The sequence below is a fragment of the Phyllostomus discolor genome, chromosome 1, assembly GCF_004126475.2.
Source record: "Phyllostomus discolor isolate MPI-MPIP mPhyDis1 chromosome 1, mPhyDis1.pri.v3, whole genome shotgun sequence".
NCBI classification, from domain to species: domain Eukaryota; kingdom Metazoa; phylum Chordata; class Mammalia; order Chiroptera; family Phyllostomidae; genus Phyllostomus; species Phyllostomus discolor.
In genome coordinates this window covers 61,236,259-61,812,974 of record NC_040903.2, presented here as the reverse complement: position 1 = coordinate 61,812,974, position 576,716 = coordinate 61,236,259, and the positions used below count along the sequence as shown (strand labels likewise).

The 576,716-nt window shown below is 39.1% G+C and overlaps 1 protein-coding gene, 1 long non-coding RNA gene and 2 pseudogenes across 4 annotated transcripts; 1 reads left to right on the top strand and 3 right to left on the bottom strand.

The window, feature by feature from the left end:
- Positions 1-144,958: 144,958 nt before the first annotated feature.
- Positions 144,959-486,823, bottom strand: NEBL (nebulette). 3 transcript variants are annotated; one of them, XM_028506854.2, is made up of 30 exons: positions 252,357-252,491; positions 250,104-250,176; positions 247,928-249,986; positions 247,766-247,837; positions 241,651-241,755; positions 239,945-240,055; positions 234,333-234,443; positions 226,687-226,788; positions 225,588-225,689; positions 218,270-218,383; positions 216,507-216,608; positions 212,499-212,603; positions 210,404-210,511; positions 206,723-206,833; positions 204,075-204,185; positions 201,876-201,986; positions 197,388-197,498; positions 197,096-197,206; positions 194,811-194,915; positions 193,215-193,307; positions 190,459-190,551; positions 188,414-188,506; positions 182,508-182,600; positions 181,168-181,260; positions 179,842-179,946; positions 178,517-178,688; positions 176,675-176,767; positions 175,366-175,515; positions 152,724-152,830; positions 145,348-149,822 (listed from the first exon to the last, which is right to left on the bottom strand). In XM_028506854.2, exons 3-30 carry the CDS (start codon positions 248,006-248,008, stop codon positions 149,646-149,648), a joined length of 3,042 nt encoding a protein of 1,013 aa, XP_028362655.1. In that variant the 5' UTR covers positions 248,009-249,986; positions 250,104-250,176; positions 252,357-252,491; the 3' UTR covers positions 145,348-149,645. The 3 variants fall into 3 exon arrangements, with proteins under 3 accessions (XP_035879422.1, XP_028362656.1, XP_028362655.1); XM_036023529.1 differs by lacking the exons at positions 179,842-179,946; positions 181,168-181,260; positions 182,508-182,600; ... (20 more) ...; positions 250,104-250,176; positions 252,357-252,491 and adding exons at positions 306,215-306,322; positions 356,509-356,593; positions 484,812-484,906; positions 486,197-486,823 and having other exon boundaries at positions 144,959-149,822; XM_028506855.2 differs by lacking the exons at positions 175,366-175,515; positions 176,675-176,767; positions 179,842-179,946; ... (22 more) ...; positions 250,104-250,176; positions 252,357-252,491 and adding exons at positions 306,215-306,322; positions 356,509-356,593; positions 484,812-484,906; positions 486,197-486,802 and having other exon boundaries at positions 144,959-149,822.
- Positions 183,449-188,406, bottom strand: LOC118500122 (annotated as a pseudogene).
- Positions 449,930-468,152, bottom strand: LOC118500125. Its single transcript, XR_004902655.1, has 3 exons — positions 461,970-468,152; positions 460,697-460,914; positions 449,930-449,943 (listed from the first exon to the last, which is right to left on the bottom strand). It is a non-coding gene; the product is annotated as an uncharacterized LOC118500125 (long non-coding RNA).
- A 31,198-nt stretch (positions 486,824-518,021) lies between the features above and the next one.
- Positions 518,022-520,147, top strand: LOC114491918 (annotated as a pseudogene).
- The last annotated feature ends 56,569 nt before the right edge of the window (positions 520,148-576,716 follow it).

Below are 576,716 nucleotides of genomic sequence, written 5' to 3'. Positions count from 1 at the left end.
CCCTTCATCCTCACATTTCTCACATTACCTTTAATTTCTCACATTAACAATGAAGTTTAGAAAAAGATTAGGAAACCCAAGAGAATTTTCAGGAAAAAACACAACTTTTTCCTCTTGTAGCAGCAAATGCTTTATATAAAACAATCAAAGACATTTAAGGAGAACATTTAGATGTATTAAATGTGAGATCAAAACAGAAACATTAATTTTCAATATTTTCTCTGACTCTAATCAAATGTGGTTTAACATTATTTCAAATTCTGTTGTTATCATTAATTTGCTACTTATGAACCCCAAATCAAATGTTTTTCTGTATGGAGACAAAAGACTAAATGCAAATTATCCCCTCACCAGAGTCTACCTGCAGAGATGGCCAATATTTATTTAGGATTTTTCTCATGGTCTTCCTTGTTTTTTATACCTTTAATACATATTCACCAAAAACAATGAAGAGAAATATGATAACTGAAGATATAGTACAACTAAATAATGAGACATCACAGCCAAGTATCTGGACCAAATGCTACCGTTCTTTAATTCAATTGTGGTGACTGAGAGATGAAGAAAGGTTGGAACTAGGTAAGAGGAAGAAAGAGGATGGACATGAGCAAGGACCTTATTCAAGGCCACAGAAGATACCATTTTTGTTTCCTAACTATTGCTAGAAATTCAACCCTTGCTTCAGTTTTGGCACTTGAAAATAGACATTGCATCATTCACAATAAATAAATCATAATCTAGCACCTATTATATGCCAACACCATTGAGGGTACCGAGGATACAGCAGTGACCAAGACAGAAAAGGAGTCATCTGCTCTAATGGAACCTGGAGAACAATATCACCACATAAACCTAAGGCCTATTTCAGGGAATGGAAAGTTCTCAGAAGAAAGATAAAAAAGTGAAGGGCATAAAGCGGTAGAATATGCTAGTTTAGGTAAGGTGATCAGGAGTGCTGTTTGAGGAGGAGACCTTCGCAAGTCGCCTGAATGAAGTGGAGAAATGGGCCAGATGCATATTTGAGGGAAGACTACACAGAATAGAGGGAACAGCAAGGATCAAGTTGTTGAGGTAGGAACCTGCTTGGGCTATCCTTCAACCATCTGAAAGGCCAACGCAGATTAGCCAGAGTGAATAAGGGGAAGAGTGACAATAGGTATTATGACACATAGTTTGATTTTACTCTAAGATGGGCAGCCTTGGAACTCAAGCAGACAGGGACCTGCACTAGTTCTGAGTTACAAAGAATGGTCTTGCTGTCGTGTGGAGCATGGACTGTGGGAAGTCAGAGGAAAGCTGGGAAAGGAGGCAGAGACTTCTGCAATAGTCCAGAAAACACACGCTGATGGCTGGGACAAGGTGGTCACAGTCAAGGTGGTTAGAAAGGTCCGACTGAGGCAGTGGATCATGATAAGGGTCAAGGAAAACTCCAATTTTTAGACCAGAAGAATTAAAAAAAATGGATTTGACACTTACTGAAATGAAATTGAGGGGCAGGAAGACATTTGGATGTTAGAGAATAGAGACTTTAGTTCGGGACTTGTCACACTGGATTTTCCTTCTAGACAGCCAAATGGAGTATCAAGCGGTAACTTAGATATACTAGTTAGGTGTTTAAGAAAGTGGTCAGATTTCAATATTTACATTTTGGGGACATTAGCATATTGGCAGAATTTGAAGCCATGTGACTATCTGTGGTCTCCCAGGAAGCGAACAGAAATAAGAATAGCCATCATCATGAAGAATTAGCCTTACAAAAAAGACTTTTTTTTTTTCCGGTGTCTCCAATGCAAAGACCTTTAAAGAAAGATCCCTAGAGAAATGACTCCAGTGTTTGAAATCCAGTACTCAATAGCATGCCTTCATAAATGGCAGTCATTCTTTAGAGGAGAAATGGTACTGTGATCATTTAATAACCAAAGTCCATCTGGTCTTCAAAGCATATACTGCAGCAGAAACTGCTCTGGGTGGGGTGGTCAGAATCCAGTCACTCCCATTCCCAGAGTCTCAGTTTCCTTATTTGTAAATCTAGTGGTTGGATACACTGAGTTTTCTTCACATATCAAAAGTTGACTCTCACATTTTATTATTTACTTACTATATTTTATGATCAGAGAGAGAGAGACAGAAATACAGTTTTTGGAACCAAAGTTTGGTCCAACTAATGCTGTTCAAAATTCATGAATATAAGGCCAGTTGTTAGCCTTATAAGCACACTGAAAACCATTTTTCTTCTTTCATTGGCTGATTTTGGGGGCATTAATGATATCAGGGTTAATCCAGTTGATTGATAAACTTGAATTCATTGAACTAGAGCTGCACGTGCAGAATTTCAGAAATTCTACTGTCAATTACAATGTGCTGCTTTCCTCTATGATTTAACAAGTGCCTGTTTTCTATAGGTTCTGACTTGTACAATATGTACTGTACCATCTCTCATTTCATCAAACACTGTAAACACAGAATTAAGTATGCTGCCCAAAGGCAATCCTAAACACTGCAGGATCCATACTGAGCCAACAAGGCAAGTTAGAGCATCGTATAATAATTCTGTACCCTAGCCCTTCCCCAAGTGTTAATACCAAGGTTTCCTGAGGCCATAGGGAGTAAATGTCAGGAACTTAGTCGAGTAAATGAAATTATAATGACAAATTTTAAGCTCCTAAACCACAATGTATTGACTTTTTTAAAAACTCTTACATTTTACAAAGCATATTTAAGGATAAATGCATTAAAGACAGTTTGTTTGAAGAATTCCCAAACCAGCTAGAATATTTATGTAGAAATTAAGGTTTTCTTATCTTTCTTTCTTTCTTTTTTACTTAGCCCTATCCAAGGCTATTTGATGTCCACCCCACACACATATCTTCACAGTTATGCAGTGCAATAACTAAGATCATGAACAAAATATACAATAAGAAATAAATGGGAAAAAAGATGGTACTTTTATACAATGGAATAATAGACAGTCATCAAATATCAAACTTTGGAGAGTATTTTATGGTATAGGGAAACACTTCTGAAAATATTAAGGAAAAGGGAATGAACAAAAACAATGTGATTTCATCCTTTTTACTAAGAAACATATTTCAAATTAGTAATAGTCTTAAAAGGCCAAAAGGAAATGTTGATTCTCTACATGATGGAATTACAAATTATTTTACCTTATTTTTATTTGTTTTAATAAGCACATGTTCCTTTTATTAATAACATTATTTTGAATGGATTAGAAATGTGAAAACAAATATTAAAATTATGTTGTCAATAATACTATGGTGGTAACAGAATCTCATTTGCCTTTTCAATATTGGCATCATTCTATGATCATCTTTGTACCTGATATTCAGCAGCTCTTTAGTTATAGGGGTATCTTATGTTTATTTCTAAAGAATTCTGACTTGGATAGGATCAACTGTCCTTTTGCATAGGTCTAAATAAAATGTAACAGTGTTAAAGAAAAACTATTCAATGATGATTGTGGCAGAAAATAAGGCAGACTTTATTCAAGGGGGCACATTGCAATTGGTATAGGGACCATAGTAATGAGGTCTTACAGTGGGTCGAAAGATTGAACTCAACCCAAATACAGCCTGGCCAAGTGGGAATTTACAGCTAAGGAACAGGGTGGGGGTCAGTAGATGAAAAATTACTCAGAAGAAACATCAGGGTAGGAGAGATTCTGGCTAACCTGATCTGACAGTATTCTCACTAAAGGCAGGCCAGAGTGATCAGACATCACATGGGAGATGATGGAGAAATGAAGAACCTTATTAGATATAAAAGGTGACCAGAGATAGAGGATGCCAATTTCAAGCTAAACCAACTAAGCAAGGTTCTTACTAAAACTTGACAATGCAGAGATGAACAGAGAAGTCTAAAAGTTAAGGCCTAGTTGAAAAGTTTAGGGTCACCTGATTTTGGTCAAGAGAGAATCTTTGTAAACCCAAATTAGAAAAGCCCATAGAATTTAAATGGCATGAATTCCAGAACCCAATTTATATCTCGAAGTTTTGTTTTATATCCATTCATGGACTAATTTGAACCAAGTGATTTTTATAGTTAGGTTATATGGATTACACACCTGATTTGATATAACCCATGTGTGAAGCCTTATCTTCAGGAGTCTCAGAATAAGGAGTAGATGTATAGATAAATATTCAGGAATCTCAGAACAAGGTGTGGATGTGTAGATAAAAATTTGCCATAATGCATATTTCACATTAATTCATAAAATGCAATATGCAGCATGTGTCAATGTAATATATTTATATATAAGCATAAATATTGTTATGTGATTGTTAATTGAGGCAGAGATTAACCTTAGGCTGCATTACCTCTGATTTTACCTTTAAGAGACAGAATAATTTCTATACCTGGTTATGCCCAGGAGAAATCAAATCTATGCATTGAGATGTAAATAATCCAAATATAGTAAAAGGAAGTAGGGAAGGGATGACACAGAGTGTTTTAAATGCTGAAAAGTGAAACAGAGTTTTAGAAGCCAAAATTTATAAACCTCCAATTTTCTTTTTCTGGTTTAATTTTGAAAGATTTTGACACTAAATGAACATAAATTTAATTTTTTCATGTATTTACTTAATTACAGTCTTAAAGTATCTGTTTTATGATGGTAGTCTTCTTTTTACATTCTAGGTCCCCAGAGGGCAAGAGCTGTGTCTGCTTAATTTGAGTCTATAGCATCTGAAATAATGTCACTTGATTGCAATTATAAAGATGACAAGAATCATGATAAGCCTGCTGCTGCTTTTCAGAAAAGGCTCAAGAGAATCTGTCCCAAAAGCTTCCAACAGTTTTGCTGAGGCAACATATTATTAGCTCAAGGTAACTGCAGCCACTTTTTAGAAAGGCTCCCCCAAAATAATAAAAGTACAGACAAAAGCAGGAGGTAACATATTCACTCCAGGTGGCTTTTCAGCGACACATTAATTCTTGATCACGAATATATAATAAATAAATAAAGTTGAATTCACCCCAATCTATCATAGAACTTCTTTGACAACATAGAAGTCAGCCAAATAAATCAGAATAATAAGATTTTGACAAAACAAGACATTTATCTGTTCCCAGAGAAACATATTGGTCACACAACTTATAAATTGACAATAGAGGTTCTCCATCCATCACCAAGATTCCTATCTAATGACAGGGAAATAATTACCATACCTCTACCATGTCATGCAATCTTTTGATGTGTTGGGAAGTGAAGCAATGTGTAAATTCAGCCCTGGGTGTGTGGACAACACCTGTGGGGAGAGTAGATTTTCTTTTTCAACTAACAGCATAAGAAGTCTCTCTTGAATAGGCATGGAATGTTTGCCTGCAGTTGTTGTATGGCTTCAGGAAAAGCCCTATGGAAGGGGAGAGTTTCAATCTTGGACCATCCTACCATGTATCACAACTCTTTCCCCACTGACACATATGAGAAAAAAAAGTGCTTTCTAATATTTTTCTTTAAAAAAAACTGAATTAGGTGGTCGAGATTCAGTTCCAACTCACTGGGTCTCTTCAGCTTAAAAATGGAATTTTTTCTAACCTGAAACCTATAGGCATCTATGAACTTTGAATTTGGATATTTGAATAAATGAGTTGGGAAGCTGTTCCCAAAATTAACGTATATATTTTGACTCAGATAGATAGATCAGTATGAACTGGAAAAGTAAAAATCAGCTCATTGAAAGAGAAACAAGGAACCCTGCCGTTAATCAGGCAGGAAGCACTGACACATAGAGCAATCTGTGTAATAACAGGAACACTATTTCTCCCCGGGCCATGAAGCAGCTGGAAATTGCCATAACCACCATTTTCTGGAGTAACTATTGCTTTGCACCAATGACACTTTGCTGTAACATATCTAATACCAGGCATATTCAAAGGCTAAACCTCCCTAGCCTCATAAGGATTCATTTAACCTAACCCACCTCAGAAACAGCAAGGAATCCAGGACTGATCCCCCTGGCTTCCATCAGACCCTCCTCAGGACCCTTCGGTGAGAACCCAAACCTTGTCAAAGATACCTCCTCCTGCCAAGCAGCATTTCCAGGCCCCTTTGCAAGACCCCTTTGCACGACCCACCCAATCACAAAATCAACACATGTGATTTTGTCAGACTATGGGTTTGTCCCTAATGATCTGTAACTCATTAGGCTTTCACAAGTTAGAGGTTTTACTAAGAGTGTCTGAGCCCTTCAATGCCATGGACCAAGACCGTAACTCAACAATAATGTACATGTTTGGGATGCCTTCAATCTCATCTACTCCAGGTTTTCCTGCCCCAAATTCAATGAGTTTTGCACTAAACCAGGGGGCCCATGGATCCAATGCTCATTTTGGCCCTTCTGTGTCAAGTGTATTGTTTTTCTCCTAGTATTTGGAGGTTATAAATCTGACTTTGTTAGACTACAAATTTGTTCTTGGTGGTCTAGAAATATTTTTTTCTTTCAAAAATAATGAATTAAGAGGTCTAGATTCAGTTCCAACTCACTGGGTCTCTTCAGCTTAAAAATGGAGTTTATATCTATATAAATATTTATATTTTATATGTATATATGCAAACTCTTGAAATTAAGTTATATTGAAAGTGTAGATTTATACATTTAACTTTCTATTTTAGTTTTAGTTATTCACTAGTTTGTATTAACTTTTAATATAATGGATATACTTATTATGATTTTTTACTACTACAGTGAACTCTCAATAATCACAAATAAGCTAGATAAGAGAATATACATGTATATAGGAATAAATATAAATAGAAAAGAAGAAGTAGAGAATTTATGTGGTAGGTATATGGACCCTTCTTGGAAAATTCCTTTTTGGAGAATATATCTCTTTCTGAGAATTCTTGAATGCCTTAATAAAAATAATTTTATTGCTCTTTTATGATTATATGAGTGGATTCATCATTTCCATTTATTCACTGGATAACTTCCTTTTCTTTAAAACAATCAGACAAGAACAGAGAAGATGGGCTGATGAGCAGAATTTTTTTCCTTTCAAATCAATTACCTAAGATCAGAACCCTCTGATAATTTGGGCTGCTATTTTAGGATCCATTTTCACTCTACAACTAGCTGAAGCACGAAATGAACTAAAAAAACTGAATTGAATGGAACTGAACTGAACTGATGAAAAATTGTGACTTCCAGTACACGCTATGCCTTAAGGACACAACGGAAGCCTCACTCATCTTCCTCCCCCAGGTGCCCATGAAACGACCAAGTCACACATACCCTCGGTGCCTGACTGTTGCATTTCACTAATAGCCATCTATTTCTCTCCACATAATCCCTCTGTTTTTACCAAGGCTGAAAATATCCTGAATTACATTTATAGAGCCAAACAACATAACTTCACTCAAACATGTTCTTTGTGCAGTCAGATGTGAGAAAACCAAATTTAGAAAACAATCCAGAAAGGAGATGAACTTGAATTTCCAACACCAATTTTTCCCTGACTTACATGGTTTTTCTGTGCTCACCCCATTGCCCATTTGTTTTATTCCCATCCCCATCATTTTTCTAGTATTTATTGAATGTTTATTACATGCCAGTCAACACACCGAGCACCTTTCACGTGTAACACATTCAGTCTTCAAGCAGCCCTTCCTCATTCGCACCAGCTTACAGAAGTGGAAACAGACTTGCCTAAGACCACATACTAGTCAGGTTTGAAGCATGTCCTACTCAAACCTAATCTTTAATTCTCTAAATCAACATCATTTTACCCTGTGATGGTGAAATCTGGGGTAGAGGTAAAGCTATTAGTAAACAAACTAGCTACAGATTCATGAGACTAAATAGTAATTCTCAAGGAATACAACCAGCACTCAATTAGCACTATTTCTGTCACCTCCTCTGTTTTTCCTCTACCTGACTTGAGGGAGCACCTGATGTCAACTTCCTCACCCTCCTTCCATCTACCCTTCTCCCTTATCTTGCTCCACCCAGCACAAGACTGACATAAAACTATATGGGTAAAACAACTTCATAATTTAAGACAAGAGAAGAGTTAGTACATTAGATATTCTATAACAAGATTTAAAATTCAGTAATATCTCAAATCAAAACGGGATAAGGGAGAGAGCCTCAGTGTTGCTTGTACAAGGAACACTTCAAATATCTGAGAAGACAGATGCTTATCAGTAACTTCCCTCCAGGTGCCTTGATAAACTTAGGCCTGATACATACAAATAAGCTTGTAAATATATTGAAGTTTTTTTAAAACTGTATAAACAACTTACATATAAAGTTACATCTGAGTTTTATGATATTTAAGGGGTTTTTTTTTCTTTCTCGGTTGCTATTAACTGAGCAGGTTTCGATTTGTAAATCGTCAGATAATGAATTTATATTTAGGAACAGAAAATCATTTTACTTGGTAAGTAGGCAGGTGTTGGTGTTCCAAAATACCAAATGCCAGACACAGATGCGGAACACTCAATTTCAGGACAGGATCCACCATGTGAAGATGCTCTGAGAACACAAGGCTTTCTGAAGGTTCAGTTTTCAAAATAAGCGTTACCATTTCCCTATAGCAGATCAGCAAATCCTTCTTTCATTATAAATCTCTTTTGTTGGGAAACAATTTACTTCCATGTATTCTAGGTAGCATGTTCACTTTTAATGTTCTTTTCTACAGAAATCCATTCAAAATAACTCCATAATCTTGGCAGATTAGCTAACAGATGAATGTCAGACTTCCTAAAAAAGAAAATTCCTTGGGCAGATTTCTGACTGAACAGCATGTGCTTTGCTTTGTTTTGATTCTCTAATTCTGCTTGGTGGGGGCAGGGGGTGTTTTGTTTTCATCAGTGATAAATGCACACAGTTGAAAGAGTGAAACAGTTCTTTTAAACACATGGGGAAGAATAGGGCCCTGACACCACTGTCCAACTCCCACATGGGTTTCCCACTCTCTGGTGGCAACCAGTGCCAGTTTGTAGCTTTTTTGTGACTTTCATTCACAGGCATCTCCATAATTCTAAATAACTTACGCTGCTCCTTTTGATGTTTCTGTTTTTCGTTTCCCTCCATGGAAGATGAAGGTTCAAGTCCCTTTCACTTTCTCTAAATCCAACCAGCCTCTGCTACCATCTCATACTAAGATTTGTTAGATTATTATTCAATATTGAACTTATGTTAATGCTGGACCATATGTTAATCTATAATAACTTTCTGGTTGTATAATAATTTTGTTTTTTTAACCTGGAGTTAATAATTGCCACATTTTTGTTTGCTTAATTCTGTGCATACTTATCCTTAATTCATCAAGTGTCTAAATTCCTCTCAGAAGTTTCAAGCACTCAAGTACGTTTAATACATGGGAGACATTTCCTTCGGATCAATCCCAGGCTGTGTAGGTTTCCTCCAAGGCCATCTCCCCAGCTGGCTCTTCCTTAACCACTAACTGAAGGTTGGATTCCTGTGCCTGAATCCTGTGCCTTCCTCGTTGTTAGTTTAGTTCATTTTTTGATGAAGCATATTATTAATATCATCCTAAAACAATATGAGGGAAGCAAATTTTACAAAGACTTTGTCTGAAAATATTTTTGTTCTCTGTTGTAAATCATTGCCTCTCAGGATACGTAAGGTAATACTGGTAACTTCTTACTTTCATTATTGTTTTTGAGAAGTCTAAAGCCATTCTGATTCCTGTTCCCTTGTCTGAACCCCCCATCTGAAAGCCTTTGGGTAATTCTCTTTGCCCCAGTATTTGAAGTTCACAAGCATTTGGTGCATTTCTATGTTTATAGATTAATGCTGCATACTTCGTGGACCCTTTGTATCAGGAAACTCACATTCCACAATTCTGGTTGACTTCTTGAGTTTTTTGCTTTGATAATTTCTTCTTTTTCCTTGTCTTTTTATCTCTGTTATTCAGATGTGAAAATGTCTAGATCATTCTTTAACTTTTATTTTTATGTTTTCTCTTGTATCTCCTGTTGAATACTTCTTTTTATCATGTTCTTATATCTTGGAGTTTTTGTTGTTGTTGGCTGATTGCTCTGTTTATACAGAATTTTCTTTTATTTCGTAGATATGTGCTCTTGTCTTTCTGTTAATATCAGAGTGTTTTTTCTCCCTGCAGAAGTTACTTTTCTATTTGCTTTGTTTACTTTCTTTCTTACTAGACACTTTTCTCAGATGAATCATGATCTTTGTGGATCCTAATCCATGCAGTTCAAAAGAGGCCTGCATGGCGGCCTCAGAGACAAACTCAGAGACCCAAGTAACCACATAGGGTGGTATGAAATTAAAACTTGCTAACTAAAAGCAGTTCATGGTGGGTAGTCGTGTCCTAGCGTGGTAGTTTTCCCTTAAAAAAGGTCAGCCTTTACTTAACGGAGCCTGTCTATAGTTCTTCTGCATCTAAGATAACACACTTTTGGAATATTTGAGTAATTTGTTTTTCCATATCCCTCAGGGCACAACCTCCCACAGGACCCCTCATTGTTATTCTGTTCCCACACACACACACCATCTCTATGTGCTATAAATGTTCACTGTAAATTACCCTGTACCCACTGATATAAAAGAAGTATTTGTCTCTTCAGTTTACTTTATATCCAGTCCCAGAGATTTCCCCCACTTTGCCACCTCCCTAGTCTAACACCAGTGAATTTCATATAACCTTCCTTATACCTTCCCCTTTGATTGTAATGTATAAAATAAGGTGCAAAACTGCCGTTTTTCCAAAGCATTCCCTCAATCTGTTGAGATTTTGCTTCCCTGCACCTGTTGGTAGTTTGGCTCAAATAACCTCGTAAAAAGTCTTACATATTTAAATGTTTTTACAATAACATCTTATAGAGTTCACATTTAAAAAACAAAAGCTGATTGGAAAGTCCATGCATGCTGATGAGGCTTATGAACTGTGAACTATGACCTTATTGCATCTGCTGGACCTTTTTGTTTAGAAACCTTGACAGCAGGGTGTTTTCCCATTGGCCTAGTCAGACTGCCCAGAGAAGACTTTTCCAGTCTTCTACCTTGATGCTAAAAGCCTGACCCTCTGTTTGGGGAGCTGAAGAGAATAAGAATTCAGATGTCTCAAAATCAGTACATAAATGTTCACTTAATCTTTTTGTTTATAGAATGGTATCTTCACCCTCAGTTCTTCTTAAAGGCTCCTAGACCCAAATCATCTGTTTGACCCAGGGCCCTAGCATAAAACTGATGGTAATTCAGATTAGGATAAATTTTAAATGATTTAATAATGATACAGGAAGTGTATAAAGTGTGTAGAGAAACTGCCAGGGAGAGTGCTGAACCTCTTGTTATCAGCTGTCGGCCCAAGGGATTAGGGAAGGGAAAAGTTGCTAGAACTTAGAAGGGGAAAGTCCTGTAAAGAAGCCAACTTCTGAGGAACTGTGACCTCTGTTGGAGAAAGGAAGTCATCCCAAGGTGACCTCACAGGGAGGGAACTTGGAAGATAAATGCCCTTACTTTCTTAACAACCTCATCTCCTGCCAGGGCTCTCCGTGGCCAAACCCAATAAGAAGTCAAAAAACATGAGGTCCATTAATTTAACCCATACAGGTCAGCCTCCTTGGGCAAAATAAGGGAAGGAAGGCTGGGAAATGTATTTGGAGCTACACATGAGAGATATCCAGCACATCTCTAAAGAAAAACCTCAATATTACGGTGGAGTGAGGCACACTAGCCATCTGGTCCCATGGAGGAGGGTGGAAATTCAAAGGGTCTAATTGCTTCTTAAATTGACCTTTCACCAACCCTCCCATTTTTGGTCATATTTTTTTCTAGCTTTATTAAAGTACAAATGACAAATAAAAATTGTATAGTATATTTAAACTATACATGATAATTTGATATTATAGACATTGTGAAATGATTACCAAAATCAATTTAATTAACACATTCATCTCCTCACAATTTTTTTGTATGTGGTGAGAACACTCAAGATCTACTCTCTTTGCAAATTTCAGGTATACAATATAGTATGATTAGCTATATTCACTGTACTGAACATTGCATTCTGAGATTTTATTCATCTTATAACTAAAAATTTGTACCCTTTGACCAATATACACCCACATCCCCTTACACCCGAGTCCCAGGCAAATACCATTCTACTCTCTGTTTCTATGAGTTTGGTGTTTTTATTTATTTTTTTTAGATTTTATTTTATTTATTTTTAGAGAGAGGGGAAGGGAGGGAGAAAGAAATGGAAATATCAATGTGTCATTTCCTCTCATGTGCCTTCTACTGTGGACCTAACAAAAACCCAAGTATATGCCCTGACTGGGGATTGAACCAGCAACCCTTAGGTTCTCAGGCCAGCACTCAATCCACTGAGCCACACCAGCCAGGGTTGAGTTTGATGTTTTCTATTCCAAGTGTAAATGAAGTCATACTTATCTCACTTGGCATAATGTCTTCCAGATTCATTCACGTTGCTACAGATGGCAGGATTTTCTTCTTTTATGGCTGAATAATATTCCATTCGATGTGTATACCACACTATCAGTTCTTCCATTGATGGACACTTAGTTCATTTCAGTAACCTGGCTATTGTGAATAGTACTGCAAAAAAACATGGGAGGTGGGGAATAGAAATCTCCTTGAGCTCCTGATTTCATTTACTTTAGATATTTTTTCAGAAGTAAAATTGCTAGATCATATCATAGTTCTTGTTTTATTTTTTTTGAGAAAATTTCATACTGCCTTCCATAATGGCTATACAATTCACATTCCAATCAACAATGCACAAGAGCATCCTTCTGTACACACCATCACCAACACTTGCTATCTCTTGTTTTTTTCATCTCCATCCTCACAGATTCGAGGTGATATCTCATGGTGGCTGTGGTTTGCATTTCCCTAATGATTAGTGTGATATTGAGCACCTTTACATATACCTGTTTATCTTTTGAATGCCATCTTTGAAAAAAATGTTTATTTACTTCCTCTGTTGATTTTTTAATCACATTGTTAGTTTGCTATTGAATTGTATGGCTTCCATATATATTTTGGATTTTAATTCCTTATCAATATATGATTTGCAAATATTTTCTTCTATTCTGTATGTTGTCTTTTTTTTTTATTCCTTTGCTGTGCAGGAGCCTCATGGTTTAATGTAGTTCTACATGTTTATTATTCCTTTTGTTGCCTGTGCTATTGGTATCACATAAAGAAAAATCATTGCCAAGATCAGTGTCAAGGAGCTTTCTCCTTGTTTTATTCTAAGAGTTTTATAGTTTCAGGTCCTACTTGTAATCTTTTAATTCATTTCAAGTTAATATTTGTGTATGGTGTAAGATAAAGGTCCCAAGTAATTCTTTTATACCTGAATATGCAGTTTTTTTACCACTAAAACCATTTATTGAAGATTATCCTTTACCCATTCTGTTTTCTTGGTACTCTTACCAAATATTAGTTGAATACATATGTGTGTATTTATTTCTTGGATCTTTAATCTGTTCCATTGGTTTGTGTGTCTGTTTCTGCTTTTGTTCTCCAATTTCACTGATGTGTGTCTGTTTTTATACCAGTACCAAACTGTTTTGATTACTACAGCTTTGTAATATAAAGGGTCCAGCAGAAATAATGCCTGCTTGAGTGTGGTTGGTAGGGTGATAATACAGGTGTAATAATTTATAGTTTTAATTTGAATAATTCACCTAAAATGTTGTATGATATACTTGAGTGTGATATTATTATGTTACAGAATTACATTCTTATTATTTTATAATAAAAAGGGGCATTATTTATGCCAGTCCCTGTACTTTCAAGTCAGGAAATGTAATGCTTTCAGTTTTGTTTGTCTTTCTCAAGATTGCTTTAACTATTCAGGGTCTTTTATGATTCCATATAAACTTCAGGATTTTTTTTTCTATTTCTGTGAAAAATACCACTGGAATTTTGACAGGGATTGCATTGAATTTGTAGATCATGTTGGAGCATATGGATATTTTAACAATATTAATTCTTCTAAGCCATGAACAAGAAATATTTCCATTTGTCTGTCTTCTTTAACTTCTTTCATTAATGTGTTTTAACTTTCGGTATGCAAGACTTTTATTTTTTTTAAGATTTTATTTATTTTTAGAGAGAGGGGAAGAGAAGGACAAAGAGAAGGAGAGAAACTTTAATGCGTGATGTGAAACATCTATCAGTTGCCTCTCACATACACCCCAACCCAGAAATGGGCCCACAGTCCAGGAGTGACCTGATTGGGAATCTAACTGGCAAATTTTCGCTTTGTTAACTCAATGCTCAATCAACTGAGCTACACCTGTTAGGGCATTTTTTTTAAGATCCTCACCTGAAGACATGCTTAGACAGTGGAAGAGAGGGAAAGAGAGAAAAGTTATGACTGGGAAAGATATATTTGTATTCATTTACCCTTTTATTACTAACCAATTAACACTTTGAAAAAGTCAAGTTTTAGCAAATGTTTATTCCAGCATTTGAAAATACCTACAAATGCAGCAACATTATCTAGCAAATATCTAGAGATAGCAAATAACAATAGAGATAGTAGTTCAATTAATATTTGCTTTAAAATCCATTAGGGACTATAAATTTCATCCTACACTTACTAAATATTTCTCTTTTTATTAATTAGAAAGTTAGAGAATTATAAAGTTAAATCAGGCTCATTGTTCCTGTCTTCAAAAGTTATTCACAGCTACCACATATTCATTTTATACTCAACTTCATTAGACTTTTTAGTACATGGTCTTGTTTGCAAGCCTACAGTATGAACACTTTGATCAGATTAGAGAATTTCACATTGATCTCAGCATGAGTGAATTGTTATTCTGTTTGCTCATATGGAGGCTGTAGAGCTGATTCTGTTATCAAGTTACCTGTGTGGTTTCAGATGAGATCCCAGGGAACTGTAGAGGCACCTGAGAAAGCTTGACCTTCAGCTACTGATGCCTAAAATGAAAAGAAATAACTCAACTGAGCTACCTAGATCATATTAGAAATAACCCAATCCCAGGCCCGGAACAATAACAAGATACCACTCAATATTTCATGTTCAATAGTCATACTTTGACTTTGATTTGAGTCTCTCATGTTTTGATTTTTCCCCAGAGCAGTGATTTTGATATCATTCAAGGTCTTGTGTTTTTAAGACTAAAATTTTTCTTTGCTTTCCCAACCTTTTAAACTTAAAATTATGCTCTTTCCTACAAAATATGGAATATGAGATATACAAGGTGGAGAAAAAGTAGTTTTACAGTTGTGAGTACATTAAACACAGTATATTCTTATAGTATTATTTAGTAATTATAGTATCATGTTCCATAAGAACAACTGTAAACTTACTTTTGACCCACCCTGTATAGTAATACAAATGCAGTCAGTTTTGCTATAATGTGACATGTTTGTTAAAATCACAGATGCTATCCAAAATTGTGGAATTAGCACCACAGGGCTTATGGGAAAAAGGGGTTTGGGAACAATACTCAAGAGCACTGCCAGTGAAACCTCCAGTCAAGGTGGAGGCATATGTAGACACACTCTGCCTCCTCGCACAACCAAAAGAAGCACAACAACAAAGTTAAAAACATACAAATAACCAGAACTGCCAGAATATTGAAATGTATGGAAGTCCAACAGCCAAGGAGTTAAAGAAGGAACATTCATCCAGACCAGTAGGAGGGGCAGAGATGAGCAGCAGTGGCAGAGAAGATTCACAGCAAGCCAACAGCTGGCAGAATGGGTGGTCCCATATCTGCATGTGGAAAAACCAGGAGGAACTACTAGGGAGCTAGATAGACCGCACAAAGCAGGGTTCTAGCACAGGGAAATAAAGGCTCAAACCTCTGACTGAAAAAAACCTGTGGGGTTGCAGTGCCAAGAGAAACTCCCAGCCTCACAGGAGAGTTTGTTGCAGAGACCCACAGGGTCCTAGAATGTACACAAAACCACCCACCTGGCAATCAGTACCAGAAGGGACCCAATTTGCTTGTGGGTGGTAGAGGAAGTGACTGAAAGCTGGCCAAAAGCAGAGCAAATGGCACTGTTCCCTCTCAGATCCCCTCCCCCACATACAGCGCTACAACACAGCAACATCAGTTGAGCAACTGGCGAATACCTAAGACTCTAACCCTTACTACGTAACAGATGTGCCAAGACAAAAAATATGGCCCAAATGAAAGAACAGATCAAAGCTCCAGAAAAAATACAACTAAGCGATGAAGAGACAACCAACCTATGCAGAGTTCAAAACACTGGTAATCAGGATGCTCACAGAAATGGTTGAGTATTGTTGCAAAATTGAGGAAAAAGTGAAGGCTATGCAAAGTGAAATAAAGGAAAATGTACAAGGAACCAAGAGTGAAGGGAAGGAAACCAGGACTCAAATCAATGGCTTGGAGCAGAAGAAAGAAGCAAACATTCAACCAGAATAGAAAGAAGAAATAAGAAATAAAAAAAAATGAGAAGAGGCTTAGGAACCTCTGAAACAACTTTAAATATTCCAAACTCCAAATCATAGGGGTACCAGAAGGAGAAGAGGAAGAGCAAGAAATTGAAAACTTATTTAAAAACATAATGAAGGAGAATGTCCCCAATCTGGCAAAGGAAATAGACTTCCAGGAAGTCCAGGAAACTCGGAGAGTCCCAAAGAATTTGGACCCAAGGAGGAACACACCAAGGCACATCATAATGACCTTAGCCAAGATTGAAGATAAGGAGAGAATCTTAGAAGCAGCAAGAGAAAAGGGGACAGTTACCTACAAAGGAGTTCCCATGACTGTCAGCTGATTTCTCAAAAGAGACCTTGTAGGCAAGAAGGGGCTGGAAAGAAGCATTCCAAGTTATGAAGGGCAAGGACCTACATCCAAGATTACTCTATCCAGCAAAGCTATCATTTAGAATGGAAAGGCAGATAAAGTACTTCCCAGATATGGTCAAGTAAAAGGAGTTCATCATAACTAAGCCCTTATTATATGAAATGTTAAAGAGACTTATCTAAGAAAAAGAAGATAAAAAATATGAGTAGTGAAATGACAACAAACTCACAACTGTCAACAACTGAACCCTAAAAATCAAAACAAAACCAAAAACAAACTAAGCAAACAACTAGACCAGGAACAGATTCATAGAAATAGAGATCACATGGAAGGTTATCAGTGGGGTGGGGGAGGGGAGAGAATGGGCTTAAAGGTACAGGGAATAAGAAGCTACAAAATAGCCAGGGGGAGGTTAAGAATAGTATGGGAAATGGAGAAGTCAAAGAACTTATATGTATGACCCATGGACATGAACTAAAGTGAGGGAATGATGGTGGGAGGAGGGAATAAAGGGGAGAAAAAACTGGGATAACTGTAATAGCATGATCAATAAAATATATTAAAATAAATAAATACATCTGTCTCAAAAAAACACTGTCAGCAACACATTTAAAGAGATAAAAATATAATGAAAACAGTGGCACAATTTAATACATAAGTGCCTCAGAAATACAGAAGCACTACAATAAATAGTGTGCTTTACCTTTAAGAGACAGTTACTTGAGAAAGTGAACATCACAAGTATGGCAGCTGAAATTGGAGACTTTCTGTTACTAAATTGTAACACTAGGTGTGGATGAGTGGGACTTATAACACAGCATGAACTGAGGTCACCAGTAGATATTTGAGGTATGTATGTTTTCTGCATCTGTCCATGGCTTTGTTCAGCCAGTGCAATTATCTATTTTCATCTAGAGCTTTTTGTGGATGAAACTGTGTACAAGAAAACACAAATTTCTCTTGTTTCCATTGTTCCCTAATATTGTGTTCTATCCATTATCTTGGAACAAAGTCATGTTTTCAGAACAAGCATTAAAACAGAATGACCATAGTCTCCTCCAGCCTAAGCACTACGGCCTCCTCGCTGTCCCCCATTTCCCTTTACCTCTGATTCTGCACACAAGCTGAAGACTCATTTGTCTGTCAGTGAACCCTCCTCTTTAGATTTGGTGACAGAGAGAGAGAAGTCAGTACTCCACAGTAAGCAAGAGGAGAGAAAATGCTAAGTATTATCATCTAATAATAATTTTGATCTGGTCACATTTTAAAAATAAAATGATCTCATAGCTTCTAATTCTATTAAGGAAATAAATGTGTCTTTTTTCTTTTTACCTCTAGTAAATTGCATAGAGCGGGTGCCCAGTGATGTCTGATGATTACGTGAATGTACATTCCACAAGAAAAACATTCATATCTAATACCTTCTAATATCTTTAATATCTTGTTTCAGACTCTATAAATAGAAAAGTAAGTTTAAAAAGAGGCAAACTGATGTAGAGTTGGCAGCAATGTCTTAGTACCAAAACACTAATTATATATACATACATATATAATGGGGGGACCCATAAAAAATTTATTTGAAAAAAATTGTGTATTTATTCTTACATGTTTAAACTTCAGTCACCTTCGAAGTACCTAGATATATTGCATCCACTTGATGCAATATATCTAGTAAGATATTTTTTTCCACCACTCAAAACAGTCTTTAAACCCATCAAATTTAATAAATTTTAGTGCTTCTGCTGTTTTTGGTTTTACCTCTTTCACACTGCAAAACATTTCCCTTTGAGGAATTTTTTCATTAGGGAAACAACCAAAAAAATCCCTCAGGGAGAGATCAAGTGAATAGTGAGAGTGGAGCATGGGGGTCATGCCATTTTTGGTCAAAAAACTGCTGAACACTCAGCAAGGTGTGGGCAGGTATGCTTGTAAATCACCCATCATGAAATGAATGAGTCTTCAAAAAAATTCACTGAGGCTGAATGCAGCCTCTCATGACATCAGCTGGGGCACATGGATTCCCGGAACACTCAGCTAGCAGGGGAAGCCTGCACTACAAGGGGCCTGCTCTCCAGAGGATGAATAATCTTCTGGTTTTGGGGGGTCCCTTATATATATATCTACACATTTATAGATGATAGATAGATAGATAGATAGATAGACAGACAGATAGAGATAGAGATCTACATTAAAAATCTGGAGCACAAGGATCTATTCTGTGATTTCCCAAGATGAAGGAGGGATAATCATATAATCTAAAGACATATGGCAGTACTTAAGAAAATGTGCTATGTAAATGACAGACTCTAAAATGTCAGGCTTATAGTGTCTGTTATTACTTTATTTCTGTGGTAGAATTTATTGCCTAAAGTCACCACCAAAATTTGCAAAAATTAAGTTCTTGCTTGTACTGATTTGTGTCCCAAATATTCACCAGATCCTTAAAAATCAAAGAAATACTTAGCTGCTTTGCAAGGATTTGAGAAGTACATGGCAACTTCTAAGCTGGAAATGAAAGCAACCTAGCTAAGCCAAGGAGATTTTCTGGAAAGAACTTTCTGTGGCATTCTTCTGAAGCACTAAATAGAAATCACAAATTCAGATGTTTCCATCAAGAAGCACCTATTTAGAGTTTTGTAACAAAGCTGCTGAATCGCCTGGAATACATAATTTTTACTCAGTCTTCTCTATTTGATTTTAAAGATACTTCTAATGAGAAGATTATTGGATAGTCAGTATATTTCTTACATGAAAACAAGCTATATTTAAAAATAGTAAATGGCCCATTTTTCTTAGCAGGCCTATGTGAAAGATCACTCAGTGTAACTGAATACATTTGAAGAAATTTGTGGGTAAATATTTTGGAAAAATCAAAAATTTATTGAAAATTATTATTTCAAGGAAATATGTAATAAAATCAATAAAGTGGGAATCAAAATATATATCAGTCATTATTCAGCAATTATGATACTTACATTGGTATTAAAGGCCATTGTTTATCAAAGAAATGATTACCCTTGGCTGAAATAGCTCAGTGGATTGAGATTGGGCTGTGAACCAAAGGGTCGCCAGTTTGATTCCCAGTCAGGGCACATGCCTGGGTTGCAGGCCAAGTCCCCAGTAGGGGGCACATGAAAGGCAACCACACATTGATGTTTCTCTCCCTCTCTTTCTCCTTCCTTTCCTCTCTGTCTAAAAATAAAATAAATAAAATCTTAAAAAAAAAAGAAATGATTAAATACAACCATTGACACTAAACTGTAGATTCTAATTAAGATAAAAACAATATATATATACTGTACCATTTCCCCAAATGGTCAATTTGATTTCAGAGATCAAAGTGCTCAGTGGAGAACAGGAAGTATAAGGAGGATGATTAAAACAGTTTATCTTGCCTCAGTAAATATTGGCAATATGGAAAAAGAAAATTAAGCCACCAACTGGAAGACATTCTAGTTATGTTGTTCCACAAATAACAAGTATTTTGCTTTTGTTATTACCCAGCTTTTAAGCAAGACAGCACTTAATCACTTAACAGAAGAAACATAACATTCTTTTGATATGAGGAGTATGAGGAGTATACATGGCATATATAGTCTCTGACTTCCAAGAGTTTATAATCAAAATGTGAAGAAGTAAGTTCAACAATACAAGAGTTCAATATAAAACAACTGCTCAAGACACATCACAAAACAATGCAGTTATTTACAGAGTGTATAATCACCATCTCTGCCTTCTTTTTTTGAAAGATATATGTAATATCTTATTATTTTTACAGTTAATACCAAGCACTACATTATTGTACTTGCATTACAATAAATATTAACTTATTACAATATGAGGTTCAACACATACTGTTAAGTCAATAAAAGAAAGAAATCTTTTGTCTATGAATCATTAAGAATCCTACAAGGGATTCATATTTCTTTTGGCAAGATGAATTTTCAGAAGGCTTAATAGGAAAATACAAAATTGATTTTGAATAAAAGCAACTAATAATTTAATGAAGTAATTAAGTGTTAATCACTGAGAAAAGAAATGATTCAGCATTCCTTCAAACTTGCCTAAGAATTTGGCTGGATATAGTCAACAAGGAAAATTAGTTACAACAGATACAGTCATTTGGGTTGATCCTCAGCTCCTACCTGCTTTTCTCCCAGCATCCCTCACTTTAAAAAATAGCCTTTCCTCCTCACAATATCCCCAATCTCTTCAAAACTTTCTTCCCTACTATTCCTCCAAAACTGCTGTCAAAAGTCATAAATGCCTCCATGTTGCTACATCCAAAGATCAATTCTCAGTCATGGTACTTGACCTCCCAGCAGCCATTATCACAGTTGATCACTCCCTTCTGTTAAAACACTTAGTTCTTCCCTACCTCAGTAGTCCCTTTGCTGGTTCTTCGTCTTTCCCCTATTTCTGAATGTTGGATTGTCCAAGAATTTCATCTTCATCCACCTGTCTCTCTCCTTTCTCTCACAAGATAACCTCATCCATTGCCTATGGTTCTAAACACCATGCTTATACGCCCCACTAGGAATTAGATCTCCAGTTCAAAACTTTCTTTTGAATTCTAGAATTCAATACCCAACTACCAGTCTGGTCCCTTGATGTTTACTAGGCATCTCAAATCTACAATGTTCAAAACTGAACTCCTGGCCTTCCCCACCTCACACTCAAATCAGAGCTTTTATCATCTCAGTCAATGGCAAGTCCATCCTTCTTGAATTTTAGGCCAGAAAATCACTGTTTCTTACTCTGTCAGGAGATCAAGAAAGCTCTACTTCTAAGTATCTAGAATCTGGCCACTTGTTGCCACTTTCACTGCTATTTCTTTTATCCAAGTCACCATTGGCTCTCATCTGGATTATTATAATACCCCCAGCCAGGCCCCCCTGCTTTATCTTTGCTGCTCCAATCCATTCTTAGAGGAGTAGCCAGAATGACACTTCAACATGAGTCAGAACACGTCACTTCTCTGTTCAAATGACTCTGAAGTGACTCCACGTTTCATTCCAAATGAAAACCAAATCCCAAGGGCCTAAGGCACTATGCAGTCAGGCCTTCTTGTGTTGTGTCTCATTTCACCCCCCACAATTCTCCACATGGCAGCCATACTGTCCTCCTTGCCCTCATTCCGATTTCACCTTCTCGGTGAGGCCTGTCCTGATGACCTCATTCAATAAAGGAGCATGCTTAACCTTCTCTGTTGTTTTCTTCTTTCCACAATACTTATCACCTGCTAACACACTTTAAAATGTATTTATTTATGTTCACTTTTATCGTCCTTTTCTTTCAAGGAATCTCTAGCTTGCTCATTTGTATACCTAAGCACCTAATACTGAATTCTGTGCCTAGCACAAGTCTGTATTTAATTAATACTTGAGAAAAGAATCAATAATGGACTCAACCATTTCCCAGTGGCTCAAACCAAGTACTTTGGAATCCTCCTCAGTTCCTCACCTTGCATAGCACCTACCCAATTCATCAGAACAATCTCATCGTTCCTGGCTTAGAAATATATCTAGAATTAAGCCAGTGTTCACTCAACTGCCAGTCCTCTGATATGAGCCACCAACATCTAGGGTCTAAACTTCTACTTGGCTGCCTCGCTCCACCCTTGTTCTCCAGTACAATTCATCTTCCACAGCAAAGCCAGAAAGACTTGTAAAAACCTTAGTCATTCCGGGTATCTCTTCTCAAATTCTTTCACTGATTTCCATCACACTTAGAATAAAATCCAAATAGTAACCCAATGTTATAGTGATCTTCTTAATTTGGGAACTATCTAGCCTCTAAATTTATTTATTTTCTCTCTGCATTTGCTCACTCTACTCCAACATTGGCTTTCCAGAGGCTCCTCAAATAAGGCAGATTAAGTCCCACATTAGAACTTTGTACTTGTCCTTCCTTTTGACTCTTCTTCTAGACTTCAGACTTCCTCCTTACTCACACCCACCTTTCACTCAGTTTCCCTTAAATGTTAGCAATTCAGAGTCCTCCCTGAACACAACATAAAAGTCTCTTCATCCACTTTCACTATTTCCCTTCCATCCTGCTTTATTTTTCTTCATAATCTGCATTATACATGGTAATATTCTTCTATATATTTGTTTATTGACTCCTCAAAAATATAACCCCCATAAATCAGGGTATCTGTTTTACCCAATACTCAGTCTCTGGTGCCTAGAACACATAGTAGGCACTCAACAAACTGAATGAATGACTGGATGAATTATCAAGACATTTACTTCAATCCTCAAACTAGATAAAATAAAAAATGGAAATATACTCCAATATACTAGCTTTTAATGTTAACACGTACAAAATTCCATTCAGTAGATTGAGCTTTAGGCACCAGAGTAAAACATGAGGTCGCTCAGAACAATCCATATCATTACTTGGTTCCAAACTGTAGACAGACATAATCTGTTTTAGACATAAAAATGGCTATGTCTTTTTATAAAGATCCGTGACTTCTTTCTAAAGGTAAAATTGGAATGGATTTATATTCTCTTCTATTCGGCCATTATCTCATGTAAAAATTCAACTCCACAAATGAATTGCTGAAGCAAGAATGAATAATCCCAGAACAAGGCTTTGCTTGAGATTAGAGCCACAAATCAAAATCGTTTGGATACACTCCCATCAACCAGATGCTCAACCAAAAGAATTCTCTTTCAGGTTTCTCCCACTACAGATTTTTGCACCACAGGCAATGCTTTGCTTAGTATTTATGGCTAAAGAAGACATACCCAACATTAAACACTTAGTAAGATTTTATCTATAAAACTTCAATGTATTATTTCTGGTAATTTTATCATTCATCTACACAGGTCCTAGCCAGAAAAAAAATAGTGATAAGGAGAGAAAAGCATGAGAAAAAGTATGTACTGACACATCAGATGATTGCTGCTGTTGGTTTTATCTTGTTTTGGATTTGGGCTTTTACTGTGCTGTCATAAATGTTGATTTCTGATAAAGTTTCAGCAAATGTTGACTTACTTCCCTCAGGTTTTGTCTGAGTGCTAACCATGTGGAAATAATTACAATGTGCCATTATACATACATGAATTGTTTTATTAGTAGAGCACAGAAACATCTTTGAGAATTGGCTAAAATCTCAACAATGGTGTGTGCAGTAATCCCTGAGCTATTTGCTAAATATTTGAGCAAACAGAGCATTGTTTATTTAGTTCTTGTTAGCTCCCCTTGTGCATTCTTGGAATGAGGTTGCAGGTTTTCTGTTTGATTTTAAGGGAGGCCATAACCAGAAAATCATAAGCGTGAACCTGAGAAGCTATACTATCATTCTGTGCAAAAAAAAACAAAAGCAAAAAACAAACAAAAGAAAACACCCCACCGTTTCTCTGATTCTTAACCTGTATCCAGTGACTTCCCTAGCTCCGCTAGTATATCATGATGATCTTTGCTTTTACCAGTTTACCCTTTAAATGTGGGAATTGAACAATTCTAACATCATTTGTTAACTGCCAAGGCAGTTGCCTGAGCTAGCCTGGGGATTTAAAAGACTTCAAGGTCATGTGTTCCAGAGTAAAATGATCTTCCCACAGCTGGGCCTAAAAGGTCCCAGGCTTGTTTTTGATTGCTCCCTTCTACATTTTCATCTGTAAACACCCACGTCCCAGTTCAAAATGTCAGAGAAAAACGTTTTCTCCTGCAGTTCCTGTTTTGGTTCTCCTTAACACTACTCCAAAGGCAATCAGAGCTTTCAGTAACAGGAAAATTAAGAGTGGATGAACCTAGGAGTTCTTCTAATCCATCTCCCTTCCTAAAGCAGGGGAACGCCTTAGTGATCCTGAAACAATGACAGCTTGATACCCAAAGAGCTGATAGCAATTTAAGGTAGTCTCATCCTGTACTATATGTCCTAATTGATTGTTTTACAGTCTGGGCTTCTCTCAAGACGTGTTCACCAGGAAAAATGCCACAAAACATTCCATAGGAAAAAATCCTTGTACCATAGATTTAACAGCAGTATTCTGGTATAGTGTCTTAACTTGTTAGTATCATTTAAATTTAAGACTATTCAAAATGACAATTGTATTTGCAAAACAGGCCACTGTTGTCAGTAGTTGGGGCAAGGATATTTATGTAGTGACAAGTCATATCTTTTGCAATTGTATCCTTGAGTAGTATTTGGTGTACAATAAACACAGTCTTTGGAGCTGGAGCATCAGGGAAGGTACAGGATAGTTTATGGATTAGGGCCTTTGCTACTAAGTTTTCCAACTTATTTCTCAAAAAACAGAGAGAGAAAGTGAAAGTGTATACCCATATTTGTAACACTAGTGGTTTATTTGCAGCTACTTTATTTTTAATAATTTAATGTTTCATAATTATATACAGAGATGCATGCATAAATGGGAAAAATTAAGTTAAATACCAAGTTACTTTTTTTTTAAGATTTTATTTATTTATTTATTTTTAGAGAGGGAAGGGGGGGAGAAAGAGAGAGAGAGAGAGAAACATCAATGTGCAGTTGCTGGGGACTGTGGCCTGCAACCCAGGCATGTGCCCTGACTGGGAATCGAACCTGTGACACTTTGGTTCGCAGCCCGAGCTCAATCCACTGAGCTATGCCAGCCAGGGCCCAAGTTACTTTTTAATTTTAGAACTTCATTTGAATGGGGACCAGTTAGTAGTGTTTTGAGAGTAAAATGTGTGAAGAGAAAGCTAAATAACTTGTTTAGTCACAACCTGAGGATACTTCAAATAATATATAACAAATGCCTCCCGGGATTTTAGGAATCACAATACGTCTGATTCTAATTTATTTAAACTTCAATTTTCCTACTTTCTCTAGATCTAACACTCAGAACTATATTAACTTGCCAAGATCTATTCTTTTCCTCCCACATGTCACCTCACTATAAACATTAGGAACTTAGGTTTCTATATTCCGGAATGATTAAAACAAAGAGCTTTGTAAACTTCGTTTTCACTGGGAGCCCCACACCATATAAAGCCTAAATAAAATCTGAAAGGGGCTTTCTTCTACTTCTGAAAGATGAGGACCTTTTGCCTGGCTGCCCTAGAAACCCATCAGGTTTAAAGTCTGGTAACTTTCTGAGATAGACCATAGTATGGGCTCTACTGGATCAGTTTTTTTCCTGAAAAATGATGTTGCCTTTTAAAACTTGCAGATTCAAGTCTTCTTTAATGTAAGGAAAGTTCTCCTAAATCATAGTTTAAAATATTTGATTCAAAAACCCTCTTTTCACTCTGCTCTGCTATACTGTATGTTACACTTACATTAAAGCTCACTGGCAGGCTATACCATTTGGGAATGCCTATTTGGTGTAAGGCTTTGTCCTAGCTACTTGACATATGTTACTATACAAACATTTTTACAAACCCATGTGACAGGTATTAATATTTCCATTTACAGCTGATAAGCAAGGGTCAGAGCTAGTAAATGTCAGAGATGGGATTAGAACCGTGTATTTTTCAGAACATCATCACTATGAACAAAGGTGAACATAAACAAACTCCACAATAACAGAGAAGGAATATACATATGTCCACTTTTAGATGCTCAACATTCTGAACACAAAGCAATGTGAAAAAGTTTAAAAGTGATCAATCTAGGCAGGGTTTTTCCTTTTTAATGCTGCGATTTGGTTATTTCCTTACTTATGGACACAACTATTACAGCGTCTGTTTAAGGTAAAAATTTTATTTCAGAGAGGAAGAATGGTGTAAAAAACAGTAATTTCTTAACTATAGATTTAGATGTCTCTGGTAGGTCACAGGTACAAGTAACAGAGTGTCATATAACAACATGATAATAATTATGTTATATGTAGCTTTGATAGTATATCCTGCTGTGAAAATGTTTGTTTTTCTGAGGTTTTTTCCCTCTTGGATAGGTAAGCCCAAAGAGGCATTTAGACTTATAAACTGTTTTACATTCAACCTGTGTCTCAACAAAAAGTTATGTTTCTGTTGTCAAGCTGCTTTTAAGTATATTTATGAGTCTATGAGCTAGGGAGACATTCCATGTGACAGTATTAGTGAGGTTTCTTTCTCTTCCACCACAAGATAAATACCCAGCACACCAGATCCATGGCTGCCTATTAGAGAACTCAGATACAATAGAAAGAGGTATTGTCCTTGCAAAATGGGGGTATGCAACCTTTTCCAAAGGGAGATACTTTGTCGGTAGCACTGCAGAGAAACTTCTGGGAGCCCATGGAGGTGGTGTTGTCACCTCTGTAAAGATAGATAATATTTCCCCAATATCACCACTGACCACTTACCTAAATGTCTTCTTGTACTAAATAAGAACTGAATTAAACTTAGACTTTGATTATGGAACTAACTGAAGAATCTTCGTACTCTTTCACATCTTAAAACATATGGACTTTTCAATAATTAAATGATTTTAATGTGATTTTCATGAATCACCTCTAATTTTATATTCTACTTCAAGAAATTCCATTGAATAATCTATATAGGTTGTTGGCAAATTCAGAAAAGATCTTAAAAAATGAATCCCAGTAGTTTGAGAAAACTTCTCCCAAACTCTTAAGATCTCTCTGGATTCATTTCTGTCCCTTTGATTTCTCTGTTGTGACTGTGGAATCCACGTGCCCCCCTCACATTCCTGGTGACGGATGTCTAACAAACTCCTATGACTGAATGTCAGCAGTTGCTTCTTGATAATATTTTCATTTGCATCATTCCAGAGAAGCTAGTGAAACTCCTCATTCCTCTTGTTCATAGTAAACTCGAGGCCGAAAGAAATCCTGACTTGAGGGCAGACAGCAGCGCTTCTGTGAGTGCTCTCCCATGGAGATCAGGAAGCAGCCTCCCTCAGCCTGGGTCAGCTCCTTTACCCTTCGGCCAGAGGATGTCCCTGCTTTCCCCAGAGAGCAAACGTCACTTCAGTCAGGAAAGGTGAATATAGAAGTTAGTACTGGAATTTCCCTTCAGCCAATCGATGCCAATGTCCAAGAGTTAGTAAAACTTGCTATTTAAATGGATAAATGTGGGTTTTCAAGCAAAACCAAAAATATCTTTCTACCTTGGTAGAGGTAGTTCTTTTTCCCTAGACCCTCCAAACCCTCTCCAATGTGAGGATCCTGCTACACAAGGATGAATGTTAGAGTGATACATTTGGCTGCAAATTCCTCCAGAAAATAACAAATGTGTCATCAGGACAAAGTAGGAAAGGGAAAAGGATTCAAAGTCACCCTAAACACCAGTGAACATATCTTAGTTACATTCCCCCCACACCCAGCTACCACTTTACCCCTTGCTTTCCCAGGGGCTTTGAGGGACTGGGCAGGGGAGTTATTACTTATCTGGAATTGGGAATGAATGAAGTAAAGTGAAAGGGGGTTGTATGCTGACATTTTAAAAGCTCCTGAAAAAAACATGATTTTAAATATGATTTAACAATGTGATTTAAAATATTAGGAGATATAAAAGTATAAAGGCAAATACTTCATTATCTGTCTTGAACATTAAATTGTCACAATATAATAGTGTTTAATGGGTATGTTATTCCAGCAACAGACATCTGTTAAAAGTGAACTTTTAAAATGTTATCTAGATTTGCAAAATTGATGAAGAGTAGCTTCTGAAATCCCAATCTGCTCCCCACTTAATATTTGACCTTTGGCCCATTCAATAACATCTGAGCCTCAGTTTTCTCATTTGTAAAATGGAAATAATAATAGTGTCTATATCAGAGCACTGTTTTGTGCATTTTATGAAATAATCTGAAAAATAAACTGTAACAGAGTGACTGCCACAAAATAAATTCTCAGAAATATCAGCTCTAAGTGAGAAAGGCAAGAGTGGGCAAATAAAAGAGCCTGGGGGTGGGAAGAATGAGAAGAGTCCAGTTTTATAAAGGTGAACATCAAATATTTAAAATATGAATCAAAATCAACTCAGGAGGGATGGAATACAATTCTTAAAAGGACACCCCAAAGAAGTATAGACCAAAAATATGTTGAGGAAATGTGTCAAGATGACAAATTTATGCACTAGAATTATATAATAGGCTATCAGAGAAAAACTGGGATGCTTTGAGGCCTATTCATGTTTATTTCAAGAGAATGGAAAGGGAGAAAAATATGACCTTCTTGAAAACTCTTTTCCAGCACTACTGTTGGAGACGAGGGCTCACTCTATGCACAACAGGAACTTCTTTTGTCCACTGATGAGAATTAGCAAGAGGCAGAGAGTTTCGGTGGAAAAAAGTTGCTATTTCAAGACAATGCTGAGCCCAGTCACCTATTCATTAAATTAACAACAACTTATAAGGGCTGTGTGTGCGCAGGCACCATGAGAGGCACAGGGATAAAAAAGGGAAACACTGGGAAGGAAAGCAAATGTGGTGCAGTCATTCCCACGTGTTGGCCGTAGTGAACAAGAATGCAATGAACATGGAAGTGCGGACATCACTTAGAGATCCTGATTTCAATTCCTTGGCATATCAAACCAGAAGTGGGATTACTGGATCACAGGGTAGTTCTATTTTTAATTTTTTGAGGATCTTTCATACTGCTTTCCATAGTGGCTCCACCAATTTACATTTCCACCAATGGTGTTAAAACTTTTAATTTCTCCACATCCACATCAACACAAGTTTTCTTTTCCTAAATAATAGCCTTCCTAACAGGGGTGAGGTGATAGTTCATTGCATTTTTGGTTTGCATTTCCCAGATGTCTAGTGATGTTGAGTATCTTTTCATATAGAGTATCGTATATGTTGAGTAACTTTTCATACTAGTTGTTGGCCATTTGCCTTTCTTCTATGGAGAAATATCTATTCAACATCTAGAAATAGAGAATAAAATGGGGGCTATCAGGGGGTGGGAGGTAGGGGACATGAGGAGATGCTGTTCAAGGGGAATACAGTTCCAGATAAGAAAGGTAACAAGTTCTCAAGATCTGCCACATGATACTATACCTATGGTTAATAACACTGTGTTGTATACTGAAAAATTTGTTAAGAGTGTACATGTCATGTGAAGTGAGAAAAAATGAAAATAATAAATAAAATTGTGGTGAAAATTAACAAAAAGAAAAAGCAAACAGTGCCTTCACATGCGAGTGGAAGGAGTCCATATGTTAATCAAATAGTAATCCACATGGTTGTTTATTACAAACTGGGGCACAGTACTATGAAAGAAAGAAAAGAAATATGGCCCTAAGGGATTACAGAAAAAACAAAAATTCTTGAGGGCAGTATGTATGTGATATATGGAGAAAAAATTTTGTACTGAAATCTGAAGAATGAATAGTAATCAACTATTCATAGTTATAGAATAATAACTAGGTAAGGAGGTTGACTGGGGGGGAAGAGGTGTCTCCAGCCTTAGAAAACAGCATGTGCAAGAGCCCTGTGGCAGGAGGGAGCATGGTTTAGCTGAAAGGCCAATGTGGCTAGACAGCAGGAAGGGGTGGGATGGGAAGAAAACCCATAAAGAGTGACACCCTCTGCTTTCTGCTTTAAATCAATGTGAAGTAAATAGCACTCTCAGCTGAGGACTCAAGCATGACTCTTTGTCTTAGTGTCTGATAAAGTTGTGGACACTTCATTTTGGGAGGCAAGCCAGTAGTTGGTTTCTTTTGATAATCATGAAACAGCAATGCCTATAAAGTAAGAGGCATAAAATTATCAAAATGTTTTATTCTATCATCCCTTTATTCCTTACCAATGTCAGTTCTGAGAAATATCCTGGGAATACCCATGTGGCTTCTACACTCTGTCATCAGCTTTATAGCCCAGGGCTCCAGAGCAGGTGCAGTTTACTCTGAGGCCAAGGTAACCTGTAAATGGCATGGTTTCTACAGGAGGGACATTTAAAAGAAATTTTATTTTATTCATTCATTCATTCATTCATCCATTTATTTATAGATCTTATGGTTCTCCTCATTCATTATGAATGGCAAGCTACCTCCAGGAAGTGACTTAAGAACAATACGGACCAGACTCACAGCTGTTAATCTTACCTACTTCCCGCAAGAAGCCACATGGTAGCACTGAGATGACCCCTGGTCCATAAGGGGGACTTCCCTAAGTGAATCCATTAGCCAGTCTGTTAAAGCACTCCAGGTGAGAGATGATAAGGGCCTGAAAAGGTAATAATAAGAGACATAAAGGAGAACAAACAGCTACCAAAAGTGTAAATGGTCACATGGTCAGGATTTGTGTATGAGAAAGGGGAGAGAAAGTTGATGGCTCTGAGATGCTTCCATGAAAAGACAGAATAAGGGTCAGATGGTTGTTAGAGGGGTTACAGGTCAAGGAGTTTGTAGTTGTTACTGATTTCAGGTATCTTAAATAAGAGGCTAAAATGGAAAAACTGAATAGGAATTGGGGTTCAAAATTTCAATTCAGTGACTCTGTAAACTAAGTAAAATCACTTTATTCCTTAAGAACTGGTCCATTTTTAAATTTCTGGAATGGAAGAGCTGTCTGCATGGTCTTCTCCTACAAAGGCTCGATGGTCATTTCAGGAGAGCCTCAGGAAGCCATCGAGTGTCTTGACAAGAAAGACCCTTTTTTCCATCCTTTAAAAATAAACATTTCCACCCAGGAGTAGCCATGAGAGTGGACACAGCTCAGGATTCACTCTATGAGGCCAACCTAAGTAAAGCCTTTGCCCAAGGCTCCAGAAAACCCAATTCTGAAAGATAATAATGTGCAAATAACTGTTCTAAGATGCGGGGGGCAGGAGGGTGCAATTTTTTCCTCTTAGGAGCAGGCATATTTTGCCTATTCATTCTTTTTTTCTAATCATGGGTTTCATTACATTTCATCAATTTGCGAACTAACTGCAGGTAAGATGTGTCTGCCAGTGCTCTAGCTTACTACGTCTGTGATTCTTCTTGTGTTTGCTGACCCCTGGCCAAGCTCCGCAGGGACTTGGTTTTCTCTTTGACCCGTTGCCTTAACAGAGGGCTCCCCTAAGCACAGAGGACGTCCCTGCTCTGGGAGTTTTCTATTTACTTTTGGCCTTAACAGCATTTGTTTAAGGCCAGGCTCCATTCTTTCAGGATTCCTTGGCCCCTTCTCATTATGCTCTCAAGGCTATGCGTTGGTCACGAGCAGACCCTTTGTCCCAACCGTTATTTATTTAGAGACCTTAAAGATTTAACAAATGATCTAGATAAAGGGTCTCGAAGAATGTCATCTGTTTGTTGCCCAAAGATAAGTACAACTTATGTCAGACCTTACATGATGGCAGATCAAAATTACAAATGCAACATCTTGGAAGAATTTAAAGATAATATTTTGAAAAAGAAAGAAATGGACAGAGCCCTGGCAAACGGACTCCAAGCTGGAGAGTTGCGTGCCCATGGCTAACCGGGGAGGCGCTCTCAGGGGCAACTCCACTAAGGGAGTGAAGACAGCAGCAGCGGGCAGAGGAAGAGACTGAGTTGTGAGGCGGTGGTGATACAGCAGGCAGTCAGACCCTCAGAGAGCCAGCGGAAGGATCTCTTGAATTGAGGTTGGGGTCTGGGTCTTTGTCACTAGATATGAGCCACTCCTATGAATGGGGACCTGGTGAGGGGCTCAGCTCTGAGCTGTCGTCAGCCAGTGCTCAGGGCAGCTGGGGCAGTGAGTTCCTCCATCCCAAAGGATCGGGCAACGCATCCGTTCTGCTTCTCAGCCCTCTGGTCTATGAAACCACACAGAAGAGTTCCATGCAAAGCAGAGTCAGGTGCAGTTGCTCTGGTCATACGGGTAAATGGGACACAGAATCCTGCCTTACCTCGCCTTTCCTTCCTTCCCTTTCTTTCCCCAGGGCAGCTCTAGGAGTGCATGTTCATTTTAGAGTCTCAAAATTTCTTGCTTAATCCTCGAGTATCCTCATCTCAGACTCGAGGTGAGACTGAGATGAGAAGCCCCATTAGGGAGACCACTCCCCACCTTCGATCCTGCTCCCTTCCTACTTCAGCTTTCCAAACCCCACTGCCACCACTCGCGTCTTGAGGGGTGGTGCGAGAAAGGAGAGGAGCTGAAGAACCTCAGGGGAACCAGTGACTAGTTCGCATCACCTCTAAAGAGAATATTCTACGGTGGGAATGAAATGATCTGAAAATCATGATCAAGGAGTCTTTCACTGAAAGGGATTCATCCCTGTGGAGCCTGATCCAGTTTTCTTTCTCAAAGAAATATCCCCTGCATACTTGGCTTCCTCTTTGAAGAACAATGTAATTATAGGAAAGAACAGAGAACACCATGCAAATTAAAATGTCAAGTTCTTCATCCTTATAGAAAACTTGATTCTGAATTGAACAGCATCCAGATGCCCTTTAGTTCACCTTTCAATGTAAGATATTTTAGAACTGGAAACTTTCAAATGAGGCATGCTAGCTGACTGAGCCTCTTCTTTCACTTAACCACTTACCTCCCTTGCCTCATGCTAAGGAGCATATTAAATTGTCTTCATACCTGTTTATTTTTGTCCAAAGCTGCCTTTCTTTTAGCACCTCCACTGAGTTTCTTTGATATTTTTGTTCAAATGGAGAATAATATATCTGAGTCACTGCTATGACATTAAAAAAAAAGCTACCATCTGCTCAGAATGATCCGTATATTGCATCCATCATTTAGAAGCTCTTTCCCCCAAACAGAGTTGAATTTGTATTCATGATGCTTTTCTTTTTCCCTGACTATCCTCTCACCGATCCCCACACTTCTCCCTCACCTCCTCAACCACACATATTCAAATCACTAAGGGCAATTCTGGGAGCAGGATGCATGCTTCCTTCTACAGCAATGGAACATGTTTTCGCTCATTATCCATAACAGTACACATTTGGCAGGATGCCTATTTATTCACTCTGCTTACTCAGCTAAAGCACGTTGTCTGGAAAGATTTCAACTGTCAAATTCAAGAAAGTGATTTTAGGAGGGTGTTTGAAAATGGAGACACCTTTATTGACACATGCTATGAATCCCTGTTAATGTTGTTTCCAAGAAACTTGTGCCAGGTTATCTCTTTCATCAGGTGCCAAAAAAAAAAAAAGAGAAAGGATGACACACAGCACAAAAGCATCCCATCAGCACAAGAAGCTGACATGCCCAGTAGGAACAATAGAAAAGTTGCCATCTTGTCTATAAGATATAATAACCTTTACTTTCTGTAAAATACACTCTTTTCAGTTGTGTATTTATGAAGAGTAGAGAAAGATCACTTGTGTTTCTTAGGTTTGTATATTAAAATGTCTGGAAAATAGAGCACAGGGCACTTTATTGTTTAATAAGGAATATTTTTTTTTATTTCTATAGCACAGGCCCCCTTTCCCTTTATAATATAGGTGCCTGCTATGGCCATTTTTCTCTATAGAAGCCCAAGCCCCACCACTGCTCCTGCTGTTCACCTGGGGGAATCCTCTATGCCTATTCTTTAGGAGAGATGCAGCAGACACCATAGTCAACAGCTCTGCCTTCTACCTACCTCAGCTGAAACTTGTGAAACTATTATGATCACAACTATCCAATGAAAAACCACAGTGGCAGCTATATGCCACACCAGAATTAAACATTTTTCCATGTGCACATGATGGATCCCTTTCCCACAAAAGCTAACACTTTGATTTCATCAGCAAATCACTTGTAATCAAGACATTCAAGCTCAGGTTCATAGAGACTGGAAGTTCAGCTCCTGGAATTGACAGGGATAAATTTGTCAGCTATAGAGTCACATGAATAAACAGGATCCATTACTTCAGGAAATATTTTTATTTTCTTTTTAAAATGTTTTCTTTATTTTTAATTTTAATTTAATTTCACTTTATTTTTGCTTTTAGGGAAAAAATTAACTGGAAATTTGACCCAGACATAAAATTAAAGTTGAAAGTTTATTAAGGATTTGCTCTTCCCTTTCTCATACATGCAACTGCTGTTTCTACCATGATCTGAAATACGGATTCTTTAAAGTCATAGCTGTCTGTCTAGTCTAATTTGTAGAGCTTAACTAGGAGAAGAGAAACTTCTCTTTATATCCCATCAGCCATATAATTAAATTAACTTTAGGAATTTCATGTAGAAGTTCGCAGACCACTGACACCTAGGAACACTTGCAGAGACACATCCACTCTAACAGTCACCAGGTCCAGCTAAAGGAAACAGAGAGGGCTTCTTTTTGTGCTTTCAAAGAGACAATAGTTGATGCTTTTTATCTACACTAAAAGTTAGGAGATAAGGCAGTCTCTATAAAATGCATTATCATAAGCACAGATTGAGTGGTGTTTGTAAACACCCATTTTGAAAATGATCAAAAATGAAAAAGTTTTAAAACTAAAAGGGAACATCTAGCTCCTTCTCCCCATCCCCATTATTTTTTATGACTGAAGCTGCTGAGGGCTACAGGTGTTAGAGAGAGAACATCTACTTCTTCTTCCTAGGATAATCTCAACAGACCCCACAGTCAAAGGCACTCCCTCTATTTACTTCAGCTGAAACATGCAACACCACTAAGACCAGAATCATCTAGTGAAGAACCAAAGCAGCAGCTATTCACGACAAAATAAAAGTTTTCCACCAGTCTCCTCCCTCAACACCCAATTAGTTTCTATATTGTTTAGCTCCCTTAAGAAAGAATAGCATTCATTTCTCATCAAATAATATCATAAAATATCCTGCTTTATAAATGAACAATAATGTAGCAGAGAGAGTTTATTTAAATTACCAACAAGAGGTTACTTATCTGGAGATCTGAGCTGGTGAGAAAATTCTCCTGTCCTGTGGTATGATGGTAATCATTTCTCTCACAACAGGGACTGAATATCAGTTTAGAAGAAAGAATCAGAAAGCCAGATCTGTGCTGTTTTTTCTTAAATGGAGACAATAGTAAAGTGCATGCTCATTTTTAAGACACATTAATTGAATTCACTAGGTTTGTCCCCAAAAGTCAAGCCATTGTTAATATACCGAGAATGGTTTGCCTGACATCCATGTAATCTGAGAGCCAGGGAGAGAGGACTGGAATGTGCATGCGTGAACAATGACCACTTCACTGTACTAGTCAGTGGGGGCAGTAGATGCTGTTGAGTGACCATGTGTACTGCGTGGCCATCACATTCAAAATAACTGAGTGAGTAGAGCAATGAATCTGCATCAGATTTTACATTAAGCTTGAAAATTCCTCCACAGAAACTAGTCTTATGATTCAGAAGTCTGCAGCTATAGGCAACGGGTGATTGGCAGCTTCATCATGACATTGCACCCACTCATGCACCCCATCTCATGAGGAATTTTTTGGCAAAATATCAAAGCACCCAGATGACTCAGACCCCCTACAGCCCAGATTTGGTGCCCTGTGCCTTCTGGCTTTTCCCAAAACTAAAATCACCTTCAAAATGGAAGAGATTTCACACTATCAGTGAGATTCAGGAAAACACGATGGGACAGCTGATGGTGATTGGGAGAACTGTGTGAGGTCCCAAGGTGCTGCTTTGAAGGGAACTGAGGCGTCATTGTCCTTTGTACAGTGTTTCCTGTATCTTGTATCTTCTTCAATAAATGTTTCTATTTTTCATATTACAAGGCTGAATACCTTCTGGACAGACCACATATATCTTATGTTTATTATAAAGTTAAATAGCCATGGTAATTTTCACGTCCTTTGACAATTTTCTTTTGCCTTATAGGTTAGGTTGTTCAACTATTTGCCATATCTAGGTTATCTAGAAATATGAGTTTTTCTAACAAGGAGAAAGATTGAAGTCAGCTCTTCTATTTAGTAAGCTCATTTTAATATGAATGGAATCTTGAAATCAGTAGTTTAGGTGGGGAAATACTGTCTTGTTTGAGTGACCTTTTAGACACAATTATTGAAGGATGAATACTTCTTATTTAGTAAAAATAGTAACAGATAAGCTTTCACTTGTCTCATGCAAAAAATAAATACAAAAATACAATATATTAAGGGATCCAGGGACCACTGGTATCTGAAATTGCCAAGACCCAGGCAAAAATGTAATAATGTAAATTCCAAAATTGGGCTCGAAGGTGCAGTGTTGGGAGCTGATAGCTGGTCCTGGCCAATATCTCTTTTGGTTTTTACCTCACTTTTTTGAAGTTACAAAAAGACAAGTTTGCCCTGGTTGGTGTGGTTCAGTGGATTGGGTGCTGGCCTATGAACCAAAAGGTTGCTGGTTCAATTCCCAGTCAGGGTGCGTGCCTGGGTTACAGGCCAGATCCTGTTGAGGGTGTGAGAGAGGCAGCCAATCCCTGTATCTCTGACACATGGATGCTTCTCTCCCTCTCTCCCTTTCTTACCCTCTCTCTAAAAATAAATAAATAAAATATTTTTTAAAAAATAAAGACCAGGCTATTTGTACATGTGTAAAGAAAAACTATAAGGAGAAACCATAAAAAACTGAAATTTACAGCCTATAAAAGATAGTTCTGAGAAAATGTGACTTTTATATATAAAGAGTTAACCAGCCTACTCAATGCCAAAAACAGTTAAAATTTCCTCAAAAGACAGATAAGAAATCTCCAAAACATAATGTAAAATAAAGAAAAATAAATTTGAAACAGATGTCATAAAATCACCCCCCTTACTTTAAAAAAAATCATAGAAAAATCATGAACTTGTGTACACAATAGTTTATCAGGAAAAGAGAACAAAACATAAACACTGGAGATCTTTCAATAAACAATCGCTGTAACAAGTCCTGAGGGGATCAGAATATTAAAAAAGATAAACCTTAATGGACTGAATGGGTTTCAATTATTCCCTAAGATTTTTTATTTTCCCAAAGCTTAGAAGTACAGTAGAAAATAATAAATTAGAAGGGCCCAGGCATGCCAAGTTTTTTCCCTATAAACTTGATTTCAACTGCAGAACCAAAGTTCAGATCCATACATTTTTAAATGTTTGAAAGACTGAGACCATTTTTTTCTCTTCATGAAAATCCAATGGCCTTGTCTCTTGTCTACCTTTTACTCAGCTACTCCTAACCTTTTAATATTGGTTTCATAACGTAAGATATCTGGGAAGTTTCCAGGAAAAAAATCAGTAAATGTGCAGATCTTCACTCTGAGCCAAGAAAATGTATCATCCTTGCACCAAATTTCCAAGCAGTGTGTTTTGACAGCAGTATTTTGCCTCTGAACATTTAAGTGATTGAAGCAAAAACTTACCAGGTTACATTTTATTTATCACATGAAAACACTCTTAGCTAAAAAGATCTTTGTCTTCATTTTGATACAGTTTGGTAACTTTAAAATTACATCTAATGACTGAATAGAAGGATAGATAGATAGATAGATAGATAGATAGATAGATAGATAGATAGATAAATTAACAATAAATCATATAGGATAATGGCAAAATCTAGGCTATAGAAACATGAGTGTTAACTATAACACTCAATTTTACTGTGTATTTGAAAATTTTATAATTGAATGCTGAGGGGAAAAGATCAGTGAAAAAGGAATGACCTTTCTGAACACTACCACCAACAACAAAAGGTTTATTCCACCACCTGCAAGTGAAAGCAAACAGCAAAGGACTTTCGAATGGGTCCTTGATGGGCTACTAGCTCACATCATATAGACCCAGAAGATTGGGTGCAAATTGAAGAGGCATTTGGCAGCTATTTCAGGGCAGCAAAAGGACTAAATGTTTATAAGAATTGAATATTATTCATTCAAAAGTACATAGCTTAACCTACCTGCAAAGCCTGTACCTGAGAGACTGATTAGGCACTCCAAAGGCCTCGTGACATCGCAGGCAGAAACAAAGCAGAGAGATCTCCTCCATAAATTCGGACCACAAGAGACTGGGACTTTCCTCATCTCCCCAGGTGCCTCTGTCCCCAGCCCTGGTTCTCCTGTCTTTACCCAGAATTGGTAAAGTCTCTAACAGTCGAAAGCAAGCAGCAAGGGTCACAGGTTTTGGCAAACAACAGGAAAAGGCCCAAGGCTTGTGGGAGCCCAGGACGGATGCATCTGCAGGTAGGGAGCATGGGACCCTGGGTATGCTTAGGTACACCAACTGCCTGAAGCCCAGGTGAGCCAGGAGGAGCAGTGCCTTGCATCTTTTGGGCTTAGCACTGGCTTTCAGCCTTATATCGTGCCATTTAGCCATCTGGGGGACATAAGACATTTTAGATATGATTTTTCATATGAAGGCTGAGTCACATAGTCATGGATGGTTCCAGATGAACATAGAACAGCAGTTATCATTTTAGTTTGTTGTTAAATCTCAGAAACACTTTATACTTTAAAAAATTATTTCACTTTAGCATAATACCTCAAGATTGATCCATGTTGCCACAAAGGCAAGATTTCATCTTTTTTTTAGTGACTGAGTAATATTTTATTTTATATGCATATATACATATATAAAATAGAATATATATATCATATCTTTATTAATTCATCTGTTGATGGATACTAGGGTTGTTTCTGCATCTTGTCTGTTGTAAATAATGCTGCTATTAATGTTACCTCAAAAAAATGAAAAATAATTTAAAAAGCAGAAAGTACTTGTAATAAATAAATTAAAATTATTGAAAAATTCCAAGGTGCTGTTGTTTATGAGGGTCACTTATTAATATTTATATATTATAAATTAAAATGGAGATTTTGAATATTTATTCACTTTTTTAAAAATTATAATGAATCATTATACATTACTGTAAATAAGTTTTAATGCACAGCTCAATGGCTAATTACTCCTGGAAGTGCAAAAATGTCAATTCCTTAGTCTAATCATGAAAACAGTTTTGCACCCATGAGAGGGTCTGGCCCTCCCCATCCCCTGGAAGGCCCTAGAGCACACTTCAGAGCTGCTGCTCCAGAGGCAGTGGCTGGCACTTTGAAGGTTCTTAACAATCACTGCCATCGTAGACATTGCTTCCAGACTGGGAATGGTAATGCATACACACAGAGACACACGCAAACAAAGTTTGAAATAGTGATGAGTTTCAAGGAGAAGTGAGTGACCTACTTACTTTATATATGCAACCAAAATGTCTAATACAAGTTTTAAATTGTGGGAAAATTATTCTCAAAGTTTGAATTCTTTAAGGGATTTTGCTTCTTCCCTTCTGAGCCTTTAAAATAGATTTTTTTAAACAATTTAGCAGCCTAGAAACACAGTTGCAAATGAATTCCTTAGGCTCCAATCCCCATAGTGTAGACAAGTAAAATGACTGAACCTAGCACAAGTCATTGGGGGCTGGAAGATGAGTCTTTCCTATTCAGTGGACATCTAAGCATGTCCTGCCTCTCTGCTCAAGCCTCACTGGGCCTGCACTAGCTCCCCAGACATTCCAGGAACCTGACTACTGAACCTTTGCTCATGCCCTGTCTCTACAAAGCAAACTCCAACTCACTCTAAAGGCAAACCAAAATTGTATTTGACAATCTTTTAGTACTTGTCATCTCGTAACTCAGGAATTCTAAGCCCTGTACTTAAGAAAGAACAAACTGAACATGGGGAGGATGTAAATCTCCCAGGATTTCATACAATGAATTGGCCTAGACACGAATAATGCTAAGGTCATCTTTGAACATCATCCACACACCAATTAACTGTCTCCTGTGCTTCTGTATGCAAAGTAGACTATAGCCCTGACTCAATAAGTCAAATACATTGGTCTGTCATATTAAAACTAAAGGGCACTTATGTAATGCTTCTTGGTTTTTACTTCCCTAAAATAATGCAGAGTTCTATAACAATGGACAGGATTTGTGTTAAAATACGAACTACAGGTTGTTCGAGGGCAAAGGCTGTGTCTATATTTCTTTGGCCATTTCTCTTTGGATTTACACAGTGCTCTCTCACATGAGTGACTCCTTAAGAGTTAAAGAATCACTCTGTTTTTCTTCTACTTAATTTCAGCACTAATTGTTTCCTCTATTCACTCAGCCAACAAATATTTATTACACATTTATCACACACACTAGATATTGAGGAGGCAGGGTCTCCATATCTTTCTTATAAGGCATTTACACCTGGGGAAAGTTCCAAAAATCTGTGTGATTCAACACTCTTGTATTGCCTAAACCCAAATTCTCAAAGCCTTGCCACCACCACCTTCTAAAAGACCCTCAGGAAGAGACCCATCTGGTGCCCTATCTGGCACCCACTCTTTCCACACTATTCTGTCACCCACAGCTGCCACCCCTCTCCATCTCCTGAAGCCTTGCCCTGAAGGTCCCCTGAAGCCCTCTCTAGTGGAAACTCTCACTTCTTCCACCCCTATAGGATCTCTCAGCCTGGAGGTGTGGTGTGTGTCCTTCTTGCTCATCATTGCTTCTTCCAGACTTTTGTCCCTTTCTCATCTCTAAAGCACCATCACTTTGAAGTTCATGTCATCAGAGCCTCGACGAGTATTTCTTGAGCATGTACCATGTATCAGACACTGTCCTGGGTATTAGGGATTTGGCAGTGAAACTAGAGTAAGATGGTTCTTGTGTTTGGAGTCTAGTAAAGAAAAGACATACAAAATAAAGTGAAATATTTAATATGTTAGATGGTGATAGTTCCTATTGAGAAAAATAAAGCAGAAAATAGGGAAAATAACATGTTAGGATGAATGGGGAAATTAATTTTCACAGGATGGTTAAGAATGATCTTACTGAGAAGACGAAATATGAGCAAAGACCCCAATGAGGTAAAGAAGGAAACAACCCTACTATAGAAAAGACTAGCATTCCACACAGAGGGAATGGAAAGAACAAAGGCTCAAGAAGCAGCAAAGACACCAGAAAGTAAGTCTATCTGCTCACCTTCTTGTTATAGTTGTCTGATGCCTCTAGGCCACATACTTGTTCTTTAAAGGTCTCACTCCTTCATTGTTCAGGTTCATTGTTACTCCTTCAGGTTCATTGTTACTGTCTTCAATGTTGTCATAACTGTTGTTGATTTTAATATCCTTGTCAGTGCTCCTTCAGTGCCCTTGCCACTCCAATAATGCCTCATGACATCTTCAACCTTATTCATATATTTATTCCCATGGTCACACCCTAGATTTGTCATTCCCAATAACCCGAGTCTTCCAATACTTCAACTCGAAGATTCTCACTTTCTAATGCCACATTTTTTTTTTAGTTTATTCCCTCTAAATCTCCAGCTTCAACAATTCTTCAGTCCAACAGGTTATACAACCCACGAACACTTCTGCCATTTCACTGCATCCCAATCTCCTCTTGTCCTCATTATCCCCTTTATCCAGCCTAACACCTATGGTCTCTAATGGTCTCTACAGTATAATCTTTGTATATATCCTCAGTGGCTTTGCTCCTCTTTACCTCCATTTTACTTGCTCAATAAGACCCTAATCTCATCTAAATCTAATTCTCCGACTACTCCATGCATTTCAGCTTTCAACATTTAGGTTGCTCCTGGTTTGGTATGTGGCTATTAAGAGTGAAGCATATTCACCCCAGAGTTCACCTTTTCTCATATCATTTCTCCTACCATAGGATGTGCCTAACCTTTTTTCTCTCTTATGCAGGAATCTAATTACATAAGTATTGGCTAAGGCTCAGAAATCTGAGAGCTCTTATTCTTCTGTTTGTAAAGCTATTTCCAACTAGCCACATATTTTAATAAAAATTTTATACCCACTACTAGGATTAAAACATAGCTGTAAATTCTCTTAGAAGTCTGGGCTCACTACCAGGATTAGAACATAGCTGCAAATTCTCTTAGAAGTCTGGGCTACCACCACACTTTCTGACAATAAATGATATAATAAATATATGGGCAAGAACAAAGGAACACACAGTAAGATAAGGAAGAGCTCACTAAGTAATATAAATCACCACCTGGTGTGCCATGACCAGAACAGCCCCAGCTATATCATAAGAGTGTGGGGCAAATCTCCATATGCACTTTGGGGTAACATAATACTAAGAATATTAGACCATGCCTGGCACACAAACTCTGAAGCTCTTCTCTCTCTCACTTCCCCACTTGATCCTCATTTGAGGGTCTAGCCTTCTACATCCTGGTGTTCACATGAGCCTGACATAAAACAGAAATGATAGATTTAAACACACTTAACACAACATATATCTAGTTGGCATCAATCCCCTTGACTTAAAAAAGAAAAAAAAATAAATAAAGCAGAAATGAATGTGTTCTTATAGAAGTCTTTTTCTGCACATATATTTTCACTTCTCTTGGGAAATTACCTAGGAGGAGTGTCAATTGGTAATCGGGTAGATGCTTACTTAACTTTGTGAGGAACTGTCAAACTATTTCTGAAGCTGTACCATTTTAGAATCTCCCAACAATGTATGAGTATTCCATTTGATTAACATGAACTCCTACATTTTAACTGGAAGTGTGAACCAATACTTCTTAATGACTGATTAAAATTCAATGTAGGGAAAATGATGCACAATTTAGTCCTTGTAGGCTCATAAAATTACCAAGCATTCTCCAGTGACAATAGCTATTTCCCCAAAGGGAGGAAGAATGACATATGTACTCTTTTATGAAAAACAAAAAGAAATAAATACTGCCTTACATTCTAGGAATTGAAAAATAGCTCCATTGCTGCTGCTGACACTGGAAATTCCATACCATCTATCTAACATAGAGACCTCTATTTTATATATTAAAATAGCATTTACTATAAATGGAGTTGGTTATAGGCAGTAAATGTTTGTAATCAAACTTTCACAAAGAATTTTTGGTCAGTGAACTGAAAATAAAAACAGACATATAATGAATGGGATAGGCTCTAAAGTTTTATGACCCATCTTGGTCAAAGTTCTTCTTTCTTAGTTTGCATTAGCATCATGGATTTTAATATAAATGCAGTACTGTTATCAATATATCAATGTGTTTTACAATAGTTCTGAGTACTTTATGGTTTAGAAATAATCTACCAAGGGAGTGTCATCTGTAGTAACTGCTACAACAAAATATCCCCCCACCTAATCCAGTTCTTACAAAGAACTGGATTTCTCTGCATATTAGACACTAGGTTGGGACACATAAGCAGTTTAAAGCACCATGAGCCAGAGCATCTGCCTCCTTGTTCTAAAGTGTCCCAGGCCAATCAAGCAGGTAGTCTCACTCAGCAAGGAACAAAGAATTTGTTTTATTATTGTCACAGTTGAAGACTTTTTCCCATTACACCAATGTGTATTTTATGAATTATTCTGACAATTTTTGTGAATTCGTTCAAGGAAATTTACAGTTTTATCAGGAAGAAATTTTTTTTTGAATTCTAAGAATAATGATGTAGCAATTAATGACAGACACATTTATCATTCCTAAAATTTTAAATGGCAGTTCTTAGTCTGTGGTCCAAAAGAGACTGCAAATGTACTTTTTAAAATCTATCTCTTAGTTTTTATTGCTTATTGAACTGCAGTTCTTTACCCTAATTGCCCATCATCCACATTGCACCCCTATATAAGCATGCACCCCTCTTTTCTCAGCACCCTGACATGGCAGGTATAGCTTGGTTAATACTGACACCAATACACTAGATAAGAAATCCCTGAATCTGAAAAGTCGGGTCATTTCCCTTAGTTTCCTTGACCATACACTTTGCTCCTTCTTAAGAATACAGAGTAACAGAGAAGTAGCATGAATATTAATTAATTAGTCTGGATTTTTCCTTAACAAAGCTCAACATACATCTCAGTAAAAGTTGTCACCCAGAAAGGTGTCATAAGGAGACTTTGCTTCTACCATTAAAAATTTTTTGAAATTTCCTATTGGGAACAGCTTTGAAAGCCTCCAATGCCACATTCTTTTCAATAGCAGCAATGGTGGAGCACAATTTCCCATGAGTAGTCAACTGGATTTTTGAAAACTTATATGGCAGAAAAATGTCATTTGTCAAGGAAAATACCTTGATAGAACATCTGGGTGGAAAGCAGGTTGGTGCTGCAGGGCCTGCGGCAGCGAAGTTAAATGTGTTTCTCAATATGATGGAATTGACAGCAAAATTCCACTTCATTTTTTTATTTAATCTTTCTTGTAAAAATAGAACAATACAATCTACAACATTTTCTTAAAATGCTTGCTTCAACTTATGAAGTGGAGTACTCAACCCACTAAGTGTCACAACCTGCAACTTGAAAAGTACTAGTCTGGGAAGAATCAGTAAAACACAGAAAAACTCATGTACTCTGAATAAAAACTTAACATAAATTTGGAGGTGAAAGAGAGGAGTGAGGAAAATCAGGGAAAAGATAAAGGAATGTGGTGAGAGGTTGGAAGCCTGGAGAAACTGGCCAGGGAGGAATTCTCAGTAACAAAATGCATGAGACTTCCAAGATGAGAATTAATATTCTATCTGAAAATGTTTAGCACAGTAACATAAAGTAATTAGTCACTCTCATTGCTATGAAACATCGTAAAAATTGCTCTGCCTTTTACAGTTTTTATTTGTTGTATTTCAGAGAGACAAACAAGAGCAGTGTATGCATAAGGCAGAAAAAAAAGAATGCAAAACATGGCAAAATCATCCAGAGACTAAATTACTTCAGTGAAATACAGCTCAGAGCCTATAGAACCAATATAAAATAACTTCTTTCCTCTCCTGCCAAAAAGAAAGAAGAAGGAAAAGAGAAAGAAAGAAAGAAAGAAAGAAAGAAAGAAAGAAAGAAAGAAAGAAAGAAAGAAAGAAAGAAAGAAAGAAAGAAAGAATAGAAAAGAAAAGAAAAAGAAAAATAGAAACTCAGATTTTTCAAGGACACTAGATGTTTTAGGACTTGTGGATTGGAAACAAGTCTTTTTTATTTGAGTTTCACAGGCTAGGATGATTGCAGACAGTATCTAGGTTGCACACTTACAATTTTACTTAGAGCTAAGGCAATTGATTGAAGTAAGTTATCAAACTGGGTTTTTCTGTTTGGAGGAAAATGTTTTACAGAAAGTACACTGTTGAGCTTTGTTACTGGGAAAGCATCAAATACAGGGACTTAGGTCATTCTCTTTGCTTTGCATTAATACTTCAGAACCTGATGTCCACTCTGCCCTGTGAAGACAAATTCTGCAGAGACAAGATTAGAGCTCAAAGAAACACATCAACTTTGTATTCACTTGTTTTAACATATGTACTTTCTTGGGAGTCAGATGTTTTGACTTTGGTATTTGGTTTCTTACTCAGAACAAAAAGAATCTGTTATATCAATATTTATTCTTGCCTTCTCTGGGCCTTGTGCTAGTTTAACCCATTTAGGCATCTATTTCCTAAATTGATCTTGATCAAAGTGAGTCAGAGATCAGTAGGCTTTGATCTACCAGCTGGTACATCTGAAACTTCTCTCATTGCTAATAAATCCAGCATCCAGAAGGCTCGGGTGAGCCCAGGTCATCTGCCTGCCCATGGCCATCAGGTAACTTTTGCAATTTGTTCAAGTCTATCTGACAAGAGTTCTGCCTAGATTCTTAGAGGACCATATTCCAGACTCCAGTCAATTTGACTTTGGCCCTAGCTCCCTGCCTAGCCACTGAATTCTCTTATTTATACCCCCAGTACTACAGGCAGAAATCCTAATAAATTGTTTGGCTCTTGCCCCCACACGTACACTGACTGATACTCTTCCTAAGACCGTGGAACACCAGCTGCCATATCCCATGCCAAAATCATATCTTCTTAGACACCAGCACTGTTCCAGATCCAGTCTGTACACAGTTATTTTAACTATTAGAGAATTCCAACTCTCTGACCTCTGGCAAGCTGCTTCTTGCCTCGCCATACATGTCTGCCCTTCTTCACCTGTGAAACCCCACGCTCATCAGGAGTTCATGCTCTTGCCTTGACTTTGCCAATGCTCACTCTACCGTGTTACAGGTGTTACTCAAAGATATTTTAAGTATACTTGAATGTATATTCTTTGCTCTAAAAAATGATTATTTTTATGCTGACATGAAATAATACATGTACACAAACATAGCATAAGATAGCTAACACTGCAAATCAAAGCATGTGCTGCCTATCTCTTGATGTGTATGCCTCTGGTGGCAGGAGTCACTTACATCTTTCTCTATTTGTACCCTATATGAGGTTTGTCCAGAAAGTATCCATCCATGTGCTATGAAAAATAGAAACATTTATTGAAGAAGATACAAGATACAAGAAACATTGTACATAGGACAATGACACCACAAAAGCAGCACCTTGGGACCTCACACAGTTCTCAAAGCTGCCCAGTTATATTTTCATGAATCTCATCCATGGTCTGAAATCTCTTCCTTTTCAAAGGTGATTTTAGTTTTGGGAAAAGTCAGAAGTCATAGGGTGCCAAATCTGGGCTGCAGGGGGGCTGAATCACCTATATAATGTGATGTTTTGCCAAAAAACTGCAGGAGATGTGATGCATGAGTGGGTATGTTGTTGTGATGAAGCCGCCAATCACCAGTTGCTTGTAGTTGTGGCCTTCTGAATCGTCTGAATAGTTTCTGAGGAAGAATGCCCAAGCTTAATACAAAATTTGATGCAGACTTATTGCTCTACTTGCTCAGTCATTTTGAATGCTATGCCCACACAGTACACATGCTCACTCAACGGCATCTACTGCCCCCACTAACTACTACAGTGAAGTCATCATTGTTCACACATGCGCATTCCAGTCCACTCTCCTTGGCTGCCAGGTTACATCAATGTCGAGCAAACCATTCTTTTGGCTTGAGTTTTTCCATACAGACCTTGTACATTTTTTAAAAAATTCAAGTATATTTAAATTAACTTTGATATGAGAAATTTAGCTGCTTCTACTACTCCTAGAGGTTATTGGTAATGAGTGGTAATATAATACAATAGGACATGACCATTGTCTTCAACCATGTTATCAGTTCACAGAGACCCAGAACCATGTGTTGACAGAGTAAATGCTTCGGAATCACAGATGTTTCTGTATTTCAGACCCCACAAATCAGCTGGTATCAAGGTATCCTTTTCCTTCACAGAAGTTCCTCACCACGTAAGGCAATAATTCTTTTTAGCTTGAATGAAGTCTAATTTTTTTAATTCAATAAGGCAAAATAATATCATTAACATTTTAAAATTTCTTCTTTACATGGTTAAGAAACTTAAACAGCATATGTGGTGGTAAAATGTACGCTTCTTCCAAAAATTAAACAGATGCATTACTGTTAATCTCACTTTAACTTTCCTCCAGAATAGCCTAACAGTTCTCAGATGTACTTTTGGGGGAGTGACTGCTATGCTCCCACAAATGCTGAGCCTACACTCACTGCACCAGATTTTTTTAAAAAATGTTATTAACTACTAGTCCACAATGTCTTTCTTTTTTTCATTTTAACCATTCTTTTTTTTAAGACTTTTATTTATTTATTTTTAGAGAGGGAATGGAGGGAGAAAGAGAGATAGAGAGAAACATCAATGTTCAGTTGCTGGGGGCCGTGGCCTGCAACCCAGGCATGTGCCCTGACTGGGAATCAAACCTGCAACACTTTGGTTTGCAGCCTGTGCTGAATCCACTGAACTATGCCAGCCAGGGCCAGATTTTTTTTTTCTGGTGGCAGCAATAGAGGCAGCAAAGAATTACTCTAAAAATGACAAGTAGCAGAATCATTTTTGAGAATGTTGACTACAATTCACCCATCAAGGCCACTCTACTTTCCTGATATGTGTGCATGCTATCCACTATGTCATGGGAAAATTAGTCTAAGTAATAGTTAAAAGTACTTCTGAATTTTAAGAACTGGTGACAGAAGCTTATGTGACTATACATTGACTTTTGGGAATTCTAGAGAATTATAAATGCATCATGGGTTGAAAGTTAGTTTGTCCCCTCCATAACTTTCATCTTAAAGGAAATTTGGCAGCTCAGGAAACCCTGACCTGAAAGAAGAAAGGGCAGGAGTGACATGCACAAGGAAGAAAGTTTGTCCCCTTCCCTCTCCCTCCTGTAAAAGAGTCTACATTAGGACTCCTTTGTTGTACCAGCACAGAGAAAGGAAGATGGTACAAAGTAGTGAGTGCTCTTTCCTCTGGTCAAATAAAAAAATAGCAAGATGCAAGTTAAATTACTGTACAGGGGGCTGTTTCAAATGTCATGGCTGGCTGCTCTGAAAACTCCCTTGAGGCTACATTTGCCCTGATGAATTCACTAAGCTCCAAAGTCTGGTCTCAGGCTTACAAGTTAAGAAACCTGATTTTACTGAGTCCATTGAAAGTATCTCCATCACCCCTCAGAGGCAAACCTGCCTTAATCAAGTAAATGGAGACCGAGTGCCTGTTTATTATTATATGATGAGAAGCAGGCATATGGGGAGCCAAGTTATTAAAGGGTTTTGTGTGTAACATGGAAGCAGAACACAAGAGTGGAGTAATCTTAAAATGAATTTTCCAGTGATAGGTGCTTCCAGCCCCCTCACCAGCCATGGGCATAGCTCTGCCAATGAAACCATAATGTCAATTTATTGTACTGAAGTCTCCTCCTCCCTGTATTATATTTGGTTGCCACAGCAATGATTTGAGGGGAACTTCCTTTTGTGTCTGTTTTCATTACTGACCAACCCCTTTGGTTCAGTAATTTAGGGATAATATCTCATCTTCGGTTTGTTCACAACCACAGTAATAAGCCCACCCACTGTGTTCAACTCCCAAGTCCTTGAGATGGTTGCATATATACCCTATGTGTGCAGAGGGCTTACTTGCTGTGGTTTCCATGTAGTCACAGCAGCAGTTATTTCGATTAATAAGTCTATTGATAATTACTGAGCACCTACCACATGCCTGAAACTCTGCTTGATAGGATGACATATACAGGAGTGATAGGAGGTGCAACCCAGCCCCAGGTGTTTTTGTCTGCTTTGGGAGGACACACCACCACATGCAAAATATTTCTAAAGTATAAATGTCAGTATGAAACCATAAATGCAGGAGAAGTTTTCAATATGAAAGAATCACTGTCAAGCTAAAATAGGAGCAGCTTTCTGGAGAAAGCAGAACAGAGCTAGATTTTGAAAAGTGAGTGGAAAAAGTAATTAGTTATATTCCAGTCTACAAAAGTAACATAAACAAAGAAAATAATATGGAAATTAGTACAAAAGTCTGGAAAGTGCTGGAACATAGTAGGTACTCAAAAATATGTCATTGAATAACTTAGTGTAGTTTTAAGTGCACAGTTGGGCCACCACAAGAAATTACTGAGGTTCATTTAGTAATATGGAAAAGAGCAGACTCAGACTGGAAAGCCAGGAAGAGTAATATACACTTGATATCTCATTACACATGCAAAAAACACTGTATATTCACCTAAAAAGTAACTTCCCAAGTTCCTTTTCTTTTTCTCAGTAAAAGAGCAAGTATTTTCATTGTGGCATAATTCCATCTGCAAGAAGTTCTCTTCAAAACACACCGTGCTTAGTATGAAATTTACAGACAAATTGAAGGCAATGATCCAAACACAGAGTCTTCTGTAATAACCATTCACCTTTAGCATTATGTACAATTCTTTTTTTAATCCTCATCTGAGGACATGTTTATTAATTTTAGAGAGAGAAGAAGAGAGAGGGAGGGAAGAAGGGAGGGGGAGAGAGAAACATCAGTCGGTTGTCTCCCACATGCACCCTGACTGGAGATCAAACAAGCAATCCAGGTGTGTGCCCTGACCAGGGATTGAACCTACAGCATTTTGGTGTATGGGACAACACTCCAACCAATGGAGTCACACTGGCCAGGGCAGCATTCTATACAATTCTTTCAAAATTGAAAAGCTTTTCCCAACTTTAAAACTATGAGGCAGAGGGAAGACCCATTTATTCTCATTTTTTTCCTACCTTTCTTTTTCTTTCTGTATTTCACATTTATTTATACATTCAACAAATATTTAGTACTCGTTATTTGTCAGGCATGTGTAAGAACAGAGTATGTGCTGATAAAGAAAACTGACACGATGCCTCCCTAATGGAGGAAAGAGATAGGAAGAGGTAAGTAACAAGAACTACATGGGCTGTGTGGGCATACATGGGAGTCTAGAGTTCCAGGCAGAGGAGGAGTGTGTAGGAAAGCCCCCCTCAAAGGAGAACAGTTTGCTTAGCAGTGGAGCAGTGTGTTGAGTTGGACGATAGGAGGACATGGGAAAAGATAAGCTCATGAAGCAGAACCTTGACAGATTTATGCTTTTAAAGATTGCCCTGGTTTCCAGGCGGAGACTAGGTTAGAAGGATGTAGAGAAAAACCATAGGAGTACAAGGCAGAGCCTGGTGAGAGCTGATGGCGTCTTAGCTGGGGGCCAGTAGTTAGACAGAAATCAGTGAATTTCAGACACATTTTGGAGGTTGAAAACATAAGACTTACTTATGAATTGGAGGTCAGGAAGGAGGAAAAGGAGAAAACAAGATTATCTGCAGCTCTCTCTCCTCACCTCCTTCCCATGTATATATTTCATATCTCTTAATAAAAAATTTTCATAGTGCATAATTCATGGTACCATTTTACTGCCTTAGGTTAAAGGGAACTTTAACAATAAATGGTAAATCCCACATAAGTAAGCATTTTGATTTTCAACAGTGCTATTAAATAAGTAGTAGAAATATCTGATACACAATTCTCAAATGACACTTTTAATTGGTTAAGAAAGAAAAGTACAAGATAACAACATCCATAATGTGTCATCAAACAAGAAGCCATTATCTTTCATACGAAATCTGCTACAGAGACTGCAATTAAAGTTACAACCTCAATCCACTGGTGATTTAATTAACATGAAAGAGACTTAATTATATGAACAAAGGTAATGTCAAGGAAAGTTCCATACCCACACCCCATATAAAGTGAAAGTTTAGTCACTATAACCCACAATGGCAATTGTTTAACACATGAAGCCAAAAAAACAGGGAAGGGGGAGCATGAGTCATTGTGTGTCATGGTGAGGGAAGTGCTGGTGCAGTCTCTGTCCCCAAGCTACAGAGCATCGCACGAAGTTTTTGGTTCCAACTTTGAATACACAGACTTATTTATTAGTAGACACATAGCAGAATTCTTAAAAGGTATTCTCATCCTGTCTGGGTAGCTCAGTTGCTTGGAGCATTGTCCCATACAACAAAAGGTTGCAGGTTCCATCCCTGCTCAGAACACGTATCTAAGTTGTGGGTTTGATTCCTGTTGGGGTGTGTATGGAAGGCAACCAATTGATATCTATCTCTATCTCCCCCCACATCTAAAATCAATATACATATCCTCAAGTGAGTATTTAAAAAAAAGAAAAAAATGTTCTCAAAACCACCTTTAAAAATAGGCTTCTCCCCCTTGTTGGCTGAAGTGAGCTGAAAAACTAAGTCTGCAGTTGCCTTTGTCTCCAGGCCCCATCCTCCTGCAGTCAGTGCCACAAGGGCTTGCTCAGTTTCAAGTCTGATCCTTAGAAGTGACTTAAAAGAAGTGATTGTGTATGGAAGAGTTGTCCATTTCAAGAAGAAGAATACACAGCTCTATAACATCCTGTATTCCAAATCACAGTGATGGCCGAAATCGGTGCCAATCCAAGCACAAAAATCCTCCTCATGTTTGCAGCTCTGAAGTAACTTGGTTCACAAATGTTTAGTGATGAGTCAAACTCTTTTCTTTTTATGGTTTTTATGCAGCTCTTCTCTTACTTGTAGCTTCCGTTGCAGAGTGACTACCTTTAAACAGTCACTTAGTCACAAAACAAATGTATCTGAAAAATCTATCTTCTGTTCAGGAACCATATTTGCCTGGGAGAAAAATGTCTGAAAGTCAGAATGTCTGAAAAGCACCTCTCAGGCCACGTCTTTGTAAAGCAAACAGAGAAACTGGTACTTTCATCCAATTCAATATCCAACCAATGGTGGGAGCTGTGTCTTGGTCTTCTGGTTTAAACTGGCTCCATATCCGGACATGCAGCAGGCAGAGGACTGTTAGGGCTTGAACCATGTCCCCACAAGTCCTATCCTTCAGTACCTCAGACGTCACCTTATTTGGAGATAGAGTCATTGCAGATGTAATTAGTTAAGATAAGGTCATAATGGAGTAAGATGGCTCCCTAATCCAACACAATAGGTGTACTTATAAAAGACACTCACACAGGGTAGATGCCATGTGAAGACAAGAGGTAAGCCAAGAAACTACTGGAAGTGAGAAGGGAGGCCTGGAACAGATCCTTCCCTAGCTAGTCTTCAGAGGGAGTGTGCGGTGCCTTGTTACAGCAGTTCTAGGACCTTGCAAGTATCCTACCACTTACCTTGTTTATGAACCGCTCGCTATGTTCATTATTGAAAGATCCCTGCCCTTCAATGCTATTCTTTTTTCTTACTCACCAAAATATTACCCAGCTCAGAAGTACCTCCTTGCCTAGTCCAGGGTTTCTCCATCCTGATGGCATGGTAGAAATTTCCAGGGAATCCCCAAGTTCAGCTCCAGTAAAAATCACCATTGACCTTCCCATAGGCCTGAACACACAGCTGCATGACCATGCAGGCAGAGTTCAGGTGGGAGATCACCTGGACAAAGCCACTGACACAGAGACAGACCCCAGACTTCGATATTATAAAGGAGTGGAACTAATGCAGTAACTTGCATGAAGCTTCTGCAGTAAGATTTGCAGATTAACCTAAGTTACGTTCACCTTAGGATTCAGGAATAACTAGAAAATTAGTGGGACAGGATATTCAAAAGATCGTTTACAAGATGAATGAAGGAATTTCCTGGAGTTAATGGGGAGAAGAGAGAATCACAATGGGAGAGAGTTAAGGCGTATATGTGTTTGGTAACTGAAGAGTGGCCTGGCATTGAGAAAAAGAACCATCACAAGCACAGTGGAAGTCGGTCATGACTACATGGATTCATGGGCAACAGTATGAAACCCAGGAATAAACATTACAGGGTCTGTGGTGCTGAGAGCTCAAGGCCTAACAGCATCGGCACCAACTTTCCCTGGCAATGGATGTGGAGAGCCTTGATGAAGGAGAAGCTACCTATGAAAGACACCACAGTCAGCAACACCACCATGCATAACAAGAAAATCCCACAAAACCATAAGGGCCAAGCCATTACGACATAGGGCAAGAAGAATTGCGTTCAGAACACATATGAGGGGATCTAAGATGGCGTCGGAGTAGGAAGGAGCAGATTTGGCTTTCCTCTGCTCAGGGGAGAAAATCCTGACCAATCTATGGAGTAGAAAGGCAAGCAACCAACATATTTCAGCATTTTTGAAAACAGAGGACCAAGGATTGTGGCAGAACCGAAAGAACAAAGAACAGATCCTAAGGGGAGTGCTACAACAAGGTAAGGTCCCAGGACAAGCGTGTGGTCCTGGGGCTGCAGCCCCAGGCCCCGGGGCCGCGGCTGTGTTTACCATAGGGTTAGTGGGAGAGAGCCAGGTCACCTGCTCCCTCCCCAGCCGAGCAAGGTCTGAGCAGCTCTGGGAGGAATCCAGGTGCTGGCAAACACACCGGGGTGGTGAGCAGCAGAGACAGCGCCCTAGAGGCGGTGGACACCAGAGCTGAGTCGCGCAGTGGACCCGGACTCCCGCGGTCACCGGTCTGGCTGGAGTTTTGGCGGTGAGAGAAGCCAGGCCACTGTGGGGAGCGGCGGGCTCGATAGGGAGGAATTTCTCAAGAGGAAGGAGTGAATAGACACAGACACTGTTTGGGGAATTCTCCTAAAGTGATCAGTGGCTCTAGCATGTCTGCTTCCCAGCTGTGAGAGCGCGGGCGCCCGCTCGCGGAGCACCGGTCTCACCGGCCGGCGCGGACGGCCACGCCACCACCGGTACCGGCGGCGGACGGGCCGGGCCCACGGACGGCCGCGCCCATGGCGGACAGGCCGAGGCCCGCTCCGGGAGCACCGGCGAAGGGGAGGTGCCTGCAAGGAGAGCATCCCCGCACAGCAACCCACAGCAGTAACCCTGGGGAAAGACCTGATTCCCACACCCAGGGCCCAAAGCTGAGGAGCCAGTGCGAACTTAACGGGCCAAGGAAGAAAAGCCAAACAAATCATCCTTCAGTCTGCCTCATCCAGCAAGAGCAGAAAAACCGGTTTGGCCACTTTGAAACCAAGAGACTTTTTAATTTGATTCTATTTTTTTAACAATTTTTAATTTTTTAAGTTTTATTGTTTTTATTCTCTTTTGATTTCTTTTTCCTCTCTTACCTGATTTCTTGCTTTATTCTTTCCTCCTTCCTGTCCCCCAATTTTATGTCTTCTTCCTGCCTTCGTCTGCCTTTTCTATTTTTTACTTTCTTAAATTTTTTCCTAAACACCTACAAGTGTGACAAAATCCTGGATCGGTGAAAAGACCAAAGTCGAACCCAAAGAAGGGGCATCACAACAGCTGGGACAGTGAGATAAATGTCACTCTGCTATTACAGAGAACCTGCAAGTTATTGCATATTTGTATTATTATTATTATTTTTCCAGTGTTCCTACATCTTTTTTTTTCTTTTTCTTTTTCTTTTTTTTTTTAACAGTATTTGTATATCCCTCTTATTTTTGTATAGCCTGCTTTGCTAGGCTGGTTTTATTGTATGACCTGACAGCTTTCCCCTGATATCTCTTTCTATACTGTATTACTAATCTACTGTCCATTAACTCACCTGTGGCCCATCAGCACACTACTAGATGTACTGTACTCCCTATCCATGTTATCTAGATCTCATAGACTCTGCCATACGAATGTTGCCATAATATTATTGTAAATAACTGCTGTTCCATACAATTGTAATTACTTCACAACACCCTCCCCCCAGATCTTAGACCATTTCAAAGTTTCCTGAACGCTGTTACTGTAGTGGTTAACTCTATTCTCTCACACACTACACCTATTTACTATCCTTTACTCTCACCTTACCCCAGAATCTGACCGCCCACAACCTCTCTGCTTTATAGATCCAACTCACAATCCTTCCTCCCCCAACAAGAGTCTTATCTTCTTTCCATCCTTTCTAAAAATCAGCTAGCTGGGTGGAAGACCACGGTTAACACTATACATAGTGAAAGGATCTCCTATATTTTCCCTGCTTGCTACTATTGTAAATAGCATAGAATTCTCTGTTGCTGTCTTAAACCATTTTGCCTTCCCCCTCCAACTGATGACAAAAAAGAATAGGTGGAGGAGGTGAACACCAGGATACCCACTGGAAGAGGAAACCCAACAACAAAGGAACCACTAACAGATAGCAGCAGAAGAAGGTGAAGGAGGGAGTAGTAACCACACAAACCTCAATCCAGGACTTATCTGGAAATACAACTAAACAGTAGAGACAGTACCCAATACAAACAACTGAACAAGATTTCTTTAAACCTTGTACACACAAAAGATCCAGCTTCAACACAACCTGCCCTCACCAGCACAGCAAAATACAGAAGGTGGTAGACAGAGTGACCCACATTTAACCAGCTGGCGGGAAGGAACCACCAAAGAAAGACTCAACAACAATCAAAACCCAAAGGCAAACACAAAGCCACCTTAAACGACAGCCCAAGACCAGCGAGCGTGGGGGGTCAAGGAAACAGAACCACTGAAACTCACTGCTACTCTACTAAAGAAGTTCAAATCATAAACCCAGGGAGCCCGAACAGATCAATATAAGAAGCTGAGGTGAACAAGAAGAGTCCCACAAACAATGGGAAGACAAAGAAATAATCCCCAAATGAAAGGAAAGGAGGAAGCCTCAAAAAGAATGCTGAATGAAACAGAGGCAATTCAACTATCAGATATTGAATTCAAAGCAGTGATTGTCAGGAAGCTCAATGAGCTCACAATGAGCTACGAGAGTCTACAGGGAAGCTACAATGAACTCAATGAAAACTACACCAGCATAAAAAAGGAAATAGAAACTCTCAACAAGGGCCAAGAGGAAATGAAGAATACAATTTCTGAACTGAAGAACATAGTAGAAGGAATGAAAAGCAGGATCGATGAAGCAGAAGATCGGATCAGCGAGCTAGAGGACAAAATAGAAGAAAACACCCAGAAAGAGCAAGAAAGGGAAAAGAGGCTCAGAAAGAATGAAGAGGGATTAAGAGAAATGCAAGACAATATGAAACGTAATAATATCTGTATAATAGGGATACCAGAAGGAGAAGAAGAAGAACAAGGGATAGAAAACCTAGTTGAACAAGTGATGATGGAAAACTTCCCTAATTTGATGAGACAAAAAGTCACACAAATACAGGAAACACAGAGGGTCCCAATCAAGAGGAACCCAAAGAGGCCCACCTCAAGACACATCATAATTAAAATGGCAAAATTTCAAGACCAAGAGAGAATCTTAAAGGCAGCAAGGGAGAAAAAGGAAGTAACATACAAGGGGGCCCCAATAAGGCTAACAGCTGACTTCTCAATGGAAACACTCCAAGCCAGAAGAGAATGGCAAGAAATAATCCAAGTAATGAGAACCAGAGGCCTGCAACCACGACTACTTTACCCAGCAAGGCTCTCAATTAAGATAGAAGGCCAAATAAGAAGCTTCTCAGACAAAAGAAGTCTAAAAGAATACACCTCCACTAAACCAGCTCTGCAAGAGATGCTGAAGGGACTGCTTTAAGGAAAGAAAGGAAAAGAGAGAGTCAGAGAGGATCACACATACATAAAAGGCAATGAATAAGTACCTATCAATAATAACCTTAAACGTAAATGGATTAAATGCTCCAATCAAAAGACATAGAATAGCTGATTGGATAAGAAAACATGACCCACACATATGCTGTCTACAAGAGACCCACCTCAGGATAAAAGATCTGCACAGGTTGAAAGTGAAGGGCTGGAAACAAATTTTCCAAGCAAATGGACAGGAAAAAAAAGCCGGGGTAGCAATACTCATATCTGACAAAATAGACTTCCAAAGAAGGTCCATAAAGAGAGACCCAGAAGGTCATTTCATAATACTCAAGGGAAGAATTCACCAAGAAGACATAAATATTGTAAATATATATGCACTCAACATAGGAGCACCCAAATACATAAAGAAAATCTTAGAGGACTTCAAGAAAGATATGGACAGCAACACAATTATTGTGGGGGATTTTAACACCCCTCTATCAAAAATGGACAGATCTTCCAAACAAAATATCAACAAAGATATTGAGGCATTGAACAATACACTAGACGAACTGGGCTTTACCGATATATACAGAACCCTCCATCCCAAAGAAGCTAAATACACATTTTTTTCAAATGTACATGGAACATTTTCAAAGATTGACCACATGATAGGACACAAAACAAGCCTCAACAATTTCAAAAAAATTGAAATCATACCAAGCAATTTCTTGGATCACAAGGGACTGAAACTAGAAACCAACCCCAAGGAAAAAAACCCAAAACACTCAAATTCATGGAGATTAAACAGCATGCTATTAAACAATGAATGGGTCAAGAATGATATTAGGGAAGAAATCAAACGGTTTTTGGAAACAAATGAAAACGAACTCACAACAACCCAAAACTTATGGGACACAGCCAAGGCAGTCCTGAGAGGGAAGATCATAGCGATACAGGCCCACCTAAAAAAGTTAGAAACATTTCAAACAAACAACCTAACCCTACGTCTACAAGAACTCGAGGAACAACAACAAAGACAGCCCAGAGCAAGCAGAAGGAAGGAAATAACCAAGATCAGAGCAGAATTAAATGACATAGAGACTAAAAGCACAATTCTAAAGATCAATGAATCCAAGATTTGGCTCTTTGAAAAGATAAACAAAATCGACAAGCCTTTAAGCAGACTCATCAAGAAAAAAAGAGAGAAAACCCAAATAAACACAATCAGAAATGAAAGAGGAGAGATTACAACAGATACCACAGAAATACAAAGGATTGTAACAAATTACTACAAAGAGCTGTATGCCAAGAAATTTGAAAACCTAGATGAAATGGACAAATTTCTAGAAAAATATAACCTCCCAAAACTCAACAAAATGGAAGCAGAAAGCCTGAACAATCCAATAACAGCAAAAGAAATTGAAGCAGTAATCAAAAAACTCCCAACACACAAAAGCCCTGGACCAGATGGTTTCACAGGAGAATTCTACAAAGCATTTAAGGAAGAACTAACACCTATCCTTCACAGACTATTTCAAGAAATCCAAAAAGATGGAAGACTCCCAAACTCTTTTTATGAGGCCAACATCATCTTAATTCCAAAACCAGATAAAGACACAACAAAGAAAGAAAACTACTGGCCAATATCGCTGATGAACATTGACGCTAAAATCCTCAATAAGATACTGGCAAACCGCATCGAACAGTACATTAAGAAGATCATACACCATGACCAAGTGGGATTCATTCCAGGTATGCAAGGATGGTACAATATTCGCAAATCAGTAAATGTAATACATCACATAAACAAAAGCAAAGACAAAAACCACATGATCATATCAATAGATGCAGAAAAAGCATTTGATAAGGTACAGCACCCATTTATGATAAAAACACTCAGTAAAGTGGGAATAGAGGGAGCATTCCTCAACATAATAAAGGCCATATATGAGAAACCTATAGCCAACATTATACTCAATTGGCAAAAATTAAAATCTTTTCCACTAAGAACAGGAACAAGGCAAGGTTGTCCACTTTCACCACTTCTATTCAATATAGTACTGGAAGTTCTAGCCACAGCAATCAGACAAGAAAAAGAAATAAAAGGAATCCAAATCAGAAAGGAGGAAACAAAACTGTCACTGTTCGCAGATGACATGATAGTGTACATAGAAAATCCTATAGACTCCACCAAAAAAACTGCTTGACCTAATAAATGAATTTGGTAAAACAGCGGGATACAAAGTCAATATCCAGAAATCAAAGGCATTTCTGTACACCAACAATGAAACAGCAGAAGCAGAAATCAAGAAAAAAATTCCATTTGAAATAGCAAAAAGAAAAATAAAATACCTAGGAATAAACCTAACCAAAGAGGTAAAAGACCTGTATTCAGAAAACTACATAACACTGAGGAGAGAAATCAAGGAAGACACAAACAAATGGAAACATATACCGTGTTCATGGATTGGAAGAATTAATATCATTAAAATGTCCATACTACCAAAAGCAATTTACACATTCAATGCAATACCTATTAAAGTACCAATGGCATATTTCACAGACATAGAACAAACACTTCAACAATTTATATGGAACCATAAACGACCCCAAATAGCTGCTGCAATTTTGAGAAAGAAGAGTAAAGTAGGAGGAATCACAATACCTGACACTAAACTATACTACAAGGCCACTGTAATCAAAACAGCCTGGTACTGGCATAAAAACAGGCACATAGACCAATGGAACAGAACAGAGAGCCCAGAAATAAACCCAAGCCTCTACGGTCAATTAATATTTGATAAAGGAAGCAGCAACATAAAATGGAATAAAAATAGCCTCTTCAACAAATGGTGTTGGGAGAACTGGACAGCTACGTGCAAAAAAATGAAACTCGAGCACCAACTTACACCTTATACAAAAATAGATTCAAGGTGGATAAAAGGCTTAAATATAAAACGTGACACCATTAAAGTCCTAGAAGAGAACGTAGGTAGGAAAATCTCAGATATTTTACGCAGAAACTTTTTCACTGACTTGTCTCCTAGAGCAAGGGACATAAAGGAAAGAATAAACAAATGGGACCTCATCAAAATTAAAAGCTTTTGCACAGCTAAGGAAAACAGTATCAAAATAAAAAGAGAACCAACTGTATGGGAAAACATATTTGCCAATGATACCTCAGACAAGGGTTTAATCTCCAAAATATATAAAGAACTTACACGACTCTACTCTAAGAAGACAAGTAACCCAATTAAAAAATGGGCAAAGGACTTGAACAGACACTTCTCCAAGGAGGACATACAGAAAATCCAAAGACTCATGAAGCGATGCTCAATATCGCTAGCCATCAGAGAGATGCAGATTAAAACCACAATGAGATACCACTTCACACCAGTCAGAATGGCCATCATAAACAAAGCAACAAACAACAAGTGTTGGAGAGGATGTGGAGAAAGGGGGTCCCTAGTGCACTGTTGGTGGGACTGCAGACTGGTACAACCACTGTGGAAAGCAGTTTGGAACTTCCTCAGAAAACTAAAAATGGATCTGCCTTTTGACCCAGCAATTCCATTGCTGGGACTCTATCCTAAGAACACTAAAACACCAATACAAAAGAACCTTTGCACCCCGATGTTCATAGCAGCACAATTTACAATAGCTAGGTGCTGGAAGCAACCTAGATGCCTATCAGTAAATGAATGGATCAAAAAACTATGGTACATTTACACAATGGAATTCTATGCAGCAGAAAGAAAGAAGGAGCTCATACCCTTTGCAACAGCATGGATGGAGCTGGAAAGCATTATGCTAAGTGAAACAAGCCAGGCAGTGAAAGACAAATACCACATGATATCACCTTTAACAGGAATCTAAACAACAAAACAAAACAAAAAAGACTAGCAAAATATAACCAAAGACACTGAAATAGGGGATAGCCTGACAGTGGCCAGAGGGGAGAGAAGAGGGAATTCCAGGGGGGAATGGGTAGGGATTACAGGAACAAATTTGGAGGACACATGGACAAAAACTAGGGGTGGGGAGTAATGGGGGGAAGGGGGGAGGGTTGGGTGGGTGGGCTGGAATGGGAGTAGAGGGGAGAAAAATGTACTTGAACAATGATTAAAATAAAAAAAAAGAACACATATGAAACATCTTCTAGAAACTAAAAACTTCTCTGGAGGAATTCAAGGAGGGGCTATGGGCAGGGCACAGATATGGGGGAGGAACCAGAGAAATGCACCTACTTATGATTCTTTTTGTCTTCCTGATTTCATTCCCAAAAAAGAATGACCTGAGAAAAAGGGATACAGTTTTCTCTTTCACTGTAGCTGACATCAATGGTTATATAAATGAGCACAGCATCAGCTACAATAACTTAGATCGAAGTAGGAGTACTGGTTATAGCTCTGGTTATTGGGGACACTTTAACTAGTGAGTTCATACCCTTATTATTTAAAAATCAATTTCATGAATGACTGCCTATTTGCTAACACTCTCACTTCATCAAGTGAGGGAAAGATATGAATATATGATTGATATGCTTCAACAGTCCTGAAAACTCGGTTCAAACTACTGTAGAAAAGACTGGCATAGAAGAGGGAGGTTAAGTAGGGCAGCTCAGCGAGGAGAGAGAGTGTGATGCCATGAAGAACATAGACAAATGTGGAGAAAATCCACATTTGGAAAAAAAGAAACCTTCAGCCATTTAAAAACGCCTAAAAACCATATGATACAGTACTTCCAGCTTTGCTAATAGGGGAAGAAGCTTGTCTTTCTAATAAGAAGTACCCTAGTTATGCTTCTAGGAATGCTGAATCTCACAGAAAGTTGTCCAAAATAAGATAATTATTTTAAAAAATACTGAAAGACACTAAAACTCTTGAATTCCATGTAGCCCCTTCCTCTCGTCAAAACACTAAGCTTATAATTCCCTTGCAAACCCCCCAAGCCCCCAAAGATCAAAAAGTCTGACAATAGTAGTGGCTAGCCTTCTCTCTTAGCTAAAGGAATGCTTTTCTCCCAGTACCAAGAATTCTGACTTTTCTTCATATTTCCCATCATAAATTCTGTCACCAACTTTTACAGATGCACACCTTACAAGGCTAAATATTGAACTGTCGGCTTAAGGTCTTCTGATTGAAAAATGGGTGTGTATTTCTTGTTCCTGACCCACTGGATTTGGGCACAGCTCCCCTGTGAGCAAATGCTGAACTCCTTGTCCAACTGGGGTTTTACAGCTGCCTAAGGGTGTGGGACCCGGTCAGAGCCCCAGGAATGAGAGTAGAGGAGAAGGAAATACCATGAAAAGTGTGTTGGGATTTTCCCAGCTGCATGTGTGGTGTGGGTGGAAAGGGAGCATGCTGAACGCTTGAAACATCGCTGTAGAGGATGAGAATGCTAGGGACCAGATTAGGGTAGGAACTTGCCACCAACCAATCGGAGTATCAGTCTGAGGGAAGGAATACGGAGAAGGAATGTGTTGACAAATACACCATTATATTCAGTCTCCCTTAAACAGAAAGAAAGGGAGGAAGGAAGGAAGGGAGGGAGGGAAGAAGAGAAAAAGAAAGAGAAATATAAAAACAAACAAAAATGCTTACTGTATCTTTCTCTACCAGTTTATAAGCTTTGTGCTACATTTTACTTTCTGTAGTTGATATTATTAATACATAGGCATGTGGGGGGAGTATCAACAACAAATACCACCTCCTCCATGCCACCCTATTTTCTCTGTTGGGATTCTCATACATTTAGAGAAGAAAACAGCCATTCTCTGGGGATGTGAGGCTGCTCACTTAGAGTAGGTGTAGCATGAGAAAAAGCAGCCAGTGTCCTCACCCAGAGAGGACAGTGTAGTGTTACATGGGGACTGTCATACAGTGACTTCCTTTACTACAGAAAACATTTTCAGCTTGATGACAAAGTTCAAGTTACTCTTCCCACAAAAAAAAAAAAAAAGAAGAACTCAGTTCCCATCATGGCAAAGTGGGTGGGTCACAAATGCCTTTGAGCAAGAGACACTGATAAACAGAAAGGCTGCAATATCAGCCCCTCAGGAGCTACACCATTTCTTGGATGATAAATAACAGCGGTGTCTCTTTTTGCAGAATGCTGGATGGAGAATAAACTATTTGGAAAGTAATTACTAAAACTCTGCATTAGTGGTGAACTTGGACTTTTTTCTTTGCTTAAGTTCAGACTAATGCTTCTAAATTTCTTTAAAGCTTAACAATAGTTATTTTTCTATCTCTGCATATGTACATCAGTCAGTTTAGATAAACAATGACATAAAGTGTCTGGAGTAGGACTCCTCCAACAGAATCAACAGCACATGAATCATCTAAGATGAAACAAGAGAATCCCCCAGCCCTGCTTGGCTAAGGATGCCAGCAACTTCTACTGAAGAAGAATTAAAAGGTGAGAAGTTCATATCAGAACATTATTATGTATTATGTCTGGTTCACAGCATAATTGTACTTCAGTTCACTGTATTGTGAATGATTATTCTCATTCCATAAGTTAATTCTGTTTCAAATAAATTTACTGGAAACTTTCCATCGACCAGAAAGTGTGCTAGATAGGCCCTGGAGATACAAAAAATATGAGTTCAATCATTCTCAAAATCCTTTTATCTTTTTGTAATTGCTAGTTAAATCCCCCTCCAAATATTGCCATAACAAGCCCAGGGGGAGCCCAAAGGACCAGACATGATTGCAGTGGCCAGAGAGTGTGCAAAATTGGTAAGCATGCCAGCTGAAGAATTCCACCTTAAGTCTTTTATCCAACTGGGGGTGACATGCTTAAAATGCATTTGCTTTTTTCCTGATAGGATGTTTTCATAAACTACTTTTCTGGTTGTTTTTAGGAACTATTTGGTACCATACAATCCATTTAAGTAGCATTTTAAAAGTTCAAAGGAACTTTTGAAACCAGATACCTAAAGTACATTTTGGACCCCCTAAACTTTTAAGATGAATGTTTTTCAATTGTGCTCATTAATGCCTACTTCTCTACTAAAAATGGAGCAGCTATGGTTAAACTAATGTGTAAGTGATCTGACGACCTGGAAATCTGGGGATTTCTAATACCTTGCTTTCATCTCTGAGCAAAACTATGAGTTTCCATTAAAATAAAAATCAAACTTAAATAGCTTGGACACATTCAAGCTGTGAACATCAACCATATGTGCAAAATTGGGCAAGTTCAGTCTCTGTGGGATTTTGTGAGTGGGAGGAGGAAATGGATGATCAGATGACTAGACAGATGTTCAAAGAGATCCTGGCATGGCAAGAGGACCTGCATCCATTTCAGCTTCCTCAGAGACAAGCAGAAAGAACTAACAGAGGCCTGAAGGTAAGGCAAAGAAAGCTAATTGCAGACCAGTTGATAAAACAACTTAAAGATGTAAGGTACAATTAATAGCAAACACATTTTCTTAGGAACAAAACATTCACTGAAAAGGAAAGTGAAATCATGGTGTTGATGCTTAGTAAATGCATTAACTCTCATAAAGGGTTGTACCCAAGACAGTTTTTCAAATCTATGAATTGTACCTGATGTAGGGAAGGAAAGAAAAGGATATGGAAGGGGGGGAGAGATGAGGGGAGGGGAGGGGAGGGGAAGGGAGGGAGGAAGGAAAGGAAAGGAAAGGGAAGGGAAGGGAAGGGAAGGGAAGGGAAGGGAAGGGAAGGGAAGGGAAGGGAAGGGAAGGGAAGGGAAGGGGAAAGGGAAAGGGAAAGGGAAAGGGAAGAGGAAAGGGAAGGGGAAGGGAAGGGAAGGAAAGGAAAGGAAAGGAAAGGAAAGGAAAGGAAAGGAAAGGAAAGGAAAGGAAAGGAAAGGAAGGAAAGGAAAGGAAAGGAAAGGAAAGGAAAGGAAAGGAAAGGAAAGGAAAACATTAAGTCTCAACCTACATCAATCTAAAGCAGCCTTTGCTCTGTCTTTGGTCTTAAGGGAAATTCTGTGGATGAGTTTTCTTCTATTCTCAGTAACTCATGAGGGCTTACATATGAATCGATCTATGAAAAGAAGCTGAGAAAGGCCACATGGAAACCTGAGCAAAAATTGGAAGAAAATCCTAAAGAATGTTTGTTATATGGTGTTACTCTGTAAGGGACTTTCTTCAGTGAGTGTTCCTACTCTGAGCATCTGAATCATGACAAGATCATTAGATTGCACAGTGGGTCCAACTGGACAGAAATGTGGCCACCATAATGCCTATTATAGCACCATTTACAAACCTGCCCCAGTACCATCTGGTTAGAACAATGCCACACCTGTGTTCTTGGGGTCCACACTTACAGCTCTTCAAAACCAATCAGCTTCTAACTTTTCTGAGTTATGTGGTAAGAGATACAGATGGACAGGGAAGTATCACATAAGCTGACCTCATACTCTCATCAGGCAGTGATGAGGACAAGCAGAAGAAGGTGCATTTTACCAAAGCCTGTAGTTGATTCTTTACACAAGATGTCTTGCTCAGACATCCATTCACTTGACCAGAACACCTCCTTTTGCTTTGACTTAGGAGTCTACTTCCAAAAATGTTTTGCCAAAGTAAATGCTTGCAGGCTGAACCGTCAACTAAAAAATAAAGGCAGAATTACTTAAGTTATTCCGTCTCCCTGCTCCCCAAAGTGAGTGTGGATCTGTTTCTCATTTGCCTAACTAAGCTGTTAAGATTCTTCAAAAAGTTTTAGAGTTTCCTTGCTGCTATTAATGCATCTAACTGTATTTCACATTTAAAAATAAATACAACAAATTCTGATGTTCACATAAAAACCTGCACACGAATATTTATAGAAGCTTTATTCATAACTGCCAAAACAAGGACTCTCTCAAATGCCCTTCACTTGCTGGTATGTAAACAAACTGTGGGACAATGGAATGCACACAATGGGATACATCTCAGCAGTAACCTTTTTATCACTGCTGAACCTGTGAAAACATGGATAAGCCGAAAATGCTAAGTGAAAGAAGCCAGACTCAAAGGCTATGCACCATATGATTTGATATACATGACATTTGGGAAAAATGCAAAATAGGGACAGAAAATACATCAGTGACTTCCAGAGACTGGGGGAGCATTGACTACAAAAGAACAATGGAATTTGAGGGAAAGTGGAACTCTTCTTTGTATTGATTACACACTGTACGAGTTTATCAAAGGGCAAGATTTTACACAACTCCATTTGATGGAGATTTAACCACAGAAATGTGTTTTCTCACAATTTTGGAACCTAGAAGTCCAAGATCAAGGTGTTGGCAGGTTTGATTTCTTCCGAGTTCTCTTTCCTTGGCTTGCAGATGGCCACCTTCTCTCCACGCTCCCACACGAACACCCCTCTGTGTTGTCTGCATCCCAATTTCTCCTTATAAAGACACCAGTCATGCTGGATTAAAGCCCAAATAACCATGTCTTACCTGAAATATCACTTGAAAAGCCCTATCTCCAAATAGGTCACATTCAGGGTCACATTCTGTGACACTGAAGGAGAAGAGCCTCCAAATTAGACCCACATTCTAGTTTCAATTCCATGTAGTGGAAGATGCCAGGGATCCTGCTAAATATCCATAATTCTCAGGACAGCCCCACAACAACAACAAAAAGTTATACAGCCCAGTATCTCCACATGGCCAAGATTGAGAAACTCTGTCTTAAGTAATGCTGATATATCATGGCCATAATATTAACAGAAGACCATCCATACTTCAGGGTCATATAATAAAATAATTTGTTATAATGAAATCAATTATCAACTTGGGACAGGACCTATGCAATCTCTTACCAATTTTTTCCCTAAACTTCTGCATTAAAAAAAGCCATAACCCTCATTTTAAAGAGCCCAAATGGCATTACATAACACATGTATTCCATTTGGTATTATCTCTCTTTCTCTTGCTCTCACATTATGTCCACATCACAGACTGCAAAGCAATGGGGAAGCTGGAACAAACAAGAGACTATCACCTTCATCACAGACGTACCGAGAATTTTTTTACCTGGGCAGATTCACTTCCACTGAGCAAATGGAAAGAATGTTGATTTTTTTTCTCTTCATTTAAATTAGCCAATGAAGAAGCTCATTAAACAAGTTTGTGGCCTGGTTAATGTTTGGTACCTCCTTAAAAGTTTCACCTCATAATGTGGGTTTAATGTAAACATGAAACCAGCTTAATTAATCTTGACCATCAGAGCTGTAAAAATTCTTCCCAGCAGGATTTCCCATAAACTCTGGGGCATATGCAAAGCCTATTTAACCACTTAACCACCTTCCTCCTGAACCAGAACCCTGTGACTTTCTAGTCATTTCCTCCTTCATATTAAAGAAGAGGAAAACAAGCATAGCAGATCATAAGTGAGGATAAATAGACAGATGACAGGATTGTGCTCTGTTGTGTATTCTACAAAGATAATTCATCACTCAAAGTTTCAGCTCTTTTGGAGTGGAGCAGTCCATCTGCTTTCTGGCCTTAAGGCCCTGAAACATTTGAAAATATTTCTCCTCCAATTTTCTGTCAACTGAGATAAGCTTGGGTTGTGAATGTTGACAGTTTGCAGAGGGAAGACCAAGGCTTTTTCTGGGAAGGAGCCATATTTCTCAGCCTCCCTTCCTTTCTGGAAGTCATTTGGCTGGAGTCTGCTGGCCTTCAGGGCAGAGGAACAGGACTACCTGGAGTTCTAGTTTCTTTTTCAAAGAAGAAAGAAGAGGGAGTTATATGGGTTCTAGTCCCTAATTTTTAATCACTTTGTTTTTATTTTTTATTTGTCTCCGTTTGGGTAAAAACTGGTTACTCCACACAGCATGCTGTGAGCATGAAAATGAATAATAGAACAAAACACAGATGATTCTATCGCAACAGACTACCAGTGCCCAAAGAAACTGAAATCCAACTGTTCATACAAAAAAAGAAAGTTACTTGCTAAATATGCTTAAATATAAATCCAAAATTCCAAGATCAATCTACTAAAGTGAAACAAATGAATAAGCATTTTTAGATGAGAAAACAAGTGTAAAATGTTCATTAGTTCATTCATTCATTAATCTAAAACAATCCTAGAAAATCTGTTATCTGCAGAATGTTTTGATAAACACTTTCCTTAACACAAAGATGAGGCTCCGTCCATGAGGAAGATACAGTGTGTTTGGAAAAGATACGTATACACATGTAATTGTAAGGCAGAAAGAAATGACAAGTGAAATAAAATCTTCAGCTATTCTCATAACTTGCAGAATGAAGTTCAAAGTCCATAGCTCATCACACAAAACCCTTTCTGATATGGCTCCTGGCTATATTTCCTAACTCGTTTCCTGACCCTTCTCTTTATGTCCTATTTAATTCCACCAAAATGAACTACCAGCACCATGCGTTTGCCCATAACTTTTCTATTAGGCTGGAATATGCTTCCCACCTCCCTTTATATCTAATCAACCCTTGACCTTCAAAATTCACCCTAAAGCAGCACTCTTGTTGAGAACATTGTAGGACAACTCCCTTCTGTATGACCCTGAGGCCTGGCCTCTCTCCACCCTTGCACTCAGCACCGAACACAGTAAACACTATCTTACTTGTCTCTGAATCTAAGTTCTTGAGGGCCAGTGCAGTGAAATAACTTAGAAAGTACGGAAATTAGAGAGACTTCATATATTATTTAAGTTGTACACAAAAGAAAGTAGGATTTGAACATTCAGAGGTCAGAAAAGCATATTCTGCCCATATGGATGAAACAAAGATTAGAGCAAAGTTACACACGAGACAGGTGCAAGTGCAGAGGAGCTCCTGTGCTTACAAAGCCTCTATGAGGTGCAAGGGATGTAAAAGCTCCTTATCAATTTATCTTATTTAATCCTCATAGCAGCAAACAGAAAATACCATGTCTGCAGCTGAATACCAGTACTCACTCAGTGGAATAATGGGAGTATAGGTGGGAAAGGTAAACGAGCCTGAAGGGGTTGTTCTGACTAGCAAAATTATCAACCCTGGGAAGCACTTAGAAATATCCAGGTGTCAGGGTGACAGGGAGCTATTCACGCTAAACATCCTGAGATGTGCAGGGCAACCCCTCACAGTGAAGGACTGTCTTGTTGAGATGCCATTACAGACTAACTGAACATCCTCAAAAGTCTTAAAAGTCAGGCTAGAAAGAGGGAATATTATTTGGCACCTGATGGGGAATGACTGAGGACTTCACAGTTTCACAAGGTGTATGTAGAAAACAAGACTGACTTCTAATGCACATCTCCATGAAGCGTTGCTCACATCCCTGGGGTAACCCCCAAAGGAAAAGGAATGGCCATGGAAACAAAATTACTCACTTGTCCTTCTCTAGTGCAGGTGGAGATCAAAGCATCCTGGCCAAGACCTCCTTTGGAAATCTGCACCACAACATCCACCCTGGCCCAGATGTGCTGTGTGAGCAAACTGCAGCTCCACTGGAATCATTCTTGAATCTCCTCAAGCTTTCCAGAGAGAGTAAGCTTGGTTTTGAAAGGAAAAAACAAAAATTGTTTTACTCTGAGTTGCGATTGAAATTAAAAGACATTTTTATTGCTTTTGGGAAAGACTTCAAATGAACAAGTTTTCAAAAAGAATGCGTCACTGAACAGATGTTAGAAGTTGAACCCAGTTCCAGAGGTGTTACGACAGTGATGGTTTGATTTTACCACCGGTCCTGAGTGGCCCTGCCAGGGGATGCGGTCATTAGCTTCCAAGCACAAAAACACAACAACATTGCAGGCCTCTGATATAAGAAGAACTGGACCTAAGTGACGTTTCTGAAGTAATTCTGAAGCATTTGGGTAGGAGGTAGAGTCCTGAGTGCTTTGGGTCTAGACACTTAACAGTGGGAACTTCAAAAGTAATGGCTGCGTTCTCATAACTTAGGACTCCAAAAATGGGGCTGAACACGGGAATCAGGAAGATAATTTAGTAATCTGACCATTTTGGTGGACAAATTTATACCTCTGAGTGGCCCTGATGGCCCATTTACAAAGATGCTGTGAGGTAATATAAACCTCACACATCTGAACACTAAAGATAAAACACCCTACCTGGGGAAGAGCAAATGGCAGGCACTACATTCCAGAATTTTACACCACAGACTACATTTTGCATTTTACATTTGCCTAAGTGATGAGAGTCTGTCTGTTTTCAGCTCTTTTCCTTGGTCCTTTGCATCACCTGCCACTATTTATTTATTTATCTGGGTTTACAAAAGTACTCTGAAATAAAAATTATAAATGTCCCTCAATCCCCACCTGAATCCTGTTCATGACAGCTGGCCAACCAGCTGCAAAATATCATAAGCTAATGATTTGAATTAGGGTGAACAGGGAGAGGATTATAGATGTGAAGTGCTATAGGTAAGAAGTCAGATTTCTTATGCATCTTTTTTTAAAGGCCTCTACATCTATTAGCAGAGGCTAATAGCACTGAATTTGTGGGATTCTCAGCAGGATGCTCAGAGGAGGGGGAATGGAGAGTGACTTAATCAGATTACCTCATTACATTAAGATTAAGGTCTCCAGAAAAATACATTTACACTTGAATTTCAGATTGAGAGACAATAATGTTTGAGTAAGAAGGATGTCTCATGCAGTATTTTTCCAAGTATTACATGGAACATGCTTACACAGTAGTTCCCTTTCATCTGTGGTTTTGCTTTCCAGGGTCAACAGTGGTCCAAAAATATGAAATGGACAATTTCAGAACTAAACAATTCATAAGTTTTAAAATGTGTGCTGTGGATGTGTTGAAATCTCTGGCTCTCCTGTTCCCTCTTGCCTAGGAGGGGAATCATCCCTTTGTCCCAAGTCTCCACGCTTCACACACTCACCACCCCATAGTCACTTAGTAGACCTCAGTTACCAGGGAGAGATGGAGAGAGACAGAGACCATGGTCACATAACTTTTATTACGGTATATTGTTATAACTGTTCTATGTTATCATTAGTTATTGTGGTTAGTGTCCTACTGTGCCTAATTTATAAATTAAACTCCATCGTAGGCATGTAGGTATAGGAAGAAAACAGTATATTTAGGGTTCAGTACTATCCACTGTTTCAAGCATCCATTCAGGATCTTGAAACATATCCTCTGCAGATAAGGGGAGACTAGTATACTCAAAAACCATTCATCATGTGTCTGAAATTTAAATTTAACTGACTGCCCTGTATCTTTGTTTGCTAAATCTGGCAACCCTAATTAAGATATAAAATGGATGAGCAGAGATTCTTTCAATTCCCAAATTTCAATGTGTTGAGAGGAAGCAGTGACACCATTATTAATGACAACAGAGGCATAACATTTTAAAATTTACATTTAGCTTTGAGGTCAATTTGGGTATTTATATTTGAACATGAGTGTGCTCTGATGTCCTCAGAGTTCAAATCACTAGAAACTGTCACAAGGCCACTGAAGGAACCAAACGTTCCAATGTTTCCTCCACGCTCTACTCCCTTCCCAGCTCAGTTATCTCGGCTACAAGTACAGGCTCCTTCTCAAACTGATGGAAAGCAGAAACCAAAGCAGGAAGGGGCATGTTCACCAGTCTTTCCAGAATTTACAACTGAATTAAGTTGTTACATTTTATGTAGCACTTTTTCCTTCTTACAGTCTCCACTCAAAGTCTTGTAAAAATAAATAAGTATACAGTATATAGTCTGCCTCCGACCAGGACACGATGCAACAATTGTAGTATAAATTTGGAAGAAAAAAATAATAAATGCTATGCTATGGGTACGTTGAAATGTCAATATCTTGTGAAAGGAAGTGTTAGTGTGCATCTCCAGTGGTGTACCAAGTAGCAGTGTGCCGCTGAAAAGAGTCCAGGTCAAAATCCCGTCACCTCCCAGAAATCCAAAGTGTGTCCTGTCTTGTTCTATGCTGGCTGGATAACAAAGAAAAGCACAGGACAGCATGTGTGAAAATCTGCAAGCCTTATTTTTTAACCGCCCTTGAAAATCCTGAAGATGAACATAAACATTGAGGCAACACTACCTCATGAAACAAAGATCAGTGACGCAGAGGAAAACGGGACTGCGATAAATCTGCCTCTCAAGGTCAGAAAGCCTGACGCATGTGAAATGCAAAATGACATACATTGTTTAGATTTCTGCAGTGCTGCCTGACTTACACCCCAGACAAATAAACACAATGACGTCGACTAGGCAATGTGTTTACCAACTGTGTCTCATCAAGATGTTGTGGAAACAAGCTACAGCTGTGGCCTGTGAGGAACCGGTACTGCAGTCCGGAGATTTCAGTGCAAAGTTATTTGGTGTACAGATCTTGAATCAAAGAGCGTTTGTGAGGTGGGAGAACGTGCTAGAGAAGCCACACTTCTGGAAACAACGGAAGACCAAAATAAGTCTCCCAGGGATATTATCTGATGGGACTAACACACTAAAAGATTCAGGAATCTTTGATTGTCACATTATTTGGCAGAGATGTGGCTGGGAAAACACTATGACTTCAAAAGTCCAAGAACAGAGTAGATGTGAAAGTGAAATTATAATTACCAAGAGTTATATATAAGACCTAGATGAATGAGTGTAGCAATTACCACATATTCTGAACTATCTGTAACACAAAACATAAGATACTCCGCCCTTTCTTTTTACCTCTTTCCTTTTGCAGAACCAAAATATTGCTATCCATAGGCTTTAAACATAGATTTGAAATGAATTGAAAATGAATACAGTCAGAAAGCGTCAACCTGTGAACTGGATTTAGAAGACTGCTAATCTTAGCTTTGATCTGAAGAAATAAGGATAAATCAGTTCTCAAGATTAAACCTCAGGCTTTATCAGCAGGAGAATTTTGTTGATTTCCAATGTCCTCCAGGCAAATGGGGCAAAATGAGAAGTCTAAGATAAAGAAATTTAAAAGTGACTCTCTTGTCATTAAAAAAATAAGTAGAATCCACAAATATATAGGAAATTATTGCAACTTACAAATGTTGGTATAATGGGACTATGAGAATGGTCCTGCTACTGAGAACAGCTCCCAAGGGGCCCAACACGACATACAAAGTATATAGTTTCCTTTGTATCAAAACAATAAGAAGTCTTGATTAAAGGCAATGTTTTAAATTAATTAACTTAATTAATTTAATTAATTAAAGTAATTGATTTAATCTAGCATTTTAATATTAATTATCTTTTACAATTATATATTATAAAATATAGTATAAATATAGGTTATGTTAGTATATAATATATTGTTTTATAGTAAATATTATTAAATTATTTTACCAAAACTATTTTACCATTAATTAATTAGATCCACTAATCTTTAGTGCCCCATTGACAAGTGACAAAATATGGATTTCAGGGGGAGTGAGAAGGGTGTGTGGACTAAATGGGGCGTCAAAGCCACGGGGAAAGGAAAGGGAGGGAGCTGTAAGGGCTGGAGGAGGACCAGAGATAAGAAGAAACACATTCAAGTGCAGATGGAGAAGCTTCAACTAACTAATTTCCTGCCAAATGGATCCTAGACACACTAGAGACCTGAGGCACGCCTGCCCAAGCTCAGTTCCTGTGCGAAAATGTTCCTCTTCCTGTGACACTTGGGAAAGAAAACTGGGTCATTTCATAGGCCTTGACAGTTAAGTGGCAGCAACCCAATGAGAATGGAGTGGCTAGTAAAATATAATTGTGATTTCAGGTAGAATAACTAAAATTCAGCATGTTTGTGCCATTCATGAGGAGTATGAGTCTCTGACGTATGTGGCAATAAGAACTTTATAGTTTCCCACATCACTTTCCTTCTCCCGGCTATTGCTGCCTTGAGATATAGAGACCCATCTAGCCATTCTTATTTACCACTTTCATAAATATTCACGAAGCAGTTTACTGCAATTGTTTCAGGCTCCTGCACTGTGGGGAAGGTACAATTAAATTATCCTGGCAATCCCCTTCCATAGGGAATGCTGCAGTGTACATCTGTATATACCCTGGATGTTTTGTAGAGTTTCCATACCTGGAATGTTTATATCTTGGCTCTAAAAGGAAGTGCCACCTTCCCCTTGAGATGAGGATTCAGTACTGAGATAAAAGAAACTTTGCTTCATGCAGCAAGCTTGTCAATAAGCCACTGCTTCAGACAACAAACCGCATTTCATTTTCCCCTTTCTATCTTATTGTCTAGAACCGAGAAATGTCTAGCTGACTTTTCTTTTGCCAGCTGCAAAATGAACTTTTACTCAAATACAGTTCTATATTGTCATTTGACTTAAATTTCCCAAGCTAAGGAATGATACTAGACTTGTATTCATAAGGGCTAACATATCAGCAAGAACTTGACATCATAAGGAATTTTGTTTCCATCAACAAGATTTTCATCAGCAAGGAGTATACAACTGCCAAGTGCTCTAAATCTACAATTCAGCTGCTTCCTTGTCTTTTCTTCTGTCTGAAATGTTCTTGTTGTCATTCAGTGCTTTTTCTGATGTCTTGTAGTTGATTTGCAGTTGATTTGTTTGGGGGTACGAAATTCTCTCTCTCTCTGTCTCTCTCTGTCTTTCCCTTTCTCCTTCTCTTTCTTTTAAGAATTGCATTCTGGCACTACATTGGCTCTTCTCTGAGTTTATTGATTTTGCAGTGTGTATTACGGTTGCCCATTGTGTCTGGAACCTATTTTTCTTAGTACATAAATAGGATTTTCTCCCCATTGTACTCTATATTTTGCCTGTCCTTGCTTCAGCTAATGCCATGTCAGCGTTGGTACTGCAGACAATGGAATACAAGTAAGTGACTTTCACTCTGAACTGGGTGACTTAAAATTGGGGCCCTTTGCATTCCTCTTTGTTCCATTTCTATGCTTCAGTAATCAAAGCTTTCCAGGTAGTTCAGCAAAGAAATATCACTTGCCACTATTATTTGCCTTAGTTCTTACCTTGTAAAGAGTCCCCCCAAAAGCAAAATAATAAGTAAATGAAACTAAAATACTTACTTCTCAGGAAAGAGATGAGTGAAATAAAAAAAAAATTAGTGGTTTCCTTTCCTGTTTCTGCCCTTTAATGCTTTTCTAGCACCTTTTCACTTCTCATCAGGTTGTGGCTCCTTGTCCTTGCTGTGCCATCCATCCCCACTTCCATCCACCCCAGCCCTGACTGCTCACTTGAGAAGGTTCAGGTATATGAATTAATACTTCTGTGGCTTGAAATTATGGTGTCTTCTTTCTCTGAGGATTTCATTTTAATAGAGAATACTTCTTAATTCAAAGAAATGTACTTCTATTGGAAGAATTTCAAGTATTCCTGAGAAATAGAAAGGAAAGATATGTCAGGACAGAAGGAAGTTTTCTGGTGTCTTTCAAATTACACCACATTTAAAATTTCTTTAATCTATATTCTACCTCTTTCAAAAAATGTATTTGTGGTACCTTTTAAAAATAAGACAAAAAATTAACAGATAATCAAATTAGGGCTGAGGGTACAAACAACAATAGAGGGTAAGATAGTCAGGGATACAGTTAGCACCCAAAATATACATAAAATAACAACATAAATGATCGCTAGATCTGACCCTCAAATGTACTCCCAAGCATTTTAGAGACAAAAACAAAGGGAAAATATAACTAGTTACAAAGTCACAGCATTTATAATGTTGACAACACTATTCAGAAGAAATGACACTCAGTAGTAACCAACTAGCTTTTGTGTGGGGTTAGTCTTATACAGAAGTTTTCGCAAGGAGTTGTAAGCGACTATCTTTAGCAGCTTACTTACAATAGCCCCGAGCTGGAAACAATCCAAGTGTCCATTAAATAAATAAACAATTGCAGCATTGCATTCAGTGGAATAGCACTCAAGCAATGAAATGAAATTAAATACTGATAAACACAATAGTGTGGGTGAATTTTAAAATTATTATACTGAGTAAAAGAAGATAAGCACAAAAGCATACACATTATAATTCCATTTATATAAAATTCTTGAAAATCCAAATTGATTTCCAGCAACAGAAAGCAGAGCAGTGGCCGCCTGCGGATGGGGGTGCAGGAGAAGCAGGCTGCAGGGTCAGGAGGAAACTTCTGAGGGTGATGAAAATGTTCTGTTTCTTGATTGTGGCAGTGGTTTCCTAGCTGTGTATTTCTGTCAAGACTCATTAAATTGTACACTGTAAATGTTTTAGTTTTAAAAAATATCTTCAGAAACTTTCATTATAATAGCCCCAAACTGGAAATAACTCAAATTTCCATCAGTGGGTAAATGAATAAACAAGTTGTGATATATCCATGTGCAGAATTCTGCTCTACAATAATAAGGAATGACCTGATGATATACACAACATGGATATACTTCAAATATTTACGCTTGATACCTACAGACACCTGTCCAGACTGCGGGGAGTGGTCTGAGGGCCGCCAAAGGAGGGGCCACCAGCCGAGACAGAGCAAAGCCATGGAAATAGAATGAGCAGCCCCTCCCACACCGAGCCATGCTCCTCCAGTCTCTGAGGGTGTGGTGTGCAGCCAGATGCTACCTTCACGAACCACCCCGGGACATGGTGAGGCAGCACCAGATCCCACGGGTGGACACACATTGCCTAGGAACTGAGTTCATGCCTCACCAATGCTCAACCCCCAGTGGGAGTGTCTTACTCCCGGCTGCAGATCCCCCACCCCTACCTTTTGGGCCATCCTGGGTGCCACTTGAGAGGCCAGTTGGGGTTTCCAGGGTCCCTTTACTCTGTTGGTAGGCCCTGAGTATGGGCAACTCCCCGCATGTGGGAATTAGGGCATGGAGGGTACAGAATTAGCAGAGTACCACAGGAGTCTCCGCCATCCCGGGGCATGACAGCAGCAGGAGGAAGCATTACACTGAGCATATACAAAGCTAGGAGATCATTGGATGAGGGGAAAGTCTTCTTATCCCCGTCCAGTGCCTGATTGGGGGTGGGACCAGAGAAAGGCAGGCACATGCACCACGAAGTCAGAATGGTGGCAGGAGGAGGTGCAAGCTAGACTAACTAGACTAAAGAGTCCTGTCAGTCTATTCAGGGGAAAAGAAGGGAAGTTAACTGAGCATTCTGGGAAAGCACCTGGTCTGTCCCACACCCAAAACTAATATAAACCCCAAAGAAGCAAGGGATGCTCTTTGACCCACCTGGCAGATGCATTAGCCAGTGCATTTGTGGGACCTTGTGGCCCTAAAAGCCACATGGCCAATAGCAGTGCAGCCCTACACACAGGTTCCAGAAAAGAGCCTGAAGCAGAACAGCAGCTGGGAGTGAGCTAATCTACCTGGATGACCACTCAGAAGCCACCTGCAGCTCCCAAAGGGAGATACTTTTCATGGGAACAGGAACTCTGAACATTGCTTTTTATGGATGAGGATGGCTGGGCTTTCCCACGTTCCCACAGTTTTTTAGAGGGGATGGGCTTTGAGACAAGATCCTACCATTCTCTCAGATTGTGCAGCATCCGAATAAAAAATCTCTTTCCTTTTTCACCAGCTCCTACCTGTAGAGTTTGCATTTTGGCAGCTGAACCCCCACTTTGGTTCTGACTAAATGAAAACTAATACATAGTAATAGGAAACATATAATGATTATTTGTGAGTAGGGATGGGATGGAGGATAAAAAGTGCTGGGGATTTGGGATATGTTCATTATCTTGATTGTGATGATAGTTTCATATGTATAGACATAATCCAAAATGTACAAAATTCTGCACTTTTTAAATAAATGCAGTGTATTATATGTCAAGTATATCTCAATTAAGGTGTTTAAAAATAGAGAAAAAAACTTTGCAGTTGTCTCTCTTGTAGCATAATTCTATCTCTGCTTGTGCATCATTATATGATAGTTGTCTTTTCTGTGCCTGTGTCTTCCATTGGCTGTGAGCTCCAGCAGGGGAGGTGCTATGGCAGAACAAGTGTGCTCCCCCCACGGCATGGCCTGGCTCTGGGTGGTACTCAGTAAGTGTCTGTTGAGCTGTATTGTGATGTCAGAGAGTAAAGACTACCATTTCTGGTATCCATTATCTGCCAGGCACTATATTGAGTACTTTTCATTGATTGACTTTTTAATCATCCATGTAAATTCAACCCTGTTTTTATTCCACTTTGCAGTTGAAGAAACACAGGCAACCAGTTCCAGAGTCCTAGCACTCTTTAATACAAACTTGACTTGGCTTTATGTATTATACTCATAATCAATGAAAATCCTCAAGGGCATAAAGCCAAGACCATAGGGCTTGTGCTGTGGAGGTGTCAGAGATTTTAGGCACTAAGACAATGAGCCCAAAGACCAAAGGAATAGGACTGAACTTGGGGTTAGAAAATGTGTTAAGTCCTGATACACTTATTAAGGCATTTTAGAGTTACTTCAAGGATCAAATGAGAAAATTCTCATTTCTGAAACATTTATTAAGGCTCTGTGTGTGATACAAAATATTTTTTTTACTCTGAATCTGAATCAAAACAAGTTTGAAAGCCGCTGCCTTGAGTAACTCAGGGTGTTTATTGAGGAGAAAGTAAACTCATTGGAAGGCGTGGGTGGTAAAAAGAAAGAAGACATGCTACAGGGAGTTACAGAACTAAGGGCAGAAAATGTAGACTGCAAAGGACAACTTTCAGCTTAGCCAACAAGAAAAACAATTTCTTTTCAGTAATGAAACCATCTAGCCTCATGAGGAAATGGGTTTCTATTTAAGAATCAGCTGGATGGCCACTTGCATGCGCTGCAGAAGCAGTAATTTCCCCATTTAGAGACTAGTAGCTCTGGATGATTTTCATTCAATTCTTCAGATGTCTATTTTTCTACTGTGATCATAAACCCCCAACTTGCCGATTTCTGCTATTATGTATGCTTTTTTAAGAAAAAATACATAACTTGTACATTATTTACAACTGCCGAGATACGGAAGTAGCCCAAGTGTCCATCAGTAGATGAGTGGGTAAAACAACTATAGGACATTTACAGAATGGATACTACTCAGCCATAAAAAAGAAAAAATTTTACCCTTTGCAACAGTATGGATGGACTTAGAGAACATTATGTTAAGTGAAATAAGCCAGTCAGAGAAAGATAAATATCATAGTATTTCACTCATATCTGGAATCTAATGAACAAACTGAACTAAGAAGGAAAATGGGAACAGACTCATAGATGGAGAACAGGATGACAGCTGGGTGTAAGGGAAGGTTAGGGGCAGAAGGGCTGAGCCCAAAGAAAAGGGGACTCATGGACATGAACAACAGTGTGGTGATTGCTGGGGGAGGGAGTAAAAGGAACAAAATGGCAATGGAAAAAAATACAATAAGGATTAAATTTTTTTTTAAAAAAAAGAAAAGAAAGCCAACAATTTCAGGGGAAAACCAAGAAATCCAAAATTTATTTATAAAAAATTGTGTGTTTATGTTTACATGTTTAAACTCCAGCCACCTTCAAAGTACTCTCCATTTGACGCAGTATACCTATCGAGACATTTTTTGCACTGCTCAAAATAGTTTTTAAACTCATTGATTTTGATGTCTTTTAGTGCTTCTGTCATTTTTTGTTTCACCTTTTCTACATTGGCAAACCGTTTCCCTTTGAGGACTTTTTCATCTAGCAAAATGAAAAGAAGACACTCAGGGCGAGATCAGGTGAATGGGGAGGGTGGGGCATAGGGGTCATGCTGCTTTGGGTCAAAAACTACTGAGCACTCAGTGCAGTGTGGGCAGGTGCACTTGTAAACCACCCATCAAAAAGTGGGCAAATGTGTTGAGCCTTCAAAAAAAATTCACTGAAGCCTAATGCAGCCTCTCACAATGCCAACTGGTATACTTACACAAATGGGTTTCTAGAATACTCACCTAGTGGAGGAAGCCTGTACTACAAGAGGCCCACGTTCCAGAAAATTCCAGTTTTGGGGGGTCCCATTTCATATCATTGCACTTGCAAATTTTTCTTTTGTTAGCAGGAGAGCAGTGATAAGTCTAAAATATGTTAGGTAGTGATAAATGCTTAGAATAAAAATTAAATAAATAAATAATAAAACTTGGCCCCTTTTTTGCACTTTATACCTTTACTTTAAAATAGCATTTTTAGGGTTTAAGACTGAGAAATTTCAAAATGGTAAAAAGAAATTGCTTTAGTGAAAACCAGTCCAGGTTATGTTCCATTTCATTTATTTTCCTTTATTTTATGCTCCAAAAAAAATGAATCATGTATTACAAAATAGGCAAGAATAAAATAATACCAGTTGTAGGGGGTACACTTTGAAATTAGTAGTTATAAAAATAGACTTATTTTCCACTGAAAGCTACAGTGTGTTTCAAAATGAGAGACTACAAAAGTGGTCAGTATTAGTGTGCTTTCTCAGACAGGAAGGCATATAAATTGAGAACATGGTGTTATGTTGGGCAAAGATATCATAAAATAAAATAGTATGATGTTTACATGGGTTTGGATTTCTAATCTCAAAATTCAACATGCTGAATTTATTTTCAGATACAGGCCTGAGCCCTAGTATCTGGTTACAGTACTTTAAGCATTTTAGAAAGAAAAACTCCAATAAATAGGATGAAATGCCACCTCATGTTTTACCAAGATAGGTTTTTAAAGAAAATTTACAAGCAGAGCTCACCTGAATGTGGTTCCACAGTTGAGGGTGATTGTAGGAGGTACTTGGCTTGCCAGAGAGAACATAGACTTTGGACACCAATGTCCTATTCTATTTTCTACTCTTCTCTCATTTTTCCATTCTATTGTATTTAAGCTAATAGTGTCTAATTGTGAAAAGGAATCAAACAATTTATAATCCACAGAGAACCATATGCTACATTACCCTGAAGGTCCCCCACAGGTAAATGCAAAACAGATGGAAACAAGAAATGAGTTAATGAGATAAACTGGCAATTCACCCCAACATGACTAGCCATGAAATATATTCATATGATCAGAAGTTTTAACAAGTCAAAATTCATTTTACATTAAATCAATTCAAAAATTTAAGTGTAGTAAGTAAGCAATGCCAATTAATTTGGTCTGATTAAGTTTGCAAAGCAGACAATTTTCTATATGTTTAATTATGGTTGGACTATTCACTAATTACTTTACAAACAGATAACCATACATAATCCTGTTTGGAAGCCCAAATTGCTCACCCACTCCAGTTTTCCATTATCAATAAAAGTCCCTTTATACTTAAAAGAAATTAGATGACATAATGAGTAGTAGATATGAGACCTAGAACATTCTGAGTTCTTAAAAAGGTTTTATTTATTTATTTTGAGAGAAAAGGGAAGGGAAGGAAAAGAGTGAGAGAGAAATATCAGTGTGTGGTTACCTCTCAGATGCCCCAAATGGGGACCTGGACCACAACCCAGGCATGTGCCCTGACTGGGAATCGAACCAGTGACTGGGTCTCATGGCCCAAGTTCAATCCACTTAGCTACTCCAGTCAGGGCTCAATTGTTTTTTTAAGTAATACAGATGCCTATGCTCCTATTACACCAAAGAAAGAGACGGAGTTGGTACATTGTCAAATGTTCCAGGATGACTAGAGTTTAAAAGTTCTAGTAAATAACTTAGCCTATTTATACCCTGAGAATATGGTGTCAGCAACTCGTCATTGACAAACAGATTCAAGAGCTTTCACTGCCTCGCAGACAACTGCTTCTTCCTGTCTCAGCATCTCATCACACCGATAATTTTATCAACCATAACTCCCAATTACTACAATGTGGCTCTGGTCTGTGCAACGGGTAGGGTGCTGTTGGGTCAGTTTAGCAGGATTTTCTTCTCATGTGTTCCACATTGTTCTCCTCCATTAAAACCTCTGCTAATGCAGATTATTTTTTCTGACATCTGTCTCTCTGCAGTCATCATTCCTCTGATTATACTTCTCATTTACAGTTTCTTTTTCATATTCCCTAAACTTTATAGTATCTTTTCATTAAAATTCCTTTTTAGTTCCTTCAAATCTTACAGTCTGCTTTCCAATTCATGGGTACTTTGTACCCCAGTTGCGCTCTAATGAATGAATCCTTTCGGTCTGACCACTTCTTAATCTCTTAGGCCTTGACAGGATTTTCAAAAGTTAAAAAAAAAAATCAAAAGTTCAGACTGAAGCAACATAGGCCATTCCACTTTTCTGTTTAGAGGAAAGGAGTCTGCTGTGTTTAATTATGCTGTTTCTTAGGCTGCTCCCAAGTTTCTGTGGAACTCATGAATTTTAACTCTTCTTTCTAGTGCATCGAGCCGACTCAGTCTCTGAATTTACTTCTAGAAGAAATTTTACTAACTGTAACATTTTCATTCTGCTGCTATTTATGAAAACATATATATGAAGCAACTTATGGGATCTTGGAGGTTTTTTTCTATTTCTCAAAGTCTTAATTAGGCTTTTTGGTTTTATATCTCAACTCTATTGCTTTCTTTTCAATCCTCACCAAAGACATGTTTTCATCGCTTTTAGAGATTGAGACAGAGAGAAAGAGGCAGCAAGAGAGACAAACGTCAATGTAAGAGAGAAACATTGACCTGTTGCCTCCCATACACACCTGGATGGGGCGCTGAATATGGAACCTAGGTATGTGCCCTGATCAGGAATTGAACCTGCAACCCTTCAGTTACAGGACAATATTCTAGCCAATAGAGCCACACCTGCCAGGGTTTGGATCTACTCTTCTTAACCTGAAATGACAAGTTGCCGTTCTATACTTGACCTAACTAACCTAGTAGTTCCTTTTTATCTAGGACAGCTGTGTTCTGTGACAGCAGGAGGGGCACACCTGAAGGCCAAATCTCATTTCAGTTGTGCCTCTGACCTGCTGTTGGAAAGACCAGCCCAACAAAGGCCCTCACCCTGATGAGGTTTCTGAGGACTGACTCTGATTCCCGGGTTTTCCAGGCAGTACATGTGGTAGTTGGATTGCAGGTTTTGGAGCTGGGTGTTTATAGATTTGCACCCCAGTTTTACTTCTTACTAACTGGGAATGTAGGCAAATTGCTTAACCTTTCAGTTGAGACTGCTTCCTAGGACTTTGGCGAGGAAGAAAAGACATTGTGGGTATAAAACGGGAAGTATTTACTTTTAGCTATATCAAAAGGACTTCAGCAAAGTTTTAACTGCTTCACATTCATTCATTTAAAGATCTTGGTGTTTTACAGCATGTTGGGGTTAAAATAACTTCTTCTGTGGTTAGAGAAACTTCCTTGAGTTTTTCCATATATCAATATCTGTATGGGAGTTTTGTGTTCCACACACTCACAGTGAAATGGACCACATGGGAGAAAGGAAAACACTCCAACACTAACAGGTAAACAATTAATCCTTGTTACCCAGATGGTACGTTTCCCCAGAATGGAGATATCCTTTCATTTTTCTTTTCTATCAGTTTATCCAATAGTTATTGTGGGCAGTGCCAGGCTACACTCTCTGGAAAATAGATAACTTGGTCTCTGACTCACAGAAATTACAAAGCAATTCAGGAAACCAGATTCATGCAATGAATGGTATCAGTACAGGATGGAATATAATTTGGTCCATCAGATGTGATCTGGAAATTAGGAGGGCCTAGTGTTTGGGGCTCTGACCATGGCTGACACTCAGCCAATGCTCATAACTAATGCCAGTAACCAATGACTTTGAAAAGTATATGCTTGGGCATCCCAAGATAATAATTTTCAGAATATAAAAACTGATTATCCTTGCCACCAATACAAATAAGTCTATAAAAGTTTACTCCTTTTTTTTTATTTTAATGAACAAGTAAAGAAAATGGTAATTTTAATAACACACTAAATCACAGAAGAATGAGAGCTGGAGCAAAATAAATGGAGTGGGAGTCATTCCCCTCCTGGACCCGTGCAACTGCAGTGATTTAAACGAATTTGAGATCTTCTGATACTCTGACTTTATATTCCTATGAAACAATCTTATCAGCAAGCTTCCCTCTGAGCCTTTCTCCAGTGTTCACCTCTGCAAAGGCACTTTCTTTCCCTAGATTCTTGTCATTGTTCCTGTCAAGTGCTCAGGAGAGATGGGCAGCCCAGCCATGACCTACCAGCCTATCTACCTGGAACACAGGGCCTACCGGGAGGCATAGAGACCACAGTTTTTTCTTCTCAAATAGGAGCCTCTCCTTTTTTACTTTATCTTCATGTCAGTGAACTCCAACAGTTTGAAAAAGAAACCTTCTTAAGAATCTTTACATGAAATGAGGCCAAGAAAGTTTGACCATTTACCAACCTGGAGCAATATTCGGTTATTACAGTACAAAGACAGAGAAAATATGTATGGAGTAGAAATTTCATTATCTTGCCGGATATTAAAATCCTGATATCAAAGTTTCCAACATTGTGATAACAAATGCGGCCCTAAAAGTGATTGCTTCTTGGAATGTATCTTTAAAGATCATTTATAATTCAGTAATATTTCTACCACCATGGCTGCTAATATTGATTAGCAGTCAACTACATTAATCAACTGATACAATGAAAGCCTCAGGGGAAAAGGAATAAAAATGAAAAGAAACCAAAAGGAACTCTTGCTAGACAGTTTCCACCAAAGAAAAAGTCACAGCTTTTCTTCAACTTCTGATTTCTCTGTAATAATAATAACCAAAAGGAAAGTGCAATTCAATAGAGATCTAGAGAATAAGCTGAAAATTTACTCTAACACTGAACTCGACTTATACACTTCTAAGTTTAAAAATAAAATGAAATCAAAGTTTATGAGAGCTTCCTGGACCTTGAGTAAAAAACCCCTTGTAATAAAATTCAAAGCTGGTAGGCAGAACTTTCTTAGAAGAGTTCTATATGCATTTCCCTTGCTACAAGAGCTGAAAGCCAGCATTATTATTGAAACCTGTAGGCCAGGATTCACAATGAGATGTAATGCTCCCAGACCCCCCTGGTTTAAAAGACAGACCTGTGTACATAACACTCAAGCAAACGAATGAAGAGAAAGACCTAAAAATGCTTTGCTCTATTTATGCATAAGGGCCGCACATGTCCTCTGGAATGTTTATTTCTAAATGGCTTCTACCCCTCCTTGCTTAGGACATCCTGGATGCCAGAGAGTACTCTAGTAAACCCCAGGATATGAATGTGTGAAAATGTGGAAAGTTATAGTAGTTGGAGAATCCAATTAGCAATAGCCCTAGCTCTCACCCCACATTGCAACACCAGATCAAAAAGAACCATTTTAGGTCACCAAATCAATGACAATTGACTCACCTGAACTCAAGGATAGTTAGTATTTGAGCATCATTTGTGTAGGAATTCTTACCATCAGACTACTTTTTATGCCCCTGTCTAGAAACAATACTTGGGATTTCCATATAACCGTTGTGTCCACTTGGGTGGTAGAAATGCTGCCTCAAAAAAAGCAACTACAGGATATTTTCCACTCTAAAAAATTAACAATAGAATAAGAGGGCCTAGTTGAGAAGAACTGATACAACACTATATAAAAGCATATAATTAACACTTAGCTTGAGAATATACACATAACCAATCCAGCCATGAGTATGGAAGTTGGAGAGTAGAATATTTGTCATTTCTCCTCTTACTTGTTCTTAATCTTAACTCTCAGATGTTCTTCTGATCTCTTCTGCCCTCCAGAGTCCATTGACTATTTTGGGATTTTCTGATCCTTTCATCCAATTATCTCTCAAGACTCTATACTCAGCAATTTGAACAGACTGTTTCTCTTTTCTTTGTATTTTGAAAGTGAAGTTAATGGCTTCTCTGGAAAAAGGTTAAAAGCAAAGACTCTACTCTTAGAAACAACAGTTTAGTTCTTTATAGTTTTCCCTTTTTAAAAATAGCATTCTTTGCCTGCTCCCTAACCCCACATACACACAACTGTGATGCAAGGGAAAGTTGAACATTCATAAAATAAAAAGATGAAGATAGTAGCCAGGTATGAAGTGAGAAACCTGTATCTTGTTATCACAGAATTCTAGCTAAAGCCTCAGAGCTAAGAAAGCAAAGTTAGGTGTTCACATATTCTAAAGAGAGGGCATGATCAATACACAAAATGTGAAAAAGTTATTTTTTAAAAAAACTGACAGGTGGCCTTAGTTCTCCTACTCGTACTTTAAGCCAAGTGAAAAAGAACCACTCAGACTGTGGGGATGCTTTCACAGACAGAAACAACTTCTGGTTGGATGCTTGCATGCTGCACAACATGGGCCCCTGTCTATTAATGGGCCCAGAAGAGTATGGAGATAGAGATCTTGGAAGAATCTTCTATGTTTTCCCTCAGGTTTATGTAACACAGAGACTGGCACCTGACACTTAACTTGGAGAAAGTTGAAAGGTAAGGAACTTATTGGAATTGTCTTGCTAACTCAGTAAGTAGAGCGGTTATAGTGAAAGTAAAATGCCTTTTTAGTGACGAATTTACCTGTGAAAAAGAGTAGGCCCCACTGAAGTCAGCTGAGCTTGATTTATCCTGACAGAGACACTGTCCAAGATGTTTGCCAAAGAGTTAAGTAATACCATTAGAAAGAGGCTGTGAGTGGTGCACCATAAGACATTAGTCAGAGTATGGCAGGAAATTTCAGGTCAGAGCCCTGTGGAAGAATCTCTGAAAAATTCTGTATTTGTTATTAGTTATCTATTCTGTGCAATAATAGAATCACAAAAATGTTTTAAAGATTTTATTTCTTTATTTTTAGAGAGAGAGGAAGGGAGGGAGAGAGAGAGAGAGAGAAACATCGATGTGCAGTTGCCTCACATGTACCCCCTGCCAGAGATCTGGCCCACAACCTAGGCATGTGCCCTGACTGGTAATTGAACCCTTTGGTTTATATGCCAGCACTCAGTTCACTGAGCCACACCAGCCAGGGCAGAATCATAAACTTTTAAAGCAATACAAATCATTATCTTATAGTGTCTATGGATTAGAAGTCAAGCATGGCATAGCTGGGTCCTCTGCAAGGCTGCAATTGAGGTGTTGGTTGGGATTTTGGTCTCATCTGAGGCTTGACTGGAGAAGGATCCCATTTATACCCTTAGGTGGTTATGGGAAGCATCCAGTCCTTTGTCATATCAATGGCCTCAGTTTCTTGCTGGGTGTGAGCTGGAGGCTGCCCTCAATTCTTTGTCACATGAATTTCTCCACAGGCAGCTTACAACATAGCAACTCTTTTCAAATCCAACAGAGGAGAGAGTCATCTCACAAAACAAATAAAAGCTTGCCATAAAGGAAGAGCTAGCCCATGGATATTTTTCATGACCGTGGGCATTGGAGAACCAAGGGAAAAATGTACACAACACCAGCCATCTGAGACTTTGAGCACTCTTTCTTCTGCCTATAATTCTTCCTTTTCCCCCACTCCTGGAGGAGGCAGGACCCCAGAGTGAAGGACAGGAGAAGAAAAGACCCATGAGTGATGACTGAGATGTCTAATTTCAGGCTTCTAATCTATATCAAACTGGGAGCTCAGAGGGAAGGGAAAAGCATTACCATCAATGAGAGATCAAATTTCTTTTCTATTGCAGTGAACTAAACTTTTAAAAATCTAAACATAAGACTGTACCTGAATACACCAAAGTGATTGAAAAAGCTATGAAATCATCAAAGATATCATCCTGGGAATATCATTAAGAAAAACAAATTAATTTATTCTAAGGCTTTACTTCTATTAAGTCCGGTTTTTAATTAAACCATTTTCATAACCTTATTCGGGAAGCTTCAAGAGTCAATAAGAAGTACAGATGTGCACCATACTCACTTAACAAAGAAAAAGGAAAAAAGAGAAGAGATGGAAGAATGAGGAAGAGGGAGAAGTTGAGGAGAAGAAGGAAAAGGAAAGAAGGAAGGAAGGAGAGAGAGGCAGGAAGGACTAGGAAGAAAGGGAAGGAAAGGAAAGGAAAGGAAAGGAAAGGGAAGGAAAGAAAAGGGAAGGGAAGGGAAGGGAAGGGAAGGAAAGGAAAGGAAAGGAAAGGAAAGGAAAGGAAAGGAAAGGAAAGGAAAGGAAAGGAAAGGAAAGGAAAGGAAGGGAAAGGAAAGGGACTCAGAAAAGACTGTTTTTTATGAGACATCTTCCTCAAATATCATAGAGACAGATAAAAAAAAAAAAAAAAAAACAGAAAAAAGTAGGTTGTTTCCTCATTTGTACCCAGGCAAATCTAGTTTGTTCATAAAACGGATTACAACTGCCTTCAAAGAGCTGATTTTTAAGTACAAAGTGAAATTAATTACTACTAAGTCATTGGATTACTTCCTGCTCTTTCTTTTGGATTACATTTGCTCCCAATTTAAAATGCCATTCAAAATCCAATCAGGTAATGTTTCTTAGTAGCATTGCTTGTCTGAAAGAAAGACTATTATTCTTTTTCAATTGGCATAAACAAATTTATTGTAAATTTTATTTATATAATTTAGTCTCATTAACAAAAGGGGAAAATAATCAAAAGGTACCAGAAGTCTTAAAATTAGTCCTGTGTATCCTTAGGCCTAGTTTCCAGTTGTGATTTTTTTATAATTTTTTACTCCCTAGGTTATTTCTCCTGTTGGTAATCTCTATTTTTCTAAATATTATGCTTTATTTTTACATCTTAATTTTTTAAATGCTAGACATTATTAATTTGCCAATGTGATAGATTAACATTTCTCTTTATTAACACCTCTAATACACCATCCCTCACCCATCTTTCTATTATAATTATATCACTATCTTCAGTTAAATGAATTATTTGCTATTGATTTATATAAATAAATATGCATGTAATATTTTTCCTGTGACACTAAGTTTAAATCCATAATTACATTTTTTAAATTTTTCCCAGAGTTTATTGTTGCCTTTTTTTAGGAAAAAAAAAAATCTCTTAGTCCAATTACTGTTCATCCGTTTTACGATCTGTTGGGTACTCTCATGAACAACTCACTCCTTTCCCAACATCTGTCTTCTTTCTGGAGAACCTCTCTGGAGTTGTCCATTATCTTGCTCCAAACTGGACTAGTTCTTTCTTAGGCTTGATGCAACCTCTCATTTTAGGACTTCTCCTTGCTGACCCCCTCTGTTGGTCCTACTGTTTCCATTAGCCCATGTCTTCCTCTATTTTAGTTTATTCTGTTGTCCTCTTAAACCACATCTTCAGCTTCCTTTAAAAAGATGCATGGCAGGAAGAAATGTCTCAGTTTCTACTCCACAATTTGCAGATGGAAATTGATTGTGTGGAACAGGGTAAGAAAGACTTTTACATATGTTTAAAGTCCTTAAAGAGATGTAAAATTTCTTGATGATGACTGAACTATAAAGAAAACCTTCAGAACACCGTGTCTATGGATTTTTTTTAATGTGATAACAAATGCCCTCATTGATTGAACCAATTTCTTAAAACAAAACAAAACAAAACAAAAAGCTTCCAAACTTCTAAATATCTTAGGACATGTCAGGATGATCCAGGTAAACAGCCTAGAGAGAAAACAGTGGGCAGCCCAGTGGTTCTAAGTTTTGCTCTAAGTAATAACAACAAGACCCACAATTGTTCAATGTGTACTTAAATCATGGTCAGTCTTAAATCATGCACTGAAGGAGAAAAGATAAGCTTAAAGTTTGACAGCAAAATTTATGGTTAGATATGCATGCGAAAAATTAAGGATAACCACTAAAATAACAGAATATACCAGATTCTAAATCAGTCAAGGGAAATAAAAAAGAAGTGTAGGGAAAAAAAATAGAAATCCAACAACAATCAGAAAAGGGCAAGAAATAAAGTAAGTAAAAAGGATGGTAAACACATACACAGACAATAATGTAGTACTTTTTTAAAAGTCCAGCCCTGGAGGAGTGGCTCGGTTAGTTGGAGTGTTGGCCTGTACACCAAAAAGGTTGTGGTTTGATCTCCAGTACCAGGGAGCGATTGATCTCTCTCTCTCTCTCATCAATAAATATATCCTCTGGTGAGGATTAAAAAAATGAAAAAGAGAAAGGAAAAACTGCTTAAATAAAAGTGCTATTATTTCAGACTAAAACTGTTAAAAGGAAAAAATATCCAGTTGGTTAAAAGGCAGGGGGGCAGGGAACATCTATATGTTAGTTATAAAAATATACAACTAAAACAAAATTCATAAAATGGTTGATACAAATGGGTTGAAAATGTCACACAAATACAAAAAGAAAGTTACTGTAGCCATATTAATATTTGACAAGTTAGAATTTAAAGCAAAAATACATTAGGGAATAAAAAGACATCATATAATAGTAAAAGAAAAAATCCACCAAAAGGATACACAAATCATAAGGTTCTATACACCTAGCAACATAGTGGCCAAATATTATACATAAAGCAAAAGTAAAAATAAGAAAGTAACAATCAAGAGGTTTTGACATTACCTTTCTGAAAGTGATAAATCAGGAAGACAAAACGAGGATATAAAAGATTTCAACAACACACACAAAAGCTTGTTCTAATATATGTAAAAAACTGCACCGTCCAAGTAGGGAATATACATTATCTCCAATAAAATACTGGTGACAAAATATAGTTTTAGATTTCTAACATGTTGTTCCTTATACATGTGTTATAAATATTTTAATTCAATATTTATTAAAATAATTTTTAAAAGATTTTATTTATTTATTTTTAGAGAGGGAAGGGAGGGAGAAAGAGAGAGAGAGAAAAATCAATGTGCAGTTGCTGGGGGCTATGACCTGCAACCCAGGCATGTGCCCTGGCTGGGAATCGAACCTGTGACACTTTGGTTTGCAGCCCGCGCTCAACCCACTGAGCTACACCAGCCAGGTTATTAAAATAATTTTTAAAACTCCTAAAAGCTATAACAAAAACAAATAGATAAATTTGCAAAAGACATGAACAGGCATCTTACAGAAGAAATGTGAACATCAAAAAAATTGATGATGCTACGTCTCACTAATAATAAGGGAAATGCAAACTGAAACAACAATGAAATCCTTATGATTGTGCAATATAAAAACTCAATCTGATTAGCTGGGCCACATTTAGTAGAACTGAAGGCATGCATACTTTAAAATCAGAATTTTTTCCTTCTAGCTGCTACTCTAACTTCATGAATTGACATATGCACAAAGAAATCTATACAAGAATATTCACTGTAGCACTGGTGGCAATATTCAAAACTTGGGAAAACTAGGAGAAAATAAATAATTCATGGCATATCCAAAATGAACCAGTCCCATCTACTTAGTCTAAATGCTTAAAAATATATATGCTGAGTAAAAGGAAGTAGAATTGTGATGGTGGTGTAACACTTTATATAAAATGTGGAAACATGCAAAACAATATTTTTATTGTTTATTGATAAATGCACATTTATTAATGGTATAGAAACTTGTGCAGTCATGATGAACACAAAATTCGGAAGAGTAGCTACCTCCAGAGGGAAAAAGGAAGAAAAATGGGATTGGAATGGGCTTCTACTGTATTCATAATATACTTCCTAAAAATATCTTAAGCAAATATGACCAAAGGTTATACCTGATGAAGCTCTATTGTAGTTATGCCAGTGGTCTTTTAATAATCTGTTATCCTTTCCATTGGTTGTTTTAATTTTTTTATTTTTCAATTACAGTTGACATTAAATATTATATTAGTTTCACATATACAACATAGTAGTTAGACATTTATATAACTTATTGATTCCCCACATAAGTCTAGTACCCACCTGACACCATATATACTTATTACTACATTACTGACTATATTCACTGTGCTGTACTTTACATTCCCATGAATATTTGTAACTGCCAATTTGTACTCCTTAACTCGTTTACCTTTCACACCCATTCCCTCAAACCCCTCCCATCTGGCAACCATCAGTTTGTTCTCTGAATCTATGAGGTTTTTTTCTGTTTTATTAATTTTGTTATTACTTTTTTTATTTTGCATATAAATTAAATAATATGGTATTTGCCTTTCTCTATCTGAATTATTTCATTTAGCATAGTATCCTCTATGGTTCATCTTTGTTGTCACAAATGGCAATATTTTATTCTTTTTATGGCCCAGTAATATTCCATTGCATTCATGTATCACTCTTCTTCATCTATTTGTCTATCGATGGACATCTAGGTTGCTTCCATATCTTGGCTATTGTAAGTAACACTGCAATGAACATGGAGATGCATATATCTCTTTTAATTAGTATTTGGGGTTTCCAGTAAATACCAAGAACAAGAGAAGAAATAAACAGGACTACATCAAACCAAAAAGCTTTTGTACAGCAAAGGAAACCATCAAGAAAATGAAAGACAACATACTGAATGGCAGAATATAGTCACCAGTGTTATATTTGGTAAGGTGTTAATATCCAAAATACATGAGGAATTCATAACCCCCAAAAGACAATCTGATTTTTAAAATGGGCAAAGGACCTGCAGAGACATTTCTCCAAAGAGGATATACAGATGGCTAGTAGACATCTGAAAAGATGCTCAGTGTTACTAATCATAAGAGAAATGCTAATCCAAACCACAGTGAGATATCACCTCACACCTTTATCAAAAAGACAGGAAATAACAAGTGTTGGCAAGGGTCTTGGAGAAAAGGAAACCCTTGTGCACTGTTGTTGATGGGAATGCAGATTAGTGCAATCACAATGGAAAATAGTATAAATGTTCCTCAAAAAATTAAAAATAGAACTACCATATGACCCAACAATCTCACTTCATTGGCTTTAATGAAATAGTGGAGGATTGGTTGGAGACTCTATACCTGAATTCAGGGTTGGCTGATCTCTAGGATTCATTGATGGGCAAGGGGACCAGGATTCCCTAGTGCTCTGGAACTTCTCGTACACAATGTGGAGGGCTTGTCTCTGGCAACTTTCAGCCTCTCCAGACTAGGAGTAGAGGCCTCGTTGCTGAGAAGCTGAAGATGGATGGGGAGGGAGAATTGGGGATCTGTACTCCCTAGCACCATATCTGGCATCACTGAACATGACGTCTCTGGGGTGCTGTGGGGCAAATTGAATTTTTTCTAGTCCATCTCCACACCCTGCTGTAGTGACTTTGACTTTGCTCTACCAGTTACCCTCCACCATCTGCTTTCCATCTGAATTGCTCCTACTCCGACTCTCCAGTTCACTTTCTCTCTGTAGGTTCATTCCCCTTTACTATCATTTTAATAGAGTCTTTGGAGAAAGAAAAGAGAATGTGAATGATTAATTCAACACCGTTAATTTGAATGGATAATGAGTCTGTGTGAAGAGAAAAGCTAAAAAGAAAGGGGATTGCTAATCCCCAATGCAGATGGGATATGGAGACGAGGCCCTTGGGAGGTAACTGAGTCACGAGTGCACCTTTATTAGAAGACACAGTGAGAGCTTGCTTCCTCTCCCTGCTCCTTGCCAAATGAGGACATGAGGAGGAGGTGGCCCCAGGCAAACCGGGAAGCTGTTCCTCATCAGACATCAGGTCTGCCAGCACCTTGATCTTGGGCGTCTCAGCCTCCAGAACTGTGAGAAGTCAGTATTTGTTGTTTCAGCCAGCCAGGCTATCATATTTGTTAGAGCAGCAGACTAAGACAGGGGTAGTGTCTGTTTATATCTGCTGGGTGACTTGGCCACATTTTCATGCTTTAGCACACAAAAACCAGCAGATCTGATCCAATATACAAAGCCAATGTGGAAAAGAATGAAAATTTCCTTTGGAAATGTCTGTAAGTAATCCTGGGCAATTCCCACCCTTAGTCCATTAAGCACCAGAGTTGTTATGTCATGTTCCATGCACATATCCTGCTTTGGAGCAAAGTGTCCACCTACCACTGTCCCAGCCAGGTAGCCTTCCATTCAACAGAGGAGCCCTTTGTGAATCAGTGTGCACCGCAGATGGAGACCTAATGATTGGTGTACATTTTATAACTGAATTTTTTAAATGCCAAAGGAATATTCTGGCAACAACAAAAATACCAAACTGAGAGTTTCGAATTATGAAAATCACTATAGAAATTATTCAAATAAATTCAAAAATAATCCAATAGGACTTCCCAAAATAATTTACCTTTGAGTTTCTAATCTGACATGTATTTGTACCTGTAGAAGAGAAACATTTAAGAAGAAAAATATAAAAAGATATAAGTATCATAGATAATAGCTTAGGTATGATACATAACCTAAGAATGTTTTTTGAATTTTGAGAAATATCGATATCTGGGGAAAGAATTTTTCATGCTCTAGGTGCAGAAAGCCAAATTCTCTCGGCTGCATGCGAACTTGAGAGAGCTCTTCAGAATACTGTGGCTGGCTGACCACTGGGCTGGAAAACTGAGTTCATCTAGTATCAGCTGTCACATTGCTCACTGAGAAAACATTTTAGTTTTTAGCAGGTTTGGCATTCAAAATATGAAATAGCTGGTTTTCAGCGATGTCCTTCTCCCTGCCTACTTCTCCATACAGACAAATAAGTAGTTGATTATCATGGAAAGAGTGTGTGTATGTGTGTGTAGCAAGCCAAGCCTTTCAAATGGTGCAATTGTTCAATCATCTGGAAAAAAAATTAAGCAATTTACATTCTCCATTTCAACAGTGCAAACCCTCTCATCAGAAGATGATAAATGGTTTATGAATATTGTCTCTGACAAACACTACAGAATCACTCCCTGTCTGAGAATAAAAATATATGCTGCACACAGGTCAACAACATTTCCAGTATTATCAAAGAGTGAGCAGAACTAATTTCCACACCATGGTTTGTCCCTCCCAATAGAAACGGGGTAACAGCCACATGCTGATTCTGTGCATTTTGCTGCTGCAACCCCCCCAACAAATTGCAAAGCATCACACTGCCAGAGATAGATTTGAATTCACATTACTTATGCTCAACCTGTTTTCCCCTTCATTCTTATTTAGATACCTTCATTTTTAACCTTGAGGAGTCTTTATGATCTTTAGCATATGTTTCTCTATCATTAGAGCCTTTCAAATATCACAGGACCTCTGCTGAAGAGTATATTTCAAAAAAATTAACTTGCCACATTTTCCAAGCCAGTTATTGTGAATCTTAATGCCAATGAACACACGCCACATCCGGATTGATGTCAGGTATGCTTTCATTATCAGGCATATTCATGTCTCCCAGCACCTCCTACACCAGGACTTCTCCTGGCACGCCTCATAACAACAACATAGGTTGCAGTGACAATCTCTCATCTGTATCCCCAAACTTAGTATCCCACATTCCTGTATACTATTTTCCACATTCAGGATCAAGGCAGAAAACTGAGAGGAGTAGGAGAATAACTCCTCATTGCTTTGGAAGGCCTAAAATTTATCCCAAATGGTACCTTGGTGTTGGAGACTGGCAAAACACTAGACCCTAAATCCTTGTGTATTTGTTGGAATTCTCCATAGAAACAGAACCAACAGGGTGTGTGTGTGTGTGTGTGTGTGTGTGTGTGTGTGTGTATGGGGAGAGAGGGAGAGAGAGAGAGAGAGATTATAAAGAATTGGCTTGTGTGATTATGAAGGGTAAGAAGTTTCAAGATCTGGAGTTAGTAAGCTAAATATCTAAGAAGGCCAATGATATAAATTTCAAAAGCAAGCAGGTTCAAGACCCAAGAAGAGATAATGTTTTAGTTCAAGTTTGAAGGCCCAGCTAACGCACCCAAAAAGGAGATGCAGCTTCTTGCTAAAGGTAGGGTCAGGCTTTCTGTCCTACAGCTATATGCCACATAACCCCATTTGGGTCAACGACAGACATCACACACAACAGTGGTCGCATAAGACCACTTATATTGGAGCTGAAAATTCCTGTGCCTAGTGACATCTTAGCAACTGTGAGGCCTCCAGAGCCATTCTGAGTGTCGAAGGACCAGGCATGACTGTTTTGTGCCTGTTTCAGCCTACGTTTTCTGCAAAAATGCCTGGGAGAGCTCACGCAGGCCCCTGAGCACTTCCCACAGACTTTTCCCTATCTAAACCAATCTTACCACTGGACCAGTCCTTGCGGATTTTACTACAATTTAAGATGCCCTTCAGAAGTATACAAAAGGAAACTTTGAAGGAAAAAAGTGCATTACTTACAGGCCCTGGAGCATACAAGGCACATTCGGAGACAGCAAGGTCAAGGGTAGAGAAATCTCACAGACTCAGGCCCAGGCCTGGGGTTTTGCTCTTATTGGGGTCAAGGGTGGGGCCTACAGTTTCCCAGGCTCACTCTTTATGGGTAAATTTAAAACATAAGATTGAAAATTTAAAACAGGGGAAGAGAAAAAAAGATAAGTAGCCCAAATGATGTGTCATCAAAATCAAGATCTCTAGGACAAAGAAGCCTCTGTAGGGAGTGTTGCCCTGGCTTTATCTAGTCCTGTGCCTGGCCAGGTGTTTGTTCTAGAGAGCTGTCATTGAAGTGAATGACGTGGCAGTCAAAGCTTAAGTCAGGCACCTGTATTACAGAGCTTACACTACAACTACAGGTGTATTTGTGGCGATGCTGGTATAAACCAACCTGCTCTGCTGCCAGTTGTATAAAAGTATAACACATACAATTATGGTAGTAGGCTATCCCATCTAGGTTTCTGTAAGTGCAGTCTACGGTATTCACACAACTACAAAATTACCTAAAGAGGCATTTCTTAGAACAAAACCCTGGTTAAGTGAGGCATGACAACATTCAAGTCTTCAATTGCTTGGGTGAGGCCCATCCACATTGAGAAGGGCCATCTGCTTTATTCAATCTACCAATTCAAATATTAATCTCATCTAAAAACCACTCACAGATACATCCATAATAATGTTTAACCAAATATCTGGGCACCCAGTGGCCCAGTCAAGTTGACAGATAAAATTAACTGTCAAACTTGGATTGACAATCTTAGCTTTAAATTAGAATCAATTAAGGACTTTTTAAAACCTTAAAGTGGAATGTGCACCACAGATGAATTAAATGAGAATCTCTGGAAGGTGAAAAAAACATAGCATTTTCAATGAATGATCAGGCAATTGCAAAGTAAGCCCAAGGTTGACCGTTAGTGATCACCTTCAGTGGAATTACCCTTTCGTCTGTGTAATACACATATCATTTGCATTGAGCAGGAATGCAATTCAGATGTGAACCATGTGAGGAAACAAACTTTGTGGAGCTTGTTCATCCTAGAAATTGCAGGTGGCAGCAGGGATGTCCAGCTTGTAGAAGTCAGTTGAAAGGTAACTTTCAAAGAGAAGCATACATCCTTGGCAACTGCAATGGTGGCAGTTGATTTGACTTAATGGCATTTATGAGTATGTCTTGGTGGTCACGCTATATGGTTGATGGTCACCTCAGTAGGTCAATATTTTTTAACACGGTTCTGGGAAGCTTAGCCTTAATCAGCTTCTCTAGCTCTCCTGATGATCAGGGAAGCTAATTAATATCCCTAGACAAAGCCCCTTCTCTTTTTGCAGCCTAGCACCTTCCCCAATACACCTCTATGAATCCCGCAATGGGATAAATGTCCTTCCTCTTTGCTCTTAATATGGCTTCTTTTCCACTAACAATACCTATCTGTAAATCTGGTTCTCCCACTAACTGTAAGCTAACCCCTCCATAACAGGGGTCATGTCATATTTGTTTTGGGGCATCCACTGCCTAGCCCAGCGCCTGGTTTGCATAATTACTACTGATTGTTTTGTTTTATTTCTTCTGAATAGAACAGAATATTCTCTCTTATAGCACTTACCGCAGTCATACCATACATGTGTCTTTACTGGCACTTTGTAAACTTACTGAGGATTAAAGCAATATCTGATTTATCATTTTCTTCCCACCACAAGTCTTATAATTATATAGAATTACAGACAATAATTATGTAAGTGATAACACAATTGAAGTACAATTTTAAAATTTCATCACAAAAAGATAATAATAAATTAATAAGGTAAAATTTTTGTATGGTCAAGTTTTCCAGAGCAAATGAATACAATTTTGTGCAAGTGTTTTAATTTTATACAGACAAAATCCTTTAAAAAGTTTTTCTGAATAACTAAATAGATCAATAAATCAACAAAGAGCTGTAATAAGCATAAAGCTCACTAACTTGAAGTTAGAGAAACTGAGTCTGAACCCTACTTACAGACACAATTCAGTCCACAGCACTTGCTCGTGGATGGTTAAGCACATGCTATGGGTTGTTAAGTTTAATACCTCCTTTAACACCTTAAATAACTTTTTTTGAAGTCAGACAGACTGACCCTAAAATTTTTATTACATTTTATTGATTGTGCTATTACACTTGTCCCAATTTTTCCCCTTTTCCACCCTCCACCCAGCAACATTCTCCCTCAGCAATCCCCACACCCTTGGGTCATGTCCATGGGTCATGTGTAAGATCCTAAATTTCATATGTAAATTCAAGAAAATCAGAACAGCAAAAGCAATTCTTTAAAAAGAAGAACAATCTAGAAGGAGTCACACTTGCTTGTTTCAAAAACTGACCACTAAAGTTCAGTAATCTAGACTTTATGATACTGACATAAGATATACATAATGACCAATGGAATGGAACTGAGAATCCAAAATAAATCCTTACATTTATGGTCACTTTTTACAAAGGTGCCAAGACATACAATGAGAGAAAGAAGAGTGTTTTCAACAAATGTCTGAGACAACTGACTATCCATATGCAAAAGAATGAGCATCAGACTCTTACCTTTATATATATATGGATAGAAAATCTAAATGTTAAACCTAAAATTATAATATGATAAAGAAACAAGTTCAAACTTTTGAGACCTACACAGTCTTATGATGTGTAAGGGTATGATATAACTCCTTGGATATAACACCAAAAGCACAAATAACAAAAAGAAAAATATACATGAATTGGGTATCGTCAAAATGAAAACATTTTGTGCTTAAAGCACACAATCAAGAAAGTAAAAAGTCAATGCATAGTATGGTCAAAAATATTTTAAAATTATGCATTTGATAAAGGACTTGTATCCAGAATGCATAAAGAATTCTTACAACCCAAAATCTTTTAAAAATTTTAATTGGCAAGAGATTTGAATACGTCTTTTTCCAAAGAAGATATACAAAATGACCAGTAAGCACATAATCCCTACAATATGTAGCACAATTCAGCCAAAAATTGGAATGAAATGTTGATACACGCTATATCATGGATGAATCTTAAAAACATTATGCAAAGTGAAAGAAGCCAGGAAAAAAGGCCACATGCTATATGATTCTATGTACATGGAATGATCATAATAGACAAGTATACAGAGGCCAAAATGTAGATTCGAGTTTGCCAAGGGCAGGGCGGAGGGTAGTCAAGAGCAGAGAGGAATGGAGAAGGACTGCTAATAGGCAGAATGTTTCTTTTTGGAATAGTGAAAATTTATAGAGTTGGGTAGTGCCAATGGTCACACGGCTTTGTGAATACACTAACGACTGCTGATTATATACTTTACGTGGCTGCTTGTCGTGGTATGCTTTTTCAAACTTTAAAACCTTTTAAAAATGTAAAGAATGAAAAAGGTAGCATTTGTCAAAAAATGCTACATTACTATCGAACAGAGTAGCTACACTAATATCAAATAGTAGATTTTATAGCAAAGAATACCAACAATTCTCAAAATGTTACTATGCAGCCACGTGGGTTCTGCTGCCACTGCCAATGAACTCCAGAGGCAGAGATTTGGTGAAAAAGGAAAGACTTTTTTTTTTTAATTTAAAGGCTATACACTTTCGGAAGAATAATGGGTTTCTACCTCAAAGCCCATTCCTTTAAAACACCCAATGGCAAATAACCCCTCCACCCCTTGCCATCTCAGTTCAAGAATACACTTGGAATCCCTTCTCCCATTTAAAAATACTGCACACAGGTGGCTGCAGCTTGACTATCCAGGCGATTTGGTGGGTCCCAGCCACAGTCCAGCTTCAGGCATCTCTCTTGAGTCTGTGTGCCCCTGGCCAGGCAGGGACATGCAACACCACCAGCGCTGCTTCCCCTTTTCACACAGGGAGGGGCGTGAGGCTTGTTAAAAGAGTACAAATTGCATACTTTTTAAATACACGCAGTTTATTGTATTTCATTTACACTTTAATAAAACTGCAACAATATTTAGTCATTGACATGTTTTTGTTTACTAATCTTGAATCTGTTGGATCTTTTTCCTGTGCATGAATTCTCAGAACCCATCTGTCCCTGTTGTTTCTCCTTCTAAGAGACTGTCTTCCTATTTTCTTTTGTCCCAGAAATGCCTCTCTAATAACTTCCTTTTTCCCTTATTTTCTTTTCAGAGTGAAGGAGATCCCACAAAGCATATAAAATTTCTCATACAATCCTCAGGAAACAGATTAGGAAAAAGAAAAATCAGAGTTTTCTTTCACTATATGATGTGTGAGGCACTTAGCTAATCACACATTCTATAACATATGGAGAGGCAGTCAGACCATGGCACAGGCAAGGCAAAAGCTTGGAGTGCAGAGTCACGGCCTGATACACCTCCTTCCCAACAGAGAAGAGATGTAGCAGGTTAGATTTTCCAAAGATGTTCTCTGTCATTGTGATTTGACAGTCTTCCCTTTGGGAGGTGAAGTCTATCTGCCACCTCTTGATTTGGGCAGGCTAGTGATGAGAGCTGAGGCAACACAATGTGACCTGTGAGGCCAGATCCTAAAATTGATAAGCTTCTGCCTGGTTCTCCTGGGGCACTCGCTGTTGGGACTGAGGTGCTAGGCTGTGAGGAAGCTCAAACGGCCACAGGGGGAATCACCATCTAGGTGTTCAGGCTAACAAGCTGGTTGGGATTCCATCTGACAGCAATGTCAACTGCCTGGCGTGTGAAGAAATGAGCCTTCAGATAATTTCAGTTCTGCCATCAAATCTTCCCAAATAAGTCCCAGATATTATGGAACAGAGACAAGCTGTTCCAATAGGCCCTTTCAAACTACCAAAACAATAGACTATATTAGCATAATAAAATGGTTGTGTTGTGTCTCAAAGTTTTCAAGTTATTGACAATGCAACACTAGTAAATGGAATGGGAGAGAGACAATTATTTTCTTCATTAATTTCCACCCATAGGAGTCTGACACTATTGCCAATATTCTCAAAATTACTGTTAAGATCATCCATTAGGAGGAAAACTAAAAATGACAAGCTCTATAGCATGTTTCTGAAAAGGCCATGACCATGAAATCCATTGACAAGAAGAGTGTGACTTCATTAGACAAGACAAGTGATGCCATGACAATGAATCAGCATAGAAAACAAACTGGATATTTTCAATTTAAAATCAAAATCCACACACTCTTTTTGTGAGGAATCCCTAAAATGAATTAATTAGTAAAGCTAGTGTTTGTTGACCTGTAAGAATATTTTTTAATTATTGCCATTACTTTATTATCATAGAATTGGAAATGGAGAAAGCAGGCAAACAAATCATTCTTAGTTTTGGTGAAGTGTAACATTTTATAATAAATTCAATTTTATTTGCTCTGAAATGTTTACCAGCACAGGCATAGCTTGGTTGAAAGTTCAGGGTCTGTGCTGGTTTTTCCAGCTCAGTGCAAAATCACATAGTATTCAGAAAGTGAAGCTACAAGTTTCCAGCTTACTTCAATATAAATTCATTGAGCACATACTAAGGAGACAGCAGATAAAAGATTCCATGTCCTCTGTCTATGTTCCTTTCTCCATAGATATATTAATACAGCCAATTTTTTGATGGGAATGGGTGGGAAGATGGAGAAAGGAAAGCCCACTAAAATAAATGGAATGGTCTGCAGTCACTGGCAGACCCTAAGGCACAGTATCCTAGCTGGATGCAAATAATGCAGCTTTTTAGAATCAAATGGCTCACTCAGTTAAGTAAATATGTGGGCTAATGGATTCTCTAAGACTCCTAATAGTCCCCCCCTCCCCCCCGAACTGATGGAACTGACTGGCTATTTTGGTATTACACAAACCCATTATTCTCCATGCCTATAAGGTTTCATTTTATTTATACAGTTCTCAAAACTGTCTATGCCAAGAATCATAAATAAATTTTCCAGTATCATTTTTGGCACAGAAATAACAATGTGCTAGAAAGAGCACTAGATGAGAGAATTGAGATATAGTTCAAGTTATGTCATTGTCACCAATTAGCCCTGTGACCTAAAAGAAGTCCTCCTCTTCCTCATTTGTGTTGTAAATCTGTGATTATAAGATACCTGGCTGTGCAACTTTGGATAAATAAATGTGCTAATTGCCTAAGCTTTAGCAAAACTAGAAATATCGAGTTTCATTTGAATTTTTTGTTGTGAGGATTGAGTTACAGGAATTTAATTCCTGACTCAAGTAATAGAACTTCTGAGCTAAACAAATGTGCTTTTAGACTTTTCAGCTCCCAGTGAAGCTGCTGACATTTGGTAAATCACTGGAGAGCTGAGAACCCAGAAAAAGTTTTATGGCTATGACCACTGAGCCCTGTGCTTTTTAGCTGCAACGGTTCTTCATTTTTCTGGGTTACATTTCTTGGCCTTGATGATTTGGTTTGAAAGAATGGAAGAGAAAATAAACTAATATTTACAAAATGAAAAACATTTATTGAGCACCTAGTTTCTTTCTGGAGAGAAAAAAAGAGTTATTGCAAGTTTTCAAAAGAAATCTTTGGGACAGAGATCATTTTTCCAAGGTCTTCCAGGTCCTTAGTAGTAAAACTGGGAGGTGAACCTCGGTCTTCCTGGCCACAGAGTTCCTTTGTCACTCTTCAATGCAAAATGACACTGGCAAGATACTGAAATAAACATTGACCTCAATATGGCTTCATTGCCTCAGAATAGCTCACCAAAAGACTTATCTCCAGAGCCTAAATTCCACATGATTAACATAATTTATTTATCATATCAACTCATTGGTATGATGTACTGATCCCCATTAAAATAATAATTGCTATAGAAGAACATAGTAAGCAACTAATTATTCCCATTTTACTTTCATTTTTGTGTTCATTTTATCAAGCCTTTGGCAATGTATATTTCTTTTTTTTTAAGATTTTATTTATTTATTTTTTTTAGGGAGGGAAGGGAGGGAGATAGAGAGAGAGAGAGAGAGAGAGAGAGAGAAACATCAATGTGCGGTTGCTGGGGGTTATGGCCTGCAACCCAGGAATGTACCCTGGCTGGGAATCGAACCTGGGACACTTTGGTTCCCAGCCCATGCTCAATCCACTGAGCTATGCCAGCCAGGGCGGCAATGTATATTTCAATAAAGTATGTTGCAAAATAAATGCATTTTGGATAAAGATTCTTTACCAAGTGATGAAGGGATACTCAGGCATTTCTGCACTAGAAGAACCCATGATCTAGAGAATGCTAATGGAAATATGAATCATTGCTCTGCAACTGTTCACAGTCAAAAATCTATAATGGAAGAATAGAGAAAGTGATGTGAAGATACAGAGAAAAGTCAAAGAAAGTTTCAACTAAATGATGAGAGAGGTCATTGGAGAATTGGAATGAATGTTGTCAGTTTCCTCCTGAAGAGAAGAAATGTTAAAAAGAGAATGAATTAGTCAGGTTCCAACTATGTAAAGAAATGGCCATCTCAAATTGGATATTGTGATAATAATATAACCAATGGACTATTTACAAGGTATGGGCAGGTGAAAACACCCACAAGGAGCAACACAGGGCCCCAGGGCTAATTACCACCCCAAGAGTCAAAAGAATAAAAGGGACGAATGGCATTGCAAAAACAGACAGAGAGGACCAAATGGCAGGAGCCATGACCTTGGTTAGGGACACAGCCCACTGTTGGTGACTGCACTTGAACTGAGACACAGGACTCAGCCTCAGTCCCCTCCTTTCCATCTCCTGCTAGTGCTCTCCATTGGCCAGACCCAATGAGAAGCCACAGGTCAAAGGAACCAGTTGATGTAGTTTAAATAATCCAGATTCCTAAGACAGAAAGAAGAGTGAAAATGGAATCTGGATGAGCACATAGAAAGCATTCAGACAGGAAAGCAGGAACATAATTTGTAAGCATTCTGCATAGTGAGGAAGTAGGACATAGCCTTCTGTAACAGAGCTTGGCCTGGAATCCTAGCTTTACAACTGTTGTGAACCACATGTTGATTTAAAAAAACAATGAGCGCCCTGGCTTGCATAGCTCAGTGGATTGAGCGCAGGCTGCCAACCAAAGCATCACAGGTTCGATTCCCGGTCAGGGCACATGCCTGGGTTGCAGGCCATGGCCCCCAGTAACCACACATTGATGTTTCTCCCTCTCTCTCTTTCTCCCTCCCTTCCCCCTCTAAAAATAAATAAATAAAATCTTAAAAAAATATTAAAAAAAAACAATGAGCAAGGATATGGCACTTTTGATTGTATGCATGAAGTTGATATTCTCACCTGCACACCTCACAGAAAAGTCTTCATCTTTCGGAGGAAACAATATTAAGGAAATAGTGACCCACTTCTATTGCATAAAGAACAATAATATTTTTATGGCCCTTTATTGAATGGAAAAGAGAATAACTCATCAGCTATGTCCCCACCATCTCTGCACACACAGGCTGAAAGGCTGCCAACCAAACGACCAGGGCTGAAAAGAAGTTGTACAATCATTGCATGTTTAGAAAGCTAAAAATACACTTTTCTAAGAAACTTAAAGTAATAGTTGAGTGAGTAAAAACTTAGAGAATCAGACGTTAGAGACTATACCAGTTTCAGATGATGTCAGATTTAAAGTCTTGTTGTTTCACTCATTTAATGAGAGCCAACCAGTTTTATACCCAGTCTAAAGTTCTTACACAAATTTTACTTCTTAAAGAGTCTTCCTGATTATTATTTTTTCTTTTCCTTATTAGTGTACTAGCATAAATTTTGATGATTTGATAAACTACTAGAATTTTATGTTTACAAAATTTGAAAAATATAATTACAAGACAACAGATAGGCAAGGCTCCTTCCCATTTAGGGTGAACTATATTGAAAAAAAAATGCCTCTTTTTTAAAACTCCTCACCTGAGGATATGCGTATTGATTTGAGTGAGGGGAGGGAGAGAGAGAGAAATGTTAATGTGAGAGAGAACCATCAATCAGTTGGTTGCCTAACTGTATAGACCCTGGCCATGGATTGAACTTATAACCTAGGTATGTGCCCTGACCAGGGATCAAACCTGCAACCTTTGGTGTATAGGACAATGCTCCAACCAACTGAGCCACCCAGCAAGGGTCATTACTCTTAATGAATGACCAATACTATTCTGGGACCTTAATTGCTTAGTGAACTGGACTCAAAATATTTCAAAGGATAGAGTCAGGGATTCATTTTCTTTTATAGTGTCCTAATTAACCACACTGTGACAAATTTAGCCCAAAGTTATCTCCAAGAAGATAGATTAAAGCACTCCTTCTACCCCTAAAGTCACCAAGTAAGGACCCCACCCTTCTTCCATCAACTGTAAGCCAGATGGACACTGTATAAATGCTTCAGGAGTGTGCAAACATCCAAAAGAATTCAAGCAATGTCATCCACTAGCTGGATTCAGTTATACATAAGCAGGAAGCAGCTTTATTTCTTTCTTTTGCTCTCTTCAAGCTGCCCTAGGGGATCTTCCTTCCCCATCCTGATAATGGAAGAAACCATAAGTTTTTCTAGGAACTCTGGTTACTAATAAATAAATATTAATAACTCAAAATCAGATATTAAAATTTCCATTCATCATCCTGTCTATGGCTTCTCCCCTTCTTCACAGCTCGTCTACATTAAAAAACCTGGAGTAGGATTTCTTTTTCTCCTCCATCTATGTCCTCTCCTACTCAGGAGTGCCTGTGTTGGGTTTGGACCACAGGAGTCAAAATAGGTAAGGGGACAAAGGTCTTACGGAGTGATGCTATCGTGGTCAAGAGTTAGAGTCTTCTGTGTGGAAGATGTGCAAATGGCAGCTCTGCTCCCACACAGCTGGAGGTAGCTGTGGGGCTACGATTACCTTTTGTTCACCTATTAGTGAGTCCTGCCAATGGAGATGCCAACACCAGATTTTACAATATATTATCATCAGCTAAAAATCCATGACCAGAAAAGTCCCATTTAATGTTCTTTTTGTATTATTGAAACTACCTGTGGGCTGGGGAGTGGGGCAGGGAAATGGGGGTGGTAGAATTGAAGTGACAGGATATAATGACAACAGCCTTGCCCTTGGCATTAGAACACTTGAACTTCTTTTCCAGAAGAGGTGCTGGCTACATTCGTCCAACCTAGACAATTAATTTTTCTAGGCCTTAGTTGCTCCATCTCTATTCTGTACTTGTTTGGATAAAAAGATTTCAGAGTTCTTTCCCATATCTAGTACACTATTTTTCCTATGAAATTTTTAGCCCAAAGTATTAGAAATGTTTCAACCCACACAATAGGAGAGTTCCACAAAGTATGTCTTGGCCGTGTCAGAATCCATGTCCAGGCAGATGTAGAATGTGAACCCATCAAGCCCAGGAATTTGGAATCCTTGCTGTTTCAAAAGTCTGTCTGCCTACCCCATCCTGCCCTGCATTCACAAACACATCTGATCATCAGCATTTTCTTTCCCATGTCCTGCCATGTTTACATGGGATTTTTTAAGCTGGTGCTTTTTAAATGTATTTTTTAAATGTATCCAGACAAGATTCAGAAAATAAAAATCTCCCATGGATTCAGGCTGTCAGAAAATATAAAACTTTTCAATGCTCAGACAGCAGGGTTTTTTGACCTGAAACTGTCAAACCTTGTCTCTCTGCTTCAATACCCAATCCTGCCATTATCCAATTGTAATTTAGAAATCATCACAATAGGAGAAACTGACAGTTTGTTGGAGGATATCTTTTTAATTGCTAATTTAATGAGCTTTATGATAGAAGCAAAGACCTCAAAAAAGAAAATGAGACAAGGTACTTACTAATGGCATTAAAACACTGCCTGGTAAAGACGACCCTTGAGAGACAAGATTCCCACTGTGAGGGCTTTTGATTAGATCTCATGTGCCCAAGGAGGTGTGTGCCATCCTGGGAGAACACCTACTGTGAACTATCAATACTCTGTTGTAATAAAATAGATACCAGAAACATATTGAGAAAATTTTCTTAGCCATATAACTTCAGGCTGTATTATATACAAAATATGCAAACCATAGACAAATGCACCAAACTTCTGTCAAGCAAAGCATTGAGGGCCACAAAACCACTTGTGATCACCCAGTTAGGAGTTACAGTTTATCTGTGTGACCTTTAAGTGACTTATTTGACTTCTCTGGACCGCAAGTGCTACCTTCTTCTATTTTCTCATCAATTTACTTAGTTTACTCCATTGCTCCAGCACCTTCACCATTGAAGAGCAATGGCACCTTGGTCATAAATGCTGGCATGAATATGGAGAAAAGTGAAGCCCTGTGCACTGTTGGTAGGATTGTAAATTGGTGCAGCCACTGTGGGAAACAGCATGGAGAATCCTCAAAATTAAAAATAGAACTGTCATATGACCCAGCAATTCCATATCTTGGAATAGATCCAGAGAGAACAAAAACACTAAATCAAGAAGACAGCTGCGCTCCCACGTTCATAAGAGCATTACTTATAGTGGTCAACACACAGAAACAACCTAAGTGTCCATGTATGGACGAGTGAATGAAGAAGTTGTGATATTCCGTATACACACGCACACAATGAAATATTATTCAGTCATAAAAATGAGAAAATCCTACTGTTTGCAGCAATGTAGATGGGCTTTCAAGGCATTACACTAAGTGAAGTAAGTCAGACACAATACTGGGTGATCTCCCTCACATACGGAATCTAAAAAGAAAACAAATCAAACTCAGAACATAAGAGTTTAGACTTGTGGTTACCAGAGGTGGAAGGTGAGGGAAATTGGGGGATGGTGATCAAAGGTACCCCAAATTCCTAGTTAAAAGACAGGAAGGTAAGTACTGGGGATATAACATACAATATGACAGTGATAATTAACACTACCATGTAAGAAAGCAGTTATGAGACAAAATTCTTGGAATTCTCATCACAAAGAGAACATTTTTTCTTTCTCTTTTTCTTTCTTTTCTTTATATCATATCTATATGAGATGATAGATGTTAGCTCAAACTATTGCAATTGTCATTTCACAATATATGTAAATCAAACCAAATGCCTTAAATTTATACAATGATGTATATCATATATTTTCAATTTAACTGGGGAAAAATCAATTGGCTGTATAAGTGTAGGACTATTTTTTAGGTTCTATCCTATTCCATTAGCTATACAATACCATTGTCATGATGTCTTTGACATTAATTTTAAAGTCTTGAAATCAAGTGGTACGATCCTCTAATTTGATTGTTTTGAATGGTTCTAAGTCCTTTGCCTTTCCATAAAAATTTTCAAGTTAGCTTGTTGATTCCCCTCCCCGAAATGCTCTATTTTGATTGTGCTGCACCTATAGATGAAATTAGAAAGAAATGATTCCTTCACAACAGTGACTTTCCCAATCCATGAACATCAATATTTCATAGTTTTAGTAAAGTAATCTTGTTAAATTGTTCTCTAAGAATTTTAATATTTATGCTATTACAAATGATTTTTAAAATTTTGTTTTCAGTTATTTGCTACCATTTATAAAAATACATTTGATTTTGATATAAGGAACTTGTATCCTGAGAATTGATTTTGATATAAGGAACTTGTATCCTGAGAATAGAACCAAGTCTAGCTGTTACTTTGCCTCTTCTAGAAGGTTTTTGACATGCATAAACATGGTAACTGCAGATAAAGGCAGTTTCATTTCTTCTTCTCCAATAGGTGTGCTTTTTAGTTTTTCTTGCTTTACTGAACTATGATCTTGAATCTAATGTAGAATGAAGTGTCCTATCCTTGTTGTATTTCAGATCTTAGAAGAAAGCATTCATTTCCCTTTTAAGTTCTTTGTCAGTAGCTGTTTCCAGAGTGAGAACAATACCTTCTATTTCCAGTTGCCAAAAGTTTTAAATTATAAATAATTTTCAATTTTTCAAATGCTCTAAGTCTATTTGAAATAATCATAATTTTTCTTTATTCTTTTAACTCCTGATTATGAGAAGTATTGATTTTCTAAGGCTGCCATAACAAATTACCACAGACTAGGTGGATAAAACAACAGAAATTTATTTCCTCACAGTTTTGAACACTAAACGGCCGAGATCAAAGTGTCATGTCAGCAGGTATGATTTCTCTCGAGGGTGATGAAAGAAGGATATGTTGCAGGCCTCTCTCCTGGGCTTAGAGTTAGCAGATTTTCCTTGTGTAATTGCATCTCTGTGAGTGTGTGTCCAAATTTCATCCTTTCAGTCATAGTGGATTTGGATACACCATAGTGACCTCATTGTAACTTAATTACTTCTTTAAAGACCCTATCTATAAACACAGTCACATTCTCAGGTCCTGGGGGTTAAAACTTCACCATAATGGGGGGAGATACAACTTAGCCCATAAACATAATGCATTATCCTTTTATATATTACTGCATTCTATTTACTATCTAACATTTTGTTCAGTTTTGCATTCATATGCATGAGGAATATTGGCCTACAATTTCAATTTCTTCATCTCCTCCTTAGGTGATCAATCCCCTTTCAACTCTAACACTCAATGGTAATTCAATGCTGAGAAAAATAGCACTGTGAAATGTTTACCTTGCCTATGCTAACTACCAGGAAAGAAGTTCAATACACAAAATGGGGTGACCAAGTCAGCTGCACTATTATTTATGGAACTATCATGTTTTGCTCAGCAAACAGTCATTAATAACTACTATGTGCCATGATGGGAGCAGATAAAATAAATCTTTTGTTCTCAAAGTGCTCACAACCTAACACAGAGAAAGTTACAGACTCAAAATATCATCCTATCAAAATCGTAAAGTAGAAGACACAATTGAGAATGAATTCAGACTCCAGAAATATGAAGATAAAAATATTAAAATGTTTATAGATAAGAAAACAGAGGACTTCCAATCAAGACAGAAGAATAGGCAGACATGGCTCACCTCTTTGTACAACCACATCAAAATTACAACTAAAATATAGAATAACCATCTCTCAGGACATCAGAAATCAAGGTGAATGGAAGTCTGACAACTATGGAATTAAAGAAACCAAATCCATCCAGACTGGTAGGAGGGGCACAGATGCAGAACTAGCTGGTCTTACACCCATGTGGATAGAAATTCAGCAGGGATATCTTGGGAGTTAAGGGTACCAGCTCCATACCAAGCCCACTAACTGTGGGTTTCAGTGCCAGGAAGATAAGTCCCCACAACTTCTGGCTGCAAAAGACAGCAAGGATTGATTTGGTGGAAGAAACTGCTGGATCTCCCTCCAAGCAGTTCCTCTTAAAGAACCTACACACAGACTCACCTACGCAGACTCACTCGCTCTGAGCTCCAGCATCTGGGTAGCAGCTTAAAAGGCACCAGAAGCATACAGAGAGAACCTGAAGTATCTGGCATCAAGGCAAGCAGAGGCCATTGTCCCTCTGCTAAACTCTCTGCCCACAGAGCTGGTAAGCTGGTGCCATATCTGAGACTCCATCAACCTGGTTAACACTGTTTGACCCACCTTGGAGATCCCCAGAGGCTCTGCTCCACCCAACTGACAAGCCCACACAAGCTGCTTTTCCATAAGAATATCTTGTCTTGGCTCCTAAATCCTACCAAACAAGCAACAGCTGGCTTCAGTAAACCCTAGTGGCAGTCAGATTAGAGTCACAGCTTGTCTTCACCTGGAAATCTCCAAGTCCAGCACAAGTAGCAGCCTTCTCAGATTGCTTTACAGCTCAGGCAGGGTGCCCCAGGCAAAACACATGTGGGGGCTGACCTTGGCCTGCACTGCCTGGGATGCCCCAGGGCCAGCACACCCAGTGGACAGCTACAGACCATGTGGGAGCACAACCACCCTGCCCCTGAACAGCAGATCCTCCACAGAGAGTGAATGTTGGTGGTACGTGGTCATAGCCAGCCCTTGCAGCTGACTGGCCTGGGTAAATCCTTCCTATTTATTTGCCAATAGCAACCAAAGTTCAACTACAAGAGGAGGGTGTACTCACCCCACACAAAGGGCACACTTCAAGTACCCAGTTTGGGTGATGGGGAAGCTAAGCCACTAGGCCCTATGGAACACTTGTTATATTAGGCCATGCTACCAAGACACAGAGTCAAAGCAGCTCTACCTAATACATAGAAACAAACACAGGAAGCCTGCCAAAATGAGAAGACAAAGAAACATGGCCCAGATGAAAGAACAGATCAAAACTCCAGAAAAAGAGCTAAACAAAATCAAGATAAGGAATCTATCAGATGCAGAATTCAAAACACTGGTTATAAGAATGCTCAAGGAACTTAGAGGGGACCTCAGCAGCATAAAAAAGACCTAGTCAGAAACAAATAATACACTAATTGACATAAAGAACAATTTACAAAGAAATAACAGTACAGTAGACGAAGCTGAGAATCAAATCAATGATTTGGAACATAAGAAGCAAAAAAACCCCACATAGAACAAGAAAAAAAAAAGAATCCCAAACCATGAGGATAATGTAAACAGCCTCTGGGACAATTTTAAGAGGTCCAGCATTCACATTATAGGGGTGCCAGAAGGAGAAAAGAAAGAGCAAGAAATTGGAAACCTATTTGAAAAAACAGTGAAAGAAAAGTTCCTTAATTTGGCAAAGGAAGTAGACATGCACATCCAAGAAACACAGAGAGTCCCATATATGATGGATGCAAAGAGATCCACTCCAAGACACATCATAAACAAAAGGCCAAAGGTTAAAGACAAAGAGAGATTCTTAAAAGGTGCAAGAGAAAAGAAGTTAGTTCCTGGAGGGTTGCCAGAAGGGAAGGGGGTGTGGAAGAATGGATGAAGATGGGAGGGAGTTAAGAAGTACAAATAGGTAGTTACAGAATAGTTATGGGGATATAAAGGACAGTGTAGGATGTGGAGTAGCCAAAGACCTGATACGCATGACCCATGGACATGAAAAATAGTGTGGGGATTGCTTGAGGGAGTGGAGGGGGAAAATAGGGGAAAATTGGGACAACTATAATAGCATAATCAATAAAATATAATTTTTTAAAAAAAGAAAGAAAACAGAAATGAAGGAGAAATCCTGAAGCCGGAAAGGGGAAATCCAGATCAATGAAGCAGAGAGATGAAAAAACAAATGCAGGAACTTGGCAGCCTTGCTCGCCCTATGACCCACCTCCCTGTGGCTGTGTTTTCCCCATCTCCCCACCCCCACATATATACCCACTCTCTAGACCATGCCTCCTTCTCTTTGAGGGGTCCCTCTATATTCCCCAAGAGGAAGCAATTGCACCCACTACCTGTCTTTTATTTTGTTCATATGGTCTTACTGCTATGAGAAATAAACTCTTTGAGGAAAAAAATCTCTGTCGAATTTGTCTGCATGTGTTTCTCACAATCTAGGACATAGTGGAAGCAAAATAAATGTTTAACAAAAGCAAATTCTTCACTTCCTTACCTGCAGTTTGGTACATATCAGGCCTGCATTTGGGCTTGATTCACCCACTCCTGTGTTTAGCAAGTCAGCAGCTCTCAGCCCACTACAAGCGCCAGAGTCTCACTGGGGGGGCCAACCTAACCTTGACAGAAAAAAAAATAGAACCACTCTCACTTAGTGATACGAATCTCTTCTCTTCATACTTTTAAATCTCCTTTTGTCTAGATTATAGAGCCTACATTAAAGACATTTAACTAAATTGCTAGTTGTGGCAACAACACATTTACCAAGTTACATTTTTCATGTTCTTAATATATCCTGGTTTTTCTCATGATATCTATGTATAGGTAAGTCCACAGTTTATCATGATCATAAGCACCTACCCTTTGATTTATCACCTTAGTGTACTAGATCATCAAAGTGCCCAGAGCTGACAGTGTTTCAGGGTACTTGGCAGCCCTGGCACTCAGCAAGGGAGAAAGATGACTGGTCATCCCGACTGACCTCCGGGAAACGGCTGTTCCGTGCACAGCCTCTGTCTGCCAGGTGTGCGATGGTAGTACTGGGTCATTCAGAATGGAAATAGATTTTCAAATCTCAGCATACCATCCTATGAGATGGATCTCTGGCTTATTGTGTCTTCTTTCAAATGTGAATACTTGTGAAGACACAGCTGGAGAAAACTCGAAGTAATTCTGTTTTGAAATGAAGCCTTAGCCAGGGAACTTGATTTGATATCAAGCCATTACCTAGAAACTGGCTCCCAGTTGATCTTTCTCCATTCACCAGACTGTTAGGTTTTAAGTGACTGGCTTCACATGCCACGGTGTCTGTCTTGCTTGCCCTTAGACTCCTGTGGTCTGAGGGGGTGACCGCCTCTCCCAAGTGTCTACAATCTCTAACCAGAAAGACTTGAGATCGGGGCGGCCTAATCTGTGTAAACAGCTGCAGTGGTAGTCACGGAACATCTGTTTCTTTTATAGGCTTTATCGCTGATCAGTTGTCTCATTTTGAGACCAGCACTTAAAAACTGTATTAAACCTGTTTCCACTCTAGAAGAGTTCCCCTACTATAAACACCTCCTAGGAGGTAGAGAGGTGTTTACAGTACACCATTCTAGCCAGATATATTTGGCCAGAAATGCTTCTCCATGAAATACTGCTTCAGATTATAACAATTCTTAGAATACTGGTTTGGGAAACACTAGCCCAGCCAGAGGCCAAGAACAATGGGCCTGACTCACCAGTTGCATATATAAGTCATAATATTAGTGTCTTGTAAAGCGGGGTTGAGATAGGAAGAGCTCGGGTATTACAACTTCAAGAGTTTGGCTACTGAGTTTTTGGTTTGCAGAGCAAATGGGAAATTCTGTGAATGCTAACCTTTCAGATATGTGAGAAACTGTGGTTATCACAAGTAAGAACAGCAGAAGAAAGAATAGAAGGATTTTGTTAAATCTCATTTGAATGAGAGATAGCATGGCCATTGGCGTAGAAGACAACAAAAGCCAAATAAGTCCCTGCCAGCGTTTAGACAAGAGAAATTTTTCTATATTCCTTAGCCAAGCTCCATAGAGGACAAAGCCCAAGGCTGTACTTCTTCAGGGAGGCAGAACGGATGAAACAAGGACTTCAGATTCAAGCAGACTTGCGGGAAGGCTGAGCTCCACCACTTGGCCCAGCTGTGTGACAGAGGTGTGTTTGTGGGTAAGGCAGACCTTGAGGAGAAAGTGTCAACTAAAACAAGACCTAACAGATTTGTATAAATTTGCCTAGGGAAGAAAGAGGAGAATTTTTTAAGCAAAAGGAACAACACACTTAAGGCCTGAAAGCTAGAGACAGAATGGCTGTTTGAGACACAGAGTAGCTTCATGAGGGAGGAGAGTAGGAACACTGGGGCTGGGCATGTAAACAGACCGGGACAGTTCCCAGGCATATGGGGCGCCATCCAAAGGGCAATAGGTTTCAGCAAAGGGAAATGATATAACTAAGACACGCTAGGTGACAAAAATGACCAGGTTCTCTATGTGGATTATTAGATGCAAGGAAAAGGACAGACAGGTCAAGAATGGTGCCCAGTTTTCTGGATTAGGCAATTATGTGAATGGAAATAAAAGCTGTAACATAGATGATGAGTCCAAGAGATAAATTTGCAATCAAAGTTCAATGTTGCTGTCAGATTCCAAAGTGACAACAGTTCCTGGCATGGTAGCAGAAAGAATTCCAAATAAGCAAACCGGTCTGATCAACCACATGAAAACACCAGCTACTCATCAATAACTTAAAATAAGAAGAAAAATGCCCACCACAGTACTGTATTGAGTATCATTCCAATTAAATAATTTAAATAATGGGCTCAGGTTAGAATCCTTCTGAAAGACTCCAGACCAGGGCAGTCATCTGGAAAATATTTGCAACATTATGGAATATTTCAGAAGTGAAGTGTCTGCTTTGCCTTCTTAACACAAGAAATTCGACGAGCCTGGCAAAGCGCAGTTTCCTCAGCCAGAAAGTCTCACTACTCACAGGGCGGAAGTCACTGAAGATAAAAGAAGGCTTTCAGGCGCTGATTGTCAGGCTTAGAGATAAACAGTCCGGTGAAGGATGTGGAGACCTTCAAAATAGAGCATTGTAGTGGGACTGGGGATGACTGCAATTTCTACAGGGTTTTGGATGTAATGAGAAACAGTTTCTTAAAGCCTTCGTTTATTTTTATAAATGTCTATTTAAACAGTTGTGAGGTTAAGAATTTAGCAAAGGCCTTCTCCTTTCTATGCAGAACTCCTGGCTGTGCGTTTCGGGGAGGGAGTACTACGGAAAAGTGAGGAAGAACATAACCCTGGCTCACTTCCCACCACTTTACTTTGCATGACTATTTTGGGATGAGACAGAATCAGGCTAGATGTGTGTGTTGCAGCCTTATTCTAAGTCCCTAAACAATTTCTAAAATGTATGGTTTCTCTCTTTTCCTTTGTCCCTAATCCTACTGCATGTGTGGGCGTTTGATGTCCTTGAGGTTCAGTTATATTTTCTATTTCTCAGACTGAGGCACTGAAGATGCCACCAGGAGTTTTGTAATGCAGGCTCCTTTTATCATCAACCCACATTATCATCAAGCCACATTCAGGCATCTCTGGTACTGGTTCTGCATGCTTTTCTTCCCTCCATAGCTGTCAACTACATTGCCTCTAGCTACAGTCACATCAAATCGCACCAGCTAAACGGAATGAAGCCCACTCGGTCCCTGGTGAGAACATCTTCAGCAAAGATGGGTGGCTGTACTAAGTGGGCGTTTATTGAACAGGCATCAAGTCACACTGAAGGAAAACATTCCTTACATATCATGTGCAACACGTTATTGGAAAACACACTTATATATTGCATTGCTTTTTTGGAAAAATTAAATGTGACAGCCTAACTGAAATGTGATATTTAATAACAATAATATTTAGAGCTTTACACAATAACTTTTATCAGTGACAGTGGAGATTTTCTTTCCCTCACCACCCACTGCCATGTGAGAGCTGTCTCCACTGCAGCTAATAGCAGATTCACAAAAAGGTTCTAATTGTAAGATATGAGGACACATAGCTATTTCTAATGCCTCAGCAGTAAACCTCAGTGAAACTATCCACCCTTTAGTAATTCCTGTTGCCTGAAAAACATGAAGCTGTCAATAAGTCTATAAGCAAACTACAGATCTACATTAGCAAAATGAAGCAGAGAATTAAAGCAATTATCTAAATAATTTATCATGAGCCTGGAGTAGGCAGCTAAATTACTTAAATGAATATTTTAGGGGGGAAATGCATTTTTGGTAAAAAGGCTTTTGAAGACTCTCTTGGCTCATTGCACATAGAGCAGAAAATCATTATAATGATGAACTCTGTATGTATATGAAAGGTACCCCCTGCTAGAGCTTTGCTTTGAAAGGGAAAACTGTTGAAAAATGTTGCTGTTTTCTGCATTTGCCATCACTTCATCATCCAACATGAGAATGAACAATTAAAAAAATTAAAAAGGAATATAAAACCTAAAAAAATTTGTTACCATATTTAGAATTTTTGGTATTTGGCTCAAAAAATCAAAACCAAACCAAACCAAAACAAAACAAAACTGAGGAGGACCGAACAATGGTTCAGACACTGGTGTTCAGTCCCATTCACTATTCTTTCCTAGGTCTACAATGTAGAGGCTTCTAGCTGTAATTTCCTTCCCAGCGCTCATCTCTAGTTGAACCTAAGGTCAATATTTACACAGCCTGTAGGAGACAGAATTTTGAAAGTTTCTCAAGATGGGATGTTCCTCCACTTTCTTCAGTGCTCAGTAAATCGCAGAAGGAAGGTTTACATTGCTCTAACTTCGCTTCACTCTGTTCCTAAATTCTTGTCACACAGTGCCTTGGTGTGATGCCCTTGAACTGGCTGGGAAGATACAGAGCAGAGAAGCAGGTTCTCTCTCCAAGCAGAGGAACTTCAAATCCTTCAACTAAAAATGTGGCTTTTCCATCAGGGAAACCAGCATCACCTAGTCCCAAAGGCTTGTTAGAAATACTGAGTCTCAGGCCTCTCCCATTCCTGTGCATTCAGAATCTGAACGAGTTCCCCAGGAAGTTAATGTCTGTGAAGCACTGGTGTTGATGACACTGTGGGGCCAAAACAGCGAGGGGGAAATTTTGAGCAAACTAGCAAAAGAAAGAAGAAGAAAAGGGAGAGAAATTAGGGTCACAGAAGCTGCAGAATCCAGACCTTAGAAGTCTGAGAAAAATCAGAAGTAATGCAAAGAAAACAAGTTATTAAATTGTGATCTCAGGGCCCTGGGCTAGCTGTCTGATACTTCCAGCTAAGTGTCAACACCTGGGGATCACAGGTGTTAATTATGGCCATGGAGGGCTGGGAGGCCTGGCTGCAAATCATCAGCTGAAGAGAAGTACCTGCAGCCCTGTTGATGGCTTTCTTCCCCAAAGGCAGCAGATGCACCCAGAGGATGGCCAGCTCCTGGTTACTCGTTAGGGGAAAGAGGGTAGGACCAGCTGAGGCTAGATGAGAATGCCTACTTTTAAAAATTTCCACACCTGAAATATGTGCTGTTTCCTCAGCACATAGTGTGTTAGCTTTTATTTGAACATGTTATTGCTGCCATTAATTAACTGTATTGACTGACGTCACAGAGCTTTTGTCATGAGGCTTATTTTATTTTATTTTATTTCAAGGAGAAAACTCACTTCAGAATGAATTACAGATCCCACATGTGGCTGAAACCTATTTCCTCTTGTTTTGGCCTCAGAAAAGATGGCAAACAGCTGGCCGGCTTCCTCCACATACGCTTAAAGGACATTAACCGAGTCACAGGAATGCCCTCATTTTCTGGCAGGCCCACCACCCTTTCTCGGCAATATCAGCCAGGGTCATTTATTGAGGGCCAGCTACGTGTGAGGCATTTTGCTAATGTCTCTTTATTTTATTTTTATGATTGATTTGAAACTGAGTAAGAGAGAGAGATATTGATTTGTTGTTCCACTTATTTATACATTAATTGGTTACTGCTTCTATGTGCCCTGACTGGGGATCGAACCCACAACCTTGGTATATTGGGGACCCTCTAACTAACTAACTAAGCTACCAGCCAGGGCCTACACTATTGTCTCTTAATTCCATAACAGATCCAAGTCCTGACTGGGTTCTAGCCTTAGCTTCAAATAGCTGCCATTTAACTTCTCTTTTCCTCAGTTCACCCACCCTTTAAAAGATGACAATACTACTGGCCCTGGCTGCACACAAGAATAAATTTAAGGATCAGATGAGGCGACCCACGTGGAAGCAGTACAGGGAGATAAGGACTTAAGGCTCCTGTGGAGCTTGTGTTTTCATCTGAAACTTCTTCACAGTCCCCACAGAAATTCCCACGCAGGAACCAGAAGCAGGGCTGTCACCAAGCAGGATGGAAGGGATCTGACTCGGAGCACTTCCTGCGGCTTCTTTTAGCCCAGGTGCAGTCTCCCCGCAGTGCCCACTGTCAAACCTTCTCCACCACTTGTTTACACAGCCTGCCCGCCCACACCTGGGGCAACAGGCCTCTGGTTTCTCATCTGTAAATGAATTGTGTTCTGGTGCTCATTATAAAACTTGTCAAACCTTGTATTGAATTCCAATTCTATCCGTTAGTTTATACCATTAGCCATGCACGCCCAACTGGAGCTGTTAGCAAGTCATCCCCAGAGCCCTACTGAGTCATCATCAGTTAAATCCTTTACCCACCAGTAGCAAGGGAGTTTAATTTATTTAAACATCAAATGCCTTGGTGAAGTCTGACTGCCCTTTAACATACCTAATCAATACTTTAAATGCTCTAGGATGAAATTCAAGATTCCAGTTAACTAATGTGATGACATAAGACTCAGATTCAATAGAGTGTTTACTAAAGAGCACCTCCTTCTCTGATGGGCTCTATGCCAGGTATTTCGCCTGTAGTATATTATTTAGTCCCTACAGTAACCTTGTGATATAAATATTAGCATCCCAGTTCTATGTTTAAGGAAACAGAGGCTTGGAAACTAAATGACTTGTCCAGAGTCATGGAGCTACTTGGAAAACCCGAAGTTCAAATCCAGGACTCCCAATCCAAAGTCCACACTGCTGTCCACAGTGCCACCATTGCCATTGAGAACAATGTGGAAGAAATTTTGCAGCACCCTTCACTGAAGGCCTTGCCTTTATTACATCCAGGAGTTTCGCAAAGGCATCTTGAGATGCTTAAAGAGGAGTGTCGCTTGCTTGATATAAGCGAATATCTATTTTCCTGTCACTACTTACTTCATAAGGGTGCAAAACACATGAGGTACTGGCTGTAACTCTTTATAGTGCTCATTTAAAATGACTAAGTGTTATTTCATGTTTGGCAGGGACTAGTAACATTTTGTCATCCTCAAAGAATTTTTGGCAAACAGGTTTTTTTCAGATCCACAGTTGTTAACTATTAGCAATGTCTGAAAAAGCATTCAGATCGGGCTGGTTGAAGTATTTAACTGACGGCTGGGGTCAACCAAAACTGAGACTCCAGTGCTATAATGCCACTAGTATCTTAAAGTGAAGGAGAATTTAATTTTCTCTCCTTCAGGGTGTAGATTTCTGGATACAAATTAAACCTTTCTGTTCTAAAGATGAGCTATGTGGACTAAACTATTTGGCAGGTTTGGACTCTCCATCCTGTTGAAGAAATTATCTTTCTCGAGAGGAAGACAAATGAGTTGTATTATTTAGAAATTTCAGCCACTAGCAACAAAGACCAGACTTCCTTTATTGCTTTTTCACGTAAAGGAAATCTGGAGTCAGGCAGTTTGGGGTTTGTGTGGCCCCTCAGACCTGCCATTGAGAGCCCAGGTCTTCTCCATCTTTCTGCCACCCTTTGCCCATGGCTTTCACTCCTCATACAACTTCTTGGTCCTTGGTGGCTGCTGGGGCTCCAGGCAGTATTCCCACATTCCAAGGAAGCAGAGGGAAGGAAGAAGGGCAAAAGAAGATCTAATGGCTGTCTGCTATCTCCTTAAAAACCTCCTTAGATGTTCTATACAAAGCTTCCTAGCTTCAAGGGAAGCCAAGATTATATTTTTTAGTTCCCAGCCAATAAACACCGGGATCCTTCCTAAGGGGGAAAAAAATGAATGGATATTGAATAATCAACTAAGAGTCTCTGCCAGTTACCAAGAGATAAAAGACTCCCTGTCTACTTCAAGCCCTCTTTAAGTGAATTATAATCATCATGGATTCATAAGATTTGAGAAAGATCAACTAGTTTAAAACACTTGCAGGTGAGAAGAAACTGAGGTCCTGAAAAGCAGCCGAAGCTTGCCATTCGAGCCGGCCGAGACAGCAAAGACAGTGAGTGTTAGAACCCGGACTAGAAACAGGCTCAGTGACTCCGACCAAAGCAGTCTGACCACACCACACTTCCTTACAAAACTGCTTTACCAGTCCTTCTGTGGTTAGGGTGTCTGTGCATGATACTTTTTCTTTCCTCCTTATTGGGAAGTAAGGCAGAAAAGCCAAGTACTGGCTTTATTATTATAAAGGTGATTGGGCAGCGTGGCCATAGAGCAGTAACAAAAATGGCTTCTTGCTGCCCTTCCATCAAGCACTCTTACGCACTGTCTTCATCAGCTTGGCTATAACATAACACCCCACGGTGCAGGGCTTGAACAGCAAGCATTTATTTCTCTTCATTCTGGAGGCTGGAAGTCTGAGATCAGGGTACCAGCGTGCGTGGATCCTTGGTGAGGGCTTTCTTCCAGATGCCATTCTTTGCAGCCTTCGCTTTGGTGCAAACACACACACACACACACACACACACACACACACAGATCTCGTTTCCTCCTCTCTCACAAGGGCATTAATTCCACAATAGGGACTCTACCCTCATGACCTAATTAATCCTAATTACCTCACAAACACCTCACATCCAAGCTCCACCACATTGGGGGTGAAGAATTCAACATATGAATTTTGTGGGGTCACAAACATTTGACCCATAGCACCCACTCAGTCACAGGCAGCACTTACCACCCTCTGCCTCTGCCACAAGGTGGCCTCTTCAGGGTAGGGACAGAAAGTAGGTACAGACAAGCACACCTGAATGGTGCCTCCTGCCCAACTCAGAAAAGGAGGGGTGGGCTGAGCATGCTCTGTCCCTTGTCCCAGAGAGAGATCTCTCCTCTACCCATACAGGAGGAAGCAAGGAAAGACCAGAGAGGGTCCTTTAATGGATTCCTCCAAATGGAACTTCTTCCACATGAGGCGGGAGGAAAAGGGCAACACTCTCAACACCTATAATTTGTTTCTTTTTATCCCTCATGTTTCCTCTTATAACATTGTACCCAGCTCCCAGAGTGTATCCTTGCTGACTTCCTGTGAGACTTACCATGAGGTTGGGTGCAAAGGAACATGAAAAGTAAGGCACAAAAAGGTCAGGGGACTTGCTCAAAGTCATGCAGCAAGTTGGGGTCCAAGCTGAAACCAGGGCTCAAGTACCTAGTCCCATTTTCTGGGAATGTTCTCTACACTTGGCTGCCTGTCTGCAGAACTTCCTGGTCTGACCAAGCAATTGTATACTAGCTAGAGACCACCTGGAGCACTGAGACTAGCTCCTGAGACTTTTGTTGCATTGATTGATTGATTGATTGATTGATTAAAAATGTTTTTTATTTTATTTTATTTTTTCGCTATTTTTTATTGTTGCTCAAGTATAGTTGTCTTTACTTTCCTCCCTCCACTCCTCCTGTTCCACCCATCCCCACCACCCACCCTGAATACTTACCTTTGGCTTTGTCCATGGGTACATTAACACATTCTTTGATGGCCCTTCCCCTATTTCCCCCATTATCCCCTCCCTCCTCCCTTCTGGTTACTGTCAGTTTGTTCTTTATTTCAAAGTCTCTGGTTATATTTTGCTTGCTTGTTTGTTTTGTTGATTAGGTTCCACTTATAGGTGAGATCATATGGTATTTATCTTTCACCGCCTGGCTTATTTCACTTAGCATAATGCTCTCCAATTCCATCCGTGCTATCTAGAAGGATAGGAGTTCCTTCTTTCTTTCTGCTGTGTAATGTTCCATTGTGTAAATGCACCATAGTTTTTGATCCACTCATTTACTGATGGGCACTTAGGTTGCTTCTAACACTTGGCTATTGTAAATTGTGCTGCTGTGAACATTGGGGTGCATAGATTCTTTTGAATTGGTGTTTCAGGGTTCTTAGGATATAATCCCAGCAGTGGAATTGCTAGGTCAAAAGGTAGTTCCATTTTTAGTTTTCTGGGGCAATTCCATACTGTTTCCACAGTGGTTGCATCAGTCTGCATTCCCACCAACAGTGCACTAGGGTTCACTTTACTCCACAGCCTTACCAGCACTCACTGTCTGTTGAGCTGGTTCTGATGGCCATTTAGGTTAGTGCTCCAGCAGACAGCAACAGTCTGATGGTAAGGGATAGTCAAGTTTGCGAAACTGGGTCGAGGGCTGGAGAATTAACTCAGCCGGTCAAGAAACACTTTAAATTATCTTTTGGGTGCCAGGCTAGTGCTGAGATAAAGTGGTGGGAAAAAATATATACTGTCTAAAAGCCATCATAGCCTAGTCAGGAAGACAGACAAGAAGAGAGGAAAAAAGGCTCTAATGTGACAAGTGCAATGACAGATGTTTGCAAGGGTGCTAAGTAGGGAGGGGACAGGCTGTAGGAACAGAAAGCATACAGGGGTGGAGGATCATGTTTCCTGATAATTATAAGTTACTTAGAATGGCTGGATCACAAGCCTCAGTGAGTGTGGTGGGAGCAATGGAAGGGAAAGAAATTTCCTAGGAACTCGGTGCAGGTTGGTGATGCATCTACCTACTTAATAGGCAAACCACGAGGGGCCCCACAAAGTGATGAGATCATCACAGGTGTCCCCAGCAACATCTGTCACTGTCACTTGAATAAGAATAAACCTAGAAGCCATCTACTTGAAAATTATTCCTTTGAATCTTGTTTCAACTGTTCCAATTCCTGTGGTAAAGTGTTACTGCCAACAACAACACAGTCTCATCGACATGATTGATTCCCTACCAAATAGTTTCCTTTCATGTGGACATAGATATGCACTCAGGAATGTACTTGTGCTTTCTTCAGATGGGCTCTTCTATTTGCACTTTCAACATCTGCACTTAGGCTTGGTTTGCAGCTCTGACTCCTTTCTGAAGTAGGCCGGGTAGAAGTTGGAAGTAAATTCAAATAGACTTGGCACATTTGAGAATGGGCAACTGAGCAGGGTGAATTAGAATCAGTATTGCTTCATTCTTGGTCTTCACTTCAGGTTTAAAGTCCTTAAAGCAACTTTCTACATTTCAAAAACTTTTAAGCCGTTAATCCTTTTTCTCAAAGTTCTGCCTGCCAGATACTGCTGTACATAGCCCTCTTTCTCCACCAACCTCCTCAACAGCCAGGAGATACCATCACAGAACACCCACCCCCACCCCTGGACTCCCTGGAAGACACAGTAAAAACCAAGGATCTCTGAGCTGGTTTGAGAGACCCTTTAGTTCTGATAAGAAGGCAGAGCCTCTACATAATGGTCCTTTGGCACCTCACACCTTGCCAAATCTGTGAGTGTGCAGATCAATGCCCAGTTGCCACAAGTCCCTCCCAAACCTTCCCAGTCTCTTTGGTAAAAGCACCAGCTCTGGCCCCTAGCAGTGCTGAGTACAATCCAGTTCCAATCCTATCAGAATAGATGGAACTACAGGATCCTGCTCACCTAAGATGCCCAAGCTCTAGTCAAGGACACACTTATTGAAAATAGCAAATGCAACGCAACTCCCAGAACTATCTGTTCCCTGTAGAATGTGGTTTCCAGGCCTGCTTTACTGTGTTGAGCATTTCCTTTAGGATATATTCCAGTTTTCCAAAGTCTAAGAAAAACAAAATTTAAGAATGCAATTAAACTGTCCATTTCTGGAGAGCAAATTTATAAGGTCTTTATCTCTATCTATCAATTTATTTATTGGTAGAAGAGGTACAGAAGACAAAATTTTAGTGATGGTTCACACTGTTTTGGGCATTACATGTATATTACTCTTCTGTTATGTAGCAGATAGGTCAAGGCTAGACCACCAGAAGAGAGTCTTTCCGCATTAATTTCACTGTCCTGCAGCAAAACAAACAACAAAACAGAAACACAATATTCAGGCCTGGATGTCTTCTTGAACTCTTTAGGTATCAAGTACCTTTCAGCTTATGATTCATCTACCTAGGGTGTAGCCCTCATGCTTGTAGTCTAAGAAAGTCCAATGTCAAAGCTGAAGAAGAGAAAGAAATAGAGTAAAGCAAAAACAAGGCACCAGCTCTCTCTTAAAGTTATTGTCATACAACTTTCCTCTAATATCTCATTGTTAGAACTTTGTCACATGACCTTACCTAACTGCAAAGAGCCTGCAAAATTTATTCTTTGTCTAATGGTCATTGGCTGAGCCAAACTTTATTTTACTCTGAAGAAGGGGAGAATAGATATTTAGGGACTGTCAGCAGTGTCTACTATACCTTACAACAACTCCATGAAGCGTGTATTATTAAACTCACCAATCAAATGGGGAAACTGAGGCTCAAAACATTTAAGTAACTTTCCTGAGGCCCTATATTTCCAATGTGTAAATTGTATATTTTTGACCTAATATTTTTATTTCCTCTAAATGCCCCCATAATTAGAGTAAAATGACATTTATGTAAAAAGTTGTCAGTTTTTCCCATAGTTGTATCATATCCTTGATTTTCAGTATGCTTATGGTGAACTAAAGTATGTCCCCTGTCTCTCATACATCTCCTGCACTGCCACAAGCCTAGCACAAATCACATCACCTGATTATTGCCATTGACTACTAATTACTGTTTTCTACTCTTTTCTTGTCCCCCTCCAACTCATTCCCCACACAGCAGGAAGAGTGGGGTTTTTCAAAACTTCAAAGCTAATAATGTTATTTCACCACTTGAAAACTCAGAGTTCTTTGGACAGAGACCAACTCTGTTCGTGAGGTTCCCAGGCACGGTCTGGCCCCACCAACCTCCCCAGGTTTCTCCCTCCTGATTCTCCTCCTCCCTCTCCGCACTGCTTTGAACTCCTGTGCCCACTCCATGGTTCCCCTATTTTGAGGCCTTAACCACACTGTTCCCTCTGTCCTGAGTGTCTTCTGCTATATCTTTGGTTCCTTAATATTTTAGGTATAAACTCAGAAAAGCCCTTCTTGACACCCTATGCTAGATCAAGTCTTTTAGTATATTCTCTCAAAACACCCTGTGTTTGCTGAACTCTGTATGTATCTGTTTTCATATAATTTATTCCTACTTCTTCTATTAGTTTATAAGATCTCTGAGGAAAGCATAATTTTCCTCACAATGGCATCTCTGGCATCTAGCAAATAAATGTTCATTGAAGGAAAAAAAACAGTTTAATTTATAACTTTCAATTTTAGTTAAGTAATTTTAATTATCTGTTCATTCAAGTTAAAATATTTACTAAGTATTTGCTATGCTCTAACCATTGTTCTAAGCTTTAGAGATAATGCAGTGAGTAAGACTATGATTCTTTGTCTTTACAGAGATTACATTCTTATGGAAAATTAAAGAAGGGTAGGTAGATGGACACATGGATGGATGAAGAGATGAACAATAGATGGACATATTGATAGATTGAAGAAAGGGATAAAGGGAAGCAAAGGAATGAGAAAGAAAGGGAAAAAAGAAAAAGATGAGACTGTTAAGAACTATGAAGAGCAGTAAAGCTGAGTAAGACAGGAAAGTGATAATATAGGGGTGGGATGTATATAGGCAGGATAGCCAGAGGAGGCTTCCCTAAGGAAGTGATATTTAAATGAAGCTGAATTATGTTAAAAGGAAATTGTGTAAAGATCTGGGATAAGAACATTCCAGGGATACAGCCCAGTGAGGAGAAAGGCACTGAGTTGGGAACAACTTGATCATGTGGCCAGAAGAGAAAATTCAATACCAGTGTGGAACATTTTAATCCACTGAAATAAATGTAAAATCTCATTCTCCCAACAGTATACTAACTTTCAGTTTTAAGTGTTTTATAAATTTAGTAACAATGGCAGTTAACAATGACAGAGTGCAGTGACCCATCATTTTAGTCTACCTCCAAGATCATCATGATTAAAACTATAATTTTCATCCAAATCAATACACATTTCCCACTAACTGTTTAACAAAGAATAACACCAATTCTATGCTTTTTTCAGAAACAAAAAAGATGAAATATTTCCCAATTCATGCTAGTATTACCCTGATACCAAGACCAAAAAAAGACAACAAATTAAAGGAATACTGCACCCTGTCCAGGTGATTTAATTCATTGGAGAATCATCCCGAGGACCAAAAGGGTGCAGGTTCGATCCCTGGTCACGTCACATTCCTAGGTTGTGGGTTTGATCCCCAGTCAGGTGCATACAGGAGGCAACTGATCAGTGTTTCTCTTTCTCTCTTTCCTTCTCTCTCTATCTCTCTCTCTCTCAAATCAATAGACATACCCTTGGGTGAAGATAAAAAAAAAATCTATGGACAACTCATAAATATGAATGCAAAAATTGTTTTAAAATATTAGGAAATAGATTTAGCAATTTTAAGGAGATTGATTTGCTACAATTAGGTGGGACTTACGCAAATCTGGCTCAATATGCAAGAATCAATGTAATCTATGATATTAACAGGCTAAAAATAAAAATCAGCCCTGGCCAATTGGCTTAGTTGGTTAGAGCATCCATTTTTACTCCAAAAAATGGCTATAGGTTTGATCCTGGTCCGCTCACATACCTAGGTTGCAGGTTCAGTCTCTGTTGGAGAATGTATGGGAGGTAACTGATAGATGTTTCTACTCACATCACTCTCTCTCTCTCTCTCTCTCTCCCCCTTCCTCTCTAAAATCAATAAATATATTTAAATATATTCTTGGATGAGGATTTAAAAAATCGCATCATACCAATAGTTCAAAAAAAGTATTTGACAAAACTCAACACCAATTCACTATTTAAAACACTCAGTAAAATATACTGAAGGGGAATGTGCTCATCTTGAGCAACTACAAAAAACCTAAAGCTAACAGTGTACTTAATGGGAAATGACCAAATGCTTTCTGGGAATATAAGATCAGAAAGGCAAGTGTGTTCATTCTTATCAACTGTACTTCTATAGACTAGCAATGAACATGTGTACACTAAAATTAAAAATAAAATACCAGTTACAATTGCTAAAATACTGAAATATTTAGGTATAAATAAAAGAAAACCTATACAGGACTTGTATGCTAAAAACTACAGAATGTTAGTGGAAGAAATTTTAAAAAATGATACCTAAAGAAACAGAGAGAAATGCCATGTCCATGAATTGGAATACTCAATGAAGATGTTAATTTTCTTCAAAGCCCATATATAAGTTTTATGCAATGCATAGCAACATCCCAGCAAGATTATTTTGTACATATAAACAAGATATTCCTGAAAAAATATGTAGAAAGGCAAAGGAACTGGAATAGCTGAGACAATTTTGAAATATAAGAATGAAGTAGAGAAACCAGTCTACTCTATTTCAAGATTTATTATATAACTAGAGTAATCAAGACTGTAGTAGAAGGGTAGACACACAGGTGAATGGAGCAAAATAAAGAACCCACAAATAGACCCACATGAATATGTCCCAGTGATTTTTGACAAAGGATAGCATTTTCAACCAATGGAGCAAATAAGCAAAAAAAAAATTAAAAAATAAAAAAAAGGAACCAAAACCTAAACCTCACACCTTCCATAAAACTCAAATCAACATAGACTACTGACTCAAATGCAAAGCATAAAATATAAAACTAAAAAACATTTAGGAAAGAAGACATATGACAAAATCATAGGTTAGGTAGATTTCTTAGACTTGGCACCCAAAGCATGATCCATGAAATTTTTAAAAAATGATAAATTGGACTTCATCAAAACCAAATTTTTTTTCTCTTCAAGACCTTCTAAGAAGGTGAAAAGACAAGCTATTTACTTGGAAAAATGTTTGCAAACCACATACCTGACAAAGGGCAAATTTCTAGAATACATATACGCATTTAAATGCTTAAAACACAACAGTAAAAAATAACAATCTAGTCAGAAAATGAGCAAAAGCATGCACAGACACTTCACAAAAGAAAATAAAGGCATGTAAGCACATAAAATCATGTTTAAAAATGTCCTTAGGAAAGTGAAAATTTACATACAATGGAATATCACCGGACAACTATCAGAATGTCTAAAATTAAAAAAAATAATAATGATAACATGAAATGCTGGTGAGGAAGCAAAGAAACGAGATCATTTATACTTCAATGGTATGACTGTAAATGGTTCAGTCATCCTGGAAAACAGTTTGGTCATGTCTTAATAACTAACTATCCGGCTATCATATCATTGATGCAGCGATTGCATTCTTGGGCAATTTATTCCAGAGAAATTAAAACTTATGTTTGTACAAAAACCTATACAAAAATTTTCATAGCATTTCATTTTCATTTTTATTTATAATAGCCCCAGCCTGGAAACAACCCAAACGTTCTTCAGTGGGTGAGTGATTAAACGAACTGTTGTTCCTCTGGTGCTCTAGAATACTACTGCTCAGCGATAAAGACGAGTGGACTACTGGTACGTGCAACAATTTCTGCGAATCTCTAGAGAATCATGCTGAGCTCAGGGGAAACAACCAATCCCTAACGTTTATACTGTATGGTTTCATATATATCATATACTGAAATTAAAAACTTATAGAAATGAAAAATAGATGAGTGGTTGTCAGGGGGTAAAAGCAGAGAAGAGAGGGCAGAGAAAAGTGGGTGTGGCCACAAAAGGGCAACAGAGGAATCCTTATGAGAACGGAAATGTTCTGTATCTTGACTTTATCAATGTCAAATCCTTGCTCAGATATTTCCCTATAGTTTTGTAAGATATTCTCTTACAGAAAAACTGAGTAAAGTGTATATAGAATATCTCTGTATAATTTTTTACAAAAGAATGTAAATCTCTAATTATCTCAAAATTAAAAAATAAAAAATAATTTTAAAATAAAGTTTATGCTCAAATCAATAGCTTCTTTGTGTGTAAGTTTATCCATGGTAATGTGCTTACTGACTTCCTTATTCCAACATCATCAAATATTCATCTATACTATCTTCCCTTTAATAGTTTAAATTTTCACATTTTATTTTGCTATCTGATACAAAAAAGGCTCTAACATGAGTTTTTCAATACTAACTTTTTAATATTAATGAATCCATTCATTCTTTATTGGTTTGTGATGTTTTCTTTATCATATATTAACTTCCAAAATACAGTAGGGATAGTTTTCTTAGTCATTCTTACTGTTTGGGTTTGTTTGTTTGGGGGTTTTGGGGTTTTGTTTTGTTTTGTTTTGTTTTTTGCATTTTTAAATTGTTCTTCAAGTACAGTTGTCTCCATTTTCCTGTTACCACGTTTGCCTGTCCCACCCTCAATCCTTCCCCCCTTTGGCTTTGTCCATGGGTCCTTTATACATGTTTCTTGACGACCCTTCCCCTTCTATCCCCCATTATCACCCTCCCCACTCCATTCTGGTTACTGTTTGTTCTTTATTTCAACATCTCTGGTTATATTTTGCTTGCTTGTTTGTTTTGTTGATTAGGTTCCACTTATAGGTGAGATCATATGATATTTGTCTTTCACTCCCTGGCTTATGTCACTTAGCATAATGCTCTCCAGTTCCATCCATGCTGTCTAGAAGGGTAGGAGTTCCTTCTTTCTTTCTGCTGTGTAGTGTTCCATTGTGTAAATGTACCACAGTTTTTGATCCACTCATTTACTGATGGGTGCTTAGGCTGTTTCCAGCACTTGGCTATTGTAAATTGTGCTGCTGTGAACATTGGGGTGCATAGGTTCTTTTGAATTGGTGTTTCAAGATTCTTAAGGAATAATCTCAGCACAGAATGTTTTTGTCAAGTCCAAAAAATTAATTCTTCACGATTTGTTAGGATCCATTAAACTTATCATTAATTATGGAAGAATTAACACATTTACAGTGTTTAGTCTTCCCATGCAGAAATTTCATTTTCTATTTATTCATATTCTTTTCTATCACTCAGTAAATTTCTATAATTTTCTTCTTATAAATTCATTTGTTCCTTGCTAGAATTATTTCTAGAATTTGTTGCTCTTGTGACTGCAATCTTTGTTCCCATGCAGAGGGAGTAGGTGTCCAGATTTTTTGGTTGTATAGAATCCATGTTTCTAAAGCAGAAACTAAACAGGGTGGGGGTAACAAAAGAACAGGTCTTTCTACCTACATTTAGGCAATCATTTATACATTACTGAATGTCATTTTCATTGGGCTTAAATTTAGTGAAAATTCCCCCTCCCCATACCAGCACTAAGGTGATAAGCAGCTCTGACTTCAGTTTTCTTCTTGCCTGTGTCCTCATGGGTACTCCAGGCAGAAGTTACAAGAGGCAACTCAAATGCTCACCAAATGTCACTGAGCACTGAATTTTCTGTTCTTCCATTCTGAGTACAGCTTCCAAACAGGTCCCAGCCATGAAAGAATACTTTTCATACTATGTGCATTTTACCACATTATCCATAGTGATATCTTGATAGACTTTGCCAAGTGTTTCCCTAAAACCAAGCCACACTAGATCTGTTATTCCCCTAACCCTGCAGCTCAGTAAAATACTTTTACAAAGGGCAATGAGGTTAGTTTGGCAGGATTTGTCCCTGGTGACTCTATGTCTTCCAGCAGTCAACACATTCCTTTCAAAGTACTCATATGACATGTGCTTAAAATTCATTCTATAATTTGAGCAAATGTTGACCAAAGTTATTGTCTGTAGTTTCTGGAGTTCACCCCTTTTTAAAACTTGTGACATTAACGTGTCAGGAATTTCCTGGTTCCTCTTTTGTGTGCAGTTTGTTAAAAATTCCCAGTAGTGACTCCTTGGTTACACACTTAAATTCCTCCAGCACCCTAGGAGGAGATTTGGCTGTACCTGAAGACATGAACTCATGACACAAATTAAGGCTTGCTCTCCATTTCCAATCCTTTTGGTTTGCAATTCCTTTATTGTATAGATTGTTCTACTCTGTTAGAATTCAAAGACTCTCCAGAGAACCAGCAGCTGGGGGAATGTTCTTGTCCTTACCAGGAAAATTGTTTTAAAGCAGCACTGAAAGCAAAGAGTGTCTGTAACCAAATGAAAAAGAAAACAAAAATGGAGGTTTGGCTGCCTGTCGCCACAAAAGCCAGATTTGTGAGGCGCATGGTGGTGCAAAAGGAAAGAGGTTTTATTCAGGTGCTGCATGATCTGGAAGAATGGAGGACTTCTGTCTGAAAGCCCATCTCCTCAGCAAGAGCAAGGCAAGAGCCAGTGTCCAGAGTTCCCCGCTCAGTTTTAAATTACTGTCTTTTGGAGCCTGCAGACAGTTGCTAAACAGTCATAATCCCCATCCAGGTAGCTTAGCTTGTTCCCAGCTGCTGTTCATTTTGGGCTCCCTCATGGAGCCCTGTGTGGAGCCATGCTGTGGGCCATGCGGATTCTAGGGCCAAAGGTCACATCTTCCTGGGCTAGACAAAGAACAAACACATGGGTGAATACATCACTGTGAGCAAGAGAGAGAAAGAGGCTCCCTCCTGGAGGCCGTAGGTCAGGTGCTGCTAAGGCCACGCAGCCCATGGGGAAAACAGGCGAGTCTAGCATGCCACTGCAGGTCACTAGCAAGCACGCTGCCAACCAGTGAGCCTTTTTTGTTCCCCTGGGATTATATTAGTTCGGGTGTGGGGCAAGCCAGGTGCTTTCTCAAAATGACCAATCAACTTCCCAAACTTTCCCTGGCTCCCACCACAATCTTGTACAAGACGGAGGGGTTTTTTTTTCTCTATCCAATTACCTTGCTATCTTTGCACTCTTGGGCCCTTATGCATTGGCATTTCTAGCTTTCCACCCACTCAGTGTAAGAACCTCCCGCTGCTGCCATCTTGGCCAATGAAGGAGACTCCCCAGCTTTCCAGATAGACTGTCTGCTGGAAATACGTCCATTGTAATAACTGCATATGGTATGGTGTCAGGTGGGTACTACACTTATTGGGGTGATCACTTCATAAGTTATATAAATGTCCAATCGCTATGTTATATACCTAAAAATAACATAACGTTACATATCAACATAACTAAAAAAACAAAATTTAATGTGAAGTGCTTCCTGACGTGTGATCAGCAATGACTTCCAGATTCATGCTGGCACAGTTCACTCCATAATCTGGATTTTTTTTCTGGTTTCTCAGTTTCAGAGTTAGTCACCTGCCTGCTTCCTGTCTTTGGAAACTCCCTGCACTACTCCCATTTTGAAGAGCCTGCTCTTTGTGAATATCTAGCTCATCGTTCTGGACTCGTATCTTGCCCCAATGTCTAAACTGACACTGGCATTGAAAACTTAGGCCATGTGCCCTGTCCTGTTGTTTCTGGACAAGCATCACACAGCCAGTTATTGAATCTCTGTGCCACTCCACCTTCCGGCGCCCTGCCCTTATTGCCAGAGCTGGCTCCACCGACTCTCTCACCATGAAGTCACGCACGCTGTGTGCTGGTGTTGGAGCTGTCTTCTCCCAGGCTTCACTGGCACTGTTATGAATTTATCAAACCAGCATGCACTGTAGGACAGTCTGCTGATCCCGTGGCCCTCTGGGGATAGACTGTGTTCCATTACTGAGGTGCTCAAAGTGTACCCCACCCCACCCCCTCTCCTCTGTGATCAACTCAGTTCTTGTCAGAAGATCCTGCATGGCTTCTGTGCACCCATCATGAACTTGACCTTGCTACATACATGTAGATAATTAATAGAAGTTTATTGAAATGATTTAAGTAACAATGATCTATCTATACTCATTTTGGGGAAAGCTCTGTATATTTTTAGCTGCCCATTCACAAAGCAAATGTGCATGTGTCCTTCCGAAACCAATGTCACCTTTGTCAAAACACAGGAGAATTATTATAGCTCATCCCTGATCTGTACTGAGACGTGCTGTCTTTCTATTGTCCCTGTGTGCCTGTATAAGCCTCTTAAACTGAATGTGGTTCAGACATGCAAAATTCTAGCTACCATCAGGATCCCTGGCCCAGGGTAATTATCCTAGTGCCAAGGACTGGTGTGATCCCCTCCAAGATGGGGTATACGCAGAGGTTACACCACTGCTCTAGCAGGAAACTCCAGGTATCACGCAGAATATTGACCTGCAGTGGGTTCAAAGGATGATGATCAGAAGCAAGCCATTCTTCAGATTCTATGTGAAAACATGGGACTTGGAACATTTCTGTCTGATCCCACAAGATTGCTAAACTCTGATGCACAGGACATATGCTTCAATCCAATGTATGTGCTTCCCATGGGGACCAGAATATCCCTTGGTTTATGAGCATCTCCATCCATTCTCCCACCTTACCCCAGGTCAGTCAAATGCTCCGTGTAAATGTGAGAACTATGGCTAATCAGTGGGATGAATGATATTGTGTCATTACTTGTCAACCTTTATTTGCCAATGAGGATTTGTGTATTCTAACACACTAACTTGTTTCTTACTAAAATAATTTTATTTTTTCTGTATAGAAAGTTTATGAAAGACAATTTCCTATCATACTGATTATTCATATATTGAATTTTAGCCTAATATATTATTGCAAAAGATGTCCAGGAACAGTACACAGCTGCCCTCTTGTGTCACTTTTGTATAATCAAATCTATTAGTGTTTAACCAGTGATTCCATTAGCTATGCACTTTTAAAGGTCACCATTACTCTTCTACTTCCGATATTAATATCCTAAATTGTAATTTACAAAGCATAAGATGTAAAACTATACCAGCTCTCTATATCAATTTAATCAGATCTTATTGACAGAAACATCTACATATTTAAGATATAATAATTTACTCTGTCCATGTCCTCTCCTTTCCCGAATACCCAAAAGTCTTAACAAGCTTCAGTATTATCTCATCATATTCAATTAGTGCTCAATTAATATTTAATCTCTTCTTATTGAGGGCATGGATTTTCACTAATACTTTGTTACTGACCACTCAGTGGCCCCATAGAAGATGAAATGGAAGCAAGTTATCATTTGTAACAACTGACAAGGCCATCCCCCACAGAGGGCGACAGTCTGGTCTGATCTTGCATGGAGGCACCCAGACCCACAAGGCAGGATGCCAGAGCAGGCAGCCCAGGGTGGGGCAATGACAACCCTGTGGATGGCTGGGAGTCAGGTTCTAGGGGCTGGATGGTGGTTTAGAGACATGGGAGGGACGGGACTGCACTTCCCCATAATTCGGTTTTTTCTTTAAAAACCCTGCACGGAACCAGCGGGACAGGAACTGGTCTGAGCTGGGAACTGGGCTGGAACCGGGAACTCAGCTAGGCTGCTTCCCCTCCCTCGACCCCGAGGGACCCCACTTTCAATAAACTCCTTGCTTTGCTATTAGCTCACTGTCTTCTCGTGGTTTCTCTGCGGCTCCAGTCTCACAGAGGGCAACTGTGGTTTCTGCTGCCATTCATTAAGCACTTACTGTGAGTGAAGTACTGTGTTAAGATTATTACAAACAGAATATAGACAGCATGCATAAAAGGGAAGCCTTATCTCCAATGGACACATAAAGAAACCCAGACACAGGACTTATGTAGTGCCTTCCAAAAATCCTTGGGTAATGATGGTCCCATTCTTCAGACTGTGACTCCGTCAACCAAGACAAATGCTCCTTTCTCCAGCATCTCCCACCGTAATAAACCAGCTCCACGAGTTCATGCCAGCCAACCCTTCAGTATCCTGGAAACAATCTGATTAAAGTGAGAGGATGGTTAGACAATGAACATAAGTTTATCATCAGTGTCGACACTAATGGATGTTCTGTTTCTGCATTAAGTTGCTGGGTTTTCTGGTGAAGTACTAGGTGGTTTTGTCTGTATTAGAGAAGGATGGGTGTTATTTTGGGAAAATTAGGAATTGTACTTTTGCACTGATCAACTCTTGTTGGTGGCTGCACACAGTACCAGGTGGACAGAGGGTCCAATAGTGACACAAGGGGACCAACCAGTTGTTCAGTCTCAGTCTTTCACCTCCTGGGAGGTGTATCTTATAAAACTTAAAGAGATAGAAATGGGATGTAATGCAGAAAAATATAAGCTGATGTGTGACATCTTGTGACCATAAACAGTTATGCATGGAGGTGGAAGGGGGATTCTAGAGAAGCTGTGGGAGTGAAGAATGCAAGCCAAGAACGATACTGTGCCTCCTCATTGTATGGCTATATAAGCCCAAGTCTTCCAGTGCAGCAGGTGGTGTCTTCATAGTGGGCATAAAATGAAATCAGTCCTGCTATGTTGGCTCCAACCTGACACAAAAGAGATGTCCGGGAAACCATCCCTCTGTAGAGTGTAATTTAGCAACAGTGATTTGAGATATGTAGCAGTGAATTGCTTGGCTCAAGATCACTGCCACAGTTTGGAGTCAGAGGAGGACAGGGCCAGGGGCACAGCCTCACTGCAGAGCCAAGCTTCCGAAGCAGCGAAGTGCAACAAGAAAACCATGAGAGTTAAAATCTTAAGTCCTGGGCTCCTGTTCTAGCTCTGTAACTAACTTGCTGAGTGACTTTGGGCCAATAGCACCATCTTTAGGGTTCCTAGTTTCTTCATTTTTTTAAATGCTTTCCTTGGGCACTCATATAGTCCCTCCATTCTTAAAGCTCTCTAAACTCAGTCCCATGCATGATAAATAGACCTCACTGTGTCTGTATGCCCACAAGTACTGATTTTTCATTTGTATTGGGCTGAACTATGCCCCCCCACCCCACAAAATTCACATGTTGAAGCCCAAATACCCAGTACCTCAGAATGTGACTGTATTTGAAGATAGTTTCTTAAAAGAGGTAATTGAATTGAAATGAAGTCATGAGGATGGCTACTAATCCAGTATGACTGCTGTCGTTATAAGAAAAGGAAATTTGGACACAGTCAGGTACAGAAGAGAGACAATGTGGACACACAGGAGGAAGATGGTAATCTACTAAGCCAAGGAGAGAAGCCTCAGGAGAAACCAATCTTGCTCACACCTGAATCTCAGACTTCTGGCCTCCAGAACTGTGAGGAAATAAATTTCTGTGATTTAAGCCACCCAGTCTGTGGTACTTTGTTATGGCAACCTGAGCAAATGAATGTAATTTCTAACTCTTTTCCTACTCACCCATCCTCTTTTATACCCCATTCTCTCTCTCTCTCTTCATTTTCCTCTCTGTTAGTACTTCCTCTCACTCAGCAATCTTAAACATTTATGGGCAGTCTCCCTTCCACTTCTCTCTCTCTCTCTCTCTCTCTCTCTCTCTCTCTCTCTCTCTCTCTCTCATTCTAACACACGCAATTGTATATGTAAATATCATGGCATTAACATGCACCAGACAGAAAGCAGTTTCTGTAACTATAAGAAGTCCTCATGAAAACTAAAACAAACAATGGCATTCAATGTCAGGAAGGGCTTGATGAAAGAGATAAATAAACTGTTGCTGGAAATTTAAATCAGTAGAAACTTTCTGGAGGGTTATTTGTGTAAATAAAGTGTAGAAAGTGTAAAAAGTTCATACCCAAATGCTGGCTAACCCAGTGGGCCGGGGCAGGGTGTGGGGCAGAAGGCCAGGAAGGCAGGTGGGGGGATAAACTGCAAATGGCCAATAAGCATGTGAAGAAAATGTTCAACCTCATAAGCAATCAGAAGTGAAAAGATACAACAATCTACTAATGGTAGGTATCTAAGCTGATAAATCTTGCTGAGTGACAAATTAACAATATTTATTAACAGCCTACAATTACATGTTCCTTTTGTTTCAGCAACTCCATTTGAGGAAAGTAATGTAAGAAAGTAACAACATGAAAATATTCACTGCATCATTTTAAAAAGAAAATAATCTAAATATCCAAAAAGATGGTTAAATAATTTATTAATATGATGAATATTTATTAACTTATTAATGATTAAAGAATTTTCATTATGTAATATTAAATGGGGAAAAGGTACATTAAATTGTCTATAAGACACTTATTAAGAATAAATTTATATGTATAACTACCCCGCATGGATACACATCAACACCAATCAGGTCTAAGAGTCAGTTTATAAGTTATCTTTCTTCTCTATACTCTTCTGAATGTTTCATAGAACAGATTACTTTTTATACTACAGAACCAGCGCATTCTTAAAAAACTAAAAAGAAGAAAGCAGGCAACAGAAGGGATGGGGTGGAAAGAAGAAGGAAACAGGACTGCACAGGTTGGAAAGGGCAGTGCCACGACCTGTCACAAACTTACCCTCGAGTCCGAGCCTGAGCCCTGCCAGCATCACTGTGGCGCCCACGTGAGGTGTTCAAAAGGCTTGGTGAAAGTGACACCGAAAAACAAACTGGATAAAGTCCTGACCAGTCCAACTACCCCAGTGACAACAGGTTTGAGTTTGGAGCAGATGCAGCTTCATTCACTCTGTAAGCCTCCTCGAGAGAAGAATGGGCTGATGTGAAACAGAACATAGTCTGGCTTCCCATCAGTACTCTGATGACCCTGTTCTTCTTTTATCTCAATTTGCAGCTGCAGAATCATAAAGGAGAGAGACACTGATTTCCCAACCTGTGACACGAGAGTTTGGACACCATCAACACTTCTGCTACTCCATGTGCCCTTGCTACAGTTAGGGCGATCAAAGTGGGGCTGCTGCCCCGCACTTCCCCGCTGCTTGCCGCTGGGCAGCCAAGCCGGGACTGGGACGAGAAAGGGCCAAGAAGAGTAGCTAGATCTGCGCTCATTTTCCTCCTCCCCATTGTACATGGATTGAGCTTCCATCAGGGAAACCAGCATGGCCCTGACTGGTGTGGCTCAGTGGGTGGAGTGTCACCTGGCAAACTGAAAGGTCACTGGTTGGGCTCCCGGTCAGGGTACATGTCTGGTTTGGGGTGTGCAGAGGTAACCAATTAATGTTTCTCTCTCACATTGATGCTTCACCTCTGTCTCTTGTCTGTCTCTCTAAAAATAAATAAATAAATTCTTTTAAAAAATAGGAAACCTGCATGTTATGGGAGAGACAGGGACAAGAGACAGAAAATCTGGGTGTTTATCCACCTTCAAATCATCTGCCATTTGATTAAGACAAATTTGTCAATTTTCTCAGGCCCTGGTCTTCTAATCTATAAAACAGGACAATTGTGTCATGTCTTCCTGCAGGTGCAGGGCTGGACTGAGGGTCTCTGCTCCCCTGAAAATCTGTGAGTTAAGAGGAACGTGCAGGGAAGATCATACATGCTGCACATCAAACTTGTCCACTACAGAAATGTGAAATGACCCAAATTCAACAGAACAGAGCAGAATCTCTACTCATCTTAGCTCCCCTCAGACTAACATAAATTTCTCAGACTTACAAAAAAAAATCCATATAAAGGCTGGCACATCACACAACTCGAAATTCAAAGAATGTATCCCAGCTTGCACTCACATGAAGTCAGTGTTCAGCATTTCCCACATGCGTTCTGAACCCAGCTCTCCAGTGAAAGGCTCAGCTGCATGACTGAGTGCAGCATTGTCTTGTGGGCATCACTGTGTTATAAAGGCATAAAAAGATAAACAAGGCCAACACAGAGAGATTCTGCTTCCTGATACTGAAATTATTTTAAAAGATCCATTCGACTTGAAGCTAAAACTTTGAGTTTTTCGTACAATTGAGACATCGGAACTCCGTGTCCACCCTTGACTCAACTACTTCTTCCTTCCATTTCCGGCCAGTGACACTACTGCTCCCTAGGTCACCTGATATGACACAGTCCTCTTTGAGACTGGGACTTCTTTCTGCTGATAACTCCCATCCACCCCAATCAGTCACAGTATGAATCTTTGATCTGTGCATAAATACTATAATTAAATCAAACCTGTCAAACTCTTAAGTGTTAAAAATTACAAAACTACCATTGTAGGGTGTCAGTCAGGATCAACTAACATATTAAGGCCAGCAGCCCCATTTGAAGTTCCAGAAATGTTTCAGGCTCCTTCAAAGACAAAACTTTTTAATGATCCTAAGAGGCTGGCATGGTATTATTGCTATCATACCATAAATATTTTTATATGCCTGCTTGGAAAATAAATCATCATAAGAACCATTCTCTCCTATGTCTCTCTAGAACATAAATCATGAAAATGGACATCTCATTGTGCCCATTCCTCGGGTTTCCAGCTGGAAGATGGCTGTAAGCAGCAAGGGACCACATCACCTGGCCCACGGGAGCCGGTGCCCAGACACCCCTAGAAGGAGCTTCTGCAGGTGGGTCACACAAAACAAGTTAGTCCCTCAGGGTTTTCAGGCACTTCTCCTCCTGACCCCACTCAAATTAATGTAAACCAGTGGGGATGTGCTTTGTGAACAAAAAATACTATGTGTAGTTACAGTACAGGTTTCCTTTGAACAACATGTTCTAACTGCACGAGTCCACTTATAGTGGACTTTTTTTTCAATAAATACATTGAACAATATTTTGAAAATTTGCAACAATTTGAAAAATTCAAAGTGCATAGCCTAAAAATATCAAAAAATTGAGAAAAAGTTATTTATCCATGAATGCATAAAATATATGTATTTTCTTTTTCTTATGGTTTCCTAATTTCCATAAGAAAATCTCTTATGATTTTTTCCTCTAACTTATTTTATTGTAAGAATACAGTATATGTTATGTATAGAATACATACAACAGACAAAATATGTGTTGATGATTTATGTTATGGGTAAGGCTTCTGGTCAATAATAGGCTATCAGTAGTGAAGTTTGGGGGGAGTCAAAGTTATATGTGAATTTTCAACTGTTTGGGGTGGGGTGGGGTCAGTGCCCCCAACCCCTGGGCTTTTCAAGGGTTAGCTGTAAAAACAGGATACTGTGGTTGGTCATCACTACTACTTTTTTCTTAAAAAAGCAACATAACAAAAAGTTCATAAAGCTTTCAGAAATCACCTTCTATGGCACCATCTTGAAAGTTAAAACATTTCTTTCCAAAAGAAAGATGTACCTGCAGCCAGGAAATGTTTACAAATTTCAGAGTGTTCCCATAGCAAGCATTTTATTAGGCATTGATTAGGGGAATCAATACACCCAAAATATCATCAATTACTAATTTAAGTGGGACAAGGGTAGCCAGGATAAATTTGCAAATATGTCAAACTTTTTAAGGATGCAGATATTCAAATTTCTTGTTAGAATTTTGTTGTTTTCTTAAAAATTTTTAAAGATTTTATTTATTTATTTTTAGAGAGGGAATGGAGGGAGAAAGAGAGAGAGAGAGAGAAACATCAGTGTGTGGTTACTGGGAGCCATGGCCTGCAACCCAGGCATATGTCCTGACTGGGAATCGAACCTGCAACACTTTGGTTCGCAGCCCACACTCAATCCACTGAGCTACACCAGCCAGGGCTAGAATTTTGTTGTTTTTAAAAAGCCATGATTTACCTCAGAGTAAGGACTTATTATAAATAATTACCAACAGTGTTTTTGCACTGCAGTTTCCCCCTGTATTGTGCAGTTAACAAATCTAATTCAAACCACCTATGAGATGGGGACAGCAGCCCCTGAGACTGTCCAATGTAAAACAGGAGCGAGAGCATTGGAACCAATGGCTCCGCAGCGCACTGCCTGACATAAACTCCAATGAGCACACACTTTCCAAAAACATTTGGGGAGGCAGTAAGGACACAGAAAGCCTACATAATGACCAACTGTCCAAAAAAAGGAAGTGAAGTATTCCACATCTATAAAACTTTGTTTATACAATTAAGTTTTGCAACCTGCTGATATTTTTTAGGGGACTAAGTCATAACTAGAAAAATAAAATAGTACATACACATAAATTCATGTATGTGCATATCCTGATATTTGTCCATAAAGCGCTTATTAAAAATATGAAAACATCCCATTACTACTTAAAATTTGGGAATGGACTGGAATACATCTGTTACTAGCTGCCAGTGACTCAGTTTTTCTATGTGTCTAATGTTTAGATGGACAGAAACTGCTTCCAGTGCAGCTTTTAGAGCTCAGTTCAAACCGGCTCCTCAGAGAAATCTTCCACACCCTCCCCAAGTCAAGTCTACCCCTTTCTCAGCCACAGAACTCAGGGCACACCAGGCTTCCCATTTCATAACACTTCTTAAACTGCAAGTAAGCAATTCATTGTGTAAGTATACACAAGTATACATAAATGTATAAATATATATCCTTAGTTGGTTAATATCACTGTCCCCTACCAGTATGTTAAAGATTTATGAGGAAAGTTCCTATGTTCCCTTCCTTGAATCACATAAACACAGAGTAAATATGAGATATACAAGGTCTGTCTGGAAAAAGTTCAGCCATTGTTAATATAAGGAAAATCGTTTATGCGGCATCAATGTATTCTGGCAGCCAAGAAGAGTGACCTGGAATGCGCATGTGTGAACAATGATGGCTTCCCTGTACTAGTCAGTGGAGGTGGTAGATGCCATTGAGTGAGCATGTGCATCATGTGGCCATTGCATTCAAAATGAGCAAGTAAGAGCAACGAATCTGCATCTAATTTTGCACTAAGCTTGAACATTCTTCCTCAGAAACTGTTCAGATGATTCAGAAGGCTGCAGCTATGGGCAACTGGTGATTGGCAGCTTCAACACAATGATGCATCTGCTCATGCACCACATCTCATGCAGAGTTTTTTTGTGCAACATCGAATCACTCAGGTGGCTAAGCCCCTCTACAGTCCAGTTTTGGCACCCTGCAACTTCTGGCTTTCCCGAAACTAAAATCACTTCACAAAGGAGATTTCAAGCTCTCAGTGAGATTCAGGAAGATATGATGGGGCAGCTAGTTCATGGTGATTGGGAGTGGCCCCAGTCAGTGCCTCATTTTTGCCAATCATTTAGATTGGCAAAATCTAATGATATCCTTCATAGGGCCCAGAGAAACAATTTCTAACTCAAGTGATTTTCAACAAGATATGTAAGTATAATGTATCATAAAAGAAAACTTAAGTCTCTTTGGAACATTTGAACTATAATAATATAACTGACATTTTAATCACATTTGCCACCCAGTGTTTCCTGTGGGTGCAAATCTTTCCATCATTCATGAAATTTGATGCTGGTCAAGATAAGAGGAGGTGGCCTCACCGTGTCTGCAGGATGGCTTTGCACATCTGACAGGGAGTGTGGGCATGCCCTCGGCAGCAGGGTTACGGGCTGCCTACTCCCAGGAGCCACGGTAACAAGAACCCATTTCTTCCTGTCTTTAGCTGGGTCCTGCCACTTGCGGCCATCCATCTACTTTACTTTTTACTCAGTCTAGTCTAAATCTCTCTTCCCCATTTCATGACCTTTTCATTCTCATGCTTTCTGCTTACTCACACCCTACTCCTGGCTTCCTCCTTCCTTTTCTATGTCTTTTACCTTCTAACAATACAACCAGTTAGCTAACCTGCTCTGCCTTGTGAACTCAGGCTGTTCAAGAAGATCTGAACAGGTTCAGTCCCCGTCAACCCTATGACGCAAAGTTCTTGTGCAGCCCGCATTGAGGGCACCTGGAGATCTCTAGGCCAGTCAGCCCTGACCAGCATGGACAGCAACCCTCTGGAAAAAGGCCATTAATTGTGGCTATCCTTGGTCCAGGACCAGAAACCAGTTCATTTATAGGGCAACCTAATAACTAAATTTGGAATGCAGTAGAGTGCCTTGTTTCTTCAAGTGGAATAACTGAAGTTCAGGTTGGGCCTTCTCTATTTCAGTCTACTATCCTCTTTCATGTTCGCAGCTTTGAAAAAAAAAGTGAAAAGTAGCAAAGATCAAAATGCCACAGTATAAATACAGATCAGCCATTGGGCTCTCTATTCTAACGTTGACTTTTCACGCTTTACATCTACTTTCTAATTCTATTTTCAGCAGAATTCTGCTGCTTCCAAGAACAAATATAATAGACAAGGGCCTGAGAATTTTGTTTAGAACTGCAGAGAGCGGTTGAAGTCCCCACTGGGACCATATCCAGTTTTCTGCGATCACAAAACTCTTATTCAGTCCTGTGTGTAGAAGCAGATTACATACACAAAGGAACAAAACTTTTCTTTTATCTTCTTAGGGAGAAGCAGATTGCATAAAGGAACAAAACTTTTATCCACTTTTTAATTTACTAAATATGAATATTTTGTAAAAAATTATTTTGCTAGACTTCTGGTGGTCATGTGTGTCTCAAATACTTATAAAACTATCTTCGCAAATTTTTCAGTTAATAAAATTATAAGCACAGTATATTCTGAACCTAAATTATTTTAGTTTAGAAAAAAACTTTACTAGGTTATTTATTTCTCTGTGGCTTTGGCTCCAAAGAGTAAATTTATTATCATAGAGGGGAAAAAATCTTGGAGATAGAAAAAGATAGTAAATTATTCAAATAAATAAAGAAGCTGTTTTGTCATTTTAAATGTCAACATGTTTGATGATTACTGCCACACAAATATTCATTTCTTACTTTTGTAATATAAAACAAACCTACGAAGTTCAAGATTTAGAAGGAAGTGTTCACTCTATGAGCAAGTAACCTACGTGTGCTGTTCACAGAGCTGGTCGGTTTGCATTGAGCAGAGCTCGTGTGAGCTCACAAGGAACTCACACGAAACAATACAGTAAGGCTCAGGTTCCAATCTCAACAGATTTAGGAGTGCAAAAATAGGGACTAACTTGTTTTTGACAACTATGGGAAAATTAGGGGAAAAAGCAATTATGTTCTATGATAAATGAGCCATTCTTAGCTAAGAAATCAGAGCGTCTTCCCGTTTCATGTACTTAATTTGGGTGTCTTCTATTCTTTGCTTCAAGCTGTTTCTTTCATCTTACAAGTTCAGGAAAATTAAAAAGGTACAATTGAGGACATATGAGGAGTTTAATCTTGAAAGATGTGAACTGCGATAACGCATTATTGTTTTACTTTGATATAAAATAATAAAGACACTGAACCTGAAAAAGCATAATATCATTATCATTTAAAACCAAGTATATTTGGGGAGGAAGACACATTCTGAGTGATTCACCAATGTTAGGGCACTGACGCCAACATACACCTTTGATGCAACTGGATGTGAGTTGTCACGATAAACCTGAGACCCAGGGTACTATCAATGCCCCATGCTGCAAGAAACCAAGGTCTAATCATTCATGCTCTGAGAAACCAAGGTGAGAATCAAGAAGTGGAACATTTTTTATATTCTGCATTTATTTGAGCAAACTGAGTGTGTAGAGATAGGAAATTAAAGTGTCATAATGTTTTACAAATACAGAAAGAAGACACAGAATGTTAATACCCTGAAAAGAGTGCGTCTGAGAACACAGTTCTGTCTCAGGAGAACACCTGCAGTGACCACACTGACACTGTGGCTGACACATACATCCGTCACTGTTGTTACAACATCGTTCAAGTAGTTTTAATAGATAAATCAGTGATTCGCTTTTAAATGAGTAATAATACTAATGATTACGGTAGCTTTGAAGGTTTTGTGAGTGACTATACCATACACACGTGATGCTAGGCTTAATGCGTTTTTCGATGCCGCTGTGCATTACGCAGGGGGACTAATGTCTTATTACACGATTCCTGTGACACCCACTAAAATGTGAACTAGTTTGCATAGGTTAGTCCTTTGGGCAGCACGATGTCGCTCTAGTCCACCAAGCCTTCAAGACTCACAGTGTAGAGGAAAAAAATGAATTAAAGCATTTCTACTAAAATATATTTTAATAGCTGGTGTTAACAATTTGCATAACAAAAGCCAAATTATATTAATAACATTGTGTTGTTCATTCTGTAAGCCCCTTCATTTTAAAAACATTGTTTCCTCCCAAACTGTAAGCTCTCAAAGTTAGTAGGATCTTGCAAATTAATCATCAACCACAATTCTACATATTTTGAAGCAAATAGAAGCCAAACTGCACAATGGTTCAATTTTGCATTTTTATCACAGGTCAAAGACCAAGCATTTCCACACTGTGCCTGTAACACACTTATTTCTGCTTCTAAATGCTCAGCCATTCCTTGTGTGGACATGGAAGAATGAGACCATAATGTAGATTTCTCTTTTTTTTTCAGTAAATCATTCTTAGTAGCAACTGGATTACAAAGAAGTATATACTATGCAAACTGAATACTGTATAGCAAACACAAAAAGCATATGAAATTCCCATTAATACAACAAAGCAACATGGACAATGGGGGAAGACGTTTGCCCTGGGGGTCCATCCTTCCAGGCTTGTGGATTCCAGGAGTCGAAGCATCATGGAACGATGGACACAGAAGCTTCATATAATGTGATTTTTTGATCATCAGTAGTTGACAGAGGTCCAGAAAGTTACCCTAATGGGCATGGACTACTTGAGAAGGAGACTTTTGTTTCAACATTCATTTACATAGCTTCTTACATTTGTTTAAATAGCTTCTTAACTAAAGCTTTCTCACCACCATGTCATGTGACCCGAAACAAGCACACTTCAGCCACTTTTAGATTATCAGAAGCAAACAGCTAAGGGATAATGAATTTATGAAGCATGTTTCGTCTTGTGTAAGGAATTCAGCCTCATAATATAATTCTTCTATCTTACAATAGGTATTTTAAATCTCAAACCTAAAATTAATGTTTATGTATCTTAACTACATATAACTCTACAAAGAACATTTCAGAAATTGATAGGAGGAGTCAGTATTTTCTAAAGTTCTAAACCTTGAGAAGTAAAATACAATCAGCTATCACCCTTCATACCTGTCAGGAGCATCTCACTTCCCCACCACAAAAATACCAGTCATGGGTAATAGAATACCACTATAGAATAGGCAGAAGCTTGCCTGCTTGGTTTTCTTTCCCAGACCATAGTGAATAAACAAGAGTAATCAAAAAGGCACCTATTTTTATATATATCTATATTATAATTTTGGTATAAATGATATCCACTCTATATAGAGATTTGTTATTAAAGGATCATCCACATTTTCTTTATCTTTCCATTAAAAACATTCCACTAGAGATGGACAAAGCTTAAAAACAGATACTCCTCTTCAACCTCCACTGTTTTAGAAAAGTGGCTTCCCTCCCCCACCCCGCCCCTACCCCCACAGCACTGTTGCATTCCACACAGAGGATCAAGAAAGACAGACTGTGGCAAAATTGGCTAAACAGTATCTTTGTCATCTTCAAGCAATGGACCTAGTGGCAAGAGGGGGGCTGGGCTGGTCTCATCCATCTTCATACAAGGTGCTCTTGGAAATTGTGCTTGCAAATACCAGTGTGGTGTCTGGAGGTGTGGGAGGCCTGGGGAGAGGTAGGGGCATCTGACAATCAGATAAAATGTTTCAGATCTGGGCTAGGCTGCCAATGTGTAAACGATAACAAGAAGACCCAAAGAAGTCATTTTGCCACAGGTGAGAGACAGAAAGCTTTCCTAGAGACCAAGAATTAGTAAAAACATTTACTACAAACACTTACACAAAAGCACTATATTCTGTTGCTATGCTTTTCTCTCGAGATACGTGATTCGTGTACACTTTCGTTTCTGAAGCCTTGAAAAGCATATCACACTGCCCTTGTGCTTTTATCCGGCTGGAGAGCATCAAACTCGGAAAATCAGGTGCGTGCTCTCTGTGCTCGGGCACTCGCAGTCTTCTGTAACTTGAATTTTAAAAATGTGGTTTTTAGACTCTTGTTTAGCTGTCATCATTATGTATGAGATACTTCTGGCCAAACTGAAGGTGGGCAGGAGGTGTGTTGAGGGGGGAAAAGCTGTTCAAGAATGTAGTTTGGAAAATGATGCTGTAAAAATAGCACTTTGGTATTAAACATATGTTTCCTCAGTTTCTGCTGAGATGCTTAATATCCTAACAAGCTTTTGGAACAATGACAACACTATACAGTTAGAGGGTTAGGGGCATGTGACATCTTATCCTTCCTCAGTCTTTACGGTAAAATAACTGTCCTCTAGTGAAATTCTGATCAGATCTTTATCTCTAAAGGCTAGAAGCAGAAACATCTTGCTATGCACACATTACATAAAGCTTACAATTTCAGGAGAATTATTCCCCAAATAAGTGTTGACTTTTACATTCAATGAATCTGATTTTGAAATTAGTGGATGATAAAAACAATGAAACACCAAGCTGCTGCTTTCTCGTAACTTTCCCCCATTACAATCATCATTTTCAGTCAGTTTCCTATAAATGTGCTACTTATCAAAAATGGTATCTGTCCTACACGTGCTAGTCTACAAATTGAATCAATAACTACTCCTTTTTTATAATCACAAGAAGAAGTCTGGATGAAATGTAAATACTTAATTAACAATATCATAAAATTGAGCAAGCTTATTTCCCTCAATTTTAATGAACAGAAATTTTTGCAAGAATATTGCAAGTTCGGTTTGTCTGTATGTTTGTGTACAGGACATCAAAACTGATATAGGGTTTAATCAATTTAATCATGACTGGTCATTGCAATAAAGAAAACTCAGTCAAGCTGGTTATTTGGTAATCCATAAAGCTCACTCACAAAAAAAACCTCTCTTGTTATTTGCCTGATTTTTTTCTTTTCAATTTTATGGCGCTGTCATGTAGGTGAAGCTTGCATGCAATAAATTTTATTTACTCAGACAGATAGAATGAAATTACAGATATTCAAAAGTATTTGCCAACCTTTCAAAGATGTTAATGAATTAACTTTGCCTTTGGGCTGATGAACATTTCAGTAAAAGATATTTTTAGAAAATGTTTCGCTAATTTCTTTGATTATATCATGTAAGGATATGATATCATACAAGAGCCATACACTTTGTCACATGTTTGTAACTTTGTTTTTTCAGTTTCGTCTCAACTATAAAGTCAGGTCCTACATAAATGCTACCCCATTGCGTGTCCCAGTGAGTGGCACAATCAGAAAAACACAGTTGCTGATGGATGATAATCCCTCAGGTGGTCTAGACAGAGGACTCAAGTGAAAGTCATGACCCTCCAGTAACAGTTGCAGTCAGGGCTGTGAATCCAGCAAGAAACTGCAAGGTCACTTGTTTGAAAGTCGGAACAATTTCATTTCCCGTGCACAACCTGTTGGGCCTGCAGCTGAAATCTCTGACAACATTCCTCTCTCACCTCCTGAATGTGATTCAGATAACGAGAAACAGAAAGTGAGAAGAAAATCCTTTCATCAACCAGTTTCATCAGCTGGATTTCCATTCCAGAACCTGAGTACCATTTCTAAAATAAGAAGCCAGACCCTCTCTTTGTATGTAGAGTTAGTAGTTTTCACTCACTGGTTTCCTCCAGCCCACTTCCTGTCCCACTTTGTCACTGGCTCCTGTTAAATTTTCTTAATTTTTAAATCAACAGCGGCATTAAATTGATAAAAGCTGTTCAATAAATACCTAAATCACTTATTTACTAGAGTATACATCTATTTCCTAAGGTGTAAATCCTCCAAAACTAGAGTGCAATGCAGCAGGAGAATCTCAAGCAACTTTTCAAAATATGTTTTTCTGATGAGCTGGCAACTAGAGGAAGGGCTGTTAGAGATCAGCCACACTTTTGCTTTAGTAAGAGCAATGGGCAGTGCAGCTGCCTATGATACAGAAGCTTGGACCTACATGTCATGCAACAGGGTGAAGGCTATTAGGGAAATAATATAGATGACCTTAAATTTGCCCTTTGCAGAGTACCTGTGAAGTTATTTGGTCCTGACATTCTGTGGAAGCAAGCACACACTTGGGCCCACAGAATGCAAATGGCGGGGTAGTATATGCCTTGGTACAAGTGAGAAATAAATAGACCCAAGTTGGCCAAGGAAACAAAAAAGTTTCTTTGTTCAGTAGAAGTTTCCAGGTCCCTAAGGCCACCAGTCAATGCAATTTTAACCAAACTGTCATTCTGCCACTGCTAACATTTATTATATTAGGCAATTTTTCACTGGAATTGGAAATTGCCTAATGACTCCACAGCTAAACGGTGTTAGTAAATTAAGAGAATTGGCTTCTGGTGATTCCAAAGTGACAGCTAAGAAGTCTCATATACTTGTTACATTTACAGGACAATCAACATCTCTATTAAAGTCTACAAAAATACATTTCCCAGAAGGGTTCAGTAGCCAATCAAAAGAAACCAGTAACAATTAGCAGCACCAGGTCTCCAGGCCGCAGTGTTTTGTTTGCAGGAATTACTAACACTGCTGCTACTTGCAACCCAGAAATCATTCCTTCTTTCTGGTACCTGTGTGCCTAATTGTCAAAGTAAGGATAAATTATTGTAAAATAACTGCCAAGTTGTCTTAAAAGTATCTTCTATCTTTTAAAAAGATTAGGTTTAAGTGTACATTAGAATAAAGCTCAAAGGGCAAGGAGAAATAACTAATTAACAAACTCAATGTAATTTGCTGGGAGCATCCCGGTTTTCCCAGTTCTCTGCACCGTGCCGTACATCCAGCCGTCATCAATGGGCTGCACGTTGACGATGTAGTCGCCGTCCCTGAAGGAGACTTCGTCTTCATCCTGGGCACTGTAATCATACATGGCTCGGTAGGTCCTCTGGAAAAGGAAAGACAGGGTCACACGACGAATACCAAAATAGTCATGGCCACAAATAACAATTACAACAAACCAACACACTCATACAGTAACTAGAAATGTTTCCAAGTACATCCATTTCTGGAGATTTGTACACCGGAGCCTAGTGTCCCAGCTATGCTCATCTCAAGTTCACTAGGTTAGCAAAAAGCATAACGTTGGAGGGCAGAATGAGGATGGAGCAAGCTGCTCAGTACAACTGTTAGCCCTGCAACGAGTAAGCGTTGAAGCAGTAAAGCCCAGCTCCTCTCAGCTTTAGCTGGCCCCAGAGACATCGGGTTACACAGATGCTCCCTAGTCCACAGTCTCCAGGAAACCAAACCTGCCATCGTGGCAGACAGATCCAAGTCTGCACCAAGTCCCTGCAACTGGTCCCCTGGTAGGGGCAATAAACTTTTCTTAACAGTTACTAAGAATGTTTGTTTCCTCTTAAAAATATGTAAAACAACTAAAAGAAAAAATGAATGATTACTCGTTTTTTTGTTTCTTGTATCATAGTGGTAGAAATTTAGCATGTAAATGTTCTAAATATTAAAGTACATATAACTAAATCGATATTACAGTGAGGAAAATGTTCACTTCCTGACTCAAACTATGTTACAAAACTGTGTCATCAAAACAGTATAATATTGGCATAAATCCATGGAATGGAATAGAGAGCCCAGAAATAAACCCATGCATATGTAGTCAATTAATTCATGACAAAGGACCCATGAACATACAATGGGAAAAGGGCAGTCTTTTCAATAAATTGTGTTGGCAACACTGGACAGCCACATGCAAAAGAACAAAACTGCACCATGATTGTACATGATACACAAAAATTAACTCACAATGGATTAAAGATTTAAATGTAAGACCTGAAGCCATAAAACTCCTAGAAGAAAACAACTGATTTTAGTGATAATTTTTTTATTTGACACCAAAAGTAAAGGCAAAAATAAATAAGTGGGACTACATCAAACTAAAACATTTTTGCACTGCAAAAGCAACTGTCAACAAAAGGAAAAGACAACTCGTTGAATGGGAGAAACTGTTTACAAATAATATCTGTGATAAGGGGTTAATATCAAAAATATAAATTGAGTTTTGCTATACTTGTTTTCATTTAAGGTCAAGAGTTAGCTAATATCAATATCAGACAATCTCAAAATCAAGTGAATTCATAAACTGAGGAAACTGGCTTAGACACAGAATTTTACAGTGAATGAAGACAACTTTCAAACTGCTGGGTGGGTGGTGGGCCAAGTGACTTTCTCAGGAGCTTGGAGAAGCAATTTCAGCATGAGATGTCACATTTCACTAAATGAGAAATACTACTTGCAAAATTTTACATTTAATGAATGAACCAATGCTTCAAGATTTCCAGTAGGAGGATTCAAAGGCATGTCGGGTCTGTCATTCAAGTTTTTGCAGCCATTTTGATTAATGCTCAGATTAACTAGTTAATATGACCAAATATTTGTGCTTTATAGACCCAAATGAAGATAATAATTGGCTAATACCAATCATAAAATAACAATGAGGTTATCATACTAGTAGATTCTTTGTGCTTTATTGTTCACAGGTTTTCACATTACACCTTCCCTTCTTGATGGTTTATCTCAATAAGTCTTTTGCTTCCTTCAAATGGGTTGTACAGATTGCAGCACATTATTTATCCTTTATATGAACATGTACGTGCCCATCAAGAAATAAATGGATAAAGGAGAAGTGGTACATATATACAATGGAATAGTACTCAGCCATAGAAAGAATGAAATCTTGCCATTTGCAACAACATAGATGGGTTTAGAAGATGCGGACTCTGACCAGCAGGGTCTGTGTGTTGTGGATGTGATGAATGAATTTACATGGACTACAGAAGTCCCATGGAGAAAAGGGATGGCATGGCCACTCTCTGAGTGAGAGAGGACCCTGACCCCTGCCTAGATAGGCTTTTATTGCTTTTCTGGGAACCTTACATCAAGGAGGGTCCTCATTTATCACACACAGGAAAGGATGTTGCTATTTACTTCTTATGGATAACAAAAAAAAAGGATGTTGCAAATGCAAGGACATAAGCAGCTGAACTGGTTACACTCAGTCCTTAGGAGGATTAGCACAGACTTTACAAAGTTACTTTAAAGATATGCATTAAACATTTGCTGCCTTAATTCAAGGTGAGGGAATTTTAGCAAAAGCAAGGCTCAACTCAGCCTAGATATAATGCAGGCCTGGTTCCCCACGGGAAAACCTATCTGTGGGTCTGGCTCCCGTGTGCCACCTCATGCCTGTTGGTTTTCCGAACCAGAGCTGAGCTACATATGCCACTGCCATGCAGACCAGTTCCCTATACTTAGAGGTTGTTATGCTAACTGAAATAAGTCAGAGAAAGACAAATACTGCATAATTTTGCTTATGTGTGGAATCTAAAAAAAATGAGCAAAACAAAGCAGACTCATAGAGAAAACAAACTGATGGTGCCAGAGGGGAAAAAGGATAGGGGGAACGAGTTAAAAATGTGAAGGGGGATAAGAGGCGCACACTTCCAGTTATAAAAGAAGTAAGTCATGGGGTTGTAATACACAGTACAGGGAATATAGTCGATAATACCACAATAAGTTTGCACAGTGACAGATGGTTACTAGGCTTACTGTGGTGATCACACTGTAAGGTAAGTAAATGTCAAATATCTATGCTCTACACCTAAACAAATATAATACTGTATATTAACTATATGTTAATAGTAAATTTTAAAATATAAAATAAATAGAAATCATTTTAGCATTAAAATGCACAATATTCTATTCCATGCATGTTTCTATTCTGGAGATGAAGCAGAATACCAGGGAAAAAGGAGCACTTCAAGGCCACACTTACTAGATTTGGTGAATGCTGCATTGACCTCATGGAAGACAGGCTGGTCTGGTGCATGTACCCATAGCCTTGGGAATGGCTTTGCTGGTAGGCTCCAGGAAGAACAGGTGCTGCACATTAAATACACACATAGATTCCTTAAAGCAAGTCTCAAAATTCCCCTCCTAGCCCCTCAAGTGACTTCATTTTCTGCTAGAATCTTCTAAAACAAAACGTCATTTTTTAGTGTCATGTGAAATTGGAGTAGTGATGTTATAAGCAATCTGTAGGTTAATATAAATATCAGTAATTAAGGACATATTGAATATATAACCAGTTTAATGTGCAGTTAAAATATTAGAAATATGTGTTAGTCTATTTCAGTTGCTATGTTAAAATAACAAATGTAAAAAATAAATTTCCCATAATCCCTTAACAATATTATGTTTTTACTTGGTCATGTGATCCCCTAAGCATTTTCAAAAAGTAGTAAGATATTTAAAGGAATATAATTGGATTGTCAAAACGATGACAGAGTATAAATGTTTTCACTGAATACTTCTCACATAACAGAATGCTCTGAATATTTCAAGACACTCAGCTGAATGTTACCTTTACAAAGGAAAGCACAGCATATATTTAGCAACATATGTTTGTTTAGTGGTTAATAAGTCTACACTGTTAAAATAAACTTTTACTCAGACTGTATGAATTTTCCATTTTATTTTGGCTGTAAGTCAAGACTAAATCAGTCAGCTGAATATGTTACAAAAGCCTGAGAAACCAAACCACTCAAAGAGTGTCATAAACACTGTCCCTTTGTACTTAAAAACTACTATCAAAATAGTATAGTTCCTGTTTGAAGAACACTGAATTCTAGTGAAATCAACACAAAAGCTCAATAAAAACCCCACAAAATCAGTGAATATACGCTTGTGCATTTCTTTGTAAGTACATATATTTTAGTATTAGGAAACAGTAATATGGGGTTTATATGAGGGCATTTTAGTTGCATGTTCTTTACTACATTTTGAATTAATTGTATTATATGATATATTAGTAAAACTTGTATAATACATGTGCTGTAAAAATCTATAACAGGTTGCCATTTTTGTTCAATCAGGTTGAATATATACGAGGGGGACCCCCCAAAATGGAATTATCTTCTGTAAGGTGGGTCCCTTATAGTACAGGCTGCCCCTGATAGGTGAGTGTTCTAGGAACCCCTTGGTATCAGCTTACCAGCTGCCACTGTTATATGAGATGCCATGTTTCACTTCAGTGGATTGTTTTTCGAAGACTCTTTCAATGCATTTGCCCGTTTCATGATGGTTGATTTTCGAGTGCACCTGTCCACACTGCACTGAATGTTCAGCAGTTTTTGACCAAAAACAGCATGACCTTCAAGCCCCACCCTTCCGATTCACCTGATCTCGCCCCAAGGGACTCTTTTTGTTTCCCCAGATGAAAAAAGTCCTCAAAGAGAAACATTTTGCCCATGTGAAAGAGGTGAAATAAAAATGGCAGAAGCACTGAAAAGCATCAAAATCAATGAGTTCCATTGCTTTTGAGCAGTGAAAAAAAGTCGTGATACGTATATTGCATCAAATGGAGAGCACTCTGAAGGTGGCTGAAGTTTAAACATGTAAGAATAAATACACAATTTTTAATAAACAAATTCTGGATTTGGGGGATTCCCCCTCATAAAGTAATTATTATGGGTTGCTTTCTTCAGCACAGTTTTAATAATATAATAATAAAGCAGATGTAATTCTTGGGTGTTATGAATAATTAATGTTTTATAAATGGCATGTTCATTCTAATGATATATGAGAAGAGCAAACTAAAGAAATTTAATCATCAAAGAATTACAAAACATTAATGTGTTCTCCAGATGATAATGACATTAGGTTGAATGAGGATTTATTTTTAGTAGTTCTTGAATTAATTCATATTACAATGTTATTACAAATTGTCTTTATTTAATGTCTAGATGTGTCATCAAAGAGAAACTGCCAAGATCTTTACTCAGATTTGTAGTACATTATAAAGGTATTAAAACATTGAACATCAAATACTTCAGAGAATAGTGCTTTTTAACGTTATCAACTCAATTTAAATATCTAAGGTCAAGAGATATAAAAGATATTGTCAAAATTCACTTGTGAAGAAAAATAAAGAAATCCCCATAAATATATGTAGGCCCCTTATTTAGCTGAGTGAAAGGGCCTTTTCTGTGCGTTGGAAACAAGAAGGACTGACCATTTAGTCACACGCTTGACTCTCTGCAAATAGTTACTGAGCTCATGGATGCACAGAGCTCACTACATTGCCTGTCACTTAGTAAACCTCCATAACTGTTACCAGTTATCACATCCCACCATGTCCAAGACCTGCCGGGCAGAAGAGCATTGACAAAAACAAGTGCCCTCTGAGAGCAGTGAGGGCCTTTTGCCCAGTTAAAGCAATGACTCGATACCTAGCACATTTCCAGTTAAATATATTAGCCAATCATTCCTACTGCGTACTCCAAATGGGCACTCCTGAAGTGTTTTTTGTCCATTACACAAGTCATTTCATTAATTATTATTCTAATCTATCTGTGAATGCTATGTAAGTTTAAATAAATAACCCTGTAAACTTAAAATAAAAATTAATCTTTTAATTCTTTGTTGTACTATTCAATTGTGACCTTTAAATTTTGATGTACAGAGTTAAGTGCAGCCATCTTAAAATATTTTGGGAAAGAACTAACAGGAATGGACAACAATGAAGAATAGAAACATTAAATATACCATCTCAGAGGCTGTAACATGTTTGTGTTTACACAGTTTGTACACAGCGCCTACCCGTTTTAACAATGGAAGAATGTGGTTTAACAGTATTCTCTAATTCTGGCTTTTAATAATCAGGTATAGGTATGCCTACTCAACTACTTAAGTTTGACCTTCAAAGTGAACCTGTAGCTTTGCCAAATACAGCAGGAAATAAAAGTAATGTATTTATCCGAAATATGCATGAGTTTGAGAGAGCAGGAGAGAAAGTGTAGCATGAGAAAGCTTAGAGCAAATGTAATCTATCTAGTCCTTATGGTTTCTCTTCATGCTTTCGTTGATTATTTCCATTTCCCTTTCTGATTGTATTATTAAATGCAAGTTCCTTTGGGGTTATTGGACCTTGCCATCTACCTTACACCTGGTACACTGAAAGAGTTTTTAGGAAGCTCCTATCAAGGTTACGAAGAACATACCTGAGAGCCCAGAGTAATCAACTTATGAAAAGAACATACCAATTTTAAAAGAGGCACAGGGTAAAGGGAGGGTAAGTGGTGATGGAAAGAGCCTTGACTTCGGGTGGTGAACACACAATACAATACATGGATGACGTATTATAGAATTGTACACTTGAAACCTATATCATTATTAACCAATGTCATACCAATAAATTCAATAAAATAATAAGCAAAAAGGGACATAGGCATTGCTTTTTGTTTTGGTACACAATTGCTTTTTATAGGGCATAGATAAAACAAACAAACAGAAATGGGAAGCAATGACTATGGAATTGCATTTATTAAAAATTTGGTTAAAAGGTAGTCCATGTGAGTCAGAGATTTCTTCCATGAAAATATGAAATTCAAAGAGTTGTGCAAGCAACAGATATTAGGCTAACTTCACAACAAACAAGAACTTAGTATGAAAGACAAAAATACAATGCCCTCTTTATTAACCAGTGGTGAGGTCCTATAAACATTGATACAGATGGATGATGATAAAATACAATGGTCTTACAACCCAAGAGTTTTGAGTTGGAGGGGTTTTTATTGCAATAACATAAAAGTCACAAAGCAGTAGCTTCATTATCCTAAGGGAACAACAAAACGCAGACATGTGACTCAACTTTCATTTTGCATTGGTGAAATTTATCCACCAGAGATCTGGAAGCTGACAAAAGCTCTAAGGATTTTAGGGTTGATTTAGAGTGTCCTCCATACTTACAGAACCAAAATAACACTTCCACTGCACAACAAAGTTCTTCCACAGTCAGTCAGGACCAATACTTTCCATTTAATGTTTATTCTTATTATGAGAAATAAAAAAACAAAATAAAGAAGTAAGTAGATCTGAAGATCACAAAACAGAAGGTGAAAATGGAGGAAGAAAATTTTTAGGAGGCTTTGCAAATTTGAAAATGAAAAAATGATGAAAAACATGCAAATGTAATACAAAGATTAGAGCAAATGAACCAAAGAAATGTATGTACAGTGAAGGGAGAAAGGACCCAAAAAGAAGTCCACTATGGGGGATGTGCCCAGAGTAGGTGAAGAAGGGTGTTATGTAAGTGTCCTCGGTGTGCAGGTGTCTTGTACATTGTCTTTAGTTATCAGAGCTGTTTCCTTAGATAGATACATCCCCACTTCACAGAACAGAAATGCAGCAGCTGACATTAAGCAGGAAGGCAATGGAACAATGATCTCTGCACAGTGACACCACAGCAAAGGCCTCCAGTCATCAAAGATGAGATGGACGTTTGGAAAACCTCCCATGACTATAGGGTAACAGTAGGCGGCCAAACTCCAAATTCAAATAATAAAATAAAAGTAGTGCTTGATTGATGTCTTGGCCCATTGGGCCAAAGACCCAGCCTGAGTGGCTTAGACAATAAACATTCATGTCTCACAGTTCTAGAGACTGGGAAGTCTAAGATTAAGGTGTTAGCAGGATCAGTATCTGGTGAGTTCTGGCTTCCTGGTTCAAATTTCTGTGTCCTTATGTGACAGAAGGGAACCAGGGAGCTCTCTGGAGTCTCTTTTATAAGGGCACTAAATCCCACTCATGGAGGCTCCACCCTTATGATCCAATCACCTCCCAAAGGCCCCACCTCCTAACACCAGCACTTTGGGAGTTAGATTTCAACACGTGAATTTTGGGGCAGGGAGCACAGGCATTCGTCTATAGTGATGGCTAACTAAAGACATAATACAAACAGAGAGAATAATTGTGGGGCTTTTCCTCAAGGCTTACTTCTTGAAAAATCCAGAATAAGGAGAAAATCACCAGAAGACTTCCAATAAAAAATATAAGATGCAATAAAATTACTGTCACATTTTCTAGTCTTTGACTATGGTTTTATCAGCTAATGCATGTCAAAAAATGTTCTGGGTTTTTTTTTAGGACAAAAAAAATCTCTGTTTAGACTATTAAAGGGGAATTGCTAAACTGAAAGAAAACAAAAAAAAGAGAAAGAATAAAGAGGCTGCTAGTTTTGAACAAACTATTAAATAATGAACTAGGTCCTAGCTAGACCCTATCTAGGCCAGAGCAAGGTGGTCGAGTAACCAGTACTGAGATGGGCCCAGGACGTGGCCCCTGTAGCACATCTGGAGTTCCGTGTCAGAACCCAAGTCCTCCTGGCACTGGATTCTCTCCACAAACCACAAGTGTGGACTAAATCTGCAACATTTATGCTAATCCAGTAACAAAATGCTATTTTTTAATCTAAGAGAATTCCTAGCAGTATAGAGGATTCTTTTCCTTCCCTGCAGAAAACAGAAACAAGCCAGATTGCCTCTAGGTTTGAAATGTTTGGGTTTTAACGATAAACTGTGAGTAGACAGCTGCCTAAAAAACAAGCTTGCTGCATCATAAGCTATTAGCATAAAAATGAAACGATCTAAAAATGAGTTAAACAAGTTTTAAAGGCATACATAATCATCACTGTGATACAAATATGTACTCAAATGTTGGAAATGATATGTAAAAATAAAAGCGAACATTACTATTTCCTGTGTTCATTTTGTGCTCAGGCAGGGGCCATGAGCTGGGGAAGCAAAGAGACAGAGGAGGAACCAGCTACTTGTGGCGGTTTCTGCTGTAGCTGCGTATCACATTCACCTGGATCTTTAAACCGATGTTATGTCCAGATCCTCTGGAACAATTACATCAGAATGTCTGGGGTGGGAATGGGAGGGACTGGACGCTGTTGTTTTATTTTTTAAATCTTCCAAGGTTTTCAAATGGTCAGCCATGATGATAAACCCCTGAGCTTCTGCGGACTTCCTTCTCCCTCAGGGGACACAAATTTAGGGGCACATGTGGTCTTATTTAAACTATTCCCAAGTTCCCTTTCTTCCCCTGCAATGGACAATGTTTGGGTCATTCTCCCCACCCCCAATTCTTATGTTGAAACCTAACCCCAATGTAATGGGATTTGGAGGTGGGGCCTTTTGGAGATGACTGGGTTGTGGGGGTAGAGCCACCATGCATGCAATTAGTGCCCTTAGGAGAACAAGCCAGAGAGCTAGCTAGCTCCCTTTCTGTCACATGAGGGCACAAGGAGAAGACAGTAGTCAGCCACCTGGAAGAGGGGCCTCACCAGACCCGCCTATGCTGGCAGCCCAATCACAGACTTCCAGACTCCAGAACTGTGAGGAACAGACTGTTGTTGTTTGCAAGCCACGTGGTCTATGGTACTCTCTTACAGCAGCTGGAAGAGGCTAACACACACTCTGCTGCATGACTTGTTTCTAGTATTTGTGGAGGCAGATGTTTAAATCTGGGACTCAAGGAGAAACTGGGAATTGTGATAAATTATCTGAGTCGACAGAGAGTTAACTGGAGAATAATTTGGAGGCTAACACGAAACACTCCTGCTAAGGCAAGTGCCACAGAACACAATGATTATCAGACTAATGGGCGCTGCCCCCGTCCCCCCAGGGCCTGACCAATGCAGAACCCGGTCACCATCTGCAAGGAAAGGAGACTGCAGCCAAAAAATGTCTTTGCAAAGTCAAAAATTATCTCTCAAGCCAATACTATGTTCCTAACAATTTCCCCTTCTAGATCCCCCAATCGTCTGTTTTAATTTTCTATTCTTAGATAAGTTTTATTACTATAAAGTACTGCAAACCTCTTTTAAGCAAATGCAGTACACATGAAAATATTTAAGCAATAGGCATGAGGCCCTGTGAGTGTCACTTAATAGAGCAAAGACGACAACAGGATTCTGCTTCCCAAGCAATACAAGATATGAATACAATAAAATTTTAATAATGTAAATGAAATGCTTATAACTAGAGAGACCAACTCAGTTTTCTCAGGAGTTTCCCAATCTTGGCACTGAAAGTTCTGCTTCACAGAAACTACCTCAGTCTTGGGGAAATCAGGACAGGTGGTCTCCCTACCTACAGTGTGCCAGGCCCTGTGATTAGCATGTCACATGCAAAAGCCAGTATAATTGCCACCATTTTACAGGTCGTACATCCCCATCTGTTACAGATGGAGACCAAAGGTTAGCAAGACTCAGTGACTTCGTCAACCAGAGCTAGATGGGACCAGGATTTGGAAGTCAAAAATCTGAATGCAGAACCCAAACTCCTGAGTCCACACCAAACTCCACACCAAAATGATCACATAAGTAGTGACAAGACAGCACAAGATTAATCTCCAAAGAGTCATTGTGGGTTCAGAAACATGGAAGAGCACCGAAGCTCCCAGAACAGTGAGTCCTAGATCTGATACTGGAAGTGTCAGCAACCCACCATTCTTTCTTGCTGGTGGGGCAGTCGGGAGTGAGAGGCAGGAAAAGGCAAAGGAAGGGGGGTTGTAAAGGCCTGGGAAGATATGCACTTAGGTTGGTATGCACACAGAGGTTACTCTGTTTTTTGTGGTAAACTTTAGTGTCAACTGCATAAAAAATTTATGTCTGTGTGTTGATGAGGTGTGCCAGAGCATCTCTGGAAGAAATTATAGTGAGAATAATTCATTCATTTTTGGAAAAGCAAGCTCAAATCACAGAAAGTAGCATCACTTCTGAAGCAATGGCTTTTAGATTTCTTTTAAGTGACATTTTAGCACCTGAAAAGTCTCTGACTGTATTCAATTGTTGTTTTTTTTTCCCATTGCCAAGGCTATCCTACTTTAGTTTACCCAGAGCAATTGTCATTCAGCCACTTTATCCTGCATGAATAATTTCAAGTCTGTGCTCAAATCACATCTCCTGATAGGACTTCAACCACTTTCCTACTGAGCATCAAAGACCTCCCACCATAATGCCTCCTAACAGTACCCCAAACCATTCTGCAGAACACGGCTGAGCACGCTACTCCCCCAGGTCAGCATCAGAACTGAGTGACAAGCTCTTTCCCAGACATGCTAAGAATTCAGTTGAAAATACAATTAAGTCCAAGAGATTATTTAACCATTTTCTTCCCCAAACTCAAGCAATCATGTTTACAATGTTATTTTAATCAAATAAAGTTAAATATTTAAAGTTTCTGATTACCTGTTAATTGCTAATTAACTACAAAAGAAAACATACAGGTTATGTATTGTTTGGAACTGTATATACATATATATTACTTTTGACTGTTCATTTATGTATTTAGCTCAGCTGTCTCAAGCAAGAACTTCTAAAATTCTGTTTAGGGATTCTGGACTTCCTAACTATTAAAAAAAGTACAAAAGCCCTGGGTGGCATAGCTCAGTGGATTCATGGGCTGCAAACCAAAGCATCGCAGGTTTGATTCCCAGTCAGGGCACATGCCTGGGTTGCATGCCACGGCCCCCAGCAACCGCACATTGATGTTTCTCTCTCTCTCTCTTTCTCCCTCCCTTCCCTCTCTAAAAATAAATAAATAAAATCTTAAAAAAATAAAGTGTCTTGAAAAAAGAACAGTATTTAAAAAAATTTTTTAAAGTACAAAATTAGTTATACTTTAAATTATTAGAAAAAGAAAAGGCCCGAAAAGCTGGATGTTCTGATTTCAAAGTTAACTCATTTGTGAATGTTCTCTGACAGAACCGAGCTAAAACATAACATGATCTGAATACAACTAGACACTTAAGAATTCGTTTCTAATTTTTAGCTACTTCAGCCAGGATAAATCCCCCAACCTGTAACTATAAACCAAACCACAAACATAAGCAGGATTGTCACTAAGGGAAAAAGAAATAATTCCTGCCCCAAATTTCAGAGTCTTTCATAACATTCTTATGGCACAATATCCGTATGGTATATATCTGTGTCTATACACACACCTGCACACTATCCCTCAAAGCAAAACAAAAAAGAGTGAAGGAAAGTACAGTATGGATAGTGCATATGTAATTTGGGGCAATTCTCTGAGAAGATGAAAGCAATAAAGAACTTAAGAACAGCAGGCAGGAAGGAATGCTGTTTCCATTTAGGTAAGCCTATCACTAAGTCTAGCTTTTGGACACAAATTATGTCATGACTAAATAGTCAGCTCATAGCAAATACCAATTTTCCTTGGTGAATAAAGCTGCAAATATTGTATAAATCAATCTTACACAGAAAGATTCTTCATTCAAGTACAATGAAAGAAATGTGCATAGTGCCAAATGCAGAGGGTATTCTGTACATACTCACTGAATAAATACATCCAACTGAAAACTGGACTATCTGTCTTTTTTCTTGTGTTAATCAACTCAAATCTTAGGGAATATCATCAATCTACATGGAGTTCCCAAATACAGTTTTACATTAGACATCCTTAGTGACAAGACACACTAAATATTACATGTAGATATATCTCAGTATCGATTACATTTCTGAATGAGAAGGAATTTTTTCCAACCAATAGGCATATATGAAATGGACTCAAAAGAAAAAAAAGAGACTGACTCAATGTGTCCTTGACATGATTTGAAGGTAGAAAAATGTGGGGAAATGAATGTAAAGGACTATGTGGGTTTCACAGAATCCAAGCTCCAAGTTCAAGATAAATAGCTGGGGCTGGGGAAGTAGGCAGGTATAAAGAGACACAGTCATATAGAGGTAAGGAGGTGAGCAACAGGTAATTGTGATCAGAGGCACAAATTAGAAGGACATTTACACAGGACACAGGTAAGATCCTAGATCTTGAAAGGCTCGTAAACAACAATGTCTGTACACATGGGTCAGGAATATGATGAAAGATAATGATCAAGAACCAGAATGTCTAAAAAGTGTGGCCCAGGGAGATCCACAATATTTTGGGGGGAAGATTGGGCAATGAGGAGCAGTGAATCTGAAAACAAGAGAAGCAGCATGACCACAGCCTGGGCAACAGCGGATGATGAACAAACAAAATGCAGAAACTTAATACATCAGCCAGCACCATCAGCCCATAGAAATTTAAAGTAAAGTCAGGATCCAATACCCACGACCTACCAGCCTGAGGTTTGGGGCAGAAGGATGTGGGGCACCTGGATGAAACAGGAATTTGGGGGACAGCAGAGAAATTCATGTTACAGAAAAAAATGTTATGACTTTACTGTTTTATATAGGACAGACACATAAATATGCATGTGCACTTACTCTATTCTCCAACTTGGACACCAACTTTGATCCATAAAAAAACCCTACTATGTCCAATTTCATTGTGAATGTTCAACAATATGAAAATCAAGAATGCCTATTCTGTCCTTTCCATGTATGCCACTTTACAATTTGCAAAGCTCTTCCAGCATTTTCCCACATGGTGCATATGCTTTAGCCACGTTTATATCTTCCTGATGATCAAATCTCCCCTTTTCCCCAATCAGCTCAGCTTCACAGGAAATATACTTTTAATGTTTTATTGTTTGCTACTTTAAGTATCAGATGTTTGTCCTTCTACACATATGGAACCCTTTGATTTAATTTTTGAAAAATCAATGAAAAACACATGTGCATCTTGGAACAGGTGTTGTTCATTAGTGTTTAATCCTTTCCACAATTTCACACTCAGAAAAGGAAACTTAGCATGTTTCTTTCATTCCAAGTCTATTGATGCTCAGAACATGAGTTTCTCTAAGTACTTCAATGCAGTCAGAATCCAAAACCTTTTTCTTGGGGTAGCAGAAGAACTAACTGAACATTTCTAAAATTTGATTTGAAACTTTTTGAAATTTGTAACAATTTCTAAAAAAGTATACCTTTTAGTGTACTCCAAAAAATGTGTGCTTTTTTAAAAGGTTAGATGGCTAAAAATAATCATGTAATATTATGATAATTATATTTTATATTATAAAGGAATCATTCATTTTCATTGAGATTAGTTTTATCACAGAGATTTAGTATTTCAGCCAGCAACTCTAAATTTTCCTAAACTTAAATGAAGACACTAAAATATTACTTTTTTGACAGACACTAGAAAACTTCTCAAATTCATATCAGAAATGATACTCAAACACAGTGGACAAATAACACATCTGAGATTTTTCTGTTGAATATATTTTCCTTTTAGAAGTCAGGTTAGGAAGGAATTAGATTTTGGAGGAGGTTTGAGGGTTAGCCATCCATAATCAGAAAACTGAAGTAGTGGCTAAAATAGAAATACTGTCAAGTTTATTTTAAATGAAGACCAAGAGTTCAAATGGAGGAGTGTATTTTCTAGTAGATAGTTCTGATTTTAAAACTATGCTCATGATTAAAAACCAATAACACTGAACTTGGGCAGAATGTTACCTATAAATCATAAAATATAAATCCTTAATGGGAAAAGAGAATTAACAGAAAAAAATTAATGAGAATACTGGACAAAAGATAGTGACTTCATGGATTTTATTCATATTAAAAGAAATTGTGAAACACTGCTAGTTCAGTGCATTATTAATAATGCCTGAGTTAAATATTTCTGTTCTCAATTTTAAGGCAAATTTAACTTTTAATGACAACTGTTGTCCTTAGGAACTCAAAGCACATCCTAGTGGTGTTTGCTGAACCTAGAAAAGTGATTATTTGTTCTTGCATTTTTGTCTCCTTTCATTTAGCATTTACTCATGAGCCCTCCCCAGTCCTGTGCCAGGTACTGGAAGAGAAGCTACATGACACATTCATTCTGTCTCTGCGGAGGTTCTAACAATAAACTGGAACACACTGAGACAGAAACCAAATGGAGACAACTGTACTTGAATAACAATAAAAGAAAAATTTAAATAAAAATAAAAACAGCTTTATTTAAAAAAAAGATATAACAGGTATGAATTTCAGAATTTGGATGTACACTTCTACTTTACTGAGTCTTTACTGAGGAAAGATGTCATAACTAAAATACACAAAAACTAAGATGAGAAGCATTTGTATGAAAACAGAATTGTTAATGTGGGAAGAATTTACTGATTTCTTGATATAGAAGGTCATTACTGGACTCAGACTTTGTAATAAACATTGGTTATAATGTTATGTCCCAGTGATACATATTACATTACTACTTTTTAAAAGTTCTAATAAGAATTATTATTGCACTGTTACTCCTAGTCAAATTAGCTTTAAACAGACATTAATAAAGTTTAATGCCATGTTTTCATCATTTAGTACATGTAGCAAAGTTGGTTATATTTCAGATCAAATTTAATTTGAATATATTTATATATGCAACAATGTTTATTGAGTATCTACTGTAATACAGGTTCTATTCCAGGTGGTAATTATGGACTAGAGAATAAAAGCAGGCAGTGAGATTCTGTTCCAAAAGAGTTTATATTCAGGGGCAGACACAGACACTATACAAATAAAACTACTTAAAACATAATGAAATATCAGGTAGGAAAAACAGTTATGAATATATACCCAGAATTAGGATTGCTGGATCCTATTGTAATTCTATCTTTAATTTTTTGAGGAACCTCCACACAGTTTTCCATAGTTGCTGTACCTCTTACATCCCCATCAACAGTGTATAAAATTTCAAATTTGTCCACATGCTCACCAAAACTTCTCTTTGGTGTTTTTTTAACAATAGTCATCATAACAGATATGAGGTGATATCTCATTGTGGTTTTGATCTACATTTTCCTGATATCAAGGGAATATAGCCCCTTGTTTACTGGGGCACTATTCACACTAGCTAAAAATGAATACAACCCAAATAACCATCAACAGATGTATGAGCACAGAAAATATAGTGTGTGTGTGTGTGTGTGTGTGTGTGTATAAAATGAAACATTATTCAGCCTTAGAAAGAAGGAAATCCTACATTTCAACAACATGGATGAATCTTGAGGACATTATGCTAAGTGATACAAGCTAGTCACAAAAGGACGAATACTGCATGATTCCACTTATTATGAGGTATCTAAAATACTCAAATTCATAGAGCAGAAAGTGGAATGATGGCTGCCAGGAGCTGGGGTGAGGTGGGGAATGGGGAATTGTTGCTTGATGGGTATAAAGTCTCAGTTATGCAAGATGAAGAAGCTCTAGATAGCTGCTGTACAACATAGTACCTATAGATAACAAGGTTGTATTGTACAATGTAAAGTATGTTGAGGATAATTCTCGCAGTTAGTGTTTTTACAACAACACCCCCCTCCCTCACACACACCTCAACACAGGAAATCTGCAAATGGTGGATATGTTCAGTACCTTGATTATGATAATGGTATCATGGTGTATGCATATGTCCAAACTCATCAAAACACATGCATTAAATATGTGTGACTTTTGTATATCAATTATGCCTCAATAAGCCTTTAAAAAGTTATTAAAAATAAATCAGGGTAAGGGGATAGAAAGTTATGAGTGTATGTGGGTTTAGGGCTTTCAATGTAGAGTGATCAAGGAAACCATTTTAGATTACTTGACATTTAATCAAAGGCAGCATGAGCATATAATGGAGTAAAAATTGCCTCCTCAATAAATGCTTTTGGGAGAACTGGACTGGTACATACAAAAAAAAGGCACTAGACCGTCAACTTACACCATATACCAGAATAACTCAAAATGGATAAAAGGCTTAAATATTTAAGTCATGATACCGTAAAAGTACTAAAGGAAAACATAGGCAGTAAAGTTTCAGATATCCCATGTAGCAATATTTTTGCTGATACATCTCCTAGAGCAAGGAAAATAAAGGAAAAATAAACAAATGGGACTACATCAAATTACAAAGCTCTGGACAGCTAAAGACACCATCATCAAAATGAAAAGGGAACCCACTGTATGGGAGAACATATTTGCCAATGATACATTGGACAAGGGTCTGATCTCCAAAATATATTAAACTCATATGACTCCACACCAGGAAGACAATAAATCCAATTAAAAAATGGGCAAAGGATGTGAATAGACACTTCTCCAAAGAAGACATATAGATGGCCCATAAACATACGAAAAAAATGTTCAACATCATTAGCCATCAGAGAGATGCAAATTAAAATCACAATAAGACATCACCTCACACCTGTCAGAATGGATATCATTCATAAATCAGCAAACAACAAGTGCTGGCAAGGATGTAGAGAAAAGGGAACCCTCATGCACTGTTGGTGGGAATGCAGACTGGTACAGCCACTGTGGAAAACAGTATGGAATTTCCTCAAAGAACTAAAAATGGAACTGCCTTATGACCCAGTTATTCCACTGCTGGGAATATACCCTAAGAATCCTGAATCACCAATTCAAAAGAACCTGTGCACCTCTATGTTCATAGCCTCACTATTTATAACATCCAAATGTTGGAAACAGCCTAAGTGCCCATCAGTAGATGAGTGGATCAAAAACTGTAGTATGTTTACACGATGGAGTACTATGCAGCAGAAATAAAGAGGAAGGAATTCCTACTCTTTGCAACAGCATGGATAGAACTGGAGACTATTGTGCTAAGTGAAATAAGCCAGTCAGTGAAGGACAAATACCATATGATCTCACTTATAAGAGGAAGCTAATGAACAAAATAAATGAATGAGCAAAACAGAACCACAGACATGGAAATAGAGAGCAGACTGACAGCTGCCAAAGGCAAAGGAGTGGGGGGAAGGGTGGACAGAAGGGAAAGGGGGTAGTCAAAGAACATGTATGAATGACCCATGGACATGGACAATGGTGTGGGGATGGACTGTGGGAATGAGGGGTAAGCTGGATGGAGGAGGGCAAAGGGCGGGGGGGATTGGGACAATTCTAACAGAATAAACAAAAAAAAATAAAAATCACAGACCTGAAGGAAGTGAGCAAGTGACAAAAACACCCAGGACAGTGTTCCGGGCAAAGGGACCAGTGGTTGCAAAGGCTCAGGATGAGGGAACGCCTGGCATGCTGGGCCGGCCAGAACATCTGTGTGGCTAGAGTAAGGAGGCTGGTGGGAAATGAAATCAGAGATATGATCAAGGGCCAGACTATAGAAAATCTTGCAGACTGTACACCATGGTTTTTAGTCTAAGTGTGACTGGAATCACACTTAGAATATTTTGAGCAAAAATAGAATCAGATCAGGTGCAGGTCTTTAAAACCATTGGGCAGCTGGGTGGAGACCAGACCGAAACAGGCAAGAGTGGAATGACAAAGACCAGGAGCCTGTTTCTGCAATGTTGAGCAGAGAGGATGGTGATTTACTCAGGGTGCAGTGGATGTGGTGAGACGTGGCAGGATTGGGGACAGATGTATTTTGAAGATAGAGCCAACAGGCTTAAAGATGGACTAGATGTGAAATGTTAGAGGGAGAAAGATGATCAGAATTATTCCACAGTTTAATCCTGAGTATTAGGATGAGTGATTGTGTCATCAACTGAGATGGTGAACAAAAAACAAGCAAATAAACAAAACACCAAGAACAGATGTTTGTTTGTCACTAAGATAGGAAATAAGATTTTAGGTCCAGACATAAAATTTGAGATGCTTATTAAACATCCAGCAGTTGGTCCTTTTATCTGGAGTCTGGGAGTCAACAGAGATGCTTCGGTGTTAGTATTTCTGACTTTCTACATAAATGACAAACGTCAACAATAAAAGAGGCTGCAAAGTTTGAAATAAAAGTCCACTATCATGTCTCTACATCATTAGCCCTTTAGAAGTCCAAGGTGTTGATGCTCTTGTTAGGATTTAAATCACCGAGTACAGCCTGGATTCCAAGACAAACTCCAAAGGCAGAGATTCAACCACCTACCAGTCTAGGTAACAGGTCCTCTAAATAGCCTCCCAACCTCCTACAGGATAAAGCCCAAGGAAAGTTCCCTGAAATTGTGTCCATTTGAACTCTCTCTGAAGAGACTTGGCTCAGCACGGGCACACTCTGGTTCTAGTCCTCATCTTCTTCAGCCCATCTCCTGGACACACACAGCCCCGGGTTCCAGATGTGCGAAACGCACCAAGTTTCCAATGTGCTGTGTTCCCTCATGTGCTCCTTTTCTGCCCCGGATGTTCCTTTTCCACTTCTCTGCCTGTCTAATTCTAAGTCTAGGCATTATCCCATCATAATGTGCTCCCCAACACCATGGCATCATGTATGTAGTTCACTCACCAGAACATGAGTTCTTTGAAGACAATTAACTGTATCTTTTATTTTTGTGGTTCCCAACATCTCACACACATAGGAGATACTAGATAAATGCCTGGTGAATGAACAAATGGAGTTATAGGTGCCTATAAAACAGTAGGAAAATTGGCTCCTTAATCAATGCACTGCCCTCTTGATATGCCTGCTGACAATATCCCGAGAGCTCCAGAACGTACTAAAGCCTCTCTTGCAACCTGACCTCTTTTAAGAACACATTCCATGGTATGAAGTGCTGTAAACACAACCCAGTGAGGGCTGTCACAGGATCCAAAATTTGTTTTCCATCAGTTAAGGCAGAACTAGGTCATCCCAAGAAGACTTTTTCACAGCAAAATGGAAAAATTCACAAGGCTGAAACACTGAAAATGTCTATTTGAAAAGTGTACCTGCTTTTCCTTCGGTATTATAATACTTGTATGCTCCAGAGGAAGACAGAAATACAAAAAATACCTGAAGCAAAACTGAACATAATTTCAAAATGAAAAAAGGTAAACAAGGGAGGAGGCTGCAAACATAAAAAAGCCAGCAACACAGAGCACTGTACATGAAGGAGAACCGGGGAAAGACAAAGTGGTACCAGAAGGCAAATACGTGTTGCAGGCAAGGGAACAGAGGACAACCATGAGGATCAAAGAAAACCTTGCGGTGAAATAAGCAAAAGCCGTCAGGATTATTACCACATAAGGAACTGTGGCAAATGAAAATAAGTTAACCTAATCTAATACCAAAAGGCAATAAAAATGATTTCCAATACTATTCAAGAATCAACCCAAAATTCGATGAAGTTTAAGTAAAAGCCTCCCTTATTGCATCAAAGTAATCCAGTAGAGATGCAAAATGAAAACCCTTTGGTAACTTAATATCTTGGAAAGTAGATTGAAACATAAAGAAAGCCCAAAATAATCACATAAGAAAATGGAAATATTCAGCAATCAAAGCAAGATGGGCAAATATCATGAGAAACACATAACTAAAACAACGATTAAAATGTAAAGGAGAAGGCTTCTATGTTAATGCTCATGAAAACCAAATGGGAGTGATGAAAACATTGGGTTTTTGCCTCAAGAAAATGAGTTGATCATTTAACCTTCTGTGCTAACAATCAGGACTTTCTCTAACTCAGAGGGAGGACCCTACAAATATGACTCTCATAACTGCTCAGCCATTTAATCCACAAAGTAAAACAGACTGCCCTCAGGACATAAGTGCATTTTCATACATAGAAGGTACAGAAGGAAAATAAAAGTTCATTTAAATGTACGGCACTTAGGCTAGGAAGTATAAAATTCCTTAGAAAACTTCTTGCCCTACATCCTTCCCAGTACAGACGTGGAATCTTAGCCTAATGAGGTTAGATGACCTCCCGTGAACACAGATCAAGCAGTGAGAGAGCAAGGGTGAAGTTCAATGCCTTGTCCCCCTGCACAGCATGGTATCCCGTCCCGCAGTGAGCATGCCACGTACGCCACCCAACAGCAGGGAGACAGCCCAATTATTAAAGGAGGTCCCTCTGGGGCATAACAGATTTTAGCATAAAGAATCCTAATCTAAGTTTAAAGAAACCAAGAAAATCTGGATGAAAAAGTGGCATTTCTAAATACCACAAATGTTTTCTTCATCTTACCATTAACATATACTTTTCTAAAATTCTTTGAAGTGTCTAGAATAGTATTTAAACAAATGCATATGATTGACTGCTAGTACTATAGACACTAAAGTTTTCATCAAACAGCTGTCATGACCATAAACATTTCATTCTTCTACAGAGTCAATCAGCACCTCCTCACCAGGGCCCAGCATAGCACACATTTCAAAGGAGACCCTAGATTTCAAAGCGACTGACAAGCCATAGATACTGCTCTTTCCCTTCCCCACCAGGAAAAAAACAAAACAAAACAAAACAAAACTGGGAATGTTTCCACTTTAGGCTTCTCAGCAATACTTTAATGTTATTGAAACATATCAAAACAAAAATGAATTTTCTTGAAAGCCTTCCACAATAGAATTTTATTCAGAAAAAAATCATACTTACAGTTATGTATGTAGTTTTAGTATTTAAAGTATTAATTTATACCTAAAACTAATACAATGTTATATGTCAGTAATATCTCAATTTTAAAAATGATCAGGAAATAACTTAATTTGGCCATTCATTCATTCACCAAATATTTGCTGAGTGCTTATCCTAAGAGCTGGAAATAGATGAGTAAACAAATCAGCTAACATCCCTGCTCCTATGGAGCTTCCTTCCAGCAAGAAAGAGGTAGGTGGTGTCAAGTGCTAATGAAAGAAAAAAGCAAGGTAAAGGGACAGACAGGACAGAAAGGGGTGTTATTGTGTCTCTGGCAGTTAGAGAGGGTCTCTCTGATAAAGCGACATCTGCGCAACAGTGTGAAGAAATGGGGTGAAGCAAGCAGTATCTGGGGTGGACAGTAATATTCCAGGCAGAGGAACAGTAATAGCAAAGGCCCAGGGTGGGAGCTTTCCTGGGAGGTTTGAATACAGCGGGGAGACCAAGTTGGGGGGAGTGAAGGAGTATACAGAGTGGCAGGAAATGAATTTGGGGTGGCAGCTGGGGACCATATTGGATAAGACTTTATTGGTGATGGTGAGGATTTAAGTTATATTCAGAATGAAATGTAAGCTGAAGAGTGACATGATTATGTTTCAAAAAGATCCTTTTTTAATTTCTTGAGGAACCTCCGTACTGTTTTCCACAGTGGCTGCACCAGTCTGCATTCCCACCAACAGTGCACAAGAGTTTCCTTTTCTCTATATCCTTGCCAGCACTTATTCTTTATTGTCTTTTTCATAACAGCTAATCTGACAGGTGTGAGATGATACCTCATTGTGGTTTTGATTTGCCTTTTCCTGATGGTTAGTGATGTTTGGAGCATCTTTGCATATGCCTATTAGCCATCTATGTATTTTCCATGGAAAATGTCTGTTCAGGTCCTCTGCTCATTTTTTAATGGATTGTTTGTTTTTAGATGTTGAGTTGTATGAGTTCTTCATCTATTTCATACATTAACCCCCTTATCAAATGTGTCATTTACAAATATCTTCCCCTATTTAGTGCAGTGACTTTTTGTTTGTTGATGGTTTCCTTCAGTGTACAAAGCTTTTTATTTTGATATAGTCCTGTTTTTTTTTTTTTTTGGTCTTGTTGCCCTTGTCTGGGGAGACATATCAAAAAAGATATTGCTAAGACCAATGTCAAAGAGTTTACTGCCTGTTTTCTTCTAGGAGCTTCGTAATCTCTAGTCTTACATTTAAGCCCTTAATCCATTTTGAGTTAATTTTTGAGTATGGTGTAAGAGGTACAAATTTCTAGTTACAAAATAAATAAGTCACAAGGATGTAAAGTGCACATGGGGAATGCAGTCAATGGTATCAAAATAACCCTGCATGATAGCAGCTGGTTATCAGACTCAGTGTGATAATCGCCTTGTTAGACACAGTGATGTTGAATCATTATGATGACATCATAGTGATGTTAATGTATAACCATTATACACCTAAAACTACTATATATAGTATATTAACTATATTTTAATAAAAATTAATTAAATAGATAAAATAAAAAGATCCTTCTGGCTGCCAGATAGAGAAAGACTGAGGCAGAGGATGGGCAGAATGGGTGGCAAGAGTGGAAGCAGGGAAACCCGTCAGAGGGTGACAGTGACCACCGGGGGGAGGGCAGCAGCTGGCCCAGCACAGTGAGGCAGAGCCGGGCACCAGCAGTTAGGTTCCGGATATATTTTCCTGGTGGACTTGACAAGATTGGTGAATTGATAGGATGTAGGATGTGCATGAAAAACAAGAGTGTTGAACGACTCTAAAGGAAAGTTTCAGTTGCCACTGAGCCCAAAAAAGTAGCCGAGTTGTGTGGGTGAAGGTAGAGAAAGGTGAGGAGTGGGGAGATGGTCTGGGGCATATTGGGTTTGATATGTCACCAATAACTTGAATATTGGCATAAGGTGCCAATTGGTAGAATGTGTTTTGCTTCAATTAAAATAAATGTAAATTAGGAGCATATTGCCATGTATCTTAAAATCTTTTCAAATTAACACAGTTATTCTGTGGTGATACCATCACTACTTGTTTATAATAAAACTTAATGATACACTTTTTTTTTGCTTCATAACTCATACCTCGATTTCTAAAATAGGGACTATCGCTGAAGACAGAGCATCTTGCCCTCATGACGAGAAGAGTGGCAAACTTATAAATGCCTCCAGAGGGTCAGCTTTTCTTACAGGGCTGAAGAAGCCTTGTTTGAGTTTTTGGGACCTCCCTCTTCCTGCACAAAACCTCCCCTCTGTCACCTTCCATGAAGTCCAAAATTCCTCCATTTGAAAAGATGTATTTAATTCTTCTTAATTGTATGCTACTCTTACTCAGATTGTAGTATAAATGCAAAAATATTTATGTATACCATCCTTCCAGGGAGACATTTTCTCATTCAGTTTGGCATAGTATAAGGTCCCCTTGCTAGGCATAATTAGGAAAAAGGAGCGGTAGCTTGAGAAAAGAAAGAGAAAATGAACCAACAACAGTGGGTTTTTATAACACAACCTTGGAAGGGAGAATGGAATCAGGGACAAGTGAACCTGGACTTGAATCTGCTGGTTCAGAGGGAGCTGAGACGTGTGCAGAAGGGATCTCTGAATTCTCCTCTACATCGATTCACCCAAGACCTTATCATCGACACGGATGATGACTTCCACACTCATCTCCAGTACAGGCTTCTCCTCCAAACTCTGCCTCCTTGATGCCTCCATTTGAATGACACACCATTTCAGTGCTCTGTTCTGTCTACGAGAAACATTTTTCTCCCAAAGCCCCCTTGGCCTACTTAACTTCCATTCAGCACTCATATCTCAGTTCAAATCTTCTTCCTTGGGGAAGGCTTCCCTGCCATCAGGACCAGATGGAATTCCCGTTAGTACACCTTGTCACCCCCGTGCCCTCCTCTCATACCACTTACTCTCTTCATAATTATACAGTACTTGGGTAAGTTTCTGCTTAAAGTCAGGGATCCCACCAGGCCCTAAGCCCTTCGGAGCATATGCATGTCTCCTTCACTCTGTGCTGTATGCATTGCCGGATCCAAGCTCTTGGATGGTGTGCAAAAAGCACTCGATAAACACTGATGAATAAATGAGTGGATGCTGTGTTAGTGTGCATAGACAAAAGTGAAAGGGTCACTGCTGAAGCACAGACCCTATGGTACATTGTATTTGGGAGAGACATCAACTCCAGCATGCTGAACTAAAATAAAGTTAAATAAGGTTGATGGAAATGTGTTCTCATATTGGCTTTGGGTTTTATTTATTCCACCAAGCATCAATATTATTCTGTTCCTCCATAACCACAGCAGCCCCAAGCTCCTCCAAAATAGAAACAAACCAAGAAGTTACTGAATCAATTGTTAGAGAATTAGACACAGAAAGGGAAGATCCCTCGTGCCTACCTTCCCTACAGTAGAGCGAAACTATTTTATACTGTATCAGAATTACAGAGAAAGGATATCTTTAAAAGCTTTCTACCAAGGAGGAATCTAAAAGGTCAGACTCATAGTAAGAGCAGAAAAGTGGTTGCTGAGCTGGGTGAGGGGAAGTGGACAAACACAGGGCAAAGGTACAAACTTTCCGCCACACAGCGAGGAAGGGCTGACGGTCTAGGGTGTAACACAGTGACCATGGTGGACAACACTGTCTCGCATAATGGAAACTTGTTGAGAGTAGAAAGCAACTGCTCTCACCGAAATAAAAACAAAAACCAAATAAATCTCTGATAACCACTTTATCAGTATTAGTTTACATCCAAAACAATTTCAACTAAAACTTTTGATCTAATCCACCAGCTTGGATGCAGAAAACAGAAGAAAGTAGAGGAAAAGGGTGGGTATATAAAATATAGAGAACATTTTTAATAATCAACAGTACTTTCCATTTAAAAACAAAAGCTTCATATCCCAAGTATCATACTCAGCTTTTTTTTGGCAAGGTCTAACTCTGACTGCAAATGTATATAAATATTCAAACACACACATTTCATAGCAATTGCTCAGCCACTCAAATGTAATAACTATAAGAATGGTTTTTCTTAATGGAAATCAGATACAAACTTTGCAGAACAAAAGTTTCCATTCTGGCCATATATATCCTTTATATCCAACTCTTGTAAAACAAACTCAAAAACAGATCCCAAAACCCTTTTGCCATTAAAGATACAAAACAAACATGCAGAAATGCAAATTAGTAGTTTACAAAAAGGACTCAAAATGAAAAACTTTCAAATACACCCAGGCTAAATGGTTATGTGTAAAGAATGTGTTAAAACACACTTGTGACACATTTTTTCAAGATGAATTAGTTTTCTTTGAGAATGATTAATGTTTGGTACCTCCTTCATCAGACAGCCTCGTTACCTCACTGCAGCAGGAAAAGCTAGGGTAAACCTCGGACATTTCTGACTTGTCATCTCCCAAAACGGTACCGAAGGTACTGCTCGAGTGTGACCGAGACCGCTGTCTCCTATAGTGACTTGCCTTTTCTATAATGGAGGGAAAGTATTCACACTTGTGATCAAGTGCATTGAAAAACATAGGAAACAAAATATTATTAAAAGTTTAACAAGAAGGAGAAACAATCCCTTACTAAATAACTCAAAAGCTCCATACTATAAATTCTAACCACCTATTCCCCAAAATCAGCATAGATTGTATCAGCTATATAAATGACTTAACGATTATTATGCTCATTTTAATCTAGATTTTAAAATAGATATGAGAGATAGAAAATTGAGAAGAATTAAGAAAACATTAGCAAACTAATAAATTTCTATCAAACATAATGACTAGTTACAAATAATTGCTTTCAAGTGTCACCAGCATGCAATATTTGTTGCCTTTTCTTTATTTTTAGAAGCTTAAATGACTATTTGGTTGATTGTGTGGATCAAATTGACTATTAAAAATTAGAATCCCCATTTTGCTTTGGGCTTTCCATTTTATTAATGTCAATGATAAAATCTAAAGTCAAAATCAGAGGGCAGGGCAAGAACTAAATGATGTATCTATCTTTAATGTTTAAAATAACTGCACAATTGTCAAAGCTTTTGTTTGCTAAACACAGTATGAAAGTCAGAAATATCAAATCAGCTATCATTATACCCAGATATCCAAACCATTCAGTTTTTGCTTTTAATTATAAATATGCAGTCTAAGTTAAAAGTCAAACTTCCTATGAAAACTATAAATTTCACATTATATGAAAACTCACAAGTAAATTTTAGGGAGACTTGAAAGTTTATTTTAAGACATTTGTGATGCTATACAGATAACTTCCCAATACTTTTATATATAATTCTTTAATTGTACCTTTGAAAAGTTGTAACGGCATTTCTCATGAAACAAATCTTTTTTATGACTTGGCAGTTTAGTGCAGTCCAAATAACCGAAATAACTGCATTTGAAAGCAAATATACCTAAGTTCTAAATGCCCTTTTAAATGAATCTAGTACAAACTAGTTTCACTATACTAAAAAGTCCTTTTCAAGTTTCGTTTTCATGCTAGCACTTTTCTGGTTTTTCAAACCCTCAACTTTAAAATTTACGTCGCACAGTCGGCACAATGAACCTCTGCAGCACAGAGCAGCTGCACCTTCAGGACAAAACCACACAACAGGGAGGAACTCGAAGTGCAGGCAGTACCAGAGAGCATATGCAGACTCCTAGACTGAATGTTGTCTTCTAGAGGGTCAATGTCGAAGATAGAGCCAGGATCTGTGCGCCAAACTTTGAGGTCTTTTACCAAAAGGAAAAAATCAACAAATCAAGAATGAATTTAAAAAGTCAGCACCAAAGAGAGTCACGAGCAAGTCTTGAAAGTGACATATGTAAAGAGCAAGCATGTAATAAGCAAACCAACTGCAAGGCAGACATCAAAGAGAACAAAGAAATGTTGTGTTCACCAGGATTTGTTAAGAAAACTTTATGGACACATTTAAGCTGCCCTGTTTATTCTTCATTGCTCTTCCACACGAGTCATCCCCCAGCACACGAGCACACTAGCGTGCTCAGTGCAGCCACCCCCACCCCTGCCCCTGGTCACTTGTGCTCCCCACACACTGCAACAGGTACAATATTTGGTGAAAACTCCTGATGAAGGACATCTGAGTAATTCATGGGATGTGACTGAGAGATTTTTCCTGAGAAAACAAAACAAAAAAATTCTCTCCCTATAACAGAAATACATTTTTAAAATGTAAGCAAGTAGCAGCCAGTTTTCATTCTGAGCCAGTGAGTGTGAGCTAATCCACGTAGATACACTTATCTGAAAAATGCAATAAAGCAAGGCACCGAGCAAGGACCAATGAGGGACAGGAAGATGAACAAGGAAAAGCTTCCTGCTGTCCATGGACCACAGATTAGTTTGCTGCTGTGGTCAACAAGCAGACTGTGCAAGCCAATTTATTCTCCTGTTTTAGTTGGAGGCAAAATCTAAATCTAATAACTTTCAGGTTTATCAGTCTCTCTACCTAATGGTTATCAGGTCCTAGAATGATCTGTATAGTGCTGTACCAACAACAGGAAAATAAAAACCTAGTTAAAGATGTCAATTATTTGTACAATTAGTGCTAACACATGAAACTGTCAAACATACACTTCCCTGACTCATGTCATCACTGAATGGCCTTTCATGAGGTCCAAAACCCTTTTACGTTCAAGGTTAAGTTAACCTAACACTGAGTTTACTGAGAGGCAATGTTACATGACTACCAAAAATATTATTTGAGCAATATAATTGGACTAGCTACAATAACTTAGAGGCTAACTGCTCTGAAGAAGACAATAGTCTGTTGGAAGTATGGGTTGTTGGTACGTGCTGAAAAATTAATAGCTTTGCTGTCTCATCCTTAGACTTCATAGGATCCTTGCCGCCTCAGCCACCTTCAAACACTGTTCCTAAGACTTCCCCTGACTGACTAGAAGGGACAACCAGAAAAGAAGTTCTTTGCTTTCTGATTTATGGGGCTTTCAGACACCTCCCAACTATCCCCATTCAGAGGTAATATTTTAAAAATATAAACTATTCATGTTATGGCATGCCATCAGAATCTGCCTGAGACATCTATTCGTAGTAAAGGGACCTAAATGGAATTATTTCCATTATTTCTGTCACCTGTGCAGATGATGTCTGTAGTACAATATATTGATCAAAGCCATAAAGTAAAAACAAAATAATTATTCAACCCTTGTTATCACCCATGTCTAATATTTGAGCTGCTTCTTTGCTTAACAAATAGAAACATTTGTAAGACCAGAAAGTTATTAAAGGCAGACGTCTAGTTACAGAAAGGACTGGAACTTTACCTGGTGCACGCCATGAACCCCATTCAAGAGGTGCAACGATAACACTCTGGTCCCTCTCAAGCTGGGCACCCCATCAAACACTGGAGGTGGAGTCTGACAAAGAATGAGGCTAATTCTAAAGCTCAGGCAAGCACAGTCTTTGGGACCATGCAGACCTGCCAAGAAGGACCATCAGCTTACCCACTATGATTCCAGGTCTCCTGTCCATCTCCACAATGTGAGGATGGACGCCTTTGTAAGCGGCATCGCTGATGACCTGGGTATTCTTCCTCACTCGCTCTGTCACAGGGTCATCCACGACAGGAGTAAAGCCCCTCCCCTTTGTCTTTTCAAAATCTTCATGGTATTTTACCTGAAAAAAAGGAAAAAAAGTATTAACTCAACTGAAATTTTCTGATTATTACATAGCTCACAACATTTGGATATAATGACAGCTGTCACTGCATCGCTGCATCTGGATCATTTTCTGCACACATACAGAGTCCAGCAGAAGTAGCACCTGCCTAGTGTGGCTGGTAGGGTAATAATATGGGTGTAACAATTTATAGTTTTAATTTGAACATTTCACCTAATGTGTTATATGGTGTGCTTCAGTGTGATACTGTTATGTTACAGAATTACATGTTTATGATTTTGTAATAAAAAGGGGAGTTATTTGTGCAGGACCCTGTATATCTTTTCCATTCCAAAATTAATGTCTGAAACTTCAGCTTCCTAGCATTAGGAATCAAGTGGTGATATAGTCACACAGTTTTGTATTATTATGGTTAGCAGCTCTTTTAAATTACATATATATACCTTATATCAGTAAGAATCTTTAAAAGATATATGATCCTAGTTACTCTCTAAAATGTACTAAGGTACAAATTAATTTCCTATTTCTTAACCTTTAAGATGCAATAAAACTATAAGCCATCTCCACATACTTATTCGAGAAAACTATTTAAAATTAGATTAAGAGAGTTATAAATAATGACATACACATTATACAATTACAAAATTGTATATATACTTCAAAGCATGTACTTTTTAGGTTCTAAAATTGGATTAGGGTAATGGTCGTTTAACTCTGTAAATTATACAAATCACTGAATTTTATACTTTAAGTAGGTAAATTTTATGGTATATAAATTATATCTTATGAAACTGTTTTAAAATGCAGACATATTTTTAATCTTCCATGCAACATGCAAACACACCAAATTCTGTCTTAAAATTAATTGGAAATAAGTCCAGCCAAATATCTTTCATAAAATGCATTTTTAGTCATCATGTTAGAAATGAAAACACGCCAAAAAAATCACTGAGAAAAATTATTTTATTAGACAATATTTCCATTACATTTCAGTGTGATTAAAATGTCTCCCCAAAAGGATCAGCCCATCCATACTCCCACACTTTGCTAGTTGTCCAAATTAATGGTGAGCTGTCACTGTCAGCACACTCGGTGATGCCATTCCACAGTATATTCTAACTGTGAGAAGGAGGATCCGGTTACACCCTACCATGGAAATATGATTTTGTGCTTCTTTGACATGCCGCAGACCAGGTGTGTCTAAAATCAGACTTGGTCTGCCTTTCATCTGTTTATGGTCCTGGGTATATTTTACCTGTAAAGTAAATAGTAGAACATACTTAATAACACAATTATAATCTTAAAAACTTCATAACTTTTTCAAGTTTTCCAAATAAGTAAATTACATACAACATATTCTAAATTATTCCCCCAAGTTACTTGTTCAGTGTATTACATTTTATTATAGAATAACAATCTAAAGTTTTATTATCAAAGGTATCCTTTAAAAACTATAGCAAAAATGGCCTAAATCGTTCTATCAACTGAAAGCAAATGTGTAAATGAACAATATCCACCAACAGTGCAGTCAGTAAAAGTGGTTACCACACTTAAACTGAACAGGGAAAACCCCAAACTAAATGAAACCTAAATTTACTTCCCTGTTTCTACATTTTCCCATTTTCACCATGACACTGTTGAAGAGTGCACACCAACTTCCCTCCATGTCATTTTATTTCTCCCTCCATAGGGGATAAGAAACAGTGAGAAACAAATCTAGTTTCCTTCTAAGCAGTCACAACCTAAAGGTAATTTATGTTGAATTCAGTCAGCATCTCTTGACAGAAATGCCATTGGAAAGGTATAAATGCTAAAAGCTAAATGCTGATCCCCAGGCCAAGAGCTCTTCTTGACAGCTGACCACCGGAACACTGATGTTTGTGAAGCTGATTATGCATGATTATTGTCGCAGACCTGAGGGCATAGTGTGTGATGCAGTACCGAAACCCTGGCACCCGGTAAGAGAGAGAACACTATAGAGATAGGCACCGTGGGACCTTCATGAATAAGTAATTTCTATATTAAATGTATATAAAAAATTTTCCCTGTAAGTCCTTACTTTGGAGTAATGACTCATTTCTCATTTTGTTTTGCAGAGAGCATTTAACAATCCATATTCGATGGAATATATCTAAAATGATAATTACTTCACTTATACATGAAAGACTTTACCACTTTCAAAGACACTGGCTAAAATACATGAATCATTGTTTAAATGAACACAACATAGTTTAAAACTAAACATTAAATGTAACTGTTGGTCACATCTGGGAATATCAATAGAGGGTTGCAAGAAAATGTCATTTTAAACATTGGCAGCTTGTGGAAATCATCTAAAATATCACATGTACTTATTGCATATATCCCAAATGTTTCTTAAAAATATATTTTGCTTTCACAAGAAAAAAACAGGGCTGTATGTAAACAGTAAATGACACATTCTTTGTGATTGTGCAAAATGAAGAAAACCACTTGCCGAACTAATATTCTCTTGATTCTTCTTTACTCTTTCCATTTCAGGAGTTACACTTAGAGCCGTAGCTCTTCCCAGCTGACCTTTATAATAAACCTGTCATTTCAGAGAACAAAAAAAATAGTGTACTGTAAATCAATTCAACTAAATAAACACCTCATAGTGTTTAAAGAACTAGCCAAGAAAGTCATGAAAAAAGAGGATGCTGTCAGAGTCCTAGTCATATTTGAAATACTTGCATCTTAAATCAATCTACTGTATTTCATAGCAGTGAATCCCTGTGAAGGTACTCAATACATGGGTATACCATCAGGAAAGCTGTAATAAGCATGTCATCACAAAGGAACATGATACATATTTTCACTGATATACTTACAGGTGTCCCTACCCATACAGAATAGTACTATGCTGTTGTGGCTTCTTAGTAATTAACTGTGGCAGAACTCTTTGAGTGGTTTCCTTAAGTGAGTGGCATGTCATGCATAAAAAGGCCAGCCTGCTTCCCACTATTGTGTTCCTCCTTTTCAATGACCATGTTCCTTTTTGAGAGTAATGGAGTCACGTCAAGTGTGACTCTAAATATCATAGGAAAAGACGAGCATCTACTTCTCCAAAATATAGTTGTTAGGAAAAGTACAAACAATAAGCTGCCTTTGCTTTATAATCTAGTCAAATAACTTGAAACATTTAAAGAATATGAAGTTCCTTTGAACCTAATAGATTCCCAAATTTCCTCCTCGAAAGAACCTTATCTATATGTTAATGATTTCAGAAAAGGATTCTCTCAGTGAACCACGTCTGCGGACTGCATAAACAGAAGGGAATGAGAGCAGGCTGGGATGAGTGTCTGAGTCAAAGCTGACAGCCCCTGCAAGTGCCCCTAACATGGGCCTGTTTCATGTCATCTATTTAGCTATGCACACTTTACAATTTCTCCCCAAACATCGTCCAAAAATAAAGCTAATTGCTGGGAGTGGGCTAGGAAAGAACAGGCGCAGGAAGGAAAGGGAGTGGGAAAGCTGATTTGCAGGGCCACGATGCCAGGAGCTACCCTGAGTCCCTCTGAGGAATCACAGCAGCCATGCACAGGAAGACTCGATAAGAGAGTCGCACAATAACCCACAGACAGAAATCATCCTGGCATGTCCTGGGAACTCTGTGGGGAGAATGCCTGGCTACACTCATAAGACACAAGACCCGGAAACTTTTCCAATAAACTGACAGTCAGTTGAAAGCAGAAATCAGTATCAACTCCAGGTCATGAACATTTGTAAACATTATCCACTCATTGACACGTCAACACTATGTTTGCTGTCATTAGAAGGAAGTTGCTAAGATCACACATTGCTGATGTTCCTCTGGTTCTCTTTAACTCTCTTCAGCTCTGGTGGATCCGAAATTGCGGTGGCCTGCTTAATCTCTCCTTTGTACTTTACCTGTGGAAGACAAATAAGAATTTTAATGGATAGCACAATGGTCTCCACCCAAACAATATAAAGGATGAGCCTCAAATGAACCTTATCTTTTTACACAGCTTTTCCACAGTAGATACGCATTAACCTTCCTGTTCACATCTACTACTGGATTCTGAGTCGTCTGCCTTAGCAAGCACAAGTGTTGTTTGTGTTTCTTGAAAATGAGTTCTCAGTAAATACTCTGCTGTTCAATATCAAAACTAACTGCAGAAATTCTGGGACTAAAAGTAATGGAAATATAAGGGGGAAACATCAGAATGGAGTCATTATAAGAAGACTACAGGGAGGTCACCATGGCAACCTGGGAAAGACACTGACTCTCTGACCCTAGGGTTTCAATCTTAAAAAAAAAAAAAAAAAAAAACTAAAGAGGAGGGGATACAGGGGGCTGGGCAACAAAAAAAGGTGAAGGGATTAAGAAGTCCTACTGTCAAGTACAAGGTAGCCATGGGAATGTAAAGTACAGCAGAGGGAGTGTAGTCAGCCAATAATATTGTAATCACTATGTATGATGACAGATGGTTGTCAGACTTTTTGTAGTGATTACTTCGTAAGGTGCAATACATAAATGTCAGATCACTATATGTACACCAGGAACCAATATAGTACTTCTTGTCAACTATAATTTTCAAATAATTAAATTGTTTTTAAAAATTCTCAGGAACTGGTAAGTCTCATTCTCCAAGAGTCAGTCAAAGCCCACTCACTTTTACAGGTACAGGATAGGTAATTCTAACAGCAAAAGGCCCAGTTGCACTTTTACATATGATATTTCCTTATTTGATACTCTGTTTTCTCATTTTTTTTTGAATTTTTGAGATAGTTTTTATTTGGGCTTCTCATAGTGGTTAGAGCCACGCTGTCTTCAGAAGAATCACAGCACAGGAAATGCATCACTGCAACAGCCCAGAAAAGTCTGATCCACGAAATCTTATTACTTAAAATCCACATATTCACAATAACTGACAAATGGTGACGTGCCTCACATAGGAATGTGTTAGCATTTGCAAATCACTGGCTGAAGCACAGCTCCTCCACCAACCCCTTTATTCTCAACACACCTAGATAACCAGGCTCGATCAAACCTCCATGGTCTCCTAACTAGTCCTTCAACGCCCCATTTCCATCTGTCTCTGCCCTCAAGGTAGCCTCCTGGAGCAGGGGCCACACTGTGGCTACTGGAATCAAGCCCAGCTTCTGGGTTCCACTATCCTCTTCTCTTGCCTTTAGGGTAGGATGCTGCAGGGAAGGAAACTTGAGAGGGCCTGAATTCACCCACTTGATCAATTAACTGAAGGGGGGTTAGTTTTGTTAAACTTGATCTCATTGGAGGCACTCCAGTGAGTTGTTTGGGCTTTTTATCAATGTGGAAGGAAAGGCATCTGAGAGCTGCTGATGCACTCCCGCTCACTCTCACTACGTACCAGCTCCCCTGCATGCACTGGACCTTGGCAGGGGAGGTGAGCCCTGTGGTGTCTGCCCAACCCTCCTGGCAATTCTGAGCAGGGCTGATATCTGGGCCACAGCTAATCCAAATTTGTCTTTAAAGATCTAATAAAACTTCTGTCTGAAGCTCAACCTTCACTTTCTGTTCTGAGTGGCTGTGGGCACTCCAGGGGACTGATACCAAGGGCCAAGAGCGGCCAGGGAGGCAGACAGGTTCAGAGCCCATTTCCACTTACAGGGAATGGTACACAGGCCTCTGAGTGTCCACGGAGCCAGGTGCAAACTGCAGTGATGGGCAGAGCAAAACCTCTACTTTGAGGACAGTATCTCTGGCAAATACACCCAAGTAGAGTCAGACATTTGTTCAGTAAACAGTAAGTGCATGAAATAAATTACCTTGAAAGAGCCATATTTGCTCCAAATGTGTGGTTAATGAACAGATGGCTGCCATTCAAAGTATGCTCACAGGAAAGGAAAGTGGGGCTGGGGCTTCTCACACAATGAACAGACACACACAGGTTTTCCAAAAAGTCGTTGCATGTGGACTTCACTTTGTTCAACATGGATTTTGACCCCAAACACAGACACTCCACCTCACAGCCTTGGATTTGCCTATTTTTTTATACACATATATTTTTTCCTCTCTTACTATAATGTCAATGCCTAGTCTGAATGTCATCATTTTAGAGTGGGTAAAGAACCAAACTCTTCATAGGAAGAAGGCTGGGCAGGGAATCTTAGTTTTGGCTGTTTGCTTTCTCCATTCAGATTATTCCTATCAAAGCTCAACTAGTTATCTGAAGCCAAACTATACAGTAATAAGGACCCTCTGGCCGGCTGCCTTTACCCCCGTCCCTGGGCCACTTAGACTTTTTCCATAGGCTGCTACCATAGTTCCCCACTCATGAGGGTGGGGGGAGGGACAGGGCATGAAAACCACAGACAGCCAAGGCATTTTTTCCAAGTGGGTTTTTTAAAGAAAGGAGGAAAACTTATTCAGAATCAAGAGAAAACACTGGGTGTGAGCCAGGCAATGGGGCTGCCCTTCCTCGGGGCCCACGGCCTCCTCATTTGCTCATATAGAACAGTGAGACATGAAGGCCCACAGACTGTGTGCTTGGGCTGCGGGGGTCCTGGTCACCCCGGGTACAGACCAAAGGGCACAGATGCAGAAAGCTACACCTCTACCCACTGCCACAGCTTAGTGCTTCCTGTGCACCCACAGAAATTCCAGGGACAGCCCCCACCTGAGCCAATGCACAAAGCTCCTCCTCCTGGCTCCATCATAGCCAGGGTCTTTGAGGGCCATCTTGGGAAAGAGCCTCAGACTTCCCTTTTCTAAACAGAATTCTTGCCTGCCTACTGGCAAAGTTCTTGTTTTCAACTTACTTTTTTATTCTATTTTTTTAAAAGAAAAACCAGAGAGAAAGCAGTACAATCTCATGCACCTGAACCAGTCTGCGGCTAGCCAGAACCTGCTGGGCAGGGCCCCTCAAGGATGCTCAGTGATGCCTTGATCTCGTCACCCAGAATTTGGAAACACAACAAGCCCCTACCCATCTACCGCACAGCTGCCTGTCAGCTCGTCCTCCCATAGATTAGCCCAGGTGCAGCTGTGCGGACCCTGGCAGTGACGGGTAACAACCTCTGGGTCTCTGCGGACTTCCTTCTCCATCCAGGGCTAAGCCCTGCTGACTCTCCCAGGCTGAGACACGGCAAAGTTCTCCTACATGAACACCAGAGCAAAAATCCACTCTATCACCAAGAGTCACCTCAAGGCACAGTCTCAGCCCCTTCTTTGGGGGCTTCTAAAATACACATCTCTCCAACCCAAGCAGGTAGTGAGGTATGACTTGAAAAGGTGAAAAAGGGGATAAGGGTGGGGTAGGAGGAGTTAGTCCAGAACCAACTGCTCAGCCCTCCACAACAGTGCTTCTGTGGATAGGAGAGGCACCCACATGCCAAACTGTACCTGGAGATATAGGAAAATGCAGGAGTGCAGGAGGAAAAAAAGAAAAAAACAAGGACCAAGTAACTGTACCACTTTCTTTGAAAGTCACTTAATGCTTCTCTCTCACTTCTTCCCTATCCTGTTGCTTTTCCAAGTTCTCAGGTACAGGCAGGGCCTGTTCTAGCTGGGGGAGCTGCTGCTTGGGGGTCTGGGGAGTACTGCTCATTGGTGGTGTTCACCATTACCATCTGGGGAGGCACAAGAGTGAGCAGGCACAGCAAGTGAGGTGTGCAGGACCTCGGGCCTGCTCCTCATAGGGCTCGCAGAGCCCTTCCTCCTCATCACCAGGGGGCCACACATGGCAGCTGTCACAGAAGTCCAGCATACCATCCAGAGCATCATCAATAAGTGTGTTGAACTCTTTGAGGTCATCGTTGTGGTGGCCCCTCAATGCCCAAGTCACACGTCAATGCCGAAGTCACCCATAATGTGGCAATGTCTGCAGAGTGTCTTCTCCTTGCTGTTGGGATGGGCACTGCCCTATTTGCAGCTGCAATCTTTCAGCAGCTTCTCCTTACATTCAGACTCCTTGTCCAGTGAGGCCCCACAGCCAGATCCCCCAGGCCAGCCACACAGCCACTGGGCTCCATTCCAAGGGCTTTGTTGGCTGCTAGGTTGACTGACATGTTGGTGTTGGAAGGCTCAGGGTCAGCGATGATGCTTGGGGGTCTCTTGCTGCTTGTGCTGGGCCCCCTGGAAGCCCTTGGTGGGACTGGCCCCTGGGGACTGCTAACTACAAGGCCACACTGTACAGGCAGCAGCTGCTATAGCTGTAAGGCATGAAAGAAAATGGCAGCACTGAGTAATTGTGGGCTTCCCGGTAGGCAATCAGGTTGACTTCAGGCCACTGCTGGGCCCAAAGGTGGTGCCTGGGTGCTTGGGTGCTTGGCTTAGCGGTGGTGGTAAACACAGCAGCAGCTCAGGATGATAATGATGGTCCCCTCCAGCCAGAGCCATCAGAGTTCAGAGTTGTAATTGCAGCACTGAACCTGTTTCCAGCAGTGTCCTGTTGTCACAGATGTAGCTTTGAGTAATGGCACCCACTCAGGTTTCCTTATCCTGTGGGGGTTCAGCCCTGGCTGACAGGTCTGGGCAGCGCCTGGAGGAGCAAGAGTGCCTGCCATCCTGGAGCCTTCTCCTCTCCATCCCCTTCCTGTGTCTCCTCCTCCTCCCTCTCTCCTCTGCATTCCTCCTATTATTATTTTTATTATTCTGAATCTTGGTGAGTTTGAAGCTAAGATGGGTTTACTTACAGTTGATGGATAGCAGAATACTTAGCATATATCAAGGGCTTAATAAATATCTACTGAATAAATGAGTAAATTAGGGCAAAGAAACGGAAAGATTTTTAAAAGGAAGGTAAATCTCCCCCATACCCGCCATCCTCCAGGGATGTTATAAGGACAAAGCAGTGTTCTTCCTGATTTCCTCCTCCACCTGGGAGAACTCACACAAATTCTAAAGTCTTTTAAAATTATCTATTTGGAAGAATAAGGCTATTGGTTTTATGGTAAAAATTCCATTAAGAGGATAAAAAAAAAACAGAAAAAAAAATAACTATTGAGGGTAGCACCTTTGAAAGGATTTCTAAATTCAGGAATTCGAATTGCAGCTTGGATTCAAATCCCAGCTCTGCCCTTATTAATTGTGGGTCCCTGCCACATTCTCTGACCTCAGAGAATGAGAAGACTCAGCTTCCCACAGATGCAAACCAGAGAAAACATTGTACAGACCTCATGGGTTCAGATAAGGCATGTAGCATGGGGTCCATAGTAGAGGTACCACATGATTGTTAATTATCATTGCTTTATTCACAATGGATTACTGAATAATCAAGTTCTCCATTTTATTTATAAAATTCCCTGCTCTGACACTACGCCTTAGAACTCCAATTAAGCCAGGTCTTTTTTCAACCTATTCCAAATGATCATTTTTGTCTTGGTTGACAACAGACCTGTGACTCTCCGGGCCCTGGCCTAGATATCATTTTAGAGATTTACCAGCTAAATTACAAGGTTCACAAAGACAGGAACTGGGTCTTTTCCATCTTTGTGTACCAGTAACCAGGATAATGTCTGGCACATTGGTGTGCTTAGTGCAGATTTTTTTAAATAAACAAACATGGCTAAATTATAGCAAGATAGTTCCAAGTCTCCTGTACTCACACGGGAGGGCCACACACAGTTCATGCCCTTCCACCTGCTGCTGTGAAAAGGACCATCCTCTCTGCAGAGGATTCAAAGGAATTCAGAGAGCATTGTGAAGAATAAAAAATAGGTGACATTTAATAAAATATGAGAAAACAGAAACAACTTGCCGTACTCAGCTGCTCCTGGTTCCTCCTCACTCTTTCTATCTCCGGGGTCATGCTCATGGGTGTGGCCCGGTAGCACTGCTCTTTGTACTGGAACTGGGAAACAAGGTGCAAGACACTGTGTGACTGTGGGGTGGAAATGGGTACCCACATCCCAGAACAGGTGGCAGGAAGTGCACGTGCTGGAGCGTTCATTAGTTAGGATCTTCATTGGGACTGTATAGCGATCTCACAGTATGGAGGTTTTCCTGACCTACTGCATAGAGCGGCTTTCTTAGCCGGGGGATCAGACCCATCACTTTTGGTCAGTTTTCCCAACAATTGTACAATATCTCAGGAAGTAAATGAGCATCCAACACAGAACAAAAAATGGTATGTCTGTCCACTGAATTTCTGACAGGCAAAAGTAAAACTTGAGGTTAAAATCCCATTATAAGGAACTCCACAGAGACAGTCTTAGTGCTTTTTTTAAGTTTAAATTTAGCATTAGGGATTTCTTTTCCAAGAAATCACCAGGCCTATAGATAAAATGGAATTGAGATTCCACTCTAAACCATGAATGTGCAAGTGAAGAGAAATTTGATAAGCTTAGAAAATACTCGAGAAAGAGGCAGGCCCCTTCTGCCATGTGGGACTTTCCTTGTGCCACGGTCTGTAGTTCAAGAGTTTAGACAGACTCTGGGTCTGGGATCATTGTCTGAGTTGAACTGAGAAAAGGTCTAGTAGAATCTTTACAGATGGCAACACACAAGGAGATGACTCGGTAGAACTCATTACAAAAACAATCTATAGGACAGGACTACTGATGTAGGGAGATGACTGTGGTTGATTTCTAGTGGAAGTAGGTTTGAGGACATAAGTTTGATGTGGAGACTGTCCACATCTTGTATTCATCCATTCACAAATATGCTAAGTGCTCTGCAGGCAACATCTCACTTCATACGTTAGTCCCTGTGTTATGGATGAGGAAATGGAAGTTTGGAGGGCTTGGTGGCTTATGAAGGTTATAGAACAAGTAAGGTCTGGAGCTGGGACTGAACCTACAGCCCAAGATCCACATTCTTCCTTGTTATTCCAGCATTATCTAAATTCCCTCAATTTATACAATCTTACCTGTATGTCATGCCAGATACCACTGTGCTGTGATTTATACTATTAGTTTTCATTTAATTAACTAGCTACTATTTTCTAATTAAGTTCTTTTTAAGGGAGTCTTATGTTTCTATGATAAATTGGGGACACACTAAGACAACTCAGTCACAAAGTTGAGGTCCAATAATGGGTGGGCCACTTAACCATATCTATGTATGAAACACATTTAAGGGATACTGTGGGACTCCCAACTGCCCCCTTATGACCTGGACCACTTCTCTCTCAACTGCCATCTCATGCCACCCTTCACCCCAAGTACCCACCACACTAGACCTTCCTTTCCCTCCTTGAACAAGCCTTGAATCCTGAATATATTCATTTGCTCTGCCAGGATGGCCTTTCCCCACAAAGCCCACCCTAAACCCTTATTAATTCTTCAAGGTCTAACTCAAATGTCACTCTTTCTCCAAGAGTTTTCCTCTCTCCCACTGACACAGCCTTCCTTCTCTGCATTTCCACACTTTGCAAGAGGAATTATTACTTATTATTAAATGAGATATTGCATATAAAGTACCAAAAAGTAAACCCAGCATTAGTTACTGTTATAACACTTAAACAGTGCATAATTTTTACTTAGTCTTATGTTTGTTTCTCCTAGAGACCTTGAGAAAATTCACAGCCCCTAACTTACAGTGTGCTTCACTTATCTTTTAATTACCCTGAGAACAAGAACACGGTAGGAACTCAATGACATTTTTTTTTCAATAAACAAACACACATGAAGCATTCTGCTAGGTGTGATGGAGGACATAAAGATGTGTGAAATCTTGTCTCCACCTTTCCAGAACTGGCCCACTTGAATGGTTATCATTGTAATGGTACTTCACATTTCTAAGTGTCATGTATGGTGCTAGCCAGTAAAACAGAAAACAATACTTAGAGAAATGTGATCACACATTGCTGATATTCTTCTGGTTTTCTTTAACTCGCTTTAGCTCTGGAGGATCAGAAATGGCTGTTGCATGTTTTATCTCTTCTTTGTATTTCACCTGCATATTTTGTAAAAAATATAATGTATTATTTAACACAAGATTTTTTAAAAGTCAAGAGTTCCTCATTTATAACTATTGCATAATTGAAATTTTATAATTCCAACATTAATTTTCCTTCCATAGGAACACAAATTTTTACTTTACACTTTTAATATTCCTTTCTGTACAGTGCGAGTAAGTCCAAACCTATTCACCTATCCATCATTGTAGGAGTTTTTAATTAAAGTGAGCAAATGTTGCTTATGAAAATAAATTTTATCACTAGGCGGATGCACAAAAGTCCTTGGAAATTATCTTAAGTAATATAACAATTTATGATTTTCTATCCAAAATGCAGTTTCTATTTATTAATACATTAATTAAAATTTACCATGTATATACTTAAAGGCAAAAGTCAAATTGTATTAGCTCCAGAGTCTTGGAAACACTGCTTATTTAACTGAGAGATTCCAAATAACCCAAAATAAAGAAAAAAATATATGTGAACACAACAAAAGAAGAGAAAGAGGGAGTTGGAGGTACACGTTCTAAAAGCAGAGGCTGCTGTGTCCTGATCACCAGAGAAAAGCCAGTGGCAGAAAGTCAGGAAGTGTCTTCCACCCACACAATCGCATTGAGGAAAGCCAGCCTCTATCCTGGCTTCCAATTCATTGAAAAGCTCCTCTTTCAAATCAACTCAACAGAAGGCAATACCAGCACACAGTGCTGGGACTGTGCATGGGACAAGAAACAGGTCTTTAACTTAGGAAAGGATTAGTGATGCCATCATGGCAGGTGTTATTTTAATATGTCTAAAATTCATGGAAAATCAGATTCAAGAGAAAGGACACAAATATAAACTAATATGTGAAAACACAAGCTAGAGTTAAAAGGCACATATTAAAATTTCCCAAAGACTTAAATCTACAAAACACATTTTAGAAATCACTTGGTAATCCTTAAAGTGATTAAGGCTGAAATCTAGGCTGAGAGTCAAAAAAAGCAGTACCTAAATATCTCAAATATCATCTGTGTCTCAGTGACTGTGGATTTAATGTGAGTGAGAATGCCAGTCTTAGTCTGGATCCAAAAGAGTTAAATTGAGAGGACACTGAAACAGGCTACCTCTCGATAAGATCCAAAGATACGGCAGTTCTTAGACAAAGCTAATAGCTAAAACGCTTGTACTCTGGAGGTGGAAAATGTCGAGATCTTTAAATGTTAGAGAATCATATCTTGGTTTGACAGATCTAGCTAATCTTGAAAGGGCAACTTTCCATTTGAATACTAAGCAGGGGCTTATGGCCCAGCCTCATGGAAACACAGAGCTGTGCATTTATTGTTTGCTGGAAGGAGCAGTGGGACACTGGGAGGAGAAATGATAAACTGTACTCTCTGTGATTTTCCGCAGGTGAAAAGTTAAACATGATGACAGATGAATATTTTTGTTTTCCATATGACTCTACACTGATCAAAATGGCACAGTCATTTCACTGCAAGCAATAGAATTGCATGCTACAGAACATTTATAACATTATATTCCAGTACACTGATGGGTACATTTTTAATATTATCATTTGGAAGTGAAAGAAACAAACATTTTACACTTCTCGGCCAAACCAATTTTTCTTCCCGGCCTGAGTGCTGCCTGAGACAGGCTCTCGCCACGGCGGAGCACAGCACATTCACACACCCTCCTCATCAGACTCTTCCTGTGCTTTCCGCAGGAGATAGCTTCACTCAAGCTACGGAGATTTTATTGCACTGGTATTCTGTAGATAGTTTTTATAAATTTGTTTTGAAGTACATTTTACTATAGCATTGATTGCCTTTCCTGCTCTTTCTCCCCAAATGCCAGCATATGCTCATATTCCAAAATGAACGCCACGTAACTATCCGAGTTCCTGACAGATGAGCTGCATCACGGAATTTTTTACTTGGATTACTTAAAGAAAGGCTCTGCCTCCAAGGGTGAAAGGTGGACAGAAGGTCAAAAAGGGGATTTAAGAAAAGGACACTTTTGATTTCCTCAATAAGAAACTAAATATACCTGGAAGAATACCTATTGAGGTAAGGAGAGCAATTATCCATTGTCCGTGTCAGACAATTCTGTTCCTGTACCCAGAACATTAAGCACCTCTCCTACCCTTCCCCCAGCTCAAAAGGAATTGGAAGGTAAGTTAATTTACAAATAAGAGTTAGGTGCATATATTTTTGATAGAAGATGGAAGAAGTAGAGATAAATGGGGCTTCTGAAGCCTTCTCTTAAGCCACCAAATAAATGTTCTTTAATCATTCTCCAGGATAAAACTCCTTTCTTCCAAGTTGTGGAGAGTTAGTGAAATTTATCCTCTCTCTGAAAAATGTAATGCAGTGTAAATTCTGTTTAAAAAATAAAATCTAATCCTAGATTTCATGACTGTACTGTTAAAGTGATCGATCTCCTGTGCACTGTGATTTAGCAAGATGAAACACTGCTCTACACTGAGTTGGGTTCAAGGGGAAGAAGGCTAGTTTTCCTTCTGAAAGTTAAATCTTTGATATCTGATGAAATAACATGTCAACAAAGTGAAAAATAAAGAAAAAGGCAACCAGTTTAGTAAAGAAAGTAAAGAATGATAAATATTTATCTAACTTACATTTGCTTTTGGAAAGAATAATTAATGCCATAAAGAACATACTGAACTAATATTCCCCTGATTTTTCTTCACTCGTTCAATCTCTGAAGTACCTTTTACTGCTATGCCAGCTCCTACTTCTTTCTTATTAAACAGCTTTATTATAAGAGAAGGAAAAGAATAGCTATACACTTATTAGCATCTGAGCCCTAGACTCAATTCTTATTAAAGAAAAACAATTTCTCAGGTCTTAGGGTAATGTGAATACAGCTTCTATTTATGAGTACCAATGACACTAATCAACTAAATAATCCATTATGAGAATGAAAGTCCAACTTTGGTTTCATATGCCATAATCTTACAAGTAACCCTCTTACACATGTTCTAGGGCATGCTTGGTATTTTATATGGCTCTAGATTTTTTACTCTAAGAATATAAGTTGGAAAACTAGAGTTTTTTTCTTCAAGTATAAACGTGACCTAGGTATTGAGAAAAATCAAAGTATATATTATAGAAGCTCACTAAGTAATTATCATTTAATTCAAAAACAGCATGAAATTTTAAGGGTGTTATTCTCCAAACACAGAGATGCCCTTGTTGTTCTCTTCAAAGAAAATATTAGCTCTACCTTCATCAACATAATTCAGTATTTTCCTCATCTTTTATTTGTTAACCTCCTCACATTTCTCCACCTCTACCAACACCTACCCCTTTCAAACACAAAGCAAAACAAAAAACAAAAATGCTCTACAAAAAAAAACACAAAAAAACAAAAACAGAATAATTCTAAGAAAGCCATGAGGACAGAACAAATCCTTCTCTTGATAGACCATAATCCAGAAGACCCAAGTCAGGGCTGGGGGAGTGCAGCATGAAGATGTTTTCCTCCAAAAGCCAGAAATCTATGTACCATGAAATCACAGGAGACAAGGGCCAAAACACAGCCTTTTCTCTGACCCTGCCTTCCAACTGGACTCCACTGCTTAGTACAGCCTGACTATGAAAACCTAGAGGTATGTGTCTGGCATCTGTGCTTGTCAACTTATTAGAAAGCAGAAAATATTCCAGAAGTCATTAGACTTAATAGAATTTATATGTTGATGGGACATTTGCTTAGGTACTAAATGACCTAATTCTACACTAAAAATGGCTGTATGGTCAATTTTTATCATTTTAGAATTCAAATTCATATATCCATTAAACATAGACCCAATCTCTTAATTAATGGTGCTGATATAGTTCTTACTGCTCAAAATAAAAAATATGAAAGTTTAAGAATTGGTTAAAAACTAGTAAATTCCTAGATATATTATCAATACAAAAAAATCAATGACTAAGAAGGAAATCACTTCATATGACTATTTTCATCCTCAAGTTAAAATCCATGTAGAAGATTAAGACCTCTTTCCCAAGTGAAATTTTAATACAATTCAGTTAAAAATAACTGTAGCTTGTACCAAAGAAGAAAAACTTGAATTTGTAATTCTAAAACAATCATAATACATTATAACTTAAAAGAACATTTTGTGTTCTCATTAAAGACATAAAGATAATACATTTGATAGGACATTCAAGCAATGCAACAAAAACTTAGACAATGAGGGAAAAATAAAATTAAATTTCAAGGAGGCAACTGAAAGGAAACAATGTCTACTCACTGCACTGATGTTTTGTTGAGTTGTCTTAATTCTCTGAATTTCAGGAGTATCTGCCACAGTAGAATAGTTAGAAAGCATCTTCTCTGCTGCATCTTTATACTTTTTCTAGAAATATGAAGTTAATATCAATCTGAAACATTGCATGCATATGTGCATGTATGAAAGAGACAGAGACAGAAAATGAACGTGATGCCACTTCCAATTCCACTATACCACAAGGCTGTAAGTTGTGTTTTATGACTCAATGCAGTTGTTGATGCAACCACAAAAACAAAGGGAGTATGCAAACAGAGTAAGCCAACAGTGCCAGAAGCATCTCTGCTCAGGTTGTGGTTGCCACTCCAGTCCATTCCACGGCCTCGGGTGGGCTGGGCCTTGGTGCCACTCTGTGTTTAGAACCTACTCTTTCACGAGCAGTCTCATCCCTGTTCGAAGTTGCTCCATAGTTCCCATAAGGCACCTGGCTCTCTATACCTACTTATTTCCATGCTTCTGGGTTTAGGTTTTGCTTCCTACTTCAAATCAAGATACATTTGATTAAGGCAAAGAAGATACTTTGCCTTAAGATAAAAATTTCAGTTTTTATCTACTAAATGAGCTCTATTACAATATGTACTATTATGAGCTCTGATACAACTTGGGTAATATCTCCCACTAGTACCAGCATTTAATAATACTTCCTATGTAATAGGTATTGTTGTAAGTACTGAACACATATTAGCTCATTTAATTAAGCCACAGAGAGTATCATTATTTCCTCTTACTGATGGGGAAACAGAATCATTAACTAAGTGTCAGAAGTAGGATTTAAAACCAGGTGCTCTAATTCCCAAATCAGTAATGTTAATCATTATGGCATACAATTACTTGTTAGGAAAAGTAATTATTTCTCATGTTGAAATGCACCATAGCATTATCACATCCTCTAGAACTCCATTGTATGCAAAATAATTAAAATTCCTTAAAATCAGATGTATCCTGGTATCACACTAAAAAAAATCAACACTGGTAAGTTAAAACAGAAATTCTGACAGCCCACGCATCACCTCCTCTGGAAATCCTTAACTCTTGAATCCTTTACTTTCTGGTAGTGTATATCATGGTTTGTAATACTCTACTTGCATGGTTATTTGATAATTAGATTACCTGTAGCTCCGGCAGAGCAAAACCATATCTAATTTTGCATGTACACAGGTACTCATTTGTTGAATGAATGAATGAGCTTGGTATTCTTAAGACAGCAACTTCTCTCCATTGACTTTAAATGCCCATTTGTCTAGTTTATGCATTTATCTAAGAGATTACTTCAGCTGATACAGTTAGAGACAACGTCTCCAAGTTCACATGTGCCATCATGAGACACCGAGGACAGATGAGCATGCACATCTGGACCATCCCACCTGCTGTGTCGTCTGAGGAGGTGGAGAAGCAGGCAGCTCCTCTGACATTTGCCTCTGCCGTCTTGATACTCACAGTTTTTAGCCACCAGATGTTTAGACTCCTTCCTTATGTTTTAAACAGAATTTTAACAAACTTGGACAACTTTGGTTAAAAGTATAAACTGCATTAACCAAATTTAGTTCCTTGGTCAATTTTCTATAACCATTTTTTTGCTGCACTACTTATTTTCCTTTGGGATTTATTTTTGCATGCAAATTTTATAGCAAGGAAATGTTTCACTAATGAATATTTTTGCTCAAATCAGATTTTAATTCTTCTCTCATTAAATATTTTCTTTTGTGATCATTATTTCTCCATACCAAGTTTTTCTAGAGGATAAATTTGGCATATTATATCTCACCAAGAAAACTTAGTTCTTAATTTTTAGTTAATATTTACTTTTTCACCTTACACTATGTGTACTTTTTTATTCACTCAGTTTTAGTTGGAGCTGATTATTTTAATGATAATATTCATTATAAAATGGGTAAAAGACAACTCATTTGTAATTTTGTTTCTGTAGAGGGAACATTAAGGCCAAGTACACAATAGGGTTTGTTTGTTTGTTTGTTTGTTTGTATAAAGGGTCAAAATGTCCTTGGATGCAAAATAGGGGCCCGGCAGGTTAGCTCTGACGGGGAGTAAGGCCTGCTGAATTGGATCTGCGGCAGCCACCCCCCTCATTAGGGAAGTTCATTAAAACTTGGCTAGTGGTTCCTTTGCACAGATATTATCTGACTTTGAATTCAGTGCCCCTAAAAAGGTATTAGTCATGGAAATGCACAAAACACAAGGTGACTGGACACTGGAATACCTTGTTCTGAGCAGCTTAACTCTATACTAACCTGGCTATAGATTTCGGATGCCCTCTTGGCTCGAAGCATGTCTGGAATGTCCATACTCACTTGCATCCCTTTCCCTTTGATTTCGTTTTCCAAGTCTTTCTTATATTCTATCTAAAATAAAAAATAAAATAAAAAACAAAATAATCTTCAGGGCTTTGCTTAGTCTTCCATAACAATGTAGATATTTTTGTGTTTCAATCTCAAAGCCGTATGTGCAGAAATAACATTTACACTTTTTCTATGTACAATTCAATGTGTTTGTGTTAAACTTAGTATGTCATTTGCTTCTCACCTGGCTGGCCATTTCGGATGCTTTCTTGGCTCTCTGGATATCAAGAGTGTCTGTGCTCACCTGCATGCCCTTCCCTTTAATTTCAGTCTCCAGATCTCTTTTATAGTCTTTCTATAGAAAATAAAACATGCCATTAGGGCTCTAAAATAATTGATGTCAATTAGGGCTCGAAAAACTTGATGTCGTTTCAACATCGGAATCATGACTTTTGGAGATATGCTGGACCTTTTTTCTATAGAGCTACAGGGCTTTAACTTATGGTAGAAACATGACTTAGAACAGTTTATACATAATCAGGAGGCTTTCTTCTACTCACCTGAATTAAGAAAGAAAATATAGTCAACCCAGGGGAAATTTTATATTTCAATATGATAAAAGTTGATAAATTATATGTGAATATATCACTCAGTTAATGAATATCAATAGAATTGGATTGTAAAACTGTTGCTCTGTAGTGAACAATTGCTGGTTGTTTCCCTGAAACTCAACCCCTCTTTTCCCTTCTTTAGTTGCCTGACTTACCACTGCTCCCCCATTCTGAGCCACTCAGCTTGGGTGAGACTGAGCAGATGCATGGGCCCTGGGGGATTCAAACCAGTCATTATACCCTATCCCTGGCTCTTCATGACTGGTTCAGGGATGGTGCGTTTTTGTTTTTTTTTTTTGCATACAAGTTTCAGAAGACTCTTTCCTTCTAGACATGAAGGAACTAGGCCCAGGAGCTGCTAGATGCCCCTTTGCAAACAGAAGAAAGCCTAAGAATAGGGAGATAGAAACTGAAACTGAATTATATTGTTTGAGACCTAGATCAAGCTATACCTAAGAATTCTTCTGCTGTTTAGTACAAGAGCAAAATAATATCTGTTTTTTCAAGCTAGCTCGAGTTGGATTATGTGTTACTTCCAAAATAATGAAATGACATGCACAAACATATTAAGATACTCTGGTTATACTTTAAAACTAAAGATTATAAAATTTGGCATGCTGTACACTTATAATTGTGCACTTTTCTGGATGCATGCTATTCTTCAATGAAAAACTTTATTAAAAGAAAAAAATTATTGACAATCTGTAATTATATTTCTTCCAAACCAGTTATTTCCCATTGTGTTGACATATTTTTGATTTGTAGAAAACTGTTTTAAAGTAAATGTTGTCTTGCTTATTTATGATGTTCTAAATTTAGAGAAGTTGTAAATAAAAACCTCAAACTCAGAGAAATATATTTTTCCTATCTTCCACTCATAAATCTGCCTATTTTACTCCGAGTCTCAGTTTTACTTTTCCGAGTAAGAGTTCAAGTAATAATGTTTAAATGTCAAAAGAATAACATTAAATTATTGCTATGTCTAAAAAGCTCTAAGTTTTTAATAAACTTCTTAAGACTCCAAAACAAAATACTTCATTTGAAGGACAATAAGGGCAGGAACTGATCCACTAGTCATACACAGCCACCGAAGTCACATGGTAGAAGGTGCATCATTTAATTTTCCAACAGGAATGTTCAAATCTAAAAACATCTTTAAGTCCATAAATAGACTACACAGGACACTAGTTACATCAGTTATTTATTGATGCATACTAAAATACCCTGAACCAGAAGGCTTAAAAAAACATGATGACATTTACATTTCAAGAGGGCACTTCCTTTTAGAGTCTCTGCCTGAGCCATGTTTATTATTTTCCCACTGACTAAAGAAAATCACATGGTCAAACCCTTAGCTCCTGGATGGCTTGGCTTTTGAGGATCGCTCATTCATATATGGCAACAATACACCACATTGACTTTAATTGAAAAAATAAACTTGGTACTATGACAACGTCCCAAACGCTCACTGAGAAGAATCTGAGAACCTGTCATTTGGGCAAAATGGGACATGCAATGATTATATGCAAATGAGACCTTTGGATTGCAAAGATAACAACATCTGGGCTAAATATAACCATAGTACAGCTGACTCCTCTAGGCCTGTTTTTCCCCTAGGTTCTTAGTAACTAAATATGTACCATTTTCCTTTTATACAATCCCAAGATATATGGAGAAATCTAAGTCAGTACATCATCGACTAAAATAATCTATTACCTACTAAAGAAAGACATGACATAAAAGTAATTATGTCTTGGAAGACTGTTCTTAGGTAACAGTGTGAAACACAAAATTTCTGTTCTTTCCACATTCTTTTCTCCAGCAAAAGGATGCTTTCATTTGGCTTCAACTCTCAGACCATGAGGATGGCTTTGAAAACTCTTCGGCAGCCCTGAATTATCCTGGCCCCATATTCCAGTCTAGTACCTTGAACTAGCACTGGATGTCACCCCCTCCTCAAAAAACAAAAATTTCAGAGAATTCTGAGTAGTGATTTGATAGTTACTGGATAGTTAATTACTCAGAAGTCCTAGGAGGTCACCATAAGAAAGTATTATTAAATCTAAGAAACAAATAACAAGAAAAAAGTGCAAAGAAGAACCAACCATGCAAAGAGCATGAGAAGGACTTTCAGGGAGTCACCAGACCCTAAAACCTGTAGGGGTGCAAACTAGAAGCCTGTGAGGCTAGAGCACGATAAACAAGGGAAGCAGGGTGCAGGGTGAAAATGGGCAGGAAGGGGAGCTTGAATGCCAAAGCAAGGAGTGTGACATCTATGCTGGACATGACTGGAACCCGCTGAAAAGTTTTAAGTGGGAGGAGCAACAATTTTATTCTTTAAGGATGCTTCTGGCTGGTGGGCAGAGAATGGATACTAAGGGAGAAAATTCTGATAGGAATCTATTGAATAATCTAGGTGGCAGAGACGGTAGCTTGGGCTAGGGTGGGGAGAAGAGGATGGCTTTAAAAAACCATTATGGGATGGAAACAATAAAACTTTCTGACAAGTGGAATCAAAGTAACTTCTGGGATTTCACTAATGCCATTTGCTAAGAAGGAGGTCTAAGAGAGAAGCAGATCTGAGGAAAAAGTAGAGGTTCTGGTTTGGGTATGTAATGCTGAGTCCCTGTTATAATACATTGTATATTGCCATTTACACATAGTACTACCTATGAGACATCAAAAGGTGAGTGGTTGTATATTCACATCCATGTTACATAAAACTGATTTTTTCTACAAAAATGAGGTAGAACTATATGAACTGACATGAAACTGTAATATTAAGAGAAAAAAAAGAAGCACAGAACAAAGTACACAGTATTTCAGTTTTTTAAGACTGCATGTGTACAAATGTATGTTTATCCATAGCTACATAAATACAGATGTGGAAGGCTCTATAACAAATTTATAACAATGGTTATCTCTTTGGGGGAGAAAAGAATTAGGGTCAGGGTAAAAGGAGGTTTTTAAGAGTTGTTTAGCATGTATCTCTCCTCTGCCATTTCTAAATGGAACCCCTATTGGTCAAGAATTCTATGCCATCCCCAGTTTCTCTATGTAAATCCATGAGGGCCATCCCACCCCCTTGGCAAGTACCAAACCCTGGGCAGGTCCCCACACACCAGCAACTCCCCTGGCAGTTAGTCAGCTACTTCCACCCTCCAGATATCCAGAGTGGGAGTCAATCCTGAGCCAGCTCTTGAAACTGCAAGTGACACTTTATAGCTCTCAGAGTAGCCCCACTGTAGCATCCCCATAATCAGCCTGGATATAAGTGAGTGGCACCCCTTAACCAGCACCCCAACTTTCTCTTTACATATGCTTCTTATAAAATCATCTCTTCCCCAATACTCTCCACTCCAAGGACCCTTTTATAGTCTTGAAAGTTTGGAGGTAAGTTCAACAGGTATGGAACCAATTCTGGGGTACTTCCTTTGAAAAGCATATATATGGTCTAATTCCTACAACTTTGTTATCTGATATCTATCATTATCATAGCATCTAAGCCCAAACTTCTGAATTAACGCCCTGTCACTACACATATTACATGAAGAGGAATTGGTGTTCGACAAATGAATGTGGTCATCGAGGACTGATAACACCTCAACCCCACATGCCCACTCCGGAGAAATGGCCGGCATGGGGATGAGGCCAAGAGAGGATATTCTGAGAACATGCAACCAAATCACACAGAAATGGCTATCAATGCCATGTTAGGGTCTTCATATGTGATTTTCAAGTTGCTTAGAAACTTGGAAACACAGAAATGTCAAGTCACACACGATCCATCCTTAAAGAAAAAGTAGTATGAAAACATTTATCACAGCCTATGTTAACATGAAATTCACTATATTATAGGATAAGGTGTGTATGTGCATGCACACATGAGTGTGATATTAAAATGTCCTTCCCAAGTTTTCTCTGATATTTTTAGAAGAACTGAGCAAAGCAGAAACTGTAAATTTTCAAATAATCATAATGATTTGAAATGGTTTCCAATCCAAACTGTTAAACTAGTCACAGAAAGCTTTGGAAAATTACATGTAATAATCAAGTTACTAATGTGACTTGTTAGGCTCTAAAATATGGATCTCAAGGTCTGCACCACTTACTCTACTAACCTGTGAAGCTATCTCTGAGGCTTTTCTGGCATGTTGTATTTCAAGGGCATCAATGCCAACTTGCATTCCTTTCCCTTTAATTTCTGACTCCAGGTCTTTCCTGTATTCTTTCTGTAAAATAGCAACACTTTACAACATTCAGACACTCAGGGGACAAACATATATCTGTATTCAATGATACCAAAAAGTGGCTAAACATATTTAATAAAGAAAAGAAGAAGAAAAAAATCACAGCTTACTTTGTGCTACGAATGATCATTGAGAACTAAACTTTCTAAACTGCTTAGAATTATAATCATTATTCTCACTACAGAAAAGTATATGAAACTGAGTATTTTTACTATAAGACAACTGCCAGATGAAAATCTTCACTGACAATTGTCTTGGGGTCTGGCGAATAGAAAGGCAGGTTTAAGTGAGTGGATGTTGTAGAAAGAAGACTGACTTTGATAGCTTGACAGCTGTGTGACGCTGGGAATGTTTCTTAACCATTCTGGTTTACTGATCTGCAAAATGGGGATGACTCCTCATGCAGGATCACTGTTAAGTGTGTTAAATAACTGGAAACTACTTCTGCTCTTTTACTGCTGTACCCGAATATTAAGACCTGATCTATTGCTGCTCCTGCCACCATCTTGCCATTCAACTGCATCTGCCCAGACTGCCACTGAGAGTTCAAGACCATTTTTCCAAGTATTACTGACCAATGATTACAAGGTCTGCCTGTGAATGTGTAATGGACATGTCACCATAATAGAAAAACTTGTAGAAATGTATAATGACAATAACAGCCAAAGGTCATAGTGATCATCTGTTGTTTTTGCCTGACCAGTGTTCATTCCTCCTTCTGCAAAGAGTTCCATCAGTTTCTTTTCAGGAATTACCTCAAACCCTCTCAAACCACACACTTTGGGTGGGTTGATTTCTCCTCTTTGCACATGCATTTTTAATTCCACTAAAATGCTCTTAGTGGTTCCTTTAATTTTCTTGAAGAACATGAATATGGTTAAAGATGTGTAAATTTTCTTAAATACATAACAACTTAGAATATTTCATAATTAAAACATGGTTAAACTACCTAGGAAGTTAACTACACAAATGGGTGACCAGGAGAACCATCCCAGGTCATTAAAGCTTCCTGCCCCCAGACACAAAGACTAAGTCAGGTAAGGGCACAGGACAGGTGATTCAATGAGATTCAATCTTTGGACTTAAATTACAACTATAAGAGAACAGGTGCTCACTTCCCACTGAGACTACTGGCCACAGAGATGAGTCATCCTGTCCTTAAGAGGGGCTATTACTTAGAGCTAGCCTCCCAAGAGTGAAGCAACAGAGAACATAACAGAACAAAGAAATGAAAAAGAGAGACATCATTTGAATTCCAACCTGAAGGAAACTTGATTTTTGGACTTTTCTAGTCACAAACCAAAACATTTCCTTTGTGGCTTAACCCAGTTTGAGTGGGGTTTCTATCCTTTGCAACCTGACCAATAGGGTCATTATCATTATCATCACCACACATTTATTAATACAAATGGGTATGAAGCTCTGAATTTTTTCACTGCTAAATTCAGCTAGATTCTCTTCAAAACAGTGTCATTATTTGATATCAACGTAATGACATAAGACAAGAATTAAAGGACTGAAAGCATATTGAAGGCACTTCATTCCTTCTCATAAATGTCATGTAAAGTGAGAAGTGGCCACTTTTGCATCATAAAGAGATTTAACTAGACCCATGCCACATTTGGGCCAAGGACTGGAGATCCCGTTGGGCTGTGAGCAGTGAACCTCTAAGCTGCAGTGACCAACAGACCGTAATGACACGGCTTCTTCATATTCTGCCTTTTGCTTGCTTAAAAGATAAAGTTACATCTCATAAATTTATTTTGGTTTATAATATAGATTTGTCTCTAAAAATGGGGAAATGTCATTTTTCTCATATCATATTAAAAGAAACAATGAGCACTGCGTTTTAAAATTAATTGATTGAGAAAAGACTACTGGGGCATAGCTACCCATAGTCATCTTACACATAAAGTTGTGAAATATATCTTGTAGATATATTTTACCTAAAAATATCTATTAAATTTATATTTGTACCTATTAAAAGATACAAAATCTTTGAGAAAAATTTATAGATTAAAAATCAGCTAAATATTCATCCATTTTCAGTTGTTAAATAAATATACTCACCTCACTAGCCATTTCAGATGCTCGTTTTGCTCTTTGAATATCAAGAACTTCTGAATTAAGGTCCATTCCTTTCCCTTTTATTTCATTTTCCAAATCTTTTCTATATTCCTTCTATGAGACAAGAATATTACAATCTAAAATTTACCGAGAAACTCTTTTTAACTTGTATACTGTTTTACGTATTTTCTAAAAACCATAGAAAGGAGAAACTGTTTTTAGAAAGGAATGAATCAGACTCTGAGGAATTCCTGCTCTTTATTTCCTACAGAAATTTTCTCTTTTAAACATATTTAGTCCTGGCTGGTGTGGCTTAGTGGATTGAATGCTAGCCTGCAAACCAAAGGGTCACCAGTTCAATTCCCAGTCAGCACACTTGCCTGGGTTGCAGGTCAGGTTCCCAATAGGGGGTGTGAGAGAAGCAACCACACATTGATGTTTCTCTTCCTTCTTTTTCTCTCCCTTCCCCTCTCTAAAAGTAAATAAATAAAATCTTTAAAAAATATTTAGAGTAGATTCCAATATTATCACTCTTTTCCCTTTCATTCTTTCTTCTAATGTATTTTGGTACCACACTGGTGCCACATTTTAAAAAAGATGTCCTCCTTTAAATGGTGAGGAAGATCTTAGGAATACATGTTTCTTATTAATTATTTGAAGTATTTCTTTGAAAACTGTCTATAAAATATGAATCACCAAAAGAACACAGCTAAAAAAGAATGGAATATTACAAAATCAAAAGGATTGGTGTAGCCAAAGTTTTAAAATAAGTTTCAATTTTATTCAAGGATTCATAAAATCAAATAATTTCCTACAGGTTGATAATATGTGGTTTGAATTTCACCTATTTTAATATTATATTTTAAATAGATCCAAGTGACTTTACTAACATATGTATAACTTAAGTCTTTGGTACTAATGAACTTCTTGTTTTCTTACTAATTGGATTATCAAAATAATATCTTAATCCAATTTGACTAAGCTGCATTTATGACTAACTTGACAGGTGAAAGATGAGACTTCCTTTAATGATAAGAAATCGTGTTCCAGTTAATTCTAGGGTTCATTTCATGCTATTCTCTCTTTGTCCAGTATAATTAAATTAGCTGGTCCCCTGCTTAACTAATAGTCTACCAGACATTGTAATGACCTGCATGTAATTTTGGAAAGAGCTCTGGCGTCAAATGACCTGGAAGAGAGTCAGAGCTCTTCCAATAATTTGGTCATGCGACCTTCAAAAGTCTTTAAGTAACTGAGCCTTGACTTCCACGTGGGCAAAATGAAAATAAAAATACTATGCTGCCAATGTTAAAGGACAATTGAGGAAATAAAATAAAAAATGAAGCATAAAATGATACTCTGAACACTCTAAATGGCAACATAAATGTAAAACTATAATAAAATAAAACATGCAAAGACTAATTAAAGCTAAATGCTTACACTTAGAAAGGGAAGTTACACTTTTATTAAGTCCCTAAGAGCCCCTTTTTAAAATTAGACATCTCTATAACTTAATTGAAAGATTCTAAATCAAAGACTTCTGGGCCTTTTTTTTGCTGTCCTGCTGAATCAATAAATCTGAAAACAGGAGAAGATTCACTCAAAAAGAGGAATAAAAGAAAAAGGCAATGGTGTTATATTAAAGCCATTTATGGATCTCAAAATAGACCTCACATTCTCATTTGTACATAAATAATGAAAAGATTCCCCTTTTAAAAATTCACATAATAGTGTATTTTTTTAAGTGGAAGTCAACAAAAATGGGAAGTTGCAATTTGATTAGCCTTCAACTTCAAAAGACCTGATAGGAACAAAAGTGAGAAAAGATAAGGTAGCAGAAAAACTCTCCCATAAATTATATGCCTGTTTCAGCCCAACATATATTACAACAGTGAATCACATTAAATGTGTAAAAGCAGTTAAATGATAAATGCCAGTTGGCACTTGATTTTTAAGATGATGCATGTCTATGTAGATAATTATACTCATTCGTTTCACTGGTTTAAGACATTTCTTTCAGTAATAATTTCTTCAGTTCAAAATTCAGATGACATGGAGTTCTTTGATGCGTTTCTTTAATGTAAAGACACTCTATTTAAATAGAGAGTTGGAAGAGTTCCAGCTTACTTTGCAGGCATTTTAAAAAAAGGGAAAACTTTTAAAGGGATAGATGGTGAACACAGTATTTTTAATTGCTGGGTATGAGGACCTTAATGCTCAATAAATTTAATACACTAATTGTGAGCCAAATGCACCACTAAATTTGGGGTGGGGGGGAAATCCAGATGAGAATAAAATAAAACATGGACATGAGTGCTGTACTCTGTGTGCTAGATATATTATTTTCCCCACTGTACATCGAACACAAACCACTTATAAATAATGTAATGTTTATCCAGACCTTCACACAAACGCACCTTATTTCTGACATCAAATGCCATGAGAATGCTGCAGGGAAGTTTAAGAAAATGCTCGTTCTAATAGGAAAGTGAAAAACTCTGTTACTAAAGGTCAATGTGAGGGAAAGAGAATGGATTAATATCTAAAACTCACTGACTTAGTTGTGAATTGTTAACCAAACACTTGCAGGATCATTTCTTTAGTTTTTAGTTTTCTTTTGCAATATTTAATGGTAATTATCAGGATCTTACCTCCTTCAGAAGGTTGGTGATGTACTTTGCATGTAAAAATTCTGGAGTCTTGTCTAAATCCATTGATGACCTTCCTTTAATCTCTTTCTCAAAATCCTCCTTGTAAACTCTCTGTTAAATAAGACGACATAATTGTTAAACTAATGAGATACTAGTGACTGTTGAAAAGGTATTTGAACAAGAATCCTCAGAACAAAACTGATATTTTTCTTATATAATTCTACCACCTCATAGTCTTCTTATCAGCAGGACAATATCTCCAACTTCATCATAAATTTTAGAATTCCACCAAACAATGGCAAAATCTTCAAGTACCAGCTCCCTCTGGGAAAGCCTTCTGAGTGGGGCTGCCTGACATCTTACGGTCTGTCATTGTTTGACACCAGCCCATTTTGGGAGGAGAACCAATAAAGTTGGCTGTGTGATTGGATCACCTGACTGGTTCACTCAAAAGAGAGTGGATCCATCCATTGGAAGAAAATCTGGCAGCAGAGAAGCCATTCCAATCAAAGCAGTATTAATGTTCATGTTTTCATCACCCTTCGCACTGTCTGAATTCAGGAAAGACCATTTCAGAAATGTAATGGAGGCAGGAAGGGAAGATTTTCCTTTAATGAACTGGCATTGAGAATATGTTTCTACCATCTATGGAATTTGATATCAATCAAGTTACACTGTGAGGAAAATCTTACCTTGAACCTGATAAATTTTTCTTTAGGTAAGAGTTCACATGGGCAATGAAAGATGCTGGTAGTGACAGCGGAGTCTAAATCCATGTTCTCATCGGCCCTCCTGACACTCAGCCACCCCTGGGCTATGATTCTCTCAACTCTACCATTTGAATTACATATTTGCAAATCAGTAAAAACCCATGTTTCATGACTATAAATATAGTCTGAATAACAAAAATATCCATCCATGTGAAATATTTGCCAAATAAACCCAAGATTTTTACCACCTATATATTTTATTCAAATTGTATCACAAAGATGATAAAAATAAATTCTGCATGAGACTGTCATTAAGGCAAAATGAAAAGCTTTCTCCAGGTTCACCATGTACTTATTACAGAGATAGGTAATTCTGTAAAGAAATGTGCCACACCACAAGGGAGAGAAGAGAACAGGATGTCTCCTCATCTACATCTGTATTACATAGTTAGCAAATAATCTGGGTGTGGCAAGAGAAAAAGCCACAGTGGACATTCTATAAATACTAAAATTAACAAAGCTAATCAATAAGTTGCATTGAAAACATTCTGAGTTAAAGACACACCAAAGAACAATAATGAGTTTTCCTACAGGACTGGATCTAGGACATTTTCAGGCCCAAAATGACTCTTTCAAAAAGTGAAATATAAATATATGCATATTAATATTATTTAAAATATTTCACTTCAAAAAGCCCTTCTCCTCTATAAAAAATTATTTCACTAAAGTAAGTCATTAAGGAAGGTTGATTATGACTAAACCCAGCCAAGACATGACCAAGAGGGAAAAACTCTTCATATGCTTTTTGTTAGGAGAGCTCTGTTTGTGAAACAGAAACCAAAGAACTTTTCAAAACCAGATTTAGAGATTTCTTCTAGCAAACACACTGTATCTGACAGTAGAGGAAAGCTAGAGAGGTATAATTATTGGCTATAACAAAAACATGAGTGGCTGTTCCCAAGGTCATCAATACTTAGACTCAATACTCATAGGAGGCTCCCAAAGTGGCTTCAGGTCAAGTTTCTCTGTTACAAGTAAACACCACTTGTTTGTATCTACTTCACTGGTATTTCATTCAACACATCCTTCATATCAAAGTTTGTCTAAGATGTTTAGATATTTTACTTTCCTAACATAAAATTTTATACTAAATTACATAGTATAAATCTTTATAGTGTAGATTTGGTCCAGATACTTTGTATTGGAAAATTTATTCTTCTTCCAGTCCTGCTGAGCTAAAACATAATGCTAAGTCTAAAAATCTAACTGCCAATGGCTGTAATTGAAGAGAAGTATGTGTTAGTCTCTGCAAAGGACAATTCCTCCCTAGTAACAACACTAAGAAGTCAGACTAGCAAAATTTGAAAGCCAATGTTAACAAAAGGTGTACACAGGCCCCATTGTAAGTGAATTCTTGATCATCTAATAAATGCCTAACTACAATTAAACATTAAAGCTGATTTACACCTCATGTCAAAACAGCCAACCAACAGCAATGAATTTTGACTAATTTTTTTGTCAGTTCTCAACGTTTAATTTTCCTTTTGTTCTACAGAGCCACAGCAGTGGTAAAAGCCAAGTGCCAGCTATCAGGCTTTGCGGTCCGCACAAGCAGACATGAACATAGGATATGTAGCACTTTACCAGTGCTGAGGGCACCTTTGAAGCCCCTGTCATCTGGGTAGTGAAATTTGTACTTGGTGAATTTCTTCTCTTTTCAGGGTCCATCTCCAATGGGAAAAAAAATCATCTGAGCAGTTCATGTAAATAAAGACAATTTAGTCTACATTGCCCATTGATTGATTCTTTGAGAAGCAAATATCTGTATGTTTGGGGGCTTATAAAGATGTAAAATATAAAAAAGTAATTATTTTTTCTTCTCTTGCTTGAAGAAAAAATTAAACAACTTAAGACTATTCGACAAGCCACAGTAACATCTGAGAACCCTTTCCCGGAGAAGGTGAATTATAGCATCTCAACAAATAGCACATGTAGTGTTTACAAAATTCCTATGAGAGTTTTATAGTCCAGAAGTTATCACTTCTCTTGTGTTCCTGTTGTTAGTGGAGAATAGAAAAGGTCTTGTCCATGGAGCCTTCCTGGAGAGGAGTGCTGGCATTGTAATCGGCTGACGCCACCGCCTACTACTTCTAACCTGTCCAAGGAATACCATGTTTGTACTTACAGAGCTGGGTGTGGGCTGCAGACCTAACCTTCTGTGTCTGGCATCTCCCCCACCCCCAATGAAACCAGAAACAGAAGAAATTTCACTGGCACAGAGAGCAGAGCCAGTGTGGGGAATATGTGGATGTGACTTAGTGTCATCGTAAGTAGAGAATGACACTTTCTCTAAGTGGGGAAAAAAAAAAAAAAAACTGATGACTTTGCCCAGGTCCTAAAACACTGGCATTTACTGGATATGTAATTTCGGGTAAAACAATTACTTTCAGTGGAAGCATTACCAATCTAGGGATGCCCACTTGGCATCATTACATTACCTTAAAAGGATTAAATGAGCTGATATAGATAAAGCACTTAGCATATTACTTAGCACAGATTGCTTAGTATTGAATAAGTATGGAATAAATGTTAGTTCTACTGTGACTGCCAAGAAAAGGTAAATAAAGCAATTAGCTCTTCTTTTTCTATTCATTTTTTTACCTACTCATCTAAGTTTTTACATGGACTCACCTGAAAGTGTCAATTTTATAATCACAGAATGTGGGTGCTGAGAAGGACATTAAAGAGTTCACAGGGCCTAATATCCATACTTGCCAAACAGGAAAAACTAAGGGCCAGATGATCCAATGACCCAGAAAAGCTGCTTATATCCTAACTGGGGATCCCCTGGGTCTTCCTGGGTGGTGTCCTGGAGATCCACTAAACTTTCTGAACCACTTTCCTGAACCCTTTCAAATAATAAAACACCAAATATGTGTTGAACATCTGATAACAAATCAAGGGAACTCACCTCACTTTGCATCTTTTGAGCCTCCTTTGAAGCTTGATATGATGGTGTCTCAACAAATTCAAGCATCGATTTCCCCTTATTTTTCTCATATCCTTCTTTGTACTTAACCTTCATTGAAACCAAGTATAAAAAACATATGAAGCTCACAAGCCCTTATGCAAATAGAGCAAAGTAAAATAAATGTGTCCCAAATTAATCATCCTGTTTTCTCCTATTTATTTACTTATTTTTTAGATTGTATTTACTTATTTTTAGAGAGAGGGGAGGGAAGGGAGAAAGGGAGAGAAACATCAATGTGAGAGTAAAACATCAATCAGCTGCCCCTCATACACTTCCCGTCAGGGGTGGAACCGCAACCCAGGCACGCCCTGACCAAGAATAGAACCCATGACCTTTTGGTTTGCAGGACGAAGCCCCCAACTGAGCCACATAAGCCAGAGCATCATCCTGTTTTTTAAAAACCACATTATTCTGGCCACTGAGGTTGATCCCTGGGCCCCCTGTAGTTAATGACATACAAAGACAGTAAAGAGGTAATACATTTAAAAAGTTTTTAAGAAATAACAGCAATTTAGAACTACTAAATAATGTAGTTCTAGCACTTGAATAAAGTATTTAAATAGCTGGGATACACAGTTATATATTATATACATGGGGTTATAAATGTGTACACACACAGCATGCATATGCAGAAGGAGAGAGGAGGGAAGGGCAAGAGAGGTCCCTGTGGTAGCCAGAATGTCTATCGGTAAATCATGAACAAGAAAGAAGACATAGTTATGATTCTCTTTCTGTCAAAGGGAGGACAGTGTTCTCTGGGATTGCTGAATTTTTCCATAGCCAGTAGGTAAAACACACACAGAGCTTTTATGTCATTTCTTTCAGTTTTGCATGCATTATTTAATAGTATCATGAATTATTTATTTCAATTACAACCAATCCTTAACTATTTCAGTTTATAAATTGATTGATATTTTCCATCTACTAATTAAAAAAAACTAAAACTATATATAAACTGTCAGAGTGGTTGGCTTTTTTAGCAATATAAAAATTATAAAATTATAATCATAGAAAAGTTTTAGCATATGTGCTTCCAAAGAGAGCACAGTATAATCATAGAAAAGTTTTAATCATGATTCATTTCATTCAGAAGTGTATTTTCACTTAAATTATTATGTTTAATAATTATTAATAAAAGTATTTAAGTTATATAATAATGATAATTTAATGACAATTAAATCCAAAAGAAATTTTTCAGTACTTAGGAAGCATAACCAATTTTAAAATTCCTATTTGTAGGCATATTTCTGTTTCAGAGAAGTATGACAGAGTGATCGATGAAAGCATTTGAATATAATAATATACTACATTAGGATAAAATTTTGTGGGAAAAATAAAATGAAAATAAGAATGGAAAGAAAAAACTGTCTATCTCTAGACCTTAAAGGAGAGCCATTTGTGTATTTTTTTTGAAGGCGGATGTCAAATCATTATCAAATTTATGTTCCATAGGATACATTTAAAAGAATGATGCAAATTTTGATTTAATAGATGTTGGAAAGATATATTTTGAAATTATTGAAACACAGAACAAAAAATATATAGATATCAAATTTAAAGTGTGCAAAGGAGGAAAATAATTTTTAAAAATTTGTTTTATGGAGTACACAGAATTTCACAGTTGACAGAAACAATGCAGAGTACACTGGCAAAATAGTTTACCCATTTTCATAACACTTATAATTGAACTGTGAAATTATAATAAACATCATGCCTGGAAAATTAATATTGTAGCACAAAATGACAAGTCAGTACACCATAAAAATTGAAATCATCATGAGATTTGATCATCATTTAATTGACTCATATACTGTAAGTTTTAAATTGTGTGAAGTTACTAGTATCTTATAAGATACTGTTACATTGGAACATGGTCTAAGTTTCCCAAACTCAATAAATATTAAGAGAATAGTGTTTGAGATTTTCAGAAGCAACACTGACTTTCTCAGGGTGCATGTGCTTTTCAGTAGCTTCACACTCTAGGTCAGGTGCAGGCGGTTAGAGGTTGCAAGGTCCAGGCAGCGAGGGTGTATACCTGACTCTGGAGAGTGGCATTGCCTTTGTGGTGCACGTGTTCCGCAGCATCGGCATCAAAATGGTACATTCCTTTGTTTTCCTCGAAAAGTTTTCTGTACTCTCGCTAAAACAGAGAACGTGGAAATTTCAAATTCACAATCAAAGAGTCTAATTAGAGCAACTAATACTTAGGAATGCAAAGTGAACAAAAACAAGCCAACAAGAGCTGCAAAGTTCCCATCTGCAGTCGGGCTGGTATTTCTATCAGTGAGATAATCTGAGAAGACAAGACAGACCAGCTCTAAGTGGCCAGTGTGAGCAGCATATGAAACACTCAAAAGAAGCAGAGGACAATTAGCTGTAAACGCAACATAAAAGACAATCGCAACACAGGGGAGTGGCGATGGAAAAGCCAGGCACAGGACAACAGCGTATGGCCAGGGTGAGCAAAATGTAGGCAATTTGTCCTTCCCTTATCCTAGAACAGGTAGGTAAGTGTGTAACAGCGTCTCCAAGAAGAGGAGAAAAGAAAGGAAGAAAAATGAGAGGAAAATTGGAGGCAGAAAGAAGAAAGTTGTATACAAGGGCTCAGCCATGAGGGTGACAAACGGTCACAAGGAAACTGAGAGAATGAGACACGACCCAACTAATTTTTCTAAAAGGAGAGGTGAGAAGTCTGGGAGAAACACTGAGAAATCTGGGTAGAGATGGTTGAAATTTTAAGGTAAAGAAATTAGATTAAGGCTATTTACACATACAGACAAAAAGGTGAATATGGAAGAGACCAGAATGGTTAAGAATGCCAAATTTGGCAAGTATAATACGTTTTTAAGTAAAATAGTCAGCAGTAAGACGAAAATTACTTTATAATTTTGATAATTGGATATTGGACACTTGGTTATTCTGACATATTTGGAAGAGACTTTTAGAGGTAAACAGTAATTCTCAGAGACTCGAGGCTGCAGAGAATCTGCTGCTGGTTGCTCATTAGGCAACAAGGATATCAGTGACAATGGCCACTCTGTGCAGAGTGGAGGGAGAAGTGAGCAGCACTGGAAAGGGAGCAGGAAAGACCTGCCACAGAGAAACCGACACTGGGTCTCAGCAGACATCCAGATGTCTGAGCGTAAAATAGGAAGAAGCCCCAGTGCTGAGGATGGATAGGATGCACAGGGGAACCGCCATTCCACGGAGACCCAGCAACAGTACCCAGAGGCACGTTCAGGCGATTGGAGCGCTGTGTCCCCCACAACTCTAACCAGAATGGAGTGGAGACAAAGGCCCCAGAAAGCTCATGACAATGTTCACATACTACACTTTGAATGAAGAGAACAAGTTCTAAATTTTGGCCCCTCTGCTAATCTAAAAAAAAGAAAGAAAATTTCTAAGGATAAAACCATACTTAGAGACTTTATAATTTGATTAGAAGTTATTTTATAATACATGTTCATAAAATAATCATGACTTGAACATAACAAGCTAAAACATATTCCATACTGAGTTAAAATCTGGAACTAATAAAGTCTAAGATATTACATCTGAAATAATAATATCCTGAGAAAAGGTCAATAAATACTATCCCCAAAACAATAATCTATTATGGTTAGGGAATTTCTCAGAAACTCCAATGTTAAAAAAATGAAGTAAAATAAGAAAACAAAATCATTTGAATTAAGATCTGCAAAAGAATTTTTAATACTTGCTGTTCCTTATATAGTAGTCTCTGTTGCCTCCTAGTGGGAGTTATGCAGAGTAACACACAATATATATTTTTAATGTATGCAAAGTTATAAGAGAAAACTATAAGCTACTAAGAGCTCAATTTTCCGGGGGTAAATGTTCCCTCAAAAATTTAATTAGTATAGCTCACAAACTCACAAACAGTGATTTCACTCTACGCACTATGCATTAAAATTTTTAAAAATATGATTTACCAAAGACATTTAGAGGTCTTTAAAAACAGCCATCTATAACAAATTGACAACTAATTCTGGCAGAATATCTTTTTATTAAATATCTGTTATTCAATCTTTTAATAAAATTAAATTGTCTGTATAAATCTACAAAATTCCAATTTTCTATACATTAATTTTTTTAAAAAAATTTAAAAGGAGGCAATTCTAATGTACAATAAATTTGAGCCAGTATGTTATCAAACAACTTTAATAAATAGATACCTCAGAGTAACTCATTTTGAGACTTAAACTTTCCCATGATGTGATCACTAAGTTGCAATTCTGCTATGAGGCAAAGTGTCTATAATCTAGGCAAAAGCACCACCTAAACAAAGATTTAAACTTTATAAATGGTATATAAAATAAATGTAATATATGACTTTGCTGGGTTTTCTCTGCTGAAAAGATGACAGAAACAACTTAAACTGTGGTTTTTCACCATTATTACAAACTAAAGGTCAATATTCTTGAAAAGAAACACTGCCTATGAGTGGCATGCTTTCTTCCAGCTGCCAAACTTTTAAATTACCACCAACATATTTTTAGTGGCTTATTTACACACAAATCCTCATGCCCTAAGGAGATTTAACCCAAGTGTGGATGAGGAACAGTCAAGGGCAAAATGCCAGTGCAAGGATCGAAACCAGACAATGGCCACAGATGAACTAAGCAGACCAGAGGATAGACACATACTGAGTGGAGAAGCCTACGTATGAGTCTTGAAGGAACACCTGACACTGAGACAGAGGCGCTCAAGGAGCAGAGGAGCGTGTGCAGGGGTGCACGGGCAGGTGCTGGAGCAGCGGGGCAGCAGGGTTAAGTGTCCTGGACGGAGCCTGATGCTGGGCCCGATGGCCCTCTCACTTTCCACTCTCTGCTCAACAGACTGGACAGAATGGTGGGCTGCTTTTCCTCCAAAGAACAGTGGGAAAAATTAATTATCTCATTTAGAACTTCCTAACAGTATGAATTATTTATGTGCACAGTGCATCGCAAGAAGGACAGCAGCAGTGCCTCAGAAAGGAGGGTCACAACATCATGGGCACAAGTTTCAATACATCAAAGCCAAGGGTAGATATTTCAAGCCAGCATCAAAGCTGTATCTCATTATTTGATAGTTTAGGAACCAGGTTTGGACTGCAGGTGTTTTACCCCACAATTATGGGCGTACCTCCTGAAGACAACTCTCTTCACTTTTCCACATTACTTGCCCAACACATTTTCCATCTGATCTATACCTGGCCCAAAGCAGGTATTCAATAAATTTGGATAATTTTGAATGAGTAGTTATTTAAATGGGCATAGAAATAACCTGAGGTCAAATTAGAGTTCATTACCACCATAGGGCATTCTGAAATGCAGGAAATGGAGGGACAGGTGAGCCAGAACATCAGTTATGAGCATCAGCGACATCACTAAGTGTTTGAAACAGTGCCCAGAAGGTGAGTTCTAATGGAATGACCCACTCAGTAGTGTATTCAAACATTTTCATCAGGACATAAAGAAATCACCCTCCCCACCTAGTAGCATTGAAGAAAACAGGGGAACCTTGCAAGACTAAAAGGATAGTGTCGATATAAACACTTTTAGCACTTATTTTAAGAGAAAATACAAATTAGACTAAGACAATTTTTTATATTACAGAGGCCTATCAAATACCAGACACTCTGCTCTGGCCTGCATAAAATAAAAGATCTCTGACTTAAGAGCCTGAACTTAGTTCTAAAGCCTTGAACCGGATACAGAAGAAGAAACTGAACTGGATACAGAAGAAGAAATGGAAAGAAGAAAGGCAGAATGGACACTCACCCAAACACTCTGAAGTATAGTTGTTCAACAAGAAAGTTTGCATTTGAAAAATATTAAAAAGTTAGCAAAAAAAAATCTTTTATAAAGCAGCAGCTTTGGTGGGACATAAGTGAGCAGTCTACTACTTTTCAACAAGTTAGTTATTCAGGGAGGATTGATGCCCAGGCACACCTAAAGAAGCAGATGCACCCAACAGCACTGCAGGCATAGTGGCTGGAGGGAGATGCATGGCAGCTACAGCCGCCAGGAGACAACCCACTTACTCCGCTGAGCATTTTGCTGACTTTCAAAGCATGGTCTAAAAACAAGTTTGGGAGATCTGAAACTGGATCATGCATATTTTGGATGTCTTTCTTGTACTTCACCTAAGAAAATAATATGGAACAAAATGCTATCTAGGAGGAGGAAATATGCTTTGGCATTATTGCCAATTATCAAGTTGAACACATCATGAAATACCAGTTAGTGGTAAATTGTAAGATGAATTTGCACATAACCACTAGATGGTGCTCATTCACTATTGAATGCATTTTAAAAAGTTATTTCTAGGGACTTGAAAATATTTTGATAATTACCTTTACTGTTTACATATCCAAAAAGGGTGATGTTAGCAGAATTGAGTAATTTAACAGAAATTCTGCTTTCAAAACAAAGGGAAATTACCAATGTATTTTGATTTCCTTTGTGGCAATTTGGGAACTTGTGGTATTTTTCATGCGATTGCCATATAGACATTTTTTTTTACCAACTGGCTTGGAAATATAATAATATCAGTAATTGTAATTATAAAACATTAATAACAGAAAAGACGCTGAGCACTTAATATGTGCCAAACACTTTTCTAAACACTTTGTTATCTTTAGAAAAGTGTCAAATGCTTTTCTAAATGCTCCCTAACATCCCTTAGCAGGTAGGTACAATACTTTAAGTATCTCCCATTTTACAGATGAAGAAACTGAGACACAGAAAGATGAAGATATAATATTAAGAGAGAGAGCAGTGTTCAAATCCAGGCAATCTGATTCTAAACCTTGTGTTTTCAGCACTGTGCTTTAGGTTCCTTCACGCATACTCCAACTGTTTGCTTTACATTTTTATCCACACACCAAAAAAAAAAAAAAAAGAGAGAGAAAAAGAGAAAGAAAGAAAAGAAGAAAAGAGAAGAGAAAGAAACAGAAATCATTCTGATACTCCTAGTGATCCTAAACATTAGAAACACTCATTCCAACTTCTGGTAACAAACAAAAATTGGCTAATGAATACAAATATCAATACCTTCTAAAAAATAGTAAAAGTAAGGTATAAGTCCCAGGATGTGACAGAAGTTGAAATCTTTAAATGACCTAACAAAGTGATAGTTCAACAATAATTCATATTAGTACTTGAAAAGGTACTCTATACATCCTGCAACAACAGCAAAATGATCCATTTTTTCCATGTTTGTTTTTATGCTCTGAATAATTCTAATAAAAATTTAAGGCACCTTTTCTTGTAAATTGAAACTTGGTTAGTTTTAAACACCTCAAATAAAAACAAATCTTGTGAAGAAGTATCACATCATTTACATAATGGGTAAGAAAGAAATTTTAAGTCATCATGGGTATGATACCTGAAAATTTCTGTATGATGAACTACCATGTACCAGGCAGCACTGTACAATAAGCCTCATTTTGTGGGTATTGTTGTATGAGTTCACTGTTGTCATAATCATTATATATGATATTATACAGCACATTTCTGCAAAACCGTAACCTACTTGTACTCATGACCAGATATAATAGTTTTATTGGCAATATTACTCTTATTTATCAGCTAATTAGTAACCATTAATAGTAAATTACAATAATACATTTCTCTCAAGAAAAAAGCTTCTGGAAAATATACTTCAGTGTTTTCAACTAAAACTGCTGGAAAATTACATGATTTTGCTTAATTACAATGCAGCCAGTTCTGAGGAACCAAGAATCAAAAGATACTGAAAATTATTTTCTATGAATTACAAGTTATGAGACACAAAATAACTTACATTACTTGCCAGTTCAGTGGCAAGCTGACTTTGCTTAAAAGAAACACTTTCAAGGGGATTGTAGTGATGTTTCTTATCCTTCATTTCATTATCAAATTTTTCTTTGTATTTAATCTGTCATAAAAGAAAAAAAACAGGATAAATTTAGCACCACATTAATTTTTAAGCTTTTGAAATAACACATTTGATTTGTAATTAGATAGATAAAAGCTACCCTAAAAACGAATGATAGCGAAGTTTAAAGTTCCTGATATTTTTTACCGATATAAAATTTAATTAGGCATGATTTTCTTTATTAAAAAAACAACCTCTACTTGAACATTGATCATAAATGCAATTAAGCATGAACTCAAATCCTATTAACAAGAATTATGCACTAAAATCTCAGGATTTTTAAATGTGACTTTCCTTTTCTGCATTCCTATAATCTATGATTAATTAGAAATTTAGCCCATAAATGAATTCGTTTTCCACATTTAGAAAAGAGATCCTAAGCCCCAGAATTTGAATATTAATTTTCCTGAGGGAATTATTCCAAATACAGGAGATGCTTTGTACCATGGTTTTTCTCATCATTTCCCATTTGTTCAAAAATTCATATTTAGGGACTACATTTTCTGAAGTATACTAGATCTAATTAATGTCATTTTTTGTTCCTCTGCTTTAACTCCACAGTTGTATTCAGCAGAAAAACTATTTCTAATGTTGATTCTAAATTATTTTTCTCCTTTTTAAAAAAGTAATCTTAAGGTAACCAAATAAAGGATTATCAAGTTATTCTATAAAACTGTATTTTTCTCCATAGATAGAGAAATATGTAAATATACCCTCTGATAACCAACTAGAATACAAAGTTCTTTACCAAAACAAACAAATAAACAAAAAAACAAAAACTAACCTCTCGAACCTCACACCCCCTTTGAGACCTGTAGCCAGGAAAAGATACACAGACTTCAAAAGCAAAAGTAGGCTGTTTTGCTCTCTTATATTTTTTTACAATATTATAATTTTTATATTTTCTTTTCTTACATTCTCATAATGTACCTTTATTTATAAATATTAAGGTTGTGCTTAAAGAAGTTTTTATTAAAAAGTAATTTGTGGGTGGCTATTTATTTATTTTCCCTCTCTCTTTTTGGGGGGGGGTGGGGGTGAGGGGAGAATGGCTATTTAATTGAGTGTGTATTGGGTGATGGTCTCCCTCAGGGACATGTGTGTGGAAACTATGGGAGAGAGCTAGTGAAATTTTTGGTGGGAATACATTTGGAAAATATTTCAAGATGGTTTACAGGGGATATTTTCTTTCATGATTCCATCTGCTAATAATAACTTTCTGATATTCGCATTACCTTATAAATTCATGCATAACCTCATTTATTCTAATTATTTGATGAGGTCTCTCAAACACAAGAAAAATTCTGATTTAAAAAAATTATTTTATGTCTGGAAATCAGAGACAGTATCACCAATGGAATAAATTTAGAGCTTGTTCACTATTTTCCACAGTAGCTGGCACCAAAGCAAAGGTTTTCCCTATCTGGTCCTTCCTTAAACACACAATTCCACTGCCTTTGCACACTCGACGCCCCTGTGCTAGGGAACTTTACAAGATATTTTAATTGGTGGTTTTGTCTCTCTCTAGCTTTTTAGTGCCGAAAGGCTGTTCACTGGACAATGATGGTGGGCTGTCTTAGCTGACTTCTGTTTGAATGGAACTCCTGACTCAGCCAAACTCACCAACACACTCCACTTACTGAGTAGAACAGGCTGACTGCTGGCTATGGTGCCTTGAACTCTCTCTGCTGATAACTATTGAACTAAACAACTGACCCTGCTATGTACTATGGGTTTGCATCAGGCTTTCTTTCAGTTATTCGTATTCTCCACCCAGGTACCATGAGTGTCTTGGTCATGTATTAGCTAAATGGCAAACATAGGTTTGTATAACCTTTGTGCTCACAGAGCCCAGTATTCTGTCTTCGTGCGCCCTACCGTCCCAGCACGATTATGCTAGGAGCAGAGGCAGCAACGAAGGGGGGTGTTACTTGGAAATAAACCTGACAAATTCTCATCTGTCATCAAACCTGGTACTCACTCTTCCCAAGTAAAGGTATATTTCTGAAAAGCAATAGTCAATCTAAGTTGTAATGATTCTTTCCTTCCTCTACTCATTAAACATTAAGCCTGTGTTGAGTTCCTACTATGAGGCTGGGAACAGTGATGTGACCCAGACACACTCTGTGGAGACTGGAGTCAGTGATCTCTTTCAAAAGCAAATCTGATCAAATCACACACTTAAAAATGGCTTAGAAGTGAGCGCCAGCATTTCTGCCTCCATTGGGTGTATTGTAATCTGGCTAAGAGTCAACTGAGTCTGTCCCTTATCCTGTTTACGCTAGTTGTACTTAATTCAATTTAATATTATGAATACTGGCAAATTTACTGTAAAAAGAGTATTTTTATTTCTATGAACACAGTTATTTCTCTGAAAGACTTCATGAAGGCAATTCCCTACAAAGAAACTGCTGTCAAATTATGAGTAATCAAGACAACCAGAAAAGTTGGCAGGGGGATATGAATAATCTAGAAGGTTCTAGAACTCAAATTAGCAATATATCTTTAACAAAATGTCTTTCAAAATGTAAATCATAGACAATGCAATGGGAGTATGATGTACAAGAAAAGCAACACAAAACTCCAAAAAGAAGATTCATTTGCCAGGAAAAACATTTGTCACTACATCAAAAAGTTGGTGAATAAATGGACACACATGGTTTCTGTGTTAAAATAAAATGTTAAAATAGCTCTGTGATAGATTTTAATGAGAACTTTACATTTGAAGATTTCTACCATTGTTATGGATTAGGCTATACACCTTAAAATTCGAGTTTTAAAATGCTGTCTAACCTTCCCAGGTTATTTCTGTAGCATGAGGTTAATTACTTAAAGAATATCTGTCATTTACGTCCTTATAATGAATGTAATAATGAGCAAAGTATTGTGAAATTTATCTTACTCTAACCTTCAGCACTCTGTGTGATTGATTCAAAGGTGCCTGAGAAAGAAAAATGCAAGAATATCCCTCATTAACTAACCACAAAGTAAAATAACTGCATTACATTCAAAAAATGCCTTTGCCAGACACTGACACCCAACTATTTCTTTCATCTTTCTGTAAGGTTTGCACATAAGTAAACTAAGAAAATAGCCAAATGATTAAATGGCTTCTATCACTCACCTTCTGACTGGTTCACTCACAAATGATATATGGGCACCCAACATTCTCTCCTATGTTCAACCCACAATTCACACATCTGAGTGTCCACCTCTTTGTGCACTCTCGAATCTCCCAAGGGACCAAGGTAACACTTTCCTTTGATTATAACTGGTGACTCAAATGTGGAACCAAGAATCTCCAGTTTTAAGACCACTTGAGACAGAAAAAGGTGTTCGGTGACTCTGCTATGGTTTTAAGACACAGTGTCACCTCTTGGGCCCAAAGCAGTTACTTCAGAAACAAATAAAAGTTATACCTATGACTGATTGTATTTAATTGATGAATACCATACCTAATCATCCTGATGTCTACCAAACTTTTTTCAAATAGGAGAGTTTAATTTAATATTTAACTCCTAGGTTTTATTTAAAAATTTTAACAGACAGCAGGATGTTCAGAGGCCCACACTTGGAGAAACACCGGAACCATTAAACTACAAGGACATAAGTTAAACTAGTTCCTCGGTGCTGCGTCCAGACAGGGCAATGTTTCAACACACCAAGACTGACGGACTCCTGCTCCCAGGAGTTCAATGCTTTCACCACAAGGGGAGCCAGGCTGCATGGCAACACCTACAGCTCAGGTTCACAAGGAACCAGAAAAGACAGAAATAAAGCAGATGCTGAACAAAAGCTTTTCATCATGGCTGTAGAAAAAGATGTTTGAAAAGATATGGAGAATTTTATAACTATACCTTAATTACCAGTGGAAACAAAAAGGAAACACACAGCACAGTGCCACATATCCATAGGCATCAATTCCTTCTAATTCTGGATAAAACTGAACTAAATTTTGTCAAGCAAGAGAGTAAAATTTTTATGTAAAACTAACTATAATCAGTAATATTTTTAAGTCTGAATTTTAGACAAAATGTTATCTCTATTCTCATTTTCACAACAAACTAATATTTTACTGACTACACCAAATGTGGATGACCTAGCAAATCTGTTCAACTGGTCTATACATACTTATTGAACTCCTAATCTGTGCCATTTTATAATGGTGGATTAAGTGCATATAACCTGTCCTCATGGAGCCCACTGTGTGGTAAATGAAGGAGATACTTATAACACACATATATGTATGCATGAATATTACACTGTGTTAAGAACTATAAAGAAAAACAAGTGAGTGAGTTATGCAGTTTAAATTGGCAAATCAAGGATGTGACATTTAAGCCAATACCTGGTTGTAAAGTTGGTGGACAGAGTACTTGCCAGGAAGGGAAAGTGACACATTCTCTGAATGAATGAATACCCCTTACAATTTAAAAACAGTGCTTATTTTTAAATTTTAACAGCAATCTAAAATGTAATTTTTCAGTTTAAAACACCTTATTGATAAATCAAATGAAATTTCAGAATAAATACTATTACAAACACAAAAGTTTTTCTTGATATTATAAAACTAAAGAATCCTATTCGTTACATAGACAAATTTCAAGAAATAAATTAAGATGATATATGAATATATTAACAAATTAACCACTCTTACGAGAATTTTTTTAAGATGATGACTTCAACAGTTACTACACTTATGTTTGAGACACTTGTAAATACACCAATCTCTTTATCTTGGCACATGAAATTTACTTTGTTTTTTTACTGATTTTCTTTTAGTTACTTGACCATAATTTTACATCCCTCCTAAATTTAAAAAAGGCCACATTACAACTACTGTACAAGTTAACATGGGAAGGGTTTTGTACATATTTCCATTGTCTTTTCTGGGTCCAATCCCACAGAGTTCAATTTTCAGGTAAAACGGGAAAATTCTGCCCTCTAGCTTTCTCCTCTTCTCATCAGACAGGTCTCATTATTCCATGCCTGAGCACTGCCTCATCATCACCTTCTCTCTCTCAGGCCTTCGAGTGCTGTCTCAGTCTTTTATTCCTGCATCCCGCTCCTACTCTTCCTGCTTTCCTAAACCATTTCCTTCCTGTGTATGTATTTGCCTGTGAGTGCTCCTGTATTCATAATCTGTGAAAACGCGTTTCTTACCTGAAAGTAGAGGCTACTTGAGAGACGACAGTTAAAATGGTGAGAAGTGGTACTGGGGACACCTTTTCTGAATTCATCTCTAAAAAGCTTCCCATGATTACATTCCAAAATCATTTTTTAGAGCATATTGTTCCTACTCCAACCTGTAAGTGTGGCCTGTAGTCCAAATGAATAAAACACTGCCCACTTATCATCACACAGCATTTGCAATTCTCTCCAAATGTATTTAGGACCTGCATCTCTTTGCTCCGTCATCTGCCTCAAGTGTCAGACCGCCCACCTCTGTCATTCATGTTCCCAAACTTTATTTGGGGTCTTCCTGTGAGCACAGCTTTCTAAGTGCAGCTGAACTCAAGTCCACCTCCCACACAAACCTCTCTATGTACACGGCCCTCACAGATGGCCAGTCCACGCTCACAGAACGAGATGGGTGTAAACAACGTTCTGTTTTTACTTTGCTTCGTTTCCATTTCTACAAATAAACATGAGCATCTTTTCCAATATTTACTCTCCTCTTATATTTGCTCTTTTTGTGAAGTGCCTATTCATGTCCTTTGCTCATTTTTCTACCAGGCTGTTGAGTCCAGTCCTTTTCTTTTTAATATGAAAGAACTTTTGTATACTCTAGGTATTAAAATGTTGTCACCATATGCATTACATATATTTTTCCAAATATTTGAAGACCACTGCTCTTCTTTTTATATTTAAAAAGCTATTCTCAGACACTTTCTTCTCAATATAAATTCTATCATGTTATGCTCTTCAGTTATATTTTACAGTTTTACTCATTTACATCTCTCCATTGGGAAGTATAATCAGGACGTGTACAACTTGAGAAATGGATATTTTTTAATTTGAAAACACTTTAAAAGGAATGACTGTTTGGTACCATTATTGTTGACTTTGCAAATGTTATCCTTTGGCATCAAAAAAGTTTTAAATTTTTACATAGTCAAGTACATCTAACTATTCTTTTATAGTTTCTGCATCTCTGGTCTTATTTAAAAACAACTCTGTTATCCCTATTTGATATATATAGTCTCTGGGATTTTCTTTTTTAAGATGTTAAAGTTATTTTATTGTTTACATTCACATAGCTAATCCATCTGGAATTCATTTTTTATATGGCTTACGATTCAGGTCCAATTTTATTTTGACCCTGATGGATGGCCAGTTATGTCAGCACCATTTATTAACTAATCCAACTTTTTCCCACTGACTCGAACCAACCTTTTATCATATACTAAGTTTTTATACATATTGGAATTTATTTCAGGATTTCCTTTTCATCCTACTAATTATTTTATCTCTTACTATACCAATTCCATACTGATTTAATTTCAGAGGCTTTATATTATGGTGTAGTAACTCATAAATTAAGTTCTCCTTCACTGGTCTTCATTTTCATATTCTGCAAGGCTATTCTCAGGCATTTCCTTTCCCTTCAAACTCAGATAATTTTATCCACATTAAAAAAAACTTTGCTGGAATCTATTCAAAATTACATGACATTTATATATTAATTTGGGGGCAATTAAAATTTTTATCTATTGAGACTTTCAACCAAAAACATGCCATGTCTTTACACTTTTTCAGATCTTGTTTTATGCTCCTCAATATGACTTCAAAGTTTTCATTTTCATCACTCTTCTTTAGTTAATGATTAAAGCATTTAAAAATTACATTAATAACTTATTACTAGTTAATATGTGCATGTTTAATCTAGACAGATTAAAATCTAATTATTTGGTATAACTGTTGCTAAATTCTAGAAATCCTGAGAAATGTGACAATATGGCTAAACTTATCAAAAAAGGTTAGGATTTAAGCTGAGAGAAAACTTTGTTTTATGCTTAAATTGGACTGATTTTTTTCTTACTGGAATTTGTAATTATTGCAATCCTATCTAAAATGGTTTCAGAAACATTATCTTTGCATATTCTTGCAATTCAAGATATTATCTAAAATGAAATATTTTCCTGTGCTGCTAGAAACAAAATCTCTGAATAAAATCATTGTGGAATCATCACAAGAGTCTTACTTGACTAGAAAGTTTAGAAGCTTCAACAGCACGTTCAAAATCTGGTCTTCCAATTACAGCTGGCTCTTTATTCATCGCCCCTTGCCCTTTCTTGTATTCTGCCTAAAATGAATAAATAGGAGAATGTTAAATATTTCTACTTCCCAGCGAAGAATCGTATTGACATTAGCCAAAATAAAATATAAAAGGCCCTCAGTCCATAAAACATATTCCCTTCGACTCACCAAATACTAAAATGCTGACCGCTAAAGCAGGAATCAATTTTTATAATATGGCTATTTAAATAAACTCAACATTTTCGCAGTAAAATAATCACTAATTTTGAGTTGTGAATCCAATCATCATCATCATCACTGTGTTAATGTGTAAACACTAAAAAAATTCAGAAATGTATGGATAATTGAGACTCTGTCTTCTGCATAAAGATAGCTTTCAGGGCTTTGTTTAATCTTAGGAATTGATGTAGCCCTATTTGATTAACATGTAGTCGAAGTTAGAAAATAATTACTGATTATTAATTTTTGAGGTATGAATATCCTATGTTACTTAAACATTTGGTCCAAGTTGAGACATCATTTTAAACAAGGTATTAGGTATGTTAAAAAAATGATATTAATCAAGGAGGATGTCTTAGAGAAGGTAAGAAGTAGCTATGATGTATAGGAAACCTACAAGAGTAAAAGTTGGCCGAGCAGAATCTGCAGAATTAACAGCAATGAGATAAGGACCAAGCAACGTGAAGTTCCTTTGGACAGGGTGAGAGGTAAGAGATAAGTAATATGGGGTCAGATGACTGACAATCTCAGCTTTCAAGCTGGACATCTGAATGTTATCTTATACTCAAATAGTATTTACTGAACTAAAAGTCTGATAACACCAGCCATAGTCAGGTTGAGTCTGGGCAGCTTCTGCGTATACCCAAATAATTTACAGAGTCAAATGGATATGTCTGATATTAAAAAATTAATATAATTCAGATTTAAAAAATGAGATGACTGACTTCACTCATTAAATTAGCCACCCAACTACCAAAGCCATGCTTTGTTCCTGCAAAAATAAGGAGTCATTTCTGCTCAAGATAAGAAGGAGCAATTATTACATTGCTTATGATCTTGGAGAGTTGCGTGGCCATCTTGATGTCTGGTCTGTTGAGCTCTGCATTATACACGTGGGTGTCCTGCATATCTTTTCTATAAGAAATCTGATCAAAGAAATAGTTTTGATTAAAAAAATTAGTAATTTCATGCAGTCACTAGCTTTAATGCCCATAACATTATTTATCCTTGTCGCAATCACCTTAGAGAGCCAACTGACCACAAGTTGTTACATAATACATTTATTTGCACAGATATATTCTTTTTTTTATTGTACCTATGCCTCACTTACATTATTACATATGAACTGAATTTATACAACATAAGAAATACAAGCCCAAGCCCTCAACACAAAACCAATCTTACATAATTTTATGTAAACCACCCTCGTAAGCATGTCATCATGTGGAAGTGTGTATGCGCATATTCACATAAATAATAACCTCATCAAGGGCTTCACTTGCTCCTCATACGCTCTCTCCCCCAGTGGATACAGGATGAGCCCCAGCACATGAATACAGAAAACCCCTTCCAGGGAGTGAGGTGTGTGAGGAGGCTCTGTGACCCTCCAGCTCTCACCCTCCCAACCATGCCCTTTTCTCCCTTTTCTGACTGGACACTCCAAATGCCTCCATCTGGTAATCCTCATCATGAGTACTGATAGTTTTATAATCTAGCAAATATCATTGCAATGACTTGATTCTCCCAAAATAAAAGCAACTGTATTAAGGAATAATCATCTTCCAAATGCACATTTGACACTATTAAACCAAAGTGGAAAACAGAGATTATCAAAGAAAAATATGTATAAATTTTGCCAAATGTACTTCAGATGATAGCAGTCATTTAGTTTAATTCAACTGACGAACAGGAACAGACCAGAAGCAAACTACCATCATGTCCAATGGTCAACATCTCACCATCGAGATACGTCATGGGCTGAAAGAACATTCAGCTACACTCCAGATGCTGTCCTATTTGGCAATGTCCCCAAGTGCTGGTCAACTTGTCTATTCTAGTCTAGTCCACTGAAGTTATAATGCAAAGGGTATGGTAACAGCTTCAAATTGAAATTCATCTTGATTTTCTGAGGCACAGAAAGGTGGAACACAGAAACATACAACTAAACATCCGTACCAATGTACAAAATTAACAAATTTTGTACAAAAAAATATTTCTAATATTGCCTCCATAGTTCCTGAAACAATATCATCGTAGGTGCTTTTTAAAATTTAAATTTCTGAGGTCCATCCCCTTGGTAATGGGATCCAGCAATCTGCATTTTAATGGATTCCCCAGTGGACCACCAAGAATGACTATTCCAGACCATTCAATGTATCTTATTTTCTTTTCAACCTTGCAGAGTGAAAAAAAATTGGTATATTCTTACCTCTTTCAAAAATAATATCAAGTGTAAGAAATGGTAATGTATTAAGACTTTAATAGGCTTCTTATATATTACATTATTTTATGTCAGTGAAATATTTATACACATTTCTGTTTAGTTTTTTAAGAGCTTGTGTGTATCTCACCATCAAGACTATTTTTCAACTGAGCTTAATATCATGAACTTATCTGACAAGTGAACAACTACATACAATTAGCATAATTTCAGCAAGAATCTTTCTTTGGTTTCCTATTTTCACAGGCTTTCCCTTGCCGAGTAATTTCAGGTAGGTTTTCTGAATACAGGTACCGAAAGAAACATAAAAAATAAGCTGAAAACTGAGTTATTTTGTTGGATAGATTTTAAATCTTTGGGGATATAAAATAATCCAGTTTTATTGCTTTCAAAAAGCAACATGCTCACCCACAAAATATGGCCCATCCGCCTCAGCCTGTACTGAGTTAAACACAAGCTGTGTAAACAAAAACCGACTCTCAGGTGAAAACAAACCAAAATTATTACCCACCTACAAGAAGCTGTTTCTATGTTACTACATTCATATGAAATCCATGGGGGGGAGTTGTCTTGTTTAGAATAGAATGAAGGTAAAATGGAAACCCTTACTTTCTGAAAAGAGCTGCAACCTTTCAGAAATTAAGCTGTACGTGGGCCACCTAATTATATGCTGTTCAGCCTAATGATGGAGTGGAGAGCGGTGAACAGCACAAAGGCGGCAGAAGCAGGACTCTGAATAGGGACCCATCATCCATGTAAATTGCAAATTAGAGGCCAGCACAGGTGACTCAAAACAAATATTAAGATTGACATGAGCTGCAAATTCAAACAGACATCACAGAGCCACTCCCTAGGAGATACACACAGGAGCCCTGGTCACTGGTCAGCTCTTCCAGAATATTGCTGCTTGGGGACAGTCCCCAAGAACAGGGCTTATGCTGAGGAACACTCAAGAGCAGCAAGCTCCTGGTTTTCACTCCCTGCAAGGATATCTAAACATAGGAGGATGACAACATGGGTCATTTTCCTAAGCTACTCTTTTGTAGTGGACATATATTCATTTTTTTAATCATTTGGAAACTGCCCCCCCACCCCACTCCATGTGATTTGGTGGGGCTATCAATTGCAGTCTACTTTTCTGGTCACAGGAGTGACTGGCTATCCAAAGAGATACCCCACCCCTTTGGAAACCAAGATTAATAAGAGAGCAGACAAAACCTGAGCTGAGCCAGAGACATTTGAAGGATCGGAGGCCGGGAGAGAAAGAGCTGCTGTCCTTTCCTCTTGGATCAGCTGCTGTAAAGATGACTTAATTTTTAAAACACCAGCTGTCATCTTTAGAGCACCTAAACAGCGTCTGGAAATGAAGTCAGAACAGCTAGCAGAGCCAAGAGATGGGGAAAGAGGGAGAGTCCTGGTGACACTATGGAGCCACTGGATCCAGCTATGCCTGAAGGTAGCATGAATTTTCCAATTAGGCAAACTAATAAACTCTCATTTTTATATGAGCTCACATGAAATGGATTTCTCTCACTAAATCTAGGAACTGCTGACTAACACAGCCTCTACTTCATCTGTTTTTCTTCAGTGTCAAATCTGCTCTTTATTGCCTCCAATTAAGATTTTAATTCTATCAAAATCTGTCATGGAACTTCTTCCTTATCTCACCATGTTCACTTCCCCCTTAGCTTCCTTTTTCATCTCATTTTGTCTTTGAAGCTCAGTTTGTTCTCCCCTTATAAGCTTTCTACTTCTGTTTCATAAGGCCACAGCTTTTACATGTTTCCTATGTTCACGCAGAGTGTCCAATGTGTCAGGCATGTTCTAAATCTTTCACTCACATTGATTCATTAAATTCTCATGCCAGCCCTGTTGTGCTGAATTTTCTGCACTCAACTGGGCTCTAACCACACACCTCCCAATAGAACTAGTTATCCAGAATCTTCTTCATTGTATCGTTCTGGGTTAGATCTGGCCAACAAGAGACTCATTAGATTTTGAAAACAGAAGTGAAATTGATGCCATTATTCACCATATCGAGCCAGACACGTGGGCAGACAGAGAATTCCCAGCGACTTTGTAGAAAACTTTTCTTGTTTAGATAGCAGTGATTTGAGATTTCTCAAAAGGTGGGTTAATAAACTAGAGGGAAGTGAAGCCTCCACCAAGACGGTCCTTATAGTGAAGGTCAAGCACTTGGAGATGTGAAGATTGTGAGCTAAGGGATGGCAGTCAGGATGGAAGCCGCAGACAGACGCCTGCTGGGGCTGAGGGCAGTGTGAACAGACGGGCTTACAAAAACCAAATCCAACCGGCCCAGAACCATTCATTCCCTTTGCTGCTCTGGGGAAGCTTAACATGATTCTTAGTGAGAAGAAACTAGAAAGGATATGAATCTTTGTGGAACAGAAGTGAGTAGTATAACCTATATTTAATTACAAACTTACACCACTAGTTGTGATTCTCAAGAAATACTTTTATACTCATAAACTCTCACATCAGCAAAGCTCTCCAGGTACCATCAAAGGGGCACACACACTGGAAGTTCTACCTTAGGCTTATTTCTGTCTGGGGATACTGTATTTAAAGAAACACCAAATTGTTAAATTGTAAATATTATTTTATAAAGAAATGGAAACATTTTAAGTATAAGTAAATGGAGGGTCTTATATTCACCAGAAAAAGTTTTCAATCTTCTAAAAGATGAGGTAAATATGGAGCTGTATCTAGAAGTTTATTGTTATTACTATCATTGTCGTAGTTTATAAGAGCATTTTAAAGTTGATCAAAGTTTTCTTATACATGGTTTAATTCTATCATCACCACAATCTTATGAAGAAGGCAGAGGAGGTATTACTAACTACTCTGCCTTAAAGATGAACAAAATACTAATATATCTATTTTAATACTAAATCCTACAGCACTATTATTGTAAGTCACATCAAGGGACCACATAAATGTTTTTCCAATATCGTTTTACTGATTTATCTTTAAGCCTTTTCGCTTTGTGATGAAATAGAAATTTTGTCTACTGATAAGTTTTTATTAACATTAAGAAAGTACATCTATCATTTGTGAAAAGAACATTAAGTTTCTTGTTTCCCCTGATGAATACTTCTTTCTAATGCACATTGAATTGATTACCAATATGGTGTTTTGGAAAAGTTTACCACTCCAGTTTCATGATAAGTCTATACAGACCACATTACTTATAAAACTTAAAATGGCAGCTTAAAATTTCTTTGACTTGCTTCAGAGCCATTGGAGTTCATGCTCTGGTAAGATTGATGAGAACTAATAATGTTACTGGGGTTTTCATTACAAGCCCATCTTTAGGGAAAAGCAGCAGGACAGAAACCTCCAGTTTCTCTAATTACATTAGAAAAATCTGGCAGGGGTACATCCCTTAAGATACAAAAGGATTTAGATTGGCTCTTTTTAATCATGTTTTGAATACAGTATCAGCAAAATAGGTAAGTTATATGGGTTCAAGAACCTTTTGAATGTGCCCTTCTGACCTAAATGCTTAATATAAATTTCCTTTTAATTTGGACTTTTAATGAAATTTTGCCTCTTTAGATTGTTTTGAGTTAACACTATATGATATCACTATAAATTCTTAAATCACCCTTTAAAACTGGAAGGGGACCAAACAGGACTAATATTTTATGGAGTGGCTCTGCAGAAGAGCCCTTTACATATTTCATCTCATTTAACATTTGCTGCCCTAATGAGATAGAAATCATTGCCCCAATTTTAAGATAAGAAAATCGAGGTTTGGAGATAATAGTAACTTGTCCAGGTTCATACAGGCAAGTGGCAGAGCAAGCATTTTAACCCTGGCCTGACTCCAAATTCTTTTTCTGTTTTATGCTACAGTGGAAGACAGTCTGAAAAATATTTTTCCCTCTTTCATGGTCATTGAATTTGGGGGTGATGAAAGAGACTAACAGCCCCCCAAATACTCTCCCCACGGGACTGCTCAGTTATTCAGAGGTGAAAATTCAGTCACCAAGAATCCTCTGCTCCTCCGCTTCTGCTTACTTGCATCTCTACAGGTAGATGGGAAAGAAAGGTTCTAAAACAAAAAAGTATTCCCTTTGGCTAACTGATGAATGTTTTAGTAAAAGGTTTAAGGGGAAAAAAGGCAGAAATTAAAAGCTTTGAACTCTCATTGTCCCCATTTCTTGGGTCTCTGACAGATGTTCAAAAGCTGACTTGATTCTTGTGGAAACATAAGAAAGATAAGCAAAGATGTGGACTTGCATTGTTTCTAGGTAAATCAGATGCACATGTGACAACACCTTTGATTTTAAATTAAATCAAATCATTTATAGGCTTAGGGCAAAGTGACATTCCATGTTATGAAAGGGTAATTCTATTAGAAATTCTCTGCAAATGAGTTTTGTTGGACTGAAGGAGGCAGGGTTTTGCCTCTCAGAGCGATGCTCTAGCCTCACCAACCAAACCATAAGAGAGAGATACTCTCCTTGTGGCTGTCAAAACTAACATTTAAATTTCATATTGTAGGGACAACAAATGTATTATTCTAAGTGCCTTGATGCTAGAGGAATATCAACTACTTCACAGATAGAATACAAATATCCTCCTCACTTTAAATCTGAGTAAATAATCTTAAACACTTTCTAAATCCTATTATATGTACAAACTTTGCATGTAAAGGTTGAGCTGGTTAGGCAGAGGAGTGTAAGTAAATACACCCTTCTCCCATAAGTACACAGTACTGAATGGAGAAAAGGGCTTTCTACTCTATTCCCTCAATCCCTCAATCAAAGACCTTTCAAAAGAAAAGGCAGACTTAAAATAATAACCCCAGTTCTATGATAAGGGACTTCCGTATTTGAATTTCATTGAATTATAGAGTTAGAAAGCCTCCTGAGGATCCGTGTCATGCCAGCCCCCTCGCTAACCCACCACCACCTTCTTTCCTGCAGTGCACGGGAGCTGCTGATCTGAATTCTGATGATAACCTATTTTGCACCCACTTTAAAAGTCTCATTTAAAATCTTGACCAATAACCAGTGACCTTTACGAGGGAGGCAGCGGGGCCTAACAGAAAGAGCAAACTCAGGGCTTTGATTCTTTAGACTCCTTTTCCTCGTCTACAAAAGGGGAATCGGTGCAGGGGTTTTGTGAGAATTGGAAATGATCAAAGTTTTGGCACAGTTGTGATGCACGGCAGTGCTGAGAGGTAGTTATTATGATTATCATGGTCATTCTATAAGCAAACGGTTCTTGTAAAGCATCCCCTTACAATGACCTTGCTGGTAATAACAGACGTGCAGTTTCTTCATCTCTTATCAATCTCAAGCCATTTTAGAAAAGTGCTTTGGTATTGGCATATGTTTATATATTTGGATTAAAATGTTAAACCTCACTCCATTTTCACTTAAAGATTGACCTACTACAATTTAATATCAGATGACTGTTGCCATTCTGCAAAGAGACACTGCACAGCTGGGGCTCTGGGGGCATGGAGTCCACAGAGCACCATTAGTTAGAGAACTCAGTGGTGGGATGGACCCTGTGTGAGGTGACAAAGATGGTTCAGATACTCTTCAAAGAAAAGGAGTTTCCTGACCCAACTGGAACAGAGAATTCATGGTGGAAAGATGAACAAGCTTTCCCTGAGATTTCAGGAAGAAATATTTCTTGTAGCCCACCAAAAAGGAAATTCATTTTCTATAGGCTGACGTCCTCTCACTTGGACTCTGCTTCTAAGGCATCTATTGCTTTCCCATTTGCCATGGGTCTTAAGTTTGATACTCTGTTCCCCATAAGCATTCCAGAAGAAACAGTAGTGGGGTACAATCTCACTAGCGTCTGTGAATGATTCTTCCCTGGGCCACTGATTTGCAACGCTCTTTCTCCCTGCTCGTCTGCAACCCCAGACTGGAAACCATGGGAGCTTCACCATCAAGTCGAGGAATTTCTGAGAAATGCTAATAACCCAATAGGTCCAAAGGATCCTTATGTCTCTTGTTCAAAGCAGATTTTCCAATACCTACAAGTGCCGGACATTTTAATGGCATTCCACAAGATTTAACAACTGTTGACAAAATAATCCCAATGTCTTTCTGACTGAACATGGAGAGATAAAAATAAAATAAAATTTAAAGCCATTTTTGAATAGAGTGTCATAATATTGAAATTTCAACAAAATATCCATTAGCCTTGATGTTGGTTAACCACAATTTTCTAGAAAGTCACGAGGAGCGGCTTCCTTACATTACTCTGGTGTTTATTGACCTCAGTGGCGTGTCTGATCGCTGGCGGCTCCCTCATACGGGCGTAATCTGAGAACCCTTTGGCAGCGTCGTGTTTCTGCTTGTAGGCGATCTTTAAAAAAAAACACACATGGAATAAACCATCACTCTCCTCTAGAGCTATATTAAATTCTTAACTGTTAAATTTCAATGTTTGCTAGGATTTTATATATGTCAATGCCACAACTGATGGTCAGATTAGCCTGAGCCTCTACAACAAGACAATACACACCACACTTTCATTTTAGTGCTTCAGTTTAGATTCCTATTTCTAAATCTTTGTCACTTATTTCGAAAGTCCTTGCCCATAGGCTGAAATCTCAATGCTCGTATTCGTCTCGTTTAAATCTCAGCTGCAGTTTTGAGAAACCTCCCACACCCAACAGCTTTTAAGGTTATAAATATCCAAGGTTTAAATCTTGGGCAAGCAAGTGAAAAAGTAGGGGAAACAATCAAATATTTAAAAGTGAATTTTTCATTTTAAAATTAATTGTTATGATTGTACATAGACACAGCTATAATATTTAAATGCCTTAAACTTTGGAAGAAAAGATAATTCGGGCAAAACTGCCAGATATGTCAAGCTCCATCCTCTGTTAGAGAAAGAGCTATCACACCAACGCCGTCCATTACCACCGAGTTCAATCTGTCCCGCACGCGGATGGCGAGGAGGCCCGAGGATGACCGCTCAGGAAGCAGGCCCAACCGAAGTCGACCCAAGAGTTCAAAGTTAAAGAAGATCCAGAAGACAGCAAACAAATTATCCCCTTGCTCTCAGTCTATGCCATTGCCCTATTTACTTTCTTCACAATTTTTAACTACGTTGTTTACTTTGTCCAATTATTTCTTTTCTGTCTGCCCTTACCAGAACTGAACTGTCTGGCTCTCTGAGGGTGCAGAGCCCCAGACAGTGCCTGGCACCATGGTAGCAGTAATAAATCTTTGCTCAAGTAAATAAGTAAATGAATAAATAACTGAATGAATGAGAATAAAACAAAGATAAATTATTTCAAAATTAATTTTCAATAGATATCAAAGGTTTAATAATAAAATGATATTAAATGGAGTTAAAATTACTTGGCCCAAGAGAATAAAGTCCCCTTCAAAAAGAAAGATTAGAACAAACATTTACCAAGAACAAAACAAGATCTAATTTTCAATGAAAAAGACTACAGTTAAACTTAGGGGAAAACTTTTTACCAATATGATCTCCTGGAGAGCTATGCCTGTATTGTACACATCACTTAATGCTCTGTGCCTAACATAGTAAGTGGCAAAGAGCGCAAATGCAATAAATGTTTACTGAATGAATAAAGTAGTTTATTAAACATTCTCATGAACTTAAATCCCTCATAGGCTTTAATAAACAGAATTAACCACCCATTTGACTTATATAATATATTGAATACTTATCTAAATGATTAAAATGATTACAAAACAATTTTTTAATTAAAAAACAAAATCATCAAATATAGATAACTGCAAAAACAGAAAGCCATCAAGTACAGCCATCTATGTTTAACCCTTCTCTGCTTCCTCTATTGAGTTTTTCTTGAAAACCAATAAAAGAGAACTCAATCTGGGGTATCACAGTCTCTCAGTTTTGAAAGCTGTGAGAGAAAGCTCCTCCTTCAGTGAAACCCAAAGCTGTCCCCACCTGGCCATGCAGGCCAGGTCTAGTTCACAGGGCAGAACTTCAGCACAGGAACACAACCGTCAGGGACTGCCCTTCTTCCCAACTGTCTGTGTGGGTCAAAGTTCTGAACCACTCTACACTCCCAAGGTGCGCTCCTCAGCACAAATTCCAATGTATCCATCTCTTTCTTAAGGTAAACAATGTTCCATATATGGTCTGACCCATCCTAATTAGAATTATTCAGTTTAATCCAACTACCAATTCTCCTGTGTTATATGTGATTAATGAACCCATAATGCAAGAGGATCACACTATTTCCTGTTGATGGTTATGTTGAGATTGTCAACTAAACACTCTTATAGTCTCATTCAGGCCCACCCAGCCTTGATCCCACATCCAATCCTGCATGTATGGCTGATTATTAGGGCTCACATGCGGTACCTCACATTAGCCCAGGGATCATTGACCTTGTTAGAGTCTGTCCAGTGATTTAATCCATCAGGATATCTAATTCTGATGAACATATATTTGCATTTTTCACCAATTAATTATGTTAAACAGGAAACCCATTAAGAGCCTCCTTTCAGGCTGAGAAAGTCCATTATCTCAGTTCCATTACATTCTATATTATATCTTCAGGGGGAGGGAGGCCAAGTCTATTAACCCAGCGAAAAAACTTCTATGAGATATAATCCATCTACTTAAATAAAAAGAGAGCTAGGTTGTACATTTCTCCTTTTTTGCTGGATGCTTGGTTTATTTTGAATCTTAAACTGACTATCGCACTTGTGACTTTATAAACCTAACCAGTGCAGCTGTTCATCTGGTGGGTTATCATAGAAATGGTGAGTCATCAAACACAATTTTAAAAAGCATTCTTTGTTAAAAAGACTATTTAATTTCCTACTTGCAGTATTAAAATCATTTCATTTATAGCTGTTATGAAGCACCACTTCAGAATTAAGATTACATCAAATTGGAGGCAGCTGAACTTTATATTAAGTTTCATCCTTAAAAATAGCTAATGGAAGCCCTGGATGGTATAGCCCAGTGGATTGAGAGTGGGCTGCGAACCAAAGGGTCGCTAGTTTGGTTCCCAGTCAGGGCACATTCCTGGGTTGCAGGCCAGATTCCTGGTGAGGAACACATGAGAGGCAACCACACATTGATGTTTCTCTCCCTCCCTTCTCCTCTCTCTAAAAAAAATAAATCAAATCTTTAAAAAATAACTAATGGAAATTATGTCACACTAATAAATTTCCTGATAAATTTGATTTCCTAGGATTTATCATTATTGTATGGCATTTCTCTAGATTAATACTTGTTTTCTTCATACCCTGAGAATTAAGCTTGCCGTGATACTGGACACCTAACTAGTGGAGGTTGCTTGTGATAGTCTTACGTACTTTATGTACAAATACGCTTATATAAGTAACATATATTTATACTACATATTCAATTGCATAGTATATCTTTATGTCTCATACATACATATATAAGATGTACAGATATTTCTAACTTACACTGTATTTTATAAATACTACATAGGTAAATGTACTTCTAATCGATAACACAGATGCCTCTGGTGCTCCTTGTGGTCACTCCAGGTAAAAACATAGGCTCTCCTAAACCTCCTCGGTGCAGATGCCTGAGTAGCCTGTATGACTTCTCCAATAAGGGATTATTTAGCCCCTCTCAGAAACAGCCCCTGGGGAGAAGAACTTCACTACTACCTACCACAATCCGTTTGTCTCCACTAGCTTTTCTTTGTGATCTATGTTTATAAAGTTTTTAATGAGGGATATCTAATAAGATGAGTTCCTAAAATCTCCACCTCTCTCTCTGTCTGTCTGTCTCTCTCTCTCTTTCTCTCGGCATTTTTATTAGTCATTTCCTTTATGCAATATTAAGCTAGCCAACTTCACCTTACCACTCTAGTCTGAATGTAAGCATCTGAGAATGTTTGCAAAATGGTTTTAAGATAATAACTTGCACTAGTGTTCAGGAGATATTTCATTAGAGCCAGAAAGCCATTAAATTTCAGATTTGGCTAATACCCTAATTTAGGTTAGCACAAATCTGATACTATTTGGACAGAGTAAAAGGTTAGTTTAATTATCACAGACATTGTCAAATAGGTTTACAATCTTGATTATATTATTACCAGGTAGGCTCTGAGGATTGCAATTTTAACGATAATAAAATTGGTGTGTGTCAGTCTAAAGAAACATTATAATGATTACCTAAACTTTGAAATAGACACCTTGTTCAGGGCCCAGGGTTTTCCTTACCAACAAGTTCAGTGACTAATTGCAACACTGGGCAGCACCGCTTCTCAAGAGCACAGACGTGGCTTTCCCAGGGCGCATCCTCTACTACAGGGCATCACAGACTAACAAGGTAAGTGGTGACCCATGCTGGCCCAAAAATAAAAAACAGTTCCAAATATACAACATGGGTCATTTTTCTGTTAAGGTTTCTGTTGCATATGTTTGTGTGTTATAGATCTATTTATGCTGGAAAAGGTGACAAAAGTTGTGCATTTCCAAAGCAATAAAAATGTCCATAGCTAAAAAAAAAATGCTATCTTCCCAAGTAAATGTAAAATTTTAAATAGATTTTTTCTTTTCCTGCTTTATTGCTTAACTGTTGATTATCACATGTCAAGTGCTGTGTGATTATTTGCTTTATAAAGTAGTCCATATTATCAGCAAGCGGCTAGGTGACCAGTGTGGGCAGCAAAAAAAATTAAAAAGGACGGGGACATATTAGTCATGGTCAGCCATGCGCAACTTTAACATCATGTATTTTTAGCCTCCAGTTGCACAGTGAGATTAGCTGACTGCCAAGTTGGGTGCACAGTGGACATTTAAATGTGTAATATTGAAGGACTTAAAGAGGTTCTGCCAAAAATAACTATGCTCCGTATTTTTCAAGAATAATCTATTTTCAGACTATTTTAAAATTATCTAGGTACCCTCTACTTAAAAGTTAAAAGATTCTGGAGAAAAAAAATAAACTTGTTTAATAAGAAAAAGAGGGATAGAGATGGTAAAAAGAAAAAAAACAGGTGGTAAAATGTGTGTTTAAGAAACCAGACTCCAGAACCAGAGAGTCCATGTTCATGAGCTGGCTCAGCCATTTATTTGCTGTGTGACCTACGGCAACTTATTTAACCTCTCTGTGCTTCAGTTTCCACATCTCAGAAATGGGAATATCTCACACAGTGCTTGTGAGGATCAAATGATATAAACATCTGTGAAATGCACAGAACAGCACCTGATGTATAGTAAACATGTCTATGTGTTTACTATTATTTTTAACCTAAAATGTAGCATGAAGAATGTAAATTATGTAAAAACATTTCCTTGGAAAGGAAACCAACAAATTGAATAAAAATCCATTTTACAAGCATTCACGGAACATTTCTTGTGCACCAGGGAAGGTGCTAAGCATGGGGGGAGAGCAGGGAAGGAGACAGATGGGGTCCTGCTCTCATGCCACTTAGGAACCCAGTAACAGACTGATATAGCAAAAAAAATCAGATTGTGCAATGAAGAAAACAAAACAATGTGTGGGAAAGAGGGGAGATATTCTATATTAAAATCCTACTTTAAGAATTACCACAAATTAAATGTATTCAGCGTTCCTATGTGTTGATGAACTATAGCAGGAAAATCACTCCTACACTCCTGTGGATTCAAAATGAGTTTACATGATGACATTTCTGTAAACTGCAGTCACCAAAATGGTCCCTTCCACCTGATGGAGGCTCTTTTTGAGAGCCTGGGGGATTCTAAATGAAAAACACAATGAAACTTTCATTTTGTATTCAGTAAGTAGTACTCAAGATGAACAACTTTTTAAAATGCTGAATAATTTATAGTAGGTTATATGTTTAATCCATACAATCAGGTAACAACTGAGGAAAACCACACCTCACTCTGAAGCTGCGTCACTTCTCGTGCAAAGACACTGTCAATTGTGGCTGGCATCTGCTTGTAAAGAGAATTGGAGAGGTCTGCCTTAATGGTGCCTTTGTATTTTGCCTGGGGAGGGGGAAGGAAAAAAATAAATAAACATTCCTCTTTACTGTGAATACTGAAAGAGAATAAAACAAAACTTTCTTTAGAACTGGAATTAATTTAAAAATCCAAAAAGCATTTTAATCTTTGATACTAGACCTGATGAGCATATTTTGAAGAAAGATAAATCCAGTTTTATCATGAGAAGGCTTTAAGTGAGACATAGAAGAAAAAAAAGACTATTTTTCTATTTAAACCCATGTACACTTCTAAAAGTAAATCTATCTGTGTGTATTAATGGTTCCATATGTTTGATCAGCAAAGAAAAATCTGAGAGCAATGAGACATTTGAGTTGTTTCAAAAAACACAAGCTGTTAGAAGGTACTGTCTGACCTAATGCAAAGGACAGAGCGCCTTTATTCGTCTTGTCAACCTCCTCCCACCACCACGAGGGGTGAGGTGCTTTTTTGCTATTTCTGCGCCTTCACACCTCCAGTCAGCACTGTTCCTAAGTGACCTCAATCATTACTCTTACAGAAAAACACTCATTCACCAGCTCCTCTTGGGAAGATTAGGTTCAAAGTAACACAACAGATTGCCCACTCCCGTGTTTTCATTCTGCAGTTAACTCATTCAGGGAAACGAATCAATTGATAATTACGAACATCAAGACATTCTCTGCACAAGAGAAATAACAGCTAACTCATATAAATAAAACCATGTTTTCCCACATTTTGTCTACCAGTCCCTGATATGACTCCCACTCAGAACTAGATTCGAGCATTGAATTATTGAGCATGTCTCCTGTTTAAACTTTGTGTTTCTACAATTCTTTGGATGTGGATACTTAAGAAATTTACCCAATTTTCTTCATAATATTTTCATGTTGGCAAAAACAATCCTAAAAATATCATGTTGATCTTTCCCCAACATATGAAACACTAGAGGTCAGCCATTTTATTCATTCTCTCACCAAGTTCATCTCTTCCAAGTGACCCTCACACAGACTACAGAAATGCCTCATTTCCAAAACCACTGTTAACTGCTCTTTTCAGTGCAACATATACCGTGGTCATAAATGCTCTCAGAAAGACACTACAGATTTTTCAGCTGGAAAATAAATGTAGTGCACTTCTCACTCTGTGGTCTCATAATCAGATCTCCACTGAGCCAATTCTACTCAAAAACAGTTTAAACTGATTTAAAATTAATTAACCAAAAGTGCCATATTTTATGGAATCAGCCGGTAAATTTTACTTATTTTCAAAATTATGTTCAATAATTTATAACTATTTATAACTATAACTATATCTAAGACTATTCTGACAATACTTTCTACATATTGAATAAAAAATATCCCATCAAGAGTAATTCTGTATAAATAAGAAAGGTTTGGAGTCAAAACACAGGCATACATAATAAAGCATATCATCCACAGACAGTAAAATACATCAATTTACATGAGTTAATTTATAGTGCATAGAATTAGAAAATTACATACATATTACCAATACTCAGTGGTGCTTTTGAAAATATTATTCTTCAACTTTAATGAACAGATTTTTATCTATATATAAAAAGAATATGTGAGCCATTTTGCAAGTTTTTGATAACTTACCTCAGAAATAAAAGCACCAATATTTTTTACATGGTTTAGCATAGGAGTGTCTGTCACAAATGTACACTTGTCCTTGGACTTTTTATACTCTTCTTTATAATGGATCTAAAAGATAGAACAATTCACATTAGAAGAGGAAGAAGGAAAACAATTTCAATGATCTGTTGTTGAACAGAAGAATTACCTTGAGAAAACCCATTTTCTGAAGTAAATACTCAAATGTGGAATGATACTCAAAATAAGCCAAATCACACAAACTGACATCCAGCACAGAACAGCAAAAATGATGAGGCATAATAAAGAAAGCCTCTGTTTTAGATAAATGAGGATGAAGTTACTGTCAAGAATCATGTGTGCTAGACCCAGGAATATGAGTCCTATTGCCAAGTTTGTTACTTTTAAGCACTAGCCTTAACAGTTAAGCCTATGGCCAAACAGAAATAGAGCTGCCTACCTCCAGGTATAAAGCAAAGAGTCATCAGGATAGATGTAGCCATTTAAGAAGTAGAGGCAGAAATTAAACAAATGAAGATTACTATTACATTAGCACCATTATCTAGACCTGATAGATTAGAGGAATGGGCTTAAAATTAGGGCCACCATGGGCTTCCTGTACCTAATTAATTCCACCCAAATCAAACTTACTCAATTTATGAGCACTCACAGGCATCCCATCCTCCTTCCTCAACAAGAGTAGAACCTGCCCAGAAAGTCTGGCACATGGTTGAGATTTCAGAATGACCCTTGCTGTGAGTTAAGCACACAAGCAAGAAAAGATCAGAGAGGCCTTGCTGAGCATGCTCATTTCTCCCCTTGAACTCACTAATAAAATGAGTCACCCCTTCCCTCGTGGGGACAGGCTGGCATTGTTATTTTGAAGAAAGATCCCACATGGACACAGGAGCCAAAAAGAAGTTAGGAATGATGGAGAAGGATTTAAAATGTATTCCCACTGTCACACTAACTGCAGCCCAATCTGAAAACTGGGGAGCCAAAATTCATGACTAGTGGAGAGGACAAAGGTATTTGCTAAAAGTTATATCACCCTGTAATAAAGTCATCTTTATTTACCCAAGACTGCAAATACCTAAGCTGGAAAAAGGGTTCTGTGGTCTCACTAATTATAACCTAAAAGTAAAGTTTAATTCTATATAGTACCTGGTTGTTAAAGGACGTGACTAATACTGATGTTACACACCACATTGCATAGAGATTTCACCATATGCAAAGCTGATCTGAAAGGCATTATCTGACCATGAGCAGATTCGAACACACTAAGTAACATTATTTCAAAATGCCGTATTTCACCACTGTGACTTTTAGATATTATATGCCTGCCACTTTAAACATTTGCTTTATTTGTGAAATCAACATTAGAACATATTTATCTTATCTGTGCAGTGAATTACGTTTTTTCTTCTCAGAGATTAGCCATAATTTTAGGCCTCTGCAAATCGCCCTCCTCAGTCACTAGTAATTAAACCGTTAAAGGCAGTATGATAAATAGTAGGCTATTTTGATCATAAAGGGGGGAACAGTATCCCCATTATATAATAAGTGTGAGGGAAAATAACCTATCATTAGGCTTAAGTCTGCCTCATTATTTTTATCTTTTGCCACCATCTTTTCCCTTTCACACTCACATTCCTCACTGCATGGTATGTGCTGGGGCCACAGGCCTCCTGATAAGCTCTGACCTGAGCAGAATGTTCAGGAAGGGAGCAGGGATAAGGGTGAAGTACTTACTTCCTTTGCTATGCAGGCAAAAGGTTCATTCTTAAGTGTGGTCTCCATTCCTTTCTTTGGTCTTTATTTAAGATACACACATACACATTTCCAATTTCTAATGAATTATATAATATGAATGACAATAGCATATTATCTTAAATTTTTATACAAAAAATGTCACCTGAGAGTAGCCTTCCTATACCAGAAGAAGACAGATAAAAGGAAATCAATGACCAACACAAAATCTTCAATAAAACAAAAATCGCTGAGCGGGCAGCCATCTCCTAATACAACATTGTATATATTCCTAAAACGACTGTGGCTCTGTCTCTTGGGTGGATTGCCTATCCAACCCCTCTTTTTCTTGATAAAAGATCCCCAATGTATTTATTAGAGCAGTCAGACCCCTCCCCCAGCCCCAGAGGACAAATTGCTCTAAACCAGGCATGGTTTTCTCATGCCCCTTGGCAAGTGATTGGCCTGGGGAGGCCAGGTGCGCAGCTCTGGTCACGAGACATTAGCAGAGACTTCCCAGCAGTGTTCTGGCATTACTGGTGTGCAGGGAGAGACTTGCTGGCATTGCCCTTTGACATTTTGCCCTTCCACCTTTATCCTTCCCAGTCAAAGGATACAGCAGCAACGATGTCATTATAAGGCAAAATCAGCCACCATACTAATTTTGACAGAGCAGAAGAAAAGGAATCTGAGAAACCATTAGCATCAAATATGCCAAGACCCCCAGAGTCTGGGGGTCTACCTGCAGGCTTCATGTGTGGGGGTTAAAACAAACCTATTTGTTAAACCCCTGTGCAAGGGTTCTCCTGTTATTTGCAGCTCTCTGTACTCACAACCACTAAACCATGCCAGTTATGTTCTGACTGAGAAAAAAAGGGCAAAGCTGATGACTTAATGATCATTAAGATGACCAAAATATTTACTTTCTGCTTTGACCTCACTCGTTAATCCCACCGTGTCTCAAATGCCTTGAGGTGGCACTTCCTCTGCCACCCCGCCTCTTGGTTTCTTTCACTAGGTGGGAGATTAGCAAACTGCTGGAAGTGGGTGACAGACGTAGAAATGTTTGAGGATACTTCCTTTCACAAGCACTCTTACCCAAAAGTACCTAGACAGTCTTTTCACAAATGGAGCCACACTGCTAAATGCAGTAACCCTGGAAGAAAGAACTGGGTTCTCTACGCCCATCTATTAACTGGGTGCTCACAGCCCAGGCTGCTCCTGCAGGCCATCCAACACACTCAGAGCTTCCTCTGGAGGAGTAACCACGAATCTAATGCTTGCAGCATTGTAAGGATTCACCCATAACACACAAATGCTCTTTTCCCTGAGATACGTTCTTGCTGCTGCACTGCACATGAACACCCTAAAAAGGTTTGAACTGGAACACCGAGTCAGAGGTGTCCTGCAGGTGTCCGGCCAAACTTGCTCTGCAGAGACTTTATGTCTAATTCACAAGAAACATACAAACGATCATCTTTAACCTAATATTTTTATGACCACCTGACAAAATGTCACTAGATCTATGATTCTAACTGCTAAATATAGTCAATAGGTTTGATTTATTCAAGGGATTGACTAGAGAGTTGACCAACAGGATAGAACAGCAGAGAGTGATCATCTGGGGGAAATAAAAAGCATGAGTGGGTTAGCAGAAAAATAAAAGAGGCTGCCTTAGAGGACCAGGTGTTGTCTTCGGGATTGGGAAGATACTCATGCAGAGGGAAGCGCCACCTATGGGCACGGCAAGGACAACGCAGAAACTAGGTGGGGCAAAGAAAACTTAAAAATGCCTCACTCTGATCCTAAAAGTAAAGCCACCTGATCTGAAAAATATAGAATTCTAAACAGTGCAGGCCTGCTAGGACTTCTCTCCAGACCAATCTTATTGAACATTTTAATAAACTGTCTGGCAACGACATGATACAGCACGGTATGCAGGCCTGCTGCTGACCCCAAGCTCTCAGGGAGAGTGAAAAGTCAAACTGAAAGAGCTAAACCACAAGCAACTACAGATGACATCCATCCCTGGCAAGATGAAAATCATTCAAACTACTACCAAAAGTTGATGAGCCCTAAGTAATCAGCTATAATTCAGAAATTAGGACTGAAAATATCTGAAAAAGATGTCTACAGAGCTTGATCTAATAGCTCTCTGCAGGCCTCCAGCCCAAGAAACTCTAACTACCCTCACAGAGGGTGCATGGAACGAAAGGGAACATCATCCCATCCTACTCATGGTCAGGGGCCATGCACATCTGCACCGCTGTGCACGGCTCTGGTTATCACACTCAATTACGACATATGAAAGTTAGAAGAGGTTCAAAGAGGAACGGTTGGAATGATGATGGAGGCAATGCAGAAAGGCTGCTCCATGAAGAGAAATCCACAAAGCTACTCTTTTCACCCCCCCAAAAATGTAGCAGAGTGGTTAGTGGCTATCATCCAGACTCTGGATTTAACCAGACCTAAACCAGAATTTTGTCCTCACCCCTGTCTAGCAAAGTGGCCTTAGGCAAGATAGTCTTGGGTTGTACCACCTCCGAACTGAGGCTCACAGAACCAATATCACAGAATACGATGAGGTGTTAGGAGGGCTTGGCACACAGCAAGAGGAAGGACGTCACGGGGCCCAAGGCTTGGGAGTCAGAGAGACTGTGGTTCTAATCCTAGGACTATGTCTCACTAGCTGTGTGATTCAATCCACAGGATGTAGGACTCTAATAAGGAGGCAAACAATACACCGAACTCTCTTGGTGACACAGGCTTCAGACAGACTGCCTGCAGACAGACTGCCTGCAGACAGACAAAAAGCCTCAGGTAAACACATGGAGGCCCCTTGGGGATATAATGAATTAGAAAACAAAACTAAGGGAGTTAAAGGTCTGTCTTTAAACTGAAGTTTGAGACCAGGGAAAAGACAGGCATGCTAAATTAAATGTGGACAAGGACAGATGGGCACTGTCACAGGTAGAATCTTCGAAGACCCGCCCAGAACGTCGCTGAACTCGGGGCAGTAAGTCATCCTTGTTTGTGTCTGTTTTAGCCCTGCAATTGGTGCAACCTTGCATATACATTTTAGACAACCATTTAGTCGTGCAAACAACATAACAAGAGATAACGTCAAATTTAAGTTAGTATGTTCTATGTGAAAATGTTGGTAGAGTTACTATTACTAATATTAGTGTAACATTAATAATAAAGGTAAGATAACCTGCATGGACATCTACAGTGAGAGAGGACACGGCGGTGTGGCTAAGACAGAGTGCTTTGTGTGTAAGCCCTACTCCCCACTGCTTAACTGTGTGACCCTGGAAAGCTACTTAGCCTCTCTGAGCCTTTGTTTCTCACCTCTAAATTGGGAAAAACAATAGAACCTACCTCATAACCTTCGATGAGCAGCACACAGTATTCAATAAATCTTAACTATTGTTAAGATTACTGTTATTATTATTGTCATTTCAATATTATTACAGCTTACAATAAACTTTCAAATACAGTAGCTCATAACTATCATTAAATAATAGCACAAAGAAATACTTGATTTAAAATTTAATTATATCACATGTCAAACATATGGAGAGGGGAATGACTCCCACCATCCTTCGGCTCTTTCTGATAAGTCCCTTTCACAAGCGATTCTCTGCAACTTTTAACGAGAGCATCTCAATTCCCACCCCAAGTGAGCAATGCCTTTCTTTGTGCATCCGGAGTTTTAGTTATTTACTGTAAAAACATATGAGCTAATTCTACAATTTTAGGATTCCCTTAAAATATAATATAAACCAATCTCAATTAATGAAACAAGTCACAACAAAAATTCTCCTTTTCATTCCTATCATCATCATCATCATCCAGTCAAGAGTTCTTAACATGCAGTTCAATTATCCATTAATTCTGAGTTGGAAGTCAGTGTTATGGGCACATGGGTACTACATGCATTTTTCTCTGGTTTGGAAAACTACTGTACTCATCAGAGTCTTCAAAAGGTCCCTAAAATGTTTTTTAAATCATTCATTTATAGAGATCCTCCCAAAACATATTATATCACTATACAAATTGTAACAGGCTTTTGGTTGTTAAAGAAATATGCTCTGAATTCAATGCTTTATGATTTCGTGCCAGAGTGACAGTGAAAACCTTAGAGACAAGATTCTGGACTGCGAACACAGATACCTGTTCCCACAGAAATTCTCTGTGTGGGTGACCTTGGGGAAATCACCTAAAACTCCTCGATTTAGTTCCATAATCTGTAAGATAACGGTGTTTTGACAGATGGTTTTGGGGTTTTCTCTCCTGCTTTATGATTCTATGGTACAATATTCTATGATGTGCAATGCAAAATACAACAAAAATTACTTAAGCCACTTACATCACTAATGAGTTTGGTGCATTTTCTGGCCAATTCCATGCTCAGATCTTCAATCACAGGCTTAAAGAATACCTGTCCAGAAAAAAAGGGAAATGAAACATATTTCTAATCATCAACTTAGAGGAACAAATACCCTTCTTCAGCAGGTGCTTGCCCACTCACCTTGTCTTCTTCATTTTCTTCTTCCTCTGTTTTTTCCTCTTCAGTTTCATCTTTTACATCCTCAAATACAGGGACCCTCATTTTTGCTCTGTGTGTATGTATATATTCTTTTTAACTCACCGGTGTAGCATCGGTTTATGTACTACAGTACCCTTGGGATCTTAGCATCCCTGGTATTCTGGCATGAATGACCTTGCCCAGGCCTCCTCTGTATTTAGCTCACACTTCACTCTCCTTATCACAGCTGTGTGTTAATGGATGGGACAGGATCCCGGAGGTTGGCCAGGGCTAGCTTCCCAAGGGGAAATGACATTTTAAAAAGCAAAATTCACTTTTATGAATGTTTAAAGTCAGCATTCTTTTAACTTGTTAAGAAATGCAAAAAAGATAATTTATTTATATTTCATTAATTCAATTCATTCATAAGAGAGCTTGAAAAAGACTTCAAGATTCTGGGGAAACCATTCAGCTGTAACACTCAAGATAGCACATTCGAAAGCCTGTTATCTTAAAGAATTCCTCAACTCCTTCTAAATAAAGCTTTCACTGAAATGTCAGACATATCTCTGATTCGGGATGATGAATCTAGATCATTCAAACTCATTTCATTAATGTAAGTTAAATTTTTATGAGATATAAATGTACTTCTCACATTCTAAAAAACACTCACTTTATATTAGCTGATTAAAGCCTAGTAATTTATTATGAAAAGCTCTTTGAACCCTTCGAGGAATCTATTCTGAGTTAATTATAAATGTTAATCCTATATTGCTAGTGTATTATTTTACTTGTAAACATCATTAAACATGAGAAGTTGCAGTTAACACAGGTTGATATATCATTTAAGAATTCAAAACAATACTAATCATCTCTTTCAATTCTGCCCACCGTGTCAGTTTTACAAAGTTGCTAGTTATTTGTATATCCTTCAGTGTGTACTACACACACATAAAAGTTTGGAAAAATAAACTAGAATAATATTATAATGTGGTATATGTCATCAGTTATATAATTAAAATACACTGCTCAAAACAAACCCTTCATGTTAATGTAGGTAATCTTAAGACTCTATCCAACTCATAATTTATCAACTTGGTTATTTAAATTCTAGGGTAAATTAATATTTTACAGCCACAGCACATAAGCACTGGACATTAAAAAACACCCTATGGTGAATAATTAAACTAATTATATAAAATAGGACTTTATTCAAAATAATACATCATTTTTAATAGCCAAGTATAATGCTGTTTTCTCTTGATATCCCATCTAGTTTTAAATTTATTTTTTAATTCCCTCGGCCTTCCCTAAACTAAAAATTCTGACAAGAAAAATTTCTACATGGTCATCATGTATAGATAATTTCTCACATCATGTTCCATGAGAATAAAGTTCCACTGGCGATTCTGAGTGGAAACGAGGGGTTTCTTAAACAAACACGTTTGGAGAAACCTGTATTCTAATCTCTACCCCTGCCACTAGAGATCCACACAGCAATGACACATGGGAAGTTCTGAGAAGATGCACATCCAAGAAAAGTATTTAAGTTTGCTTAACCCAGCACTTCCTAAACATGAACTTCTATCCATCTAATCTAATCTACTTACCTACCTACCTATTTTTTAATGATACCTGATACTCCAGAAAACTTAACACTTTTCTGTGAAATATTACTTAGGGAAACACTGTTCTATTCTGAAAAAAAATGTTGTGTTCTAGAAGAACCATTGGTCTTCTCACGAAACAATTTTTGATACAGGCTAACTTAAGAGCATCACATATCCTGCTTATCAACAAAATACCAAAAAGAAATGTCCCAAGGGTACTGAATTTGGAAAACTTCACTTTAAAATAACAGCCTTGTCAGGCCAGTATAGAGAAGTCTACAAGGAAATTCTCCTTACATTAATTATAGTTGTTCCATAAAGGAGCAGAGCATGCGGGTTCTGATCAATTCCCTCAAGTCCTCTGCCAAAAGGCTACCCTATAGAACATCAATTCCATTACCTTTATTTGGAAATAGGGAAGAGAATTTTTCATAATCTTTTCTTGCAAACTTCTAGGAATGTAGGGAGAAAATATTGCCACAGCTGTTTAAGATGCATCTGTTGGCTGATGTTTAAGGTGACAATACTTGTGTTCCTCGTGGTAACACCTATTCTCCATGGTGAATTACCTTCATCAGACTTCAATGGCTGCTTTTTCTCATTTTCCATCATGTAAGAAGTTCTTATTGACTCTTCACTGTACTGGAAAAGATCATGCACAGACATTTTGAAAGTATAACCAAACACCGTATGCAACATGAAAATAAATTTTCCATTTGCAATTTCAGAATCAAAATTTTAAAGACATGGGTATCCTTAAGAAATCAATCCTACTAAAGCCCTCTCTTTTACAAAGGGCAAAATCATGGTCAAGAGAAATTAATTTTGCGTCCTATTCACAGAGTTACTCAGTGGAGCACCAGGACCAGTATTTAACGAAAGCCCTATGCTCATGCATTCAAACATGTGCTGTTATGCCAGGCACCGTGCTTGCTGTTGGAGATGCAGTGGTGAGTAAAACATACTTAGTGCTAAGATAAGGCAGGAAATAAAAAACTCATCATTTAAGACTTGCTGGAGGAAATCCTTAATGTTTGGCAAGCTAGACACATTATTACTTCTGATTAAACGCATGTTTCTTTTCACCTATAGGTATAATACAAAATTCATATAAAGTTTTCTCTAAAACATTTTAAGTCCTGCACTTCATCACAGAAAAGCACTGTTGTCAATACCTCCAAAATGTAATTTAGGGAATAAGAAGAAAGTGTTATTCACGGATAGGTAATCACATTTCAAAATTCCCTATCATCCTCTTTTTTAAAAACAAATTAAATATTGTATTTTAATACATATTTTCACCTTGGGAGCCCCAAAAGGGATTTTCTGTATAGCTGCTAATCCTTTTTACTTATTGAGAATTTTATTTTACGTTATCTACTCCTTGTGTTAGTACTTTCTATCCACGGCCTGATTCAAAATGAGACCAAGTCGGGAGCCACTTTACCTACAGCCAACTTCCCTTAGAAAGTAGTGAGGATCCTTACCGACACAAGTTTTCACCTATCCAATAAAGGCACACGGTTCCAGGAAAAGCATTTGATATGAAAGGATCCTCTCATTTAAAAGGTGCGACTCTGTATCATCGATATGTTTTTAAAGGCCAGAAGGGCCTCACAGAGCATGACTAAAGATAAGAGCTAACTTGCCTGTCATAATACAGAAGTCTTTGGTCTCGCTAGGGTTTGATACTTATGGGTAAGCAATGTATTTCCATAGAAAGTACAGAGTCCCTCCAGTAATTCAGGTCTCCAGGGATACAGCCCCTGGCCAAGGAAACACTTCTATACCATCACAAGTCATGCAGTGCCTGACAGTCTCAGCGTTGTTAAGGTCACATGAGACAAGAATGTTTTGTGTTCTGACAAATGTTTCATACTTATTTCACTTTGCCTCTTTTCTTTTCTTTACAGTGATAGAAACTGTGTTTTCCCCCAAGATGGTGATGAGTATCTTGCAAACAAAAATCAATTAATAATTGAAATACATTGAGATTCAGTTCTGAGTTGAGGAATGCTTAAGAAATAAACTGATTTTTTTTAGTTTTAAAATTAACTCAGCATTCTTATTATAAAACATTCACCCTAAAGGGTTAGGTGAGAGAGAAATTAGTTCATTTGACTTGTTTCCCTGCCAGAGGTGTTTTTGTTTGTTTATTTGTTTTGATTTTGGTTTGTTGTTGTTGGTTTGGTTTTTTTATGACTATCACCCTGAAGGTTCTCAGTTGAATTCCTGGTTATTTTAATTTTGCTTCATGTATGTCCTCATCAATCAGCATCTGTCCAAAAGAGAACTTTACTAATAGATGAGGGGGAGGAATCATTTCTTAAAACAAGATATGTAAGCTCTCTAGGGCAGTTTGTTCTTTATAAAAGAGCTCTGCTTAACATTAGCCCTATCTATTTTTACTATTCATACTCACCAAGCCTATCTTCTCCTTTTTAGTGACTATTTCATTATCATTTGTTAATTCAAAATCAAAAGAATATAAAGCAACTTGTATAACTGTCACTCTTACCAACTATGACATTAAAATGAGCTTTAATAGAGTGTTTTTCTGTGTTCCTATTCACATTTTCACAAATACAGATCCTACTCACAAATGAAAACCACGCATCTACACTGGTGCTGGAAAAGCAGGAGAACAAAAAAACTGCAAATAACTTTTGACACAATTTCCAGGTTGAATGTGGTTGGGATGCCAAAATTAAAAATATGTACTCTTCTAAATATTTTGACAGAAAATAAAAGTATTCTTATTCAAAGTCTACAGTAACATAAGCACCCAGGAAACTGAAAGACTAGCTTAATTTGCTACTTACTTGAGATATTAGTTCAGTTTTAACAACAATAAGGCAAACACCACAATCACTTCTACAGTCCTCCATACCAAGAGAAAGGAGCCCATGGTCTGAGTAGCCTCTATGTGGCCTGTCACCAGAACTAAAGGATTATGTGGGATCAAACAGCTTGGCTGTCACCCAAAGCATCCTTTGTCTGCAGTTTTTTGTGAGAGGTCAGGAAAATTTTTGAAAGACTTTGAAACTGGCAATAAAAAAAAAGAATTGGAAAAGATTACCTTGCGTCTTATCCGGTGTTACCTTCTGGCTAATTTGGCCTTTCACTGTCTTTGAGCAATCTTACAACTCTATAAATTGTTGAAAACTGATAACAATGCTAATGATGCATTATCCACACAAGCGCAAGTTAATTGTTTCCCATGGAAAGCAACTGATTGTTGCCTTGTTGATAGACCCTTTGAATATCTATTTGTAAATTCATTTCAGCATTCCTTATTACACATGTATGTGTAGTCCTTCAAATTCACCTTTAAACCCATTGTAACATCTTACTAATGCCCTCATTACTTAATGAGTCAAATCTTTGAAACGTGTTCATTTTACATTTTATGAGAATCATGATTTCACCATTTTTTTAAAAAAATCCTTTCACAGATACAAATGATTTACCTATCACATCTTTGCTTTAACAATCAAACAAAAATAGAAAGGGAGAAGCCATTGTTCAATAAAAACCAATTCTCTTGATTGTAAATGTAGCTGCAACAATTCTTGGTATTTATTGACATTAGCTTTTTGTTTTGTTTTGTTTTCAGGTCCGATCTCATTTGACTATTGGCAAATGTCACGTGTGTGCTAGTGTATGCGTACATTCATTCACAGAACATGCACACACACAGAACACACACATGCACTCAAGCACAGTTAATTCAGCACAGATGCCAGTTCCCTCTTGAAAAGCACACAAGGCTTCAGTAAATGCAAAGACATAATTGCTTCTCACATCTGGAAAAACTTAAATATGAGAAAGGATTTATTGAAGAGGCTCTTTGCTTGGCTGTCAACACTGTATCAGGAGCCAGAGAGAGAGCAAGCTTGATCAGTGCTGGCAATCCTTTAACTCTTCAGAGAGAGATGTTCTACTAATTAATTCATAACATGTCCTGCTTACATGATTTATGAAGTTTCTGAAAACACAAGAAAGTAAATAATTTCCTAGTAACTTAGAAAGAAAAGCTGTTTTTCTCATGTGTCCAGGGGTGGAGGGGAAATTGTATATTGAAACTTGAAAGTAATGTGAAAGTCCTTATATTCAAGAAAAAAAAAAAGGAAGGGCTTTGGAGTTGCAGAGCATATTGAAAAAAGCCATTAGAACAATAACATGTAAATACACACAAAACTTGACAATTCAGTTCTTTACAGAGAAAGTGTAATAATGCTTCTAAAAGGGAAGTAGGGGAGTTATACTAGCTTACAGCAAGAAAAAAATGAAGAGAAACTAAGGAAAGGGCAGATCTTCCCCTAGAGAGGATATTTAAGCTGGAATTAGGCAAAGTGATGGGGAATAGGGAAGGCATCCAAAGAACATTAATAAAGACCCAGAAACGAGAGCTGCAGGAGCCCAATGTTCAATGTCGCTGGTGCATACAATGCAGAGAGACAAAGGTAGCAGACCATCGGTAACTAATGACCTCAGGGAGAGCTCGATGAAGCCAGTATGGACCATGAACCCTTTATAAATAACAGTTCCCGGTCAATCAACTATGGAAACAGCGGATCTACACCTACTCTATCTCCTTCATATACCTGTATTTAATTTTTACTCCTTCATTTTGTCATTAGCCAATTGAAATACTCCTCAAGTATCCTGGGCTGCATGAAAACTCAGAGGGAAGAAATTATTCCCAGGATTACTAGTCTAGTAAAGATTATAGTCAAGGAAAATTCATTTACATATATCCTGAAATAAATGGAATTTATGTTAAATGTGTTTGTAATATGAGTTTCACACAACTATACAATTACAATTTTATTATTGAAATGCACCTATTTTTTTCTACATTTTACTAAATAAGTTATATTAATGCTGCTGCTTAACCTTAAGTGACCAATTACTATACCTAAGTTCACTAAGGATTTCTTCTATCCTGAAACCATGATTTCATCACAGTTTAAGCCAGGGGAAACAACACAACTGATGTTCACAAGTGCAGAACTTTTGAAGCACTAATTCCTGGGTCTTATATCAACTGTTTCCATTGAGTATTTTCAAATGTAACTCAAAATAAAAGTTAATATCAAAATAAGAGCATAATTAAAGTAAATGGACCATTTAAATGTGCCATTTAAAACAGCTTTAAGATGTTTTAAAATAATTGGTGAACAGTGAAAACTAATTTAACATGTATTGGTAGTAATTTCTCACTGAGGACTCTGTCTTTTTTATCATTTAGTATGTGTGTGTGTGTATCTTTATTTACGCAATTCACAAATATTTCTTGTGTGCCTTCTATGGACCAGAAAGAGATTTTAATCTCTTCAGATTATCCATGGAAAAAAACAACAAAAATCCCTACCCATCTCTCCTATTTCAATCATATATTCATTCATCAAATATTTATTGAGCATCTACTTTATGCCATGTACTATAAAACCTTTGCATTTCCAGTATATTGCCGATACTGAATATACATGTGATAATCAATATTTACTACTTTACTCAGTTAAAAATATGTATTTTCTTAGACTATGATAAAATTTGTTGGACTAATAAAAGCTACATTTTCAAGAAAGTAGCAGAATGTTTTGTAAAATTGTTATGAATCTTCAAATAATTTTGTAGACATCAATTTTTTATCCTATTTTCATGCCCTAGTTGTATCTATAGATGATTTTCTCCATCCACCTTTTCACAAGTTGTGTATGCAAAATTTTTCTTCATAACCCCAATATACTTGGCATATTTTTAATTTGCTCATAAAGTGACATCCCTCAGGCAATGTCTATCTGTGATGTTTTAATCAGTTCAGAAATCATTTTTTGGACAGCTCCATCCAGTAGACATATGAGTCCCATAAGTAGTTTTAAATATTTTGGTTGTCACATTTTTAAAAAACTGATTAAATTCATTTAAATGATATATTTTATTTAGCTCAATGTATCCAAAATATTATCCTTTCACCATGTGGTCAATATAAAAAGTACTGAGATTTTAGATCTTTTTAAATATTGAGTCTTTGAAATTCAGTGTGTTTTAATTTTACACTCACAGCATATCTCAACTCAAAGGAGCCCTACTGGGTAGTGGCCACCATAGTGGACAGGGCAGCTATACGGTGATACAATAAGACTGGAAATCACTAGCTAGTTTTCATTTTGATTATATATACCTTAAATGTGAAACATACATTTAAAATTAAACTTAAGATGAGAACTTTAGAATCCTAATAATAAGAAAGCAATAAAAACTACAGTCTATTTCAGTTTCCAGACCTATCTAAATCACAATCCTCTGTACAGAAATGTATTTCATTAAAGGTTTAAATTGTTATTATAAATAATAAATTAACTCTTTAAATTGTTTTTTAATTAATTTCACCAAAGATGCATTCAAAATGCTATCTTGTTTCATTAATGAGAATGACATATTTAAAATCCCAGCAGTTTTCAGGATAAACATTCGCTCTTTAATTATCCATCTAATAAATACATAATTATATGTGTGAGTAATAGGTATTCACTCTTAATTTCTCAATCTAAATAGCAAAAAGTCCAAGTGGTGAAATATTCTCCACCGTTACTCCCATTTTTAACTCATATAATCCAATTTAAAACACACCAGCAATTTGCTCATGAATTTGGCTAGGTAAATCCTTTTAAAACCATGCTGTAAAGCAATGTCACAGTGAGTTATGAGATTTTAATAAAGAGGCTGATGGATCATTTTAAGTCTTAAGTGTTTTACTGAAATGAGGTTTTTCTATTAAAAACCTAAAATTTTGAAATAGTCAACAGAAAAGATCTTCAGTAGTGAGGGGAAACATACCTCAGAGTTCTGTTCCACAGACGATTTTGCTTATTTCTTTGATGGAGCCAATAAAATGAATATTTGTTTAACTGTAAGGACTTTAATAATAACAAAATGCAATAAAGTGCTTTTAATCTAAAAATGCTGTTACTAAAAATGGTATCTAAGGTCTTAAAGTTTTATTCATGTTACCCCTTTTCCAAGCTCTGCTGAAAATTTTGGAGAAAGATGAAACTCTATGTAAAAATGAAGGGAGGTGTCCTGGCCAGTGTAGCTCAAGGATTGAGTGCCATCCTGCAAACCAAAGGGGTGCCAATTCCATTCCCAGTCAGAGCACATGCCTGGATTGTGGGCCAGGTCCCCAGGAGGGGGCATGTGAGAGGCAACCACACATTGATGTTTCTCTCTGTCTCTTCCTTCCTCCCTTCCCCTCTCTAAAAATGAATAAACATTTTTTAAAAAACTAAGGGAGGCATTCAATAACTCTTAGAAACCCCCCCTACTGGCCTCTACCAGGTACTGCAAGAGGAAACAAAAGGATGATCACGGTATATACATCAAGCACTGTGTCATGGAACATATCCATATATCCCCATTTAAGCCTCACAACATCCATTTCACAGAGATGCTAGGACTAAGAGTGATAACTTGCCCATGTTTTCACCATGGCAACAGATTCAAACCCAGGTCTGTACTGCTTCCATTTTGTGTAGCACCCGAAGCATGGAGCAGCAGAACGTTGACTATTTCTTTCTGATAGTGATATTATTTTCTATCATCTTTTTCAATTTCCAACTTCAAAGGAATTGTCATTACAGATAGTCACTGAAAGAAAGGGCACTCCTTCTGCTATGGAGATGATTTAGTTATTATGACTGGCCAAAACAAGACCCCCAGGAGATAGCAGCAAGGGTGAAAGCAAGCAGCAACGAATGGCTGTCACCTTATTTGAGAAGCTTTCCAGTTTACAACTTGAGTAGTCCTTTTTCTCCCCTGATCACCAGATACCAAGATCATAAAGTTTATATTTGTGGTATTCTTAAAAACGATTCAGATGCATGTACGATATTGTATACACAAATTAAGAAAGTGGAATGGAAAACAATTTAAGAGGCACATTTTATTATATCCAAATAGAGTTTGCCCTTTCTACATAGCTGCTTTGACAACCAAAAAGATCTGCAAAGTTTTTTTTAATTATATTCAGTACATAAAAATTTAGAATATAATAAGAATTCACTGAAAATAGGTGGTAGTAGTAATCTTTTAGTATGCATTCTCTGATTTACTCAAAACTAATGAAGAAAATTTACCAAAAAACTGGAAGAATTTTCTAGATGTAGTCTAGAATATTGGAAAAATTTCATTCTGAACTATAATAGCAACAATAACAGTATAAATGGAATACTGCTCTTGAGCTAAAAATGAAAATTTCATTTAATATGAGTAATTTTTAAGGTATGTACTCTATAGCTATTTATTGTAAATCTAACCATTTCTAAAGCACAGAATGGGGGGGGGGGGTGCTAAGATGGCATCGGAGTAGGAAGGAGCAGATTCAGCTTCCCTCTGCTCAGGGGAGAAAATCCTGACTGATCTATGGAGTAGAGAGGCAAGCAACCAACATACTTCAGCAGTTTTGAAAATAGGGGACCAAGGATAGTGGCAGAACCGAAAGACTGAACCCTAAGAGGAGTGCTGCAACAAGACAAAAAAGAATAGGTGGAGGTGATGAACACCAGGATACCCACTGGAAGAGGAAACCCAACAACAAAGGAACCACTAACAGATAACAGCAGAAGAAGGAGAAGGAGGGAGTAGTAACCACACAAACCTCAATCCAGGACCTATCTGGAAATACAACTAAACAGTAGAGACAGTACCCAATACAAACAACTGAACAAGAATTCTTTAAACCTCATACACACAGAAGAACCAGCTTCAACACAACCTGCCCTCACCAGCACAACAAAATACAGGAGGACGTGGACAGAGTGACCCTCATTTAACCAGCTGGTGGGAAGGAAAGACCAAAGAAAGACTCAACAACAATCAAAACCCAAAGGCAAACACAAAGCCAACTTAAATAACAGCCCAAGACCAGTGAGCTTGGAAGATCAAGGAAACTGCACCACTGAAACTCACTGCTATTCTACTAAAGAAGTTCACACCATAAACCCAGGGAGCCAGAACAGATCAATATAAGAAGCTGAGGCTAACAAGAAGAGTCTCACAAACAATGGGAAGACAAAGAAACAATCCCCAAATGAAAGGAAAGGAGGAAACCTCAAAAAGAATGCTAAATGAAATAGAGGCAATTCAACTATCAGATATTGAGTTCAAAGCAATGATTGTCAGGAAGCTCAATGAGCTCACAATGAGCTACCAGAAACTACAGGGAAGCTACAATGAACTCATTGAAAACTACATCAGCATGAAAAAGGAAATAGAAACTCTCAACAAGGGCCAAGAGGAAATGAAGAATACAATTTCTGAACTGAAGAATGCAGCAGAAGGAATGAAAAGCAGGATTGATGAAGCAGAAGATCGGATCAGAGGACAAAGTAGAAGAAAACACCCAGAAAGAGCAAGAAAAGGAATAGAGGCTCAGGAAGAATGAAGAGGGATTAAGAGAAGTGCAAGACAATATGAAACATAATAATATCCGTATAATAGGGATACCAGAAGGAGAAGCAGAAGAACAAGGGATAGAAAACCTATTTGAAAAAGTAATGATGGAAAACTTCCCTAATTTGATGAGACAAAAAGTCACACAAATCCAGGAAACACAGAGAGTCCCAATCAAGAGGAATCCAAAGAGACCCACCTCAAGACACATCATAATTAAAATGGCAAAATTTCAAGACCAAGAGAGAATCTTAAAGGCAGCAAGGGAGAAACAGGAAGTAACATACAAGGGGGCCCCAATAAGGCTAACAGCTGACTTCTCAATGGAAACACTCCAAGCCAGAAGAGAATGGCAAGAAATATTCCAAGTAATGAGAACCAGAAGCCTGCAACCATGACTACTTTACCCAGCAAGGCTCTCAATTAAGATAGAAGGCCAAATAAGAAGCTTCTCAGACAAAAGAAGTCTAAAAGAATACACCTCCACTAAACCAGCTCTTCAAGAGATGCTAAAGGGACTGCTTTAAGGGAAGAAAGGAAAAGAGAGAGTGAGAGAGGAATACACATACATAAAAGGCAATGAATAAGTACCTATCAATAATAAACTTAAACGTAAATGGATTAAATGCTCCAATCAAAAGACATAGAATAGCTGATTGGATAAGAAAACATGACCCACACATATGCTGCCTATAAGAGACCCACCTCAGGATAAAAGATCTGCACAGGTTGAAAGTGAAGGGCTGGAAACAAATTTTCCAAGCAAATAGACAGGAAAAAAAAGCTGGGGCAGCAATACTCATATCTGACAAAATAGACTTCCAATAAAGGACTATAAAGAGAGACCCAGAAGGTCTTTTCATAATACTCAAGGGAAGAATCCACCAAGAAGACATAAATATTGTAAATATATATGCACTCAACATAGGAGCACCCAAATACATAAAGAAAATCTTAGAGGACTTCAAAAAAGATATTGACAGCAACACAATTATTGTGGGGGATTTTAACACCCCACCATCAAAAATGGACAGATCTTCCAAACAAAATATCAACAAAGATATTGTGGCACTGAACAATACCCTAGATGAAATGGGCTTTACTGATATTTACAGAACCCTCCATCCCAAAGAAGCTAAATATACATTCTTTTCAAATGTACATGCAACATTTTCAAAGATTGACCACATGATAGAACACAAAACAAGCCTCAACAATTTTTAAAAAATTGAAATCATATCAAGCATTTTCTCAGGTCACAAGGGACTGAAGCTAGAAACCAACCCCAAGGAAAAAAACCCAAAACACTCAAATTCATGGAGATTAAATAGCATGCTATTAAACAATGAATGGGTCAAGAATGATATTAGGGAAGAAATCTAAAGGTTTCTGGAAACAAATGAAAATGAACTCACAACAACCCAAAACTTATGGGAGACAGCCAAGGCAGTCCTGAGAGGGAAGTTCATAGCAATACAGGCCCACCTAAAAAAGTTAGAAACATTTCAAACAAACAACCTAATTCTATGTCTACAAGAACTCGAAGAACAACAACAAAAACAGCCCAGAGCAAGCAGAAGGAAGGAAATAACCAAGATCAGAGCAGAATTAAATGACATAGAGACTAAAAGCACAATTCTGAAGATCAATGAATCCAAGAGCTGGTTCTTTGAAAAGATAAACAAAATCGACAAGCCTTTAAGCAGACTCATCAAGAAAAAAACAGAGAAAACCCAAATAAACACAATCAGGAATGAAAAGAGGAGAGATTACAATGGATACCACAGAAATACAAAGGATTGTAAGAAATTACTACGAAGAACTGTATGCCAAGAAATTTGAAAACCTAGATGAAATGGACAAATTTCTATAAAAATATAATCTTCCAAAACTCAATGGAAAAGAAGCAGAAAGCCTGAACAAACCAATAACAACAAAAGAAATTGAAGCAGTAATAAAAAAACTCCCAACACACAAAAGCCCTGGACCAGATGGTTTCACAGGAGAATTCTACAAAGCATTTAAGGAAGAGCTAACCCCAATCCTTCACAGGCTATTTCAAAAAATCAAAAAGATGGAAGACTCCCAAACTCTTTTTATGAGGCCAACATCATCCTAATTCCAAAACCAGATAAAGACACAACAGAGAAAGAAAACTTCAGGCCAATATCACTGATGAACATTGACACTAAAATCCTCAACAAAATACTGGCAAACCACATCCAACAGTACATTAAAAAGATCACACACCATGACCAAGTGGGATTCATTCCAGGGATGCAAGGATGGTACAATATTCGCAAATCAGTAAATGTAATACATCACATAAACAAAAGCAAAGACAAAAACCACATGATCATATCAATTGATGCAGAAAAAGCATTTGATAAGGTACAGCACCCATTTATGATAAAAACACTCAGCAAAGTGGGAATAGAGGGAGCATTCCTCAACATAATAAAGGCCATATATGAGAGACCTACAGCCAACATCATACTCAATGGGCAAAAATTAAAATCTTTTCCACTAAGATCAGGAACAAGACAAGAATATCCACTTTCACCACTTCTATTCAATATAGTACTGGAAGTTTTAGCCACAGCAATCAGACAAGAAAAAGAAATAAAAGGAATCCAAATTGGAAAAGAGGAAACAAAACTGTCACTGTTTGCAGATGACATGATAGTGTACATAGAAAATCCTATAGACTCCATCAAAAAACTGCTTGACCTAATAAATGAATTTGGCAAAACAGCAGGATACAAAGTCAATATCCAGAAATCAAAGGCATTTCTGTACACCAACAATGAAACAGCAGAAACAGAGATCAAGGAAAAAATCCCATTTGAAATAGCAAAAAGAAAAATAAAATATCTAGGAATAAACCTAACCAAAGAGGTAAAAGACCTGTATTCAGAAAACTATATAACACTCAGGAAAGAAATCAAGGAAGACACAAACAAATGGAAACATATACCATGTTCATGGATTGGAAGAATTAATATCGTCAAAATGTCCATACTACCCAAAGCAATTTACACATTCAATGCAATTCCTATTAAAGTACCAATGGCATATTTTACAGACATAGAACAAACACTTCAAAAATTTATATGGAATTATAAACGACCCCGAATAGCTGCTGCAATTTTGAGAAAGAAGAGTAAAGTAGGAGGGATCACAATACCTGACACTAAACTATACTACAAGGCCACTGTGATCAAAACAGCCTGGTACTGGCATAAAAACAGGCACATGGACCAATGGAAGAGAACAGAGAGCCCAGAAAAAACCCAAGTCTCTACAGTCAATTAATATTTGACAAAGGAAGCAGCAACATAAAATGGAATAAAAATAGCCTCTTCAACAAATGTTGTTGGGAGAACTGGACAGCTATGTGCAAAAAAATGAAACTCGGGCACCAACTTACACCATATACAAAAATAAATTCAAGGTGGATAAAAGACTTAAATATACACTGTGACACTATTAAAGTCCTAGAGGAGAACGTAGGCAGGAAAATCTCAGATATTTCATGCAGAAACTTTTTTACTGACATGTCTCCTAGAGCAAGGGACATAAAGGAAAGAATAAACAAATGGGACCTCATCAAAATAAAAAGCTTTTGCACAGCTAAAGAAAACAGTATCAAAATAAAAAGAGAACCAACTGTATGGGAAAACATATTTGCCAATGATACCTCAGACAAGGGTTTAATCTCCAAAATATATAAAGAACTTACACGACTCCACTCTAAGACAAGTAACCCAATTAAAAAGTGGGCAAAGGACTTGAACAGACACTTTTCCAAGGAGGACATACAGAAAATCCAAAGACACATGAAACGATGTTCAATATCGCTAGCTATCAGAGAGATGCAGATTAAAACCACAATGAGATACCACTTCACACCAGACAGAATGGCCATCATTAACAAAGCAACAAACAAGTGTTGGAGAGGTTGTGGAGAAAAGGGGACCCTAGTGCACTGTTGGTGGGACTGCAGACTGGTACAACCACTATGGAAAGCAGTATGCAACTTCCTCAGAAAACTAAAAATGGATCTGCCTTTTGACCCTGCAATTCCACTGCTGGGACTATATCCTAAGAACACTAAAACACCAGTACAAAAGAGCCTTTGCACCCCGATGTTCAGCACAATTTACAATAGCTAGATGCTGGAAGCAACCTAGATGCCCATCAGTAAATGAATGGATCAAAAAACTATGGTACATATACATAATGGAATTCTATGCAGCAGAAAGAAAGAAGGAGCTCCTACCCTTTGCAACAGCATGGATGGAGCTGGAAAGCATTATGCTAAGCGAAACAAGCCAGGCAGTGAAAGATAAATACCACATGATATCACCTTTAACAGGAACCTAAACAACAAAACAAAGAAACAAGCAAAATATAACCAAAGACACTGAAATAGGGGACAGACTGACAGTGACCTGAGGGGAGAGAAGAGGGAATTTCAGGGGGGAATGGGTAGGGTTTACAGGAACAAATTTAAAGGACACATGGACAAAAACTAGGGGTGGGGGGTAATGGGAAGGAAGTAGGGAGGGTTGGGTGGGTCGGCTGGAATGGGAGTAAAAAGGAGAAAACTGTACTTGAACAATGATTAAAATAAAATTTTTAAAAATTTTTTAAAAAGCACAGAATAGCCACTTTTAAGTATCTCTATGACAAACTGTCCCCAAGTGTGAATATTTTATATTTTTATTTAATCTTTATTGTATTTTTTCCATTAGCATTTAGTCCCCTTATACTCCTTCCTCCCCAGCAATCACCACGCTGTTGCCCAAGAACACTAAACATTTTAAAGAGTGATCATACTATGAGAGTCTTTTTTATGACAAAACATTTATGTAAGTATTACCACATTTTTAGGACTACAAGACACACCAGACCATAAGACACACCTAGGTTTTAGAAGAGAATAGGAAAAATTTATAAAGCAAAAAGTGTGGTAAAATATTTAATTACATAAAGAACATAATATTTCACCAATATAAATGTAAACTACATTTACTAGCCAGGTAAGCTATATTCAGACTATAAGATGTACCCCCCTTTTCCTCCCAAATTTGGGGGGAGTGTGCCTTATAGTTCAAAAAAAATACAGTAAGTTCACTGAAAAAGAAGTAATTTTACTGTCACATGTTAATGAAGTAGCAAGGACAACTTTTTTCAAGATCTGAATTAAGCTTTGACACTAGATATTATTATCATAATCCTATGAAATATCTGTTTTATAGAAATATCACTACAAGTGCATTTGATCAAGGATGTACTTGGTTCATTATTTTAAGATTTAAAATCACTATACATGTTATTTCCTTTGACAGTTATTTATAGTATTTACATTACTTCCTCTTGTACAAACAGTCATGAGTTATGAAACCTCAGCTTTTAATTCAATCAGGTTTAATAGACAAATTCTATAATCCCATCTTAAGCAAAGTATTCATATGTATGAATTTTTAAATAGCTTTAGATTTTCTTAACAAACTTTACAAGATGTTTTGTAGAGGCTACCTGATGGCCAATAAGTGCGGCACCTCAGTAATACAAAATTCCCATAAAGGGGTAGATTATCTGTATTATAAAATCTAATCTAGGATGGAGTTGAAGAAGACTTAAAGAAAAATTACAGTTTTATGCTTTAACTGGTTCTTTATTTAATTCATCTTTTTATTATACTTTAAGTTCAGTATTGTGTTAATTTTTTTCTACTTTTCCAAAACACACCAATGGCAAACATCCTGTTGAAGCAAACTATCTTTCTTTAAATGTTAAAAGTTTTAAATTTTATGATCTAAGGACTATTTTTCAGAACATCACCAAAATGCATATTTTAAAGTATATTACAGGCTTTTGTGTTGCTTGTTTTTTTAAAGACAGGACCAATGATTGTTTGGGGGGGGGTGATGATTTGATGAAAATTATAACCAACCCATGAACTACATCATGATGGGGCTTCTGCTCAAACTCTTTGCTACACTCAAAACTAGAACACATGCATGACACTCCATTCCACACTGAATTCCTAGCTGAACTTGATTCTCTTTTCCAGCCTGGCAAAAACTCTACAATTGACTAATAAGAATGATCAAGACCAGAAGAGACTGGAAGCCTGCTAGCTCCTCTGAAGGAACTATAGTCACAGTCATCATTTGGAAAAGGGTCTCACTCAAAGTGCCACATCTAATATGGAGCATGGAAAAAGCACCACATGAAGAGGTGTCCCAAGATCTGGGTTCAAAACCTCATTCTACTATTGACCTGTACATGGTGGCAAGTGGGTCATTTGAGGTCACTGGTCCTTTACTTTCTTATCTGTAAATAACAAGGCCAATCTGTCTAGTTCTAAGATTGTATGATTACCTGATTATCAAATTTATCTGGTAATCATAGTACAAAAAGATCAGAGATGAAAACATTATCAACAAATTGTTTTATCAAATCACTTTTAAAAAATATTTTTTGGTATAAGAGGAATTAAAGTAACCTATGAGTATATTGAACAGTAGACACTGTGGTAATTCCTTTTTATATCTTACCTCATGGCATACTCATATAAACTCTCTAAAAAGTAAATATTATTGCAATCTCCAAACTGAAGCTCAAGAAAATTATAGTAATTTGTTTTAAAGTAACATCAACAAGACTGAATCAAATCTTTCTGTATGTTTATGTATCACCTCACCAAATATACTCATTGCACGCATTCAACACTGTGATATTATACAGCTGGTATCTACTTTTAAAAACTCTTTTTGTATTTTGAACCTAACCAGGTATTATTGAATGGCTAATAAAGTATAGAACATTTATAAAGCCCATTCCCATTTACATCAAAATGTTTTTAACTATTATAAAGACACAGCCTGTAAACAACCATAAGGATATTTTCATGGTCTTTTCTAAAAACCAGAGAATTTAACTCCAGGTAGAAACATAAGAAGAGTAAGTAGTTTCCATATGCATATAAAACAGGAATGTATTCCCAAGGAATAGGAAATTGTCAATGATACAGCTATGCTGAGTATATTCATGGCTATGTGTTCCAAAATTGATATAAACATAATCAGTGGGAAATTAAATTTTGCTAGAGCCAAGGTATGGCTCTGAAAAGCTTTTAGGCATTTATCTTTACAATGATCTCACGGGGAGTTCAAGTTTGCTTTCAAAAACGACACTGTCCAAAGCTCTAAACAGCAGATATTTATCGTAGTATTCAATCTGTTGCAAGAATGTCTTGGCAATTCAATATAAGAAAATATATAAGAGTATAAGAAGTTCAATATAAGAAAATAAATTTTTCATGTCATCACAAATGAGAAAAGGTTTTCTTAAGCAGTACCTTTCCTTATCCCTCAATTTAATTAACATTCTCTCTTAAAGTTATAATAAAAACTTTTATTGTTCTGCACACTAATATTTTAGTTGTTCTTCACACTATTTTAGTTTGGCAAATATGAATGCAAATGTACAAAAAAGAAAAATCACTTTCTAAAAAGAAACTAGATGACTAACACAGCCTCATTTTATATTAGTGCTGTTTTATATGTTCAGTTGTACTACACCTCCCAAAGGAATGCTTAGAGATTGGGACTTACAAAAAGAGAAAATCAATGGTATTTATATATATGAATTAAAGTTGTATACTGCTCATGTATATATTAGTTTCAAATAATTCAGTGTTTGATTCAAAATGCCAATACTTGAACTACTATGAATAAGTGACTATGTTAGGCATTGCAATAAATACGACAAAACAAAATCCAGCCTTTCATACACAAAGAGCTTATAAGCTATGAGCACAGCTGAAGCAATTAGAGAGCATAGTAAAGTCATGAGAGAAATACAGAGTGCTGTGAGGATTCAGAGGATGAAGAAAATCACAAATACTGGGGAGACCCTAAAGTTCCATGAACACTGCTTTTGATCTTCACATTATAAAAATGAATCCGTTTTTCAGGAGTGAGAAAAAGGGGGTTAGAAGACATAGCACAAGTAGAAACAGCAGAATAGCCATACCATGGACACCACAAGAAATAAGTCCAGGATGCACAGAGAAGATGGGGAGGGAGGAACACACAGAAGGCAGAAAGAAAATAGCTTCAAACATCAAGCCAAAAATTTTCCATGTAATTCAATCAGAGATATTACATCACAAAGTTTTAAGCTGGAAAGCAACGTATAAATCCAACATAGAAAGATTAATCTAGCTGCAATGCGGGTAGGATATGCTGAAATAGAAGGAAAAAGAATAACAGAAGAATGCAGATAGCCCAGACAAGAAATATAGATTGATAGCAGAGCCAGAAATGGGCACAGGCCCAGGCATGTTGAATCTAAAATTGAGTTGTTCGGGTGGAGTATCAACCATCAAGTAGATATGTACAGTGGTCAGATTTGGGCACGGGCTCAGCACAAGGAAAGGAGTCAGAGTTCACAGAGCCACAAGCAAATGTTGGAGAAAGTAAAGGAAACAATTTTCAAAGGCATCACCTAAGGAAAAGCAATTCATCCCCAAAAGACTGCTGATCATTCATGCTACACACAGAAAAAAGTACACTTCTAAAACAAGTTCTCCCATGAAGCAAAGCAGAAATTCTCCCTATTCTGTTTTCTTAACAATTCTCAAAAATTAGACTATTTTAAAGGAGTACTTCATTAAAAATATTTAAGACATCATTATATGACTTAGGAACTTGAAATACAAAAAATTATGATCTGCACCAAGAGGCTTTTAAAACCAGATGCTTGCCTGATTATAAAAATAATAAATGTTCACAATTTACTGGAAATTGCAAAAAGCATAAAAACCAAGTGTTTAAAATATGATATTGAAAATTGTTTAATTTCATCAAATTCTTTTTTAGCATCAGCTGGCTTTACTATTTAACTTTTGATCCATATGAATAGCATATTCATTTTATATTACATTAGTAGGTTTCCTAATATTGAACCATCCTTCCATTCTTAGGTTAAATACTACTTGCTTTTGATAAATTATTCTTTGAAAGAATGTGATTTTATAGTGTTTGTTTATACAATAATATGTTGGTAATAAGGCATAAATAAGTTCATAACTAGAACTCTTTATGTTCATGAACTGGAGTTTTCTTTTGAGGGTCTCATCCTTTTTGTGCTTTATACCAATTTATGTACCTTTGAAACGGTTCTTCCCTGAGAATAGGAAAGAGTCATTAATAAAGTTATAGCAGAAATGTTAATAACTTACCTGTGTGGACCATGCTCAGACCCCAGACTATGAATCACATGAGCAGACTATGAATCACAGGACCTGAAGATCCAGCTACAGCCCATTAAACCCAAAGCAGACACTGCACTTGGAGAGAAGTGCACTGGCTATTCAGTGGTCAATGAGAATGTGTTTCATGCATTTGAACCAAGCGACATTTAGGTGTAGATAATCAGATGATCATAAGTGCTGGGGCAATAAGCCCAGATAGAATCACATGGGTAGCTATTTTTCAACTATAATCTGATAAGCAAGCTAAGAAATACTGTATTCAGAGAGAAGCAGAGGCAAAGAACCACACAAACCCTAAAACACCTGGTAAAAGAGATTCGCTTTCTAATAACCTCCCAGTTCCCATTAAGTTCAGTCTTACTTGTTGGAATTGTTTTCTGTGAGATTATCCTATATTTTTGCCATAAATACCTCCTTTATTTTGATATTACTTGGAATTAAACATTCCCAGGCAATATCAGGGCCAGGAGACTCACATAACACTAATTTTTTCACAATATTTCTCAATGTTTTCCTTAGTTATTGCATAGCTCTGCTTTTCTGATTCCTCTGGTGTTACTTTTGGTAGTATATGTGTTTGTTTTAAAAATTCATTTAATTTATTCTTTTCAGATTTATTAATACAGTGTTCTCTTGTGGGTTTTGAGCTTATTGATAATCTAATCAGATGCTGAGCTAGAGGTAAGTACACATGCAGATAGATGATTGAGTAAAAACTGTGGAAATAGACATATTAAAATTATCAAGGCAACTTCAATAACAAATTTAATATATTGGTGACATTAGCTATTGAGATTTATTTTTGTATATTTTCTTACTAATAGTTCTTTATAACACAGAACATGAATCTAATAAGTAAAAATAAATAAACCTATCATTAAAATAATATTTTACCAACAAATACTCTTGACACATTTAGATATATAAGAAACTAGGCTTTGAAAATATTAATGATGATGTTTTAAATCAAATTTGTAAGCTAACAGAACATATTTACATCTAGATAGTAAATGAACATTCTATTAAAAACATAATCATTAAAACTCACTTCCAAATGTTATCATAAACTTACCACTTAGTTACATAGTATAGTAAAGCATTAAAGATTATCTTTTTTATGATAAATCCTTACTAACTCAGTCATTCCCCATTTCAGAAATAGCTAGCCTTTTATTTCCTGCGTGAGAAGTGAAACATAATGAATCATAAGGTAATTAAGCAGTCATCTAGTTTGACTAGATGTCTGATGAGTACAATCTGCAAATGTCAGAATTCTACAATATAGACAAGAACTGTTGGCTATGCCATTCCCAACTTCTTATTCTACACAACCCTGAAATGTAACTATACTGGAAGAACTACAAAAAGGGAAAGGATGGCAATGGAAGCAAGTTATCAATTTAAAACATAAATTTAAAATATAAATAAGAAAATGCAACAAAAATATATTTAAATGTATCAATTTAAAATATAAAAAATTTAAAATGTAGACCTATCTAGATTCCTATTACTAAAGTTTTCTTAAGCAGCTCTGAAGAAAACAATTTAACTTTCAAATAGTCTCTTGATAAAAAACTTCTACCTTTTTATAGGGATAAAATGTGTCCCAGCTGAAGCTACTCAAGGCAACAGACTGTCTCCTGCTCCACCTCTGCAGTGGCGGGTCAGTGATATTTGAAAGAGTCTGCGTGCAGCCTGCACTATACACACAGGAAAAATCATCCACAATTTTTTACTTTTAAATTTTAAGAAAAAAAAGTAATTTATGGATCCACAGTAACATGTGTATATTATTTATAAATAAATATACTAGGGAATGAGTGAGCTCAGACTTTTACTTACTAATAGAGACTGCATGGTAAAAAAGACAAGTTCAGTGCACTCATTATAAACCTCTTGGTGGCAGGAATTACTGTGGTTTAGCCTATTGTTCCATGGGTACCTAGAACACAGCTAAGTTACAAACCAGCCTGTGAATCCAGTCTCCCATTTTGTTCTCTCCTAGCACACAGACACACACAAAACAGCACTTAAAATGCTACCAGAAAAACACTGTCCTCTCCAAGAGTCACTAATATTGTAACTTCACACTGGCCTGGTATGTTTAATTCACTTCTCTCTTCACAATGCACAATGGCAATACAGTTTTCATCACTCTTACTGCTGTGTCTGTTGACGTCACAGCTGAAGTAAATGAACACATTGCTCATTGAGCCAGGCTGACGTGCAGGAAATGTCTACTTTACTTCTGAGTGCACATAAAGTTCCAAACTATTCATACTTCAGCCACACCTCACTGTCATCACACATGTCATCTGGAACTCAGAGTATGGGACAACTTGGATCTGGAAAAGGCAGGAAACATCAAAGTAGATGTGCAAATTTTGTTATAAACAAACTCACAGGAAGGATGTACAATCAACATAGAAAAATAGTTTCTGAATATCATGAGCATTCTGAAATGCTCATGAAGCAACCATATCTATAAAATTAATGTGCTTTTCTGTCTCATGTTGACTGACCTTCTCCATAATCTATTTTATTTTCAAATACTTCTTTGTGCAGATACCAAGATCTGATGAGTAATATCTGAAGAAAAAAAGTTAAAAATAATTTTAACTCTCTCTTATTACAATCTGGTATAAAGCAGTTTTGGTATAATGTATTAAAAGGTGATGCTATACATAAAATTTAATATGATCATCGAGGAAACAAGGATGAACATTCTGTTGAAATATTAATAAAATAACAGAATACAAAATGATATATACAGGACTCAGTGAGCATAGGAGTTAAAACATAGGTACTGGAGTAAACACTCAAGTCAAATTCAAGTTCCATCATGTAAAATCTATCTGAGGTTGGGCAAGTTATTTAGCTTCTCAGAGCCAAGCATTCCTCAACATTAATACTGGAATAATAAAGGCTGCATCCCTAGATGGGTTTTCTGATAACTAAAGAAGGTAATTACTTAGGACACTTTGATCAGTGCACTTAAAAGCTTAATATTATTGCCATTCTCTCAAAACTGTTTCCACTTAACATGAACATGATCATAAAAAAAGCAAATGATTATCCATTAAAAAAATTCTGGAAAGAACTGACCAAAATATTACCATATATCTGGGGGTCAGTAGTAGGGTTATTTTCCAAATGTTCTAAAATTTATGCATTATAATTAACATAAATCAAGTAAATCATGTTACTTTAACTATTTAAAACTGAGAAAATATTTTATGGCAAGAGAAAGCATCCAACCTGAGTCTAGGCCCTTGCTAGACTAGTCACCTACAGTTTCTGAGAAAACCATGCAATGTAATAGTTGAGGACATTGCAGACATGATATATAAACAACACAGAAAACCCCACAGTCTCCACCAAAAAACTACTAGACCTAATAAGTGACTTTGGCAAAGTAGCAGGATACAAAGTCAACATGCAGAAATCAAGGGCATTTTTGTACAACAGCAATAAAATATCAGAAACAGAAACTAGGAAAAAAATCCTATTCACTATAGCAACAAGAAAAGTAGAGCACTTAGGAATAAATTTAACCAAGGAGGCAAAAGACCTGTACTCAGAAAACTACAGAATACTGAAGAAAGAAATTAAGAAGGAACAAACAAATGAAAGCATGTACCATGTTCATGAATTGGAAGAATCAACATCATTAAAATGCCCACACTACCCAAAGCAATCTATAGATTCAACGCAATCCCTATTAAAATACCAATCAGATATTTCACAGATTTAGAACAGATATTTCAAAAATGTATATGGAACCAAAACTACTCCAAATAGCCTCAGCAATCTTGAGAAAGAAGAACAAAGTAGGAGGGATCACAATACCTGATATCAAATGATACTACAAGGCCATTGTAATCAAAACAGCCTGGTATTGGCATAAGAACAGACACATAGACCAATGTAACAGAACAGAGAGCCAAGAAATAAATCCATGTCTCCCTGGTCAATTAACATTTGACAAAAGAGGCAGAAGCATAAAATGGAGTAAAAATAAACTTAAAAAACAGTGCTGAGAGATCTGGAATGCTACGTGCAAAAAAGTGAAACTAGACCACTAACTTACACCATATACCAGAATAAACTCAAAATGGATACAAGACTTAAATATAAGCCATGACACCATAAAAGTCCTAGAAGAGAACATAAGCAGTCAAATTTCAGATATCTCATGCAGCAATATTTTTGCCTATACATCCCTTAGGGCAAGGGAAATAAAGGAAAAAATAAACAAATGAGACCATCAAATTAAAAAGCTTCTGCACAGGTAAAGAAAACATCATCAAAATGAAAAAGGAACCAACCATATGAGAAAACATATTTGCCAATGATACCTTGGACAAGGGATTGATCTCCAAAATATATGAACTCATATGACCCAACACCAGGAAGACAAAAAATCCAATTAAAAAGTGGACAAAGAGTGTCCCAGGTTCAATTCCCAGCCAGGGTACATGCCTGGGTTGCAGGCCAGAACCCCCAGCAACCGCACATCGATGTTTCTCTCTCTCTATCTCCCTCTCTTTCCTCTCTAAAAAATAAATAAATAAAATCTAAAAAAAAAAAAAAAGTGGACAAAGGACCTGAACAGATACTTCTCCAAGGAGGACTTAGAGAGAGCCCATAGACAAATGAAAGGATGCTCAATGCCACTAGCCATCACAGGGATGCAAATTAAAACCACAATGAGATACCATCTCATACTTGTCAGAATAGCCATCATAAACAAACAACAAGTGCTGGCGAGGATGTAGAGAACAGGGAACCCTAGTGCATTGCTGGTGGGAATGCAGACTGGTGCAGCCACTGTGGAAAACAGTATGGAATTTCCTTGAAAAACTAAAATGGAACTGCCTTTTGATCCAGTGATTCCACTGCTACAATTATACCATAAGAATCCAGAATCACCCATTTAAAAGTGCCTATACACCCCAATGTTCAAAGCAATGTTATTTACAATAGCCAAGCGCTGGAAGCAACCTAAATGCCCATCAGCAAATGAATGGATCTAAAAACTGTTACACAATGGAATACTATGCAGCAGAAAGAGAGAAGGAACTCTTACCCTTTGCAACAGCATGGATGGATCTGGAGAGCATTATGCTAAGTGAAATAAGCCAGGTGGTAAAAAACAAATACCATATGATTTCACCTATAACAAGAACCTAATGAACAAAACAAACAAATGAGCAAAATAGAACCAGAGGCATGGAAACACGGAACAAACTGACAGGAACCAGAGGGGAGGGGGAAGGGGGATAAGGGAGGAAAGAAGGTAAAGGGTCCAGTTAAAGAACATGTGTAAATGACCCACAGACATGGACAACTGGGTGGGGACTGACTGTGAGAGTGGGAGTGGTGGGAAGGGTGGAAAGGTGAGAGCAATGGTGGAAAATTGGGACAACTACAATAGAGCAACAATTAAAAACAAAACACATGTTTTCCAGTACCACTGATGACTATCTGGGTGATCTTGGCTGAGTCTCTACAACCTCTATAAAGCCTAATAAAAATAGCCTATTCAAGGGGCTTCTCTAAAAATGCTTCCATTTCAAATGTTATGTTTTTATAAACACAGGAATCACTTAGTCCAGAGGGGACCCAAGTGCATATGTAAGGGCATTGCGGTCAACGAGGAAAAGGAAGGCGCATTGATGATGCTAGAGCAACTTAGGAAACACATAAAACAGGATCCACCCCACACACCGCAAACCAAGATAAATTCCAAATGAGATCAAAATGTAAAATATGAAACCACAGAAGAAAACATAAGGGAATTACTTTATAACCTGGACGTGATTCTTAAAATCTGGAACCAACAAGGGGAAAGAATGACAATATAATGTCCTTCAGGAAGAAAGAAGTAGAACTCATGTGTTAGTGACTTTTGTAATCTTTAGATGAAAGCAGACAGGTATTGTGCAAATAATCAACAGGTCTGGGTCCTGGCTCTGCAGTTTGTTAGCTGTGCAACTCCGCATACGGCCATTCCCTCGATCTATACCACCAGGGTTGCCACCCTGGCTTTTGATTTGTTTACAGATTTGTCTTTTCCTCTGGGTTGCGAGCCTCTACAAAAATAAAATACAATCATGAAAAGAAAGAATGACAACATAAAAATAAATTTGGATGCAGGCCCTGGCTGGCGTAGCTCAGTGGATTGAGTGCGGGCTGGGAACCAAAGTGTCCCAGGTTCGATTCCCTGTCAGAGAACATTCCTGGGTTGCAGGCCAGAACCCCCAGCAACCGCACATTGATGTCTCTCTCTCTCTCTCTCCCTCCCTTCCCTCTCTAAAATGAATAAAATCTTAAAAAAGTAAATTAAAAAATAAATAAATTTGGATGCACAGAAGTAAAAACAATAATAACTTAGAATTTACACATAAAAAGAAAACACTGGAAACAAAATAAAGATATAAGAGGAGAAACTACAACAGATCATGAAGGAATAATAGCCCCAATATAGAAGTTTCTAAAACTCAGAAGCAAAAATCAACAAACAAAAGTGGACAAAAGGTGAACATACAGTTCAAGAAAAAGAAATTCAAATGATTGTCAGAATAAGAAAAGATGCTCAACTTCACTAATAAAAAGAGAAATATAAATTGAAACAACATGACGTCCCATTTTTTATGTTTCAAATTAGCAAAAACTCCAGAAGCTTACAACATACTCTGTTGGTGAGGCTGGAGAAGTTGGCCCTCTTGTGTATTTCAGTTGGGAACACAAAATTGTTCAACCCCATTGCAGATGAACTTGGCAATATCTAGCAAAATTACATATGCATTTTACTCTTTGACCCCTCAGTTCCTCTTATAAAATATCAACCCCTGAAAGTACTGGTAAAAAGTACAAAATGACACATGTACAAGACTATTCATTAACAAGACAAATAACAGCAGAGGACTGTAAATAACCCAAATGTCCATTAATACAGGGCTGGCTAAAGAAATTGTATGGTACAGCCACACAAGTGAGCTGTCAGATCCGTAAGGCAGATCTCCATAGATGGCCATGGACTGTTCTCCAACATACTTCAGTAAGAAAAAAAAAAAAATACAGAAAGAACAGTGCATACTGAATGTTACCATTTTGGGTAAGAAAGGAAAGAACAGGTACTATAGAAATATAGCTACTTACATATTCAGAAAGAAATAAAGGAAGGACAAACCAAAATTAATAAAAAGGGAAAACATGAAATAATTTTTATCAAAGAAGGGACAGAACAAGAAGGAAAAAATAAAGATAAAGGTGAGATCACATACACTCCCAAAATACTTCATTTCATTGTTTTGATTTTAGAAAATCATGTAAACACTTATATAATTAAAAAATATAACTTACTCAAAAAGATAAAAATAAAGCCATCCCTAACATTCATAGCCAAACTAAAATAAATGGACTTAACCATATATCAATTAAGTGGTATAACCACACAGATAAGAATCCCTTCTAGTATTGCAATATGCTGCAGCCAGTATACCTGGTACTAATAAGGTCATTTAGGAAATACTACATTTTTCTTTTTCTAAAAATATGTGTTTACTAGCTCTGTCCACTGAAAATGTCTAGCAATAATGACAGCCCAGTAAAAATGGGGATTCAAACAGTAAAAACACTATTTCCAATCTATCTCCATGAACAGCCTAAGAAAGTAAATTTATGTCTTCTTTTAAATTCATGTCAATATTTTATCTCAAATTTTAAGAGAATACAGAGAAGTGCTGACCTGTGGCAAATTTTTCAGGTCTAACGTGAAATTAGAAAAATAAGGACACATTCATATGGACACACACACTGCTATACCTATATATCCACATATATACACACATATAGCACCCTCCTGTATTCATATATACACATACATGCATATTCATACAAATATATACACATGAACATGCATCTGTGTGTGCATGTGAGGTTGGCAATAACCCTATTATGATTTTATGTGAAAATGTAGTTTTTTGGAGGGGAAAATAGAGCCAGTAATGGTCCTAATTAAGATGTTAAAATTATTTTGGGGTTTTTTTAGCTCCAAATCAAATGTGTGGACACCACATGACAGAGCAGGCCCACAAACACAAAGCTGCCCGAGGGTCAAGAGAAAAGAGTATGAACCTGGAGAGGTGGCAGCCAGGATGGCATCTCCGCTCTGCATCCGCCAGGCTGCGACTCTGGGCCAAGAACTAAACATCTGTGCCTTGGGGAGCCAGAGAAGGCCCTCACCCACCTTACAGGGCTACTGTGAGGCTCCAAATGCACCAAGGTCTTCAGAAACATTAAAAGCATGAGGAACATATAATTTATTCTGCTTATCCAGGATGCGTACAGTGATACATCGATAAATCCACGGAATTTCACTTTTCATCCCTTCCTCTCCCCACCAAAAAGCAAACTCATCCATTTAAGAGCACTCAAGACTGATACCAGAAACCTTGACAGAAAAATCTAGCCTATTCCTTCTAATCAGCAGAACTGCATCAAAGCCACTCTGGACAGATGGGTGTTTAGTTCTACTTTTAAGGACCTCCAGGGAAGGGTATTTTACAAACCGCTCTGGCAGCTGACATGCCAATGCGCTGTAAGATAACTTATAAATATGAGGACATTGAGGAGGGTCCCCAGAGCGCAGCCCAGCAGGTGCGTGCACCACAGAGCGCTGACATGAAGCTAAGGGCTGTTCTGAAAACTCTGCCATCTCTGATTGCTCTTCCTCTTCCTTTTAATTATAGTTGGTCCTCGACCAATTACAGTAAGAAAGTACATTAAGTGGGGGGGGGGGGGGGGGGGAGAGAAGACCTTGTCTTCAGAATCAGGAAGATTCTGAATACCATATAGTAAAATGATCATAGCAAACACACAGAAATAGAACTCACCACAGAGAAATACGGGTGGAGTGGAGGAGAGCTTTTTCCTCCTGGCACATGGGAGGTGCTCAGTAAACATTTGTTAGGAGAATGCATCTGAGAAGTATAGTCTGCCTCTTATCCACATTAATGAGAAAGTCTTTTCTTGACATGCTTTTTGGGAGTGACCACAGTACAGCTGATTTACTGCTGACGCCAGACAAGTCTTTCATTCCATCCTTTCACATGGGTACTGGCTCCAAGAACCCCTCATTTCCCAACTCAGGTAGACTTCCGGACTCAGGTCCAGGTCGTGGGAACTCCCTGGATCCACCAAGAATGACAGGAAGGTGTACACTGAGGAATGAAATCCAGCCAACACTTCCTTCCCTGGCCCTTTCCTAATCCATCTGCCCAGAGGGGCATCTTTTCTAATTCTGTACAAAAGCTTTCAGAAAGCCTTGCTTTGCTCCCATTGCTAGGTCTCCAAGATTTGAAGACTTCTTTTTCAATATAGGACACTTCTTGGAGACTGAATGGCAAATTCAAAATTGCTCCAAATCCATGATTGTCGGTGAGTGTGATTTTGCCCCAAGAGGGTATTTGGCAATGCCTACACATCTTTGATTGTTCTGATGGGGGGTTCATATTGGTGTTTAGTAGACAGGGCCAGAGATGCTGCTACGCATCCTATAATGCACAGGACAGTGGCCCAAAAACAAAGAGTTATCTGGCCCAACATGTCAACAACACCGATGCTGAGAAACACTGTGCCAGATCAGAACCCCTTTCCAGTGTCTCTGAGGCCAGGAAAGTTTTACCTACAACAATTTATAGTGAGCAGTCTGCTCAGGCACCCACATCCTAATTTACTGATCCAACAAATATGTATTGTGTGCCTATAGCTCTCTAGTAGACATACAAACAAATAAAAAAGAAATTCAGAAAAACTTATAAGCTGGTTGGAAAAGAAAGTGCAAAACAGACAGTATCTTGTTGGGGAAAAAAACAAACCCGAAGTTATTCAAGCACATAATTCTCATTTCCAATAAGATGGGTGAGAATGTGGATGGATAGGACCTCCTGGAATAAGTCTACAATCTTTTTTTTTTTCAAGGAAGGTAATAGGCATAAAATCTAGAGAGAAAGAGTGGAGACAATTTAGTTCAGCGGGCTATCTGGAACACTGTAGAGTTTTCCCCACAGAAAAAGATTATAAATGGTAGTTCAGTTCCAGGTCAGCACAGAAAAGCTTATATAACCATAATCCAGCTGAGGCAATAAAATGAGAGGAGTCTGGGAGTACAAGAGTCCAGAGCTTTGTGACTCAGGAAAAAGAAGGACAGAAAGATTACCTGCCCTCCCCAACTTTCTCTTCTCCCTCCTCCCACCGACATCAAGTTTCCCCAGAGGAAGAGTAATCCTAGGACATTTTTAACTAGTTCTATTTTTAATTTAAAAGTAATGTACACAAAAATTCAAACTATACCCCCCAAATTGCAAAACCCTATCTCATACCCAGGTCCCCAGACTCCTTTCCCAGAGGCCACCGCAGTTACTGTTTATTGCATTTCCTCTGTTAATACTCTCTGCATATGCTCAATACAAACACATGCATACATACATGCATATATAACCTGTCAAGTTTATACACAGAAATGGAGCATACTATACAGTCTTTTCTGCCCTTTCTTTTTAACCATAAATCTACCTTGTTTCTTTGATGGCTGCAGAATATCCCATTATATGGATATACCATTTGTATCCACATGAGGATGGCTCCTAGGAATATCTTGAAACAGCAGGAGTTCATCTTTCCCCTCTTACAACCTAGTGCCCCAAAACCTAGGGTTTCCCCATCCTTAGTGCAGAGCTGCTCCAACCCTTCGCTGTCAGCTGATGCTGCTCAACCCTGTCTCCCAAAGTGCCCACCCTCCAAAAGCAAGGGCTTCTTCTCACCACCTGATACACTTCCCTTCTTCTTTCAGAGTGACTGGCCTCACTGATCTTATTTTGAAGAAAGTAATCTGAGTCACACCAATTATTATATGAATTACTGACAAGTCCTTAAGCTTCACATTTAGAAAAGGAGAAAGTTGTTAACTGAGTTTAAACCAATTACTGGAATTCCAGGGAGAACAACACAATTTTAAAAACACAATCAGACAGAATAGAAGCTGTCGAGAGTGTGCAGTTTTGAGGGGTTACCATATCGACTATCGACTCACGTGAGAAAATCTAGACAGAGAGCACTTCCTCTAACTGAAGATATTTTGGGCAGTGTCTTCTTTTCCTCAAGCTAAAAGTCCACTTATTCTTCACAAGTTCTGAGTTCTTTCATAATAGCCTTATTCAGGAGGTGGACTCAGCCCAGGGGAGGGGGCAGCTGTCTGTAGGCATGAGTCACACTTAAAAGGGTATTTGTAACATAGAGACCCACCATTCTAAGACTTGCAACCAGGAAACTGAGAAAGAGCAGAAAAGAACATTTTGTTTAACTAAATTTTCCATTATAGCTCTTAGGAAATCCTATACACCATATTAAAATACCAGTATCTCTTCATCAGATGCACAAAAAATTGCCTGAGTAGCTACTGGCACCTTGTTGCTACATTATGGACAGAAATAACTGCTTGCCTTTCACCAGGATCAAGATGGATGCAGACTCATTTCTGAAATTATATCCTGTTTGGAGAGAGATCCATAGTAAATGCTGAGGTGGCGTGCTAACATGGAGCTCTAGGCATCATTTATATTAATGGCATTCTTTTGCTATCCTTATGAAACGACTAATTTTTCAAAGAGGACTTAAACAAACCTGTGATAGGATTATATAAAACTCAGCTTCTCATACAGTCCCTTTATAATTTTTATTTTCTTTTTTGTTGTTTCCTATTGCAAGGCTTGGCTCATAATCAGGGAGCCAAATGCTCTACCTATACACCTATATGGAAAGTATTCCCCGTTTGTTCCAAGCTTATTAAATATTAGATATCATATTTTAGGGACTTCTACCCAATTCTATTCCCCAGAGATGCATTACTATGGGATTTAGAGTCCAAAGAGAAAACTCCAAAGAGAAAACCTCATTAGCTGTAGTAGGCAGGGCGGGATTTTTGTTGGATCCGTTCGAGCTGAGTGGCATGTGGGTACAGCATGCGGCCTCACACCCAGCAAGGGCCACAGCATCTCTGCCAACTGTGCATCAGCTGAAGAGTTATGCTGAATAAGCCTTGTTAACAGGACTGGGGAGTAAGAAAGAAAAGAACGCAACCTGTGAGCATCCCTGCCAACAGCACAAGTTCTCAGGCAAGACTTAAAAACTCAAAGTCAAAAGAGACAGTGGCCCCACTCCTGAAAGATGACAGGTGAGTGGGGAAGATGAATAAGTGCACAATCACAAGTGATTGGGAGTGAGAAGAAGAGTTGGAGATGCTGAAGGACTGAACTAATAAGCAGTGGCAGTGGGTAGAAAGAAGGGATGAGGGACTGGAAGGACTTAGAAAGTCATGTCAACACAGTTGATGGCTGTGCTGGCCAGTGGAGGGCAAAACTTGAAAATGACCGAGGCTTCTGACTTTGGTACTGGATGTGCAGTGTTAACACGAAGCAAGACAGGGAATGAAGGAGAGGAGTGGATAATGAGTTCAGTTCGGGATATACTGACCTTTGCATGTTTGTGAAACATTGTGGTTGATCATATACTTCAACTTAACCCTTTAAATTTTATATTAACTTTAAGTTATTGCCATAAAAATAAATAAATCTTTTCTTTACAAGGATTCTTAATGAAAGCTTAACAATCTCAAGACAAACAGAAGAGTTTCATCAAATATGGAATAATGGACTAAGTGCATGCCAGCACTCACTGATAATAGATCCATTTCATGGAGCAAACGGTGATATAAATAAGAAACATGAAAGACTTGACAGTTATTTCTTGAGTTCAAGGACAGGGAGAGGCCTAACTGTAAACTGTGTGTCCTCAGTTAAATCAAAGCAAAGTCAGCAACAGTACATTAATACCATACTCCAAGAATCAGAATTTCAACTACTTGAGTTAAAAACCAATTTTTTTCCTTTTGGTTTTCATATAAATATCCTTGCTAGTGTAAACACAGAATAACTCCAGAGGAAAATAATGCACACAATGACTCCCATGTGGCATACGGTCCAGGGTACAGCCTGCAGGCAGCCAGAGAGCTGGGGTTCAAACCCGCTTTTGCAGCCTTGAGACCTGAAGCAAGCAGCATCATCCCTGTGAGGTCCCATTTCCCCAACTGTCACTGCTCCTTGTGAGCAGATAGCTCCTACACAAGCATGGCCAAGTATGTACCTAATGTCTGAGCTTTTCTTGCAGGCACAGCTCCTAAGACAGTGCTACCCAATAGGAATATGATGTGAGCTACATATTCATTTTAACTTTTCTAGTAGCTACTTTTAAAATAAAAAGCTTAGAAATCTAGGGGAAGTAATATAACAATACAGTTTAACTCAACATATCTGAATTATTATTATCATGTTAACATGTAAGCAATGTAAAATCATCAATGACATATTTATTCTAGCAAAGTTTTCAAAATTAGGGGACAATATACACTCACAGCACCTCTCAATCCAGACACTGAATTTTATCAGAGATATTTGGTATAGTTGAAAAGTATATTTGAATATCTATATTGACCTAAACATTGTAAAGATTTTCCAATAACTGAGTCAAGTATCAATTTTTAAGCTAAATAAAATGAAATGTTTGATTCTTCCATTGCACAGGCACATTTCAAGTCCTCAACTGCCACACGTGGCTACCGGCCTGGACAGCTCAGCACCCAGACAGAAGGAAAACTTGGAGACTGGCCCGCAGCCTGGCTGCGCCCCTGCCTGCAGAAACCCCCAAGAGGACGTGGACATGCACAGGACCTGTGACTGAGCTGAGGCTGAAGTTGCGCAGAACCAATTCTTTTTCTTTTTTTACAATGAATAAATGAATTTAATAGTTTCTCAAGTTGGTGGTTTATATTTACTGGGAGAAATTGCAGTTAGTCCTTGCTTTGCACAATTCCAATACCCACAAATGTAAGTTATTATCACTGCTTCCCCAACACAATGGTTCAAATTTCAGTCAGCACAGCAATTTCATAAAGTACAAACTGTGGCAGCTCATTACTCCTTAAATCAATATATAAATAACAGATGGCATCATGATCAGTAGGCAATCACGTCACTTCTTTTATTTTTTATTTAGTTATTTTATTGTTGTTCTATTATAGTTGTCCCAATTTTCCCCCATTGCTCTCCCCTGTCCTGCCTACCCCCCTGCTCCTGCAGTCAATCCCCACCCTGTTGTCCACGTCTATGGGTCATTTTTACTTAATTAGGTCCCTCATCTTCTTTCCTCCCTTATCCCCAACTCCCCTCCCCTCTGGTCCCCGTCAGTTTGTTCCTTGTGTGTTCCCAGTCAGGGTACATGCCTGAGTTGCCAGTCAGGTCCCCGGTTTGGGACATGCAAGAGGAAACCAATCAGTGTTTCTCTCACACACCCATGTTTCTCTCCTCTTTCTTACTCCCTTCCCCTAGCTCTAAAATAAATAAATAAAAGCCTTTAAAAAAAAAACCCAAAGAGTGGAAGCAACCCATTGCCGCTCCCTCACCTTCCAACACCAACCACAAACCCACCTATAACTAAACACATACTTCTTCTTTCCCTCCCAGCACAATGGAAGAAGTGTCCCTGGATCCTATCAAAGGCCAACACTCTACTTGTGCTTTGAATTCCATCCCCATCCTCCCCCTCCTACTATTAGCCCTCTCTCTCCCGCATCACCAATGGACTGATTCCAGCAATGCTAATTCAAAAATGCTTTATAGTTCCCATATGAAAACATAATTAACCAAAAAAGATAAATATAACAAAAATCCTTTAATCATAAACTTACCTCTACCTTTAGTCTCCTCTTTGCTGACCTTTACAACAAAGCTTTGGAACAAGTTACCTCTGTTCACTATTTCCAGTTCACCCCCTCCCACCTCAGCCTTCCCAATACTCCACTGAAACTACTCTTGCCAGAGTCAGCAACTCCCTTGATGGATCCAAATTTAATGAGCATTTCAAGGCCCTTCTTTTATTTGACCCTTCAGCAGTTTTTGCCAATTGACTGCTGTCCTTTTCAAAAATGCTTTTCTCCCTTGGGTTCTGTTTCCTAATTTACCTTAATTTTCTGTCATTTCACGAGACCCATCTTCTCTCATTCCACTTTTTCTCTGGATCTCTAAAGGCTGATGAGCTTAAAAGGCTTGGTCCTGGTCCCTCTTCTCATCTCCATACTCTCTCCCTGGGTAACCTGAGCTAATGCCAGGGTTGTAAATACCATCTAGGTGCTGATGGTGGTCTGAAATGCATTCCCCCTTTCCTGCTCTCCCCTGAGTTTCATGCTGTAGACAGAACAGCCAAATGGCGGCCTCCACATGGATGTCCAACCAAACAGAACTTCTACTTCCCGCTTGTTCCTTCTCTAGTCTTTCCTCATTCACCTGTTTCTAGAACCAAAATTCTAGGAGATATCTTTGTTTTCTCTGTTTCCTCATTCTGAATATTCATGCTTCAGCATGCAGTTAACCACCTCCAAAATAAAATTTGAAATTGGCCTCTTTTCTCCAGGTCCATTGCCATCAGCTTGGTCCAAACCACTATATCTTGCCTGTCCCCCATAATTATGCTCTGTGTTCATCTGTGGCCTCATGCAATCCATTTTTTCCACCTATCAGTCAAGGAAATCTTTTGGAAAATGTAAGTCAAATTATGTCACACCCCTAATTTTAAAACTTACAATGGCTTCCATTGCAGTTATGGTAAAATCCCAACTCCCTATCTCGGTCTCTCCTACATCCTATACCACTTTCCTCTTTCCACTTTGCTCATTCTAGCCTTCCTCCATTCCTACAACATACCAAAGTCCTTGCTACTGCAAAATTTCTACACTGGACTCCCCTTCTGCCTTTAGCCTAAATAGACCTCTGCTTAGAGGTAAACCAAATAAACACCAACAAGAAAGAAAAAAACCTCCTTGCAAAGGGTTCTAAGCTTCCTCCAACACAGAGAAGCATATGTGATCCAGGCCCCAAGTTCTCATGGGACTTGCCTAGAACAATGTAACTGGAAAATGTTCAAAGCAGGCAACGCTATATGCCCATCAGAGACCTGGAACACTTTAACCAGTCATCTGTGCTATGTGAATGTGACAGCTCTGCCTTCTACATATGCAACACAGAAACAAAAACCTGCATCTTCACCCAGTTAATTTTGGAAAAGAAGTACTACTTTGGCTTTGAAAAAGGACACTATAACCCTAAGAAACCAATTTCTTTAAAATGCACACCTAAGTCATTGATGATTTTCCCCATCCTTCCTTTCCCATGAGGAAAAAAAAATTATTTCCCTGGCATTTCAGCTTAAAATCAGCTGAGCAAAATTTTACTGGAAAGATGTTGCTTAAGCATGACAAAGGCACTATGATTCGCAATCCCTTCCAAGCAGCTGGTAGTTTTAAATTCCTCACCAATAGAATGCAAACACAGAAATCTTTCTCACATCTTTAAACTGCAAAGCTAATATTTCAGAATCAACTCTGTTTACTTTTAGCCTGCCATGAACCGTTAACATGGGGGACTGAAAATTTACCAACAAATAAGTTTATAAGTGAAGAGAAACACTTTGCCAGTTGAACCTAATGAACAGACAAAGCAGAATCAGAAGTAAAAGAGATCAAAGACATATTCCTCTAGACCAACAGAGATATGAGGTGAGGGTCTGTAAGTCACCAAGCAGCAGAGCCCATCAACCCCTGTGCCTTGCAGCAGTGACCTGGAAACATCCAGTCCTCCTGGAAGAGGCTCTCTAACCAACCTAGGGAGGCTAGGCCCCAGACACTAGACTTTCCAGTCCGGGAAAGATTCCAGAAGCCAGAATCACCTGACAGGACATGGACAAGCTAATCAACAGTGACCATGAAGGACTTGAAGTGAGAATCTTTCCTCTTTCCCCCGTCCTCCCCCATTCTGTCATACTCAACATTCTTATATGCATCCTTTAAAAGAAGGAAGGCAAAGAAAGCCCTGTGTTGACTGAGCCAATTATTTTGAGGGGTCAAATTCCAGCTAAAAGAAATAAAGAAATAAAATAATTTTTACAGAATTACTTCATTACTAACAGCATGTTCCTATGCTGACAATACTAAAACACTATATATATTCTTAAACACTCTTTTCTAAAATTTGCATGCTGATTAAAGACATGTCCCTCACATCAGTTAAATAAAGTATAATAAAACCATTTTATTTTTGTATTATGTGTGTGCTATTTCTCTGCAGGCCTTTTCTAGTCAAGAAATTTTTGTGAAAAGGACAAAAGTTGAAAACTGTAACCTCAGCAATCACTAACTTTGGGGACGTATCCCCTGGTACAAATGTTCATGCATATGCATATTTTTATCACATACTCAGACAGATGCCCTTGCATTGATTTAAATACTTGCATAAATATTAATGTGTACAAATGCTTGCATGCAGAAAACCCATTTATGAAATATCCAATTGCATAAATTAGAAACATTAGATACTAACTGTATTAACACTTCATAAAATACGTGCACAAGTTTGCATGACAAAACGAAAGGGCACAAGGCACTGGGAGAGGCCAGACTCTCGCAATGTGTCTACCATTCTGTAGTCATGAACTAGGAGTCTGCACAAATATTCTGAAGCCTTAAATCACTCACAATTCACTGTTAACATGAATCTTTCCTGGTCTGAGAACTAATTAAGTGCTTTTCTTACAGTAAATTTATAAATTGTTACCTATGACCCCAAAAGGAAGTGTCCATTTTTTAAGTCACCAAATGGCCTCAGAAGCTAACTTTTTCACAAAGAATATAACTCAAAAGTAATTTTCAAACAAAATCCCCGACAAGGGATTAATATCAAAATTATATATGCTAAGTGAAATAGGCCAAAGGATGAAGGACAAATATCATATGATCTCACCTTTAAGTGAAACCTAATCAACAAAACAAGCAAGAAAAATACAACCAGTGGCATTGAAATAAAGAACAAACTGACAGTAACCAGAGGGGAGGGGTGAGGGGATAAAGGGGTGGAGAAGCGGAAGGGTCATCAAGGGACATGTATAAAGGACCCATGGACAAAACCAAAGAGGGGGTGGACTGAGGGTAGGAGGTGGGGGGGCGGGGTAGAGTGGTAGGGGGGAAATGAAGAGAACTGCACTTGAACAACACTAAAAAAATAAAAAATAAATAAATATATATAAATAATTTATACAATTAAACACCAAAAACAAAAACAAACAAACAATCCAATTTAAAAATGAGCAGGGGACCTGAATAGACACTTCTCGCAAGAAGACATACAAATGGCCAACAGATACATGAAAAATGCTCAACTTCACTAGCTATTAGGGAAATGCAAATCAAAACTATAATGAGATTCCACCTCACATCTGTTAGAATGACTGTTATCAACAAGACAAGAACAAGGAACCCTCATTCATTCACCGCTAGTGGGAATGTAAACTGGTACACCACTGTGGAAAACGGTCTGGTGATTTCTCAAAAAATTAAGAATAGAGTTAACATATGACCCAGCAACCCCTCTGCTGGGTATCTATTTGCAAAAAAATTGAAAATATTTATTGGCAAAGACACATGCACTTGCGTTTATTGCAGCATTATTCACGGTGGCCAAGACATGGAAACAACCAAAGTATCCTTGGAGGACGGGATAAAGGAGACGTAGTCCACATATACTATGGAATATCACCCAGCCATAAGATGAAATACCACCATTTGCAACATGAGTGGGCTTTGAGAATATCACGCTAAATGAAATAAGTCAGACAGAAAAAGTCAAGAACCATATGATTTCACTCATATGTGGGATATAAAACTAAAAGCAACAAATGAACAAACAAAAATTCACAGACACAGACAACAGTATGGTGGTTACCAGAGTAAACGGGGGTGGGGGGTAGCACAAGGTAAAGGAGGACTGAATATACAGTGACAAAAGATGATGTGACCTGGGGTCGTGGATGCACAATGCAATACCCACATCATGTATCACAGAAATGTACACTGGACACCATTAGCCAATGTCACCCTAATAAATTTAATTTAAAGAAGTAATGCTCACAAAACACCATCCCCAATTACCTGTACACCATTACATTATATGCCTGATTCAATCTTAGGAGTGGTAGGTGAACATCAACTTTTAAAAATTATAAAAGATAACAGAGGAAAGCCCCGCAGGTTGGTAAACTTGGACATAACACAACTGGCTATCGGCAGTTGTCTATCCTCCACCCAGCTGCAGCTGCACATGGGGACAGGCCAGAGTTCTTATCTCAGGGACATGGTGTTTAGGAAATAATTTCCTTGTGACCATCCAGGCTTCTCGTTTCAGTACATAGCCAGCTATGGCCATTATAAGCTTCATGTTGTTTGCTTTTATACTTTCTGTAAAGTACAGATTGACTTGAAAATATTTTTTCATTAAATTTGAAAAGTAACCAAGGCTGCATTTTACACTTGAACTTTCTGTACCCGGTTTATCCTGTTGTTTCAAATTCTCAGCACCCACTCTAAGTTGGACATTAGTCTCATCAGTGACTATGCCAGACTTAATAGTTAGGTACAAAGTCAAAACAAAAGAAAGAGAAAGAGCTCTCAACCCAAAGTATTACACTACAAAGAGTACCTTCTTCTCTCTGAAACTCAAATTCAGCTCATATGAGAACAGGCAAGCGTCTTGGAGGCTGAAAAAACACACAAGGAGTTTGGCACTATTTCTGCCTGGCCTAGAAGGACAGACTTTTGATAAATGTGTATGACAGGGACTGACCCTGGCCACCAATAACCACTTTTTGTCTTCCTCCTTGACATTGAATTCTCACCTGTAGAATATGGCTGGATTGATGTATATGACTCTCAGACCTAACCCCTAAAACTTCTCATGATCCACTGAGGTTCCTCTCTCTGACAGCATGCCAGATGTAGTTCATCCAGGGGGGGATTTCCAAGGCCCCGGGATAATCAGAAACACCAGACAGGCCTGGATCATTGAATGACTGCATGGAGCAGAGCCCCTAGAACTCTGTCTTTGCTACCAACATGCATTAAACTTTGATGTCAGAAAAAATAAACCTTTACTGTGCTCAGATCTGAGAATGATTTATTTCATCAGTTAACCTATTGTGACTCATATCAGGAGCAACCATAGCACCTATAACACACCTAATCTTTCCTTTACAGACAAATCTTTAAGACACTGCATCAAATCTCTGCTAGGGGCCAAACAGGAAGAGAGAAAATCTAGGTCAGAGCCTTGTGAAAGTTTGGAGTGCAAATGAATCTGGAAATAAATTTGCATACTATGCAACAGTGAAGCCAAGTGCCACACAATTTCATTTATTCATTAAAACATTTATTGGATGCTAGTTCACACCAGGGAATATGTCTGGTGCTGGGGTTAAAAATATGACTGGTCACATTTGCTGAGCTCAAAAAACCACATTCTAGGTGGCTGGGGAGAAAGAAATTTAAAGCAGTCCTTCAACACTGTGGTAGGGCCCCTGAGGAAGCATCTATGATCCCTGTGGATATCTATAACAAAGATCACAAAATACATTTACTTCTGGATAACAAACAGCAAAAAATTTCACCTGCTCAGACTGTGCTAAATATGACAAATGGTTACTCTGAGCCTACAAGTCATACTAATATCAATGGACCTTGTAGATGAGTATCGGCATCTCTTTACCGAAGAGATGTTACTGAGTCACTGAGCACAGCACGGAACACAGATAACAAAACTGAGACCACACCAGTGAGTCAGCCCACCCAGTGATACGCCTAAAACAGCAGTATCACCTGGAAATCACCAAAGAGACTAACAGATCTCCTTTTTCAGATCAAAGACCAAATCTGGAATCTGTGCCTTTTAATGAAGCAGAAGCAGAATTCAAATGTTACTGAAAACAGAGAATTGCAGTGGAAATATGGGTTCTCCTCCATCCTCCATCCATCTCCTCCATCCTATGTATAAGCCGGCATTTAAATGACCTTGATACTTTTCACAATGTTTAAGAGGAAGCAAAACATCATTAGGGATTTACCTACAACTCTTAGGGTCCCAAGCCTAAACTGGGAAGCAATCCACTTGTGAACTTACAATATATATTGTGCAAAGCTGCACTCATCAAAATTTTTTTCACCTTGAATACATGACAATCATTACATCAGTATGCTTACTCTCAAAGGATTGACTTCTACTCCAATCAATGAAAACTCTACAGCAGTCATAGGCTGCCAGGAAAATTTTGCAACCTTGTTTAATGAAGATGTTTTATATACAACTATGAGAGACAATAATTTTTTTAAAAGTTACTGTGAGAAAGTCCACATAAATTAAATAAACTGTTATAAATGATAATAGATTTGAAGATCAGAAATGCTGCTATTTCTACAGATCAAAATGAAGTAACTGTTTAAAATATTTTCATGCCAGGATCTTGTCTCAATTACCAGTTTATTCCACAATAAGAAAACTACAAGTTATTGAGCGCTATGTCAAGTGTTTTAATTATGTTAATAAGAGCTAATATTTAATTATCATAATAATTCTTCAAGTGAAGTGGTTTTTATTCCCATTTTACAGATGTGGAAACTTACATACAATGAAGTGAATGAAGCAGAAAACCTCTACTTCCTGGAGTAACAGGTAATTAAAGGAGAGGCTAGCATTTGAATCCAGGTCTTGCCTGCCTCTAAAATCAGCTCTAAAGCCCAAAGGTCTGCTGAGAAAAGACCCTAGGAAATGGGGTTAGTGATGATGAAATTGGTACAGCAGAATCCAAGTTTGAGCCCTCTTGTCACTCAGGGCCACATCTTCCCTGTCCTGAGTCACATAGTGAACTGTGTCTGTTGCCCACTTCACTTTATGGTTAGATCTGGCCTAAGAGCAAGAATTAAGTGAGAGCTTAAATCTGACTGACAGCTTCTTCTCTACGTCTACAAACACTCCAAAAAGCAGAAAGCCAGCTGCCTCTCACTCAGCACGTTCCCACTGAATCCAAATAAATAATGCAGTGTTTTCTGTGTTTTAATTTTCTTTAGGATTACAGTTCATTATGGTTTAATTTCTCCCTGTTCTAATTACTGCCTATTCTGTCCTTCAAAATGACTTTGCAATCCAACATTGTTCAACTGACTTGAACATTCCCCCACCTTCTTAATAAGGATAGGTTGACTCTTTTTCAGGGCCATAAACATCTGATCATCTTAAATACTCTTCAAAAGAACAAAACCATAAGGAAAAAGAAAATTAAACGTTGCAGTAAACCTTATCACTTTTTTCCTATTACTAATCCCCATTTCAAAATAGAACATGTTGGAATCCTCTGGAAGAATTACTACCACTTGGCTTGGGATGTGTGATCTGGAGGGATTGAAGAGAGCATCTGCCAAGTGCAGAACAGCCCAGCTTGCCCCTCCTCTGCAGCAGGCACACGCGCTTCCCCGAGTCTCCCAAGCCAGACTACACCGCTTTCCTTGTGTTTCTCAATTACATTTTACTAAAACGGTAAAGGGCCAAAAAGGAAAGCCAGTCATCCCTCCATGTACCAATCCCCATAAAGAAATCTTGACTTCATATTTTTATTTCATGCTGTCTTTCTTCTGCGTCATGCAAAGGGCTTTTCCATCACACTTTCATTGATCTTCTCAACTTACAATAAGCATTAAATATTATCACTCCTCTCTGAGACGTGGGAGAAAAGAAGCATAATGAATGCAATAGAACACTCTGCCTGAACAGGTCATTGTAAGAGCTGAAAGAGTCTTTATCATATAATCCACATATAGTAGGAAGTTATTTCTTGTTCCTTATCTACGTATCTTGCCACAATTGAAAACTAACTTCCTCTGCTTTTAACTAGAATCAAGTCCTCAATTCCTTAGACATACAAAAGTAAGTCATTCAAAACTATTCAACTACTAGGATTTTGTTCCTTTGCATCCTGACTTTAGGAGTCAGAGGTAAATAATTTCAGGCAAACACCCTCATAAGCTGCCAAAAATGATTATTTCCAGACAGTGTCCTGAGGACAACCGAGACCCTGGGTCATTTCTCGGACCATCGTTGTGTAGTGGTCTGCGCTGGTCGATGACCATGCTCTCTGGCTTGTGTAATAGGCAAGAGGAAGTTAAATGTTTTAATTAAAGCTAGCTGTACTCTAGTTTGTATCTAACTTTTGGAAACCCTGTCAATAGGATCAATAAAGGTTTAGGCTTAACCTTTATTATATTACAAATATAATACATTTACCAGAATACTCCCTGTTACAAACAGTTCAGTTAACTGGGACTTTTCTCTCCATATTTGCATGGGACTAATGTAGCATTTGCATGCAATGCTGAAGGCATACATATTTATGCAGGTTTACACTCTCAGACCTGCCAACCTGACATTGTGTCTGAGACTAGCCATCCCAGGCTTGTATCACAGTTGGGGCGTGAACACACCACTGTCCTATTTACATACCGTACAGACACCTGTGCTCAACATTTGTCATTCAATTCTAAATCCATGCAATAAAACTGTTTAAGTTTTTCTTAATTGGCATAGCTTAAAATTACAGAGATATAAGAAATCATGATTTTTTCCTTTTGTTCCCCAAAGCAGACCCCTGCAAATACTAGTGCTTTAATCATGTCAGGCTCAATAGCTAGAAATAAGAGGCCTCAAGATCCCATGGTGAAAAATCCCAACAAATCCGAAGAGGGGTCAGATTGACAAAAGGACTAGATAAACTACTTCCAACATTTAGAAAAATGATGACCCTAAAATCCAGTGTCATTTCCTTGTTTTTCAAAAACAGATCTTTTAGTTATTCCCCAAATTCTTTAGCGTAAAATTGGACTTTGCATTTCCTCAAAAACATCATACACTTTCATTCTTGATTCCTTGTATACATAGAACACTGTGTGGGAAGGTTTTGCCACCCACCATGAACTAGTACCTCTTCCTCCCTTGCCTCTGTCCTGACTCACTCACAGAAACTCATCTCATGCCACCTTCTTCTGTAAGCCATTGGTGACCAGCTAGGGCTAGGTGCCTGTCTCTGTACTACTCGAAACCTAATCTCTCTCCTAACACACTTACCAGGCTGATTGTGTGTTCTGGGCTAAAACAGAACTGTATGTACTTAGATCTTACATCCTCAGTTGCTAAGACAGTGCCAAGCACAGAGCAGGCACCTTCAAAGGAGGGCAGAACAAGAAAGGTAAGTGTATCCTGAAGGAGATTATGCATTAAACCTTAGCATCAAGTATGGCAGGAATAACTCCCACTGTCTGTGGCAACACAAAGCCTTCCTGGAGCCCAGCACACAAAGGAACATTTGAATGGGTCATCCTATTCATGGGTGATAAAGCTCTGTTCTCAGTGTTAAGAAATGTGGGACTTCTACTTTTGGTCCTCACACATCACTATCTGACCTCCAAAATGTCATTTCAGAATGAATTAACTTCTGCACCAACAAAAAGGAGCTCATGTCTGTGACATTTGCTCTAGGCACAAGGGTTCTAGGTACAACAGATAAGGAATGACCCTGAAAGTGTGCCGTGGAAGGAAAATCTCGCATCGTGAAATCAGAAAAAACCTGGACTCCAGACCCACTTTGTTCCTCACTGGCTGTGTGTATTCAGGCAATTGCCTCATCCTCTCTCAATTTGCTTCATCTGTGACAGGAGGATACCAACAACTACTTCTAGTGACTGGTGAGAAAAGCAAATGAATAACAAATGTGAAAGACTGTGCCCAGCATGGAGTGAGCCCTTCATGAACGACTGTTCCCACTCCCGCCTCCATCTGGACCACAGGCGCCAACTAGGGACGAAGAGCGGTGAGCGGTGACAGTGACAGTGACGCAGTCAGTGGCTGGCATGCTCATGCCAGGTCCCAAGTGGCTGAGTGGGGATAAGCCCTGCAGACCGCCTGTGCTCTAACAGACCAAGAAACCAAGGAAGTTTTCTCCAACATCTACACATTGTTTCCATATATGGAAAATGAATTTTCAAGTTATCGTTTCATCATTTCACTAAGAAAATCTGTGTTTTCAAAATGCAGTAGCCCTTGTGTTCTGGAGAACAAGTCAGAGGTGAGCTATAAACACAGGGGCCTTCAGAGGTTTCCCAAATGCTCCATTTCTTAAGCTGGTGGCAGTTACGTGGATGTATACCTTGTTATTGTTCTTTAAACTGTACATGAGTTCCTACAGACTGTTTATATATGTGATATGTTTCATAATTTAAGATGGGGGTAGTCTTCATGTTGGGAGACTAAAATCAGGGATCCTGAGCATGGAAATCCCATGGGCATTTGGTAAGTACAGGCAGGGGTCTGGCACAAATAACGTCCCTTTTTCACTAAAAAAATTTTTTTTACAAAGTCATAAGCATGTAATTCTGTAACATAACACTATCACACTATCGCACAGTATATGACATTTTAGGTAAAATGTTCAAATTAAAACTAGAAATTATTACACCCATATTATTACCCTACCAACCACACTTAAGCCAGCCTTACTTCTGCCAGACCCTGTGCAATATATTAATATTTTGTCCACTTGAACTGATACATTTTTTGAGCCATTAATGATATTTTAGAAGATTTACAGTTGAGTACATAGAAGGCCTTTTTGAACACCCCTTGAAAGTCTGTTTCTGAATAACTGCAAATACCAACAATGCCAAAAATGTGACTCAAAGAGTCATGTGTCCAAAACGAAAGGTAAACTACATTAGAGGGCAGAAGACCTCAGTTCTGGCCCCAGTTCTTCCACCAGCAGTGCAGTGGAGCTGCAAGCCAACTCCCACAGCATTCAGAGAACAGATTTCAGGTCAGGGGGCACTGGGTCTAACACGCTCACCCAGGATAACTGCAAACTACAGGCTATTTTGGGAAGACAGGCTGAAAGCTGCCAAATGGTTCCTGCTCCCCTCTCCTCATGCCTTCTTCTCAGGACATTTTTTTTTAGCCCCAGTTTTTTGGTGTGCTTATGGCAACAAGTTATAAAAAGCTAATAATTCAATTATCTTTTCAAGATATTGTAATAATCACAGCAATAACGGAAGGAGCCATCTACCAAAGTAAACACAGCACTGGTCGGTTCAAGAGCACCACAGTTGTGTCATGCTCTGCCATTTACAATCACAGTCACAGACATTTGTACTGAGAAATTGCACACACACACACATACCCACACACACACACACACACACACTCGAGGTGTCAGGAGACAAACGAGTAATAACGTTTACTCGGAAGCAGATGGAAGGACTGTCTCATAAACTGACTGAGCACATGCTTCACACATAAGCAAGGTAAGGGGCCCCCAGGAAAGTTTGATGAACTTACCCAGAAGCCAGCAACCAGAAAAATCTAACAAACTACTAATTATTTTCAGGTTATCTGTGGGTTTTATGCTTTAGAGTTTAGTGTCATTGCTTTTGATTTTTCAATTTATTTCATTTAAGGGAAAGCATCATAATCTTTGTAGAATTTAGAACCTTCAAAGGTTATCAACACACACCAGGAGCAGAAATAGTAATAGAGGCTGAAAGCAATGTAAACAATTTTAGCCATCTGTTCTGCCTCTTGCTAGATATTTCACAATTTTTCGACCAATAACATAAAGCCTGTGATCAGAATGCAATGTGCTAGTCAGTTTACTCTAAATAACCCAGTGGTATGGTTTACTCCATCATATAAATTACATTAATTTTATTAGTACAAAAATTGGTTTGCCTCCTTAAATAAATAAAATCAATAATCATCTACCCTTCATAGTACTTAGTAATTTAACATGTCAAATGCCTTATCTGGCAAAACATAAATGTGAAATAAAATTATGAATGTGTTTATAATAAATGCCTCTGAGTGGACTGGAGCAACTTTTGGAGAAAATAAGGGAAATAAATGGTTAACTGCCAGCACACTCACTCACGCTGGAGGACACAAAAAGGTTCCCAGCAGTTGTTAAATTCATTTAGAGAAACTCACTTTATTTTTCCAGCAGAGCTCTCACCAGCTAATCTGTATTACAACCTGCAGGAGTCTTAATACTCTCAGCAGGATCTAGATTCGGGCCACACTGATTCGGCTATTTAATCTTGCAAGAGAACAATATTTGGCAGGAAAAGACCCCACAGCACTGAGTGGGCGTCCCGAGGTTCATTGTCAGCACAGGCTGGGCCAAGATCGCCCAAGGTGGAAACCGAACTGCACTGAGCAATGTTTATCACTTCCTTTTGGGGGCTCTTGCTCAGACACGCCTGCACACTCTATGTGTGCGTGGGGAACACAGTCATTGCATGTGCATATATGGCTCTTGCAGATACGTGTATGTTTTTTTAAAGCAAAATGTTTTCTCCATATTTTGGACCACATTATGACAAAGAATTTAAATCAAAAATATTATTGCAGAGGTTGGGGAAAGAGGTAAGAAAAATGACAATAGCTTTATTTTTGAAACCTTTAAACTTCTTACATACTGAAAGCCAAAATAGAACATATGTATAAAATATTAAATATACACAGAAATTTATATTGATCTTTTTAACTATCCTGAAATTAATAAGTTTGATGGTCAATACTCTTCAATAAATGAACATTTTTTACAGTTTATATATAATACTATGGTTTTGTTCATTTCAGTGATTTTTTTGGAAACCCATACTGACAGGTAGGGAATACATGAGGAGACACGCAAACTTAAAAACAAAATTGATAACACCAATTTACAAAAGAACAGTATGAATCATCACTCAAAAAAACATATTAGTGGAATTCTTCAAACACTATTTTCAAATAGCCATAAGTAGAGAGAGGATTCCCTTACCTCTCAAATGTGGTTAGTTATCTTTCTGATATTAACATGTTTCCTCCATCGGGCACTTACCGCTCTGTGCCCCAATGACCTGCTTGCCTGTTAGAGGATAAACTGCAAGCTCCATGAGGTCAGGGGTCATATGTATTTTATTCCTCATCATATCCCACTCCACCTACCTCCAACAAAGTGCCTGGCACATGGTAAACACTGAAAAATGTTTAAGTCCAACAGTTGTTTTGAAAAATAGTTTCTTTAAAGAATTTTTTGGATTTATAGATTCCAAAAGTATGCACATTTGAAAATGTGATACAACTCTTTCAACAATCTTGCCTCCATCAACATTTCAGTAATAATGTCTCTCTCAGCACTCGAACTAGTAGCTGTTAGGCGTTCCCAACCTTATTCCCTTCCTTCCTTCCTTCTCTTGCTCATTTCAACACCATCCTCTCCCTCGCAGACCCCTTTAGGTTGTACTGAGGCTCTCCTCCACGAACACCTCTCCCAGACACTTCATGCATTCCAGTGTCAGCATAAAACCCATGCACAAAGTGGCTCCTCATTTTTTTGCAACCCACAGGGCCTGGTGCAATGTAATGTCCACAGCAAATGTGTTTGAACAAATACCTATGCACACTTAAAGCAACTGTGAAGGCCACTTTTACTTTGACCTTATTCTTTATAGTCAAAGCACCCTATTCTGAAGGATTCAAACATGAGCAAGAAATGTCACTTGTCTTCAGAGGCCTCATAATAATTACATAACAAAAGTAAATATTTAAATCACTTTGGGGAGATCAAGTCTATCAAAAATAACAAGTTTTGGGAAGAACAGAATGATTTTAAAGGTTTTTTCCTTTTATTTTTTTCTAAATCTATACTCTTTTCCATAGTTTGCTAAAAACAAACAAATTCTGACACCTGTGTAATTTTAAGATTGCAATGATACAAAAGCTTAATTCAAACAAATCAAAGGTTGACTTTCTTATAATTAATTAGGGTAAAAAATCAGAAATATAAGCAAACAAAGAAAATGATCATACCTTCTTGCTTCTCGTCCTTGGAACCAGCTCCAGAGGTACTTACTTCACAAAAACACTAGGCCCTTAAAACAGAAATTTAGAGATAGGCTTTTACAAGCAGCATTACATATAATTTTGTGCAGGGGAGCAAAAGGCTACAAAAGCAGCCCTGGCAATGTAATAGAAAAGCTATAGTAGAAAGTACAAGCAAAAAATTTTAAAAAGCAACATCCATAACATAGTTCTTCTAGGAAAATGAAAAGCAAACTAGAGAACATATCTGCATACACTTTAAGAAAATTCTTGCTTCTAACCTTCAATCATGCAATAGTCTTTAATTATATAAACTTGGCTTGTGTTACCAATGGGTTTTAATCAAACCTCTGTATGTCTCCCTTGATTCATGACCTCCCAGTAAGTAGCAATGACATTTGACTACTTCACTTATTAAATTTTTAAAAAACCAGGTCTTAAACTTACCTCCAAATGGCCATTGAAATTATAATTATGTGCCATAATTATAAGTGATAGTCACATTTGGAGACTCCACAAATATATAGGTAATATTTCTGGTTTTTCTTTAACATTCAGTAGGTACTCTCCATAGGTATGTCCCAAAATGTATACTAAAATCTGGAAGAAAAGTCAGATACTTTTTAAGTTTTAAATCTGTATAATGCACAAATATTGAGACTTAAAAAAAAAAAAAAAAGATGGCATTTATTAGACTCCCCCTGTGGCATAGCAATGTTTCTTCTCCATCATCACACTTCCTCCCTCCTTTTTCCTCACACCTGCCCAGGCCAAACTGCCAGCCCAGGACACGAGTGAGCTACACGGCTCCACAGACACCTGGAAAACTTAAAAACATAATTACTGCTACCTAATTTATCTTTGTTTCTGTGAATGACTATCACTCAAAAACCACAAATAAAAAAGGGCTTGAAAGGACCAATAAAGGTCATTGGAAATAGGACTTAAAAGGGATTTTGTTTCTTAGTTAAGATTGTTGAGTTTGAAAGCAGAAAAATTCCAAATTGATTGTAAAAGTTTTCCTGGAATGGCAACAGGTGGTGTTATCACCCTTCACTAAATGAACTGGCTAATAAAAGTAGCTTACAGTTACAAAACGTCTGCTACTCACCTCCAGATTACCCTGTGATATATGCAGGCCATTTCTCCTTTAGTCTGCTATGAACTGAATTATGTTCCCCCCACCCCAAATTCAAATTTTGAAGCCCTAACTCCCCTATGACTATATTTTGAGATAGAGCCTTTAAGAAATAGAGGTTAAATGAGGTCATCAGGGTAAGGCCCTGGTCCTATTCCATTAGTGTCCTTACAAGAAGAGGAAGAGACACCAGAGATCTCCTTCTCTGATGCACATGCACCAAGGAAAGGCCACGTGAGGACAGAGCAAGGAAGAGCGCTCTCCCCAGAAACCACCCTTCTTGACTTGATCTGGCATTTCCAGCCTCTAGAACTATAAGGAAATAAATGCAGTTGTTTAAGCCACACGGCCTGTGGCATTTTGTTATGGCAGCCAGCAAACACTAATGCAAGCCATTTTTCTCAGGTGCTTAGACACCAAAGTCAATTCCCTGGCTCTGACATTTTAAAACAGGGCCAATTCTTGCATTTCTAATATAATGAATTTTTTAGATGCCACATTTAGAAAGCAATTGGTCCTGCTTTACTGAGAGAATACTGCTACAATCTTTTATGAAACTATAGAAATATTTAAGTGAAAACAGGAGAAAGTGAAAAATAGGTGTTTATCAAGCAGCACAAATGACAACTTCAAAGCAATTTTAAAACAAAGAGAGGTTTCAAGAAAAAGGATGTGCAAAAGCAGTCAATATTTTAAATATTATTGCCTCATTCATTTACTTAACCCACATTTACTGAGTACCTGCTATGTGTCAGGCATTATTATAGGTTTGAGCAATTCTGTGTTAAAGGGATTGATTAGTTCCTTACTGTACTGTGCCTTTATCCTATGAAAATTTTTATTGGCCTAGACTTGGATGGAAAGACAGACTTTCCTGAAAAAGAAAGAAAAATAACTTGAGGAAATAAAAAATAACACCCTTAAAAAAATTCAGTCATTTACTGAACAAATATTTATTAGGTAACTACTTTATGCTAGAAAATGATAGAAAGAGGAAAAGATCTAGGAGTTTTAAGGAAGAAAATTGATGTGATATCTACATAGATCTTAGTAGATGTTTGATTTAAATAAATTTAGAAAGATTAAAACTCCTTGTAATAATCACCATTTTAAGGTGAAATTCACACAATGTGAGAGATTCACTCCTCAAAGTACTGATACAGGTGTGTTTATCAGGGCGGTCTTGAATAAGTCCCAGAGCCAGCAGCCTTGCTTGGGCAGAGGGTGAAGCCATGCGGAAAAGATTTGCTGAAACAAGAAGTCAATTCATTTGTTTATCAATTTTAGCTCTGTGCTAGGCCATGGGGCTACAGAGAAAAAGACACAGTCCAAATCTTCATCGAGTTGGGTCTAGGAGAAAAAAGCTCATAATGCAGCTATAGAACCAGGCTGCCAGGCTGGGGAGGGGAAGAACAAGGCCAGGAAAGAGGAGGCAGCCTCTGAGCTGAGCGTGGACATGGAGAGGGTGCATATGGCCTTCTAGGCAGAAGTTTGAAGTGAACAGGGCTCAGGTCCAAGACAAGCACCTAGGCTGTAGACCTTGATTGGATTAAACCAGAGACAGCCTCACACTCCATGTTAATGGTTTTGCATTTTATCCCAAAGGCAATGGGGAGCCATTGAGATTTTAAGGAAGAAAGTGACATGATTAGAAGTGTTTTAGGAACCTGGCAAGAAACCACAAGAAGAACAGTTTGGGAGGGAGAAGAGGCAGTACTAATGACAGGTGAGAACACTCAAGAGACATTCCCACAACCCAAGGAAGGGATAGAGAGAGTCTAAATTAAGGACATGACAAGAAAGGTACAAAGTGCCATGATATGCATTCTTGGATATAGAAAAAATAAATTGAAAAAGACATGAATAATCTTCATCTTCATGAATTTAGAGAGGTAAAACATACCACGTGACACATTGAAACCAAAGCGTGGAGTGTGGTGTGTGAAATGAGTAGCACAGATAATAGCGCCATCATTCGGAGCACTGCCGAGAGGCCTCTGCAGCACGGCTCTGAGTGTGTGTCTGGGATCGGGGGTGAGGATGTCATTCACAGAGCATAAGATTGTTCCAAACAACAGGAATGACTCACGTGAAAGCCCAGCACCGAGCAAGTCGGCCAGGCCTGAAACAAATGACAGGATAGTGTTGAAGGGCAGTGAGAGCTGAGGTGAAAAATAATTTGGGAGCAGATTGTGGAGAATCCTCCAAGTCAGAATTAAAGGGCTTAGGGTAGACTTTATCCTCCTCAAAGTGAAGGTCCAAGGAAAAACTTTTAGTGGGTCATAATTAGGGTTTTGATGAAAAAGAAATTTTGGAAAGAGTCACATGGTGACAGTGTTTAAGATACAATGGAAGGAGCAGAAAGGGGCTGGAAGGCGATAAGCCCAATTAGGAGGCTCCTGCAACAACTCCAGCGATAAGGGCCTGAGCACCGTGGGACTGAAAGGAGCAGAGTGGGGGAAAGGGACTGCACAAAAGGCGGATCTCAGAAATCATTTTCTGGATCCTTAGTCCTTGTTTTCAAAAAGAAGCCTTACGTGTTAATTCTTTTATTAGGGGTGTCCTTCCCAAGCCTCCCCTTCAGACAATGCCTTTCTATAACCACAACCCTTGTACTTGCCATGCACAAGTAATTACTGGTCTGGGATGTGTTTGTTTCTTTAAGTGACTGTGGCTAAAAAATTGAGGATAAAAAGAAGAGATCAACCTTTGAAGTTCTGCCCTAGGTGGAAAAATAAAGCAAAACCAGGTGTTAGGAAAACCACAGATTTGGAAATGAGAAAGGACTACAAGGTAATTTTCCGTACACTTTTCTCATGAAAGTATACGTATTCCTTATAGAAATGCTTTCCCTGAGGAGAGGTTGTTCAGAAGCTCTAATTAGACTGGATATGTCAAAGTGTTTTGAAATGAATAAAGCATTCATACATGTGTTAGGTATTAGAAGGAAAATACATGTTATTGCCCTATCACTTTCTCTGACCTAAAATAATGCTGACCCACTATTATACTTGAGAAAGCGTCAGTCACTGGTTGAGATAAGCTGGAGATAAAGTATGGTCCATTAAAGTAACATATAAATTCAGTCTGTGAAAGTAATAGATTTCAAGAGCTTAAATTTAAACCATTGACCTCATAACCAATCATCAATGTTAATCAACACAGTTCTCAGTTATAACAAAAATACTATTCCATTCTCCTTTCAAACTACTTAATGTACTAGATTTTACTACTCAAAATTAGAAGAGTTCATATACATTTTTCATTAATTATAAAACTATTATGGTTTTTTATATAAAGGGTCAAAACTGACAAATTTTTTTTAATTTCAACATTAAATGACTTTCTAACCTTTCCCTTTCTCGCCTTAAAACAGAACCTTTTATATGTTTGCTGAATATTAAAAGAAAGAAAAATCCTATGTCAGTTGTTCGGGTTCATACAAGACCTAATTGCCTCATACACTCTAATTCTGCCACCAGTTTATAATTAGCATGCATTTCTCATGCATGAGTTGACCCAATTACATAACAAATTTTGCCTTTGGGGATTGCTCTTGACTGCTTGTCTTCTGTCCACCATACAACTCAATTTCACACCGTCAGCATCCTGAACACGACCACAGTCAGTCTCTGTCAAAATGATTTATTGAAATTACAAACAGAGATCAGATCCCTAGATAGCCACCCCACCTTCATGCTCACCCTGCCTTACACACAACCTAACTTTGAATCAAATCTTTTAATAGTCCACAGACACTGTTATTCAATTATTAGGCCATGTTTTCCTCCAATAATCTAATGTTTTTTAAGTTAATTCACAAAGTCTCAGAGAACTAAATCAACAGTATCCACTTGAGCTTATTAATGGGCATATAATTTATTTTGCATTCTAAGAAGTCAGTGAAAAAATTATGTAGCCACATCAAAAAACTAAAAATAATTACATTTCAATATCAAATTAAAGAGACACTTTTTTTTCTATAATGCTTTTTAAAAACACGTCAATCTTAGTTTTGTTTTTGTTTTTTTTGGTAAAGTAAGTAAGCATTTCTTATGAATGGGTATGCAAAATTGAAAATGGTAGTAAAAAGGGTATTAGGGAAACAGGAGAGAGATAACCAAAATTATAAATACTGACAGGGGAAGGGAAAGAATATAAAACAGGTTAAAACACTATTGTCTATGTTGTCGGTGATTAAGAAAAGGGGTTCCAAAGATTCCCATGGATGCTAACACACACCGGGGCACACTCACACAGACATACACAATGTTTTCTTCTCTGAGTTGAGGACAGGAACGAATCTCGACAAATCACATATGGTACACTTACTATTCCAGTCAGTTTGTAAAATATAAGCTTTGTCATCTAGGTTTTTTTCCTTTCCCTTTCATAAATTATTTCTGTGCCACCTGAAATAAATTTTAAAATAAACATCTAAATTTTATCTATAGCACAAAGATTGTAAAAGTCTCTCAGAGCTGGACTTTATCATTTCATTTCACAATTTATCCACAGACTGTCACAGCTAATTGAAAATGCAGTTTATATTAATGTGTAAGCAGGCAGAATGAAATTCATCAATAACCTCCTCTAGGCTGGGCGAGTCCCCCAGGTGTCTGTGTGGATTCTGCCGTGCTCTCCTGCTGCTGGTTCCCTGAATGAACTACTTATAAACATGAAGGTGGTAATCACCTGAATTAGAAATAGCCTTCACAATTACCCACGCAAGCTAGAGCTATAAGGACGACAGGAAAAAAAAGTTGTTAAAAATGTCCAAAGACACAGGAATTCCTCCATTCATGTTTGTACATTGTCCTTTAAGATAATTTTTTATAATACCACTAAGTAAAGAAAATGTGGAGATGCGCTAGGATATTTCTGTCATTTGTGAATTCATGTCCCAGAATTGGGCTAGGAGGTGGAAGGGGGAGGAGGCAATAAGACTTCCTCTGGAATTTCATGGAAAAAAAATATTTATTTGGCAATCAGTTCCGTTTCTTTCCAACCACTCAGCACATTCTGTAATCTGGCCTCTTTTCTTATTCTTTCTGCAGCTCTACCAAGTGAGTAACAGAGCAGAAGAATTTTAAATTACAGCATTTAATAAATCTCCCAGGCTCAATATGTTGTCATTATAGACCCCAAAAGAAGGAAGTCAAGGCTAAACCCACCCTCCCTCTTTCATTACACACAATTTCAAATTTACAGCTGTATTTTATCCACACCTCACAAACATATGGAGACTGAGTGGGCAGTTCCAAATGACTTCAAATCCTGGACAAATGATTACAAGAGTGTGAGAAAAAAAAAACTGACACAGACACAAGCAATCAAAAATGCCCATTCATCCATAACGTATTAACCAAAACACATAAGAGTTGTCATTAAATCCCCTGTCTTATGTCTTTATATTTTCTTCAGTCCAAAAGGGATTAGAGGGAGCTTAGAAAGATCCAGACAACATTCAAAGTTAAATAAAGTAAAAACAAGTAAGAAGGTGAAGCAATCGGAAAAATAAAGATTGTGAAGACCCTGGCTTAATTGACCCACTACGTCATCCTGTGTTAACCGTGCAGCTCAGATCTCACATCCTTCAGTCTCCAGGAGGAGCATCCCAGCATCTCCTGCAGCAAGTCTGGTGTCTGTCCAGTCTGGACATTTTCTCACCTTCTGCATCTCAGAACAGACATAGTCCAGGCCACTGTCAAAAGTATCTGTCTGGATTTGCCCAATATATTTCAGTGTTTGGGTTTATCTGAAAGTAATGTGGAAAACTGAACTAGCCAAAGTACCAAGTTTCAGATTAACCCAGGTTTCTTATAGAAAAAAGATCCTTGGATAATATGGAAAACCCCATGAGGTCACGGAAAAGTTCATAAAGTTGCGGCCTTATAAAGCAATAATAAATTCACTAGACCCCAGAATACTTAACAGCTTCCTTTCTTCAAGAGTAAATTCCTAACAGTAACATTAGGAAATCTATATGTTTACTACTATCCAAATATGAATATGCCTCATCGTGCTGAAAGTACTACTTGCAAGACTGCTATGGTTGCTAATATCAAGACAAGCACAAAGAAAATATTAAGAAACCTAAATTACTTGCTGTAAAAAGTCAGCATTGTCTAAATTATAGGTTGAATCTAAATGGTATTTCATATACTGTTATGTATATAATAAATGTAGATTTATACGTACCTATGCTATATGGGTTTTTTGCATAATGAAGAATAGATCAGCAAACAGCCTCTGGTATTGAATAAAATGTATATTCCTGCTAATGATAAAGGTTGGTGAAATGATCAGTTCTTTTCTTATTAAATATGAATATTGAGTTAATTTGAATATAAATTAAAAGGCTTACCTTTGAATCCACTGCAATCCTTATGTTAGCTGTCACGTGAATGTCTTTAGCAGAAATTGTTTAGCTCTTTTTGAAATAAATTTCTGTGATAGTTGAAGATTTATAGCTTTGTTTTGTGAAGCACTGTTTTTATTTTTTAAAAAAAACTTCCCCAACAATAATGCAAAGAAAAGAAACACTACCAAATGTAACTGCCACTGGAATACACAAGTATCTTTTATTTGCATTTTTAAAAGCAAAAATAGGTTTCTGATTTAAGGAAAGAATGAAGAGAAAGAGAGATGAGGGGAGTAACCTTCAGTACTCATAGGTAGAGCATTGTTGAGACAGGGTAGAAAAACTAAAGGACAAACAGCATGAACCCTTAAAATTCAACCATTTCACTTCAAAGGAAAAAAATCCTTACTAAGATAAAATACTCATTTAAAGAGCAAACAATGGCTAAACATTATGGAATATGAAAAAAAATGGTATTTACTCTGCCTCTTCTCACTCCCTAAATGTTCTTTAAACATCATTCTGTTTCTGAACTTTTGACAAATAAAATTCTTTCTCAAATTATATACTATCACTCTATCAGCAAATTGTTACTCTAAATATGATGATGGCCAAATATCAGTGAGTTTCAAACCATTGGCTAATTAAACATTTCCCAGAAATTAAGGCTACATCACTTATAACATTTAGATATACAGAGTTTAGTGATTGTACAGTGACACACAAAGAAAATTTTTCATGAAAAATGGATATTTGCATACACTTTCATATCATGTACACAGTGGTTGATTTTCATTCATATTTCCTCTTGAATACCTAACATTGAACTTTTTTCTAAAATGTATAAAATGTACATTTTAACAAACTTTATATAGTACTTCAGAAGAAATTTTACCACTGACATAAATTACAAAATGTAAAAACTGCTGTTTATCCACCTTTAGTATTGAATTAACACTTTTCAGTATCTGATATGCTTTGAACTTGTTAGTCTCAATTTTCTTTTTCAAAAAAATATATTACTGAATAAGACACAGCTTTCAAATTCAAAACAACTTCGTATGTAAATGTTTTAAAAATTAAATTTAATTCTTCATTTCTACAAAGATCTGAAGTACAAAACTTTATAGACACATAATTAGCAAATATGAAACTTCTCAAGATACTTGACCTTATATGTGTACGTGTTGCATGTTTACCTACGGGGGGAAGAAACCTGTAGGGTTTTTTAAACTAAACTATGAAAGTCCTTTTTTGGAAGAATTCAAAGCTGAGAACCATTCAAAATGGAGTAAGATGTTAAATTACAATAGCTTCTTTTATGTTATAGAAATATAGTCACTGCTATTGAAGTTTTAGGCTCTAGGTAACTGTTGAAATCAAAGAAGGAATTTCACAGGTGAACTTGGCATATTTTATGAGTACACTGAGTACTGCTTACATACCAAAGCAACAAAAACACCTTCAAGTCACCCAATCTCACTTTCTCACCCAGAAACACAAGTTAGGGCCATCACATCACTGAACAAACAGCCACCTACATTACTGATTTGTTCCTGAGTCCTCTTCAGCCTCTGTAGTTCAGGCGTGTCAGTAACGATGCTGAAGCCCCTCCCTTTGCTTTCTTCAAAATCTCTTTTGTACTTGACCTAACAGTAGGGGGTGGGGGAGGGGGATAAAAGAAAAAAAGAGAAGTAAACAGAGGAATCACAAATCCATAAAAAGCTGCTAAAATTGGAAGCATTGCCTCCAGAAACAGCTCTATCAGCAAGCAGCAAAGTGAGAGGCAGGAGCTAAGCGAGAGACTGCCTGGTTTACATCCCAGCAACTCCTCTGACTGTGTGATCTCAGGCAAGTTACTTAACCACTCTGTGCCTCATGGGTCTCATCCATAAAATGGCAGCAATAACAATATTTAAATAGTGCTATTTAATACATCCTAAGGATAGGATCAAATCTACTAATACTCATACCTAGCCAATAGCAAGCAAGCAAATGCACCATAATAGTTATTATTATCATCAATAGTTATACTGCTCCTATGCCTGTCTTGTCAGTGACAAAGCATCATTTTGCGCCTCTACTGCACTAAGAGGGAAAAAGATGTACAAAATCATCAACGGCTATCCCTGCCCTTACAAAGTTTTCATTCTACTTCATAAAGCAAAGCATGTGGATATGATTATACACTGCTATATTGCTAAATGTCAAGTATGTAAATGCTTATGAAAGTATTCATAACACAGACCACATCTAGAGATTGAAAGGCTTCAAGCACATACCCTTAGCACACGGTGTGCTGATTTACCTAAGATTTTTTTCCAGTGTTTAAATATACTTCTTTTCTAATTACAACCCAGTGAAGCTGACTTTTACAGTTTTCTCAGGGGACCAGAATAGCTAATGCTTAATCTTACTAGAGCCCCATCTCCTATTATTAGCATAATGATAATAACTGTCACACCAGTTAAATATTCTGCTTGTTAATGACTGAGATGCTTATATCACCCTGACTATTCTTATTTCTTTAAGAGCCTAAATACTAAGAAATATGAAAATATATTTTTGATAACCCATTTTACATTCATAATTATCATTTTCAAATTAAATTTTATATTAATAATTAACATTAGGGTAGTTAGTAAAAAATATGATTCTGTAAGTATAACTTTCAGCATAAATTTTAAGTCTCCTCAGTTGAGCATGGAATGACTGTTTTTATATTTGTATTTAAATATTCAATTCTCTCAAGCACTACTGTCCTTGAGAGTACTAAAAAATTTCCCTTTGCCAGAAAAACTTGATAGAAAAAAATCCCAGATGACAACAAATAGACAAAAGTAGATATTCTCATTACTTTAAGCTTTAAAATATATAATTTTCTCTCTATATTTTTATTTAAGCTATAAAAGTACTGAAACCCTTACTTTATTTTCCTAAATAAAAGGCCTTTACCACATTATTTTTCTTCCACAAAAAATGCTGAATGAAATTAACCCTCAATCTCCCAGCATGTGTGAGAGGTACATACACATGCCAGTGGATTCTTGGCCTTTTATGCCTAACTAAGCAGGGAAGCCATTCAGCTTAGCCTGAAGTTAGTACTAGGGCACAGAACAGTAAAATAATAAAAGTAAGAAAGATGACAAGGTTATAATAGCAATAGGCATAAAAAGGTAAGAAGAAAAAATCTATAAGCCAAACCCTAACATCACTAATGCCAGTTTCAGAGAAAGCACAATCACGTATGCTTTCTGTTATTAGTTTGGGTTTTTTAATGGTAATTTCCAAAGAAAGAACTGAAAAGAAAAGCTATTAAATCCCAGAATCATAGGTCTTAAGTTGATAACCATTTAACAGCCCTTTCCACATTCGCAAGACATAAAATTCATGATTTGGGCTTGCCTCATACATACCGAAGAGGATACAATCAAAATCATAAATGGTTTGCAGACTTTTAGAAGACGTGTAATCGTTTTTAATGGTGTGATCCCCAACCAACCTCCATGTAGTCCCAGCAACAACTCAAGCACTAACCCACCCAATCTTTACTGCACATAAGGAGGGGGCCTCGTAGACATTAGTCAGTAGCTATCTTTTCCATACTCCCACCCACTTAAATCCTAGCTCTCTACTAGGTCTAGAACACATGGAACATGGTGACAAAGTCAAATCTTACTCATCTGTGTAATCCCAAAACCTAGCATAGCACCTGGCCCATGGGAGTTGGTTAATAAATAATTAAGAAAGGGGAGAAGGGGAGGGAGAAAGAAGAGGGGTGGAAGCAGAGAGAGAATATGGCCCAGTTCCAGATATAAGAGAGGAATCTCATATTCAGGGACTGCAAAATGGAGCCATTTGGCTGCAGCACCTGGCGAAAGGGAAGACCCAGGAAATCAAGCTAAGAAACACAGATTTAGACCAGATTTGAAAAGAAATTGCTGGCCATAGTTCCCACCTTAGTCCATTCAGGCTGCTATAATAAAAATGCCATAGACTAAATGGCTTGAACAGAACAGAAATTTCTCTCTCATAGTTCTGGAGGCTGGGAAGTTCAAGACCAAGGCACTGACAGATTTGGTGTCTGATGAAAGCCTACTTCCTGATAAGCAGACCACTCTAACCTCAAGTAGTGGAAGGGGTAGGAGAGCTCGCCATGGTCTCCTATTTAAAAGGGCACTAATCCTATTGCTGAGGTCTCTACTCTCATGACATAATTACCTGCCAAAAGCACCCCCTCCTAATACCATCACATTGGGAAATAGGTCTCATAAAAATTTGGGGGGACACAAACATTCAGCCCACAACAGGTGTTTTTACATATAAGCATTCAACATTAACTCAACATGTATTCATTAAGCCTCATATAAACTCCTGTTTCCTCAGTAAAAATGCCTTTTCTTCCCTTGTTTCAGGATCAGACACAAAATGATCACCTCTGGTCTCTTGTCTACTCTACCATTAAAAAATACTTCGTGATGATCCCACAAATAATAATGGTGGTATTCTCAGAACTGCATTCTCTGGAATCTCCTCCTCCAATCTTCATCTATTCAATCCTTTGTTTATAAAAACAATATTTATTGAGTACCTACTATGTGCCAAGTACTATGCCATGTGTGGGAACAATGCAGCAAAGCAGAGTTAATAATCTGACCCCTCATGGAGCTTGCATTACAGTGAGAAAAACAGAAAAGACACAAGACCTATGTAAGTTGAATAAGTGGTATGTTAGTGGTAAGCCTAAGAGAAAAATAAGGCTAGAAAGGAAGTGAGAAGGGTCAGGGATATTGCCCTTTTAGACAGGGTGGTCAGGGGAGGCCCCAGTGGAAAGGTGACATTTCAGTAAGACCTGAAGGAGGTGAGGGCTGTGGCAGAACAGCAATGTGGCAGACTTCTGGTTTTCCATGCTCTTTCTGGCCACTATATTAATCAGCTGGAGTGAGCAGGGCAGAAGGAGGAGACCAGTCAGGAGCATTCTCCAGTTGATCATTAATGGAGAATCATCAAGGACCAAAGAAGACCGACAGAGTCCTTGCGCCCAGCTTCAGCCTCAGCTCCCCAGCCAGGTGAGCTCACAATCTGGTCAGAATAGGTCAAGAAGAACACGGAAGGGAATGCAGAAGCAAGATGCCACTGTGAGTTCAGAAAGAGAACGTGCTCGACCTGGGGAGTAATGCAATCTTTGTTTCTTGTGGGCTTATCCCTTCAAAAATGAAGAAAGGTACATTGAAAATGCATTCTTAATGTAAATGTAAAGAACATACACAATGGGCTATAGGGTTTGCCATATTCTTCTTCAGAAGTAACATAAAAATGTATTTCAAATACCGAATGCTACCAAATACTGACGTTTTTACAGATACACACGTATGTATCTGTATATGAACACACACACATAAACATTTATCTTCCCATACTACAGATTAGAACCCCAAATCATGAGTCAAAACACCTGAATTTAAACCCTAATTCTGTTATGTGATCTTGGTTTGTTTCAATTTCACTAACACTCCTGATTGCCAGCAATACAATAAGAAAAGCAAAGCAAAGCAATATACAACCAAATGTTTGGAGGGCTAACATAAAGGACATGTGAAAACATCAAACAAGGACACACCCTTACTAGGGCATTAGCAAATATTGGTTCCTACCTTCCTGACAAATTTAAAAAGTGACCTTTGTTGCTTAAATATGATCATCTTTGCCAATGTGTGCTTGCTCGATGATATTTTTTGTGTTTAGAGCCATCAGCAAGTAACACTCAGAAGTTCACACTGCAAGGGAAGCTAGAAACCAGCTTCTAGCCCAGCATAAGAAAAAGGCTCACACTGATGGAAAGGGAAGACTTTTAAAATACACAATGGTGAGCGGAGCTGCACACTCAATTACTTGCTAATTCTGAGATATGTTCTCTCCCCCAAATGCTGCAAGTACCAGTTATTAATATTATAACAATATAAACAAATGTAGAAAATGAAAATGGCTAAAGAAAAAGACCATTCTTAAGCAGAAAGCCATTGTTATTATTTTTTCATTTATTTTTATTGTATTTTTTTCCATTATCACTTATTCCCCTTTATACCCGTCTCCCCTCTGCAATCACAAAAAAAGCCAACAGAACCCAAGACTGGTAAACTGTTGAACAACAGACTAAAAGGAGAATAAATAAAATTCAACAATGAGGCCAAGATGGATCAGCAGCTCCAGCCCCAACTATGTTCCTCTTGGCCATGAAATTCTTGACCATGAGCATGTGGAGACATAGACCAATGTGTTCATAATAACGCTTTTGTAGCATCAAAAAAACTGGAAGCAACTTAGACATTACATCCACCGGAGAATGAACAAATTATTTTCTCTTCATACAATGGAATATTATTCAGGAATAAAAATAAATGAACTACAAATGCATGGGTCCATATGAATGAATCTCAGAAACATTTTGTTGAAGGGAAAAAAGCAAGGGCTACATAGATATGTGGTAAATAAATAGGGAAAAGGACTTGATAAGCATGACATCTAGAGAAGTGGTAAGGTCTGCTCATTGATACCTGCTCATAAAAAGAAGCTTCACTATTCCCAGTGACATTCAAGTTCTTAAGTTGGAAAGTAGGTACACATGTGATCCTTTTAATATCATGCTGTAAAACCTTCATGTACACTCCAGATAGTCTTTTCTACTGACCAAATATTTTACAATCATTTTCAAATAAAGTATGGGCAGAGTTTTAAAACCCCAGACGAGGAAGCTAAAGCACCCAGAGGTTAAACCAAGACCATGAGCATAGATAAAGAAGATGAGAACCGGAATTCAGGTCATATTTTCAGCCAGCTAAAAGCAAGACTTGGGTTTTCCATAAATGGCAAGTGAGCAAGCCAGTGGCATCCCTGTGCAGAAAGTTGAATCAGCCACTCTAAGTTTCTTCATTTTAATGAAGCTGTTTGACTATATTGGCAAACACTGAACTGAAGCAAAAAGGCAGGAAAAATAGGAATCGGGAGAGGGTAGAAAGGGTGTTGCAGGAGATCCCATACATGAAACAATCCAATGTGGAAGCAGTGGGAGGGGATCCTTGGCCGATCACCACACCCCAGATGGCTAAGAAGAATCCAGGACCACAGGGTCAACAAAAAAAGAATACCATTTAGCTGTAAAGCAGCTTACCTTATCAGGATATGTGTAAAGGAGACCTAAAATCTACAGACACATTTACTACTGATTCATGTTATTCTCCCCTTTATTTCACAGTCTCCACCTGCTACCATGAAATCAATGACCAATTTTATTATCTTGATGGATACTTTACATTTCTTCAAGGAAAGATTATGAGGGTCGTATTATTTTTAAACTACATGCAAAATTCTTAGTTTGATCTGCGGAACTTAGTGCTCAATTACATAGTTCAGTAGATTTTGAAGTACTGGGCCATATGCTTCTTTCTATCTCACTGCATTTTGCTTGGTGCTTAGCATGTATTAAAAGCTTCATAACTATTTCATGATTGATTACCATCTAGTTTTGTATTTTTAATATCTAAAATGCAGAAAATTGGCTAATCTTGCAATGCTAAATGGGAATTAAACAACTACAAAGGAAAATCTTATTAAGGGCTCTTTTGTAAGGTGAAGTTAATTTTAACAAATGTTAAGTCAAATAAGCTCAAAAAGCAAATTTGCTTTTTTTATCAATTAATGTCATAATTTGTAAATTTATGGTTAATTAAATGAAATTAAAATTTTAATTACCTTTTTAAACATAATTAAAAAGCATTAAAATAATTTTCATAGATTTCTAAGCCTTAAATTAGCCTTTCACTGCATTTGCAGCGGTACTTACTGATAGGTACAGATTTGTCAGTTTTCTATGTTATATTCACAATCCAACTTTATCAGATTTGGAATCCCTTTACTTTTAACTGAATTGTAAAGTCTCAGTTTTTGAAACAAATACTCTGAATGCATAATAAGGCGTATCTTAATTAATTTCTCAAGAAGCTAAGATAATTAAAAATGATCCCTAAGACACTGGCATGTAGCTTAGGGGTTAACAGCTCAGGCTCAGAATTTGACAAGCAATGTCTTGGGCTCTGGCTCCATCTCTTATTAGCTGTGTGACCGCAGGCAAGTTACCTAACCTCTCTGAGCCTCAGTTTACTCATATACAAAATGAGCATAATTGTAGTGCCATACTGATAGTACTTTTGTGAGGATTACGTGAGATGATAACAATGATGCCTGACGTCTACTGACAGTCGACTACATCCCAGACACTGCACTGGGGGTGTCCAGAGAATCCATCCGACCACAAGAGCCAGCACTCCGCCTGCTGCATTTGGGAGCTCCTTCAGTCTTTTAGGGATTGAAATAGAACATAAATTTAAAAATTAAATAAAAAATAAAATATGTTTTACCTATATTATCTTCAGATAAATCCTAGCAGGTGTACATTTTAATGGCCATTTCATTGATGAAGGAAAAGATTTTGAGGAGGTTACAGAGCTAATAGGGGACAGAAGTCTCTCTCTGGCCTCTCCCCAGACATTATCTTTCAATTCATCTGACAATGGAAAACATTGCCAAAATGAAAAATATTCAACTGAACACAAACAAGATATAAATAATGCCCTATAAACAAAAAGGAAAGTGAAATCACTGAATATTTCTAAGTAGAGGATTCCAGAAGATCTACATAACTTAAAATTGTAACTAATTCATTTTCTGTAATGGATACTGTGATGTCACAGAAGGTACAAAAATTATCACCCAAAGAAAAGTTTAACACAGCCCACACTTTTCACTCAAAATGTGTTCCTGGGTATTTCTTAAGGAACAAAAGTATTGCTTAAATTTTCATTTAGTAAGGATCAGGCCAGAAGGTAGAATACCATTGCTAGAAATGTAATATTGGTGGAAAAAGTGATTCAAAGCAAACATCTTACATAAAATAAAAAAAATTGGAGCCTAAAATATATATACATGTTGCATATTTTCACTGAGAATTTCATAACAGAAAAAATGTAACTAATCCACCAAATTCCTCCAAAAGTTATAAATTACTCTGCAGAGTAAATTAAGTATTTGGTGATGATAATTAACTTGTTCCGGAAAGTAAAGTGTCATCCAATAAACTATTCAGGTACTGCAGAGGCAAAAAATTAATATTCCAATGCCGGATGCAGTTCTGAAGAGTGATGGACTCACGGAGCCTTTCTGTTGCCACTTGATGTTGCCATGTTACTTTTTAAATAACATTTAATAATTCAGAGGATTTATGAATTTTGATTTCTAGACATGTGTTCCTCAGCTATTAATCCTTTAGAGAAAGTCAACCTCATCCCATTACATGATTATAATTTTAAAATATAAATCTCTAATTCACACACAGAATGGAATATGCTGAAATTATTTTGAACCAGAAGATATCGTGCAAAATTAAATTAAGGAGAAGATAATAAATTATAACAGGGAACATTCCTGTGTGCCTAGCCTGAATTATAAAGTATTAAGAAATGGGTAATTTCCAGTTAGGAAAGAAAAAATTAGGGAATTAGTAATTTATTAAAAAAGAAGGCTACATCCAAACTTCAGTAAAGAGAAGAAATAAGGATAAAACCAAGAATTCAGCAAGTGTAAACAGAGCTGAACTAACACAAAACAGTCATGAAAGTGAAAATAACCCGTCCTTCATCTCAGAGTCACAGCTGAAGAAGGTGACAGATGATTCCTCCCTGTCCTTACATGCGCCTGCTCCCTAACAGATTGATAATGTCATTAAAATTGGTCCTAATAACCCTCCTACACCTCAATGACGTTATCCATCAGGCAACGCCAACTGTTTTTCTATAAGAAAACAGTTCTTCCACTCCTGCAAAACTGAAAAAGGAAAAAGAAAAACTGTTACAGAAAAAAATAATGCAAACGAAGAGTAAATCTAAATGCTCTATACTTTATGTGCACATGCTGACACCGGATTAGCTACCATGGTAGGCAGCTCCCACCACACAGAAAAACCCATGGATCTCAGCAAGGCATTTAATTCAAACAATTTTAAGATCAAAACCTTAATACAAAATTTATTTAAAACATTAATCTCCCAGATATTTCAACAGGTTATTAACATATTGTTGTTACAACTAGAAACTTAGTACTAATTCAGGTCTTACACAGGAAAGAAACTATTAGCAATAAATATATTGGAAGTGCTGAAGAATGAAGTGGAGAATTATGGACTCTCAGGGTTCTTAGTTAACAGCGAGAGCGTCACATGATTATAGGTGTGAGTGTTCAGAAACTCGGGCTTGCTGCCTGCCTGCTAGTAATAGCAGCTATGATTGATTAAAGACCTACGAAGTATATGACGTTACACGAGGCATTTGACAGGCTAACTTGCTTAACCTTCAAAACACTCTGTAAAAGAGGTATTGATTTTACCATTTTTTACATATGGGAAAAGTAGTTTCTCTATAGTAATCCTATTGTTTGGCCCACCCAAAACATCCTTCTTCCTAGTCATAGTCCCATGCCTCACCCCCTCCATTTAGGTTTACCCAAGAGGCATCATTTTCCTACATAACCCACTTCCTTAACCACCACTGATTGGCCCCAAAGGTAGACAGTCATCTGGCTTTAGCTAGTCCAAGTCAAGATGTTTTGGGGATTTGGGAATGGAGGCCCAATGTGTAGAGTGAGTCTCTCCCTCTGGTAACTGAAACTCTGTGATTTACAACTTGGGAACCCTGGACAGCCAGGTGGACCACTACCAGAATACAGACAGGCAGACAGAGTCTTGCCCAGGTGGCCTTTGAGTCCTGATTCCCACGGTTCCCGAAACTGAAACAAGCATATTCCCACCTTGGAACCCTAGGGTACTGTGTACCCTGATACCCTCAAAAAACTATCACCTTGTTCGAAAATGAGGGTTGGGTTCTCTCTCCCTTGCGGCCAAAAACCCTAATTAATACAGTAAATTGTGGTTTCTTGGTTAAGACACAAGCCTAGCATCACTTTCTGGTGAGCAGCAGAGTCAGGATTCAAACCCAGATCTGTCATGAAAGTTTTTGTTCCCGTCTACCCTGTCACATTATCAGATGGTAATTTAAACATTTCATAAACTTCATCAAAGACTTTCACTTAGAACAAAATGTAATTTTAATAAAAATATACAATTATTTCTTTTTAAAGCCTAGATTTTAAACGACAGTGTAAAGAAGTTCTGAAATAACATTTAAATTGTCTTACATGTTACATACATTAGCAAGTGTTAGATCTTTAAGGTTCCACACACTACCAATAAGATTCTCCATGGGTATTCATCAAATGAGTAAAAATCTAGGGTAAGTACTTCAAAATGAAACTTTAAAATGATCGCCATCCTCAAGCACCAACTTAGAAAAGTCCGTGAATTATTCAGTATTTTCACTTTTAAATTAACTCTGATTTCCAACATGAAAAATTAGATATTAAATAATCTAAGAAACCCCCAAAGTTTAACTTAACATTATAATTACAAAAACTACTGCATAAGCCTGCACACCAATTGCTATATTATCTTGGCTCTATTTCTATGAAGTTTCAAGTTCCACAGTTTGGTGTAATTCCATGGTGCTACAGGTACAATTACTATATTCTTCCTTTGCTGACCTAAAAGTCTCCCCTTTGGCCTAAAGACACTAACAGGCTCTGGGTAAGTCCATTTCCCAAAAGAACAAATGGTCTTTCTTTTCCCTCCAGAATAAACATAGCAAAAAGCAATAGCATTTTTTTCCTTGCAGTATGAAAATAAAGAACTTGGTTTCACAGTTACAAAGAGAAAGAAGAAAAAAAACGGGACTCTAAAAGTAATGGAAGTGGAAGAGAGGGGTCAGTGTGAGTTGACATGGATAAGTGTTTTAATGTCTCTTAATAATCCTAATTTTGGAATGTTGTTCTGCCTGAGCCTGTGAACGTCTCATATATATATATATATATATATATATATATATATATATCACAGTCTGTGAAAATACAGCCATTTGAGAAACAGAAATAAATTGGCATTGCCAAAGAGCCAGGTGGTTCCACTGTTTGGAAACCATCTGGTCTGAGTTTTCTCTTTGTCAGCACCATCAATACTTCAGTAGCAAGAGCTATTATAGAGATTGTGTGCATTTCGTTGCTTTAAATAAACTCAAACAAAACTACCCTGGATGTAAATTCATTATTTCTTTGAACTGTGCTTACAGCGTATAATGAAACCCCTGTCAAGATGAGTTATACTTGAATAGCTACTTTCAGTCCATAATTTCACAAAACCAAGTGGGAAAATACCAGCAGTGTGTCTACAGCTCCTGTAGCATCTCTTGATCACTCTGACCATCACTGCGGTAACTACTGTCCAACTGACCACCAGCAAATGAGAAATTCTCTGATGAGCTAGATGCCAAAGCAAAGCTATATGTTCAATGTGGACTGTAAGGAGATTTAGATAATGAGAAAGCTCAGAGGTACTGTTAATTGACCAATCAAGAAAGAAACAGAAGGTGTCGAAGAAACTTAAAACTGTTAATCCTAGGACAATATGACAAACCAATGAGAGACACTTATCACATCACTGCTTGGTTGCAGGACACAGGGAGACAAACATATGCAAAGCACTGGGCCCCTACCTCCATTTACACAAAGGGGCAGTGCTTACTAAACATATTAGGCTCTCAGTAACCCCTATGTTTAAACTGACACTGGCATGAACAGACCTTGTTTTCTAAGACAATCTCAGCTTCAGTGGAAGATAAAGTTTCCAGGCCCAGAATCGAACACTCCAAGTCAAATCTCTGTGAAGGCCAGCATTTACCCTTTAGAGGCAGGCGACCATGTCAGTGCCCTGTACATGGAAGCTGGAAGTCACTGTGTCACATTCACTTAAAATGGGACTAATGAAGGAGGTTAAGGCACTGGGCTAAAGTTAAAAAAGTAAGAAAGTCAGGGTGAAGAGATTTTACTACAGGTCATCCTTGCCCCACCACCTCCCCCTTTGTACTGATGTTTGACTTGTCCAAATTGCTTTGCTGGATCTACACCTGACAGTAAAATCATTTGGCAGGCACATAACCTTATCAAATTTCCAGTTATAGTACAAACAGGGGTAACAAACCACAGCCACTGAAACTGATAACAGTTCGCAAGGCTGTGACTGCAGGAGAGGAGAGAAGCACTGTGGGCACCCTGGCCCGGAAGCCCAGAGTGGGAGGAGGCAGACAGGAGCCTCAACCAGATAAAGACTAATCCCAGCAAATCCAATCACTGCTCCAATTCTTCTGCCAGAGATTGCAGCGACCAAGAGGCCCCTCACTAGGGGTGAAGAACATTGTAAAATCAGTGGTGTTTGTCTGCTCCTACTATCATTTAAACTTGAAAGGCAAATGGACAAAAGCACGAGAATGGTGCCTTTGCAAGTTCCCCGTCAACCACTGTTTGCCCTAATACATTAAGTCAGGTTATGAAGCACGATTTCTTAATTCAGTGCAGGAAACAATAATTACACCCCTGGTTTTATCTGGAATTCAAGCCAAATTGCCCTGCACATCTCTACTTTTGCTCAAGAATAGGGAAAATAGTATTTGCCCAAAAAGAATGAAATAATATATCATTCTTTGAAATACTTAAGATTAATCTTAAAAACACTATAAGCATAAATTTAATCTTAAATCACTATGTGAAACATATATCCTTTCAAAAATGTTTTTGGGGGTTCCGCCCCAGGTCTTGGTTTGTTTAAGTGATATGGCTCCCAGCATTTCTTGAAACACTGCAGAAGAAATTAAGGAATAAAATATGAGAAACATATGTAATCAGCTAAGCAATCCCCCAGTTAAAGGACAGGCCCAAATTAAGATTTAAGTCCAAATTTGCCCAACCATCAATTTCCTAGCTTCCTAAACAATCCTCTGGTTTGAGACCTTTTAATCCCAGTCCCAGTAAAGGCTCATCTAGGATTAAATTCTCTAATCACAGCACAGAATCCTTTTACTTTTCTAAGTGAAGAATATATAGGTTATTAGTATAAGATGACTAGATCTGTGAGTTACCCTATTCATGACAGTGCTATGTAAAATTAACAAGTTAATTTCAGGTTTCCAATTTCCTCTCATTTCTTTTCTTCTATCTCTTCCCACCCAAACCCCAGCCGTAAATGCTAATGATTTTCTTTCCTTATCTCAAATCTAACCCACTTGTCTCCATTCCCTTCACAGACACATTCCAGCCACCACCTCATTCACTCTGAGGACCACAGTACGTTCCTATTAATCCCTCATTCTGTCCTCTTTCCTCAGCAATCTGCCTCCAAAATGAGCTTTCAAACTGCAAACCTGGGGACTTTGTTCCTCAGTTTAAAATTCATCAGTGTCTCTGCATTCTTCTCGGGTAACGTCTAGACACCAAAGCTTCGTGATTGAACCCTTATGTGTCTCCCGAGTCACGTCCCTCCCCTGTCTCCACCCTGTACTCATGCTCCCCAAAACCCTGCAAACTGTCATCAGGAGCCACTGAAATGTGGACAGCCTCTCATACCTCAAGGCCACTGGGGTGGCACAGCCCACACCACCCTGGGTTCTAGAAAAGGCAGCAGTGGAGGCTTAGCGGATGATCACTGCCCCAGCATCTGGCTCTTGTTGCTGCTTCTGTTCACAATAGAGTCATTTTCTCCATAAGTATCAGTACTTCTTGAATCATCTTATACACACTAAGCATACTTTAAATTTATTATTTCTCTATTCCAACAGGCAAGAATTTCATATTTTCCCAAGTGTGATCAGTACTATGCTCAAAACAATCCATGAAAGCTTCAGAGTCATCATATATTTAGTCACAGCTCCCTCACTAAAATCTGGTGGATAACTCCCAGTTTAACACAGGTGATTTCATTCACTGTCTTGCAACATGGGTACAAGCTTCAGCTAGATAGAAAACACATACAGTTCAAAAATAGACTGGTTCAAGGTTAAGTCCCAGTGGAGGGACAGTTGGCCCAAAGCAGTTCAAATACTAATGCAGGCAAAAAAAGAAAAAAAGGAATTTTAATGTTAGCTTAATAAACACAGGAAAATAGTTTGTTTCACTCCCTTCCTACTATTATGAAATAAAGGATACTATTGCATTTCATAATACAGGGTCCAGCACAAATAACACTTTTTATTACAAAATTTTTTATTACAAAATCATAAGCATATAATTCTGTAACATAGTAGTATCACACTCAAGCACACCATATGACATTTTAGGTGAAATGTTCAAATTAAAACAATAAATTATTTCACCCATATTATTACCCTACCAACCACACTCAAGCAGGCATTACTCTGCCAGATCCTGTAAATGTAAAATTACGAAATGATTATAAGATGGAAAACACAAAATATCATCAATATTGCAACCAGCATTTATTATTCTTTGACCACCCAGCACCCATCACCCCTTCTTTTGGTACAACACCCTGACTTTCTTTTGAAACTCAGGTCCCCCAACTCTTTCCAAAGGTGGATACTGTGACATGGAACTGGCCAGACATGGTGCCACACTCCCGTAGCTCAGTGGTTAGTTCAGAGAGAAAGAGTGATGTCATTGGCGAGAGGGAGCCTCTCTGTCACTCAGCTTGCACCTTCTAAGATGTAAGCTGAAGGTGTGGTGGCCATCTTGCGGCCTCATGAGGTAAGCCAACCTGAAGTGGGGTTCATACAGAAGACACAGAATTGAGAGATGTAGAGAAACTGAGTCCTGATGGCCTCTGGGTGTGCAGGCACAGCCCTGCCCTCAAGCCAGTTTCACCCTGAGCTTTTCAGGCCCCCGGACCTGATCCTAATGCCACACAGGCCTGTGGCTTCTGACACTTGCAACAAACGCAGTCCTAATTGGTACACTCATATACATTTTTGTCATCATATAAAATATCTAAGTGGGTCTTAGAGCTTCCCAGATTACTTTCCTCTCCATATCATACCTTTCATCTGTAGGAGGGCTAAGACTTAACACAGCTGTTTGTGATCAAAACTCAATTACACACACTAATAGGAAAGCGGTTCAGATAATCCTGAACAGTGGATGCTGGAAAATCATTTGCATATGGTTTGGGAATCTATCATGTTGTTAAAGAAACAAAAAAAACTGTAAAACATTGATTAAACATTTTTAACAACTCCTCAGATGGAAGTCCCCTTCCCCAAGTGACTGCGGATAAGTACAGAACAGTTAGACTTGAACAAGAATGCCGGTTTCCAGAATTTTCTGGGGTGTCACTATTCAAGCTACTGGTGATAACCACAATTAATTATGCAGAATAAACAACAGTATAACTAAAATGTTATTTAAAATAATTTTTGGAAGAGGATAATTCCACAAAATCATTGAAAATAAGATAACTGTGGCCCTGGCCAAGGGGTCCAGTTGGTTGGAACATCCTCCCATGCACCAAAAGGTTGCAAGTTCCATCTCCGGTCAGAGCACATACCCAGGTTGTGGGCTCAGTCCTCGTTGCGGGGCATGTACAGGAGGCAACCAATTGATGTTTCTGTCTCATATCTCTCTCTCTCCCCCCCCTCCCCCCCTCCAAATCAAACAATAAACATGTCCTCCCATGGGGTGAGGATTAAAAAAAAGGTAATGGTGACTTAGCTGTTTATACCCACTGTTTCTGTTGAAAGATGTTTTCTCCATTATGCAAAAATTCCTAAAAACCTCAGAAAAGGAACTTGTAAGCTTTCATACCCTTTTGAATACTTTTTAATAGTTAACACATAGTGGATATTCAAAAGTTCTTACTATTTCCTCTCCCCTAAAAAAATCTTTCTTACTATGTTTTTCTAGCCATTTTGATATTTTATTTTTTAATCATAGCTTTGTTTAGAAATGTCCATGTAAAGAAATAATAAATTCTCATATCAGGACAATCATATCTTAAGTAAGAATGCCAAGTTTTACATACATTTGAACAGATACACAATAAACTTAAAATGGATCACACTAATACCTCAGAACATGGACTAGATGTTTTTCCTATAAGCTAACTTTAACAAAGAAGGAAGAAAATGCTAAGGATGGAAGCTGATATCCGGGGTGAGTAGACACCCCACTCCCTGGGAACAGGGTTGGGGTGGGTCAAGCTGGTAAAGGAACCTGAATTCTCAACTTGGAGCTGAGCCTAACACCCTGTGTGACCTCAGCAGGTTGTCTGAGAATCATGTTTCTTCACTTGTAAGGTGAGAAAATTAAACTAGATGATCTCTGTACATCTCGGAGATGCTAAACATTTATGACGCATTCTATAAAATTATCTAGAGAATTAACCATGAAAGATGGTGAGAACAATTATCCTGAAACAGCTTATAATAATCACCAAATAAAAATAAAACGAGTATGCTTCTATTCTAATGTGAAATTGTGCACTAAATTTTAACTGTGGCTTATTCAATATAGATTAGAATCATTTTCAAAAATCATCAGTAAAGTAAAGGGAGTTTTATGATTAACCTTTGGCTAACCACAATGCTGAACTTGGGGAAAACCTTTCTTTCTTTAATGACTGCAGTTCTCTCTAGCAATGAACATACCAGTTCTCAAATTGCAAAGATCTGTGCCAAAAATATCTGTTCCTAAGTATTCACAGGCATCCAGTGATAACTGGTGCAGCCTAATGCATTCAGGGTGGAGAGAAATTATAGTAATTGGCTTATCCAGGGATGGAGCCCAAACCTTGGCCTCATTAATAAACTGACTGGGCCAACTGGGCAGCCCAGCCACAAACTAATGACACATATGCACTTACCTCTGCTATTAAAGGCTTCAAAAAAATGCTACATTTGATCCACACAGCAAGGAAAAAAAATGCCTAAACATATGAGATGCTAAGAAATGCTGGTTTCTTATGGCTGACTGTAAGGTATACTTTAGTTAATCATGTCCCATTTTCAATGCTTCAGGGAACTGGTATTTAATACCCTTTTATAGTAATTACTTCCTTAAAGAGAAAGTAATTTACCCTAATTTATCCATTTTGTAACTCTGTGTTGTTTATCAAAAGATGAAAATATTAAATGGCTCACCCAATAATTAATTTTTAATCAAAACCTATGAAGAGAAAAAAGCACTTTCTAATATTGAAGATTTCCAGGCAAACATTCAAAATCCAACAAGTTTAGTTTTAAAATAAACCCTACAAACTTCTAAAAAAATTAAAGATCATATTAAAAACACATATACAAAGAACACATAGCAAAAATTTCATATCAAATTTGTTTAGACTACACTGATTTCTACTACCATTTTGAATCAAACTATCATGATGTTTTCATAATGTTTTTTCAACTTGATAACAAAATTTTTTGTTTCCAAGCTATCTGAACAATGTAGTTGTCAGTTTATTTGACAGGGTCCAAGGAGCAAAACTAAATAAACTAGTGGAACAAAATGTTATTTATGTTTTTATACAGAACAAAAAATATTTAACTAGAACTATTACTTCAAGAAAGAAGTCAAATGGCTAACAATTTTCAACCCAGCACAAAAACATCTGTCTCATCAGCTTTTGACAAAGAAAAGCTTTTACCGCATAAAACTGTGAATACAACTTTTTTAAAGCCAGAAAAAAGAACACTCGGGTACACTCTGTAAGTCAGGGACTCTGCTTTCATCCTGGGGTTCACAGAGCACCCTGGAAAATCAGCTCTCATGCAGGGCCCAGTGCCTGTCCACTGCAGCCCTTTCTTCTCTCTTGAGAAAATGCCTCCCATTTCTAGAAAGCCCTGGATCTCCCCCTGGGTGCTGGGAACTCCATCCCCACAACAAATAGGTTCGAAAATATTGTTGTTTTAAATCAAGCTCTGGGACATTCTAATAAAATTATCACCACATAAAATACCAGAACATGCATCAACTTTATTACCATGAAATCTCAATCTAAACTAATTAAATATCAGACTATCTCCAGCCAAATTTTTCCCTGAATTCTTCTACTCATTTTGGTTAGCCAGAAATGCCCACAGAAGTAAAAAACATACCAACAAACAAAATAAGCCCACCTCCCAAACAATTATGAATACCCTCCTATGCTGAAGGTAACAATATTCAGGGTAGAGAGCAGCCCTGAATAAAAAGATACACGTGAGCTATGATTAAAATTATGTTTTTTAAAAAAGCATGCAACCATTACACAGAAGGCCCAGAGGAAAATACAAATGTTGGTGCATTAGATTCTTAGAAAATAGACCTCTGAGTGATTTTAGATTTTTGTTTCATTATTGCCATTATAAAATAATTTGTGCAATAAATTAAAAGTATAAATGCATGGCTCTTCAAATTAAGGGTTTTGGTATATTCTAGACCCAGTGACATTACAAGCATGAAGAACAGTTCCTGCTCGATAGGGGAAAGGGAAATACTCCCAAACAGGCAAAATGCTCGATGAGGGAATGCCCACCAGAGACAATCACACATCATAATTTGGTGTCCAAAATGAGTACATGAGTAAAATATAACCATGTAATATTTACCCTAAGTAAGTCATGCAAATCAATCCACATATGTGTAAGCCACATAATAATATATACTGTGGGGCAGAAGTAGGTTTACAGTTGTTCATATGGAAAATAATACAACAATTAATGAATATTAATATAAGAATAAACTCTGCACTTCACCTATTTACAACTGTAAACCTACTTTGGCTATACCCTGTTTATAACTTGTATATAATATATATAATTAATACAAAGCAGTCCTACAGTTTCAAAACTGCTTCAGCTCTTGTAATAAGATTAGCCTACTCAAAAACAAACACAAATTTTAAAATAGAATTTTAAAATAAAATTTCCAACAGTAATGGAAATGTCACATATCTTGTTGACCTCAGAAAAATGATTATGCTGTATGCAACTCAATAACCATTTTCTTCCTTTCAAACTTTGCAAAGTATATCCAGGTTCCGCCCTAACAGAGGCCCATGTTGCAATCAGCCCAGCCTGCCATCTTCCCAAGGGTGCTGGCACGCAGTGTTGGTCCCTCACCTAAAGCACGGCTTTAGGAAGATTAAACCAAATGACATCTAAATTCTGCAGTTCTGTAGTTATCTTGATGTATCAAAATACAGACACACACACATAATACAATTTACAGGTTCTTATAATATTCCAGCATCAATATATAATGAAGAAGGCAGTTTGACCTAAAACCCTGTTTTCCCTTGATCATTAAATTCTATGATATATCTTAGCCAAAACTTATTTGAAAATTTAAAATGAAACAAATGAGAATGAGAAGGTGAAATCATACTTTGCAAAATACTAAAGGAAGAAGTAGGATAGGAAGTCCAAGCATCCACTTTACATTGACAAAAACTTCTTTTTATCTCATTCATCTTGCCCCACCCCCGAAAAAGATGCTATCAACTTACTATATTAAAGTCCTATTTTAGCCAGCCCAGAGTATAATAATTTATTTTAAACTTTGAAATTCATTCCTGATACTATATTTTAAGGCATTGGCTGGACTAAATGCTGATTAAATGGACAACAATCAGTCTACATTTTCTGAGGCATTACACCATGTTGCTGTGATCGTATACACACTATCTATAGGACGGTTATCCTTGTAGCTACAAGGAGTATCACTGCTTCCTCGCACGGGCATCCATTCTTAGTAAGCATTCATATGTCGGATTGGTTCTAACCCAACCCTGGCTCTCTCCTGGGGACACTGTTTCCCGGGAAGCCCCTCAAGTGATGGCAATATTTACCCCAGGACCTAGGACGGTGGGGTGAGCAGCCCTGTTACTGCCCATTGCTGCTTCCAGGCTTTTCTCCTCTCTTCCCCAGCTCTCTTGAGATCCTTGCTGCTCGATAACACACCCACTATACAGTGATCACACCAGTCACATTGCCTCATGTAACCACCGGCTCACTACTTCACCTGCTCTTTCCACTCCAGCATTCTTGGTGACCTCAATGTCGCTCATGCAATGCATTCAACATCCTGGCTCCTCAGTCTCTGACCAACATTCCTCTGTCCTTCTCTCATGTCAGCCTCCCACTATTTTGCCAGAACAGCTGCACTACCTTCTAGTCTAATTCAAGCTTCCCAATCAATGTCCACCATTTATTTTTAAATTCATTCCTTTTAAGACTTTAACTCCAATAATTCTCTGACTTCTCCAGGACTTCCAACCCAGTGACCCTACCTACAAGCTTATTGTCCATCACTCTCCATGTCTTCACTGACTCCACATATAACTTAGACTCTATGGTCCATCATTACGATCACTCTCTAGCTTTACCCTCAAATACTTTTCTCCTCTCTCCGTCTGTTGTACTCACCCTAGCAAAGCCCAGGCCTGGTAAAACCAAACACTCTACCTACTCTGAATTACATCCCAAAGCCCAACGTGGTGGAGAAAAACACACAACTATGCCGTCTGACTCAGCATAGTTTATGATCATCTCAACTGGGTGCTCAGCTCTGTGTGGCAACCCCACAACTTGTCCCAAGTCCATGTCTTTCTCACTACGCAGAAAAACTGCTTCCACCTTCTTCTGTCTCCTCAACATTCTACACCCACTCCTTCAGTCATTTTCAGTTGACAACTTTAATTTTTATTTCACTGTGGAAATGGAACTACTCAGAATAAAGCATCACCAAACAACTTACCAACCTTTCTGTAGCTGTGCCCAAGGGACTCTGCCTTCTTTCTAATACAGCAGGATGAACTGATACCCCAATAAAGCCACCCCCTCCACTTATGCACTGGGTCCTATCCCTCTTGCCCAGTCAAGGACTTTGTTCAAAAGATCACTCCCACTCCTCTCCATCATCAACGTTTCCCTCTCCACTGGACCACTGCCATTAGCACACAAACTTACTATACCACCTGGAACTCTATTTTCTACTCTTTTGCATAGCAGCAACTCCTCAGATAGTTGTATAAACTCACAGCTCTTACTTCTCTCCTCGTGCTCAGTCATGATCACATTCCAGCAGACTTTTGTCCCACCACACCATGGAAACTATTTTGGCAAAGCCACCAGCACACTTCATATTGCTAAATCCAGTGGGCAATTGTCAGTCATCAGTCTCTGAGGAGCATTCTGACAGAGATGACTTCAACCTCTTTGAATCACTTCCTTCACTTGGCTACATCCTGAACCCCTAGGGAAGTACCAGGCACATAGTAGGTACTCACTAAACCTTTACTGAATGAATAAATTAAGTAGTCCACTTAAATTTAGACTTCTCAGCTGTTTCATACTAAATATTCTCAGTATGAAGGCATAATAAATGTCAAGAATATAACTATTTTAAGAATTTTAGCTGCCAGAATATAGTTTATCACTTATTTAAATAAATGCACAATTTTCTAAAGTATCATTTTTAATGCAAATAAACAGAAAATTTGTGATCTTGATCGGTATGTAAATAATAAGCACTTGTCTCCTAAGACAGCTAACATCTCAAAAGAACAATTGTCCTCAAATTACCTATTTTAAAAACATGGATTCAATCAATTCTATTTTTTGTGTGAGAAAAGATTTCCAAAGATAATTATTCAAAATGTATTTTACTGTTATTTAGAAGTTTGTGAAAATCCAAAAATGAGATTATGTACCATCTTCATGAACTGGAAAACTCAATAAATATATCAATTGTTCTTCAAATTGATATATGAATTCAATGTAACTCCAGTCAAAAATCCTGGTGGATTACTTTTTAGAATTTGATCACTCATATAGAAGAACAAAGACCCAAAGAACCAGTATACTCCTGGAGTAAGAGAAGACTTGGAAGACTGCTTGTCTTTCCACAGAGCAAGATTATAAAACCATGGTGCATACTGTCACAGGGACAGATAAATTGATCAATGGGACAAAACAGAAGGACCAGTAATAGAACCATGGTTCTGGAGACACTTGATTTACGATCATTATATCTGAGGGATTCCCCTTCCATGGAGGGTCACATGATTAATGAACATTCACTCCATCCTTTGGAGCAAGGGGCCCTTACTCTGAGGTCTGCATGGAGTGGGGGATGGGCCATGGATGGAATTTAGGGCGTCAGTGAACTTAGATGGGGGGAAGGCATCTTCATGTTTATCTACTTCTAACTAAAAGTTAGCACTTACACTAATTATTAATGCAGTAATTAGCAAAAACTGACTTTACTATTGATAAAAATCAGGTATCTTCATACCATACTAGAATTGCTACAGATACCCTGAAGTATCATTTAGATGTATCAGTACTTTAAAATTATGCTCACTTAGTACCTTGATAAAAACTACACATTATTTATTCTATTATGTGTTCATTTTTTCAATATTTCAATAACCATTTAACTTTTTTCTATATTTTTATTTTAATTGTTGTTCAAGTACAGTTTCTCTTTTACTCCCATCGCAGCCCACCCACCCATTTACTTGTAATTCACTGTATTTGTGCAATTTAAAATATATTTTTTCTAAAATGGAGCTAATAAGCTTAATCAAACTACTAAAGATGTCCATGGTACACAAAAGGTAAAAAAAAAAAAGAATAAAAGAATATCCTGCCTTGGAATATAATAGTACTGCCATGGACGGAATATTTGTGTCCCCCCCAAAATCCATATTTTAAAGTCCTTATAAGCCCCAATGTGATTGCATTTAAAAGTGCGGCCTTTTTGGAGAGGTCATGAGGGTGATGCCCCCATGAACAGAATTAGTGTTCTCAAAACAAGAGACTACAGGGCTACATCTCTCTACCATGTACAGGTACATCAAGATGACAGCTATCTATGACCTAGGAAGTGGGCCCTCCACAGATATTGGATTGGCTGGCATCTTGATCTTGGCCTTGCCAGCCTCCAAAACTGCGAGAAATAAATGTTTGTTGTTTAAGTCACCCAGGTTGTGGTATCAGTATAGCAGCCTGAACTAAAATACTTGCCTTTGGCCAAAGAAATTTTAGAGCACTGACACTAGCAAATTTGATAGAGATAGTGCTGATAAAGAATTTACAAAGTTGAAATTCCTCACCAAATCCAACTAAACCAGGCTGGCAAAATGACAGTCTTCTTCCTTTCTTACTCGCAGTGTGACTTGCTCACTAATCCCTGGCCAGAGAAAATACCTGCCACTTTTTACTACATTAGCACAAAATCCCTCTGTTCCAGGTTACTCATCTCCTCCTTAGTTTTCTAAATTCCAATCTTCCAGCTCCATGCCGCCCAGGTTCTGCAGGCTCTGAAAACAGCTCTCTCTTTGCCTTCCCCCACCCTGCTTCCTGCCACAACTCGCCCTGCTCCAAACAGGCTGTCCATCAGTTACACCCCTCCACACAACTCATTAGCATCCCTCACGCCAACTCTTACACTTGACAGCTTTTCTCTACAGGGACACAGGGGCTATAATTTAATATCCAAGATGCAGTGTGGGATATTTCTCACAGGTTCATTTAACAGTGTTCACAGCAAATGAAATGTTCTCAACGTCATTCCTATTACTAAATGGGGAATTGAGTCTCTGACTTAATAAACAGTTTATATAGTAGATTTTAAAGGTAGATTTATGATTTTCAAGCCCTAAAGGAAATCAAACAATGCTGTCAGCTTGATGGAAAAGAAAAATGTTGAATTAAGTAAAATTGTATTAAAAAATGGATGGTTTCTTAAGTTTGAGAATTTTTAACTTGTATTATGAACACTGCCATACTATGAAACTGATAAGCCAGGTTAGTCGATTATCACAAACTTTGAGTAAATGGGATCTAAATCAATGAGATGTTGATGTAAAATAAAAAATTTACTTGACATTTGCTTTTTGGGGATATTTTGAAGAAAGTGCCCAGGTGAAAACATATAAGGCCAGAGAGTCTGTTGTTGTTTTTTTAATACTAATATTCACTTTTTAAAAATTGGGTAAATTACCTTCATTTTCACTTTTTAAAAGTTATTATACTAATTAATAGTAATTAAAGGTTGTTTTAAAATAGATGTTATGGATTTATATGGACTACGACTTCTGAACTATACTCCTAACTTTTTGCAATTTTCCACATTTTAAGTCTTGCTTTCCCATGGTAGAAGTTATAACCTCTTTTGCACGTAGGATACAGGCATGTGACCTAGCACTACCAATTAGAGGCACCCAGAAGAGCGTTTAATTCAGAAGAGAATATAAAGAAGCAGAATAATCTTATTGATAAGAGTGATGACAAAGGCTCCTTGTCCCAGGGCAGCAGGGGCATTAGTGGCAGAGGTTCTGGAGTCCAGGAGCCCACGAAGGCGGCAGGAGTTGTGACCTGCAATCAGCAGGTTTCAGAGGAGTCTTGCTGATTCGGTCATGGTGCCATCTGGGAGCACTGCCCCTGGCAGCTTCACCTCCAGACCTGCCTGTCCTCCCCTCACCTTGAACTACCTTCCCTAAGCAACCTCACATCCTCTACAAAACTTATTTTCTCCCTAAACTACAGTGAAGTTGATTATATGTAACCAAAATATCTTTTATAGGATTTTAAAACATCATTAAAATTTTCTTTTTAAAACAATCAAAAAAGCCTACATAAAACTTAAAAATATGTAAAAATCCCCCAATAACATGATTAAGTAGGAGCATCTAATAAAATTAATATTTAAGAAAATATATTCATGCACCCTCTGGTCATGAAATTTTGCCAGCAAAGGACATCGCTGCATTGCAGCCAAGGACACCTTCCACTCAGATATAAGTGACATTGATTTCTTGATAGGGTGGGAACAAGGATCTGAATGTTAAAGAAGCCTATAAACCCAAATAAAATTCTTACACGGGTAGGGTTTTTTGTTGTTTATTTTTAGTGTGCACATCTATGAGTTATTTCCACAAGTATACAACATAACAAGCTCCCCCAAAAGTCAGTGGCTTACAATCATAAGCACTGATGTTTCTTGCTCACAGATCTGCAAGTCAGTTGTCACAGTCTGGTTGGCTCTGGGTTTCAGGTCCAGTCACCTCTGCTCCACGTGTCTCCACATTCTCCTTAGGCCAGTAGCTACTTAGAACATGCTCTTCCCATAGTGGATGGCCAGCGACCAGAGACCAAGCCAAACCACACAAGCACACGTACAGTTCTCCGCTAGCAACATGTCTGCTGAAAGTCCACCTACTGACATGAGTGACATGTCCACACTCAACATCAGTGAGACAATAGTACCTCCTCTAGTGGAACATCCTACGAAGTTATGGGGCAAAGGTGTAGGCATACAATTCTAAAAGGGGGAGGTGAAGAATAAGGGAAAACATGCAGCTAACCACAGAAGGTGCCCTCTCCCTCCTTTAAGGGCACTGCCACCATAAATCTCTAAAGAGCAAAACACACTGGCTTATCATGGCTTAACAGGCTTCAACCACATATCACCCACCCTCACTGTAGCCAATGGTAATACATATTATGCATAAAGATTAGACCAGTATATTGTCATATTAAACAATACCCACATAAGCAACTGAAACCATCTCACAATAAATATTATATATCTCCAATTACCAAACCTCAAAATGCAAAGTGATCCTTCCCACTGAGTAATTTAAACTGTCTTTCAGTCCAGCCAGCTAAATCATGTTTTCTCACATTTTGAACTGTGCTGACCTAAATGAAATATACCTTGTCACTGAGTCATTTATTTGATGTCATACATAATTGCTCTCTTTAGTCCCTCCTTGTGTAGTCAATTTATCAGACCAAATGTATTTGAACTTGAAACTGACTCCATGTACAAGAAGCTAAAGGCAAAGTAGCTGACCCATCTCCAGAGAGATCTGTCATTGAATTTAACCTATGGGATCCAAGAAGAGTAATTGCACCTACAATCTACATTAATCCAAGCCCTGAAAATCACTGCAGTTATTGATAAAGTGAAGATTATTCAAATGTAACTAATTCAATGTCTTTTTGCCTTCAAATTTCAGACTCAAAGATAATTTGTCTCACTGGCCATAATCTAAGAAGCCAACAGTTATACTATTATACCAAGTTAACTGCTAAAAGTAATTAATAAGTGGTGATGCATTTTCAAACACCTCTCAGAGTAGTCAAAAACAGATATCCATTTTGGGTTGGAGAAACTTAGGGGCACTGGGGACCCTTTTACCTTTGAAGCAAAAATCAAAAGTCACAACAGGGAAATGCTAAAGAAAAATGTTCTTGAAAAGCATTGGTTATCCCCCCTTAAAAAAAGCATGCATGGCATCTCCTAGTCACTAGACCGGAGAGCAGGGCTGACTGAGCCCCAGTGCAGACACCAGAAAAAATGATGCTTCCTGTCCCTGGGGGTGGGGACAGCGACCTGCCTTCTTGGGAAGGAAACACATTAGTAATTGCACCAGATGTGAAGGTGGCAGTTTGACCATCCTGCCAGCCAGACAAAAGGAGCAGATCAGTAGCTGTCATTTTTATGCAAAAGTAAAGCAGCCACACAAAAGAAAAAGGGTCCCTGAGCTTAAGCAAGGCCTAAAAAAGTAAAGATTCTCGAGTTCAGTGCAATTACGAAGGGATTCGCAGCAACACCGAGCGCTGAGGAATACCAATGAGCGGTGCTATGGTAACCGAGGAGACAAATATATCAGGAAGTTAAATAGGAAGATGCTGCAGAAACGAAATGAACTCCCAACTTTACTGTTCTATATTTTTCTAAACTGTTGCCAATAACCCCTCCATATCAAAACATCCATGATTTTTTTTTTAATTTCCCAAACCTACTTTTATGGTTTATCCTTGAGCAATTTTCACACATTCTAGAGCTGACGCAGCTGTTTGGGAGCTATCTCCGCCAAGGCAGCTCAGTTTGAAAATAATTATTTCTGAGTGGATAAGGCTAGCTATGAGCTGGATGCTGCGAGCAGCAGTTCTTACCATGTCTCAACCCACTGACTCTTTGTGGTACCAATTCTTTTTCCTCTACAGAGCATTCAAAAAAATCCACACTTCCATTTTTAATCTTTAAAAGGGAGCACTCCTTCCATGGCCAGCTTCCTTGACACAACTGATCTCTCCCGGCAGGTACATTAGCAGCTCACTCGGGCTCATAACTCAGTCAATATAAACAGGGCATCCGTGGGCCACTTACACTCGTGAACCTTGGGAGGCTGAGGCTTATAGGTGCCTCTTTCATAGAGAATTGCAAAATCAGTTCATATATCACAGTGTATCATCATCGCCCAGAGTTGTAGGATTATTAGAAAACACACAATTAATTAAAGGTATTATTTCCTTCCAAACATAGACTGTTTTGTATAAAATATACCAAAACTGCTAGGTCATCTCACAAAACAGAGATCTGCCATTCAGAATTTTTTAACATAAATGTACACTTTTGCTTGATTATTGTATGAAAATAGTATGATTTTCAACCTTGTTCTTGGTTTAGGCCACTGAAGACACAAGGGGAAGCTAACATATTTTAACAGTCATATTTATGATGCCTTGTGATTTGTCAAAGGTTTCTATACATTTAAAAATATTTATGGGAGTAAAAGGGAGAAAACTGTACTTGAACAATGATTAAAATAAAATTTAAAAATGTTTATTTCTCTGCATCTTATTGTTTTACTACCTCTTTAAAATTCCACAATTCAACAACTCACCAAATAGTGCATAGATGTTCCTTTATTAAAAGCGATAATGCAGGTCATGAGAAGTAACGGACTGGCCCACCTTTTACTCTAATCACCTCTCCTGAGACCCCACTATCATCCTCTAAACTCACATTATCACTGTCTTTGGGGTATTTTCCACAGTAAATTAACAGATTATTTAAGTATGCATAATAAGTTTCTTAATAAGTAATGTCATTATTTTAATAAGTCAAGATTTCATTAAGCTTTTAAAACATCAACAATAACTTTTCCCCTTTTTTAGATTTTGGAAGTAATAGCACCAGTAACATCTCAATTTGCCCTCTAATGTCCCAGTAATCTGGTCCTGGCCTGGTTCTCCCACCTTAAACAGCTTTGCCCTCAAGCTTATTCCCCAACTCTATCGGATTTCCTCTAGTTCTTCACACACGCCATCTCGTGTGATCCTCATAATATCCATGTGTATGGCTACTGTATTGAGACTTAGCAGAAATGGACTCAAAAATTAAAATATTTCCCAAAGTCATGTAACTAAGGGCAACCAGTATTTGTGCCCCGTTCTGAGTGCATGCTCTTTTAATCTGCCTTACAGGTTCTCCACACCACACTTCAGGCAAGTGCTTTTCCCTAGGCGAGGCCCACTAACAAGGTTTGGGGATGTGATTTCCAGAAGGCTTTTTTACTCACAATCCCCATTCCATTTCCAAAAATAAGGGTGACACAGCCATCATTTTCAAAAGTGATCCGTATCATTCTATGGGCAAGGAAGTGAAATAGATAGTAGCCTGGAAAAAAAAGCGAGTACAGTTAACATTTGTAAGGTGCATGTTCTGTATCAGCACCCATATAGGCCTGCTAGCCCAATACATGGTCGCCAACCTCACAACAACCTTTTAAGTGAGAGAGAAAACCACCGTTTTAAAGTAAAGAAAATGAGGGCTTAAGAAACTTGTCCAAGACCATATAGTAAGAGGTGGTAGAGACAAATTGAAACCCAACTTTAACTCACTCCAAAACCCTCACTCTTTCCTTCACATTCCACTGGCTCTCAGGGGCTTAGACTGTGTAACAGCTAGTTTCATTAGCCAAGCTATTAAACTGCATAATCTACCTTCTTAAAAGTGTCATACTGATCTCTGTCAGAAAGTTTTACGGGACTATTTTTACATTTCTCAGTAACAAGAGTAATGGTGAAGCTAAACCAATCTAAAGAGCAGCCCAACCCCCAAGACAAACTACTTTTGTGCTAAGATATTTCTCTGCCCTCTTTCTTTCTCTGTAAAACCCAGAACAAATTTTGAGATATGTATGCAATCGATCACTGTCTTGGACATTTTGAAAAACAAATGTGCAAACAAGATAACAATTCATTACATGCAATCTATAATCCATGAATCATAAATGTTTTATTTTCAAAACTCAATCTTTCTGCATTTCAGTTGAACATAGTTTTGGAAAGCTTCAGTCACTAATAATTGGCTGTCTCCTGAATGTCACTGTTTGTCCATCGGAATGGAAATCAGTTCCTCTGAAATAAACTCTTCAAATCAGTGCTAATCCTGAACTGGCTCACTCACTCAATCATTCTTTCATTCAAACATTCGCAGTTGTGGGAAACTGGAGACAACGGCCCCCTGACCAGTCAAGCTCTGGCCACAGGCATGACAACAGTCCCAGCTATCCAGGCCCAGAGCCCCCATCACCACATTGGATGCCAACCCTCCAGTAATACCACCAAGGGGGACTGGAGTGGGGAGGGAAGTGACCACAATCTCCATTAGACATCCCCCCACCACAGCAAGCCACATCGACTCAACACACAACCTCAGTAAACACAGCAAGCCTGCTGCATGAACACAGCATCCAGCCACATTGCCTAAGTGCCCCTCCCCACTTCCAATGGGTGCTTCTTTCCCAGCTCTCTCTTCCTTTCCATTCCCTTGATTATCTGCTTGATTATCACGCACTTTCATTACAGCAAACATTTCCTAACTTGGCTTTCTACTTCAAATCTCTCCCCATCCAATCTATTTTGCTGCCTGATTAATCTTTCTGTAACGTCATTTTCAACAAATCATTCCTCTGCTCAAGAACTTACAGATCCACACACCTACTGATAAAGCCCAGCCTCCTTGGCATGCCATGCAGGTCCTCCACAACCAGCCTGACTTCTGGATTTTTCTGTAGGGTCACAGGTCCACTGATGGTCAATCAACACATCTTTGGCATTCCCAGCTCCCCCACACTATCCTGGGCCCTGCCGCCTCTTCCGCTACCTGTCAAAGCCCTGCTCCTCCATTAAGGCACTTCCTCCTCAAAAAGGGCCTTGCTTTCTTCCTCACTATACTCATAAACATCGTCTAAGTGTTTCCCTCATAAAGTGATCTTAAATCCTCTGGCAGCAACAGAGCACAGGATAAAGATCACATGTGTGTGCCAGCTATCACACACATGTGCAGGCATGCACACACAGGGGAATCCCCCGTGAATCTGCCCAACCCATGGCACTGGGGTCACTCTTCTCAGAGCACCTCTAGCGCTCCCTGCCAACCTCGCTGAGCAGCTGCTAGCCAGGTTAGCTTCTCTCCTACGAAACTCTGCGCTGAGCAAAGTCAGAAACCACAATTCAGGCTGCTTTGAAGCACCCAGAGGAAGCCCATTAGCAGTCATGGAGTGAATGAGTGCTCTGGAGTGCTCAGTTGTCTCTGAAGAGAAAGACAAAGGATGTGATGAGATGAACAACATCTTTGGCAATAAAAACTAGCTTCTGAAGAATTTATGAGTAGCAACCAATTCTCCAACACACCCTGTATGGAAGTGTTTAACCAGTTTCTCGCCAAACAAAATATAGTACTGAAAGTCAAATTTCCAACATAACTGGAAATTTTGCATGATCAAAACTACTTTTTAAAAATGTTTTGAAATATGAATAATTTACCCTTGTTTTATTGCTTTTACAATAAGTGAAATGGCAATACTACTCTGATTAGTAGCTGTAAGAATATAAATAAAAAGTTTAAAAATTAGATGCACAAGATATGAGCCTATGTAGAATTAAAATTTAAAAAAATCAGTAAGCTCAGAAAACATGAGATATTTGTTCAATACAAATTTAAATAGATAGCCTTGGCCAGATGGCTCAGTTGGTTGGAGCATTGTATCGTACACCAAAAGGTTTCACGTTTGATCCCCAGTCGGGGCACATACCTAAGTTGCAGGTTTGATCCCACATCTAGGCACATACAGGAGGCAACTGATCAATATTTCTCTCTCACATTGATGTTTCTCTTTCCTCTCTTTCTCTGTCTCTCTCTCTCCCCTCGCTTCCTCTCTCCACAATCAATAAAAATATCCTCAGGTGAGGATATAAAAAAGAATTTAGTGGATACAGCAAATAAAACAGCAGAATTATTAAAAATAATAGCTAAACTGGCCAAAACCATTGACATGCAAACAAAAAGGCTATTGCATAACAAATAATTAAAAGTTTTAAAAACCTCCAGGAATAATAACAATCAAACTAAGGGCAAAAATAGCCCCAAAATTAAATAAAATGAAATAAAGACAAGGCATTTATCAAAAAATACAATTTTTAAAAACCAAATAAAAAAATTTTACTTCACGAGGAGAATTTTGAACCTAAAATGCCATAGCAGTGCTAATGATATGGTATTGAAAACACAGAAACGGCATTTGTAATAATGGCTACACTGAAAGAGCCTACTCCAATAAGGAACATCTCAGACTTCTGAACTCAGAAGACCTGAAGCCAAATGCCATCAAGGGCTCTGATTACCTGTGTGACCCCAGGTAGTTTACACAACCTCTCTGAACTGTAGCTTCATCATCTACAAAATGAGAATAATCATGTTTTCCTAAGAAAGTTATTGTGAAGATTTAATGACATATTGTACAAAAAGCCCTTAACACAATGACTGGCTCATCACAAACCTACACTAAATAAAGTCTGTTTTTGTTTCTAATCCTTTGCTCATTCATTCATCTAGAATCGATGGAGAAAACAAAGATGAGGCCTCCCTCTTTGCTGGAGCTCTCGCAACACAGGCATTTGGAAACCACCAACCTTAACTGCTATAAGAATTGTGCAGATTAAAGAGGGCAGGAGAAATGGTAGAACAACAAAATGCTACATCTAGGTCTCACATGACATCAGAATAAACCTAGCAGATGGCTGTGAGGAAAAACAGAAATTACAATAAAGCGCACAGCATTAATACCATCTATCTGCATATTCCATTCAAAATCCAACTGGCTTTGCTTTTAGCACTCTCCCCACATGTCACCCGGATACCTCATAAAAGCCACAATCTGAATTCACAACAAGCCCCCATTAAGTCACTTCATTGGATTACTTCATTGAGTGACCCCTATCTGTCCAATATACAGATCAGGAGGATGGCGGCAAAGGATGGGCCGGACGATGAGGATGGGCCCGGGAGCTGGTTACACTCACAACAGGGTCTACAAGGTGACAACAAGGCAAGGCCAAATGTCTGGAATCAGTGAATGTGCCAGATACTCAGGTCAGAGCCAAATAAATTATCCCAAGAAAGCAATAATGCTGTTTCCCAGGCTGATGTTTTAATTGCATATTCTCATCTATAGCACCCAAATGTTCCCATCCTAGGACTGCCTGTAACCATTCAAAGCTATGGAGAAGCCCCATGTGAGGACAAAAAAAGAGTTGGGGGAAGGGAGTGACTCTGAGTAATGACTTTTCTGGTTTATTTCAATATCATTTATTGATTTCCTAATACATGTTAGAGCCTTGAGAAAAACTATGAACTGTCAGTAATGCTGTATTCCACATCCCCCTTCCCCCAAGAAATACACACCAAACTGACTGTCTACCCAGGATTTATACACCCAGGACTGGAAGGTCCAGGTGCTCGGCCTGCCGTGTTTCAGAGCCACGTCTAAGCAATGAGGCACCACGGTTCCGTGTTCTCACAGCCTCGCCTCTAACTGCCTCTGAGGCTGTTAGGCTGCTCACATTTACTCAAACATAAACATGAACATTTCCCCTTTAATGTCTTTTTTCTCCCATAATAATCTGTACTCTAATTCAAAGAAATGCAATTTCATCATTGGTTCACCGGGCCGAGGTCTGAGAAAAGATCACGTGAGGCAACCCATAATGACTAAGGAATATAATGAGGACGACACGGGCAGATGATTTCAAGCAATGCAGTCATTTACTAGAAAGTACTTCCCTGATGAAAGATGTAAAAAAATTAAGCTCTAACTGCAACCATGAACTGTTATATTTTGTATGGATGCCTGAGTGTGCCAGTGTCACCTTCCTTGTCATTGCTGAATGTCTAACTCAGAAAGGACTCTGGCCAGTAAGCAGAGGGGCCCGAACGGGACTATGGCCACCACGCCACACTCACTATTGTTGTGCCGTGAAGTGTTGGTCCTGCCCTAGTGTGACCACATGAACACCACACAGGGGCCCTAAGCTACAGCTGGCAGGGGTAGTTTGACTTAGTGCTGGATGCTGCACTATGGGGGACTCTGGTTTGACTTATATCCACAGTTGAAAGTGACTTTTCCTGGCCAACCAAAGTCGATCACCCTTCCCATCTCCACGGCGTTGCAGACTGCTAACCTTCTAACAACAGAGGTCTCTGAAGAGAGAGAAGCCTTTCCTAAGTAAACACATTAAGCAGAACACCAGCATTTACAAAGGAGGGAACGAAATGTCTACAATAAAAAAATCAAGTATGTAAAAATCTGTTTTGATCTAAACTTTGAACATTTGGAAATGGAAAGGTTAAATATTTACTGTAAACAGAAACAAGGGCCCTGAAATGAAGAATCATACCCCCAAGTGGATCTACATGACTGAAGGCCTCACATGGAGCACAGGACACCGCATAATGTATCTCTAGTCATCCTGGGTACTCTGCCATTTGGAAAACAGACAAAGATCTGGGAGAAAGCTCATTCACTGAAGGGAAATCGTGTGTAACGAAGAAGGAAGGGAAGGCAGTGGTCAGATGGTTATGAATGATCTCAATGGGAACCAAGCACAGAGGACAAGAATGGGAAGTATAAGAGAGAGGAGGAGAGCCAGCAAAGGATCCTCTTATTACCCGCTATAGATCACACTTTCTCTCCAAAAAGTACCAGGAAGGCATCAGACATGACAGTTGTCAGGAAAAGCTAATCTAAAGTCAGTCCTAGCCCTAGCTGGTGTAGCTCAATGGACTGAGTGCCGGCCTGTGAACCAAAGGGTTGCCAGTTCAATTCCCAGTCAAGGTACATGCCTGGGTTGCAGGCCAGGTCCCCAGTAGGGGGTGTGAAAGAGGCAACGACACATTGATGTTTCCCTCTCTTTCTCCTTCCCTTCCCCTCTCTCTAAAAATAAATAAATAAAATCTTTAAAAATAAATAGATAAAGTCAGACCTGGACACCAGGTCCTACCCCACTGGAGAGAGCCAGCTGAGAGAAACCTGATACAGCCTAGCCACCACTATCCACAGAGAGAAGGGGGACTTGGCACAAGAGGCAGATTGGCACCTGTGAAGTAGAGTGGCACCTGTGTCACCCAGACAGTCCATGGGACATGCTGGGGCTTCTGCAGTAGCTGGAAGCCATGGAAGGCACACAGTGACACACAGCCAAAAGGCCTTCCTACCCGAAGGTTTTTCCAAGTTGTAAAATGGACATAATTTCACAGTCTCCCAAAATCAGTGATTTGCAGGGTAGTATATGGCATTATCACAGTACCCCAGGGAAATAAAAACTCAGGAAAATAATACCATTATTGGTAAAGCCCAAATTTCAGCAATTAGGAAGTGACTGAGTAACCTAGCACTCCACATGTGAACAGACTATAGATGTTTAATGTTCCTTGGCAACTCAACACACCCTTCAAAACTAAGTTGTTTTTTTTTCTTTTTAATAGGCCTGTGTTTTGTTTTCCAATAGAAAATAAAAACTGGTTTCCTTGCTGTTAGGTAGCAATTTGATGTACCCATTCTCAACACCCACTATACCAAATAATCCAACAAGTTCACTATTTTCCTAATATCACTATTTCTCAAATATGAGTTGATCTCAAAACATGCACATGAAAAAAAATAATAAAGCCAGTTGTTTTCTCCGTAAGATGTAATCAAGGTGATTTGGTTTGGTTAGTTGGGTTTTTCTAACTATATTTCTTTTTATCCTTTCTGAACCAGGAAAAAAAGTCCTGGTTTAGGATAAATGTCAACTTTTTTTAAAAAAAGTAGGTACATTTTAGACAAGAGGAAAATGTCCCTGACGTAGGAGGGTAGAAGGTTCTTTTATGTTGATGAAACATTGTTCTTTTGAATGTTAATGTACAATAGCCTTACTACCATGAGTCACAAAAAATCGTTCACGAATAATTATAGCAGAGCTTTGCATCCTATGTAGGAAATCTCTTACACAATAGCAGATTACTTTGCAAGATAAACTCCAGGATTTAGTCATCTAGCAGTTATTTACTGCCTATAAAGGTATCCTGATCTGTAGACTATTAACCATGTCAAAGATCAGTTAGTGTTTGTATTTGATTATATAAGTGACTTTCTAAAATCATAAACTCACAAAAACTGAAGATTCAAAAAACAATTCATTGGGTTTGCTTCCCACCACTAGCAACTGTTTCTCCTCTTCAGATTGAAGCCACCAGCATGAGTTGAATAGCTTCACAAATATTTTCATTATATGGCTTAATTTGTTTTCTAAATTAGAATCCAATTTTTTAACCCTAGAATCCAATTTCTCCAAAAGTAACTCTTAAGTTTTACCTGATTATTTTTATCACCAGCACCCTGACCCAGCCTTCTAAGTTCCTCACCCTGGACTTCTTCAATTGCTGCACGCTTTGCATTTCATAAGATCCCTATGATTTTTCAACGGCTTTCTCAGTGCCCTGATTGAAGACCCCTTCACGTGTTTCTAGAGCTTCTCCCCCTCCCAGACTTGCCTGATGACTACCCGCGCCATCCAGCTGACATCTCATGGATGGAAACAGCTTTATGAATTATACTCATACCTTCCTCATGTCTCGTTCCTTTTCAACTGCGTCTCTACTAATTCATGTCCCTGCTCCCCAACACCTCCCCCTGCCCACAATCACACCTTTCTGGCCGGTTTCATAGTACATGTTGAAAAGGCCTTTTGTTAGGGAGCCATGTCATAAAACAAACATTTGAACTACTTTCTGAACTGGAATATTTTTCAAAGACAGAAAATGGGACTTTTCCTTCTGTATCCCTCATGGTACCCAATACATGGCTCTGAAAACAACTCTACTCAATCGATGATTATTGATTGGGGGATGATGTCACGGGTTTCTTGCATCGACTTGGGTTATATATATCCTGCTGTGGAGATAAAAGGTTCTCAGATGTGGCCTTTCTAATCGGAAGAGTGTGAAGGTTGTTGTTCACACAGGCACAGTCACATGAGGGATGTAGGAAAAGTCACACAATGCTGCTTTTCACATGAACTAACCTCTGCTTCAATTATTTTGACATTTTAGATAAAAGGGTGGAGGAAGAAATGTATGAAAGGGGATAAATCTTAGATATCTGAAAAACACTTTCAGTTCTTATCTCTATTGTGAATATTTACGAGTAAAGCAAAAGTAGTCCAAAGAATCAAGAATTCCAAATAATTTGCAACATGTAAGCAGATTCCAGTTTAACTTCTGTAGCTACAAACAAAATGCCCTGTAACCTGAAATTTTCTCTCATATGTGTATATGTAAGAACATGTACATACTGACTCTGTTATGTGAGAGACCATCAAATTGTTGATTTTAAAACCACTCTACTATTTTTCTGACCTACACTGATTTCTTTACACTCAGAATAAAATTGTGTATATTTGGCAGTAACAGTTTTATCTGAAAAACTTTTCTCTTCATAAAATCTCCTCTAAATGTAGGTACTATTAATGAACAAAAAGATGAAAACAAAAAGCCATTTAAATATTAGAAAAACTTTTCATTAGAGTATCTTTTGAGTCAAACATGTTATAAATTGAATGAAATTCTCCCTTCACTTAGCTATACTGCCGTGCATAGAACCTGAGCAATGGCATACAATTTCAGAAGCCCATCACAGCAGCACAGGATTCCAAGTAGTTACAGAGCAGGTTAATCCTATAAAACAGCAGTATGAGAAACCAGTGAATGTGGACCCATTTCCAAGTGGCAAAAGCTAAGCTTTCCACAACCATAAAGGATTCAAGGTTTTGCAAAAGTCTTTTTTAATTACTTTACTGTTGTTCAATTACAGTTGTCTGCATTTTTCCCCCACCACTCCCCCCCACTCCAGACAAACCCACCTCCCTCCCTCGCTTCCACCCTCCCCCTTGGTTTTGTCCGTGTGTCCTTTATAGTAGTTCCTGAAAACCCTTCCCCTCACTGTCCCCTTCTCCCTCCCCTCTGGCTATTGTTAGATTGTTCTTAATTTCAGTGTCTCTGGTTATATTTTGTTTGTTTTTTCTTTTGTTGATATGTTCCAATTAAAGATGAGATCATATGGTATTTGTCCCTCACTGCCTGGCTTATTTCACTTAGGATAGTGCTCTCCAGTTCCACCCATACTGTTGCAAAGGGTAGGAGTTCCTTCTTTCTCTCTGCTGCGCAGAATTCCATTGTGTAAATGTACCATAGTTTTTTGATCCACTCATTTACAGATGGAGACTTAGGTTGCTTCCAGCACTTGGCTATTGTAAATTGTGCTGCTATGAACATTGGGGTGCATGCATAGGTTCTTTGGATTGGTGTTTCAGGGCTCTTAGGGTATAATTCCAGCAGTAGATTGCTGGGTCAACAGGCGGTTCCATTTTTAGTTTTCGTAGGAAATTCCATACTGTTTTCCACAGTGTCTGCACCAGTCTGCTTTCCCACTAACAGTGCACCAGGGCTCCCTTTTCTCTGCATCCTCTCCAACACCTGTTTCTTGATTTGTTTATGATGGCCATTCTGACCAGTATGAAGTGGTATCTCATTGTGGTTTTAATTGGTTATGCAAAAGTCTTGATAAAATTCTGGGGAGGAGAACTGCCAGGAGGGCTCATTATTTGAAATAAATGTTGGTGGAACTGGCTGTCAAATATTAGTATGCATAATTACAGGGGGCACCTAATAATAACACAGATTTCTGGGCCTCCGTCTTAGTGGTTTGAGGCCGGGCCCACATGCTCACCAGGTATCAATGAGGCAGGAAACCACAATTTCAAGACACATTGATCTGCAGGAAGCACCTCACATTTCTTTTTCCTCTACAATTTCCTAAAAATCCTTTCAGTATTATCTTCTCTCAAGATCTTTGGGCATTTCTGAGAAAAGGTGGAACAGTTGGAGAATTAGGCAATAGGTCATTTAACCAAGCAAAAGAAGAAAACTCAAGACCTCACTCCAAACAAATTATTAGGGCATTACTAACATGAGCACAGCATCCATGCTCTCCATTTTACCTAGCCACAACCAGCTAACGGGCCAGTAACAGACTGACTTTGGCCAAGCTCAAACACGACTGCAAACAGACACACACACAAGTATGCACATACATACACATGTACACAAACACACACACATAATTTTAGTTCTTTGGGTATTCCCCAGCTCAAAGTCTAGTATGTGGCATAAAGTAGACACCCAATAAACATTTGTTAAAAGAACAAATAACTGTAGAGCAATAAATCACTGAAGATTCTTCTAATAAGTCAGCACGAAGAACCAGACTGGTCAAACTGGGTGTGCAAGCCCCACAACTGAGCTGAAAAGCTCTAGTGTTACAACTATGAAAGAAGTAAAACAGTACAATTTTAAATACATATGAAGTCTGTCCAGAAAGTACCCAGCCATGTGCTATGAAAAACAGACATCTGTTGAAGAAGATATAAGAAACATTGTACATAGAACAATGATGCCTCAGCCCCTTCAAAGTAGGCACCTTGGGACCTCACACAGTTCTCTCAGAGTCCCTTCCACTGTTCAAAATAACACAAAATCCTTTGCTGAAATCACCATCAGCTGCCCCATTGTGTTTTCCTGAATCTCAGTGACAGTCTGAAATCTCTTCCCTTTCAAAGGTGATTTTAGTTTTGAGAAAAGCCAGAAGTCACAGGGCACCAAATCTGGCTGTAGCAGGGCTGAGTCACCTGAGTGATTTGATGTTTTGCCAAAAAACTCTGTATGAGATGTGATCCATGTGCAGGTGTGTTGTGATGAACTGCCAATCACCAGTTGCCCATAGCTATGTCCATTTTCATTGTATCACACCTCTCAACCAACTAAGAACACTGAGATGGTACTCCTTATTAATCGTTTGGCCTGGAGGGGCATACTCATGACTGACAACACCTTCCTCATCAAAACACACAGTTAACATGGTCTTGGTCTAGCTGCAACTCTGCCACACCTTCTTCAGGCATGGAGAACCAGGCGACTTCCACTGGGACAACTGGGCCTTCGTTTCCAGATCACAGCCATAGACCCACAATTCATCTCCAGTTATGACCTGCTTGAGGAAATGTGGTTCATTGGTAGCAGTTTGAATCAAGTCATTAGCAACTGCATCATGATGCTCCTTCTGCTCTGGTAGCAGAAGCCATGGGATGAACTTTGCCACAACATGTTTATGCCAAGATCCCACATCAGAATCTCAGACACAGTAGTTTTGGGATCCCCAGATCAACTTCTAGTCCTCACACTGCCAGTTGCCAATCTTTGTTAATTGCAGCCTGTACACATTCAACATTCTCAGGTTTTCAGCTTGTTGCAGGCCTTCCAGAATGTGGATCACTTTCAACAGATTCTTGACCATCTTTGAAGCATTTGTTCCACACTTTAATTTGCGATGCACTCATTGTATTATCCCTGAAAGCCTTCTGAATGACCTGAATAGTTTCTGTGGAGGAATGTTGGAGCTTGATGCAAAATTTGATGCAGATTTGTTGCTGTGCTTGCTCAGTCATTTTGAATGCAGTGGCCACACAGTACATACGCTCACTCAATGGTGTCTACTGCTCCCAGTGACTAGTACAGTGAAGTTATCAATGTTCACATATGTGCATTCCAAGGCCACTCTCCTTGACTGCCAGGTTACATCAATGTTGTGCAAATTATTCTCATTGTATTAACAACGGCTGGACTTTTTCTGGACAGACCTCGTGTATAATTTTAAATAAGTGCATGAATGTCATCACATACATGTTTTCTTTTTAATTATTGCAATCTTTTTTTACCTTTACTTTTTCTAGTCATGGATAAGCTCCCAGAACCAATGTTAACAGTCTAGTATTTACTAGCCCATATTTTTTTCCCTACACATATAATCCTAATCAGACATATGTACATACAGACATGGATATGCATATGCATGCCAACAGGGAAGGTTTTTTAATTTATACACCTTTCTGTATGTGTGTTTCTCACTGAACAATACCTCATGGACATCTCTCTAAAGCATCTAGTGTACCTCTGTTCATTCTTTTTAATGACTGCATACTATTCCCCAATATAAATTATCATAATTTATTCTACTATTACCTTGTTGATGGGATTTCACTGTTTCAGTTTTTTACTACTACAAACAATGCATCCTAGAGATTCCTGTACATATGCCTTACATGCTGATAATTTTGTTTCTATGGGAAAGATTCCCAGGCGTGAAACTGCTGGATCAAAGAGTAAATACATATTTTTAACAGTTGTTGCTAGATTATTTTTTAAGGGCAGTAACATTTCACATTCACAAAATAGTTAATATTTTAATCAAGATTACACAAAATTGTGCTCAGAAAGCAAGGAATCCATTATCTTTCTGCAGCAATCCTCTGGACTCTGCTAGACCACTAAGGCCAGCTGGGTCTCCTTCGCTGTCTCTCTCACCACCAGCCTCACCGCCTTCCCTAAAGCTCAGGATTCGCTAGCATTCCATGAATGGCCTTTGCTGTCCTATGAACTCCCTGCAATTATATCCTAACATTGGCATATTTTTGCTTTTGTACTTTTTCAAAGGAGAAGTCCAAAGGCTTTCATCAAATTTCTGAAGGGGTCCATGACCCCAAAAAACTTAGGAGTCACTCTCTGGAGTCTGTAGGATAACAAGTGGATTCGGATATTACTGATGACATGATTTGATTTGGCTGATGATAACCCCCAAAAGGTGAATTTTATTGAAGAAGCTTTCCTGTGCCCATCAAGCAATCAAAAACATTTTTGATCCACATTATGTTAAGAAGGAGCAAGCTGAACAAACAGTTTACAAAAGGGCACAGCTGTTGGGGGGAAAAAAACAGAAAGAGCTATTTTCAAAACCAGCGAAAAGATCATTTCTTCTTCAATATAATGTTTCTCAGAGCAGTTGATATTTGATCTATGTAAAAAGAAAGGGAGTCATTTTGAGCTTCCATTCAAAGGGGTAAACATTTCAGTGGAGAATGAGAAAGGAGAGCTAAATGGGGTACAGAAATATAACTATTTACAGAATTTGGAAGCATGCCTTTTGAGGAATCCAATGAACACCTGTAGGTACAGAGTCGGGTCCCAGCAGTCGCTCCTTTCCTGAACTGCCACTGGCTCCTCCCTACACACACCCTCAGCCCAGCAGAGGCAGCTGCCTGACCAACGAAGTCAATGGAGATTAAACCAATAAATAATTAAAGCAGCTCTGTATAGAAAAGTTACAGGAAATACAGTGTGTCCTTAAATGAGATTTCTTTGCTAGGAAAAGTTTGAAGTCAAGAATGCCATGATTTTTCTTGATTTGTAATGAATGCCAAGAAAAAAATTAGAAAGGTTGGGGGTGGGCTGTGGGGGAGAAATGGAAACAACTGTACTTGAACAACAATAAAAAAGAGAGAGAGAAAAGTGTTTAATTCATCATTCTTATAAGGCCCCTATTTTTTGTAAAATTACCTTCTATTGTCCCTTCTTCAGTTCATAGATTATCACATGATCAAAAGTTAAAATATAATCCTGACAATTGTTTAGCATGGTTACTAAATAGTAACTATTAAATTAAATTAATAAGATTTCTAGCCTCTAGTTTAAAATTTTAAACAAAAGACAAAGATAAAAACATATTTAAAAATATTAAATTATTATACAGAGGCAGCAAAAGTAGGTTTACAGTTGTGAGTACACAAAACAGAGTTTATTCTTGTATTATTATTTATTAATTGTACAAACAACTATAAATCTACTTTTGCCCCACCCTGTCTTAAGTCACTTGGTGTGTAAAAGTACTGTGCACCTAGGAAACTAAATCTGTAGCTGAAGACACTTGTTAGATTTCCCTTGAAGATATTTCAAGATTAAAGATTCTGTTGAAATAAAAACAACTCCACACAAACAGGAGTTCGAGAGTGTCAGGCAGAAGGGGCCAGAATGTCCCTCCTAGTCAGGATCAAATTTGTGTGACCTTGATTTCCAACTGACCATCATCCTGACCCTTGACTTCACCAAAAATCAAGAGATAGGCAGGGTGGGATGAAGGAAGGGAGGGAAATTCTAATTGTTCGCCTCTAACATTTTGTAATGAAAAACACTCCATTAAAAAAGAAAAAAAAGCACAACCCATATTTTTGGAAGCCCAAGTAGAGCTCTCATTTCAGAACACAATACAACGATTGTTCCAGCGGAAGCTTTTTTAAAGGGTAAAGCCAATTAGTCATCTTTCTGCACAAAATGTCTTGAGTCAGTTTCCATCTTTACAAGGTCCCTGCAGATTCCAGTGGGCAGTACTTCTGAAGTCAGTGGGTGGTATAAGCAAAGTTCTACAACAATATGAGATGATAATTAGGCCACATAATTTCTGGTAAAAGAAAACACAGGTCCTTTAGTAGAGCTGAAATGTTCAGCATACCAATTGGGCCTACTGTGTGCTACTGGCTACCCTTGAAGTTACTCCTAACAATCTTTTTCGGAATCCAGTGTGATACTGCCAACTTGTCCTTATTGCCTGGTGCCCTCACAAGGCAGTGGTTTCACAGCATCATCCTCCATTCAAAAATACACTATTAGGAAATTAAGACTACTAACTAATTAAGAATATTAATAAATACTAATCAATAAAAGGGGCTGCTTTGGGTGAGCAACTCTGTGTAAGGAAAAGTAGAGAATTACTGAACTGAGCAGTATCAACTTTTATCCTTGGGCAACTGCCTGGGTGCACTGAAATAACTCAAGGCTGGGGGCCTCAGCAAGACAAACTCTAGAAGGGAAGGAAGGGTGGTAAAAGCAAATGGAAGCACTGTACAGAGAAGAGACCAACTTTTAGAGTCCAAAAGCTACTACATAATTAATCAAAGACATTCAAGAAAAAAATTTTAAATGAGAAAGCATAAAGGAAGTGAATTAAAATATTTCCTAAATGTATACTAATGTGTAGAGTTATTCTAGTTACTTTTACATAGGAAATTTGAAAACTACAGGACTAAAGATAAGACTAGTTGCTATCAGTGAACATATATTATGACTATAACTACTTTTTTCTTTCGTCCTCTTGTTTTTAAACATGTTAATGTACAGTTAGACATAGCTTCACATGTGATTTGCCCACTAATTCTATCAGGCCTATGTGATGCTCCAAGTATGACCTTCACCCAGTATCAGCGACTAACCGAGTGAATGGTCAAATGAAATGGTAGGTCTGATTATTATTATTTGGCAGAAAAGAAAGCACAGTGGTTCCTTTCCTTCGAGCTCTTTTATTGTGAACTGGACGTGTGATTGCAGAACAGTTCTGTACTACAATCAAAATCATTACAACTAGAAGGGCTTTGAGGGATCATTTAGTTAAAACCCATTATTTTGTGCCCTGAAAATATGAGTGATGCCCACAGCCACATTTAGTGGTAGAGACAGGACTAGAACTCATAAATCTCCTGATGCCTGGCCTAGTGCTATTTTACCAAATAAAATCAAAGGTAAGCAATTTATTTACAATGTATTGAGATAAAAAAATAAGTACATTTTCTTTATTTCCTCTAACTGCTCCATGATTTCCCACAAGCCCCTATCACACTGAAGTGAGAGGAACTAAATTTAGTCCCAACCATTAACCTGACCCCATCCAGTATTTAAACAATCAACTTAGGTAAATTCAGATTTCCTCCTGCTTCCTGGCTCCTCTCGAAGATGGTTTCTAAGTGTGTATGAGCAGAGACAGCCTCAGTGACCCCAGAGTGAAGAAAGGGGGGAGGGTCAGACCCATGCCCATTCTCTCCCTTAACTCCTTTGTCCTTGGTGGCATCTCCTTTTCCTCTGATCACTAAGCATCCTGCGTGTGTCTGATGCTGAAGGTGGTGGCTGGTGATCTCATAGTGCATTCTCCCCAGATGCAGAAAGAGCCTGGCGGTATCACTTGCTAAACCTGTCCCTCCTTCCTACTCACTGAAGTTCCACCACTACTCCCTGCCCGCACCAACCCCCTGCCCCAATAGCTCCCCAGCAAGTACCCTTGCTCCACAAGGTGCACTGAAACTTCCATTACTTCCATACCACATAAGACAGTAAGATACTGGGAAGTGGAGCTCATGTTCTCCCCTGACCACCATGCTGTGGAGGCCCCAGGTTCATTGCTTAGGTGGGAGATAGTTCCAGATATACCTTATGGAGTGGTCTTCTCTGCTTCTCACACTCCACCCATCTAAAGCTGCCCCATCTTAATTCTCAAAAAACTTCAGCCAGAGAGAGGAGTAGTTATACTTCTCTTTCAGATTTTCCTGCCTTCTTCCTGCAATCTACCATGACCAGACAGGTGATAGGCATTACCCTCCACATGGGACCACATTTCCTCTTTCCCAAAGTACAGTTCACTCTTCTTTGTCTGGGCCCCTAATGTGGGGTAGTGAGGCAGAACATGATTAACAGCAAAGAAAGATGAAAAACACACTGATTTAATATTTTTAAAATAGTCTCCTCATTGCAGCTGTTATATGCATGGCCCCAGAGTCACCACATCGATAGGCTGCTTATTCAAATGCCTAATTCAAGAACCAGTAACCTGACTCCGGCCCACAGAATAAGAACAAATAGCTGGTAGCCTCCCTGCAAAGTAGAGCACGCACATCCTCCTCCAAGAGCTGTGGGGATGATGGAAAGGGAGACAGGATGAGCCAGGAAGGCACCGAAGGCCCTCTGTGCTGGGACTCTGAGAACAGATGGGAAGAATATGGAGTCACTTCAGGTGGGTGAGGAGCAGAAGACCAGACCTCTGTGATGAAAGGCCCTAAAACATCATCCTGACACGGCAAATCAAAACATCTTGGTTATTTTCCTGTCTGTCACTACTGGCATGTTTGTCTCCTGCATCATTTTATCCAGAAGTACAATAGGAAAACAATCTGACTTACGGGAAACTGTGGGAGTTAGAGTTAACATCTGCACAGCATGTTCTGTTCCCTGAAAGAAACGTGCCACATCAAGTGAATTAATATTTCTCCTTTGAAGTTCTTACTCCCATTCAGCCCTTCTGATATGTGAAACACAATCTCTGATCATTTTCCCTGCCTCACAACCTTGAAAAGAAATATGCAGAAGCTTCTCCTTGTGAACTTTTACCTTTCCATACATGAGAAAGCGCTTATTTGGGGAAGGAAGAAGCATTGCCATAGGATCAGAATACAACATCAAATGGTGAAAAATCAAAACATGGGAACTATAAAGCTGCCAAAATGAGGTTCAAAGAAAATGGAAAATTAAAAGGCAAGTATGAAAGGCGCCTTGTCCAAGAACAGCAGAATGCAAGAACTACCAACAAAAACTATCTAGAGAGACAGTCTTCCTGTTTAGAAGTCTGAGGCTCTCACATGAGATAAGGGAAGGGAAGAGGACCCAGCAAAGAGCTAAGAGTCCACTGAGACCAGGAAATGGGAAAAAAGATCTGCATTTGGAAATGGGACCCACAGCTGGGCAGGATGCGGCCGACCACTCTGGGACTCCATACGGATCTGTCTGCAGGCGAGCACTCAGACCTCCACCTCCCTGGAAATGCTTTGAAACAATTAAAATATACACAGCTTCTCTCGGCACCTCTTGTCACAGTTGTTTTACCTCCTTTTGTTCATTTATTATCATCCCCTCCACACTAGACTATAAATCCCCTGAAAGTGAGCACTTTATCTGGGTTCTCTCCCTACAGCATCCCAGGATCTAGCGCAGAATTTGGCATATGATTGGTGCTCGGTGGCAAATAAAATTTAGGTCCAATTTATGATAGAGTGGGGATCCTTGGAATGAAATTTGAATCATGTAGAGGATGCTAGCTTTCCAATCATCCTTGAACAGTAACTAAAGTTTCATATCAGGGATTTGTTGCTTTAAAGGAAGTCAGTCTTCAATGACACCCAATTAAAATGCAACTGCCACCTGAGAAGGGTCTTGCTCTAGGTAATTATTTAACACCTTACTAGGCGGTTAGATGACAGATAACTGGGAGAAAAAATCCTCCTGAAATGGAACTTAGAATAAGGAGGCACAGAGAGGTGCCATGGGCAAGCCAGAGAGAGAGAATGTGTGTCGCACACTGCCTCCTTGAACTTCCAGACATTTATATTGAACATGTGTCTTCATTTCTCCCACAAAGATGTTTAACCATTATGTTCCCCATAAAAAAAGTACATTACCTTCTCACACTTCCTACTATCTTATATCATATTCCCTATGAGCCATGTTTTTTATGCCTCCACAGAAATGTGGAAGATTAAAAAAGAATCAACACAAATTACAAAATGAAGACTCAGGGGTTCCAGGATGATTTGTATGCTATCCATAATCATTTTCAACTTTCCACTTTATAGCGCTCATAAATTACACGCACTCCATTCAAGAACACAGTGAGCCCAAAATCTCTATTATTTTCAGCATGACTGCAAACAGCTAAGCCAATCGCATAAACTAAGTGTGAAGTAGCTAACATTTCATCTTTGTTTTGAGCAGTGCTTTTCAGGAGGCCCAGGACTGTCACTAGGACAGTCAACCAGGGCCCTGGGAATGGGAGGAGGAGAAGCAGGGGGACGTGCAGGGGGCAGAGGTTCGCTTCCCTGCTCAATCACAACAGCCCCACCCTGCCCTCTTTCCTACATGCACTTCCACTCCAATTTCCATTTGAAGAACTATTTCCACAGCTTTAAGAAGTCTGCAGATCCTGATCCAAAGTACTCAAAATGTTTGTGTCTTTCTTCCAACAAAGTATGCTACACAACCTTAAAAAAGAAACACTCGCTATGACCTAATATTAAAATAAGTTAAGAATATTTCTCTCCTAAGGGACTTTTCATCTTTCTGAGTGTTTGAAGTTCAGGGATTCCCCAACTCACAAAGAATTTGTGTTCCAGAAGTTTAGTTTGTAAGGCAGGTCACTGGAACGCAGGGCACACTTCCATAGGAAAAAAATGTGTGGTGCCAAGACAAGCAATGAAAGCTTGATGCCCTACAGTAAAGATAATGTTACTAACACCACTAGAAGTGGAGTTTTCCTTATGCTCTTTGCTGAAGGGGCAAATGTGGGCCAGGAGGGTGCCTAGCCACCATTGGTTTATTTCTTTGAAGCAGTTCATCCAGCGATGTGTGATGAAAAGGGAGCTAGTGAGGATGGAGGTGCTTCTCTCGACTGCCCATTTTCAGGGCAATCCACATCCACTGTGGCCCATGGCTGGCCAAGTAGTTGTTTGCAAGCTGGATAATGCCCATAAACCACAGCTTACCTCCAGTTCTGAAAAGTTAAATCATGATTTGCTCATTTATTCTCTAATAGTTTGTACCATTTTATTATAATAATCTGGAACCTAATACAGATCCTCCCCACCAAAAAAAAAACTTTGGAAAAAAAATGCTGGCTGTGTTTATAACCCTCTCAAAGAGAAAAAGGAAAAGATAACATGTACCTATAAATAACTTTCTAGGTTGGACTGCAAATTAATTTTTTCCTTCATTTTGGCTCATTTGGGAAGGTAATGAACTGAAAGAAAAGAATTAGCTTTAACCAAACAATTCCAACAGATTTCAAAATATCAAAACTTGGAGATGTGAATGGATTTGACTCATTTAGCACCACAAGTTATCAAAACAAGTCAATAAAATATTAATAGTCAATTTTCCCCCAAGTCTGTTGAGCTGTTCAGAATTCTTGATGTCAAAACTCTAAGGAAATGCTCTGCCACAGAAGCAAACCATTTAGTATGTTAAAATTAAATTGATTTCCATTAATGAATATTACCATTAGGGCAGATATCACTCCATGCCTTTGCAAAAACAGAAGCGCTCTTATAGAAGGGCTTCCATCTTTCACCTGGAAAAATAACAATCACAATAATAATGAGGAGGAAGACTTCTTCCTATGTGTGACTTCTGCACTTTCTGCAAAATTCTACCTTTATTCACTGGTCTATCACCTTGAACTGCAAGTGTTTGCTTACAGATCTCCTTTTCTAGGTGTTTCCTGAGTAAAGGGGTCAGAATACTGGTAAAAGTATGGACACTGGGAGCTCACAGACTAGGTTCTATTTCAAGTTCAAATCCTTACTAAGTTAGCAAGGCCAAGCTATCTATATTCTCTAAAGGTTGAGTGTTTCATTTAAATAGAGATAAAAATAAATGCCTGTCTCATAGGGCTGTTTGAGAATAAATGAAATAATACATGTAAAATTCTGTGCCCTGAATACAGCAAGATTGATGGTGGTGGTGATGCCTTTACATCCCCCTCCCAATGCCTCGCCCAATTCAATACATGTTTTTTTTAATTGACTTGAACTTCCCCACACTGTCTGCCTGATGAAGTTCCACATTTCCTAGAAGAAATGACATGGAGCAAAATCTTTTAAAAAATCTGATGCCTTCTCCTGATCACTGCTTGGAGACCCCAGAGCACTTTACGTACACCTCTACTGGCTCTTGTCCCAGCAGCCTGTCCATTTGTTTATGCTGCCTCGAAGCTTGCAGTTTGCTACATAAGGAAGAATAAAAACAGCCTTTTGTAAAACAGTGAGCTTTTTTTTATTTGCATTTCTAGAATCTGGCACAAGGTAAGAAAACAATAAATGCTTATCCCTGGGCCAAGCTAAAGGCACCTACAGTCACTAACTGAAGACACAGTGGTTGCTAGCTGAACCCAAAGGGAGCAGTGTGCCTTCCAAAGGAAGGAGACAAGGGTTCACATCAGATCCTTTCTTAACCTTCAAGGCTCCACTCAAATCCCACCTCCAGAAAGGAAAGAAGTGCTTTCCTTTCCTTTCTGAATCCTTACTGTATATTAAACATAACAGTCACTCTTGGAGGATAAGGGGGTATTAGTACTGTTTCCTCAGACACCCTGTGAAGGGAGGATTAACTAATTATAAATTCTTTTGCATAGAACAAGTTCTCCAATGTGCTTGAAGTACTTCTGCAGAATTATCTAATTAATCCTAACTTGATGAGAAGAAAGGCATATTGGATCTGCACAGACTGCAGCCAAGTCCTGGCACCTTCGGCAGTGTGAATGAGCAAAGGGCTTTCCTGCTGGCCCACAACAGTGCCTCTCTGGCCAGCACTCAATTTTTTGAACTAAGAGCTTAGCACACAAAAATTAGCATTTTACACAAACCAAAAACTAACTGCCAACCAAGTCTTGATGGCATTGTTAACCAACAGTAAACTCTACTTTGAGTTATATTTCCTCTAATTAAATGAACTGTGAAGTGGTCTCAAGTCCCCAGGAAAGAGGGTGGTGGGAACCACCATCTTCCCTATGATCAGATAAACCTGCACGGAAATAATTAGATCCGGTGCAGCTGAAAGCTAACTACTCTCATTAAGAATAGTGACAGCCTGATGCTTTCAAAGAGTATTAGGTAGTCATCTCTTTCCGTCACACATTCTGCTCTTCTCCGTTTTCCGTAGCAAGGATTTTCAGGGATAATAATAACAACAACAATAAGCCTCCAGAGTCATATAACATTTTTTAACTTTTCAAAATGCTTTCACACCTATTTGATATTTGCAGTCACCTCAAGACAGGTAGAAAAGATAAGACAGACCAACTAATTTTACATAAGCACGAAGAACCGGAGTGGCTGTCCCAAGGTCCCCACCAATGAACAGCAGCAAGAGGACCACGACCCAACCTTCCCTACGCCCTCCCCGGTATCATTTCACTACAGGCAAACCTCTGAGCTACTGCAGGTTCAGTTCCAGACCACAGCATTAAAGCAAATGTAGTAATAAAGCAAGTCACAAGAATTTTTTGGTTTCCTGGTACACATAAAATTATGTTTACATTATACTGTAGTCTATTAAGTGGGCAATAACATATCTAAAAAAACAATGTGCATACCTTAATTTTTAAAAATATTTACTGCTAAAAATTACTAACCATTATCTAAGCCTTTGGTGGGTCATAATCTTTTTGCTGATACAGGATCTTACATTCAGTTTATTTAAATTAAAAAAAGTAATACCCACAAAGCCCAATAATCCAAAGCGCAATAAAACAAGGTGTGCCTGTACACCACTGACAAACGACTGCAATGTCGTTACTCAGAAGCTTCTGACGCCGTGGCCAGCAAGACCTGAAGCAAGAAAACTACTCGCAAAGACAGCAGCCTGGGTTTCTTAACAAGAGATTGGAAGTTCCTGCAGAAAACACTGCCGTTCAAATCCCTGGTCTTAACCAATGTGTTTCGCCATATTGAAGGCAGGTTTCCAACCAAAATGGTTGACTGGGAGCCAAGTGTGGTGTTCTAATCTTTGTTCATGCTGTCAGTGTGACATATGAAAGAAATATGAATAAAGTGACAGGATGAAAACAAAGCTAGTGGCTGGTGTGAGACACACAGACAGGGTGTTAGCCCCACATGCACTGCAACTGGGTCAAGTTAACACCTCTTTTTCCCCTACATATGCGGTGTGGGAAAGCTATTTATAAAATATTTTTAAATATTTAGGACCAAATAAATCAATATTGCTGGGAAACACTTACTCTGACCAGAACTCGTTTACTTGCCCTAGGCCCATGTGAATAACAGAACCAAGAATTTCAGGACGATCCAAGCCCAGGAATACAACAGATGTTCAGCAGCTCGCCCAGAATGCCCACCCAGGCCTGCGTACAGTCTCCACAATGGCCAGAGACCCAGAACAAACAGGACGATGACAGAAGCTCCAGAGAGTGGCTCTGCAAATAATATTTAGCACCAAAGTAACAAAAAATGAGCTTTCTAGAAATTACCTGACTCTGCAATTCACTTTGCTGCTTCAGGCGAAGATTTTCAGGTGTATCGGCCACAGTAGTGAAGGACTGCTTTGGGTAGTGTCTGTGGAGAAATTTTTTTAAGGAACATAATTAAAATACTGTTGCAATGGAAATAGGTGTCTCTCCTTTTAGCTAGGGTTATCTCTGTACCACTATTCTGGGTCCCACCCCCTCCTTCATTCTCAGGATCCTCTGTCACACAGCTATTCCCAACATCTCCCCAAATTTCAATCGCAGCTTCTCTATTCTCTTAGCTACTTCCCATCAGCATCCAGATATGCTCAAGGCTCTCCTCCCTCTTACTGTCCTTCCATCCACCCCACATACCATTCTAGCATGTGGTGACTAGAATCTATCCTCTCCTTCAGCCAAACTCCCTTAAAAAGAGACCTAAACTCGTTGTCCCTGTTCATCTCCTCTCCAACTTTAGGCATTCTGGCTTCTAGTTTCTGTTTCCAGAAGTTTCTCTAGCCAAAGTTATAATGACTGCCTGTTTGTCTCTGGTCTTCCTCTTATGTGGCTTCCCCTCCATCTTGAAATATCCGTTCTTGGTTTGTATATCACCACACACTCCTGACCTGGCTTCTCCCCATCTGCTCTTTCTCCGCTGCCTCCCATGGGCTCCTCTTTGTTGATCTCATCCATTCCCACAATTTTGGACACCTACCTCTGTAATGCTAACTACTCTCAAGTCTATATCACCAGGCCAGTGTTCCCTCCTGACCTTCAGATCCAATGGCATTTCCAACTGTGTATGTCCCATGCCCACCACAAAGTCAACCACTCTGAAACTCAACTGTCCATCATCCCACCCGACCCCAAGACAAGTCTCTCCCCCTGTATTCTCTCTTTCATTTATTAGTGCCCAATCATCGCCCAAGCCAAAAACATGCAAGTAATTTTGGCGCCTCACACATCCAGTCAATCGGTCACCAAAGTCTATCGCTTCTATCTCCTAAATATGGCTCAATTACATTGACTTTCTCCACCTCCACTGCCTTCTTTTCACTATAGGCCACATTTATCTTTCAGGTATCTACTACACTTGCCAGTTTTGCCCTTCCCATATGAATTGTCAAAACAAGTGTTTGGAAATGCCAATCTGATCACATTATCCCTCTGAGTAAGAACTTTCAAAGGCTTCCCACTGTTATGAGAATAAGGCCCAGCCTACCATCTTCCCCCACGATCAGCCCTCTGCAGACGTCTCGCTCGCTTGCCACGCTCTGGCCCTGGAGCCCACCCTTCTCTTCCCACCTCTTCCCCCCTCTTCCCCCATATGCCATTCCCCAGTCCTGGAACACTTGTTCTTCTCACAACCTACCTCTCTGGTGAGCTCCTCTTTATATACCTCTTTTTTAAAAGAATCTGTTTGTTTATTTTTGAGACAGGGGAAGGATGGGAGAAAGAGAAGAAGAGAAACATCGATGTGTGAGAGAGTCATTGACAGTTGACTCTCTCATGCCCCCAGCAAAGGACCTGGCCTGCAACCCAGGCATGTGCCCTGCCCAGAATCAAACTGGTAACCTTTTGGTTTGTGGGACAATGCCCAAACCACTGAGCCACACCAGTCAGGGCTCCTTATCTCTTAGGCCTTTCCTTAGATGTCACTTTCTTCAGGAAGCCTTCCTGGTCTCTCAAACGTGCCCTGGAATGTACTTTCCTTTCCATTATAATCCTTATCATATCCATCTGTAAGTTCCTGTTGACGTGTCTCTGTCTCACAACACAAGGAAAGTCCTGCGGCAGCAAGAACAGGCTGTCCTGTCCTTTGTCGGAGCACACTCAACACCTGCCAGTGTCTGCCTCATAGTATGACTTCAATAAGTATTTATGAAAAGAAGAAAAGAGGGAGGGAGAGAGGGCAGGAGAGAGGGGGTAGACAACAGTCAGGCAAAGTCTGAGAGCACAGGTCAGGCTGTATAGTAAAGCTGCACCGTGTTCTGTCATATAGGGACATGCACGCAAACACACAGGCCTCCTGCTGGTGAAGTGAGGGCACTTACTGCCACATGTGGATGAGGATACAACACTGGTCAGGGTTGCCTCCTCCCCACGCCCAGCTAGCACTGAGGGTACATCTCTAGCTACTGCAACTGTATCACCACAAAAGCTGTGGAACTCAGAGCTATTCTTCAAAGAGCCCCCTCCTGGGCCCCTCTCCTTGGGGATGTCCACCCTCTGTCTCTTCCTATGGTTTCTCAAAAGTCCTCTAGGCCTCACTGCTTCAAACTCTGCACCCCTGTAGAAGGTTCTTTTCAGCCTCCCTGTTCCTGGCTTCCTATGAGAAGATTTATGGAGTAATCATTTGTCAATGCAAATAAACTGAACAACCAACCAAAAGTAGGCTAGCCCTTCTGAAATAAGGATTAAGTATATTTTGGAACCCTGTGGAGTCAGACTTGTGATTGGAAAACATGCATTCATGCCTCATTTTGCCAGCATGCTTCGGTAATTAAATGTCCCACAGAAGTATAGTTTCCAGATAACTGAGGTTAAAACCCCATAACTTACTAGACACATTTTAACTATTTTAATTAATATCTTTCAAAAACCATTACATAACTTTTCTGCCTACTTAGAGTGTAAGCAAACCTAATTTAAATTTTATCATGATTCCTCAGGGTCATCTGAATAGAAATGATCAGATCATGATATAAGGCAGCTGTGCTTTCAAAGTTTATAAGGGTTGGGATGGCCTAAACCATACGTGATCATTATACTTTTACAGCTGTGGGACTGTCAAGAGATCATTGCTCACACACAGCCCTCTGCTTTTCACATCTTCTTCTCTCCTGGTTTCCTTTTCTAACCCAGGCTGAGAAACTAGGCAATCAAGTTTGTTTTAAATGTTGGTAAAAACTAGAGTTATTGCTTCAAGAGAGGAAGCCACAGGAGGCAAGGTCTCTCCCTCTCCTCGCCCTGAAGTCATGGACTTCGTGCCAGGAAGCCCCTGGTGCCACTTCTGGACTGTGCTCCAGATGCACAAGGAGTCAGACGGATGGCTTCGCTGCGTTCTGTGATTCGGAGAAGTCAGTTTGGAGAGTTGAACATTACTGGACTTTAAAACATAGTAACTGCACATGGCTCTACTTTAAAACTAAAATAATAGAAGCACTTTAAAAAATACATTCTGTAAAATAAAGTTTCACAGAGATTTTCAGGGGTTTCATGAGGTTTAATTTTAAAAATTTACATATATCTTTTAACTACTTTAAAGACTATAATTAAAATCTCCTCTCCAATGTGTTACTGAAAGTTTGCCCATTGAAACCCTACTGTACTAACTTACAGGTTAACTCAGTCTGGGTGCAGAATTTGAAGGGACAACCTTCTCCTGCCATTTACATTTAATTAAAGAGTCTGTACAATTCTTAAACAGAGATGGAAAAGTGAATGGGGGGGGGGCTCCATCTGCGACTGTTTCTCTGTGAGTCCATGAATTTCCTCCACACCAGGCAAGAATCATTCTATTTTGATACTAAAGAAACTTCACTTACCACCCCTCCCACTCATTTTGCAGTAACATTTTATGAAAATGATTATTCTCAGAGTTTGACTTTACAATGAGAAAATGTTATAGATCTGAACTTACAAAATATATGCATATAAATAAAACACTACTTTCATATGTTCGATACTGGCAACTCATACTAAGTTCTATTTGGAACAAGGGTTACACTAAAAAAAATTTTAAGTTTCTGCTGCTTTTTAGAAGACATACTCTGCTCTCCTGGTGGCCAAACTTACTAACAGGTTAAGCAATTACATCGAGAACTATAAATAGATGGTGATGCTTTGCATTTTTTCCAATATCTTTTTCAATTCTAAAATTTAATGATTTTGTCTTGATGTATTCATCCATAGAAATCATACCTCCTCTAAAGAGGCATAACAAGAAGAAATTATTGAAAATTATGATCTGAAAAGTTCAATTTAGTATTAATAACCAAAATAATAATGCTGAGGAAAAAGGAATTCATATCTGAAACTTTCTAGGGGTCATGAGAACTATTAAAACCTGGGGATTTGGAGATCCAAGTTATCTTCAGAGCTGGCAAAATTCAAGAAACTAAGGTGTTAAAAAAATGCCTACCAGTCAAAAGTAAGTGGAATGGTCTAACGAACCAAAAACATAAGATTCAGGAGAAGTGTGATTACAGAAACAATAGCACACACTACATTAGCTTAAATAATTACAATATCTGGACAAACCTAATTAATTTGCCAAACTTGACATAGCCAAAAGTCCTGGGATTCTCAGCATCATGTCAATGTAGTAATTTTTGTCTGATTTGACACTATTCTTCTCTAAAGTCATAGTCTCAACTCCCACTCACCCACCACCTCATCGGCAAAAGAAAACCAGACACAGAAATAAATGGAGGGGCCAGTGGTCCCTTATGGGATCATAAGAACAAAGAAGCAAAGAATTTTAAAACTAACTGATGCTACTATACAGTTCATTCTAGCTCTTTCCAAATACTGTATTTAAATGGTTGTAGAAGGTCTTCCTGAAATAAATATCTTGCATAGAAATCTTAAGGAAAAAAAGATTTCTTCACCAAGCCTGGATAAAGGACATTTCGCACTCTTTAAAAAATGTAGAACAGAAGGTACAGGGGGCATGAGAAATGGATGTTCAAAGAGAACCAGAAAAAACATTTTTAAAAACATACCAAAGAAGGGGTGAATTAATTGGTAACTAAACAAATTTCCTGGAAAATACAACATAATTGTGAAAATGTGATGTATACTACATTGTAAGCTGGTGGAAAGATCTGCAGAGTATCGTGAAATCTTTAAGCATCATAAATAGAAGTCTCTTTGCTGAAGCATGCAGAAATTGGATGAAATGTACCTATCAAGACTAGGCTGACAGCTGCAACAAATCCAAATTGCCATGAGATGCTACACGCAAAATAAACAGAGAGAATCAAGACAGTAACAAAAGACTACATCTGAAGCAGCTAAGTTAGGACACAGAAGACTTCCTACTATTTTTTTTTATCTCTGTGAGATTCAGTTGAGAAAATATAGGAAATGTTATATGCAAACCAGTAGGCCACTGCTGGTCAGAGTGAAGCCCGCAGTGTAAGCAGGTGGCAACCTCCATGGAGGTGGTAATGAGAAAGAACACCACTATACAAGAGCGAGAATCCAAGACCTCTCACTTCTTATCCAGAGCCCAGTGGTCATGACAGCACTGGAGTAAATCACCTGGGTTTGAACCTGGCTCTTCCACCTCATAGCTTTGTGTCTTTGGCAGGTTTCTGACCCTCTCTGGCTTCAATTTCCTCATCTGTAAAATCAACATAATGATAGCATTTCTTAGGCTTGTTCTAAAATTAACACTTGTAAAACACTTCAAATAATGTCTGGCTTACAGTGGGCACTCAATAAAATCTCTATTATTAATAACAATACCATTACTATTACTACTACTTTCTCTTTGCTCTGCTACAAAGTGACTTAACCTGTGTCTCATTGCCTTCATCTCCATAATGAAGATAAAATACTCCCGTGTCTTACAGGGGGTTGTTGCTAGGACCACATGAAAGAGCTTTATAAATGGAAACTACCATAAATGTGAGATACTAGTAAACCATTTAAATATATAAAACTAAGATCTTTATGATTTATTTATTGTAAATCTGTGTTAATACAGTGGTTCTCAACCACCTTCCCCAGAAGACATTTGACAAAAGGCATCATCGGGAGACATTTTGGGTTGCCCCAACCAGAGGAGGGGAGAAGAGGCAGGCGCTATGGGCATCTAGTGAGTTAGAGGTGTGGGATGCTGCTAAACATCTCACAAAGCAAGGACAGACCCCACAGCCACCTTGATAAAGACTTACCTTGTTAAAACATCAATAGTGCTGAGGTTGAAAAATCCCAAATAATACATATAAATCTCTAACATTAGAGAAAGCCATTAATTTTAAGCCAGCAAGCTCTTTCTAACCAACCTCTTATCTTTGTTTTCATTCTCATCCCTGACAACGTCAAACAGCCCACCATTTCCCCCTAATCCTTTGCCACATTGTAGGTCCATTCCTCCTGTCTGAGTCTTCTCACCCATGAGCATTTAATTCTTCCATCTCTAGTTTTCTGTATACCTTACTATTGTTAAAGTTCCATTTAAACTAGAAAATTTGAGGCCTGGCTGGTGTGGCTCAGTGGATTGAGTGCCAGCCTGTGAACCAAAGGGTTGCCAGCTGATTCCCAGTCAGGGCACAGATCTGGGTTGCAGGCCAGGTCCCCAGTAGGGGGCGCATGAGAGGTAACCACACACTGGTGTTTCTCTCCCTCTCTCCCTTCCTTCCCCTCTCTAAAAATAAATAAAATTCTAAAAAAGTTTAAAAAATAAATAAACTAGAAAATTTGAGGGCAGAACTCAGGTGTCAAAAGAATTTGTTATTATAGCATTATTTCCTTATGGGCTCTGTGCAGAAAAGAGTTCATACAGCAAGCCTGGATGCTATATTTGAAAGGCCAGATTACAAAGTTGGCCCTTGGCTGGTGTCCAAGATCCTGGATTTGGGGAGGGTTCCCACCACCATTAACTGACAAGAGTGGCGCACTGTGCCTAAGCTGTCTGTAAAAACAATATGGTTTATGCTGAACATTTGCTTTCCTTCTGGGAGTCCAGAATTTGGGTACCTGCCAGGCAGAAGGTGCCTCTGTGAACAGCCTCCAGTAAAAACCCTGGGAACTGAGACTCTAACAAGCTTTGTTGGTTGGCAACATTTGGCACGTGCTGTCACGACTCGTTGCTGGAGGAACTGAGCATGTCCTGTGTGACTCTTCTGGGAGAGGACTCTGGAAGGTTGCTTCCGACGCCCTCTGGACTTCGTGCCACACACTTTTCCCCTCCCCTGACTTTGCTCTGCATCCTTTGGCTGTAATAAATCACAGCCCTGAGTACGACTCTGTGCTGTCCTGTGTGACCTCCCAGAGAACCATCAAACCTGGGAGTGATCTTGGGGACCCTCAACATAGGTCCCTTTGTGCTGAAGAACATGCTATTCATTAAAAGAAGTGCAATAACATTTTTAAATATCTACTCTTTTAAAAATGCAAATGTTTCCTTAAGAACATTTGAAGGCAAAAGTTCTGACTTCACATCACTGAGCTGGCTTTTCAGCACTGCCTTTCTGGGTTAGGTAGAGACCTGGAGACTGTGCTCTAGACCATCTTTCATGCCTGATTCAACCAAGGAGGTAATTTTATCCAAGGGCCAAAATCATAACTATATTGAATGGTGGGAAGATGACAGGAGATTTAAACATAATTTTAAGTATTTCTCCCAAATCTAAACAACTCCATTTGTAGCAATGACAATTATTTCAAATCATTCAAAAAATTGAAGGAATTAAAAAAAATTTTAAACTGACCCTGAGAAAGATTACCACAACCAAATCTTCTATGAAGCCATTTGTAAAAGATGCACTTCAGCAAGGAAAAAAAATAATTCCAAAAGGATAAGCAAAGAAAACGGTAAGTGCACAATGTACACACCCACACACAAAAAGAACAGGCCTTGAATGGAACGAAAACAATATCTACTACCTGGGATTTTTTAAACAACAAAGTTAACATACTGGACAATAATAAGATGAGAAAGTAGTATGAAATTAAAGTGTTCTCATATCCTTATATCCTTATATGAGAAAGGTTAGGATATAACTGAACTTTAGACTTTACTTACATAAATGTGATAAAATTTCAAGGGTAACCACAAAGAATGCAAATATAGTACATATATTCAAATACTATAGAAGGGGGAAATCAAATTTTTTAAAGAACCAAAACTCTATCTCAATACAATAAAGAAGAAAAGAGAATAGTAAGAAAAAGAAGCAAAGAATAACAGGACAAATAGAAAATTAACAGTTAGAAGAAACAATTTAATAATCACAAAATGTAAATGGGTTACATTTACTAGCTAAAAGACCAATATCATCATATTTTTACATTCTACTAAAAATATCTGTATTAATATTACACAAGATACTTTTTAAAGGCATCATTATGCCTTTAAAAAATAATGGCCAAGGTTCACTTCACAAAAAAGTATCCTAATGTAAATGCACATCTGAAAAAAAACTTTAAATATGTACGTGTGTGAATGTGTGTGTATATACAGATAGAGAGGGATAGAGAGAGGGAAAACTGGCACATCCAACAACACGGCGAGAAATGTCAACTCCCCTCTCCTGTTTACTGCTAACTCAAGCAAGTTGACACAAAATGAGTGAATACATCATCAAATGTGTAAAATACAGAATTTGTGACAGTAACATTAGTAATATCTACACCAGGGTGTATCAGTCCACCTAAGAGCCAACACATCATGGCACTCAGCGATCACGCAGGACCTCCAAGCAGGCCCCGCCGTGAACGCCTGGCACTGGTGTGTACTGATGACTGGCAGCCTGCCTCCCAGGGCTCCCCTTTGCAGAAAAAAAGCAGGAATGAAAGCAGAATAATAAAAGGAAAGAAAAACCCTCTATGTTGTTACACTGACTCTTTATTCATGGACTCTTTCCCCATCCCTGAAGATGCTTGCATGTGAGCCCAGATGCGGTGAGGAAAGGTAACAGCACAAAACTGGGATGGGGGCAGAGAGGCAGGATGAGCAGGAACAGGAAGAAGGACTAGTACCCAGGCTCGGATCAACCATCACATACAAAACATGAGAAACAACCCCTGAAACTACGACAAACTGAAGGAAGAAAAAGTGTTGAGCCAGAGAAGCCCCGGTGCTCTGCGCAGAATGGTTTCTAAGGGCAAAGATGCAACAGGAACAAACACAGCATGAGGACACATGACCCAGGCATGGCTGTGAAGACTGGACCAGCCCTCACCTACTCATGAAAGGTGGGGAACCCAGGGACAGGTGGGATAGAACAACTTCAGACAGAAACATGAACGGGTGCATTTACATCTATGTTGTGCAGCATTCCCCTAAAAACTCAAATGTTAACAGATTTGTTTAAGAAGGACTTCCTCCAATGCCTAGCAAATCTAAACTGAAGCCAGCTCCAAGCTGCCACAGTCAGAACAGAAAGCAGCCACACACTTTCCTTTGTAAGTGCTTTTGCTGCTGAGCACACTTTGCCAGACACATCAGGGAAGTTCTCCTACCATTTCCAGTCCCATCTGGAACCCACATCTCAGAGGGCTGAACACCCAAAAGCCCAGTGCTGGGCTTTCTTCACTCGGTTCTCCAAGGGCCAAGCATGTGTACTCACATTCCTAGTCTTCATTATATTTCATTCCCGAAAGAACAGCTTAAAATTCACATTCATTGTATTGGGAAGATTTTGCTTGCTTGAGAGCCATAAAGGAAAATGGCACATTAGATGAGAGAAGGAGAAAACGTGAAAGTTTTTCCCTTTTTATAAAATTTCTAGACAATTTCATAATTATTAATAATTTGCTAAACTAATCCTACTTGAGTTATCCTTTCAGGTGTGTAAAACTGTATAAGTTAGAAATTCTCATTATCAAGTGTTTTAAGACTCAGATGATAACATGAGTAAATGAACAATTCTACATTATTTCTACTGCTACTTCAGTTTGAATGCTGCCAGGGGAATCACCACTTACTAGGTAGAGGTATTTCAGAATAATATCTTTTTTACATATTGGGCTCAGTCTCGGCATTTTCTGCCTTACAGAACCCCTGAAGTAAAAATCTAGTAGTGGACTATTAGCACTATTCAGCATCAGCCAAATATACTAGAGTTCTACTTATATTCTTTTAGGACCCTCAGGTTTCACGTGCTTCTTTCACTATCTTGCCATGTCACTGATGTGGCTTCTAGCCGTAAATTTTCATCCACAGCCATCATCTCATTCTTACTTCTTCTACTAATCCTCTTCCCTGTAGCACCTCCATAAACAACTCAGATATAATGCTGCTGGTTGCAAAACATCAATTTTTATGATTAAAGAAAAAAGAACAGTGAATTAGTGCAAGTAAGTGGGGAACCCCCTTCAGAAAGGAGGCTTATGAGAGCTGCTGGTGGATCACATAAAAGAGAAAAATGGATTATGATAATGCAGGCCTCCCGTACATGAAATACAATCCGCAGCTGAAAGGAGGAACAGAACGCCATCACCCGCTCTCTAAGGGGCAGTCAATAACCTGTCTAACGATTTACCAAATTCTCTCTCTGGCTGGAAGGGTCAAGCAACTTGCCACCTTTTGATTTACCTCCTCGGCAGGACTCCATTGTAACCTCTATCGTATATTTACAAAAGAGGGCATTATCAAAGGGATTACACGGTAAACCTGACCCGCCACACTGTGAAGTGCTTATCAGCCGTTGCAACATGTCACCTAGATTTTGAATTACAGTGTCAAAGGTGAAAAATTAATACACACGTACACACACACACACACACACAACCAACACACACACACATACACCCCTAGATGCTGTTTGAGAAAAACATGATCTGGTGGAGATTTTTCCTATGCTGTTGCTGACACTGACCGTGAAATGTACAAACAAGGACAAGCACGTGGCTGCGTGGCTCTGTGATTTGTGCTCAGGGACACAGCACTGCTGACTGCAGCCAAGAGGAACACATGCAGATCTGGGACTCAAGTATCTAAGATATCACTACTACCTGAAAAATATTTTTTAAAAGTCTGTATAAACACAGGACATTAGAAATACACAAAAGATCACGTTATATTCCTTTGCTAAAAAATAATATATGTGCATATAGTACCGCTAGTAAATTCTCAGTATCAATAAAGATACTTCTTAGCCCTAGCTGGTGTAGCTCAGTGGATTGAGCTCGGGCTACGAACCAAAGTGTCGCAGGTTTGATTCCCAGTCAGGGTACATGCCTGGGTTGCAGGTCATGAACCCCAGCAACCGCACATTGATGTTTCTCTCTCTCTATCTCCCTCCCTTCCCTCTCTAAAAAATAAATAAATAAATAAAATCTTTAAAAAAAAAGATACTTCTTTAAAGGCTAAAAGAGAAAAGCATTAAATAATCCTATTTTTAAGAAAATATGTAGGCAAAACTAAAAATGAATTTTACACTCAGCTATGAATTTTACTTAAAAATGCTGCAGTCTCATAGATAAATTTATGGCTGATAAGCACATGAAATAACTGTGGGAAATTAATCATGAATAATAATGATAATAACCAGAACAACTACCGCTGGCATAATGGTCTATACTTAGCTCAGGTGCCACCTCCGTGCTCAGGGCAAACATCACTAACCACACCACTCTGGTTTGGAAGGCCCAGAAAAGACCCAACATTCTCCTTAGCACTCCAGGTAACCACTGCCCAACAGCCCAGACCATTGCCTGAGCCTCCCTGCCCCTGTAGACTCTTCTTGACAACTTGCAAATAAGTTGTTTCTTAACTTTTCAAACTATAAAAGTAATTTCAAGAAACTAAAATCTATTAACTATTGGCCTCCACTATGCAATTAGAGAAATATTCTTATGGACAGAGAGAACTCTTCAACACACTTCGGTTTCTTCAAATTGTGTACATTAACTTTACTTGATGTGTTTTTTAAGAATAGGCAGAGTGAGGGAAAACAAAGGAAGTTACCCCAGAACTGGCATCTTTCACAGAAGTATGTGTTAAAGAGAATGAAATAAATGTCACATACAGTGTTGCCAACTATGGAGTCCCTGTCTGTCCCCCTTGCCTCTTCAAAGCAACTCACTGAGTCATGTTTCCTGTCTAGGTACCACGAGGCAGAATCTAACCACAAAACAGATCAGCTCTTTTTTAAATGTACGTTTTCTGGCTATTGATTATATAATTAAACTACAACCCAATAGAGCACTAGACTTCTGCTGTGTTCAGTGACTTGTATCTGGAGAAATATGTGCAGCTTTAAACCTTTTCTTTGACAGGTTAATGGCATAGGAAGAAAAGAAGGACTTTCTGAAAGGTCTGAACTAAGTACTGTATTTTAAAAGGAACATAGTTAATATCTTCAAAATTGTACATATTAGCTTTAATATGTTTGACTCACATAACTTCAATATAGCTGATTCAAATGGTTAATCAAGCATCTCCTACCCAAAGCCCAATGGAAATATTTTTAAATGTACATATACATATATAATAAATACATATACATACACAGAGAGAGTTGTTTGTAAGTATAAAAGTATTAGTGGTAGAGAGGAAAGATTAAAGTCACCTTAATTCAGCAATCTTCAAACTTTCCCATCTCATGCATACATAAATTCATAACTAAAATTCTGTGACAAAAAATATCTATTTCCAATCAGATCAAATATAGCTGATCTGACAAAAAGAGGTGTAATTTTGATTGATTTACAAATAATACATAATAGTAATTATGTACTCTTTTTGCACCAAAGTGACTTTTAAAAAAATCAGGTACCAATACTTGTACATAAGGATTACTGGCACCCAGATTTAAACAATCAGAGGCAACCTTATTATATAACATGACTAATAAGATGCAACTGCATTATATAACCTATAGATTTATGGTTCAAGACAGGCATTCATGCTGGACAGCTATTATTGTGTTGGCTGTTGTCATTTTTTTATTTGACAATCTAAGGGAAAAGGGTCAGTGCCCCTGACTAAATAGTCAGGTATTGCATGTTTTAAAAATTTTGTGGCACATGAGTTGAAAATCACTGCCTTAGCTGATAGTCTACAGATAGGGTTAGACTTACAGAAAAACAGAGTAGTCAAAACTACCAGGTGTGAGGGGGCTCTGGAAACATCACCGGAGTCACCAGGCTATTCAAAGAACTACACTCAGATCATACAGCTCCTTAGATGCCTTGCCTCATCCATCTCTTCCCCATGAAGAACATACTCCACTGACAGGAGAGGTATTTACCCCAGACAGACACCCACTAAAGAAAGCAATCAGCCTGTGAGAGAAGCCTTTCCTGAGGGGACTTGTGGTCCTCCACATCAGGCACCATCAGGGGAGTAAAATATTCTAAAGCACTCCATCCACAGAGCATGCCCTCCTTGTGTTTGTTTAGTGCAGGAATTTGGGTTCTTCACCTTAGCTGGTCCCATCTGTGCGCCTTAGGGGACAGTGGCCTGGTGACACCCTGGCCAGTCACAGCACCTGTAGAAGGCCACAGTCAGCATTCCCGCCCAAGGGTGTGACCTGCTAGAAAGTCAGACCTTTGCAACTGCTGTGGAGACACAGTCCAGCCACCCAGTCTGGTTCATCTCCTCCTCATCTACAAAAACGGTCAGACAGCTAAAAACCCCCCATCATTTAAGAAAATCCAAAAGCAACAAAGAAAAGGACAAAGATGTAAATATGAGGAAGAATGTGTATGTGTGTGTGTGTGTGCACAAGTGAGCAGGGCGAACCCTGAAGAAAATACATAATTCATGCATGAGATCCTTAAAAAACATTCTAAAGACATTACCTCATGTTACCTTGAATATTACAATATAATCAATTTACATCCACAACACAAGAACAAATTGCTTAGGAAAAAAGGGGATTTGACACCACTAGAGATCTACTAGAATTAAAGAATTAAGTAGACCTGCCGAAGGAGCGGCTCACATGGTGTGGTTGTGGGGGCGAGTCAACCACACGGGCAGGCAACCAGCAAGGTTTCTGGAGGGAGGTGAGTGTTCTGCACTTTGACCGTGGTGGTGGTCGTCACACGACTGCATGCCTCTGTCACATCTCACTGACCTCTCCTCCAAAAAGAGAGAATTTTACTCCGTAAAATTTAAAAAGTAAATTTAAAAAATATGGTTGTTAAGATAAAATACCAATGGGAAGATGAAATAATGGGATGAACAGGCAAACTCATCTTCAAGATACAAAGGAGAGGAAACAAACTCCCATAATGAAGAGCAAAAAATGGAGTTAAAGAATGTGGCAGAAAAGTGAAGAAATCTGTAAACAAATCCATTTAATAGGAGGTTCAGAAACAAGTAGGGGAACGAAGAACCACTTGCATCCTCAGCTCTAAAGAACACACTAAGTACCAGCAGAGCAAGCAAAACCAAAATCACTCTCAAGCATACTCTAGAGAGACTTCAGAAGTCTAAAAGCAAAGAAAGCTTTCAGAGAAAGAAGGAAAAAAAGTTCACCTACAAAGTTATGATAGCATCAGTCTTCTCATCAGTAAAACTTTACTTTTTAAATTGTGCGGGAAAATAGTTTTATGCCCTCTCAAACTCGAAGAACAAAAAAAATGAAAGTTTTTAGTCAAGCAGACTCAAGTTTACAACCTATGCACCATATATTTAAAAAATATTAGTAACAGTCATTTTTCTGTAGTAACAAGAAAATTTAAGATACTCCAAATTCAGGGGCAGCTGAGGATGACCTAAAACAGTTTTTTGAAACTCTGACTAAAGTCCTCTGTAAGAAATGCATCTTATTTCAAAGCCCAGGACACACACAGGTATACGAAACAGAAGTTTCAAAGCAATATCTATACCTGTTTTATGTGATATCCTCTAACATTTTCTATTTTGTTCTAATGTGTATATTCCTTTTTTTAAGGCTAGTCTTGACCCACTGAGTCAATATCCTGACCTAGTAATGGGTCCAATCCACAGTCTGAAAAACCAACTCGACAAAAGCAAAACAGGGGAAAAACTGAATAATTATATAAAATCTGAGGACCTGCTGGACCCAACACTCTTTTCTGACTGGCAAAGGTGTAATAGCATAGGATTAGGTGGCTGGAGAATATTTTTGAAGTACCAACTATTTTTTGTCCTCCCAGAATTTCTCCTCCCATCCCCCCAACCTCTCACTCCTCTCCTTTCAGAGTTCCAGAGTTCACAGACTCAGCAAGGAAAGGTGGGGCTAGGAAGAAATGGTGGGCTAGTTTTCATTTTTGTATTTCCTGATGCCTAAAACCATTAAGGAGACTGTGCTGGGTGGCCCTTGGGAGAAAAACATCAGAGAGAAAGTGAACCTTAGGAGGGTATCACTCAGACAGAGACTAGAGGAGTATAAAGAGAATAGAGAGGTGACTGTGCACCCCTAGGCCAGGCTCAGAGCCCCGAGTCCAGGCAAAAGGAGCCCTGGACAGCCCCAAGAAGTGGTGGCCTTTGGATTCCAGGATGCAGTGCCCTGGTGTGTATGCCAGGACAGGACACAGAACCACAAGACCAAAAAGGCCATGCACACAAGAATAAGGGAATCTCAGGGGTGACTCGTGAGGGCCTGAGATCGACAACCAGACAAAATGGCCCGGGAGCTTCCTTCAAGGTCCTGACAGTAGGGCAGACCCTGATAATTTAGCAACAATCTAAGAGAAGAGGAGATGGAACCCCAACTTTACTATTATTAAGTTTTATCACCCAACCAGAATGAGGGCTTAAATAGAAATTAAGTTATGATGGGAAAATAAGGTTCCATTTCTGGTACACTTTAGTTCAGGGCTGAGACAACAATTACGTTTTCTTCCTAGTGGGCCAAACCACATATATGATTCCCCCATGCAGATTATTTCATAACCTATATTTCCACTGCTGGTTTTATGAAATTTAATTTTATAACACCAAGCTATAAACAAAGCAAGAAAACTTAACTGTAACTACTACATAAATGTAAATAGTATAAATATGAACATTTTAATTGCTAATGGTAAATATCGATAGAAAAAACAAAAGCTTTGCCCTGATTGGTGTGCCTCAGTGAGGTGGGCTTCATTCTGCAAACCAAAAGGTCACCGGTTCAATTCCCCATCAGGGTACGTGCCTGGGTTGCAGTCCAGGTCCCTGGTTGGGGATATGTGAAAGGGAACTGATGGATGTTTCTCTCACACACTGATATTTCTCTCCCTCTCTTTCTCACTCCCCTCACCTCTCTCTAGAAATAAATAAATAAAATCTTTCAGAAATAATGTTTAAAAAAAGCTTTTGTTTAAAGGACCAACATCTTATGCCATATGCAAGAATAAACTCAAAATGAATTAAAGACTTAAATGTAAGACCAGAAACCATAAAACTCCTAGAAGAAAAGATAAGCAATAAAATCTCTGATGTCTCTTGTAGCAATAGTTTTTTCCGACATATCTCCTTGGACAAGCAAGGGAAACAAAAAATGAACAAATGGGACTACATCAAACAAAAAAGTCTTTGCACAGAAAGAAAACTATCAACAAAATGAAAAGGCAACCTACTGAATGGGATAACATATTCACCAATGATATATCTGATAAAGGGTTAATACCCAAAATTTATAAAGAATTCATACAAACTCAACACCAAAAAAACAAACAATCCAATTTAAAAATGGGTCAAGTATCGAATAGACATTTCTCCAAAGAGGACATACAGAAGGCCCATAGACATATGAAAAAATGGTGAACATCATTTATCATCAGGGAAATGCAAATCAAAACCACAATGAGATACCACCTCACACCTATCAGAGTGATTATCATCAATAAATCAACAAACAAGTTTTGGCGAGGATCTGGAGAAAAGGGAACCTCCATGCCCTGCTGGTGGGAATGCAGACTGGTACAGCCTCTGTGGAAAACAGTGTGGAGTTCCCTCAAAAAATTAAAAATGGAACTGCCTTTTGACCCAGCAACTCCACTTCTGGGAATATATCCAAAGAAACCCAGAACACTTATTCAAAAGAATGTATGTCCCACTGTGTTCACTGCAGCGTGGTTACTATAGCCACGCCATGGAATCAAAGCCAGTGCTTATCAACAGACAAGTGGATAAAAATGCTGCGGTACATATATATAATGGGGCATTACATGGCCACAAATGAAAGAATGAAAACTTACTATTTGTGATAGTACGGATGGACCTAGACGGTACAGTGTCAGTGAAATAAGTCAGTCAGAGAAAGCCAAGTACCCTATAGTTTCACTTATATGTGAAATCTAAAGAACAAAATAAACAAACAACACAATGGAAACAGACTCACAGATACAGAGAACAGACTGACGGTTGCCAGAGTGGGAGAGGGGTTAGGGGGTGAGTGAAAGAGGTAAAGAAAGGGAGGAAGAAGCACAGTGTGGTGGTCACAAACTAGTCACAGGGACATAAATGAAGTACAGCACAGAGAATATAGTCAACAACACTGCATGACCATGTATGGAGCCAGGTGGGTGCTAGAAATATCAAGGCAACACTTTGTAAAGTGTATGATTGTCTAACCACTGTGCTGCACACCTGAAATTGATACAAAATAATATTGAATGTAAACTGTAATTGAAAAATAAAATTAAAAAAGGAAGGGAACTTTTTTAATTCTAAAGTTTAAAGTAATCCTGAGACCAAAGATAATGAGAATCACTGGTTTAAACCACTGTTATTGAAATACTCTGTGACTTTAAATCATGAATATTCCTAATCAACAAAATTATTTACTGGACTGAAGTAAAAGATACACAGTAAGAGTTCTGTTTTTAGACTAGATTTTGCTTACTTATGAGATCCAGAAAGTTCAGGCAAGGCAAATAATCTGAATATCTTGCTTTAAAAAAAATTTAATGATTTTCTGTCTGAATTTTCAGATTCTGAATCAGTGAGGTTTAATTTACTGAGGGGGTACTTATTAACTGAAAAAAAAATTAGTGTTTAGTATTAAATAATTTATATTTTAATCTTTAATTATTATTATTTAATTTTCAATAACTTATTTTCCCTCTTACCCCAAATCCCAAAGTCCCAATTGAAGCCTTTATAGTCAGTTTATATTCAGATGTCTTTTTTAGACTCTGAACAGCATGCCACCTTCATTCTAGAGCTACAGATGCTCCCTGTATCAAAGCTTATTTACAAGATACTCTGGCATCAATGCTGCAATCACTCTGTGAAGATGGCATAAAGACGATGCCAACCTTGCCAATAAAACTGAGGAGTCAGGCTACGTGGAAAAAGCCATGAAGAAAAGGGAGAATTTTGAGTTGAAAGAGAAACTGCTTTTACTAAAAACAAAAAATAAAAATAAAAAGTTACGCTAATTTAGTTTATGGCCTTTTATTACCAACCTTCAGCCCATTCTTAAATTCATTTCATTTACAATAACTGGGAGGCGGACACGCATAGCTTTACTGCACTCCCTTCAGTAGAAACAATCTAACAGTAATAATAACCTACATTTATTGAGCGATTACAGTGGCTCCAGGCACTACTCTAACTAGCAACTTCTATTCAGTATCTCATTTAATCCTCCCAACAAATCTAATTGGTAAGTGCTTTCATCCCACAGCCAGGAAGTGCAGGACACAGAAACCTGACAGTGGCCGTCCTGCCCGCCCATGGTGTGCTGGAGGCAGCTCACACTGGCTCCCGAGAGCAGATTGTTAAATCTGGGGGAATTTGGAGAGCAAGTTGCTAAATACATTCATTTTTTAAATTAAATTATGTAAGCTTAATTTAATTATAATTAAATAAACTATATCAGAAGCAAAGGTGATAAATCTCAAATCTCATCATATCCTAATTATTTTACTACATTGTACCACAACCTATGCCCTTCCCGTTATTTCCTGTAAAGGAAAACACTATATAATGTATGCTATTGCATAGCTCTTCCTGACTCCGTGTTCTGTGATGTAAGGTTGGTGGCTTGAAATTAACCATGGTGGGAATATTTTTACCACAGAAAATGGCAAACACTGTAAATCAGGCCTTTTGTTTCCCCAGAGAGCAGGTTGTTAAACATTCACCAGCACGGCCCTGTGATCTTCCTGTAGACCACAAGCTCTTACCTGGACAATTTTCTCTTTCACCTGATAAACATTATTCATTAATTTTGATTAACAAAAACAAATGGTTTCCACAGGACAGCTTTGCTTCTATTTACATAATTAAAAAACATGAGAAGGAAAAGTAGTTCATGCCGTTGAACCATTTAATTAAGTTCTCAAAGAAAAACTTTGCTTTTCTGGTTCAAAAATAACGTCCTAAGAGATAAAGAGGGGGGGAAAAAGATTACTCTGTAAACAAACCAAAACGGAATATATTTCCACCAGTGTCTTCCTATAACCTACTTACACAGTTTCTACTAAAGATTTAAAACTAACAGAAGAAAACTTACCCAAATATAGTAAAATTTGTGTCTTAAGAAGGGGCTGAGGTTCGAGCTCAGCAATCCCCTTTCATTACTACATGCAATCGCCCTTCCATCGGTGCTGCACATCCAACAGATGGGGCCTTTTTGGTGATTTTCTTCTTTCAGTAAAATGGAGCAACACCAATCAATTTCAGCTGACAAAAAGACAGCACTTGACATTGACTAATTTAGCAGCTGCCTTGTCAGAAGTCTGAAGCCTGCAATCATAAAAACCCAAGATCCACACTGTGCTTTCTATGCACAATGAACAAAATAGCTCCTTTCCTTGAATACTTAACTTTCCTCTTTAAGAGACACAAATTCTAGATATCATTCTCCAAAATTTAACGTTCTCTATAGCAAAATAACGTGAAGTGACTCATCTGTGCATATAGACACACATGCATGGTTAAAGGGATTATCTTATTAATTTATTTATAAACTAGATACTATTTTTACTCAGAAAGATTATAATGGGCCCTGGCCAGGTGGCTCAGTTGGTTGGAGAATCATCTCAAGAAGCAAAAGGTTACAGATTCGATTCCCCATCAGGGCACATGCCTAGGTTGCAGGTTTGGTCCCTGGTCAAGAGGGAACTGATGTCTGTCTGTCTGTCTCTCTCTCTCTCTCTCTCTCTTCCTTCCTCTATCTCTAAAATCAACAAACATATCCTCAGATGAGATTAAAAATTATAATGGGAATATTATAGGTGGACATATTTTAATATTATCCATCTTTTCTACTGAGAGGGCTACATGTGTTGTAACTCCTCAGTAAAATCTCTATAAAGCCAGAACAGTGAGGTCTCTCATATCTTCATTCTTTCAACAAGCAATCACCACATACCTGGTAACAATTTGTTATATTTGTTCAGCATAGATGCACTAGACTACACAATTATATACAGGATTATGTATTTGTTCCATTACCACCAATCAAATATCATAAAATAAAAATAGTTACCCAGGTTCAGAGTGGGAGGAGAGAATTACAGTAGACCCCCCTTATTCTCAGGGGACCCATTACAAGACCCCTCCCCAGCAGATGCCTGAAACCTCAGAGAGTACCAAACCACATTTTTTCCTATATTATACATACCTATGACAAAATTTAATTTATTAATAAGGCAATTTCATGAACAGAAGATCTGTTCTTACCACAGAACTTTGCAACCTCAGCATATATTTTTTCCTTTCCTTATCATCAAAGACTTTCACCTTTTCACTTAAAAGAAGCATTTTATGGCTGTTATGGGGCATATTTAAATTGCCATCATCACTAATTTTATTCTTTGGGTCCATTATTAAGTAATATAAGGGTGGCTTGAACACAAGTAATGTTTACCGGACAGCTGATCCGTCACCAAGATGGCTGGATGGGGAGCGTCTGCAGCGTGGAGACACTGCACAAGGGGATGACTCATGCCCCAGGCTGGACAGAGAGGGCCAGCACAAGATTTCAGTACAATACTCGGGATAGTGAGCAATTTAAAACTTACTGTAAATTTTTAATGTTGGGATTTTCCATTCCAGTTTTCAGACTGAGATTGACCACAGGTAACTGAAACTGCAGATAAGGGGGGACTATACAAAGTGAGTTATACACAGTTTAACTCAGTAGTCTATATCACAATGTATATACCGCTACCTTACAGAATGGCTTTGAAACAAGGGTAAGATATTTCTTTAAACAGAATGCTGAGGTTGGATAATATGATCTCAGACCAATGTTCCCAAAACAATGATCCATGGAGCACAAATCCCACACGGTGTTAAAAAAGCTGTTGTTCAAAAAGCCAGGGGATGCTCTGTCATCAGATACACATGGGCAGTGATAGATCAACAAATTCAAGCAGGACTTCTCAGACTGGGGATTTGGCCCTCCTTGTCCAGGAACACCATACACACCTACAGTGTATCTCAAGAAATGCTGCTCAATGACAAGCACATTAGCCTAAATTGGAATGAAAAGTTTAAAAGAATAGAAAATAAATCCACATGACCATCTGTAGATTCTTTCCTCAGCACTGCGATTCCAGCTTAATGCACATGCTTTTGGTTTTCTTTGAATGTGCTCTGCCTGATGGCTGAATAGTCAATACCTCCCCACCCTTTCAGCCTCTGTTTGAATGTCCCTATTCCATAAACACTTCTCTGATTTCCCAGCCGCATGGTCAAACCAGCACTTGTACAACTCACTTATGACAACCCACTGCGTCAGCACTTGAAACAAATGAAAATGAGAACACAACCACCCAAAATTTGTAAGACATAGTGAAAGCAGTTATAAGAGGGTAATTCATAGCATCACAGGCCTACTTTAAGAAACAAGAAAACTGTCTAATAAACAGTCTAAATTTACACTTAAAGATACCAGAAAAAGGATAACAAAGTCAGAAGTGAGAAGAAAATAATAAAGATTGAAGAAGAAATAAACCAAATGGAGTCTAAAAAAATACAAAAGATCAATGAAACCAAGAGTTAGTTCTTTGAAAAGATAAACAAGATTGACAAACCTTTACCCAGACTCATCAAGAGAAAAAGAGAGGACCCAAATAAATTCAGTCAGAAATAAAGGAGAAGAAGAAACAACTGACACAAAAGAAATACATAGGATTATAAAATAATGATATGAGCAACTATATGCCAACAAAGGACAATCTGGACAAAATTGATAAATTCCTAGAGACACACAATCTTCCAAAACTAAATTAAGAAGAATCAGAAAATCTGAATAGACCAATTACAACTAATGAAATTTAAGTAATGATAAAAAAACTCCAACATACAAAAGTCCTGGACCAGATGGATCTACAGATAAATCTTACCAAACATTCAAAGAACTAACACCTATCCTTATAAAACTATTCAAAAAAAAATCCAAGAGGTAAGACTCCCAAGCTCATTTTATGAGGCCAGCATTATCGTAATTCCAAAACCAGATAAAGACACTACAAAGAAAGAAAATTATAGGCCAACACCTCTGATGAACATAAATATGAAAATCCTCAACAAAATACTAGCAAATTGGATCCAGCAATACACTGAAAAGATCATACACCATGACCAAGTGAGAATTATTCCATGGATTCAAGGCTGATATAATACCTGCAAATCAATAAACATGATACACCATATAAACAAAATGAAGGATAAAAATTACATGATAATATCAATAGATGGAGAAAAAACATTTGATAAAATCCAGCACCCATTTATGATAAAAACTCTCAGCAAAGTGGGAGTAGAGGAAACATACCTCATCATAATAAAGCCACATATGAAAAAACTACAACCAACATCATACTCCATGGGCAAAAATTAAGTGTTTCCCTTAACAAGCTGAAACAAGACAGGATGTCCGCTTCCACCTCTCTTATTCAACATAGTCCTAGAAATTCTAGCCATAGTAATCAGACCAGAAGAAGAAGTAAAAGGCATTCGAACTGGGAAAAAGAAGTAAAATTGTCATTATTTGTAGATGGCATTCTACTATATATACAGAACCATAATGATTCCACCAAAAGCTGACTAGAACTGATATATGAATTCAGTAAAGTAGCAGGATGCAAAATTAATATCCAGAAACCATCTGCATTTATATATACTAATAATGAACTATCAAAAGGGGAAACTAAGAAAACAATCCCATTTACAACTGTATCCAAAAATGAAATACCTAGGAATAAATTTAACCAAGGCATAAAAATCTGTACTTGAAAAATTTTAAGACACTGAAGAAGATACAGATAAGTGGAGTGTATACAGTGTTCATGTGCAGGAAGAATTAACATCATTAAAATGTCCACACTACCCAAAGCAACCTATAGATTCAGTGCAATTCCTATCAAGATTCCAATGCTATATTTCACAGAACTAGAATAAATATTCCAAAAATGTATATGTAACCACAAAAGACCCCCAATAGCCACAGCAACTTTGAGAAAGAAGAACAAATTTGGAGGAGTCATGCTACCTGATCTCAAACTATACAAGGCCATAATAATCAAAACAGCACTGTACTGCATAAAAACAGACACACAGATCAGTGGAATAGAATAGAGAGCCAAAAAATAAACCCACACCCTTATGGTCAATTAATATTTGACAAAGGAGGCCAGAGCACACAATGGGGTAAAGACAATCTATTCAATGAACGGTGCTGAGAAAATTGGACAAATATATGCAAAAGAAAATGAACTAGACCACCTTTTTACACCATACAAGAATAAACTCAAAATGAATTAAACTTAAATGTTAAACTGGAAACCATAAAAATCCTAGAAGAAAACATAGGCAGTAAAATCTTGGACATTGCATGTAGCAGTATTTTCTTCTGATATATCTCCTTGGGCAAGGGAAACAAAAGAAAAATAAACAAGCTGAAGTACATCAAACTAAAAAGTTTTTGCACAGCAAAGGAAACCATTGACAAAATGAAAAGACAACCTACTGAATGGGAGAACATATTCGCCAATGACACATCTGACAAGGGGTTAATGCCCAAAATTTATAAAGAACTTATACAACTCAACATTAAAAAAACAAACCATCCAATTAAAAATAGGCAAAAGACCTGAATACACACTTCTCCAAAGAGGACATACAGATGGACAATAGACAAATGAAAAGATGTTCAACATCATTAGTCACCATAAAAATGTAAATTAAAACCACAGTGAGATATCACCTCACACCTGTTACAATGGCTATCATCAATAAATCAACAAACACAAAGTGTTGGTGAGAATGTGGAAGAAAGGAAACCCCTGTGCTCTATTGGTGGGAAAGCAGATTGGGGTAGCCACTCTGGAAAACAGTACAGTTTCCTCAAAAAATTCAAATGGAACTGCCTTATAACCAAGCAATTCCACTTTTGGAAATATATCTGAAGAAACCTAAACACTAATTTGAAAGAATATATGCACCCATATGTTCACTGCAGCATTATTTACAATTGCTAAGATTTGGAAGCAGTCCCAATGTCCATCAATAGATGGGTGAGTAAAAAACCAGTAGTACCTTCACACAATGGAATGAATAGTCCTCAGCCATACTAAAAGAAGGAAACCTTACCTTTTGCTACAGCATGGATGGACTTAGAGAGTATTATGCTAAGTGAAATGAACCAGTCAGAGAAAGAGAAGTACCATATGATTTCACTTATATGTGGAATCTAACGAAGAAAATAAACAAAAAAAAAATAGAAACAGACTCATAGATACAGAGAAAAGACTGAGAGTTGTCAGAGGAGTGAAGTTGGTGGCCTAGATGAAAAAGATGAAAGGATTAAGGGGAAAAAAAGAACCCCATAGACACAGACAACAGTATGGTGATTACCAGAGGGAAAGGGGAGTGGGTAGGAGGTAGAAGAGGGTAAAGGGAGGATAAATGGTGATGAAAGAGACTTGACTTTGGCTGGTGAACACACAATACAATAACAGATGATGTATTATAGAACTGCATACCTGAACCTATAAATTTTATTAACCAGTGTCACCTCAATAAATTCAATAAATAAAAAAATTAAAAATAAATAAAAGAGAAAAACCCATTTGGAAATAATAAAAAAAAGAAAGCAAACAATAGATTTAGTGCCACCTGAGTTTTAAAAACACAGATGTAGTAAAGATGTAAGGACTTGTTGCACTAGTCAGGGTTCTCCAGTGAAACAAAACCAATGGATGATAGGCTGGTAAATAGGTGGGTAGGTAGGTAGATAGGTAGGTAGATTTTAAGGAAGTGGCTAATGCAATTATGAGGGCTGGCAAGTCTGCAGTCTGCAGATCCAGCAGGCTAGTGGTCCAGGGAAGAGCTGAATATTATATCTGAAGTCTGAAGGCAATCTGAAGGCAGAGTTCCTCTTTCTTTGGGGGATCTCAGTGTTTTCTCTTCAGGACCTTCAGCTGATTGGATGAGACCTAACCACGTTATGGAGGGTACTCTACACAAAGTCCACTGATTTAAATGTTAATCTCATCTAAAAAATACCTCATAGCAACACGTAGACTGGTGTTGGATTAAAAACCAGGTACTATGGCCTAGCCAAGTTGACACATAAAATTAAACCTCAGATTTGCTTTTCACGTTGCAGGTATGTTTTTCACTATGGAGGAAGCTACTGTCTGGCAGGTTCATCCCACCCAGGGTCTGGGACTCTCTGCTTTGCATGTTCAGAGAACAGATTTGACTAGTTCATTGGGGATTTGAGTGAGAATCTAGTAAATGTACCAAGCTCCTCTCACAAAAGTAGGAGATATGTGAGTACGGAAGATAAGGATGGGAAGGAGAATTTCTGGAGAGAGCCTGGTGATATTGAGGATTCCACCTGTCCTTTCCAAGACAAAAATTGGTGTGCTTCCTTACCTTTCCCTCAGACTTGGTAATCAGAGTTTCAAGGAGTTCAACAAAGAGCTTAGTAGTCATTCTCAAAAGTTTGTGGTATGTCCCGGTGGACTTCTATCTGACCCACACCTGTGTCTGGGCAAGTGGCTACACTGGGGAAGAAACCACATTCACAGCAGTGGGTCTCATTTGCAAGTTTCCGCATGGACTAGGAGGAGGTAGTAAGTGTGAGAACTAACATAAGACAGCAGGGGAGACAAAGTGTCAGCTGAGAGGAGCTGGAGATGTACAGCTAGATGCTGGTGTGAAGGAAGAGCCAGAAGCAGAGGCGGCTGCTGTGAGGCATCATCCTTGTCAGGAAATTAACCTGAGGGATCTCAGCGGGTAGTTAGCCGTACATATCTCCAGGGCATAGGAAAGCAGTGTGAAATCAATGGTGGCCAGGAAAGGTCTTTCCTGACTCTTCCCTCCTCTTCTTTAACCATGATGAAGCTCTGGGCATCAGGACTGAGAGAAGAGGTGACAAAGAGAAACCAACAGTGAAACACCAATACCTCTCTTATACAACACATACACATACTCATACATTCACTGCACAGTTTTCACCTACAGCAGGCCAAATTGGGAACAAATCCAGTGACCCCATGTGAAAAACCACACCACTCCATCTAGGACCTAGAACGTCATCTATGCAATCTTCATAGCTTTGCTTCTACTATTCCTGTCTGTCCCTCTCATCTATCTACTAAAATCTTTTTATTTTTTTAAGACTGGTCAAATGCCACCATCATCAAAACCTCTGCCAGTCCACTCATCCAAATGAAGCCACCCACCCACTCTGCCCTGTTACTCCCTCATTTTGCCCTGCTCTGCTGCTTGGTGACTGTTCTAATGCTCCCTGCAACCCGTCCCACTGAAGTGATATCACCTGGTTGTTTGGAGGTCAAGGCTGTGACTCACAGCTCTGTTCTCTAAACTGAGGAAAAGGAAGGCAAAATGTGTCCTCCCGGGAGAGGAGGATGCATTAGCATCCCCAAGAAACCAAAGTGAAAATCCAAGGTTACTGGTAAGCACCAGAATTAGACCACCTTGAGAGATCAAATGAAGGGTGAGGGGTACTGATTAATATGTAGCCTCTTTTCCAGCTCTAAGTTCTAAGTAATTCAATCTGATAAACTACTCTGATCTCACACTAGAGTACACTGTTCTTCCTCAATATTTGAGTTCACCACATAGTCTCTCTTTTTCATGGAACCCACTAGATAAACACTGATAAATTCATACTTTCCATTTGACTTTTTCTACATTTTCACTGGGACTACCTGACTTCTCCGTTTGTGGGGTTTTTTTTAACCTTTTCTCAATTCAGTAATCTTTCCTAAAATGATCATAATAATGACTGCATTTTAAACACCCTAACAAACGTGCGAGAGGTCTGTATCATCTTCCCCTTTTTACAGGTGAAAAAATGCAAAGATACGAAATAGTCTGCCCAAAGTCCTAAAGCCATCTGGTTTCAGGGCCTGTCCTGTCTCCAGGACACAACACTGCTTCTCATGAATTCCCAGGTCTAGCACCAGTTTTCACTGACTTCATTTGATGCTTCCTAATAATATGAGAAGACCATTTTAAATCTTTCTCCTTTTTCATACTTTAGATCACATGTGGAAACTGATTACCCAGGAGGGCTTTCCTGCTAGGGTAGCCAACCACCGTGTTTTGCTAGGGACAGAGGGAGTCTGCTAAGAAGTGGGACTGTCTAAAACCAGATAGTCTCCGACAAACCCACATGTTGGCCATCCTATTTCCTGCAGACCTCCAGTCCTAGTCACTGCATGGGTTCCTGTTAGCTTTGGTCCCAGGCAACTAAGTTCCTTAACTTAGATGACTTGTGCCTTTGACTACTGTGTTCTGCCCCTGGACTTGGCCACGTCTACTATACAGACTCCAGCCAACCACGTGTGGCACACAATCAGTTTCCTTCTCCTTTAAAAGAAAGTACCCCTAAAACCAAGCCATCGTTTAAATAGATAGAGGAAGGAAGGAAGGTAGGAAGGTGAGGGAGGGAAGCAGGATGGACCAACCTGGTGTCTAGAAATAGGAATGTGCCACATGAATGTCAAGCTCAACCAGACTGGAATCCCGTCACTCTCCTTATACAAAAAACCCCTTCAGAGTAAGGTGTGTACTGGATTTGTTAAAATAGTAAGATGGGGGAAAGGAAGGGCCTGGAAGTCAAAAATTCAACTGACTGTGAGTGTGCAAAAGTCAAATTCCTATGGTCTAAGCTTGAAAAAGTTTGAATAAATAGAATAGGAAAAGCTAAAGTTCTAGACAGTTGTATACAACAAAAGGCAGAGATATTAAAAAGCTGTAAAAATCATGCGTTTTTTAAAAGTTTAGAAGACACTATATAAACACTCATTTAATGACCAGAGGGGAGAGGGGAGGGAATTTCAGGGGAAAAGGGGAAGGGTTTACAGGAACAAGTATAAAGGACACATGGACAAAAACTAGGGGGGGGGTGTGGAAATGGGAGGGAGGTGGGGAGCACTGGGGAAGGGGTGGGCTGGGAGTAAAAGAAAACTGTACTTGAAAAACAATTAAAATTTTAAAAATGTTAAAAAAAATTTAAAAGAGAGACATTTAAAGGTTGATTTAAAGGATGACTCTATAACCTCTAGGGATTTGTATTTAAAGAACACATTTGTTTTTAAATATTTAATTTACCTGAAAACTTTACATAAGAGGTGAAGGCAACATGGCACCCATAGCTCAAACACAAAGTGGGGGATTTTTCTGAAGGAAATTTTGAGTTGTAGTGAGCTATCACTGACTGTAAGAAGTGGTTCTGAAGATGTGTGCCTGGGCACCACTGTTAAGGTGTCACTCCATGAGACAACACTGAGAAGAAAGCAAATGAATGTAAAAGGCTCACAAAAAATGATGAGACAGGCCAAGTCTACATTTCACTAACAGAAACCTTAAGCTTCCCACCTCAATTTTCCAACTACTTCCCCACTTTCCTGCAGTAAGAATAATGGCAGCTAAAGATAAAGTAAGTAAGGCCCAAGTGAATTTGGCAGCAAAGAAGCACCCAGGGGTTAATCCATCTTGCTCAGGACCCACAAAGTAAATGGAGACGAGAACTCACCCCTTCCCCACATGAGGAAACTCAGTCAGCAACTAAGTGTCACCAACTGGTCAGCTGCATATAGAAGCTCCTGCTACTGTACACAAGCCAAAGTCCACAGAGACTCTAGAACCAAGATGAAATGGCATCTTGAAAGAATATGGATAATCCAATGAAATCACCAACAATCAGGAACAGCAGTTTCATTCCAGGCCTCATACCACCTCTCAAGTTCAGTGAGAGCCGGAGCCACAGCAATTATGGCAGGACCACATTAAATGAAGACAGAAAATGCTGGGGACCCATCTGTTCTGGCCTGCCTTCCAGATGACCCCACTACCAGACCGGAGGCCAACATAAAGAATTCATTGACACTTCATCCCCAACTATCATTCTTTACCCCCAACCACGCTGACCATGTACAAAGCAAAACTTTTAGTTTGAAGACTTTTGAGGCAAAAAGAAGATGGTGTGTTAACCTGACCTCCTGATTACAATTTTATTTCCCACTTTTTTTAAATTATGGCTATCTTTGTAGGTGGCTTTCTGTGCGTCTGTCAGCACTCATACATACTCACAAAAGTCTAGAAGAAAATAACACAATAATATTAACAATGATTATTTCTGGATGATGGGAATTTCAGGTAGTTTTTTCTTCTTTATTCCTTTATATTGCTTAAAATATTTATAATGAGCATTAATAGGGGGAAGACAGTAGAGCTGTTTTCACTTTTGAAATATAAAAATAAACTATTCTACATTGTGTTGCCCATTTTTCTGACCATTGAGAAACTCCGCAATGTAGGAAAGGCTAAACAGTCTTTCTATGTTTAAATGCCCTTGTATTTCTTTTTTCTTTTCAGTGGTCTGTTTCTGGGAGCAGGCTGTTTATATCCTTCACCATTAAAATTTTGGAAAACAAGGGTTTTGATTATTTTTTTCACTGAAAAACCTAGTACTATGTATTATAATATAAAGCATGCCCTTTACCTGTCATTTAACTTGCATATTTTTCTCATTTTAAAAACATGACTTTTGACTTCATGTACAAATTTTCTTTTGCTATTCATATACTCTTAATGTTTACATAGATAGCCCAGGTAGATTTGGCATGTGTGTCTTGCTTAAAGAGATATTCCCTACTTTGAAATTATAAAACGGAATTTCTGCCAAAAATAAATAAATAAAGTAATTCTTTGGTATTCCTTAGGGTGTTCCTAGGACTTGAGCTAAATCAATATGAAGGGTTTGTGTGAGCATGACAAAGTGGGACTTAACCAAAATGCCTAAGCACTCAGGCTATCAGGGCTACATGGGCAAAACTGAAAAAAAAAAACAAAAAAAAAAAGGAAATGTTTGCCAAAATACTTGTTTTCAAACAAGCTTCTAACTGACTTGTGATAGCACAGTGCTGTGACCAATGAACTCTAAAACAGCACAAAATGCTGACTTGAATCACTGATATTTTTTCCCTTTTTTATGCTGTTTGTTTTATGTTGTTTTAATGCTTATTACCCTTAACGAGGAAAACCAAACGTGTCACTTAAGGCAGAGTCAGGTCAGGTATGTTTAACGACTGTTTTTCCTGGTTGGCTTTTGGCTCGTAGATGACTTTGTGGCATCGTCCTGGGCTTCGCAGGGCACTCAGGCAGCCGTGCTTGCGCCTTCCCTGCCAGCGGTCAGTGGTCAGGCCGTCATTTTCTCCCTGGCTCAAGAACAAGCTCTTTCTGTTTTCTTTGAAATATGAGAGATTCGAAGTACCTTTTAAAGTCCTTTTCAATTCACATTTTACATTTAAATTCTCTTGGATATAGATGAAGAGAAGGACCACAGCACAAGTGTATTTTTCCAAAATGTTTTAAGAATTTTGAAAAACTATGAAAATGCCAGGTTCTGCCCAAGATCCCTATTAATGTCATTCACATTAATTGTACTTTATTAAAATTTGGAGTTAAAAGGAATGTATGACTTGGCATTTACTTCAAGTCACACAGCACAATTATGGTATTAAATGCCCAAAATGCCCAAATATTTCAATGTCATGAAACTTGAGAGTTAATTACCCAGGCACTGCAAGATAAATGCTTTATAAACACAAAGGCAGATTTAGATGCCTTAGTATTAACCTTATTTTTAAAAGTTGTTTTTCGGGAGTTATTATTTCTAGGCTGAAAATATAAGCTAATGAAGTTTCGTTTCTTTTGAGAAAGAGATGAACTTCTAAGCTGAAGCAAAAAATGTATCCGGTTAATTTCAAAATCAACAGTTCACTCTATCATTGGTACTGAATTATTTTTAAGCTTCTCCTATTAAAAATCTTTACAACCACAAATTTTCTTAATTTTATCAGAAACATTATAATAAGTTACAATCTTGACCTAAGACTAAGAAATTGGAAAAGAGCCCAAGCAAATCTTTTAAAATTCATAATTTCAGGAAAAATATTTACAATTCAGAGTAGGAGTAGGACCTCTCTCAAGACACATTATAAAGAGGGTGATGTTCAGCTGGTAATAATTTCTTTAATCTGTTAATTCATGCACCAAAAGGAAGAATGGCTAGGAGCAGTAGGGCTCTAGGGTCAAAGTTACAGCTCTTTGAATTTGGGTATCAATGCAGAATAGACACACAAAGGTTGGGACACAAAATGATCATGTGGCATAAATGAAAATCCACTCACCTGTTCACTACCTCAGGTCACCTTTATACACCCACCAGCACCATGGCTCTAACACCCACAGCTCTGTCACTTGGCCAGGCTGTTTAACATCTCTGGGTGTCAGTTTTCTCATCTCCAAAATAGAGCCATAATAGTATGTACCTCACAGAGTTGCTGTGAGCATGACATGAATTAACACTGTAAAGTGCTTTGAGCAGGTCGGAAACACAGTAAGTGGGTTTGTGTTAAATGAACTTCAATTTTACAAACTGCTTCTGCCCTCCATCTCTACGACCTGCCTGTGGTTCAGGTGATCCAACCAGTTAGCATCAAAAGTGGCCACAATTTCCATAAGAGAATCCAGGGGGCTGCAGTTATGAAATTGAAAAGAAACTATCCCAAATGACTGGAAGTGATGCACCCTCATGACACACACATGTAAACTGGCCAGAATAGCTGGCCATGAGCTGCCCTGAAGCTACACAGACAAATGCTCGGTCTGTCCTGAGGTCTAGTTGTCTGTGGGTGAGTCATCACACCACAGACCAATGAACCACATTCAAACATCCTACATTAACACTGGAGCTGAGTTAGACGGGAAGCACAGAGCAACTACTACTAAATGAACTCTGACATGGGCTGGACACTATGTCTCCACATTGTGACGTAAAGATGATTGCCTGTTTTTCACAGTAGAGAATATGCTGTCATCACAAAACTAATTAAGTAGTAGGCCAAGCTCACACCCACATCCCTGATTCTAGTTTGTGGATTTTCTCCTACATAGTGTCCCCTTTGGTTTATAAAAACTAATATAGAGTAACTTGGAGAGGAAAGGAAAATTCACTCAAGCCTTGAATACAGTATTACCCAAATTTATGAAAGATTGAATGTCAAAACTAGAAATGCAGAGAAAACTACAAGGAGGGACCCAAAAAAAGTCCCAGAATTATTTTCTGGGAGGCAGCTCCCTTGTAATACAGGCTTTCCCAGGTAGGTGGGTGTTCTAGGAGCCCATCTGTATCAGTGTACCAGCTGGTGTTGTTGTGAGAGGCTGTGTTCGATTTCAGTGATTTTTTTTTTGAAGACTCAACGCGTTTGCCCATTTCATGACAGGAAACACATGACTGGTTCTTCCACCATGACAACACACCTGCCACACTGCGCTGAGTGTTCAGCAGTTTCTGACTACAAAAGGCATGACCCCCATACCCCATCCTCCTGATTCATCCAATCTTGCCCCAAATGACTTTTTCTTGTTTTCCTGGATGAAAAAAAAGTCCTCAAAAGGAAGTGTTTTGCTGATGTCAAGGAGGTGAAACAAAAAACGGCAGAAACCACTAACAAGCATCAAAATTGACAGGTTCAAAACCAGTTTTGAGGTGTGGAAAAACCATCTTGATAGGTGTATTGCATCAAATGAAGAGTACTTTGGAGGTAAGTGAAGTTTAAACATGTAAGAATAAATACATAGTTTTTAATAAATAAATTTTGGGAGGTTTGGGTCCCCCCTCAGATGGTGACTGTACTCCAGGCACTTTAAAAGCAGTAGGGAAAGGTTTGGGGCAACAGGAACAAGCATGTGCTGCTGGTGGGAGAAAAAACTAGCATACCACTCTGGAAAACAAAATGGCATCACACCCAGAACACTGAAAATGAACACAGACTCAGGCACTCCACTCCTATATATATCCCCTCGACCTGGAACCCTAGCATAGTCACACCAACATCGTCACATTCAAAACCTGGATATAATCTTCCTTTTTTTAATCCTCAGCCAAGGATATTTTTTATTGATTTTAGAGTGAGACAAAAGGAGACAGAGAAAGAGAAACATCAATGTGAGAGAGGAACAACTATCAGTTAGTTGCATCCCATAAATGCCCCAACTGGGGATCGAGCACACAACCTAGGCATGTGCCGAGTATCAAACCTGCATCCTTTGAAATCTGGGTATATTCCACACTGGAATACTACATAACAGGGAAACTCATGGCAGTAATGCCTAGCAACCTACAGCAGATAGATGAATCTATAGGATAATAATGCAATAAAGTCAGAAAAATGCACACAGTTTTATTCCACTAATATAAAGTTCAAGAAGTTATAAAATCAATGGATGCATTGTTTATAGAATCATCCATATGTGCGTTAACTATAAAAGAAATAAGGAAGTTATAAACACAAATTTCAGGGTGGCAGTAATTCCAGAGGAGAGAAGAATGTGATCAGGGGGAATGTTGTGGTCTGCATGTTTGTGTCCCTCCCCCCACAACTCACAAGTTGAAACCATAATCTCCCAGGCGATAGGAGGTGATAAGGTTATGATGATGGAACCCTCATTAGTGAGATTAGTGTCCTTATAAGGAGGGACCCTAGAAAGCTCCCTCACCCCTTGTGCCATGAGAGAACACTACTAGACAGCCATTTTTGAGCCTAGAAACAGCCCTTGCCAGACACCAAATCTGCCAGTGCTCTGGCCTTGGACTTCCCAGCCTCCAAACTATGAGAAATAATAGCTTTGTTGTCTAAGCTACCCAGTCTACGATGTTTTCATATAGCAGCCTGAATGGACGGAGACAGAGGACTCCATACAATACCGGTGGTCTTTCTTAAGCTCAGTATTCAGATGATAATTTCATGATTTTTCAAAACTGTGAATTTAATTTATAATCTTTTACAAGTGTATCTTTAATAAAGTATTTTTAAAACAAGTAAGAAAGATCAAGTTTACTCTATTAATTGATTAAAGCAATATAGTCATGTCAGCAATAGCCACAAAATAAGAAAAAAATGAAATGAGAGATGGAAAGCTGATACACCCTGAGTGGCTATGTGCCAAGCCCATGCTGGAGACTTTCATATCATTAACCTCATAAAATAAGTACAAATATTATATGGGTTTCAGAGGAAAGAGAGATGACACCTGGTTGGCAACAGGAGCTCCTACAGAGGGTAGCTCTTTGACTCCTGCCAGAGGACTGGGTAATGCATCTGAGTAAGTAGTAACAGGGAGACTGGGCATCTCAGGGAGAGAAGGCAACACTTCAAAAGAGGGCAACATAGGGACCTGGGCATGTCCAAGAAACAAATGTCCAGTTTGGATCTTGCTTAACTCTATGTAGTGAGAGGTATAACTGGTCAGTATGAGTCGGTTCCCAAAGCTGAACTCTGCGAAGTCTGATGACCCAAATAGCCTATTGCAATCCCTGAGCCTGTACTGTTAATTTATGCATAACTTAATATGACATAAAAAGAATGTTTCAAATCAGGCTTATTTTGTTTCTCCAAAGTTCTTCAGTAAATCAGATAATCTTGAACATCAGCTTATGCCACCACTAAAGGGGAAAGTTCTAAGTTTAAATCTGTTTTTACTGGAAGATATATCAATTAACTGAAAACAGGGCAAACTTCAAATCATTTTTGCTGTCAACTGCAGGCAGTTTGTGCTTTCTCAGACATATCACTAAGAACAGCTATTATCAACAGTAAAAACATTCATTCTGGAGGCTGTAGGACCCAGCATCTGGTGCCACAGTCCACTCACTCTTTCATTCTGGTCAAGAGCCGGGGTTAGTTCAAATATGTTAAGCCTGTCTCCTCTCATTTTGCTTGAGATCCTGACAGCAGCCCATTCTCTCTGTCCCAGCAGAACACACATATGATCCATTCTCACTCTACCAAACTTTTGGAAATGTTTTAAGCTAAACTTAGTATTAAACTGTTCTATTAGAAAAAAATTATCTTTCAAGCTTTAAAGTGATCAAACAAAAATAATTTCAAACATACATGAAACAACTTCAATTACTTATAAAGATAAGGTTTAAAAATATGGGGAAATACAGTAGGGAAAAAGAAGAAGAGAAAAGCTATCTATCATAAAATTTCATGCTTGAAAAACTACAATCCAAAAACTCTTTTGGAAACAATAACAGCAAGCATAAAGTTTTATAAAGCATTTTAAAAATAACTTCTAAAAGAATCAACATTATTTTATGGCATCCTTATCAAATGCAACTTTACACACAAAATTACCTCAGTCACCAACCTCAAGCTAACTCTCTTAAAACTTCACAAAGCTATAATATCAGATTTGCATCTGAAAGACAATTCAAACATCCTTTAAACATTTGCCAAACTGTCAGTTGTTCTAGAACACGATTTGGTTCATTTTAGAACAAAAGATTTCCTTAACTATGGGTATAAATCATTTGGACCAGAACACGGATGTCCTGTATTTTAGGCATGGTTCCTACATTTACCAATTGTATGAACTAAGCCTTGATGTTCTATCGTGGTCTGCTCTCATATAGGAAGTTTGGTAGGATAAAATAGATGGATAGAAGAGTAACTGAATATAAACATGTGAAATCTTGCCCTGGCCAGTGTGGCTCAGTTGGTTAGAGTGCCTTCCCCTGCACTAAAGAGTCTCCAGTTCAACCCCTGGTTAGGGCACATGCCTAGGCTGTAGGTTCAGTCTCTGGCTGGGGCACATACAGGAGGATTGTTTGTTTCACAAGCAATCAATTGATGTTTCTTTTTCATATGGATGTTTCTCTTTCTCTCCCCTCCCTTTTTTTAAAAATGTGAACTCTTTTAATATGTTATTATAAAGTATTGAAAATATCATATTTCAGAAAAGCCCACCTATCACTTTCCCCTACCACCGCACCCCGAAGTCAGGGTTAAGCCACCTATCTGGGCAGCCAGAGCGCCTGCTGCATCTGTCGTTGCTCCCTTCACAGTGGATGTGTTACAAGGCTGCATGCTGAACCACAGGCCCCAAGAGACCCTGATCACCTGGGCTGGGCACAGACGGTCATCTGTGGGATGTTGAGCGGATGCTCCAGGGTGAAAAAGTTAACATATGACATCAGCACATGCAGAATAAATAAAATCCCAGAGGCAAGTCTCATTCCAGATTTCCTCACACACATTCAGAGAAATGTGTCTAGGAAAATAACTTCCTGGTACCAAAAAGCAATTCACATCCTTCCTTTCTATTTCAAAGGCAGGTGGAGGGGAAGTCCTCTTGATAAATGTAAACCTCAGCGAGTATGGAATATATAGCCTCAATAATCTCCTATTTTCTACCAAATTATGTATAGTCAGTATTCTCAATTAAAGCATAATTCTCTGTGCTAGGCAAACATCTGCTCGCATCAAGTTATTTTATGAAAACTGAAGTCAATTGCTGCTTTGATTAAAACTTTTTCCATTGTCTCAACATTTTTCAGTTCTCTAACATTAGAGAAATTAAAGTAAACAATAATTGAAAAGGAAAACTCAGCTATCTTATTGGAAACTGTATTTTAGAATAAGTGAGACAAAAGAATCATGACATTAAGGTGATAACACCAACCTACAGCTAAAATTTACAGTGAACAAAATAAAACTGTACAGTGGGTCAGACAATCCAAACCGGAGATTTTTTTCTGGAAAGGTTTTAATGGAAATACTGTACCAGGTCATATTTTACATAAAGTTGATATACAAAATGTGCTATAATGGTATTTGGGTATTAGGACATTAATTTGTCATACAGTGTTTGAGTTCCATCAAATAAAAATATTTCAAGCCCCCACCACATGCTCTTCACTCTGCTGGGTCTGATGCAGGGTTATCTAAAAATAGCAGCTAGAGATGCAGTCAATCTCCCAGGCAATGCTAAAGAGGCGCCTCTAAATGGCAGGAATTGTAGTTTAAAGAGACAGTACCACTTATTAAACCTCTCAGAGTAAAGCCCGGATGGAAAGCTACCATTTCCCCGCAGCACAACTGCCTGTGTGCAAACACCGTGGTCATATTGCATCTTAACCCATTCTTCATTCACATCAGGCAATAATCATTATTCTAAGGGTAAAATACATGGCAAGACCCAGAATTTTCAGGGGTCCTAGAGATCACCTGGAACAGTGGTTCTTAAACTTGGGCATGCATCAGAACCGCCTGTTAGATCCCATATCCTCTTGCCTACACGAAGATATCACTCTGAAATTGTCCCTCTTTTCCTGTAACATTGTCCCCTCCACGGGTTCCTTCACATTGGCATATAAGCATGCTGCTATTTCTCCCATTGTTTTAAAAAAAAAAATTACTTGAGCTCTGGTTTCTCCACTGCCACCATCCCATGTTTCTCTTGCTCAAATGCAGAACCCCTCAAAAAACTGTCCATACTTACTTCGTCTAACTTCTCTGTTTCCTTCTCTCTTGAAATTCTATCCAATTCTCATCCTCACCTTTGAACGGAAGCCACTCATCACAAGGACACCAATGCCCCCACATACACTGCTCAATCCAGTGGTCAGCCTTGAGCTTCATCTTGTTTGCTCAGTCAGCAGCATTTAACTCCATTTATCCAGCCTTCCTGCATGAAGCACATCCTTCAGTGGGCTTCCAGAACACCATGTACTCTTGGTTCTCTTACTACCTCACTGGCTGCATGAATTGAATTGAGTCCTTTAAAAAATGTATGTTGAAGTCCTAATCACCAGAACCCAAGAATGTGACCTTATTTGGAAATAGAGTCTACGTAGATTTAACCAGGTTTCAGGTGAGGTCATTAGAATGGGTTTAATTCAATATGACTGGTGTCTGTATGAAAGGGGAAATTGGGACAGACAGGCACAGAGGGAAGACCATGTAAATATACAATGTTACTTAAGTGAAATGTCTACAAGTCAAGGAATGCCGTGGATTGCCAGCAAACACCAGAAGCTAGAAGAGGCAAGGAACACCTCTCCCCTAGAGTCATCAGAGGGAGCATGGTCCTGCTGACACTTGGACTTCAGATGTCTAGCCTCCCAAACTCTGAGACAATAAATCTCCATTGTTTTGAGTCACCCAGTTTTGGTACATTATTACAGCCGCTGTAGGAAACTAATACAGTGGCTCATCCTTTTTAGCATCTAGGATGGCTTCTCATCTCCCCAGGGATGGCTAAGGGCTCAGTCACTGTCACTCTTTGCTTTTCTATATATATATATACCCACAACTGTCTATCTCAACCAGTTTCAGAGCTTTAAATATGTACTCTATGTTATGATGCCAGTCCATACTTGTCCCCTGATCTCCATATCATGTACGCACCTGCCTGCTTGACACATCTTCTTCTATTAGATACCTCATACCTAATGCCACGCCCCAAACTCCTGATTCTCCCCAGAAAGTCTGTGCCTCCTCCAGGCTCTCCCATTTTGGTAAATTACTACTCACTGACCAATTGTTCAGAGAAATTTTTAAGAAGTGATATTTGGCTCCTTGCATTTTTATACCCCACATGCCAAAGGTAAATGCTCGTGGCTCCATCTCCAAAATATATTCCGAACACAATCTCTTCCAACCTCTTCCACTAATATTACTACCACAGTGCGAACCCTACCACTTCTCATATGGGTTACTGCGAAAGACTTCTAATGGGTCTCCCTGCATCTGCCCTGCCTCCTCCACCCTCTTCCCAACATAGCAACCAGACAGAACTTTTAAAACATAAATCAGATATCATCACTCAGAGTTGACAAAAATTCCTACAAATCACCTAAAAGACCCTGTATGATTCCTGCTTCCCCCAGCCCCACCTCTCTGACTTCACCTCCACCTTTGCCCTATACTCTCTCCATTCACTGTCCTTCTTACTTTTTTCCAATACACCAACATGCTTTACCTCCCACCTCTATTTGCTCTTGCCCCAGACATCTGCAGCTCACCCCTCACTTCTATCAGATCTCTGGTTCAAGCATCACCTCATCAGAGACCATCCCTGACATCTGCCATAAAATAAAATCTGACATAAAATAAAACCACCCCTCAACCCAGCATTCCCTTTCCCTTTCTTATTGTTTCCATAGCATCCATCACCATGTGACAGATGAGCTATTTACTCATTTTAAAAAATCCATCTCTCTTCACTACAATGAAGTTCCATGAGAGCAAGGAAACTGTTCTGTCCTCAGCCCCTAAAGTGGGCCGTGCACTTTGTAGGCACAGGATGCATATGTTCTGAGTTAATATATAAATTACAAAACAGGGAGAGATTCCTGACATAAAGGGAAATTTGCTTTTGTATAGAAACAACATTTTCATCGCTTCTTGGTCTTTAGGCTAAGATCAAGTGCAGAAACAACATTTTCACAAGTTCATCTACCCAAACTTCTCCAAAGTTGGGACAAGCACTGCTCCCTCTCAGCATTGTGAACATTGTGGTCATAAAAGAACATTCAGAGATCCTGTGAGGAAGTAAAACTCAGATTTTTTAATGAAAAAGAAAGTAAGTAGGCTAATATCATTCTCCCTTTGAACAATGTTTTTGCCCCTAAAGATGCTGCATCTTCTTCAGCCTTGCAGGCCTGAGGGGATCAAGCCACCTAAATAAAATGACATTTTTGGCATTAGTTTCTTCCCTGCAGGAGTGGTACCTGGGTCAGCTCTGTCCTTACAGTAGCAACGCCATTATGCAGACAATAATCTGTACATTGTCGTACTTCATGTTACTAGAAGCAATAGGTGCAATCACATGGCCACAGAAACCTGGTATCTGCTTCTGCAGAAGGAAATGATCATCATGAAATTTATTTTCCTACTTCCCATCATGCAAAATGCAAGCATGCTGCAAAGAGGTAAGGTATAAAATGAGAACACTGAAGCAGTCAGTGATGGTGGCATTCTGTATGGACATGGCGGCAACAGTTTCTGAGGTTTAAGTTTGTCAGACAGACTTGGATTTCATGTGCCAAGTTTTTTCCACTAGGATTTCAGCAGGTGCAATGTAATGAATCAATACAGCTAAATTCTTAACCACTGAGCTAAGAAAACTCCCTATCACAACGTGTCAGAGTGAGAGACAGCTGAAGTTGGTGGGGAGGGGAAAGAAGGAAAAGGTCATAAAGAGGAGATGAAACTTTAGAAGGAGTCTGTCATGTACGCCCAGGAATACTACCAGAAACGTGGTTCCTCTGTTTCCCTAGCTGAAGGATTTAGATGTGTGTTATATGGCCAACCCCTAAGCCCCTTACCAGTCAACACAACAGATTAGGACTCGAAATGGGGTTGCTGAAGGTAATGGTGCTATGACATCAATTTTTTTAAATATTTTGAGCTTTTGAGAAGGATATGCACATAACAGGAACAGATAAAGAACAGGGTATCCAGTTTGTGGCCAAGGGGGTGAATCAGAAGAGTGATGTGGCTGCAAAGGAGACCTGAAGGTGGCAGTTAAATATGCAAAAAGTAAAGCAAAAGCAAAAAAAAACTTGCACAAGAAGCCCCAGATATATGAGGGCCAGAGTGATGTCAGCTTGGGGACACCTGGGACATCACGATATATGCCCAATTGCTCCAGGGACTGAAAACCACAGCAAAATCCCTGGCATTTACATGGGACTTTCAACCACACACATAGTTATGATCTGCTCCCTCACACCCTTCAGCCTCACTTCCGACCTCAGTTGCCCAGCACTCACATGGCACATTGACGGCAGTGCTCATTCATCGTTCCACACATACCACTGAGGGCAGCAGCGGCTGTCTTCTGTTCTGTGTGGCACCTGCTGCCCTAGATTTGCAATTAATGCTAAATCAGTAATAGTCATTAGACACCTAATATTTTAGACTAACATTAGAATAACATATTTAATTAAATTCGATAAGTAACTCACAATGAGTAACATGGAGCCAAAATGCCTCTTTAACAAAATCCATGGAAACATGACCGAGATCATCCAAGGTTTTCTGTTCAAACCTAGAGAATCAAGGTTGGTTATTATTTTCTTCCTGATTCTTACTGCCAAACAGAAGTGCTTTTAAATATCTCTGAAGTTAATGGACTGCTTTGTTTGTTGTTTAAAAATCACAACAATGATAAATGCTTAAAATAGGAAACTAGCAGGTATTTAAATATGTAGCAGAGATTAAAAACAATCTGAATTCAAATGAATTTTCTAAAAATATATACATTTCCTTTCTGATTTCTACAGATTTCTTCACTCCTTAAAAACTTTTATTCTATTTTGGGGTTTTTCTGCACAGCCAAGATAAGCACCGATTTTAATCTGGTGAGGGCGTTTCTTTCTCGGGAAACAGTCCAGGCCAGCAGCCACAATCACCATCAACACAATGGCGGAGGAGAGAGAGAAGGAAAATTCATGACTTCACATTCAGTACCTAGGGCTCTAAATCAGCCTTGAGAAAAAATTAACAAGGCACACAGTCCCCTTTGGAAGTCTAGTTTTATTAACCATTTAAGGCAACTGAAGGTTTTTATTAACTTTCCTAATTAAATGCATTCTGCTTCTTTATTAAGCGTTATTGATATTCTTAAAGAAGTGATTTTAGAAGATGTGTTTCTCATTACTATTTCTAAAAATATTGCAAACCGTGTTTTTACCATATCAAAATTAAGCAATTACTTATAAATGCCCATAATTGGAAATGCAATGTAAATTCTGTTCTAACAAACCAGCCCATTGTGTGGTAAAGATAAGATAATTAGCAGATACTATTAGACTGGGTGCTATGGTGATAGGCGCCATAGAGATGTAAAGACAGATTTTTAAAAAATAAATAAAAGCAGCCTGAACAAAGGAATTAAGTAGTTTGTGCCAGCAAGGGGGGGGGGGGGGGGGGGGAAGAATACCTTTGAGAATGAGATAGCCCAAGAATGGAAGATATTATGGGCAGAAGAGCTTTTTAACTGGTATTAGAAATGTGTGTTGGAATAAACATTTAGTATAGGTAGTACTCCCTATATATCTGAATATGCCCAATAATGAGTCATCTTGACTTTTTACTGAATTGAAAGGTTTTTTTCCCTCTTGATGGCACTGGAAAAAAGGCTTCATAAACATGAAAGTGGGTTTGAAGAACAGGGAGAAACCCCTCTGAGTAATGAGAAAAATCTGACCCACAGCACATGTTTTTGTTAAGAGGAATACTCTACTCGTGTGTTTAAATCATACAATTCATATTCTCTTGGACACACTCTGTTTAACACATAAACAATACTTTTATTTATTTATGTTGTTTTATTTACTTCAAACATGACATAATTTGGGAAGATGTGAGATTAATTTCAAAAAACAAGTGTTAAGGGCAAAAATTAGGTACACGGCCTCAACTTTATAAAAAAGAAAAACTAGGATTATGTGATTGTTTTTCTACACACAATGCCTAAAATGAACTAAGTACTTAGCAGGTGCTCAGAAAGTACTTGATTAAGAAGAAAGGTGGGAATGAAGGAAGTTACCTTCTCAATCATAGGTAAGTAGAAATCATTCTAAACACTTAGTGTCTTAACTCATGTTTCTTTTTTGCAAAAACTGTCCCATCCACCACTATTAGGGTCTTCACTCAAATCAATGGCATTTGTTGAGCACCTACTATGTATGAGGATTGCCCCTTTAGTGTCTGTCATTCACCATTAGTCTTTAATCCTGCAGCTAAAAAGCCTCAGGGGCAGTGAGCAGATGGGACCAGTAATAGTGTATCACTCGACCCAGCAACACTTTCACTCCACCTGGCACATTATTCCAGGAACAGCCAATGGAAAACAAATTGCACCAGGTAAGAATATTAACTAAGGCAGGGTGATGGGTTTCAGGAGAAATTACATGTGACAAGTAGCCCTTCTGTTCGTAGCATCCGCAGCTGCACACCTCTCTTCTCCCCAGTTATGTCAGTTCTCCTTTCCTTCCACACACTCATCCTCAATTCCTCCTCATCTTAGACTAATAGTTTGGCCAAATCAGGACCCATCAATCTTTCTACATCAGCATTAAGCTGTATGGAAGCTAGAAGAGAGAGTGAAGTCAATCTTCCTAAGACTTGGGGTCACATCCCTTCATTCTCTCAAGCTTAGAAAACAGATTTAAAGTCCACTTGGTTTCTTCCTATCTTTTAAGAAGTATATGCTTCCTAAAAATGCCAAGTTTCCTTTCACACATACTTTTACAGATGAGACATATTATATGTTGGGAGTCATTGAAAACAATGCTAGTTATTAGTGACCCATCATGAGAACAGTCATAATCTCGTAAATAAATGAATAAAGTTGCTACTATTCCTTATAAAGAGGATAGCAATTCATTGTAGATAAATTTTAGTCATGTTAATGCTTATAGACTAAAGTAAAAGTTAAAAATTGCAACAAAATTTAGTGAATAAAAGAGATCTGATCTAAAAAACAAAACCAGAAAATGGAATGACACACACCTACCTTGTCTAAGACCAGGAATGTAAAACAGTGACCTGAAGGAAAGGACACTGGCCCAGCAATGGTAAGCAATAACACCAGCAGAGAATTATGAATAAAGCTTTATTTTAAGCCTCTGGATTTCCCATAAAAAGCCATGATTTTAATACTCTTTGCTTGGAAAACCACAATGAGATACCACTTCACACCAGTCAGAATGGCCATCATTAACAAAGCAACAAACAAGTGTTGGAGAGGTTGTGGAGAAAAGGGGACCCTAGTGCACTGTTGGTGGGACTGCAGACTGGTGCAGCCACTATGGAAAACAGTATGGAACTTCCTCAGAAAACTAAAAATGGATCTGCCTTTTGACCCAGCAATTCCACTGCTGGGACTATATCCTAAGAACACTAAAACACCAATCCAAAAGAACCTTTGCACCCCGATGTTCATAGCAGCACAATTTACAATAGCTAGGTGCTGGGAGCAACCAAGATGCCCATCAGTAAATGAATGGATCAAAAAACTATGGTACATTTACACAATGGAATTCTATGCAGCAGGAAGAAAGAAGGAGCTCCTACCCTTTGCAACAGCATGGATGGAGCTAGAAAGCATTATGCCAAGCGAAATAAGCCAGGCAGTGAAAGACAAATGCCATATGATCTCGCCTTTAACAGGAACCTAAACAACAAAACAAAGAAGCAAAATATAGTCAAAGACACTGAAATAGAGGACAGGCTGACAGTGACCAGAGGGGAGAGAAGAGGGAATTTCAGGGGAGAATGGGAAGGGTTTACAGGAACAAATATAAAGGACACATGGACAAAAACTAGGGCGGGGGGGTGTGAAAATGGGAGGGAGGTGGGGAGGGATGGGTGGGTGGGATGGAATGGGAGTAAAAGGCAGAAAACTGCACTTGAACAATGATTAAAGTAAAAAAATAAAAAATAAAAAAAGCAGCACAAGACATAACAATAAGACGGTTTTTCTTAAGAGTTCATTTACTAGGTCAAGTGTGCATTAGAATCTTAATTTTGATTTAGAAAACCATTGTTCTCTTAGAATTTAACTGAACATTTATATTCATGGACTATGTAAGGACACTTCAGAACTATTTTCATCAAGCTCCATTTGCTCTATTTTGCAGAATAATTGGAACACACACCAAAAATATTTAAAGGTCTATGCTTCTAAAATAATTTGATTTTACTTTTAAAATTGAATACATAAATGTTTAAGAGTGTTATTCTAAAAATTCACTTTCATGGTAAACTCTTTATAGTGAGCCCAAAACCAATTCATAAAGAGGCATGATAAACTTCTAAAAATGGGTTACATGGCCAACACCATCATGAAATTGGAGAGACAGAGTTCTCTGATGATGAGCACCTATAGGTTTTCTTTATATTATTAGAAAAGGGCAGGCAGAGGGAGAGGGAGGAGAAGGAAACACAAAGAGATATAGGTATGTGTAGACAAGAGACAAAATGGAATTTGGAAGAGCTAAGAAACTATAGCTTGGACAGATTAAATTTACTCCATTTAACTACAAAGGGCAGAAAGGGGGCCATTAGTAGTACAATGTCAAGAGACTGGGTGGGAGGGAACTTTCAATTTCATATGAGAAAGATTAACGTCCTACTAAAAGGGAATATACTACCTTATGGAGTAATAGACACAATACCCCTAGAGGAATTCAAGTAGAACATGAAAGAGCGCCTAGCAGGAACACTGAAGTGAATTTTTCTACCAGGTAGGAAACCAGACTAGGAGGCCAGTTCCGTGATTGTACCTTTTACATGGTTAGAGTCAAATGTGTTGAACCCTTTTATAAAGTCAAGAAAAAAAGTGTAGGTCAGCACTTTTAAATAAACACACGGCAATTTCCACGTGATTGATGGACATTTGTGTTTCGGTTGCTCAGCATCTGTACTCTTGCTCCTGGAGGCATCAACTTGCTCTTGCCTTTGGAAGGCACCCAGTGTCCTTGGTTTGAATGCAGCTGGTCTATCATGTACCCCAACAGTCTGCCTCATCCTGCTGGTCACAGAGATGGGCATGTGACTAAAATCGGCTACAGCCAAATAATCTTGGAGTTTTCATTCAAACTGTTGGGAAAGGAGAGTTCTTTCTGCTGGTCTGGCTGGGATGTAAGCCTGCAACTGTCAAAAAAGCCATCTTGCCACCGCAAGGCAAGAGGCTACCTGGGAAAGAGTTGAGAGAGAAGGAGAAGAGCTGAAACTGGACGATAACCCCTGGACCCAGAGACATCTTGGTTTTCAGTTTGTGTTGAGTTTTTGTTACCTATAACCAAAAAGTCCTGACTAATGTCCAAGTAGGAAACAAGGAAGAAAGAGAGCTTGAATGTACTGGCTAATGATCTAATTCACTGTGATTTTCAACAACCTTTGAAACGTGAAATGATTAGGGTATCCCCTGGTATCCTTGGAACTTTCTCTTCTTTATTATGGATTTTCCAATCTGCATTGAACCTACTGTTCCTCCCAGCTTTCTGCTTTGTTTCCCTTACCCCTCAAGAGGTTCTCTCTTGGTTTCTTTTAACCTCCCGAGGGGGAAAAACAGACGTGGGGCACTTCTAGAGTCATGGGCAGTTCTGTTCATGAGAAGCAGCCAACTTTCCTCGTGGCATCGCATCCACATGTATCAACGGGAACTGTCTCCGCTCTAAGTGGACAGACTGTCTCAAAAAACAGGATTCCAGAGATAGTTTGTCAAGCTGTCCAGTTTTGCTGTTATGAAACCACTCCGTAGGCCAAATGAGCCAAGCCTTTGCTCCCTGAATCGGGGTTTTCTCAATGAGCCTCAAGCCCACTAATCAGGACATCCTGAATCTCATCACTCCACACTTAAGTCTTCTGCATTTTTAAATCTTTATTTACATTTTCTTAACAAAGAAGTGGTTCAGTTTACAAATTTTAACGTATCCCAGTATGGGCAATTCAAAGCTAGACATATCACTGGTAATTTTTTCTAAGCTTCTACAAAACAAAATAAGGTACAAAGAGAAACATACAGATTTGTATTCCTATCTGATCATTAACTAATTTTATTTAATAATACCATTCTTAACACCATTTATTGTAAAATATGAAAACAAGATTTCCAAAAGAAAAAATCTGCAATTTTCCCGATAGTGCAGGTCATGTAAATATCGCCCACCATGTACTTAGCAGCTTAGCCCACATGCAGGCTCTCAGAAGAGAAATGAAGCACTGGATTTGCTACACACAGTGCCACCTCCACACAAAGCCTCACGCTTCAGGACCGGAAGGGAAGAATAATACTGTATCCACTGGTAGCTGCAGGGGGACTTTTCGGGAGGCAAAATGGCATTACTGGAGTTGGAATTTGGCCAGGACACCGGGGCTAAATACCCAGACTCTTATGAAAAGTGCCCTGGGATTGTTAATGCCCTTGAGTCGTCAGGACCTCAGTTTTGTGTCTTCTATGAAAAGAATAGCTGATTAGATCATTTAAGTAAATCTCTCGGCGGGCTGCTCCAGCTTCTGATTATCTCGATATGCTTTAATCACCGTCAGATTGCCCTGGTTAAAATTAATGACAGATTAATGTGAGACACTCCAAGATATCAAAGCACCAAAATATATACCTCAATAATATATCACATATATATATTTTTTCCATCGGTTCCCCCAGGGATTAATTTAGAGCCCCAGCAATTCCTACTTGGACTAAATCATGCTGTTTTAAAGAGTACATAATATCCCAATTATCCTGTTGCCCTTATCTTTATGAGTCTCCGAAGGAGGGATAACCTAAGGAGGGTGATTAGATTTAATGCCACATCTCTGAAACCAAGGTCCTGCTTCAACAGACACTCTTTTTTTCTTAAACAATTACTCTGAACATTAAATCTTCTGTTATTTACTAAAACACTCACCCATAACAAGACTCAAACACAATTATTCATTTCCTTTGCCACACAGAAATCTAGACTCTATTCAGATTTCTTAAAAGAATAATAAAAACAGAGAATCTTCATTTTAGGTGGTCATGAAATTCATAAATATTTTAAACTAGCATACATGTCTAAGAAATAAAACATTTCTTGTATTGTGTAAACAAATGCTCTTTAAAAAACAGGGCTGAGAGAGGCCACTGGAAAATATTAGCAGGTAAGTTCTTCTTCTCCCTCTTAATCACTAGTTCCCACAAAACCCAAAAACAAAATGAATTTATTCATTTCTTTTCATTTTTTCCCCCTAAAATTTTATTTTATAAGCATAGTCCTCTGTCTTCCTACAGTAAGCTGTTTTCCTCCCCAGGCTTTACAGAGGACTTTAAAGATTTCTTCTTTGGGCCACAAGGCAGCTTTTCTAACTCTTGATTTACTCATCTGTAAAATGGGACAGGTGAAATCAATCAGTAGTTCTGACCTAGGCTGCACATTCAGATTAGCCAGATCTGCTTTTAAAAATATCAATCCCCCTGAAATTACGATTCAGCTGGGAGAGGGCTCCAGCAGCCAGCCAATGGACAACCAGGGCTACAAAAGGCTGAACTGGGCATCTCCAGGATTCTCCCAGTCCTAAAGCTCTGTGTCCACCTTCAATTTAACAACCATTTAGCTAATATATCCTGCCCACTGGATGTACTGTTTTTCTAGGGCTGGCAGAACAAATTACCACAAACTGGATGACTTAAACAAACAGAAGTTTGTCTTTCACAGTTCTGAAGGCCAGAAGTCTGAAGTAAAGATCTTGTCAGGGTTGGTTCTTTCACGAGGTCTGAAGGAGAATCAGTCTCCTACCTCTCAGCTCCTGGCAGCTGCCAGCATCCCTGGCGCACCTTGGCTTATGGCTGCATCACTCCAGTCTCATCTGCATCTCACACAGCCTCCCCCTCTGTGTCTCTGTGGGTCCTTTCCTTGTCTGTCTCTTATAAGGACATTTGTCATTGGATTTAGGGCCCACCCTAACCCAGGATGCTGTCATCTAGAGATCTGCAAAGACCCCTATTCCAAAGAGGGTCACATTCTAAAGTTTGCTGGCCACTATTCAATCCCCTACACTGGAGATGCCACTTTTATCAGAAAACAAAAGCAAAATCTTCTAGATCAGGTGCTAGGACAATTGAGAGGCACGCGCGCACAGAGGCAGCACAGGCCACAGGGCTTTGGGCTGCTTGAACAGGGAGGGCAAGGGAGGAATATAAAGGAGATAAGGTCAAAATATAAGGAGGAACCACAGGGTTTGGAAAGGCCTACTGTGATCTCTCAAGAATTTATGTGTTCCCCAACCCTGGGAGAAGGTCTTCATTCTATTCAATAATCTTACTGCTTTTTGTGCCCTATTACCACACCCTCCCAGACCCCACCAAAGAAAAGCAAATCTACAATACCTAATGGATTTCCGTGAGTCCTGGTAAATGTAGCAAGGAAGAAAAGAAATGATAATACTAAATATGCCCACTACAACTATAATTTTGTTTTTATGCCCACCCATGTAATCCCCTTCTTTCAAAACTATGCTAAAAATCCCCACCCTTTCACAATTTCTCCCAGCCCTAAGCCTGAGGGCCATTTCAGTCCACATCCTTTAGCATAAATATTTGTCACTTTAACTGCCTGTATTTATAGATATGTTTTCCCTCATATCCCTAGGCCCAGTGAAGCTGATAGCTCATCGCAGGCAAAAGTCCTGCCACCAGCTTCTATGGGATTCCTCCTAGGCATTCATTTTGTCCTCACAAAGGACGTTGTTAACTGAGAGACTATTACATTAGCACTCCTGTAGTGAAATGTCACTTCTCACAGACTCATTTAACTTTTTCAGGATTATAATTCAAGAAAGAAGAAGGAAAAAGGATGAAAGGAATGTTTCTCTAGTCTGAAAAAAGAGTGGCATACCCATTGTCAAAATATAACAGTATGGTTTTTATTAAAACCCACAACAGGACCTAGCAAGGCACGCTTACATAAATGCTGGGGGAAAACCCCCCAAACACCCCACCACAGTGTCATCATTTCTTCAAAATGGCTGGGGGCTGACTAGGCTGTGTCTGGCTGATAAGAGGAGAGCTGTAAACGGAGAGCTTGTTTTGTTTCATTAGCACCCTGAAGTAACAAGACCTCAGAACTACTCCACCATTACTTGATTACATGGGTCTCATGAGGTTACACCTGCCACCCGTGATGTTACACCCAACAGCAACGATTTCACACCACCGACTATCAACACTCAGGGAAAGAGATAGCAAGAGTTGTTTTACCCTTGAAGGTCCAGTCCTTCCAGGAGCACAATGTAGTTGCCCCAAAGTGGAAGACTCTGCCCCCGCTCTGTAGCATGGACTGTCTGTCTAAAGGGAACCCTTCATTTTCTTCAAACCTCATAGCTCCAGGGACTGTCTGCAGTCACATGGCAGCATGGTAGATTTTCTCAACCTAGGGCATCATCTACTTGAAACACCAATCCACTTAAATATAACCACATTTAGAAAATATCTGCAGATCATTTATCTGATAAGGGACTGACATCCAGAATATACCAGGAACCCCTATGACTCAACAACAAAATAACAACAACCCAATTTCAAAAGCAGCAAAAGACTTCAATGGACTTTTCTCCAAAGAGAATCTACAAATGGCCAATAAGCACATGACAAGATGATCAACATCATTAATCATTAGGGAGATGAAAATCAAAACCACAAGATACTACTTCACACGTTCTAGGATGGCTACTATTTAAAAATAATAATGTGTTGGCAAGGATATGGAGAAATTGGAAGACTTGTACACTATTGGTGGGAATATGAAATGATACAGCCACTGTGGAAAATATTGCCATTTCTCTAAAAAGTAAACATAGAACAGCCATATGATCTAGCAGTCCCATTTTTGGGTACTGACCCAAAGAACTGAAGGCAGAATATCCGTACACCCATGCTCATCGAGCAGCACGTTCACAACAGCCAAAGGTGAAAGCAGCCTAAGTGTTCACTGATGGAAGAACGGATCAACAAAAGGAGGTGCACACATGCAATGGAACATTACTGAACCTTTTTAGAAGGAAATTCTGAAACATGCTGCAGCATGGATGAGTCATGACAAAGTTATGCTAAGTGAAGTAACCCAGTCACAAAAGGGCAAACATGGTATGATTTCATGTATATGGGCTACATAGAATAGGCAAATTCACAGAGACAGAAAGTGGAATGGTGGTTGCCAGGGGCTGGAGTGAGGATGGGGAAAAATGGGTAGTTAGTTTACTGGGTACAGAGTTTCAGTTGGGAAATGTGACAAAATTCTAGAGACGGATGACGGTGATGGTTTTACAACAATGTGGATGTACTTAATGCCACAGAGCTGTACTTTTTAAAGTGGTAACTATTATACTTATTTTACCACCCAAATCCCAAAGTGATGTATGTTATAGTACTAATTTTAAAATGAATGTAAGTTGCCCCAGCCAGGTGGCTCAGTTGATTGGAGCATTGTCCTGTACACCAAAAAGTTGTGGTTTGATTCCTGGTCAGGGCACATACCTAGGTTGGGCGTTTGAACCCCAGTCAGGACCTGTGTGAGGGGCAACCAGTCAATGTATCTCTCTCACATCAATATTTATCTCCCTCTACCTTCTTCTCTCTCTAAAATCAATAAAACACATATCTTTGAGTGAGGATTGGGGAGGGGAGGAGATGGGAAGGGAGGGAAATGAATGTGAGTTGTTAGGGTCTCTCTTGCTTTTTGTTTTGGAGTACTGAAAACCCATGCCTCATCTATCTTTCTTTTAAAAACAAAAGGAAAAACAAGAAATAAAAACATTTTCCCTCATTCATCTCCCTCATATTTTGCTTCATTGCAAGGTAAGTTTTAAATAGCTTTTGATAAAAGCAAATGTAAAAAATGGAAAACCAGCAAAAATTGTCATTTTCATAGTTAGAATTTAGCTGATGCTCTGCTGGTTCCAGCCCATATTTTGACCCCTTCCTCATTTTCTGTGCCTCAATTTCATCTCATTCACAGGGCCCCTCTCACCCACATACCAAGAAAGCAGGAAGAAATATCTCCTGGGGGGTTAACATCTTCTAGGCACAATAAAATTGATAACCCTTTTAGCAGCCCAAGCTACAAACTCTCCAATACCATTACAGACCACAAGAAAGTGCTTTAGCTCTTAGCAAAGCAATACTACAAACAGCCAAATATCCAGTCAAATAGATACTGCAGAGTCAGGATCATAAAAAGGACACTGAGACACTGGCTATGAAACAGCACCTGTCAACACGAGTACTTTTCGGAAAGCCAGGTTTTGTAAGGAGCAGACGGGAGGGTGGACAAAGGAAGTAGGAAGTGACTTCTATGAGAGAGAAAAAAAGAAATGTAATGGGAAAAACAACAATCAGAGCTGGAAGCTTATCTCACATTTTGCATGTAAAACTTGACCTAAAAATGAACACAGCAGCATACATACAAAATATATTCTTTTCTGAATGATGGAAGAATGAACAAGAATAAGATTTCTGCATCTTCAAATCTTAACACTTCATTTTACTTACACAGTGATTAATGGCAAGTAAAATATACTGTTTTTAAAATAGCAAATCTTCTAAATTATTACAATGAACACTTTTACAATCAGAAAAAATACTCTAAATAAAAAATGAAAAGATCACAGATTATAATAATATTACCTTTCCTAAATGTAGTCATCTGTGTTATCTATACTATTTACTATTTACGTTGTCTATAGTATTTCTCACCCTAGGCCTTCAACACCTGGTCAATGCACCTTGAAATACTTCTCAAATCTCAGTACACACAGATCCCATACTTATGTTTTTATAAATGGCCCATATACCCATATGAAGAGGTATCTATTTCCATGACATGCTCAGTTGGGCAGGCCTTCAGTGGTTTTGATGGCTTAATAAAGAAGAATCAACTATCTAAATTTTGTAACATGCCAGAGGAAGGTTCATTTCCCAGATCATTCTCTTTATATCCATCCAAGGAAAATACACTTTATCTTACTTTGAGAAACTGAGAGAAACAACTTGGGCAAAAGCACTTCATGAAGTTGCCGCCTTAGTGTTTCCACTTGCTGATTCTCCTGGTGCCACTTGGTGGCACTGTTGATTCCAGTTTGCTCTCTGATCCAGGGGATGGGTAGCCGGTTGATCCAACCATAATAAGCTTGTTTCTCCAGCTCCGTGAGGAACTTCATTTAGCCCTGACAGCCTTAATAGAAACATCAGCTTGTCTATATTCCTATCACCTCCAGCTCGAAATGGTAAATTCTATGTCAGTGCACTCCTCTGAGAACCTCCCCCTGCTCTTTCTCCAAATACAGAAATCCAACCTTTCTTTAAAGGTGCCTGCCTTCCCTGTTAACTCTATCCAGAGACTCCCAGAGAGGAATGGCAATCTGAGAATGCACCATGGGTGCCATCCTAGTAGAGAGATAACCAGGCAAAGACTAGTCAAGAAAATGAGTTGGTGAAAAGAAAGTTGTACAACCATCTTGAGATTTAAAAAATATACAATATAAAATGCGGGGCACACAAAACTTGGATAAACTTCCATAAATGTGATTTATTTGGTAGGCACTTTCTTTTAAACCTCCCAACATACCTGCATGAGCATCCTGTTGGGGACCAAGGTGGAAAAAAGTTCACAGGGGTTAACCTGCTCAAAGGCAGGCACACGAAATTGGTGGGTACAGGACTAGAATCTCATCCTCTTCTCCACATCCCGACACCACACCCTTGGCATAGCAGGGGCCATAAAAGGGCTCACAGGGTAAATGCATGGACACCCAACAGCCTCTAACCCAAATGTGAGAACTGAAGTAAGGCAGCCTACCCTCTCAGTAAGGTCTACGGTTCTCATCTTCACTTACCCACTCCCCGCCTGCCCCACAAACACATGAAGACACTTATTGGGCTAGATATACCTTTATTTCTTCACCTTTTTTCTCTTCCTTCCTGACAGCCACAGCTGCTATTTTTTTTTTAATTTCAGTTATAGAACCTTTTGGAAAAACCACCATACACTGACAGATAGGAGCACTGATTTGAAATCTGAACACCTCAGAGTAGCTCTGCATCTGTTCTACATTGATTATCTTCCTTATTGATATAATATGGGAATGTGACAGAAGCCTTGAACACTGACCACATAGAATCCTCAAGGCAGGAGCAGAATATGGCTATTTTATATCAATAAGCATTAAGTTATTGCTTTGAACAACATGTGTTATATTCTTTAGTGCTGACAATAGCATGATACGGTTTCTCAGTTAGCTCTGGTCATAAATCAGCTCAGTAAAGTATAAAACAAGAGATATTTCTGATGGTTGTGATCTTATCATCAGCATTTAGTTTATGATGCATATAAATATGACTGACTATAAAGTAACGATGCTGGTCTTTTAACAAAAACCACAACTCTCATACACAATAAAAGAATGCCATCACATCTTTATAAGGCACTTTAGAATATCATACAGATATTGAGACTTCTTAAAACTCTGTGAAAATTCCTCTTTTGATATTGCATTCAATGCCTGAGACATATACTTTTGATTCTGCTCAGTTGTGGTAGATGTCCAGACTCTGAGGGTAGATTTCATTTTCAGAAACAGCTGAGTCATTTGGAACTAAGTCTGACATATAAGCTGAAGAAAACTGAATCAAAAATAGGATTCATTCATTCACTGAATTATTCAACACATATTGCGTTGGATGCTATACAACATAAAGCTAGCCTCAGCTCTTAGGGGCTCACAGCCCAGAAAGGAAGATAAGAGTGTACATAAAGAACTTTAATAAAAGAAACAAAATCTTCCCAAAGGTATATAAGCAGCTCTTCACCTTTTTTTCTCTTCCTTACTGATAGCCAAAGCTGTTCTTTTTTTTATTTATTTCAGTTATATAACCTTTTAGAAAAGCATCTTTAAGTGGGACTACGATAAGAGAAAAACAAGGCTGGGTTTCTGGATTGGATTATAAAGTAGCCATACAATCGGTTTCAGGAGGAGGTATTGCAAACCCATTATCACAGCAACGGCAACTTCAGGGGCATGAGTATGCAACCTCCCCACAGCTCTAGGCCAACAAAGGATGCTCTTCCAGGTAGCAGTTGCACTCTGGTATGTATTACTTTTACTCTGATCTGGTGTTCCTTTATAGTCACTCCTCCTGACCCGAACAGAACTGCAGTCATGGGTTAGGATAGCAAATGATAAGAAATCTTTCCACTTTGTTTCCTAAGCTATCCTAAAATCAATGTGGCCATTAAAGGTGAGGAGAGAAACTGTGCCCTGGCACAGGATGGCAGAGCCTCCCACAGGACGAGGAAGGGCGGCCAGCAGCAGTAGAACCAGACTTGTCACAAACTTGGGGCTTTGGTCAAACAGGTAAATATAGAGAGGATGGCAAGAGCCAGGTTTTTCACAGAGAGAAAGGAGTTGCAAATATAGAAAAAGGGAAAACTGGGACTGAAGATATCTGTGTGAACTCACAGGTATAGATATTAATGATATTATTTTCTAAGAATTTATAATTTCTAATGACCCAAAGCAATCTATAGCTTGTACAATCCCTATCAAAATTCCAATGGACAAAAAAAAATCTTAAAATTTGTATGGAACCAAAAAAAAGACCTCAAGTAGCCAAAGCTTTGAGGGAAAAAGAAAGGAGGAAAAGGTATCGCACTCCCTGCTCTCAAAGGGTATTGCAAAGCTACAGATATTAAAACAGTATGGTTTTGGCATAAAAATGAACACACAGATGAATGGAACAGAATATAGAGCCCAGAAACAGACTCACACATACAGGATAGGGCAAAAGTACGTTTACAGTTGCTTGTATGGAAAATAATATAATAATTCATAAAAATAATGCAAGAATAATCTCTGTTTTGCTTACTCACAACTATAAACCTACTTTTCCCCACCTTGTATATGATCAATTAATTTACAACAAAGGAGCCAAGTACTTACAATTGGGAAAGGAGAGTCTCTGGAATAAATACTGCTGAGAAAACTGGACAGCCACATGCAAAAGAATGAAACCCAATCTTATACCATACATGAAAACTAACTGAAAATGAATTAGAGACTTGAATTTAAGACCTGAAACCATAAAACTCCTAGAAAAACACATAAGCGGTAAGTTCCTTGACATAGGACTGGGTGATAATTTCTTTAAATCTGACACCAACAGCAAAAATAAATAAGTGGGACTACATCAAACTCAGAAAGCTTCTGCACAGCAAAGTGACCATCAATAAAATTAAAAAGCAACTTAATAAATAGGAGAAAATATTTGTAAATATATATATACACACACAATTAGGGCTAGTATTCAAAATATGTAAAGCACTCATACAACTCAACATCAAAAAGAAAAACAAGCTGATTTTAAAATGGGCAGAATATGAATATACTTCTTTCCAGAGGGGACATACAGTGGCCAACAGGTGCATGAAAAGATGTTCAACGTCACTAATCACCAGGGAAATGCAAATCAACTGCAAATCATAACCTCACACATGTTAGAATGGCTATTATCAAAAAGACAAGAAACAAGTGTTAGCAATGTTACGGAGAAAAAGGAACTTTTGTGCACTGTTGGTGGTAATGTAAATTGGAAATTCCTTTAAAAATTAAAAATAGAACTACCATATGATCCAGCAATTTCACTCCTGAGTATTTATCACAGCCACACACACACACCAGCTCACAGATACAGGAACAGAATGGTGGAGGCCAGAGGCTGGGGCTGGAGGGTAGGAGAAATGGGTAAAAGGGGTCGAAAGGTAAAAAGTAATAATAATAACAATCTGGGAAGGTAAGAGGTGGTAAAACATGAAATAAGACTAGACCCAAGTTAATTGTTGAAGCTGAGTGATATTAAATTGGGTTCTTTATACAATTCTTTTTTAAAAAGAGTAATATTTAACACACACATATATAAACACGTGTATTTCCTAGCTCTGCCCTCTGAGAGGGTGTGGAAGTGGCAACACCCCACTAGCACTAGCACCTAGCATACCTAAAGCCCTAATGCTTGATTTCTAGGTGAAAATAGGGATCCTTGGGGAAATGGTTGATTCCAGGGATATACAGGGAAAATATCAGATGTGCCTGGAACATCTTAATGAGCCAGAAAGTAAGGAGGTGCCCAAAGAATGATAGAATTATGTCAACAGGACACAGAAACTTGCTTATAGGGGTTCACACTAGCCAGTTGTGGGATACTTGATGGACCAAAATAAATAATGACAGTCATGAATGAGCAGAAAATCATAACTAATCATGCCAATTTTAAAAAATGAACCAATTAGGCCCTGGCCAGGTAATTCATTTGGTTAGAACATCGTCCTGATAAGCCAAGGTTATGGGTTGGATCCCATATAAGAGGACATACAAGAAGCAACTGATGAATGCATAAATAAGTGGAACAACAAGTTGATGTGTCTCTCCTCTCTCTCTTTTTCCTTTCTCTCTCTAAAATCAATTTTTAAAATGAGCCAATTAAAACTTTGCTGAGGACTAGGGTACATACCCAGTCTCAAAAGACTCACAACAAAATTCATATTAATTACAAAGGAAAAAATATAATTTTTACAGTGGAGAAGCTTGGAAGACATGACCTTAATCAAGTGATCAGAGTGAACATCATCATTAATAGGACAAAGCCAAATGTACGTCACCTGGAAGGATGCAATGAAAAGAACACAGCACCACACACATTAAATTCCTGCCAATGAGGCCTAATCTGAAAATAATCATGAGGAAACATCAGCTTGACTTAAACTGAAGAACATTCACTGGCCTTCAAAGGTGTCATGAAAAAGTCACCGAATGACTAAGGAATTGTTCCAGGTTGAAGGACGTTAAGGCAACAAGACAAGTAAATACAGCATGTGATTCTAGACGGGAGGCTTCTGCTCTGAAGGATATGGTTAGGACAGCTGGCAAAACTTGATTGGGGTCTGAGGACCAGATGACAGTGATAAATCAGCACTGGTTCCCTGATTTGGATGGCTGTACTGAGACCAGGTAGGAGAAGCCCCTGCTTTGAGAAATTCACATGAAAATACGTGGTGGCGATGGGGTATCTTGGGACAGCTTACTCTCCAATGGTGCAGGGGGAGAGGAATGCTCTTTATACTGTGCTTTAAAGTTTCTGTAAATTTAAATTTTTTCCCCAAAAAGGTTAAAAGAATGTATAAAAAGAGTAAATGGGTAACTCTGACACAAAGCCATTTCCTTGCCCTACTCCACTGCCCGGCTGGATCCTATAACAGTGAATGAGCAAAAGGAGGGAAAAATACTATACCTGTCGAAAAGGACTTAAAATAAAATACATTATTTAAAAAGAAGAAATAATGATTAAAATTAAAAAATTATAAAAAAACAATAAGCCTAAAAAAATTATGGGAGATATAAGAGAGACGTGACATTTTTTGGTCGACTGCTTCATGGGCCAAGGACCACAGTGATGAGAAGAAACATTAACACTTACCAGAGACCATCAGTACCCCTTTGGGAAGAAAAGCTTTAAAGATTCTCCAGGGCATAAGAATGTAAGTTACAAGGGCCTCTCTGGGCAGAGTCCGGGCAGAAGAGTCCGGGCAGCAGAGTCGGGCAGCACAGCCTGACGCCAGGACAAGCAATAGTCTATTTCAGTTGATTTCACCAATAGGACAAAAGGAATTTTGTAGCTAATGTGTTTGTCTAGGAAGATTCCCTGTACCTTATGGGCACAGATGCTGCCCTGGCCCCCCAATCCCCTCACAGTAGTGATCCATTTCAGGGGTACACTGGGACCCAAAAGAGCCAATGTGAGTTCTTCCTGAAACATTTATGCAATGCTGGAAGAAAGATCTCTCTTGGTGCCATGGCCACTTAGCTCTTCCTATGATTTCATGAATACCCTGATTCACCTGAACAACATGTGGTCCCTTTCTTACTAAAGCCACTATAGCCTGGTTTCTCTCCCTTGTCCCCATGGAGTCTTGACTACTACAGCTGTCATCCTGGAGAAATACAGTCCCTGCTGAAAAATAAGTAAGCTGAATTACCAGCACCAGGTCCCACATGTTCATGTGCCATACACCGGTTTCTAGGCCCTCACCACCTGCTCGATGAGCTAGTCCCTGGAGTGCCAGATTGGTAGTTAGATGAAATCCTGAAGTCAGAGAATGGGAGTATCCTTGAAATCTCCTCAAATGTCTCTGCCCTCTTAACTTAACTGCAAATGGCCAGTTCCGCACAGTGTATCTGCTTAGGGTCTGAGTGCTGAATGCAGCTGTACACACTGGGGTCTACTCCCCACTTGCCTTGTTTGCTCATCTCCACAGTTACACTTTAACTAATTTACCCACAAGAACCTAGACTCCCCTTCTCTGCCATTGCAAATCACCTAGTAAACACTCAATCAGCATGATTGAATATTTATCACAAGTATAAAAAGATCGTGTTAAAGCTCAAGGCTCTGGGCAAAAAGTGAGACTAAAGACAGCTACAGAATTTCACTATAACTTCACAGTGCCTTATTCAAGGTAGACTGCCAAGAAATACTGAATGAATGAAGTAACCTGCTCCCCCCCCTCCTGTTAAATCACCAGCAACATTCGAGCCAAAGCACAGAGGTCATGCACACCAGCACAGAGTGAGCCTGCTTGCTGCCAAGCCTTGATGTGACTCTACCACCTGGTCTGGTCATGGTTCTTGGTCAGCTCATTAGGAAGCCTGGTGGGGAGTTTATGCATGGCTAGCCCTGTCGTACATGAATGCTTTTTAGAAAAGAGACCAGTGGGTTTGTGCAGAAAAATGTGAAAGGGTTATGCCAATCTGATCTCCTCTGTCTTAAGGCAGTGTCACTGTGCTTGTCACACTCACTGTGCCTTAACAGCTTCTTCCTAGCCATGAACATTAGAAGACAAATGACCATGGCTATGGAAAGAATCACTTTCTAAAGCTGCTTGACTTCCACGTTAGGGCCCATTTTATTTCTTATGCTGTATCACGTGCTATTCTTGAAATCTTTATAGTTCTTCCAAAAGCATAATGTGCTTCAGAGACTTTCTTAAGTCACATCAGCTTTATTCTCATCATTTTAGAAACACTGAATTTTTACAATAGGGTATTTTTAATTAATACATTTAAAACAACAAACATGCAGGTGCTCCTTTAATATATTAAAATCATTTTTGTCCATACACATTTAAAAGTTTATATTTATTAAAGTCAAATTTTATACTAACATGGATACATGTTAGTATAATAACATATATAACATATATATCTGTAGTTTTGTGTTAATATGCTACATGTAATATAATAATATATTATATAATAATAGGCAACAGAATGAAAGGAGGCAACAATATTTCTTCCACATTGGCATCTTACTCTGCAGAGTAAACAAGTCATTTAGCATCATAAATAAACATAAAAATATTTTAGATATATGAAGGGGGTGTGGGAATCTACATTTTTTTCCTGTAGGATTTTCTTAAAATAGACTACATCTGTGCTTTGCCTTATCTTCACAATATTCCTTTGATAAGAAGTGTTTTTCAAAAGTCCATAAATATGTTTCCACCTGGCAGAACTTAGTATTCTACTGGTGTGCTGACATAGAAAACAAAAAAGAAACAGACCGGTACTGTTGGTTGTGCTTCATCATAATTTTCACAGGAATTTAAAGCTTCAGTTCTGTGCTATTTAACAGTAAGCCCAATATAAAACAGAGTTCTCTTATATTAGTGATTAGGAACAACCCACAGTAAATATCAGCTTATGCAAAATTGCACAATTTGCATAAGGAGAGATCAATGACCTAATAGATTTTTAATTTTTTACCAATTTTTAAGGCACCATAACTCAAACATGATGATGTGATTTCCACAAGATTATCAATGCCCCTTATCTGTCTTCTCTCAAACGTGAAAAAGTTATTCTTTACAATACAGAGAACAAATGACGGCCTGGAGGATTTTGTTTCTGGAGGTAAAAATTAGAAATCAGACTTCTCGTGAAACTAGAAACCAAGAACAGATACCAGCCTGCTGAAGAATCCAGTTACACCCGAATACCTGCCACCGTTGGGGTACATGACAAACAAACCTCACCACCTTAGAGCCCACATGTCCTCCCCTCACCACACACTTTCATGCCCTGGCACCTCGACACTCTCTGTTCTCTGCTTAGAATATCAACCAACAACCCCAATCCCAACCAACTTGTTTATCTGCTAAACAACCCACCTAGGATAGTCTTTTAAAAGCCGGGGAGGGATCTTTCTTAATCCACCATCCAACCTCCCTCACCAAGAATTTTACCCGCCTCTCTCCTCTGAGCTTCCAGCCCGCCTTATATAGGCTCCTCTAGAAACACGTAACACAGTGTCACATTCATTTATTTCACTATTTCTGTGGCCTCTTGGAGGACAGAGACAACATCTCTTTGCATCTTCAATGACAGGCCATGTCTACTGTCACGAAGAATAAATGTTTGTTGACTCAATTAATGAATGAGTTTTCTGAAAACCAAAGCTTACCATTTATTATCTCATTTTTCCTTTTAATGGTTAATCTTTGTAAGATGACCCTGCCTTGTTAGGGTACAATACATAATTAATTTTTTTCTTGATGACTCAAGTTTATCCTCATTTTGTAAAATTTCACTGCACCTGCTGCAAGTCCCCCATAAGCAGGGACTTATGAATTCTTAAGTTACTTCTTAAGTTTGTCTCTTTTCTTTTTTTCAGGCTTTCCCTTATCCCCACTTTTAGTAAAACTGACTCTAATAGTACTTGAAATTCACCTTTCTTAATTGGTAGTTTTAATCTGTTAAGGGCAAAGGAATTTGATAACTAAGCTTGTTAAACCTGTACAACTAAAACTAAATAGTCTTTGAATTGGTGCCTATAAAGTAATAATGTCTTGGGGCTCTGGTATTTGGAATGTGTAAGTTTAAGGCTTAAAAATTACCTGATGGGTTCTCCGTCCTAGCCCTGACCTCCACATAATTGAGATTTTATAATAATTAAGTACCTTAGATATGACTTGCCCTAATCCATTCTAAGGGGAATAAAGGTACACGTGGAAATTACTCAGGAGCTGAAACTTTCAAATAAATCAAATGGTTCTTGGTACATTCTCAAATGGGCCAACCAGTTTCTACACTGATCCTAACCATTTGCAAAAAAAAAAAAAAAAAAAAAAAAAAAAAACCCACTAAATTACTGTCCTTAGGATACTGGATCTCAATCAGGATGGGCTTGATTGTGCTGTGGAAACTAACAACCCCACAGGATCAGCATCCTCCGCGGACAGTGGCTTTGCTGTCGCTCATGCTACACGTCTGCCATGAATCACCTCAGGGCCTACACGCTCACCCTGGGACCCAACTCTATCCAATATTGTCAGGCTCCTGGTGGAGGGGAAGAGATGCAAAGCTGCACATCCTGGTGCATAAATCTCCTGCCAAGAAGTGACACACACCACTTCCGTCCGCATTTTATTGGCCAAAGCAAGTCACATGGCACATCCTTCACTCAGTCAGGCAGGGAGGTACAATCCTCCCTCCAGGGAAGGGAACTATGAGAAGGACACTGGAATATTTGGTAAATGGAAATATAACCGGCTACAGTTAGATGAAAGAAGGGATGCAGATATCAGGGGTGGGTGTCATCAGCACAGAATAATGATAGCACTCCTTCTCACAGAGGGTGGATTTTACCTCAGAATCTCTCTCATGCAGGTATTCCAGGCGGCCACTATCGAGTGACTGAGCCTGGCAACCAAGATAAAAAGTATTTGCCAACCCTTCTATAAAGAGTCAAATAATCCAATGCCCAGGGTTCAGTGAAGGCTCCCTAAAAGAAATATCTGAGGTAACAATGAGTGACAGCCTAACCAAGCGATGAGGAGAGACAGACTGAGGCAGAAGCAGCAGTGTGTGCAAAGCTCTGCAAGTGAGAGGGTCACACAGCACTCCCAGTGCCTGAACTCATATGGTGACACAGGGAGTGAAAAACTGAGACACAATGTTACAGGGTGCAGCCAAGAGGGGGGACCCCAAATGGGCATTTGAAATGGAGTCCAGAACTCAAGGTGTCCAGGAGAGTTTAGGATGTCCTCACCTCCCCCCACCCAGGGTGTGGATTGGGGGAAGGGACAAATGGAGCAGGGCCATTGAGAGCTGTGTCACATAGCAACAGCCTTGCAGCTACCCTCTGGCATGGTCATTTAACATATCTATAGCCTTTGACTGGTTACACAGATATGTTAAATAGCTGTGGCCATGCTGTGGGCTGGGGGATGGAAAGGAACTTCCCCACCAAGACATAACTGAGGGGCAGGTCCCCCCCCACCCCAAGTTACAGCGCCTGCATGGGAGCTTGGAGATGATGGGCTCCATGACATGGGGCCACGCCTGCCCAGACTCATGATGGCGACCAGAAAAGCTGGAAGGATATGAGTTCTGGCATGTGAAGCCGAGTGTGGGAGGAGTCGGAAATGGGTCTGCAGAGGAAGATTGGTGCGGGGATTTAAACCCAGACGCGGCAGGGTTTGGAGGGAGAACCACATGGCTTTGGCAGAGTGGGAACTCCCTCAGCCCTGAGAGAGTAAATCACCATGCAGCTTTAGCAGAGAATCACCATTCGGCTTTGGCAGAGTGGTGACCCCCCACCCCCCACCTCCTCAGCTTTGTGGGGAGAAGCACGCGGTTTTGGCTGAGTGGGGACTCCCATGGCCCTGGGAGAGAGGACCACTCAGCTGGAATGGTGGAGAGAGGACCATGTGCCTTTGCCAGAGTGGGGACCCCCTCAGCTTTAGAAGGGGGAACCACCACCCGGTTTTAGCAGAGATCTCGGCGACACAGCTGAGGGTGCCGGGAACCCAGGGAGGTCTCCCAGTCAAGACAGAGTGCTGACTGGGAATAACCAGAGGACTGCCTGAGCCATGGACTTCTATTTCCTTTCCTGAGATACGGTACTCTGGACTGGGCAAAGGGGGAAGGAAGGAAGGACTGTGTCTGTTTGTGGGGGTTTTAAAAGGGGCTTTAGGATTTTTAATAAAGACATTAGGTCACTACTTTAAGTTTGTATAGCATTAAATAAACATTTCCTTTTCTTTTCATGAATCTCTGGCATTGAGAGACGTCTTTCCTCTGGTGGCAGACATAACGGACCTGGGGGCTTCATTCAGTAATAATATATCATCCCAGGCCCCCCTTGTTTGTTCTGTAACAACAACAGGTGCTATGCGGTTCAAATTGGTTTGACTGGATCATATGAAGTTTGAAGGAAAAGAAACAGAAGCTTACTTGTGGGTTTCTGACTGGAGCAGAGTCTGAATGATGCCGTCATTCAGGAACAAGGCACAGGAAGGAGGAAGAAGTCGGTTGGGAAACATGAGGCCAGACACAGCCGTGTGAGGTTTGAGTTATTTGTGGGACATGCACTTAGACATGTAAGTGGGGCCTTCCAAGGGCACAGCTGGAGAACTCAAGGTGGAGAGCTCCGGAAATGGACATGAGCTTCACCAGCGCAGAGAGGAAAGTGCTGGGTCTGATGAGACTGCTCAGGGAGCAGTTAGAGTGAGAAGCACAGAGGCAGGTCAGAGCTCAGAGGAGCACCACCAGAGGAAGGAGGCTGGTGGGTGTGGGGAGAGGAAGATGGGGCAGAGAGACCCGGCAACACCAAAGTGAAGAGTCAGTGAATTTACCCACAAGGTGGGGTGCTGCTGACCTGTGAAGAGCAGGTCAGGGTCTAGAGAGGTGGGGACAGGAGTGGAGCAGCTTGCAGTGACTGGAAGAGTGAATGGGAGGTGAGCAATGTCTTGCTTTCACACCCTCCCTCTGCTTAGATATAATCAAATGCTCTCCGGAACAGACATCCCATTAGAGTTAAAATAAGACGATAAAAACAGTTATGTTTTTCTAAAAAATACTTGTGTGGTTCTAATAGTCAAAAAATATTTTGCAGCATTGTGCCTTCTTTTAAACTTAAAAATGATTACACATCATCTTTTACAGTGTGGCAAAGATACAAAATGTGCACATTGCCTCTGCATTGATAATTCCCAAATTTGTATTTCCAGACCAGATCTCTGCCCCCAGTTCCAGCTGTCGCACTGAATGTCCTACTCTCTACACAAAAGTAACCCCACCACAGCTGGCCTCTACCCACTCATCTTTCTCCAAGTGCACTGTAAGCCCCACAAAAATGGAATTCCTGTCCAGTCAGACCAATATGGCACTTAAGTTGTTTAAGAGCCATGGGCTGCACAGTGAATTACTTACTTATAAAATAGTATTTATCACCCCAAGAATCTCTGTCTAATAAAACTATAAGCATAGATTCTTGCTATAAACAAAGATACTGTCTGTCTTCTAAGTCACAAGTACATGTACAATCCCTCCTTTGGTTCTTCTCCTTACCTACAAGAATATATTTTTAATAATTTATTATTTTTCGATTACAGTTGATATATTAGTTTCAGGTATACAATATAGAGATTATACATTTATATAAGTTATGAAGTGATCACTGCCCACCACTAAATCTAGTACCCATCTGACACCATGCATGGTCATTACAATGATTGACTATATTCCCTTTACTGTGCTTTACGTCCCCATGACTATTTTGTAACTGCCAATCTGTACTTCTTAATCTCTTCCCTTTTTCACCCATCCGCCCAACCCCTCTCCCATTTGGCAAACATCAAACTGTTCTCTGTATATATGAGTTTGTTTCTGTTTTATTTGTTCATTTATTGTTTGTTGTGTTTTTTTTTTCAGATTCCACACATAAGTAAAATCATATGGCATTTGTCTTTCTCTGTCTGATTTATTTGGCTCAGCACAATATCATCTAGGTCCATCCATGTTGCTGCAGATGGCAAGATTTCATTCTTTTTTATGGCTAAATCATATCCCATTGTATGTATGCACCACTTTTTCTTTACTCAGTCATCTACTGATGGACACTTACGTTGCTTCCAAAGCTCAGCTTTTGAAAGCATTGCTCCAATGAACAAATGGATGCATATGTCTTTTTGAACTAGTGTTTTAAGTTTCTTCAGATAAATGCCCAGAAATGGAATTTCTGGATCTTTCTTTGTCACTTGTTATAGCCTTTGTTTTAAAGTCCATTTTGGAGGGAAGTGGGGAGGGGTGAGAGGGGGGGCTGGACTGGGAGAAAAAAGGAGAAAACTGTATTTGAAAAATGATTTAAAAAAATAAAAAAATAAAGTCTATTTTGTCTGATACAAGTACTGCCACCCCAGCTTCTCTCCCATCCCCATTTTCATAAAATATCCTTCTGTCGTTTTACTTTTAGTCTGTGTGTGTGTCTTTCGATCTGAAGTGAGTCTCTTGTGGAAAGCATATGTAAGGGTCTTCTTTTGTGATCCATTCAGGTGCTGTATGTTTTTTGATTGGAGCTGTTAATCTATTTACATTTAAAGTAATTGTTAATAAACATGTATTTATTGCCATTTTATTATTCATACTTTTCCTCTTTTTTTCCTCCTTCTTAAAGAAGTCCCTTTAACGTTTCATACAATAATGATTTGGTGATGATGAATCTTTCAGTTTTTTCTTGTCTGGGAAGCTCTTTATCCTTCAATTCTAAATGATAGCTTTACTGGGTAGAATAGTCTTGGTTCTAGTCCTTGCTTTTCATTGCTTTGAATATTTCATGTCAATGCCTTTTGGCCTGCAAAGTTTCTGCTGAGAAATCAGCTGTTTTATGAGAACTCTCTTGTAAGTAACTCACTGCACTTCTCTTGCTGCTTTTAAAATTCTCTTTTTGTCTTTAATCTCTGACATTTAATTATGATGTGTTTTGGTGTACGCCTGTTTGGGTTCATCTAGTTTGGGATTCTGCACTTCCTGGCCTTATCTAGCTCCTTCACCAAGTTAGGGATGTTTTCTGTCATACTTTTTTTAAATAATGGTTTTCAATTTCTTGCTGTCTCTCTTCTCCTTCTGGTATCCCATGATGCAAATATTGATACACTTGATATTATCCCAGAGGTGCATGCTCTCTCTCTCTTTTTTTGGATTCCTTTTTTCTTTTTGCTGTTCTGATTGGGTGTTTTCTGCTTCTTTACCTTCCCAATCACCGGTTTGATCCTCGGCTTTATCAAATCTACTGTTGGTTCCCCATAATGTATTCATTTCAGTTAGTGTATTATTCATTTCTGACTGGTTATTTTTTATGGATTCTGTGTCCCTGTTTATGCTGTTGAAGTTCTCACTAAGTTCCTTAAGCATCCTCATTATTTTGAACTCTGTATCAGGTAAGTTGATTGCCTTTATTTTGTTTAGTTCTTTTTCTGGAGACTTCTCCTGTTCTTTTATTTGGGGCATGTTTCTTTGTCTCTCCATTTTAGCCACCTCCCTATGTTTGTTTCTACATATCAGGTAGAGTTACTACATGTCTTGATCCTGGCAGAGCGGTCTTAGGCAGTAGGTATCCTGAGAGTCCCAGTGGCGCAGTCTCCCTGGTCATCTGACTTGGATGCTCCAGATGTGTCCCTTGTGTGGGTAGTGTGTGCCCTCTTTTTGTAGTTGAGACTTAATCGCTGTTTGGAGGAACTGACCCTCAGGTTAATTGGTTGTAAGCTCTGGCCATGACTAAAGTGGAGGAGCCATTGTGCAGGGTTGACCCTATACAGGAAGAATCACTTTAGCAGGGCTCCAGCACCTCCCAAGCCTGCCCTTTGAGTGGGGCTGTTTGTGGAGATGGTTTGGTGGTGCTGTGGTATGATCTGAATGAAGCTGGCCACTGGTTGTGTTGGTTCTGAAGCCTCGTGGGAGGTGCAGGCCAAGGTCAGCTTCTAGCTCTGCAGTGTCCAGGGCCACCTGGCATTATTACAAAGTAATTTGCAAATGGTTGGCACCAGTCCTAGGCTTGGAGTTGCCTGGGAACAACTAAGCTTCAAACTAAGGTCAGCTGCTGCTAATGCTGGTGTTGAGGCTGCTTAGTAAAAGGTAAGAGGCATGCTGAGACCTAATGCTGTTTGTTTGAGGTTTGTGAACCTTTCAGACATTTTAGGAAAGTCCACAGCATGAGACAAAACAGGCCAGTTGTATGGAAAAGCCACTGGGTGCAGCTTATGTGGGCCTGCACGTTGGGTAGAGTCTCAGGGAATCGCCAGGGCTGAACAAACATTGTTAGCCAAGCTGATGGAAACTCAGATGTGGTGCTAGCCTATTCCTGCAGGATGAGGGCATAGCAAAGGACCAATAGCCTCTGCCAGAACTTATGACTGGGAGTAAGCTGCACCTCCAGCCACCACCCTGAAGTTAGGTAACTCAGTTCCTCCCCTTATGTCCCTGGCTGCCCCAAAGCTGGAGCTCAGAGTGAGTCTGAGTAAGTTTATGCACTGGCTCTTTAAGAGGAAGACCTGGGACTTCAGCAGCCTTCCCTCTATCTCAGCCACAATTTCTGCTGGTTTTCACAGCCAGAATTATGGGGACTTCTCTTCCCAGCACTGGAACCCTAAGCTGGGGATGCCTGGAGTGGGACTGCAGAAGTCCTCCTGAGGACTGTCCCAATTTTTAACCACCACATGTGGGTATAGGGCTAGCCCATTCTGCACCTCTCAATGTGCAGTTTCAATGTGGCTTCTTTTTTACATCCTTATTATAGGACTTCTGTTCAGCTGGACTTCAGACAGTTCTCAGTGATGGCTGTTCTGTAGTTTAGTTGTAATTTTGAAGTGGTCATGGGAGAAAATGAGTAGAGCATTTACCTACTCCAACATCTTGACTTGAAGCTCCAAGAATGTATTTTTACAATGAATAAATTAGTCACACAACATTTTTGTTCTAGTCCTTATGCACCTCACTGATCGGTATTACACCAAGTCACTTGGGGCCAAATGTCAGCTTTTAGGAATAGAAAGCTGAGCAGCCTCCCTGTCCCCATCCAGCTTTGCCATTAGCCATTTCCCACTTGACTCAGAGCACACAGCTCATGGTTACTGGTTCCTGCTGTTCACTACCTACTGCTCGGTCTAAATACATTTCTCTACTGAACTTGAGATATACATATCCAACTAGTTAGTATGCAGATCCACTCAGATGTCCTGCAGAGACTTCAGACTTATCATGACCAAAAACAGGTTCATCACCCACCCCATAAAAAAAGTCTATTTCCTCCCCAGTGCCCCATGACCATCCAACCTTGGCACAATTTTGACTCTTCCCTCTCCTCTGCAACCCAAGGTCAACTCCACCTCCTGATTTTTTCTTGGATTGTTTGTGTGTTTCCTCTCCTACTACCACTTCCTATGTCCCCAGCCACCATCCTTTGTTTCTGGACTTACTAAAATAGCCCTTGACTGGAAGCAGGGAAACAAAGTAGTGTTACACAATTAGCTAAGACTTTCAATGTCTACAAGTACAATTCCATTGTGGGTGGGGTGGGGTGGGGTGGGGTGGGTGGCCCCTTATAATATCTGTTATAACATGTTCCTGTCTGAATGTTTGAACTTAAATCCTTATTTTTCTCAAAAATATCTTGAAAATGTTTAATGTGGTTGTGACATTTCAATAAGTGGAAGAATAAAGGATCAAGGACCCTAGCTAGGTTTTATGTTTTTCTACTGCACAGAAGTATAGTATGAGATAATTAGGCAGCCTACAAAATACAGTGTTGCTATAAAACGTAAACACAATTAATCTCTTAGTCCATTTATCTACCAGGTGCCTTCAAGTTCCTCTCTAAAATTTTCCCCAAACTCAGTCATGTTCTCCATCTTCCCAACTGAAATTCTTAGTATGCTGTACTTAGATTGGTACCACAGAATATTTTTTTCTCACCTTATATTTGCTACCAATAATTTATCCATAATTAATTTAATCCTATATCATGGCATTTTTCCAAATTTGTTAAGGTCAATTTGAATTCTTTCATTTGTTACAGAGTATCAGCAACTCCATGAAATCTGCAAAGTTGATTTCATTTTCCCCAGTTCTTAATCAAGCTACCTACAGACATATTAAGCTGATTTAGTCCCTAGGTGTTATCACTCCATTGCCTATTAAAAACAATGATTTTAAAAAATGATAAATGTTCTATGGATGTGGCATTCATTCATTCATTCATATACCATTACTATAGTCAGAATTATCAGCTTACTAAATTTAAATTGAACACAGCTATTATTCACAGAATTATCAGCTTACTAAATTTAAATTGAACACAGCTATTATAGCATTATTTACCTGTCCTTTCCTTCATATATATTCAATACAAGGCAGTTAGATTAGCCTAATGTCATTTAGTTTATACAAAACTCATTTGGTAACTAGATTCCTCTTGAAATGGTAGTAAATTATTTAACAATTTATCCTGATATCTCTTCACGTGTTTGACATTAGGCTGTTGTCTATAATTTCCATGGTCAATGTATTTGGCTCTGTATTTTTTAAGCTAGTCACAACATTAACACGTTTTAATTCTCAGGGACTTCTCTTTATCTCCATAGTTCAAAAATAATAATAATGATGATGCGCTATGACAGTGGCACCCACCAGTTCCTTCAGTACGCAGCGTGCCTGACTAACACAAATAGTTCCCATCCTTCAAAGCACTTTTTAACTCTTTTTCTGTTTTGACTCTCTTTACTTTCATCAAAACTGGGAACTGTTCCAGCCCCTTCACATCTGATATCTCTCATGAAGAGTGAATTGAATAAGACATTAAAAGCCTCTGCCTTTTCACCAGCTTCTGTTATCGGTTTCCTCGGCCTGTCCATCAGGGACCCATGCCAAGCAACTGGTGAAATTATATTACAACAAAGTCTTTCTGAAACTTGCAGTAACCAGCCCACATGGACAGAGGCCAAAGTGGACTCAAAGCATATTCTCTCTGATCTAGGAAACGTTTATGACAAGAGAATAAGAGAGAATATAGATTGCCTTTTTCAATTTTTCAATTTTTTTTCTTGGCCTCATGTGCACCTTCCAAATGGAAGGAAAAAGAGAGAAGGATTTTTTAAGAGCACATCTATTTATTTAAAATCAGATCATTTCATTTTAACACCAGCAAACAAAGATTCTTCAAGATCTGGTCTTTTCTCATCGGGCCGTGTCTACCTTGGTGACGCAGAGGAGAAGTGTTCGGCAATGATATACATGATGGTACCAGGGTCGACTGGCCCAGCATGTCTGATGCATTTTCTAAGAGAACCACGAGTTGGACAAAATTTTCTAAGTGGAAATGAAAGAAATCAGCAAGAAATGGTGGCTTCCAGGCTCTCTTGGTTTGCTTCTGTCCCCTCCTCCCATTACACAGCGCTTTGAAAGAACCAGGTACCCAGAGCCAAGTTCATCAGCCCCTCCACCAGCAGGGAAAAAATTCTGTTGGTGTTTATCCAGCCTGCTAAGCCCATGAAAACTGAATAACATTTCCAAACTGCCACTCTTGCCAAGAAGCTGAAACAGAAGAAAGAATGTGCAACTAGATGTGGTCAAAATGTTTTAAGTACTTCCTTCAAGATTAAAGTGAGCTGCTAGAAGATATGTAGGGCCTCTTTGGCTCCTGTATCCATAAATCTCTATCTTGATCAAATATATCTCAGTTCACCCACTAGAAGAGAAGAAAAATATTTTACCCTGAAAAATCTACTGCTTCATACACAAATCACTACACTTGTGAAAAATCTTCTTTTTTAATGTCCTAGACTGGCTTCCTAAGCCTCCACTGCATGTGTTATTCATACTCCATGAATCACACCAACATTCTCACTGACCTTCTTTTATACAGAGGTAATTTTTTTTCTTAGAACCAGGAAACATTCTGTCATTTTTGTGAAAGACTATTTTCCATTCCAACCTTTCCTTAGAAAATTCTATTTATCTGTGGTTTGACACTTTAGGAATCATTACTCAATTTAATTTGTTCTTATGAGTCCTTAAGAGTTTACAGAAGGCCCGCAGTCAGCCACTGTTCAAAACCTGTCCCTTCTCAAATGTCAGTCTTTGGTGGTAGCATGTATTTTACAGGTGCCAATAACAGGTGACAAAGTCAGGTTACCTCAGTCTCCCAAGACTCACATCATTGAAAGTGAATTTCACTGAACCAGATTCGCCAACGGGAAGATAACAACACTGTAATAGAGACTAGAATTCTTCACCCTCAACTATTCTTCAATGCTGAAGAAGAGAAGGCTTGGGCCCATAGATAGAACCAGAGGCTGCAACAGCATACAAAAAATAAATAAATAAGCTCCCTAGTCCAATCAGGTAAAGGGATCCAAAGTGTAGGTGTCCCTATTTTTCATATTACTGCATCCAAAATCTACCACTATTAAGCATTGTAACTCATGGACCACCTGCGTCAAAAGTCAACGGCAGTGTTTCTTTAAAATACAGTTTCCAAAGCCTTGTCTCAGACCAACTGTAACATCATAATCTAAGAGGTGGGGTCCAAGAACCAGCTCCCTAGACTCTTTGTAGGTCCACTGAAGTTTCAGAACCCCTCCCCTAAAAGATAAATCTTACAAATGTTCTACCCAACAGGGTTATTTGCATGGGCGATAAAATGTGGCGTCATTTGACCAGGAATGGATTGAGTTGGGGAAAATCTAGCCTAAAAAAAAGTAGGAATAAGAAGCGATAAGGGGATCATGGTTGAAATGCAAGAAATTGATAAGGGGGAGAGATGGCCCAAACAAACTACAAGCTCCCCTAGACGGAGAAATTTTTTTAAATTCTAAATCAATGAACTTTTGGAAAACACTGAGTTAAGGGTGTTACTCTATGATATTAGCATAATTCTACCTGTAAAACCAAACCACTAAACTGCTATTCAAATAAAGGATTTTGAAGCAAATCAGATTAAGTGTAACATAAGTATGTAATATTTGGATCATAAAGTATGGGAAGAATGACCTGAATCAGAATGGCAATTTTCTCTTAAATCTTGAACATTTTCCACATTGATTCACCTCAAATTGAATTTACAACATGCTGTGCTCAAAGACAGAAGGATGTCCGAATCGCATTCATTTCTTGGTCACTGGCTAGCTTCAGTTTGTCTCAGTAGAAGTAATCTACTGACCGTGATTTTGAGAATGTGGCCAGGAAGGCTTGGAGTTAGCTTTCTCATGCTGTCTCCCCCACCAGTCATCACCACTGTGAAAAAGACGCCAGAACTGGAATGTAAGAAAACCTGTTGTCTCCACTAACCCACTAACTAGGCTGGATAAATCATTTAACCTCATAGGATACAGCTTCCACATTGATACAATGAAGTTAGACCACATTATATTTTGGCTCTCAGATTCTAAGTTTAACAGCAAATGTAACAGTGAAGTTATGCTTTCTTCTCTTTCTTCTTCTTTTTTTTTGCGTTAAATAGGATGGAACCTATAGGATCTCAATTTGTTTTCCTTCAAAGAGAAATGTGTATGTCAAATGTTCCTATTGTTAATATTGTGACTTTGGCTAGGAAAACCAAAAAGATTATGTCTGAACAAAGAAAGTAAAATCTACCTTGGGCTTGAAATTCCGAGGCCCTCTTCTTTACCTTCCCTCCACCTACTTTATAGCTCTCTCCTCCTCATCCTGACCCTTAATCAGCCGACTGTTTTAGCTAGTCTTCGGCATAACATGATTTGTATGTAAAACTTACTCTCCCCCAAAAATCTTTGTTAAGGGCACTATCTTTGATTGGTGTGAAAAAGTTGTTTAAATTCTCCTACAGGGTCTGTAAAGAACAGAATATTTATGCAAGTTTTTAGAGCTACTTGACTTTCAGTGTATATTTTTAACAGAGATTTGGGTTGGTTTCATCACATCAGTCTGCTTTTCCTTAACTTGTCTCACTTCCAGCCTCTCTGAGCCCATCTACTTCATCAGTTCCTTTACCCTCCTTACAATATCAGTAACTTGCAAGCAGTCCTTAAAAACAAAAGGTAATATCTCTCAGCTTATATTTCATTTAAATACACTTGTAGGAGTTTTAACTTCTCAGATACCACTACTTTGGAAACTTTTGCCCATACATTGCCAATTCTTTGCCAGTAAAACTTACAGTATCTTTTTGTTGCCTCTAAACAAATAAAGTGAACTCAGTAATACAGTGTGCCCCTTCTGTTCTCTGTAGCAATAGGCTTGCCACCATTTCAGCATTGCTTATACTAGTCATTTTATGTATTGTCAGCTTTGAGCTCTGCCTGTCCTATTCTGGTTACATCATTACCAAGGAAAGATTTACAGACAGGTTTCCATGGCTAGCAACAAGAGCAAACACAAAAGTTCAAGAGAATGTCAACAGATAAGGCTGAGTCAATCTCTGATGAAAGTGGAATGCAGAACACCCACCCAAAATGAAAACTTCAGTTTAATCACAACTGAAATTATTGGCATTTCCTGGAAACATGACAGGCACCATGCAATAAATGAAGACACTGGACTTTTTTTATTGATGCACAGCCCCATGCAAAAGACTCTAATGGCACAAGGGCAGTCACCTTCTGCAGACAAATTCTTCTGCGTATTTAATGGACTAGACAGATGTTGCCATTTTAGTCCATTTTAGTTCTACATAAAATGAACACTTATAAAAATCTCCTTTGGAATTTTGATGTTTTCTGTAACCCTAGTGGCTAAATGCTGATACCAGCTATTATTTAAGCATAAACAGTTGTTGGAAGATGCAGAAATCAGTAAGAATGAGTCACTTGAAAAGAGACAAAAACACAGGGTGGGTGTGAATGCATGACAGGGATCAGACTTAATCTGTAGGCCTCTCTCACAGGTGACAGTATTACAGCACACGCACAGAGTACAGATGTGAGAGGAGACATTTCCATTCATTCACACAACAGACAAAGGCAGAACTAGGACTTTTTCCTCTGTCATCCTAACCCTTTTTCTGGAACACAGTAAGCAATCAATAAATGCTCACTGAATGAAAATATAGCACCAAGTAAGGAAACCCACTGATGTTACATAATCATTATGCAAATAAGACTGCATCATTTCACACACCAGGAGTTGGCTGGGTTTTTCTAATCCTCTTAGTAAAGAGAAGCCACACTACCTATCTCAATGCTAGAAGTGGAATAATTTCATAGTTGTCAATTTCTTGTATCTCGATAATTCCTCCCCTACAATCATTCCATGAAAAAAAACTTAGATCATTTAGGGTTCTACAAGACTGTTACAGGAAAGCATAAATACTCTTCACTCTGCACCATCATAATTTGAATGGATATAGAAAAAATAAAATTTGATAGAGTCCCCCTCTGGCCCATTTCCTCCATGGCCTCTCACCTGAGATGATTTGACTAGTGTTCTGCCTACAGCTGTAGCCTTCGCAGAGAAATCAAAGTGAAGCAATTTTGCCTTTTTCATAAACATATCATAAAAAAGGTTATTATTTACAAGACATGAACCTACTGAGTAAATTATTAAAGTAAAAGGGAAGGGTATGAATTCAATAATTCTATTTCTTTCTGTGTAAACTCCACTACTCCCAGTATTCCCCCCGCCCCGCCCATGTGACGGCCTTCTTCCCTCTCCCCCGATTGCTCCCCGGTCTGGTGCCAGCCTGCACTCTGTCCCTTCACACCAGCTTGCCATCGTTATCCTGCCATCTGGAGTCAGTTTTCGTATCTCTGTCTCATCAACTCTCCATCTATTTTAAAAAATCATCTGAAAACATATGTTTCCCCCACACACACACCCCTTTCAATTTCCTCTCTGCTTTTATTTATTTCATCCTCTGACTTCCTTCGGCTCTGAAAAAAGCTCATCTGATTCACTTCAGAAAGCTGCTCTACAAAGGGCTGTAACTGCATGTGATATGAAAGATTGTAATCTCTCAGGTTTGAAATATCTCATGTGAGTGGTCAGCACATGCTCTTCCATTTTATCTCCACGAAATGAAGTAAAGCACAAGAAAGAATATAAACCAGGAAATGAGGGCATTTCTAACATTAAAATTGCCTCTCACGCTGTGGACCATCTCCAAGTGGCCAGCACTGCTCTGCTGTATTGCACATGAAGCCAACCCAAGATCATCACCAAAAGTCGCTGTCCTGAAAATCTTTTTGAACACTTAAAACTCAATAAGAATCTGCTTAACCCTCAGGATTACCAATAAGAGAGTTGGAGGGGAAAAAAACAAGCCTCCCTTAATCCTTTCTATTCCCCTTCAAAAAACATGCCCAGTAATTGGACAAAAAAGAAAGAAAAAAGGAAATAATACTCTAAAACAAAGTGAGGATGAACATGCTCTACACACCCAGTAGGTCAGAAACCTCCATATCTGACTGCCCAGTCATCTCCTTCCATTGCCTCTTCACCTTCTCTAATTAACCTCTGCCACTGTGATTACTCCCTTTTATTCTCTCAGCCAACATTTATTAATCATGTACGGGACGTGTGGTCCCTGATTCTCCAACATCAGCCAATGCTTTTTGCACTGGGCTCTTGGCTGTAATTCTTTCATCCTATTTGCCTTTTCTCTCTTTATCCGTCCCCCACCCCACACCATGAAGAAGCTGAAAAATGAGTATCTCACTCTCAAACTCACTCTATTGTCAGTTCCGTGGCTGCAGCAGTTCTGAGAGCTGGAAGAATCACTGTTGCTAGGCAACACTGTTGCACCCTGTGTGGAAGACAAAGAGCACCATGTATGGCTCTGAGGATGAGGCTGTCCAGCGCCCCGTGAGCTCAGGGGCTGGCCTCGGGATGATCCACAGAGAAGTGTCCATTCTGTGAACACAGGGCTTGGAGAGGAAAGTTCTTAAATTTTCTTTCTTTTTCTTTAGATCATTTCTCATTTTCTCCACAAGAAACAGGACCTAATAGGCAAAGACATGGATCACAAACTCATAATTTGTGTCTCCAGGATTGATCTGTGCCACAGATTTACTCATTGAGCAGAGCTGCTTCCATGACTCAGTTTCTTCCCTTTGAAAAAGCAAAAATTAAAATGATCTGCTTCACAAAACTGTAATAAATTGTATTTTAATCAGCATTACAAGGTCCTCAGCAATGACTACTAAGTTATTCAATGATCAGACATTTCCTGCCAGCCTTCCTCAAGTGTCCCTGCAGCAGCCTGTCTTACCCAGGGTTCCATTCTTGTTTATTGACTTCCATGGAATCGTTTTGTGTTATTTTGGGGGAAGCATTAACCACCAGAATGTAACTTGAGAGCGAGAAGGATCATTCCCTGAAAGAGAAGTAGATGGGCCAGTGAGGGCAGAAGCCTGAGCCTGCCCTTCAGCCACATCTCCCAGGCTCTCCCCTCTGTGTCACTTCTTGCATTGAGACAAGAAGCAAAGGGCTGCATGACACTACAATACCATGTACTTCTTGAACACCAGTCACTGCAGGCTAAGACTCCTGTGATACTTAGATCCTTCTCTGTGACTAGGACTGCTAGTCGCCCCCACAAATCTATTCTGCACTTCCAAGATTAGATGTTGTGCCCAGCTAGCTGTGGCCAAGTAACAGCTCTGGCTAAAACAACCTGCACAGAAGTAATGGGAGAAATTTTGTGGACATAGCTTCCATTCCTCCCTGAGCCCACATCCCTTCTTGTTGGAGCAAAAGTGGACATGGCAGGAGCCAAAATGAAACATCTGGGCAAGGGCAAGACCTAGGAATGGTGGAGAAATAAAAATGAGGCTGGGTCTCTGATGACTTCCTTGGGCAGAGCCACTTCATCAGCTTGGATTTAAGTGACAGAGAAATGTACTTCAGTCCTGTCTCAACTGCTACTGCTTGACTTCTCTGTCACTTACAGACCCTCAGAATTTACGTTCTACCTCAGAGGCTTTCCCAGACCCAAGAAGCATTAAGCATGTCAGTAGGAAAACTTTATGCTCAAAGGAAACTCCAAAAAGTTTAATAAATGGAAATTGTAATAAGATCTGCCACTTACTGAGCACATCTTTCCACCATACCAAGAAAGTGAAGCAGTTCTCATCTATAATTCAGTTTAGGAAACATCATGCTTTTAACTACCCAGCATTTATTTACTAAGCACCACTGTGTACAAAATACTGTCAAAACAGAGTGGAAACCACAAAGATGGTCAGGACATGCCAGTGTTCTGGGAACTAACATTCTCAGGGGAGTGTCGTGAGACGTAGCATTTTGATAAGGTACAATTAAATGACGTGTGATTATACTAGACAAATCCTTCAACTTTCTTTTGATTAATGTTTGCATGCTATACATTGATATAATGTTGCATGCATCATTTTCCAACACTTACTTTTATTCTATCTGTGTCTCATATTTAAAGTGGGTTACTTACATCCAGCACAAACTTAGATCTTGCTTTCTTATCCAGTCAGACAAAACCTGCCTTTTTTTTTTTTTTGGTAGAGTCTAGGCCATTCACACTAACATAGTTCCATGGTTTCAATATTCCATCATGCTGCTTTCTATTGTTTCAATCTAGTCTTCATTCCGTTTTCCTCATTTTTACTTTCTTCCAGATAAAGTAATTTTATGATCCCATTTTATCTCCTTATTGGGTTATAAGCTATATGGCTTTGTTTTGTTTATTTAATGGTTTCATCAAGCTTTACAATATACACCTTTACCTTATCACAGTCTTCCTTTTTATGCCACTTCATTTATCATACAACAACCTTGTGACAGCAGACTTCCCTTTACCACCTCCTGATCCTTGTGCTATTGTCATATACTTGATTTCTACACTACCCCATATACTATCAGTATCAGCAGTATAGTACCCCATATACTATCAGCAGTATTTCTACTGCTATCATAGAAATCTCCTTTTGTATTTACATTTGTATTTGCCTTTCCTGTTGATCTTTATTCCTTTGTGTTAACCTAGGTTTTCATTTGGTATCATTTCCCTTCAGCCTGAAATACTTTATTAAACATTTCCTATAGTGGTAGTCAGCTAGTGATAAATTCTCTCAGCTTTTGCATGTTTGAAAAAGTCTTTATTTCATCTCTGTTTTTAAAGATATTTTTGCTGGGTATAGAACTCTAGGTTGAGAGTGTTTTCCGTTCTGTGCTTTAAAGATGTTTCCCCAGGCTGGCAGTGACCAGAGGGGAGAGAGGAGGGAATTTCAGGGGAAAAGGGGAAGAGTTTGCAGGAACAAGTATAAAGGACACATGGACAATAACAAAGGGGGGTGAAAATGGGAGGCAGGTGGGGAGGGCTGGGGGGTGGGCTGGGATGGCGGTAAAAGGTAGAAAACTGTACTTGAACAACAATTAAAATAAAAATTTAAAAAAATGCTTCTCCATTGTCTTCTTACTTGCACTAAACGAGCTGTCTGCTCACTCCTACCTCTGTTCTTCTGTACCTAATATGTCTTTTGCTTCTAGCTGCTGTTAAGCTCTTTTTCCATAACACTGGTGTTAAGCAAGTAATTATAATGTACTTTGGTGTAGTTTTCTTCACTTTCCCTCTAATTGGAGCCAGTTAAGCCTTTGGATCTACAGTATTAGAGTTTTCACCAAATTTGGACATTTTACATTTTCTTCTGCATCCCCTTCCCACTTTTCTGTGACTATTACTACAAATATGACAAGCTACTTGCTATTGTTCCATAACCCATGATGCTCCGTTAATTTTTTGTCTTTTTGTTTTGTTTCGTTTGTTTTGTTTTGGATAATAATTATGTCTTCAAGTTTTCTAATTGTTTTATCCATAGTGTCTAATCTGTTGTTAATAACTCCAGTGTATTTTTATTATATTTTTCAGCTCTAAAAATTTGATTTGGGTCGATTTTATATTTTCCATGCCTCTCTTTACTATACTCACATTTTTCCTACCTAGTTGATCACAGACACTATATTTAAGATAGCTGTTTTAATGTCTTTGTGTTAGCTAACTCAGGCCACTGTAATGAAATACCATTTACTGGGTAGCTTAAATAATAGACATTTATTCTCATAGCTCTGAAGACTAGAAGTCCAAGCAGTTGTCAGCCAATTCAGCTCCTGATGAGAACCCTCACCTGGTTTGTAACAACCACCCTCTCACTCTGTCCTCACGTGGCAGAGAGCAATTTCTCTCTCTTCTTCTTATAAAGCTGTTAATCCCATCATGAGGGTTCTACCCTCATAATCCCTTCTAACCCTAATTACCAAATTACCTAAGGCTCCATCTACAGACACCATCATGCTGAGGGTTAGCGCTGAGACATATGAATTGGGCGGTGTTGGAGGGGGGATGAAGCATTTGTGTTACTAGTGGGCCTTTTTCTATAGATTACTTTCCTCCTTATCGTGGGTCATGTTTTCCTGCTTCTTTGAATGTCTAATTTCTGATTGATCAGATGCCAGACAATGTAAATTTTAATATGTTGGGGCTAGAGTTTTTATATTCCTGTAAATATGTTTGGGCTTTGTATTGATGCAGTACAGTTACTAGGAAACAACTTGATCCTTGCATGGCTTGCTTTGGTAAGCAAGACCTGAAGAGTCTTTAGTCTAAGAGCTAATTTTTCCACACAATTGAGGCAATGTCTTCTGAGAACTTCAACTGATACCTGTATGTTATGAGGTCTTTTCATTCTAGGTGGCAGCAAAAATGAACCACTGAGCTCCAGGAGTGACTCCAACTGTTTCTTAGCCGTGTCTTTTCCTGGCCTCAAGCAGTTTTCTCACATGTGTTCACTGAAAACTCTGCAGATCTTTGGGGCTGTCTCTCAGTGTAGTTCTATCCTATCTAGAACCTTACCATGTGAATTCCAGTGGCTGTAGCCTCTTCAAACTCTGAACTCTGTGTTCTCCACTGAGGGAGATAGATAGGCCCTATTATATTACTAAAAATATACTACATACTCAGGGAAGTCAGCTGGGGCAATCTCATGTGCCTCTATTCTCTGAAAGATTACTATTTTGTGCCTAATGTCTGAAACTATTGTTTCAAATATCTTCTCCAGTTATTTGTAGTTTTTTTTAACTTGAGAGACTAATTCCAGTCCCTTTTACTCTATCATCACCAAAAACATATCTTATCTCTTAAAACTCTCCACATTCTTAATCTGTTTTCTCCAATTTCAACTTTGAAGAGTTCGTTGAGTACAGCACGGTACTTAGAAAATGGGCTCTGGAGTCAGGCAGCCTGGGCTCAAGAAGCAACTTTGCCACCACTCTCTGTATGACCTTACACAAGTTATTTAACCTCTCTGAGTTCACCTTGCTTATCTATAAAATAAGAATATTAGAAGTATATTATCTATATCATAAAGATATTGTGAGATTTAACTGAGAAAAATATATAAAGCAAAATATATAAAGCATTGCTTCTAGTACATAGTAATAACTCAGCAATTGCTGCTTAAAATATTCATCATCATAATCTCCTGATATGCCAGCTGACAAAGATAGCAACCTAATGTCATTCTGACTAATCTACCAACCTCACAGCCATTACCAATACAACTGTGACCATCACAGGCTACACCTGTACTGTCTATACTAGCTGAAGAATCTTGTCAAGTGCAATAACTGACAGGAATGTCGCCTCTCTAGCTAATGGGTTACATCTGTTCCTCACTAATTGCTTCTCTGTTATTTTTTCTGTATAGTTTTCTTTCAGTCGGGGTCAAAATATCATCATTTTATAAATATCCTGGTCTGCCTTTTTCTGAAGGGGCAAAATGTTCATTTTCCTTAGGTCATTCCAATAAGCCATACATATTGACTCAATTTTATATTTAATGTAACAATAAAATTCTGAGTACTTAAAAACCTTAATTGAAATTACTGCCAGATAATAGTACAGCAAGCAACTCTGAGCTTCTCTTTACTTAATATTCTACTGACTTACATTAAAGTTCTTGTTTGTTCTTTCTACAACCTCTAGGGAAAGATTTTTTTTCCATAAGCACAACTGGTTCTGAGCATAAAAGTGAACTTTTGTTCCATTACCAAAAAAGCTAATATTTATTAAATGTACTTAGATACTGTTCTATATATGCCAATAAGGCAAAATGGTGCTAATCTCATCTACATGGAGGCAGCTTTATTTTTCTAAATTACATGTTATGGAATGAGTCTTAATAAATCCACTGATCCAGTTTTTTTTTTCCTATGAAGGCATATTCTGTATACTGATAAAATAAAACACTGGGTGTCATAAGTCAGCACAAACTTGTTACATATATCCTAAACACAAAGAAAATTAGAGACATCATTTTCACAGTTTACAAGCACTTTCACATACATTATCTCATTAACTCTTACAACAATCCTGTGAGCAAAGGCATCCCCATAGGGGTAAGTCAATATTGGGGAAACAAGAGAAGGACTAAGACATCCAACAGTGGCCCTCCAGAAATACTTAGTTCCACACTCTGACTCAAGCTCACTTAGTTCATGTTTGTGAATATTTATTTTCAATGAATTGTGTCATTTGACTCTGCTTAACTGAACAGTAATAAAATATCACATTCTCATGAATATGAATTTAACAACTCAACACTTCTCTCCACTACCTTGTCCCTAAAACAAAAGATTCTTCCCCCAACTTTTTATGTTGAAAATTTTCAAACCTCTAAAAATTTTCAACAATAGTGTAATGAATATCCCTGCTGTCTATATTTACCAACTGTCAACCTTCTGCCACATTTGCTCTATACAGAACACACATATATGTGTATATAAAGTGAATGTGTACAATTAATTTAATATAATGTATTATATTTAAATAATTATATATACTTATTACATAGTTATATGCAATAAATATATATTTTACATATTCATATTAAAGTCAGTAGTAAACATTATGACAACCATCAAAAACACTTCCATGTGAATCTATTGAGAACAAAGATATTCCCTTATATTTGCAAAATTATTGCACTCAGGAAATTTAACATTGATAAAATGCTATTACTTAATATATAGACCATCTTCAAGTTTCCCCCAATAACCCAATAATGGGCCTTTATGGTCGGCTCCCCGATCTAGGACGTGGTCCGAGATCCCACACTGCATTTAGATGTCATATCTCTTTAGTCTCCTTTAATCAAAAAACAGCTCCCCCAGCCTTTTTGGTCTGTAATGACAGACATTTCTTAAGAAAATATGTTTTCATTTTTTTATTTGTCTGATTGTTTCCTCATGATTAGATTCTGGTTAAACATTTGGGACAGAAATGCTGTGTAAGTGACAAACAGGGATCAAATCAGTGGGTGCATGATGCCAATTTGTTTCTCTTTTGGTGATGTTAAATTGCCCAGATTTGATCACATGCTTAAGGTACTCTCCCTTGTAAAGGTGCCTGTCTCCCCTTATAAATAAGTAGTCCAGAGGACAACACTTTGAGAATACTCAGTTTCCCAACAATTTTTCAGTCACTGATTTTAGCAACCACTGATCATTCTTGCCTGAATCACTCAATTACCACAGTGGTTGTAAAACAAGAATTTTGTCTTCCATCATTCCTTCTACATTTATTAATTAGCATTTTCAAAAGTACTTCATAATAGCAAGAAAACACCCAGGACCATCTGTGTGAGTGTTCGAAGGGGAGTGAAGGTGCTCGCTGGAGGGAACTCAGCTGCAAGGCCCTCCAAAGGAAGATGCGCCTGAGTGAAGTCTGGGGCTCAGGCCAGATACACACAGCTTTGCGTTTGCTGCTATGAAATGTTCTCTACAGTCGATCAGGTTCAAAGGAATTCTTTCATGGTGTAAGCTGTGGATGTTTACCATGTTCTTTGTTTCAAGATGGTGATGGAATACTGGCAAAGGATCTAAAGGAACTACATTTTTCAAGCTTCATACAATAACCTCTAGCTTCCTCCCTGAAGCAGAGGGAGAACTCTGAAAGCATCAGACCGAGAAAATTGATCACGGCTGAAAACCCAGGAGATCATTTCTAAAGTATGCCTGGCTCTGAAACTCTTTTTTACAGTATACATCAAGCACCCCAAAATTACACCCTTTCATCCCTTGTCTTGCATGGCTTCAGTTCAAAGAAGGAACCAGTATTTCTTCCCATCCCTTTCTACATCTCTCACAGAGAGATGCCCTGAGACTTTATAGCCATATAACTTTATAAACTTGGTCAGGCTAATTGTCTACAGACCACCTTAATACCATGATAATGGTGAACCCAGTGCTTCTAATGCATCCCCTACCTGTGAATTCCATGTCAACAAAGTCAAAAGAATATTTTAGTTTAATTCAGCAATCACAGTGTAACCCACGATGACTCTGACAGTGGTACCATCCTCAGAAGTTATTTTTAAGTGTTTAAATTTACACCTTTCCAGGTGCCATAGAGAAAGCCAAAATCAATGCATGCATATTACCAGTATATTACATAGTAGTAAAAATAAGTTACTAAATAATCCTCTTATGACTCACTATGGAATGATAAAATCTTAATCTTCAAAGGCGTCCTAGAGAGCTAGTCCAGTCTCCTACCGAATGCCTCATGCGGTACCTGAAACAGCAACGCCATCTCTGTGTGAACACCACAGGTGAGAGATAGCTCACAACATGACAGTTCATCACACTAACTGGCCGCTACACATAAAACAACCTGAGATCAGGGAGCTAAGAAGCAATGTCTTTGCATGGAAACCTACCAGTATACCAGAAAAATATACTTAGAAAAATGAAAATTTAATAATAGTTATTCTTTCAATACTACGCTTTTCTAAAATATTTAAAGCAAAATTTTATTTATCAAAATCTGATATACCAATAGCAAGCAAGTTAACAGACAAGGTATGTTTCAGGCCAAGGAACAGGGAGATTTCTCCCACTGTATCACTTGCCCTAAAACAGATCTTTCTCAGTACCCTTAAGTCAAAATTCTATTATCTGGGTCTTCCATCAAAGCCCCATTTTACTTCCTTCTCTCACCACATTTATGCTGCATATTTGAACTCACATAGCTAAAAGTCTCTCCTCTTGATCTACCCACAACCCAGAATAGAGCAGCAATGGCAAATGATAAACATAAGGTAATGTGGATATACAGATTGAGTCAAGGACTGTGAGCCTGGATGATTAGAACAACAGTGCCATAACAGACAAAAAGGAAAAGGAACTTAATCTGCTTGGGTTTAGAGATCTCAAGCTTAAGATGATGAGAAAATGCTCAGTGTCCAGATATGAAATCTAGAACAGAAATCAATTTGAATCACCACTAGACACAAGAGTTAAAGATATGACACAGTTCAACCTCCTAAGGAAAGAGAAATGAAGGATAATGGTAAAGATACCCCCTTATACTCCCCTCCAGTATTTCTGCCCAGTATATTACCTTTTGATTTTCTATTTTTTCCCCAGTAAATACTCTTAACATAATTTCTGTAATGCCAAGAATCAAGTCTCACATGCTTTCTGTGATTCTGGAATCATAGAAGATACTCGATAAAGTCATTTGCCTAGTTCTAATAGTAACCTAAAAATATTTATGAAAAATCTAGTAGCAGTGGACTTTACTGATGCATAACACATTCCCCGAACAATGGAGCCCACCTTCTGAGGGACTGTCATTTACAAATGCCTCTTTGAGGCCAACACCAAAGAATATTCTTCATATTAAATTCATTCATTCATTCAATTAAAACTATTTAATATCCACCATGTACAAGGGATTATGCTAAGATGCACCTTTTGGGAGACACAAAGCTAAATAAGACAAGGTCCTCACTCTTATAAATCTTACAGTGCAAGGTCAAAGATAAATTTATTCTCTGAATCATTTTAGGATACCTCCACTGTATTTGCTAATACAAGTGCTTATATTTTACAGTTTTCTTTCAGCTTTGGTAAACAGTCTAGACTTCTTAAACTAGTAATAATATGGTTTGAGTCTAATTGCTACTTCATGTCTGCAGATAGAATCTCACATTCTTATAGTTCTCGAGCATCAACTTCATCCATACACTGCAACTGTTAGCAACTAAAGCACTCAATCTTTTATGCGCATAAGCCCTCCAGTCAAGTCACCCTGGCCTTCACAGTGGTTCATAAAGGCTCACCACTTGGCCCTTTCTTCTGGACTTACCAGTGTTATCTCCATGCCTAAAGTTCTCCTTCTCCCCAACTCAGCCCCCACCCAACGCAAATTATCCAGCTTCAACCAATTTAACATTTAAGTTTAAGTTTCCTTATGTAATTCAATAAGTGTTTCATGAAAGATTTTTTTCTCTCTCTCTCTACTAGAATATGCCAGTGGGTCCTTGGAGGGAAATCTCCATCTGTATGTGTGCATGCATGAGTGTGTGTTTTCACTAGCACCATTTTATGCAATTTTGTACACACAGAATTTATGCAAATGACTGAAATACTTCTAGTATTTATACAATTCCACAGAGTAACTTATATACTTGGTCCTTTGACAAATGCTTTTAGATCACAATACTGCTTACTAGGCCAAAGTAAATTCATCCTACTCATAACCCAACTCTTCAGGGAAGATTCTCTTTTGATGGAGGATGAATAGGAATGGGGCAAATCTTTCAGCATATTGATCTATTATCAGTACTCTGTTACTGTCTTTTATAATTTAAGGCAACATTACTAACAATGGTCAGAGAAAAAAAACAATGAATTATGAGTTATTAATACAAGGATAAAAGGAAGCCTAATACCAAAGTTATCAAAGCTAGTATTATCTTCCCCTTCTTTTGCTGATCTGTAGTAAGCAGACTAGGCCCTTTTCCACTACTAGGGGCGCTGAGCTCACACTGAGAGCGGGCGTTTCTTCCTGAGAAGACTCTCATGGCAATAAAACACCCACTTTGGATCATTAGTATGATTCTTTAAGTTAGGCAGAACTACCACCCAACTATATCAGGATTCAAAGTTGCAAACATGATAGAGAATACAGTTTGAAAAAGAGTAATAAACATGATAAAAAATAAATAGGGCAACAGAAATCAAAACAGCATAGTCTGTATCATTCTGTACTTAAGTTCAGGTGTGGAGGAGCAGCTGAGGGAAGGCAGGGCGAGGCAGCCACAAAGGAAACACACCCCAGAAACAAGCCAGAGGCACTGTCTTTGTACTGGTCACAGAGAGGCAGAATCACTGAAAAACATCCTTCATATCTCTTATTTCTATGATTAATGGAATCTCAGGGTCTCTAGAAGCATACACACACACACACACACACACACACAGCCACAGTACACAGGCATTAGGTTGAAGCTATATCTGCTCATCACCAAGGGGTCCCATCAGATTGAAGTGAAACCAGGAGCTCCTTTCTACAACATAAGACTCCTATTAAAAGGGTGTTTTGTGGTTTTAAACAGTCTTATGAACAACTGTTTTAAATTCTTTAGACACTTACAATAATGGGAGGGAAGGAGAAGCCGGGGAGGGGGCAATTAATGAACTGGACTGTTTGAGAATCATCTAGCATCACCCTTGTCTTTTTCCTACAAAATAAAGCCACAAGGTAGAAAGAACACACCGGTTGAAGAAGGGACATGGTCACCATAGCAAAACAAAGGTGTATCTGCTAAATGCAAATGAATTTACAGGGAATGTGAGTTTTGTTTCCTGGCCATCAAAAGTAGTTTGGAGGATTTGTGCCAAAATTCAAAATAAAAGCATGCTCTTTTCTCCCTGCTCCCCACAGAGTTGCCTTTGAAGTCACATGTGCACCACAGGACACAGACAGAAACAAAAATCAGGCCCCTCTTAAATGTTATTATATATGATTCAGTATGAGACAGTGTCCTTCAAGCATTTATAAAAAGTCATTTTCAGCTCTTTCTTCTTAGAAATGAGGAGCTTTTGTCTTATGCCCTGGAATTTAAATTCATGCTTCCCTCTGGCTATACCTTCTGGTCCCAGGGACAGCCTTGGGGAGTTGGCCCGCTTGCCTGGATCTGGTTCAGGCACTGCCTGGATGGAAGCTACAGCTCCTGGCTTGTAAGGACTGGGGCTGACTCTGCAGCCACCTGGCAAGTCTTGGCCAGCTCTGCAGCCTTCTGCACTTCCCTGAACAGCTCATTGGGGGGCCTCAGGCCCTCCTTAGCTCCCCATTCTGCCTTACCAGGGATTATGGGACAAAATGTAGCTATCCATTCTTCCTGCCTGGTGCCTCACATAGGAGGTGAGGAAAATATCACATTTAGAAGAGTAACAACCATAATGCTGGTATATTTTGAAACCAATCCACCTTCAAAATCAGAGACTTCCTTGGTAAACCTCATTGCAACCTTCAATATAGAAATAATCACTTGTTTTGCTTTCTATTTAGCTATTTAGCTTAGAGTACAAAAGTGTCCTAAACTATAGTGACACTCATTAAAGGAAGAGAAGCAAGAATATTTCATATTTTCCAATCAATAATTCACTTATTATATAAACTCTAAAAAGAAAAAATCGAAGTAGTATATCTTGGGCATGAGATTTCATTGTAGAATATTAGCGTACAGCCTTTCTTCTCTGGAAGGGAAGCTAAAACTAAAAGGAATTTTAAAGACCAATTAATCCAATTACTTAAAGAGATAGAAACTGCTGCCCAGAAGGCAAGGGCTCAGACTAACAGAGTAGTGTCAACAAGACATACTAGCTAATTAGGAGGAGCCGCCACTGGCAAGAGATGGGACAACTTGAATATCAAAAAGGATGACTGTCACTGACTTAAACATATCAAATCTATAAAGTCCATGGATTTATAGTGAGTTGATAAGATGTTCTTCCACCTCTACCCCAAAAACAGTAGCAAACAGCTTTTAGTAAGCACCATTAGAAGTTGCTAAGGCCCCAATTCATTATTCTGACAATGAATAAATAAAGGCAAGGCTAGCCCTGACCGGTGTGGTTCGGTTAGTTGGGCATCGTCCCACAAAGTGAAAGGTCACAGGTACAGGAGGCAACTGGATTGGTGTTTCCTCACACATCAGTGTTTCTCTTCATCTCCTTCTCCCTCCCTTCCCCACTCCTGCAAATAAAAATAAATAAAATATTTTTTTAAAATGGCAAGACTAAAGATGTATATACTGCTTTTCCTTTTCAAACTATATTTCAGGGTGACCAAATAATTGGTGATAAAAAAATTCATCCATATAAAAGAATGCCAACTAATAAAAGCAGAAATAATGATGGAATTAGAAATTTTCCATTTTGCAACTCCTAGGTAAGATCATCAGTAGTTACAAAACCCATTATGTGAAAGGTCAACAGGGAACCTTATAATGAGTGGATTAGGCACCGAGCTAAATCTCCTCATCAACCTTAACAGCACATCTAAATCTGGGCCAGTCAGACATCACGTCCTTCCTAAGGTGATGCCATAGAAATGGACAGCACCACCTATGAAGTGTTCTTGCCAGGAAAAATAAATAAATAAAAATTGAGCCAGAATCTAATGAGGCCTGTTACTCTAACTATGACTTTACAGAAAATACAGGGACAGAGGCACAAGTTACATGACACTACAAGAAAGCACTCAGCCAAACCCAAACTGTGGGGTGTTCTATAGGGTAATTGACCTGGTTTCTCCAAAAAATAAAGGAAATCAAAAAGGGGTTAAAAGTACAATTATAGATATAAAAATACTTATTACACAAAACAGCTAAGTCAATGAATATACCTTGTTTGGTTCCTAATTTGACCAACTATTTAAAAAACAACCTTGTCGGAGAAAAGCAATGACCTGTGACTATGTACTGTGTGTCAGCAAAGAAAGTCATCATCACGAGAAAAAAATGTGCAGTCATGTGTAGTGATGGATGTTCACTGAACTTACTGTGGTGATCATTTTGCTATACCATTTTGATATACCTATATCAATCAAATCATTTTGTTCTACACCTGAAACTAATACAATGTTATAGTCAATTATATCACATTTTTTAAAGCTGGTCCTCAAAGTCCCACTTGACACCCCCGCCCCAATCTTTAACGAACAGCATGAAAAGAGGACATGCTAGGATTGAGGTTGATGTTGAGCTAAGCTCAGTATCGGATGAGCTACATGCCTATTAACTGGAAAAAAAGTTTCCAAAACAATGACAGCATGTATCCTCCACAGTTAGGCCTCCAGTGGGCTAGACTTTGCTCACTGTAGGGATTCCCTCTGTGAAAATACATAAATAAGCAGAAGTAACAAAATCAAACAAACAAGCAAAAAAAATACTAACCTACCTAGAGCAAAGCATAGCACAGTACAAAACTAATAAAGGCCAGTATGGAAAGGGTCAACATTACAAAATGTTGTTGTTTTGTGATACATCTGGAACCTCTGGAGTGTTTGGTAGGTCATGACACAGAACACTGACTTTGACATAGAAACAGAAGTGCCATCGTTTTTTTCCCCTACTGAAACAGTCATTTCTTCCAGTCATTTCTTCCAACTTAGTCAAGTTTGAGAGAGACGAATACAAGAAGAAAAGGAAGCTCATTCGGGAGGAGCTGGATCCCAGTTTCCCTTGGTTCTCAAAATGAAATTGGTGAATTTCCTGCTGCTGTGTTTTTTGAATGGTCAATAGCAACTTTGCTTCCTGATTTTCCCAGAAGGGCAGATACAGCTTTGTTGGTTGGTTTGTTTGTTGTCTGTTGGTTTTGTATGAATACATTTATAAACTGAGATGTAATTCAAATACTATAAAATTTGCCTTTTTAAAGTGCACAATTTAGTGGGTTTTTACTAAAAAATATGTTCTCAGAGTTGTACAACTATCACCAGTTTATAATTCCAGAACATTTTCATCACCCCCCAAAAGAAACCCTGTTCCCACTGGCAGTCACTCTCCATTCTCCCTTTTCCTGAAAGCCTGTGGCAAGTACCAATCTGTCTCTATGAATCTGCCTTGTCCTGAGCATTTCATATAAATGGAATCATACAACAACATGTGGTCTTTAGTGTCTGGTTTCTTTCATGTAGCTTAATGTGGTCGACGTTCAACATGTTATACCATGCATCAGTACTTTATTTCTTTTTAGGACTGAATGATGTTCCATTGGACAGATATACCATATCTGTTATCCATTCTTCGGTTTATAGACATTTCTATTTTTGGTGAATTTACTTTTTTTGATGGATTGTTTCCACTTTGTTGGCTATTATGAATGATGCTGCTATGAACATTCACATACAAGTTTTTGTGTGGACACACATTTTCAATTCTCTTGGATACACACACACACACACACACACACACACACCAAGAAAAAGAATTGTTGGGTCATATGGTAACTCTATTTTTAACTTTTTGAGAAACTGCCAGGCTGTTTTCCAAAGTAGCTGTACCATTTTACAGGCCCACAAGCAATGTTAAGATTTCTAATTTCTCTGCACCTTCACCAACACTTGTTATTGTCCATCTTTTTTGACTATGTAAATTTCAGTGGGTGTAAAGTATTTCATTGTAGTTTTGATTTTCATTTCTCTAAAGACTAAGACTCTTTTCATATGCTTATTTGGCCCTTCATATATCTTCTTTCAGAAAATATCTTTTCAAATCTTTTGCCCATTTATAATTGGGTTGTCTTTTAATTATTGAGTTATAACAGTTCTTTGTATATTTTGGATGCAAGTCCTTTGTGTGATTTGCAAATATTTTCTCACATTTTGTGGAGTGTCTTTTTACTTTTTTGAGAATATCCTCTGAAGCACAAGAGTTTTTAACTTTTGATGAAATTCAATTAATTTTTCTTTGGTCGCTTGTGCTTTTAGTGTCAGACTGACTATAAAGCTACGACCTAACCTCAGGTCACAAAGATTTATGCCCCTTTCCTTTCAAGAGTCTTATACCTTTTAGCTCTTAGACTTGAATATTTGATCCATTTGAGTTAATACTTTTATATGATATGAAGTAGGAATTCTACTTCATGCTTTTGCCAGCTTTCTTTTTGTGACTTACAATCTGTTTGTAAAACTGCAGCCCTCACATCAAGCCCTTACCTCAGTACAAGTTACAGCTTCAAGTAAGAAAAGCAGGTACTATTTTAGCAGAATGAGATTACTGTGGAGGGAGTGCACAGGGCAGTGGTAGAGAGAACAAGTTCTGAAGCCAGGGTCTATCTCAACTCTACCACCGACAAGCTGAGTGACTTTGAGTTGAGTTTTCCCTCTCATCTGTACTCAGATCCTCCTTATCTTAAAGTGAAGAGAGAAAAACAGAGTGTCTTCAGAGAGCTGCAAGGATTATATGAGTTAATACAGGCAAAGAACTCAAACAGTGCGTGGCCCCTTGTGAGCACAAGTATATGTCAGCTAATCCAATATATTAATCCTAGGGCTACAGTTTCCAAAGAATATAGGTCTCAAAATAATAGAAGAGTGAGTTTGGATGGGTGATGTGTCTTCCATGACAACATCTCTGATTTTTCCACAGTGCCCTTGCATCTCAGAGCCCTCACTGGGAACACCTCGATGTTGATGGTCATCTTTGTTCTGTGTACAAGTCACTCTTTGTTTTGTTTTCCACTGACCTGCAGGTTTTCTAAACAGGTGCCAAATTTCCATGCTACAAAAAAAAGTTAGTCTTGAATTTACTCAAGTAATGTTCTACTCTCTTAGACTCAAAGCTGCATTATAAGGGCAAAGTATTTTTGTTTCCAAATCATTTTGGCAACAGTGCTAGAAATACTTTGTAAACTCTTGAGTAAGAAGAGATGGGATTAATATCCTCAATCTCTCTTTTTTGGGAGTTTCCTACACACCTGATATATTTTAGGAGACCCCACTCAATCCATGTAAACTCCATCATAAACAACTGTACATCCCTCTTTTGAGGGCTTTCTTTTTTACTGTCAATCTCTATCTAGGTTTGGACAAGTTTCCATTCAAAGGTGATTTCCCATCTGTTAGAAAACTTCTGGAACATCTTCCTTCCTACCCTCACAACTATCCCAACAATTAGTATGTGTTTTGCAATGCAAATTACTTTTAATATTAGCATATGCAAATATAATTACATGAGAAACCTACTGGGATCAAATCATGTATGGGGTGATTACTGAGTTCTGACACTGCTTTAATAAACATCAGGATCTATTCACCCAGAAGAACATGCTCCCCTTTCATCTGGAAGGGTAGCTATTCTGATTCTACAAGGCTACTTTGGCTTAAATGGGGATTAAGAATTCCTCTTAAGAATTCCCTTCAGACTCTATTTCTTATCTATGTACACACACTTCAATATATGATACCTTTTTTTAAGGGGATGTAAAGTACAGCACTCAGAATATAGTCAATAATACTGTAATAACTATGTCTGGTGTCAGATGGGTACTAGACTAGTTAGGAGGATCACTTCATAAGTTATATAAATGTCTAATTGCTATGCTGTATACCTGAAACTAATATTGAATGTCAACTGTAATTGAAATTACTTTTTAATTTTTAATATTTGATACCTTTGAAAAAACAAAAATGGGTTTATTCATCTTGCTCATTCGCCCAGTCTATCCTCAGTTGAAGGCAACACTTGTCCAGGTTCCAGTGCGCTCATTCATTTCTCCTTGGACACCCCTTGTGAGTCATTTTAGTTCAAACAGAGCTGTGTCTGTGGGCCCTGTTTCATCCCAGAGCCCAAGCTGAGAGCAAAGCAGCCTGAACTCCACCCTCGGGACATTCCTCACTCAAGAAAACACATTTTCCTTTTCCAAACTGACTTCAGAAAGAACATACTAGATTCTCTCTCTAAGTGAATAAAAGAGTAGAACCACTGGGTGAGGTGAGGCCACAGGACCTCTGCCAACAGGACAGCCCATCCTCCCTTAACCTCTTTCTCTGGTGTTCCCCATCCTTATCCTCCCAAGGGGCTGTTTTAAGATCTAATTTCTCCAGTCTCAATAAAGCTACATCCTAGTTATAGCCTCAGTGGAGATTGGAAAGAAGGAGGAGGAGGAGAAGGAGGAGGGGAAGGGGGAAGGAGAGGAGGGGAAGGGAGAGAAGGGGGAGGGAGAGACTCAGCAGCAACTGGCAATGCTCTTGGCATAATAATAATTGACAAAAATTAATCATTGAGAAGTTACTTCAAAGGTCAGGTGAGGCTACCTGCATTCAGCCTCCTGCAGCTGCAGGAAATGAGCCTAAAGAGTCAAAGACACTAAACCAAAAAGGGCTTCTTCATTTAAAAATAAGGAACACTATCCTGGTCAGGTGGGTCACTTGGTTGGAGCATCTCCTGGTGTACCAAAATGCTGGGGGTTCAACCAGTCAGGGCACATACCTAGGTTGCAGGTTCAACCCCCAGTTGGGACACATACCAGAGGAAACTGATTGATGGTTCCTTCTCATATCTCCATCTCTCTCTCTCCCCCCTCCCTCCCTCTCTCTTTAAAATCAACAAAAATATCCTTGGGTGAAGATTTAAAAGAAAACTGATATATAGGACATAAGACATTGAGCTATTTACCTGGCCTATGACACCATAGCACAACCCTTCTGCATGCTAAGCAGTTATTGATGGGTCGACACAATGAGGGCTTCTGTGCAAGTAGGGTGGCCAAGCATCCCCGTTTGCCTGGGACTGCCCCAGTTTCAGCCCTGATGTCCCAGTGGCCATACTGCCACCATCGGTTCTCTGCAGCTGGCCTCCTCTTCCTCTTTCACTTTACCCCAAACCCGCCAGGACAAGAGATGAGGCCAAAAACTAGCTGAAAGGTAAGGAAGACAGCGCGGTCAGTCCCTGAGGCAGAACTGTCTGGATCTTCCAGAGCTTTGACTGGTTAGATTCAGCACTGTTCTCAGAGAGAAAGCCCCTCTTTGTATTCAAGCACCGTCAGTTGTTCAGACAGGGAGTCCACACCCTCATAGAAGCCACCAGATCATATTCTGAGTCAGGTCATAGACTTTGTATTAGCTTCATGGAAGACCCCAACCCAAAGTTTCCAAAAGTTAGTCTTTGGACCGTCTGCATGAGAATCACCTAGTGAGACTGATAAAATCTAGATCTCTGGGCCCCCCACCCACACCTGCTGGATCAGCTCACTAGCAGTAGGCTTCAGAAATCTCTGTTTCTGAAGAAAGCCCCAAATGTGTCCAGTGAATACTGAAGTTTGAGGGCTACTCTCGTGACTGCTCTTCTTCCACACCCTCACCTGCACCCTCACCCCGTTACATGCCAGGGCTCAATGAACATTCCAGTATCAAAACCCCTCAAATTAAGCAAAATTAGGAGAGAAGTGAACTTGATTAGGGACCTGCCTTTGTCCATCCTTCTAATTCTCCTTTACTTCCCACAGCAACCCATTGTGTTGGGTTGCTCTATGGCTAGGCAATGCTCACCAAGGCCCGTCCTATTCAGAAGGGTCTCTGTGTTCCAAAATTACCTCCAATTTCTCCTCCCTCAGTCATTGAATCTTTTATTCAAAATTACACTGCCGTATGCCAGTAGGAAAGCAATCTGTATTAAGTAATTCATACTTAAAGCAAAATGAATGATATGTCATACTCTCATTGGAGAAAAGAAGTTACTTATTAATTAATGGATAGCTAGGGAAAATATTCTTGAAGTTGATATAGTTCTTCCTTAAATCAGTACTTTCTGCCAACTTCCCGGACTGGCATAAAATTTAGCAAGGAAACCCCTTAAGATATCTATTACATCACTCCCCATAACATATGCCTACACTGAAGGGACTAAAGCATGGTCTTTGGTTGCAGGCAGATATGTGCCTAAGTCCTGGCTCTACTACTTACTGGTCATGTCACCCTGGGCAATGACTTAACTTCTTGCTCATAAAACATGTCACTCTGGGAAAAGCACTTAACTTCTTGCCCTAGCTGGTGTGGCTCAGCACGTTGTGTGTTGTCCCACAAAATGAAAGGTCACTGGTTGGATTCACAGTCAGGGCACATGCCTGAGATGCAGGCCAGGTCTCCAGTTGGAGGCTCACAAGAGGCAACCAATCGATGTTTCTCTCACACATTGATGTTTCCCTCCCTCTCTGTCTCCCTCCCTTCCCTCTCTCTAAAAAGAAAGAAAGAAAGAAAGAAAGAAAGAAAGAAAGAAAGAAAGAAAGAAAGAAAGAAAGAAAGAAAGAAAGAAAGAAAGGGAGAGAGGGAGGGAGGGAGGAAGGGAGAAAGGAAGAAAGAAAGGAAGGAAGAAAGAAAGGAAGAAAGAAAGGAAGAAAGAAAGAAAACCTTTTTTTAAAATCTGTAGATAATTATAACACTTCAGAAGGTTGTTAGAATTCAATGAAACAATTTTTTTAAGTATCTGGCATATCATACATAACAAATAATGATTATTAGCATTAGAAAAGTATGTAAATATTTACCTAAATAATTTTGTTGTATTCAACTACACAAAACTAATCTTGTGTGTTTAGTCTTCATGCTTAATTGTCTATATAGATTTGGTGTTAATTTACAGCTCTAAAAAACTAGGAAAAACATTGGTCATCAACAACATGGTTTTGCCTTGGACAGTAGAGATTTCTAGAACTAGTCCAGTTTGCCAAATAATCCTGTTTAGTGTCTAAGAGCACAATAGCTAATGCTGCTAATTTCCTCCTGGTTTTTCAGCCTCTAAAACCCATTCAGAGTTTTGGTCACTGAGGCTACTGATTCATTGGCCACTTCCTATACATAGATGGTGGGGTATCCAAAGTTTTGGCATCCCTGGGCCACAATGGAAGAAGAAGAGTTTGTCTTGGGCCACATTTTAAATACATTGCAACATAAAAAGAATCTCATAATGTTTTAAGTAAATTTATGATTTTGTATTGGGCCACATTCACAGCCATCCTGGGCTGCATGCAGCCCGGAGCTGCAGATTGCAGGCCCGAAAGCAGAAGCATAACTGAGCATGTGGAGAGGAGCTGAGCAGGGTGTAGATGCTGGGTATCAGAATTTCTAACAGTCAGTGGTCAGCTCCTATTTTCTGGCCCCCCTCAGGGTAATGGCGACTGTAATCATAAAGGACAAGTTTGAAAGGAGCATCACACTGGCTTCTTCACACAGTAGAAAACAAAACATTCTTGCACTGTTGGGACACTAATGCTACTGTTCCAATTCACACTAAACACCTAGAAAACAGGTCCATTTTCTGCTGGGAGTTTCCAAGACCAAGAAGAGATGAACACACAGAAGAAATGGAGATCAAAGGTAGAAAGAGTTGATGGCTCTTAGGTTCCCACCAAGCTCAACACGTGGTGGCCTTGAAGGTAAACCTGAGAAGCTACCCCAGAAGACAAAGACAAGTACTCTTTAAAATAAATGGGCCACCAACTATGATAGAGACTATGGTTGCAAGGTAAGTAAGTACATATTAAATATGCAAACCATAGCTTATAAAAAAAACAAAAGGGTTCAGCGTTCAACAAGATGTCAGAAGGGGAGGGGAGGCAGACCTGAGCAATGAGTAAGGGCGAAAACACAAAGTGGAGAGTTAGAGAATTAGAAAAGATAACCATGGGACAGAATATCTGCCAAGAAAATGAACAGTGACTACTATTACCCCAAACACTACAAGTAAGCAAATGAAATTAAATTACCAAAAGTAAATACCACACCACTATCCATGGCTTCATGAAATTCTTATACAGGACCTATTCCTACTTGATTCTATACATTTGAATGTGATTAATTCTTCACATCTGTTCAAAAACAATTCAGTAACAAAATTCAAAGAAGAACATACTTTGTCATCTCTAGTTACAATATACACACAGGGCTTGCAAATGTTAAGAACAGTGGCTGGCCCAGGACTTTACTTAATCAGGTTACCCAGCACTAGTGGAATTATTTCTAGAAATCTAAGCCAAGTCCTAAAGGCTACATAATTCAAAGTAATACGGAAAAATTAGAGAAAGACATTTTCATTAGCATGAAGCCTTAGATTTGTGGCCAAAGATTCAAAAGGAAATGCAAAATCCAATCAGATAGAAGAAAATGACTGTATAATGCTGCCAAGAGCTAAAGAAATGAAGAGTGCAATCAAGCAGTGGGGGAAAGCAATTGCAACCTGAATGAGAATGCAGATGTACATTTACCCAAATCAGAAGAAAGAAGGACATAGGGATATCAACCCAGCAGACCTAGTCAGAAAATCCATCACACCTGAAGGGTGTGGGCTGCTATTTGTTGTCGTAGTAACTATATAGGGCTTAGCCTCCTGTTGTCATAGTGATTATAAAAAAGGCCTTATTGGAAATTCAAAAAGACCCTGGACATATGCCTCCTCAACCCCAAATCTCTGCCAGGTAAACGTGGCAGCCAGTCACCTCAACAGTTAGCACGGCAACATCAGCCTGCCTCACATCACAGATCTCCTCCTGGTAGTGAGCGTGTGTGGGGAGATTTGAAATTAAACATAGAGATGCTGAAGGAAATAAAAGCAACAGTATAATAGTTTTGTGTTAAGTTCAAAATAATATTTGTACATCAGGTATTCAATGGTATAGAATGCTGGAGAATCTGATGTTTTTGATAATGTACCAGATTGTAACTGATTTTAGACCTATAATTGAGTAAAAGGTGAAAAGATGAGTACATTATCAAATTGTCTGAGAATATTTAGAGAAATGAGAGATCCACTCTATTAATAAGTCTTCTAACTTTACAAGGATTATTTAAGTACTTAGAGTGCCATTTGCTACAGTCTTTAGGTTTACTTTAGTAGGCATTTGGAGTGATTTAGAAGATTAGATATATTAATTTACAAATGCAACTTTAAATGGTTAATGAAATGTGATTAACTTATAAACTAAATTTATTAATGGTAATTTAGTCTATCTAACTTGAGTTTGTTGGACATTATTTAAAGCAAACATGCAAAAACTACTTGACCTTATTTTATACAATACTTGCTGGATTTATATATAGAACAACAAGATATTTTAGGTAAAATAATGGGATAAAATAAGAATAAATTGAGTCTTCAACTTTCATAAATCAGTATTAACTAAATAGAAATAGTCATTTAAAACTAATAGAATAATCATGAGACATCAAATATAAAATAAGAAGCATTCCACACATGAAAAAAAATAAATAAAATTGATCTAAAAATTGTCACTGTCACACAAGAAAAGAATGAACTGTTCCAAATTAAAGGAGACCAAAGGGACATAACAACTCAATAAAATGCATGGTCAGAGTCCTTGCTAGTGTGGCTAAGTGGATTGAGCTCCCACCGGAGAACCAAAGGGTCCCAGTCAGGGCACATGCCTGGGTTACAGGCAGGCCAGGTCCCCCGTTGGGGGCACTCAAGAGGCAACGACACATTGATATTGCTCTCCCTCTCTTTCTCCCTCCCTGCTCCTCTCTCTAAAAATAAATAAAATCTTTTAAAAAATGCATGATCAGAGATTTTATTTTGCTAAAAATGACACTGTTTCAATTAGTAAAATATGAATGAGGTCTATAGATTAGATTATACTATAGTATTAATATTAATTTCCCAATTTTGAAAGTTGTATGATACTTATATAAGGGAATTCTTTTTTTTTATTTAGGATACACAGTGAAATATTTAGGGAGAGAAAGACAGCATGACTGCACTTATCACAATGGCTCAGAGAAAAACAGACAAAAAGATAAAACAAATGTATTAAAATATCATCATTTGGAGAATCTGGGTGAATGGCATATAAGAAATGATTACTTAAAGTATGTGAAGCTTCCCTCTACTTTGAATCCAAAGTTTATTGCCTCCCTTCAGATGAGGGCCCTCATAACAAGGATGCAGGCAGCGCAGCAAATGGCTGCCTCAAGGTTTAACCCTACGGGGTAGTTAGGGTTCAGGATTTTCACCATCACCCTCCCCACTCCCTTCAGCAGAACTTCTCCTCTGGAAAATCTCCCTCTTGACCTAATAGCAAATGCTTCTAGGTAGAAGGCAGGTCCCACCCCTGGTATCCACATTTCAACCCCAGCCAGGCCAGGACTAAGGGCTGTGAATCACTCTTTGTAACAGGACAAAAGACCTTATTCAGTAGGGAAAGTTGTAGGAACAGCAATTCTCTTGGCATTCTCCTTGGTAATATAACCCATCATTCCTAAGCATTCCCCATTGGTGGTGCTCCCAATACACAGATATCTGACTTCAGATGTGCCTGGCCCTTTCCTGAGACCATGACCAGACAGATCAACCCAATGCAACTCCACCCTGGGTTGCACCAACCCCATCCGTTAGCACAACCTGAGCCACCTGTGTTCTAACCACAAAGACCCTCCCACTTAGCCTACGCCAAGGGCACCCAGCACGACAACAGCACAGCAGTCCGTGACTGCCTTCCCTCTCACCCCATGGTGAAACTATCCACCCAGGGGGCTTGGAACAGAACACAAGAAAAATGAGTCAATAGCAGACTAACATACACAAAGAAATTTTCTAAAAGGATCGATTATTAAAAATCAACATCTAAAAGCTAAGGGAAGCTGTGGTGTCTCCTCTAAATTCTTTAAAGTCACTGGACGATTTTTAAACTTTGAATATTTCAAATATTCTTATGTCTGAAACCAAGAGAAAAACTACAGGTGTAACCTTGAAGTGCTTATACATCATTGAATTTCAGACTAAGGATGTATGTGTGTGTGTGATTAACACAGAGAAACATACAATAATTACCATAGCCTTTTATTAATTCAACAAGTACTGACTAAGCACATTTTATATGCATTGCATAATGAAAGCAAGGAAAGGAGGGTCTTCCAAAAACATGCAGATCTGAAAGTTACAATTTAAACATAAAACGTACTTTATTAACTATAGTTAATATTGAACAATACCAGTTTGAACTACACACATCCACTTATACACAAAATTTTTCAATAAATACTGTAAATGTATATTCTATTCCTATGATTTTCTTATGAACATTTTCTTTTCTCTCACTTACCTTACGGTAAGAATACAGTATGTAATACACATAACATAAAAATGTGTTAATCAACTATTTATAGTATCAACAAAGCTTCTGATCAATGGTAGGCTATCAGTTAAGTGTTTGGAGTCAAAAGTTACAAGTAGATTTTTGACTATGTGGGGGGTTGGTACCCCTGACCCCCAAGTTGTTCAAGGATCTACTGTACTTAGTACAACATTTCAAAGAAAATAAATATTCTTTCAAGTAAATCACCCTACTTCCCAAATCTTAGATTCCCTATCTATTTGATAAGCAAATTGAACAAGATGGCCCTTAAGGTGCTTCCAGCCTTAAAAAAAAAAAGTCTAGAATTTCTACCCTAGGACTTAGCCCCATTATACATACATCACAAGCCTGATCACGAAAAGAAGAGAAAGAGCCTAAACTAGAGCCATTTCAGAAAAATGCCACATCAGCTTACTGTTTTACACAGAAAAGGAAATGGTAATTATTTAATCAAGAAAAAAAGATGTGATGATTCAAATGAGGTGCTGCAGAAAAGTCAACTAAGAAGGGGACCTTTGCCCCGGCTCTCATGTGGCTCTCTTGTGGTCGTTAAGAAGGGTAACATCCTCTAGTCTCTGCAATGCAGAGGCAGCTAAAGCAGCACTTGTGCCCTCGGGAGGAGGAAAAGTGGCACCTCCAGGGGCTGTCACTTTTGCCTTTGTATTCAGCCCTAAGAAACAAAGACACAGTCATCAGCCCTCAATTCCCTAGTCACCTTCCCTTTTTCCCAGTGTTAAGTAACTCCTGCAGGCTGGGCTGAAGGGGCCCTGGGCACCTGGAGAAGCCTGCACTCCACCCTGTCTCCCTTCTGTGGCCCAGCGGCCTCCCTCATGCTGCTCCAGGCATCCAACTGCCTCACTGAGGTGACCCACCTCCCTGGCCTGCTGAGCCTCCCAACGACCCTCTCTGCACAAATAACGTCAGACCGGACTAGGAGCCTGGTTCCCACCCAAGTCTCATCATTAACTGTCTGTGTGACTGGTAACTGCCTATTTAACTTCCTGTGTCTCTTACCTCTGCTGCAAAATAAATGTTAACATTGGACCTGTCATTCAATGGAAAAGTATATAACATCAAAGGTTTCAAAATATATAAAATGTCCCTTCAAATAATAAGAAGAAAATATATTTTTCAGTAGCTAAAGAGGTTGCTTAAAAGGCTAATCCCAGAACTGACAATGGCCAACAAACATTAAAAGACGCTCATTAATTAATCATGAAATTGAAGAGAACACAACTATTTGATACTATTTTTCATCCCACATATTTGTAAAATTTAAAAGACTGTATTAGCAAGAGTGTGGGAAGATGGGAATTCTCATACATGTTGGGTGGGAAGGTAGGCTGTTAATGTCTTTTAAAGGGGAATCCAACAAAATATTAAATATGTATGCTTTTGTTCTGGCAAAATCTCTTGTAACATTCTCCCAGATACACACACGCACAAACACGCACACATACATATATGGTCTACCCAGAAAGGATCCAGCCATGTAATATGAAAAATAGAGACATTTATTGAAGAAGATACAAGAATCATTGCATACAGGACAATGACACCTCAGTCCCCTTCAAGTCAGGCACCTTGGGACCTCACACAGTTCTCCCAATCGCCATCAGCTGCCCCATTATTTTCCTGAATATCATCAACTCTCATCAACGATCTGAAATCTCTTCCTTTTCAAAGGTGACTTTAGTTTTGGAAAAAGCCAGAAGTCACAGGGCACCAAATCTGGGCTGGATGGGGGCTGAGTCACCTAGTTGATTTGATGTTTCACCAAAAAACTGCACGAGACATGATGCAGGAGCAGGCACATTGTCATGGTAAAGCTGCCAATCACCAGTTGCCCATAGCTGTGGCTGCCTGCATCATCCGAATAGTTTCCATGGAGGAATATTCAAGCTTAACACAAAATTGGATGCAGATTTGTTGCTCTACTCACTCAGTTATTTTTAATGCAACGGCCACACAGTACACATTCTCACTCAGTGGTGCTCCCACTGACTAGTAAAGTCATCATCATTCATGCACATTCCAGTCCCCTCTCCTTGGCCGCCAGCTTACATCAATGTCACACAAACCATTCTCATTATATTAACAATGGCTGGACTTTTTCAGGACAGACCATACACAAACACACACACATACATATACATATATATATATACACATACACAATGCAGCACTGTTTAATATTTGTTAACTGAAGGGTGGTTAAATAAATTACAGAACACCTATACTGTGGAATATTAAACTGCCATTAAAAAGAACTAAGTAGATCTATTTATTTGTTCTGACATGTAATAGATTATGAAACTAGAACAGTGCCTGGCACATAAGGAGCCACTCAGGAAAAATCTGTTGAAAAATAAATATATATATACCTTTTCATAGCACTTGTACATATTCTATCCCATCTACTTCTTAGGACAACCCTACTATATGAGCCAAGCAGATATTACTGTCCCCAGGGTAAGAGTGAGGAAATTAAAGTTCAATGTGGTTATGACTTACCCAAGATCATAAACCTAAGATTTTGGGAACCAAAATATAACTAGACCCCCCCAGTCAGCATTCTTTGGTGGCTGACACCCAGTCTGCCAACCTGTGGGTGACTGTGGAAGCCCCAAGTTCACAGGCAGCAGGAGGGCCACTCAATAATTGCTTGTTGACCAAGGCAGAGTGAGTCCTCTTTTATCAGCAAAGCCTCCCATGAGATGAGGTTTGGCTCTCTGGACTTCTCAGGCCCACTGGCCATCTCACAACAGGTCTAAAAGGAGCTTATTCAATAAAAGGTTGTTATGGAAACCCTCCCCCTCCCCCTTTCCCCTGGAACAGAAGGGAACTGGAAGTGGGGAAGGGAAAGAGGAGCATTTGTGAAGTGCTTGCTATGAGCCAGGCACAATGAATAGGAAAAAAATCATCCGAGCCTTCCTTTACAAATCCCCAAAAGAAAAGGACACTGTGCATTGTTGAAGGAGAGAACATGCCTGCATCACGGATTCATCTAGGTCAGTCATAGCTGCAAAGGAAGTCGAATTCACACGGGGCTCACTCCCCTGCCTCTTCCCAGGACACGTGGCAGACTGCACGGGTCTGGTTACCACGTGGCTGCCAAGCCACAGCTGCGCAGTGCCCCTGCTGGCAACAGGTACTCACCTGTGCATGTCAGACACCAGAGAGAAAAATTACCTGGCTGATTTGTAAAACACAAACATCTGTCCCAATAAGCTCCAGAACAGCCAACATGTTCAGAAATTTTACACACTGTGCTCCGAGGAAAACAGAGCCTTTTGCTTTTATTCATCCTACTCTTGCATTGTCAGAAAACGGGGAAAATGGTGCTGAGTTTGGGCACTGCTACCTTGGAACTTTCATCTTAATTACAGATGCTCTTAGTTACCGTTGCTTAGTGACAAACACATTTGAAATAGATTTGTTGACTTATAAGATACTCTGAAAAGACGTTAGAGTGAATTCACTGATGGAAAAATAGCAATGGACTGGTAAAGTAAAAAATTTTTAACTGATGAAGTTCTCACAAAATTAAGGTATTACCAGATTCCAAAGATATTATGAAGGTCTACAGTAGTTTCATAATGCTGATGTATTATTTTCAGAACCACTTCAGATGCAGTTATCTGACTGAAAGGCTCTGTAAGATAGGCCTTAGTCTGTTTATTCAAAACAAGATCCTACATGGCAAAGCAATAGCATCTGGGTTTCCACAGACCCGAAATATCCTCCATGGCATAGTTTTGAACACTGCTTCTCTTCAAGATTCCAGGAAGTAGCTGAGACTTCTATTGTGTTTTCAAGTCAGAAGGAAAAAGCACGGGAAGCTTTCCCTCAATCTTTCCCAGAATATTTCTTTAGTGCCTCTTAATAAAATCTGCGATAAAAGTGGAAATGGAAATTCATTCTAGGATGACATGCTACACTCATCTTCCGGATGCAAAACCCCAAGCCCTCACACTCTTCTCACCTTGCACAGGACTGCCTTCTGCCTCCTGGCAAGACCTCACCATCCGCTCACCACTTCCACCTCAGAAACCGGCACCTTCCCCTCTCCTCTGCTCTTACCATCTCAGGAGAACAGATCCTCACTGGCAGAGTAAATCCCTCCCTGCCCTTGGATCTTTCTGGTATTTTCCTCTGACCATGCTTCTGTTTCAGTCCCTTTGTAATAGGGTGCAGCCAAGGGTGGGGGGCAAATAGGGATTTGAAATGGGGTCCAGAACTCAAGGTGTTCAGGAAATATTAGGATTGTCCTCACCCCTTCCCCCACAGGTGTGAGCTGGGGGAAGGGACAAATAGAGCAGGACCATTGAGAGCTTTTTTGTATAGCAACAGCTTTGCAGCTAACCTCTGGCATGGCCATTTAACATATCTATAACCTTTAACTGGTTGCTTAGATATGTTAAATAGATGTAGCCCTGCTCTGAGCCAGGGGAATGGAAGTAACTTCCCCACCATGATAACTGGGGGGCAGGTCCCCCGAGTTACAGTGCCTGAGTGGGAGCTTGGAGAAGATTGGCTCCAGGACATGGAGCCACACCTGCTAAGACTCACGATGGTAGCCCAGTAAAGCTGGAAGGCTTTCAGAGTGCTGGCAGGTGTAACTGTAGGAGGAGTCAGAAATGGGGCTGCAGAGGAAGATTGGTGCAGAGGTTTAAACCAAGACTGGGCAGCCATTGAGGGGAGAACAACTCAGTCTTTAGCAGAGAACCACCACTCAGCTTTGGCAGAGTGGTGACCCCCCTCCTTGCAGCCACTGAGGGGGGAAAACCACGCAGTTTTGGCAGAGTGGGGACCTACGCAGCTTTAGAAGGGGGAACTACCACCAAGGTTGCCAGAGATCCTGGCGACACAGCTAATGGTACCAGGAACCAAGGGAGGCCTACCAGCCGAGACAGATTACTGGGAAGAACCGGGGGCTGCCTGAGCCACGGACTTCTATTTCTTTTCCTGAGATACGGTACCCCAGACTGGGCAAAGGGGGAAGGAAGGACTGTGTGTGCTTGTGGGTGTGTTAAGGGACTTTGGGATTTTGATAAAGACATTGAGTCACTACTTTAAGTTTGTAGAGCATTAAATAAACATTTCCTTTCCTTTTCACAAATCTCTGGCATTGAGAGATGTCTTCCCTCTGGCGGGGGACATAACGAACCTGGGGGGTTCCTTTCAGTAATAGTATATCATCCCAGCCCCCCCGCCCTGTTGTTCTGTAACACCTTTGCTTCTTTTCTTGAAAAACTCAAAAAAGAGTCTCCGCTCACTGGCTCTCCTTTTTCACGTCCCACTCAACCCTCAACCCACCGCCATTGACTTCACCTCGTGAATTCCTCTTCAAGTCACGACTTCTGTTGATTCTAGAAAGACTTTGATTAAGAATAGTGTAATTTTCAGAAATCTATTTTTCTGATGGATTTGTCTTTGTATTCGCAAAACTACTGCTAGATATTAAACTACAGCTTCTACTGGCACATTTCTCCAGTGCTCCGCTTCATTTAACTCTGGTGTGGACTAACTGCTTCTGCCTCATAACGTACTACTCTCCTCGGCTGCTTGAAGATATCCCGTGCTGCCAAAATTTTCTTCCAGAACACTTCCTAATCAGACGATCTCCCGCCTCTGCTCAAAAGCCACCTGGGCCCTTGGTGGCCTCCAGCAGTCTTCTTTCCCATCTTTACTCATCTGCCCAGGGAGTCCCTGAAATTTACCACAGTCCAAGCCCATATCACGATGGTGAGAAGAATTAGCTTCCACTGAAGGAAGAATGAGAACATCCTCTACACGGGCACCTGTTCAGGAGACATTCTATCTGGTTGCCCAGCACATCTCAGGTTGCTTCATCAGTCTTGCTCACTCATTCACTTTGGCTGCCTGACCCCACAGGCATTTGAATTTGAGGCCATGGGTCTAATTTTGTAGTGGCTTTCCTGTAGCCACCCAAACTCAATCCATTCATGGATGCGTTCACTGAACAAATATTTATCAAGCCCAAATATTTATCACCATGCCAGGCCTTGTTTATAGGCAGTGATGACACAATAATAACAAAAAGTAATAATGACACCCTCTCTAATCTAATGAAGTTCTCGGACTAAAGAATTGTTCAAATACAGTAAAAATAAATGAAGTGTTATGAAGAACTATGTGTGGCTATGAGTTTACAGTAGAGAGAACAGGCCACATCAGGGAAGGCATTCTGCTGCGAGTTGAGAGCTAAAGGAGGACAAGGTATCAACTAAGCTAAGCTATGTGGTGGGAGGATGGGTGTGATGGAGGCAGTACTCCAGGGAGTACTCTAGGAGCAACATGTGCGAAGGTCCTGTTCCTTCTCAAATTCTTTACCCAGTATTCCCGTTACTAGGGAGCCTCCCTTCTAAGCTATGTTTCTTTTTCAGCATGTCGTACTGACTTCCAAATTAAACAAGGGCTCCCACTGCAAAATCAGAGCAATCGTTGTTTTGGAAAGACTTAGGCTGAAACAACAGGGCCTAGGTTTGAAAACATATTCTTACAAAAATATTTTTCTAGATTTCAATACCCTCATTTGTTCGCAGCTTGCATCTTTTTTAAACTAAGGATTTATATCTGAGTACTGTAAGCATTCACTTCTCATCAACTCTCTGACAAATTCCACTCAGAACAGCTGCTACCATAAAATTTAATTTGCTACTTCCCAAAAAAGTCACTTCGATGTAAAATAACTTTGCCTTCCTGCTAATATTTTACAACTAATTAAAACTGAAATGATGGACTAAGAGTCCCCTCATTTGGCTCCATGCACAGACCCACGCAACTACAGCATGTGGGGGGACAAACACTAAATCGTGAGTGCTGGGGAACATACAACGTGTCTCCAAACACTTGCACTGCCAAGAATCGAAACTGGAGAGGATGGCTGGCAAATATAAAAATGAGATGTAAAATCTTCAGCACAATTATCTGTGCAAATCAATTTCCATCTTTTGAAAGTTCAAAGAAACGAAGTCATTACATGCTCCTAATTGAGCTTTGTAGTAATCATTGTTTGTAAAGCTTTTGTACAAAAAATCACAACCAAAGCCAACAGACTGGCAAATCACCTTATGGCATTTATTATTGGCCCACAAAATGAAAACTTTCATCAGATGTTTTCCTAGGTGCCTTAATTGTACAAGAAAATTAATAGGAAGTGGAGCCAGGCCAACCTCTGGCTGCAGAACAAGGTTCCGTTGTCAAAACTCATTCGCGCCAAGGTGGTACTCTACATTCAAGAGAGGTGACGGGAATGTTTCTTCAGCCAAGCCAAGGAAAATTAATGACCATCGGTCAGAAATATATGGTCTGTTAGGGCAATGCCCTCAGCCCTGATCATCACAGAAGGGCAGGAAAAAGAGGATGGAATAAAGGCGGGTGAGGAAAGTAATGAGGCCGTCTGTCAGAAATCCACAGGACTCGATCATTCTGCAGGATTTTTCCAAGTTCCCCAAAGCAATCTAGATCTAAGTTACATTAAGGAAACGAAAACTCTGCTTTTGCAGAAAGAACAACTTGTACAACGCATCCACCCTGCTTAAGTCAAAAGCAGCACTTAGTCACTGATGATGACAGGAACCCCCTGGGCTGTCTGTCCCTTTCCTCACACCCTCACGTCCTAGCAACTTTCAGGGGATCAAACTCCCTCCAGTACTGGGCCTCATAAGAGCTCTCAGTACATTCTGCGATAAAACATATTCTTACTTATGGTAAAGGTGGTATCACTACACTCAAGATATGACTGTCCCTTTGACATATATGCACACCCAAAACAAGCTTTCTTTTGTTTTGGGGGGGACATGGTAGGAAGGGGATAGTGCCCATTAGTATACTATTTCCACAACAGCCAGAGCAATCCTGTTAAAAACCTAAGTCACACACCATGTCCGTCCTTTGCTAAACACCCCAGCAGCACCCCTCACTAAGCATTACTCCAACTCCACAGTCCCTTTAATGGCCTTTCACAACCCCACCCCCACCCCCCCACCGCCATTTCCCTGCTCCTTACCCCACCCCTCACATTAGCTGCCTAATCTACCACTCGCCTCTTTTTGCACTCCCCACAGGCTCCCTGCCTGGCTACTCTCCTACAAGCTCCAAGTTCCTTGCAAGCCCCTGCTATTCCCTGGGTCTAGGACTCCACAGGGCTCACACCCTCAACTCCCCCAAGTTTTGCTCAAGTATAAAGACTAGATTTCCCTGATCAATTTATTCTAAATTGCAAGCCACCCTCCAACCCCACCCCCACACCCAACCCACTGACATTCTTTCATCCTTCCCTGCTTTATTTTTTTCTATGGTACTTATCAGTTTCTAATATATTTATTACTGTTGTTTTGTTTTATGTATGTATTGCCAGCTTCTTGAAGTTCCATGAGAGCAGGGGTCTTCATCTGCTTTGTTCACTGCTGTATTCCCAAGTACTTAGGACAGGGTCTGATTCATAGCAGGTGGTCAATCAATGTTAATTAAATGAATAAATTCTACCACTAAATGAATAAATGAGGGAGTGACTGAATTCCCATCTTCAGGAAGTGGGACAGAGGAAGTGAGGCCTCCTGGGTTTGATAGTATTGCAGGCAGAGTCAAGCCCAATTTCACTTCCACCCCCGTCGGCTTCCGGGAAGGCTGGGATTGAAAGACAGTACAACCGAGGGTGGATTTTCACTCTTGTTCATGTTCTCTGTTTGGCCATCCCTCTATCCCCAACACCATGCTTCTGGTTACAAACAGCTTCTGGTTCTGATCTCAGGATGATACTTGAAATCCATTCAACTCAAGAATGGTCTGGCAACCTAAGACCACCTGCTCACTGCCATTTCCCAATGCTACACAATGTCCCATCACAGGCCGCAAGGACAGAGGTATCCCCTGCTGACAAACATTCATCATTAATCCAGAATGCAAAAAGTCAAAGAGAAAAAGGAAAGCATATCATTTCATCCAAACATTTTACTAGCCTGGCCAAGTGTAGATCAGGTAACATACTTGGTTCCAGGGACAAACTTCACTCTGAACTCATGAACCTCAGAACAGTCATTAAACTTCCTGTTTCAGAGAGAATAGACAGATGCATCAAGTTCTAGTCCAGGAATCCAATGACCACAAATCTTTTCCTATTTATTCTGCTAAAGTGAAAAGTGACTCTGGAAAAAATAAACTGTATCCATTTCCTTGTTTGTAGCAATATGAATAAAAGAATAACCCAAGAGAAAAGCAACACCACTTTATGTATTTAGAACTGAAGTCTTGGTGTCCTTAGTCTCATCCTTTCTTTCCAGCCTTTGTGGATTTTCTCCAGCCTACACCCCAGATCTCCAGTCTGCTAGCCCCAAAGTCTTTAACCTACACCATGCATCTTCTAGCTCATTAATGTGCAATGATAATGGGTCAGCCACTTTACACACAGTATCCCTCGTAAACCTCTCAACAACTCTAGTGGTAAATGTCATTGTGATCCTTATTTTACATAGAAGGGAACTGAGGTCAGCCAGGTGAAGTGACTTTCCAATTGGGTAAGGAGCTCACATTGAAATACCTGACTTCAAAGCTTGGGTTCCTAACAACCCACTATACAGCAAGATTACAAAGGCTAATGTATTACCAATTAACTTCTTGAAATAAAAATACATACAGAAATAAAAGGTAAGTCTTTATAGTATAAAAGTAAGATTCAGAATTGCATCTGTATTTGTTAGAAGGTACATGAAGTAGTAAGGCCACATAAAGCACAATAACCAAAATAGGAAATTCATAATGAGCATATACATGGTTTTTAGAAATGTTCCACCTTCTTCAGTGTTTTTGAGAAATGTTTACTAACAATTGACTTAACAGTGAAAAGAACAATTCCCCATTTCAGAAGAGAACAACTTATATTAATAAGTACAGAAAATATCCTTTCAGGCAAACACTAACATCAAATTTAGAAGGTGAGTTCTGCATTAATGAGCTATAACATTAAATTTCCCTCTCTGTCTGCTGTACTCACAGGAGTCCACAGTCAGTATGCTTAGAAACTCACAATACGAAACAGAGTATGAAGAAAAAGTAAAAAGTAGCATAATTCTTGACATTTTTTCAAAATGCTAGAGACCATGGATGTGCATTTTCACATTATAGAGTAAGTCTTCACTGCTATCGGTCTCTTTAATATGTTCACCATCAGGAAATTTTAAAGTATAAAGCTAACAGAAGAAAAGAATTTCCCTCTCAAACTCTTATTCAAAATCTAAATCTCACAGAAAATCTAAAATATTTTAAAATGCATTCCAATTTAAAAATATACACTAGTGCTTTTGAAATACTGAGTATTGTGCCTATATAGTTTAACGTAGGAGTCCCCAATCCCCCCAGCCATGTGGCCCATTGGGAACCCAGCAACACAACAGGAGGTGAGCAAGCAAAGCTTCATCTGTACTTACAGCCACTCCCCACTGCCTGTTTCACAGTCTGAGCTCCATCTCCTATCAAATCAGTGACAGCGTTAGATTCTCATAGGAGTGTGAACCCTAGTGTGAACTGTGCGTGTGAGGGATCTAGGTTGTGTGCTACTCATGAGAATCTAATGCCTGATGATCTGAGGTGGAGCTGAGGCAGTGATGCTAGCACTGGGGAGCACCTACAAACACAGATTATCATTAGCAGAGAAGATTGACTGCACAGAGATGATAATAAATCAATTGCTTTCAGACTCATATCAAAACTCTATCAGTGAGCGGCAAGTAACAAGTAAGCTGCTTCTTGTGGCAGGCTTTATAGTGGCCAGTCAGTGAGTTGATGTACTTCAACTGTATGGCTGCATCTGGTGGCAGCTTTAAGTCAGAATCCAACACTTAATCTTAGTCCTCGAGTGGCCCGCCCATTATTGTATTCACCACTTCCGTCCATGTCTCTTTCCCCCACCGCACACTCATCTCAGTCACAGTTTTGGTAAGCCCATGTGCTAACCCTAGCATGTGGTGAATGGTATAATTATTTCATTATATATTATAATGTAATGATAATAGAAATAAAGTGTGCCATAAGTGTAATGCACTTGAATCATCCCAAAACCATCCGCCCATCCATGGAAAAATTGTCTTCCACAAAACCGGACCCAGGTACCAAAAAGGCTGGGGACCACTGCTTTAATGCCTCAGCTTTAAAATTCACACAGCACTGGCCAGTCAGTTGGTTGGAGCACTGTCCCATAATCAGAAGGTTGTGGGTTTGATTCCCAGGCACGTGCCTAAGTTTCAGGTTTGTTCCTGGTCCAAGACTGGACACGCACAACCCTCAGTCTGGATGCCTACGGTCCCCAGTCCCGACACATATGAGAGGCAGCAAATGGATGCTTCTCTCTCACATCGCATCGACGTTTCTCTCGCTCCCTTCCTCTTTCTCTAAAGACAATAGGGAAAAAGTATCCTAGGGTAAATTTATTTATTTATCTAATAAACATTTATTTATTGTAAGTAAGTAAGTAAATAAATAAATAGAATTCACACTTGAAACCCACTGCACTGGTCGGGCTCAGCTGCGTGTAAAAAGAAAACCAGAACAAAAGTGTGGGTGCAGCGCTGCCCAGTCGAGAGAAAGGAAAACAGAATTGGCAAGGACGCCTTGGAAAAGCAATACCAGGTGGTCATTCACGCTCCCATTTATAGGGAGCTGTGCCCCATTCTTTTTTTTTTAGATTTTTAGTAAGTCAATATTTTACTTTATATTTTTTTTATTATTGTTCAAATACAGTTGTCTCCATTTTCACCCCACGTCGGCCCCCCACCCCACCCATCCCTGCCTCCCGCCCTCGAACCTACCCACTTTGGCTTTGTCCAGGTGTCCTTTATACATGTTCCTTGATGGGTCACCCCTATTTTCTTCCCTATTTCCCCCCATTTTGCCCTCCTACCTCCCCTCTGGTTTCTGCTAGTTTGTTCTTTAATTCAAGGTTTCTATTTATAAACACTCATTTTCTCTTTTTCTCTCCAAATCACTCCTTCTACAGAGACTAACTACTGCTGTGTGATGAGGACAGAGGCGCAGTGGGTCCCCAGCCACCTGTCTTTGCTGCTTCTCAAAAGCCAGATGAGTAACTATACTATAGTCTCAGGCAGGGCCCAGAAATCCTATTTGGAAACAAAGGTTTTTTAGAAAAGTTAAAAATATCCATCATAGCACAAGGTTAAATGTCTCAAGTCACAAAAACAGGAAGGACCAGTAGAAACTATAAGAAAAAAAATTTGGAGGCATTCATTTATTGGGGGAAGGAGGAATTAGGGTTGCCTGTTTGGGGAGAGGTAGCTTGGTCCTTTTTTAAAAGGTCTGAAGAGCTTTCCACGTGGCACCTTGTCGATGGGGTTGTACGCACCACACAAAATGCAGCCATATATAAATGTACAGGGAGTGGCCAAAAATTAATTCAAGACAGGAACATCGACAGGGTTTGGAAAGCATTGAAAGTTAAGATCTGATTATGAGGATGAAAAAGGAGTGTGTTTGGGATTTGTTTTCAAAGTCAGAGGGCAAGACTGGAGGAGGCACGCTGTTTTCTCCAAAATGCACAGGAACTCAGTGGGTGGATGAGATTTCAATCCGGTAATAAATTTCACCTGGGAAAATAGGCGAACCAGGGAGCCTGTCTCCTGAGCAGAAACCAGGACCAACACAAGCCTTATCACAGGATCCACCTGAGCTGCGTGTGCGTACACATATTTATTTTAGGAGCCCGAGACCCACAAATAAATGCCAAGGGGACAAAAGTCAGTCTACTCAACTGCCTCTTGAGACACAGACACAATTCCACTGCTCAATAAAATAATAAAAGAAGTTTTATGAAAGTGAAGCCATCTGAGAAATTAATGACTAAATTCTGAAATTGATATATAAATCCTAAATTGTTGAAATGTTATCATTATAAATTTCCACAGCAGAGTCTCTCAGTTGGACTAGAAGTGAGGTCACTCATGAGAGCTTTCTCCTCCTTTTAAAACAACGTGATAAGAACTGCATCATGTTCTATGAAATTTTAAACCATATTTCTTCTTGCCTTTTCCATTTGAAACTGAAATTCATTTCCCTATAAATATTTTAATACCATTCTCCTATGAGCAGGAACAATCCATCAGGGAACAATTTCATAATTGTTTCACAAGCTTACAATGCATATAATGTCATAAAGTAAAGGTCCTCCGTGGAAGAGAAGAAGGTAATTATACTTTGAAAATAATAGTGAGGTCTTGATGATATATCTGTCAGGTGAAGAACCAGATACTGTGGCCAATGTGTACGTAATTCAAATACAGATTAACCTAAGTGCCAGTGGGGGAGAGAGAGGAGGAACAGACTCACCATAGATTTTATTTATGAAAACTAATAGCATTGAATACCTTTTTAAAAACAATTCAAAGTTCACTGTATACTTCCCTTCTCTCTACCATCAAAAAATAAGGAAATTTTGCTTTGCTTGACTTTTGTTAGTGAACCTGTTATGGGTTGAATTGTGTCCCCCTAAAAAAGGTATGTTGATGTACTAACCCCAGGTCCTCAGAATGTGACCCTCTGTGGAGAGAGGGTCTTTACAGAGAAAATCAAGATAAAATTGGGGAGGGCCCTGATCCAATATGACTGCTGTCCTTATAAAAAGGGGACAGTTGGTCAAAAGAAACACACGAAGGGGAGACAGTATGAAGAGAGACACAGGGGAAGATAGCCATCCGTAGGCCAAGGAGAGGGGCCTGGAGCACACCCCCGTCTCACAGCCCTCAGAAAAAAACAACCCAGCCGACACCCTGATTTCAGGCCTCTGGCCTCCAGAACAGTGAGACAATAAATGTCTATTGTTTAAGCCCCCAACCTGTGGTACTCTGCACAGCAGGTCTAGCAAACTAGTGCAAAAGCTGTGTGTGTACTTTTTATTTTGAATACCCCACGAACCATCTCTATACTTATTATGCACAGGAGAATTATGCCAGGAATTGATGTCAAATTTATTAGGCTGTAATTTCTACAAACTGTCTCTTCTCCTTTCTAAAACTTGGAATATTTTCCCATCTCCAAAACTCTCAAAGCTCTCTTTTGCAGATAATTTCTCAAAGAGCATAATGAGTACAATACTTGGTATCAACTCTGTGCCAACTGTTTACATAGGTTACCTGACTTGTTCCCCAGAAGGGGAGTAAGTATTATCATTATCATCAGCTGAGGCACAGCCTCCTCATTTTGCAGATGGGCAAACTGTTACTGCATCACCATTTTACAGACAGGGGAACTGAGGCACAGCAAGGTGCAGTAATAACCCAGCTGAGTGCCTGAGTCCATTCTCTTCACTCCCCCACCACATCTTCTCTCCCTGTTAAAGGCCCTGGTTCCACAGTTTCAGCTCCAGGACCACACAGATAGGGGCTTCTCAGGTCCCTAAGATGTCACTCATCTGGACCTAGACATTTGAACTCCTTCATTTCCATGACAAATGGTTCGATGTCTTCTTACTATTGGCTCTCCTCAACTTTAATTTCTTAATAATGTTCATGGAGTTTTCTAGTTTTAAATATTTTCTTCTTGGTTGAAAGAATGAAAGCTAAATAGGAATTTAGTAACTCTACTTTTCTCCTTTGTCATCTTTTACTGTCATAGCATCTCCCCTAAGCCACCGTTCATCTTTTCTCTCGTTTGTCTTCAGAATTTTTCACACGTCACTACTTACATTAGCTGTTAGTTTTCCTGATCCCATTCTTAGTGTTTGCTGTGCATTCTTGATTTCTCAGTTGGCCATCTTTTATACTCTGCGTTGTACTAACTGGAGCTTGAAAATCTCCAGGGAGTATCCTATATTACTTTTTGTGTCTTGGTCTTTAAGAAGCATTCCCCCTTTTCTCTCAAACTGAAATAATTTACACGTTATTAATCAGAACTTTGTCAAAGTCTTCTATGTCACAGAGGCACCTTTCTTTTTTTTTTCTTTTGCTTATTCACTAAACCTTTACTAAAGGCCAACTGTGAGCCAAGGACTGTTCTAGTCCCCAGGCATAAAAACTCAACATGGCTCCTGCCTCACAGAGTTCCTCACGACCTGGGGCTCCCTGAACATGCTTGACTCCTCTCTCTTCTCATACACTCTCTTTTATTATTAAATTTATTGGGGTGACATTAGTTAATAACATTATGTAGGTTTCAAGTGTACAATTCTATAATACATCACCTGTATATTATATTGTATGTTGACCACTCAAAGTCTAGTCTCCTTTGTCACCATGTATTTGACCCCCTTTCTTCAACCTCCCCTCTCCCTCCCTCCTGATGACCACCATTGTGCTGTCTGTGACTATGAGTTTGTGCGTTGGTTTGGTTTGTTTTTGCTTTCTGTTTTATAGCCCACTTCCTTCTTCTGGGTATCTACCCCCAAAATTTGAAACATTTATTTTCTAGATATGTGCATCCCTATGTTCGTGTCAGCATTATTCATAGTAGGTAAGACATAGAAACAACCTAAGTGTCCTTGGATGGGTGACTGGATAAAGGAGATGTGGACATATATACAATGGAATACTACTCGGCCGTAAGAAAGGATGAAATATACCACCATTTGTGACAACATGAATGGACCTTGGGAATATCATGCTAAGCTAAATAAGCAAACAAATCAACTGCTACCCTGTTTTAAACTTTCAACAGCTGCCTTATCGAAGCCTCCCTTTACCACTGCACCTTGCCTCTGTGCCAGCGTGTAAACTCAGGAGACTCTTCAGTTGTTTCCTGTTTGCACGCGCCCCTCTGTCTGCCCTCAGCAGTGCTGCTGCTGTTCCTCCCACATTCCATTCTCACCCAAATGTTCTCATTATTTTCTCACCTGCAAGTTGCCTCCTTTTTACACACGGATCCACCTATTAGATGTGTTCTTCTGATTACATAGCAAGCCCCTCTGCTGCCAGAATTTGGTTATCAACATGTCTCCACCACATATTGGCAATATTTCTGGATCTTATGAACCTTTTTTAGTGTCTAGTGCCGGTACAGGTGGGTGAGATCATAAACATTCCTCTGTTGTTCTCTTCTGAGGATTACTTGATCCCTTCTCCATTCAGTACTGCTTTTATGTTACCACCTGTTTTCTCCTGCTAGGGAATTAATTTTTAAATCCTGAGAAGCAAACTCTTCTGATGCACCAGTATACACCAAAGAAAGATACTGGAGTTCAGAGGCTTGCTATCCAATAAAGAAATGCTGTATCCCATTCAGAATAAATGTTCTTTTAAAATCAATCCGCACATGTTTGTTCAGTGTCTATTATATATACCCATTACTGTATAAAGAAAAACAATATGCTTTTCTCTTGACATCTGTCAAACTACCACAATGCAGGCCACTTCCCGGGCAGCTGCCCTGTGTACAACTTACAGGTGCTTTCCTAACTGCACAGCCCCTCAGGTATATGACACAGACATGCAAAAATAAGCCACTCCTGACTCCTAGCCAATTAAACCTGGTGTTACATAACTACCATTTAAAATACACACACACACACACACACACACACACACACACACAGGCAAACCGTCTGTCTAAACGGGATTTTTCTTCTTCAGCAGCCTCTAATATGGTATTTCTATTCCTGACAGGAATAACCCTTAATTATTATATGCCTTAAGCATCCAGAAATTTTAAAAATAGAACTCCACTTAATTTTAAGAAAATCAGAGAACTATGTCAGTGGCAAAAGAAAAGACCTGGAGGGGAGAAGAGAGTGGGTAGTGGAGAGAGACGGGAGGGAACAGGGCAGGGGAAAAGCACAGACTCTGATGAGTTGTTTTTGAAGTTCTGGAAATCTGGGGGGAAAGATAAGACTTTGAACAAAATCACCCAAGAAAACTAAATTTTTCCATAAGAGAATGCAAAGTCTTCATTAATCCTTGAGATTCTGTTTGAGAAAATAAACAAAACACACTTGTTTCCAGGGGGAAAAGTATGCGGCTATGCAAGTAAATGTCCACGTGGCATGATATCGTAAACATAGGGTTTACTCCTAAGACTTTGACAAATGTCATTGTAACAAAGTGATTTTTACAAACTACCTATGTGGACCCCATTATCCTTGTCATCCTGTGGTCTGGAGCATGTCTGTGACCAATGATCTAGCTATAAATCTCAGTGTCTCACCTAAACAGAGGAAGTGGTTCATGTGTATTATCCATCCAAGGATAGCCACCTCCAGTTAGGATCCCACACAGATCCTCAGGAAAAGAAAAGTGCATTCCTTCTTGTTGAGTCCTCTCTCAGCTAAGGATGCCTGAGGCATCAGCTGTATCACTCAGATAGCCAAAGGAGCTCACTGCACCCCCCACACAAAGCTAGTGGCAATGTGCTGTATCCACATGACATTTCCTGAGTATACAGTACGTGCTGGAGGACACAAAGGCAATGGGGACCATTCCTAACCTCAAGAATGAATTTGCTGCCCTAGCCAGGTAGCTCAGTTAGTTAAAGCATCATCCCAATAGCCCAAGGTTGCAGTTCAATCTCTGGTCAGGGCACATACAAAAATCAACCAACGAATGCATAAATAAGTGGAACAACAAATGGATGGGTTTTTTGTCTCTCTCTCCTCCTGCCCCTTTCCTCTCTTTCTAAGGTCAATAAAAAAATTTTTAAAGAATTTAATTTGCCAATAGGAAAGACTTGCTTATTTATAAAAGCCTAATCTGGAGAGTTATATCCAGGAATCTTCCACAAATAAGTCCTCCCACCCACCTCCTGTGTGCAGGCAGCAAACTGGTTATATGTCTTACCCAACTTCTACTGATTGACCAAATGGATATGGTGGGTTTTAGATCATTCTTGTCATAATGGAATATGAAGATTTATGTCGACAGTTCCAACAGTACATGTGATGAGCACAGTGAGAAGAACACCTGTTGTATAATAATGAATTTGACTAGCATTTGTCCCTGGTTCCTGGGACACACTCAAAATAGTTGGAATTTCCTGGGTAACTGGAAATATGTTTGTCATTCATGAGCCCTTGGTCCATACTTGAGTTATGCTGACCAGATGGCTTAGGATGGGGCTGGCCATTCCAGAAATCACGTGAGTAGAGGGTGGGGGCCTTTAGTGGGGTAACATCCAGGGAAGGAATGGGAGAGGGGGGCTGGCTGGGAATTGGACAATCATATGGCCAATGAATCATCATGCCTGTGTAATGAAATCCCAATAAAAACCCTGGCTGAGTGGCAGGGTTGGCTGGAGCATTGTCCCATACACCAAACGGTAGTGGGTTTGATTTTCGGGTTCAGTCCTGGGTTGGGGCATGTACAGAAGGCAACTGATCGATGCTTCTCACTCTCTCTCTCCTCCCTCTATAAAAATCAATGAACATATCCTCAGGTTAGGGCTGAAAAACAAAAATTCTAGACACCAAAACTCAGCAGAGATTCCTGGTTAGTAAACACAGCAGCGCACAGAGAGCGGCACATCCTGATTCCACAGGGCCAGGGCAGGGAAACGCAGTGTCCAGCACCTTCCCAGACCTCACCCTACATGTCTCCTCACTTGGCCAGTCTCAATTTGTATCCTTAATAATAAAACAATAATCTCAAATATGGCACTTCCCTGAATTCTACGAGTTGTTCTAACTAATTATCAAATCTTAGGAGGTGGCGGAAACCCCCAAATGTCTAACCAGTTGGTCAAAGTGTTTTTGGCCTGGGGACTCCTGAACTTGTGGCTGGAATCTGAAGTGAGGGCTGACTTGTTGGGGATTATACCCTGAAGTTGTGGAGTTGACACTAATTCGGGGTTGTTACAGTTAGATTGCAATGCAGCTTGACAACCCCCATTCTCAATTCCTTAAACACATGCCAGAAATAATCCCTTTAAGAAGCAAAGCTCTTGCAGCTGACTGGACCTCCCCAACCCTGACCCACCTCCAACCCCAGGTTAAGAAATTCCATGGTCCAGCCTCAGCAGGAAACTGCCTCAATGGGGTAAACAAATTCAACTACAGCCCAAGGCAGGCTTTTCGATAAGTGATGTAATTGGGGTATAAAAACCACTATAGGCACACAAAGTGAGAGTGCAGTAATTGAGAGACTCAGAATAGCTTCACTAAGGCTGTCACAGCTGTGTGCCTTAAAGATGAAGGTAACTTTAAAAAGAGGGAAGGGCAGGAAGACAGACAAGCAGTATGAGTGAAGGATCAAATCACTGTGTGAAGTTTAACAGTAACAAAAATTATATCTAATTTTTACTAACTCCTTATTGTGTGCCTGAAACTATGCTATACTTACTTGAACGAATCCTTAATCTTATGAAGTGGAGTCTATTATTATGCCCATTTTATAGGTGAGGATTCTGAGACTTAGGTTCAGATACTTGATGAAAGTGTCAAAGCTAGTGGTCCAGTGTGGCTGAAAAGAAGTATAAATGGAAATGGGCAGGGGAAGGTAGATTGTGAAAGGCCTTGGGTGGTCTGTCAGAAGCCTAACCATTTTTGTATAGGCAATGGTGAACCATCAGAGATTTCTGTTCAAGAGAGTAATATGACCAGAACCGTGGATACAAAAGATAACTGTGGTGGCAGGAAGAGCATTCAAAAAGAGAAAGATGAGAATAGGGAGACAAGTTAGGGGACAATGGTCAGATCACTAGCCACATGTGATAAGAGAGGCTGAACAAAGGCAAGGGCAGAGGAGATCAATATGTGGGGACAGGGATAAAGGGGAGGGAGATGCAGAAGATGACAGAGATGCATGAGGCTCTGGAGCCAGTATGGATGATGTGAAGAGTAGCCAGGAGAGGATGGTACCAACATCCAAACACCATCAATACTGTATACAAGGTCTGTCCAGCCATGTAATGTGAAAAATAGAGACATTTATTAAAGAAGATACAAGATACAAGAAACACTGTACATAGGACAATGACATCTCAGTCCCCTTTGAATTAGAACCTTGGACCTCACAGTTCTCCCAGTTGCCATCAGCTGCCCCATTGTATTTTCCTTAATCTCATCAGCAGTGTGAAATCTCTTTCCTTTCAAAGGTGATTTTAGTTTTAGAAAAAGCCAGAAGTCACAAGGCAACAAATCTGCACTATAGGGGAGATGAGTCACCTGGGTGATTTGATGTTTCCCAAAAAAAACTCTGCAGAAGACATGATGCATGAGCAAGCATGTTTTTTGTGATCAAGCTGTCAATCACCAGCTGCCCATGGCTGTGGCCTTCTGAATCATCCAAATAGTTTCCGGAGTAATGTTCAAACTTAATGCAAAATTAGACGCAGATTCATTGTTCTACTCACTTAGTCATTTTGAGTGCAACAGCCACACAGTACACATGCTCACTCCATGGCATCTACCGCCCCCACTGACTAGTACAGTGAAGTTGCCATTGTTCACACACATGCATTCAAGTCCACTCTTCTCACTGTCAAGTTACATCGATGTTGTGCAAACCATTCTCACTATATTAACAATGGCTGGACTTTTTCTGGACAGACCTCGTATGTCTGAGTCTCTTCTATCTCCTTTTGTATTGATGTGTGCATTTGCTGCCCTGTTCTTGATGCTCCTGCCTGAATTTGGTGGAGTTTACGTCCTTAATCAACTAAGAAACAACGAAGTCATACTTAAAGACCAAATTCACTACTGGCAAGCAACCCTCAAACTCCACATCCCAGATGTATAGCCACTCCATTTCTCCATGTTCTCTGTAGTCAACTTCCACCTGCCTCTGATGGATAATGAACATGGGGGGAGCTAATCAAGGATTTTTGTCTAAATGGCTTTTTAGGTGGCTGAGCTAAAGCAGAAGTATGACAGACCATGAGTCTACTTATTGATCGAACATTATTCAAAAGCACACAATTTGCACTAGTTTTCTTCTCGCTCCTCCTAGGATTCACTAGGAATGGGTAAACAGAGAATGTGGGAAAGAAACAGGAGTTGAACACAAAGCAACTCCCTGAAGGACTCCACTAAAACACACAGCTGACTGGACAAAAAATTAATACTGGGTTTCCAGCGCTGGACCTAACAATTCTTGCCTTTCAAACCTAGTCCTTCTCACCACTTCATGTCTGCTGGTTAGGCCTGGGCCCCATATCTAGGTTTGACAAGAGATGCTGCAGAGCTGTTTTATTTATAAGCAGACCTTTAGAATCAATAATAATCCTTTTATTAAGTCCTTGGACTCTTCTGGGTACTCAGCTCATAAATATTATTCTGGATCCCACTAATCACCCTGCTATAAGGTTAAGTCTTATTAATAACCCTAACTATGAGAGTACAGAGAAAAACTGTTCACTCCCTGTTCCTCTAGAGACAGAGCTTTGAGGAGGTCTGTAGCTCTGGAAAAAAGGGTATCAGGTATGGGTATGTCTGCTTCCCTCTCACTCCTGATTTTTCCAAGAACCACCACGCTTTATAAAGCACTCATCTGAAAATGTTTAAAGAAGACATACCAAAATGCTCTTACACAAGCCCTTGGCACATAATCAATATCCCATTAAGCACACACATCTATATCTTGCATTAACCTTGCATTTCACTGTGATGTGGGAGATATCTGCTATGCTTCACCTCCAAACCTTTTCTAATCTGAACCATTCCACAATAGCTATGTCGTCATAAAGAGAGGGAAACTACACATTGAAGAAACCTCTTGTAAACATTTTTCCAATGTGAGAGAACTCAGTCTGTGATTTGTAAATATGGTCTCCTACTACGACTTCAAGATAATAAAATGTATTAGATATCATCAATGATTCAGTAAATTAACTGAGAATCAAATCATTTCACCTATATATATGCTGCAACCTTTTTATTTTGTTCATAATGCCTCCATCCCTCACTTTCAATCACCCAATTTTAACAATACCAAAACTGTCATTATCCTCCCATATCAGGGATATGTCAAGGAGCAAAGGTCTAATTCTTTTCTGTGCAGTATGTAACTAAAAAGTCAAGCCAGGTATATTATAACCGATGCTAACTAAAACTCCTACATACCACAATATGCTTCCATACAAACTAAGTGTTACTTTTCTCCTGTCCTTAAAGGGGAAATATGAAACAACATTCAATTTATTATAAATAAAGAAGGGAACTAACATTTGTGTACCTAATAGGTGCCATTTGATGTGGTATATAATTATTTCCCCCATTTAATTTCTATAAAGTTCCTGTTAGGTAGAAATTATTATATTATCCTATTTCACAGATTACAATTAAACTCGGGGAAAATAAATGAGTATCAATAAGCAATCTTTTAGAAAGATATATTTTGAAACTGAGCCTCAAAGCAAAGAGAGGAAGTGGGTCTCTGCCTCTTGACCCCTGGTTGTTCCAACTTTGTAAAGCCTGCCACTCTGCTCTCCAGGCAGCTCCTCTAGGTCACCCACCCTCTGTCCTTCTCCCCAGAAAGAACTAGGCCAGGGAGCATTCTGAACTGGGGGCCATGGCAGCGACCACACCCCCAGAGGCAGCTCAATCTCCACACTCACTGACGCAGCTCATGAATGCTAAGAGCAGGTTCTGGGGATGTGGAGTGAGCAAGACAGGTACCCTCAGAGCCACTTCAAACAACAAGGGGTACAGACAGGTAAACACATGGATGGTTCTTGTGTAGGATGGTGAGGGCTCTGCTGGCTGAGCTCAGTCCTGAAGGATGACTGGATGTGGGGTAGGGTGTGGGTGGCAGAGACCGTGTGAACGCAGTGGCTGTCTGCGTTCATGAACTGACAGCACACCCCTCTGCACTTACGTCAACTTTCAATGGGGCACTGGAACCTAACTAGTGTTTCTCAAGCTTTCTTAACCACACTTCCAGTGAAAATATTTTTTTATATCATGATCCAGTACACCTTTACACACACCTTTACACAACTCAAGTTGCCAAAATAATATTTTTCACTATTCAAATGTACTCTGATATTTTCTCTCTCTCTCTCCCTCTCCCTCTCTCTCTTTTTGTTCTGCAAACAACCCTTGAATGGGTGGCAATCCACAGTATAAAACACATTGGTATATACCCTTCAATAGGTGTGACTATCCTTTCTCTCATATACTTCCTCTTCTCTCTTCCACCCTCTTTTCCATTGAAAAAGCACCCCTGAGGAACGAGAGCACTCCTGGTTCCCGAGAAGGCCTGCAGAGTGCCAGAAACTGGCCTGAAACCTTGGCACACACTGTCCTGCTGAGCCTCACGCAGCCTTTCGGCTTAAGCGTTACAATTCCCGTTTTACAAAAGCAGCTTAGTGATCAAGAGACTTGCTCATAGGACACGATTCAAATCGTAGGACAGCATTCAAATCTAGTTCTGCGTTGCTTCAAAACTCCAATTATACCATAGGGCTTCTTTCATGAGAAGTTCTTAAATAATTAAAGCTAACATAATAACAAGAATTTCCGCAGTCCCCCTGAGATAACTCAGGTCCTTGGAGTGTTATAAAACCAGGTTTGGGAGGCCTAAACAGAGACAAGAGAAATTCATAGTAGAAAAGCTCTCAGGTTTACATTTAATTTCCTTAGTAACCCTTCACTAACAAGGAGTGACCAACAGAGACATGGCACATGAGCGCGTTGGCCTAGATAACCACCCTCAAGACAGGCTGGCTGAACCATGCTGACCATTCTGGGTGGGGCAGCTCACAGTGAGGGCCTCTAGCTCAGCATCGTCCGAGCTGTCAGCAGTCAATCAATATTCACAAGACAGAATACTGACACAAGCAGAGCAAAAGTGAACACAATGCACAGCTCCCACAGTTTCATTTTTAAAGTCTTCCAAAATTAAAGTAAGTCAAACTACTTGGGGAAAGGGAATCTTCTTGGCAAGGAGGACTACACATTTTTAGCACACACGTCTGTGTTCTTTCAGTCCCATAAGTAAAGATACATTTATACAGATACAGATACATTTAACAAGTATATTAAAGCGGGCAGGTCAGGACAAATTTTCAGGCCCCTCAAAAAAAAAATGTCCACAAAAGTGGTAATTTGGAGAAATTATTGGCAAGGTCCTGCTAAACAACTGCATCATTAACTGGTCCTACCTTTGACCTAAAATAACTTGACCTTTGGTGACAGTACATTAACTGGCCACTGATTGGCACTGTAATCTCTAAGTGGTTAATATTTCTCAGAAAACTTTAAGAACTGATGTGTTTTTTATAAACACATAATAAATGCAATTTTGACTTTCATGCATGATAAATTAAATAATTTATTTGACAAATGGCCTTGGGTGACAAATGGCATTCATTGTGTGGCTTGTTGGCTAGCAAAACGTTTACAGTTTAACTTGGCGCGTAAATTCACTCACAAATGTGAGCTATGTTTTCTGTCAAATCATCTAGTGTTATTTTCTCAGCACCTCTTAGCCGAGTCCTCTTTTCTTTGCAAGTTCTACGATGAAAAAATCCTGAGTATGCTGAAGAGTCCACTGCCTGCTCAGGAAACATAAAGACTTACGAAAACATGGCACGTACTCAAGGAGACTTGTTTGTTTTAAATATTTTAATAGTGTGCACTGCTACACTGGGAACTAAATGTCTATTATGTCCCACATTACATCCAGTACACACTAGACTTTGATCATTCTATCAAAAGATCAAAATTTAAATATTATGCAAATTATATTTTATACATGTTCTCCTTTGCACAAAATCAAACGTTCTTCTCTAAACACATGAGAATATAAACAAGCAGCAAATTTAAACTGAACAGAATACTTATTATTTCATTCCATTAAAAATGCCCTCAGGTATCAATTAAAATAAAAGTCTTTATGTTTTCTTAACATAATCCTAAATGTTTATGCTTTTAAATTTCTAAGCATATTCTTAATATTTATTTTGAAGGTTTTAAGTTAAATACATGTTATTTTCACAAGAAATGCTACATACGTCCTCTTCCTAAAAACTCTGAGAGGTTATATAAATCAACAGAAATGACAGCAGAAATTAGATAGCTAACATTCAATATGCAATAATGAAGAAAGGTTGCCATTTTCATAACAACTAGATGTAAAGTATGAACCTTGATTGGGTTCTGGCTGGAGAAAACAGCTACAAAAAGACATTCTTAAAACAATGAGAGAAACATGAATATAAACAGGATGTTAGATATTATGATATTTTTGTTAATTTTCTCAGGTATGATAATGGCTCTGTGGTTCTTCTAAGAAAATACCCTTATTCTCAGTGCATGCATGATGAAATGTATGGATGAAATGCCTTGATGTATAAAGCTCACTTGATGCATGAAACTGACAAATGAGTCAACAATAATAAAAGTGCTTATACACATAAAAATATGAAGCAAATACTGCAAAACATTAATGAGAGTTGAATCTCAGAGGACAGTATATTGATGTTGATTATATTATTCTTTCAACCATTTTGTATACATGAAAATTTTTAAAATACAAAGTTGCAGGGGAAAGAATAATAGCCATTTTCATTTAAGCATGTATTTATATTGTATATATACTGATGCCTAGACCAAACTAGGTGCAGATAAAATACTGCTTTACTTGGCCATAGAATGTTTCATGTTTCAGTAGCACTATGTTTCAGAGAATCAATTTTCCACCATTGACCCAGAGAAATTATGGCAGCCCTTCTGGCCAAGACCACAGGGAACAGCTGACTGACACGCTCCGCCTGAATTAGAGCAGAGGCACCAGGATCCCCAGAGGGTAATCCACTCTGACCAGCAAGTCTGCATGACAACCTGTGCCCTTGGAAAGATGACCATTGAGAACAAGCACCTCGAAGCCAGACCTTCACAGCAGATAGAACCTACAACTTAGCCGGGTTCAGCTCTCTGAAGATCTCATATGACATGAAGTTAAAGCTAAATTAAACAAATTTAAACCATCAACTCTACTCATTCAGCCACAAACAATAAGTCCCAGTCTTCCCCTGTCTCTTTGCTCAATAAAGTAGACTCCTAGGTTCAATATTAAGCAGAAAATCTGAAATGCTACCAAAAATTCAAACAAAACCAAATAACAAAGTTTTGGAATTATATGAGAAATTCTAGAGAGTAAATTTGTAAGCATTTGATTTATAGATAACTGAAGTAGTAAAAATAAGACTTAGACTCTGAAACAGCACAGCTGGATGTTTCCTATCTACAAAAAAAAAAGGTGTTTTTTTTGGCAGTCCAAATCCCAAGGGTTCTGGACACCAGCTCACTATTAGGTCAGAGTGCAAACCAGCCATTCATGACTTGCTGAAGAATCTGATATTCTTTTTAATTGGACCAAACTGAAATTAAGCAGTAAGCACAGAATTTTCAAGAGACCCAATGCAATCCAAGGCTCCACTTCAGTTGTACCTCTTTTTACTTTTCTTTCTTCATTTAATATTTATATTATATTATTATTATTAATTGCTGTTCTCTCCTTCTTTTCTGTCTCTCCTGTCTTTCCTCTTCCCTTCTCATTCCTCCAGGCCTACCAGGGCCACTCAGGCATTGTTATCACCAGGTTCAATTCCAGGCTGTGGAGCTATAAAGAATCCTGGCAAGGCCCATAAAGCCTGATCAAATCAGGCCAGGAGCTGGAATACATATAGGAAGAATGGTTCACTTTTCCTTTAATCGAAGAACCATTATCCTGTTTATGGGTTGTTGGGGCCCTTTCCCTTCTAGTTACTGCTGCCTGCTTTTGATCTTTAACCAATCCTTTATACCTCTCTTTAAGAGAAGCAGGAGACCATGACATTGAAATCTCACTTTGCTCACATTATCCCAGCAAGGGGCATGGTATAGGACAATGGAAAACATCAGTAACTTTGGGGAATATCTGTAGACTTCACTTATGCAAGAAAGTCCTAAATTCTGCTCCATGTCCCAATTTTATGATTGTTTCAAAGTTTCTAGTCTATATGTAAACACTAAACTACAACTGAAAGGAAACACAGAGATTTTTTTTAAGTTCTTCACCAGAGCAGTGTGAGTGCATTACATTCGTTGAACAAAAATTTACTGTCTATTATAACACACTCCCATGAGTGAAGCATGAATTAACCACGGGCCCTCCATTTCCAAGAGACCTGAATGAACCTGCTTCAAAAACTCTAGGGAGAATGAATCGCTGACAACAATATTCCAGCCAAAAGATAAGGCAGCTCCTCTGCCTCCTCCAGACCTATAGGCCCCACAGGGAATGGGGAGGAAGGTTCAACAATCAGAGCCAAGGGCCCAGGGCTGAAAACAGTCTGGGTAGGTGGATGCTCACAGGAGTGGAGAAACACATGCCTGAGGGCAGCAGGGTAGCCATTTGGAGCACTAGCCAATCTTTAACCATTTGCAGACTCTCGGAGTGATCTGAGCCACTTCTTGAGGCTTATCCTCTTGTTGCTTCAATTTCTTTATCTGTAAATGCGTATAACAGTCAAAGGGTCTGTAGAGATTAAATGAGCCAGTATGCATAAAGAGCTTACAACAAGGCCTAGTACTTGGTAAGCACTGTATAAATGCCAGCTAATTGCTACTACTATAGGCTAAACGTATACCTACAGAAAAGCCTGCAAAGAAAGCTTACCTTCTTTAATCCCCACCAGCAGGAAATACCCATGTCTTAATTCTTTGGTTCCCTGTCTAAGCTCCAGGATCTATGGGGTGGTCTCAGCTATAGTCAAGTGAGCGAGACTCCTTTCTGCAGCAGCTAGGTTCATATATAAAATTGAAGTAGGGTAACATTATATGATTAAAAATGGAAATTGGCATGTGATTAAAATGAAAATCTACCTGACATGCACTTCAGAGCCCACACATTCGCAGTGTGTAAGTTCTGCAGCTTCTAACAGATGTCCCCAACCCCGCAACACTGTGAACCTCAAAAATTAACCTTCTGGCTGAAGACACAAATTATCCTACACATTAGAAAGACAAATGCAATGACCTTCAACCAAGTACAGAGACCCAGAGTATGTGGCATAAGCAGGTAATTGGCTGCTGCCACACCTGGGTGACACAGTGAGTCGATTCTTCAGAACAGGCAGATCCACACACTTTAGTGCACTGATGTGGTGCCACACACCTGGCACACCATTTTGACGGTACTTACGCATTGCAATAGGGCTTCTTTTCATAGCCTTTGTAGTTGTTCATGTTGAGAGCCATCTTGCAGACTTCACAATGGAAACATCCTTTATGCCAATACTGAAAGAAATTGTTTTTAATTGTAGTACAATGCCAGTTCATTCCAGGATAGGTACAGAAAAAAGACTTTTTTAATGCATTACAGTCCCCGCCTGTATTTGAAAATACTACAACAAAATGATGGTAGGTAACAGTGGATTTGTCTGTCTACTTTCATTTAAGTAAATAAAGCAGGCAGCTATTAAAATTGAGTTCTAAACGAATCCCCATCACAATGTAGGTATTCAGATGGAAGAGCTTCCACGGCTCTGTCCATGTTGCACTTCTGTGAGCAGCCAGAATGGAATTCTGAGCTTGGTTATTGGAGAAATGGAGCCTGTGAAGCGACTTTAAAAGGAAAACGAGTCCAGTTCCTAGTGCCTAAACACCGTGTTTATAGGATCTCAAATAATGGGACTCTACAGGAAGTCAGGCAACCCTCGGAGGCAGGAGGCAGGAGGCAGCCTCGGCCCCCGCATCTCTGTTCAGTTTCCACTACATTGCGAGAGAAGTGGACTCTGCCTGGAACCACTGTCAGAATGACAGCGTGCTCTCGGGAGGCAATTTTGACACCACACGCAGATTTCACAGGGACCGCCTCCGGCTGGTTTCAATTGTCAGGCACTCAGGAGAGCGCCGGGGTTTGTCTCCCAGGCTGTTCAACTCCATCCACGCCCGGGGAGGGCCTGGAGCAGGGCTGCGGGGGCCCGGTTGAGGCCACTTCCTCTGGAATTCCCCAACAGGGGGGATTAGCCCCGGTGAGTCCTGCTCGCCGTGCGGAGCCAGAGCTCTCCGGGGGGATTATTCTTAGCACTGCGGCAGCGGCCGCCCCTGACATATTAATTACTATTTGCCTCTCCACCTCGCAGCCGGCAGGGGAGGCGCTGCGCGGGGGAGCAGTCCGGGTGCGGGCAGGTCCTCCGGACAGCGGGCACTGGGAAGTGAGAAACAGAAGTGGAGGGGGATGGGGCGCGGCTCGCCGATCGGCCCCTGGGTGCCCGACTAGGCTGCTGCGCCCCGGGCCGCGCTCCGCGATGTGCACTCCGCCGCAGCTCTGCCCAGGCCGGCGCAGCCCCGCACCCCCTGCCGCCCGCACCCCGACAAAAGCCTATTCCGGTTCCAACAACACCATCGCCAAACGTGCTCTCTGACACTCCCGCGGGCGTTTTCCTTCGCGTGCCCACACCCGGGGCCAAGACCACACACACACCCAGTCCCACTCTTCTCTTTCCGTCCCAGGTGCCAAAACTTCTCTGAACAGGTGCAGCCCAGTGCCGGCAGGTCCGGGCCGGCCTGGCGCCCCTCGCTCACCTTATCAAGGCAGTTGACTTTCTCTGTGGGATACACGACTTTTCCGCAGCGGGCGCACTGGGGGTTCATGGTCGCGGTTCCCGGGGGCAGCAGCGGGGCGGCAACAGCTGGGGGCTCCGAGGAGCCGCTGTGACATCCCCCGGCGAGCCCCGCACCGCCTCGGGGCCGGCAGGAGTGTGGTGGACAGCGGGCGCCGGGGTCTGGAGTGGTCGCCGAGCCAGGGGCAAGCCGGCAGTGCTGTGGACCCCGAGGGCGACGAGGGCGCGGGTGGGTGCGCGGCGGGGCCTGGCTCCTGCGGACGGCCTCGCTCTCCAGCTCCCGCTCGGCTCCGGCTCGGGCTGCGCGCCGCTTGCTCTGCGCCGCTCGCGCTCCAGGTACCGGTGACTCACACACACACTCGTGCCCGCCCCTCGCTCTCACTAGCTCCCCCGCCTCGCCGCAGCCGCCGCCGCGCAGGCCAAACCCACCGGCGCACCCCGACCCAAGTGGCAGGGAACGAGCACGTCGGGCACCGGCTAGGGAGGGCGAATCCGGGGAGGAGTAGGGCAGAGCCCCAGAGAGTCCGCAGACACTGCGGGCTGCGACTGCGAGACCTGGGAGCGCGCCGGGTGCCGCAGCCGGGGGCGGCCAGGTGGGCGGTGGCGGGGAGGGGAGCGGTGGGGAAATGGAGGAATGAGGGGCCTCCAACACGCCGGTTCCCCGTTCTTCCCCATCTTTTCTGCCCCGGCCGGGTCACCCCCTCTCCCAGGCTGATGTGCCTGGTAACCAAAGGGCGGAGGGGTGCGCTGCCCTTATCCTCTAGCCCTGGGGCCGCGGGCAGAGGCGCCCCAACGCCCTCGCATCGCCCAGTCCCGGATGGAGGCTGCCCAGGGGCGCGCAGGGAGTGATAGGGCCTCGGAGCCCGGAGACCCGCCGGGAGCCCGACTCCTGTCGCCGCCGCGCCGCTGGTGGTACCGCACCCGCTTCCAGGGCTTCTGCTGAGAGAAAGCGACCCCCCCAAGCGCCTGCGTAAAGTCCTTGGGCCAGGATGGGAAAGAGCCTTTTCTCCCTGGCACCCAACCCTTGCCTGCATTTTTTTGTACCCCTTCTTGGAGAACGACTGGTCATTTTAGGCCAGAATCAAGCCTTTCCTGACTAATAAACGGTCATCGTTCATTTTGCTCTATGTGTGTGTGTACACGCACGCGCGCGCACTGTATATTTTTGCAGTTAACCACAGGATCTACTAGGAGTTCTTCACCTGCATCAAGGCAAGCAATTACAACCTCCTGGTTCTAACTACAAGGTCCAAAAAATCGAACTGAAAACTGAAGGTAGGATGGAACCAAACAGAATGGGCATCGGTTTTTAGTTTCAAAAGATCTCAGGTTATTTATTGGACTTACTTTATAAAAGACCAAGAAATGGACTAGACTGCCTGCATTAAAAACCCAACTCTGCCATTTATTGTGCCAACACTTAGTCTCTCTGTGCCTCAATTTTCTGGCCTACAAAATGGGAATAACAGCGCTACAAAACATCTCCTACCCTCCTACTGTGAGGATTAAATGAGTCAGCGGTTCTGAAGTGTTTCTCAATCTGCCTGGCACCTGCTACCAGATAGGCTTATCATAGGTTACAACAAATAAACACATTCCATTGCTAGCACACATACTAAGACTCAGTAATATCACATAGCAACTACTGTGACAAATATTTCTGTCATTTTTTTTAAATCATAGCTGAGGCCTTTCATGAAAAAAGAAAATTGTTGATTTCTGGGCTTCTTAGACAGGCTGCATGCACTGAAGTATCATTCATAATGAGGCTGTGCTGTTTGACTTTTCAAAAGAGATAATTTCTTAAAAGGGATTCACCAATGCAACAACCACTCAGTGCTCTGCTCACAAGATCACCTCAAAAGCAAATAAAACAATAATTTGCTGTCACAGAGGATCAGTTGTCATTTAAAAACACCTCAAAGCTGTTTAGAAATTGGCCTCAGAATATGGATAAACCTGAAGGACTTCATTTTGTGAAATAAGCCAGACACAAAAAGACAAATACTACATAGTATCACTTAGATGTGGACTCAAAGAAAAAAAATGGTTGAACACATGAAAGCTATAAAAAGAGGTTGGCAGGGGCAGGGAAGTGGGGAAATAGGAAAAGGTAGGTAAAAGGGTATAGACTTTCAGGTTTTTTATTTTTTTAATATTTAATTTATTTTTTAAAGGGCAGGGGAGGGAGAAAGAGAGGGAGAGGAAACAGCAATCAGCTGCCTCTCACAGGTACCTACCCACCGGCAACCTGACCTGCAATGCAGGTATCTGCCCTGACCTGGAATTGAACCAGTGACCTTTAGCTTTGCAGGACGATGTCCAACTAACTAAACCACACCAGCCAAGGCCAAACTTTCAGTTTTAAGATGAATAAAATCTGAGGATCTAAGCCTTAGATTCTAAGGTGTAACATGGTGACTACAGTTGATAACACTGTATCATATCATTGAAATTTGCTGAGAGTAAAACTTAAATGTTCTCACCAACCCCCAAAAAATAGGAAAGGTGATAGGTGGAGGTAATCCTTTCACACTATATGTGTATCAAATCATCAATGTGTATACTCTAAATATCTTACAATTTTATTTGTCAATTAAACCTCAATAAAGTTGGGGAGGAGAACCTACATTGGATATTTATTGGGTTGGCCAAAAAGTCCCTTACATTTTTTCCTTTCAATGGCCCTAGTAGCACTTAGCTGTCCTTAACTTCAATCATAACAATTTTATTAGATTGTATTGTGACAGCTGTCATAGCAGCAAGCATTTAAAAAGAACTTATCAAAACTAGTTACTTTTTGTGCAGCCATTTTAATACTGAAGATGGAAGAAAGTAAACAACATTTTGCCATATTATGCTTTATTATTTCAAGAAAAGTAAAAACATAACTGAAACACACAAAAAAGATTTGTGCAGTGTATAGAGAAGGTGCTATGACTGATCAAAGATGTCAAAAGAGATTTGCAAAGTTTTTTGGTACTATTGACATTTTGGCCAAAATTCTTTGCTGTGGGACTGTCTTATGCATTTGAAGATGTTCAGCAACACCCCTGGCCTCCACCTTCTAGAAGCCAATAGTGAGAGATAACCTATGTACTTGAAATATCCCTCCCAATCAATAAAGTTATTGGTGGAAATGAAAAAAAATGTCTTTTATGTTATGGAAAAAACAGACTTTTTGGCCAACACAATATTTAAAAAGAAAATAAATGCCTGAGAAAAAAAATATTTATATGGTCACCTGAAAGACTGTTAAGTTTTTTTAGCATTTAGATGTTCATAACTGTAGATGATAAAAATCCTATTCTCTTTTTTAAATGGTAAGCAAAAATTCTGAGGAAGAGTGATGGTTAATTTATCAGATCTTTTAAGTGTAAATTGTATAATTTCTTAGCCAATCAGCATCTATCACAATGCCTGACATATAGTAGATACTAATTAAATGTTTGCTGAAAGAATAAAATGAATGATTATATTAAAATTGGAATTAACTGTGATGTTTTATTCTCTCAAAAATAAACAATGAAGGAAATAAACAACAAATGCTCAGAGATACATTTTCCTCTCATATCCATTTTTCTTACTATTTTCATTTTCTGCATTAAGCCAGCTTCTAAGTTTCTTAGTGACATTTCACTGATGTAAGAAGAATTTTAATGCCATCTGTCTTAAAAGGACTTCCTTATTTCAAAATTCAAAGTACTATAAACAGAGAATTGGCAGAAACCTGTCATCTGGCCCAGCCTTCCTCCTTCAAGCAGATGAATGATTCAATTATCCACTAGGGAGACCTTTGCCCCTTTCATGTCTCTTTCACTTGACTAGTCAAGAAATCGTTCCTTATGGAAACCATACCCCAATATCTTCACTTTAATTAAATCCTTTTCTGCTGGCTTGAACATCCACAGACATAAAGAATAACTTACCATCATGACCTTCGTGAAAACATTTACATAGTTACAAATTTAAATTTTTTCTTTAGCTAAAATTCCCAAATCTGTTCACTTTTACCTCTGGGCCTTATTTACATAGAACCTTTTAAAGACCTTCAAAGCACTTTTGTTATTTAAGCTATACAAATTGAACTCCAAATTAAAAGCTCTAAAAAGTAATTAATATTACAAAAGGCCAAATAGTGGCTTTGACAAACATTGGGCTCACATTGTGATGGACTATATTATTGGCTCACAATTTTTTGTTCCACCCTGGGCAACAATTCCTATAGGCGGATTGTATTTCCCGACACAGTGACTCTGAGCTTGATAATGTGACTTCCTTTGGCCAATGGAATTCAAGTGGACAGGACAGATGTCCTATCAGAACAGAATTTTAAGGGACTTACATAGTTTGCCTTTGTCCTCTCATCCCCTTAAGCTCTGGCACCCAGCCCTAAGAAGAAGAACATATCTCAGGGAGTGGCTGCTTTGTTGACTTCTGTCCAGGAATTCAAAGACCTGTCTAGCCAGTACAACCTGAGTTCAGTAAGATCAGCCATGCCCAACAGAGCCACAGCAAGCCCGCAACCCATACATAATGGGAGTAGGAAATCTTTGTTTCTGTAAACAACTGAGATTGGGGGAGGGGGTTGTTTATTACTGCAGCAAAAGCTGACTAATACACCAGTGATGATAATTGAAGAGAAATGCTTTCTACCTCATCAGCAACAAAAACTGATGGATTTACATACAAGGTTCAGTATGGGTGGGGTTTGTTTGTTTTTCTTTTATGAAAAGGCATGCTGTTAGAAGTGTAGTGGCCAACAAAGCATAGCTCTTATTATTAATGAACTATTCATTCTCTCATTATACAAAGTTTTATTATGTGGTTTCTATTGGTCAGACATTGTGCAAAATTGTGTTTCACCATGGAGGAAAGTTTTCCCAGGCAACAAGCTTGACAGGTGAAACTAAAAAAAAAATGGTAGATTTTAGTTCACAGTTTTGATAGCTGCATATGAGCCTTAGTCTAATGAGGCATTTCTCCAAAGATCTTACACACTTTTAGAGAAATTATCTCATTTACCATTACAGTACTGCTATAAGTCACTGATAAATGTAAAATTAAAACATTAAGGGGCATTCAAGACTCAGAAGCTATTCTAAAAACTATTACTTTCATTCATCCATTCAGTACACAATTATTGGTAGGCAGGATGTTAGGCACAAGGGATGCAATGGGGATTAAGGCATGACCTCTGCTTATAATAAAATCTAGCACAACAGATAAGTAAGCAAAGAATTACAATACAATGTGATAAATGCTCTAAAAAGCTCTGCTCCTGACACTATGGGAGAACAGAAGAACTTCTAACTCAGCTAGGAAATCATGAAAGGCTACCCTAAAAATCAACCAGATTCCTCCCTTTCTACCTAACAAACTCTGTTCAATTACCCAATCCTGTTGACTTTATCCCCAAAAGAAGATCCTGAGTCTGTCTCCACACCCTCTGCCACTACTTTAGCTTAGCAACTTATCATGACTTCCTTGTATTGCTCCATAACAATCCGCTAAGAGGTCTTTCCAGTCTACAAGACCTGGAAAGAGGTAGGGCTTCACTCTCATGGGCCTGTCTTGGAGATGTGGCAGATAGGAAACCCCTATCTTTGGGCTAGGAACCTCCCCCCGCCGCACACACTCACAAGCACAATATTATTTTTCAATATAAAAATTAATTCACATAAAGCATCAAAGATAGTGCCTAGCACAGGGGTATCAAACTCATTTTCACCAGAAGCCACATCAGCTTTGCTGTTGCCTTCAAAGGGCCGAATGTGATTTTAGGACTGTATAATGTAACTACTCCTGAACAGTTAAGTGAGAGCTCAGTGCTGCCGCTGGGTAGAAACAAGGTGCCAGGCCAGATAAAACAAGGTGGAGGGCTGGATTTGGCCCGCGGGCCTTGTGTTTGCCACCTGCGGCCTAGCATTTAGTAAGAACTTAGTAAAAAATGTGTTTAATAATTGAATGACTAGAGTAAAAAATAAATAAAACTGAACTAATTCAATTGATATATTTTCATGCAAATTAAATGGAAAGTGACAAATATGAAGATAGTTATTAGTACCTTTTTCATGTATTTCAAGACTGCTTTCTGAATCATCTGCCAAACTTGATGAATATCCAGCTATAAAAATAAAACTTGAATTAATTTGCTTAACGTACTCATGAGAAAAAAAGTTATATGTTACTAGGATTATAATTTGCCTTTAATATGCTATGAACTGAATCATGTAATCCAAAAATTCATGTGTTAAAGTCCTAATCCGCAATGTGATGGTGTTTAGAGATAATTAGGTTTAGGTAAGGGGAAGAGAGTGGAGCCCTCATGATGGGATCAGTGGACTTTTAAAAAGAGTTTTAAAGAGACATCTGAGAGATTTGGGGCTTTCTCTCCCTCTCTCCCTCTCTTTCCCTCTCTTTCCCTCCCTTTCCCTCTCTTTCCCTATTTCCCTTTTTCTCTGCCACATGAGGACAGAACAAGAAGGCAGCCATCTGCATTCCGGGAAGACAGTACTCATCAGACTGAGACATGCTAACATTCTGATGTCAGAAGCAAATTATAGCCTCCAGAACTGTGAGAAAATAAATTTGCATTGTTTAAGCCACCCAGCCTATGGTATTTTATGACAGCTCAAGCTAACTAACATACTACCTCACCCTGACTTATAGTCAATTAAGAACTAGATCAAATTCTGGGGTTAGGATGGGGAGGGGAGTGTGAGGAGGTGGTTAAAGGTACAAACTTCCAACTATAAAATAAGTGAGACATGAGGATGTAATGCACAGCAAGGTGGCTATAGTCAATAACACTGTATTGCAGCCCTGGCCAGCATGGGTCAGTTGGTTGGAGCATCATCCTGTTAAGGAAAGGTCACTGGTTTGATTCCCAGTCAGGGCACATGCCCAGGTTGCAGGCTTGATCCTGGTTGAGGTGAGAGCAAGAGCAGCCAATGGGTGTTTCTCTCTCACATCAACGTGTCTCTCTCTCTTTCTCCCTTCCCTCTCTCTCAAATGAGAATAAAATAAAACTTTAAAAATAATATTATATTACATATTTGAAAGTTGCAAAGAGAGTAAGTCTGAAAGTTTCTCATCACACACAAAAAATTCTGTAACTATGTATCATGACAGATATTAAGAAGTTAATTAAGAACACATCAAGGAAAATGTTATTCTTGCCCAATAAAAATAATTAAAAAGATAAGTTTTTAAAAATTCCTTGTAGTAAATGCTTCCAGTTTTTACATCAAACCTCTGACTCGTTAATTAGTATCAGTTTTGAGTTTCAAAGGAAAGTAGATTTCTAACTTGCTTGGCAAGAATTGCAATTATGTTCAGTGACAAATTAAAGGATCGTCTTCCTCCTAATATACTCAGAAGCAAATAAAAGTTTAATCATGTTAAAAAGTAATAAAGAACAAACTGACAGTGACCACAGGGGAGGGAGGAGGAGGATAACAGGGGTGGGGGGAGAAGGAGAAGGGGCAAGCAAAGGAGCAAGGACTCATGGGTACAGACAGCCGGGTGCCTGTGGGAGTGGGGTGGATGGGGCAGGGGAGAGCAATGGGGGAAAGTGGGAAACTGTAACTAAACAACAATAAATTTAAAAAAACTTTTAAAAAGATGAATTATATAAACTATAATAATTATATAATTTATAATAATTATATAATTTTAAAAAAGTAATATCAGATTATGTGGTTCAGGAGCAACTGAATAAGATCATGTTAGGTGTTAAAAAAAATGTAGGGTTTGAGTACATTTGTAAATTCTCTGTGGACATAACAGAGGGTCAGGAATATACCTACCTCTGAAAGCTATTTTAGGGGGAAAAAGACATTAACTCTAAAAATTATGCAAAACTAAGGTAGTGTTTATTAGACTGGTTACAGGAAACAGAGACTCACTCAAGTTCTCTCAATGAAAGGAGACTCATAGTAACATTCCCCATATACAGGAACACAGGAAAAGTTGAATAACCTGGCTTCTAAAGAGAAGGAATCTCTAAAGGCACAAGAAAAAAAATCAGATCTATAATAGAATCAATCCAAAGATCTTCACTTTAGCAATCTGTTGCTCTTTAAATCCATATGTGGCGATCCTCACCCCCAGTGTAAGGTGTTAGGAGGTAGAGCCTTTGTGAGGTGATTATTAGGTCATGAGGTGGAGCACTCATGAATAGGATGAGTATCCTTATAAGAGAGGCCCCGCGGAGCTCCCTCACTCCTGCCACTGCGTGATGACACAGTGAGAAGGTGCCCTGGATGAACATGAAAGCAGTCCCTCACCAGACACCGAATCTGCTGGCACCTTCATCTTGGACTTCCCAGCCTCCAGAACTGTGAGATATAAATTTCTGTTGTTACAGGCTGCCCCATTCATGATATTTCAGTTATAGCAACCCAATTGGACTAACACACTTCTCACTAGAATGCTTCAACTGATCTCTACATGTCTGCTCCTCTCTGTCAGAACCAGCTCGCTTATTGTCCCCCTCATCTGCTTATCTTACATGCTTTCCACACATAGGTCTCCCTCTTCACAGATTCTGCTTATTCATGTCTTTCTTATAAATTTCACTGGCCCTGTTCACACATGTCCCCTTAGCATTTTTTCACCCTGAGTTTCCATGGATAACAGCCTTATTTTTTCCCTATTTCCAGGTCAGAAAAAAATATGCTGCTCAGCCCAGCTCCCCTTTTTATACCTGGGTTATTGGTTCACTGGTTGGTTGTCCTGGAGTCAGATCTAAGCAGCTATGGAGGAAAGAGGTGGGGGTGGGGTGGGGGTGGGGGTGGCAGGCAGGCCTAGATAAGAAAACAAGCACAGGAACCTGCCCTTCATCACAAGCTGTGGTCATCCTAGGCATCTGATGGCCTAACCCAGTGAGAATACAAAGGGAAGCTCAAGAACAAAAACAAGTAAAGAGCTAGGCTAATATTTATCTAGATATCATTATAGCCCACAACTTCACCATGGATAAGATGTAGTTATGTTTTAGTTAGATGTGGTGAGGTTTTTTCTCTTTTAAATTAATTTTTTTAAATAATAAAAATAAATAAATTGGCAGAAATATATATATATACATATTTGTCTTTTTGCATTTCAAGAAGCAAAAGTAAATAAGAAGAAGTATAATGACCTCAAAAGAAAGCTCTGAGCCCTCAGCAATTAGAAAGTGGCGAGTTCTAAGCAGCCATTGAAGGTCTGTGCACATGCCATTCAGCAGAAACATAGTGAGAGCCACAAACATGCACCACACATGCCGTTGAAAATTTTCTGGTAGCTAGATCTTAAAAAGTAATACAAACCAAGTGGAAGATATTTTAGTAATATACTTTATTTAACCTAATCTATCCAAAATATTATTATTTCAATACAATCAATATTTTTATTGGTTTTGGTTTTTCAGAGAGAGAGAGAGACATCAACTTGCTGTTCCACTTGTTCACGCATTCATCAGTTTCTTCCTGTACGTGCCCTGTCCAGAGATCAAACCCAAAACCTTGGCGTATCTGAATGATGCTCTAACACACTGAGCTACCTGGCCAGGGCTCAATATTTTTTTAATCAATGAGATAGTTACATTCTTTATTTGCATACTAAGACCTCAAAATCCAGTGTGTGTTTTATATTTATTGCTCCTCTCAGTGTGGTCTACCCACATTTCTCATGCTTCATAGTCATTGGTGACCACTTGAACAGCATAGTACTTGTTCGCCAAGCCAGGAAAGCAGGTAGCATGAACAGGGTCGGGATCAAAGAACTGGGGAGGGGTTAAGTTCACTTGCCCTGCAGGGCTCCAGGTAAGAGTGATTACCAGGGGCCATTCACCAGGGACAGCACCTCCTGCTGCCATCAAAACTGCTGATATCTATGAGTTTGGTTTTGCTTGTTTTGTGAGTTTGTTCATTAGTTTTTGTTTTATATTCCACAAATGAGTGAAATCATATGGTTTTTGTCTTTTTCTGACTTACTTCACTTAGCATGATGCTCTCAAGGTACTTTATTTCGTCATAAAGGGCACAGAGAAGAGAAAGGTGGACACCACAAAAGGGGGTGAGGGAGGGTGAAATGGGTAAAGGGAGCCAAATATATGGGAGGAAACTAGACTTTGGGTGGGGAGCACACAACTGACTACACAGACATTGAATTACAATGTCATACACTAGAAAATTATATATTCTTATTAACCGATGTTACCCCCCAAAATTTAATATTTAAAAACAAAACTGCCGGTACTCTCACCTCCAGCAAGGCTGTCAGAACCTGGGGCCAGGCACCCAGGAAAAGGAAGCAATATCAGGTGCAGATGAATGAGTCACCATGAGACGAAGGAAAAAAGAAGCCAGAACAATGGGAAAGGAAGAAAGAAAGTAAAGAAGGGACAGAAGGAAAGGAAAGAGGGATGGAAGAGGCCAGTGTAGCAACCACAGTGCAAAAGGGAGTTCGAATAGCACCCAGAAGGGCCCTGTGAGCAGGAACCTCTGAGCCTGCCCACGGGATCCAGACAGGAGAACAAAGGGAAGGGCCACTAACCTCAGGGAGGCCTCTGCGGGTGCTGCACCACAGAACGGTTGAGTCAGCCAGGCCCACAAATGCACTTTATGAAAATCTTGTGCCTGGAAAAATCAACAGAGCAGCCTCAAGGACAAGTGCCATTTATGTAGTGGACAAAAGGAGAATATGTTTTGTTTTATTTTTTATTGAATTTATTGGGGTGACATTGGTTGATAAAATTATATAGATTTCAGGTGTACAATTCTATAATACATCTATCTGTACGTTGTATTGTGTGTTCACCACCCAAAGTCACGTCTCCTTCCATCACCATTTATCCCCCATTTATCTTCTTTTACCTCCCCCAGCCCCTATGTTTTGTTTTATATCAACAAATCAATTCAGTTGATTAATCTACTTGTGCTTCTAGTAATGAGCTTCATGTGAAGGCCTCACAGAAGAAGGAAATTTTTGCCGAGCAGGGTTTTTTCCCATAAGTGAAAAAGAGAAGACCTTCCCCCAATGAAAACTGAGCTAGGAGTTCAAATGACCAACAATTTTTTTACCATTTTCCTTGGCCATAATTATCATTTTCCAGTGGACTATGGGTTCAAGTTCATCAGAAGATGCTTTTCTGTTTCAAATACTGCAGCAAAAAAATGTCTTGTGGCAAAAACTATGTAAGAAACAACCCATGCTGATGCACTGGCTTGTTGCTTTGTAAAGGGGTTGGGGGCCTCACTGAAAGATCCAGAAGGGGTTTTTTTTTTCATTTACCATGGCTCGTGCAACAAGTTGGCGTGGCATCCACTCCTTACCACTTTACACACATGTGTGGTACCAGTCGTGTTCATTAGAACTATGTACCAGAGCAAGTCAATGTTCCTGGGCATGAGTAACACAAATTAAATGAAGTAAATGGAACTGACTACATGGAAATGAACAGAGAAAAGAGCCTTCATTATAAAGAAATCGGAGCCCCTCTTGCTGCTACAGCAGCTTCAGCCAATAAAAATTGGTATTAAAGCTGAAATAAAACAAAACAGAGATGTAATGTTGTCACTGAGTACCTCTTAAAAATTAAACTGCAAAGGTAAGACATAATGTTTAAATGCATTTAATGACATGAAAAGATGTTTCTGATATTTTGTTAAGTGAAAAAGAACAGGTTATGAAAACATATGTTCGCTATGATCTCATTTTTGTTAATTTTATGTGAGGTGATGTGCTCAGAAAACGTTAGACTGGTGCACACTAAAATGTCAGCAGAGTGGGGTTATAGTTGCCTTATACTTTCCTCTCTACCTATATTTTCTAAATTTTCTACAATAAACATTATTTTAATTAGAAAACTTTTCTATGAAGCATAAGGATACTTTGATTTTGAGGCTGGCGACTGACATTCTCCCCACTCCACCTCTGCACCCAACCCAGGCTCCATCAGACTCAAGGACAGCTATTAACCGCGGCAGCTCTCCTTGTCACTCAAATGGTCCCTCGTTTACTCCCTTAGAGAAAAATGCAGAAGCAAGAGGAATTAATCACCAGTTTTCAGGACAGATTTTAGGGTATGGGCTTTTGTTTTGTTTCGGTCACATTTTAAAGAATGTGCCTGGTAGCCCCCAGGCTTTTTACCCCACAAATCTTGTTCCAGCTGCTAATAAGAGCCCAAGGGTGTGGAGAGGTCACCATTCCCAGGGACTGCTGTGACCTGCTGGGCAAAGTTTTCCTGGGATTCCTGGGACTCCTGATAGTCAGGGAATGGACACAGGTGGGGCTCTTCAAAACTTAGCACATAGAATTTCAACTTCTTCCCACTTCACTTTCCTAGGACCCTGAGACACATACATGGCCTTCATAAAATTCCAGAAGTACCTGCCACAGATTTTGCTTTTTGGAAAATTCTCTTGTCTGACCTTGTAGAACTTTCATTTTGTCTTTCTTTTACTTTTCAACATTTCAGCCAAAAATGGGAAATTCAATTATATTCCTTCCACTGCTTGAATTCCCAGGGAAGCTCCCTAAAGGCAGCAGAGGTTTGGTCTACAGTGGCTTCGATTTTGGTGAGAGGACTGTGGTTTTGTAATTCCCATTTGCATCTCTATTTTCCATCATCTAATAAAACAACAAAGCCAAAAGCAACTTTAATTTTTGTTTTTATTTTTAATTATATTTCATTGATATATATGCTATTACAGTTGTTCTGATTTTCCCCCTTTTCCCCCTCCCACCCAACATACCCACTCCTTCAGGCCATCCCCAAACCATTGTTCATGTCCATGGGTCATGCATATAAGTTCTTTGGCTTCCCCATTTCCTGTACTGTACTTTACATCCCCATGGCTATCCTGTAATTGCCTATTTTTACTTCTTAATCCCCTCATCTCTTCACTCAGTAGTATTTCCCTGTTATTATACAGAAGTCCTATTGATGTATTAAGAGGGTATGAGGGGAAAGAAGCATCCCATGGTCCTAAGATCAGTTCACAGTCTTTTAATGAAACTATTCCCCTTAGCTGTGACCTTCACAAGTATTTTTTATAACCCCTACCTTCCTTTTAGTGAGACAAGAAGTCTAGAGTGAACTGGAATTGGGTTTTTCCTCTTCCCCAGGGTAATTAGGCTCTGAAAAAATAGTTTCTCTTGAGGCCAGGTCTTAATTAAGAAGAACAGAATGCTCTAAGTTTCCTTCAAAATGGCTCCTTCTCCACTCCCCATAAGCATAAAAGGATTTTTCTCTGATTTTTACTGTGGGCACTGATAGGGTTCCAGGAGGTAAAACTCACAAAACTATAGGGGGCTCCTAAGACTAGTCCCCACTAGAGTTTCTAACTCTCTGACTTTTCCACACTGAGCATCGAGCAATTCTTCAATCGCAGCGCAGGCTTGCACACCCTGGCACTGGTTCCCATGAAGGTTTCTCTCCCTGGCCTTCTGCACTGGTGAGCTGCGATCATCTACACCTGCCTGTCTGTCCTCCAATTCTGAGAGCGGTGGACTGTCCCGTGACTTCATTTCTCTAAATATCTAAGCAGAGTTGTTGATTTTAGTTTGTTCAGCTTTTTTCTTGTTGTAGGGACAAGAGTGGTGACTTTTAAGCTCCTTACATGCCTAACTGGAAGTTGTCACATAAGACTTTATGTGGCTCCTCCTTCCTTTTCCATATCCAGATAGCATGTGTGTGATTTGGAACTCTGAAGAAATCACATTGCCTCAGCATCATTGTCACAAATGTGGTATAAAAACAGTTGTCATTCCTAGTTAAGATGTCGCAGTTTGAGAATTTGTATTTCTTATACAATTCACAAATCTAATCTATGTCTTCTCAAAGTGTAACATATAATAACATGTAAAATATAAGTGCTGCAAGATGTTTATGAAATTAAAACATGACTGGTGGCTATAAAATGAATTCTTAATTATTCATGAGTGGAGAAATAACACAGAAACTCAAAATTCCTACTTCATAGGAGATATTTTGGCACTATATTTTAATAGAATATGGAGGGTTTTTCTGAATATTTAGAATATTTTACAAAAATATTGAAAATATACTGTAAAGCCCTGATTGCCATGGCTCACTTGGTTGAGTACCATCCTGTAAAGCAAAAAGTCACAGGTTCGATTCCCAGTCAGGGCACTTGCCTGGGTTAAAGGCCTGGTCCCTGGTTGAGGTGTGTGCAAGAGTCAACCAATCCGTGTTTCTCTCATACACTGATGTTCTGTCCTTCTCTTTCTCCTTCCCTTCCCCTCTCTCTAAAATAAATAAATAAATAAATAAAATCTTATTAAAATTCGGGTGTATCCTTTAAAAAAGAAGAAATATATGCTGTAAAGACAATTGTAGCAGGTTGAATAGTGTCACCTCCCAAAAATATGTCCATGTTCTAATCCCCAGCATCTGTATGTTACCTTACTTGGAGAAAGGGTGTTTGCAGGTGTAATTAAGTATCATGAGATGCGCTGATGACCTTGGATTACCTGGGTTGGCCCTAAATCAAAAGACAAGTATCTCAATAAGAGAAAGGCAGGGGGAGAGTTGAAATAAGAGGAGAAGACACAAAGAAGAGGGGGAGGCAATATGAGCAAAGAAGCAGAAATTGGAAACATGCAGCCACAAGCCAAGGAATGCCAACAGCCACCGGAAGCTGAAAAGGCAAAAAATGGATTCCTTTCTTGAGCATTCAGAGGGAGAACACCTCTGTTGACACCTTGATTTCAGACTTCTTCCCTCCAGAACTGTGAGAGAACAAATCTCTGCTATTTGAAGCCACTGTATTTGTGTTAATTTGTTAAGGCAGCCCTAGGAATCTATTCCAACAATTTAGAAGAATGTTTTCAATTGTTTGTTTTTCTCATGCTGCTCAGAACTCTTCCCTACATCACAGCTTCTTACCTGTGGCTAATGCAGAATAACAGTTTTAAATCAAGTTACCCTTTTAAAATTTTTTCAAGATTCCAGACATCATCCCACAATTGAGGTGTTTCTAGATAAGGGCAAAGGGGAAGCAATCTGCTCTACTAAATTATAAACTCTTTGAGTGATGAAATATTATGGATAATTCATTTTACAGCCCCATGACAAAGCCTGGCCCATAATAAGCACTCAATATTTGATTTTTAATTGACTGAAAAGACAACAAAAGGATCCTAGATCTGGTATCCTCTCTCATTAGTCAATAAGAAGTTGGGAAGCAGGATCATCAAGGCTAATTGGAAGTATAGATGATCCATTTGTTTATTATTAGAAGTGATTGTTCAATGTAATTGATCTCTTCATGCAATTTAGGTGTTATAATCTGCTTATACAAAACACTTAAAGGATCATTAGGAACAAAAGATCTAGGGGTTCAAACTGTTACTGATATTGAAACCTATTCATAGAACATAGAATAACTATAATGATGCTTACAAATTAAAATAAAGTGCTGTTAATTAGCAAGTAAATAAAGCTATACAACAGATATGTCCTTTCTATTAAATAGCTATATTGCAGTGTTTGAGAGAAGTGATATCTGAATGTTTCCAAATTACCTTCTCAGAATTCAAGTTTCTCCTTTCACTGAGGACTGGGAACAGGTAGGTTTCTAGGAGGGAACTGGGTACTGCTCTCTAGTCATTTTTTCCATTGTAGTTCTTCCCCTGTTTAAAATTGATAATGCTTTTAAGTATTTTCTGTTGATGGAGAAAACTTAAAATTTACTTAAAATAGAAAGATGCAGTTTTAAAGATGTTTGGTTCAGGCACATCCACAGGTATTTCTACACAATTTGCCAATTTCCCACCTGCGCTCCCACCGCAAGCATTCCTGAATCTGGCAGAGCATTATGCCTCTGGAATGCTTATATGCCTTCACATATACTGACTAATTTACTCTTCAAAGATCCATAGTAGCATTATGATTAATCCACTTTACAGAGGAGGAAAATAAGGCATGCAAACGGTAAGTAACTTGCCCAGAACCACACAACTAGTAAGTGCAAGAACTGAACATAAATCCAGACCATTTGCCTTTGGAGTTTGAATTCTTTTTATTTTTATTTATTTTTCAGTTACAGTGACATACAATATTATATTAGTTTCAGGTGTACAACATAGTGATTAAATATTTATATACCTTAGGAAGTGATCATCCCTGGATTTTGAATTGTTACCTACTATTCAATATTGGATTAACTGAAACTTCTCTACAGGACCTAGATACCAGGTTAGGAAGTCACAGCCAAGACTTTCCCATCAATGAAAGCTCTTACCTTTGGAATGTCCCTACCTCATTGCCAGGACAATGCCTGATGTTACTAATGGGAAACTTTTGTTATTATCTTGGTATAGGTAGGAAAGACCTGCTCGGCAAGAAAACTATGAGCCCATCATCTGCTACTAGCTTCTGTAGTCCCATTATGTAATTATTTGACCTTATGCCCAAAGTCTTTGACAATAGGTACATTTTAAAACTGTTATTGTTTTTAGCTGCAGGCAGTCTATGCAATGAGTCATTCTTATCAAAAAACAAATCCTATCAACTTCAAGATTATTTTCCTAGCCCTCTCCCTTTGTAGTCCCCACAAGCTTTCCCACAAAATATTGAAGACAGAAAACTTCCCCAGCTTGTAAAACAGGAACTGGGCAGGAGGATTTGAGGGCTGCAGAGGGCACTAAAAGAATGACAGCCCAAAGGTGTGTAAAGCCATGTCTTCGGAATTTCTCATTGACAGGTTTAGCAGGAACATTGCAAGGAAGGGAGTTACGGACTGCTCTTCTCAAAGAGGCCCCACGGTTTTTGTTTCTTTAATAACTTATGCAGTAGAGGGTGCTTTGTATGTAACTCATTGTTCCCATGAAGAGATCTACTTTTTCTAAGCAATGCAGTTTCTAGATACCTCATTCCTTCACATACTCTAATTCAACAAAGTTTGTTTGTTTGTTTTAAATGCTAGTCATTGTGATAAAATTACTAGAAATAAAAAAGTTATAGGATAAAATTCCTGCCCTCGAGGTGTTCACAGTCTAAAACAATGAAACATGTAAACTATGCAAATATCGTCAATAGCAACGACATGCTGTGAGAGCCTCCTAAGAGGGCCTGGCTTTTCCACAGATGGAAAAGCTCCCAGTTTTACTCAGTGTTGAGTGTTCAGGACAAGAAGTTTGCTAAGCAGTCTAGAGGGACAGGGCACTTTCACACAGAGGGAAGAGCATGTCCAAATGTACTGAGGAGGCAGTAAGCCAGGCACCCAGATGGGAGGGAAGGGTGAACTTGCAAAGAATAATCAAGCCAGAAATATGAGGGGATGCAGCTGGTCAACACCTGGAGACCTGGATGCCGCAGCAGCCTAGGGATTCAAGAGCAGAGATGCAAGCAAATACAACCAGCAGCCAGAGGTGGACAGAAAGCTGGTAACTGATGACTGCAAAGAATTCAGGAAGTTGAGATTGAGAGGGCTTTTAGGCCAGCAGGGTCACAGCCAGTCAGGGTAAGCTTCCATAACCCACCCCCTCTGGAATCTCCCTTAGCCTTCCCCCAATCAACCAAACATGCAAATCCAAGTTTGAAGAAGGGATGAACTTGCTGTGCAAACAGTTTCCAGCCAGGTCCTACAGAGCTCTGTCCAACCAGATTGCTTTTCCAAAGCCCTTCTATAAAAATTCTAGACCACCCACTGAGAACCAGAAGGACAAGAGAAGAAAAACAAGTGTACTCCACAACCTAAGGCTGAGTAAGAACTGATAATAATTATAACCAATACTGACTGAGGGCTTACTCAAGCACATACAATACATTTTCCATGCACATGTCCTTAAATCTCCACATGATCCTGTAAGAAAGTCCTCATAAGCTGTTACTTTCCACTGTACAGCTATTTGTTGTCACAGAGATTTCTTTAGCATGATTTTTTTAATTTAGAAGCTTTTCACATGGCATATTAACTGAATATAATTGACATACAATATCCTATTACTATCAGGTGTAAATTGTAATGATTTGATATTTATATGCACTATGAAATGATCACAGGAAGTCTAGTTACCATTTGAACACATATCACTTTTTAAAAAAGATTTTATAATTATTAGAGGGAGAAAGAGGGAAGAGAAACATAGATGTGCAAAAAATATATTGATTGGTTGCCTTTGGCACACACCCCCCACTGGGGACCTGGCCCACAACCCAGGCATGTGCTCTCACTGGGAATTGAACCAGCGACCTTTCAGTTCACAGGCCAGCACTTAATCCACTGAGTCACATCTAGCCAGGGCTGAATACATATCACTTTTTAAATGTTCCAGATTCAAAGATAATGTTCAGCTACTATATTTTTCCCCATTTGAAGAATGTAGCTTTTCAGAGCTAAAATGTATTCTTAAATATTTAAATTCTACAAAGTTACAAGAAATAATGTCAAAATAGTATCCCATTTTTTTAGTAGAGAAGATAGTTATTGCAACAAGTGAGCATTCATGCCAAGGCAAGGGCATGTACATATTTTACAACAAATTATCAAGTAGTACAGACTTCAATGTTTTCATTACTAATTTGAAGCTAATTAGTAATTTTTCTACTTCATGCTCAATAATTGATTTGTATAACTTTACAGGATGATTTGGCTGATTCTTGTTAAAGAAATAACACATACTAACTTAAATGATGTTTACTTAAGGTAGGGGACTTGTTTCGGAAGTCTTACAAAGCCACTCCACAGGCCAGCTGCGACTGGGAGGGAGCCAAGCAACAGGCAGAGGAGCAAGTCCGTCACCCATCTTTCGAGGGCCACTTTAAGTTTCCCTCCTGAGATCTGTCCTTGCAGTTAGTTACGTGAGCTGATAAATTTCTCTTTCTTGCATAGGCCACTTTGTCGGAATTTTCTATCACTGACTACCAAAAGGATCCTAACGGTAAGAGGGCAACATGACCAGACAGGCAAATGTCACTTCAGGGAAATCAGGAAGCTAATGACATGTGCCAAGAAGAAGAATGGGATGGGTCACATAAGGCAGCACAATGGGGATGGACTTAACAGGTGGTCACAGCTAGACTGGACAGATGAGACATGGATAGATAAATAGGACATAAGTGAGGAAGGGAAGGGACTAATCTAAACTGACTCCCATTTCTAAGCTTTCCTTTAGAATGTCCTAAGTTATTAACTGATAAAATTAAAATTTCCTAAGCCTGGCTCCTTCTCTTTTTTCCTATCAGGATTATTGTCAAAATCATCCCAAACAGCCACTCTAGGAGTTTCAGGTAGAAACAGTTATCCTTGTGAAAGAAGAGTTCTTTTTTGTTTTTTTTTGTTTTGTTTTGTTTTGGTTGTTTTTGAGAGACATCACTCAGCAAGATTAAACCACAAGGAAGAAAAGCAGACAATAATAAATGAGGAAATACACCTGGCTTACCTTGAGTGACAGCCATGGATATTAAACCCTACTGAGATGAAATTGGGCACGTTCAGGGTGGTGTGGCCATCAACTCATTAACCCTATTTAGGATGTTTTCTAAGAACATAAATCTCCAAGTCATCACAGTGATGTTCAGCATAAAACTCACAACATATTCAAGTAATTAAACAACTATCTTTCACCAAAAGGACTTTTATTCCCTCTGAATCTCTGTCATCCATGAACCAGCCAGGCCACCTCAAACATGAGACAGGTGCCTTCAGTGACTGGCTGAATGCTGGATGTCAGCCCTTTCATTGCATAACTATGATTCTGAGAGTTGAAATACAAACTCATCGCCATTGTTTTTATATCATGTAACCTACACGTTTCACTCCTACTATTCCCAGAGCTTAAAATAAACATGTTACTATTCTTTAAGTTCTAAATAAATCAACATTAACAAAAATATGCTATAATCAAATGCAAATATGGTGGTATTTGATATCAATTATAAGGACCCTAGAAAACGTCTTTAAATTTTATTTCACAGGGGCTGTTATGTACACATAGCCAAAATGTAAGCAAGCAATTGAAGTTATACCAATACAAAGTGCCCCAGAGGACCCTTTGTTTGTTTCACTGACTTTAAACTGACATTATTGATGCTGGCCAATAGCTCTGTATTTTCAAATCTCTCCACTCTGTTGGCTTCAAGGAGGACTCTTCAATTTCTGTTCTGTACCAGGATTCTTAAGCAAATGATTTGGAAAAAAAAAAAAACTTTTTTTAACCACTCATCAGTAGTCACTTTGACAGTGGCTATGCAGTCTCATAACTGTATATTCGGTAAGTGACATAACTAAGCATTCTTTTAAAAACTTCAGGATCTGTTTTAATTTTTTCTTATACTCCTATCCTTTCTTTAATACATGCCCAAGCTTTGCTTGCTAAGGAAATGCACAGCAGCATTTCCATGAAGTGCAATTTTCTGGGATGTTATTTCATTTTCTCACATTTCCAGTTAGCAGTTATGAGTGCTCTCATACTTTACAAACTAAAAGGCATGATGAGGCTACATTGGCACAGATTCCTCTAAAATAATGACATATTTAATTTTGATCTTCAACTTGTGAAGAGTTATTTCTCTTCTGGTGAATTTATCACATGGTTTTCCACAGCCGTGGCGCCCAGCCCTGGCTATGCATCAGAATCCCTGCGAGGTTGTTTAAACATACAGATGCCCACGGTCTTGCTGCCAGAAATTTTGAATCTGTAGCAAACATTTGTATATTTAAAAGCTCCACAGGTAATTTTGATGGGCAGCCAGCACTGAGAACTGCTGTCTACAATATGTCTAGAGCTTTTCTTCTAGAAAATGGAGTATAAAGATGAAGGAATTTCTAAGTTTGAAAGCAGCAATTCATTATTGATACATATTTTTATGTAATGACCAAAAGGAGGAGGGGCTATGTAAATAAGATGTGGAGAACAAGGAGACAACCTAGCTCTTCTCTAGTGTACGACTCCTCCCAAGCGTCACACCTTCTCACCAGTCCTCTGCACACTAACCGGGCCCTGTGCCACAGCTGTCTCTCCCCAGGTGTCCCAAGTCCTTCAGCCTGCTGGGATCCCCTTGTTCTCTCAGCTCTTGAAATCTTAAAACCCTATCTTTATCAGAGAAAACCTAGAGACCTTCCCTTGACCTTGCGATAGTTGGGAGGATAAACAAGATGGCAGAACCTGTGCATTTTTCTTAGACTCTTTGGGTTTTAGGTCCGTTCAGGCTGCTATATCAAAAATATCATAGATTGGGTGGTTTAAACAGCAAAAAATTTATTTCTCACAGTTCTGGAGGCTGAGAAGTCCAATATCAAGGTGCTGGTAGATTCAGGGTCTGGTGGGAAACCACTTCTTGGTTCATAGATGGCATTTCTCCCTGTAAACCTCACCTGGGGAAGGAGTGAGCCATCTCACTGGGGTCTCTTTTATCAGGGGATTATTAATCCTATTCATGAAGACTCCATTCTCACAACCTGATCACCTCCCAAAGACCCCACTTCCAAACACCATCACATTGGGGGTTACACTTCAACATATGGATTTATGGGGACACAAAGATGCAGCTCATGGGAGCCTCCAAGTCCTTGTTCCCCTGGTTTCCTCCCTGTTTCCTGGTTTTGCCTCTGTGTATGTTGCTTCTTTTCTGTGCCACACACCTCACTGGATACAGCTTTGACACTTCCCTTCCTTACAACACCACCATTTACAAGGGCATGATAGCAGGTTTACAACACCACCATTTACAAGGGCAGACATGGAGTGCAGGTTTAGGGCAACAGCAACAGGTTACAGGAGCAGAGCCCAGCTAAAATTCCAATTGGAACACCAGGAATCTTTGGTCAAACAGTCCCTTAGCCATTCTTACCCCAGGATCTCCCCTGTCTCCATTCCTCCATGTACAGCCCTTCCCACTGCCACAGTGCTTTTGTGGTCTGCCATCCACTCCTCTCTAGTGGCCAGCCCCAGCCACCAGGGCCTGCTACTCTTCATGTGCAGAGTGATGTAGCTCTTCCTCTGTCACGCCAGATCATCCAGGGCCTGCTCTGCAATGGGCCCTCCCCTAGCGTTCCCAGAAAACCTGTCAAGTGATGTGGTAATCCAGAGTGACCATTCTGTCTCTCAGGAACTTAACCACTCACTATTAACCTAATATTTTCTCTCTCCATTAAATTGGTCTCCTCCAAACACCTAACAAGAGATGGACCAGAAGTCAATCATTAGATACTTTAAAATCTGTCAGCTTCTTGAACTCTGAAAGATTGAAAAAATAAAAACAAAGAAGTCCTGTCACAAACCCCTCGAAACTCTGCATGCCTTACTAATTGCATTAGAATCTTTGATTCTCTCACACCACAGCCATGTGCCGCTGCAGCATTTTGACAATAGGCTGGGAGTGAGGGGAGCCTGATTTGTAGTATCATTCTGAGGATTGCCAATGAGGCAGATTTCAAGCTCGTACATGGAGTCTGCGAACACCTAGGTGGAAGAGATGGCACCTTCAGCCCTCTCAGAGGAGTGGGTCCAGCATGCTCCTGGCCAGCTCACACCAAGGAACTGTGATGGCAGGGGACAGAGGTCAGCCCTCTTGCCTTAGTGGGGAAAATTCTATGAGGAGCTGTGCTAGCTCCAGAGTGCCGGGTGGCCCCTGTGACTTCACTGCACTCCTGTTTCTGCCTCCACCCAGTCCTGCATCCCTCACTGCTCTGATTGAAGACTGCTTGGCTACATTTATCGACTGGATAGTCAAAATAAATGGTGTGAAATGACAAGTCCTAAGTGTATTTCACAATGACCATAACTCCTGACATATTTGCAAGAAATACTCAAAATATTGAATACGTGGGAGGGCATGGGTATCCACGAATGAGAACAGAAGTCTGCTGAGGTAAGCTGGCACACCTGGATCGATGCAGGCAGGTATTTTGGATTTTCCCAGCAGCAGGCTATTTCTCCCCCATTGCAGAACTGTGTTTGCTATATGAACAGGGACAAATAACTAAGACTTCGCTGCCAAGACATAAGTGGCTATTACTTCAACTCTTTGCCAAATTCACAATAAAAGAATGCAACTGTGCTTCTCAGAAACAGGTCTAACTAATCTTGATTGTGCTGGCTCTGTCTCACACTTATAATGTTGTGAAAAAAGTTGTTCCCTGATATAGTGACCAGATGGACAAACAGAGTGTGATATTTTTACTTTTAGAGGCAGAACTTCAAAAACCTAATCTAAAAATGATCTCCTCTGGGCACATCAGAATTTATCTTGGGGCATAACTAGCACATTCATGGGTAGAAAGCCAGGGAATAACCAGGTTTTGTGGGTCCTGAAGCTTATACAATTCTGTAGCACTTTTTTGAGGAAAAAATACAAAATTATAAATGCAAAGCAAATATGAACATAAATATATATACTTAAAGAGAAAAAATGTTTACAAATTTCAGAAAGTGACAAATACCACAACACCACAAAATCTAAAACATATGAGAGTAGCCTTATTGATTAACTGTCTGACAGCCCTAAGACTTTTTCTCTGTATTTTTGGTTGCATATTCTTGATGGCACCAATTTTGTATTTTCATAGAATACAATAAGCCAGTCTTTCTTCTAACATGGTTAATCAAAAAATGTGTTTTATTATCAATAGTTTAGAAAAGTTTCTTTCAGCCTCACAAATCGATATTGGTAATGTCATATAACTTTTTAGGACTTATCAAAATTGAGAAAATAAACTATCAGAATTTATTTTGTAGACATTTGAAAGAATATTCCACAGAGAAGCTCGTGGTTTCATGCATTTTCAAACTTCTTCTCCTATCTATAGCTTCCGAGAACCTTACATAGTCCTCCAGTTTCCTCTCATGATCAATACCTACCCCTCCATCTTTATCTCATGACACCAGGTTATCAATAACACTGGCAGTAAAGAGAAGTCTGTGAAGGTCACAAAGAGAGAAAAAGACCTGCCTTGTGTACCTCACAAAGTTGTTTTGTTAAATGTGAATTCATGTGAATTGTACTTGATAAATGATAAGTAACTTCATTGTGTTTATAAAAGTATCATCCAAATGTAAGCTTTTTTATCATTGTTATTATTTTTGTGAGGTAAAAAGAAAATACTCTTGGAATTCCTGTTGCATTACCTGTAATCTCTTCTCAATCCACCCACATTCTGGAAACATGTATGACAAAGCAGTTGGCATTAGCACAGACAGCAGAGAGTTGATGCACTTTTCTTTTTTTAGTTTGTAACGTATATATTAAAATAAAGAAAATGTTCTCATTTATAAGTAGCGGTATCATTAGCGAATGTATACCTAAGGCAATGCATCTAGCTCCCTGAGAAGTTCTGCTCAGATCGCAGAAAACTCCCTACAGACAAGAAATGGCATATTAGAATTAGTAGGTTTGACAATGCATTTATTGGGAGCAAATTTGCATACTCATTTTTAAAATTCATACTTCATGATTGAGAAAATAAGGTTCTTGGGAATAAAATTCTTTTGCTCTTGGAGATTCCTGAATCAACTCATTACTGTAGGTACGTTTTTAAAATCTGCACTGATTAACATGCTTCTTGTTTTCTTGCAACAGGATTTGCGATGAGGGAGAAGAATGCTACGTGCTCTTCCTCATTACCAACAAATCGTCTCTTTCCCAGGACAGTCTCCATGCAGCCATTATCCAGGCGCAGAAGGACAAAAGCTCCCACATCAGAACTTCAGAAATCCTGAGCTAAGTATTTTCCCTAGAGGATTCACCATCACTTACATAAGTTAGTGTAAAAAGAACTGAGAAATTGCATTTATAAAAAAGTTCTCCAATTTGTGGACTCAACCCCCCTGGGTATTTACCTGGGTAGAAGAATTTCTCACTCCATTTCTTAGTCAGCCTAAGAGTGGTTGGTAGATAATTTTTCTATTTTTATAGAACCACAGCAAATGCCTTATTACTCCCTCTGTAATTGAAACAGAAGATTGGAGCTGAATGAAAAAGAGGGAGAAAATAACATCACTTTTTGTATGCTAACAATGGCTTTCACAACAGGTCTGAATACAACCTGTTTCCATGTCGAAAAAATTGAGTAACCCAGCAAAAATACACAGATGACCCCTCATAAAGAATATTGTTCTTTTTGACTGCCTAGTATCTGAAACTCCTTCCTGAGTTCAATGACCTGAAAACTTGTGACTGTGCCAGACTTGTTTGCCAGCCTCTCTTGCATCCAGTGTGCTGGTGGGTAGCATTGCCCAGCCACCCCCTCCTCCACCTGCCCCCACCGTGCCCCCACCCGCCCCCAGACACTGACCCAGAGCACAAGAAGCAGGATCAGTGCAGCATACTCCTTCTCTAATGTCCGTGGCAGCTTGTTGCAGGAATAAGTCCACTGGCCCAAACTACCTGTCAAGTGGATTCTCCCAAAAGCTGACCCTGAGATAAAGATTTGAAGACAAACAGTTTATTTGGCCCATGCTCACAGGAAATGCTGGTCAGGAAGTTGGAGAAGAGAAGAAAAAAAAACAGGATGCCTCAATTAAACAGATTACCCTGTGAACACCTGAGGTTCAGTCGTGCTGAAACCTCTGGAAGACGGTGGTGCAGACAAGCCTCAGGGTCATCCCTACTGAAGGTGAGGAATCTGAAATATTTATCTTCTCTTAATGAACTGAATGTTTGTGTGCCCCCGTGAATTCAACAAAATTCCTGATTTTGAAGCCTTATCCCCTCAGTGTGGCTGTATTTGGAGTAGGGAATTAATATTTTTTTAGCAAAACATGTACTCTGTTCCCATTGTATTTTTTTTTGTTTGGTTTTTTAAATTATTTTAGTATTGTTCAAGTACAGCTGCCTGCATTTACCCCCACCACGTGGAGTAAGGAGTTAAGATTAAATGAGGTCATAAGGGTGGGGACCTGCTCGATAGGATTAGTGTCCTCATAAAACGAGACTCAGTGTTCTCTCTCTCCTCTCCCTCTCTCCCTCTCCCTCTCCCTCTCCCTCTCCCTCTCCCTCTCCCTCTCCCTCTCCCTCTCCCTCTCCCTCTCCCTCTCTCCCCCTCCTCTCTCCCCTCTTCCCCTCCCCCTTTCTCCATGCACACTCGGGGAATGCCATGTGAGAACACAGCGAGAAAAAAAGCAGTACTCAAACCAAGAAGAGAGTCCTCATCAGAACTAAATCAGGCTGAGCCTCAATCTTGAACATCTCAACCTCCAGAACTGTGAGAGGAAAAAAAATTCTGGCTCTGGCTGGTGTGGTTTAGTTGGATTGGGTGCCAGCCTGCAAACCAAAAGGTCGCCGGTTCAATTTCCAGTCAGGCCACACGCCTGGGTTGTGGGCAGGTCCCCAGTAGGGAACATATGAGAAGCAACACACATTGATATTTCTCTCTCTTTCTCCTCCCTTCCCTCTCTCTAAAAATAAATAAATAAAATCTTTAATTAAGAAGAAAATTCTGTTAATTCACTCATTTCTGGCATTTTGTTTTGACAGCCTGAGCAGACTAAGACATCTCTTGATTCTCATATGTCCTGAGGTCATTAACATTCCATGGCATCCAGTCTGCCCCACTGGAGGTGGGTGGAGCATTGCCAGAAGCAGTCTCTGGTGGAGAATCTCAGGGACTTTCAGAAACCATGATCAGGAAAGGAACAGTGGGGTATGATAGGGCATTAACAGAGTCTGCTGCAATGGTAGGCATGAAACGATGGCATTTAATATTTTATGGCAGCAGAAGAGATTTTTTTTACCAGATCAGCTCTGCTCCGTGGTGTTCATGACTTTCCCCAGCTGCTTGGCCTTGCACCAGGGCCCCCTGCCCTCCCAAGGATTCAAAGAGCTACCTCTTAATAAATTACTTTTCTGCTTAAACCAGTCAGTTCCATATCAGTTGCTTACAACTAAGAATGCTCACTGTTAACACTCTCCAAGTTAAATGCAGACATGAAAACAAGAATTTATCAGTGTCATCTGCATCTTACTATCCAAAATTACAAAAGCAAAAGTAAATAATTCATGAACTAAACAAGGCAAATTAGTAGATGTTCTGAAGGGAAACTTTTTGCAAAATAAAATTATATCTGCATCAAAAGCCTTAATGCTTTGTTTACCATGTTGCCCACTAGTTCTATTTCTAACTAATTGCTCTTAGTAAATAATTGAACAAGAGCTCAAAGATGAGTAATTTGAACAAATTTGAGTAAGTCCACTTACTCAAGATGGGTAATTTGAACATTATATACAAGAGCAAAAAAATTAGAAACAAATCAAGAAGTATTTAAATACAAGACAATACATCTGTGGTGGAATTCATCACAGCTATTAAGAGGTGACACTGGCAGAAGTACATATTTAATATGAAAAAATTCATGATGTGTGTAAGAAAACAAGCTAGAGAACAGTATATTCAATGGGATCCCATTTGTAAGAAGAAAAATTTAACAACCTTAGAGAAAATTATGAAAAGATAAATACCATATATTAAAGTTATATTGGGGTGGTAGAACAAAGATGATTTTCACTTTCATGCTATATTTAGATATATTTAGGCTCTTCTATAATAAGCATTAATCACTTACCACAATTTTTAATGTAATAATAATACCTGCTCTACCTAACTTACAGAGATATGGTAGTGTAGAAAAGTGATTGTCACTAAAAATTTCATAAACATGCAGTGAAGGCAAATTTTCCTAGGAGAAGTTGCATGAGAATCTTCAAACAATTCAACATATAATTTAACAATGCATTGCTAGGCTACTATAATTAATATCAGCAGGCACAAAAAAAACATGCTAAGATTAGACAAGAATAATTAGCCATCAAGTGTGAATCAATATAGATAATCAGTACCAAAAGTACAAACCTAAGGTTGTATTCAGCATCAGTTGCAACAGATGTCCTGGAATGAAACAATTACAAGAGATCAAACAGTCCTGGCCAATAAATCAGGCACTGGAATATATAATATATATATATATATATATATATATATGGCGTGGATAGTACGGATAATCATAATTGCTTTTAACATTTTTCAAAATCTAAGGAAGACAGACTTAAACAAGTAGCTCTGGCAGAAGAATTGAAGCAAATGTGTAAATCAAACACTACTAAATTATCCTGTTGTCCTGGCAACTCTAATGCTTTGATAAATAAGTTATCTGACATTTTAACAGAATTTGGAATTTATCATGTGCAAGTGAAAATTCAGAAGTTTTCTTATGTACTTGTCATATGGCCAAAAGAGTTCTAACTCAAAATAAGTTTACAGTCCTGTAGTTAGTCGCCAGGGCCTGAGAGGTACCAGCAAGGTAGGAACTATGGATGCTCCCCACTATTTCTTATCCTCTTGGCTGCGGACTCCTTGCACCGTAGCCTGTGCTGGATGTCCCCTCCAGATCTGTTCTTCCTTTTGCTCCTGCTTTGTCCTGGGAGCCTGACCTGCATGGACTACATCTTGGGCGCTCATGGCCTTTGGTTTCCAGTTGGTTGCGGCCAATGGAGCACCCCTGCAGGAGATCAGAGGGTAGGAGAAGGGTAAGGCCAGGGTGCTTGTTCCCTCAGGCTTCCTCCATGCAGACTGGCTGCTTCCCTCAGCCAAAGGTCTTAATACTAGACAAGCAGCCCTCTCCCCACAGGCTATCTGTACCTATGGTATTCTTGCCTCTAGGTTCTGGAATCATTCACCACCCCAACCCACCCTTCAGATGCAGGGGTGCTAAGGCTCTACTGTTACTAGCCACAGGACACTCCATCTTTTGCGGATTCCCTATACCCTCCCATCTTTGTAAATAGTCAGTTTATTAAACTCTGCTCAAATTACTGTTTCCTGCTAGAACCCTAACTGATCGTGTCTCTCAGGGAAAGCTAGCCCCAGCTCCAATTTCAAGATGCACCATGCTTTCTTTAAGCCAATCAGCACTTTCTATTCCACTGATTAAATGGTGGACAGAAGGTGTGTGATTGAATAAGTGAATCTGAGGATTCTGGCTTGATGTTCTAGGCCTGCAGCAGTCTCTTACAACAGATAATGTTGGCCCCATGGAACCCAACTCCAGAAAAACTTATTTCTTGTTCACATCACATGCAATTAGGGTCAGTACACAGTGGGAAGGGATCAGTCCACAAGGTTTTCTTGGATTCAGGCTGCTTTCATCCACTGTCTCCACTATTCCCCAGGGTTCTTGCTGCAGATATGGGAAGGTTAGGAACAGGGATCAGGCATAGAAGTTACATACATAACCTCCATCATATTTCATTGCCAGAACTCAGTCACACAGCTCCACCTAACTGCAGAGGTCTAAGAGTGTGGTCTAGCTGTGTGATGAGGAAGAAAACAAAATGTGTGTTGAACCAGTAGCCAGCCCCTACTTCACCCCTCCAGCAAAGGGTAGCTATATCAGTTAGGACTGCATTTGGCAGCATGTAACCAAAACTGAACTGCAGTGACTTAACCAAATAAGGGCTTTTTATTATAACAAGGAATCTGAGGATAGGCAGGTCAGAGCTGCTCCAGGAACCAAGCTTCTCCTTACTCCTCTGCAATCCTTAAATGGCTTGTATTTTCCTGGTTGCAAAACAGCTTTAGGCATTCTGTCCAAAGTCCAGGAAGGAAGAAGGGAAAAGGCCAAGTGCAAAGGACAAAAGGAGCATGTCTAACAAGTTTCCCAGAGGCTCTTTTAGCAGACTGCCTCTCTCACTGCCAGGCTACCATTAAGAAAGCTTGAGGTCAGGTTGCCAGATAAAATACAGCATATTTGGTTAAATGTGAATTTCAGATAAACAAATAATTTTTTGTATAAAGTATGTACGGTATGTTCCCTGCTGGGCATCCTGTTTTTGTTTGTTTTTGCTGAATCTGGAAAGTTTAAGCTTGGAGAGATAATGCATTTTTTTTAATCTAATAAACATATATTATTGAAATGCATTAAAATTATTTTCTGGAAAATTGGAATACACAAATAAACCTTAATAGGGTAGGAGACTTGTTTTTTGTACTTCTAAAGTTCTTTTATTAATGATAAAAGTATTGTTTATACTTTTTGTTGCTAAATAATATTCCATTGTAAGATTTATTTCTAAGTATTTCAAATTTTTTTAAGTTACTCTAATTTTTATATTTTTATTTTTCAATTATAATTTACATTTGACATTATTCTATATTAGTTTCAGATATGAAATATAGTGGTTAGACAGTCGTGTACCTTATAGAGTGGTTCCCTGATATTTCAATTACATACTTGGCCCCATTCATAGTTATCACAGTATTATTGGCTAGCATTTCTATGATGTAATTTACATCTCTGTGATTCTGTAGCTACCGATTTGTACTTCTCAATCCCTTCACCTTTTTTATTATTCTCAGTGAAATAAGTCATACAGAGGAAGACAAACACCATATGATTTCACTTATATGTGGAATCTAAAGAATAAAATAAACACATATAACAGACTCATGGACACAGAAAACAGCTGACAGAGAGGAGGGCATTGGGGGGCTGGGTGAGAAAGATGAGATGTGTGCATTTTTTAACGGACACACTGCCTTTCTGAAAAGAGTCACAGTTCTGGTGATAAAGAAGAGGGGAAAATAAACACTGGGTATGAACCAATGCTTGCCAGAAGCACAAAAGCAGAGATCTGTTGGCTGTGGCTTCCAGGACAATTTTGTTTTCTCCTCCTGATACAAGTGGGCAGACTTGACTTTGTCCTGAACTGCACATGTCAGTCTTGGAGGCCCAGCAGCCAAGTTAAGACCATGAAGTGGCAAGCATGAGGACAGAGACCTACAGGTCAAAGACGGGGGAGCAGGAAGATGGAAACACCCTGGGTCCAGAAGAGATTTCTTAAGACACACAACAAACTGCCATCTCTAAAATCTGTTATGTGGCTCATTCTTTGTCTCGTTCCTCTATTTTTCTGTCTCCCTCTTCTTCCCTCTCCCCCTATTTTTCTCTTCTTTTCTTTTCTTTTTTTTTAATTTAATGGAACACATTTTCAACTGGTATATCTCTCCACGATTGCACTCCACGATTATGGAGCCAGGCACACTGATGCGCCTCTTTGTCAGGATGAGGGAAACAGCATGAGAATTAAACCAAGACCCACAAGAGAATACAGCTGATGGAATTCTACTAACAAAGCCAGACGCATACATCAAAGTGCACCCTCAACCACCACCCCCCGCCATACTTCTAGTGAGTTACTTGAGCCAACAGCTGTCTTTACTGTTTAAGATCATTTGGGTTGGACTTTCTTTTTCTAGTAGGAAAAACATCCTGATAAAACCAGATTCTTCGGTGAAATACATATACTCCTACTGGATTTGACAACATTTATCTCATTGTACCCAGACACAGAAATAAAATTAACATTAGGTGATACAATATGACAGGCATTTTTAAGCAGGAATATAGACATTAGAAAAAAGTTCAAGGTAAAAATTATACAATTAAATGTCTTTTTCAAGCATTGTTTTTTAGCCTATTACTATGTGTTTTGGAAGTCTTGTAAATAGATTAAAATTTTTAGTATTAATTACTCCTACTGGTTTCATAGTCACACATTGAAGTTCTTCATTTTTAAATTTCAGTAACTGGCTCCAGAGACTTACAGAAAGGAATAACACATGTGACAGTGTCACATTCAGATGGCCAAAGCCACTGCCCTGTGTGGCTCTTCTGGAGGTCCATGTATGGGCTTTGGCCATGCGGGGACCCTGTAGGCCTCTCCCACTTGCATGCGAGCTCCAGCCACCTAATCTGCACACCTCGCTAGACTGTGCAAGAACAGGCACGTGGAGTCGACACAGACCTGCCAAGGGCCCAGCTTGGGACCTGTGCAGGCCATGTCTCGGCTGCCCCTCTTCCCTTGGCCCTCTCCACCAGGTCCTGGCAGGTTCCCCACACCTTGTGCCACAGAGCACCCCGGAGACCCCAAACCCGTTTCCTGTCCCTGCCCTGAGGCTCAGACCAGCTACTGGATGAAGCTGCTTGCCCAGCTCTTCACACCACTCCTCAGCTCTCTTCAGAAGCTGCTGACTTGGAGTCAGCTTTGGGGTGGGATGATTCTGACCAGATGTCTAGATGTCGGGGCCCAGGGAGCCCCAAAGGCTCTAGAGGAACCGGCTGTCCCTGAGACGCAGAAATCTCTGCATTCCTTGTGGCTGGAACCCTCAGCTGGCCGGCCGACCCGTCAGTCTTCTGGACAGGCCAGAGGAGGAGATCCGCTGGCAGTGCTCGTACCCTGATCTAGAACTGCAGCGTGGAGCTGAGGGAAGAGCCTTGGCCTCTGGGGCCCACACTTTTCTCCTGGAAAAGCAGCAGCTGTGGAGCGTGGGAAGGTGTTGTGGAGTAGTCTGAGAGCCCGGCTGTTTTCTGATGGGGCGCTTAGCCCCTGCCCCTCCTGGACTCAAAACATGCAGTGTTCAAGCAATTTCAGCACTGTCTCCTATTTGCTGAACCCCTCTCATCCGGACGGCCTTCCTTGGGTAGAGCCTAGCCATCAGAACGGCGTCGGAAGTGGCAAGCTAGCCAATCTCGGGACAGTAAGCGCAGAGAGCAGCTGACTGCCAGAGGACCATTCTCATCCCCAGCCACTGAAAGCAGACAGAGCTCATTTGCTCCACCTGGCAGGGATGCCCACCTCTTTCTAGAGAAGGCCTGCCAGAAACTCACCATATTCACATGAAACAGCCGGAATTCCTTTGGCAGGCTAGCAAGAGGCAACCATTACCCAACCCTGACTAAGGCGATGGTTACCGCAGCCTAGAGGAGGAACACAGCCTTCTCCAGATGGATCCGAAGCCCTGCAGATGTAGTCCGACGCAGTGCGTTCCCCCGATGGAGTCATCCCTGGAACTGCCCAGGAACCCACGGAAGAAAAAGCAGAATTCGCTCAAGAGGTTCCTCTTGCTTCAGAAAAACAGGGCGCTTCGGAAAGCTGTCCATCTTGTGAACTACCTTTGGCTAGAGTGCCTAGGGAGGACCAAAGAAGTGTAGTTGACTCCTCAGACATAGATGGCCTTCCCATTTCTGCCAGACCAGCGTGTAATACAAAGAAACGTACTTTTTTGGAGGTGCATCCAATGACCTCAAAACAAGTTCTGAATCAGGAGGTGAGGACAGGGATGAGGAAGTTGAGGATGAAGGTTTTGATAGTGATAGTTCACTCTCAGAATCGGGCCTTGAACACGACTCTGAAGGCTTCATCATCAGAGCTCTTTTTACAGTGTAGATCCTTACAATCCCCAAAACTTTACAGCAGCAATTCAGACTGCTGCCAGAATTGTTCCTGGAGACCTTTCTGACTCAGAGGAGGATTTGTCTGACAGGTCTCATCTAGAGGATGCTCTCCAGACTGGAAGCCTTCCCGAGTCTCCTGACCATAACTCTGGGCATGAAGGTGACTGGGAATCTAGTGCAGACAAAGCAGAGAGTCCCAAACTGTGGAACTCTTTCTGCAATTCAGATTATCCCTACAACCTTTTAAATTTTAAGCCTTCTTTTCAAACATCAGGGAAAAAATTGGAAAGGCTGTCATGACTCAGAGAGGCCATCTGAGCCCCTTGTGACCATGTCTGAGTGTCACACCTTACTTTCCTGTAAGGTGCAACTATTAGGGAGCCAAGACGGTGAATGTTCAGATGTTGTACAGAGTGGGTTTTTTCTGGAGAAAGATACATGTATATTAAGAGGGAAAAGGTAACCTTCCTTGAAGTTACTGAGTATTATGTAAGTGGTGACAAGGACTGCAAAGGACCATGGGGGAATTTGCACAAGGTGGATGCTGGTTCAGAAACAAATCCAAGAAACAGAAGATGCCATTGGATATTGCCTGACTTTTGAGCACAGAAAACGAATGTTTCATAAACTCCAGAAAACATGCTTCAAAGGACTTGATGTTTGCAGCCATGTTCAGGTGATTTAATAGCCTCTGGTCCTAGCATACACTAACTCCTATGTCAAAGATTTCTTTCAAAATAAAAATTGATGGCTCTCCTTTGACTTTTTTTAGAGTATATATAAGTTAGATCTAGTAACCTTGTTTAACATTGTTTTGCAAAATATCCCACTTAGAAAAGTCCAAGTTTGAAGCCAAGCCCTAATAATGAAGGATGAGATGGTGTGATTTCCAAGCTTCCTGTTTCATTTAGCCAAATGTGTTTTGGGATGTTGTTTGCTTGTTGAGGTGAAAAGGGAACTTTTTAAGGTGTAATTTTTCACTTTCAAAACTTATTTTCTTGGGAAACAATATATGGTTCAAAGCCCATTTTCCATTTTAATTTAAATCATGTGTACCTATCTAAAATGTTTGGACTCTTTATTTTTTCCCTCCAACATTCTGAAATTAATGGGCTTTTATGTTTTCTCTGTATTTTCTTATTTCAATGATTTGGCCCTTCTACCTTAAGACTCAGAAAATAATCTTGTATTGGCTACCAACTTAAGGTACATTATCTTGTGTCACTTTTATTTTTCTTCTAAAAATAACTTGGGCTGAAAATTGTGCTGGGTTTTTGTTTCTAGGTTAGGTTCTACCTAAGATATTTCCAAGGTCTGCCACAAAACCAACATGCGTGGTCTCTCTGTTACTTTGGGAAAACTGCATCTTTTTGCCAGATCTTAACATCTAGTATATTTAACCTCTGTATAAACTTTTTTGGAGAGGGTTCTGTATATGTTTTTGTAGTTTCTAGTTAAATGGCTCTTTGTATCTTTTAACAGATGGGAATTGTTGTAAAAGACACCAGGAAGTAATAATTATATCCTTGGCACTTATTTTTAAAAAAAAAAAACTAAAAGCCTAGAATTTTCCTAGGAAGAAGAAAGGAGACATCAGAGCAACTTAGTTTTGTTATATATGCTTTCGTCAGAAAACCGGCATTATTAATGGCCTTGATCCTGTCACTTTTCAAACCTGTCTGGGTGATACTGTAAACCTAGGAAAGGGAAATTCCAAATTTTTCATTTTGAAATATTAAATAGAGGCTTCAGTCAGTACCCAAGTTTATTGTGTTCTATTTTAATAAAGAGAGAAGAAATAATGAGAAAAAATATGTCATAGTCAATCTGCAACATGTGACTGGCATTATCTTCCAACTCAATAATGCTTATAAATGTACAAGCTATGTATGAGCTACTGTGAGTCTTTAAAATCCTGTAGCTTGACATTTATAGCTATTGTAGCCAGCAGGAGCTCATTTTAGCTGGGTTGTAGTGATTGTTTCAAGTGTGCCTTCTAGGTTGTTTGAAAACACTATAATATACTGTGGGGGGGGGGACCCACAAAACCATGATCCATATCCTCAGTAAGGTTTTCTGTGGCATGAGCTGTGTGACCCAGATTGAGCAGAAATAAAGACCACAAGGGAAAGAGGGTGCTAGACTCCATCTCAAGTCTATGTCTGCTCAAAGTGGTTTGATAATTCTTGTCAATGCTCTGTGGGATGAGACACACTGGCATGAAAAAATGGTCAAAATAATTATTATACTGAGTTGACTGATGTGTAGTCAAAGCCCTTGATCCAGTCTGATCTGAACTGGCTCCTGTAAAAATCTTGCTTCCCTCATGAGAAAAGCCAGCTAGCCATGGTCTCCCCTCACTGAGTGATGTCAAACCCAGTTACAGCGCTTCAGAAACTTGTCTGACTCCTTTCATTTAGGTAAAATTTTGTTGTGTTGAATGTTTGTTGTGTTAACTAAGTTGGCCATTGGTAAGGGACCTCTTTTTGCTAAAGCAGGATCCTCAAACTAACAATTATTGTATTGATCAAAACAGACCTGGCACCAGGGCTTGGTACATTCCCTATGGCAGTTGGGGATACAGAATTTCTCACTGATGCTTAGGTCAGACACCTTTCAGAAATGACCTTCCAAGTTACCATCAAGTGGAATTGCTCTTGTGTAAGATTATTCATGCTAGTAAATACATTTTAGTGTTAAAAATCACTCAATTCTCTCCCTCTACCTTGTATATTATGTTATACAGGTATTATTATATTATACATTATTATATATTTTATATATACAGCACTATATATACAGTATTATCTCTCTGTATATCTGAAAGATAATAGTATATATGTCTATATATAATAGTGAATACACTACGTGGATATCAGAGATAATAATGAATATATCATTTATTATAGTGTATATAATATGCTCATGTAACAACTTATAGAAAAAAATTTTTATTCTTTAAGAATATTTATTGAATAAACTGAAGAACAAATATTTCCCAATCCGCACAACCCTTGCCCCAGCTTTCCTTACAAAGATTTCTAACACTGAGCACATTCCGGGGCGTCCAGCTCTGGATGGCCCCCTACCCAGCCTCAGAGTTGCCGGAGTAAGAAACTAAAGGCAAACAACATCTGAAAGGACACAGTGAATAACCATCAGCCATCATATCGCAAGAATTTGAGGAACTTTCCAATTTCTACTTCTGTTCCTTCCACATAAATCAGGGAAGCTTTGGTCAAGGAGATGAAACTGTGTGGTCCTACAGCTTTGCTTTGTTTATTGGGTGACTCTGAGACACCTTTGGATTTTCATTTCCCTGCCTGCCTCCTAAGCCAGGTCCTTTTGCAAGTGCTTTACTATGGTCCCGCGGCTACTTAAAATTTCCAGTGGCTTCTTACATTTCTAGTGTAGTTATATTTTTTAAATAGTTGCCTTTTTCCATCATACCAAATAGCTGGCTTGACTACATTTCTCACTCTTTTAGCTGCTGTGTCAATACTTCAAAACACTCAGTCAGTTAACTCAATTCACTCAAAAATTGTCACAATGTTTGGCATTGTGTTGACACAGCCCATGGCACTGGAGGAAATACGGCTCATTAAGTCCTTCGTGAATCTTTATGGAGCAGAGCTCCACACTGTAACCAAGCTACAGATAGAACTGGACCACTGTGACCAAAGGAAGGAAAGGAACTAGTACTGGAGTGCCAACTCTCTGCCAGGCACCAGGGTAGGACTTATCCACATTTTAGCCATTTAATTGCACAATAATACAAGCTGATCATCAACCAGAGTTAGACTGAAAACAACAGTTTATGAGCAGGGAACCCCCCTGCCAAAAATGGAATTATCTTCTGGAGGCCAGGGCCCTTGTAGTGCAGGCTTCCCCCACTAAGTGAATGTCCTAGGAACCCATGTGTATTGCGGTACCAGCTGTCCTTGTTGCGAGAGGCTGTGTTCAGCTTCAGTGGATTTTTCTTTGAAGACTCAACACATTTGCCCATTTCATCATGGGTGATTTACGAGTGCACCTGCCCACACCACATTTAGTGTTCGGCATGTTTGACCAAAAAATGGCATGACCCTGATGCCCCACCATCCCTATTCACCAGCTCTCTCCCCAAGTGATTATTTTTTGTTCCCCTGATGAAAAAAATCCTCAAAGGGAAACACTTGTAGAAGAGGTGAAACAAACAAACAAATAAAAATGGCAGAAGCACTAAAAGGCACAAAATTAATGAGTTCAAAAACTGTTAGTGGAAATAATGTCAAAAACTGTTGAGCATTGGAAATAATGTCTCAATAGATGCACTGTATCAAATGGAAAGTACTTTGAAGGTGACTGAAGTTTAAACATGTAAGAATAAATACACACATTTTTATAAATAAATTCTGGGTTTTTTGGGTTCCTTCTCTTATTATGGAGTGCCTATTTACACACTAATATTCAAAGAACACAGAAGAAAATAGGTTTCACAGTCAAGTTTCACTTAATGAATTAATTTCCTTAACTTGTATTTGGGTTTATTGCTAGCTGATATGGCTCATTTAAGAAACTGGGAGGCAGGGTGCTCTGTCTCAATATATGACACACTGAGAAATAGTGAATTTCAGAGAGGATTAGACACAGATGGAAAGGTGCCGTTGGCTGAGGGAAGGAAGAGAGGAGAGGGAGGATGGAGAGACTGAAGAGCCATGTTTTCCAACCTAAAGGACCATGTCTGTGAAATGCAGATTCAAAACAATACTGGCTGAATGCCTAGTGCGTGCCATTTCGAGGCTAACCAAGAGGGTTTAAGAAAACTGGAGGAGACACTAAAAAGTAGCCAGGGAGCATTAACGAACCTGTTAGCAAAGACTCTGAGACTCTGTAGTGAGAATGTTCTGAGGCACAGAGTCAGGACAGAAGAAGGCCTGGGGCAGCCTGAAGAGCAGAGAGTATTAAGAAAACCCTAGAATTAGTCCTATAGCAGCACTTAACTGTAATATAAAAGTTTCTATTTTAAAAAAATAAATTAGTCTACTTTTACTTTAAACATTTATGTCTTTAAAAGAACTAGTGAAATATCTATACATTATATAAGCAGGTATGCTTGGCATCGATGCTTGTGCCAGAGGAAGTCCCACCCTGGACTGGCACCTTCCTGAGATACCCTAATCATTTGTTAAAAAAAAAAAACAAAAACAAACAAAAAAAAACAGCCTGTCCTTAAAATCAACCAAACCGCCTCTCTTAAATTTTCATAAAAATAGTACCCAGTAGGGGAATTGTTGCAGGCAAAATAGATTTTTCCCACAATTGTAAAACTCAGCAGTTTCATGTCTTGAATAACAATAATCTGGGCAGATGAGATCCTAATTTCTACTTCAGTGTTCTTCAGTTCTCAACAACTAACTGGTAATTTACTCATCAATTTTCCTTTGCATATATCCCACATTAATACAAAAAGTCAAAGTCAAAGAAAATTGATTCCCATCTTACGTTTTTTCAAATGAAATTTTTTTTATCTTGCACCCAGTTTTAAAAGATATGAAATAGAGCATTCTTCAAAGTTTCCAAAAGTTATTAAGATGCTAGTGAGCCTTTATACATTCAATCTAAGAGGAAAAGAGAGGGAGAGAAGGAAAGAAAATTGTCTCCCCAGTAAAATCTGTCTCACACACACAGGACTGTAGCTGCAATGGGGATGAGTCTCCTCATGCTTCCTTTTTATTGCTAATACATTCTATTTACAGAAAGGTATAGTTCCTTTACCTGCCTGTTAGTGGCAATAAAGTGTGATCCCCACACCCACCTCCACACCTTTGAGTCACCTCACCCCATCCTGCCCTGATACCTCCAACCCCATGAAGATATGTCACTGGCCACTTGGCCAAAGTCCTAATCCCCACAGCTTGAAGAAGATCAGATCTAAATAATTAAAACAAAGTTTCAGTTTCTCTGTTCTTACCACACATAAAATTTGGTTAGATCTTAAAAAAATATTTGTTTAGATCTGTACAAATTAGAAATAAATATTGGCATTGAATTGTGTCAATATAGGCATTTTGTGGTGTTCATAAAATTCACTTTGGGAGACTCTCCAGAGCAGCTGTGTCTGGAAAAGAATTTTCACCAAATTTAAAGGTCAGGACTTAATCTCTGCGGGGCCTGAAGATTATACAATTTGGGGAGAGAGTTTCTTAAAGATAAAGAATACAAAATCATGAATGCAAAATGTCACACAAATAAGTATTTATTCAGAGTGAGAAAGAAATTCACAACTAATAACAAATCTTTAAAAGCTCACAAATACCACAAAATCCATAAAAATGATATAATCTGTTTATGAACAGACTGGCTCCCCCATGATAATATTTTTCCACAGACTAGCTTCTGGCTCCATTGCTCCTCCTCTACCCACCACCTCTTTGAAGTGCCAGAACCATAAGACAAGTTCATATCACAATTCAGCCTTTGGCTCTGCACCCTCATTTCACAATAGCAGGCAAGTTGCTACCGTGGGCGGAATAGTATTCTTGAAACCCATTTCTACACTGGACAGTCAGCAATGGTTTGTCTATAGGGCCCTGAACCACAGGAATATGTGCCATTAAACCTCAGCTTTTAAAAATAGCCCTAACTCAACTTCACCATAGGCAGATCCCAAAAAATGTCTGTGACCAGTTCAGTATCTCCCAACTACACACACAAAGTGTGACAAGAAGTCAGAGGAGAAAGACGCAATGGTACTAACCAACTGTGATTAAAATACCTTCCTTTTGTTCATTTTGTTAAAACTACTAGGGTACAAATACAACACCCCTGGGGCCATGCTCTGAAGAGCCCTGATGCTAGGGTCTCATTAGCCCCCGGGTGAATCCCCTATGGGCTCCCAGGTGGGCTCCCAGGTGGGCTCCCAGGTGGACTCCCAGTTATTGAGTGCTTTGTGCAGGACCCTAGAGAAGCTGGCTCCCCCAGAGAAGCTAAAACCAGTGAGGGGGTGGTTACCAGAGTGGGTATAGTATAAGAAATTTACTTGAGAGGTCCCAGAGAGGAGTTCTGGAAGCTCCTCCTCCACTGAGAAGTGAGAGGCCAGCCACATCTTATCGACAGAGAAAACAAACCACACAGGGCCCCCAGTGAAAAGGGCCAACCTCTAAATTACAGGCCTCAATTTGCAAAGGAGCTGCTTCTCACAGGGTAACTCTATATGGTTTGCTCCGGAGTAAGGAGCAGCAACTGTTTATTTATTTAAGGGTGGTGAACAGTTCTCCCAAACATTACCAGGGAGGCCAGCAAATTCTGAATACAAATAGCCTTCCAATAATCTGAAACCCTTAAGGCTGACAGGCCCCTGCTGTCAGAAAAGTGCAGATTTGGGACATCATACAACTATGGATTCAGAGCCAGACTCTGCTAGTTACTGGCCATATGACCCGGGTAAGTTACTTAGCTACTCAGAACCTCAGTTTCCTCAGCCATGATTATAGGACTGTTGAGAGTCATGATATTCAGGGCAATTTTCCCTTGAATAAAATAAAATTTTCAGCAAATAGCAGCCATTACTATCAAGTTGTCTTTTCCATTTACTTTGCCACAGCACAAAGATAGCACCTAAATGGTGACCGTGCCTGTTACACAAGTAAATAAAAGCTCACTTAAATGGAGATTAAAACTCAGAAACCAAACTTCCAGTTGAATTTGGGAAGCATGCGGTCAGGCCAGACATCGATATTCCCATCAATCAGCCTGTGGTTGGCCATAAATGAAACTTTCTAAGGATGTAAGTTGGGTGGGGGTGGAGAGAAGTTATTCATTACAGGTAATGAATAAAATGTATATTTTTTATAACTGAGGGCTATAATAATTACATAGCAGTCAGGATTGATTTAAAGAGCAGAACTTCTGCTACTAACATGTATATGTTGGGGGTTAAAACTTATGGAGATTCAGGAATGCAAAGTATGCAAACTTACCTTGTCTCCTAACCCCTGTTGTCATTTTGTGTTTCCCTCAAAGATGCTCATTTTGGTGTTTAAGAAAATAACTCATACAAATGCACCTGCCTACCCTCTGGAGAACCAAGCCACCTATTGCCACAGTGTGCCAAACCGTCTCTCCGTGAAATATGCCTGTCAGCCTGCATTTCTCTCTAACTGACCAGTTCTTTCTGTCTACTCCTGCCAATGCTACAGGGAAGACAGAAACTGATTTTGTTTTTTACTTTTTAAAAAAGTGTTTAGCAAGTTTTATCAGGGAATTAAGTGCTTAGATTTCAAAACACTGTGAAATTCCTAGGCTCTATCCTCTCTTACTCATCTTTGTGTTCTCCACCCTTTCATATAAATGTTAAGACCTAGGAACCCATCGAGTCTGCACACTCTTTGCTAGTGAGGAATGAGGCTGGTAGGAAGGAGGTAGTGAGCCCCTTCTCTTGACTCCCCTGAGAACCTTACAGGGACTTGTACGAGGAACCATCTTGGGGCTGCAATGAGCCCTGCCATGCTCACTTCAACAGGGTTTAGACTATTACAGTATCTTGAAATCTGTATTTTTCAAATTGTGGACTGTGTGACATTACAAAGTGCTTTGAAAAGCTCGGTGATCTGAAACCATCTTTAAGTGTCACTCCCACTGTTTTTAAATCCTAGTGAATAATTATTTCCAACTACAGATTTAGCTTTGCTTTGTTTGTACTCTTCAAGTCTCATTTTCTGCCATGAAATCTTCAGTTTACTTGCTGCTATTACTGGTTAATGGCATTTTGTAGGGGGAGGAGGGACTACTAAAAACCTTATTGATACTAAACCTAAAATTTCTAACCCTGTGAAATCACTACTATTTTCTTAAAATATTGTATTTCCCCTTCCCACACAATCTCACAGATAATTTCACCTACTTTAATTCTTAGTATATTTCCCTACAAAATAACTGAAATCTCAAATCAGTAATAATTTTTTGCTGTTTTCTGGGTGGCCAGATAAAAGTGGATTTGGGGGAGTTATTGGGTTTTGCGTGTGTTTGTTTGTTTGTTTTTGCCAATTGGAAACTTTTTCATCTGTGAACTTAAAAACTCATTTTGGGGACAGTGCCTTGTTCTCCTGCACCCCCTCTTGCCCAGGGGCTTGTTTAGAACTTCTTTGCTACCTCCATGCAGCTAATTCCATGTTTGGGGGCTACTATTTGTTTGGAGCAAGAACTCCCAGACTTGTAGGAGTTTTAGCATCAGACCATTACTTAGTTATACATTCTCTCCTTTTAAAAATCCCACGTGGTAGTGTCCCAGGTTCGATTCCTAGCCAGGGTACATTCCTGGGTTGCAGGCCATAACCCCCAGCAACCGCACATTAATGTTTCTCTCTCTCTCTCTCTCTCTCTCTCTCTCTCTCCCTCTCCCTTCCCTCTCTAAAAATAAATGAATAAAATCTTTAAAAAAAAATCCCACGTGGCACATTTCTAATTTAAAGAAGATGAATATTAATTTTGTGTCAAAAAGTTGGTTCCCTGGTGATCACCAGAAGTGGTCTTGGGCACAGGAGACTGTTCCTCTGGGAGGTGTCAGACTTTCCACCCTCTCTGGCTATAAACCATCTCCCCTAGGTCAGGAAAAGCTGTAAGCTTTTCCAACATGCATTTTATTTACACTGTACTTAAATATCACTAAAGGTCATTCAAAAAGCACTTGCTTCATCAGGACACCTAGAGAGAAAACCATGGTAAAAATGCAAATCTTAAGGTTCACAATCTTAGGATAAACACTGATTCTTAAAATAGATCTCTAAACACTTTTAAGGTAGTTCTAGAATGCCCAGATTTTGAGAACAGGAATTAGAAAAGCAGAGAATGATGGCATTCTCAGCTGGAGAGGGTATTTTGTTCTACTTTGCTTACCTGAAGTTTGAGCTAATTATCCAAAGTTTTTCATGGATGTTCCCTTGAATGAGCAAAGGTAGTCAAACTGTCTTGCTGATTTGCAGATCTGTCTCCCGCATGGGTTACTCTCTACAGGCAAGTATAGAGATGGTGGTACACTTTTTAAAATTAGAATTGAATGAAAGCAAAATGACTTTTGAAAAGCACTTTTATTCAAATAAAATAAAATTTTAAAATCAATCAATAAATAAATGTATAGTAACTTCACCATTTAAGAAACATTCTCCTAAGAGCACCTGCTATGAGCAGGCCCTGCCTTAAAAAAAAAGTACTTTTATATAATCAATGAAAAGCAAAATAATTTATAATTAAATACATTCATCACATATTTAACCTGAATCTTAATTTTCCATAAGTATAATTTCTAAAACATAACCATACTAGATATTTTTATATTCAAGATACATAGCAATTTCACCCCATGAAATCTTCACCCTAACACCAGGCCTGTGGAGGTCATTTATTTTGCTCATGGAATATTTCTAGCTCTCTGTACGTCCTGCAATCCCTGTGTTTGAGTGGTACCCATGATTAGTAATGGCCCATGGAAGTGAAATGTGAGAACTTTTCTTTCCCTCTGTCACAGCCTCCAATCCCAGAGTGGGGATAATGACAGCATGAAGCAGAGCTCCCTATAAACCTACTGTGCACATACAGTGTGAGGAGGAAAAAAATCTTAACTGCTCCAGACCACTAAGATATGGGGACTATTTGTTATCACAGCCTAAATAATCTAATATGTCCTGACTGCTACAAGTTCCATATAATAATATAACATAATAAAATTTCAGCAACTTGGGAAGATGGAGACATAGGTAGATACACTTTGCCTCCTCAAACAAGCAAAAGAAGGTAAACAAACTTAAAAAAAAAGCAAAACACAGAACTGCCAGAAAATCAAACTGTATAGAAGTCTGACAACCAAGGAGTTAAAGAGGAAATATTCATCCAGACTGGTAGGAGGGGCAGAAATGGGCAGCCAGGGCAGAGAGGATGCACAGCAAGGCAGTGGTTGGCAGAACAGAGCGGGCAAGGCAGCAGCTGGCAGAGCAGTCTGTCCCACATTTGTGTGTGGATAAAGTGGGAGGAACAACTGGGGAGTGAGACAGACCACACAACCCACGGTTCCAGTGTGGGGAAGGAAATAAAGCCTCAAAACCTCTGACTGAAAAATGCCTATGGGGGTTGAGGTGACAGGAGAAACTTCCAGCCTCACAGGAGAGTTCATTGGAGAGACCTACGGTGTCCTAGAACATGCACAAACCCACCCACCTGGGAATCAGCACCAGAAGGTCTGAATTTGCTTGTGGGTAGTGGAGGAAGTGACTGAAAGCTGGCCAAGAACCAAGCAAGCAGCATTGTTCCCTCTCAGACCCCTACCTCACATATAGCACCACAATGCAGTGACCTGGGTTGCCCTGCCCTGGCCAATACCTAAGGCTTTGCTTCTTACTACATGATAGGTACCTGGAGACAAAGAAATATGGCCCAAATGGAAGAACAGATCAAAGCTCCAAAAATAAAACTAAGCGATAAAGAGATGTCAAACCTATCAGATGCAGAGTTCAAAACACTGGTAATCAGGATGATCACAGAAATGGTTGAGTAGGGTCACAAAATAGAGGAAAAAGTGAAGGCTGTGAAAAGTGAAATAAAGGAAAATATTCAGGGAACCAACAGTGAAGAAAAGGAAATCAGGACTCAAATCAATGGCTTAAACCAGAAGGAAGAAATAAATATTGAACCAGAACAGAATGAAGAAACAAGAATTCAGAAAAATGAGGAGAGGCTTTGAAACCTCTGAGACAACTTTAAACATTCCAACATCCTAATCATAGGGATGTCAGAAGGAGAAGAGAAAGAGCAAGAATTTGAAAACTTATTTGAACAAACAATGAAGGGGAACTTCCCCAGTCTGGCAAAGGAAATAGACTTCCAGGAAATCCAGGAAGCTCAGAGAGCCCCAAAGAAGTTGGATCCAAGGAGGAACCCACCAAGGCACATCATAATTACATTACCCAAGATTAAAGATAAGGAGAGAATCTTCAAAGCAGTAAGCGAGAAGGAGACAGTTACCTACAAAGGAGTTCCCATAAGACTATCAGCTGATTTCTCAAAAGAAACCTTTGCAGGCAAGAAGGGGCTAGAAAGAAGTATTTGAAGTTATGAAAGGCAAGGACCTCTATCCAAGATTACTCTATCCAGCAAAGCTATCATTTAGAATGGAAGGGCAGATAAAGTGCTTTCCAGATAAGGTCAAGTTAGAGGAGTTCATCATCACCAAGCCTTTATTATATGAAATGTTAAAGGGACTTATCTAAGAAAAAGAAGTTGATCAAAAATATGAATGGTAAAATGACAACAAACTCACGACTAAACCTAAAACAAAAACAAAAACAAACAAAGCAAACAACTAGAATAGGAACAGAATCACAGAATTGGAGATCACACAGAGGGTTATCAGCAGCAAGGGGGAGAGTGGAGTACAGGGGCAAAGGTACAGAGATTAAGCATAAGTGGTAGGTACAAAATAGACAGGGGGAGCTTAAGAATAGTATAGGAAATGGAGAAGCCAAAGAATTTATATGTACATACTATTGGTGGGAATGTAGACTGATGCAGCCACTGTGGAAAACTGTATGGAATTTCCTCAGAAAACTAAGAATGGAACTGTCTTTTGAATCAGCAATTCTATTGCTGGGATTATACCCTAAGAATCCTGAAACACCAATTCAAGAGCACCTATGCACCCCAATGTTCATAGCAGCACAATTTACAATAGCTAAGTATTGGAAGCAACCTAAGTGCCCATCAGTAAATGAGTGGATCAAAAAACTATGGTATATTTACATGATGCAATACTATGCAGCAAAAGAAAGAAGGAGCTCCTACCCTTTGCGACAGCATTGGTGGAACTAGAGAGCATTGTGCTAAGTGAAATAAGCCAGGTTGTGAAAGACAAATGATCTCACCTATAAGTAGAACCTAATCAACAAAACAAACAAGCAAGCAAAATATAACCAGAGACTTTGAAATTAAGAACAAACTGACAGTAACCAGAGGGGAGGTGGGAGGGGATAATGAGGGGGAGAAGGGGGAAGGGTTGTCAGGAACATGTTTAAAGGACACATGGACAAAGCCAAAGGGGGGGAGGATGGAAGATGGGAGGTGGGGATGGCTGGGTTGAGGGGGAGTGGGGGGTGGGGAATAGAGACAACTGTACTTGAACAACAATAAAAATAAATACATTTTAAAAAACAAAATGCAATAAAATAACAGTTTAATCAGTAATTATAATCTCAAAAAAACAGGATAATTTTACAATGTTGGTGAATAAAAGACATGAAAAGAAAAGAAAGAACTTATATGTACAACCCATGGATATGAACTAAGGGGGCAGAATGCTGGTGGGAGGGGAATGCAAGGTGGAAAAGAATAAAGGGGGAAAAATGGGACAACTGTAATAGCATAATCAATGAAATATAATTAAAAATAAAATAAAATAAAATTTCACCAATTTGGAATAATGTAAAAAAAAGAATGAATTAGTAATTCCTCAGAATTATAGGATTTTTCATGAAAAACATGTTACTTCTGACAACAGCCTGCTATGGTATTAACCCAACCTGATTTCATCATCCACCAGAACTCTCTCAACTCTCACATTACTGGAGAGTAAGTGCTTATTGTAAATGGTTTTATTCCCAAATATTTCATTTCTATTCTGTATCTCTCAAGTAGGGAGAGTGGTTATATCCAAATGTATAAGGGTAGACACAGGAACAGATGGGCCTGGATTTCAGTCACAGCTCTGTAACACACAAGCTGGTACCTTGAAGATCATCTACCTATGTATGTAAAACTGGGATGATAGAGGCCAGGCCAGAGCCTAGCAGGTGGTAAACCTAACTGGTACATAGAAAACCTCAGATCATGGCCTCACATTAGCAGAAATTGTTCAGAGCAGGAACCTCCCCTTTTCCATCTAATGCACCTGCACTACACAGTGCTCTGCCTGGGGTGGCTACTCTGCAAATATAGTTGGCAGATAACATTTTTCAAAATGAATCAACTCCACTTTCTCCAGTTCATGGTTCATCAGCTAATTCCATCTCTTGGGTTAGAGATCCCTGCTGTGGCACTTTTTAGATGCAAACATTCCATTTCATTTTAAATTGGAATTGTTATAGTCCATAAAAATAACTTAAATAAACCTGTGAAGTTCTCACTCTTGCTTTCCTGATGGGAGTCAGTATGAGGAACTATAAAGAACATGGGTTTAGGAGGGAGTCAGGCCAGTGGCTAAATCCCAGATCTACCTTTTTCTATGACCAATGGCAAACATGTAATTCTCTAATTCTCAGTGTCCTTATCTCTAAAAGGGGTAATAATACCCATCCTAGCACATGGTCATAAAGTGAACTGAGCTTGCATGTTAAAGCACCTGACCTGGGGTGCAGTAACTGCTCACTTAAAAAAAAGAAAGAGATGTCTCTTTCCTTCCCATATTGTGCTTCTGAGTTTTTGAGGTGGTTTATTAAAATTTAAATTACTATGAAGGGGTGGTTGTTTCAAGACTGATTATGTCAACAATCTCACTTTCATAGAGCCCCATTTATATTGAAAGAGGTCACTTCAACTTCAACTGGATTTTAAGCTTAAGATTATCTGCAAACTGGAAATCAACAGTCACTTGTGTTAAGAAACTAAAGCAACCTCCACACGGGCTGATTTCTACTTAATCATTCAAACTGAAAACTATTAAATGTCTTCTTTATGTTCTCTTTCTAAATGAAGCAGGATCCATTGGACGAAGGAAAAGCAGCCAATTCACAATAATGCACAGCTAAAGGCATAAGGTTCATTTATTCATTTGCTTGTTTTTATTGAGCACTCACCCCATTTCAGGTACGTCTTGGTGGATACAATGCTGAGCAAAAAAGACAAAATCACTGCCTTCATGGAACTCACATTCCAGTGGGGGAGAGAAGCAAGTATATAAACAATAAAATGTAGTGTTTATTATAGTGGTGCTTATAAAGAAAAATAAAAGAGGGTAAGGAGACAGAGTGATGTAAGGGGAGTGATCAGTATGAGTTAGAGTCAGGGTAGAACACAGAGAAGGTGCTCAGAGCTCAATGATGCAAATGAGCAAGCTGGTGATACCTGGAGAAAGCCTTCCCCAAAGAGGCAGAAAGGGCCCTGAGGCCAAACAAATTTGCCAAGTTCAAGGAACAGAATGGCGTGGCCAGGCAGGAATAGGAGATACATAGGAAATGAGGTCAGAGGACAAGTAGCAATCAGACCGTGTAGGTCCCTAACCCTTACTACCTAACTTAGATCTGATGTTAAGTGTTCTAGGAGGATTTTAGAGGGTTTTGAGCAGGAGAGTAACTTTGTCCTACAGTTTTAAATAATCACTTAAGTTTCTATGTGAGAATGGACTGAAAGAGGGCAGGAGTGGAAGTAGGAGACCCATTAGTAAGCTGTGGTTGTTGAGATGATTATAGCTCAGACTGGAATGGTAGTGGTAGAGGAAGTGAAAAGTGGTCATATTTGGGGTATACGTTGAAGATGGAGCCAATAGTACTTGATGAACAATTAGACATGGGATATGAAGGAAAAACAGGAATCAAAATCAACTCCTAGATTTTGGGCCTGAGCAATTGTATGAAATGGGGTGCCATTTGCAGAGAAAGATGAAACTGGGGGCAAGCGGGGTTAGGTGAGAAAACCAATTATTCTATTTTAGACATAATAGGTTTGAGGTGCTTATTGAACATCTAAAGAGATGGTGAGTAGGCAGTGGAAGATGTAAATGTGGAGTTCAAGGAAGAAGTCTGGTTGGAGATAAATTTGAAATTCACCAAGATTTGGGAGTCACCAAGGCATTGGGAGTAGAAAAACCTTCCAGAGAAAAGGTGTAAACTGAGAAGACTTTGAAAAATGAGTACTCAACCCTACGAGGTGAGGAAGAAGAGGAAGAGCCATCAGTGACAGAAACAGGACAGCTGGCATGGTAGGAGGAACCCAGGAAAGCATGAGATCTCTGCACCCCCTACCAGCACCAAAAAAAAAAGTATTTGAAAAGTTTCATCTGCCAACAAGAGCAGAAAATTTAGTACAAAAGCTGAAAGTTAATATGGGATAAGCAGGGTTGACATCCTGCAGAGAAGCTGCAAGAATATGCAAGAAAGTGGCTTTCCCTAACAGGTAACCTAAGCTTGGCAGGCAGGAAAATGGGGACATGGCTGAGGCTGGGAGATGATGGATAATTTAAAAGTGATGGCATCAGGGAGCTAATAACCGTTTGGTGTTCTAAGACACAGAAGAAACAAGCAAAGGGCAGACTTTAAAGTCACCTACTTCCAGCAATTCCACTTCTGAGTACATACTCAAAAGTACTAAAAGCAAAGTCTCAAAAGGATATCTGTATACCCATATTCATAGCAGTATTATTCACCATAACTAAAAGGTGGAAGCAACCCAAGCATCCACTGATGAATGAATGGGGGATAAACAAAATATGGCACATACATAAAATGGAATAATATATAGCCTTAAAAATGAAGGGAATTCCAGCACATAATAAAACATGGATAAACCTTAAAGACATTATGCAAAGGGCAATAAGCCAGTCACAAAGAGACAAATACTATATAATCCCCCTTATATCAGGTACACAGAGTTTTCAAATTCATAGAGATAGAAAGTAGAATGGTGGCTGCCTGGGGGTCGGGGGAGGAAAAATGGAGAGTTAGTGGTTAATGGGTGCAGAGTTTCAGTTTTGCAGGATGAAGGTTCTGGGGAGGAAGAGTAGTAACAGTTGCACAACGACATGACTGTACTTAGTGTCACTGACCTGTACACTTCACACTGGTTAGGATGGCAAATTCTGTGTGTATTTTGCTACAATGAAGAAAATTGGAAGGAAGAAAGTATCACCTACTACATCTCTTTCCTGGCCTTGATATCATACTACAATATATAAGATGTCACCATCGGGTAAGCCAGATGAAGAGTGTGCAGATCTCTGTGCTGTTTTTGTAACTTCCTATGAGTCTGTAATTATTTCAAAATAAAAGTTTTAAAAAGTCACCTAAGAAGGTGTCAATAAAAAACTTCCATCCCGATGTTTCTGTGGCCCAGCTCACAGAAAGCTGCCCCTCGGAGCTGAAGCCTCCGCACCCTTTCCAGTGATGCCAACACCCTTTCTTCCCATCGTGGGCATGACATGTTGAAGCTTGCTCCCAAATCCTGACACACTGCTCAGAAATTTTAGTGTGTTTCGTCCTTCAACTTTCACTACCTATAATTTGAGGACTTTTCCATCCTAACACAAATCCAAAAATAAACATTTATCTTCAAAGAGGCTAAACAATCTGGGAAAGTTTTCACTTTCAGGTTGGAAATAGAAGGAAAGAGCTACCTGTTGAAAGGGGTAGAAGGGTGGATTTGACTTTCCGATGCCATCATTGATTTGGATTCAGAGAAATCAGATCATTCTTCTCATTGCTGGAGTTCAGGTCACACTACCCCCAAAATATGGCACCTTGGCATACTGAATTTTAACTGATGGAACTTGATAAATGGCATGTGTGGGAAGGACTCTTGCCTGCCCCTGAAGCAGGTAATAAGACCATTCATTATATAATAGTCGCCCTCCCTTGACCCAAGAAAAGGAGCTCCGAGATGGAGGGGTGCTGAGAGGAATATGCATGCACAGGCCTTGCTAAGTTTCCTGTTACTACACTTGGTTCGTACCCTTTGTCCTGCCATGTACTTGCACCCCACAACTTCCCACACTTCGTCAAACCTAGTATAAATACATGTGGGCTTAACCATTTCTTTGGTTTTCACTTCCTATGGAGGCTCCAGTATCATGTAAAATTTACGTTACATAAATTTGTGCAATTTTCTCTTGTTAATCCATGTTTTGTTACAGAGACCCAGCTGAGAATCTAGCAGGGTAAAAGAAATAAAGATATATTTCCTCTCCCACACCATTAAGCATGGACATGCTTGTAATCCCCTGCTCTTACCTCCACCTCCACAATAACCTCGGTTGGTGTGGATCAGGAATCCTAAATGGAGACCCAGTCAGCTCTAATGGATCCAGAGAAGCCAACTGAATCCACAGGCATGCCTTCCGGTGACCTGTGGCTCAGCAGCACTCACTCTGAAAGTTCAGAACACTTGAAATTATCGACTTGACTGCAGGGAAATAACATAGAACAGCTGGCTTCCTCCAGAATGGGCCAAAACATGGCTTGGCTGTGAAATGTAACCAGCACCCGAGACCCTGAACAGACAGAAAGGGGCGGATTCCAGAGACCAAAGAAGGGCCATGGAGAGGTCACAAAAATACATCCAGAGGTCAGAACGAGAAGCATGAATGTTTTTGAACTCAACAATTGTTCTCTAAAAAGTGAATGTGTGGCAGGATAAGTAATTTGGGGCAGTCAATTAACTACATCTATGAACGTGGGAATGGCAAATAATAACATTGTGAGTCAATACAATTCTTCCAGATTGCTAGCTGTTAAAATAACATTTACCTGGTTCTCACCTATAATTAAGGATCAAGGCTGTGTCAAGGCAGAAAAAGTATTTTACTACATCATGTATTGATTTATGACACACCTATCTCATCGGAGATGGAGAGATCACTCATGCTTCCTGAAATATAGGTCATCAGTCAAATCTCTCAGAATGTATTACAATACAGAATAAAATGACTTTAAAAAAATGATACATTGCACAGTCTTATAGCCTTTTATGGTAGAGAAGGGTTCAAGGCCACCAGCTTTGACAGTCATAGCCCCCATGGTTTTTATTTATAAGGGAAAATAGAAGTTGGTCCTCTCAAATCGATTTCCTCTTCACCTGTACAAGATCAGCATTCAGTAATTCTTTCTACAGGTGTTTTATGTCACATCAATTCACTACACCTCACAGCCTCAATCACCGAAGGGAAAAGTTAGCCTGGTCAGCGGTTTGGGGCTATGGCTGGAAATATAACAAAAAAACACTGCACCAAACATTTAACAACTGAATTTTACAGTGTTCTTGCCTCCTGCTGTTTTGTTGTTTTGGTGTTGCTACTTACTATTTAAAAAAAAACCTTAAGATTCCCCCATTGCCTATCAAAATCTGATATGTTTTAGGCCACAAAATGAACCCCAAACACTTTCCAGTCTTGTAAAAACCACACTTCCTACTAAACTCGACTAACTTCAACAACAAGAGCTAACACTTTTAAAGAACTTACTCTAAGTCAGGAGTAGTTCCAAGAGTTTCACACATCTTAAATAATTTAACTTAATTTAATAATGTAATGAGATACTATTATTATCCCCTCTCCTTTACAGATAGCGGATGGAAGTCCAGAGAGGTTGGTGATTTGCCCAAGGTCACGCACGGCATAGTATGTGAGGTAGCTAGGATTTCAACCTAGGCAGTCTGGTGCCTGAGCCTAAACACTTACCTGTTACATCCTTGAACTTGCCTGATTTGTGGGTCCTTCTCTATCCTACTTTTATAATACCCTCCTCAAAAAAGTCCATTGTAGAAATTTTGTCAAGGCCATTTCAAACCCACATCTTCCCTGAAGCCTTCTTGGCTACTCCCCTCTCCACACCTCCTTCAGGACCCTAATTATATTCTACCTCTATTTGTTGGGTTTTCTCTTAGACCCTTCAGTCGTCTGTAAACCCTGAGCACAGACTAACCTGTCTTCATCCTCAGACCCCAGCAGCAGCTAGCAGAGTCCCTGGAACATCAAGGGCTCTGGATAAACGTATTCAGTTAATGAAATTTCTTCCTTGTTTCTGTCTGACTTTCCTGGTACACAAAACAAAACTGAGTCTCGGCTCTCAGGGATAACATCTCATGGCTTGGTCTTGCATTATGTCAAAGTCAACGACACTTGGAAGAAAGCCAAATAAGTATTCCCACACTTTCTATAAAGTCACTTTAAGGGAAAGGGTAATTGTATGGGTTGGCACTTGCCACATAGCCTACATGAATGTTGAAATAGTTGCACTTTTTATTAAGAGCTTAAAGACATAATCCAGCTTCACAGCTTCATAAGAGTATGGAGGGGGTTTTCTTTCTCTAAAATAAAAAAGATTGGAAAGCAGGGAGGAAGAGGAAAAACAGGGCTTTTTTTTTTTAAGGATACTCAGCTCAAGAAAAACTGTGTAACTCAGTGGCAGGTGGCTGACTAACTAAAGATGTCGGTTTGGCAGGTTCAAGCTACCAAGAAAAGAAGGTTCTGGTTACCTTGACAACACAGGAAACCTGGGGCTACATCATGTTTGACTCTAAGTTCCCTTTTAAAGCCTTAGTAGATTTGGTACCATTTTAACAGAACTACATGACTGAAACTCTTGTTTCTGTCATAGATTAAAACTAAACCAAAAATGGCTTTTCAGATAAATATATCTTTTGTTTCAGGATAAAGTTACACAGCTTTAATAATTCTGATACACCAGATCTCCTATCTTGAATTGCCTAAGCTGGTTATCTCTGCAACCCAAAGTCCCTGAGTAATAGACCCAATTCTGTCCCAATTTGCCCTGGCAAGATGGCATAGCACAATTTACTTTTTTTTTTTTTTAGCAAGCGTATTACAATTAGCTGTGGCCTAATGTTCAAATGCTGAATATTTCACTCTTCATTAAAAATAAAAATTCCCAGAAATAGTAATTTGATGAGATCATACTATTTCCTCAGAGATCTAGTGAGTTGCTGTTGTACCAAGGGAAACAGTCGCCCTTGAACATCTGTCTCCGCCGGCAGCCCCAGTCCCAGCTGCCCTCCTGCCTCAGTCTTCCCCAGCTCTTTACAGGCTCATAGGAAGGCCCTATTTGCAAGACCTCCAAACCTAAAACTCTGGATTACTGCCCCCCTAAAAGCTTGGGGGGTCCCCCCTTTGGAATCCCCATACTCCAGCCCCATTGGCCCACCCCCGTCAGCCAGAATCCCTAGGGCCTGGGCCCCTCTCCTTTGAACGACTGGAGAAAACATGATCTTGAGGGACAAGTCAAACTCAGGACAGATTTTCCTTTTTTAAAAAAATGCTGTAAGTGTCCTGGCTGGTGTGGCTCAGTGGATTGAGTGCCAGCCTATGAACCAAAGGGTCACAATTCCTAGTCAGGGCACATGCCTGGGTTCGGGGCCAGGTCCCCAGTAGGGGACGCACAAGAAGCAACCACATAATGATGTTTCTCTCCCTCTTTCTCCCTCCCTTCCCCTCTCTCTAAAAATACATAAATAAAATCTTTGGGGGGAAATGCTGTAAGTGATACTTAATATGTGTATTCCTATTGGAATATATGAGCAAAAAATGTGAGCAAAATAGAATTTTACAGAGTGACCTAACTACCCATCCATGCCTGATATCATTCCTTCTATGAGGAACATTTTCTAAGTTTAAATCAGCTAAGTTATAAACTCTTGAAACCTGATATTAAGTTGGATTCTGCCCATATTTATAGCTTTTCAATGCACTTTACACATAGGAAATTACTTATTAGGTTAGGGTCAAAAGATTCACTGCATATAAATATAGCCTGAAGAAAATCAATCACTTACTTTGCTAAAAAAAAAAAGTCATTATGGTTGATGTATTAAATATAAAAGTAACATTGAATATCATTACAAGTTTTTAAATTTATTTTTCATGTTTTTTAAATTTATAACAAATGAAGTTATAATCTCAGAATTTAAAATATCTCTTGGTTTTGGCTAGTTTAAAATAAGTGAGAAAAATCTTAAGGGTCATAGAAAACATGTATAACAAAGTTATACTTCCTGAATTTAATGTCTTCTCTGATATCCCCCAAAAAGGGGAGGACCCTTGTTTTCAGAAACAGAACAGGGCAGTAACACAGTACCAAAACACCCCTGAAACTATCTACAACTTTTGGCCTGCGGAGCATTTTCTATTGAGCTCCATTTTCTGGGTTTTCACTCTCATATTTTTTGCTTCTTCTGTTGCTTTATTTTTATCAACTTCACAGATCTGTAAAAAGAAGATCTCTTCCCAGATCGAAACATGTTTATCTTTTCACATGTTTATTCCTGGGCATACATTCAAACTCATGTCTCAATTTTATGTTAGTATCTCTCAAACATGGAATGAGCTCCTCCACAGAGTGCAGAAGCTAGAAAACTGTGATGCCAGCAAAAAAAATAAAAAATAAAACTACGAAACCAAGAGAAGCAAAAGGCCAAGCCAGCCTGAGCCAGGCCACTAAGCAGACTGTGGGCCAAGCTTGTTCAGCTCCCAGGTTGAGCTCCTGGAGGCTGTTCTGCTTCCTGCAGCATTTTTACACCAATATCTCTTCTACATCAGTCCCAAAAGTGATGGATGCCTTTGCAAAGCAGTCGACACAGTGCTAACAATCGTGGCTGACATTTCTGCCTTCATGCTTGAACAATTTTCTTAATATATATTCTTGCAACATGTCTGTGATTGACGCTTAATTGTCATATTCATAAGGAATCATTTGCCAGGGGCTGGAAAAGGAAGAATGGCATACGAGAGCAAGATCCTAGATGAGGAAGAGAATCAGACCACAGGGGCATTTGAGTGCAGTATGACCAGCAAGTTTGTGGCAACCCTATCTAGCATTAAAGAGGAATTAAAAGAGATAGCCTGTGATGTTGTATGAAGTCAGACCTAGCCCTGGGACCCCACATTTGTATCAGAACATCTTGTTCTTGAATAGACCCATATTTCATCTAAGACATGTTCTGTCATACTGGCTGGGGGTTGGGGGGTATGCCATTATTTGGGTGATTGGCAGTAAAGAAGCATTGTACTAGTAATTCTATAGGTAGTTTATATTTACAAAGTATTTAAAGCATTTCAGCAGATCACATGGTAAAAGAACTGGCTATTGTTTTTCAAGCCTGGACTGGAGAAAGAGCCAGTTTGTCCAAATACCGCAGGTATTTGTTACTCAAGTCACAGGCAGAGTAGCAAATGGAATGTTAGTAAGGACTTGGGCAGGGAGAAGAAAGAAAAAAAGCAACAGGAAACCCTGAGCATGTTGCAGCCTTGGGGATTCTGACAGGCTTCTTTAATGGCAGGGTTTGAGGAATACAGCATTTCTAATCTTTTGAGGGTTTCAGAACCTTTGACCTTTGCGTTTGCCACCATGCACACCTGAAGGGAATGAGTGATCAGGGGACCTAATAACAAAAGCTGATTGCCATACTTGGGTGAGTCTCCAGTTAGAATCTGTTATAGCTGCCCCTGTTCCAGGACTGAGTAGTATCTAATAAACAAGATTAAAATCACTGTAGACATTCATTCAACATGTCCAGGCCTCTGGTGAAAAAGAAATAACAACATCAACCTACAGGACCAAGCATAATCTAGCTTCTTTGTAGGTGGGCTTTCCTGGATGACTTATCATATTAACATTATTTTTAACAAACAATTTGCATTGGATCTTTACAACATGCCAGGAACCAAGCCAAGCACTTCACATGCATGTCTCATTAAATATTCACAGCAACTGTATGAAGTAGGGGCCGCTGCTCTGTCCTACGTGGTAGAAGGTGTGCGAATATCAACCTGTACTCCTTTCTCCATCTGTCTCCCATCTAAGAGCAATGAACACATTCCACACTCACCCTCCTCAGTGTAAGGGTATCATGGCAGAAATGCAAAGGGAAAGAAAAGCTTATTCCCAGTTTCCAAATGTATTTTTCAACTTGAAGAACATAATTTGAGAGAATAAGTGTTATATGAAGATGTGATTTATTTTTAATTAAAAGAATTATAACACTTCCAGGCAAGATGGTGGCATGGGTAAATGTGGTACTTGCACCCTCCTACAACCAACCATGTCAAAATTATGACTTAACTACAGAACAACCATCATTCAGAACTGCCTGAAATCTAGCTGAAAGGAAGGCATACAACTTGGGATTTAAAGAAGCCACATCAAGACTGGTAGGAAAGGTGGAACAGGAAAGGCAGAAATGTCAAGTCCCACACCCACATGTGGCAAATAAAAATCAGGAGGTTCCCCTCTGAGGAGAAGAGGTCCCAGCCCCACACAAGGACCCCCCAGCCCAGGGATCCAGTAGCTGAATGAGATAAAGGATTCTGGAGTCCTAGGAGTTTCTCTTAAAGGCTCTTGCAGACTTACAAGGACTCCCTCTCCCTAAGCTCCAGCACTGGGCAGCAGCTTAAAAGAAATCAGGAGCATATGGGAGGAACTGAATTGTCTCACATCAGGGCAAGAGCTGGAGAGGCAGCATTCTGCCAAACAAAAGTGCTAGCAGAGACCACTGTTTCTTTTCTGAGACCTCCCTTTCCCCACAGAGCCATTAGGCGGGTGCCATATCTGAGTCTCTATCAGCTTGACTCTTACTGTTTGCCCTACACTGGTGATTCCCTGAGATCTCACCCCACAAACCCTCAGACCCACACAAGCCATTTCCAGTGGCTTTTCCATACAACTGGCCTCTTTGCCTGATGCTTTGGACATTCCTAAAATCTCTCAAACAAGCAGCATCTGGCCTCTGCATACCCTGTACCTCTTGATAAATGGCCCCACATCTGGCACTATTGCAGCTGACCCTGGTTCAAAGTTTGGCCCCTCCTGGGCACTGCCAAGCCCTGCCCAAAGAGCAGCCATCTACAGATCACTTTTTAGCTCATGTCAAGTGGCCCCAGGAAAGGCACAGGTTGTAGATGACCTTGCATTTCCTAGAAGGCCCCAGAGCACTAAGTGTACCTGCTGGACAATTTCAGACCACACCAGATTACAACCCTACCGCCACACAAGGCATGGACTCAGTGAGCATCAAAGTCCCACTGAAGCAAGTCCTGCTCCATAGGGTCAATTCCTGAACAGCAGCTCCTCCACTGCAATCACAGCCAGTCCTTGCAGCCAGTCAGTCTGGGGGTCAGTCCCTCCCAATGAAGCCAACAGAAGTCAAGGCTCAACTACAATATGACAGTGCACACTGCCCACACAGGGACACACCTGGAGCACCCAGCTCAGGTGACTGGGGAGACTGCCACTGTGTCCTAAAAGACACATAATATACAAGGCCACTCTACCACCTCCAGGAGACATAGCAGCTCTACTTATTACATAGAAACACACATAGGGAAGCAGCCAAAATGCACAAAGAAACATGTCTCAGATGAAAGAACAGGAGAAACCTCCAGAAAAAGAACAGAATGAAATGAAGGCAGGTGCACTATCAGACCCGGAGTTCAAAATAATGGTTATAAGAATGCTCAAGGAAATTAGAATTTCAACTGCAAGAAAAAGGATATAAAAATCATAAAAAAAGAACCAGTCAGAAATGAAGGATACACTAACTGAAATAAAGAATACATTATAGGGAATCAATAATAGAGTAAATGAAGCTGAAACTCCAATCAGCAATTTAGAAGATAAGGAAGCAGAAAACACCCAATCAGAAGAGCAAAAAAAAAATTTTTTTAAATGAGGTTAGTGTAAGGAGCCCCTGAGACAACTTCAAGCATACCAACATATGCATCATGGGGGAGCTGAAAGGAGACAAGAGAGAGCAAGAAATTGCAAACTTTTGAAAAAATAATAACAGAAAACTTCCCTAACCTGATGAAGGAACTAGACATACAAATCCAGGAAGCACAAAAAGTCTTCAAAAAGATGAACCCAAAGAGGCCCACACCAAGACACATTATAATTAAAATGCAAAAGATTAAAGACAAAGAGAGAATCTTAAAAGCAGCAAGAGAAAAGCAGTCAGTTACCCATGAAAGAGCTCCCATAAGACTTTCAGCTGATTTCTCAACAGAACCTTTGCAGGCGAGAAGGGAATACCAAGAAATATTCAAAGTGATGAAAAGCAAGAATCTACAACAAAGATCACTTTATTCGGCAAAACTATCATTTAGAATCAAAGGGCATATAAAGAGCTTCCCAGACAAGAAAAAGCTAAAGGAGTTCATTACTACCAAACCAGAATTACATGAAATGTTAAAGGGTCTTCTTTAAGAAGAAGAAATAAAAGATAAAAAATATGAACAATAAAATGGCAATATATACATATCTATCAACAATTGAATCTAAGCATCAAAATAAATGAACAAGCACAACAGAAACAGACTCATAGATACAGAGAACATTTTTACTATTGCCAGATGGGAGAGCAGTTGGGGGAATGGGTAAAAAAGGTAAAAGGATTTTTAAAATTAAAAATAAGGGAGGCAGGATGGTGGAGGAGTAAATGGAAGCCACACTAACCTCCTCCCAGGACCAATCTGGAATTACAACTAAGTTGTGGAGAAATCACTCAGAACAAACAACTGAACAATAGTGAAAGAGAAGCCTTATAACCTCAGACAGAAGAATCATCTTCAGCACTGACCAATAAGGAGTGCAGTGGAGACACCAGAAGGCTGGCTGGGTGCCCCAGGAGGCAGCGCCAAAGGGTTAATTAACTGGCCAGTTGGATCCCCCTGAGGGGAATGGGATCTAAATACTAAGCGGGGATCCCCAGACTAGAACACCAGAGCCCAAAAAGTACACAGATAACAACCAGCAACGAAAAGCAGCAGGGTTGCTCTCTGCCAGAAATGGATGGCTGGAGATACAAAGAGCCATTTGAAGGGCCAATACATAAATTTTCATTTGCAGTCACTTACCCAGGGCTCTCATAAAGGCAGGAGCAGATGCCTGAGGAGAGACTGGGGACAGAAGCTTTGGGGAGAGAACTGAGAGAGTAGCCACAGGAATCCCAGTGCCGAGTCATCCCACACACAGCAGTAGCTATCCTGCTCAGGCAGAACACTCCCCTCCTAGCAGCAGCAGCCTGAGGGGAAACAACAGCCCCAACCCCAGGAGAGACTCTGTCCTGGCTCTGTGGTGCTTAAGCCCAACTGCCAAGTGCAGGGTGACTAGATTACCAACTGAAGGAGACAGTCACAGACAGTAGATCCCTGGCAAAGGGGAGTGGAGGAAAAGTGGACTAGAGACACTTGAGGAGAGACTAGGGACAGAGAAGAACCAAGAGAGTAGCCACCAGGATCCTGGTGCTGAGTCATCACCCATATGGCAGCAGCCATCATGCTCAGGCAGTCAACTCCCCTCCAAGCAGCAGCAGCCTGAGGAGAAACGATAGCCCCAATCCCAGGAGGAATTCTTCCCTAGCCTGTGGGGCTTAAGCCTGACTGCTGAATGCAGAGTGACTAGATTAACAACTGAAGGAGATAGCCAGTAGATCCCTGGCAGTCTTGGAGGAGGCTGCCTAGCTCAAATGGGGTCAACATCTGACATCACCAGAGGCAGATCCAGAAAGGAAAAACAGTGATAAATACCAAAGGCTACCAAGATGAAATCCAGTGTGGTCTTCTCCATGATTAGCAATATTTTCTTTCCTTCAATGGCCTTTTAACATTCATTTCTTGTCCAGTAAGCTTGTGCATATTAAGTCACTAGATTTTATACTATAGTTTACTTCTCTCCTTTCTTATAATAGTCATAGTCTCTTTATACTCTTATTAATACTGCTTCATTTGCTGTGGATAGTGGGATTGTGGGGTAGAGATATTTTTGCAGATGTGGGTTTGTCCCCCGGGCTTTGTGATTTTGTTCTGGCAGCACCTGCACAACAGCATACAAGATGTGGTAGCCAGAGTGTCCCTCAGCCAACCAGCTAGAGGGGAGGACCCACCAAAGGATGACCCAACAATAATCAAAACCCAATTACATCCAGTGAGCCAACATAAACAGCATCCCAAGAACAGCAACTTCAGGAGATCAAGGAGACTGAACCACTGAATCTCACAGGTCTCCTACAAAAGAAGTTCACACTACACACTCAGGGAGTCAGAACAGATCAATTTAAGAAGCAGAGGCTAACAAGAAGAGTCTCACAAACAATGGGAAGACAAAGAAACAAACCCCAAACAAAAGGAAAGGAGGAAGCCTCAGAAAGGATGCTAAATGAAATAGGGGCGAGTCAACAATCAGATATTGAGTTCAAAGCAATGGTTATAAAGAAGCTCAAGGAGCTCACTGATAATTACCAAAAGCTCCAGGGAAACTACAATGAACTCACTGCAAACTATATCAACATGAAAAAGGAAATAGAAACTATTAACAAGAGCCAAGAAGAAATGAAGAATACAACTTCTGATTTGAAGAACACGGTAGAAGAAATCAAAGGCAGGCTAGATGAAGCAGAGGATGAAATCAGCAAGCTGGGTGGCATAGTAGAAAAAACTCCCAGAAAGGAAAAAAGACAAAAAAATTGAGAGGTGTTAAGGGAACTGCAGAACAATATGAAACATAATAATATCCATATAATAGGGATACCAGAAGAAAAGGAGCAAGGGATAGAAAACCTGTTTGAAAAAGTAATGATGGAAAAATTCCCTAATTTGATGAGAGAAAAAGTCACACAAATACAGGAAGCAGAGAGTCCCAATCAAGAGGAACCCAAAGAGGCCCATGCCAAGACATCATAATTAAAATGGCAAAACTCAAAGACAAAGAGAGAATCTTAAAGGTGGCAAGAGAGAGACAGGAAGTAACATACAAGGGAGCCCTGATAAGGCTAGCAGCTGACTTCTCAACAGAAATGCTCCAAGCCAGAAGAGAATGACAAGGAATATTCCAAGTAGTGAAAACCAAGGGCTGGCAACTGAAACTACTGTATTTCCACAAGGCTCTCAAGTAAAATGGAAGGCCAAATAAAGAGTTTCCCAGACAAAAGAAGGCTCAAAGAATACACCTCCACCAAACCAGCCCTGCCAGAGGTGCTAAAGGGACTGCTTTAAGAAAAGGAAGAAAAAGAATGAGAGAGAGAGGAGCACAGGTACAAAGGGGGAAAATGAATAAGTACCTATCAATAATAACCTTAAATGTTAATGGATTAAATGCTCCAATTAAGAGATATAGAGTAGCTGAATGGATAAGAAAACATGACCCACACATATGCTACCTACAAGACACCCATCTCAGAACAAAAGACCTACATAAACTTAGAGTGAAGGGTTGAAAAAAAAATCCAAGAAAATGGACAGGAAAAAAAAAAGCTGAGGTAGCAATATTTATATCAGACAAAATAAACTTCAAAACAAAGGTCATAAAAAGAGACCCAGAAGGACATTTCATAATACTCAAGGGAAAGAATCCATCAAGAAAACAAGAAGACGTAAACGTTATAAACATATATGCACCCAACATAGGAGTACCCAAATATATAAGGAAAATCTTGGAGGACTTCAAGAAAGATATAGACAGCAACACACTTGTAGGAATTTTAACACCCCACTGTCAAAAATGGGTAGATCTTTCCAAAAAAAAAAATCAACAAGGATATTGCAACATTGAACAATACCTAGATCAAATAGACTTAACTGATATATATATACTGAAACTAGAAACCAACCTAAAGGAAAAATATCAGAAACACTAAAATTCATGGAGACTGAATAGCATGCTATTAATGGGTTAAGAATGAGATCGAGGAAGACATCAAAAAGTTTCTGGAAACAAATTAAAATGAACTCACAACAGTCCAAAACTTATGGGATACAGCAAAGGCAGTCCTGAGAGGGAAGTTCATAGAGATAGAGGCCTACCTAAAAAAGATAGAAACATTTCAAATAAACAACCTTACACTACACATACAAGAACTGGAGAAACAACAACAAACAAAGCAGCAGTAAAATGAAGGAAATAATTAAGATCAGAGCAGAATTAAACAGCATAGAGACCAAAAGAACAATTCTAAGGGTCAATAAATCCAGGTGCTGGTTCTTTGAAAAGATAAATAAAATTGACAAGCCTTTAAGTAGACTCATCAAGAAAAAAAGAGAGAGGATCCAAATCAACACAATGAGAAATGAAAGAGGAGAGATTACAATTGATACAACAGAAATACAAAGGATCATAAGAAATTACTATGAAGAACTATATGCCAAGAAATTTGAAAACCTGGGTGAAATGGACAAATTTCTAGAAAAACATACTCTTCCAAACCTGAATGAAGAAGAAGCAGAAAGCCTGAACAGACCAATAACAGCTGGCAAAATCGAAGCAGTAATCAAAAGACTCCCAGCACACAAAAGCCCTGGACTGGATGGTTTCACAGGAGAATTTTACAGAACATTTAAGGAAGAACTAACCCCTATCCTTCACAGACTATTCCAAAAAATCAAAGAAGAGGGAAGACTTCCACACTCTTTTTGTGGACCCAGCATCATCCTAATCCCAAAAACACATAAAGACACAAAAAAGAAAGAAAACTATAGGCCAATATTGCTGAAGAACATAGACACTAAAATCTTCAACAAAATATTGGCAGACCACATCCAACAATACACTAAAAAGATCATACATCATGATTAAGTGGGATTCATCCTAAAAGGATACAAGGATGGTACAATATTCTCAAATCAATAAACATAATACATCACATAAACAAAAGGAAAGACAAAAATCACATGATCATATCAATAGATGTAGAAAAAGCATTTGATAAGGTACAGCATCCATTTATGATAAAAAGAAAAAACATTCAGCAAAGTGGGAGTAAAGGGAGTATACCTCAACATACTACAGGCCATAAATGAGAGACCTACAGCCAACATCATACTCAATGGACAAAAACTAAAAGCTTTCCCCCTAAGATCAGGAACAAGACAATGATGTCTGCTTTCACCACTTCTATTTGGCATAGTATTAAAAGTCCTAGCCACAGTGATCTGACAAGAAAAAGAAATAAAAGGCATCCAAATTGGAAAGTTGGAAACAAAAGTGTCATTATTTGCAAATGACATGAGAGTGTACATAGGGTTAGGGTTAGGGTTAGGGTCAGGGTCAGGGTCAACCTAATAAGTGAATTTGGCAGAACAGCAGGATACAAAGGCAATATTCAGAAATCAAAGGTATTTTTGTACACTGACTGAAATATCAGAAACAGAAATCAGGAAAACAATCCCATTTGATATAGCAGCAAGAAAAATAAAGTACCTAGAAATAAACCTAACCAAGGAGGTAAAAAGACCTATACTCAGAAGACTACACAACACTGAAGAAAGAAATTAAGGAAGAAACAAAAAAATGGAAGCATATACCAGTTCATGGATTGGAAGAATTAACATCATCAAAATGTCCATACTACCCAAAGCAATTTATAGATTCAATGCAATCCCTATTAAAGTACCAATGACATATTTCACAGATATACAACAAACATTTCAAAAATTTATATGGAATGTAAATGACCCCGAATAGCCACAGCAATTTTGAGAAAGAAAAACAGAGTAGAAGAGATCACTATCTGACATCAAACTATATTACAAGGCCACAGTAATCAAAACAGTCTGGTACTGGCATAAGAACAGATACATAGATCAATGGAACAGAATAGAGAGTCCAGAAATAAGCCCAAGTCTCTATGGTCAATTAATTTTTGGCAAAGGGGGCAGAAGCATAAAATGAAGTAAAAATAGCCTCTTCAATAAATTGGGAGATGTTGGGAGATCTGGGCAGCTACATGCAAAAAACTGAAACTCGACCACCAATTTACACCATATACAAAAATAAGCTCAAGATGGATAAAAAACTTAAGTATAAGTTGTTACACTGTAAAAATCCTACAGTAGAACACAGGAAAATCTCAGATATTCCATGAGCAATATTTTCACAGATATGTCTCCTAGAGCAAGGGACATAAAGGAAAGAATAAACAAATAGGACTTCATCAGAATAAAAAGCTTCTGCATGGCTAAAGAAAACATCAGCAAATGAAAAGGGAACCTACCATATGGAAAAATATATTTGCAAATGATACCTCAGACAAAGGGTTGATCTCCAAAATATGTAAAAAACTCACACGACTCTACTCTAGGAAAACAAACAACCCAATTAATAAATGGGCAAAGGGCCTGAACAGACACTTTTCCAAGGAGGACATACAGAGGGCCTAGAGACATCTGAAAGGATGCTCAGCATTACTAGCCATTAGAGAAATGCAAATTAAAACCACAATGAGATACCACTTCACAAAAGTCAGAATGCCATCATAAACAAAGCAACAAACAACAAGTGCTGGCAAGGTTGTGGAGAAAAGGGAACCCTAGCACATTGTTGGTGGGAATGCAAACTGGTGCAGCCCCTGTGGAAAACAGAATGGAATTTCCTCAGAAAACTAAGAATGGAACTGCCTTTTGACCCAGCAATTCCACTGCTGGGATTATACCCTAAGAATCCCGAAACACCAATTCAGAAGAACCTATGCACCCCAATGTTCTAGCAGCACAATTTACAATAGCCAAGTGTTGGAAGCAACCTAAGTGCCCATCAGTAAATGAGTGGATCAAAAAACTGTAGTACATTAACACAATGGAATACTATGCAGCGGAAAGGAAGAAGGAACTCCTACCCTTGTCAACAGGATGGATGGAACTGGAGAGCATTACGCCAAGTGAAATAAGCCCCATGGTGAAAGACAAATACCATATGATCTCACCTATAAGTGGAACTTAATCAACAAACAAACAAATGAGCAAAATATAACCAAAGACATTGAAATTAAGAACAAACTGACAGTAACCAGAGGGGAGGTGGGAGGAGATGATGGGGGGTAAAACGGGAAGGGTCGTCAAGGAACATGTATAAAGGACACACGGGCAAAGTCAAAGGGGGTAGGACTAAGGGTGGGAGGTGGGGGTGGGGGAGTGGGGGGGATTGGTGAGGGGAAAATGAAGACAAACTGTACTTGAACAACAATAAAAAGAGAGAGAGAAAATAAAATAAAAAAGGAATAAAAATTAAAAATAAAAGAATTACAATGAAAATTAGTAATCTTCTATCCTACTCCTTCCATTCTTCCTAGCCTAAATCTTGGGAGTCACAATTTTCAATCTCTTAAGCTTATTCTTGTTCATTTTCTTACTTGCAAATGATGTACTTATAATGATTTCTCAATATTAAATATTTTCTTATAATTTCCCATTATGGCTCTCCAAACCACCACCTTTACCTTCCCATCCTCCAACCTCCCAAAATAATTACATCATAAATTTTAGTTGAATCATAAGCTATAATTACACTATTTTGATTGTGAAAATATTGTTTCACTGCATGGCCAGGTAGCATACTGTGATTGAATTTCCCTTCTTGAAGAATTAATTATTAGTCTTTATTAACTAAAATTATGGGGGGTTTCCACCTAGTAGAACGTAGTCTCAAGATAGCAATAAAGATCAGTTATCAAAAAAAAGAAAGTTATTTTTGGCATGACTGATTTGTACTCTGAAATTTTATATACACTCCACCTATTTTAGAGAGAAAGAAATTGAGACTTATAATAAATACCTTTCCTAAATTCACACAGCTGTTAAGAGGTAAATCTAGAATTAAAATTTAATACTTGTGTTTAGTGCCTATGTTCTTAAACACTGTGTTTCCCATGGAGATAATGCCAGCACCCCAGGGATGTTTTACAGGATGCCAGGCCTACCTGGAGAACCCAGGTACTTTTAACCAATGGTTCTGAAACTTTAATATCAGAGAAAAGATCAGAGAACAGCTCACCGGTCAGGTGACACTGATGCTGCTGGTCCTCAACTACTCTCTGAGAACCACTATCTAGTGGAATAGGAATTCCTGAGGACTAGTCATGCTGCCTCTCAGTCACAGCCGTCTCATGCTGATGGGAAGAAGGGACAGGAGACACTGGCCAGCCTAGCCCCTGACCCTGCATTATTCCCCAAAGGCCCCTGCCTGAGCCATGCAGGCAGTCTGAAGGAGAAAAGGAGATTTTTCCACCCTGTTTTGAGTTTAGAGTTTAGTTAAGAAGAGGTTCAGAGGATTAAAAAAAAAAGTGTTTCCAATATAATATCTGAATCTGAATAGCCCCATTAGTACTATAAAAAGTTACTAATTTCTTAAGGAAAAAAACCTTAAGTATAAAACCTAGCGGCAAATAATAAGCCAGAAAGGAAGACATCAAAGAACTTGGTCTCTGGCTGGTGACTGTCAATTTACAATTAGCCATTGATGGCTATTGCAAAGCCATCAGGAACAATAAGCAAAGAAACTAAGAGAAATGTCACCTCAGTGTCACCTCATGTAGGGAAGAAGAGAAGTCACTGAGTTTAACCCCAGGGGTAAAAGGAGGCACTGTACCTGTCTCTTTCCAAGAAAGAATTTCCACACTCTATCTAGGAAAAAAAAAGTCAGCACTTATAAAGGTCTACACTCTGAAAGAACACATTCCAGAAGAAAGAGAATAGTAAATTCAATAGAGCAGAAATCTTAAACATGAGGGAAGACAGTGCATTTGCTTCTAAGAAACATCAGAAACTTATCAATTTAGACTAGACACATACTAAACTATTGTACCTTTTATTCTGTTTTGAATATCCTACTGCATAGATATTGCAAGCTTAATAATATCTACCAAATTAACTATTGACCAAGAGCACTTTGACCTAGTAAGGAAGTGGTGGTTTATTCTGGTATTTAATCATGCTTCCTAATCTTGAAAAGTGTCAGAATTCTAATAACAGACCCACCTTGACTAGGGAAAAAAGAGCTATATTTCAAAGTGGCAAAAATAAAACCTTTTCAGAAATTAAACGTGCCAATATAAAATCATGATTGACATATCATCACAAATTAAAATAACAATATATGAAGTATTAATTACAGAGTAAAGATATTCACGGCATAGCAAATGATTAACCACAAAATTCTTCCTGTTTCCCCAGAAAGTATTTTACTCTTCTTTGTTCTGAATCTCTACACATGCTACATTTGCTTTATCAAAGTAACTTAGTAATGTTTAGGAGAATTGTGCTATATGACCTTGATGTAGTTATTGCTATTGGCTTTTACTAAATTCGACCACAAACTCCTTGGGAGCAGGAATTATGCCTTGTTTACCTTCCTATCTCTGACACCTTGCACCATACCAGGAACTTAAAACACAGGGTAGAACAAAAGTAGGTTTACTGTTGTTCATACAAAAAATAATACAATTAATAAATAATACAAGAATAAACTCTGTGTGTTGCATACTTACAATTGTAAACTGAATTTTCCACACTGCATGTTAGTATTATATTAAGTGCTGACAGGATGTGAAACAATTGACACTCCACTGGTGGGAATGAAAAATGATATAGCCCCTCCGTAAAATGCTTTGGCAGATTCTTCTAATACATTTATCAAATGATCCAGCAGTGCCACTGTTGGGTATTTATATTAGAATTTTTATGGTCATCCAAAAACCTATAAACATTCAAATGTTTATAGAGATTTCAGTCATATTTGCTAAAAGCTTAGAAAAAATGTCCTTCAACCAGTAAATGGATTTAAAAATTGTGGTATATCCATACAATGGAATACTATTCAGTAATAAAAAAGAAACAAACCACTAATATATACAACAATCTGGATGAATCTCAAAGGTATTATGTTAAGTGAAAGAAGCCAGTCTCAGAAGGTTACCTACTGTATGATTTTATTTCCTTGACATTCTCAAAAAGACTAAACCATAGTAATGAAGAACAGATGAGTAGTTCCCAGGAGTTTGGGAGCAGGATGTGACCGTGAAGGTATGTAACATGGAGTTTTGGAGGGGGATGGAACCACTCTGTGTTCTGATGTAGTGGTGGTAGCATGAATCTATATGTTTCAATTCACAAAGCTGTACAGAGAAAGAAAAAAAGTCCAACTTATGTATGATAATATTAGAGTTTGTTGAATGTAAATGAACCATCTAAATGTCAAGTAGACCCATGTGAAGCTGTTTTTCTTAAAAGTAAAGAAAATTTAGATAACAGGAAGAATGGAAGTGGGGTGATCCCAGGCTTGGGTTAGAAACTCCCTGACATCTCCAGTGATGTGGGCTTTTTTCATTTTCCTCCCTCACCATCCTCAGTAAGTCAGCGTGTTTGCGAGTGGCCCTGCTTCTGGTTGCCAGATACCAGCAGCAGGAGTCCATGCAGTTCACTCAGGTGCAACAACAGCAAGTAGAAGAGAGTCTGTTTCTTCCATCGTGATTCTCTCTCTTTTTTTGGTAAATATTTTTTTATTGTGGGAAAATGCTCATAACATAAAATATACCATTTTAACCAATGTTAAGTGTATCTTTCAGTAGCATAGGAAGTATAGTCACATTGTTATGCAACCATCACCAATATCCCGCTCCCAAAATTTCTCTTCATCTAATATTGAAACTCTATAACTATTAAACACTAATTCCCCAATCCTTCCTTCCACCAGCCCTTCTGTCTCTAAGAATTTGACTATTGCAAGTACATCCTATAAGAGGAATCATGCAATAACTGTTCTGTTGTGACTGGCTTCTTTCACTTAGCATAATGTCTTCACGTTTCATCCATGTTGTAGCATGAGCCAGAATTTCATTCCTTTTCAAGACTAAATAATATTCTATTGTTTGTATATACCACATTTTGTTTATTCATTCACCCATCAATGAACCTTTGAGTTGTTTGCACCTTTTGACTATTGTAAATAACACACACGGCTATGAACCCTGGTGCTCAAATACCCATCTGAGTTTCTGCTTTCAATTATTTTGTGCATATACCGGGAAACGGAATTGCTGGATCAAATAAATGATAATCCTACATTTTTTTTGGAAAATTGCCATACTGCTTTCCACAGCAGTTGCATTGTTTTACATTGCCACCAGCAATGCACAAGGGTTCCAATTTCTCCACATCACGGCCAACACTTGGTTTCTGGTTTTTGAGGTAACAGTCGTCGCGTTGGATGTAAGGTGGCATCTCACTGTGAGTCTGGTTTGCATTTCCTAATGATTAGTAATGTTGAGCATCTCTTCATGTGCTTACTGGCAATTTGTAGATCATTATTGGAGAAATGTCTATTCCAGTCCTTTGCCCATTTTGTAATTGGATTGTTTTCTTTTTTGTTGTTGCATTCTTCATATATTCTAGATATTGATCCTTTATCAGATGTGATTTGCAAATATTTTATCCCATTCTGTAGGTTGGCTTCATACTCTATTGGTAGTGGATGCACAGAAGTCTTTAATTTTGATAAACATAAACTGTTTTCTTTTGTTGCCTATGCTTTTGTAAGAAACCATTGCCAAATCCAATGTCATAAAGTTTTGTTATACCTTTTCTTTTTAAGAATGTTATAGTTTTAGGTCTTACATTTAGGTTTTAATCCATTTGATTTATGTATATGGTATTAGGCAATAGCAGAAATTTTCAACCAGGTGTGCCACAAGAATTCCTAAAACATGCAATACCTAATTATTCAGTCAGGGACATGACCCTCTTTACCCATAGATTAACAACTAAAAATTAAATTACAACAGCCAACAGAACAACAAATGTCTGATGTGAATGAATCAAAATATACCCGTTTTGTCAGATCAGCAAAAGTGTATTTTTTGTGTGTGCCACAGAATTTTAGTAATTAATGTGTGCAATGAGGTGAAAATTGCTGGGTAAAAGGAAGTTCTTAACATTTTATTTCATTTTTCTTTAGCATCATTTAAAATATTTCCAGAGTTTATCTAAAATTTTGTATCTTAACATACCTTTCACAAATGACCCCAGTACTGAATTATTTGAAAAGGAATTCTTACCTACAATTTACATCCATGTATTCCTCCAGGATCTGTCCAATAGAATTCTTTGTAATAATGGAAATTTCTCTGCACTGTCCAATACAGCAGCCACTAGCCACATGTGGCCTCTGAGCAGTTAGAATATGACTAGTGTAACAGAGAAATTGAATTTTTAATTTTGTTTAATTTTAATTAATTCAAATTTAAGTTTAAATAACCTTGTATGGCTAGTGGCTAACATATTAGAGAGTGCAATATCTATAGATGATTCTTTAAGGGTTTTTTTTTAACCAGAAAGTTATATATTTGGACTGTATTATTCTCGCTTTTCACACAAAAGCCTTCAGAACCTCAAATTAATAGTGCCTCCTTATTTAAAGTTAGATATAAGAAATGCCATAAGAAAATGCCCTTGGATTTCCTGTAGAATTCCTATTAAAGAAATAACATTTCATCATAGTCTTTGTTCCCTTTATAAATGCCCTTTATGACTGAGTCCTCTCATATCCAGTATTTTCAAAACATTTTTTTAATCTCTTGGCAATATGGTGTGCTTCCTTGAACTAAATAATAAGTCCTTATAACCATTCATCTTTGCCTTCTTTTCTTAGTTGCCAAGAAACTCTGAGCTAAGTACTTTTTGATGAATTGTAGTTGTTCCTCTTAAATGTAGTTTTCTAATATAATCATTTTCTCCTCTTCCTTCCCCATTCTATGCTCCCACAAACTGTACTATTTTGTTTGTGATCTACTTTAATTGTAGCGATTTGTTACTGTTTCTTTCATTTCCTTTTGGAGTAAAAGCTAGCCAGATATACAGTGATGTGGCAATTTTGACCTCAATGCTACTCAGATACAAATATAAAGTGTAACTTGTTCATTTTCTATAACAGTTTAGTTTTCCTAATAGTCCCCATCCTCCTAGGTAGTGACCAGGGTGGGGGAGGGCTATCTAAACTTGCTAGTTCTAGGTACCTGAGCCTCATCATATTGAAATAATCCATTTTAGTTACATCAGTGACTTTTGAGTAAAATGTTCAGTGTTTATTTTTTCCTCTGCCTGTATATTGGGTTAAATAGTGCCCCTCCACCCCACTGTCAACATTTATGTCTGCTTGGAATCTGTCAATATAATCTTATTTATTCTTCTCCAAGAGACCTCAAAATGGGGGGCAGGGCATACAATAAGCCTCCTCAGCTTCCAGCTTCCCTCTCTCCCCATCTAAAACCAGCCCCACATCCGGGATGCTGATCCAAGGGAAGTCGGGACTCAGTTGTCTGACACTGGATTCCTCTGCCTCTGGATTCCACATCCCCCGGACTGAAATCCAGCAGCTTCTCTGATTTCCCACGTATTTCACAGTCGTGGCTTATAGAAAAGCCTAACATCCAAGTCTCCTAGCTTTTGCTGCATTAAAGGAAGCTTAAGAAACTTAGAAAACATTTCCTCTATTTCAAAGTCTGATTTTCAAGCGTGTCTTCAAACTCAAACATACCATTTTGGATATCAAACGCTTAACATTGATTCATTCCTTCTTCTTGCATTTCTGTCTAATAATCCTAATCCCCCCTCAAGGCAAGGAGATGCCCCTGGCAGAACAGATGGAAATTCATACAAGCACTAAAGGCAGATGAAACAAACAGAAATATGTTGATGATGATAGATGATAGATAGATAGATAGATAGATCATTTATATTAGCCTCTGTTCAGGAAGATAGAAAGAAAATAAATTTCACTCCTTAAGTAAATTAGTTTTGGATCTTATAAATCTTGTTGAGAGTTTTTAAGGACCTGAACTATCCAAGAGTAGTAAGTCCATAGATACTACCCTTGAAGAACATACAACCTCACTGGAAAGAAAAGACATGAAATGTATAGAACAAGAGAGTCACACTAAGGCTGCATTAACACACACACAAGTAGCTCATCTGCCTGCCAAAGCAAGGCAGAGACCAGAGACTGCCAGCTGGGGGTGTCCAGAGCAGGGAGGGCCTGTGTCACAAATAGAGGCAGCTTTTGGGAGGCTGAGTGGAAGTGGGGCAGAAGTAATCCAGGCACTGCTGCCTGTTTCAAGTCACAGCACACAGAAAAAGAAATATTGGCTTAGCATGCTGGGAGAAACTACAAGAGATTGAAGGAGAGGGCCATTTATATAGTACTTACTGAAAAAAAGTATTACTTTAACCCTAATTATAATTTTAAAAGCCAATTATTAGGAAATATACTAAGTATGAATTTGCATAAATTTCAAATAAATCTTTTTGAGTTTTTAAAATGAGAAATATGAACTTGCAAAAATATAACTTTTTTATGCCAAGTTATGCCAATGACTGCAAAACTGCCAACTCTTTAAGAATGATATCTTTATATTCTTGAAAGTCAGTGAAGAATTCTGCACAAGTACGTGCTAAAGAACTATTTTTATAATTATCAAAAATGTACAACATTGAAATTATATTTAAGGACTCTACTAATGATTCATAGCCTTTACTGATAAAAGCAACATTTAAATGTCTTGTGATAATGTGGAGGGATTTCTAATTCAATCGAACCTTTGTATAAAGACAATTTCAGTTTGCAGAATGTGCATGTGGGGTTAGGTAACAAACCAGCAGCTTGCGTGGACAAAGATTTACCAGCCAGATGGAGAGAAGCAGTTCAAATGCGTGAGGAGGAAGATTTAGAATCACCCCTGGAGCTACACCCACTAGGAGCTCCCGGACTGTTCATGCCACACCCCTTCACTGCCCACTGTTTGGGCTTGTGCCTTACTTACTTGGGGACCTGAAGCATGAACTGGACTCCCAGGGCCACTTGTCTATACCAGGCAGGGACCCACTCTGCGGCTGGCCACTGCAGTAAGAGTCCAGATGCTAGAGCTATTTAGACACAGTGCGCTGTGCTGGATCCGTGCAGCATCTACCTCACTGGTTCCCTTGGTGTGGGGGCCCATAGAGGCTCTCAGGCTCTGCTCCTCCCTGGCACTCTCAGAGGGACCTGCACACAAATCAGCTTGAGTCTGAAGGTGACTCACAGAGAGCTCCAGCTGGACTAACTCCAAAAGTTGAAGAGAAAGAGAGTTCACAGGTACGAACACCTCTAACCCATGAGAGACTCATAGGGGAACTAGAATGAGAACATCGCTACCAAAGGCCAGATATGACAATCAACTGAGCATAAATGTATGGGATGGAAATAAAACCAGAGAAGCCGGGTGGAGGGACCAAGTGTAGAATAGGGGATGATACAGTGGATGGGTAAGCCAGACAAACTGGGGTGCTGTAAGCTGTAAGCGTGCTCAGGAATTGGCATGCAATTTCATAATAAAGACTCACTAAAAATTGTTTACCTAAGTGTAGGCTGTGCTATTCAATACAAAAGCTACTAACCACATGCAGCTACATAAATTTAAATTTAAATTTAAATTCATTAGTCACATTTCAAGTATTCAAGAGCTAACATGTGCCAATGGCTACTGTGTCAGTCCAACAGGATAAGTGAAATAAGCAAGTCCCAAGGGGAAGTGCTCCATGGAAGAGTACTCCTCCTCTTACTCGCTTTGTGTTTTTAGCACTGGGGAGTAATCCAACACCTAAAAGTGATTCAACTCCTGCCTTCTGAGACAAATTTTGAAGGTAAATTCTTTAGTAAATTTCTTTTTATTCCCCTTCCAAGCCACAGTCCACAGGTGTGCTGGAGCCAGCTCATACCAGCCTCTGAGAGCTGATTGTTAGATTTTTTTCAAGAGTTTTGCAAGCCAGTCATTAAACATAACCAGTATTAAACATTAAATTAGGTAAACTTACAATTAAATTAATTATGTTTAAAAACAAAAGTTATAATTACTCAAACTTACTACTTCCCAGTTATTTTTTCCACATTTTACTAGTACCTATGCTGTTGAGGTTATTTACGTCCATTGTGTCTGCCAAGGAAAACACTGTGTACTGGTGTGCCGCAGCACGCCTCTTCCAACTCCTCACTGTGGCTTGAGATCTGCCATGTTGGGGATGTTGACACTATGGAAACTGGCAACCACTAAAAATAGTGTCCACCCCCCCGCCCCCCACAGAGTGTCAGTTGCTAAACATTTATCAGAATACCACACTGCTTTCTCATCATTTATTATCCATCCAGTGTTTTATATTAAAACTATATGATTTGGTTCCTGGAATGAAAACTACCAAGCAAAGGATAAAGTATCAATTTGGCTACAGATGACCATCAAGTATTGTTTTTAAGTATCTACTATATGCCACTGAGATTCAGACATACTTGGATAAACATGTTTACTCTACCACTTATCAGCCTGTGTGTCCACAGTAAACTCAGCCAACTTCCTCAGTAAATCCAGTGAACTTAGTCTCTCTGAGCCAAGCCAAGGCCTCTTTAAGAAGAATGGAAATAATGATAAGAACCTCACAGACCTATTCCAAGGATTATATGAGAAAATGTATGTAAAGTCCCTGGTACATAACAGATAGTGAGCATTGGTCCTCTCTTCCATTGCTATAGGGTTTACAAAATACTAAAGAAGTTTAAGTCATGATCTACTCCACAAGGGCTAACAATCTGGAAGAAACAAGAAAAAAAAAGCATATATATACTTTCTCTCTCTCTTTCTTTCTCTCTCTCTCTACACACACACACACATAAAATGTGTATGTACACTATATTGAACACGATATATGTGTTTAGTATATTTAATATACAAGAGTGGGCAAAAGTAGGTTTATGAAGAATTCCCTAAAGCATACAAAACAATTATAAATCTACTTTTACCTGCTCCTGTATATGTATAGTTTAATATCTTTAAGTCCAAATTGCAAGCTGCCTTAGTTTTAGGTTCTCCCAAAAGCAGAGCCTGAGATAAGATCTTGTGGTGCAGGTATTTTGGGGGGAAGGAGATTCTGAGAAACAGAAGTAAGAAAACAGGGACAGTAAGATAGTGAAGGAGGAAATGAATACTAACAAGATCACTGTTATAGACAAGAGGGATTCTGGAGGCAGAACCTTCTAGAAACATCCAGAATGTTCCCCAGAATTGTCCATCTAAAGAAAGGGAGGATGAGGCCTGTATCCACCAGGTCTCAACTCTCATTGGTGAATATGGTTCCTCCAGTTCTTTGCCCATTTTTATAACAACTTTATTGTGCTTCATTATTATAATTCATGTACCATACAATCCATTCACTTAAAGTGCACAATGAAAAGCATTTAGTATAATTATAGATTTGTGCAACCATCACCACAACCAATTTTAAAACATTTTCATCATTCCAAAAAGAAACCTTGTACTCATCAGTGATTATTCCCCATTTCCTCCTAACCTCTCTCCTCTCCCCCAGACTTAGGCAACCACCAATTAATCTACTTTCCTCTTCTGTGGATTTGCCTATTCTGGATATTTCATATAAATGGAATTATACAACACATGGTCTTTTGTGTTGGCTTCTTTCACTTAGCATAATGTTTTCAAGGCCCATCCACACTGTAGCATGTATGATTAATTCATGTCTTATTATTGCCAAATAATATTCCCTTGTGTGGATATACCGTATTTTTTCTATACATTCATCATCAATTAACAGACATTTGGGTGACTTCACCTTTTGGCTTTTACAAATAATGCTGCTTTTGGTTTTGTGTGGATATAAGTTTTATTTCTCTTTGTTATATACCTAGGAGTAGAATTTCTAAGTCAAATGGTAACTCTACATTTAACCCTTTGAAGAACTGCCAAAACAACTATAGCATTTTACATTCTCACCAGCAGTATATGAGGGTTCCAATTTCTCCACATCTTCCCCGGAACTTGTTATTATCTGACTTTCTGATTATAGCCATCCAGTGGGTGTGAAGTGGCGCCCTGCTGGGTATAAATTTGGCCCCTCAGGTCGTGACTCCCCTGAACATCCAGGCTGTGATTGCTGGGTGGAAAGCAGAGTAATATGAGGTGTGCATGGAAAGAGATGCAGTTGACCTGAATTGATGTTTGCACAGAACTTGCCTCTAGGCTGAGGTGGAAGTGAGATGAGCACAGGCATGTGACATGAGAGAATACTTTCATGTACCCGAGAAGTTCAGAAAAGAAAGGGATCATGTTGGGCTGGGGAGGCCTGTGAGGGTAGCTGGGGCTGATCTGGGTCTCACAAAATGGTGGAATTGGGATGGAAATAGGAAGTCAGAGGACATTGTGAGCAGAGAACAGTGTGACTGAGTGCTGTGAAGTGGGCACATGCATGGCAAAGGATGGTGAACAGAAAGGGCCTTGTAAAAGGGAGACGTGGGAAACCAGATGAGCTGGGTAGGCAGGTGCCAGGTGCCAAATGCCTTCAAGACAGGCCCATTGCAATAGAGAAACTGAAGGTGACCTGACTCATGCCAGAGAACACTTTGGTAGGGCTAGCCTTAGAGTCCAACCACACTCTGTCTAATTTTAGGGTCTCCATACCACTGGCTAACTATCACTCATTCATGTAGTCATTCATTCAGCACAGATGACGTGAGCCTTCTATGTGGCAGGCACCGTGGTGGGAGCTGAGTGTGCAAAGGTAAGTCAAATGGCTGCCTTTGTCTAAGGTTGGAGATGACATGGAACAGAGGTTTTTTAATGGAATGGTAATAACAGCATGATAGCCAATATTTATGGAGGGCTACTTTGGGTCAGGCACTGTTCTAAGTGCTTAAGCATTATAATTCATTTAATCCTCACCACTATCCTGTGACAGAAGTCGTATTATATTCCCATTTTATAGATAAAGAAACTGAAGTCCTAAGGTGTTAAGGAATTTGCCCAAGTTATATAGCTGGTTGGCAGGTGGTGGTGCCTGGATTGAGACACACAGTCTTAATCACCAGGCTGTGCTGGCCCCTTTTGGGGGAAGGTGAGGGAAAAAGCATCTGCATGGAGGAAGAAGTGAGGGCTCAGCTAGGAAGCTACTGGTTTAAACAGGCTCCTAGTCTACCCACCCCCACTTCCTAGGGTTCAGGATGTAACCCTATCCTCTGCTGCTTGCTAAACATTCCCACCCAGCCTTTCCTTACCCAAAAGTTCAGGAACTGGAGAGGCCACAAGTCATTGCTTCACTGGTATCCAATCCCCTCCCCCTGCTAACAGCACCCAGATTTTCCTTCGAGGGAACTCCAGTCTTTCTGGTGTCAAAGCCCTGTGTTTGGAGTGGGATTGGCCCTCACCTTCAGCTCTAGTGATGGCTGCAGGAACGGGTGGTAATCCAGGCCCAAACCAAGCAATCAGCCCCAGTGTTACCTTGGTCACAGCGATTATACGTGTATGCCTTACAGTGAGCAGAGAGACAGCCTAAGGTGATTGGGAAGATGCAAGACTTTGGTTTGCGGTTTGAAGGAAAGACACACTCTCACTCTCTCTGAACTCAGAAGGAGAAGCACATTGCCCCAAAGGCAGCTGGCAACCACCTTGCAACCAGGAGAGAAGCCAACCTTGGAGTAAATCTGATACCATTGGAGGCCAAGCAGAAAAAGAGAAAGAAACCTTGCCGTTGGTGATATCATTGAACTGCTGCATCCAACCAGCCTATCACTGCCTTATGTCTGGGTTTTCCTGTTAGGTGAATCAATGTTTCCTTACGGCTTGAGCTAATTTTAATTGGGTTATATTGAAACAAAAGGATTCCTTCACGATCAAGTTCTTCAGGAAACCCTAGAACTAATCACCCCTCCAAGAATGCAGTCCAGACTTCTGCAGCCTCTGGCCCTCTGAGGACAACTCCAGACAGGAGTGGGTTATCCAACCCAATCTGCTTAAGAACCACTTTCCCAACGGCCCAGAAGGCTCTGGAGAGAGCCCAAGGCCCGTGCTGTGCCAAACCTGCTGACAGGGCCTGCTGGCTCCAGACACAGTCTGATGGGCCTTTATTCTATCATTACGTTTTCCATTTTCTTGTTTGCAATTAGAAACATTTCCTCTTAATTTAGATAATTCCCCTCTTTTTCTTTTGCCTGCCTCTAAAATTGATCTGTACTGTGATGCCGCTTTACAAACCACCCTTGATTTCTGTGTTCATTTGTTCAAGTATTTGGTATGTTTGCAGCCAAGAAGCCTTAGGCTCTGGATCATTATGTTCCTGTGTTTTCCCTTTTCCAGTACTCAGTTAAGACCCATGATGAAACCGGACAGGCAGGGCTTTCAGGCATTCTTCTGAAGGTCGAGCCCTTCTCGTCTGCAGCCCAATCAGCTCGGACTTGTACCTGGTGGTTCCTAACAAAGATGAACGTTGCCCTTCTGCATGCCCTTAGTGCAGCTTCAGCCACACACAAAACTGCAAATCCACCCAGCTCAGAGGAATTTTTTTCAGCAATTATTCCAAAAGCTCAACAGTCACAAACAATAAAATCTTGTGTAATGACTTGCAAAACAGAGAAAGAAACAGGCTCTCCCGAGCTTAAAATCTTATGGAGGTGTGCAGAAACACCAGAAACACCGCTGTAGACTCTGGGCAGGGAGCATTTCCAGTTAAGTCACTAAGTAGGGACAGTTGATGGTGATGAGCGCTTTAATCTGCTGATCCTCTTATCGGATTTCTTTCTCTGGTCGTTCTACTTCTGGGGATCACTTGAGCCACTCACACTTTTTGCAGGTCCTGGGTCACACCTATTAGACTAAATTCACCCTGGGGAAGTGGAGGGTGACACTAGCATACACAGAGGAGCATCAGGGCAGTGAGAGTTCATGAGGCTCCAGGCTCCTCTGCATCATGCCACTGATGTACAGCGCCAGAGAATTCTCTAGAAACACAATTGTGTTATTCCAGCTTTCAATTAAGGACACTGAGCCTCATGATAGAACTGTTTTCAGCCTCATCATCTTACCTCTTAAATAAAGAGACAGGAGTGTCAGCTCCCACACACACCCACATGCAAATAAATATCCCACGTGGCCTGCTCCAAGGCGAGCGCCCCTGCCTGTTGCCATGGCTGGCGCAGGGCCGCCTGTACTGCACGCTGGTTCAGTCCCAAATAGTGTGCCTGGGATAATGAGCAGAGGCCTAAGAATTTTGAAAGCCAAAAGGCCCTCTCTTTTGTGAGGCTGCCCCCAACTGAAGGCAGACAAAAAGGGGAAGAATAAAATAGAGCAGACTTCGTCTTATTAACCTGACACACACGCCTGGTGATCAGTGGCTTAGCTGGCAAATTGCAAAGACCTTGATGGGAGATTCAAAACTCAACAAGTGGCTATCACTATGGAAACGACTGAAATGAACTTCAAGAATGAAGGATCTCGGCCTGGGGAAAATGTCGGAGGATGGATGTTGCCTAGAATCTGACATCAGCTACAGGCTGCACAGGGGAGAAGGGTAAACAGCCTGAACAAATGCCTTTGCGTCCTGAAGTCAACACAAGGAGTTGGCCCCCAGGTCACAGGATTTAGAAATGACGGGTGTGCTGTCTCCCGTAGACAAGGGGGCCACAGGCTGCATGCATCTTGGCTGGCTCTGGGCCTCTGAAGAATGCTCACCTTGCAAGGCTCACAGCACTGGAGCAGGAAAGCCGGGGTGAAAGGAGGAGAAGCAAAATTCATCCAGGACAGGAAACTAAACTGGCGCTTTAACTAATTCAAAGCTGTAGGCAGTTAAATATAGGGCTGGACTTTCCCTCAGGAAGCGATCAGATTCAAGGTTATTTTTTTTTTTTTTTCCCAGAAGAGCCTCATCTGCAAGATAAGGCCAAGCTAGTGCCTGAGCTGGGGGATGGGAGCTGAGAGCCGAACTTAATGACATCTGCCCCTTCCTTCCAGCCTGTGATTCCCTGATAATTGCCCAAGAGTGCAGTGATTTCCAGTACACCATGATTACAAGACACTGTTTAAATGCACAGTGTAGACATTGTAAATAGCACGTTTGGAGACAATTACCCAGGCAGAGATCACATGGACACAATAACTAATGCTGAGCAGGGCGCCTCTTCCAGCCTCAGGGCAGGAAAGGCCATTGGAATACAGTTCTCACAGTCCCTCCAGGGCAATTTTAAGGAAGAGCAAATGTGTTTTCTCCTTTGGGACTTTAATGGATGCACGGGTTGAGTTCTGTGTTTGGTGCTTTCATAGTAATAATAAATAATAATAATAATAGCAATTAAACGCTTACAATGCTTATGTTCTAGGCATTATCCTGAGTACTTTTACATGTATTAACCACTTTACCCTGTGTCTCAGCGGAGTGTGGCCCTGTAGGGACACAGCCGGAGAACAGAGGTGTGGAAGGCTACAATTCCTGATGCTCTATCAAGATAGTGGCAAAACCAAGTGGGAAAGAACGCTAGGGGGCCGGGCGGGGACCGGGACGGGGGGGGGGGGGGGGGGGGGGGGGGGGGGGGGGCGGGGGCGCGCTGGGGGCGGGAGGCTGTTTCTTCCTAGGGTATCTTCTTTGAATTACAAAAAGAAAGTTTCTCCAGAAGCCCCCAGCAGCCCTCTCCTCCCATTTCCCTGTCCAGACAAGGATCACATTCAGGGCCTCATTGGCCTACACCCCACCTTTATACAAATCATAGAAAGGCACCTCTTCCCCAAAGGAGGTGTGGCCTAAAATTACTACAAAACTTCCTGCTCTCCTAAATGTGTTCTCAGTGGGACATTGATATGAATATTTGCTGTAGAACTACATTGTCCAATATGGCAACCACTAGAAACATGGGGCTATTTAATTTTAATTTTAAATTAATTAAAGTTAAATCAAATTTAAAATTCAGTTTTTCAGTTGCACTAGCCACATTTCAAGTGCCCAATAGCTACATGTGGCTGGTGGCTACTGTGCTGGAAAGATCAGACATACTCATCATCATGGAATCTTCATACTGGAACCCTCATCAGTTAATATATGTTGATGGTCTGAATGGTGCCCCTTTAGATCTTTGGGTGGTGCTCATGTCTGACCAAATGTTCATTCCTAAACCAAGCACTGGCAAGGGGCCAAGGCCCCTAGAATTGGCTTGGCCTTCAACCAGCTATGACTCTGGCCTACTGTTCAAAATGCACTGCTCCCACAGTGCAAGGCCACTCAGGACAAAGCAGAAATTGTAAAATCAAAACAGGTTTTGGAAGCAAGGAAGTAGGGTGGATTTGGGGTATGCATACAACTCATAGGTACTTGAAAGAATTAAATTAAATAAAATAATGCATCCATAGTGTGGTCTTTGTAGTGCCGAGAACATGATAATTACTTAATCATGTATGTTAGCTATCATATCATTATTAATCAATAATTACATCTAAATTGGGTCTTGGCCATTGCCAGAGCTGAGCTTCTCACAAGAATGAGATAAAACACCATAAGATTTCCCCGATTCCTACTGGGAACAACAGAGAAATAGAGGACACTTGTCACCTCTCCTCCCCAGCTGGCTTTCCACAAGGGCATTCCCAACAGTGTCTGTGCCCTCTGCTGCCCAGGTGCCTTCTGGGTCCTCCGAGTGGGGCTGGCCAAGTGGAACAACAGGATGACAAAAGGCCCCAGGAGCTGGCTCAGGCACCCTGGGCTCAGGCAAATGGGCCCTGCTTTGGCCAAATGAGAATGCAAATAGACAAGCTGGTCACAGCCACTCCAGGAGAGGAGCCTGGGTCCACAGAGCTGAGATCTCCCAGACAAAACCTTGCAGGAGCTTTGGGCTGCTTGGGAAATACTGTCAGTGAACACAACAGATATAGTTGCTTTCATCTTCTTCATCCCCTAAAGACTGAGTGTTTAATATTCCAAAGCAGACCAATTTGTCAAACAAAATAATGAATGTTCATGGTTTAAAATGTCCAGCAACACCAGACCGTTTGACTTCAAAGGCTCTATTCACTTTCATTATCAAATATTACAAAATATCAACACATTAGGATGGAGCCCACAGCTCATTAATGCTGAGTATAATTGCACCAGGCTGTCCATACCAGCTTTCCACTGGGCTGAATCTGTTGTTTATCAAGATTTGCTGTAGGGAATATATTTGCATACATAGTGAAAGCAAATGCCAAACAGAGTAAAAAGTGTACCTCCCAGGTGGTGGCCCTCCCTCCCAGACTTGGTCTCCAGGAACAGCTCTCGGTTCCTGTCATTAATTCAACGGTCACTTGACTTGCACAGAGCAAATACTAACCGGTGGTGAGTCCCAGCTAGGAAAATGAGTCAACCTACAAAATTTACTTAAGAGAGAATTGTATAGTTCTTCATTTGTTTTCAGATTCTCCATTGTGATTATGCATGGACTATGGAGAATTACAGTAACAGAGTTATGAGTGTCTGAAACAGGTTAAAGTATCTTTAACCGTCATCTCAGACTTAACCACAACTGCACTTGTATCCCCAAAGCAAAACTCTTTAGAATTCCACTGAATAGTGGCATCATCTGGTGGACATAAGCGATACTGCAACTCCCCTACAAGTTTTTGTCATCCTTCTGTGAAAAATATTAATTTCATCATTGTACTAAGGTGCTCAAGAATTGTTGTAAGCTACTGAAATTTCCTCTGTGAAATGTGTTCACCTAAGCTGCACATCTCCAAATGAGTGTGGCACTTGGGGATGGTTATCCGAGTTTGCGACCCAATAGTACAGGAGCCTGTTTCCCGTGTTTTTACAGTGGTTTGGAGTATAGATCTTGTCTCATCCCAAAAGGTCATGAACTCTTGGAGGGCAAGTATTTCCACTTTTATGTATCTTTTGCTCCCTACTGTCTTAATGGGTTCTCAATAAGGGCTTGCTGAGGGCTGAACAATTTACACAAGACATTAGTACATATATTAAAGAGAACAGAATTGTGCAATGGCAAGTATACAGAACAGGAAGGCAAAACATCAGGGTTCTTGTTCCAGACCTTCCCTTTGATAGCTATGTGGCATTGGGTCATTTCTGAAACGCGGTTTCTGAATCTGCAGATGGAGTACACTAACAGCTCCCTCCCAGCAGTATTTGAAGAATAAATGAGATCCGCAGAGTGAAAGAGCAGTATAACTGTTAAGTCATTGTTAGCTGCTATTAGTGTCCTTTATACACACCCTCCTTAATAGCCCAGTATGCATTTTGGCTTTAAGTTATCATTATTCTATCCATTATGGTCACTCCATCAGAAAATTGCAAGATAAATTCTCCCTGTAAGCCCAGAATCTCCCTGGCCATCTATCTCCTTGGAGATGCAGAACAGACACCTTCTTTTTAACTCCCCCCAACAAAAACAAATAAACCAAAAATACCCAGGTACCAGGGAGAAGAGATTTAACCCAGCAGCTGCTTACTACAAACAACTTGGGTCATTTATTGATTGGAGGCTTCATGTAATAGAATTTGACAGCCAACTAAACAGCGTGGGGAGCCATCGGACTTTTGGACAAAGTTAACAAAATGGTGGTTTGTGGGGAGGAGGGAGTTGCCCCTCTCTCCCCTCTACATCTGCTCTGAACACATCACATCCAGGACGTGATATGCAGCTCTGAGCACCAACCTTAAAACTTAATCAGGGCAGCCCCAACCAGTGTGGTTCACTTGGTTGGAGCATCATCCTGTGGACCGAAAGGTTGCAGGTTCCATTCCTGATCAAGGCACAAACCCAGGTTGGGCGTTCAATCCCCAGTTGGGATATGTACAAGAAAGCAACTAATCAATGTTTCTCTCTCACATCAATGTTCCTCTCTCTCTAAAAGTAGTGAAATAAATGTCCTCATTGAGAATAAAACTTAACCAGGAAACTTAACCAGGACAAAGAGTCCAAAAAAGCTGGATTCTTCCTCTGAGGGCTGGTGTGGTAAAAGAGGGAACGGGCTCTTTCTGAAGGAGAATAAAGACCACAGGGAACTTTGGAGAAATACATTTCATTTTCATTTCTGTGTAAGAATGAACTTTCTAAGTGTGAGAGGAACTCCATTCCGCAGTTTCTTGGGTTCCCGACCCAAGAAATGAAAAGGCTCCCAACATCTAATAGTCCTGGAGGGAAGAGGAGAGAGAATCCCAGCCTGGGGACTCCCTCCCATGGAGCTAGGCAGAGGGGTTAAGTACCACAGCGCTGATAGAATTTGTAAGCCTCTGGGTTCAATCCAATTTGAGACGCTGGGGTTCCATATCCCAGCTCCACTGACCTTGAAGAGGGTAAAATCCCTCCCTATGCCCCTACAGCCTCTAGTGAGTGTTACAGTGTGGTCCAGTGGTAACAGTTCTTCAGAGAAACATGAGAAAGACCACCAGGTAGAGAGCAGAGCAGCCCTCAGGATGCAAAATCTAGCCATGCCCCCAGGGGCTAAGACCCAGGAGCCAGGGTGCTGCTATGTGTTGTTGCTGTTCGGCCTGACCAAAGGGTCTCCACTGTCTGGGATTGAAGGCTCCCTGGGATGCTTAGTCTATCTCTCCACAAAGGTGACTTACTCCTTGTCCTTCCTCACCAGCACGCCTTCCCCTTTGCTGGAATTAGCGCCCCACCCCACCCCCATCCACACTCCCCAGCAGATGCTAACAGTCCCCCCTCACATGCCCTCTGCCCACCCTGACTGTGGAAGGCAAGCTCCAAGATGGCACCAATGATCCCCACCTTTGCCCTCCGATATCCACAGACTTTGTAATCCTCTCCCCTTGAGTAATTTGCCTCTAACCAATAGAACTTGGCAACAACAATGAGATGTTACTTCTGTGCTTAGGTTACAAAATATTCTCTTCCATTTTGCTAGAAGATTCTATTGATGCCTTAAAATTCAAGCTGTCAGCTTGGAGAGACCCACGTGACAAGAAGCTGGGCAGAGTCCAGCCAACAGTCAGCAAGGAGCCAAAGCTCTCAGTCCAATTGCTCTTAAGGGCATGAATCCTGCCCACATGCATGTGAGTTTAGAAGTGGGTCCTTTCCCAGTAGAACCTGAAGATGAGACCCCTACTCTGGTCAACACCTCTGTTACAGCCTCAGGAGAGACACTGAGAGTAAGGATCGTCGAACTACATTGTGCCCAGATTTTTGACCCACGCAAACGAGGAGATAAGGAATGGGTGTTGTCTTAAGCCATTTTAAACTTTAATGAATATGTTGGCTTTCTGCATCTTTCTGCCTGTGGACATTCTCTGGCTCAAAAGCATGGCTGGCCCAGCAGGCAACACTGCAGGAGCACCCCTTACCCACTGCAGTGGACACATTTCCCAGCTTCCTGATTCTCAGTGGGATGATTCTGAATACAAAGTCTCAGGGTGTTCAGAGAAGATTGGGCTCCAGTTGCTCAAACAGGTAACCCCTCCATTAACTTTCCCTTTACTAGCTTTTCTCCCTTCCCTCTCTCACTTCCACCCTGCATTGTGTTTCCTGAGATCACCTCAGACAAAATTACTTGCAGCATGTGCTTGTCTGCTTTAAGTTAGGACCTAGACTTACATAGGTCTTTTTACCTTACCACCTTCCTGGGTTTACAAAAACCTAGAATCTTTTTCTTAAACTCCAGAGCTCTGCTGTTACGAGATTGAACCACATCTTTGGTATAATGGTTCATCCCGCCCTGGCTGGTATGGCTCAGTGGATTGAGTGCCACCGCCACCTGAAAAGTCTCCCAGTCAGAGCACATGCCTGGGTTGCAGGCCAGGTCCCCAGTAGGGGGCGTGCGAAAGGCAACCGGTCAGTGTATCTCTCACACATCTCACATATCAATGTTTCTCTCCCGGTCTTTCTCCTTCCCTTTTTCCCTCTAAAAATAAATAAATAAAATCTTTAAAAATATATTTTTTAAAAAATTAAAAATTCAAAAACAAAGTAAAAGGCTTCACCCCAGCACAAAACTCCAACCCCTCCCCCAGAGTGGCCCTACCAGCTTTTCAAGTCCTTGCCACAGCCCCACCTCACTTCCTATACTCTTCCGCGCCTTCCTCAGGGAAGCCTCTCCTCACCAAAAGGGAGATGCAAGGAGTACTTGGCAGGGTGCTGGTCAAACCTCACTGCACACTGCTTACCACTACATGACCTGGGGCAAATGTGCCTCATATTCCACACAAATCCTTGTTCAAAACAGTTCTGTCTACACAAAACAGAGTAAGTCTCATCCTTTATTCATTTTGCTTCAAGTTCTGCTCCTTTGTCTTCATTTATTGACTCAATTAAGCATGTGTTCCACAGGCTTCATGGAGGACCTCAATGGTAAGTATCAAGCAACCTCGGTGAGTGAGTTCTTCTATCTTCTAAGCTACCTACAGGCATCTCAAAGTCTGGGGGAGGGAGGCTGAGGCAGTGGAAGCTGTTGTCACCAACTTGCATATTCTTAAAAACCATTAAAGTGTCAGTGTCCTTGTTTATTTCTACAAGTGTCTCTGGTTGACAAATAGCTCCAGGTACTTACTCAAGGTGCTAACACGTTCTTCTGAGCTTTCCTGGGTGCTAGATTCTCACCTACTCTCACTCTCTCCTTACTTGGCCCTGCCACTGGAATTATGTCCTCCCACTGGCAAGTGGGAAGGCACCCCTGTCACCACCAAATGTCTCATTCTCAGCAGCCTCTCTCAATGGCAGCCTCCCTAGATGGATTGCTTCCTTCTGGGGAATTCAGACCCACCTCCATTCTGGGTTTAGCTACAAAGGTTCATTTCCACATTTCCATGACTCTGCATGGCCTGTTTATTGTCCAAATCTCTCCAGGAAAGATCCTGAATGCAAATAAGATAGACTTATGTCTCTAACTGTGGTAGGTATGTTGTTGAAACCTCAGTTGAAGGAGCCCTGTTAGCAAGTTGAACAGACAGTGAGGTTAGGCAAACCTGAGCTGCCACACTCTACCAGCTATCTTGTCTTCAAACCTCAAAAATATCCTCCAGGAAGCCCCCAGTGGGCCTCCCCACTGTTCCTTCCAAAGCACCGTGCTTTGGTTTTGTTGTAAAACCTCCTGATTGGCCAAACCTCACTATTCAGTTATTTGGTATTGGCCAGGGTCCTTATGCAGACCATTCAGCCCTATTTGAGGTTGTGTTGCTAGAATTCAGCAATTCAGGGCCTGTCAGCCTCATGATTCCCAGCTGGGTCCAGGTAGGTGCTTCCCAACATTTCCCTTTCTTTGGCAGAAGCGTGTGGTTCTCTACGTGCTCCTGGGACAACAGATCAGGAAACTCGGATAACCAAAGGACCCCTTAACCTGGTCCTGCCAGTGCACAGCTTCATCTGACAGTGATAAGACATCATGCCTGGTTCCTGCTCAGCCATTTCCATGGTGTCAACCTGGGAAACTCCAGGCATGTTACATGACGCCTCTAATGGTAAAAACAGGGCTGCTTTGAGGGGGCGGAGATTTGTACAGGGATGAAGCCTTTTTTCCCTGTGAAACAATGTAGGTTATGCAGAGTAAGCTTAGCTCCTAGAAATCTCCTCCCTAATTGCTCCAGGCCTGTGTTGTCCAACTCAGAAGTCACCAGCCCCATGTGGCTATTTGACATTTAAATGTAAATGAATTAAAATTCAGTTCCTTGGTCTGACCAGCCACATTTCAAGAATTCCATAGCCACCCGGGGTTAGTGCCTACAGTACTGGATGTTTCCATCACTGCAAAAAGTTCTAACGGGAAATTTTTTAAATTCCAATGCCCAGGTGACCCTCTAGAGCAATTAAATCTGAATTGTTCCAAGTGGGGATTCTGCCTTAAGGTTTGGGGATTTGGGGGAGGGGGATTGTTTATTTGATTGATTGATTTTTAAGCTCCTCCAGTGAAACCAATGTGCAACTTAGGTGGAGAATCTCTGCCCTAGACACAACAGAACCCTCCATTCCCAGACATTGTCCCCACACACATGAATCTTTGACCCTCACCTGGAAAATGTCTCAGAGATGTACCCTTCTAAACTCTGTGGTATTTGCTTATTGCACCTGACCTTCATTTGACACCAAACCCCCTCCTCCCTCAGATGTTACTTTCTCCTACACACGTTTTTTCATGGCCCTGTTACATTTGTTGTGAGATCTTGTAGGGCAAGGACCAGGCAGGGCCGTACCCGCTCTCTGAACTCCCAGTGCACTGGCCTGAGGTCCCGAGCACATCCCACACATATCTGTCCCTTCTGTCTCCTATTAGATGCTCAGCCCCTCGAGGGCAGGACCTGCCTCTGTCTTTTCAGACCTCATAGCCTCTTACTGATGAAACCCAAGAAAGTGAGCAGGAGGAGACTCAGCTACCCTGGGACAGACCCCGCTGTTGTTTGGGAGGCTGGAGAAATATTTAAACTGACGTGCTTCTTACATTAGCCACTCATTGATGAATTAGTTTTTAGAGAGCAACTACACAGTGCAAACCCCATAATAGGTACAAGAAAGAGGGAAGCAATTTGGGGCAGGCTCGATGTCAGCGAGTTTTTATGGTGCCATCTTACTTAATCCCCATAGTAACTTGCGAGGAAAGCAAGAACAGTTGTTGCTGTTTACAGAGGAAGTAACTGAGGCCGGGTGAGTTTAGATAATGTACCCAAGAACCCAGTCAATCAAGGGTAGATTCAGAATTTAAATCCTGGTCTTTCAGATTAAAATGTCCATGCTTTTCCTACTGCTCTTTGTAGCCAACATCTGTCTCAGCACAGGGGGGCTGGTAGTGTCGATGAAAAGGTAAGACACACACAGAGAACAATCAATGAACTTGAGGGTATTATTGAAAGAGGTTCAATAAAACAAGATGCTACCTTGGCCATTAGGGCAAGTGAAAAGAGTTAGACCTCCTAAAGAAAGCAGCTGTGAACTGGGTCTTTTAAGAAAAAATGTCTTCCATAAAAGGAGTGAACAAGGCATTAGAGGCAGTCCAGGCAGACTATTATGAACGCGGAAAGGCTCAGAACCTCACACTCAAAGGAACAGAAAAGACAAGTGGATGACAATTGATCATAATAATAGAAGGCAATGGTTACTGAGTGCTGAGTAATGTCAGGCACTAGCTACATGTTTCCTCCCACTAATCCACACATTAATCGACCCTGTCATTATTCCCTTTTGACCAATGAGGAAACTGAAGCTCAGAAAGGTTAAGTCTGTGCCCAAAGTCACACAGCAAGTGATTTATAAATAAATTCTCATGCCCATTGATTAAAAAGTAGACTGAAAGAATAAGACAAAAGGGATGGGTTTTAATGTCCCACACTGCCTGGGTTTATACCCAGTCCCTGCACGCCTAACAGAGGCATCTCCTTGTGCAAGGTACTCTCCAGACCTTCTCTCTCCTTCGTAAAATGAAAGTAATTATAGTACCTACTTCATTCGGACGTGGTCACTATGCAATGACAAAAGGCACACTATGAAGGGCTTAACTCAGTGTGTGGCAAGCAGTAAATGCTCGGTAAATTTTAGCTGGTGTTGTGAAGAGCATCTGGGCGATGATTCCCTGAGGGGAAGAGCTGGCACGAGGGAATATTCCAGTTGATTGGCCAGAATACTGGCCCCAGAGTCTGTGGAACTGCCCAGTGAGTCCTGACAAGCCCTCTGAAAACAACCAGTCTAATCTAGTTGTGGATTTGGACCACTCTCAGTGAGGAGGATCTGAACCCAAGAACCCTTATCCCGCAGGACTGGAAGGAGTTTGCGAGTTTCCTCTGTGCAGTGCTCCTCCGAGGGACTCTGGCCAGGACCCACTTCCAGCAAGGACGCTTTGCTTTTAGCTGCCAAATGTTTTAGGAGTCTATGTTTGAGAATTCATTTGAGTAGAGGTTCCTCTAAGGAGAGTCATAGAGCAACATAGGGAGGGCAGAACCTTGGAACCCTCTGATTGTATAACCCCACCCCGCTTCTGAGGATCTGAGGCCCAGAGCAGTTATGTGATCTGCCCCAAGTTCC

What these genes read in the sequence shown, in the direction of transcription:
- NEBL (XM_028506854.2), bottom strand. Translation starts at nt 248,008, where the DNA reads ATGAGGGTCCCTGTATTTGAGGATGTAAAAGATGAAACTGAAGAGGAA. An exon ending in TGACGCAGCTTCAGAGTGAG is followed by an intron (nt 234,444 to 239,944) that starts GTGTGGTTTTCC and finishes TTTTTTTTAAAG; the next exon opens with ATCGCCTACAAGCAGAAACA. An exon ending in ATGCCACTCTCCAGAGTCAG is followed by an intron (nt 210,512 to 212,498) that starts GTATACACCCTC and finishes GTTTCAATGAAG; the next exon opens with GTTAAGTACAAAGAAGGATA.